The sequence below is a fragment of the Ranitomeya imitator genome, chromosome 5, assembly GCF_032444005.1.
Source record: "Ranitomeya imitator isolate aRanImi1 chromosome 5, aRanImi1.pri, whole genome shotgun sequence".
Lineage (NCBI taxonomy): Eukaryota > Metazoa > Chordata > Amphibia > Anura > Dendrobatidae > Ranitomeya > Ranitomeya imitator.
The window spans coordinates 514,921,968-515,468,359 of NC_091286.1; the positions used below are offsets into that span (position 1 = coordinate 514,921,968).

The window sequence follows — 546,392 nt, forward strand, 5'->3', positions numbered from 1 at the left end:
TCCCTGGCCACAAGCACTTGTCCAATGTCCATGGTTATGTGGACCTTCCCAGTAACAGTATTGGCTGATGTTATGGGTCACTTGTTTGTATAAGGCAGGGGCGGCACACCATGAAAAATATTGGCAGCTGGGGGCCGTGTACTGAGGGGTAGCCACCGCCATGAGGTTGTGGAAAGCTTCTGTCTCCACAAGCCTAAACCACAATGTTTCCAGAGCAAACATCTAAAAATGTGGTTGTTTAGCATTGTGACAAGGTCATGGAAATGGTTGCTGACTGTGATTGCAAGTGTACAACGACAGGTGCAGGGAAATGGACATGGGATTGGCCTGTATCATGGACAGGGGATCGGTGGGTATGTAGAACAAGGAAGAAGCAGTGGTGTCACTCACAAACATTATTTATGGACCCTGCCGTTCTGCCCAACTAATCTGGTGCTTAGCTGTCATGTGCCTGAGGATGCTGGTTGTAGTCAGGCTGTAAGTTGTGCTGCCCCTGCTGATACTGGCATGGCAGATGTTGCAAATGGCCTTTTTAGGTTAACTGGACTGTCTTTAAAAATGTGCCAGACTCAGGAACACCTAACCCTTGGCATGGCAACTTCAACTATGTTGGTGCTCTGGGGAACAGTTGCCCGCCTTGTGCCTCTGTCCATTCCAGTGCCTTTCCATGCCTCTTGTGGTCTTGCAAATCTCTCCCTCTATGCACTCCTGTCCTTGCTCTGCATATCACCTTCCCATGTTAGGTTGGTGATTTATCGGCCATCACCTCATCTTACACTTCTGCACCTTGTGCTCCTCCTGGCTTGCTGACGTTTTGTCACTTGTTGGCAATTGTCCCATCCAACTCTTCTGATAGGAATTGCATTTTCTCATCATCGCCTTCTTGTGACAGTGGCTGCTCAAATATTTGGGCATCGCTACTCGCCATCTCCTCATGACCTGCTTGAAATGGACAGGGCGAAATGCCGGAATCTATTAGTGGAAATGTGAATAGCTCTTCGGGTGTCAAAGTGTGGTATAACCTGTCTCCAGGCACTCGGCATGTTGAGAGGAAGGAGGATCAATGTGCGGATTATGTGGTCCAGAATCAAGGCTACTGAGACTGGATCGTGTGGAAGATGTGGTGGTGCTAGCAAACTGACTGGAAGCATTATCGCCTCTCTCTATATATCCAACAACCTTTCCACCCTGGATTGGCTTCAAATGTGGTGTTCTACACTGCCCTTCAAAGTGAACAGGAAGCTAGGTCGACATGATGTGTGTATTTGTTGTGCTCCCACAGCAGGCACAGTTTCACCTTGCCCACGGCCTCTGCGCTCACCATCAGCATCACATCCACTTCACTGTCCCTTACCACGCGCCTAGCCCATTTTAACCCCTTAATCCCATATGACGTACTATGCCATCGAGGTGACCTGGGACTTAATTCCCAGTGACGGGATAGTACGTCATATGCAATCGGCCGCTCTCACGGGGGAAGCTCAGCCGATCGCAGGCGGTTGTCAGCTAACTATTGCAGCTGACATCTGACACTATGTGCCAGGAGCGGTCACGGACCGATCCTGGCACATTAAACCCCGCCACAGTGCGATCAAAGATGATTGCGCATTCCAAGGGCATAGGGAAGCATCACGCAGGGAGGGGGCTCCCATCGGGCTTCCCTGAGACCCTCGGTACAAGGCGATGTGCTCACCTTGTACTGAGCGTCTCCTCCCTGCAGGGCCCGGAAACAAAATGGCTGTGTGGCTACTTCCAGGTCCTGCAGGGAGGTGGCTTACAAGCGCCTGCTCAGAGCAGGCACCTGGAGCAGGGCATGTCAGATCGCTGATCTGACACAGTGCTCTGCAAAGGGTCAGATCAGCGATCTGTCACTATATAGTGATTTCCCCCCCTGGGACAATGTGATAATGTAAAAAAAAAAATATTTAGATGTGTAAAAAAAAAATTCTAAATAAAGAAAAAAAAATATTGTTCCCATAAATACATTTCTTTATCTAAATAAAAAAAAACAAAAAAAGTACACATATTTCGTATCGCCGTGTCCATAACGACCCGACCAATAAAACTGTCCCACTAGTTAACCTCTTCAGTGAACACCATTAAAAAAATGAGGCAAAAAACAACGCTTTATTATCATACCGCCGAACAAAAAGTGAAATAACACGTGATCAAAAAGACAGATATAAATAACCATGGTACCGCTGAAAACGACATCTTGTCCCGCAAAAAAAGAGCTGCCATACAGCATCATCAGTGAAAAAATAAAAAAGTTATAGTCCTCAGAATAAAGCGATGCAAAAACAATTATTTTTTCTCTAAAATAGTTTTTATCGTATAAAAGCGCCAAAACATAAAAAAATTATACAAATGAGGTATCGCTGTAATCATACTGACCTGAAGAATAAAGCTGCTTTATCAATTTTACCAAACATGGAACGATATAAACGCCCCCCACAAAAGAAATTCATGAATAGCTGGTTTTTGGTCATTCTGCTTCACAAAAATCGGGCGGCACGGTGGCGCAGTGGTTAGCACAGCAGCCTTGCAGCGCTGGTGTCCTGGGTTCAAACCCCACCAAGGACAACATCTGCAAAGAGTTTGTATGTTCTCTCCGTGTTTGCGTGGGTTTCCTCCGGGCACTCCGGTTTCCTCCCACATTCCAAAGACATACTGATAGGGAATTTAGATTGTGAGCCCCATCGGGGACAGTGATGATAATGTGTGCAAAATGTAATGTGTGGCGCAGTGGTTAGCACAGCAGCCTTGCAGCGCTGGTGTCCTGGGTTCAAACCCCACCAAGGACAAGATCTGCAAAGAGTTTGTATGTTCTCTCCGTGTTTGCGTGGGTTTCCTCCGGGCACTCCGGTTTCCTCCCACATTCCAAAGACATACTGATAGGGAATTTAGATTGTGAGCCCCATCGGGGACAGCGATGATAATGTGTGCAAAATGTAAAGCGCTGCGGAATATGTTAGCGCTATATAAAAATAAAGATTATTATTATTATAATAAAAAGCGATCAAAAATGTCACGTGCCTGCAAAAAACAAGACCTCACATGTCTCTGTGGACCAAAATATGGAAAAATTATAGCTCTCAAAATGTGGAGACGCTAAAACTATTTTTTGCAATAAAAAGCATCTTTTAGTGTGTGACAGCTGCGAATCATTAAAATCCACTAAAAAACCCGCTATAAAAGTAAATCAAACCCCCCTTCATGACCCCCTTAGTTAGGGAAAATAATAAAATTAAAAAAATGTATTTATTTCCATTTTCCCATTAGGGTTAGGGCTAGGGCTATGGTTTGGGCTAGGCTAGGGTTATGGCTAGGTTAGGGCTAGGCTAGGGTTAGGGCTAGGGTTAGGGCTAGGCTAGGGTTAGGGCTAGGATTAGGGATAGGGATAGGGCTAGGGTTAGGGCTAGGGTTAGGGCTAGGGTTGGGGTTAGGATTAGAGTTGGGGCTAGGGTTAGGGCTACAGTTATTGTTGGGGTCTAAAGTTAGGGCTGGGGCTATAGTTATGGTTGGGGCTAAAGTTAGGGTTAGGGTTTGGATTACATTTACAGTTGGGATTAGGGTTAGGGGTGTGTCAGGGTTAGTGATGTGGTTAGGGTTATGTTTGGGATTAGGGTTAGGGGTGTGTTAGAGTTAGGGGTGTGGTTAGGGTTGGGATTAGGGTTAGGGGAGTGTTGGGGTTAGGGGTGTGGTTGGGGTTAGGGGTGTGGTTGGGATTAGGGTTTCAGTTACAATTGGGGGTTTCGACTGTTAAGGCACATCAGGGCTCTCCAAACGCAACATGGCATCCAATCTCAATTCCAGCCAATTCTGCATAGAAAAAGTAAAACAGTGCTCCTTCCCTTCCAAGCTCTCCCGTGCGCCCAAACAGGGATTTACCCCAACATATGGGATATCAGCTTACTCAGGACAAAACTGGACAACAACTTTTGGGGTCCAATTTCTCATGTTACCCTTGGGAAAATAAAAATTTGGGGGGCTAAAAAAACATTTTTGTGGGAAAAAATGATTTTTTATTTTCACGGCTCTGCGTTATAAACTGTAGTGAAACACTTGGGGGTTCAAAGTTCTCACAGCACATCTAGATAAGTTCCATGGGGGGTCTAGTTTCCAATATGAGGTCACTTGTGGGGGCTTTCAACTGTTTAGGCACCTCAGGGGCTCTGCAAATGCAACGTGATGCCTGCAGACCAATCCATCTAAGTCTGCATTCCAAATGGTGCTCCTTCCCTTTTGAGCTCTGCCATGCGTCCAAACAGTTGTTCTCCCCCACATATGGGGTATCGGCGTACTCAGGACAAATTGGACAACAAATTTTGGGGTCCAATTTCTCTTGATACCCTTGGAAAAATTCATAACTGGGGGCTAAAAAATAATTTTTGTGGAAAAAAATATTTTATTTTTACGGCTCTACATTATAAACTTCTGTAAAGCACTTGGTGGGACAAAATGCTCACCACACATCTATATAAGTTCCTTAGGCGGTCTACTTTCCAAAATGGTATCACTTGTGGGAGGTTTCAATGTTTAGGCACATCAGTGGCTCTCCAAACGCAACATGGCGTCCCATCTCAATTCCTGTCAATTTTGCATTGAAAAGTGAAATGGCGCTGCTTCCCTTCCGAGCTCTGCCATGCGCCCAAACAGTGCTTTACCTCCACATATGGGGTATCAGCGTACTCAGGACAAATTGGACAACAACTTTTGGGGTCCAATTTCTTCTCTTACCCTTGGGAAAATAAAAAATTGGGGGTGAAAAATCATTTTTGTGAAAAAATATGATTTTTTATTTTTACGGCTCTGCATTATAAACTTCTGTGAAGCACTTGCTTGGTCAAAGAGCCCATCACACATTTAGATAAGTTCCTTAGAGGGTCTACTTTCCAAAATGGTGTCACTTGTGGGGGGTTTCAATGTTTAGGCACATCAGGGGCTCTCCAACCGCAACATGGCATCCCATCTCTATTCCAGTCAATTTTGCATTGAAAAGTCAAATGGCGCTCCTTCCCTTCTGAGCTCTTCCATGCGCACAAACAGGGGTTTACCTCCACATATGGGGTATCGGCATACTCAGAACAAATTGTACAACAACTTTTGGGGTCCATTTTCTCCCGTTACCCTTGGTAAAATAAAACAAATTGGAGCTGAAGTAAATTTTTTGTGAAAAAAAAGTTATTAAATGTTCATTTTTTTACAGGAAATATATATATATATCTTGGTACCGTGTTAGCCTGTAGATAGAAAGATATTTAGAATTGAGAGTCCTCAGTGGTTGATACCTTTTAATGGCTAACTGCAAAGATGGTAACAAATTGCAAGCTTTCGATACTACACAGGTCTCTTCATCAAATGATGAAAAAATAATGAAGAGACCTGTGTAGTCTGAAAAGCTTGCAATTTACCATCTTTTCAGTTAGCCATAAGGTATCAACCAATGAGGACTCTCAATTCTAAACATTTTTTTTAAACATTCCAAAAATTCCTGTGAAACACCGAAGGGTTAATAAACTTCTTGAATGTGGTTTTGAGCACCTTGAGGGGTGCAGTTTTTAGAATAGTGTCACATTTCAGTATTTTCTATCATATAGACCCCTCAAAATGACTTCAAATGTGATGTGGTCCCTAAAAAAAAAATGATGTTGTAAAAATGAGAAATTGCTGGTCAACTTTTAACCCTTATAACCCCCTAACAAAAAAAAATTTTGGTTCCAAAATTGTGCTGATGTAAAGTAATGTAATATTTTGTGTGACATATCTCTGTGATTTAAGGGCATAAAAATTCAAAGTTGAAAAATTGCGAATTTTTTTTTCACAAAGAATCACAGGTAATATCAATTGAATTTTACCACTATCATGAAGCCCAATATGTCACGAGAAAACAATGCCAGAATCACCGGGATCCATTGAAGCGTTCCGGAGTTATAACCTCATAAAGGCACAGTGGTCAGAATTGTAAAAATTGGCCTGGTCATTAACGTGCAAACCACCCTTGGGGCGTAAGGGGTTAAATTACGTATATTACATCTCTGTTGAGAAAACTTTGCAGGATTAGTATTGCAGGAATTTTTTTTACTTCAGATGAACTTGTTACACTGCAGTAGCAAAATAGCAATGCTATTGCAATCAATCAAGTCTGGTTGTATTGCTTTTAACACATGACTGGCACAGTATAAATGGCATATAATATTTTCCTACTGAAAAAAACTTTCCAGGATTAGTATTGCAAGAAAATTTGACCACCACAGATGGACTTGTTACACTGCAGTAGCAATATTACAATGTTATTGCAACCAACTAAGTCTGGCTGTATGCTTTTGACACACAACTGGCACAGCTTAAATGCCGTATAATATTTCCCTGCTCAGAACAATTTGCAGGATTAAGAGCAAAAACAATATTATTAGCCCTGAGAACGGCTTTTGGTATGAGTTGCAGCGGAAATGACTTGCAATTATCCCTATCCTGTTTTATACTATCCCTATCACATAATCTCACTCCCACTCCATTACATTCTTCTTACATTCATCTCCTTGCAGAATCCAGATACAGCATGTTGGACAATCAGCCAATGAATTCCCTTATACTTCTAATGAAAGTTGTTCTAATAAGCTGTAAGGTTAACCTGGCAGCTACGAGCTGATGTGAACATTGTGTAATGCGTTCTCTTCTCCTCTTTTTAAAGCTGCAGCCACGTCCAAGTATACAATACAATACTAATTGTTCCATTAGAAATGCAATGTCTGTGAATACAGCCTTTATATTTTTGACATGTTCTTTAATAATTCATGGTACATGAACAGTATATCATGCTTTGCCTAAAACAGAGTATGACGCCATCAAGTCACTTTCTTGTTGGACAAGTTACAAACTTACGCAACGTTAGTAATTATTTTACCCCAAGTCCATTAAAATTACCAGATCATTAGAAGCCAAATTTCAGAGAGTTTTCATGCCTGTGCTGTATATTTAAAAGAACAGAATATTTCTATAGAAGTCCTGTATTTGTATGGTAACACAATGAGATTAATGTCTGGCTCCAGGCACAGTCTGTTTAATAAGACAATCTCCAGTGCAAGGCTGCTATTATTTACTGCCTTGGAACAACGCAGCTTTCCGGTGTACACCATTCACCCAAGAACAACATTAGCCTGAGAGAAGTCTCTGTTGTTACCTGTACAGCAAAATCAATGAGTCCATTGACGTTGAGGGCAGGTTCCATTAAATCAAATATAAGTTGAACATGATGAGCCAAAGGAAGATGGTAAGAAGTCCCAGAAGCGAAGCTCGCAATTTGTTCCAGCACATTGCAAGATATCTGTGAATAATAACCATCCAAAGCTCAGAACAGTCATCTCTGAAATTACTGCCCATCACAGGAGAACGTGGTGACTTCACGTAAGTACTATTTATCTGTTTAATAATGGCCCTGTCTAGGAAAATAGAGTCAAGTTTCCCATTTTGTATAAAATTTTCTACACTTTAGAAAACACAGAACATGGTGAATGTCGTTGGATTGATATCAAGATTTCATGGTTTATGATGAGGCTGATATCAGGTAGCACACAGAGGGGCTCCAGTGTTGGTGCTGGAATATTTTGTATCTTTCTCTTTAATAACATCGTGTGCTTATCTCATGTTATGTAATTCTGAAATGCATCAGTCATTGTGCGATCGTTCTTTTGTCAAATGAACAAAAATTCTGAAAATTGTAGACCGTTGTGTTGCTTCAAGTGTAGTATAAATACATGTGTTAATGTATCGATGAGAAGAAAATGCATTCAGAAGTTTATTTTCCTAAAGTAATGACCTACGATGAGTTGTACTGTTCTTAATATTAATCATTTCGATGTCATTTTTGCCGGTATGTAATTTACATGTAAAGAAATGTGATAAGCATATTGCCCAAGTCCATAAACCCTACTCGGGAGTAGGCCACACTCCATAACAAGATTTAAACATAACGATCCTCATGTGGTTCTCAACAATAGGATCAAGAAGTGTTTCTAAACACGATTTTATATTAAAACAATTCAATTTATTTATTTAACATCAATAGATAGCAAAACAGTAGAAACAGATGGTGCCTCAGACCAAACAAAAACAAAGGCAAGCAAAAAGTGGAACTCTGCAAAAATACTGGGTGAAAAGATTTTTTTCAACCAACTCCTCCCACTTTAATCTAATTGGCCATTTTGGTGATATGAGTCATTTTACTCCTATTCACTGATACATCCTCTCATATTGTTAGGGGTCGAGTTCCTGCCTCTGCACAGGGGGAATCTCGAGCCATCTCTGCTGCGGTCTCCCATTCTTCTCCTGCCGCAGTGGAGCCTGCTCAGCGGAGGTGTCGGTCCCAGCGTCATGCTCAGTCTGACACTGTGCGAAGGGTTACTGCTGTCCTTCCAGGTTCTGCCATTGTAGCCAGTACTGGTCAGCAGCGAGCAGATGCCTTTGGGACTAAGTCCTACTTTTCCCCTTCTGAGCATGCCCAGGGTAAGATCTCTCATTGGAGATCAAGGGTCACATGCTCAGGTACTGCAGATATTCCCATTGGTACTCTAGGAAGGTCCTGAAGTTGCTCAAGTTCTGTGGCAGTATCCCATTGGTCCTTTTTTGGAAGGTCCTGTAGTTGCTGCAGCTATATAAGGTGCGCATGACTGCACGGCCATGAGCTAGTATCTTTCTGAGTTATGTGCTTTGCGCCAGTGTGCTCATGTGAGATTGTATTCAGGGACCCGGCTGAAATAAGCCCCTAGAATACCGGCACCTCCGGTGAGGAGATTGTGTGTATTCAGAGACCTGGCTGAAATAAGCCCCTAGAATGCTGGCACCTCCGGCGAGTTTTGTGTGCATGCATGACCACTGACTGCTCTTTGTTGGGCAGTTAGCCTGTGCTCCTGTGAAGTCTAACAGGGTGCAGTGCTTTCCTTTCACGGCTACTCTGTGAAGTAACAGAGCTAGTCTATACCGCCAAATAGTGCCATCATTTACTAGCAGCAGGTTCTCCTGCACGGTGGACCCCGAGCTGCGAACGCATCAATAATAATAAACATCTATATTTACTCGGTGCGTTCCGCCAGCCCTAACACATATTCATTGATTGGATGATGATATAGCTCCTCCCACTTCAGTCTGACAAGTGAATGACGACACAAGTCTGTCTCACCTGCTAAACTGAATTTTAAGTTTAGTTGATGTGCATTTAGGCTAGTTATTATTATGGAGTACTTTGGTGTTCTATTTATCCTATTTATCCATATTTTAATATTCATAAACGTCGAGTCATCTTGCACTATTATTCTGTGTGATCGTGTAACATAGTATACCAGGGCACAATCACCTTTTGGTAGTGATATTTGTGGTATGAGTTTGTATGGCTCCGTTTCTACTCTCCTGGTGGCTGCCCGGATGGCTGTCCTTTGTAGATTTTTGTTCCCTCTTATAATCCTTGTGAAGTACCTCCAATTAACAATGTGAACATATGCATTTCTTACTCCAGTTTTTCAATTGTGTGCATGGATAGTCCTATTGGGGTTTCCTGTTCTTCCTTGCAATTGTTGCAAAACATGTTATTTATTTATATTTGTAAATGCTATGAACAATCTTCCATGCTTACATGCATTGGTGGTATGATTGCTCCTCCCACTTGAACCTGATTGGCCGCTTTACGGCATAAGTCATTTGACTCTGCGTATAGATGCGCCCTGGTACACTCACTGGTTTCCCGATGGTGTAACTCCTCCCAATTTACACCGATTAGTTGCGTGATGGTATAAGTCATATGACGCCTGTCCATAGACACACCCCCAGGAAGAAGCAACCGCGAAACGCGCGTTGCGGTCCGGAGGCACAGCCTGTCACTTGGCAGTGGATTCTTTGTGGGACACGTTTGGAGGTAATATGTTGAGAAACTGATTTTGTGCAATATATGTATGTGTGGATTCTTGAAGGGATGATACTATAGTATTTGGTCAGGGGTTTCCGTTGTATGGGCAAATTGCGCCCTCAGCACTTGTTTTGAAACTGTGGATATGACTTCCGTTTTTTCCCCTTCTGTCCACTGACAGCATGGATAGTTGCTAGTTACAAATACTATACTATTAGTGCTTGATTGAGAGTATTGCAATGTGTTATTGACTATATATACATATATACCTCTATTATTAGAATATCTCAATTTTTGGATGAAAGAAAAAAGTCTTTTCACCAAGTATTTTTGCGGAGTTCCACTTTTTGCTTGCCTTTGTTTTTGTTTGGTCTGAGGCACCATCTGTTTTTACTGTTTTGCTATCTATTGATGTTAAATAAATAAATTGAATTGTTTTAAAAAAATCGTGTTTAGAAACACTTCTTGATCTTATTGTTGAGAACCACATGAGGATCGTTATGTTTAAATGTAATGAAATGTTAAGAATTTTTTTACTCCATCCCACACACCTTTATTAAAGAGAGATAGCAATATTATAATGTAATACCGACACATTGTGTACAAATGTCTCTGGCTGCTCCAGTCATCTGAACCAACCTGATTTAGATGCATGGAATTAATTTTTCAGTCCAGATTTCTGCAGTCGGCATTATGTGAACGCCCCCTTATAAAACGCACATACAGTTTGATGAGTCTGTAGACTCGGTACATTGTGCAATACTGGAGGTGTGAATTTAGAAGTTTCATTTGAAGGTGGTCTCACATTTTTCTCAAGTTGATCAAAAAGGACTATTTCAACTAAAACAATGATGTGTTGGGTGAAATTTTACAAAGAACGATCACTTTAACCAGACTGTCAATGACTGTAAGATCTTACTGGAAAGGAAGGTTCCCAGACTGATCCCAAAAAGATCTCCTGTTTTTTCACTCATTTTGATTAGACATGGATATTTTGTGCAGTTGTATCAGGTAATATGGTCTAAAATGTCTATAGTGCGTACGACTGAACTGGTGGAGAAATCATTTGCCATTTGATCATCTATTCATGGATTGTTTAACCACCATCCTATTTCCGTCTATGTGTATGGCCACCTTTACATACATTTCTATGGCAATGGCTTGGATTATGCATATTACCATAAATTCTGTATACTGTAGATTAGTGATATGATAAACATTTTTTATGTTCATTTCCATGATAAGAGAGTTTAGCAGCAATTTATCTATCTGGGTGCAATACATTAAGAGCACCGCACCACTTGTTGAGTATTTACAGTGTCATAATGAAGAATAGATTTTATGAGCTTACACATGACTGCGTGGTGAATGCATCCTCAGAGTCATAACAATTATGGTCTAAAGTGCACATTAAAATACAAAAGACAAAGGTTCCTAACCAGAAATAAAAGGACTTAAAGCAGAAATTTTTGAATTGTCTTTCTGAAGAAAAGGTCACCCCCAACTCATTCTGCCTCAACATAAAGCAAAGGTACAAAAATTAGGAAATCTGATAATGGAAATACCTGGGATGTGACATGATGTTGATCAAAGTAGGACAAGAGCTGCAGCCTGGAAAAAGTGCTCTCTAGCATTGGAAATGTTTCCTGCTTGCTCTTTCTCACCTTCTGTCCGTCATCTCCAATGAAATAGAAGAGATAATATTTTATTATTGTAATTCCTTAAATGAAAGCTACTGTAACTACATTAGCAAAGTTTAATCACTAAGTTACAGCTATCCTCTTCCTTAATGTCTCAGCTCTGTTCATGGATATCAGTGAGATAAAGATGTGCTCAAAAGTTTACATAACCCGGCAGAATTTTTGCTTTCTTGGCCTTTTTTTCAGAGAATATGAATGATAACACCAAAACTTTTTCTCCACTCACAGTTAGTGGTTGGGTGAAGCCATTTAATGTCAAACTACTGTGTTTTCTCTTTTTAAATCATAATGACAACCAAAAACATCCTAGTGACCCTGATCAAAAGTTTACATACCCCATTTCTTAATAACGTGTATTGCTCCCTCTAACATCAATGACAGCTTGAAGTCTTTTGTGGTAGTTATGGATGAGGTTCTTTATTTTCTCAGAGGGTAAAGCTGCCCACTCTTCTTGGCAAAAGCCTCCAGTTCCTCTAAATTCCTGTGCTATCTAGCATGAATTGTGTGCTTGAGATTTCCCCAGAGTGGCTTAATGATATTGAGGTCAGGAGACTGAGATGGCCACTCCAGAACCTTCACTTTGTTCTTCTGTGGCCAATGAAAGGTCGACTTGGCCTTGTGTTTTGGATTGTTGTCATGTTGGAACATCCAAGTACATCCGATGCGTAGCTTTCGGGCTGATGAGTGCAAATTTGCCTCCAGTATTTGATGATAACGTGCTGCATTCATCTGTCCTTCAACTTTGACCAAGTTTCCTGTGCCTTTGTAGCTCACACATCCCCAAAACATCAGCAATCCACCTCCGTGCTTTACAGTAGGAATGGTGTATAGGCCTTGTTTACCTCTCTCCTAATGTAACGTTTATGGTTGTGGCCAAAAAGTTAAATTTTGGTCTCATCACTCCAAATTACCTTGTTCCAGAAGTTTTGAGGCTTGACTCTGTGCTGTTTTGCATATTGTAGGTGAGATACTTTGTTGCATTTGTGCAGTAATGGCTTTCTTCTGGCAACTCGACCATGCAGCCCATTTTTCTTCAAATGCCTCCTTATTGTGCATCTTGAAACAGCCACACAACTAGTTTTCAGAGAGTCCTGTTTTTCAGCTAATGTTATTCGTGGGGTTTTTTTGCATCCCGAAAACTTTTCCTGGCAGTTGTGGACAAAATTTTTGTTGGTCTACCTGACCGTGGTTTTGTTTTTACAGATCCCCTGATTTGTTAATCACAGTTTGAACACTGCTGACTGGCATTATCAATTCCTTGGATATTTATTTGTATTCCTTTCCTGTTTTATACAATTCAACTACCTTTTCCCGTAGATCTATTGACAATTATTTTGTTCTTTTGCTTTCCCTATGACTCACAATCCAGAAATGTCAGTGGCTGGATGAAAGATGCAAGAGTCTGTCTGGATCCCTGAAACTCACTCGGCTTTTATGCACACACACTGATTACAATCAAACAGGTCACAGGTGAGGATGTTACCTTTAGTAGCCATTCAAACCCATTTGGGTCAACATCTGTACGTTATCAGGCCAAAATCACCAGGGTATGTGAACTTTTGATTAGGATCATTTGGATATTTTGGATTGTCATTATGATTTAAAAAGAGAAAACACAGTAGTTTGACAAAAAAATGGCTTCACCCAACCACTGACCATAAGTGGAAAAATAGTTTTGGTGGCATCATTCATATTCTCTGAAAAAAGGACAAGAAAGCAAAAATTCTGCCGGGGTATGTAAACTTTTGAGCACAATTGTATGTACACCTCAAACTGTCGGGTGCCCTGGACTCCCATCTATGAGTTAATGCCCCTACGAATAGTGTTTATTAGTCTGGAGGACTCAAACTTACCACGTATTTCATGTATGCGTGAATGGGAACAGAATATAATACTCTATTTTGTGTAGACCCCCCCTCCCCCCCCCGATTTGAGAAGGCTTCACTTGCCAGATCTGTGTTAGTTTTGTTATTTTAGAAATCCCTAAATTTAAAAATGGGATCCTCCAGCTAATATAATAGATTTAAAAGAATTATTTTGTCTTCCCCCTAATAATGGCTACTGTGTACCCATTGTGTACAAAAACAAGTTAAATGCTTGTTAAAATTGAACATTTAAAAACCACTAAAATGAATAAAACTTTAATCAATGGTTAACAAATCAGCTACCATCATTCACAGCTATTCATGTAAATATGTAGTTATGTGAAGAGTGCAAAAACGAGTTAGCGACTTCTGTTCTGTTATTGTCCACTATAGATATTCCTATTCCTTTTGATGCATGCAAACATCTGTAAAGGGGCTTGGAGAAGTGTAAAATAAAGAAGTAATAATGGAGAAAATGCTCTTACATTCCAATAAACAGCCGAAAGAGTGTTTATTGTGGATTATTCAGATTCAAAAGTCAACATTGTTGACAGCACACTGGCCTGTGTAAGAAGGGAATGTGCTGCCAACAGTTTACAGACTGTTCAACCTGGTAAAACGAGTGTTGAGTGACTTGATACATGGTCAGTCTTCACCAGCTATAGACAAAAATCTTTCATTGTAAAACCACCTTTAGGCCGAGGTCACATGACCATAGATTCTCTCACCAGAGAGAATGGGGTCGATTACGCTAATGACACTCAGATAAAACTTACGATACGATTTGGATGAGAGAATCCGCACACACTGAGGAGAAAATGGAAAAAAAATGTTTCCATTTTCTCCATTTTGTGAGGCCACGGAAATCCAACTATCTATCTATGCTTTCCACACGGCCATAGAGTTGAATGGGAGAGTAACTTCCAGTTTCAGAGTGAAATCACAGCATTCTGCCCCATTCAAAAACATTGATTCGAGTGCTATCCAATAAAAAATTGGATAGCACTCTTCCGATTAATATATTTGTGTGAGCGAACCCTTAGAAATGTTTCTGGACTTATTCAAGCCCCCTAAAGTCACTCCATGCACTAAAAAAATGGTAGTGAACAGATTTGAATAGACTTAATAATATGAAGGTAATACAGATCTTACATTTAGTGTTAACTTTGGTGAACTTCTCATAAAAGGCTAGCGACTATAGGCATAAATAAACCAGTTTCGTTCAGCTCTGCCAAAATGGGCAACATGTGAGAGGAGCCTAGGCTGGAGGAGTTATGGCTGCAGCCGCCTGTAAAATTAATCAATAGAGTTGAACGACTTTTAATTTTTTCGGATCGAGTCGGGTTTCGCGAAACCCGACTTTGTCAAAAGTCGGGCCGGGTGAAATCGGCCGATTATTGCGAAAAGTCTGGGGCTGACTGAAACACGAAACGCAATACAAGTCAATGGGGAATCAAAGTCGGCAGTGAGTGGAGGCCAGGAAAACACCTACAGTGCCCATTTTAATGCCAAAAACATCAATTCTTATTACTTAAGCTTGTCAATCTTAATTTACTTTATAATAGTAGTTAGGCATTGAAAACTGAGGGTCATTTGGCTAAAGATGGGGGGGTAGGGCTGGCTCAAGATTTTTGTGGGCCCAGGAAACGCGGAATACGTCATGGCAATGGAGCAGGGAGAGGTAAGTATTTCAACTTTGCAAGTGCTGTGATCCTGAGGAAGCATGGGGGCCCACTCATTGGCACTGGCACAAGGCGCCTCATAGTACGGCGGTGTGTTTGACGGTGGGTGGCGCCTCCCACTGGCAGAGACACTTTTGCGTACCATGAGGGCCCTGTGCCAGTGACGTTGCCAACAAGTATGCCCCTACCTGATGAAGGAACCTGCAATTTCATCTGCACCTTCCTCTTTGTCCCTGTGTAAGGTGGTATAGTATGCGGGAAGGGGAACCTGACTTTCAGCAGGGTCAGATTCTGGCTGTGTAGATTGCAAGGGGAATGTAGTGGTCTGGGTCAATGTACCAGCAGACTTATCTAGCAGTGGCTGGGCAATGGTCAGGATGAGGAGGAAACACAGATATAGGCCCAAATAATAAAGTAGGCTAAATGCAGTTCAAAATTGTTAACAGGACTAAACGGGCAGCATTGTTTTGTTCAGTGGAGGACAACTGTAATGAGTGGCAAACACAGTTAGTATTCCCAAATACTAAAGTAGGCTAAATGCAGTTCAAAATTGTTAACAGGACTAAACGGGCAGCATTGTTTTGTTCAGTGGTGGGCAACTGTAATGAGTGGCAGACACAGTTAGTAGGCCCAAATATTAAAGTAGGCTAAATGCAGTTCAAAATTGGTAACAGGACTAAACGGGCAGCATAGCTAGGTACAAGGGGTAGGCTCCTCTGCTGAGTAGCAGACAGTGATAGTAGGAGCAAAGTATTAACTGGTCTAAATGGAGGCCAGGGCCCCTGTATATTTTAACTATCATCTATCATTTCAACACATTTGTATTGGCAGTGCCATTGAAGGATTTAACAGCACAGACTACACAGTGGTGGAGCAGGGAGAGGTAAGTATTGCAAGTGGTAAAGCACTGTTCGAGCTGGGGGGAACACTCTCTCATGGGCGGCGGTACTGGCACAGGGCCACACATAGTACAACGGTGTGTCTGACGTTGGTTGTGCACCACCACCGTCAGAGACACTTCATTGTACTATGAGGGACCCTGTGCCAGTGCCGTCGCCCAAGAGTGGGCACACCCACCTTTCCAGGCAAACGGCACTCGCATGGGTGCTTGCGCCAGGTGGTGACCACGGCCCTGTGGGGGGAGTCAGCCCATTTAAGGATGTATAAAAATGGCCTATGGTGGACATTCAGCAACTGCAAATGGAGGAATTGGAGAAGTCAGTAAGAGGAGGCCAAAAGCAAGACATTTTTCCGGCAAGCTACGTATCAGCAGGGGAAGGTGGGCAAAATAATTTGAAATCCATGATTGGTTCATTTTAATGAAGGTTAGATCATCAACATTCTGGGTAGCCAGACGTGTCCTTTTTTCGGTCAGTATTGAACCAGCAGCACTGAAGACTCTTTCTGATAGCACACTAGCAGCAGGGCAAGCGAGCTCCTGTAATGCATATTCTTCCAATTCTGGCCAGGTGTCTATTTTAGATGCACAGTAATCAAAGGGGAATGACCTGTGAGGGAGAACATCGATAAAGGAGGAAAAGTAGTTTGTAACCATACTGGACAAATGCTGTCTCCTGCCACTTTGAAAAGATGCAGCAGTACCTGTCATGTCAGCTCTTCCACCAGACTTCCTCATTTTTTGGAAAATCTAACCAAAATAACAACCATTATATGGTACTGTAAAACAAGGTAGAAGCTGTATATAAACTTGTTGAGAGTTAAAATCTCCCTTTTTTTGGGGAGACTGAACCAAACCTCAGGCCCTGTGCATAAAACAACACAATGTAAGTGGCAGAAAGTGGCTGGCTGATATACGACAAACTAACAGGACTAAAATATATCCACTTTGTGATAATTTGAATTTCACTTATTTTTTTGGGAGACTGAACCAAACCTCAGGCCCTGTGCATAAAACAACACAACGTAAGTGGCAGAAATGTTGTGAATTCTGTGGCAGAGCTCCCTCCTGTGGTCACAAGTGGTACTTCGGCTGATTTTCTCTATGAGCTTCCGTTGGTGGAGGAGAGTGGTACTGCGGCTTCTGAGTTTCCTTCCTCAGGTGATGTGGTGAAGTCGTTAGGTGCTGCTCTATTTAACTCCACCTAGTGCTTTGATCCTGGCCTCCAGTCAATGTTCTAGTATTGGACTTGCTTCCTCCTGGATCGTTCCTGTGGCCTGCTGCTCTACATAGCTAAGTTCCGCTTTTGTTATTTTGTTTGCTGTTTTTTCCTTTCCAGCTTGCTTATTTGGTTTTTCTTGCTTGCTGGAAGCTCTGGGACGCAGAGGGTGTACCTCCGTGCCGTTAGTCGGTACGGAGGGTCTTTTTGCCCCCTTTGCGTGGTTGTTTGTAGGGTTTTGTGTTGACCGCAAAGTTACCTTTCCTATCCTCGCTCTGTTCAGAAAGTCGTGCCTCACTTTGCTAAATCTATTTCATCTCTACGTTTGTCTTTTCATCTTAACTCACAGTCATTATATGTGGGGGCTGCCTTTTCCTTTGGGGTATTTCTCTGAGGCAAGGTAGGCTTATTTTCTATCTTCAGGCTAGCTAGTTTCTCAGGCTGTGCCGAGTTGCATAGGGAGTGTTAGGCGCAATCCACGGCTGCCTCTAGTGTGGTTGGAGAGGATTAGGGATTGCGGTCAGCAGAGTTCCCACGTCTCAGTGCTCGTTCTATGTTTTTGGGTTATTGTCAGGTCACTGTATGTGCTCTGACTTCTATGTCCATTGTGGTACTGAATTACCTCATCATAACACAGAAAGTGGCTGGCTGATATACCACAAACTAACAGGACTGAAGTATATCCACTTTGTGATAATTTGAATCTCACTTATTTTTAGGGAGACTGAACCAAACCTCAGGCCCTGTGCATAAAACAACACAATGTAAGTGGCAGAAAGTGGCTGGCAGATATACTACAAACTATCAGGACTGAAATATATCCACTTTGTGATCATTTGAATTTCACTTATTTGTTTGGGAGACTGAACCAAACCTCAGGCCTTGTGCATAAAACAACACAATGTAAGTAGCAGAAAGTGGCTGGCTGATATACAGTATGAAAAAATACAAGGACTGTAGTACAATTTTAATCTCCCTACAATGATCTCAGGACAAGTATGGCAGCAATAAAAAGGACTGCTGCACACAAAAGTGTGGACAAATAAACAAGATAACTGTGCAGAAAGGAGCAACAGGATTTTTGCTTTTAAAAAAGCAGTTGGTTTGCACAGCAGCATGCAAACAGCAATGCAGCTATCAGGGAGCCTTATAAGGCAGCCTAATAAGCTACAGAGCTGATGCACAAAAATATAACCTCCACTGTCCCTGCAAAAAAATGGTGGTGTTGGACAGTGGAAATCGCTACAGCACAAGCGGTTTGGGGGTTAATCTTCCCTAAAAAAAGAAAGAAATGTCCAACTTCACCGAGTCCGTAAAAAAGCGTTTTCTTTATTCACAAACTATAAACATGGAGGATACAGACTTCAGCACAACCATATGGGTAAGAATCTCAACGCGTTTCTGGAGACTAGGCTCCCTTAATCACGCTTTTTTACGGACTCGGTGAAGCTGGACATTTCTTTCTTTTTTGGGATCTTGTACGCCTGGACACAGCGGGTCCATGCTCCCGAGGTTTGGTTGCTGTATCACGGGTGAGCTGGTTTATGTTCCTTCTTACAAAGTTAATCTTCCCTCCCTAACTATATGCCCGCCCCTTTATAGCCCCTGTGATGCCGCAGAAAGCAAGCCAATCACTGTCATGCCCTTCTCTAAGATGGTGGGGACCGAGACCTATGTCATCACGCTGCCCACACTCTGCGTCCTCCTTCATTGGCTGAAAAATGGCGCTGACAGCATCATACGAAACGCGACTTTTGCGCGCAGATTGCCTACCTCATGGCCGATCCCACACTAGGATTGGGTCGGGTTTCATGAAACCCAACTTTGCCAAAAGTCGGCGATTTTTGATTTTGTCCGATTCGTTTAGTTCAACCCTATTAATCAATAGTGGTGGCGTTTCTTATGCCAGAAAAATTACGAAAGTGCTTGACTGGTGCAACATTTCTAGGGAGCCGCATAGAGGCTCCTGTCACTGATAAGATGCGGCAAACTCATTAAGTGGTGAGTGCCTGACTTTTAGTGAATTTGGCATATCTTATTCCTGCATGCCCCCCATTAAGATTGGTGTATGACACGCCACCCTTAACGAATCGGGACCAATGTCCCCAAGAATTGGCCTCATTTCACTCATCACATCCTTAATGAACTACGTACTGACCAGCACCTGACAGTATCTTTCTATCTGTGATTTAGTACTTGACTTATCCCCATTGTATATTCCAGTACTGACGTTCAATCCATTTTGGATACTTGTTTGGTAAAACATTAGAAATAGACTGGCTCACGTTAATGTTTGTTCTTTCTCTGTCCTAAATTCAGAGCGCTCTACATTCAGTCACTGAGGAGTGCAGTAACATCATTAGCTTCTACAACACACGTATTTTAGGAGAACATTTCACTATAAAACATTAATTTCACTATAAAAAGGGACATCTGTTCTCTGATGCCGCTAATGTTCTGCAGATGTACTAATGGGAAGTACGTGAGATGTGACAGTGCATAGGCGATTAGTACAGATCTGCTGTAAGAGAAAGCGGGAGGAAGCTCTATACCAGCAGCACATAAGCAAGAATATAACAAATGAGGATCAAATTGGAAATATGGTAAATTCCTAACACAGAATACATTTGGTCAGTACTCGGTAATTTGAGTTTTTGTTACTCTTCCTTTGCTCGGATTGCTGTGTATATCCGCATTGTCCTATTGGCTGACTTTAGGATAAAATATTAGAACTTTCTCTAACCATATCCTGCTTTCTTGATACTTTTCAAAACTTTGTAGTGAAAAGCAATAAGTAATAATTAATTGCTAATCATTTCTGTCTGAGTTTAGTTCTGCCGCACAAAGAAATATTCTCATGTTCTGCAAATAACATACATTTCAAGATCACGGCCTCAGTAACACAATATTTGCTATTACCTCCAGCTTTGTGTTACTTAGTAGCCAACATTAACCCTAAAAGTGCAAATTACTGTATTGCTGTCTTCAATTGATAATATGCACATCTTAAAGTAGATGGGAAGAAGGAGGTTTTCCACCATGTTTTCAAAACAAGCCAGAAGCAAGGATCCTGATAAAATACAGAAATAATTGTTACGTAACACTCCAAACCCCTGACACCTCCAGTGGTATCTCCGCCTAGGACCATGATTGGCTCTGAGATTAGGTTTACTGAATGGATGGGACGTCTTCAATTCTGATCTTGGCAGACACCATCGAGGAATCAAGGCAGGAGCAACAGAGATTCGGAGTGGTAAATAACATTTTTTCATTTTATCATGACACTCTTTCTTGCTGCTAGTTTTCAAAAATTGGCAGAGAAATCCTTTAATATATCTGTAGTAATATAAACCAGACTTTTATCGGTTATATATGTAGAGATTAAAGTTATTAGATAGCAAATTGTGAAGAGGACAATGTGTAAAGGAGGAGTCGGGCACCAAGGTCAGTCGTGCAGGGCTTGTATTCCCAACCTGTCTTATGTGTACCCCAGGACATACACCTCACGTCTTTATGGGGTTCTTGGGTGGTTCTTAATCTGTAATTTTACTAGGTGTCTACAGCGCAGCTGTCTGTGAGTGAGCTCTGATCCTCAATGTCACAGTTGGGTCTGGCCCATTATCTTTACGCCTCTTGCTCTCTGACACTATGAGCACATCACAGAGTGCAGTCATCACAAGGTGTCTGGGACATGGGTCAGATAAAATATACATACATAATTCCTTGTCCTTGACACAAAGCTTAGAGGGTTGTCCTCCCCTTTTTTATGCTACAAACAGACCTACCTTAATCTAACAATTGAAAAAATGATACTCATCTACCAAGCTTCCATTTCCCTTTTGTAACATTGCCCAGGTCACTTGTAGGTCTCCTTGCTTCCTCTTCCAATGGGGTTGGTGCATGATAAACAGTGGGTAGAGGAGTGACCAACAAATTACTGCTGTGGCCAGTGATTGGTGGTAGTGGTCATATGTCAGTTCTCTGTCAGAAGACCTTTCATGAAGCCTGGAGAGGCATCAGAGCAGCAGTATAGAAGAGCAGCCTAAATTGGAATTATTTTTTTTTAGTTTTACAGCACATTAGACCAATTTTTAAAGGGAATCTGTCACCCCCTGGGACACTTTTCAGCTATTACTATGGGCATACAGGTAATAGAAATGTAATCTAGTCTTACCTGTATGCCTCATAGCTGCTATCTAGATGTGGAGAAACTGACTTTTATTTCATTATGTTAAGGAATTCTTCCAGGCTCCGGGGTGTGCAGTACCTGGAAGAAATCCCTGCCTCCCCTCATTATACTATCAACCTGTGATGTTCAGTTATGACTCCGGAATCCCGCGTATGTGCCCTGCACTCGCTCGACAATCTGAACCTATTCCTTCTCTCTATGGTCAGTGTGTTCAGCGTTCTTGTGCTTCGGCGACTGCACACAAGAACCGGACCATAGAAAGAAGGAAGAGCTACAGATTGTCAAGGAAGTGCAGGATGCGTGCCCGAGATTCCGGCGTGGGATTCAGGCACAGCAACTGCACGTTACAGGAAGTGCATGGGAGGGGGGTGATAGTGTAATGAAGAGCTGAGGCAGAGATTTCTTCCAGGCACCGCTCGTCACAGAGCCTGGAAGAAATCATTAGAATAATGAAATAAGTCTATTGCTCAACATCTAGACAGCAACTATGAGGCATACAGGTAAGACTAGATTAACATTTCTATTACCTGTATGCCCATATTAATAGCTGAAAAGTTTCCCAAGGGTGAGAGATTCCATTTAAAATGATAACTTTAAAATGAGGAAGACAACCCCTCAAAGGCAGGCACTACACAGGAGCTTTAACAATTATTACCTGTTAAAAAATCTCAGTATGTTGATGCTTATGTTGCTATGTATCACACACAAGTGGCAAAAAATCTTTGGAATTTTTGCAACTTGATGTTGTCTGGTCAGAAAATATTTATGATCTATTCTTATGTCATGTCATCAATATCCGACAGTGTCTTCAATGTCCGATATCCAGCACCCTCACCAATCAGCTGTTACCAACTCAAGCAGCTGTCAGATATAAGCATGCTGATCTCCAATAAATTTGTAGAGGCCACTGCCGGGTTCTGCAGAACAGCTTCTGTTCAAAAAATCCTGTGGTTTTCTATGGTACCTGACACCAGCCACTACACAATGAGTGGAGCTGTGCAACGCAGCTTCATTTAATGTGTTTACATCTGGCTGCCATGTGAGCTTGTAATAGCTGATTAGTGTGTGTGTGTGTGTGTGTGTGGGGGGGGGTGCTGGATGTCGTACCCCTCACTGATCTGATATTGAAAGCATATTTTACAGACACAGTTGATGCTGTACCCCAGACTAAATCTTAATGTTTGGATTAGCTGTAGCAGAATGTTTTACTTATTTTTTCTTTAATTTGTAGAACATGTAAACAACGAAATTGGGCATTGCCATAATTAGACAAAAAACTGCAGAATCATCCAGTATAATTAAGATGTACCCATGCAGTTGTAAGCAGGTATTGCCTGGTTTACGTGTTTTCTAAGAGTGCTTTCGCCTTCCTGTGCCGAACCCTTAGCTATTCCTCTGCCTTAGGGGGTTTTGTTGTAGTTATTTGAGTAGGGAGCACTTTGCTTACAAACATTGAGAGAAACACTGTTCTCTAGTACATTACTTTGCCCCCATGCTTCCTTACAGTTTGTATATAATATCTTGCATATCACACCTATTATAGTTGAAAAAGGCAGAGTAAGGCTGCCGTCACACTAGCAGTATTTGGTCAGTATTTTACATCAGTATTTGTAAGCCAAAACCAGGAGAGGGTGATAAATGCAGAAGTGGTGCATATGTTTCTATTATACTGTTCCTCTAATTGTTCCACTCCTGGTTTTGGCTTACAAATACTGATGTAAAATACTGACCAAATACTGATAGTGTGATGGCAGCCTTAGGGTGAGTTAACATTAGGCTTTTTTTTGCAGGAAAACCTGATCTCTTGGCAGGAAATAAGCTGCAGAAAAAAAGTATGCTTTCCTTGTTTTTTCTTGCATTTTTGCGGTGTTTTTTAGGCGGTTTTAGCATCCTACATTTGTTTCTTGTGCATGCTGATAAAGTTTAGTGTTGAAAATAAGCCCTACTCCATAGAATTAGGTTTTGGCACAAAAAATGCAGCAAGACCTGATACTTGCATTTTTGGTGCGTTTTTCACCACCCATTCAAGTAATTGGGTGAAAAAAGCTGAAAAAAAGCTGAAAAAATGCTGATAGAAGTGACATGCTCTATGTCCAAAAAACAAGCAAAGCACAAAATACCGATAACAAAAAAATTGTATGTGCATGAGATTTCTGATATCTCATAGGCCTTGTTGGTCCTGTAAAAAGCAGCTGAAAATTAGCATAAAAGACACACTAAAACACACAGCAAATACGCCTAGTGTGAACTTAGCCTATTATAGTAATGAATGCAAAGTACAAAATCACATTTTTGCTTAGTATGTTAAAGGGGTTATCCGGGACTTTGCTTATATTTTGCTGTGGGTTAAGAACTTACACGCAAGTAGTTGCTACCTACCTGCCTGTTGTGCTCAGCACTGATGATTGCTGTCTCAGAAATGTCACAGACCGCTCCTGCTGGTGATTCACCAGCTTCTGGTGACGTCAGCTTCTTCTCTTCTTCACTCTGCTGATGCGGTATTACTGCTGATGTCATGCTGATTGACATCTGGCTCCTGCCTAACTGTGGGAAGTAGGCAGTCTATCAGCATGACGTCATCAGTGATTCACTACTGACAGAACAGATGGGGAGAGGAAGAGCAGCTTTACTGATGTGGGGTCAAATGAAGCAGAAGAATCACCAGCAGGAGTGGTCAGTGACCACTCTGAGCCGGCAGAGATAGGCAATGGGCAGAACAGGCAGGTAGTAAGCAAATACCTACCTCTATGTTAACCGCAGCAAAAAAATAAGCAAAGTCCTGGAAAATCACTTTGATTGTGAAATGGTGCACAGTACTATGAAATTGTCAAGCATATCCATACAAAGACTGTAAAACTGGTAGATAAAAGAAGCTATAATCAACTAGAAAATCCCCAGGATAGGCATTGTTAAGATTAGGCAAGTGCATAAAATAATATTCATTGACATAAATGAAGGTGGAATTGCCATATTTAACAATCCCTTTAGAGTGCATTAATAGACAAGATTCTTTATCTGAAAATAGGTTTTTCCAGAAGTCAAAGACCTATGAAAGAGTTTAATGTAAGTGTGACACCTCAGAAGTTCGGTTGTCACAGTGGAATTTGTTGTGAATTCTGTGGCTGAGTTCACTTCTGTGGTCACAAGTGGTATTGCAGTCTCTGGGCTTCCTCCCTCAGGTGTTTTGGTGAGCTCGTTGGCTGCCTTGCTATTTAGCTCCACCTGAGTCTGTCTTCCTTGCTCCTTGTCAATGTTCCAGTGTTGGATCTGAGCTACTGCATCTTTTCTTGGGCCTGCTGCTCTGCTAGATAAGTGCTTCTAGTTTGTTTTCTGTTTTTTCTGTCCAGCTTGCTATTAACTTTTGCTGGAAGCTCTGAGAAGCAAAGGGGTGCACCGCCGTGCTGTTAGTTCGGCACGGTGGGTCTTTTTGCCCCTTTGCGTGGTTTTCGTTTTAGGGTTTTTTGTAGACTGCATAGTTCTCTTTGCTATCCTCGCTCTGTCTAGAATATCGGGCCTCACTTTGCTGAATCTATTTCATTCCTACGTTTGTCTTTTCATCTTGCTAACAGTCATTGTATGTGGGGGGCTGCCTATTCCTTTGGGGTATTTCTCTGAGGTAAGTCAGGCTTGTATTTCTATCTTCAGGCTAGTCAGCTCCTCAGGCAGTGTCGAGTTGCATAGGTAGTGATAGGCGCAATCCACTGCTGCTTATAGTTGTGTGAGGATAGATCAGGTACTGCAGTCTACAGAGATTCCACGTCTCAGAGCTCGTCCTATTGTTTTTGGTTATTGCCAGATCTCTGTATGTGCGCTGATTACTGCACGCTGTGTTGCCTGATTGCCAGCCATAACAGTACAAGGAGCCTCCCAATGATTCCCAATAGAGGGAAAAAGAAATCCTGACATCATTTTTTTTTCTTAGCTCTGTCTTCAGTCTTTTTTTTCCCCTAGACATTAGAGTGCTTCAGGACACAGCTGTGGACATGGATATTCAGGCTCTGTGCTCCTCAATGGATAATCTCGTTGTAAATGTACAAAAGATTCAAGATACTATTGATCAGAAATCGATGCTAGAACCAAGAATTCCGATTCCTGATTTGTTTTTTGGTGACAGAACTAAGTTCCTGAGCTTCAGAAATAATTGTAAGCTATTTTTGGCCTTGAAACCTCATTCTTCTGGTAATCCTATTCAACAGGTTTTGATTATAATTTCTTTTTTGCGCGGCGACCCACAGGACTGGGCGTTTTCTCTTGCACCAGGAGATTCTGCATTGAGTAATGTTGATGCATTTTTCCAGGCGCTGGGATTGCTTTACGATGAGCCTAATTCAGTGGATCAGGCTGAGAAAAATCTGCTGGCTTTATGCCAGGGTCAGGATGATGTAGAAGTATATTGTCAGAAATTTAGGAAGTGGTCAGTACTCACTCTGTGGAATGAATCTGCACTAGCGGCTTTGTTCAGAAAGGGTCTCTCTGAAGCTCTTAAGGATGTAATGGTGGGATTTCCTATGCCTGCTGGTTTGAATGAGTCTATGTCCTTGGCCATTCAGATCGGTCGTCGCTTGCGCGAGCGTAAATCTGTGCACCATCTGGCGGTATTGTCTGAGAGTAAACCTGAGCCTATGCAGTGCGACAGGACTATGACTAAAGTAGAACGGCAAGAACACAGACGTCTGAACAGACTGTGTTTCTATTGTGGTGATTCTACTCATGCTATTTCTAATTGTCCTAAACGCACTAGGCGGTTCGATAGCTCTGCCGTTATTGGTACTGTACAGTCCAAATTCCTTTTGTCCATTACCTTAATGTGCTCTTTGTCATCGTATTCTGTCATGGCGTTTGTGGATTCAGGCGCTGCCCTGAATCTGATGGATTTGGATTATGCTAAACGTTGTGGATTTTTCTTGGAGCCTTTGCGGTGTCCTATTCCGTTGAGAGGAATTGATGCTACACCTTTGGCCAAGAATAAGCCTCAGTACTGGGCCCAGCTGACCATGTGCATGGCTCCTGCACATCAGGAAGTTATTCGCTTTCTGGTACTGCATAATTTGCATGATGTGGTCGTGTTGGGGTTGCCATGGCTACAAACCCATAATCCAGTATTGGATTGGAACTCTATGTCGGTAACCAGCTGGGGTTGTCAGGGAGTACATGGTGATGTTCCATTTTTCTCTATTTCGTCATCCATTCCTTCTGACATCCCAGAGTTCTTGTCGGACTTTCAGGATGTATTTGAAGAGTCCAAGTCTGATGCCCTACCTCCGCATAGGAATTGTGATTGTGCTATCGATCTGATTCCTGGTAGTAAATTCCCTAAGGGTCGTTTATTTAATTTGTCCGTACCTGAACACACCGCTATGCGCAGTTATGTGAAGGAGTCCCTGGAGAAGGGACATATTCGCCCATCGTCGTCACCATTGGGAGCAGGGTTCTTTTTTGGAGCCAAGAAGGATGGTTCGCTAAGACCGTGTATTGATTACCGCCTTCTTAATAAGATCACTGTTAAGTTTCAGTATCCCTTGCCATTGATTTCTGACTTGTTTGCTCGGATTAAGGGGGCTAGTTGGTTTACTAAGATTGATCTTCGTGGTGCGTATAATCTGGTGAGAATCAGGCAGGGAGATGAATGGAAAACGGCATTTAATACGCCCGAGGGTCATTTTGAGTATCTGGTGATGCCGTTCGGACTTGCCAATGCTCCATCTGTTTTTCAGTCTTTTATGCATGACATTTTCCGTGAGTATCTGGATAAATTCTTGATTGTTTACTTGGATGACATTTTGATCTTCTCAGATGATTGGGAGTCTCATGTGAAGCAAGTCAGAATGGTTTTCCAGGTACTGCGTGCTAATTCCTTGTTCGTGAAGGGATCAAAGTGTCTCTTCGGTGTGCAGAAAGTTTCATTTTTGGGGTTCATCTTTTCCCCTTCTACTATCGAGATGGATCCGGTTAAGGTTCAGGCCATCCAGGATTGGACTCAGCCGACATCTCTAAAAAGTCTGCAGAAATTCCTGGGCTTTGCTAATTTTTATCGTCGCTTCATCTGTAATTTTTCTAGCATTGCCAGACCATTGACCGATTTGACCAAGAAGGGTGCTGATTTGGTTAATTGGTCTTCTGCTGCCGTGGAAGCTTTTCAGGAGTTGAAGCGTCGTTTTTGCTGTGCCCCTGTGTTGTGTCAACCTGATGTTTCTCTTCCGTTCCAGGTCGAGGTTGATGCTTCTGAGATTGGTGCAGGGGCGGTTTTGTCACAGAGAGGTTCTGGTTGCTCAGTGTTCAAACCATGTGCTTTCTTTTCCAGGAAATTTTCTGCTGCTGAGCGTAATTATGATGTGGGCAACCGAGAGTTGCTGGCCATGAAGTGGGCATTCGAGGAGTGGCGTCATTGGCTTGAGGGTGCTAAGCATCGCGTGGTGGTTTTGACTGATCATAAGAACCTTACTTATCTTGAGTCTGCCAAGCGCTTGAATCCTAGACAGGCCCGTTGGTCGTTATTTTTTGCTCGTTTTGATTTTGTGATTTCATACCTTCCGGGCTCTAAAAATGTGAAGGCGGATGCTCTGTCTAGGAGTTTTGTGCCCGACTCTCCGGGGTTATCTGAGCCGGCGAGTATCCTCAAGGAAGGAGTCATTGTGTCTGCCATCTCCCCTGATTTGCGGAGAGTGTTGCAGAAATTTCAGGCTAATAAACCTGATCGTTGTCCGGCCGAGAAACTGTTCGTCCCTGATAGGTGGACTAGTAAAGTTATCTCTGAACTTCATTGTTCGGTGCTGGCCGGTCATCCAGGAATCTTTGGTACCAGGGAGTTGGTTGCTAGATCCTTCTGGTGGCCATCTCTGTCACGGGATGTGCGTGCTTTTGTGCAGTCCTGTGGAATTTGTGCTAGGGCTAAGCCCTGCTGTTCACGTGCCAGTGGGTTGCTTTTGCCCTTGCCGGTCCCGAAGAGGCCTTGGACACATATTTCGATGGATTTCATTTCTGACCTTCCCGTTTCTCAAAAAATGTCGGTCATTTGGGTGGTCTGTGATCGCTTTTCTAAAATGGTCCATCTGGTGCCCTTGGTTAAATTGCCTTCCTCCTCTGATTTGGTGCCTTTGTTCTTCCAGCATGTGGTTCGTTTACATGGCATTCCTGAGAATATTGTTTCTGACAGAGGTTCCCAGTTTGTCTCGAGGTTCTGGCGAGCCTTTTGTGGTAGGATGGGCATTGACCTATCTTTCTCCTCGGCCTTCCATCCTCAGACTAATGGCCAGACCGAACGAACCAATCAGACCTTGGAAACATATCTGAGATGTTTTGTTTCCGCTGACCAGGATGATTGGGTGTCATTTTTGCCGTTGGCTGAGTTCGCCCTTAATAATCGGGCCAGCTCGGCTACCTTGGTCTCTCCATTTTTCTGCAATTCTGGGTTCCATCCTCGTTTCTCTTCAGGACAGGTTGAGTCTTCGGACTGTCCTGGTGTGGATTCTGTGGTGGACAGGTTGCAGCAGATCTGGACTCAGGTAGTGGACAATTTGACCTTGTCCCAGGAGAAGGCTCAGCTTTTCGCTAATCGCAGACGCCGTGTGGGACCCCGACTTCGTGTTGGGGATCTGGTTTGGTTATCTTCTCGTCATATTCCTATGAAGGTTTCCTCTCCTAAATTTAAACCTCGTTTTATTGGTCCGTATAGGATTTCTGAGATTCTCAATCCGGTGTCTTTTCGTCTGACCCTCCCAGACTCCTTTTCCATACATAATGTATTCCATAGGTCGTTGTTGAGGAGATACGTGGCACCTATGGTTCCATCTGTGGAGCCTCCTGCCCCTGTTTTGGTGGAGGGGGAATTGGAGTATATTGTGGAGAAGATTTTGGATTCTCGTGTCTCTAGACGGAAACTCCAGTATCTGGTCAAATGGAAGGGTTATGCTCAGGAAGATAATTCCTGGGTTTTTGCCTCTGATGTCCATGCCCCAGATCTTGTTCGTGCCTTTCATGTGGCTCATCCTGGTCGGCCTGGGGGTTCTGGTGAGGGTTCGGTGACCCCTCCTCAAGGGGGGGGTACTGTTGTGAATTCTGTGGCTGAGTTCACTTCTGTGGTCACAAGTGGTATTGCAGTCTCTGGGCTTCCTCCCTCAGGTGTTTTGGTGAGCTCGTTGGCTGCCTTGCTATTTAGCTCCACCTGAGTCTGTCTTCCTTGCTCCTTGTCAATGTTCCAGTGTTGGATCTGAGCTACTGCATCTTTCCTTGGGCCTGCTGCTCTGCTAGATAAGTGCTTCTAGTTTGTTTTCTGTTTTTTCTGTCCAGCTTGCTATTAACTTTTGCTGGAAGCTCTGAGAAGCAAAGGGGTGCACCGCCGTGCTGTTAGTTCGGCACGGTGGGTCTTTTTGCCCCTTTGCGTGGTTTTCGTTTTAGGGTTTTTTGTAGACTGCATAGTTCTCTTTGCTATCCTCGCTCTGTCTAGAATATCGGGCCTCACTTTGCTGAATCTATTTCATTCCTACGTTTGTCTTTTCATCTTGCTAACAGTCATTATATGTGGGGGGCTGCCTATTCCTTTGGGGTATTTCTCTGAGGTAAGTCAGGCTTGTATTTCTATCTTCAGGCTAGTCAGCTCCTCAGGCAGTGTCGAGTTGCATAGGTAGTGATAGGCGCAATCCACTGCTGCTTATAGTTGTGTGAGGATAGATCAGGTACTGCAGTCTACAGAGATTCCACGTCTCAGAGCTCGTCCTATTGTTTTTGGTTATTGCCAGATCTCTGTATGTGCGCTGATTACTGCACGCTGTGTTGCCCGATTGCCAGCCATAACAGGTATTGCCTTCCTCATAGGGAGGGTGATGCCATGCTTGGAAGCAAGGAAGCATCCCTTTAACAGATAGCACATTCACACAACACTGTTCTGACTCCAAGCCAGAAGGGGTAGCTCTGATCCAGTTTGTGGGTGGCTTTCCTATATATTCAGGCTGGAGGAGGAGTTAGTCAGTCTGTCAGAGAGGAGGGAGGAGTGGTAAGCTGGGCCCATGCAGACATGTGGTTCTGCAGCACCTGGAAAGAGAAGAGAGGGACAGAGCAGTCTGTGAGAGACTGCGAGGGGAGAAGAGGCAAAGGAGAGGAAAGATACTGAGAGTGGAGCTGCAAAAAGGCTAACTCCAAAATCAGAGCAAGTAACTCTGGAAGCCGGAATTCTGAGGTTGCGGCGGTAACTGTATGCCCCACAGCACAAACTCCGCGGTGTTGGATGTTTTGATCTCCCCGAGGTCATTTATCCTTATGTTTATAGTCCTTTTACTAGGCACTGCTCCTAATAGCCAGTTTCCTACTCCACACTGATGAGGGGCAAATACCCCGAAACAGCTGTCTGTGGATGGATACCATGTTTTGGCATAGGTGGTTTTCCTTTATGGATGCTGCGCTTCCCGTGGTTGTTCCTTCCCAGTGAAAGACCTGGCTATTTATTGCTTGCGTTGAGAAACACATGATGGTGTTTCCGCGGCTTTTCTACATCCACAGCACAAACTGGCAGGCAGGAGATTTAAAGTCGCCTGTCCACCATTACATCCAAAGGCATAGCAGCATAAAGAGCCCGGAGTCGCCGCAACCAGGGACATTTGTAAAAAAGGCTCGAGTTGCCTGCCATACGGATTAGTGTCCTACTTAAGGGGACAGCGGGAAAGTGAGGACCTTGTGTGAAGCCTTAGGCAGCAAGGGACTTAAACCACAGTGCAGTAAGGAAGGCTTTCAAACCAACCTGGCTAGGGGGATTCCGAATCGCTTCCAGGCTGGCCGGACCTCACCACCACCTGTGATCCATACCCTGGACTGTTGCTGCATACCACCAGTAAAAGTTAGAGATACTGCAACCTTGTGTCCTCCAATTCTTTCAGGCACTACACCATCTGTCATCTCTGCCTACTATACTGGGAGCCCTGGGGACTAAGCTTCACCTGTGGGAAGTCATACCATCCCTGATGCAGTGCCAACACCCCAGAGGACCACTTTAAGCAGCGTCGGTCATCCATGACCAAATACCACAGGTGGCATCATGAACACTACCATAGACTTTATTTCCCCTTTATTGGACGCCCAGGGCTACGGACCAGATCACTGCCACCGAGACACATCCCTTTAAGAACCAGCCCAGTTCCGAGTTCCCCACAGCCCTGGCGGCGCTCCATAAGTCCTGCCTGTAATGTACAAATGTTAAACATTCCTTCTTGTCCTCCTCTTATATCAACACTCAATCAGAGAAAACAAGAGAAGACTTACCAGCAGATTCATTTGTGCCATTTGTTTTCAGAATCTTTAACAGGTCTTTGGTCAGTTTCCGAATTTGATGTCTGGCATCATCTCGCTCTCTTCCTACTCCATACAGAAGAATCATTCTCTGGTTACATTCATGACTTGTTGATGCTTCCTATATTTTACAAGAGGGTTAAATTAGTGAAATGTAAGAATAGTAGCCACATGGAATTGTATCTCTTTTAATACTCAGTTTTTCACACAATCTATCGCATCATACCGTAGAGGAAAAATGGGGAAAGATTCCCGCACAACCATCCAGGGATAAAATGGATTCTTTATTTAAACATAGTTAAAACATTAAAAGGCAAGGCCTCATACCTGACACGTTTCAGGTGTATACACACCCTTAGTCATGAGCCTATGACTAAGGGTGTTTTAACACCTGAAACGCTAACTGAGCCTATGAGTAAGGGTGTGTATACACCTGAAATGCGTCAGGTATGAGGCCTTGCCTTTTAATGTCTTATCTACACTACCGTTCAAAAGTTTAGGGTCACCCAGACAATTTTTTGTTTTCCATGAAAACTCATACTTTTGTCAATTACCATTGACAAGGTTCGAAACAAAGATTTTTATTTGAAATAATTATTTTCTCCTTCAAACTTTGCTTTAGCAAAAGAATGCTCCCTTTGCAGCAACTACAGCATTGCAGACCATTGGCATTCTAGCAGTTAATTTGCTGAGGTAATCTGGATAAATTCCACCCCATGCTTCCAGATGCCTCTCCCACAAGTTGGTTTGGCTTGATGGCCACTTTTTGTGTACCATACAGTCAAGCTGCTCCCACAACAGCTCAATGGGGCTAAAATCTGGTGACTGCGCTGGCCTCTCCATTAAAGATAGAATACCAGCTGCGTGCTTCTTCCTTAAATAGTTCTTGCATAATTTGGAGGTGTGCTTTAGGTCATTGTCCTGTTGTAGGATGAAATTGGCTCCAATCAAGTGCTGTCCACAGGGTATGGCATAGCATGGCATTGCAAAATGGAATGATAGCCTTCCTCACTCAAAATCCCTTTAACCTTGTACAAATCTCCACTTTACCAGCACCAAAGCAACCCCAGACCATCATATTACCTCCACCATGCTTGACAGATGGCGTCACACTCTTCCAGCATCTTTTCAGTTGTTCTGTGTCTCACAAAGGTTCTTCTGTGTGATCCAAACACCTCAAACTTGGATTCGTCTGTCCATAACACTTTTTTCCAATTTTCCTCTGTCCAATGTCTGTGTTCTTTTGCCCATATTAATCTTTTCCTTTTATTAGCCAGTCTCCGATATGGCTTTTTCTTTGCCACTCTGCCTTGAAGGACAGCATCCCAGAGTCGCCTGTTCAATGTAGACGTTGACACTGGCGTTTTGCATGTACTATTTAATGAAGCTGACAGTTGAGAACCTGTGATGCGTCAATTTCTCAAACTACAGACTCTAATGTACTTCTCTTTCTACTCTGGTTAGAGCCTGTTTGTGCTTTCCTCTGAAGGGAGTAGTACAACCGTTGTAGGAAATCTTCAGTTTCTTGGTAATTTCTCGCATGGAATAGCCTTCATTTATAAGAACAAGAATAGACTGTCCAGTTTCACATGAAAGTTCTTTTTTTCTGGCCATTTTGAGAGTATAATGAAACCAACAAATGTAATGCTCCAGATTCTCAACTAGCTCAAAGGAAGGTCATGTTTATAGGTTTTCTAATGAGCCAAACTGTTTCCAGCTGTGCTAACATACTTGCACAAGGGTTTTCAAGGCTATTCTAACCATCCATTAGCCTTCTTAAGGTACCGTCACACATAACGATATCGTTGCTTTTTGAGATGTAGCTGGGAGATCGTTGGTCGCTGGGGAAAGTCCAGGAGTTTATTTTGTCGCTGGATCTCCCGCAGACATCGCTGAATCGGCATGTGTGACGCCGATTCAGCGATGTCTTCACTGGTAACCAGGGTAAACATCGGGTTACTAAGCGCAGGGCCGGGCTTAGTAACCCGATGTTTACCCTGGTTACCAATGTAAAAGTAAAAAAAAAACACTACATACTTACATTCCTGTCACGTTCCTCAGCGTCAGCTTCCCTGCGTCCCCCAGTGTCAGCGCCGGCCGTAAAGAAAAGCACAGCAGTGACGTCACCGCTCTGCTTTCCGGCAAGCGCGCATACACAGAGCAGGGAAGCTGAGGCAGGGGGACGCGACAGGAATGTAAGTATGTAGTGTTTTTTTTTTACTTTTACAATGGTAACCAGGGTAAACATCGGGTTACTAAGCGCGGCCCTGCGCTTAGTAACCCGATGTTTACCCTGGTTACCTGGGGACTTCGGGATCGTTGGTCGCTGAAGAGCTGTCTGTGTGACAGCTCTCCAGTGACCAAACAGTGATGCTGCAGCGATCGGAATCGTTGTCTAGATCGCTGCAGCATCGTTTAATGTGACGGTACCTTTACACAGTTAGCAAACACAAAGTACCATAAGAGCACTGGAGTGATGGTTGTTGGAAATGGGCCACTATACACCTATGAAGATATTGCATTACAAACCATATGTTTGCAGCTAGAATAGTCATTTACCACATTAACAATGTATAGACTGTAGTTCTGAATCATTTAATGTTAGCTTCATTGGAAAAAACTGTGCTCTTATTTAAAAAATAAGAACATTTCTAAGTGACCCTAAACTTTTGAACAGTAGTGTATGTTTAAATAAAGAATCCATTTTATCCCTAGATGGTTGTGCTGGAATCCCCATTTTTCGTCTATCTTCCTGTGATCACCAGTGGACCCTCAGGAGGAACTGTGGGCCAAATTTCCAGCTACACATTCTCAGGGTGGTAAGCTCCTTCGGCCCTCTCCCTGCATCTCACCACGTGTCACACCATAAAAATTTTATTAACTTTATCAATGGCAAATGGAGATATCGCGCCATAAAAATGCGCATTTGGCTTGCAGCATTTCTGAGAGTCCAATACTGGCTGGGAAAGACCTTATCAGTAGTCAAGTGGGCAAGACAACGTTTCAATACTTAAGGTATTTGCAAAGAATCTCGTGAAAGTAGAGGGAAAAACTCGATTGGAGTTTTACCAGTCTACAGGTCCATCCTGTCCTGGCAGTCCGATTACCTAGCAGGACAAGAGCCTGTTTGTTTAGTCAATGAAGCTGAGGAGTACAGCTCCTGCTAGTAAATGCATTACAAATACTCTCAGTTTATTGGGAAATGATTTATTTAAGATAGCCTCAAGCGGACTAATAGCAGGATTTGCACTTGGAACAAGAACTAGCCATAAACATTATTATTGGGTCTCTATTGTTGATAAAACTAAAAGAACACCAGGCAACAAAAAGTAATAGTAACACATAATCCAGACTATTGCTAGGCTATTTTGTATTTATTTTCATATCATTAAACAGGGCTGAGCTTTCTAAGGAATAATCCAAAGATTGTTAACTCTCTTAGCTTTGTATTTAATATACAAGAAGTAGTGCATGTTAAAGGGATCCTTCTGACTTAAAGGCATGTCCAGAACTCGCTTTACATATTGATGACCAAATGAATAGGAGAAGAATTGCATTAATTGGTCAGCAAGCACTAAACAATGTATGGAGCAGCGGTGTTCTATTCTGTGCATTGATTACTTCTGGTCGCTTATAACAGCGGAAGTGAAAACAGCTAATGGTTGAGGGCTCTGAGTATCCCCCAACAATCCTATCTTGGTAACTTATGCTACGGATAGGTTATCATATCAATATATAAGTCCTGGATATCCATTTTAACTTTGAGACATGATGTAAGATAATATTTGAATGCTGTAACTGAGATTCGTCAAAAATGAATACTGTTCTAAACAAAAGTATCTGGCAGGCAAAATCCTTCCAGTCAGATCCTAGTTTTCTCAGGTGAGATTTTACTGGGTATCATAAGCTTAAATATTGACATTTAGTATAATATTTGCAAGACTAGAAACAAAAAAACTAACTTCCAAGGGTGATTTATACACTTTGATAATCTGTACAATTCAATCACTTTATGACAATCGCTCCTAAATGTGAAATATTATTCAAAATTGTGATCAAATTAAAATCATCACTATGATCATCGTGCACCTTACTAAAGGGCTTTACGCAATACCATAATATTGGATTGCAAAAGATAACATTTATATTCTGAAAATTGTAGATCCTGAAGATTTACAAGTGTAAATTTGAATCTAAAATGATCATATACCGGTGTTTATATCCAAATCAACTAAACAAAGTGAATTACATTTTTTTAAAGAACGTGTGCACTGATAGCCTGAGGTTAGTTTAGCCTATTGCCCCCTTAAGAAAATTAACCAGGGAAAGTGTTAACAGAAGCAAATCATTATTTCGAAATAAGCATTTAATAAGTCAAGAAATAAGATTTCTACTTCTAGACTCAAGGATATTACACAACACGTGTAGAGTAATTTTATCTGCTTGGTTGCTGTTATTGCAAATATTTAGTAAAGAAATGGCTTGGATAAAGAAGTGATGGATAACAAAAAAAATATTGAAATATTGTCAAAAAGAGTAATTAGTTGACTATTTGATATTTGATTATTTCTTTCTGCTACATTCTCATTTCTGGAAATAAACTGTATATAGCAAGACGTATAAGTAATATGTATATTTATACATACATACAGCACTGTGCACTTACAATTGCTCTTTTTGCCTTTCTACCCAGCTAATTCTTCTCTTTTTTCTGTTGTATATAGAAACAGGAAGTCTCTTTTCCCTGCATGAGTCATCCCCTGCTTCACCTCCTGACCCAGCTGCTCTACTTTTCCCTCCTGCCAGAGTCTCTGCAGTGATGACTCATGCAGAGAAAAGAGACTTCATGTTTCTACGTAAAGTTAAGAAGGATTCGGCTAGTTTGTTTTTAATTACATGATGTAATAGACCTAATGGAAAAGAGAAGAAATAACTGGGTAGAAAGGTAAAATGAGCAATTGTAAGTATACAATGCTATATAATGTGACGACTGCAATATATTAAGAGGATAACAATAATTTTGATTAGAGTGCTTCCTTAAGTTAAAAAGCAAACCTATAAAGAGAGCTTGCAGTGATTTTAGGAGTAGCCAAATATATTCCTAAAAAAGTAACACATGGATAAAACCAGTGACAATAAAAAGCCTAAAAGAGCATGAGCGACAGCTCAAGTGTGTGATTGCAAAATTCTTTCCTTAAAGAAAAGGCTTTTACAGTGTCATGAAAAGGGAAAATTGCTCTAGAGGACCTAGTTGTATCATTCCCAAATGGGCCAATGCATCAAAGTTTTTATGTTTCTGGCATAGAAGACTGAAAAGTTGCAAATTATTGTGACTTCTGGCATGTTCATGCCAGTTTATGGCAGCTCTCCAACTTCTTCAGGAGGGTAATGGAATATTTAGCAATGGCCGATTGATGCACCTCACATCAAGCTGACTGAGCTTGCTCTCCTGCTGACCAGTGTCTGTGACAACACTAGCTGTTGTTTGTTTTGCAAAATACGAAAGTCAAATAATTAATATATATCAAATGGAGGAAGAAGAAGCACATGGTGTGTCAAGAAGGATTAAGTTAATAGTCTACCCTGATTGATCTTTCATAAAAAAGGAGCCAACAAAACTCATGTTTCTGTCCAGCAGGTTACACAGAGCAATGCTTGAGTAGACATTGCAACCCTTTTCATGCAGTAACACATGGATGTCAGTCAGACGTTTCATAAAAATGAAATTGTTTGGGGATCGGTGAATGGGATCTTTATTGAACTTGAAATTGGTGTTGATGGGTGACCACATATGAAGCTCTTTTTGCTTTAGTCAGTACTTGTTTACTGATGTATGCTCTATCAAATGACAATTCTGAACCATCTTTTCAGTGAATAATGGGCTTTTCAATTTCTGCACACATTTCCAGGAAGAACAACGAAGGATTAAGACAATGTTGAATTCTGAGAAAAACTGTACCAACAATATTCATTGGGGAACACATGGATTTTAACTAACTCATGTTGAGCTGAGAAGACTTTTCTACTAAAAGCAAAAACGTTCTCATTCTTAAAATGAGTGTTAGGCCTTGTTCACACATTCAGTATTTGGTCAATATTTTACATCAGTATTTGTAAGCCAAAACCAGGAGTGGAACAATCAGAAGAAAAGCATAATAGAAACACATTACCACTTCGGTATTTATCACCCAGGTCTGGTTTTGGCTTACAAATACTGATGTAAAACACTGACTGATTGTGTTAATATGGACTTTGCTATTGATACAGTAACTGTATCAATAGTAAAATGTGCATCCGGTGTGGATGATCCTTTACTGTATTTGAGAGGAAAGCTAATATTTAGGTTGCGCTCAGGTGGTACAGTAGAAAATGATGAATGATATGTAAGCTATGTATGGGTATGAATGGTAGGTAAGCTTCATCTTGGAGGTGGAAGATTGCACCAGGAGAAAACACACTCAGCAATTGAGGAAGAATCGATGAGGAAACAGTGCACTGCCCACTAAAATTATAAAGTGTAATATTTAGCAAATAATATTACCTTTATTGAAGTTCACATGGAGCACACGCTAGGACCATGGGGTACTCGGGCTGGGTCCGGCAGTACTTCAAGGGGATTTGTCACATCAGCAATTACCTGGTCCGTGGCCCTGGGCATCCAATAAAAGGTTAAATAAATTGGAAATAAAGTTTATGGGATAAATGTTTGTGACGCCACCTGTGGTACTCGCTAGGAATGGCAGACACTGCTTAAAGGAGTCCACTGGGGCTGATGGTATGGCAGCAGAGTTAGTATAGCTCCCCATAGGTAGAGCTCCCACTGCAGTTGGTGAAGGATGATAGATGTTGAGATGCAAGAAAGATTTGAAGGACAGAGGGTTGCAGTCTCTTTACCTTTTACTGGTGAAGTTCAGGTACACAGATTACAAGTGGTCTTTGGAATCCAGGCAGCATGGAAGTGATTCGGAATCCCCCTAGCCGGGTGGGGTTGGAAGCCTTTCTTTCTGTGCTGAATTCTCTGTCCCTTGATGCCTGAGGCTTCACACAAGGTCCTCTCTCAAGCTGTCTTTTTAAGTGGACACTGCCTGCATGGCAGGCAGCTCGAGCCTTTTTACAGGTGTCTCTCTCGTGGTGACTCCGGGCTCTAATCTGCTGCTGTGCCTTTGGGTGTCGGTGGTGGCCAGGTGCCCTCTGGTTTCTGCTGTGGGGCATACAGTTCCCACACAACCTCGGACGCCGGTGTCCGGTTTCTTGCGCTCAAACCTGGAGTGAGCCCAATCGCAGCTCCACTGCAGTTTCTCTCTCCTCCTGTGCTTCCTCTCCCTTCACTATCTCACACAGACTGAACTCTAACTCCTCCTCCAGACCAGAACTTATAAGGAAGCGACCCTGAAACCGGGTCTAGAGCTCCCCCTTCTGGCCTGGAGTCAGGAAAATGTATGTTAGTGCTACCTGTTAAGGGGATCCGTCTCATTTCCAGGCATAGCATCACCCTCCCCAGGAGGAAGGCAATGCCATTGTGGCATCCAGACTCCTGGGGTGCCACACACAAATTGACATATCGCAAACGTTTTTTTTCGGCTCTGGTGATTACCTGACAAAAGCTCCTGTCTGGGGCCAAAAACTGGTTTGTGATCTGTCAATTTGTGGCCTTTAATAAAGGTAATATTATTGGCTAAATATTGCACTTTATACTTTGGCTGGACAGTGAACCGTTACCTCGCCTATTCTTCTAACATTTGCTGTATTTGAAGTGCCTGTCTTTTTAAACTCCTTTATAGATGTGTGGATATGTAGGTTTAGGATGGCTTGAATCACACAGGACACCATTTATTGTATTCTCATTAAAAAGGCGTGTATAGAAAAAATCAGCGTAGGCTGATGTGTTAAAAAAATTTTAATCTCTGTTCTGGATTATAACGTCTTCAGTTTTCCTACAGCTCTATTGAACTCAACGTTGTGCACCACTCAAACTATTTCCACAGCTAAATCCTACAATATTTGATGAGCTGTCTCCATTTTTTTCTCTGTTTTCTACGCATTTATACAATAGTGTTCATTGTTACTGGACTGTACCATTATGGATTGTCCCACTTTACTTTGTCACAATATAGTACCCCATTTTCAGGTTGGTCTGATGTATACTTTATAAATCCACTTGTACGACAATCTGCAAATTTCAATTTCTTTTACTCATGTTCATTTCTTTAGTTGTTTGCGCCTATTAATGGGATATTTAATAGTTATTAGATCCCAACATTATCAATCTGAAAATTCCTATAAGGTTCAAGTAGCACTTTATACACAAGCAAAATTGATAAAATATCAATACTGTTCAAAAAACGGTAACATTTTATTTTGGACCAATAGTACTTAGGAAGCAGGCTCAGTAATGGTTTCAAGACAGCCATATGTCTGCACATTTATACAAACAGGATTACTGTATAAATGGATATTTGCTTAGTCTAATTACGATTTCACAGTAAACATATGCAGCTTAATAGGGAAATACAAGCGATAGCATCTGTTATCGACTCTCCTGTAGCCTAGGGTGTCCTCTTATAAAAAAGTATTGTTCATTACCTTTCACTTATCATAAATCAGGAGCAGAAAGAACTTGCCTACTGTATATGATCACATAGTAAAATGTCTGTCAATGCTTTGCCATAACAAAGTTCAGTAAAGGCAACCAACGCAAAACAAACAGTACGGTTTGTTTATGTGCAAAATTTTGTAATGTAATATGTCACATGCCATTGTTTAAACCAATTTTTTCAAGCATCAATATTCTTCCATTACTAGCATTCTTGCCCTGTCATATACTGTACAGAGTAATTACACATCATTGCGTCTACAACTCTCTGGTATCTGCTGGAATCAGTTAGAGCACAAATTGTCATTTTATATTTTATTTCTATCACTCTCCAAAAAAAATCTTTATTGGACTGATCCTCACTGGAGATGCATCATCATAAGGTTCATGCTTTGATAGAATGCCTGCCTGTTTCATAGGATCAAACATCATCTGGCCTTCATCTGTTATTATATAGCATTGCAGACACATGACACAATGACTTGCATAGACACGTTTTACAGGAATCTGGAGTCACTAATACTATTATTATTATAGCGCTTTACATGTGAGAAGGGGTATACATAATAAAAAACAAGTATAATCAACCACAATCCAAAATTAGCACAAATAAACCTCAAAAACGTTTAATAATATACTCATTTCCCCAGAAAAGAAAGGAGAAAAACCGAGGCATACAAAGATAAAAATTGTATAACAAAATTTTATTAAAGAAACAATAAAGAACAAAATTTGATAAGCCCAACGGATATATAGAAACAAAAAAACTCAATAAAAACAAACAAACAGCAACGGACCAGCATGAAAAACAATGGAAAAATTGCCATACAATGGCATGGGCTATGAAACAAAGGCGCTGGGAAAAATATTTTTTATACAACCAATTTATGAACATGTACCAAAGTCACAAATAAAGTGCTCAGTGCTAAAGAAAAGCAGTCTCAATGGAGCTGCAAATCACTAAAAAGTGCTAGCGTACATGTAAAATGGACATTTACCAGCTTACTGCTGGTATGATATCATACCCCCATATGGAAGAAGCCTGGTAGGCGAAACGGCGCTGTCGGGGTGGCAGCACGGACCGGATAGATATACCTGCACGCAGCATGTAAGTTTACATTCATTTGCATATTAGCCTGATGGCGTTTGGGCTGCTACATATAGGGTTCAATATTTAGGCAGTAAGCTGGTAAATGTCCATTTTACATGTACGCTAGCACTTTTTAGTGATTTGCAGCTCCATTGAGACTGCTTTTCTTTAGCACTGAGCACTTTATTTGTGACTTTGGTACATGTTCATAAATTGGTTGTATAAAAAATATTTTTCCCAGCGCCTTTGTTTCATAGCCCATGCCATTGTATGGCAATTTTTCCATTGTTTTTCATGCTGGTCCGTTGCTGTTTGTTTGTTTTTATTGAGTTTTTTTGTTTCTATATATCCGTTGGGCTTATCAAATTTTGTTCTTTATTGTTTCTTTAATAAAATTTTGTTATACAATTTTTATCTTTGTATGCCTCGGTTTTTCTCCTTTCTTTTCTGGGGAAATGAGTATAATAATAAAAAACAAGTAAAATAATCTTAATCAATACAAGTCATAACTGGTATATGAGGAGAGAGAACCCTGCCCGTGAGGGCTCACAATCTACAAGGGATGGGTGAGGATACAATAGGCGAGGGTAGAGCTGGTTGTGCAGCGGTTTGGTCTATCAGTGGTTACTGCAGGTTGAAGGCTTGTCGGAAGAGGTAGGTCTTCAGGTTCTTTTTGAAGTTTTCTATAGTAGGCGAGAGTCTCATGTGTTGGATAGAGAGTTCCAGAGGAGGGGGAATGGGTGGGGGAAATCTTGCATGCGATTGTGGGAAAAGGAGATAAGAGGGGAATATAGAAGATGTGAGAATCAGAGGTTGCGTGCAGTTAAGTACCGGGAGACGAGGTCACAGATGTATGGTGGAGACAGGTTGTCGATGGCTTTGTATGCCATGGTTAGGGTTTTGAACTGGAGTCTTTGGGTAATGGGGAGCCAGTGCAGGGATTGACAGAGGGGAGAGGCTGGGTAATAGCGGGGGGACAGGTGGATTAGTCGGGAAGCAGAGTTTAGAATAGATTGGAGGGGTGCGAGAGTGTTAGAGGGGAGGCCACAGAGCAGGAGGTTGCAGTAGTCAAGGGCGGGAGATGATAAGGGCATGGACTTGGGTTTTTGTAGATTCTTGGTTGAGAAATGTACGGATCCAGGAAAAATTTTTGACTTGAAGTTGGCAGGAAGTGGAAAGGGCTTGGATATGTGGTTTGAAGGAGAGATCAGTGTCAAGGGTTATACCGAGGCAGCTAGCTTGTGGGACTGGGAAGAGTGAGCAGCCATTTACTTTAATGGATAGGTCTGTTGAGGGAGTCAAGTGAGATGGGGGAAAGATGATGAATTCTGTTTTGTCCATGCTAAGTTTTAGAAATCTAGCGGAGAAAAAGGATGAAATAGCAGACAGACATTGTGGGATTCTAATTAGTAGGGTGGTGATATCTGGTCCAGAGATGTAGATCTATGTGTCGTCGGCATAGAGATGATATTGAAAGCAGTGAGATTCTATGAGCTGTCCCAGGCTGAAGGTGTAAATGGAGAAGAGCAGGGGCCCTAGAACTGAACCTTGCGGGACTTCGACAGATAGGGGGCTCGGTGAGGAGGTGGTGTGCGAGTGGGAGATGCTGAATGTCTGGTTTGTTAGTTATGACAAAATCCAAGATAGGGCCAAGTCAGTGATGCCAAGAAATGAGAGGGTCTGCAGTAATAGGGAATGGTCCATTATGTCAAAGGCAGATTACAGGTCCAGGAGGAGGAGGACAGATTAGTGTCGCTTGGCCTTAGTGGTTAATAGGTCATTGGTGTCCTTAGTAAAAGCAGTTTCAGTGGAGTGGTGTGACCGGAACCCAGATTGTAAGCGGTCAAAGAAGGAGCAAGAAGAGATGTGGGAGGGCAGTTCAAGATGGACGTGTTCCAGTAGTTTTGAGGCATAGGGGAGAAGTGATATAGGGTGATAGCTAGATACAGAGGATGGGTCAAGAGAGGGCTTTTTGAGGATAGGTGTGATTGAGGCATGCTTAAAGCTTGAGGGGAAGACACCAGTTGTTAGTGATAGGTTGAAGAGATGGGTTAGGGTTGGGATGAAGACTGTGGTGAGGTTTGGGATGAAGTGGGATGAGATCGGGTCAAGTGCACAGGTGGTGAGATGCGATCTTGAAAGTAGAGTGGAGAGTCGATCTTCTGTAATGGTAGAGAATTTGGTTTTGGAGGAGGAGGGCTGGGCAGTTAGGAGAAAGGGCTCTGGGAGTTGTTGACCAAAACTGTCTCTGATGTTATCAATCTTCTGCTTGAAAAATGAGGCAAAGTCTTCAGCTGAGATAAGTGGGGATTGAGAAGAGAATTGAAAGTGTTGAATAACTGTTTAGGGTTGTGAGACAGGGAGGATATGAGAGATGAGAAGTAGGTTTCTTTTGCTGCAGCGAGTGAGGCCTTGAAAGTAGTGAGGGACTGTTTGAATGCGATAAAGTGTTCATTGGAGTGAGATCTTTTCCATCTCCACTCAGCAGCCCTGGAAGCTCGCCTGAGTTCTTTGGTCAGGCTGGTGTGCCAGGGCTGTCTGTTGATTTTGCGAACTTTGGTATGTTTGAGAGGGGCAATCGATTCCAGAGCTACAGTTATTGTTGTGTTATACAAAGTGGTCGTGGCATCCGCATTGTGCTAGCCAGCCTGAGTACATTTGGGGGTTGACTGGTTGCTAGGGAATCCCCACATGAAATCAAGCTGACTAGTAGCCGCAAATCATGCAGCTGCGGCAAGGAAAACTAAATCTCCGAGCAGTCACAAATACTCGGAGACCAGCCGAGAATGCTCGGGAACACCCGAGCAACAAGTATACTCGTTCATCACTACTGCATTCACTTTGTGCAACTGCAGACTTGTGAATCCTCATATTGAGGATTCCCTGATGTTGGCGCTGAGAGCAGTAGGCACATGACCACAGGTATGGGATTTGCATACATGCAGTCGCATGTCAACTAGAGGTGTGCGACTTTGATCAATGCATGTGTTTTGAGCAAAGCCAGAGAAGTCTAGTCTAAATGTGACTGGAAGTATGCAAATCGCATACTTGCAGTCACATGACCACCCGCTCTTGGTGCTGGCACAGGGAAGTCCTCACATTGGCCAGTCCTTTAGCATTAAAGATTTTCAGGAACAAGGTAATCATGAAGACCAATCACCCTAGCGGGTCATCCTTGCCCGGCTCAGCTTGATTGACAAATCTCTCCCTTTATGCACACATAAGGAGCCAGGTGGTCCTTTAAAAATTTCATTAAAATATAAAACACAAATATAATACATTTTACTTAATGATGGTTTTTGGGTCAGTGTTTTTTTCATTCCAGTGTGCTCTTGGTATGTATGGTATTTTTTGTGTATGTTCTCTCATAGGCTTCTCTTATAGGATTTGAAAAAAAGCAAAAAAAACAGTGTTGTGAATGTAACAAAATAAAAAAGCATATGTCTGACAATTATGGCATTTTTACAAGCATTTACAAACATTAAAGAGTTCACACTACGTGAAGGAAGCCTGATGAAAATTTCAATTTACTGGTCCTAAAAGTCTTGAACTCTTGATTCCCTTTGTGCAAAAAATGAAAGCCCTTGAGATGTTCCAAATATTAAGGAACTTTTCTGTATTGTTTTTTTTATCTAAATAAGTCTAAATGAGTAAAAGCAGAAGCATGTATGTCTTCATCTGGAACAGGAACTAAAAACTAAAATTTCAAGTGCTTTACAGTTCTTTATGAAAAGGTCCTCGCATGTATATAATTAGAACTTGCTGTAGCTCTGACCTTAGCGGACTATACTGAGGGTAATTTCTATGGAAGAATCATTACACCACATCTACTTTATGATTTTCAGGATGAAAACAAATATTCTAACCCCATGACCAACAAAGCAGCTTTGTTCCAAGAAGACAGAAAGACGCGTAACCATGGAATATCCAGGTACGTTCACATGTTACAGCCTACAGGATGTGGAGTAAGGGGCATGGTTCGAAGACAGCCACAGAGACACTTGCTGACTGTTTGTAGTACATTGTATCAGGTTTTTGCTCATTGTATATCGTAAGGCTCTGTTCACGTCTGCATTCTCCATCTCCTGCGACAGAGCTGACCATCAGAAATCATAGCAGTGCCAGGTCTGTCAGATGATGCCAGAAGATAATTGACTATTATTGAATATTGATGGTGTTTGTCGAATTTCTATTGTTAATACCACATAGGATAATTGGTTTAGAGGGTTATCCCCATCTTGTACATGTACGGCATACCCTCAATGGGATCCACATCTATCTCAAGAACAAGGCATTATCCCAAGCCACTTTCTGTGGAGAAGAGTTCAGAAATCCTCGTTATTTGTATGGCAGCGCCAATCACTTCTCCACTAACAGCAAAGCGCAATGGAGATACATTCTTAAGATAGATGTGGGTCCCATTGGTAGATTCACATTTAATAATTCACTAAAGGCACTTCTTGTGAATATGCCATAAACGTAAGAGATGGGAATATCCCTTTAATGTTGATGTCAAATTTGTGCGACTGCAAGCTATCTTTTTTATTGTTAACCTCTAACTTTCCCACAACCTAACATCTGGTTACTCAATCCTAACCACAAGACAATAATCATAGTAAACAGGATCTATTAACTATGAGGAAGAAGACTGACTATGTCATTTTTGATTGGATATATAAGGTCCTAAATCTTATTTACTACCCAGCCAAAGTGATAAATGCTGGGGCTGAAATCAGTTAATTAGAGATTCCAGAAGAATAATAAATGTCCTGTTTTGTTGTATTTTCAGAATATTTATATGGTGGCCATGATATCTCCCACAGGAGTTATCAGGCAGTTTTCCTTGAAAATTGGAGAGTAAATTATCCTAAGGCTAGGTGCAGAGGAGCGTACAGTATATTCTTTTATCTGAGAGAACCGGTCTGATTATGCAGATCACACACTGATCAGAGTTTGATCAGAGTATCAGCAGATGAGAAGAAGATGGAGAAAAAAAGTCTCAATCTTCTCCATTTTGTCAGTCCACAGAAATCGAACTTTTCTACGGACTCATTGACTCACATGGCAGAGTCAGATCTGAATATCAGATGCAAATCGAGCATGCCACAATTTTTTTCCTTAGTCAGACTGTCTGAGGACAAAAATCTGAAATGTGAACAGCTCTACAGAATAACATTGCTCAGAGTTTGATACAAAGTTTTTGTCAGAACGCACTCAGACTGAAAATACGGCCATCTGCATGAGCCCCAAAGCTTGATTCAAAGGTTGTTTTTTAAAGTGCATCATACAATGCCCAGTGAGAAAATGGGCATACCATATTGAGGCAGCAGTGTTATGTTTTTTGATGTACATGAAAGCAATGCTCACAGGAGAAAATACAATCTGACTTGCCTCCGTACCTCCAGGTGAGCCAGCTATTCCCCCTAGCTTCAGTATCCTCTCAAGGAAAGTTTTTTTTTGTAAACTGATTTAAAGACCCAACAATGTAAAACTATAGTATGTGCTCCTTCATTCAAAAGCTAACAGGGAATTGGTCAGCATGAATCAGAGCCTGGCTGTACGATTGCAGCCAAGTATATTCTTCTCTGAAATGATCTGGGGTTTCAGAAAAAATATACTGTAAGGATCCGAGTAGGGACCCAAGGAATAGACTAGACTAATCTTCTCCCCCAACCGGCTTCTCCCAGGACTGCTTCAGGTGAATAACAGTTCTCTTGCTGTGGGAGAGATCTGTCAATCACCATCAACTGCAGTGGCTTTTTAAGTGTCAGCCATGTACATAAGCCCTAATTATGCATTGAGAGCCCTTTAGTTTACATTTGGAGAAAGCATGCTTGAACATACCGAGTGTACTCTCAGGTGAGATTAGGACACAGTTATGACTAGTGTAGGCAATGCTCTGAGAGATACTGTAAATACATCTTTTTAGTAGTTTCCTAAAATGCATTCAAATGTATCAGTCCAGTTAAACAAGTCTAACATTCACGGTCCGAGAACGATCTGTGCTGTCTGCACGACACCAGTCCCAAATTCAGTTGCCTCACATACGTCAATGAGTAGTGCTGTATTTATAGGTGGGGCTGCCCTAGACATGGAATCTGAACATTCCCAATATTATCACTAGATATACAATTATCCTTGATTACTCTGCTTGAGGAACATTTATACTATAAGATTGTATGAAAATCACTGCAAAATTGTGTTGAAATAGCAACATGTGAATACACTAATATTTAGATCAGATTCTCACATTATATTTGAACCTATACCCAGGGCCGTATTTGCCACTAGGCATTTGAGGGCACGTGTCTCGGGCAGGGACGATGTGGGGGGCGGCACCTGAGCAAGGTTTTTTTTTTTTAAGTCCTGGGTCACCTCCCGACCGACCGTGGGGTCATTACACAGTATGGAGCATCATGTGGGGTCATTATACAGTATGGAACATCATGTGGGGTCATTATACAGTATTGAGCATCATGTGTGGCCATTATACAGTATGGAGCACTGTGTGGCCATGTTTATTTTTGTTTATAATTATTGTTTATGAAACAGTGTGATCAGCAGTGCTAAATGGGTGTGGTTGGGACGTGGATATGGGTGTGACTAGTTGTGAAATGGGTGTGGTCAGAGGCATGGCCTAAAATTTGCAGCGGCGCACTATGTGCGCTGCAAACTTTATACCTCTTTCCCTTCTTCAAAAGTTGGGAGGTATAGTACCACATTTGCCAGATCACGGCAAGTGCCACAAATCCCATGGGGAATGAATGAAGCCAAACACAGTGTTGCCGTAAGTGATCCGTTACACAGCAGATGCAGAAAAACTGCCCTATCTACTGCAAAAGGCGACTTTCACATCAGCGATTCTTGCCAAAGTCTATGCCGATAGTGTCATACTCACCAATGGGGGAGGCAGCACTAAAAGTGCCTAGGGCAGCAGAAACTCTAAATATGGCCCTGCCTATACCTCACCGCACATCATAATGGTGAGTGATGGTAATTATAATTCAGCTCAGTTACAGTTCACTTACAGTGCGTATGGAAAGTATTCATACCCCTTTAAATTTTTCACTCTTTGTTTCATTGCAGCCATTTGGTAAATTCAAAAAAGTTCATTTTTTTCTCATTAATGTACACTCTGCACCCAATCTTGACTGAAAAGAACAGAAATGTAGACATTTTAGCAAATTTATTAAAAAAGAAATACTGAAATATCACATGGTCATAAGTATTCAGACCCTTTGCTCAGACACTCATATTTAAGTCACATGTCCATTTCCTTGTGATCCTCCTTGAGATGGTTCTACTCCTTCATTGGAATCCAGCAGTGTTTAACTAAACTGATAGGACTTGATTTGGAAAGGCACACACCTGTCTATATAAGACCTCACAGCTCACAGTGCATGAAAAGTAACTAAAGTTTTGTCCAGAGGTGCACAAATATTTTGCGCCTTTTAGAATTTTCACGACTAGCTCCGCCAAAACAGGTTGAGCTGGGGAGGGACCGGGGAGCAATTGTGGCGGTACCTCACAGCTTGTCTAATTTATAATGAACTGGGATATTCCTTAAGCCAGATAAATATAGTTACTTACTGATAACGGAATTTCTCTGAGCCCATGACGGCACCATGGAGAGAGGGGATCCACCCATCAAGGACAGGATACCTACAGATAAAAAGGGCGGTACCTCTCTCCCGCATTAGTTGTTTACAGAGCATGAGAAGTCCTCCAGGTTATTACCATAAACATTTAACATTACTATGAAGCTTAACAGAAAACACCATGTGACTACATATAAGTAATAAAGTTAATGAAAATAAGTGTGCACACCCACACGTTAAGGGAGTGAATGTACGGGTGCCGTCATGGGCTCAGAGAAATACCATTACCGGTATAACTATATTTTTCTCTATCCCCCATGATGGCACCATGGAGAGATTGCAGAGATTGTACATTAGGGAGGGACCATGACTTCCAGAACCATACTCCCAAAGGTAAGGTCTGAAGAAGAGGCTAGATTCAACCGATAGTGATTAAAGAACGTAGAGAGGGAAGATCGCTTAGCGACTCTACATATCTGTTCTATTGAGGCACCGGCTCTTTCTGCCCAGGAGGCTGCCACCTCCCTTGATGAATGGGCTCAATTTTCTCCGGGATGGCCGCTTCATGCGAGGCAAATGCCAGGGTAAAGGCATCCCTTATCCATCTTGCCGGCGTGCCCTTAACTTTTTCACACCTCTCGAGGACTCTGAAAGCACACAAAGAGAGACCTATGCCTCCTACGTTCCCGTGTGGCCGCTAGGTACTGGATTAGGCATTTCCCCATGTCTAGTGTGTGTGAGACTTTCTCTTCACTATCTTTGAGATTGGGACAAAAAGAAGAGAGGGAGATCTCCTGAGATCTGAGAAACCGTGATGCCACTTTTGGAAGTTAGGTCGGGTCAATCTTAAGAATAACCCTATCCTGACCCTATAAGCTTTTATGAGAGCTACAACAAGTGATGTTTTAAGGGACAGATTCCCAGTGAAGCCTCTGACAGGGGTTCAAAAGGAGATTTGGATAGGGCTGTAAGGTCCATGTTTAAATCCCAAGGAGGAGTAAATCGAGAGGAGATGCGTCTAGACCTGGCCAACACTTTGATGAACCTGGATATCCCCCAATTCCCAAACAGTTTGTAATTGTACAGGGCCCCTAAAGCCAAGACTTGAACTTTTAAAGTATTTGTGGCTAGCTCCTATTCCAACCCCTTGTGCAGAAACTCTAAGACGGCTGTTACTGGAAACTCCCCCTTCTAACTTGAAACCTGAAGCTGAAAAGAAGTTCCTCCAGGTTTCCCCCATGCAGTTTGGTGGTTCCTATATAGTCTTCTCCACTCCTGGAAACATTCACAATCAATATTATGGTTAATATGAGGAGAGAAGTCTGGGTCACCAGACTTTTGACCATTGCCACATATTAGGGCTCAGAGTTCTGGCCCCCAACCACCTGCACCATATTTCCATGAGGAGGGGACTTGGAGAAGTGACGCGTGCCAGTTCAGACTGGATTACCCAGTCATGCACCGTGGCGTCTGCTCGCGTCATAGGGGCGCGCTCACACCACACATGCGCACTAGCCTCCGGTCCTGGACTATGGGAAGATCAAACCAATAACAGTTAGTACATGGATAATGGCAGAGCATTGAGATGTACGCACATTACTCATCCAGGAGATCACGTCTATTTTGAACCCTTAGATGTCTAAACCCCCAGTTGGATATTATTGAAACTAAGGAATATGCAGTCTGGCAGGTAATGTCTCCTGACATTACCAAAGTCGGGCTTCTCATTAGAAGCGCTGAAAAGGAAACGTGGATCACCACTCCTGTTTTACTGATATTACACACATATACATATCATAAAAGGCAATCTTCTCAGTGATATTTATACACCAAGACAGCCATGGAGGGAGTAACCGTACTCTGTGGCTAGAGAAAAGCAGGTTTCTTCCTACCACAGGAGGAGATTTTCTACTGTGAGGCAGTGGAACTATGGGTTCTCAACTGTAAGAGTCCTAGATAGAGTTTAATTTATCTTAGGAGTCCTAAGAGCAGAGAGTATGTGAACCTCTGCCACCTGACACAGTGCTGCTGATTCTCCACAAGGTACCAAAGGCAGTGATGCCGTCCCTGGGAAACATAACGCAACAGACTTATAGGACAAGAATCTGTCTACCGGATGTTGATCAAGGCAACTAATCTGATTGCCATATGTAGAGTCGGGAAGGATTCTTTTGTTCCACCTCGTGATATTTCCTGCTCCCAGGATAGTCCTGGGATGCCCTTTTATAGGATGAGCCAAAAAAGACATATGTCACCTTTTAAAGCTAATTATGAAAGAGACCTGCCTTTATCACTTAAGGTAGCTCATTTGAGAGATCTGTTTCAAATGGAAGAACTGCCAATTTACTAAGCCAATTCAAGCATAGCTGTTTGGCTAAGCCCTGTTGTAAAGAATGAAGCAACAGAAGTTGGATCTGGGTACAAAAACACTAGGACTCTATAACCAGAGTTGGGGCCCAAGGCAAAATGTGAAGTGGTAGGCCGATGATACAATGTGCAGCCACGCAACAAGACACAAGTCAAAAGGTCTAACCCAGAGGCCCATAGCCTGAGGCAAAAAAAGGCACCAAGCCCAAGGTACTATGAAGCACAGAGGCACTATGACACACTAATGATACCCCCTCAGGCACAGGGGCACTAAAGCAATATGATGCAATAAGATGCACATAAGCACACATTTTGATGCATAGAGACGCTATCAAGCCCTGATGCAATATGAAGCAAAAAAGCACAATGAAGCACGTAGTGATGAGCGAGTGTACTCGATGCTCATGTTTTCCAGGTGACCTCCGAGTATTTATGACTGCTCAGAGGTTTAGTTTTCATTGCGGCAGCTGAATGATTTATAGCTACTAGCCAGGCTGAGTACATGTGGGGGTTGCCTGGTTGCTAAGGAATCTCCACATGTAGTCAAGCAGGCTTTTAGCTGTAAATCATTCAGCTGCCGCAATGAAAACTAAATCTCCCAGTGGTCAAATATTCGGAGCTCACCCGAGCATGCTCGGGAAAACCCGAGTAACGAGTACAGTCGCTCATCACTACTATGATGCAATATGAAGCACCAAGATGCAATACAATGCAATATGATGCAATACAATGCAACATAATGCATAAATGCACTATGAAGCACTATGATGCAATACAATGCAACATAATGCATAAATGCACTATGAAGCACTATGATGCAATATGATGCAATACGATGCAATATGATGGATAGAGGCACTGTGAAGCACTATGATGCAATATGATGTATAGAGGCACTATGATGCCATATGATGCACAGAGGCATCATGATGCAATATGAAGCAATATGATACAACATGATGCACAGAGGTACTATGATGCAATATGATACACATAGGCACTCAATATGATGCATAGAGGCACTATGATACAATATGAAACACAGAGGCACTCAATATGATGCATAGAGGCACTATGATGCAATATGATGCACAGAGGCACTCAGTATGATGCATAGATGCACTATAATGCAATATGATGCACAGAGGTACTATGATGCAATATGATGCACAGAGGCACTCAATATGATGCATAGAGGCACTATGATGCAATATGACACACAGAGGCACTCAGTATGATGCATAGAGGAACTATGATTCAATACGACGCACAGAGGCACTCAGTATGATGCATAGAGGCACTATGATGCAATACGATGCACAGAGGCACTCAATATGATACATAGAGGCACTATGTTGCAATATGATGCATAGAGGCATGCAATATAATGCATAGAGGCACTATGATGCAATATGAAACACAGAGCGCTCAATATGATGCATAGAGCAACAGCCATGCTTGATGATGCAGACAGGCCCACAGTTATAAGCAAGAGAGCAATCTCTCAGAGATCCGGATAAATCTCCACTCTGAATAGTACATCTCATGTGCCAGATTGACCCCACCCGAAGGAGCTAATTAGTGAGCCGCAGCTGGAGGGCAGTCTTCATGGAGACAAAGTGCTCCATTAACACCATGCGTCGTCATCCCAAGGCATGGAGTAGTTAAGTTGCAAAGAAAAGTGAAACACCTGTTTATCGAGCCCCAAAAAAAAAAATGCTTCCAAAAAGTCACTCTCAAGTCCAATCATAAGGCTCTGCGCAGACAAGACATGCAACTAACTGAAGTCAAATCATGAGATGTAGCCTGGACATATGGCCTTTTTACAGCCTAGAGGTCCAAGGCCTAGCTGCGTATATGTAAAAACATACCTCACACAGGAGGCTCTAGACACAGCTTTGGCACAAAGGCATAAGACCATCAACAGAACATTCCACCATGCACTTACCTGTGCTGGCTCCATACCTGCTAAAAAACAGGGGGAGCTGGTAACGCCGAGAGCCCATCTCGAAGGAAAGACACATCCCATCAGGAATGCTGCATTGCTGTCAATGATTTTCTCTCCTGTGCCCCACAAGATCCAAGAAACCAGCCTGTTGCCTGTCTCATTCCACACTTTCTACCGTGGAACGCAAGGTGACCTTATGCCCCGGCATCCTGCTTTGACGTCAGCTGAAGTGCGACAGCCTTCTCCACCGCATGTCATCTTCTTTGCCGCCTCTCCCCGCACACACTAAATGCCTGCTGACCCCAGCGGTGGTGCCTCAGGATACCGCGCCAGCTGAGGCAGGCATCCCCCGCTGCCTGGATCGGTCTGGCTGGGCCTGGCAATGGAAGTAGCGGTGGCTTACCGGCCGGCATCAGAGCTGAGAGCCTCCACTGTGGGAGGAAGGGGCTCTACCCAGGAGCTTCATCTGCTCACTGGTCGCTGTGGCTGAGGTACCCCCACCCAGGAGGGTTTCAGCCCTGAGCTCAACGTCGGCGTTCTCTGGAGAAGATTCTGGGAGAGGCAGCATGCGGCAAACCTCTTCTCTGCCACCTCTCCCCACACACCCTAAAGGCCCACTGACGCCAGCTGTGGTGCCACAGGATACTGTGCCAGCAGAGGCAGGGAACCCCCACTGCTTGCATCAGTCTGGCTGGGCCAGGCATCACACGACGATCCTCAGGTATGATCCTTGCATCGGCTGTAACATAGTAACATAGTAACATAGTTATTAAGGTTGAAGGAAGACTTTAAGTCCATCTAGTTCAACCCATAGCCTAACCTAACATGCCCTAACATGTTGATCCAGAGGAAGGCAAAAAAAACAAACCATGTGGCAAATAGTAAGCTCCACTTTGGGGAAATAAATTCCTTCCCGACTCCACATACGGCAATCAGACTAGTTCCCTGGATCAACGCCCTATCAAGGAATCTAGTATATATATACCCTGCAACATTATACTTATCAAGAAAGGTATCCAATCCCCTCTTAAATTTAAGTAATGAATCACTCATTACAACATCATACGGCAGAGAGTTCCATAGTCTCACTGCTCTTACAGTAAAGAACCCGCGTCTGTTATTATGCCTAAACCTTCTTTCCTCCAGACGTAGAGGATGCCCCCTTGTCCCTGTCTCAGGTCTATGATTAAAAAGATCATCAGAAAGGTCTTTGTACTGTCCCCTCATATATTTATACATTAAAATAAGATCACCCCTTAGTCTTCATTTTTCCAAACTAAATAGCCCCATGTGTAATAACCTTCTTGGTATTGCAGACCGCCCAGTCCTCTAATAACCTTGGTCGCTCTTCTCTGCACCCGCTCTAGTTCAGCTATGTCTTTCTTATACACCGGAGACCAGAACTGTACACAGTATTCTAAGTGTGGTCGAACTACTGACTGGTATAGAGGTAAAATTATGTTCTCCTAATGTGCATCTATGCCTCTTTTAATGCATCCCATTTTTTTATTTGCCTTTGTAGCAGCTGCCTGACACTGGCCACTAAATGTGAGTTTGTCATCCACCCATACACCCAGGTCTTTTTTATTGACAGTTTTGCCCAGAGTTTTAGAATTAAGCGCATAGTTATACATCTTATTACTTCTACCCAAGTGCATGACCTTACATTTTTCCCCATTAAAGCTCATTTGCCATATATCAGCCCAAGCTTCTAGTTTACATAAATCATCCTGTAAAATAAAATTGTCCTCCTCTGTATTGATTACGCTGCAGAGTTTAGTGTCATCTTCAAATATTGAAATTCTGCTCTGAATGCCCCCTACAAGGTCATTAATAAATATGTTAAAAAGAAGAGGGCCCAATTCTGACCCTGTGGTACCCCACTGCTAACCGTGACCCAGTCCGAGTGTGCTCCATTAATAACCACCCTTTGTTTCCTATCCCTGAGCCAGCTCTTAACCCACTTACACATATTTTCCCCTATCCCCATTATTCTCATTTTATGTATCATCCTTTTGTGTGGCACCGTATCAAAAGCTTTTGAAAAGTCTATATACACTACGTCCACTGGGTTCCCTTATTCCAGTCCGGAACTTACCTCTTCATAGAAGCTGATCAGATTAGTCTGACATGAACGGTCCCTAGTAAACCCGTGCTGATACTGGGTCATGAGGTTATTCCTCTTCAGATACTCCAGTATAGCATCCCTTAGAATGCCCTCCAGGATTTTACCCACAGTAGAGGTTAAGCTTACTGGCCTATAATTACTGAGTTCAGTTTTTGTCCCCTTTTTGACTATTGGCACCACATTTGCTATACGCCAGTCCTGTGGTACAGACCCTGTTATTATGGAGTCTTTAAAGATTAAAAATAATGGTCTATCAATGACTATACTTAGTTCCTGCAGTACTTGGGGGTGTATCCCATCCGGGCCCGGAGATTTGTCAATTTTAGTGATTTTTAGATGCTGACGTACTTCCTTCTGGGTTAAGCAGGTGACATTTAATGAGGAATTTTTTATCACTAGTCATTTTGTCTGCCATGGGATTTTCTTGTGTAAATACTGATGAAAAAAAGTCATTTAGCATATTGGCTTTTTCCTCATCCTCATCCACCATTTCACCCAGATTATTTTTAAGGGGGCCAAGACTATCATTTTTTAGTTTCTTACTATTTACATAGTTAAAGAATATTTTGGGACTATTTTTACTCTCCCTGTCATTGAGTCTCTCTGTCTCAATCTTTGCTACTTTGATTTGCTTTTTACAGAATTTACTTATTTTTTTGTATTTATTTAATGCCTCATCACTAGAGTTGAGCGACCTTGACCTTTTTAGAGTCGAGCCGTGTTTCGCGAAACCCGACTATCTCAAAAGTCGAGTCGAGTGGAATGGGCCGATTATCGCGAAAAGTCGGGGATCGACCGAAACACGAAACCCAATGCAAGTCAATGGGGGAGCATAGTCGGCAGTGAGTAGAGGCCAGAAAAACATGTACAGACCCCATTGTATTGGCAAAAGCATCCATTCTTGCTACTGAAGCTTGTCAATCGTAATTTAGCTTATAATAATTGGAAGGCATTTGAAATTGGGGGTCATTTGGCTAAAGTTGTGGGGGGTAGGGCTGGTTCAAGTAATTAGTGTGCCCAGTAAATCTGGACCACGTCACGGCAGTGGAGCAGGGAGAGGTAAGTATTTCAACTTTGCAAGTGCTGTGATCCTGAGCAAGCACGGGGGGCCCACTCGTTGGCATTGGCACTGGCACAGGGCCCCTCAAAGTACAGCGGTGTGTTTGCACGGCGGGGGCGCCTCCCACCGGCAGCAACACTTTTGCGTACTATGAGGGGCCCTGTGCCAGTGACGTCGCCAACGAGTATTCCTCCCCCCACCTGATGAAGGAACCTGCACCTTCATCTGCACCTTCCTCTTTGTCCCCGTGTAAGGTGGTATGGTATGCGGGAAGGGGGACCTGACTTTCAGCAGGGTCACAATCTTGCAGTGTAGCGTGCATGGGGAATGTTGCATTATGGGTCAATGTACCAGCAGACTCATCTATCACTGGCTGGGCAATGGGCAGGATGAGGGGGACACAGATATGGGCCCAAAGAATAAACTGGGCTAAATGCAGTTCAAAATTGGTAACAGGACTAACCAGGGGGCATTGTTTTGTTCAGTGGAGGACAACTGGAATGAGAGGCTGACACAGAGAGTAGGCCCAAATCAGTAAGTATTCTAAATGCAGTTCAAAATTGGCAACAGTAGTAAACCGGCGGCACAGCTTTGTTCACTGGAGGAGAACAGCAAGGAGCGGCAGACACAGATAGAAGGCCCCAACCCAACTAGTAGGCCTAATGCAGTGTTGTTTTCAACAACTACTAAACGAGAGCCAGAAGATCGAAGCAATGGAGAGGAAACCTGGGGAACACCTTGGAGTGGAAGACACCGTCTCTACACCCCAGACCCAACTTGTAGGCCGAATGCAGAGTTGTTTTCAACAACTACTAAACGAGAGCCAGAAGATCGAAGCAATGGAGAGGAAACCTGGAGAAGACCTTGGAGCGGAAGACACCATCTCTACAACCCAGACCCAACTTGTAGGCCGAATGCAGTGTAGTTTTCAACAACTACTAAACGAGAGTCGGAAGACCGAAGCAATGTAGAGGAAACCTGGGGAACACCTTGGAGTGGAACACACCGTCTCTACACCCCATACCCAATTTGTAGGCCTAATGCAGTGTAGTTTTCAACAACTACTAAACGAGAGTCGGAAGACCGAAGCAATGTAGAGGAAACCTGGGGAACACCTTGGAGTGGAACACACCGTCTCTACACCCCATACCCAATTTGTAGGCCTAATGCAGTGTAGTTTTCAACAACTACTAAACGAGAGTCGGAAGATCGAAGCAATGTGGAGGAAACCTGGGGAACACCTTGGAGTGGAACACACCGTCTCTACACCCCATACCCAATTTGTAGGCCTAATGCAGTGTAGTTTTCAACAACTACTAAACGAGAGCCAGAAGATCGAAGCAATGGAGAGGAAACCTGGAGAACACCTTGGAGCGGAAGACACCATCTCTACAACCCAGACCCAACTTGTAGGCCGAATGCAGTGTAGTTTTCAACAACTACTAAACGAGAGTCGGAAGACCGAAGCAATGTAGAGGAAACCTGGGGAACACCTTGGAGTGGAACACACCGTCTCTACACCCCATACCCAATTTGTAGGCCTAATGCAGTGTAGTTTTCAACAACTACTAAACGAGAGTCGGAAGACCGAAGCAATGTAGAGGAAACCTGGGGAACACCTTGGAGTGGAACACACTGTCTCTACACCCCATACCCAATTTGTAGGCCTAATGCAGTGTAGTTTTCAACAACTACTAAACGAGAGTCGGAAGACCGAAGCAATGTAGAGGAAACCTGGGGAACACCTTGGAGTGGAACACACCGTCTCTACACCCCATACCCAATTTGTAGGCCTAATGCAGTGTAGTTTTCAACAACTACTAAACGAGAGTCGGAAGATCGAAGCAATGTGGAGGAAACCTGGGGAACACCTTGGAGTGGAACACACTGTCTCTACACCCCATACCCAATTTGTAGGCCTAATGCAGTGTAGTTTTCAACAACTACTAAACGAGAGTCGGAAGACCCAAGCAATGGAGAGGAAACCTGGGGCACACCTTGGAGCGGCAGACACCGTTAGTAGGCCCTACCAAAGTAGTAGCCCCAATGCAGTTTTCAAATTCCTAGAGGCTGAAAACAAGACTATTGACGCTCTGCTTTTTTCAAAGGAGGACAGCTGTATTGAGTGGCGCAGAGAGACACAGGTAGTAGGCCTTAAACCAAAAATGTGGCTCACTGCAGTTTAAAAAAGGTTACAGGGGTACACAGGCAGCATTGCTCTGGTCAGTGGAGGACAATTTCAATAGTGGACCGCAGACAGACTTTGTATGCCTATTATTAAAAAAGGATGCTCTATCTATGCAATTAAAAATAGGTTCCAGGGGTCCACGGGCAGCAGTGGTGTGGTCAGTGGAGGAGTATTGGAAGGAGGGACCGCAGACAGGCGTAGTAGGCCTAACATAACAAAATTAGGCTGTAGGCACTTTAAAATTGGTTCCAGGGGTACACGGGCAGCAGTGGTGTGGTCAGCGGAGGACAATTTGAATTAGGGACTGCAGACAGACTTTGTAGGCTGTCCCCTGTGGACCATGCATCCAACAAATTAACCCAGTGGACCGTAATGGACACGTAACTTTTTGTGGACATGCCTACTGGTTCATGCGTCTCTTGTCAGGTGCACCTTTCTACTGTTTGATTGCCTGAGTGCTATGACAATGCAGACTTTTTCATGCCGGTGGAGGGCTGGGATGGCCTTTCTCGCAAAAGAAATGTCGACTGGGTAGCTTGAACCGTGGTACAGCGTAGTTCATCTGGGCTTTCTAAATATAAAACAAAGAAAAAAAGGAGGCTCCATGTGTTAGGGGTTGAGTTCCCGCTTCTGCACAGGGGGAATCTCGAGCCACCTTCGCTGCGGTCTCCCATTCTTGTCCAGCCGCAGTGGAGTCTGCTCAGCAAAGACGTCGGTCCCAGCGTCTTGCTCATTCTCACTCTGTTCTGAGAGTTACTGCTGCTTCTCCAGTCTCTGCCATTAAAGTCAGTGCTGGTCAGTAGCGAGCGAACTTCTCTGGGACTAAGTCCTTGTCTGCACGTACTGAGCATGCCCAGGGTAAGATCTCCCGTTGGAGATCGAGGGTCATGTGCTCAGGCTCTGCAGCACATTCCATTGGTCCTCTTGGCAGGTCTTGGAAGGGCAAAGGTGCTGTGGCCACTTCCTGTGCTGCAGCTATATAAACTGCGCATGACCGCACGGCCATGCGCTAGTATTGTCTTACAATTGCTAATGTGTGTATGTTGTGAGTGCAAGTCATCCTTGGATACCCCTACCCTATTGAATGACTGTTCGCGGAAGGTGTATGGCTGCTACCTAGCGCCCGACTTATCCTACAGCACTAGTCACACATTATAGCGTCCAGTTGCTGTGACCGCCAGTACGGCGCCGTGCACTTCCTCTGTGCTTTCCTTACCCAAGCCTGGGTGGTTAGTGGCGTTCGTCAGTGCGGCACTGCATGCACTCTTGTGCCTTAATATTGCTCTTCAGTTTCCTTACACACCCAGTTGCGGTGTTGTGCCAGCAAGGGTCTAATCGGACTTCAATCCTAGTTGGGGTTGAGTTCGCTGACTACTTGCTCGCGCTTTAGGTGCGGTACCGCGGTCCTGTGCCTTAACAGGATTGCTTCTTTCACGCTGGGTGAGGTTAACCCATGCGTGTATACTTTAGTGTACCGCCATATAGTCTGCTAATTGCTAGCAGCAGGTTTTCACCTGCACGGTGGACCCCGGACTGCGAACGCATCTATACCATCTGTTTTGGTGCGTTCCGCCAGTCCTAACACCATGCACTTTCAGCTGGGTTCCAGGGGTACACGGCCAGCATTGGTCTGGTCAGTGGAGAACTATTGGAAGGAGAGACCGCAAACAGGCTTCGAAGGCCTAACATAATAAAATTGGGCTGTAGGCACTTTAAAATTGGTTCCAGGGGAACACGGGCAGCAGTGGACAGGTCAGTGGAGGCCTAGTGGAAGGAGGGACCGCAGACAGGCTTCGAAGGCCTAACATAATAAATTAGGGCTGTAGGCACTTTAACATTGGTTCCAGGGGTACACGGGCAGCAGTAGACAGGTCAGTGGAGGCCTAGTGGAAGGAGGGACTGCAGACAGGCTTCGAAGGCCTAACATAATAAATTAGGGCTGTAGGCACTTTAACATTGGTTCCAGGGGAACACGGGCAGCAGTAGACAGGTCAGTGGAGGCCTAGTGGAAGGAGGGACCGCAGACAGGCTTTGAAGGCCTAACATAATAAATTAGGGCTGTAGGCACTTTAACATTGGTTCCAGGGGTACACGGGCAGCAGTAGACAGGTCAGTGGAGGCCTAGTGGAAGGAGGGACCGCAGACAGGCTTCGAAGACCTAACATAATAAATTAGGGCTGTAGGCACTTTAACATTGGTTCCAGGGGTACACGGGCAGCAGTAGACAGGTCAGTGGAGGCCTAGTGGAAGGAGGGACCGCAGACAGGCTTCGAAGGCCTAACATAATAAATTAGGGCTGTAGGCACTTTAACATTGGTTCCAGGGGTACACGGGCAGCAGTAGACAGGTCAGTGGAGGCCTAGTGGAAGGAGGGACCGCAGACAGTCTTCGAAGGCCTAACATAATAAATTAGGGCTGTAGGCACTTTAACATTGGTTCCAGGGGTACACGGGCAGCAGTAGACAGGTCAGTGGAGGCCTAGTGGAAGGAGGGACCGCAGACAGGCTTCGAAGGCCTAACATAATAAATTAGGGCTGTAGGCACTTTAACATTGGTTCCAGGGGTACACGGGCAGCAGTAGACAGGTCAGTGGAGGCCTAGTGGAAGGAGGGACCGCAGACAGGCGTAGTAGGCCTAACATAATAAATTTGGGCTGCAGGCACTTTGAATTCTCTTGCAGGGGTACACAGGCAGTGGGCACCATTGGTGTTGTCAGTGGCGGCCGATTGTAATGAGTGTCTGCCAGTTAGTAGTCCCAAAAAATAAATACATGTTAATGTCTCGCATTACAACAAAAAGAAAAACCAAAAGGGTGCAATCATTAGGTACAGGGGTGGGCTCCTCTGCGTAGTTTCAGACCTAGTAATTTGGCACAAAGTATTTACTTGGGTAAATATAGGACACTGCCCCTGACTATGTTAAGTACCATCATACATGTCAACACAATGGTATTGTCAGTGGCAGGAATTTACGGATGTCAGAGCATAGACTAAACATTGGTGGAACTGTGAGAGATAATTGTGCAAGTGGTAGAGCAATGTTTGAGCCGGGGGTGGGGGAGCTCTCTTGTGGCCGGCGGTACATGCCCTGGGCCCCTCATGTTACAACAGTGTGTCTGACATTGGGTGCGCACCACCACCGCCAGAGACACTTTATTGTACTATGAGGGACCCAGTGGCAGTGCCGTAGACCAAAAGCGGGCACACCCACCTCTTCAGACAAACAGCACTCTCACGAGTGCTTGCGCCAAGTGGCGATACCACGGCCCCGTGTGGGGAGTTTGGCCATTTAGGGAGGTGTAAACATGTCGTATGCTGGACAATCAGCTGCTGCAAATTACGAGATTGGTAAAGTAATTCAGAGTAGTCCACAGGCAATAACTTTTCATAGGAAAGCTAGGTGTCGGCCGGGCAAGGTGGGGCAAAAGAATTCGAAATCCAGTTGTGGTTCATTTTAATGAAGGTTAGATCATCAACATTTTGGGTAGCCAGACGAGTCCTTTTTTCGGTTAATATTGAACCTGCAGCACTGAATACTCTTTCTGATAGGACACTAGCTGCCGGGCAAGCAAGCTCCTGCAATGCATATTCTGCCAATTCTGGCCAGGTGTCTAATTTGGATGCCCAGTAATCAAATGGGAATGACGGTTGAGGTAGAACATCGATAAGGGATGAAAAATAGTTAGTAACCATACTGAACAAATGTTGTCTCCTGTCACTTTGAATTGATGCAGCAGTACCTGTCCTGTCTGCGGTCATAGCAAAATCACTCCACAACCTGGTCAGAAAACCCCTCTGTCCAACGCCACTTCTGATTTCTGCACCTCTAACACTTCTGGTCTGCTGCCCCCTGCAGCTTGTGTGAGAACGATCACGGGCGCTGTGTGAAGGAATGCCTGAAGCAAACGGTCAACAAGAGTTGATTGTTTGGTTGCTAATATTAGTTCCAAGTTCTCATGTGGCATAATGTTTTGCAATTTGCCTTTATAGCGAGGATCAAGGAGGCAGGCCAACCAGTAATCGTCATCGTTCATCATTTTCGTAATGCGTGTGTCCCTTTTGAGGATACGTAAGGCATAATCCGCCATGTGTGCCAAAGTTCCAGATGTCAAATCTGTGGTTGTGCTTGGTTGAGGGGCAGTTTCAGGCAAATCTACGTCACTTGTGTCCCTCAAAAAACCAGAACCCGGCCTTGCCACGCCACCAATTTCCAGTGGCCCTGGAGAAGGTTCCTCATTAAAAAAATATTCATCCCCATCATCCTCCTCCTCCTGTTTGCCCGCTACCTCGTCCTGTATACTGCCCTGACCAGACAATGGCTGACTGTCATCAAGGCTTTCCTCTTCCTCGGCTGCAGATGCCTGCTCCTTTATGTGCGTCAAACTTTGCATCAGCAGACGCATTAGGGGGATGCTCATGCTTATTATGGCGTTGTCTGCACTAACCAGCCGTGTGCATTCCTCAAAACACTGAAGGACTTGACACATGTCTTGTATCTTCGACCACTGCACACCTGACAACTCCATGTCTGCCATCCTACTGCCTGCCCGTGTATGTGTATCCTCCCACAAAAACATAACAGCCCGCCTCTGTTCGCACAGTCTCTGAAGCATGTGCAGTGTTGAGTTCCACCTTGTTGCAACGTCTATGATTAGGCGATGCTGGGGAAGGTTCAACGACCGCTGATAGGTCTGCATACGGCTGGAGTGTACGGGCGAAAGGCGGATATGTGAGCAAAGTCCGCGCACTTTGAGGAGCAGGTCGGATAACCCCGGATAACTTTTCTGGAAGTACTGCACCACCAGGTTTAAGGTGTGAGCCAGGCAAGGAATGTGTTTCAGTTGGGAAAGGGAAATGGCAGCCATGAAATTCCTTCCGTTATCACTCTCTACCTTGCCTGCCTCAAGATCTACTGTGCCCAGCCACGACTGCGTTTCTCTCTGCAAGAACTTGGACAGAACTTCCGCGGTGTGCCTGTTGTCGCCCAAACACTTCATAGCCAATACAGCCTGCTGACGCTTGCCAGTAGCTGCCCCATAATGGGACAACTGGTGTGCAACAGTGGCAGCTGCGGATGGAGTGGTTTGGCGACTGCGGTCTGTGGACGAGCTCTCCCTTCTGCAGAAGGACGAAGAGGAGGAGGAGGGGGTGCAAACACCTACAGCCAACTGTTTCCTAGACCGTGGGCTAGGCAGAACTGTCCCGAAATTGATGTCCCCTGTGGACCCTGCATCCACCACATTCACCCAGTGTGCCGTGATGGACACGTAACGTCCCTGGCCATGCCTACTGGTCCATGCATCTGTTGTCAGGTGCACCTTTGTACTCACAGATTGCCTGAGTGCATGGACGATGCGCTCTTTAACATGCTGGTGGAGGGCTGGGATGGCTTTTCTCGAAAAGAAGTGTCGACTGGGTAGCTCGTAGCGTGGTACAGCGTAGTCCATCAGGGCTTTGAAAGCTTCACTTTCAACTAACCGGTAGGGCATCATCTCTAACGAGATTAGTCTAGCTATGTGGGCGTTCAAACCCTGTGTACGCGGATGCGAGACATGGAAGACTGAGAGACGGTTGGAGACGGTATTGTTTCCGCCTGTGCCCTAGATGCAGTGTTTCCTACTACGAAACTGGTGCTTCCCTGACCCTGACTGCTTTGGCCTGGCAAAGAAACCTGTACAGATACTGCAGGTGGTGCGGAAAATGGTGGCCTTACAGTGACGGCAGGGATGTAGCGTTGCTGACTAGCTTCATTGACCGAGGGTGCTACAACCTTAAGGGACGTTTGGTAGTTAGTCCAGGCTTGCAAATGCATGGTGGTTAAATGTCTATGCATGCAACTTGTATTGAGACTTTTCAGATTCTGACCTCTGCTTAAGGTAGTTGAACATTTTTGACAGATGACTTTGCGCTGATCAATTGGATGTTGTTTAAAAAAATGCCAGACTGCACTCTTTCGAGCCTCGGATCCCTTTTCAGGCATTGCAGACTGAGCTTTAACCGGATGGCCACGCTGTCCTCCAACAGGTTTTGGCTTTGCCACGCATTTTGGGCCATCTACGTGCCCGGCAGATGGAACCTGTTGCGATGTTGATGCCTGCTGTGGCCCCTCCTCCTCCGCTTCAGAACTACTGCCGCCTGCACCCTGTTCCCCCAATGGCTGCCAATCGGGGTCAACAACTGGGTCATCTATAACCTCCTCTTCTAGCTCGTGCGAAACTTCGTCTGTGTCACCGTGTAAGTCGGTGGTAGAGCGTTTGTGACGGAGCAACATAGTCTCATCAGGGTCTGATTCTGGATCTGTACCCTGCGAGGGCAATGTTGTGGTCTGAGTCAAAGGACCAGCATAGTAGTCTGGCTGTGGCTGTGCATCAGTGCACTCCATGTCAGATTCAACTTGTAATGGGCATGGCCTGTTAACTGCTTCTGCTTCACTTTCTAAGCCAGGGACGGTATGTGTGAAGAGCTCCATGGAGTAACCCGTTGTGTCGCCTGCTGCATCCTTCTCTGTTGTTGTTTTTGCTGAAGAGGACAAGGAAGCGACTTGTCCCTGACCGTGAACATCCACTAACGATGCGCTGCTTTTACATTTACCAGTTTCAAAAGAGGAGGCAAAAGAGCTAGAGGCTGAGTCTGCAAGGTAAGCCAAAACTTGCTCTTGCTGCTCCGGCTTTAACAGCAGTTTTCCTACTCCCAGAAAAGGGAGCGTTCGAGGCCTTCTGTAGCCAGACGACGAATCTGGCTCCACAGCTCCAGACTTAGGTGCAATATTTTTTTTCCCACGACCACCTGATGCTCCACTACCACTACCATCATTACCAGCTGACAATGAACGCCCACGGCCACGACCTCTTCCACCAGACTTCCTCAATGTTTTAAAAACTTAACCAAAGTAACGGTATTTGTTGCTGTCAAACAACTTATACGGTGAGCTATAACTTCAGTATGATTTAGATATCCCTTAACAGGTGGGTGAGACCGCAAGGAAAATCAGGCACAATGTTACACACTCTGTTTTCGGTGGCACCATATGAGAGAGATGCCACACACGCAGGACTGTCACTCAAGCACAAATGTCAATATTGATCTCCCACTGATTTTTTTTTATTTTTTCAGGGAGAATTTAGAAACCAAATAGAAAAAAAAAATAGGCTTTCTATGGCCCACTATTTGAGAGAGAGAGATGGCACACCCAGGAGTCAAGACTGGCACACAAGCAGAAAGGGCAACATTAATCTCCCACTGTTTTTTTTTTATTTTTTCAGGGAGAATTTAGAAACCAAATAAAAAAAACAAAATAGGCTTTCTATGGCCCACTATTTGAGAGAGAGAGATGGCACACCCAGGAGTCGAGACTGGCACACAAGCAGAAAGGGCAATATTAATCTTCCACTGTTTTTTTTTATTTTTTCAGGGAGAATTGAGAAACCAAATTAAAAAAAAATAGGCTTTCTATGGCCCACTATTTCAGAGAGAGAGATGGCACACCCAGGAGTCAAGACTGGCACACAAGCAGAAAGGGCAATATTAATCTCCCACTGATTTTTTTTTTTTTTTCAGGGAAACTTTAGAAACCAAATAAAAAAAAAATAGGCTTTCTATGGCCCACTATTTGAGAGAGAGATGGCACACCCAGGAGTCAAGACTGGCACACAAGCAGAAAGGGCAATATTAATCTCCCACTGATTTTTTTATTTTTTCAGGGAGAATTGAGAAACCAAATAAAAAAAAAATAGGCTTTCTATGGCCCACTATTTGAGAGAGAGAGATGGCACACCCAGGAGTCAAGACTGGCACACAAGCAGAAAGGGCAATATTAATCTCCCACTGATTTTTTTTATTTTTTCAGGGAAACTTTAGAAACCAAATAAAAAAAATGATTTTTTCAGGGAGAATTTAGAAACCAAATTAAAAAAAATGATTTTTTCAGGGAGAATTTAGAAACCAAATAAAAAAAAATAGGCATTCTATGGCCCACTATTTGAGAGAGAGATGGCATACCCAGGAGTCAAGACTGGTACACAAGCAGAAAGGGCAATATTAATCTCCCACTGTTTTTTTTTTATTTTTTCAGGGAGAATTTAGAAACCAAATTAAAAAAAAATAGGCTTTCTATGGCCCACTATGTGAGAGAGAGAGATGGCACACCCAGGAGTCAAGACTGGCACACAAGCAGAAAGGGCAATATTAATCTCCCACTGATTTTTTTTTATTTTTTCAGGGAGACTTTAGAAACCAAATTAAAAAAATGATTTTTTCAGGGAGAATTTAGAAACCAAATTAAAAAAAATATTTTTTTCAGGGAGAATTTAGAAACCAAATAAAAAAAAAATAGGCTTTCTATGGCCCACTATTTGAGAGAGAGAGATGGCACACCCAGGAGTCAGGAGTGGCACACAAGCAGAAAGGGCAATATTAATCTCCCACTGATTTTTTTTATTTTTTCAGGGAGACTTTAGAAACCAAATAAAAAAAAATGATTTTTTCAGGGAAAATTTAGAAACCAAATAAAAAAAATGATTTTTTCAGGGAGAATTTAGAAACCAAATAAAAAAAAAAGGCTTTCTATGGCCCACTATTTGAGAGAGAGAGATGGCACACCCAGGAGTCAGGAGTGGCACACAAGCAGAAAGGGCAATATTAATCTCCCACTGATATTTTTTAATTTTTCAGGGAGACTTAAGAAACCAAATAAAAAAAATGATTTTTTCAGGGAGAATTTAGAAACCAAATAAAAAAAAATGATTTTTTCAGGGAGAATTTAGAAACCAAATAAAAAAAAAAAAATAGGCTTTCTATGGCCCACTATTTGAGAGCAAGAGATGGCACACCCAGGAGTCAGGAGTGGCACACAAGCAGAAAGGGCAATATTAATCTCCCACTGTTTTTTTTTTATTTTTTCAGGGAGAATTTAGAAACAAAATAAAAAAAAAATAGGTTTTCTATGGCCCACTATTTGAGAGAGAGAGGTGGCACACCCAGGAGTCAAGACTGGCACACAAGCAGAAAGGGCAATATTAATCTCCCACTGATTTTTTTTTATTTTTTCAGGTAGAATTTAGAAACCAAATAGAAAAAAAAATAGGCTTTCTATGGCCCACTATTTGAGAGAGAGAAATGGCACACCCAGGAGTCAAGACTGGCACACAAGCAGAAAGGGCAATATTAATCTCCCAGATTTTTTTTTATTTTTTCAGGGAGACTTTAGAAACCAAATAAAAAAAAATGATTTTTTTCATGGAGAATTTAGAAACCAAATAAAAAAAAAATGATTTTTTTCAGGGAGAATTTAGAAACCAAATAAAAAAAAAATAGGCTTTCTATGGCCCACTATTTGAGAGAGAGAAATGGCACACCCAGGAGTCTAGACTGGCGCACAAGCAGAAAGGGCAATATTAATCTCCCACTGTTTGTTTTTTATTTTTTCAAGGAGAATTTAGAAACCAAATAAAAAAAAAATAGGCTTTCTATGGCCCACTATTTGAGAGAGAGAGAGATGGCACACCCAGGAGTCAAGACTGGCACACAAGCAGAAAGGGCAATATTAATCTCCCACTGTTTTTTTTATTTTTTCAGGGAGAATTTAGAAACCAAATAAAAAAAAAATAGGCTTTCTATGGCCCACTATTTGAGAGAGAGAGATGGCACACCCAGGAGTGAAGACTGGCACACAAGCAGAAAGGGCAATATTAATCTCCCACTGATTTTTTTTTATTTTTTCAGGGAGAATTTAGAAACCAAATAAAAAAAAAATAGGCTTTCTATGGCCCACTATTTGAGAGAGAGATGGCACACCCAGGAGTCAAGACTGGCACACAAGCAGAAAGGGCAATATTAATCTCCCACTGATTTTATTTATTTTTTCAGAGAGAATTTAGAAACCCCCCAAAAAAAATATTAATAGGCTTTCTATGGCCCACTATTTGAGAGAGAGATGGCACACTCAGGACTGGCACACAAGCCCAAAGGCCAATATTAATCTCCCACTGTTTTTTTTTTTCAGGGAGAATTTATAAACCCCACAAAAAAAAACAGAAAAATAAAAAGGCTTTCTATGGCCCACTATGTGTTAGGAGTCGAGTTTCCTCTGCTGCACAAGGGGAATCTCGATCCGTCTCCGCTGCGGTCTCCCATTCTTCTCCAGCCGCAGTGGAGTCTGCTCAGCAGGGACGTCGATCCCAGCGTCTCGCTCAGTCTGACTCTGTGCGAAGAGTTACTGCTGCTTTTCCTGCTTCTGCCATTGAAGCCAGTGCTGTGCAGCGGCGAGTGGACGTTTCTGGATCTAAGTCCTGCTTTTCTCTGTCTGAGCATGCCCAGGGCAGGATCTCCCGTTGGAGATCGAGGGTCACATGCTCAGGTACTGCAGCACATCCCATTGGTCCTTTTGGCAGGTCCTGAAAGGGCAAAACTTCTGTAGCTGTTTCCTGTGCTGCAGCTATATAAACTGTGCATGACCGCACGGCCATGCGCTAGTATTGTCTTGTAAATATGTGTGTGTGTTGTGAGTGAAAGTCGCTCTTTAAATAACCCTCCCTATTGAATGTCTGTTCGCGGAAGGTGTATGTTTGCTATCTAGCGCCCGACTTATCCAACAGCACGAAACACACATTACAGCTACCAGTTGCTGTGTCCGCCAGTACGGCGCTGTGCGCTTGCTCTGCGCTTTCCTGACCCAAGCCTGGGTGGTTAGTGGCGTCCGTCAGTGCGGCACCGCACGCACTCTTGTGCCTTAATATTATTATTTATATTCCTCTGACACACCCAGTTGCGGTGTTGTGCCAGCAAGTGTCTAATCGGACTTCAATCCTGTGTAGGGGTTGAGTCCGCTGACTTCTTGCTCGCGCTTTATGTGCGGTACTGCGGTCCTGTGACGCAACAGGATCGCTTCCTTCATGCAGGGTGAAGTTAACCCATGTGTGTATACTTAGTACCGCCATATAGTCCGTCTTACTAGCAGCATGGTCTTTTACCTGCACGGTGGACCTCGGACTGCGAACGCACCTAATACCATAACATCTGATTCTTGGTGCGTTCCGCCAGTCCCTAACAGAATACTAGTGCCAAGGTCTGGCTAGTAATGACGGACGATCAGCGTTCACAGCGGTACATCCAACAGCTGGAGAGTAGGTTGGCGGCTCTAGAGCGTGCAACCTCAGCTGTGGACGTTACTGCTGTCGCTGTTCAGGCTGCAAGTGCAGTTGCAGCCAGTTTGTCCGCTGCCACCCCTGCTCCGACTTTATCCCGTCTCCCGCCTCCAGACAAGTTTGCTGGTGACAGTAAGCTATGTCGGGGATTCGTGAGCCAGTGCTCCATACATCTCGAGCTGCTGGCTGCACGTTTTCCTACGGAACGGGCGAGGGTGGGATTCATCTTGTCTCTTTTGTCGGGCAGGGCGTTAGAGTGGGCAACGCCGCTTTGGGAACGTGGTGATCGTGTGGTACAGAGTGCTCCTATCTTCCTGGATGCTCTGAGGCAGGTCTTTTTGGGACCCCGTGTCACTCACGATACCGCGCTCCAATTGTTGGCAGTTACTCAGGCTTCGTCCATGGTCAGCCAGTTCGCCATCCTATTCCGGACTCTAGCTTCTGAGCTGGAATGGCCGGATAAAGTCCTTATTCCGGTGTTCTGGAAAGGACTGGCAGATCATGTAATGGACGCCTTGGCCACCAGGGAGATTCCCGCCACACTGGAGGAGCTTATTACTATAGCTAACCGCATCGATCTCCATTTTAACGAGCGGAGGTTGGAGCGGACCCAGTGTAGGCAGAGGTTTCGGCTGGCTCCCACCTTTGCCAAACCTCTAGAATCTCCTGTTATGGCGTCTGACTCCCATGAGGCCATGGAGGTTTCTTGAGCGGGACCTAGGTCTCAGACCGCTCGAGTACCTGTGGTGTGTAAAAATTGCCAGCAACCGGGACATTACGCTAATAAATGTCCACGGCGGTCGGGAAAACTATCGCGTCTAGTGACCATTGGAGGAGGTTCACTGGACACAGCGGCATTTTCCTCCAAATTGTCCTTTAAAGGGACAATCCTGTTAGGCACATCCACTCTTACAGTAGAGCTTTGTGTGGATTCAGGAGCAGAAGGAAATTTTATGTCTTCTGCTTTTGCTCTGCGCCACGCAGTACCTCTGGTTATGCTTGCCAAACCAGTAACCGTTAGAGTGGTGAATGGGTCGACACTTCCGCTACAGATCACACATCAGACTGTCCCTTTCACGTTAGCCATGTCCCCATCCCACCAGGAGATTATTTCCCTTCTTGTCCTTCCCGAGGGAATAGATGAGATTCTGCTGGGAATGCCCTGGCTCGGTTTCCACTCCCCACATATTGAGTGGACCTCTGGGAGGATATTGGGTTGGAGTGAATCCTGTAAGGGCAGATGTGTGAAAGAGTGCGTTCAGGTTTCCACCACTGAGATGCCCGCAGATCTCTCTACTCTCCCCAAATACTATTGGTCTTATGCAGACGTCTTCTCCAAAAAGGCCGCGGAGACCCTTCCGCCTCACCGTCCCTATGACTGTCCTATAGATCTCTTGCCTGGAGCAGAACCTCCTCGGGGACGTGTCTATCCCCTCTCTCTCCCGGAAACGGAGGCTATGTCCCAGTACATCCAGGAGAATTTGGCAAGAGGGTTTATTAGGAAGTCAGTGTCACCAGCAGGGGCAGAGTTCTTCTTCGTACAGAAGAAGAATGGAGAGTTGCGTCCTTGCATAGACTACAGGGGTCTTAACGCCATCACCGTTAAGAATAAGTACCCGCTGCCCCTGATTTCTGAGCTTTTGGATAGGCTACGGGGAGCTAAGGTATTTACCAAATTAAACCTGCGGGGAGCTTATAACTTGATTCGCATGCGTGAAGGGGACGAATGGAAGACGGCGTTTAACACCAGAGATGGGCACTATGAGTATCTGGTGATGCCCTTCGGGCTCTGTAATGCCCCAGCCGTTTTCCAAGACTTTGTCAACGACATCTTCCGGGATATGCTTTCCACCTCGGTCGTAGTCTATCTGGATGATATTCTCATCTTCTCTCCAGATATTGACTCCCACCAGAGAGATGTTGGCAGAGACTTCGACCTCTTACGGTCAAACTCTCTTTACGCAAAGTTGGAGAAGTGTGTTTTTGAGCAGGAGTCTTTACCTTTCCTGGGCTATATCATCTCTGCCCAGGGATTGGCTATGGATCCTGCCAAACTACAGGCTGTGATGGACTGGCAAGAACCCCATTCACTTAAAACGGTGCAGCGCTTTATGGGGTTCATTAAATATTACCGCCAGTTCATTCCCCATTTCTCAACTTTGGTAGCTCCCTTGGTAGCCCTCACCAAGAAGGGAGCAAATCCCAAAGTGTGGTCTGAAGAGGTCTCCAAGGCCTTTTCTTCTACTAAGTCTCATTTTGCTAGCGCTCCCATCCTACATCGTCCCAATGTCGATAAGCCGTTTATAATGGAGGTGGATGCCTCTTCCGTTGGTGCTGGAGCAGTCCTCTTCCAAAAGGATGCTCAAGGTCGGAAGCATCCGTGCTTCTTCTTCTCCAAGACCTTCACACCAGCGGAGAGGAATTATTCCATCGGGGACAGGGAGTTGCTAGCGATGAAATTGGCTTTCTCAGAGTGGAGACATCTCTTGGAGGGGGCTCGTTTTCCCTTTCAAGTTTTTACAGACCACAAAAATTTGCTCTATTTGCAAACAGCCCAGCGGCTAAATTCTCGCCAGGCCAGATGGTCCTTATTCTTCTCCCGATTCCACTTCACCCTCCATTATCTCGCTGGGGAGAAGAATATTCGAGCTGATGCTCTTTCTCGCTCTGTTGTGTCATCTGAGGAGGAGGAAGGAGAGCCTCGGCTTATTGTTCCTTCTGAGAGCTTGAGAACCGTGGCTCTGGTGTCGCTTGAGTCTGGGCCTCCGGGCAAGACTTTTGTGTCCATAAATTTGCGACCGGAGGTTCTCTCTTGGGCTCATTCCTACAGGGTTGGTGGACACTTTGGGACAAAAAGGACATCTGAGCTGCTGGCGAGGACGTACTGGTGGCCGCATATGCTCCGAGATGTCAGAGATTACGTTCTGGCGTGTGTCTCATGCGCCAAAAATAAGTCTCCTCGACAACGGCCGTCTGGGTTACTCTATCCCTTGCCGGTGGCAGACAGGCCCTGGGAGATGGTCGGGATGGACTTTGTAGTGGGTTTGCCCAAGTCTCGCGGCTGTACCATCATTTGGGTTATTACCGATCATTTCTCGAAAATGGTGCATTTGGTGCCGCTCCCACGGTTACCTTCTGCACGGGCCTTGGCAGCGTTGTTCATAAGACACATCTTCCGCCTACACGGCATGCCAGACAAAATCGTCAGTGACCGGGGTCCCCAGTTTGCGTCTCGGTTCTGGAGAGAGCTTTGTCGTCTTCTCAGCATTGAGTTAAATCTCTCTTCCGCATATCATCCCGAGACGAATGGGTTGGTAGAGAGGGCCAATCAGACTCTGGTCACATATCTACGACATTTTGTTTCTGCCAGGCAGGATGACTGGGCATCTTTATTATCATGGGCAGAGTTCGCCCTTAATAACGCTGTAGCCGACTCCACCGGTCAGACTCCTTTCCTCCTTAATTACGGCCAGCATCCGCGAGTTCCTGTGCCTATGCCCGTGTCCTCTGCTGACTCCAGGGTGGCAGACTGGGCAGTGGAGGCACGGGACATTTGGGACCGCACTCAGGATGCCATTCGGGCCTCGAAGGAGAGAATGAGGTCCTCTGCCGATGCACATCGGCGCCCTGCCCCGACCTTTGCTCCTGGCAATTTAGTGTGGCTCTCCGCCCGTAACATCACGCTGCGAGTTGAGTCCACTAAGGCTACGTTCACATTAGCAATGCGCGCCGGTGTGTCGGCGACGCAACGGCGACGCAACGCTCGACGCACAAAAAACGCGCGCAAAAACGCTGCGTTTTGCGACGCGTGCGTCGTTTTTTGACGAAAATCGGACGCACGAAAAATGCAACTTGTTGCATATTCTTGCGTCCGACGCTAGCGTCGGAAACGACGCACGTGTCGAAAAACGCAACCAAAAAAACGCACGCGTCCCCTATGTTAAACATAGGGGCGCGTCGCCGCTCCGTCGCCGCTGCGTCGCCGACGCAACAGCGACGCACATTAGCGGAACGCTAATGTGAACGTAGCCTAAATTTGCTCCTCGCTACTTGGGCCCATTCAAGGTCCTCGAGCAGGTTAATCCGGTGGTCTATCGTTTGGCCCTTCCGCCACGCCTGGGTATCACCGACACCTTTCATGTGTCCCTCTTGAAACCCGTGTATATGTCCCGGTTTTCTGAGTCATCTGCTGGGACATCGGGTTCGTCTACGGATGATTATGAGGTGAACGCTATTTTGGGGTTCAAGGTGGTACGTGGCAAAAAATTTTATTTGGTTGACTGGAAGGGTTATGGCCCCAAGAACAGGTCCTGGGAGCCTGTTGAGCACATTCGGGCCCCGCAGCTCATTGCTGCCTTCAAACGTAGCGAGGCCCAAGGAGGGGGGGCCATGTTAGGAGTCGAGTTTCCTCTGCTGCACAGGGGGAATCTCGATCCGTCTCCGCTGTGGTCTCCCATTCTTCTCTGGCCGCAGTGGAGTCTGCTCAGCAGGGACGTCGATCCCAGCGTCTCGCTCAGTCTGACTCTGTGCGAAGAGTTACTGCTGCTTTTCCTGCTTCTGCCATTGAAGCCAGTGCTGTGCAGTGGCGAGTGGACGTTTCTGGATCTAAGTCCTGCTTTTCTCTGTCTGAGCATGCCCAGGGCAGGATCTCCCGTTGGAGATCGAGGGTCACATGCTCAGGTACTGCAGCACATCCCACTGGTCCTTTTGGCAGGTCCTGAAAGGGCAAAACTTCTGTAGCTGTTTCCTGTGCTGCAGCTATATAAACTGCGCATGACCGCACGGCCATGCGCTAGTATTGTCTTGTAAATATGTGTGTGTTGTGAGTGAAAGTCGCTCTTTAAATAACCCTCCCTATTGAATGTCTGTTCGCGGAAGGTGTATGTTTGCTATCTAGCGCCCGACTTATCCAACAGCACGAAACACACATTACAGCTACCAGTTGCTGTGTCCGCCAGTACGGCGCTGTGCGCTTGCTCTGCGCTTTCCTGACCCAAGCCTGGGTGGTTAGTGGCGTCCGTCAGTGCGGCACCGCACGCACTCTTGTGCCTTAATATTATTATTTATATTCCTCTGACACACCCAGTTGCGGTGTTGTGCCAGCAAGTGTCTAATCGGACTTCAATCCTGTGTAGGGGTTGAGTCCGCTGACTTCTTGCTCGCGCTTTATGTGCGGTACTGCGGTCCTGTGACGCAACAGGATCGCTTCCTTCACGCAGGGTGAAGTTAACCCATGTGTGTATACTTAGTACCGCCATATAGTCCGTCTTACTAGCAGCAGGGTCTTTTACCTGCACGGTGGACCTAATACCATAACATCTGATTCTTGGTGCGTTCCGCCAGTCCCTAACACTATCTGAGAGAGATGGCACACACAGGGATGGCACTCTAGCAGAAATGCCAATCATAATCTCCCACAACTTATTTTTTTAGGGAGGAAAAAAAAAAAAACAAGGACTGTCCTACAATTACTGTCTCCCTGCAGTAATCTCAGCCAGGTATGGCAAGCAGCAATAAGGAGTGGACTGATGCACAAATTTAATAAAAAGTGTGGACAAACAAACAAGATAGCTGTGCAGAAAGGAAGGAACAGCAGGATTTGTGCTTTGAAAAAAGCAGTTGGTTTGCACAGCGGCGTACACACAGCAATGCAGCTATCAGGGAGCCTTCTAGGGCAGCCCAACGAGCTACAGCGCTGAGAAAAAAAAATGTAGCTTCCACTGTCCCTGCAAACAAAAGGTGGTGTTGGACAGTGGAAATCGCTACAGCACAAGCGGTTTGGTGGTTAATGGACCCTGCCTAACGCTATCCCTGCTTCTGACGAAGCGGCAGCAACCTCTCCCTAGGCTCAGATCAGCAGCAGTAAGATGGCGGTCGGCGGGAACGCCTCTTTATAGCCCCTGTGACGCCGCAGACAGCAAGCCAATCACTGCAATGCCCTTCTCTAAGATGGTGGGGACCAGGACCTATGTCATCACGCTGCCCACACTCTGCGTTCACCTTCATTGGCTGAGAAATGGCGCTTTTCGCGTCATTGAAACGCGACTTTGGCGCGAAAGTCGCGTACCGCATGGCCGACCCCACACAGGGTTTCATGAAACCCCGACTTTGCCAAAAGTCGGCGACTTTTAAAAATGAACGATCCGTTTCGCTCAACCCTACTCATCACTACCTACATCCTTTAATTCTCTAAATGCTTTCTTTTTGTCACTTATTGCACCCCTTACAGCTCTATTTAGCCATATTGGTTTCCTCCTATTCCTAGTATGTTTATTCCCATATGGTATATAATGTGCACAGGTCCTATCCAGGATGCTAATAAATGTCTCCCATTTTCTTTGTGTATTTTTATGTCTCAGGATATCGTCCCAGTTTATTGCAATAAGATCCTCTCTCATCCGTTGGAAATTTGCCCTCCTGAAGTTTAGTGTTCTTGTAACCCCTCTACTGCACATCTTATTAAAGGATACATGAAAACTTATTATTTTGTGATCACTATTCCCCAAGTGACCCCCAACCCTTATATTTGATATGCGGTCTGGCCTGTTGGTTAATATTAGGTCTAGCAGTGCCCCCCTTCTTGTTGGGTCCTGAACCAGTTGTGAAAGGTAATTGTCTCTCATAGTTGTCAAAAACCGATTACCTTTGCTGGAACTGCAGATTTCCGTTCCCCAATCTATTTCAGGGTAGTTGAAGTCCCCCATAATAATGACTTCCCCTTGGGTCGCAGCTTCATCTATTTGCTTTACGAGGATATTCTCCATTGCTTCCATTATTTTTGGAGATTTATAACAAACCCCTATCAGTAATTTATTATTTTTCCCCCTCCCCTTATCTCCACCCACAGTAATAGGAGTCGAGTTTCCTCTGCTGCACAGGGGGAATCTCGATCCGTGTCTGCTGCGGTCTCCCATTCGGCATCGGCCGCAGTGGGGTCTGCTCAGCGGAGGCGTCGCTCCCAGCGTCTCGCTGGGACTGATTCTGTGCAAAGGGTTACTGCTGCCTTTTCTGGCTCTCCTGTTGTACCCTGCACTGATCTGCGGCGAGCGGGCTTCTCTGGGACTAAGTCCTTATTTGCACACACTGAGCATGCCCAGGGCAAGATCTCCCATTGGAGATCGAGGGTCACATGCTCAGGTACTGCAGCATGTCCCATTGGTCCTCCAAGAAGGTCCTGGAAGGGCAAAACTGCGGTAGCAGCTTCCTGTGCTGCAACTATATAAGCTGCGCATGACCTCACGGCCATGCGCTAGTATTGTCTTGAAAATATATGTGTGTGTGTAGATGGATGTATGTCGAAGGATGAAAGCTCCTAAGTATCCCTCCCTAGTGTTGTTGTCTGTTTGCGGATGATGGTAGCTATCTAGCGCCCGACTAGCCATCAGCACAAAACACACATTACAGCGTCTAGTTGCTGTGACCGCCTGTACGGCGCCGTGCGCTTTCCTTACCCAAGCCTGGGAGGTTAGCGGCGTCCGTTTGTGCGGCACCGCACTCACACTCGTGCCTTTTTATATTATTGTTTCTATCTCTCTGACACCCCAGTTGTGGTGTCGAGTGCATGAGGTCTTTGAACCCAAATCCTGTGTCTTGGGATTGTGTTCTGAGACTTCTTGCTTGCGCTCTATGTGCGGTACCGCGGCCCTGTGACACAACAGGGTTCGCTTCCTTCACTCAGGGTGAAGTTAACCCATGTGTGTATACTTATTGTACCGCCATATCGTCTGTCTCTACCAGCAGCAGGGTTTTCACCTGCACGGTGGACCTCGGACTGCGAACGCACCTAATACCATAACATCTGATTCTTGGTGCGTTCCGCCAGTCTCTAACAGAATACTAGCGCCAAGGTCTGGCTAGTAATGACAGACGATCAGCGTTCACAGCGGTACATCCAGCAGCTGGAGGGTAGGTTGGCGGCTCTAGAGCGTGCAACCTCAGCTGTGGACGTTACTGCTGTCGCTGTTCAGGCTGCAAGTGCAGTTGCAGCCAGTTTGTCCGCTGCCACCCCTGCTCCGACCTTATCCCGTCTCCCGCTTCCAGACAAGTTTGCTGGTGACAGTAAGCTATGTCGGGGATTCGTGAGCCAGTGCTCCATACATCTCGAGCTGCTGGCTGCACGTTTTCCTACGGAACGGGCGAGGGTGGGATTCATTTTGTCCCTTTTGTCGGGCAGGGCGTTGGAGTGGGCAACGCCGCTTTGGGAACGTGGTGATCGTGTGGTACAGAGTGCTCCTATCTTCCTGGACGCTCTGAGGCATGTCTTTTTGGGACCCTGTGTCACCCACGATACCGCGCTCCAATTGTTGGCAATTACTCAGGCTTCGTCCATGGTCAGCCAGTTCGCCATCCTATTCCGGACTCTAGCTTCTGAGCTGGAATGGCCGGATAAAGTCCTTATTCCGGTGTTCTGGAAAGGAATGGCAGATCATGTAAAGGACGCCTTGGTCACCAGGGAGATTCCCGCCACACTGGAGGAGCTTATTACTATAGCTACCCGTATCGATCTCCGTTTTAACGAGCGGAGGTTGGAGCGGACCCAGTGTAGGCAGAGGTTTCGGCTGGCTCCCACCTTTGCCAAACCTCTAGAATCTCCTGTTATGGCGTCCGACTCCCATGAGGCCATGGAGGTTTCTCGAGCGGGACCTAGGTCTCAGACCGCTCGAGTACCTGTGGTGTGTAAAAATTGCCAGCAACCGGGACATTACACTAATATATGTCCACGGCGGTCGGGAAAACGATGGCGTCTAGTGACCATTGGAGGAGGTTCACTGGACACAGCGGCATTTTCCTCCAAATTGTCCTTTAAAGGGACAATCCTGTTAGGCACATCCACTCTTACAGTAGAGCTTTTTGTGGATTCAGGAGCAGAAGGAAATTTTATGTCTTCTGCTTTTGCTCTGCTCCACGCAGTACCTCTGGTTATGCTTGCCAAACCAGTAACCGTTAGAGTGGTGAATGGGTCGACACTTCCGTTACAGATCACACATCAGACTGTCCCTTTCACGTTAGCCATGTCCCCATCCCACCAGGAGATTATTTCCCTTCTTGTCCTTCCCGAGGGAATAGATGAGATTCTGCTGGGAATGCCCTGGCTCGGTTTCCACTCCCCACATATTGAGTGGACCTCTGGGAGGATATTGGGTTGGAGTGAATCCTGTAAGGGCAGATGTGTGAAAGAGTGCGTTCAGGTTTCCACCACTGAGATACCCGCAGATCTCTCTACTCTCCCCAAATACTATTGGTCTTATGCAGACGTCTTCTCCAAAAAGGCCGCGGAGACCCTTCCGCCTCACCGTCCCTATGACTGTCCTATAGATCTCTTGCCTGGAGCAGAACCTCCTCGGGAACGTGTCTATCCCCTCTCTCTCCCGGAAACGGAGGATATGTCCAAATACATCGAGGAGAATTTGGCAAGAGGGTTTATTAGGAAGTCAGTGTCACCAGCAGGGGCAGGGTTCTTCTTTGTACAGAAGAAGAATGGAGAATTGCGTCCTTGCATAGACTACAGGGGTCTTAACGCCATCACCGTTAAGAATAAGTACCCGCTGCCCCTGATTTCTGAGCTTTTTAATAGGCTACGGGGAGCTAAGGTATTTACCAAATTAGACCAGCGGGGAGCTTATAACCTGATTCGCATCTGTGAGGGGGACGAATGGAAGACGGCGTTTAACACCAGAGATGGGCACTATGAGTATCTGGTGATGCCCTTCGGGCTCTGTAATGCCCCAGCCGTTTTCCAAGACTTTGTCAACGACATCTTCCGGGATATGCTTTCCACCCCGGTCGTAGTCTATCTGGATGATATTCTCATCTTCTCTCCAGATATTGACTCCCACCGGAGAGATGTTGGCAGAGTCTTCGACCTCTTATGGGCAAACTCTCTTTACGCAAAGTTGGAGAAGTGTGTGTTTGAGCAGGAGTCTTTACCTTTCCTGGGCTATATCATCTCTGCCCAGGGATTGGCTATGGATCCTGCCAAACTACGGGCTGTGATGGACTGGCAAGAACCCCATTCACTTAAAGCGGTGCAGCGCTTTATGGGGTTCATTAATTATTACCGCCAGTTCATTCCCCATTTCTCAACTTTGGTAGCTCCCTTGGTAGCCCTCACCAAGAAGGGAGCAAATCCCAAAGTGTGGTCTGAAGAGGTCTCCAGGGCCTTTTCTTCTACTAAGTCTCATTTTGCTAGCGCTCCCATCCTACATCGTCCTGATGTCGATAAGCCGTTTATAATGGAGGTGGATGCCTCTTCCGTTGGTGCTGGAGCAGTCCTCTTACAAAAGGATGCTCAAGGTCGGAAGCATCCGTGCTTCTTCTTCTCCAAGACCTTCACACCAGCGGAGAGGAATTATTCTATCGGGGACAGGGAGTTGCTAGCAATGAAATTGGCTTTCTCAGAGTGGAGACATCTCTTGGAGGGGGCTCGTTTTCCCTTTCAAGTTTTTACAGACCACAAAAATTTGCTATATTTGCAAACAGCCCAGCGGCTAAATTCTCGCCAGGCCAGATGGTCCTTATTCTTCTCCTGATTCCACTTCACCCTCCATTATCTCGCTGGGGAGAAGAATATTCGAGTTGATGCTCTTTCTCGCTCTGTTGTGTCATCTGAGGAGGAGGAAGGAGAGCCTCGGCTTATTGTTCCTTCTGAGAGCTTGAGAACCGTGGCTCCGGTGTCGCTTGAGTCTGTGCCTCCGGGCAAGACTTTTGTGCCCATAAATTTGCGACCGGAGGTTCTCTCTTGGGCTCATTCCTCCAGGGTGGGTGGACACTTTGGGACAAAAAGGACATCTGAGCTGCTGGCGAGGACGTACTGGTGGCCGCATATGCTCCGAGATGTCAGAGATTACGTTCTGGCGTGTGTCTCATGCGCCAAAAATAAGTCTCCTCGACAACGGCCGTCTGGGTTACTCTATCCCTTGCCGGTGGCAGACAGGCCCTGGGAGATGGTCGGGATGGACTTTGTAGTGGGTTTGCCCAAGTCTCGCGGCTGTACCGTCATTTGGATTATTACCGATCATTTCTCGAAAATGGTGCATTTGGTGCCGCTCCCACAGTTACCTTCTGCACGGGCCTTGGCAGCGTTGTTCATAAGACACATCTTCCGCCTACACGGCATGCCAGACAAAATTGTCAGTGACCGGGGTCCCCAGTTTGCGTCTCGGTTCTGGAGAGAGCTTTGTCGTCTTCTCAGCATTGAGTTAAATCTCTCTTCCGCATATCATCCCGAGACGAATGGGTTGGTAGAGAGGGCCAATCAGACTCTGGTCACATATCTACGACATTTTGTTTCTGCCAGGCAGGATGACTGGGCATCTTTATTACCATGGGCAGAGTTCGCCCTTAATAACGCTGTAGCCGACTCCACCGGTCAGACTCCTTTCCTCCTTAATTACGGCCAGCATCCGCGGGTTCCTGTGCCTATGCCCGTGTCCTCTGCTGACTCCAGGGTGGCAGACTGGGCAGTGGAGGCACGGCACATTTGGGACCGCACTCAAGATGCCATTCGGGCCTCGAAGGAGAGAATGAGGTCCTCCGCCGATGCACATCGGCGCCCTGCCCCGACCTTTGCTCCTGGCGATTTAGTGTGGCTCTCCGCCCGTAACATCAGGCTGCATGTAGAGTCCACTAAGTTTGCACCTCGCTACTTGGGTCCTTTCAAGGTCCTCGAACAGGTTAATCCTGTGGTCTACCGTCTGGCCCTTCCTCCTCGCCTTGGTATCACCGACACCTTTCATGTGTCCCTCCTTAAGCCCGTATACATGTCTCGGGTTTCTGAGTCATCTGCCGAGACATCGGGTTCGTCTACGGACGATTTCGAGGTGAACGCTATTTTGGGGTGCAAGGTGGTACGTGGCAAAAAATTTTATTTGGTGGACTGGAAGGGTTATGGTCCTGAGGACAGGTCCTGGGAGCCTGCTGAGCACATTCGGGCTCCGCAGCTCATTGCTGCCTTCGAGCGTAGCGAGGCCCAAGGAGGGGGGGGCCCTAGGAGGGGGGGTAATGTTAGGAGTCGAGTTTACTCTGCTGCACAGGGGGAATCTCGATCTGTGTCTGCTGCGGTCTCCCATTCGGCATCGGCCGCAGTGGGGTCTGCTCAGCGGAGGCGTCGCTCCCAGCGTCTCGCTGGGACTGATTCTGTGCAAAGGGTTACTGCTGCCTTTTCTGGCTCTCCTGTTGTACCCTGCACTGATCTGCGGCGAGCGGGCTTCTCTGGGACTAAGTCCTTATTTGCACACACTGAGCATGCCCAGGGCAAGATCTCCCGTTGGAGATCGAGGGTCACATGCTCAGGTACTGCAGCATGTCCCATTGGTCCTCCAGGAAGGTCCTGGAAGGGCAAAACTGCAGTAGCAGCTTCCTGTGCTGCAACCATATAAGCTGCGCATGACCGCACGGCCATGCGCTAGTATTGTCTTGAAAATATATGTGTGTGTGTAGATGGATGTATGTCGAAGGATGAAAGCTCCTAAGTATCCCTCCCTAGTGTTGTTGTCTGTTTGCGGATGATGGTAGCTATCTAGCGCCCGACTAGCCATCAGCACAAAACACACATAACAGCGTCTAGTTGCTGTGACCGCCTGTACGGCGCCGTGCGCTTTCCTTACCCAAGCCTGGGTGGTTAGCGGCGTCCGTTTGTGCGGCACCGCATGCACACTCGTGCCTTTTTATATTATTGTTTCTATCTCTCTGACACCCCAGTTGTGGTGTCGAGTGCCTGTGTCTTGGGATTGTGTTCTGAGACTTCTTGCTTGCGCTCTATGTGCGGTACCGTGGCCCTGTGACGCAACAGGGTTCGCTTCCTTCACTCAGGGTGAAGTTAACCCATGTGTGTATACTTATTGTACCTCCATATCGTCTGTCTCTACTAGCAGCAGGGTTTTCACCTGCACGGTGGACCTCGGACTGCGAACGCACCTAATACCATAACATCTGATTCTTGGTGCGTTCCGCCAGTCCCTAACACACAGGGACTCTACATTTTCATTAGATTCACCTATATTATCACGCCGGATGGGTTTTAAGGACGATTTTACATATAGACACACCCCTCCCCCTCGCTTATCCATTCGGTCATTTCTGAACAGACTATAACCCTGCAAGTTAACAGCCCCACCATGTCATAATTATGCTCCAACAACATTAATTCTAATTCGTCCATTTTGTTGGCAAGGCTTCTAGCATTAGTATACATGCACTTGATGTTCCTCTCTGTACCTCTATTCTTTCTTAAATTATTAACTGTTCTAACCCCACCCCCATGCCACCGCCACCCCATCTTCCTTATTTGTGCCCAGGTCTCTATCTGCACTATCTTCCCCTCCTATAAAGTGAATACCTTCCCCCCATTCCCTAGTTTAAACACTCCTCTAACCTTCTAGCCATTTTCTCCCCCAACACAGCTGCACCCTCCCCATTGAGGTGCAGCCCGTCCCTAGCGTAGAGCCTGTAGCCAACTGAGAAGTCGGCCCAGTTCGGCAGGAATCCAAACCCCTCCTTCCTACACCAATTCTTGAGCCACTTATTAACCTCCCTAATCTCCCGTAGCCTCTCTGGCGTGGCACGTGGTGCAGGCAGTATTTCGGAAAATACTACGTTGGAGGTCCTTGCTTTCAGCTTGCAGCCTAATTCCCTGAAATCATCTTTAAGGACCTTCCTCCTACCTCTAACTTTGTCATTTGTGCCAATGTGCACCATGCCCTCTGGGTCCTCATCAGCCCCTACCATTAATCTGTCCACCCGATCAGTGATGTGTCGGACTCGAGCGCCAGGTAGGCAGCACACCGTTCGATGATCCCTGTCTTTGTGACAGATTGCCCTATCTGTTCCCCTAATAATTGAAGGTTCCCCATCAAGGGCAGGAAACCAACTGATACCGGAGAGAGGTACCGCCCTTTTTATCTGTAGGTTTCCTGTCCTTGATGGGCGGATCCCCTCTCTCCGTGGTGTCATCATGGGGGACAGAGAAATATTACTAGAGTCCCTGACTGGAGTAAGATTTGTGACAAAGTGCATGCCACTTGTCAGAAGCGCCGGCTCCATTAAGAGATATTATTATTATTTATTATTATAGCGCCATTTAGGATCGCTACTTCCAACAGGTGGCACTATAGAGTTTAAGTCCTCTTTTTCTCAGAAGAGGCAATTTGCATATTTAATTTCCCAGCGGAGCATTGCACGGCGAATAAGCCTCCTTACCTTGACAAGGCAGATATGGTATGTCACTCTCCATAAAGAGAAACGTTACCCCTTAGACCCCAGTCCAGAGCCTCTCACCTAGCCAAATCAGTTCTCATGCTTCGCACTGACGGGGGCCAACAGCCCGAAACACCGTGTCTGCGAATTGAGATATTGATTTGGCTTTTATCCTAAGTCATATTGCACGACTTGTTAAAGGGTTGATTGTGACTAGTAGGATCGCTACTTCCAACAGGTGGCGCAATAGAGTTTAAGTCCTCTTTTTCTCAGAAGAGGCAATTTGCATATTTTATTTCCCAGAGGAGCATAGCTCGGCGAATAAGCCTCCTTACCTTGAGAAGCCAGAGATGGTATGTCATTCTCCATAAGGAGAAACATTACCCCTTAAAATATATATATAATTTTATTATTTTATTTTTTCGCCTAAAATACAAAGGAAATGTGTAATCTTTAACAATTAGGTCCTATATAGATCTAATCTGTAATTTGACTACCTTAATAAGGAAAGTCTACAACTTGTATTTTTGGTCCGGAATAGGAGATCAGGACAAGAATTGGGCTCCACACACATGCTGCAATAGATGTGCATCAAATATTACCCAGTGGTTGCATGGGAAAAGGCAATCTATGCCTTTTGCAGTTCCACTAACGTGGAGAGAGTCAACCGATCACACTACCGACTGCTATTTCTGCATGGTGCCCCCATTCGGAAAGGAGTTTCAAGGAAGAAGTGGACTTTACAGCATCCAAACATTCATTCTGCAATATGCCTAGCACCACAAACAGAAGAACTGCCAGTTCTCAATAAGGTGCTATATGAATTGTACAATGAAAATTGAACATTTACACTAAAGGCATCAAAACTATGAATTAACGCATGTGGAATTATGTACTTAACAAAAAAGTGTGAAACAACTGAAATTATGTCTTATATTCTAGGTTCTTCAAAGTAGTCACCTTTTGTTTTGATGACTGCTTTGCACACTCTTGGCATTCTCTTGATGAGCTTCAAGAGGTAGTCACCGGAAATGGTTTTCAATTCACAGATGTGTCCTGTCAGGTTTAATAAGTGGGATTTCTTGCCTTATGAATGGGGTTGGGACCATCAGTTGTGTTGTGCAGAAGTCTGGTGGATACACAGCTGATAGTCCTACTGAATAGACTGTTAGAATTTCCATTATGGCAAGAAAAAAGCAGCTAAGTAAAGAAAAACGAGTGTCCATCATTACTTTAAGAACTGAAGGTCAGTCAGTCCGAAAAATTGGGCAAACTTTTAAAGTGTTCCCAAGTGCAGTGGCAAAAACCATCAAGCGCTACAAAGAAACTGACTCACATGAGGACCGCCCCAGGAAAGGAAGACCAAGAGTCATCTTTGCTTCTGAGGATACTTTATCCAAATCAACAGCCTCAGAAATCACAGGTTAACAGCAGCTCATATTAGAGACCAGGTCAATGCCACACAGAGTTCTAGCAGCAGACACATCTCTACAACAACTGTTAAGGGGAGACTTTGTGCAGCAGGCCTTCATAGTAAAATAGCTGCTAGGAAACCACTGCTAAGGACAGGCAACAAGCAGAAGAAACTTTTTTGAGCTAAAGAACACAAGGAATGCACATTAGACCAGTGGAAATCTGTGCTTTGGTCTGATGAGTCCAAATTTGAGATCTTTGGTTCCAACCACCGTGTCTTTGTGCGATGCAGAAAAGGTGAACGGATGGACTCTACATGCCTGGTTCCCACCAAGAAGCATGGAAGAGGAGGTGTGATGGTATGGGGGTGCTTGCTGGCGACACTGTTGGAGATTTATTCAAAATTGAAGGCATACTGAACCAGCATGGCTACCCCAGCATCTTGCAGCGGCATGCTATTCCATCCAGTTTGCGTTTAGTTGGACCGTCATATATTTTTCAACAGTACAATGACCCCAAACACACCTCCAGGCTGTCTAAGGGCTATTTGACCAAGAAGGAGAGTGATGGGGTGCGACGCCAGATGACCTGGCCTCCACAGTCACCAGACCTGAACCCAATCGAGATGGTTTGGGTTGAGCTGGACCGCAGAGTGAAGGCAAAAGGGCCAACAAGTACTAAGTATCTCTGGGAACTCCTTCAAGATTGTTGGAAGACCATTCCCGGTGACTACCTCTTGAAGCTCATCAAGAGAATGCCAAGAGTCATCAAAGCAAAAGGTTTCTACTTTGAAAAACCTAGAATATAAGACATAATTTCAGTTGTTTCACACTTTTTTGCTAAGTATATAATTCCACATGTGTTAATTCATAGCTTTGATGCCTTCAGTGTGAATGTACAATTTTCATAATCATGAAAATACAAAAAAATCTTTAAATGAGAAGGTGTGTCCAAACTTTTAGTCTGTACTGTATATATATCTATATATGTAATTGGCTATGGGTCACTTCTGTCTGTTTATCTGTCTGTCTGCAACTTCCGTAACGGAAATTCCGCATCGCTGACTGGTCGCGGCCGGCAGGCCATGACCAATCAGCAACAGGCTTAGTCCGGCCGCGAATTGGCCCCCCTACTCTCCTCCAGTCAGCGCCCCCTCCCTACTCCCCTCCAGTCAGTGCCAGTGTGTCGCCCTATCCCGGACCAACTTTTACTATTGATGCTGCCTATGCAGCATCAATAGTAAAAAGATATAACCTTAAAAAATAATAAAAAAAGTGCTTTTCTCACCTTCCGACGTCCACCGATGTGCGCAATGCGGCCGCCAGCTTCTGTTTCCAGAGATGCATTGCACAATTAGCACTAAGTCATCTGGGTAATTTCGCAATGCATCTCTGGAAACGGAAGCTGGCGGCCGCATCACGTGCGTCGGGATAGCTTCGGTGGACGACGGAGAGTGAGTATATAACTATTTTATTATGATTTTTTTTAACAGGGATATGGTGCCAACACTGCTATATACTAGGTGGGCTGTGTTATATACTATGTGGACTGTGTTATATACGGCGTGCCTGCTATATACTATGTGGGCAGTGTAATATACTGCATGGGCTGCGTTATATACTGTGTGGGTTGTGTTATATACTACGTGGGCTTTGTTATATACTACATGGGCTGTTCTATATACTATGTGGGATGTGCTATATACTGCCTGCCTGCTATATAATACGTGGGCAGTGTTATATACTGCGTGGGCTGTGTTATATACTGCGTGGCCTGTGTTATATACTGCGTGGCCTGTGGTATATACTGCATGGCCTGTGGTATATACCTCGTGGGCTGTGTTATATACTACATGAGCTGTGCTATATATTACGTGGGCTGTGTTATATACTGCCTGCCTGCTATATACTACGTGGGCAGTGTTATATACTGCATGGCCTGTGTTATACACTATGTGGGCTGTGTTATATACTGCCTGGCTGCTATATACTACGTGGACAGTGTTATATACTGCGTGGCCTGTGTTATATACTTCGTGGGCTATGCTATATACTGCATGGCTGCTATATATACTACGTGGGCAGTGTTATACACTGTGTTGGCTGTGTTATATACTGCGTAGCCTGTGTTATATACTGCATGGGCTGTGCTATATATTCCATGGGCTGTGCTGTATATTATGTGGCTCCTATATACTGTGTGGCTGCTATATACTACGTGGCTGTGCTATATACTACATGGCTGCCTGTGTTACGTGGGCTGTGCTATATACTATGTGGCTGCTATATACTATGTGGCTGCTATATACTATGTGGCTGCTATATACTATGTGGCTGCTATATACTACGTTGCTGCTATATACTACATGGCTGTGCTATATACTACGTGGCTTTGCTATATACTACATGGCTGTGCTAAGCGCGATGTACATACAGACATATTCTAGAATACCCGATGCGTGTTATATACTACGTGGGCTGTGTTATATACTGCCTGGCTGCTATATACTACATGGGCAGTGTTATATATTACGTGGCCTGTGTTATATACTGCACGGGCTGTGCTTTATATTACGTGGGCTGTGCTATGTACTACATGGATGCTATGTACTATGTGGCTGCTATATACTACGTGGCTGTGCTATATACTACGTGGCTGTCTGTGTTACGTGCGCTGTGCTATATAGTATGTGGCTGCTATATACTATGTGGCTGTGCTATATACTATGTGGCTGTGCTATATACTATATGGTTGTGCTATGTACTATGTGGCTGTGCTATATACTACGTGGCTGTCTGTGTTATATACTATGTGGCTGTGCTATATACTACGTGGCTGTGCTAAGCACGATGTACATACATATTCTAGAATACCCGATGCATTAGAATCGGGCCACCATCTAGTATATATACAATTTATTAGCCATATATATACATGGTATTTTGATACTTTTTATATATTGGTACGATTTTTCGGTGATTGGCTCATTTACCGGATAATTCTGTCCTATTTGGATCTTATGTTAAAATATTCATCAAACGTGCTCCATTTATTTCAGCTGTTTATTATTATTTTTTAATCATTATATATTCTAAGAAAATATTTTTTTTAAATATATACTTTGTCTTTATTGCACAATTCTTTCGTAAGATTTTATTTCAATCTTGTGCTTGACTGATAATTTTATACAGTGCCTTGCGAAAGTATTCGGCCCCCTGGAACTTTTCAACCTTTTAACACATATCATGCTTCAAACATAAAGATACCAAATGTACATTTTTGGTGAAGAATCAACAACAAGTGGAACACAATTGTGAAGTTGAACCAAATTTATTGGTTATTTTAAATTTTTGTGGAAATTCAAAAACTGAAAAGTGGGGCGTGCAATATTATTCGGCCCCATTAACTTAATACTTTGTTGAGCCACCTTTTGCTTTTACAGCTGCAAGTCGCTTGGGGTATGTCTCTATCAGTTTTGTACATCGAGAGACTGAAATTCTTGCCCATTCTTCCTTGGCAAACAGCTCGAGCTCAGTGAGGTTTGATGGAGATCATTTGTGAACAGCAGTTTTCAGCTCTTCACAGATTCTCGGTTGGATTGAGGTCTGAACTTTGACTTGACCATTCTAACACCTGGATACATTTATTTGTGAACCATTCCATTGTAGATTTTGCTTTATGTTTGGGATCATTGTCTTGTTGGAAGACAAATCTACGTCCCAGTCTCAGGTCTTTTGCAGACTCCAACAGGTTTTCTTCGAGAATGGTCCTGTATTTGGCTTCATCCATCTTCCCATCAATTTTAACCATCTTCCCTGTCCCTGATGAAGAAAAGCAGGCCCAAACCATGATGCTGCCACCACCATGATTGACAGTGGGGAGGGTGTGTCCAGGGTGATGAGCTGTGTTGCCTTTACACCAAACATATCGTTTAGCATTGTTGCCAAAAAGTTCGATTTTGGTTTCATCTGACCAGAGCACCTTCTTCCACATGTTTGGTGTGTCTCCCAGGTGGCTTGTTGCAAACTTTAAACAACACTTTTCATGGATATCTTTAAGAAATGGCTTTCTTTTTGCCACTCTTCCATAAAGGCCAGATTTGTGCAGTGTACGACTGATTGTTGTCCTATGGACAGACTGTCCCACCTCAGCTGTAGATCTCTGCAGTTCATCCAGAGTGATCATGGGCCTCTTGGCTGTATCTCTGATCAGTCTTCTCCTTGTTTGAGATGAAAGTTTAGAGGGACGGCGAGGTCTTAGTAGATTTGCAGTGGTATGATACTCCTTCCATTTCAATATGATCGCTTGCACAGTGCTCCTTGGGATGTTTAAAGTTTTGGAAATAATTTTGTATCCAAGTTCGGCTTTAAACTTCTCCACAACAGTATCACGGACCTGCCTGTTGTGTTTGTTTGTCTTCATGATGCTCTCTGTGCTTCAAACAGAACCCTGAGACTATCACAGAGCAGGTGCATTTATACGGAGACTTGATTACACACAGGTGGATTATATTTATCATCATTAGGCATTTACGACAACAATGGATCATTCAGAGATCCATAATGAACTTCTGGAGTGAGTTTGCTGCACTGAAAGTAAAGGGGCCGAATAATATTGCACGCCCCACTTTTCAGTTTTTGAATTTCCACAAAAATGTAAAATAACTAATACATTTTGTTCAACTTCACAATTGTGTACCACTTGTTGTTGATTCTTCACCAAAAATTTATATTTGGTATCTTTATGTGTGAAGCATGATACGTGGGAAAAGGTTGAAAGTTTCAAAGGGGCTGAATACTTTCGCAAGGCACTGTTTACAATTTGTTCCATTTTTTATAATATGACCAGCATCTGAAGCACCCTTGTGGTGACTTAAAGGTGGTTACCCTCTTGCTTGCTCTCAAGGGTGGATACACAAAGTACTGCTGCTTTCTGTGAGAGTGGAATAGTTGTGCAAGAAAAGTGGCATTCACTTCAATCAGGGAGTAAAAAAGTCCGGCAACCAGCACTTGTTGACCCACATAATATTTTGCTACTACCATTGCCTATCAAAATGGGCGCAATGAATAAATTTGTAAAGGCAATGGATAACAATGCAAAGCATTCAAGTATCTCAATTATACATTTCCAAGGTTGAGTAAAGCAAAGATAAAGGAAGACGTCTTTATTGGACCTCAGATTCGCAAGCTTCTTCAAGATGAAGAGTTTCACCATTTGTTACAGGGCAAGGAAAAGGCTACATGGATAGCATTCGCATTAGTGGTAACTATTTTTTTGTGAAACTCAAGAGCAGATAACTATAAAGAGCTGGTTGGAAAATCTCCTCAAAACAAATAAGGATCATGAAACATTAACGTAAAGATTCATTCCACCAAACTGCAGAGCAGTGGGCGACGAGCATGGTGAGAGAATTCACCAAGATATTGCCAGAAAATGGAATCCATCAATGCTTGAAGATTACTGTTGGATAATTGTAAAAGATGATCCAATGCAGGAGCACAAGGGACAAGCAAAAAAGAGTTATCAGTGAAAGAGGACCAAATTTTGTAGTGCAATTTCTGTAACTGTTTGTAATTCACAATAGTGTTTAATCATATTTTAGTTATTTGAATTCTTTCTAAGTATCCTCTAAATAAATATCAGAAAATTGTCATAACTAAATATTATGCATCTTTGTATTTGCAAAATATTAATTGTAACGCTTTTACTGGCAAACTTGCATGGTGTCCCCTTCTCCCTCCATGCACAGATGCTGGCTTACTCACCGCTCCGTCCCCTCAGTGAGGTCCTCAGCGTTCTTCTTGGATGTATGCACACTGCTGCTTCTGGTGGCGCACCAAGTGCACATGCGTGCACTCCCCTGCTCTTAAAGGCCAGTTATTGAGAGGCTTTTAGCATAATGAGTACATCTGCAAGATGGCTTCTAACCAATAGCTGGGAGGCATCTTTTATAAAATACTCTCTCTTCCCTTGGGAGTCGCCAAGCAACATGTAGAATCATAAGTTAGCAAGATATACTACTTGTGAGGTCCCCTGGGCCTGGTGCGGCCATTTTACTGAATCCAAATCCCTGGTCCTTGGTGTGGCCAGGGTCCTGAATCTCTATCCCTAGTCCCAAAGCGGTCAGTGACTGCACATTATCCCCCGGTCCATATGCAGCCAAACCCTGATCCAGTATCCTAGACTGGTGTTTCTGAACAGAGTCCATATCCATGTCAGTAACCTTTCTGTAGAAGTGCCAAAACTTTCTAGTCTAAACAGAGGCCTAGCCCTAATGAGTGTTAGTGTACCTGACCCCTGGGGTCAGCAACTGAAGTACCGGGTTCTGTCCAGGAGTGGTAGCTGGTGGCTACCTGCAGCCCAGTCTCCACTATCTGGAGGTCCAGTGAACACCAGGTAGCCACTTAGCTATGCCCCTTCCTGGGTACAAATCTTGGAGAAAACTTGCACTCAGGTAAATGATGACAGAATATATTTTTATTGCGTGGAGGCAATGCAAAAATAAAGAAGATGTTTCAATCATACAATGACCTTCATCAGTTAGACAGATTGCTGTGTATGTAAGGATACAAGTAACTACGAACACTCTGGATGAACAGCGCATGCTGCAGTTACCAAGACATCTTCTTCATTGTTGCATTACTTGAACACAATAAAATTTGATTGATGATCTTTTTTCATCATTTACCTGAGTACCAATTTTTCTCCAATAATTAAAATCAATGGACCAATTCACATGTGCAATTTCCCGCACAGATTGCCTATAATATCCTGATCTAATGGTCAGATTCTTAGACAAGACTCCTTGATTCAATGCTAATGGGTCTGTAAAAATATAATGAAGCCAGACACATGACAGTCACGAGACAGATTCAACTCAGATGTTCTTTTTCCTAGTCAAACGGACAGACGAGTTTTACATAATTTGAATTAATACAAACTAAATAGATTCTAAAAAAGCATTAAAATATCTTGAGAAATAAAGACGCAGTCCACCTTTAATCCAAAGAAACAACTTTCTGTTTAATAATTACTAATTAATGTCTATATTCTGTCTAATCAAATACTATTGGCTTTGAAAAATAAGTGTACAGTTGTGCTTAAAAGTTGACATACCTCAGCAGAATTTTTTGCTTTCTTGTTTGTTTTTTTTTCACAGAATATGAATGATAGCACCAAAACTTTTTCTCCACTCACGGTTAGTGGTTGGGTGAAGCCGTTTATTGTCAAACTACTGTGTTTTCTCTTTTTAAATCATAATGACAACCCAAAACATCCAAATGACTCTGATCAAAAGTTTGCATACCCCATTTCTTAATACCGTGTATTGCCCCCTCTAATATCAATGACAGCTTGAAGTCTGCCAGGGCATGTAAACTTTTGAGGACAACTGTATCTCTAATGGTAGTGATGGTTAAAATATGAATGGCTTCTACATGAGTAAATTTTGTTAATACCTTAGTATGTTATTAACAATGCTTTTTAAAATATTATTAAACTGAGTAGTTGTCAGCTATAATATTCAGTAGCTTAGTACTTTACATGTCATCTAACAGACAGTAGTGTGCTTTATTAGGGTAACAATGAGTCCCATTATCGATTGGACCCCTTCTCTTTTTAGATATACATTGTATTAATACGACAATAATTTACCATTGGACTTTCATCTATTATTTTTATAGAAATAAAGTGATGACTATAATGTTTAATATTACTGAAGACATTAAGGTTTTCTTAGAGAAGTCTTTGGCTTATTGATTTATCATTTTAAGTCTACATTTATTTTGAGTATATAAATTGTTCTCGAGTTTCATATATATCATGTCCACACTAACTTGTCCCTTGAAGTATAACAGATTCCACAAACTGAATGGAATGCTACTGACAGAACATGATCGCTAAGTCATAAAATACAATGTATAATTTATATCAAACTTTTTCAAAGGGGTAAGCCTCGTCATCTTTACCTAAACAGATGTGATGGGGAAAAGTTTTTGTAGCACTTACCTCTATATAAGTATGACAGGTTCTCCTCCTGCTCTTGTTAGTGCGGTTTTCCTCACAGACTGCACCGCTCTCCAGTCCATACAATGGCCGCTGATGGAGGAGCATGTGACCTGTTCATCAGCTCTTCCAATAGAAAAGCAGTTATCCCATATGAGGCGTTTTTCTATTGAAGGACACTGATGGAGACAAGTCTGGTCAGAAGTTCCTCCACTAGCAGCCATTGCATGGACTGGAGAGCGGTTCAGTCTGTGAGGAAAGCTTCACTAACAAGTACAAGGGACAAACCTGTCATACGTATATAATAGTAAGTGCAGAATTATGTCCCCAATCCATCTAACAAAATAAAGATAATGTGGCCGAAACAAATTACCTCATTGTGCAGCCATCAACAGACAGCATAAGAGTATTAAAAGGAGGCAAAAGAGCAAAAATAATTATTTTGCCCCAATTACATGCATTTAAGTTAGAAAAAACATTTCTTAACAGGTGATCAACTCCTTTCACATTTTTGATCATTATCAAATATTATTTAATTTACAATATTCTTCAAATTTATAACTAATTTCAAGAACTTTTTTTTTCAGGATTTGAAGATCTCGGAATAACGTTTAAACAACCCAATATTACGAATCACGGCAATAATACCACATGCTCTAGAGATAGCTGGGTCAACCAAGTAGTCTTCCCCGTGGCTTACTCCATTCTCTTCATTGCTGGATTCTTAATGAACGGCTTAGCAATTATTGTGTTTTTCCGGTTACCAAGCAAATCTAATTTCATAATTTTTCTGAAAAACTCAGTTATATCTGATACCTTAATGATCATGACATTTCCATTCAAGATTCTAGGAAAAGCAAGACTTGAACTTTGGCAACTGAAAGGATTTGATTGTCGATTTAGCTCAGTGGTTTTCTACTTCACTATGTACATTAGTATTATTTTCCTTGGACTTATCACTATAGATCGATATAAAAAAACTGTGAAACCCTTTAACAACTCGGGTCCGAAAAAAACACTTTCAGCCAAGGTCGTATCAGCTTCAATATGGATGATCATGTTTTTTCTCTCGTTACCCAATATGATTTTAACAAACAAACCATTGACGCCTGAAAATGTGCGCAGCTGCGCAGACCTTAAGTCTGAATTTGGGAAGACTTGGCATGAAATTGTGAGCCTCACATGCCAGATCATCTTTTGGGTATCATTTGCTATTATAGTGGTGTGTTATCTCTTGATAACCAAAAAGTTGTTTCAATCGTATAAAAGGACTAGAAGGGAACAAAAACAATCCAGAAAAAAAGTGAACGTGAAGGTGTTTATTATAATTGGCGTGTTTTTCATTTGCTTTGTCCCTTACCATTTTGCAAGGATTCCTTACACAATAAGCCAAACCCGGGAATGGTTCCGCTGCTCAGATCAATATACACTTTTCTATCTCAAAGAGAGCACTATGTTCCTGTCTTCCTTAAATGCCTGCCTGGATCCCTTTATTTACTTCTTTCTTTGCAAATCCTTTCGAAATTCATTGATTGCTATGTGGAAGAGAAAACGAGGGGGTTTCTTGGCTTTTTCACGACGGAGGGCATCTAAGCGATACACTATCAGTAATACGGAGACAAATATATGAACTGATCTGCAGATAAATGATGCAGAATGGTAGAACTCTAAGTATGACTAACAGCGATATACTCATTTTTATGTTACACAATGTAATGTCTAGTAGGAATAAACATATACCTATTCAAATGTTTTTTTTTTTTCTTGTTTTAGGAAATACATACTATAAAATGTGTAAGATTGAAAGATAACCCATTTTAAGCCGGCTTTAAAGTGATTTTTTTTCCTTTTAGAAAGTTGAACTATTCTTGTAAAGTATAGATAGTACTCGCCTTCTCTAGCACCCATTATCCCGCTGCTCCGCCAGTTTCTGTATTGGCCACAGTGGTGACGTCCCATCAACAGTGCATATCACCACTGCAGCAAACCACTGATTTCAGCAGCTCCTGCCATTACATAGGGAGAGCTGCTGAGCTCAGTGATTGACTGCAGTGGTTAGGTGAGCTGTCAACATAACATCAATCTCTGCAGTCAAAACAGGGTATGTGGGGGGTGAATACTATGTAATTTTGATATTTGACATTACAGTAATCATTTGGGGTCCACTTTTATAAAAGTGGAAAACCCTTTAAGGTCTAGTTACATAAATAGTGCAGTATAAAGCATACCTGGGGGGGTGAGGGTGTTGGGGGCAAGAAAATGAAACAAAGAACTAGGGCAGCAAACTAAATCTTTGTACCCAGTGAAGGAAAACCTAGCTATGACTCTGGGAAATGTCTGGTAATGTGACTTTTTCTTGTCATTATTCTGCTTAATAGTCAAATTATTTTTCTGTTCATAGAATTCCCCAAAGGAGAGAAATTACATCAATTTAATTTTCAATTTCAAATTAATAAGCAAAATCCAGTGCAATCTATGTGGAACACTGGGATAATGTCTCCAAGTTTCAAATAAATTGTTTCTGACGTGCCTTATATTCTGCATGAAATACCAAAAATACTCTGTACTGCACCATTCCTCTGTTATCTATTAAGAAGGATAGCTTGTGGAGTGTGTCAGTGACTGGCTCTGGACATCTGTCAAGTCAGCAGTCTTCCCCATGATTGTGGAGCCTACTGAAACAGACTAAGGGACCTTTTTAAATGCTTAGGAAGCCTTTGCAGGTGTTTTTTGTTAATTATTCTAATTTACTGAGATAATAACTTTTGGGTTTTCATTGGTGTAAGCCATCATCATCATCAACATTAACAGAAATAAACACTTCAAATAGATCACTCTGTAGTGACTCAATATAATATATGAGTTTCAGTTCATGTATTGAAGAACTGAAACAAATTAACTTTTTGATGATATTCTAATTTTGTGAGAAGCACCTGTATCTCTGAAGTGGGTGACATCGTCATGCTTCTTTTTAACGTACCAAGTCTTATAATCAAAACAAGGTTCCACAATAAGTGACTCTTAGTAATTTGGTGATTATAATGGAGCATTCATCCTTTTAAAATCATTGCAATATATTTTGGCTTTACTCATTGGGTAATATTGAGGCTTGATCACCAATTACAAAGTACAGCAATTTTCTATTATAGTTTTGGAGCATTTTTTATATAGAATAGCAGTAATGCTTAGTTTTAGATTTATGAAGTGTCCAACCCTTGGAAAAAAAAACTTGACTTTCAGCTTCATTGGAAGCAATTTGATGTAAAATAAAAAACAGAATCGTACGAATATAGATTGGAAATTGATTTACTTTGTAATTGAGGTAGATTTTTGGCTGATAAATCTTATTTAGTTGAAAATCAACTGTAATATCTGTTATTGAAAAAATAAGAAACTTTATCCACTTTGAGATCCTTTTCCGATGTGATTCCTTAAAATTCTTGTTATTGAACCGAAAATATCATTAAAGGGGATATGTCAGCAGGTTGTTATTATCTAATCAGAGAGCAGCATAATGTAGGGGAACAGACCTTGATTCTAGTTATTTGTCGCTTACTAGGCTGTGTGTTCCTGTTTCGATAAAATCAGTGTTTTATCAGCAGCAGATTATCTACAGGACTAGACGGCCGGTGCCTCCTCGTCAACTTCTCTGTGAAACCCCGCCCCCACCACTGATTATCAACATTCTGCCAATGTGCAATGTAAACAGAAAGCAGCCAATCAGCGGTGTGGGCGGGGTTATACTGAGCTCAGCTTTCTGAGCACCGCTGGATCTGCAGCAAAGAAAACAGTGACTGCATCAAAATGACAGCGTGCAGAAAAGAAAGTGACACATTGCTGAAATCAGGTTATCTTCCCATAGATCATGAAGCTCTCAAATTACATAGCAAAAACTGAGTGATACATTCTCTTTAAATATTGAAGACTTTTTGTTCTGTAATAATTTTTCCTGTTGAATTCCAGTAGGGAAAAAATGAAGAAGTGTTTTATAAATCTTTTGGTCAAAACACCCCAAGACAGTCAGACCAATCAACAATAATCTAGAATGTTTTAGTGCACAATGGTTTGAGAAATTACAAGAAGTGTTCTTCCGTGCAGAAAACCATAGTTGCATGTATCAAAAAAACACAATCACATCAGCATGTAATAATGAACAGATTTTCAAACTCAATTGAGAAAAACCATGGCAGAACCAGAACTGAGATTTAAAAAATAAAAACACAAATTCAGCCATAAATCCCACACAACTACTAGGTAATAATACTGGTCATGGAGGCTGAGAAATGTTTGAAGTCACCAATCAATATATTCAGGTTGAACAAATATCTAGAAAAGTTTGCTACAGTTGGTAGTTACTATTCTCTTGTAAAATTGTTTTTTTTTTTTTTTTACAAGAGCCAAAATGTCTGTAAACAAATGAAGAAATATATTTAAAAGGAATCTGTCACCAGTTTTTGCCATCCCATCAGACTGCTATACATTTGTGTAGGAAAAGCTTCAGCAAACCTTGTATCTTTTTCTAGAAATCCATGGTCTTTGCATGTATACGAGTCCAGTGGGCAGAACTAACCAGTGATTGACAGTCCACACTGTATGTCTGCGTATGTAGAAACATCTGTCAATGACTGAGGAAGACCACCCACTAGACTCATAACTATATAAACACCAGGGATTTAAATGGAAAAAAGATATACTGAATCCTTCCCAACAAATATACATATATATATATATATACACTGTATACATATATACAGTGGGGAAAATAAGTATTTGATACATTGTATATTTTGCAAGTTTTCCCACCTACAAACAATGGAGAGGTCTGTAATTTATATAGAAGGTACAATTCAACTGAGAGACAAAATCTAGCGAAAAAATTCAGAAAATCACATTGTATGATTTTTAAATAATTAAACTGCATTTTATTGCATAAAATAAGTATTTGATCATCTACCAACTAGCAAGAATTCTGGCTCACACAGGCCTGTTAGTTTTTCTTTAAGAAGCCTGCTACTCTGCACTCATGACCTGTATTTATTGCACCTGTTTGAACTTGTTACCTGTATAAAAGACACCTGTCCACTCAATCACACTCCAACTTATCCACTATGGCCAAAACCAAAGAGCTAAGGACACCAGGGACAAAATTGTAGACCTGCACAAGGCTGGGACAACAGGACAACAGGCAAGCAGCTTGGTGAGAAGGCAATAACTGTTAGCACAATTATTAGAAAATGGAAGAAACACTAGATGACTATCAATTTTTCTTGGTCTGCAGTTCCACGCAAGATCTTGCCTAGTGGCAAGGTCAATGACCTGAAGAGAGCTGGGACCACAGTCTCAAACATTACTGTTGGTAACACACTATGCCATCATGGATTTAAATCCTGCAAGGCAGGCAAGGACCTCCTGCTGACGCCAGCACTTATCCAGACCCATCTGAAGTTCACCAATGACTATCTGGGTGATTCAGAGGAAGCATGGGAGAAAGCCATATGGTTAGATAAGACCAAAGTAGAATTTTTTGCTGTCAACTCCACTCGCCGTTTCGATGGAAGATGAAAGATGAAAAATTAGTGCAACCCCAAGAACACGTCCCAACCAGTGAGGAAAACCTCATACTTTGGGGGTGCTTTTCTACAAAGGGGACAGGACGACTACATTGCATTGAAAATGAGTCATGGCTGGCAGGGCCGGCGTCAGCACCCGGCGCACCTGGGCAAATGCCGGGGCCCTGGGGAGAGAGGGGGGCCCACTCACGCTGTCATAGATACAGCTGGGAGAGCAGAGTAGGAGAACATTCTCTCTCCGCCCACAAAGTCACTGCTGGCTGCGTTCTCTTAACCCCTATGTGCCAGCTCTGACACAAGCATCTTCTCACTCAGTCAGTGCAGGCAGGTAGGCACACATAGGGGTTAAGAGAAGGCAGCCAGTGTGACATTGTGGGTGGAGAGAGCACGTTCTCTGCTCTCCCCCCTGGGTGGCTGCAGACAGTGCTGAAGTTTATCAGGCAGATTCTGGAGCTCCTACCAGTGACTGAGTGAGTGCAAAGGTATCCAGCAGAGCAGTGGTTGCAGATGGACTTGTGGCTCAGTCTGCTGCTGTCTGTCTCCGCTGCCTAAAAATGTGGGTGATGTCTGGAGGAGCAGCTGGTGGGGTGCAGCCTGCAACCTGCAGCCACCCAGCTCTCCCAGAATACATGCATGCTGCACCAAACCTGCACCAGTGGGGTAGGAAGAAGCTTAACCCCTTCCCATCTGTATGAAGGTTATTGCTAAACCTTAAAGATAACAATCCGACCCGCATAAATGGGGTTAACCAGATGCCAGGAGGAAGGGGAGCTGCTGCCATGGATAAAACTGAGCTGTGGTCTGTACGTTGGGGCCCCGTGGCCCCAGGCTGGTGACTGGAGGGACTCTGCCCAGTGCTGGCATGTGGGTGATTTCTGCTCCGGAGTCTCCGCTTCTCTCCTCCACATCACACTGTGTAGTCACAGCAACATTGGTTGTCTCTGTCCAGGTCCCAGCAGCTGCCACTGCTCCCACCAAGGACATGGCATCACTTAACCCTTCCCCTGCAGCCGCCGGCAACAAATCCACATTATTCCTTGATTAAATCAGGTTCCAACCCAATAGAGGAGCAGACATTTCCTGCTGCCATTAGGATCCGGGACGGGGTGACATTGGCTGCCCTGCTACTCTGTAGTGGGGGGTGACAAGTGTAACATGGGGTAACGATGAAGGAGAAATGCACAGGATAATAGTGAGCGCGACAGAGGGCAGTGTATGGTATGGAGCAGTCAGGGGGTGGGCTGCAGGATCCCCCCATACTGTACATGACTACTCTGGACAGGGAGGTGTTTAATGAGGTTCTAATGACAGGGCACTAATTGGGTCATTAGGGTTTGTGGAAAGGATTCAGCATCAGGTCCCTCATTAATGCCCGAGCCACCTGTTACTTTGTAGCACAGATCTGTTGGGGCCGCAAAACCAAACAAAGTTGTTTATGTAGAAAAGTCTTTGTTTCACAGAAAAACTCAAAACAGAAAAGATTTTCTGATACAACAACGCCCTGCTCACGACACTGCACAGCACCTCTCCCCCTGTATATATACACTGCACAGCACCTCTCCCCCTGTATATATACACTGCACAGCACCTCTACCACTGTATACATACACTGCACAGCACCTCTCCCCCCCTGTATATATACACTGCACAGCACCTCTCCCCCTGTATATATACACTGCACAGTACCTTTCCTCCTGTATATATACACTGCACAGCACCTTTCCTCCTGTATATATACACTGCACAGTACCACTCCTCCTGTCCTGTATATATACACTGCAGAATTTACAATAGCTGTCACTCATGTAAGAAGTGAAATCTGGCATTGTACTACACATTTCTCTGCCGTATCTGTGCATCATAAATCGGGGTATGTGTTAAAGGGGGGGGCCCACTGAGACTCTTTCGCCCGGGGCCCTCGAAAACCTGGAGCCGGCCCTGATGGCTGGGTCTTCAAGCATGACAATAACCCGAAACACAAAGCCAGGGCAACTAAGTAGTGGTTCCATAAGAAGCAATTCAAGGTCCTGGAGTTGCCTAGCCAGTCTTCAGAATCCAAAACAAAATCTTTGGAGGGAGCTGAAACTCAATGTTGCCAAGGGACAGCCCCCGAAACCTGAAAGATCTGGAGAAGATCTGTAGTGACTTGTGAGGTGTAGGCCAATATCCCTGCTACAGCGTGTGTGAGAAGTTGGTCAAGAGCTACAGGAAACTTCTGTCCTTTGTAATTGTAAAACAAAGGTTTCTGTACCAAATATTAAGTTCTGTTTTTGCATTTTATCAAATACTTTTTACATGCAATAAAATGCAAATTAATTATGTAAAAAGCATTCAGTGTGATTTTCTGGATTTTTTTTAGATTCTGTGTCTCACAGTTGAAGTGTACCTAAGATACAAATTACAGACCTCCCCATTCTTTGTTTGTGGGAAAACATGCAAAATCGTCAGTATATCAAATACTTATTTGGCCCACTGTATATTATATATATATATATATATATATATACAGTTAGGGCCAGAAATATTTGGACAGTGACACAAGTTTTGTTATTTTAGCTGTTTACAAAAACATGTTCAGAAATACAATTATATATGTAACAAGGGGATGATGGGAGAAGGAGCGTAGTGCGCTTTCCCTCATCAATGCGGTCAGTTGCTTCAGCTAGATGCCGATACAGGTGACCTTGCGATGACAGGCGGGGGGCCCACTGCTGGCACAGGCCCCCCTCCCGCCTGCTCAGGGCCCCATAGCGGCCGGACGGCAGAGCAGGGAGATCGATTCTCTCTGCTTTGCGCAGAATTCAACTGTATCGGCGTGCTGTGCACGCCCATACAGTTACAGTAGCGTAGCTCCAGGTGGGCCCCCTCTGAGCCCGGGGCGATTGCTCCCTCTGCCCCTACGGTAGCTACGCTACTGCCAGATAGGTAAGTTGCTGTGCCAGAGATCACAGTATGCGCTCAGTGCTTACCCATACCACAATCTCCTGGGCCACAATCCTCATCCCCGGATGCGTAACTTTGTGGGGTTCAGACTATAAAGGCTTCGGACAGAGTGACGCTCCTAGCATTATATTATAGATATGGGCTGAAAGTGCACACTCCCAGCTGCAATATGATAGTTTCCACATCCAAATCGGAGAAAGGGTTTAGGAATCATAGCTCTGTAATGCATAGTGTCCTCTTTTTCAAGGGACCAAAAGTAATTGGACAATGGACTCTAAGGGCTGCAATTAACTCTGAAGGCGTCTCCCTCGTTAACCTGTAATCAATGAAGTAGTTAAAAGGTCAGGGGTGGATTCCAGGTGTGTGGTTTTGCATTTGGAAGCTGTTGCTGTGAGCAGACAACATGCGGTCAAAGGAACTCTCAATTGAGGTGAAGCAGAACATCCTGAGGCTGAAAAAAAAGAAAAAATCCATCAGAGAGATAGCAGACATGCTTGGAGTAGCAAAATCAACAGTTGGGTACATTCTGAGAAAAAAGGAATTGACTGGTGAGCTTGGGAACTCAAAAAGGCCTGGGCGTCCACGGATGACAACAGTGGTGGATGATCGCCGCATACTTAATTTGGTGAAGAAGAACCCGTTCACAACATCAACTGAAGTCCAGAACACTCTCAGTGAAGTAGGTGTATCTGTCTCTAAGTCAACAGTAAAGAGAAGACTCCATGACAGTAAATACAAAGGGTTCACATTTAGATGCAAACCATTCATCAATACCAAAAATAGACAGGCCAGAGTTAAATTTGCAGAAAAACACCTCAAGAAGCTAGCTCAGTTCTGGAAAAGTATTCTATGGACAGATGAGACAAAGATCAACCTGTACCAGAATGATGGGAAGAAAAAAGTTTGGAGAAGAAAGGGAACGGCACATGATCCAAGGCACACCACATCCTCTGTAAAACATGGTGGAGGCAACGTGATGGCATGGGCATGCATGGCTTTCAATGGCACTGGGTCACTTGTGTTTATTGATGACATAAGAGCAGACAAGAGTAGCCGGATGAATTCTGAAGTGTACCGGGATATACTTTCAGCCCAGATTCAGCCAAATGCTGCAAAGTTGATTGGACGGCGCTTCATAGTACAGATGGACAATGACCCCAAGCATACAGCCAAAGCTACCCAGGAGTTCATGAGTGCCAAAAAGTGGAACATTCTGCAATGGCCAAGTCAATCTCCAGATCTAAACCCAATTGAGCATGCATTTCACTTGCTCAAATCCAGACTTAAGACGGAAAGACCCACAAACAAGCAAGACCTGAAAAGGCCTGGCAAAGCATTAAGAAGGAGGAAACCCAGCGTTTGGTGATGTCCATGGGTTCCAGACTTAAGGCAGTGATTGCCTCCAAAGGATTTGCAACAAAATATTGAAAATAAAAATATTTTGTTTGGGTTATGTTTATTTGTCCAATTACTTTTGACCTCCTAAAATGTGGAGTGTTTGTAAAGAAATGTGTACAATTCCTACATTTTCTATCAGATATTTTTGTTCAACCCTTCAAATTAAACGTTACAATCTGCACTTGAATTCTGTTGTAGAGGTTTCATTTCAAATCCAATGTGGTGGCATGCAGAGCCCAACTCGCGAAAATTGTGTCACTGTCCAAATATTTCTGGCCCTAACTGTATATATATATATATATATATATTTCTGTTCAGTTTCACGCTCTTTTCCATGCTGTCCATAGATCACAATAATAATAATAATACTGCTCATCTTCCCTGTCAGGCTGACTATTATAAACCTAGCCATGTATGCTATGCTCAGTTAACCTGATAGGAGGTTGACTGTGGTATAGCACAAAATCTCTCCTACTGAAAGTTGCCATTGTGTCCGCATAAATTTGTGCCTCCAAAATCCTGTTATGATGACCGAGCATAAAGTACATGCCCAGATCTCATTCCAGGCAGCTCGACTGAAAAAATATTTATTATTCTGCCGACGGACAACCTGTACTATTCAGATTCCAGGATAAGCACCAGGACTTGGCCATATTCATTCACAACAGTGATAACCAATGCCTTTCACCCAGAAAAATAAGCATCTGTTATCAAATGAAGGTATATGTGAATTTATTTATTTAATTTATTAACATATTCCCCAAAAATATATAGTATACAATTACCAACTGCAGTTTCTGTCCTGATACCATAAAATAGCAGCATTTTGGACCCAGTGCAGGCGAGCTGCATCCAAAACACTGCTCTTCCGGATCGTGGGCCTTAGCAACCAATAACTTACAGCAATGAATAGTGTTGAGCATTCCGATACCGCAAGTATCGGGTATCGGCCGATATTTGCGGTATCGGAATTCCGATACCGAATTCCGATACTTCCCGCGTATCGGATACCGGAATCGGAAGTTCCCAGAATTCAAATTGAACGCAGCAGCCAATGAGGAATGAATGAAAGTGTGGGCACATCCTGTTTAGCATGGTGGGCATGTAAGTACTGGCAAGGCTTGGATTGGCTGCTGAAATGATGTCACTCTGCACTATAAAAAAGCGCTGCCGCCATTTTGCGCTCACTCTGCTGTGATTTCAGTTAGGGACAGGACGCTGTGTTCTAACTGAGGGCCAGTTGAGCTAGCTAATTGCTTTATTTTCCTTTCCAAAGGCTAATTTAGCAAAACGCTGTGTGTTCTTCACTGTTCACCTTGCTCTTGCCTTGCAGCGCTGTTTTAACAGCGTTCTGCAAGGTCTCTGTGTGTGTGTGTGTGTGCAGCTCACTCTGTAGTCTGTGTGCAGCCATATACCCGGTTGTATTCAGCTCAGGGGGGGTTCACACTGCCTCACACAGTTGTTCTTTTTTGCTCTTAGTGCAGCCTGCTGCACATTTTTTCTCAAATTTCCTATTAGTGTTTTTCCACCAGTCTCCAGCTCTATTGTGGAAAAACACTACATAGGATAACCTAGAGGGGGGTTTTTGGGCCTTGCAGCGCCGTTTACGGCTGTCTGCACGGTCTCCGTGTGAGCCCAGCTCGCCCTGTAGTCTGTGTGCAGCCATAGCCGGTTGGATTCAGCTCAGGGTTCGTTACTGGCTCATACCTTGAGAAAAATTTTCCTTTTTTTCAAATAGTGCAGCCTGTTTAAAATTTGAAAAAAAAAATTCCTATTAGTGTCTTTCCACTCGTATCCAGCTAAATAGTGGAAAAACACTATATAGGATAACCTAGAGGAGGGTTTTTTGGCCTTGCAGCGCCGTTTACGGCTGTCTGCACGGTCTCCGTGTGAGCCCAGCTCGCCCTGTAGTCTGTGTGCAGCCATAGCCGGTTGGATTCAGCTCAGGGTTCGTTACTGGCTCATACCTTGAGAAAAATTTTCCTTTTTTTCAAATAGTGCAGCCTGTTTAAAATTTGAAAAAAAAAATTCCTATTAGTGTCTTTCCACTCGTATCCAGCTAAATAGTGGAAAAACACTATATAGGATAACCTAGAGGAGGGTTTTTTGGCCTTGCAGCGCCGTTTACGGCTGTCTGCACGGTCTCCGTGTGAGCCCAGCTCGCCCTGTAGTCTGTGTGCAGCCATAGCCGGTTGGATTCAGCTCAGGGTTCGTTACTGGCTCATACCTTGAGAAAAATTTTCCTTTTTTTCAAATAGTGCAGCCTGTTTAAAATTTGAAAAAAAAAATTCCTATTAGTGTCTTTCCACTCGTATCCAGCTAAATAGTGGAAAAACACTATATAGGATAACCTAGAGGAGGGTTTTTTGGCCTTGCAGCGCCGTTTACGGCTGTCTGCACGGTCTCCGTGTGAGCCCAGCTCGCCCTGTAGTCTGTGTGCAGCCATAGCCGGTTGGATTCAGCTCAGGGTGCGTTACTGCCTCATACCTTGAAAAAAAATTTCCTTTTTTTCAAATAGTGCAGCCAGTTTAAAATTTGAAAAAAAAAATTCCTATTAGTGTCTTTCCACTTGTATCCAGCTAAATAGTGGAAAAACACTATATAGGATAACCTAGAGGAGGGTTTCTTGGCCTTGCAGCGCCGTTTACGGCTGTCTGCACGGTCTCCGTGTGATTTAAACTAGCTCTGTAGCCCGATCTGCACCAAAAAAAAGGTTAAGTTCACCAAACACAACTTACACTTGTGTAGGCCACATTTGAAAAATAATAAAGTTTAGTCCACAATTTACAACATTAGTGTTTCTTACACCTGTTAGGAGGAGCATTACAGGAATAAGCACACTAAGGCCTTAGTACTTTTCTGCTTATCTTTATCTGTCAACCAAGATGAAGAGGGCAGGGAGTAAGGCACGTGGGCGTGGGCGCGGAGCAGGGAGAGGAGCAGGGAGAGGACGTGGTGATTCTGTGCCTGCTGCGGGCGCCGGTGACTCGTCGTCACTCAGTTTCAGCAGGGAACAGTCCTTCATGCGCAGCTTTGTCGGAGAGCGCCGTGCACCGCTGCTGCGTGAAGACCAAATTGAAGCCGTTGTCGGGTGGATGGCAGCTAACGCCTCGGCATCGACTTCAGTTAGTGCCACATCCTCTCAGGCACAGAGCACTGGAGAGCAGCCATCTGTCTCTTCACCACCTGCCAAATTGGCCAGGCAGTCAGAGAGCCCAGGACAGGAGCCGTCTCTACTTCTGTTCTCTGAATCTCTTGGCTTGGAAACAGGGGGCCAGCCAAGCAGCATTGGAGAAATGGAAGAAGAGGCAGTGTGCAGTGATGCCCAAAAGCTTTATCTCTCTGACTCTGAAGAGGCAGGTGGGCCAGTGCCTCCGGTGACCACAGCGCAGTACGCATCTGATGATGAAACTCAGGTGCCGCTTTCTCGTGCGTACTGTGCTGCTGAGACTACCCAGGAGGAGCAGTTGGTGGCAGAGGGTAGTGGAGATGATGAGGTCCTTGACCCATCGTGGCGTGAGGAACAGGAAGGTGGTGGGAGCAGCTCAGAGGAAGAGCTTCCTCTTACGGGCCAAAGAGGGAGAGGGAGGGGGAAGACTGCGGAGCCTGTAGCCTCCACTTTGGCACCCGTTAGGAGCCTGTCTCTTTCCAAAGCCAAAAAGGGCGCTCCCAAGACTTGCAGTGCCTGGTCCTTTTTTGACACAGTTGCAGATGACATTTGTTTTGTCAAATGCAAGCTGTGTCATCATAAAGTAAAAAGAGGGAAAAATGTCAGCAACCTCAATACCACAAATATGTGGAAACATGTGCGGACCAGGCACGCGGTGGAGTTACAGAAACACACTGAAGATGTAGGCCAACCAACAGCGGCAGCTACCACCTCTTCAGCTCGTGTTGCCTCTTCCTCCAGCTCACGCACAGCTGGTTTGGCTTCCTCCCAGAGACCTTGTGTAATTCCACCCACAGCACCACCTTCCCAGTCATCCTCACACTCCCAGTCTACTCTACAGCCATCGGTAGTACAGGCATGGGAGAAAAGGCGGGCATTCTCGGCCAACCACCCCCGAGCACAGGCTCTGAATGCAGGCATTGCCAAACTGTTGTCCCTGGAAATGCTCTCGTTCAGGCTGGTGGAGACTGACAGCTTCCGTGACTTGATGGCATTGGCAGTCCCACAGTACAAGGTGCCCAGCCGCTTTTACTTCAGCAGGCAGGCTGTCCCTGCCCTGCACAGGCATGTTGAGGCAAACATAAAACATGCGCTACTGAACGCCGTCAGTAGCAAGGTCCACCTCACCACCGATGCGTGGACCAGTCAGCATGGACAGGGGCGATATGTTTCCCTCACTGCCCATTGGGTTAATGTTGTTGAGCCAGGTACAGATCGTGCGAGTGGCGCAGGACGTGTCCTGCCCACTCCAAGGATTGCAGGAATCCAGTCTGTACGCATCGACTCCTCCTCTTACACCAGTTCCTCTGATTCCTCTCTGCAGGATCCGTCACAGTCCACCCCCACATGGACCCGTGAACGTTTACCTATGACCGACATGAGCACAGCCGTGGCCAAACGTCAGCAGGCCGTCTTGAAACTAGTTTCATTGGGGCATCGAAGCCACACAGCGCAGGAGCTCTGGAATGCCATAAAGCAGGAGAGCGATGTGTGGTTACTGCCAGCGAATCTCCAGCCAGGCATGGTAGTGTGTGACAATGGCCGAAATCTGGTGGCAGCTTTGGCCCTTGGCAACCTCACTCACATCCCATGTCTGGCACATGTGCTCAATTTGGTTGTGCAGAGTTTTCTGAGGGACTATCCGGATCTTGATGCCCTGCTGCACAAGGTCCGCCTAGAGTGTGCTCACTTGCGGCGTTCCAGCTTGGCCAGATCCCGCATTGCTGCTCTGCAGCGCCGATTCCGCCTTCCGGAACACCGCATCATATGTGACCTACCTACCCGGTGGAATTCCACGTTACATATGTTGGAGCGGTTGTGTGAGCAGCAGCAAGCAGTTATGGAGTACCAGCTGCATCAGGCGCAAAGAAGTCGCAGTCAGCGCCGATCAGACTTCACAACCACAGAGTGGGCCACTATGAAGGACGTCTGCCAGGTTTTGCGTCCTTTTGATTATTCCACGCGGATGGCAAGTGCAGATGATGCACTAGTCAGCATGACTGTCCCCCTTATCTGCCTGCTTCAGCAAACTTTGCAAGGGTTAAGGGATGATGTGGTGGAAGAGGTGGAGGATGAGGAGTCACCTTTTCCATCAGCTTCTGGAGAGTCAGCGCCACGTGGTTCCTCACAAAGGGGTACGCAGGGGCCAATTTGTGAGGAGGATGAGGAGGAGTCAATGGAGGAGGAAGAGCTCCGTCCAGAGGAGGGAGCGACACAATTGTCCAGTGGTCAGTGTGTACAGCGAGGGTGGGGTGATGACGAGCGGGCAGAGATCATGTCTCAAGCAGGGGACAGCGTTTCTGGGCCGGTTGGCACTCTGCAGCACATGGTGGATTTCATGCTGCAGTGCCTGAGAAACGACCGCCGCATCGACCACATTCTCAACATGCCTGATTATTGGGTGTTCACCCTCCTCGATCCTCGCTACCGGGACAACGTCCAAAACCTCATCCCTGCGTTGACCCGGGAGCGTAAATTGCGGGAGTACCACGACACACTGGTGAATTCCATCATCTTCTCCTGTCCAACTGAGAGGAGTGCTGCTAGTGCTTTACAAAGCAGCTCAGTGCGTCGAGGCAGTGGGGGAGGCTCTGCCCAAAGAGGGAGCAGAAGCAGTGCCTCTGCCCAAGGCAAGCCCAGTATGGCACAACTCTGGCACACTTTTGTGTGCCCGCCCCAAATGTCTACACCATCACCGGCGGCTCCAGTCAGCAGGAGGCAACGGTTCCGTCAGATGGTGACAGACTACATGGCTTGCCCTCTTACTGTACTCCCAGACGGCTCTTCCCCGTTCAAGTTTTGGGTCTCTAAGCTGGATACATGGCCAGAGCTAAGCCAGTATGCATTGGAGGTGCTGGCTTGCCCTGCGGCTAGTGTCTTATCGGAACGTGTCTTTAGTGCCGCAGGTGGTGTACTAACAGACCGTCGCATGCGACTATCCTCCGATAACGTTGACCGGCTTACTTTCCTGAAAATGAACCAGGCCTGGATCTCGCAGGAATTTGCCACTCCTCTGCCTGATTAAGTAATTGGGTGTCATCCAGGTCTCCTGCTGTGTTCATCTTTCTACCACCTGAACTGCTATTCCTGGGCTCCAACACCACCAGTTGCGGCTCAGAAGTGCAGGCTGCACAGTAAAAACATACAACCCAGTGTTATTGGGTTTCAGTAACGTCAGCTGATCCCCAGCTGTGTAGCCGGCAATGTGTCCTGCGACCGCCACGCTGGCACAACAACCTAAATGTAAGGGAACCTGTCCCCCCCCCCCCCCCGTCGTTTGTTACTGAAAGAGCCATCTTGTGCAGCAGTAATGCTGCACAAGGAAAAGGTAGCTCTTTTTTTTTAGCTCTTTGCACACGCAGAACTTAACACTTATAAAATGTGTTCACTGATACCGTTATACCGTCCCGGAGCTGGGACTTTCCTTCGTAATGTGACGCAGCACAGCCGTCATTCCTACCCCCTTGGTGCCATGCGCTGCCTCCTCAGCGTTGTTTTAAGCTGTCACGGAGCCTGCGCTGTTCTGTTATCCCTTGGGCATGCCCTATTTGCGCTGCCTGTCTTCTGACATAATTTGGTGTCAGGCTGGCTGCGCCTGTGCGGCCGCGCTGCCCGAGATCCCGCCTCGCAGTGTCTTCTGATTGAGTCACACTGCGGGCCTGGGATCCATGGGCATGCGCAGTGCATATCTTCCCCTCGGGCTCTCGCTCATTTCCCTCCGCCTTCTTTAGACTGTGCGCCGTCAGCTGATCCCTAGCATGCCACGGCCGTGACACCGCACAGTCTGAAGAAGAGGGAAGGAGGGGAGTGAGAGTCGAGGTTATGCACTGTGCATGCCCATGGTTCCAAGGCCCGCAGTGGGATTACGTTAGATGAGACTGCGAGGTGGGATCTGGAGCAGCGTGGACGCACAGGCACTGACAGCCTGACACCAAATTATGTCAGAAGACAGGCAGCGCTAATTGGGCATGGCCAAGGGCTAACAGAACAGCGCAGGCTCCGTGGCAGCTTAAAACAACGCTGAGGAGGCAGCGCACGGCATCAAGGGGATAGGAATGACAGCTGTGCTGTGTCCCATTACGAAGGAAATTCGCACCTCCGGAACGGTTTAACGGTATAAAGGGACACATTTTTAGTGTTTACTTCGGTGTTTGCAAGGAGCATAATTAAAAGAGCAACCTTTTCCTTTTGCATCCTTAGTGCTGCACAACATGGCTCTTTCAGCTACAAACGTCTTGGGGGGGGGGGTTAAAGGTTTCCTTTCAACTTGCTCCAATCAGGCTTCGGCCTACACTCTGTTCCTCTGCTCCTCCTGCTGTCCCTGGGCTCTAACACCGCCAGTTGGTGCCTGGAAGTGCTGTGTGCACAGTCAACAGTCGCTCCTCTGTTATTGGGGTTCAGTAACGTCAGCTGATCCCCAGCTGTGTGTGCGGCAATACCTCCAATCTGCTCCTCCTGCTGTCCCTGGGCTCTAACACCGCCAGTTGGTGCCTGGAAGTGCTGTGTGCACAGTCAACAGTCGCTCCTCTGTTATTGGGGTTCAGTAACGTCAGCTGATCCCCAGCTGTGTATCCGGCAACGTGTCATGCGACCGCCACGCTGGCACAACTAAAATGTAAGGGGACCTGTCCCCCCCCCCCCCTAGGCGTTTGTTACTGAAAGAGCCACCATGTGCAGCACTAATACTGCACAAGGGAAAGGTCGCTCTTGAAATTATGCTCCTTGCAAACGCTGAACTACACACTCATGTAATGTGTCCCCTCACACCGTCCAACCGTCCCGGAGGTGGGACTTTCCTTTGTAATGTGACACAGCACAGCCGTCATTGCTACCCCCTTGGCACCGTGCGCTGCCTCCTTAGCGTTGTTTGATTCCGTCATGGACCCTGCGCTGTTATGTTATCCCTTGGCCATGCACAGTTTGCGCTGCCCGTCCTCTGACATCATTTGTTGTCGTCCTGGCTGCGCCTGTGCGTCCACGCTGCCCGAAATCACACCTCGCAGTGTCGTCTAATGTGATCCCACAGTGGGCCTGGTATCCATGGCCATGCGCAGTGCATATACTAGCCTCTCACTCCCCTTCTTCACGCTTCTTCAGACTAGGCGGCGTCAGCTGATCCCTAATAGCATGCCACGGCCGTGACGCCGCACAGTCTGAAGAAGCAGGAAGGAGGTGAGTGAGAGGCGATGATATGCACTGCGCATGCCCATGGATCCCTGGCCCGCAGTGGGACTACATTAGATGACACTGCAAGGTTGGATCTCGGGCAGCTTGGACGCACAGGCACTGCCAGCCTGACACCTACATGATGTCAGAAGACGGGCACCGCTAACTGTGCATGGCCAAGGGATAACATTACAGTGCGGGCTCCGTGACAGAACCAAACAACGTTGAGGAGGTGGTGCCCGGCACCAAGGGGGTTGGAATGACGGCTGTGCTGTGTCACATTACAAAGGAAAGTCCCACTTCCGGGATGGTTTGACGGTGTGAGGGGACACATTATATGAGTGTGTACTTCAGCGTTTGCAAGGAGCATAATTTTCGGAGCCACCATTTTCCATGTGCAGTATTACTGCTGTACAAGATGGCTCTTTCAGCAACAAATGCCTGGGGGGGGGGGGTTAAAGGTTCCCTTTCAACTTGCTCCACTGCAGGCTTCGGCCTACACTCTGCTCCTCTTTGATTCCCTGGGTTTCAACACTGTCAGTTGCCACCTGGAAGTGTTGTCTACACAGAAAAAAACACTAGGTGATGTGTCAGTGGGGTTCAGCACCGCCAGCTGTTCCCCTGCTGTGTAGTCGGCAACGTGTCCAGCACAAGCCACGCTGGCACAACAGAACAAAAGCTGCCACCAGTGCAGGCTTCGGCCTACACTCTGCTCCTCTCCTCCTCCTGCTGACCCTGGGCTCAAACACCGCTAGTTTTTGCCCGGAAGTGCTAGCTGCACAGAGAAAAACACCAGCCAATGTGTTAGTGGGGTTCAGCAACGCCAGCTGTTCCCCTGCTGTGTAGCCGGCAACGTGACCTGCAAACGCCATGCAGGCACAGGAACTGAAATTAAAAGGGAACCTGGCCCCACCCCCCCAGGTGTTTCTATGTATAACAGCCACCTAGTACAGCAGTACTGCTGCATTTGTACAAGGTGGCTGACTTTTTCTCCTTGCCCACGTGGAACTCAACACGTACAAAATGTGTCTCATTGAGACCATTCCACTGTCCCTGAGGTGTGACTTTCCTTTGTAATGATACGCAGCACCCCCCTTGGTAGCGTTTCCCGTCTTTTGTCATCATGGTTAGCTGGCTGCGCCTGTGCATCCGCCCTGCTAGAAACAACGCCCCTCGTTGTCATATTTATTTTGTCAGCGAGGGTGTGGTTTATGGGCACGAGCAGTGCATATGTTCGCCTGTCTTAACTCATCTCCTTCCGCCTTCTTCAGACTGTGCGGCCTCCTGGCCGTGGTAGGCGATAAGGGATCAGCTGAGGCCGCCCAGTCTGGAGCAGGTGTAAGGACATGTGTAAGCGGCCAACCTATTTACTGCACAAGGCCACGAATCCCAGCCACGCAGTGTGATTTTTTGAAAACACACTGTGGGTCTGGGATTCATGTCCATCGCTAACCGCAACGGCCGACATGAAATGAGGTCAGAAGACAGGAAGCGCTCACAGCGCATGGCCAAGGGATCACAATAGCGCAGACTCCTGTACAGCAAATAACAACGCTCAGGAATCTGCGCCCAGTACCTAGGTGCAAATTTTTACACCTGTGCTGCGTCTCGTTAAAAAGACAAGTCACGCCTCCACAACTGTTTGACAGTATAATGGGCTAAATAGTGTACGTGTTTTAGTCAGCGTGTGCAAGGAGCAAAACAAATAGAGCAACCTTTTACTTGTGCAGCATTAATGCTGCACAAGGTGTGGCTCTTGTACCTTGCAACACCTGAGGGGGGGGTTAAAGGTAACCTTTGAAATTGGTTCAACTAGGCTTCGGCCTACACTCTGCTTCTCTACTCCTCCTGCTGACCCTGGGCTCAAACACCGCTAGTTTTTGCCCGGAAATGCTAGCTGCACAGAGAAAAACACCAGCCAATGTGTTAGTGGGGTTCAGCACCGCCAGCTGTTCCCCTGCTGTGTAGTCGGCAACGTGTCCAGCACAAGCCACGCTGGCACAACCGACCAAAAGCTGCCACCAGTGCAGGCTTCGGCCTACACTTTGCTCCTCTCCTCCTCCTGCTGACCCTGGGCTCAAACAACGCCAGTTTCTGCCCGGACATGCTAGCTGCACAGAGAAAAACACCAGCCAATGTGTTAGTGGGGTTCAGCACCGCCTGCTGTTCCCCCGCTGTGTAGCCGGCATCGTGTCCAGCACAAGCCACGCTGGCACAACCGACCAAAAGCTGCCACCAGTGCAGGCTTCGGCCTACACTTTGCTCCTCTCCTCCTCCTCCTGCTGACCCTGGGCTCTAACACCGCTAGTTTTTGCCCGGACATGCAATCTGCACAGAGAAAAACACCAGTCAATGTGTCAGTGGGGTTCAGCAACGCCAGCTGTTCCCCTGCTGTGTAGCTTGCAACGTGACCTGCAAACGCCACGCAGGCACATGAACTGAAATTGAAGGGAGCCTGCCCCCCACCCACAGGTGTTTCTATGTATATCAGCCACCTTGTACAGCAGTACTGCTGCATTTGTACGAGGTGGCTGACTGTTTCTCCTTGCCCACGTGGAACTCAACACGTACAAAATGTGTCTCATTAGAGACCATTACAATGTCCCTGAGGTGTGACTTTCCTTTGTAATGACACGCAGCACCACCCTTGTTAGCGCTGCCCGTCTTTTGACATCATTGGTTAGCTGGCTGCGCCTGTGCATCTCCCCTGCTCGAAACAACGGCCCTCGGTGTCTTATTTTTTTGGACAGCGAGGGTGTGATTGATGGGCATGTGCAGTGCATATGTTTGCCTGTGTTCACTCATCTCCTTCCGCCTTCTTCAGACTGGGTGTCCTCATGGCCGCGGCAGGCGATAAGGGATCAGATGAGGCCGCCCAGTCTGAAGCAGGTGTAAGGACATGTGTGAGCGGCAAACATATTTAGTGCACCAGGGCACGAATCCCAGCACCGCAGTGTGATTTTTTAAAAACACACTGTGGGTCTGGGATTCATGTCCATCGCTAACCGCAACGGCCGACATGAAATGAGGTCAGAAGACAGGAAGCGCTCACAGCGCATGGCCAAGGGATCACAATAGCGCAGACTCCTGTACAGCAAATAAGAACGCTCAGGAATCTGCGCCCAGTACCTAGGTGCAAATTTTGACACCTGTGCTCCGTCTCGTTAAAAAGACAAGTCACGCCTCCACAACTGTTTGACAGTATAATGGGCTAAATAGTGTACGTGTTTTAGTCAGCGTGTGCAAGGAGCAAAACAAATAGAGCAACCTTTTACTTGTGCAGCATTAATGCTGCACAAGGTGTGGCTCTTGTACCTTGCAACACCTGAGGGGGGGGTTAAAGGTAACCTTTGAAATTGGTTCAACTAGGCTTCGGCCTACACTCTGCTCCTCTACTCCTCCTGCTGACCCTGGGCTCAAACACCGCTAGTTTTTGCCCGGAAATGCTAGCTGCACAGAGAAAAACACCAGCCAATGTGTTAGTGGGGTTCAGCACCGCCAGCTGTTCCCCTGCTGTGTAGTCGGCAACGTGTCCAGCACAAGCCACGCTGGCACAACCGACCAAAAGCTGCCACCAGTGCAGGCTTCGGCCTACACTTTGCTCCTCTCCTCCTCCTGCTGACCCTGGGCTCAAACAACGCCAGTTTCTGCCCGGACATGCTAGCTGCACAGAGAAAAACACCAGCCAATGTGTTAGTGGGGTTCAGCAACGCCAGCTGTTCCCCTGCTGTGTAGCTTGCAACGTGACCTGCAAACGCCACGCAGGCACATGAACTGAAATTGAAGGGAGCCTGCCCCCCACCCACAGGTGTTTCTATGTATATCAGCCACCTTGTACAGCAGTACTGCTGCATTTGTACGAGGTGGCTGACTGTTTCTCCTTGCCCACGTGGAACTCAACACGTACAAAATGTGTCTCATTAGAGACCATTACAATGTCCCTGAGGTGTGACTTTCCTTTGTAATGACACGCAGCACCACCCTTGTTAGCGCTGCCCGTCTTTTGACATCATTGGTTAGCTGGCTGCGCCTGTGCATCTCCCCTGCTCGAAACAACGGCCCTCGGTGTCTTATTTTTTTGGACAGCGAGGGTGTGATTGATGGGCATGTGCAGTGCATATGTTTGCCTGTGTTCACTCATCTCCTTCCGCCTTCTTCAGACTGGGTGTCCTCATGGCCGCGGCAGGCGATAAGGGATCAGATGAGGCCGCCCAGTCTGAAGCAGGTGTAAGGACATGTGTGAGCGGCAAACATATTTAGTGCACCAGGGCACGAATCCCAGCACCGCAGTGTGATTTTTTAAAAACACACTGTGGGTCTGGGATTCATGTCCATCGCTAACCGCAACGGCCGACATGAAATGAGGTCAGAAGACAGGAAGCGCTCACAGCGCATGGCCAAGGGATCACAATAGCGCAGACTCCTGTACAGCAAATAAGAACGCTCAGGAATCTGCGCCCAGTACCTAGGTGCAAATTTTGACACCTGTGCTCCGTCTCGTTAAAAAGACAAGTCACGCCTCCACAACTGTTTGACAGTATAATGGGCTAAATAGTGTACGTGTTTTAGTCAGCGTGTGCAAGGAGCAAAACAAATAGAGCAACCTTTTACTTGTGCAGCATTAATGCTGCACAAGGTGTGGCTCTTGTACCTTGCAACACCTGAGGGGGGGGTTAAAGGTAACCTTTGAAATTGGTTCAACTAGGCTTCGGCCTACACTCTGCTCCTCTACTCCTCCTGCTGACCCTGGGCTCAAACACCGCTAGTTTTTGCCCGGAAATGCTAGCTGCACAGAGAAAAACACCAGCCAATGTGTTAGTGGGGTTCAGCACCGCCAGCTGTTCCCCTGCTGTGTAGTCGGCAACGTGTCCAGCACAAGCCACGCTGGCACAACCGACCAAAAGCTGCCACCAGTGCAGGCTTCGGCCTACACTTTGCTCCTCTCCTCCTCCTGCTGACCCTGGGCTCAAACAACGCCAGTTTCTGCCCGGACATGCTAGCTGCACAGAGAAAAACACCAGCCAATGTGTTAGTGGGGTTCAGCAACGCCAGCTGTTCCCCTGCTGTGTAGCTTGCAACGTGACCTGCAAACGCCACGCAGGCACATGAACTGAAATTGAAGGGAGCCTGCCCCCCACCCACAGGTGTTTCTATGTATATCAGCCACCTTGTACAGCAGTACTGCTGCATTTGTACGAGGTGGCTGACTTTTTCTCCTTGCCCACGTGGAACTCAACACGTACAAAATGTGTCTCATTAGAGACCATTACAATGTCCCTGAGGTGTGACTTTCCTTTGTAATGACACGCAGCACCCCCATTGTTAGCGCTGCCCGTCTCCTGACATCATTGGTTGGCTGGCTGTGCCTGTGCGTCCCCCCTGCCCGACACAACGCCCCCCGTTGTCTCATATATTTTGACTGCGAGGGTGTGATTGATGGGCACGAGCAGTGCATATGTTCCCCTGTTTTCACTCCCCTCCTTCCGCCTTCTTCTGACTGTGCGGCCTCATGGCCGCGGCATGCGATAAGGGATCAGCTGAGGCCGCCCAGTCTGAAGCAGGTGTAAGGACATGTGTGAGCGGCGATCATATTTACTGCACAAGGCCACGAATCCCAGCACCGCAGTGTGACTTTAGGAAAAGCCACTGTGGGTCTGGGATTTATGGCCATCGTTAACCGCACCGGCCAACATGAAATGAGGTCATGAGACGGCCTGCACTAACAGGGTATTGCCAAGGGATAACACAAGAGCGCAGACTCCTGTACAGCAAATAACAACGCTCAGGAATCTGCGCCCAGTACCTAGGTGCAAATTTTGACACCTGTGCTGCGTCTCGTTAAAAAGACAAGTCACGCCTCCACAACTGTTTGACAGTATAATGGGCTAAATAGTGTACGTGTTTAATTCAGCGTGTGCAAGGAGCAAAATTAAATAGAGCAACCTTTGACTTGTGCATCATTAATGCTGTTCAAGGTGTGGCTCTTGTACCTTGCAACACCTGAGGGGGGGGTTAAAGGTAACCTTTGAAATTGGTTCAACTAGGCTTCGGCCTACACTCTGCTCCTCTACTCCTCCTGCTGACCCTGGGCTCAAACAACGCCAGTTTCTGCCCGGAAATGCTAGCTGCACAGAGAAAAACACCAGCCAATGTGTTAGTGGGGTTCAGCACCGCCAGCTGTTCCCCTGCTGTGTAGTCGGCAACGTGTCCAGCACAAGCCACGCTGGCACAACAGAACAAAAGCTGCCACCAGTGCAGGCTGCGGCCTACACTTTGCTCCTCTCCTCCTCCTCCTGCTGACCCTGGGCTCTAACACCGCTAGTTTTTGCCCGGACATGCAATCTGCACAGAGAAAAACACCAGTCAATGTGTCAGTGGGGTTCAGCAACGCCAGCTGTTCCCCTGCTGTGTAGCTTGCAACGTGACCTGCAAACGCCACGCAGGCACATGAACTGAAATTGAAGGGAGCCTGCCCCCCACCCACAGGTGTTTCTATGTATAACAGCCACCTTGTACAGCAGTACTGCTGCATTTGTACAAGGTGGCTGACTTTTTCTCCTTGCACACGTGGAACTCAACAAGTACAAAATGTGTCTCATTACAGACCATTACAATGTCCCTGAGGTGTGACTTTCCTTTTTAATGACACGCAGCACCCCCATTGTTAGCGCTGCCCGTCTCCTGACATCATTGGTTGGCTGGCTGTGCCTGTGCGTCCCCCCTGTCCGACACAACGCCCCCCGTTGTCTCATATATTTTGACTGCGAGGGTGTGATTGATGGGCACGAGCAGTGCATATGTTCCCCTGTTTTCACTCCCCTCCTTCCGCCTTCTTCTGACTGTGCGGCCTCATGGCCGCGGCATGCGATAAGGGATCAGCTGAGGCCGCCCAGTCTGAAGCAGGTGTAAGGACATGTGTGAGCGGCGATCATATTTACTGCACAAGGCCACGAATCCCAGCACCGCAGTGTGACTTTAGGAAAAGCCACTGTGGGTCTGGGATTTATGGCCATCGTTAACCGCACCGGCCAACATGAAATGAGGTCATGAGACGGCCTGCACTAACAGGGTATTGCCAAGGGATAACACAAGAGCGCAGACTCCTGTACAGCAAATAACAACGCTCAGGAATCTGCGCCCAGTACCTAGGTGCAAATTTTGACACCTGTGCTGCGTCTCGTTAAAAAGACAAGTCACGCCTCCACAACTGTTTGACAGTATAATGGGCTAAATAGTGTACGTGTTTAATTCAGCGTGTGCAAGGAGCAAAATTAAATAGAGCAACCTTTGACTTGTGCATCATTAATGCTGTTCAAGGTGTGGCTCTTGTACCTTGCAACACCTGAGGGGGGGGGTTAAAGGTAACCTTTGAAATTGGTTCAACTAGGCTTCGGCCTACACTCTGCTCCTCTACTCCTCCTGCTGACCCTGGGCTCAAACAACGCCAGTTTCTGCCCGGACATGCTAGCTGCACAGAGAAAAACACCAGCCAATGTGTTAGTGGGGTTCAGCACCGCCAGCTGTTCCCCCGCTGTGTAGCCGGCATCGTGTCCAGCACAAGCCACGCTGGCACAACCGACCAAAAGCTGCCACCAGTGCAGGCTTCGGCCTACACTTTGCTCCTCTCCTCCTCCTCCTGCTGACCCTGGGCTCTAACACCGCTAGTTTTTGCCCGGACATGCAATCTGCACAGAGAAAAACACCAGTCAATGTGTCAGTGGGGTTCAGCAACGCCAGCTGTTCCCCTGCTGTGTAGCTTGCAACGTGACCTGCAAACGCCACGCAGGCACATGAACTGAAATTGAAGGGAGCCTGCCCCCCACCCACAGGTGTTTCTATGTATAACAGCCACCTTGTACAGCAGTACTGCTGCATTTGTACGAGGTGGCTGACTTTTTCTCCTTGCCCACGTGGAACTCAACACGTACAAAATGTGTCTCATTACAGACCATTACAATGTCCCTGAGGTGTGACTTTCCTTTGTAATGACACGCAGCACCACCCTTGTTAGCGCTGCCCGTCTTTTGACATCATTGGTTAGCTGGCTGCGCCTGTGCATCTCCCCTGCTCGAAACAACGGCCCTCGGTGTCTTATTTTTTTGGACAGCGAGGGTGTGATTGATGGGCATGTGCAGTGCATATGTTTGCCTGTGTTCACTCATCTCCTTCCGCCTTCTTCAGACTGGGTGTCCTCATGGCCTCGGCAGGCGATAAGGGATCAGATGAGGCCGTCCAGTCTGAAGCAGGTGTAAGGACATGTGTGAGCGGCAAACATATTTACTGCACCAGGGCACGAATCCCAGCACCGCAGTGTGATTTTTTAAAAACACACTGTGGGTCTGGGATTCATGTCCATCGCTAACCGCAACGGCCAACATGAAATGAGGTCATAAGACAGGAAGCGCTCACAGCGCATGGCCAAAGGATCACAAGAGCGCAGACTCCTGTACAGCAACTAACAACGCTCAGGAAGCTGCGCCCATGCAAAAAGGTGTTGTTTTCGACACCTGTGCTGCTTTTCTTTAAAAAGACAAGTCACGCCTCCACTACTGTTAAACAGTATAATGGGCTAAATAGTCTACGTGTTGCATTCAGCTTGTGCAAGTAGACAAATTAATAGAGCAACCTTTTACTTGTGCAGCATTAATGCTGCAGAAGGAGTGGCTCTTGTTCTTTGTAACACCTGAGGGGGGGTTAAAGGTAACCTTTGAAATTGGTTCAACTAGGCTTCGGCCTACACTCTGCTCCTCTCCTCCTCCTGCTGACCCTGGGCTCTAACAACGCTAGTTTTTGCCCGGAAATGCTAGCTGCACAGAGAAAAACACCAGCCAATGTGTTAGTGGGGTTCAGCAACGCCAGCTGTTCCCCCGCTGTGTAGCCGGCATCGTGTCCAGCACAAGCCACGCTGGCACAACCGACCAAAAGCTGCCACCAGTGCAGGCTTCGGCCTACACTTTGCTCCTCTCCTCCTCCTCCTGCTGACCCTGGGCTCAAACACCGCTAGTTTTTGCCCGGAAATGCTAGCTGCACAGAGAAAAACACCAGCCAATGTGTTAGTGGGGTTCAGCACCGCCAGCTGTTCCCCTGCTGTGCAGCTTGCAACGTGACCTGCAAACGCCACGCAGGCACATGAACTGAAATTGAAGGGAGCCTGGCCCCCACCCCCAGGTGTTTCTATGTATAACAGCCACCTTGTACAGCAGTACTGCTGCATTTGTACAAGGTGGCTGATGTTTTCTCCTTGCCCACGTGGAACTCAACACGTACAAAATGTGTCTCTTTGAGACCATTCCACTGTCCCTGAGGTGTGACTTTCCTTTCTAATGATACGCAGCACCCCCCTTGGTAGCGCTTCCCGTCTTCTGACATCATTGGTTGGCTACTTGCGCCTGTTCGTCCGCCCTGCCTGAATAAAATGCTCCTCGTTGTCTTAATTATTTTGACTGCGAGGGTGTGATTGATGGGCACGAGCAGTGCATATCTTCGCCTGTCTTAACTCATCTCCTTCAGCCTTCTTCAGACTGTGCAGCCTCATGGCCGCGGCATGCGAGAAGGGATCAGCAGAGGCCGCCCAGTCTGAAGCAGGTGTAAGGACGTGTGTGAGCGGCCAAAATATTTACTGCTCAAGGCCACGAATCCCAGCACCGCAGTGTGGCTTTATGAAAAGACACTGTGGGTCTGGGATTTATGGCCATCGTTAACCGCACCGGCCAACATGAAATGATGTCATAAGATGGGCAGCGCTAACAGGGCATTGCCAAGGGATAACACAAGAGCGCAGACTCCTGTACAGCAAATAACAACGCTCAGGAAGCTGCTCCAAGCACCAAGGCGTTATTTTGGACACCTGTGCTGCGTCTCATCAAAAAACCAAGTCACGCATCCACTACAGTTTGACTGTAGAATGGGGTAAATTGTGTATGTCTTTCATTCAGCGTGTGCAAGTAGACAAATTAATAGAGCAACCTTTCACTTGTGCAGCATTAATACTGCACAAGGTGTGTCTCTTGTACTTTGTAACACCTGAGGGGGGGGTTAAAGGTTTCCTTTGAAATTGGTTCAACTAAGCTTCGGCCTACACTCTGCTCCTCTCCTCCTCCTCCTGCTTCAACACGGGCTCTAACATCGCTAGTTTTTGCCCGCAAGTGCTAGCTGCACAGAGAAAAACACACGCCATTGTGTTAGTGGGGTTCAGCAACGCCAGCTGTTCCCCCAGTGTGTAGCCGGCAAAGTGTCCTGCAAACGCAACGCAGACACAAAGCTGCCTCCAGTGCAGGCTTCGGCCTACACTCATCTCCCCCTGCTTACCCTTTGCTCCAACACCGCTAGTTGGGGCTCTAGGAAGACAATCTTTAATAGGCAAGGCAACGCATCCGGGTTCCAGCACCGCCAGCTGGTTCTCGGCAGTGTTCTTGTCACAGGTACTCCCTCGTGCCAAGCCTGGTTTCAGCACCGTCAGCTGTTTCCGGGTTGTGTCAAGCTCACTGAGACACCTATGCTTGCCTCGTCGTGGTGCGGTCGGGTTAGCCAACTCCAGGGTGCCTCCAGTTTAGGAGCTTCCTATGTGGGCTGCGTGAACTGGTAGTCAAGGCTGGTTCTGTAGTGCCAGTAGGCCCAGCTCCCCCTGTAGGACTGTTGGGGTTCGGTAACTGCGGCTGCCTCGCGGCCTAGCTGTTCTCTCCTCTCCTGTGGACCTTGGGGTCCACCACCTGGTTCCAGCACCGTCAGCTGGTTCCGGGCCGAGCCTTTGGCTTAGGTGCCTCCTCCTGGGTATCCGAGTTCCGCCAACGCCAGGCGGTCCTTGGTAGTGCTTTTAAGCGCGGGCACCTACAGCTTAGTAACCGGGTTCCAGCACCGTCAGCTGGTCCTCGGTCGTGCCATTGGCTCTTGCACACTGGGGCAACGCATCCGGGTTCCAGCACCGCCAGCTGGTTCTCGGCAGTGTTTTTGTCACAGGTACTCCCTCGTGCCAAGCCTGGTTTCAGCACCGTCAGCTGTTTCCGGGTTGTGTCAAGCTCACTGAGACACCTATGCTTGCCTCGTCGTGGTGCGGTCGGGTTAGCCAACTCCAGGGTGCCTCCAGTTTAGGAGCTTCCTATGTGGGCTGCGTGAACTGGTAGTCAAGGCTGGTTCTGTAGTGCCAGTAGGCCCAGCTCCCCCTGTAGGACTGTTGGGGTTCGGTAACTGCGGCTGCCTCGCGGCCTAGCTGTTCTCTCCTCTCCTGTGGACCTTGGGGTCCACCACCTGGTTCCAGCACCGTCAGCTGGTTCCGGGCCGAGCCTTTGGCTTAGGTGCCTCCTCCTGGGTATCCGAGTTCCGCCAACGCCAGGCGGTCCTTGGTAGTGCTTTTAAGCGCGGGCACCTACAGCTTAGTAACCGGGTTCCAGCACCGTCAGCTGGTCCTCGGTCGTGCCATTGGCTCTTGCACACTGGGGCAACGCATCCGGGTTCCAGCACCGCCAGCTGGTTCTCGGCAGTGTTTTTGTCACAGGTACTCCCTCGTGCCAAGCCTGGTTTCAGCACCGTCAGCTGTTTCCGGGTTGTGTCAAGCTCACTGAGACACCTATGCTTGCCTCGTCGTGGTGCGGTCGGGTTAGCCAACTCCAGGGTGCCTCCAGTTTAGGAGCTTCCTATGTGGGCTGCGTGAACTGGTAGTCAAGGCTGGTTCTGTAGTGCCAGTAGGCCCAGCTCCCCCTGTAGGACTGTTGGGGTTCGGTAACTGCGGCTGCCTCGCGGCCTAGCTGTTCTCTCCTCTCCTGTGGACCTTGGGGTCCACCACCTGGTTCCAGCACCGTCAGCTGGTTCCGGGCCGAGCCTTTGGCTTAGGTGCCTCCTCCTGGGTATCCGAGTTCCGCCAACGCCAGGCGGTCCTTGGTAGTGCTTTTAAGCGCGGGCACCTACAGCTTAGTAACCGGGTTCCAGCACCGTCAGCTGGTCCTCGGTCGTGCCATTGGCTCTTGCACACTGGGGCAACGCATCCGGGTTCCAGCACCGCCAGCTGGTTCTCGGCAGTGTTTTTGTCACAGGTACTCCCTCGTGCCAAGCCTGGTTTCAGCACCGTCAGCTGTTTCCGGGTTGTGTCAAGCTCACTGAGACACCTATGCTTGCCTCGTCGTGGTGCGGTCGGGTTAGCCAACTCCAGGGTGCCTCCAGTTTAGGAGCTTCCTATGTGGGCTGCGTGAACTGGTAGTCAAGGCTGGTTCTGTAGTGCCAGTAGGCCCAGCTCCCCCTGTAGGACTGTTGGGGTTCGGTAACTGCGGCTGCCTCGCGGCCTAGCTGTTCTCTCCTCTCCTGTGGACCTTGGGGTCCACCACCTGGTTCCAGCACCGTCAGCTGGTTCCGGGCCGAGCCTTTGGCTTAGGTGCCTCCTCCTGGGTATCCGAGTTCCGCCAACGCCAGGCGGTCCTTGGTAGTGCTTTTAAGCGCGGGCACCTACAGCTTAGTAACCGGGTTCCAGCACCGTCAGCTGGTCCTCGGTCGTGCCATTGGCTCTTGCACACTGGGGCAACGCATCCGGGTTCCAGCACCGCCAGCTGGTTCTCGGCAGTGTTTTTGTCACAGGTACTCCCTCGTGCCAAGCCTGGTTTCAGCACCGTCAGCTGTTTCCGGGTTGTGTCAAGCTCACTGAGACACCTATGCTTGCCTCGTCGTGGTGCGGTCGGGTTAGCCAACTCCAGGGTGCCTCCAGTTTAGGAGCTTCCTATGTGGGCTGCGTGAACTGGTAGTCAAGGCTGGTTCTGTAGTGCCAGTAGGCCCAGCTCCCCCTGTAGGACTGTTGGGGTTCGGTAACTGCGGCTGCCTCGCGGCCTAGCTGTTCTCTCCTCTCCTGTGGACCTTGGGGTCCACCACCTGGTTCCAGCACCGTCAGCTGGTTCCGGGCCGAGCCTTTGGCTTAGGTGCCTCCTCCTGGGTATCCGAGTTCCGCCAACGCCAGGCGGTCCTTGGTAGTGCTTTTAAGCGCGGGCACCTACAGCTTAGTAACCGGGTTCCAGCACCGTCAGCTGGTCCTCGGTCGTGCCATTGGCTCTTGCACACTGGGGCAACGCATCCGGGTTCCAGCACCGCCAGCTGGTTCTCGGCAGTGTTTTTGTCACAGGTACTCCCTCGTGCCAAGCCTGGTTTCAGCACCGTCAGCTGTTTCCGGGTTGTGTCAAGCTCACTGAGACACCTATGCTTGCCTCGTCGTGGTGCGGTCGGGTTAGCCAACTCCAGGGTGCCTCCAGTTTAGGAGCTTCCTATGTGGGCTGCGTGAACTGGTAGTCAAGGCTGGTTCTGTAGTGCCAGTAGGCCCAGCTCCCCCTGTAGGACTGTTGGGGTTCGGTAACTGCGGCTGCCTCGCGGCCTAGCTGTTCTCTCCTCTCCTGTGGACCTTGGGGTCCACCACCTGGTTCCAGCACCGTCAGCTGGTTCCGGGCCGAGCCTTTGGCTTAGGTGCCTCCTCCTGGGTATCCGAGTTCCGCCAACGCCAGGCGGTCCTTGGTAGTGCTTTTAAGCGCGGGCACCTACAGCTTAGTAACCGGGTTCCAGCACCGTCAGCTGGTCCTCGGTCGTGCCATTGGCTCTTGCACACTGGGGCAACGCATCCGGGTTCCAGCACCGCCAGCTGGTTCTCGGCAGTGTTTTTGTCACAGGTACTCCCTCGTGCCAAGCCTGGTTTCAGCACCGTCAGCTGTTTCCGGGTTGTGTCAAGCTCACTGAGACACCTATGCTTGCCTCGTCGTGGTGCGGTCGGGTTAGCCAACTCCAGGGTGCCTCCAGTTTAGGAGCTTCCTATGTGGGCTGCGTGAACTGGTAGTCAAGGCTGGTTCTGTAGTGCCAGTAGGCCCAGCTCCCCCTGTAGGACTGTTGGGGTTCGGTAACTGCGGCTGCCTCGCGGCCTAGCTGTTCTCTCCTCTCCTGTGGACCTTGGGGTCCACCACCTGGTTCCAGCACCGTCAGCTGGTTCCGGGCCGAGCCTTTGGCTTAGGTGCCTCCTCCTGGGTATCTGAGTTCCGCCAACGCCAGGCGGTCCTTGGTAGTGCTTTTAAGCGCGGGCACCTACAGCTTAGTAACCGGGTTCCAGCACCGTCAGCTGGTCCTCGGTCGTGCCATTGGCTCTTGCACACTGGGGCAACGCATCCGGGTTCCAGCACCGCCAGCTGGTTCTCGGCAGTGTTTTTGTCACAGGTACTCCCTCGTGCCAAGCCTGGTTTCAGCACCGTCAGCTGTTTCCGGGTTGTGTCAAGCTCACTGAGACACCTATGCTTGCCTCGTCGTGGTGCGGTCGGGTTAGCCAACTCCAGGGTGCCTCCAGTTTAGGAGCTTCCTATGTGGGCTGCGTGAACTGGTAGTCAAGGCTGGTTCTGTAGTGCCAGTAGGCCCAGCTCCCCCTGTAGGACTGTTGGGGTTCGGTAACTGCGGCTGCCTCGCGGCCTAGCTGTTCTCTCCTCTCCTGTGGACCTTGGGGTCCACCACCTGGTTCCAGCACCGTCAGCTGGTTCCGGGCCGAGCCTTTGGCTTAGGTGCCTCCTCCTGGGTATCCGAGTTCCGCCAACGCCAGGCGGTCCTTGGTAGTGCTTTTAAGCGCGGGCACCTACAGCTTAGTAACCGGGTTCCAGCACCGTCAGCTGGTCCTCGGTCGTGCCATTGGCTCTTGCACACTGGGGCAACGCATCCGGGTTCCAGCACCGCCAGCTGGTTCTCGGCAGTGTTTTTGTCACAGGTACTCCCTCGTGCCAAGCCTGGTTTCAGCACCGTCAGCTGTTTCCGGGTTGTGTCAAGCTCACTGAGACACCTATGCTTGCCTCGTCGTGGTGCGGTCGGGTTAGCCAACTCCAGGGTGCCTCCAGTTTAGGAGCTTCCTATGTGGGCTGCGTGAACTGGTAGTCAAGGCTGGTTCTGTAGTGCCAGTAGGCCCAGCTCCCCCTGTAGGACTGTTGGGGTTCGGTAACTGCGGCTGCCTCGCGGCCTAGCTGTTCTCTCCTCTCCTGTGGGCCTTGGGGTCCACCACCTGGTTCCAGCACCGTCAGCTGGTTCCGGGCCGAGCCTTTGGCTTAGGTGCCTCCTCCTGGGTATCCGAGTTCCGCCAACGCCAGGCGGTCCTTGGTAGTGCTTTTAAGCGCGGGCACCTACAGCTTAGTAACCGGGTTCCAGCACCGTCAGCTGGTCCTCGGTCGTGCCATTGGCTCTTGCACACTGGGGCAACGCATCCGGGTTCCAGCACCGCCAGCTGGTTCTCGGCAGTGTTCTTGTCACAGGTACTCCCTCGTGCCAAGCCTGGTTTCAGCACCGTCAGCTGTTTCCGGGTTGTGTCAACTTCACTGAGACGCCTATGCTTGCCCCGTCGTGGTGCGGTCGAGTTAGCCAACTCCAGGGTGCCTCCAGTTTAGGAGCTTCCTATGTGGGCTGCGTGAACTGGTAGTCAAGGCTGGTTATGTAGTGCCAGTAGGCCCAGCTCCCCCTGTAGGACTGTTGGGGTTCGGTAACTGCGGCTGCCTCGCGGCCTAGCTGTTCTCTCCTCTCCTGTGGGCCTTCGGGTCCACCACCTGGTTCCAGCACCGTCAGCTGGTTCTCGGCAGTGTCTTTTGCTCTTGTACCTTCTGCTCCCCATCCTGGTTCCAGTACCGTCAGCTGGTTCCGGGCAGAGCCTTTGGCTTAGGTGCCTCCTTCTGGGTATCCAAGTTCCACCAACGTCAGGTGGTCCTTGGTAGTGCTTTCAGGCACGGGTACCTCCTGCTTAGTAACCGGGTTCCAGTAACGTCAGCTGGTCCTCGGTAGTTCCATTGGCTCTTGGACCTTCGGCTACCCATCCGGGTTCCAGTACCGTCAGCTGGTTCTCGGCAGTGTCTTTTGCTCTTGTACCTTCTGCTCCCCATCCTGGTTCCAGTAACGTCAGCTGGTTCCGGGCAGAGCCTTTGGCTTAGGTGCCTCCTTCTGGGTATCCGAGTTCCGTCAACGTCAGGCGGTCCTTGGTAGTGCTTTTTAGCACGGGTACCTCCTGCTTAGTAACCGGGTTCCAGTAACGTCAGCTGGTCCTCGGTAGTTCCATAGGCTCTTGAACCTTCGGGTAGCCATCCGAGTTCCAGTTCCATCAGCTGGTTCTTGGCATTTTCTCAGCCTTCTTGTACCTTCTGCTACATTTCCAAGTTGAAGACCCTAACGTCGACGACCCGGAAGACCACCACGATGACGACGACACGGAAGACCACCCCGATGACGACGACGACGACGGCGGAGACGACGACGGCGGAGATGACGACACTGGAGACGACGACCCTGGAGACGACAACATGGAAGACCGAGAAGCAGAAGAACAAGAGGCTGCAGAACAAAGAGCAGAAGAACATTAAGCATAAGACTTAATATCAGAGCAAAAGATATTATCTAAATTATATGCAGAAGAAGACTAAGCAGTGTATGGGGGTGAGTCCGTTCCTCCTCGTGGTGCCCCTGGATAAAGCCTGATGCTGCAGGCCAAACTGAACGCGGACAAATGTAACTTTTGTGACTGGCAGAACGGAAGGTGTAATCTTCAAACTTTTATAGATAACAACTACGGGAATGCCTGTCACAAATGAGAATATGATGAAGAAGTAGAATAGGAAGAATAATAACAGTGGAATAAAAAGAATATGTAGAATAAGAAGAATAATAATAGTTGAATAAAATGAATATGAAGAATGTAATAAAAAAAAAAAAATAGGTAGAAGATGAAGAAGAAGATGAATAAGGTGAAGAAGTTGATGTCAAAGATGCTGATGATGATGAAGATGAAAGTGTGGGAAAAGAAAAAAAAAAAGAAAAAAAAGAAGGGGAAGGGCGTGGAATAGTGAAACATCAATATCTGACAAAATAAAAAAAAAATTTACATAGTCAATATCTTTGTCACTCCGAACGTCTTAAAAAAAAACAAAAAACATGCTATTCTATTTGATTGGGATAAACCTCTATGACTTTAATGTCTCCGCCACCTCCCCAAATACATCCGGCATTATTCTTAGTTGTTTTCCTTGATGTAGAATGAACCTACAAGGAAAGAAAGGGTTTATTTTAATTCCGATATTTTGGTCCCATTGACTTGCATTGGGATCGGGTATCGGTATCGGCGATATCCGATATTTTTTGAATATCGGCCGATCCAAACCGATACCGATACTTTCCGATATCGGAAGGTATCGCTCAACACTAGCAATGAATCAATCCAATCTGAGCTCTAATAATTAATTATAAGATGATATTTGATTTGCATTCCTTTATAGACAGACGCAGGCATTGTTGCCACTAAATAACAAGAGGTCATTTTAGGAATATTAGTTTAATAGATGAGACTTAAGCTGGATCAGCCATCTCCATTCCGTGAATGTCCTATTCTTGTATGTAAGAACAGAGCAGTCTAATTATCCTTTACGCTCTATTGCACTGTTGTTTTTAGAAAACAGATTTGTGGTTACACATAACACAAGAGATCTGTTTCTCTGAATTAAGTGTTGTACTGTGAGGAGCGTCCTTCACTGAATGGCGTCTCTGTATTGTAATGTAGCGGATGTCTCCTCCTACTATTTGAATCCTTTTTAAGGACAACATAATATGGAGACAGATCCGCTTTACCTGTAGAGACAGCAAAAAAATCTTGTACATTCGGCTAGTGGAACCCACACTGTAATATCACAAAGACACTACCGCTAAACAATAATTATTCTTTTTCTGAAAATGAAGCACGAAGAATATCGGCTGCTACTATTACTATTAGGGGTACACAAACGGCTGCAGACCTTAAATAGGATACATGGCTTGATAGCTACTCCCACACTTTGTGGGCCAGATCTCGTCAACACAAGAAGAACTGCAGCAAATCCGGTTATATACAGAATGTGTGTCTATGGACAGCTAGCCAATTCAGAAACATACCTTGACTTAGTGTTTATTTCCAACTTCATGTTCAGTGGTGCACTGCATCTGGGAATCTGGGAATTTCCTACTCCTGAACAAATACTATAATAAAAATCCCTCCCTTTTTATCATAGTCCAAGTCCATAAATGGGATTCTGCTGTATTTCAGTGTAACTTAATTACGTATGCAGAAGTAGTGACAGTAACTTCACCATTACACAACTTTGATCCTGAGTTGACCATTCATTACTTGCAGGAAGATGATGGCATCAGACACGGATTTCATATGAGCAACTCCTTGGTGGTTCCCTGAAAACACGAATCTTTTCTTCTAAGGCTATGTTCACATTTCCAGTAGTGATCAGTTAGAATGGATCCAGCAGCAATCCACTGGCAAAAGAGTTGAGCAGGCAAAACTTTTTAATCCGCTTTTAAATAACTCATCTCTGGTTATCTGTTTTTTTAGCATTGAAGTCAATGGAAAACCAATCCATTAATTAGTCATCCGCTTTACTTTAATTTGTAACCGATGCAGTAAGCAAAGAATGGATCCGTTATAAATGAAAGAATAATGGATGGCTAAGGAACAGATCCGTTTTCCATAGATTTCAATGTTAAAAAATGTTAAAAAATGGATCCAGCAGGGATCAGTTATTTAAAACCTGAACAACTTTTTTGCCTATGTTTTGCTGCTGGATTCATTCTAACTGATTATTACTGGACATGTGAACATAGCCTTACAATCACCATGCAAAATTACATCTTACCTTTAAGAAGACTCCTGAATTTGCCCCAGGACTATACACAGCCAATGTTGCTGATGCCACAGTCTCTCAGACTCACCACTGTCAGCAGTTGTTTTTTTAATTTTACTTATGTTAGTGAGTTAAAGATGTGCCATAAGTTCCAGTCTAGAAGTCTACAATGCTTAGTCTTTCTTTCATTTTCTGACCTCCTGAGTCCTGAGATAAACTTTGCAGTATATGCCTAGTTTCAGATATGTCTCAAGTGGATGTGTTCCTCCTAGTATTTCACTTTGGATGTAAGGTCTTTGGGGGAGATTCATCAGAACTTTTTCACCAGATTTCTGGCAAAATAGGCTTTGAAAAGTCTCGCTTTTTTGCTCAAATGTGAGTTTGCACAAAAAAAAATCTACTTTTGTCATATTCGTGCCCTACTTGTCACAGTTCCGCCCACTTTGACCACCCCAAAGACATTATGGGGGCTCAGCGGGTGGTGACAAGCTCAGCTCTTCTAATTTGAGATGTGCAGGAGCATTTGCTTCAAAACTCCCCCTCATCAACACCAGCGGTCGGTCTTGATGAATTTCCCCCTATATGTCTAGGAGGCTGCTGTCTTTACTGGCCTTCATGTATCAGCATGGCTTCATTTCTGGAATGACTTTGTTTTCATGTGCTTTCCTCCATATCTACAGCCTCTTTTCTCTGACCTTCCTAAGAACACAGACGCTTCTCCCCACACTCCACTGAGGTCGACATTCCTCCCCTTCCTGCAGCTGTGAATGCCATATATACACATATCAACAGCAAAAGACAGGGAATTTTTAATTAAGACTGTATAAAAAGTTGCTTAATTCTGTATTTAGGAAGCAAATTTACAAAAGTGTACCAAGCTTTTAAAAACAAACCTTGGTAGCAATTGATGAAGCCCTCACCCAATAATATACAGTAAGATATAAAGTATTGTTGGAACAAGTAACCCTATTGATAATATATTTTAATGTACACACGGGGTCAAGGAACAGATGAACAAATTATTATTACACAAATGAAACCCACCAGTAAATCTCTCTCAGCAGTCTAGATGATGTTATCATGCAATAATAAAAATTTTCAGTGTTGGCAATTATTCTTAGGAAAGTGACTTCCTGACCGTTCCTGATACTTATTGTGTTGACCTCAGACCCACTACATCCGAGTCCTTAATTCCAAATTAATTTGTCCTTATCTGACTTTTTATCTTTACTAATATTTTGTAATGTGATATCATTATTATAAATACAAATTTCTGCAACTTTTAAACAGAGTTTTGTTACACCTTGTCCTCCTGATTCTGCATACTTTGACGATATGGGTGGATATTGGCCTGGATAGGACATGGCTACATCTGTCCATCAAATTCATGAAATGTTACACCAATCTAGCATCATAACTTACTCCTGAAATGTACCCTAGTCCCTAACTGGAGGACATCTCTGGTGGCAGTGCACAACAGATAAAAGATGGGCCTAATTCATTAAATGGTGGGTGTTTCTTAATGAATTAGGTGCATTTAACCCCAGCAGACCCTTCAAGCATATTTTAAAATAGCATATAAGTAAAAGACCAAATAAAACTGCTCCTTCAATATTATTTAAAATTCCTTCAAAAGTTTCCAACCGTGGCTCATTTTTCAGCAACTCATACATCATAGCAGCTAAAAACAATTTTCAGAAAATTTGTGGTTCAAAAGCCAAATGATAATTAATTTTTACAACTAACCCTGTCGTGAGCCCGGACAACTGTGCACAACCATATATTTGGTATTGCCAAACTGAGGAGAAATTGATGGTTTCTTGCATCATCAATGATTTTTTGAGGGCACTGTCACTGTGCCCGAGCAAACAGTAACTGGGTGAAGGCTGTAATTCCCAGGCAGGTTCCTACCACAACTGCCTGGCTGCAGCAATAATGGGCAAGAAGAGCCCTACAGGCAAAACTAATATACACACATTCATACTCTTGTGTCTCTTGTCCAATTTTAATGAAAAATTATATTCTTTTTTTATTAAACCAAAGTACATTAAGCTAAAGCTATATTTCCTTTGCCACAATCCTATATGGTCTAGATCTAGTCAGATCAAACAGCTCAAAGACATAATCAGTCACTGTCCTGTTTACGTGATGCACCTTCCTGTACTGCAAGTATCCACACAATGTACATATTCAATCCTTTGACTAGACTACTGGTGTTTGTAGGTCTACCTGCTATACCACTGTGGCTAGGTCCAGGCTACTTTTGACTCTTTTGCATTGTGGGTACTTGCAAAACTATCAGCCAATAATCAAGCACAGTGATACTGTTATTTTTAAACTAGGTGTTGGTAGTTTTGGCAGTGTCGACAGGTGCCAACTCCTGGTGGAGAATGAAAATTTCTCTCCAAAAAGCTTGTCGGAAGAGAGAAGCATGAGGTGCTATGGACTGGTCCGCCCATTCTCCAGACCTGAATCCGATTGAGCACATCTGGGTCATCATGTCTCGCTCCATCCACCAACGTCATGTTGCACCACAGACTGTCCAGGAGTTGGCGGATGCATTAGTCCAAGTCTGGATGGAGATCCCTCAGGAGAGCATTCGCCACCTCATCTGGAGCAGGCCCAGGCGTTGTACAGTAGGAACGTCATATAGGCACATGGAGGTCACACACAACACTGAGCATTTTTTCCTTGTTATGAGGCATTTCCACTGAAGTTGGATAAGCCTGTAATTTGATTTTCCACTTTGATTTTGAGTATCATTACAAATCCAGACCTCCATGGGATATTCTTTTTGATTTACATTGATAATTGTTTTGTTTTATTGTTCTGAACACATTCCACTATGCAATGAATAAAAATTTGCAACTGGAATATTTCATTCAGAGATATCTAGGATTTGGTATTTTAGTGTTCCCTTTATTTCTTTGAGCAGTGTATATATATATATGCACAGTGGGGAAAATAAGTATTTGCCCATGGCGGGTGGCGGTTTTTCTTAAATCTGCCTTGGACACAGAATCTGAAAAAGACCTCCGTTTTGTCACAGGACATCACATTTCCTTACAAATTAGGTAACTATGTTAAATAAGTCAATACTGCGAAATAAATGAAAATAGACTTATAAAGTTTATTTTTTTATTATAAATTTTTCATGAAAATCATTTTTGAACTGAAATGAGCTCAGAAACACTCATGAAAATAGATTTTTTTTTCCCCTGTGAGGCTCCTCTTGGTACATTTACGCTTGTCAGTAGCATTTGGAATGTCTCTCTGAAGCATCCAACAGTAGTCTGCCATCATGGTAATGCTTAATTTTCCCTGGTATCTTCATTCCATCTCTTTAATGTCCTGGTGGAATCGTTCACCCTGCTCTTCACTTACAGTTCCCAAATTGTCAGGAAAAGTAGTCAAGGTGGGAATGGAGGAAATGCACTTTCAAACTCATCAGACAACCTAAACCTTGAAATGTTCTCAGCATTCGTCCAACAATTTTTTTGTAGTCAGGATCTTTTTTGTTGCCTAAAAATTTCTCTACGACCTCTTTAAATGCAATCCTCCTTTCTTTTTGAGGATCCATCTTGGTATTGATAAACTCTTTATCAGCTATAAGCCTTCTAATGTCTGGTCCTACTAACATACCTTTCTTCAATTTAGCCTCCGAGAGGAAACTTGGTGACTATTGCCAAGTATTTGAAGCATTTCCCATCTCTTGAAAGTAATGTGGTAGAAGAACTTTATAGGGAGGTACTAAAGTTTCTCGGAGGATATTTTTTTCACTGACTGTGAGCACCCTCGGCTGACATCTCTTCTTGTTCCAGTGAATTTGTCAGTCTCGACTATCCCACAGACACAAAAAACAAGGGCATTTGGTATACCCAGCTTGTTGCCCAAGCAGCATGTACAAGACCTTCAAATCCCCAAACACTTGCCAACCATGGTCTTCATATTTAAGTTTACAAAAAAACAATTCCAAGTTCTTGTAGGTTTCGTTCAAGTGTACGGAATGACCTACAGGGACGAAAGCTTAAAAACTGCAATTGTGGAGTAAAACTGCTTTGAGACTTCTTTTTGAGGAATCTATAAAAAGTCGCCATTGTGCTGAATCACATTGGATTTTGAATTGACCTATCAAACCTTCCACATCGATGCAATGAACCAACTTGTCTTATTGGGCAAAGTAAGGAATGGACTCCTTTTCACGATGTCTGAACCATGAAAAAGACACTCCTGTTAACATTAAATTCCTGCTTTTGAGTCTTGATCCGAGTAATGCAGCGGCATCTTTGGGAACATTCAAGTCTCTTACTAAATCCTTCATCTCCTCCTGGGGAAAAAAATTCGGTTTTGTATCATCTTCAAAGTCATAACTGGACTCGTCATCCGGTTAAGGTATGATTCCATCTTTATCTGAGCTAGGTATCTTTTCCAAGGTAGCAGGGGTCTTGGGTACTGTTATATCTGTGCCATGGGGGATGGGGCGAATTGCTGAGTGAAGATTGGGGTATGAAATGGAATGCTTCCATTTGGAATTATACCCATTCACATTGCATGAACAAAAGTAACAGTCGTTACTCTGGTTCTTTTGCTTTCGCCATACCATAGGAATCCCACAACGGAAAGGTTTTTTCTTACCCTTGAACCAATTTCGGAGTTCAACACACCCTTCGCACACTTTGAGTCGTCCAAACTTTTTCTTGATCTCCAAATTTTAGTCTGAAGTATGTGAAGTATACTTATTTCACAAAGTCTGCAATATTCAGTTGTTGATTCAATTCTGTATATTCACCACAAATGAAATAGAAACGGTCAGGCAAATGAATAAACTTCCGCAAAGCTAAAACGCTGATTTGGGGAAACATGATTGATGAATGAAATTCCAATGCAAGTTTCTTGAAAGCATAAGGACATTTCATTATGTCACTAACCACCTGACTGCCACCATCATGCAGTTGCTACTGATGCTAATGGGGAAAGAAAATAAGCTGCCTGCTGATGATTCACACCAGTGTTTGCAGAAGAACCTATAGTTTTGTGGCCTGACGTTTAGGATTTTTTCAATATTTTTTCGTTATCAAAACACCAAAATACATGGAAATTATATGAAAATAATCAAAGAGCATTTTAATCGCAGACCTGAGTAATCGAACACACGGCAACCGGACAGTACTATGACCCATGTTACTCAATGGGGTAATGCAAATGAGCAATTTTTTTCACTGACTGAATCTGCATCTGAAAAAATTTGCAGTATGCACTATTTTATTGCTCATATCAGACAAGATGATGGCCCAATTCTAACGCATTGGGTATTCTAGAATATGTATGTAGTTTATTTATGAAGTTTTCAGAATAATGCAATTTATACACAGGATTCAGCCGGCCGTGACCAATTAACGAAGCGTGGTTCAAATTCCACGCCAATTCACGAGCGGACTGCGCCTGTTGCTGATTGTTTGCGGCCGGACGTGACCAATCAGTGATGCCAGGGCCAGCTCCAGATTTGTGAAGGCCCCAAGTGAAAGAAGCCTCAGTGGGCCCCCCTCTTAAGCACATACCACGATTCATGATGCACAGATACAGCAGAGAAATATAGCACAGCCAAGTAGCGTATAACACAGCCCAAATAGCATATAGCACAGCCCACGTAGTATATTGCCTAGCCACGTAGTAAATAGCACAGCCACATAATATATAACACAGCCACGTAGTATATAACACAGCCAAGTAGTATATAGCACAGCCTCTTAGTGTATTGCCACACTACATAGTATATAGCACAGCCCACGTAGTGTATTGCCCAGCCACGTAGTATATTGCTCAGCCACATAGTATATTGTCCAGCCACGTAGTATACAGCACAGACAAGTAGTATATAGCACAGACACATAGTATTTTGCCCAGCCAGGTAGTATATAGCACAGACACATTGTATATTGCCGAGCCACGTAGTATATAGCACAGACATGTAGTCTATAGAACAGACACATAGTATATAGCACAGACACGTAGTATATTGCCCAGCCACGTAATATATTGCACAGCCATGTAGTATATTGCACAGCCACGTAATATATTGCACAACCACTCAGTATATAGCACAGAGACATAGTATATAACACTGCCCATGCAGTATTTAACACAGGCCACGTAGTATAGAGCACAGCGATGTAGTATATTGCTCAGCCACATAATATACAGTATACCACAGCCAAATAGTATATAGCACAGCCCATAGAGCATATACAGTTGTGGCCAAAAGTATTGACACCCCTGCAATTCTGTCAGATAATACTCAGTTTCTTCCTGAAAATGATTGCAAACACAAATTCTTTGGTATTATTATCTTCATTTAATTTGTCTTAAATGAAAAAACACAAAATGAATTGTCCTAAAGCCAAATTGGATATAATTCCACACCAAACATAAAAAAGGGGGTGGACAACAGTATTGGCACTGTTCAAAAAATCATGTGATGCTTCTCTAATTTTTGGAATCATCAGCACTAGTGTTGAGCGATACCTTCCGATATTGAAAGGTATCGGTATCGGATGGTATCGGCCGATATCCAAAAAATATCGGATATCGCCGATACCGATACCCGATACCAATGCAAGTCAATGGGACACAAATATCGGAAGGTATCCTGGATGGTTCCCAGGGTTTGAAGGAGAGGAAACTCTCCATCAGCCTGGGATCCATATTCATGTAGAAAATAAAGAATAAAAATAAAAAATATGGATATACTCACCCCTTCGAAGGACCCTGGCTGTCACCGCTGCGATCGTCTGCCTCCGTCCCTTAGAATGCAGTGAGTGAAGGACCTTCGATGACGTCGCGGTCAGGTGACCAGTCAGGTGACCGCTCACGTGACTGTGACGTCATCAAAGGTCCTTCACTCACTGCATTCTTAGGAACGGAGGCAGACGCTAGCAGCGGTGACAGCCAGGGTTCGCCGGAGGGGTGAGTATATCCATATTTTTTATTTTTATTCTTTATTTTTTACATGAATATGGATCCCAGGGCCTGAAGGAGAGTCTCCTCTCCTCCAGACTCTTGGAACCATACGCATCGCACACGCCGATTCCGATTTCCGATATCGCAAAAATATCGGAACTCGGTATCGGAATTCCGATACAGCAAATATCGGCCGATACCCAATACTTGCAGTATCGGAATTCTCAACACTAATCAGCACCTGTAACTTACCTGTGGCACCTAACAGGTGTTGGCAATAACTAAATCACACTTGCAGCCAGTTGACATGGATTAAAGTTGACTCAATGTTGTGAGTTCTGTTTTTGGGCTCTCTCTGGTGGTTACTGATGGTACTGGGTGATTTGTGTTCTGCTGTCTCTGGTGTCCACCTGTTCTATTAGGATTTGGGAGTTTCCTATTTAACCGGGCTTTCTTGTCATTTCGCCGCCGGCTATCAAGGTTATCAGAGTGTTTTGTTACCTCAGCTTCTGGCTTCAGTAATCTTCAGGACAAGCTAAGTTTTGATTTTCTTGTTCCACGTTTTGCTTTATTTTTGTCTTGTCCAGCTTGCATGTAATTGTTTCTTTGCTGCTGGTTGCTCTAGTGGGCTGTAATTGCTCCTCATGTTCCATGAGTTGGAACATGAGTTCAAGTAATTACAGGATGGTTTTTTGAAGGGTTTTTTGCTGACCGCGCAGTTTACTTTTGTATCCTCTGCTATCTAGTTTTAGCGGGCCTCATTTTGCTGAATCTGTTTTCATACTGTGTATGTGCCTTCCTCTCATTTCACCGTCATTATATGTGGGGGGGCTGCTATTTCTGTGGGGTATTTCTCTGGAGGCAAGAGAGGTCTGTGTTTCTTCTAATAGGGGAAGTTAGATCTTCGGCTGGTGCGAGACGTCTAGGATCAACGTAGGCACGTTCCCCGGCTATTGTTATTTGTGTGTTCAGGTTTAGGGTCGCGGTCAGCTCAGGTTCCATCACCCTAGAGCTCGTTGGTGCTTGTCCTTTTGTGATTCCCTGCCATTGGAATCATGATAGTATAGCCGGCCAAAATGTTTGGGCTGAAGTAGGAGGAAAAGTAGTCTGAGGAAGTTTTTTTTTTTTTTTCTCTCCTCTGAGGTTGCTGCCTAGCCTTAATTGCAGCCAGGCTGATTTTTTCTCAAAATTGGGTATTTGCATTGGCACCAGGGGATCCTGCGTTGCTTAATGTGGATGCATTTTTTCTGGTATTGGGTTTGCTCTATGAGGAACCTAACCAGGAGATTCAGGCTGAAAAAGCTTTATTAGCTCTCTCTCAGGGGCAAGATGAAGCAGAAATATATTGTCAAAAATTTCGGAAATGGTCAGTGCTTACTCAGTGGAATGAGTGCGCCCTGGCTGCAAAGTTCAGAGATGGCCTTTCTGAGGCCATTAAAGATGTTATGGTGGGGTTCCCTGCGCCTACGGGTCTGAATGAGTCTATGACTATGGCTATTCAGATTGATCGGCGTTTACGGGAGCGCAAACCTGTGCACCATTTGGCGGTGTCTTCTGAACAGGCACTTGAGACAATGCAATGTGATAGAGTTCAGTCTAGAAGTGAACGGCAAAACTATAGGCGGAAAAATGGGTTGTGCTTTTATTGTGGTGATTCAGCTCATGTTATATCAGCATGCTCTAAACGCACAAAAAAGGTTGATAAGTCTGTTGCCATTAGTACGTTACAGTCTAAGTTCATTCTGTCTGTGACTCTGATTTGCTCATTATCATCCATTTCCGTCGATGCCTATGTAGATTCAGGCGCTGCCCTGAGTCTTATGGATTGGTCATTTGCCAAGCGATGTGGGTTTAGTCTTGAGCCTCTGGAAGTCCCTATTCCTTTGAAGGGAATTGACTCTACACCTTTAGCTATGAATAAACCTCAGTACTGGACACAAGTGACCATGCGTATGACTCCGGTTCATCAGGAGGTGATTCGCTTCCTGGTATTGTATAATTTACATGATGTTCTAGTACTTGGTCTGCCATGGTTACAAACTCATAATCCAGTCCTTGACTGGAAAACAATGTCTGTGTTAAGCTGGGGATGTCAGGGGGTTCATGATGATGCACCTCCGATTTCTATCGCTTCATCTACTCCTTCTGAGGTTCCTGTATTTTTGTCTGATTATCGGGATGTTTTTGAGGAGCCTAAGCTCAGTTCGCTTCCTCCTCACAGGGATTGCGATTGTGCTATAGATTTAATTCCTGGTAGTAAATTTCCTAAAGGTCGTTTGTTCAATCTGTCAGTGCCAGAACATACTGCTATGCGGGATTATGTTAAGGAGTCCTTGGAAAAGGGACATATCCGTCCATCTTCGTCCCCTTTGGGAGCAGGTTTTTTTTTCGTGGCCAAAAAAGATGGGTCCTTGAGGCCTTGTATAGATTATCGTCTTTTGAATAAGATTACCGTAAAATATCAGTATCCTTTGCCTTTGTTGACTGATTTGTTTGCTCGCATTAAGGGGGCTAAATGGTTCACTAATAGGGTTGAGCGAAACGGGTCGAACATTTTCAAAAGTCGCCGACTTTTGGCGAAGTCGAGTTTTATTAAACCCGATCCGACCCCTGTGCGTGGTCGGCCATGCGGTACGCGACTTTCGCGCCAAAGTCGCGTTTCAATGACGCGAAAAGCGCCATTTCTCAGCCAATGAAGGTAAACGCAGAGTGTGGGCAGCGTGATGACATAGGTCCTGGTCCCCACCATCTTAGAGAAGGGCATTGCAGTGATTGGCTTGCTGTCTGCGGCGTCACAGGGGCTATAAAGGGGAGTTCCCGCCGACCGCCATGTTACTGCTGCTGATCTGAGCTTAGGGAGAGGTTGCTGCCGCTTCGTCAGAAGCAGGGATAGCGTTAGGCAGGGTCCATTAACCACAAAACCGCTTGTGCTGTAGCGATTTCCATTGCCCAACACCACCTTCGGTGTGCAGGGACAGTGGAAGCTCCTTTTTTTTTTTTTTTCCTCAGCGCTGTAGCTCATTGGGCTGCCCTAGAAGGCTCCCTGATAGCTGCATTGCTGTGTGTACGCCGCTGTGCAAACCAACTGCTTTTTTCAAAGCACAAATCCTCTTGTTCCTTCCTTTCTGCACAGCTATCTTGTTTGTTTGTCCACACTTTTTATTTAATTTGCGCATCAGTCCACTCCTTATTGCTGCCTGCCATACCTGGCTGAGATTACTGCAGGGAGATAGTAATTGAAGGACAGTTCCTTTTTTTTTTTTTTGTGGGAGATTAAGATTGACATTTCTGCTAGAGTGCCATCTCTGTCTGTGTCATCTCTCACTCAGTGGGCCATAGAAAGCCTATTTATTTTTTTGCTTGATTTGGGTTCCAAAATCTACCAGAAAAAATCACAACATCAATCAGTGGGAGAAAAATATTGGCCTCAGGGCTTGTGTGCCACTCCTTACTCCTGTGTGTGCCATCTCTCACTCAGTGGGCCATAGAAAGCCTATTAATTTTTTTGCTTGATTTGGGTTCTAAATTCTACCTGAAAAAATCAATAAATCAATCAGTGGGAGATTAATATTGGCCTTTGGGCTTGTGTGCCAGTCCTAAGCGTGCCATCTCTCTCTCTCTCAGATAGTGGGCCATAGAAAGCCTATTTTTTTATTATTTTATTGGGTTTATAAATTTTCCCTGGAAAAAAAAAAAGTGGGAGATTAATATTGGCCTCTGGGCTTGTGTGCCAGTCCTGAGCGTGCCATCTCTCTCACAAATAGTGGGCCATAGAAAGCCTATTTATTTTTTTGGTTGATTTGGGTTCCAAAATCTACCAAAAATAATCACTAAAAAAAAAAATGGGAGATTAATATTGGCCTCTGGGCTTGTCTGCCACTCCTGACTCCTGTGTGCGTCATCTGTCACTCAGTGGGCCCTAGAAAGCCTATTTTTTGTTTTATTTGTTTTCTAAATTCTCCCTGAAACAATCATTTTATTTTCTTTGGTTTCTAAATTATTCCTGAAAAAAATCATTTTTTTTGTATTTTTTTTTCTCTCAAGTCTCCCTGAAAAAAAAAAAAAAAAAAAAATCTGTGGGAGATTCATATTGCCCCTTCTGCTTGTGTGCCAGTCATGACTCCTGGGTGTGCCATCTCTCTCTCTCTCTCCCCAATTGTGGGCCATAGAAAGCCTATTAATTTTTTTGCTTGATTTGGGTTCCAAAATCTACCAAAAAAAATAACTAAATCAATCGGTGGGAGATTAATATTGGCCTCTGGGCTTGTGTGCCACTCCTGACTCCTGTGTGCGTCCTCTCTCACTCAGTGGGCCCTACAAAGCCTTTTTTTTTTTTTTTTTTCCTAAATTCTCCCTGAAACAATCATTTCATTTTATTTGTTTTATAAATTCTTCTGTAAAAAATAATTTTTTTTTAATTTTTTTTTTTTCTGAAGTCTCCCTTTTAAAAAAAACAAACACAAATCAGTGGGAGATAAATATTTACATTTGCGCTTCAGTGACAGTCCTGCGTGTGTGCCATCTCATTTGTTGCCAACAACAACAGAGTGTGTAACATTGTGGCTGATTTTCGTTGTGGTCTCACCCACCTGTAAAGGGGTAGCTAAATCATACTGAAGTTATAGCTCACCGTGTAAGTTGTGTGACAGCAACAAATACCGTTCGTTTGGTAACGTTTTTAAAACAATGAGGAAGTCTGGTGGAAGAGGTCGTGGCCGGGGGCGTTCATTGTCAGCTGGTAATGAGGGTAGTGGTAGTGGTGGAGCATCAGGTGGTCGTGGGAAAAAAAATATTGCACCTAAGTCTGGAGCTGTGGAGCCAGGTTCGTCGTCTGGCTACACAAGGCCTCGAACCCTCCCTTTTCTGGGAGTAGGAAAACCGCTTTTAAAGCCGGAGCATCAAGAGCAAGTTTTGGCTTATCTTGCTGACTCAGCCTCTAGCTCTTTTGCCTCCTCTCGTGAAACTGGTAAAAGTAAAAGCAGTGCGTCGTTAGTGGATGTTCACGGTCAGGGACAAGTCGCTTCCTTGTCCTCTTCAGCAAAAACAACAACAGAGAAGAATGCAGCAGGCGACACAACGGGTTACTCCATGGAGCTCTTTACACATACCGTCCCTGGCTTAGAAAGTGAAGCAGTTAACAGTCCATGCCCATTACAAGTTGAATCTGACATGGAGTGCACTGATGCACAGCCACAGCCAGACTACTATGCTGGTCCTTTGACTCAGACCACAACATTGCCCTCGCAGGGTGCTGATCAAGAATCAGACCCTGATGAGACTATGTTGCCCCATCACGAACGCTATACCACCGACCGACACGGTGACACAGACGAAGTTGCACACGAGCTACAAGAAGAGGTAATAGATGACCCAGTTCTTGACCCCGATTGGCAGCCATTGGGGGAACAGGGTGCAGGCGGCAGCAGTTCTGAAGCGGAGGAGGAGGGGCCGCAGCAGGCATCAACATCGCAACAGGTTCCATCTGCCGGGCCCGTATCTTGGCCAAAACGCGTGGCAAAGTCAAAACCTGTTGGAGGACAGCGTGGCCATCCGGTTAAAGCTCAGTCTGCAATGCCTGAAAAGGTATCCGATGCTAGAAAGAGTGCAGTCTGGCATTTTTTTAAACAACATCCAATTGATCAGCACAAAGTAATCTGTCAAAAATGTTCAACTACCTTAAGCAGAGGGCAGAATCTGAAAAGTCTCAATACAAGTTGCATGCATAGACATTTAACCACCATGCATTTGCAAGCTTGGACTAACTACCAAACGTCCCTTAAGGTTGTAGCACCCTCGGCCAATGAAGCTACTCATCAACGCAACATCCCTTCCAGCAGTGTAGGGCCACCATTTTCTGCACCACCTGCAGTATCTGTGCAGGTTTCTTTGCCAGGCCAAAGCAGTCAGGGTCAGGGAATCTCCAGTTTCGTAGTAGGAAACACTGCATCTAGGGCACCGGCGGCAACAATACCATCTCCCACCGTCTCTCAGTCTGCCATGTCCACCGGCACCCCCGCTAGTTCCACGATCTCCAGCTCTCCAGTCCAGCTCACCCTACATGAGACTATGGTTAGAAAAAGGAAGTACTTAGCCTCGCATCCGCGTACACAGGGTTTGAACGCCCACATAGCTAGACTAATCTCGTTAGAGATGATGCCCTACCGGTTAGTTGAAAGCGAAGCTTTCAAAGACCTGATGGACTACGCTGTACCACGCTACGAGCTACCCAGTCGACACTTTTTTTCCAGAAAAGCCATCCCAGCCCTCCACCAGCATGTTAAAGAGCGCATCGTCCATGCACTCAGGCAATCTGTGAGCACAAAGGTGCACCTGACAACAGATGCATGGACCAGTAGGCATGGCCAGGGACATTACGTGTCCATCACGGCACACTGGGTAAATGTGGTGGATTCAGGGTCCACAGGGGACAGCAAGTTTGGGACAGTTCTGCCTAGCCCACGGTCTAGGAAACAGTTGGCTGTAGCCGTTCGCACCCCCTCCTCCTCCTCCTCGTCCTCCTGCAGAAGCGAGAGCTCGTCCACAGACCGCAGTCGCACAACCACTCCATCCGCAGCTGCCACTGTTGCACACCAGGTCTCCCATTATGGGGCAGCTACTGGCAAACGTCAGCAGGCTGTATTGGCTATGAAGTGTTTGGGCGACAACAGACACACCGCGGAAGTTCTGTCCGAGTTCTTGCAGCAAGAAACACAGTCGTGGCTGGGCACTGTAGATCTTGAGGCAGGCAAGGTAGTGAGTGATAACGGAAGGAATTTCATGGCTGCCATCTCCCTTTCCCAACTGAAACACATTCCTTGCCTGGCTCACACCTTAAACCTGGTGGTGCAGTGCTTCCTGAAAAGTTATCCGGGGTTATCCGACCTGCTCCTCAAAGTGCGTGGACTTTGCGCACATATCCGCCGTTCGCCTGTACACTCCAGCCGTATGCAGACCTATCAGCGTTCTTTGAACCTTCCCCAGCATCGCCTAATCATAGACGTTGTTACAAGGTGGAACTCAACACTGCACATGCTTCAGAGACTGTGCGAACAGAGGCGGGCTGTTATGTTTTTGTGGGAGGATACACATACACGGGCAGGCAGTAGGATGGCAGACATGGAGTTGTCAGGTGTGCAGTGGTCGAAGATTCAAGACATGTGTCAAGTCCTTCAGTGTTTTGAGGAATGCACACGGCTGGTTAGTGCAGACAACGCCATAATAAGCATGAGCATCCCCCTAATGTGTCTGCTGATGCAAAGTTTGACGCACATAAAGGATCAGGCGTCTGCACCAGAGGAAGAGGAAAGCCTTGATGACAGTCAGCCATTGTCTGGTCAGGGCAGTGTACAGGACGAGGTAGCGGGCGATGAGGAGGTGGAGGATGAGGAGGATGATGGGGATGAGTATATTTTTAATGAGGAAGCTTTCCCGGGGTCATTGGAAATTGGTGGCGCGGCAAGGGCGGGTTCTGGTCTTTTGAGGGACACAAGTGACGTAGATTTGCCTGCAACTGCCCCTCAACCAAGCACAACCGCAAATTTGACAACTGGAACTTTGGCCCACATGGCGGATTATGCCTTGCGTATCCTCAAAAGGGACACACGCATTACAAAAATGATGAACGATGACGATTACTGGTTGGCCTGCCTCCTTGATCCTCGCTATAAAGGCAAATTGCAAAATATTATGCCACATGAGAACTTGGAACTAATATTAGCAACAAAACAATCAACTCTTGTTGACCGTTTTCTTCTGGCATTCCCTGCACACAGCACAGATCGTTCTCACACGAGCTCCAGGGACCAGCAGACCAGAGGTGTTAGAGGGGCAGAAATCAGAAGTGGCGTTGGCCAGAGGGGTTTTCTGACCAGGTTGTGGAGTGATTTTGCTATGACCGCAGACAGGACAGGTACTGCAGCATCAATTCAAAGTGACAGGAGACAACATTTGTCCAGTATGGTTACAAACTATTTTTCATCCCTTATCGACGTTCTCCCTCAACCGTCATTCCCATTTGATTACTGGGCATCCAAATTAGACACCTGGCCAGAATTGGCAGAATATGCATTGCAGGAGCTTGCTTGCTTGCTCGGCAGCTAGTGTCCTATCAGAAAGAGTATTCAGTGCTGCAGGTTCAATACTAACTGAAAAAAGGACTTGTCTGGCTACCCAAAATGTAGATGATCTAACCTTCATTAAAATGAACCACAACTGGATTTCGAAATCTTTTGCCCCACCTTGCCCGGCTGACACCTAACTTTCCTATGAAAAGGTCTTGCCTGTGGACTCTTCTGAATGACTTTTCCAATCTCGTAATTTTCTGCACCTGATTGTCCAGCATACGACATGTTTACTCCTAATAAAATGGCCAAACTCCCCACACGGGGCCGTGGTATCGCCACTTTGCGCCAGCACCCGTGAGAGTGCTGTTTGTCTGAAGAGGTGGGTGTGCCCGCTTTTGGTCGACGGCACTGCCACTGGGTCCCTCATAGTACAATAAAGTGTCTCTGGCGGTGGTGGTGCGCACCCAACGTCAGACACACCATTGTAATATGAGGGGCCCTGGGCCTGTACCGCCGGCCACAAGACAGTTCCCCCCCCCAGCTCAAACAGTGCTCTACCACTAGCAAAATTATCTCTACCAATGTTTAGTCTATGCGCTGACATCCTTCAATGCCTGGCACTGACAATACCATTGTTTTCACATTTTTGTTATGTTAGGCCTTCGAAGCCTGTCTGCGGTCCGTTCTTTCTACAACTACTACACTGACCAGGCCACTGCTGGCCGTGTTCCCCTGGAACCAATTTAAACTTGCCTACAGCCAGCCCAATTTTGTTATGTTAGGCCTTCTTAGCCTGTCTGCCGTCACTCCTTCCACTAGACTTCCACTGACCAGACCACTGTTGCCCGTGTACCCCTGGAACCAATTTTAAATTGCCAACAGCCAAATGTTATTATGTTAGGCCTTTGATGCCTGTCTGCCGTCACTCCTTCCACTAGACTTCCACTGACCAGACCACTGTTGCCCGTGTACCCCTGGAACCAATTTTAAATTGCCAACAGCCCAATGTTATGATGTTAGGCCTTTGATGCCTGTCTGCCGTCACTCCTTCCACTAGGCCTCCACTGACCTGTCTACTGCTGCCCGTGTACCCCTTGAACCAACATCATAAAATAAAAAAAAAAGTATTTTGCTTATAAAAAAGAAAATACTGGTGAGATATCAAATGCAGACATTTTAACATTAAAAACAAACACACAACTAAAATCTGGTACAGTACTAAAAATGGCCACCAGCTACAATTACTTTCTCCTGCAAGTAGTTAACTGAAAGGTTTTTTAAATTGAAAACACAGATATGGCATCATATGTCCTGTCGCGTCATCTTTATATTATTGCCGAGAAGATGCAAAACAATGAAAATAATAAAATCATTAATTACCAAAATAATAGAGAAAGTCAACACCACATTGCAAATAAACATTCATTCCAAATAAAGAAGCAGGGCGCGTCCGAGGGTGAGTATATACCTAATAAGAATATAATCACCCTCGGACGCGCAATGCTTATTTCCAACAGCCTTCCTTCCTAAGAATCAGCCCTTCCGTGGTGTAGAGAGACGTTGTGTTACACTCCAAGGTGTTCTCCAGGTTGCCTTTCCTGAGCTTCGATCTTCCGGCTCTCGTTTAGTAGTTGTTGGAAACTACGCTGCATTAGGCCTTCAAATTGGGTATGGGGTGTAGAGAGATGGTGTGTTCCACTCCAAGGTGTTCCCCAGGTTGCCTTTCCTGAGCTTCGATCTTCCGGCTCTCGTTTAGTAGTTCTTGGAAACTACACTGCATTAGGCCTTCAAATTGGGTATGGGGTGTAGAGAGAGGGTGTGTTACACTCCAAGGTGTTCCCCAGGTTGCCTTTCCTGAGCTTCGATCTTCATGCTCTCGTTTAGTAGTTGTCGGAAACTACGCTGCATTAGGCCTACAAATTGGGTATGGGGTGTAGAGAGAGGGTTTGTTACACTCCAAGGTGTTCCCCAGGTTGCCTTTCCTGAGCTTCGATCTTCCGGCTCTCGTTTAGTAGTTGTTGGAAACTACGCTGCATTAGGCCTTCAAATTGGGTATGGGGTGTAGAGAGAGGGTGTGTTACACTCCAAGGTGTTCCCCAGGTTGCCTTTCCTGAGCTTCGATCTTCCGGCTCTCGTTTAGTAGTTCTTGGAAACTACACTGCATTAGGCCTTCAAATTGGGTATGGGGTGTAGAGAGAGGGTGTGTTACACTCCAAGGTGTTCCCCAGGTTGCCTTTCCTGAGCTTCGATCTTCCGGCTCTCGTTTAGTAGTTCTTGGAAACTACACTGCATTAGGCCTACAAATTGGGTATGGGGTGGAGAGAGATGGTGTGTTACACTCCAAGGTGTTCCCCAGGTTTCCTTGCCATTGCTTCGGTCTTCCGACTCTCGTTTAGTAGTTGTAGAAAAGTACACTGCATTAGGCCTACAAAATGGGTATGGGGTGGAGAGAGATGGTGTGTTACACTCCAAGGTGTTCCCCAGGTTGCCTTTCCTGAGCTTCTATCTTCAGGCTCTCATTAAATTGTGGTTAAATGGAACAACTGCATTTGGCGTACTAGTTGGTTTGGGGCCTACTATCGGTGTCTGCCACTCCTTGCTGTTCTCCTGGTTTCCTGTCCTGAAATTCCATTTTCAGGCTCTCGTTAAGTAGTTGTTAATGTTAGACTGCATTTGGCCTACTAGTTGGGTTGGGGCCTACTATCGGTGTCTGCCACTCCTTGCTGTTCTCCTCCACTGAACAAAGCTGTGCCGCCTGTTTACTACGGTTGCCAATTTTGAACTGCATTTCGACTACTTACTGATTTGGCCCTACTCTCTGTGTCAGCCTCTCATTCCAGTTGTCCTCCACTGCAATGCCCCCTGGTTATTCCTGTGTTACCAATTTTGAACTGCATTTAGCCCACTTTATTCTTTGGGCCTATATCTGTGTTTCCACTTCATCGTGCCCATTGCCCAGCCAGAGATAGATGAGTCTGCTGGTACATTGACCCATAACGCAATATTCCCCGTGCATGCTACACAACAACATTGTGATCCTGCTGAAAGTCAGGTTGCTCTTCCCGCATACCATACCACCTTACACGGGGACAAAGAGGAAGGTGCAGATGAAAGTGCAGGTTCCTTCATCAGGTGGGGGGAGGAATACTAGTTGGCGACGTCACTGGCACAGGGCCTCTCATAGTACGCAAAAGTGTTGCTGCCGGTGGGAGGCGCCCCCGCCGTGCAAACACACCGCTGTACTTTGAGGGGCCCTGTGCCAGTGCCAATGCCAACAAGTGGGCCCCCCCTGCTTGCTCAGGATCACAGCACTTGCAAAGTTGAAATACTTACCTCTCCCTGCTCCACTGCCGTGACGTGGTCCAGATTTCCTGGGCCCACTAATTACTTGAACCAGCCCTACCCCACACAACTTTAGCCAAATGACCCCCAATTTCAAATGCCTTCCAATTATTATAAGGTAAATTACGCTTGACAAGCTTCATTAAGAAGAATGGATGGTTTTGACATTAAAATGGGCACTCTAGGTGTTTTCCTGGCCCCCACTCACTGCCGACTATGCTGCCCCATTGACTTGCATTGGGTTTCGTGTTTCGGTCGATCCCGACTTTTCGCCATAATTGGCCGATTTCACTCGACCCGACTTTTGAGATAGTTGGGTTTCGCGAAACCCGGCTCGACTCTAAAAAGGTCAAGGTCGCTCAACTCTATTCACTAAGATTGATCTTCGGGGTGCGTATAATCTTATACGAATAAAGCAAGGTGATGAGTGGAAAACCGCATTTAATACGCCTGAGGGCCATTTTGAGTATTTGGTAATGCCTTTCGGACTTTCTAATGCTCCTTCAGTCTTCCAGTCCTTTATGCACGATATTTTACGTGAATATCTGGATAAATTTATGATTGTGTATTTGGATGATATTTTGGTTTTTTCTGATGACTGGGAGTCTCATGTTCAGCAGGTCAGGAAGGTGTTTCAGGTCCTGCGGGCTAATTCCTTGTTTGTAAAGGGCTCAAAGTGTCTCTTTGGAGTCCAGAAGATTTCTTTCTTGGGGTATATTTTTTCCCCTTCTACTATTGAGATGGATCCCGTCAAGGTTCGGGCTATTTGTGACTGGACGCAGCCTGCATCTCTTAAGAGTCTGCAGAAGTTCTTAGGCTTTGCTAATTTCTATCGTCGTTTTATAACTAATTTTTCTAGTGTTGTTAAGCCTTTGACGGATTTGACTAAGAAGGGTGCTGATGTTGCTGATTGGTCTCCTGCGGCTGTGGAGGCCTTTCAGGAACTTAAACGCCGGTTTTCTTCTGCTCCTGTGTTGCGTCAGCCTGATGTTTCGCTTCCTTTCCAAGTTGAGGTTGATGCTTCCGAGATTGGAGCGGGGGCGGTTTTGTCACAGAGAAGCTCCGATTGCTCGGTGATGAAGCCATGTGCGTTCTTTTCTAGAAAATTTTTGCCCGCTGAGCGGAATTATGATGTGGGTAATCGGGAACTTTTGGCCATGAAGTGGGCATTTGAGGAGTGGCGTCATTGGCTGGAGGGTGCTAGACATCGTGTGGTGGTCTTGACTGATCACAAAAATCTGATTTACCTTGAGTCTGCCAGGCGTCTGAATCCTAGACAGGCTCGTTGGTCACTGTTTTTCTCTCGTTTCAATTTTGTGGTTTCATACCTGCCAGGTTCAAAGAATGTGAAGGCGGATGCTCTTTCTAGGAGTTTTGTGCCTGACTCCCCTGGAAATTCTGAGCCCACTGGTATCCTTAGGGATGGGGTGATTTTGTCGGCCGTCTTCCCAGACTTGCGATGTGCTTTGCAGGAGTTTCAGGTGGGTAAACCTGATCGTTGTCCGCCTGAGAGATTGTTTGTTCCGGATAGTTGGACCAGTAGAGTCATCTCCGAGGTCCATTCTTCTGCGTTGGCAGGTCATCCTGGAATATTTGGTACTAGAGACTTGGTGGCCAGGTCTTTTTGGTGGCCTTCCTTGTCGAGGGATGTGCGTTCTTTTGTGCAGTCTTGTGAGGTTTTTGCTCGGGCTAAGCCTTGCTGTTCTCGAGCCAGTGGATTGTTGTCACCTTTGCCTATCCCGAAGAGGCCTTGGACGCACATTTCCATGGACTTTATTTTGGATCTCCCTGTCTCTCAAAAAATGTCTGTCATCTGGGTTGTGTGTGACCGCTTTTATAAAATGGTTCATCTTGTACCCTTGCCTAAGTTGCCTTCCTCCTCTGAGTTGGTCCCTCTGTTTTTCCAGAACGTGGTTCGTTTGCATGGGATTCCGGAGAACATCGTTTCTGACAGGGGATCCCAGTTTGTGTCTAGATTTTGGCGGACGTTCTGTGCTAAGATGGGCATTGATTTGTCCTTTTCGTCTGCATTCCATCCTCAGACGAATGGCCAGATGGAACGAACTAATCAGACCTTGGAAACTTATTTGAGGTGTTTTGTTTCTGCTGATCAGGATGACTGGGTTACCTTTTTGCCGCTGGCCGAGTTTGCCCTTAATAATCGGGCTAGTTCTGCTACCTTGGTTTCTCCTTTCTTTTGTAATTCGGGGTTTCATCCTCGTTTTTCCTCTGGTCAGGTGGAGCCTTCTGATTATCCTGGAGTGGACATGGTGGTGGATGGGTTGCATCGGATTTGGAGTCATGTGGTGGACAATTTGAAGTTGTCCCAGGAGAAGGCTCAGCAGTTTGCTAATCGCCGTCGCCGCGTGGGTCCTCGACTTCGTGTTGGGGACTTGGTGTGGTTGTCTTCTCGTTTTGTTCCTATGAAGGTCTCTTCTCCTAAGTTCAAGCCTCGGTTCATCGGTCCTTATAGGATCTTGGAAATTCTTAACCCTGTGTCGTTTCGTTTGGATCTCCCGGCATCGTTTGCTATTCATAATGTGTTCCATCGGTCGTTGTTGCGGAGGTATGAGGTACCTGTTGTTCCTTCGCTTGAGCCTCCTGCTCCGGTGCTGGTGGAGGGAGAATTGGAGTATGTTGTGGAGAAGATCTTGGATTCTCGTGTTTCCAGACGGAAACTCCAATATTTGGTCAAGTGGAAGGGTTATGGTCAGGAGGATAATTCTTGGGTGGTTGCCTCTGATGTTCATGCTGATGATTTGGTCCGCGCTTTTCATAGGGCTCATCCTGGTCGCCCTGGTGGTTCTCGTGAGGGTTCGGTGACCCCTCCTCAAGGGGGGGGTACTGTTGTGAGTTCTGTTTTTGGGCTCCCTCTGGTGGTTACTGATGGTACTGGGTGATTTGTGTTCTGCTGTCTCTGGTGTCCACCTGTTCTATTAGGATTTGGGAGTTTCCTATTTAACCGGGCTTTCTTGTCATTTCCCCGCCGGCTATCAAGGTTATCAGAGTGTTTTGTTACCTCAGCTTCTGGCTTCAGTAATCTTCAGGACAAGCTAAGTTTTGATTTTCTTGTTCCACGTTTTGCTTTATTTTTGTCTTGTCCAGCTTGCATGTAATTGTTTCTTTGCTGCTGGTTGCTCTAGTGGGCTGTAATTGCTCCTCATGTTCCATGAGTTGGAACATGAGTTCAAGTAATTACAGGATGGTTTTTTGAAGGGTTTTTTGCTGACCGCGCAGTTTACTTTTGTATCCTCTGCTATCTAGTTTTAGCGGGCCTCATTTTGCTGAATCTGTTTTCATACTGTGTATGTGCCTTCCTCTCATTTCACCGTCATTATATGTGGGGGGGCTGCTATTTCTGTGGGGTATTTCTCTGGACGCAAGAGAGGTCTGTGTTTCTTCTAATAGGGGAAGTTAGATCTTCGGCTGGTGCGAGACGTCTAGGATCAACGTAGGCACGTTCCCCGGCTATTGTTATTTGTGTGTTCAGGTTTAGGGTCGCGGTCAGCTCAGGTTCCATTGCCCTAGAGCTCGTTGGTGCTTGTCCTTTTGTGACTCCCTGCCATTGGAATCATGACAACTCAACCTCTGTCCTGTGTCCTTGTGTGTCCCACATTGAGCATGGAGAAAAGAAAGAAGACAAAAGAACTGTCTGAGGACTTGAGAAACCAAATTGTGAGGAAGCATGAGCAATCTCAAGGCTACAAGTCCAACTCCAAAGACCTGAATGTTCCTGTGTCTACCGTGCGCAGTGTCATCAAGAAGTTTAAAGCCCATGGCACTGTGGCTAACCTCCCTAGATGTGGACGGAAAAGAAAAATTGACAAGAGATTTCAATGCAAGATTGTGCGGATGTTGGATGAAGAACCTCAACTAACATCCAAGTTCAAGCTGCCCTGCAGTCCGAGAGTACAACAGTGTCAACCCATACTATCCATCGGCGTCTGAATGAAAAGGGACTGTATGGTAGGAGACTCAGGAAGACTCCACTTCTTATCCCGAGACATAAAAAAGCCAGGCTGGAGTTTGCCAAAACTTACCTGAAAAAGCCTAAAACATTTTGGAAGAATGTTCTCTGGTCAGATGAGACAAAAGTAGAGCTTTTTGGGCAAAGGCATCAACATAGAGTTTACAGGAGAAAAAAAGAAGCATTCAAAGAAAAGAACACGGTCACTACAGTCAAACAAGGCGGAGGTTCCCTGATGTTTTGGGGTTGCTTTGCTGCCTCTGGCACTGGACTGCTTGACCGTGTGCATGGCATTATGAAGTCTGAAGACTATCAACAAATTTTGCCGCATAATGTAGGGCCCAGTGTGAGAAAGCTGGGTCTCCCTCAGAGGTCATGGGTCTTCCAGCAGGACAATGACCCAAAACACACTTCAAAAAGCACTAGAAAATGGTTTGAGAGAAAGCACTGGAGACTTCTAATGTGGCCAGCAATGAGTCTAGACCTGAATCCCATAAAACACCTGTGGAGAGATCTAAAAATGGCAGTTTGGAGAAGGCACCCTTCAAATATCAGGGACTTGGAGCAGTTTGCCAAAGAAGAATGGTCTACAATTCCAGCAGAGCATTGTAAGAAACTCATTGATGGTTACCGGAAGCAGTTGCCGTTACCGCCGGCATTAACCCTGTGTGAGCGGTGAGCGGAGGGGAGTATGCGGGCGTCGAGCACTGACTGTGGGGAGTAAGGAGCGGCCATTTTCTTCCGGACTGTGCCCGTCGCTGATTGGTGGTGGCTGTTTTGCCACGAGCAATCAGCGACTTGGATTTCCATGACAGACAGAGGCCGCGACCAATGAATATCCGTGACAGACAGCCAGACAGACAGACAGATGGAAGTGACCCTTAGACAATTATATAGTAGATGAGACTCAACCATTGAAGTCCATGGTGGACAAGAAAATGGAGTCTGATACGGATCAATAGTATAGCATCTTACTTTCACGGATACATTGCAATTATTAAACTTTATTTGTTCATGAACATGGTAAAAATGTTGATGTATAAATATGGATGCCACATGGGTGCTTCATAGATGCCACATGGGTGCTTCATAGATGCGACATGTACATAAATTATGGAAACATAAATGACACACGGATGTCACATGAATAACAATACAGATAAAAACCATCCAAGTTTTCTGGATAAAAATCAAATAACTTTTATAAGCTCATCTGTCCTCAGCCTAGGCTTTCGGTCACAAGAGCACATAACATAGCCGAATGCTATGTGATGTTTTATCAAATAGCCCAATGTTATACCATGGAGCAGCGCAGATCTGTGATTTTTTTCTAATGCCGATTCTTCATGAGAAAAGAATTGCAGCATACTGCGAGTGCATCTGATAGATGGATTAGCACAGAGAAAATGGAGAAGATGGAGAAATTAAGTTCTCTGTCTTCTCTGCACCTGAGATGCGATTCTCTCATCTGAGAGAATACCAGCTCAGTAAACTGACACTTTCGCATGAGAGAATCTATGGTCGTGTGACCCTGGCCTAAGGAGAAAACTATCATGGATTCTATTAGAAAAAAGCAATTGAGACTGTGCTAATCCATGACAGCTAATGAAGGCAACAGTATCCTGACCACAGAGACCTCACATCAAGCTTGAATTACTGCAAGTTACATTATAAATTGAGAAAAGTCTGGAACCAGAAGGAGCTTGTAGTAACTGCATAACTGCAACTATTCTAACCCAACATCATATGGAAAAATAATTTTTCTACCAGCTGTCAGAGGTGTCCATAGACTTTAATTTAAAAAACAAATGATAGATAAATTGGGTAAGAAAGAAAATAAGTGAGCTTACACAATATTAATTAGAAGAATGAGATGGTTGTTTTCTGACATGAAAGCCTTTTGTTTTATTCTCAGAGCTATTGCATGGATTGTAGAACATTTCAGAGATGTATACGTGACACAAACAATATTTCTTTATCTTGACTTTTTACTATAATGGCAAACAGATTTTCAAAATCATTTGCCAGCTTCCTCTTATTAAAACACATGACTTCATTGTTCAATAATTATCTTATTGTTGGAACTATAATTGGAACAAAAAATTTACTTGGATTCAAGAGTCAGCTGCCAAATATGAGTGAGCCAACTCAATCTTTGGCCTTCTACTCTAAAACTTACAACCCAAGCTCAGGATGTGGTAAAGTGTCAAAATTCTTTCCACGAATGAAAATACTTTTTTCTAATTAAACACATTAGTGGAAGGGAAACTCTATGTGTTCTTAATAATATTCTAAAAACAATATTTGTCTAGTTTCACATGTTGCTATATAAAGCAAATATTAAGAATTATTACCAGTGGTGCTGTAAATATTCTCAGTAATAGATTTCTGTTAGATAGTGTACGATCAGTAAACCATTAAGATGAGGCCCTTTAAATAACATTAAAGGGAACCTGTCACCCCGTTTTTTCAGATTGAGATATAAATACTGTTAAATAGGGCCTGCGCTGTGCGTTACAATAGTGTATGCAGTGTACCCTGATTCCCCACCTATGCTGCGAAATATATTACCAAAGTCGCCGTTTTCGCCTGTCAATCAGGCTGGTCAGGTCAGGTGGGCGTGGTGACATCGCTGTTTCTTCCCCAGCTTTCCGTTGGTGGCGTAGTGGTGTGCGCATGTCCAAGTGCCCGAATCCACTGTGCGCAGGTGAAGAAAAAGCGCGCGATCTGCGCTATTACCCTTGGCATCGGTGGGGGCGGCCATCTTCCTGAGGCCACGCGTGCACAGATGGAGTGCTCTGCTGCACGGGGCTTCAGGAAAATGGCCGCGGGATGCCGCGCGTGCGCAGATGGAGATCGCGGCGGCCATTTTCCTGAAGCCGAGATGCAAACTGCGATGTCACCATGCCCACCTGACCTGACCAGCCTGATTGACAGGCGAAAACGGCGACTTTGGTAATGTATTTCGCAGCATAGGTGGGGAATCGGGGTACACTACATACACTATTGTAACGCACAGCACAGGCCCTATTTAACAGTATTTTTATCTCAATATGAAAAATTGGGGTGACAGGTTCCCTTTAAAATGTGATTGTATATTTTTTCTAAAAGTCAAGTTAAAGTCACAGTAATGAATATATTAAGGGGCATTTGTCTGCATAGGGAAGGTTCACCAAGTAAAATTTGATATGGCTCACCTGGTGAGAGTGGTTCTCTAAAGGTACCGTTACACTAAACGACTTACCAACGATCACGACCAGCGATACGACCTGGCTGTGATCATTGGTAAGTCGTTGTGTGGTCGCTGGGGAGCTGTTACACAGACAGCTCTCTCCAGCGACCAACGATCCGGGAAAAGACGTCGGCATCTTTGAAACTGTCTTCAACGATGCCGAAGTCCCCGGGTAACCAGGGTAAACATCGGGTTACTAAGTGCAGGGCCACGCTTAGTAACCCGATATTTACCCTGGTTACCATTGTAAAAGTAAAAAAAAAAACACTACATACTAACATTCCGATGTCTGTCACGTCCCCCACCATCAGCTCCCCGCACTGACTGTGAACACATCGCTAGATCGGCGTCACACACGCCGATCTAGCGATGACAGCGGGGTGATCAGCGACCAAAAAAAGGTCCTGATCATTCCCCACGACCAATGATCTCCCAGCAGGGGCCTGATCGTTGGTCGCTGTCACACATGAAGATATCGTTAGCGGGATCGTTGCTACATCACAAAAAGCGTGACGTTGCAACGATATCGTTAACGAAATCGTTATGTGTGAAGGTACCTTAAGCCATAGGTCAGGGTGAGCAACACGGACTAAAGACAATGGCATAGCAGGTATGACTTCCCTGTTGGCACATGAATCTGCCAGGACCAAGCCAACTCGGTATGCAAGATGGCAGGCAGATAAACTCCAGAAAAACACAGAGCTAGATGAATGAGTGTGCATGCACAGGAACTATAGATGTATAATCAATCCAGGACTACAAGCAAACAAATGGTTAAAGGCAAAGTTGCATGGTATCAGCAGACCCATTGCTTTTGGCAGGCAAATAGGCAATCATGAAGAAAGGCAAACTGAATACTTGCTTGTAGAGAGGATATACACTGCTGTAGCAGTGTTACAGTGTGAACAGAACCAAGGAAGAGTTTGCTATGCTTAATGCAGATGAAGAATTAAATACAGGTCTGAGCCAGGAAATAATAATAATAATAATAATAATAATAATAGTAATCTCTTTATTTATATAGTGCCAACATATTCCACAGCGCTTTACATACATTTTTATCGCTGTCCCCAATGGGGCTCACAATTTAAATTCCCTATCAGTATGTCTTTGGAAAGTGGGAGGAAACCAGAGAACACGGAGGAAACCCACTCAAACACAGGGAGAACATTTTGTCCTTGGTGGGATTTGATCCCAGGACTCCAGCGTTGCAAGGCTGGAAATAGATGATAAATAACAGTTCACTGAAGAGATGATTGCCAGCTGAGGGAAATGGATAGTATGGCAAATTCTAGAACACGGTAACTGAATACAAAGCTCAATGAAAACTCAGACAGCACATAAGCTTCTGAGTTTCATGCACACGTGGTAGTAAACATAGGGATACAGAATCTAAGCATGAAAAAACTGCACAAATCCCACCTGATTCCTGTACATACTTTAGTATCCAGTAACACAGACTGTAGCGGCTTCAGCATGACCTGGATAAACTCTGAAGGTAAAAACTAGGGAAGACAACTTAGACCTGGCTCCCTTAAAAGGTCATCAAGTGTATCACATATCTTCTAAGAAATCGAGGGAGAGTGCTAGGTAAGAAAGAAACCCCAGCAATACACTTATCTGACTGGCCTAGAAACTCAGAAGTAGGACTAGAACTCCAAGCAGAATCCACTGAAGACTATCACCAGCAGAGAAGACTGTCAGGGGGTAGGTTTAAATAGTAGTACCTGTAGTGTGATAGGACAGGCTAGATAACAAATGATAAACTGTTTCTGTCCAAAAAGAATGAACAAAGGCAAAAGGTAATTAATGTCAGCGCCTGCTGTGACTCAGCAGACAGAGACGCCAACAGAAGAGTACAGGACCGCTGGATTGAATCCCGAGGTATGACAGTACCCCCTCTCCACAATAGGTCACTGGACCAGCCGACATCCCCATTCCCAGATATCATTGCCAGTACTTTTTTATGACACGATCTGCATGCATATCTTCCTCTTTAGCCCAGGATTTGTCTTCTGGGCCGTAACCCTTCCACTTAACCAAATACTGCAGCTGGCATCTGACACGTTTGGAACCCAAAACTCTCTCTACTTCAAACTCCTGATCCTCCTCTAAATCCATCTTAACAGTATCCCGAGGACTAGGTGTCCCCTCAAACCTTTTAAGCAAAGAGGAATGAAAGGAATTATTGATCCTTCATGCCACTGGGAGGAGTTTGATCGTCACAGGATTGAGGATCTTAATTACCTTATACAGACAAACTTGGGAGCAAATTTTCTAGATGGTACTTTGAGAGGTACAGTTTTTGAGGATAACCACACAAATTCTCCTACCCTAAAAATAGGAGCAATCCTATGTCTTTGGTTAGCAGTTCTCTTGACCTAATCACAAGTCGCCAAAAGAACTTTTTCAACCTCCTTCCATACCTTAATCAAGGTGAAGAAAATTTCCACTCACTCCTCTGGTACAGAGATCTGCAACTCTGAAAAATTCCCCAACACATGATGAAAACCTCTACAACAAAAAAAAGGCAAGGCACCGCTAACTGTAGAGGTACTATTATTGAGAGAAAACTCAGCAAGAGGTAGAAATTCAACCTAATCCTCCTGATTAGATGAACCAAAACATCTTAAGTACTGTTCGACCTCCTGATTCATTCAAAGTGGTAATGAACAGAAAAGCTTGGCACAGCTGCACCGCTCCAGGGCTTCAAATAGATACAGACTCTGGGATCTCAGGTGCTACACCATGTGCCCCTGAGGAAGGAGCTGCCCGCTCTGAAACGCGCTTCGGGGTCGGGTCCAGTTACTTACCTATCCTGCATATATTCGGTAATCTATTTATGCCTGATGGCTGATGTTATCTCTATTAAAGCTGTGGCACTAGTCCAATATTTGTTTTTGCAGCTATGGATATCCATCTCAATGTGGCTTACTAGTATGATATAGCAGGGTTTGTGTTTGTGTTTCGGCCCATTTTCCATGGTCATTTACACATATGTGTTCCCCTATTTGCACCAGTGAGGTTCTTTTTGGTATTTTTAATGTTACTCAATAAAGGTTACATTTTATGGGACTTTATGGCTGCATATTCTTTCTTTTATTTCTCACTATGTAAAGGTAATAGAGCAAATGTCCAAATCCCAAATTAAAATAGCTGATGGCACTCACCGTCCCATAAATGTTGTTTATTGGGTATTACCATACCTAAAAACAATGGTAGCAAAGTATGAAGTGGAAACACACCGGTGACGGCCGTTTTGTGCTAGTATTCGTTTCTACGGACCCGTAGAAGAGCATACTAGCGCGAAACAGCCATCGTCAAGTGCATTTCCACTTCATACTTTCCTGCCATTGTTTCTATGTAATATCCAAATAAAGAACATTTATGGAATGGTGAGTGCCATCTGTTATTTTATTTTGGGATTTGGACATTTGCTCTTGATATATTCTTTCTGTTTGACCATTAATCTCGGGGGTTAACCTCAGGTGAATGAAAGTTTAATGCCTAATCAGGAGCAAAAATTAAGCTGGAAGATGGCCAAAAACCGTGACCCTCTGTCAGAAATAATATTTTTAAAGACACCATGTAATATAACAATGTGTGAGATGAACAATGCAGCCAGATTTTTAGACATTGGAAATTTATGCAAATTTCTGGAATTTAAACCTAATCCTCCTGATTACGTGAAACAAGGCATCTTAAGTACTGTTCAACCTCTTGATTCATTCTCTGTCTGACCATTAGTTTCGGTGTGGTAATGTGAGGAGAATGAAAGCTTAATACCTAATTTGGGGCAAAAACCAGAAGTTGGCCAAAAACTGGACTCCTCTGTCAGAAAAAATGTTTTTAGGGACATCATGTAATATAACAATGTGCGAGATAAACAACGCAGCCAGATTTTTAGTCGTTGGAAATTTCTGCAGCAGAACCAAATGAACCATTGCTGAAACTGTCCACCACCACCAACACTGCCATATTACCCCCCAAATATGCAGACTGGTGACGAAGTCCATGGACAAGTGAGTCCAGGGCTGAGATGGGAAGTCATGAGAAAACCTGCTGAGGCTTGTCGAGACTCGCCTAAGGCCCTGGCACAAACACTGCACTTCCAGACATAATCATCAATGACTTTACATGTGATTTGCCAACACAGAATCATGTACTTCGTCAAGAAGATCCATGCGTAACAAAAAGCTTGTTCACGGGTAAGCTCTCCGGGGCACCATCCTGATCTTGAATGCATTGTGTGTGATCGATCCTCACAGCATCCACATCCACCTTTTTGCTGAGAATTTTGAAAGGATTCTTGTCCCTCAGCTCTGGAACACAACTACATAACAAAGAATCAGCTTTGTCCTTCCTAGACCCAGGGACTTCCGACGCTAAAAAGAGAGTAAAGAAATATGCCCACTGGGCTTAACTACTATCAAGACGTTTTGCGGTGTCAATATATAGAAGGACTTCATGATCCGTAAAGACCGTTACCTTATGTCTAGCTCCCTCCAACCAATGTCTCCATTCTTCGAATGCTCTCTTAACTGCCAAGAGTTTTGTCCTCAATATCATAGTTAGACACGGCTTGTGAACATTTCTGAGAAAAAAAGCACTAGGAAGACGGTAACCATCTCTCTTTTGCAAGAGAATGACAGATATCGACACAGAAGAAGCATCTACCTCCACCAAAATAGGCAAGTTAACCACAAGGAGTTGACTGAGGGCAATGGTCTTCAAGAAGGCTGTTTTCAAAGTATTAACCCCTTCCCGACCTGTGACACAGCGTATGCGTCATGAAAGTCGGTGCCAATCCGACCTGTGACGCATATGCTGTGTCACAGAAAGATCGCGTCCCTGCAGATCGGGTGAAAGGGTTAACTCCCATTTCACCCGATCTGCAGGGACAGGGGGAGTGGTAGTTTAGCCCAGGGGGGGTGGCTTCACCCCCTCGTGGCTACGATCGCTCTGATTGGCTGTTGAAAGTGAAACTGCCAATCAGAGCGATTTGTAATATTTCACCTAAAAAAATTGTGAAATATTACAATCCAGCCATGGCCGATGCTGCAATATCATCGGCCATGGCTGGAAATACTAATGTGCCCCCACCCCACCCCACCGATCGCCCCCCCAGCCCCCCGATCTGTGGCCCGCTCCCCTCCGTCCTGTGCTCTGCTCCCCCGTCCTCCTGTCCGCTCCCCCCGTGCTCCAATCACACCCCCCCGTGCTCCAATCAAACCCCCCCGCACTCCGATCCCCCCCGTGCTCCGAACCACCCCCCCTGCACACCGATCCACCCCCCCGCACAGCGATCCACCCGCCCGCACACCGATCACTCTCCCCCATGCTCCGATCCCTCCCCCCCCGTGCTCCGACGCCCCCCCGTGCCCTGATCTCCCCCCCCCTGTGCCCTGATCTCCCCCCCTTATACTTACCGATCCTGGCGGGGTCCGTCCGTCTTCTTCCCCGAGCGCCGCCATGTTCCAAAATGGCGGGCGCATGCACAGTGCGCCCGCCGAATCTGCCGGCCGGCAGATTCGTTCCAATGTGAATTTTGATCACTGTGATATAATCTATCACAGTGGTCAAAATAAAAAAACAGTAAATGACCCCCCCCATTTGTCCCCCATAGATAGGGACAATAATAAAATAAAGAATTTTTTTTTTTTTTCACTAAGGTTGGAGTTAGAACTAGGGTTAGGGTTAGGGTTAGGGTTAGGGCTAGGGTTAGGGGTAGGGTTAGGGGTAGGGTTAGGGGTAGGGGTAGGGGTAGGGTTAGGGTTAGGGGTAGGGTTAGGGGTAGGGTTAGGGTTAGGGTTTCGGTATGTGCACACGTATTCTGGTCCTCTGCGGATTTTTCCGCAGCGGATTTGATAAATCCGCAGTGCTAAACCGCTGCGGATTTATGGCAGATTTACCGCGGTTTTTCTGCGCATTTCACTGCGGTTTTACAACTGCGATTTTCTATTGGAGCAGTTGTAAAACCGCTGTGGAATCCGCAGAAAGAAGTGACATGCTGCGGAATGTAAACCGCTGCGTTTCCGTGCAGTTTTTCCGCAGCATGTGTACAGCGATTTTTGTTTCCCATAGGTTTACATTGAAATGTAAACTCATGGGAAACTGCTGCGGATCCGCAGCGTTTTCCGAAGCGTGTGCACATACCTTTAGAATTAGGCTATGTGCACACGGTGCGGATTTGGCTGCGGATCCACAGCGGATTGGCCGCTGCGGATCCGCAGCAGTGTTCCATCAGGTTTACAGTACCATGTAAACCTATGGAAAACCAAATCCGCTGTGCCCATGGTGCGGAAAATACCGCACGGAAACGCTGCGTTGTATTTTCCGCAGCATGTCAATTCTTTGTGCGGATTCCGCAGCGTTTTACACCTATTCCTCAATAGGAATCCGCAGGTGAAATCCGCAGTAAATCCGCAGGTAAAACGCAGTGCCTTTTACCCGCGGATTTTTCAAAAATGGTGCGGAAAAATCTCACACGAATCCGCAACGTGGGTACATAGCCTTAGGGTTAGGGTTGGGTTGGAATTAGGGTTGTGGTTAGGGTTAGGGGTGTGTTGGGGTTAGGGTTGTGGTTAGGGTTACGGCTACAGTTGGGATAAGGGTTAGGGGTGTGTTGGCGTTAGAATTGAGGGGTTTCCACTGTTTAGGCACATCAGGGGGTCTCCAAACGCAACATGGCGCCACCATTGATTCCAGCCAATCTTTTATTCAAAAAGTCAAATGGTGCTCCTTCCCTTCCGAGCCCCGACGTGTGCCCAAACAGTGGTTTACCCCCACATATGGGGTATCAGTGTACTCAGGACAAACTGGGCAACAATTACTGGGGTCCAATTTCTCCTGTTACCCTTGAGAAAATAAAAAATTGCTTGCTAAAACATCATTTTTGAGGAAAGTAAAATGATTTTTTATTTTCACGGCTCTGCGTTGTAAACGTCTGTGAAGCACTTGGGGGTTCAAAGTGCTCACCACATATCTAGATAAGTTCCTTGGGGGGTCTAGTTTCCAAAATGGGGTCACTTGTGGGGGGTTTCTACTGTTTAGGCACACCAGGGGCTCTGCAAACGCAACGTGACGCCCGCAGACCATTCCATCAAAGTCTGCATTTCAAAACGTCACTACTTGACTTCCGAGCCCCGACATGTGCCCAAACAGTGGTTTACCCCCACATATGGGGTATCAGCGTACTCAGGACAAACTGGGCAACAATTTCTGGGGTCCAATTTCTCTTGTTACCCTTGAGAAAATAAAAAATTGCTTGCTAAAACATCATTTTTGAGGAAAGAAAAATGATTTTTTATTTTCACGGCTCTGCGTTGTAAACGTCTGTGAAGCACTTGGGGCTTCAAAGTGCTCACCACATATCTAGATAAGTTCCTTGGGGGGTCTAGTTTCCAAAATGGGGTCACTTGTGGGGGGTTTCTACTGTTTAGGCACACCAGGGGCTCTGCAAACGCAACGTGACGCCCGCAGACCATTCCATCAAAGTCTGCATTTCAAAAGTCACTACTTCCCTTCTGAGCCCCGACGTGTGCCCAAACAGTGGTTTACCCCCACATATGGGGTATCAGCGTACTCAGGAGAAACTGGACAACAACTTTTGGGGTCCAATTTCTCCTGTAACCCTTGGGAAAATAAAAAATTCTGGGCTAAAAAATTATTTTTGAGGAAAGAAAACGTATTTATTATTTTCACTGCTCTGTGTTATAAACTTCTGTGAAGCACTTGGGGGTTCAAAGTGCTCACCTCACATCTAGATAAGTTCCTTTCGGGGTCTAGTTTCTAAAATGGGGTCACTTGTGGGGGGTTTCTACTGTTTAGCCACATCAGGGGCTCTGCAAACGCAACGTAACGCCCGCAGAGCATTCCATCAAAGTCTGCATTTCAAAATGTCACTACTTGACTTCCGAGCCCCGACATGTGCCCAAACTGTGGTTTACCCCCACATATGGGGTATCAGCGTACTCAGGAGAAACTGTACAACAACTTTTGGGGTCAAATTTCTCCTTTTACCCTTGGGAAAATAATAAATTGCAGGCTAAAAAATCATTTTAGAGAAAATAAAATTTTTATTTTATTTTCATGGCTCTGCGTTATAAACTTCTGTGAAGCACTTGGAAGTTCAAAGTCCTCACCACACATCTAGATTAGTTCCTTTGGGGGTCTAGTTTCCAAAATGGGGTCATATGTGGGGGATCTCCAATGTTTAGGCACACAGGGGCTCTCCAAACGTGACATGGTGTCCGCTAATGATTGGAGCTAATTTTCCATTTAAAAAGCCAATTGGCGTGCCTTCCCTTCCGAGCCCTGCCGTGCGCCCAAACAGTGGTTTACCCCCACATATGGGGTATCAGCGTACTCAGGACAAACTGGACAACAACATTTGCGGTCCAATTTCTCCTATTACCCTTGGCAAAATAGGAAATTCCAGGCTAAAAATCATTTTTGAGGAAAGAAAAATTATTTTTTATTTTCATGGCTCTGCATTATAAACTTCTGTGAAGCACCTGGGGGTTTAAAGTGCTCAATATGCATCTAGATAAGTTCCTTGGGGGGTCTAGTTTCCAAAATGGGGTCACTTGTGGGGGAGCTCCAATGCATAGGCACACAGGGGCTCTCTAAACGCGACATGGTGTCCGCTAACAATTGGAGCTAATTTTCCATTCAAAAAGTCAAATGGCGCGCCTTCCCTTCCGAGCCCTGCCGTGTGCCCAAACAGTGGTTTACCCCCACATATGAGGTATCGGCGTACTCGGGAGAAATTGCCCAACAAATTTTAGGATTCATTTTATCCTATTGCCCATGTGAAAATGAAAACTGAGGCGAAAAGAATTTTTTTGTGAAAAAAAAAGTACTTTTTCATTTTTACAGATCAATTTGTGAAGCACCTGAGGGTTTAAAGTGCTCAATATGCATCTAGATAAGTTCCTTGGGGGGTCTAGTTTCCAAAATGGGGTCATTTGTGGGGGAGCTCCAATGTTTAGGCACACGGGGGCTCTCCAAACACGACATGGTGTCCGCTAACGATGGAGATAATTTTTCATTCAAAAAGTCAAATGGCGCTCCTTCCCTTCCGAACCTTACCATGTGCCCAAACAGTGGTTTACCCCCACATGTGAGGTATCGGTGTACTCATGAGAAATTGCCCAACAAATTTTAGGATCCATTTTATCCTGTTGCCCATGTGAAAATGAAAAAAATTGAGGCTAAAAGAATTTTTTTGTGAAAAAAAAGTACTTTTTCATTTTTACGGATCAATTTGTGAAGCCCCCGGGGGTTCAAAGTTCTCACTATGCATCTAGATAAGTTCCTTGGGGCGTCTAGTTTCCAAAATGGGGTCACGTGTGGGGGAGCTCCAATTTTTAGGCACACGGGGGCTCTCCAAACGTGACATGGTGTCCGCTAAAGAGTGGAGCCAATTTTTCATTCAAAAAGTCAAATGGCGCTCCTTCCCTTCCAAGCCCTGCCGTGCGCCCAAACAGTGGTTTACCCCCACATATGAGGTATCAGCGTACTCAGGACAAATTGCACAACAACTTTCGTGGTTCAGTTTCTCCTTGTACCATTGGGAAAATAAAAAAAATGTTGCTAAAAGATAATTTTTGTGACTAAAAAGTTAAATGTTCATTTTTTCCTTCCATGTTGCTTCTGCTGCTGTGAAGCACCTGAAGGGTTAAAAAACTTCTTGAATGTGGTTTTGAGCACCTTGAGGGGTGCATTTTTTAGAATGGTGTCACTTTTGGGTATTTTCAGCCATATAGACCCCTCAAACTGACTTCAAATGTGAGGTGGTCCCTAAAAAAAATGGTTTTGTAAATTTTGTTGTAAAAATGAGAAATCGCTGGTCAAATTTTAACTCTTATAACTTCCTAGCAAAAAAAAATTTTGTTTCCAAAATTGTGCTGGTGTAAAGTAGACATGTGGGAAATGTTATTTATTAACTATTTTGTGTCACATAACTCTCTGGTTTAACAGAATAAAAATTCAAAATGTGAAAATTGCGAAATTTTCAAAATTTTCGCCAAATTTCCGTTTTTATCACAAATAAACGCAGAATTTATTGACCTAAATTTACCACTAACATGAAGCCCAATATGTCACGAAAAAACAATCTCAGAACCGCTAGGATCCGTTGAAGCGTTCCTGAGTTATTACCTCATAAAGGGACACTGGTCAGAATTGCAAAAAACGGCCAGGTAATTAAGGTCAAAATAGGCTGGGTCATGAAGGGGTTAAAAGTATTCACAAGCTTATTAGACCAGGAGGAGATGTTAATACCCTTTTTGGTCATATCAGTAAGAGGTTTAATTATGACTGAGAAGTTGTTAATGAACTTTAATCAATAGTTATCAAAGCCTAAAAACATTTGCAATGATTTGAGGTTTATTGGTTGCATCCAATCCATGACACTCTATACCTTAAAGGGAACCTGTCACCTGAATTTTGCGGGACTGGTTTTGGGACATATGGGTGGAGTTTTTGGGTGTTTGATTCACCCAATTGCTGATATTTGAATGGGATAATCAAGTGTAGAAATACTGTAATCAAATTCAATAGAGAAATCACATTCGATGAGATCTAAGGTAGAACCAAAATCTACAAATGCAGAAGTAACAATAAATACAGTTTCAGTGTCCAAAGATATTGGTAGAAAAAAAAAAACAGTTGTATGCATGAGAGATAATTTCAGACTCTTAGAACCTGCATCTTTACACCTCAGATTTTTTTTTACAATAAATCATAGCAACAGTACAAACAAAAATGAGCTGGTGCTCCTAGTTCAGTTCCCTCATTGGGATCTCGGCAAGCAACAATTTCCATAGGTTCACCCATGCCTTCCAAAGAAGAGGAAGAAGTAACAGCCTTATATGTGTCTTTATCCCTCAGACGTCTGTCTAAACGGACAGCCAGTGACATTGCCTCCTCCAGCATAAAAGGGTTGTAAACTATCAAATCTCTGATCTGACTATAAGTCCCTGTAAAAACTGGCTGTGGAGAGCCAGGTAATTTCAGAATGTCTCCACTGCCCAACGTCTGAATTGAGAGCAGAAATCTTCCACTTTACGATTACCCTGAACCAACATGCGAATCATGGACTCAGCAATCATGTCATAAATGAGTCCGTCACAGAAAAAAAAGAGTCAGAAGAAAACACTGGACTCATCTGGAGAATCACCAGGCAAAGAAAATACCCAATCCTGAGGATCCCCTTGGAGCAAGGACATAACAATACCCACTCATTGGCTTTCTCCTTCGGAGGAAGGAAACAAGCAGAAGGAGAAATGGAATGGGCTGGTAGTAAACACAGGGATAAAGAATCTAAGTATGAAAAAACTGCACAAACCCCACCCAGTCCCTGCACAGACTAAAGTATCTAGTAATGCAGACGCTAGTGGCTTCAGTGCAAACTGGATATACCTTGAAGGTAAGAACTAGAGAAGACAACTCGGATCTGGCTCCTTAAAATACAGTTGAGTGTATCACATACCTCCTAAGAAATTGAGAAAGAGTGCAGCTTATAAAAGAAACCCCAGCAGTACACTTATCTGACTGGCCTACATACTCAGAAGTAGGACTAGAACTCCAAGCAGAATCCACTAAAGACTATTACCAGCAGAGAAGACTAGCAAGAGGTTGGTTTAAATAGTAACATCTGCAGTGTGATACGATAAGCTAGATAACAAATTAAAAACACCTGCTGTCCAAAACGAATGGACAAAGGCAACAGGTAATCAGCACCTGGACACTGACATAACCTGCTGTGGCTCAGTGGACAGAGATGCCGATAGAAGAGCATAGGACCGCCGGATAGAATCACGAGGCATGACACGAAATTGGCCTTAAAGTGAATGCCTTAGGGAATCAAGGCACAGGAGTTTGCTGTACTGTTTGCAAAAAGGTGTTGGCTAAAAGAAGATGTAGACCAAGGCAGAAAAGTCAAGACAAGTAATTAACATAACTCCTCTCCCTCTTTTTAGGGCCAATTTCTATCTGTATAAGAAAAAAAAGGATGCTTAGCATGAAATCTCCAAAGTAAGAGGTACGGTGCAGTCGATCGGCCTCTGTTCCACCTCTTAACCACTTTTTTTAAGCAGATGTACTGTATGGAATCAGCAACTGAGTAATCACGACAAGGCTATGGATGGCAGAGAGAAGGTGATGGTAGAGAATCATAAGATAGTCCTGTGAATATCTGAGGTGGTGGATTTTAATAATCACCTAGGCAGGTTAACAATGCAAATGTTTTTATTTCTTAAATCCATGGTATTACAGCAATTTTGGGTAGATGGTCACAATGCAATGTTCCTAGTCAACAAGATCCAATCCTGGGGCAGATAATTCCACTTCCCCAGGTTGGGATCAGATGATAGCCACTGTCTCCCAACTTTTGGTTGGCCCACAGCTTTTGTATCTCCTGCCAGAAGAGTCTGTAGTCACAGTCCATTCTCCATACCATGATCGTAGTACATGTCTGCCGCTCCAGCTGGTAACAACAGTCGTTAAGATAGTTCCTCACATCCAAACAATGGATATCACAACCTTAGCACTTATAAAAAGCTCCAGCCAGCAAGCCATCTCCAATCTCCATAGGCCATCAATACAGGGGCACCAGGACCTCACCAACAGATCCCCGACCCCCAGCTGTTATGATCCGGTGACCTTGAAGCAGCATGAAAACTTTCACTAGAGTAGGTGGTAACTATACTGACCGTAAATCCTGATCTTAACACCGCAACTAGAAGTAGCCGTGGGGTGTACCTAACAAACCCTAGACACCTCGTCACAGCCGGAGGACTAGATACCCCTATAGATAGAAATAGGAATACTACCTTGCCTCAGAGCAGAACCCCAAAGGATAGGCAGCCCCCCACAAATATTGGCTATGAGTAGGAGAGGAAAGACAAACACTGGCAGAAAACAGGATTTAGCACAAGAGGCCACTCTAGCTAAAATAGGAAAGGATAGGACAGAGTTACTGTGTGGTCAGTATTAAAACCCTTCCAAAAATATCCACAGCAGACAATACAAAAAATTCCTCCATCTAACTAAAGACGTGGAACGTATATCTGCAACTCCAGAGATTCCTACACTCAGAGCAGGAATACAATCAAAAAACAAGCACACAGCTTGTGTGCCATAGAAAAAGAAACAGACACTTATCTTTGCTGAATTGGCAGCTAAGCAGGAGAAGCCAGACAGAGATCCAACACTTCCCAAGAAAAATTGACAACTGGCAAGGACTAATGAGTCCTGCAAACCTAAATACCCCAGTCAGAATTGCAATCAGCAGATACACCTGTCCAGGACTACAGCCCTGAGACAACTGCATTACCACCTACAACCACCGGAGGGAGCCCAAAAGCAGAATTCACAACAGTACCCCTTCCTTGAGAAGGGGTCACCGAACCCTCACCAGAGCCCCCAGGCCGATCAGGATGAGCCAGATGAAAGGCACAAACCAAATCAGCGGCATGGACATCAGAGGCAAAAACCCAAGAATTATCCTCCTGGCCATAACCCTTCCATTTGACAAGGTACTGAAGCATCCGCCTCAAAAAATGGGAATCCAAAATCTTCTCAACAACATATTCCAACTCCCCATCAACCAACACAGGGGCCGGAGGATCAACAGAGGGAACAACGGGCTCCACATATTTCCGCAATAAAGATCTATGGAAGACATTATGGATCGCAAAAGAGGCCGGAAGCGCCAGCCGAAAAGACACAGGATTAATAATCTCAGAAATGCTATAAGGACCAATAAACCGAGGCTTAAACTTAGGAGAAGAAACCTTCATGGGAACATGACGGGAAGACAACCAGACCAGATCCCCAACCCGAAGCCGGGAACCAACACACCGACGACGGTTAGCAAAACGTTGAGCATCCTCCTGAGACAACACCAAATTGTCCACCACATGAGCCCAAATCTGCTGCAACCTGTCAACCACAGAATCCACACCAGGACAGTCAGAAGGCTCAACCTGCCCAGAAGAAAAACGAGGATGAAAACCAAAATTACAAAAGAAAGGCAAAACCAAAGTAGCCAAACTAGCCCGATTATTAAGGGCAAACTCGGCCAATGGCAAGAAAGCCACCCAATCATCCTGATCAGCAGACACAAAGCATCTCAAATAAGTCTCCAAAGTCTGATTAGTTCGCTCGGTCTGACCATTTGTCTGAGGATGAAACGCAGAAGAAAAAGACAAATGAATGCCCAGCCTAGCACAAAAGGCCCGCCAAAACCTAGAACCAAACTGGGAACCTCAGTCGGACACAATATTCTCCGGAATACCATGCAAACGGACCACATGCTGAAAAAACAACGGAACCAAATCCGAAGAGGAAGGCAATTTAGGCAAAGGCACCAAATGAACCATCTTAGAGAACCGGTCACAAACAACCCAGATAACCGACATCCTCTGGAAAACCGGAAGATCGGAAATAAAATCCATAGAAATATGCGTCCAGGGCCTCTCAGGAACCGGCAATGGCAAAAGCAACCCACTAGCACGGGAACAACAAGGCTTGGCCCGCACACAAGTCCCACAAGACTGCACAAAAGAACGCACATCACGTGACAAAGAAGGCCACCAAAAGATCCTACCAACCAAGTCTCTGGTACCAAAAATGCCAGGATGACCAGCCAACACGGAACAGTGAACCTCAGAAATCACTCTACTAGTCCATTTGTCAGGAACAAACAGTTTCCCCACAGGACAGGGGTCAGGTTTGTCAGCCTGAAATTCCTGAAGAACCCGTCGTAAATCAGGGGAAATGGCAGAAAGGACCACCCCTTCTTTCAGAATACCGACCGGTTCTAAGACCTCAGGAGAATCAGGCAAAAAACTCCTAGAGAGGGCATCAGCCTTAATGTTCTTAGAACCCGGAAGGTACGAGACCACGAAATCAAAACGGGAAAAAAACAAGGACCATCGAGCCTGTCTAGGATTCAGCCGTTTGGCAAACTCGAGGTAAATCAAATTCTTATGATCAGTCAAGACCACAATACGGTGCTTAGCTCCCTCAAGCCAATGTCGCCACTCCTCAAACGCCCACTTCATAGCCAACAACTCCCAATTGCCGACATCATAATTGCGTTCAGCAGGCGAAAACTTACGGGAAAAGAAGGCACACGGTTTCATTAAGGAACCAACAGGATCCCTCTGAGACAAAACGGCCCCTGCCCCAATCTCAGAAGCGTCAACCTCAACCTGAAACGGAAGAGAAACATCCGGTTGGCGCAACACCGGAGCAGAAGTAAATCGACGTTTAAGCTCCTGAAAGGCAGAGACAGCCACAGAGGACCAATTCGCCACATCAGCGCCTTTCTTTGTCAAATCGGTCAAAGGTTTAACAACGCTGGAAAAAATAGCAATGAAACGGCGATAAAAATTAGCAAAACCCAAAAATTTCTGAAGGCTCTTCACGGATGTGGGCTGAATCCAATCATGAATGGCCTGAACCTTAACCGGATCCATCTCTATAGATGAGGGAGAAAAAATAAAGTCCAAAAAAGAAACTTCTGCACCCCAAAGAGACACTTAGACCCTTTCACAAACAGGGTATTGTCACGAAGGATCTGAAATACCATCCTGACCTGTTCCACATGAGACTCCCAATCATCGGAAAACATCAAAATATCGTCCAAATATACAATCAAGAACTTATCAATATAAGTCCGGAAAGTATCATGCATGAAGGACTGAAAAACAGATGGAGCATTAGTGAGCCCGAATGGCATCACAAGGTATTCAAAATGGCCTTCGGGCGTGTTAAACACAGTTTTCCATTCATCACCCTTTTTAATACGAACCAGATTATATGCCCCCCGAAGGTCAATCTTCGTAAACCAACTAGCTCCCTTAATCCTAGCAAACAAATCAGTAAGCAAAGGTAAAGGGTATTGAAACTTGACCGTGATTTTATTCAAGAGGCGATAATCAATACAGGGTCTCAAGGAACCATCTTTTTTAGCAACAAAAAAGAACCCCGCTCCCAACGCTGAAGAAGATGGCCGAATATGCCCTTTCTCCAAAGACTCCTTAATATAGCTCCGCATGGCGGTATGTTCAGGCACAGACAGGTTGAAAAGTCGACCCTTAGGAAACTTACAGCCTGGAATCAAGTCAATAGCACAATCGCAGTCCCTGTGCGGTGGAAGGAAACTGGACTTGGGCTCATCGAATATATCCTGAAAATCAGACAAAAACTCTGGAATTTCAGAAGAGGAAGAAGAGGAGATTGACATCAAAGGAACATCATTATGAACCTCCTGACAACCCCAACTAGTCACAGACATGGACTTCCAATCCAACACAGGATTATGTACCTGCAACGACGGAAAATCCAGCACGATAGCATCATGCAAATTATGCAACACCAGAAATCGACAATCTTCCTGATGGGCTAGCACCATGCGCATGGTCACCTGTGTCCAAAACTGGGGCTTATTTTTAGCCAAGGGTGTAGCATCAATGCCCCTTAAAGGAATAGGGTTCTGCAAAAGCTGCAAGGGAAAACCACAACGCCTGGCAAACTCAAAGTCCATTAAGTTCAAGGCGGCGCCTGAATCCACAAACGCCATGACAGAAAATGATGACAATGAGCAGATCAAGGAAAGGACACAGGTAACAGAAATTTAGGTTGTACAGTACTGATGGTAAATGAACTAGCGATCCTCTTTGTTCGCTTAGGGCAGACTGAAATGACATGAGAAGCGTTGCCACAATAATAACACAACCTATTTTGACGTCTGAATGCTTGTCGTTCCGTTCTAGACAGAATCCTATCACACTGCATTGGTTCAGGAATCTGCTCTGAGGACAACGCCACAGCACGCACAGTTCTGCGCTCCCGCAAGCGCCGGTCAATCTGAATGGACAGAGAGATAGAATCACTCAGACCGGAAGGCGTGGGAAACCCCACCATAACATCTTTAACGGATTCAGAAAGACCCTTTCTGAAAATTGCCGCCAAAGCATCATTATTCCGTTTAGTCAACACAGACCATTTTCTGAATTTCTGACAATACAATTCTGCCGCCTCTTGACCCTGAGACAGGGCCAACAAGGTCTTCTCAGCTTGATCCACAGAATTAGGTTCATCATATAATAATCCTAAAGCCTGAAAATAGGAGTCTACATTAAGCAAAGCCGGATTCCCAGATTCCAGGGAAAACACCCAATCCTGCGTGTCGCCATGCAGCAGGGAGATGACGATTTTAACCTGCTGAATGGAATCACCGGAGGATCGAGGTCTCAAAGCAAAAAACAGTTTACAGTTGTTTTTAAAACTCAAAAATTTGGACCTGTCACCAAAAAACAAATCAGGAGTAGGTATCTTCGGTTCTAAAACAGGAGTGTGAACAATATAATCAGAAATACCCTGTACCCTAGCAGCAAGCTGGTCTACACGAGAAGCTAATTCCTGAACATTCATGCTAGCACAAAGCTCCTCAGCCACCCAGAGATAAAGAGGGTTGAGAAGATAAAGCAGACTGAAGAAAAAAAATGGCTCAACACCTTTCTTCCCTTCTTCTGAGATGCATTTAACTCATTATGGGCTAGTTGTACTGTTATGATCCGGTGTCCTTGGAGCAGCATGAAAACTTTCACTGGAGTAGGTGGTAACTATACTGACCGCAAATCCTGATCTTAACACCGCAGCTAGAAGTAGCCGTGAGGTGTACCTAACAAACCATAGACACCTCATCACAGCCTGAGGACTAGATAACCCTATAGATAGAAATAGGAATACTACCTTGCCTCAGAGCAGAACCCCAAAGGATAGGCAGCCCCCCACAAATATTGGCTATGAGTAGGAGACGAAAGACAAACACAGGCAGAAAACAGGATGTAGCACAAGAGGCCACTCTAGCTAAAATAGGAAAGGATAGGACAGAGTTACTGTGTGGTCAGTATTAAAACCCTTCCAAAAATATCCACAGCAGATAATACAAAAAATTCCTCCATCTAACTAAAGACGTGGAACGTATATCTGCAACTCCAGAGATTCCTACACTCAGAGCAGGAATACAATCAAAAAACAAGCACACACCTTGTGTGCCATAGAAAAAGAAACAGACACTTATCTTTGCTGAATTGGCAGCTAAGCAGGAGAAGCCAGACAGAGATCCAACACTTCCCAAGAAACATTGACAACTGGCAAGGACTAATGAGTCCTGCAAACCTAAATACCCCAGTCAGAATTGCAATCAGCAGATACACCTGTCCAGGACTGCAGCCCAGAGACAACTGCATTACCACCTACAACCACTGGAGGGAGCCCAAAAGCAGAATTCACAACACCCAGCGTCACTACACCAACTCCTCACTAAACATGTGGCTTATTGTTTTCGCTCTCTGGGATTAGCTCCCTGGATGGGCAGAAGTGTTCACACCCTCCCTCTTAAAGAATGACGAATGTTCTAAAAGCTCAGTCTCCAGTTTGTCTGCAGGGATGTGCATTAGAGGTGCCCTGTGCAGAGAGGAACAAAGACACACAGAGCCAAGAGTGTAGACATGTACAGGAACTGTAGATGTATAGTCTATCTAGAACTTGCAGTCCAGGACTTGCAGAGTTATATGCCATCAGCAGATTTAATGTCTTTGGCAAGGACATAGGCAACAGTGATGAACAGGCAGTGTGATCACTCGCATAAAACTCAATACTTTTGCAGCACTATTGTAGTGTGATCAATACCAGAAGAGCTCATTAAAAGGTCTTTTTGGGACCTACCGCTGCACGCTTAGGAAAACACCAAAACATATATATGACATAGGAAATACGAAAGGTAAGCAATGCATACTTCAAGAGGAACACTGTGTGGCTGGGGGTATTCCAGACGGTATTGTAATTATGCAGACACTAGCGGACATGTGCCGGAAAAGATGTGGGCTCAGAGCTGGAGCTCACATCAAAGGGAGGGTGTCCGACATCGGCGTACTATTACACCCGATGTCGGAAAGGGGTTAATATAAAAATGAATATGTTAATTGCTCTATTGTACTGGAGTATGGATAATAAAGCAGTTTATGCATTGGAAATATACCATGGTTGGTCAGGTAAAGAACCAGTGAATATTAATTTGAATTTCACCTATGGTACATACTGGAAGAAAATAAAAGCATCAAACACCTATGGCTGGTTCAGAATTTTGTATTTCTTGCCTCATTGCAGCATTCCTTCTTAGAGAAAATTTACATACAGTACATATCCTGTAAAGGTACTGTCACACTTAGCGACGCTGCAGCGATACCGACAACGATCCGGATCGCTGCAGCGTCGCTGTTTGGTCGCTGGAGAGCTGTCACACAGACCGCTCTCCAGCGACCAACGATGCCGGTAACCAGGGTAAACATCGGGTTACTAAGCGCAGGGCCGCGCTTAGTAACCCGATGTTTACCCTGGTTACCATCCTAAAAGTAAAAAAAACAAACGCTACATACTTACCTACCGCTGTCTTTCCCCGGCGCTTTGCTTCTCTGCTCTGGCTGTGAGCGCCGGGCAGCCGGAAAGCAGAGCGGTGACGTCACCGCTGTGCTTTCCGGCCGCTGTGCTCACAGCCAGAGCAGAGAAGCAGAGCGCCGGGGACAGACAGCGGTAGGTAAGTATGTAGCGTTTGTTTTTTTTACTTTCAGAATGGTAACCAGGGTAAACATCGGGTTACTAAGCGCGGCCCTGCGCTTAGTAACCCGATGTTTACCATGGTTACCAGCGAAGACATCGCTGAATCGGTGTCACACACGCCGATTCAGCGATGTCAGCGGGAGAGCCAGCGACCAAAGAAAGGTCTGGCCCTCTAGCCCCGACCAACAACATCACAGCAGGATTCTGATCGCTGCTGCGTGTCAAACTAAACGATATCGCTAGCGAGGACGCTGCAACGTCACGGATTGCTAGCGATATCATTTAGTGTGAAGGTACCTTAAGTATTTAATCAGATATTAGGAAAACAAACCATAAAAAGTAGTAACTTAAGTATCTTAAATTAAATTCGGGAACAGTACTTCATAAGATCTACTTTTTCATAGACTAAAACAAGGAAAATATTTTACATGGATAAAACGTGCATTTATTATATAAACTTGGCAAGTCAAGTGAATGTTTTACAATATGAATCCATGCTAACAATTTGCCCAGGAACAACAAAATATCTGGCAAACAATATATGGCATAGAATCAAACAATTTGCAGGTGATTTATTTTTCTTAACAGTTTAACAATGTTACAGAAAACTAGGGAACAAATGAAATCTAAAGTGCTGCCAAACTTTTTAAACCATAACAATGAAATACATTTCTATGTTGGAGTAAATACACTTGCAGTACTACAGAAATATGCAGGATTTTGTCAAGGAATATTTATGGGATATGGTTACGGTTATGTATCTGCAGAACACGTAAATAGATGTACAAGTGCTTCTTACTAAATTAGAATATCATCAAAAAGTGAATTCATTTCAGTTCTTCAATACAAAAAGTGAAACTCATATATTAGATGGAATCATTACAAGCAGAGTGATGTATTTCAAGTGTTTACTTCTGTTAATGTTGATGATTATGACTTACAGACATTGAAAACCCAAAAGTCATTATCTCACTAAATTAGAATACTTTATAACACTTGAAATATGATTTTAAAATCCAAAATGTTGGCCTAATGAAATGTATGTTCAGTAAATACACCCAGCCACAATCAGTGCCCTACGTCATTATATAGTATGCAGTCCTACTAGTTTGTACCCATTACTAATGCTACCATATGTTATACACAAATAAATGGTATAAAATGAAAACCACAAATAAAACACTTATAAGTCATATAACCTGTGTAAAAGCTAAGGGAGTAATTAATCAAGACCAGCATAGTTAACAACGGTGTGGATGAGGGCGCGTGCTCGAGTCAGATGCTCCTGATTCATGAAGAGGTATATACACCTCTTTATGAATCAGTAGCGTCTCACAAGCGGCGTGTGCCTCCACGCACTACAACTGAAATCTAACTCTGGTCAGAGATTTCTGAGGAAGGAAAATCCACAGCTAATCATAAATTAGGCAAGCTGTGGATCATGCCCCGCTGCAACTTGTCCTGCCCCTGCTCCACCTTGTTTAAATGGAGTGGGAGAAACACGTGAGAATGGCAAAAGTCCAAAAATGAAAGTGCGCCTAAATTTTGCGGATTTTCAAAGCTTTTATGCCAGAATTCTGGTTTGAAAGCTTTGATGAATCATGCCTTAAAGGGGTATTCCCATCTGTCACGGGGGTGTCGGAGGCTGCAGACAGTCACCATGCATCTAACTGCAGAAGGTCTCAGCGGTTGGCTTTGTAAACTCCTTCCTAGACCTTCTGACTTTAGGATCCAGTGACAACCTCCCCCACCTCTAGTTAACACACCTGGACCGGGGTGTTTTTAACTCCCAGCTTTCTGATGGAAGTTGCTGGTGATATTTCCATTTCTCTATTGAGGCTTGGAGCTATAGCAGTCAGCTATCTTCCTCTCTGGTGTTTGTAGGATGTCTGTGTTTTTCTCTGAGTTTACTCAAGCTAAGTGCTCCACTTGTTTGTGTATCCCACCTGTCTTTAGTGGTAGTGGGGATTGACTAGTGTACAACCTGTTCTTCCCGATGCAGGGCTTATTGCCATGGTAAGGCAGGTGTTAGGTATCCTGCTCGTCGATATGTGCGAAACATATATATGGATGCCTAGGGCAGACAGGATGATCTGCCTAGGGGTCTCCACTCGCCCTTTCCCTACTGTTGGATTCCCTTCCCCTTATCCCTTTGTGATGATCTTAATCTTCCCTACACTGTGCGTGACACCATCTCCAAGATCTTATCCCTATATGTAGTAGGTGTAATAATAACAAAATTATCAAATACCTCCAATTAGAATTGTAGTATAGTCCTACTGATTCACTATATCTCTTTCCTCATGATCAGGGCACTGCAGTAGCTTAGGTATCCATGGTTATGACCACTGATATAGTGACAATTAGTCAGTTATTTGTTAGTGGTCGTAACCATGGATTTATTTATTTTATAATAAAAGCTATTCATAGCTACTGCAATGCCCTACACATGGGGAAAGCAACATAAAGAGTCAAAAGAACCATACTACAATTCTAATCAGAGGTACCATATTTTTCAGACTATAAGGCATAATTTTTACCTACAAAAATGTGGAGGAAAATGGGGGTGCGCCTTATATTCTGCATGTACCTGTCTAGTTGTGGTGTATTCTGCATGTACCTGTCTAGTTGTGGTAGGGAGGTGGGGGAGCCGCAGTAGTGGAGCAGCGGGTCAGAGGAGGCAGAAAGCCGGCGGCTGCGTCTTTCTCCCATGCCCATGGCTAAAGAGAAATTAATATTCACTGCATTCCACACCCATGGGCATGGAGGGCAGTGAATATTCTTTTCTCTTTAATTGCGGACATGCTGTTAGCCGCAGCTGCCGCCTTCCTGCAGCTGCCAGGCTTTTGCGTATCCCCGTTACTTAAGGCAATGAATATTCACTGCTCTGCACTCTCATACGCATGGAATGCAGTGAATATTCATTCCCATTAGTAGCAGGCACACGTGAACGCCCAGCAGCTGCAGGAAGCTGGTGGCTGCGGCTAACACTGTTCTTGCTATTAAAGAGCAATGAATACTCACTGCACTCCACATAGTCCCGGCGTGAGGAGCAGTGAGTATTCCGGCAGTTGTCCTCCGCTTGTAAGCAGCACATGACGTCCCTGCCATGTGCTGCTTACAAGCATAAATCAGCTGCTGGCTTCAGAACGAGATGCTGCGACGGAGTGTAGGAAGTTAAGATTAAGATTTTTTTTAATGTGTTTCTGATGGGTGCTGTGCACACCAGGATGGTTATGGAGGCCAATCATACCAGGATAAGGATGGGGCTATGCAAACCAGGATGGAGATGGGGTCTCTGCCTACCAGAATAGGGGTGATGGGGATGGGGACCAATCATAGCAGGATAAGGATGGGGCCATGCATACCATGACTAAGATAGGGCCCTGCATATTAGGATAGGGATGAGGGGGCCCTGCATCTGTGTGGTAAATTAGATTACTTGAGGTTTTTTGTAGTGTTTATTTACATGTATTTTCATTTTTTGTTTCTTTTTGTTATATCATGTTTTCAATAAAGCTGCTTTTTTTTAAATATTTTTGGTACTTGGCTTTCACAAAACTTTATTGCTACAGACATGTGTTGATTACATGCGTTTTTAGTCTGATTCTGCATTTCTAATCTACTTTCTGGCACTGTAAGGCTGTGTGCCATTATCAGGTTTTGGTGTATTCTTGTCATTGTGTATTTTAGTTGTGCCAAAATTGCAGTGTCTTACATTTCCAACAAAGTGGATGGGATTTACAGAAATCTCCTGCCCAATGTGTTTCCATGCACTCAGCATATACTGACCTGTGGTGCGTGTTTCATATCTGCAATAGGTCAATTTCTCCTGCGAGTACGTCGAATTTTATGTGCAGATTTTCCCATAGACTCGCATTACATTTTGAAAATCCACATGCAAAAATGCATATGTTTTAAGTGTGTTTTCGCAATGCATATAATTTGCACGTCTATACCAATAAAATTATGTCAAAACAAAATACCGTTAAGTATCAAAAACAAGGCAGCTTTACTTAAAACATGATGTACGAACAAGAGACAAAGCGTCCAAAAAGCGATAAAGACGCATATAAAAAAAAGCAGGTCAAGAGACGTGCCATCTGTGAGTATAATAAAAGCTATTTTTTGTGCATTCCATAGGGAATTAGGGACATATATACAGCATAATAGAATGCTGTAAAGAGGCTTAGAGGTGCTGGACCTACTTTATATGTGGAAGACCTGGTGACATGTTCTCTTTAAATAGGTTCCATATCCTGAGCATTGCCGTTGATGTACCAGATGCAACCAATTAGGTTGATGAATTGTATCTACAGTAATGGTTTGTCTTTTGGACGTATATGTACAATGCATGTGGGAAGAACAAGTTCCTTATATACATGATGTCAATAAGGCCCAGTGCATACCCATCATACACAGAGAATAAAGCTGCTATCATATGTTCTGTATTGATGAGCAGGGCACTTAGCCCAACCATCTAACCAAGGTCTCGCTATCTTACCAGCCCTGTTCTGCTAACGGCTACATTTATAGATTGCTCCGGAAATGGGCTATACACTGGACAAGAAAACTACCTGACTTTTCAGAATAATTTATATCTTCTTCTTACATCTTCTTACAGATTATTAAAATATGAGGCTAACGAAAAGTGGCGCAAAAAAGAAAAATGAAGAACATATCTAGGTGTATTTAATTGTTCTACTAATAGTAACAGAATATTGTGTCCAAACTCTTTCAAACAAGCGAATGAAAGACTCAGTTCACATTAACAGAAATGTTAAAATGGCGGACCCCCTGCATGCCGATCACCCATGGCGCAAGACAGACCTTATTTACTATAAGGCTATGTGCCCACGTTGCGGAATCGTGTGCGGATTTTTCCGCATCGGTTTTGCAAAATCCGCAGGTAAAACGCACTGCATTTTACCTGCGGATTTACAGCGGAATTCCTGCGGATTTTGTGCGGATTCCACCTGCGGTTTTACACCTGCGGATTCCTATTATGGAGCAGGTGTAAACCGCTGCGGAATCCGCACAAAGAATTGACATGCTGCGGGAAAATACAACACAGCGTTTCCGCGCGGTATTTTCCGCAGCATGGGCACAGCGGATTTGGTTTTCCATAGGTTTACATGGTATTGTACACCGCATGGAAAACTGCTGCGGATCCGCAGCGAAATCCGCAACGTGTGCACATAGCCATAGTGGGACTTTCTGGATTTCGTCTTGGTGTCCAGAGTTCTGAGATGTTTGGCCAGATCAACAATGTTGGCTTCAAATGAAAGGGCAGCACTAAGAAAGGTCTGTTAAGGCCGCACAGACCACTGTATCTCCTAGGTGCACGGAGATATGGCTAGCAGCTTAAACTTGGTTAATATGACAGCTTAAAAGGAACATTGCGAACAGAAGGCCGGCCAGGGGCAAAAAAATAAAAGTCATGGATCTGCTGACAGGTCAGCTTTAATCAAGTCTTCGTATGCTTCTAATTATCAAGAGAATTCAGGAGGCAGCAAAGTAAACTGTAAACTCAATTTAGATTTGAAATAAAAAAGAAAATGTATTTTCTGTTCAGGCTGAAAACTAAATTCATTCATTGCGTAGACAATAATCTCATTAAAATAAGCAGTTGCTATATTATTGCTATAATTACACGGCATTTTAGCTTATGAGTGCATTTGTTCATTTTGTGTCATTTGTTTTCTTTCCAGTAGAGGGCGCTCCATGAAAACCAATGTATCAGCTTAGGAAAATGCAGCATAACAAAGGAGTTTCATATCATTGAGGAGATGTGATTCTTACATTGGTCGTATTTACCCCACCATCGGTAAAGGATACTAATGCCCTGTGAACATTAATCTTCACGATTGTACTGTGAAGTGTAATGTAAGTTAATACAATTCAGAATTCTAGTTACGGAAGACTTTTTAAAGTTTTTTCAACAAGGCCAGATTTATACATTTCTACACCCTAGGCCAAAGCAGATAATACTGCACCCCCCTCCCCCCCCCCCCACAAAAGTTGATTAGAGAGTTGTCACGTCCGCTTAAACGAACTGTCCTCGTAGTTCTATCACAGACTTTCTTAGTGATTTGAGAGCTTTGGAAACTCCCAAAATATCAATTTCCCCTTTTTGCACATATTTGTTTAGTTAGTGTAATCTGAGCTGTTCCCCAAAACTGTGCCATGATCGCTGCTTATCGCATCTATGATGGCAGTAGATATGTAGAAGTCAAGCTTTTAAGAATAATATTGAAAATTGTGCAAATATTCGGTTATTTCTTCTGTATGTCCCCCACCTGACTGCTGCGCCCTAAGCCATGGCCTAGGGTGGCCTTTTGAGAAAGCTGACCCTATTTCTTCCAAAATCTTTCACTTATTTCTGTAATTGGTTTGCAGCTTTCAATATAATTTGTAAAACTTGACATTTTGGTGACATGTACATTTAACCACAGTCATTTTTTTAAAAAGATCAAGTGAAACAACTATGTTCTCATATTTTCCATATTTTGTAAAGCTATAGCAGAGGTAGATATATATATATATATATATATATATTATAACTTAATAATAACTGAGAGAACAACAACGGTAGTCAAAGAATATAGACAAACACACAAACATGTATGTGCAGAGTTCAAGGACTGTTCATTGCCCTTATAATACATAAACTGTCTATGTTGGCTCCAACAGTATGATACGTCTTCCAGGCTGATTGGAGAAACGCATCAATGTTTAAAAACAGTAACAAAGACAATGGTGAATCAAGACATAATATATAATGTACATAGGGAACAATTTCATCAGATATTAATGCTGCATTTGACTCCTGGAGTAAGTTCCTATCAATTCCTATGGTGTGCACTGAGGGAGGTTATAAATGCAAGAAAGGCTGGAGTAAAAATGTAAACTCACTCTACTAACACCCAGACATCTTGACAAAAAATAAAATAAAATATCTTTAGGTACAATGGCGGCGGGTCCATTCAGAACACTTTCCTTAGAAGACGTAGTGCTACCCCCGTTGGGAGTTGTGCCCAAAAATGAACCTAATACATTCAGACTAATCCACCATTTGTCATATCCAAGGGGCAGGTCAGTAAACGACAACATCGATGCGGAACCAAGTACAGTACTATGTACTGTACCTCCTTTGACGAGGCAATCAGGCGGGTCAAGAAGTTGGTAAGGGGTACCCTAATGGCCAAAACAGACATTGAGGGGGCGTTCCGGTTACTACCTGTGCCTCCGAATAGTGTCCTCCCATTGGGCTGCTTCTGTGAAGGAGCATACTACATAGATCGCTGTTTGCCCATGGGGTGCTCCATATCCTGCTCACTATTTGAGGCGCTTAGTTGCTTCCTCGAATGTGTCATCATGGACGATTGTAAGGCGGCAAATATTATCCATTACCTTGACGACTTCGTATGCCTGGGCCCAAAATATTCGCCACAGTGTGAAAACACGCGGTAGTACACCTGTGAGAAGGAGAGAGCTGGAGGAAGAGTGGACACCCCAGAGCCGAGTGGTTAGATAAAGAAAGAAGGCGGTGTAGCTTGCTTCATGGGTGGGGTACTCTGCTGAGTAGCACTAAATTCTACTAGGCCCAAACGGATTTCCTGGGCCAGATGCCGTTAAAAAATAGTACTTAGGTAAACAGGCGGTGTAGCTTGCTTCATGGGTGGGGTACACTGCTGAGTAGCACTAAATTCTACTAGGCCCAAACGGATTTCCTGGGCTAGATGCCGTTACAAAATAGTAGTTAGGTAAACAGGCGCTGTAGCTTTCTTCATGGGTGGGGTATGCTGATCAGTAGCACCAAATTCTACTAGGCCCAAAAGGATTTCCTGGGCTAGATGCAGTTAAAAATTAGTAATTAGATCAACAGGCGGTGTAGCTTGCTTCATGGGTGGGGTACGCTGCTGAGTATCACTAAATTCTACTAGGCCCAAACGGATTTCCTGGGCTAGATGCCGTTACAAAATAGTAGTTAGGTAAACAGGCGGTGTAGCTTGCTTCATGGGTGGGGTACTCTGCTGAGTATCACTAAATTCTACTAGGCCCAAACGGATTTCCTGGGCTAGATGCCGTTAAAACATAGTACTTAGGTAAACAGGCGGTGTAGCTAGCTTCATGGGTGGGGTACTCTGCTGGGTAGCACAAAATGCTATTAGGTGCAAAACGATTTCCTGGGCTAGATGCAGTTAAAAATTAGTAATTAGATCAACAGGTGGTGTAGCTTGCTTCATGGGTGTGGTACGCTGCTGAGTATCACTAAATTCTAGTAGGCCCAAACGGATTTCCTGGGCTAGATGCCGTTACAAAATAGTAGTTAGGTAAAAAGGCTGTGTAGCTTGTTTCATGGTTGGGGTACGCTGCTGAGTTGCACCAAATTCTACTAGGCCCAAAAGAATTTCCTGGGCTAGATGCCGTTAAAACATAGTACTTAGGTAAACAGGCGGTGTAGCTTGCTTCATGGGTGAAGTACGCTGCTGAGTAGCACCAAATTCTATTAGGCCCAAAAGGATTTCCTGAGCTACATGCCATTAAAAATAGTACTTAGGTAAACAGGCGGTGGGTGGCTGGGCTACTCTGCTGATTAGCAGACACTGAAGCTTTGGAGCAGACCTCTGAATCCCAGGCCACAGTATGAGGAAACAACTCTGCAGACAACCCCACCCACCTGGAATTGACGATGGCAACATCATGTAAAAATCAGCAAGGGGACTAAAAGAGTCTCCATTTTTTCCAAAAATTCGGCTACAGACACCACTTAAGTGGCATCAATTTCGCCAGAGTTTTTAAAACGGTTGGTGAGGTGATTTTCAAAAATCATCAAGCTTTTACTCTCCCCAAGATGACACAGGGGTAGAAAAGTCCTTGCGGATCCAGGATTTGTTCATCTTGATGAACATTAATCTGTCTACATTGTCACTGGACAGCTGCGTGCACTTATCTGTTAGCACACCACCAGCAGCACTGAACACACGTTCAGAGAGAACGCTGGCTGCGGACAACGACAAGATCTCCAAGGCGTGAGTGGCAAGCTCAGACCCTTTTTCAAGATTGGAAGCCCAAAATGAGCAAGGGTCCAGTTCCGCAGTCATGGCATCGATGTTAACTTGGAGATAATCTTGTACCATCCTCTCTAGGCGTTGGCTGTGCTTCAGACTTCTTGTCTCCTGTGGCCTTGCAAAGGATGGTCTAAAAAAATCTTGAAACGATTGAAAAAAAATGGCTGTTACCAGCAGATGCGATGTTACTGTTACGGTTTGAGTAATGACTCGATAGTCCCATGGTTGGTAAGTTACAACTCAGAGATTGACTACGTGCACCACTTGTGTTTTGTGGAAAAGCAGATGTTAGATTCTGTAACAGTCTCTGCTGATACTCCTGCATGCGTGAACCCCTTTCTATGGCAGGAATTATTTCGCCGAATTTGCATTTGTACCAGGAATCTAAGAGTGTAGCAACCCAGTAGTCGGCATTACTTCGGATTCTGACAATCCAAGGGTCATGTTGCAGGTAGTGCAGCAAGAAGGCACTCATGTGTCTTGCGCATCCAGGAGGACCAAGTCCTTGTTGTCTTGGTGGTGGCGAGGTGAGAATCATGCTTCCTTCGTCTGCCCTCTCCCCCAACCTCGCACAACAGAAACTTGATCAAGGTCTCCCTCAACTGATGAGTCTTCCATGCCCAGCGCCAGTTTGTCCTCCACTTCTTCCTCACCTCCTGCAACTTCCTCAACAGTTTGGCTGCTACCATGTGCCCTCGGTAACCCCTCTCCCCCAGCCTCCAATGCCAGCTGCCTTGGTGCTGCCAACCTTCTTGACCTTGGAGATATGATCCCTTCCGCATACGACTTCTCCTGTTCCTCTTCCTCTTTTTCCACCACCTGACTCCGAACACTGTGTAAGGTGTGCTCCAGCATATAAATCACCGAAATGGTCATGCTGATAATGGCATCGTCAGCACTAAACATCTTCGTTGCTATTTCAAAGCTGTGCAGAAGGGTGCATAGGTCCCTGATCTGAGACCACCCCTGCAGCGTGATTTGCCCCACCTCTTGATCTCGTTGGCCCAGGCTATATGTCATAATGTATTGCACCAGGGCTCGTCGGTGCTGCCACAGTCGCTGCAACATGTGCAGAGTTGAATTCCACCATGTGGGCACATCGTATTTCAGCCAGTGAACTAGCAGGCCCAACGACTTCTGTAGAGATGCAAGTTGTCGAGCTGCGGGTTGTGAACGGCGGAAGTGAGCACACAGCGACCGTGCCCTCTGCAGAAGCCCATCTAGTCCGGGATAGTGGGATCTAAATTGCTGGACAACCAGGTTCAAAACGTGAGCCATACAAGGCACATGTGTGACATTGCCCCCGCGAAGGGCCGCACCCAGGTTTGCAGCATTGTCGCACACAGCCTTCCCTGGCTGCAGGTTGAGTTGAGACAACTATTGATGGAACTCGGTCTCCAGAGCTGACCACAACTCCTCTGCTGTGTGACTCACATTTCCCAGACATTTCAATGTAAACACTGCCTGATGCCGTTGAGCCCTGGTGACAGCATAGTGAGGAGGTGTGCAGGATTCCTTCTGCGCAGTTACAACGCGGGTGGCATTACCAGACAGGCTTTGGGTGCAGGTGGGGGACCGAGAGGAGGATGACGAGGCAGAAGTAGTGGAGGAACTTCTAGATACAGAGGATTGATGAGCAACTCGTGGTGACGGCAAGACTCGGGCAGCAGCCCCTTCTCCTGATGTCGCCGTAGTTACCAAGTGCCAAGTCACCGACATGTAATGCCCCTGTCCATGTCTACTCGTCTAAGTGTCTGTGGTGAAATGCACCCTGTCACACACAGAGTTTCTCAGGGAAGCAGTGATGTTGTGTGTGACATGCTGGTGTAGCGCAGGCACAGCTTTCTTTGAGAAGTAGTGGCGACTGGGCATCTGGTACTGGTGCACTGCCATGGACATAAGGTCTCTAAAATCCTCTGTGTCCACCAGGCGGAAAGACAACATTTCTGTAGCCAACAGCTTGCTGATGGAGAAATTCAACCTCTTAGCTTTGTCATGGCTAGGAGTTAATGGTCTTTCACTTTTCCACATCTGAGGGACTGAGGGCTGGCTGCCGTGCTTAGACGGAGTTGAGTAGGGTGTCCCCGGCAAACTGCTGGTCTGTGAGGAAGCAGAGATGTTATGTTGCCTTGATCAAAATGTGGTGTCGATGTCGAAGAGCGCTCAACACCAGCAGGTGTTTCCACTAGCAAATGTCCTGACGACCTGCCAATCACACTGACTGTTGCGGGTAAAGAGGTGGAAGGTCTCCATCCAAAACCATGTGCGACTGCAGTCCCCACAGTCACGGAGGATAAAGAGGACGCGAATGCACTTGATTGGGCAGACGGTGGTTGACCCGGCCCACTAGGCCGCATTGTAGCACAGTGAGCTTCCCACTGCAACTTGTGCCTCATATCCATGTGACAGTTCATGCATGAAGTACTCAAGCTAGTAATTTTTTGGCCTCTACTGAGATTTTGTTTCAAAAAACCTGATCTGCACATCCAAACATAGACACAGTGTGAACAGGTGCTGAACCCAGAGTCGCCAACTCGTATATATTTAAGTAAATAGGGCGGCACACTGCAGCGCCAAAACATGCAAACTTGAAAACACAAAATTTGAACTGCATTACTGCACTGAAAATATGAAAAATGAGAGCTTTTAGCGCATAAAAATGGCCAATTTTATGTGTACCTCGTAGCCACGATAAGGCATCTCTCTTATACGAGGCCCTACGCTTGACCTACCTCTCTGAGAATAAACGTCTCCATCTGAATGGGTACATGTGAAACCTCTCCTTGGACTCAAATTCTCTCTCACTGTGGAGGGGTATTGGACCTATTATAATTAAAACACCTGAAGCTAGGAGGCGGGGAGTGCACGATCAGAAGGCTAGAGAATACATTTCAAAAAACCTGATCTGCACATCCAAACATAGACACAGTGTGAACAGGTGCTGAACCCAGAGTCGCCAACTCGTATATATTTAAGTAAATAGGGCAGCACACTGCAGCGCCAAAACATGCAAACTTGAAAACACAAAATTTGAACTGCATTACTGCACTGAAAATATGAAAAATGAGAGCTTTTAGCGCATAAAAATGGCCAATTTTATGTGTACCTCGTAGCCACGATAAGGCATCTCTCTTATACGAGGCCCTACGCTTGACCTACCTCTCTGAGAATAAACGTCTCCATCTGAATGGGTACATGTGAAACCTCTCCTTGGACTCAAATTCTCTCTCACTGTGGAGGGGTATTGGACCTATTATAATTAAAACACCTGAAGCTAGGAGGCGGGGAGTGCACGATCAGAAGGCTAGAGAATACATTTCAAAAAACCTGATCTGCACATCCAAACATAGACACAGTGTGAACAGGTGCTGAACCCAGAGTCGCCAACTCGTATATATTTAAGTAAATAGGGCAGCACACTGCAGCGCCAAAACATGCAAACTTGAAAACACAAAATTTGAACTGCATTACGGCACTGAAAATATGAAAAATGAGAGCTTTTAGCGCATAAAAATGGCCAATTTTATGTGTACCTCGTAGCCACGATAAGGCATCTCTCTTATACGAGGCCCTACGCTTGACCTACCTCTCTGAGAATAAACGTCTCCATCTGAATGGGTACATGTGAAACCTCTCCTTGGACTCAAATTCTCTCTCACTGTGGAGGGGTATTGGACCTATTATAATTAAAACACCTGAAGCTAGGAGGCGGGGAGTGCACGATCAGAAGGCTAGAGAATACATTTCAAAAAACCTGATCTGCACATCCAAACATAGACACAGTGTGAACAGGTGCTGAACCCAGAGTCGCCAACTCGTATATATTTAAGTAAATAGGGCAGCACACTGCAGCGCCAAAACATGCAAACTTGAAAACACAAAATTTGAACTGCATTACTGCACTGAAAATATGAAAAATGAGAGCTTTTAGCGCATAAAAATGGCCAATTTTATGTGTACCTCGTAGCCACGATAAGGCATCTCTCTTATACGGGGCCCTACGCTTGACCTACCTCTCTGAGAATAAACGTCTCCATCTGAATGGGTACATGTGAAACCTCTCCTTGGACTCAAATTCTCTCTCACTGTGGAGGGGTATTGGACCTATTATAATTAAAACACCTGAAGCTAGGAGGCGGGGAGTGCACGATCAGAAGGCTAGAGAATACATTTCAAAAACCTGACCGGCACATCCAAACATAGACTCAGTGTGAACAGGTGCTGCCTTATTTACTTAACTATATACGAGTTGGCGACTCTAGGTTCAGCACCTTTTCACATTGAGTCTATGTTTGGATGTGCAGATCAGGTTTTTTGAAATGTATTCTCTAGCCTTCTGATCGTGCACTCCCCGCCTCCTAGCTTCAGGTGTTTTAATTATAATAGGTCCAATACCCCTCCACAGTGAGAGAGAATTTGAGTCCAAGGAGAGGTTTCACATGTACCCATTCAGATGGAGACGTTTATTCTCAGAGAGGTAGGTCAAGCGTAGGGCCTCGTATAAGAGAGATGCCTTATCGTGGCTACGAGGTACACATAAAATTGGCCATTTTTATGCGCTAAAAGCTCTCATTTTTCATATTTTCAGTGCAGTAATGCAGTTCAAATTTTGTGTTTTCAAGTTTGCATGTTTTGGCGCTGCAGTGTGCTGCCCTATTTACTTAAATATATACGAGTTGGCGACTCTGGGTTCAGCACCTGTTCACACTGTGTCTATGTTTGGATGTGCAGATCAGGTTTTTTGAAATGTATTCTCTAGCCTTCTGATCGTGCACTCCCCGCCTCCTAGCTTCAGGTGTTTTAATTATAATAGGTCCAATACCCCTCCACAGTGAGAGAGAATTTGAGTCCAAGGAGAGGTTTCACATGTACCCATTCAGATGGAGACGTTTATTCTCAGAGAGGTAGGTCAAGCGTAGGGCCTCGTATAAGAGAGATGCCTTATCGTGGCTACGAGGTACACATAAAATTGGCCATTTTTATGCGCTAAAAGCTCTCATTTTTCATATTTTCAGTGCAGTAATGCAGTTCAAATTTTGTGTTTTCAAGTTTGCATGTTTTGGCGCTGCAGTGTGCTGCCCTATTTACTTAAATATCTACTGAGATTTTGTTGACAAATCCTACAGACAACATGAGTTGGGTCATCCTTTGCAATGTCAAAAAATTCCCAGGTTATGCAAGGCTTAGAGCCTGTGCAACCTGAAGAGCCACCACGACTTCTGGTCTGAGGCACAGTTGCGGTTGAGGATGCAGTTGTTGAAGTGCTTCCAGTACTCTGTCTCTGTCCAGGATGGTGCACCATCACCTCGTCATCAGACTCGTCACTAGCATCCTCCTCCACCTCCTCTGCTGACCTCATGGACTGGCGGACTGGGGGTTGACAGTAAGTGGGGTCTACAACCTCGTCATCATCATCCAGTGTGTTCTCACACCGTCATCCTCAGAGCCAACCTCTTCCTGCCCTGACTGAAAAGTCAAGTTTTCGTTCCAATCAGGTATCTCAATCTCATCATCATCATCTTCCCCATTGTCTCCACCAACAGGAGTTACAGTTTGGGAACGAATGTCTACATTATGCTCCGAACCTTCTTCATCTGGGCCTGGATCCAACTCACAAAGATTCTGGGCATCAGTGCAGATCATTTCCTTGTCTGGATTCACAGAAGCTCTGGAGTAGACCTCTGATTCCCAGGCTATAGTATGCGTAAATAGCTCTACAGACTCAACCATGTGTGTTACCCCATGCTCAGGCGGGCAGCTGGAGACTTAGGAGCTGTGAGGAAGCAAGTGCAATTGGGGTGACAACTCTGAGGACTGGAGTAGTTGAGATGTTGAAGTTGACATGGAGGAGAGCCCACTTGAACGAGCACTTGATATCCGTTCAAGCACCTGCTGTTTTTGTGCCTCATCTGGAATTTTTGGCGATGCTTGTAGCGATGGTCGTAAGAAAGGAATTATATCAGATTGTCCACGAAAAGAAGTAGACATCTTACTTTGGCTGGAAGATAGTCTTTCTTCTGCAGATGTTACTGTTGCTTTACCACCTACCCCACGGACACAACCTTTTTTTCCTTTCCAACACGCGTATTCCTCTTTCCACCAGCAGCAGGCCTTTTGCCACTCATTTTAGTGCTTAACTAATTGGCAACTCTGTATCTGTAGTTGTTGACACAACAACCGATGGATGAAAACCGAGCAGAACTGAGTGGCCAAACTGTGGTACTAGGCCCTAAACTAATAACTGGATTAGATGCAGTGAAAATAGAGATACACAGGCGGTATAGTTTGTTTCACAGGCGGGCTACTCTGCTGACGTGCAGACACTGCTCCTAGGCCCTAAACTAATAACTGGATTAGATGGAGTGAAAATAGAGATACACAGGAGGTATAGTTTGTTTCACAGGCGGGCTACTCTGCTGACGTGCAGACACTGCTCCTAGGCCCTAAACTAATAACTGGATTAGATGCAGTGAAAATAGAGATACACAGGCAGTATAGTTTGCTTCACAGGCGGGCTACTCTGCTGACGTGCAGACACTGCTCCTAGGCCCCAAACTATTAACTGGATTAGATGCAGTGAAAATAGAGATACACAGGCGGTATAGTTTGTTTTACAGTTGGGCTACTCTGCTGACGACAATTAGACAATGCTAATAGCCCAAAAGGATTGGCTGAGCTAGATTACACCAAATGCTGTGACAAGCACTTGTACAGCACTGGCACAGACCTGCCTGGCAAACAGTGCTATGAACTGCTGTAACCTACCCTGAAAAGGGCTGATATTACAACTAGTCCCGACTCCTCCCGACTCCCTAAACCTATCTCTCTGACAATTTGCTCCAAAAAAACACTCTTTGTCTGTTTAGCGGCCACAGCAGCAGCGGTGCCGTCTAACACTAAGCTGCAGCAGTGAGGAAATGGTGGCGATGGGGCAAATGGCTGGTTCTTATAGGGCAAGGACATGTGACATACACAGCCAATGGCACATGCCCTTACTTGTGTGCATCACATACACATTGCTGTGTCTGTGCGCACTGCTGATAGGCTGAGAGACTGCACCGCCCCACTGTAAATGCGGGAAAGAAAAAAAAATGGAGATCGGCGTTATTTCAGCACAGATCTATCTCCCGCCCCCCCGCCCTCTATACACTGAAACAGTCTATTAACAATGATAAACAGTTTTAATGTGCAAATCAAGCGAGGCTTTTGATGAACGAACAGAAACTCGAACAGCCGGATTTTAAGCAAATTGTTCGGATTCGTCGAACGACTCGAACACCGCCCAAAACAGCTCGAATTTGAGATTGGCGAACAGTTCGACTCGAGCACCGCTCATCTCTAGTAAAGACACCTCCATTCCTATAGCTCCATAATTCTTCACTCATATCAAGTCAGACAGATGGAAGGGGGGAATCTGACAACGTTACCACCAATATTAAAGATGGGTTTAAAGGCAGAAGTATCTATTCTTAGGTATAATACTCAACCAGGATTATTGAAATTTACTTAAAGAAAGGAGTAGAGGGAAACAGGGAAGAGAATTCCATTTTTTGTTCACCACAGCATTGCAATAAATGCAATAACAGGCGATCAAAACATTGTATCAATCCCAAAATGGTATCAATAAAAACATCTGCTTAAGATGCAAAAAATAAGCCCTCACCCAGCCCCAGATCCCCAAAAATGGAAAAGCTACAGGTCTTGGAAAATGGCGCCCCCATTTTTAATAACCAGCAAAGGCAAAGTAGAAAATTGGGGGCGACAATAATAGACTGGAAAGGTCCATGGATATTGCCCCTTTCCAAGTACAATAAGACCAGCTCACAGTTGCCTGCTTTCTGCTGGCTGGTTTTAAAAATAGGGGGATCCACGTCATTTTTCTCATTTATTAACAAGTTCAGTACAGGCAAGGCACTGCTTTACTTGAATCTCCGCCTCCTTGTTCAAGATTATTTATTTTTATTCTTTATTATTTTCTATCCACATTTGTTTGCAAACTAATTGTTCTGCTCTTACCCTCATTTTGCTTTCCTTTGCAGTCCCCTAGCCCTTACTATGACCAATTTACAGCACCAAAGTTCGGGTCCCTTTTGATTTATATGGGATTTGGGTCCAGGGTCAATTTCGGGTACCCGATCTAAACTTTGGACACAGTGAAAGTCGGCAGCGGGTGTATGGCACGAGCTCATAAAAGGTGAACCTGCCGTGGACCTACGCCTGTGACTGTTAATGTGTTGAATGCCACTGTCAAATTAACATTACGGGAGCATGAAGGCATCTTATTTTATGAGTCCATTGGTGCTCCGTGATGTGATTATGCGGAACTGATGGGTTGCTATGACAGCCAGGGGTATGTTGAAGACCTCTGTGTCTGTCTAACAGAGCTTCTTTAAAAGCTGGGCAGTAGTTGGGCTTCAGAGAACATGATTTTTTATTATATGCAGTAATAGTGCATTAATTCTATATATACAGGTCCTTCTCAAAAAATTAGCATATAGTGTTAAATTTCATTATTTACCATAATGTAATGATTACAATTAAACTTTCATATATTATAGATTCATTATCCACCAACTGAAATTTGTCAGGTCTTTTATTGTTTTAATACTGATGATTTTGGCATACAACTCCTGATAACCCAAAAAACCTGTCTCAATAAATTAGCATATCAAGAAAAGGTTCTCTAAACGACCTATTACCCTAATCTTCTGAATCAACTAATTAACTCTAAACACATGCAAAAGATACCTGAGGCTTTTATAATCTCCCTGCCTGGTTCATTACTCAAAACCCCCATCATGGGTAAGACTAGCGACCTGACAGATGTCAATAAGGCCATCATTGACACCCTCAAGCAAGAGGGTAAAGGCCCCTTCACATTAAGCGACGCTGCAGCGATACCGACAACGATCCGGATCGCTGCAGCGTCGCTGTTTGGTCGCTGGAGAGCTGTCACACAGACAGCTCTCCAGCGACCAACGATGCCGGTAACCAGGGTAAACATCGGGTAACTAAGCGCAGGGCCGCGCTTAGTAACCCGATGTTTACCCTGGTTACCATGCTAAAAGTAAAAAAAACAAACACTAGATACTTACCTACCGCTGTCTGTCCTCCAGCGCTGCGCTCTGCTTCTCTGCTCTCCTCCTGTACTGTCTGGGAGCCGGAAAGCAGAGAGGTGACGTCACCGCTCTGCTTTCTGGCTCACAGCCAGTACATGAGGAGTGCAGAGCACAGCGCTGGAGGACAGACAGCTGTAGGTAAGTATCTAGTGTTTGTTTTTTTTACTTTTAGCATGGTAACCAGGGTAAACATCGGGTTACTAAGCGCGGCCCTGCGCTTAGTTACCCGATGTTTACCCTGGTTACCAGTGAAGACATCGCTGGATCGGTGTCACACACGCCGATCCAGCGATGTCAGCAGGAGTCCAGCGACGAAATAAAGTTCTGGACTTTATTCAGCGACCAACGATCTCCCAGCAGGGGCCTGATCGTTGGTCGCTGTCACACATAACGATTTCATTAACGATATCGTTGCTATGTCACAAATAGCAACGATATCGTTAACAATATCGTTATGTGTGAAGGTACCTTAAGACCCAGAAAGAAATTTCTCAACAAATAGGCTGTTCCCAGAGTGCTGTATCAAGGCACCTCAATGGTAAGTCTGTTGGAAGGAAACAATGTGGCAGAAAACGCTGTACAACGAGAAGAGGAGACCGGACCCTGAGGAAGATTGTGGAGAAGGACCGATTCCAGACCTTGGGGAACCTGAGGAAGCAGTGGACTGAGTCTGGTGTGGAAACATCCAGAGCCACCGTGCACAGGCGTGTGCAGGAAATGGGCTACAGGTGCCGCATTCCCCAGGTAAAGCCACTTTTGAACCATAAACAGCGGCAGAGGCGCCTGACCTGGGCTACAGAGAAGCAGCACTGGACTGTTGCTAAGTGGTCCCAAGTACTTTTTTCTGATGAAAGCAAATTTTGCATGTCATTCGGAAATCAAGGTGCCAGAGTCTGGAGGAAGACTGGGGAGAAGGAAATGCCAAAATGCCTGAAGTCCAGTGTCAAGTACCCACAGTCAGTGATGGTGTGGGGTGCCATGTCAGCTGCTGGTGTTGGTCCACTGTGTTTCATCAAGGGCAGGGTCAATGCAGCTAGCTATCAGGAGATTTTGGAGCACTTCATGCTTCCATCGGCTGAAATGCTTTATGGAGATGAAGATTTCATTTTTCAGCACGACCTGGCACCTGCTCACAGTGCCAAAACCACTGGTAAATGGTTTACTGTGCTCAATTGGCCTGCCAACTCTCCTGACCTGAACCCCATAGAGAATCTGTGGGATATTGTGAAGAGAAAGTTGAGAGACGCAAGACCCAACACTCTGGATGAGCTTAAGGCCGCTATTGAAGCATCCTGGGCCTCCATAACATCTCAGCAGTGTCACAGGCTGATTGCCTCCATGCCACGCCGCATTGAAGCAGTCATTTCTGCCAAAGGATTCCCGACCAAGTATTGAGTGCATAACTGAACATTATTATTTGATGGTTTTTTTGTTTGTTATTAAAAAACACTTTTATTTGATTGGATGGGTGAAATATGCTAATTTATTGAGACAGGTTTTTTGGGTTATCAGGAGTTGTATGCCAAAATCATCAGTATTAAAACAATAAAAGACCTGACAAATTTCAGTTGGGGGATAATGAATCTATAATATATGAAAGTTTAATTGTAATCATTACATTATGGCAAAAAATGAAATTTAACACTATATGCTAATTTTTTGAGAAGGACCTGTAGTACAAATGATCAGACAATCCCAGGTTCAAGATCCCTGAAAGAAATAACAAATACGGTAAAAAGTTAAAAAAAAGTTTTTAAAAATGAGAAAAAGATTAAAAAAAAGATAAATCATCCCCTTTCCTCCTTTATAAATGAAGATATTAAAAAAATTGGCACATCCAAAATAGTCCAATGTATCAAAACATAAAATGATCAGTAAACATGATAAACAGAAAAAAATTGAAAACACCAAAATTGTGTTTTTTGAATCATGACAATACTGCAAAAAACGCTATAAGAAACAATAAAAATGTCATACCTATACCAAAATGGTATCCGTAAAAAGCAACATCTCGCTTCACAAAAATAAGACCCTCAGGGTATGTGCACACGTCAGGATTTTTAGCGTTTTTTTGCGGAATTTCGCTATAAAAACGCTATAATTCCGCATAAAAAACGCTAAAAATATGCATCCTATCATTTGGAATGCATTCCGCATTTTTTGTGCAGATGTATGCGTTTTTTTCCGCAAAAAAAACGCATACCGCAAAAAAATCTGGACATGCTCTATCTTTTTGCAGATTTTTTGCGGATTTCTAAGCCAAAAGGACATTCCGGAAAAAAAAAAAATCCGCAAAAATTCCGCAAAAAAATTGCGCAAAATCCGCGCAAAAAACACCCAAATTCCGTGAGAAATTCGCGCAAAAAAAAACGCGGATTTCTGGCAGAATTCTCAGGATTTGGTCAGGAAAAAATCCTGACGTGTGCACATACCCTCACATAGCTTTATCAACACGAAAAATGAAAATGTTCTGGATCTCAAAAAATTGCGACAATTTTTTTTTTTTTTTTTTACAAATTTCTGTTTTTTTTTGTTTTTTTTATAAATATGCAAAACAGTTGCACTTAAATGTATTGGTTTTAGGACATTTTCTTTGTAAAATGTTCTATTTTGAACAACAATTATTCTCCCTCCACAAAAATGATTGCAAAAACTCAATACAGTTGCTTGTGACAAGCAAGAACACCATCTGACACCGATTTCATGTTTATTTATCATTGTAACTATTGTGCTGTCTTACTTCTGCTTTCTTGTGCATTAAGAATGATGACAAAATAAAATTTAATTGAAATGCAACAGAGTAGATGGCAGCTAGCCAAAATCAGTAATCAATTAGAAATCAATTACAATCAGTCTGGCATTGCTGCTGGAACTACCCCTGTCTCTCTCTATTAGCTCTGCATTATTCCCAGACTACAGCGCTGCAGTTATACAACACATTAATCTCCAAAATATTTGTGTCACGGTTCCACTCCTCAGTGTATCTGGGATGCAGTTACTGACAGTTCAGCTGTCCAATCTGGTATAGGGATGTGCTGAAGCTGTCAGTATGTTGATTGACTGCTCAACTATCCAATCTGAGACTGTGAGGCGTCGACTGTCTCCATGTGTTCATTATTCCAGTTAATTGCCATACTTCTTAACTGAGCTGTGTCTACCAGAACTCTGCTAGGCGTACATTCCGCCTGTGAGGTTTGTGCTTTCCTGTGGCTTGAGTTCTGACTTGATCTGTTGCCTGACCTTGGACTTCGTTCTGACCATTCACCTGTTTAAACCCTTCAGCTTTGATCTGTTATCCTCCTGGTACTCTGACCTTGGAACGTTACCTGACAACGCTTTTGTCTCTACCTTCTGTTTATGACGTACCCTCCTGGCTTCTGACATTGGACTCTTTGACCACTCTGACTCATGAATTGGCTGAGAAAAGTGACCAGCATCATATTTTGTCCAATGTTTTAGGACTTTCACTTCCTATCTCTGATAAGCCGTCACCTCTCATGTCCTCTCGCTATGCTAAAATCACCCTAAAATGTTTGCTACATTCCCTGCTTACGCTTTAATACAGGCTAAAATAGTCCCTCCTGATTGGCTAAGCTATACCATGTTATGTAATGGATAAAAAAGCATTATAAGGAAGCCACTACGTTCACGCCTGAGGTCATGTCAACTTCAATGTGTAAACAGGGCACATGCATTATTTTGGGTGATTCGCAAAAATAAAATTTCAAATTGTTCAATTTTGCTGGGACCACAAATTTCCTAACATTCTAGTTAAATTTTTTTTTCATCTAATTGATTTGATCATCCCTAGTATTAGATCTCTTATTAGTAATGCAGATTTTACAGGTGCAATACACTTCTCAAAGCTCTTGTGCTGGGAATAACTTCTTGAATTCACAAACAAGAGGCAAACAAATGCAGCACTCACCCGGTCCTTGCTGTTAAATCTTCGTTTAATCCATATTAAGATGACATCCATATCTTGATAAAGGGACCCATAGAAACGCATGAACAGCGCGAAAAGGCCGTAGTCCATCAGGCTCTTTTAAACTGCCTACTCCCCTGCCACCTGCACACCGCACCTTGCACTTTATCAAGATGTGGATGTCATCTTAATATGGATTAAAAGAAAATTTAACAGCAAGGACCAAGTGAGTGCTCCATTTCTTTGCCTCTTGTTTGTGAATTATACGAATATCTTCTGTGTATGTGAGTCGCCCACCAGGGCAATGGTGGATACTCGGCACCGGGTCCAGTCACTTAAAAGGGATGTTACGGTGGCTGTGAACCGGTCCGTGGCCCTGGGACTCACTGTAAAAGGGAACGGTCTTTAAAGGGGAATTGGGAATAAATCTGTCGTGACGCCACCTTTGGTGTTCTGTAAATAGGGGGACCGACGCTGATTTGTTGCAGCAATAATGGTGACACTTCCCACAGGTGAAGCGGGGTCCCCAGGGGTCCTAGAGTGTATGGTGTTGATGGTGTTTGCCCTTCAATGAATAAAGGACACAAGTTGTAAAGTCTTTACCTTGATGGTAAAAACTAACATAAGGAACAAACCCTAAAGAAAATCTGATCCAAAACTGATAAAAATTGGTCCATTTTATTGCATAAGAGAAAAATCACTGAGGTCTGCATGAAGCCTTGCTCACTTAGAGTCTCCCCAGAAGAAGGCACACACAGCCGAAACGCGTGTAGGGGTCGTGGCACCATCAGACCAGAGGTAATAATATAAATGCTACTACTTTGACTCCAATTCAGCCCCTCACCTCTCTGGGTGGAGGAGGGATCAGATAAGGGTTAAGTTAGGAGCATAGATAGGTACGAGAACCTGGTAAATCCACTTTCAGGTATAATCCGGGGGACAGGGATAGATTAGGGCATCACCAGGATGCCCACAGTCCATTTTCACTACGTGACACAAATACCTAGTGTGTGATATATTTTGTTTCTTCAGACAAAATACCTAATGCACAACTATATGATTTAATAAATTGACCTTATTTGAGCACATAAAGTGCTAAATGTAAATCAGCATGATGTCGGTAGTCTGTCCCATCAACAGAGCAGAGTGGAAGAGAAGCCGCTGTTATGTTGAAATGACATCAGTGGAATCTGGTGAATACCCGGCAGGAGTGATTGTGACTTCTTCGAGGGTAGGTTTTGGTAGTTAAACTCTTATCAGTTTGACACAATATCGCAACACATTTTTTCATAATATTTTGATACAAAGTATCAGGACTGAATTGCTTTATTCCACTCTAGTTTGCTTAGCTAAATGTTGTACATTACTTATATGCTGGAGATACATTGCTTCTTTGGTTGTCCCTGAGCAGCATTACTGCCACACAATCTCAGTGTTTCGCTATAGAATACAGGATTATTGACAACATTGCAACTATTACAAATATGCCATCTGGCTTAAACTTGGATTTATTAGAAAGGTGCTCTATACGATTCTAGTCAGATGATGGTTTTCATAATAAACTGTGGCATTCTACATCTAAATCTCAGCTAATATGTTTGGTATGATTAGCAATCTGTACGCTTGCAGACTTATAAGTTTCTCAAGTAGCCAGAAGACTTTGCCCACATCCTGTAGATTTCTAAAGTGATAGGCCACTTTGGTCTTTGGTAGCATTTCTTTTGATATAGGAAGGTGTAAACTAGTATGCTTCTTATCTTGTTGAAATGTTAATCGTTTGGGTACATTTGTCAGCTTAAATAATTTTTTATCCCTTTATCTAATAATGTTCAACATGCCACTAAAGATTTGTTATAATTTGCATTTTCTACATGGCCCTTTTTACATGATATACAGTATGATAAATGGATATATGCTGCTGCAATTATATATTTCTGATCATTGTTACAATATATCTCTTCTTGCGGTTTCTGTTCTTTTGGTTTTTATTGTTAAAACCTGAAAACCTGTAAAAACCGAACCAACACACAAAATACAAGTAGACATTTATATATGTACTAGCTATTGAACCCGTTCTATGCCCAGGTGGCAAGCATTTATATTGGTATATGGTCTCCATCCTGGTATGTGTTGCTTCCATCCTGCGCCCTAATCTTGTCTTGTGCTGCTCCCATCCTGCGCCCCCATCCTGTCATTTGCTGCTCCCATCCTGCGTCACCGTTCTGTAATTTGCTGCTCCCATTCATATGCCCCATACGCTGCTCCATAAAGGTTGATGGCCCCCATAAGATGCTCCATAGTATATGCCCCGTGTGCTGCTCCATTATGGTTGATGGCCCCCATAAGATGCTCCATAGTATATGCCTCATATGCTGCTCCATAAAAGTTGATGGCCCCCATAAGATGCTCCATAGTACATGCCTCATATGCTGCTCCATTATGGTTGATGGCCCCCATAAGATGCTCCATAGTATATGCCCCGTATGCTGCTTCATTATGGTTGATGGCCCCCATAAGATGCTCCATAGTATATGCCCCGTATACTGCTCCATAAATGTTGATGGCCCCCATAAGATGCTCCATTGTATTGTATGCCTCATATGCTGCTCCATTATGGTTGATGGCCCCCATAAGATGCTCCATAGTATATGCCCCGTATACTGCTCCATAAATGTTGATGGCCCCCATAAGATGCTCCATTGTATTGTATGCCCCATATACTGCTCCATAAATGTTGATGGCCCCCATAAGATGCTCCATAGTATTATATGCTCTGTATGCTGCTGCGATATATAAAAAAAAAATAACATACTCACCTATCGTCGCTGGGCGCCGAGTGCTGGGGGACCTGAGCAGGCGGGGACACAGACACGCTGTGGGGGACAGGTGCCAGAGTCGCCGCTAGCTCTGGCCCCTGACACTTGCTATATTCACCTGGTCCTGATCCAGCGCTGCGTGCCGCTTCTTCCGGGTCCTCTGGCTGTGACTGTTCAGTCAGAGGGCAGCGCGCATTAAGCACATCATCGCGCCCTCTGAACTGTGAACGTCACAGGCAGAGGGACCGGAGGACAGAGCGGCGGGCAGCGCTGGATCAGGGCCAGGTGAACATAGCTTATACTCACCCTCCTGGCACATCCCTGCTTCTCCGTTGGAGAACGCGGTGTGCGTTCAGTGCTTACGCATACCGCGATCTCCTGGGAGCGTCACTCTGTGGGGTCCAGGCTGCACCGGCGCTTGCGCTTGCGCAGTCTATAAAGGTTTCGGACAGAGTGACGCTCCCAGCGTTATATTATAGATGCTCAATCTTCCTGATTAGTAAATACTAATTAGACAAACAATACACAGGGTTATCTTAGAATAAACCCTGTGTCCATCAGGAGATACATACCATAACGGTCCCGTACAAAAACACGTATATATAACCTATAATTAATTGTACATAAAAGACCTCAATGTACAAAAACTTCAAAAATTTTATTGAAAATAATACAATCTTAATAAGGCCAGAGGTAAGCTTATAACAACATTGAAACCCACCGCCACATTATCCAATCATCCTATGGGTAAAAAGTCTCACTTGGCAGACAACATAGTTGTATTGTACTACCATAGATACATCATAATGAGTGTGGCATAATGAGAATACAAGTACACAAAGTAGTCAAAGTAGTAGCATTTATATTACCTCTGGTCTGATGGTGCCACGACCCCTACGCGCGTTTCGGCTGTATGTGCCTTCTTCCGGGGAGACTCTAAGTGAGCAAGGCTTCATGCAGACCTCAGTGATTTTTCTCTTATGCAATAAAATGGACCAATTTTTATCAGTTTTGGATCAGATTTTCTTTAGGGTTTGTTCCTTATGTTAGTTTTTACCATCAAGGTAAAGACTTTACAACTTGTGTCCTTTACTCATTGAAGGGAAAACCATCAACACCATACACTCTAGGACCCCTGGGGACCCCGCTTCACCTGTGGGAAGTGTCACCATCATTGCTGCAACAACAGGACTAACTGAAGAATGTGAAGTGGGCTTTTCTGTGGCCATCCAGTACCTGGGTTCAAAGGCTTATTTGGGTGCATAAGACTTGATATCAGGGCAGGCCTTGCATTCAATGCACCATTTTTTCAGGAAGCCCTCCTGTACCTCTCGTGAAAGGGGTATTGGGGTGCATTGTAATTGTTGGAAGCCCAGCCACTCATTTTATAGGCAATAACAGCATAGGAGACCCACTGTTTAATAATGGCCCTTTAAGAATATTAATGCTGCCTGATGCCCCTCTAAAAATAGGCTTTGAGACTTTAAGACTGAGTCCCTCTTTCATAAATAAAACAAGATGTCTCCTTATGTGTCACAGACTACATGGCCAGTTAGGGTTCTTACATGTTACAATGACATTTCCCAGTGAATGCATTTGTATTGGTTGAAAGCATTGTAAAAGTTGAAAAGCGCATAAAAAATGCCGCGTGTGAACATAGCCCAATTGGTGGAGGAACATTCTGGGGTCTGGGGTTAATTATTTTGCCTTATATACAAGTCATTAGCCTGGAAAGGATGTACCTTAACAGATTTCCCAGCAAAATCCATTTTGGTTTCGTTTTTGTATGTTTTTTGGTGCATCTGTAAAAATGGCCTGAAATCCTGACAACATTGCTTAGTGCTGTGACCTAGGAGTCAGAAATCCTTCCAGGGGCAATCCCCATGATATCACTGTGTCATTAGAGCAGTGTTTCCATCATTTTCTGACGTTTTTAGACCTTAAAAGGACGTCACGGTAAAAATACTCGGATTTCCAATAGACTTACATTGGGCTCGTTGTTTGGGTCGAGTACCCGAGTATTCCAATTTAATAGACCCGAGCAACGAGCACCGGAGCATTTTAATGCTCGCTCATCACTAAAGACTGAGGTTGCACTCATTCCCCTGCAGCGTCAACCACTCCTCCTGGAACAGGACATCATCAGGGAACAGCACTGCAATTACTTACTAAAGTTTCTTGCATTGTCGCCACCTGAAGATGTCCTGAATACAAACTGTGGGAGAAGTGAGTGCGTGCCAGCTCTCTGCCTCTATATTCGTTGCAGCTCCTAACAAGAAATCGAAGCAGTGAGTGATGCCAGCACTGCCTCACCACCGCTCTCCAATGAATTGTCATCAAGGGTCATTATTAGAATCAGCGACACCAGCATCGCCCAACAGCTTCTAGCACTGCCTGAAATGAATCATCATCAGGATGCAGTGATAGAAGCAATAAGTGACATCAATACAGTGATTGACATCAGCACACACAGTTAGATCCCTACTGCAGTGGCAAAAACAAAAGTAGAATGCCAGTGTTGCACTCCTCTCTTCCTAAGCGTCTATCACCATGGATCCAGGACATTTTCAGAGGGTGGCAATGCAAGAAACCCTAGTAAGTATCTGCAGACTTTACAACTTGTCTCCTTTACTCATTGAAGGGCAAACACTATCAACACTATACACTCGAGGGCACCTGGGGACCCCGCTTCACCTGTGGGAAGCGTCACCATCATTGCTGCAACAACAGGGCCTTATTAAAAACTAGGCCCAATTTAAAGGAGCAGGTCTCCTAGACTTGTAATGCCCATACACTCAGTGTATGGGCTGACAAACATTTCCCCAAAGGGGATACATTTGTTAAAAATATACTATGGGCATCATAGACACCCTTGCCAAAAAATGGACTGCCTGTAGCGGCACAGAAGACGTTAAGCCTGGTTATCTAGCAGTGGAGAATGAGGAGACATAAAGATAAATCATAATGAAATCAAAGTTATAAATAAAAAATGTGAATCCAACAATGAAAGTAAATAACAAAAGGGAGGGGAGAACACAGGTTCATAGATTTGAACCAGAATGTGTCCAACAAGATATGTTTGTCCCTAGCAACAGCTCAGAGACAGGGCTATAAATAAAAATGTAATATAAAAGTCTTTGAATAATTTTCTATTGTAGAGGTATACACTACCTCATTAGAGGACTGTCCAGAGATTGGAAAATATAAAAATAAATGGGAATAGTAGATGTACATCTCTTTTTTATGACATTTCCCCCTGTGGGAGTAACATTTATTTTGGTTTCCAATTAGTAATGGGCATCACAAAAACAAGCTTGCACAAACAAAAGTGTGACTTTGGCATCACGGAATCCGTTCACCCTAGTGTTCTACTGGTTGTGGATGATTAGGATGAAGATAAAAGGAGGAGGATAACAACAAACAGACCAAATCTGGAAGCACATACCCATGTGTTGTTGTGAAGAGGTGCATGAGAATACACCTCCCCAAAACAGAATTTATTTGAGGTTATGTTTCGCTGTTTTCACTTGGTGGTGTACAGAAGTCTTTCCCAATCCAGCCCTTGTTCATTTTTATAAGAGTCAGCATGTCAGCATTTTCAGTTGACAGGCGCTTATCTGTTATTATTCCACCAGCGCACTAAAAACCCACTCTGACAGAATGCTAGCAGCAGGGCAGGCCAAGACCTCCAAGGCGTAGAGAGCCAGTTCATGCCACGTGTCCAGCTTGGATACCCAATAAGTAAAAGGCACAGAGGAATCCTGGAGAACATTTGTACGATCTGCAAGGTACTCCCTCAGCATCTTCCCAAACATTGCACTTCTTGTGACAGCACCCCTTGCCTCTGTGCCGTCACAATGGGACGGTCTGAGAAAACTGTCCCTGAATTTTGCCATTGGTCCCTTGCCTGAGCTGGATTGTACTTCTGTCTCTCTCGCATGGACTCCTTGGTTGTATAACAAACTTTGACGTCTGCTGCCAGCATTCTCACATGGCAATTTTCTAAGTAATTCCGCTACAAGGGTCCTCTGGTACTGCAACATCTAAGTACACCTCTCTGCCTCTGGCAGAAGAGATTGAAAGTTCTCCTTGTAGCATGGGTCTAGAAGTGTCACCAACCAGTAATGAGTGTCACCACATATTTTTATAAAGCGATGGTCACGTGAAACGCAGCGCAACATAAAGTCAGCCATGCATGCCAGACTGCTAACAGGCAAGACTTCTGTGTTCTCACCAACAAGACGACTGACCATGCTATCCTCCTCCTCCTCATCCTCCTCCTCCCTGTCCTCAGGCCATCCCAGCTGAACCGACGGTATGACAGTGGTGCTTGTAGTACCATCTATAGCGCAGGAAAGTAGCTCCTGTTCTTCCTCCTCCTCATTGCCTACCAATCCACGTTGGGAAGACGTGAGGTTGGGCTGAGTGTAATCCCCCTGTATGGTTCCTTGATCCATGTCCTCATGCTCTGCCTGCTATGCATCCTCTTAAATTGTGAGCAGAGAGGTTTTCAGAATGCTGAGAAGCGGGATGGTAACGCTAATTATAACATCATCGCCGTTCACTGTTCATGGTACATATGTCTGACATCCATGTCCACTCCTAAGGTCTTATGTGTGGAGTCTGAACTGAATGTCCACGGCCTTGTTCATGTTGGTAGTCAACAACTACCCTCTTCTGCTCACAAATCCTTTCCAAGATATGCAGCATAGAGTTCCAGCGAGTTGGGACATCACACACCAGTCAGTGAGACGGAAGCTGCAAACGCTGCTGAAGCACGGCAAGGGTGGTTGAAACTGTAGCTGACTTTCTAAAATGAGCAGACAGATGGCACACTTTTAGTAGCAGATCCAGCAGCTCCGGGTAGCTTTTCAGAAAATGTTGAACCACGAGGTTAAGCACATGGGCCAAGCAAGGTACATGTGTGAGCTCACCTAGCCTCAGAGCTGCCACCAGGTTCCAGCAATTGTCACACACGACAATGCCTGACTGTAGGTTTAGCGGTGTCATCCAAACATCTGACTGCTCTTTCAGCGCTGTTCACAGCTCTTCTGCATTTTGCGGTTTGTCACCTATGCAGATTAGCTTCAGCACAGCCTGTTGCTGCTTGGCTGAGGCATTGCTGCAGTGCTTCCAGCTTCTGACTGATGTGTTGATTTTAGAGATGGAAGCTGAAGAGGAGGAGGAGGTGCAGGTGCTGTACACTGTGGGGGCAACCCTGATTGACGTAGGGCCCGCAATCCTCTGCGTAGGGAGGATACCAAAGCTCTTCAGCTCCAAGGACGTCCACCCATTTCTTCTGATACATGTTGGCACCAATGACACGGCAAGGAAGGACCTACCGACAATCTGCAAGGACTTTGAAGAGTTGGGGAAGAAAGTAAAGGAACTGGATGCACAGGTAGTTTTTTCTTCTATCCTTCCAGTAGATGGGCATGGCACCAGCAGATGGAACAGGATCCTTGATGCAAACAACTGGCTAAGACGATGGTGCAGACAACAAGGATTTGGATTCCTGGACCACGGTGTGAATTACTGGTATGATGGACTCCTCGCCAGAGACGGACTACACCTCAACAAACCTGGGAAACACACATTCGCCAGAAGACTCACTACACTCATCAGGAGGGCGTTAAACTAGAAGAAGAGGGGACGGGAAGAAAAACATTAGACTCGAACAAAGACGACCCAGGAAAACATACTCAGAAGGGAGGAAAGAACATTTCTAAAACAATCCACAGTGAGGAGATTGGAACAAAACAAAATCCTCTAAACTGCATGCTCGCAAACGCCAGAAGCCTGACAAACAAGATGGAAGAACTAGAAGCAGAAATATCTACAGGTAACTTTGACATAGTGGGAATAACCGAGACATGGTTAGATGAAAGCTATGACTGGGCAGTTAACTTACAGGGTTACAGTCTGTTTAGAAAGGATCGTAAAAATCGGAGAGGAGGAGGGGTTTGTCTCTATGTAAAGTCTTGTCTAAAGTCCACTTTAAGGGAGGATATTAGCGAAGGGAATGAGGATGTCGAGTCCATATGGGTTGAAATTCATGGAGGGAAAAATGGTAACAAAATTCTCATTGGGGTCTGTTACAAACCCCCAAATATAACAGAAAGCATGGAAAGTCTACTTCTAAAGCAGATAGATGAAGCTGCAACCCATAATGAGGTCCTGGTTATGGGGGACTTTAACTACCCGGATATTAACTGGGAAACAGAAACCTGTGAAACCCATAAAGGCAACAGGTTTCTGCTAATAACCAAGAAAAATTATCTTTCACAATTGGTGCAGAATCCAACCAGAGGAGCAGCACTTTTAGACCTAATACTATCTAATAGACCTGACAGAATAACAAATCTGCAGGTGGTTGGGCATTTAGGAAATAGCGACCACAATATTGTGCAGTTTCACCTGTCTTTCACTAGGGGGACTTGTCAGGGAGTCACAAAAACATTGAACTTTAGGAAGGCAAAGTTTGAACAGCTTAGAGATGCCCTTAATCTGGTAGACTGGGACAATATCCTCAGAAATGAGAATACAGATAATAAATGGGAAATGTTTAAGAACATCCTAAATAGGCAGTTTAAGCGGTTTATACCTTGTGGGAATAAAAGGACTAGAAATAGGAAAAACCCAATGTGGCTAAACAAAGAAGTAAGACAGGCAATTAACAGTAAAAAGAAAGCATTTGCACTACTAAAGCAGGATGGCACCATTGAAGCTCTAAAAAACTATAGGGAGAAAAATACTTTATCTAAAAAACTAATTAAAGCTGCCAAAAAGGAAACAGAGAAGCACATTGCTAAGGAGAGTAAAACTAATCCCAAACTGTTCTTCAACTATATCAATAGTAAAAGAATAAAAACTGAAAATGTAGGCCCCTTAAAAAATAGTGAGGAAAGAATGGTTGTAGATGACGAGGAAAAAGCTAACATATTAAACACCTTCTTCTCCACGGTATTCACGGTGGAAAATGAAATGCTAGGTGAAATCCCAAGAAACAATGAAAACCCTATATTAAGAGTCACCAATCTAACCCAAGAAGAGGTGCGAAACCGGCTAAATAAGATTAAAATAGATAAATCTCCGGGTCCGGATGGCATACACCCACGAGTACTAAGAGAACTAAGTAATGTAATAGATAAACCATTATTTCTTATTTTTAGTGACTCTATAGCGACAGGGTCTGTTCCGCAGGACTGGCGCATAGCAAATGTGGTGCCAATATTCAAAAAGGGCTCTAAAAGTGAACCTGGAAATTATAGGCCAGTAAGTCTAACCTCTATTGTTGGTAAAATATTTGAAGGATTTCTGAGGGATGTTATTCTGGATTATCTCAATGAGAATAACTGTTTAACTCCATATCAGCATGGGTTTATGAGAAATCGCTCCTGTCAAACCAATCTAATCAGTTTTTATGAAGAGGTAAGCTATAGACTGGACCACGGTGAGTCATTGGACGTGGTATATCTCGATTTTTCCAAAGCGTTTGATACCGTGCCGCACAAGAGGTTGGTACACAAAATGAGAATGCTTGGTCTGGGGGAAAATGTGTGTAAATGGGTTAGTAACTGGCTTAGTGATAGAAAGCAGAGGGTGGTTATAAATGGTATAGTCTCTAACTGGGTCGCTGTGACCAGTGGGGTACCGCAGGGGTCAGTATTGGGACCTGTTCTCTTCAACATATTCATTAATGATCTGGTAGAAGGTTTACACAGTAAAATATCGATATTTGCAGATGATACAAAACTATGTAAAGCAGTTAATACAAGAGAAGATAGTATTCTGCTACAGATGGATCTGGATAAGTTGGAAACTTGGGCTGAAAGGTGGCAGATGAGGTTTAACAATGATAAATGTAAGGTTATACACATGGGAAGAGGGAATCAATATCACCATTACACACTGAACGGGAAACCACTGGGTAAATCTGACAGGGAGAAGGACTTGGGGATCCTAGTTAATGATAAACTTACCTGGAGCAGCCAGTGCCAGGCAGCAGCTGCCAAGGCAAACAGGATCATGGGGTGCATTAAAAGAGGTCTGGATACACATGATGAGAGCATTATACTGCCTCTGTACAAATCCCTAGTTAGACCGCACATGGAGTACTGTGTCCAGTTTTGGGCACCGGTGCTCAGGAAGGATATAATGGAACTAGAGAGAGTACAAAGGAGGGCAACAAAATTAATAAAGGGGATGGGAGAACTACAATACCCAGATAGATTAGCGAAATTAGGATTATTTAGTCTAGAAAAAAGACGACTGAGGGGCGATCTAATAACCATGTATAAGTATATAAGGGGACAATACAAATATCTCGCTGAGGATCTGTTTATACCAAGGAAGGTGACGGGCACAAGGGGGCATTCTTTGCGTCTGGAGGAGAGAAGGTTTTTCCACCAACATAGAAGAGGATTCTTTACTGTTAGGGCAGTGAGAATCTGGAATTGCTTGCCTGAGGAGGTGGTGATGGCGAACTCAGTCGAGGGGTTCAAGAGAGGCCTGGATGTCTTCCTGGAGCAGAACAATATTGTATCATACAATTATTAGGTTCTGTAGAAGGACGTAGATCTGGGGATTTATTATGATGGAATATAGGCTGAACTGGATGGACAAATGTCTTTTTTCGGCCTTACTAACTATGTTACTATGTTACTATGTTACTATGTTCCTTCCCAAGGTCCGACTGGGTCCTGGCTTGTTAACCCAGTGTGCCGTCAATGAGATGTAATATCCCTGGCCACAAGCACATGTCCACGTGTCCGTGGTTAGGTGAACTTTCCCAGTAACATCATTGTTGAGGGCATGGGTAATGTTGTGGGACACATGCTGGTGTAATGCCGGTACGGCACAATGGGAGAAATAGTGGCAACTGGGGACCGAGTACCTTGGGACGGCCGCCGCCATCAGGTTGCGGAAAGCTTCTGTATCAATGAGCCTAAAAGGCAACATTTTGAATGCAAGCAGAAGAGAAATGCTAGAATTTAGGACTGTGGCCTGTGGGGCATTTGCTGGGTATTTCCGCTTGCGTTCCATTTACTGGGGTATAGACAACTGAAGGCTGTGCTAGGGCAAGGACGTGGACGGCTTGATGATGGTGCTGCTTGACTGGGCAACAACAGGTGCAGGGCTAGAGGCATCTTCAGATTGGCTTCTACGCAAAACAGTGGAAGAAGCAGTGGTGTCACCTGCAGACAGTGTTTCTGGAGCCTGGGGTTCGGCCACAAAGTTGGGTGCTTTGCTGCCATATGCCTGATCATGCTGGTGAAGGTCAGGCTAGTAGTTTTGTAACCCATGATGATGTGGGCATGGCATGTGGTGCAAATGGACTGTTTGGGGTTATCAGCAGAGTCTTTAAAAAATAATCAGACTTGGGAAGATCTAACAGTTGGAATGGCAACTTCCCTCATGTTGGTGTTATGGGGAATGGACGCGCGCCTTCTGTCTGTGGCCACCACACTGCTTCTTCCTGCCTGTTGGGGTGATATGCCTCCTTCCCCATGTGTGCTGCTGTCTTCGCTCTGCATGTCCTCCTGCCAGGTTGGGTAAGATACTATGTCATCCACCACCTCGTTTTCCACATCCGCACCCTGCTCCTCCTCCTGACTTTCTGGCAATTGTGTCTCATCATCGTCCACCTCTTGTGACACTTTCCCACCATTGCCTTCGTGTGACCGTGGCTGGTCAAAGCTTTGGGCATCGCTACATGCAATCTCATCTTGCCCCACTTCAAGTTGACCGGCCGAGAGTCCGGAATCTTGAAAGGGAAAACTGAACAGCTCTTCGGAGTGTCCAAGTGTGGGATCAGTTGTCTCAGGGAACTCAGCATGGTGGGAGGAAGGAGGATCAGGCTAAGGAATATCTGGGCCACACTCACGACTACTCAGACTTGACCATGTGGAAGACATGGTGGTGGTGGCTAAGTGACTGGAACCATTATCCGCTATCCAACCAACAACCATTTCACAGTGCTCTGGCTTCAATAGTGGTGTGCTGCGGTCCCCTAGAAACTGGGACAGAAAGGTCGAGCGAGAAGATGTGTGTCTTTGTTGTTGCCCACTTGGCCACGTCCTCGTCCTCTGCATGCACCATCAGCATTACGTACACTTCACCATCCCTTGCCCCTTGCCTTGCCCATTTTAAATGGACTACTGCACTATTTCAGAAGCTCAACATAAATGTATTTATTTGGAGCTAAATTTTATCTGATCAGTATACCTGCAAAGCTATGATTTTTCAAACACAGAAATACCAGGCCTCAGCCTGACATAACAGACTGTATTACATTTTTTTTGCTTCTTGGTGATTTTAAAACAAACAAAAAAAAGAGTAGCACAAGACTAGCACATAGATCTATGCTATGTATGCCTGCGGAAATATGATTTTCCACCACAGATTCACCAGGCCTCAGCCTGACAGACTGTATACATTTTTATGTTTTTTTGGTGAATTTAAGAAAAAAAAATTAAACAAGCTTAGTACACATAACTATGCTACGTATGCCTGCGGAAATACGATTGTTCAAATGCAGAAACACCAGGTCTCAGCCTGACATAACAGACTGTATTAATTTGATTTTTGCTTTTTGGTGAATTAAAAAAAAAAAAAAGAGTAGAACAAGGCTAGCACACAGAATTATGCTACGTATGTCTGCGAAAATACGATTTTTCAAACACAGATAAACCAGGATTCAGCCTGCAGACTGTATACATTTTTTTGGGTTTTAGGTAAATTTAAGAAAAAACAAAAAATTGAACAAGGCTAGCACACAGAACTTTGCTACATATGCCTGCGGAAATACGATTGTTCAAACACAGAAACACCAGGCCTCAGCCTGACATAACAGACTGTGTTAATTTGTTTTTTGCTTTTTGGTGAATTTAAAAATTTTTCAATAAAATAAAGAGTAGAACAAGGCTAGCACACAAAATTATGCTACGTATGCCTAAGGAAATACGATTGTTCAAACACAGAAACACCAGGCCTCAGCCTGACATAACAGACTGTTTACATTTTTTTGTTAGTTTTTGGTGATTTTTTTTTTTTTTAAAAAAAGGAAAACTGCAGCTAGTATATAGTAAATAAGCAGCAGCAGACAGCTATGGAGCTTTGTGAGGAATGCAGTGGGAGCTATGTACGCACGTGCCTGCAGACCTTGTGTGGCGCCCCAGGGTCCTGGTCATCACAGTAGCATTGCTTTCCTCATGGGGAGAGTGATGTTACGTTTGTAAGCGATGAAGGATAGCTTTCATTAGGTAACCACCATACACTCAACATGTACAAACTCCAGGACACAAGGGAGAGCTTTTGATCCTAATTTCTAGGTGACTCCCCTAGATATATTGTGGTTTGGAGGGAAAGGAGAGATTCAGATTCTGAGAGAGACAGAGGAGAGAGCAGACTGACATAGAGTGTCAGAAGGTCTGAAGGGGCCATGTAGTCTGAAGCACTACAGCTCCTGGAAAGAGGCATACAGAAACCCAAACATTGTTCAGTGAGCGTGCAGGAGAGCGAAGCACAGGAGAGTAACATCAGGGGAGACCAGCTAAGAGCATGCTGCCTCCCTCTGAGGCGCAGATAACTGGTAGCCAGACCACCGAGGTTGTAAGGACACTACAACTTACATCAGGGACCGGCAGGACAGCTGAACTGCAAGTTACCTGTCCGCATTAATACCCAGGAGGCACGGTGACACCTTTAGAGGCCGGGACATACTAGAGTCCCTGTAAAAAGGCTCAAGCCACCAGTCACATGGGTTATGTCCTATCCTATATGGGGGACAGAGAGCAGAACTGTGAGGACCTTATGTGAAGCCATAGGCAGTAAGGGACTACAACACCACCGCGCTAGAGGAAGGCTTTTAACTCCACCTGGTAAAGGGGACTCTGGATTCGCTTCCAAACAGGCCGGACCCTGCCTGCCCTGTGATCTGGTACCCTGGACTGTGGTTGTCTGAAGTCTTCAGTAAACCAGGTAAAGAGACTGCAAAACTGTGTCCTTGTTCTTTACTGTGCCATTCACCATCTTCCATCTACACACCGGGAATCCTGGGGACATACTTCACCTGTGGAAAGTTATACCATCTAGCTGCCATAACATTACCCCAGAGGACCCCTTAAAGCAGCGTCCGTCCCCACTGATCGAATACCACAGATTGCGTCACGAACATAAACTCTATTCACCAAATCCCTTTTAAGACTTTCCCTTCTTTTACATAGGCGCCCAGGGCTATGGACCGGGTCGCCACCGTGACATCCCCCTGTGAACACCGGACCCGGTACTAGGTACCCCACGGCCCTGGCGGGCGACTCACTTGCACTGATATGGATATGTAGAAAACACAAAAACCTCAGTGACATATTAATGTCATCAAAATAGGGCTATAAGTAGCCCATCCAAAACAAGGCAAAAAAGATACCCACTCCAAATAACATATATGAAAGGAGGAAATAGGAGCAACCAGGTATAATAGATTAAAAATATATTTTATTAATAACTTCAAAGTGAACCAGATATACCAGAAAGTACCATCACAAGTGTATGAAATAACATATGCAAAGAGGAAAACAGAGAAACCAGGGGACCAACAATTGCAACTGCCCAACTGTGCATATAAGGTAAAGTGCCTAGTGCAATAATATATTGAAACTGCAGGCCAAACCCTCACAAAATAGGTATCAAATACATAGGTTCAGAATGGAACCAAAAGAGGGACACAGACTTACCACGGGCAGAAGATGGAAGACCATGGGCCAGGTGTGGATAGCCCCGATGTGCATTTCGCGTGTCTAATACACCGCTTTCTCAAGGGGAAATGATATGGATATGTACACATAGACTCCCCTGCCCTGCCTACCTAGCGCTGAAATCTCGGGACCCCAAAATTAGCCCTAAAAAGGACTGTTGGTTTCTCAGGAGTTGTGGACTGAACAGTTGCAGACCTACACTAACTATTACACGGATGATTGTGACCCTATCTCAGCAGCAGCTCTCTCTACACTAGCTAAGTCCGGAGCAGAATGCGGCGAGCAGGGCAGCGTCAGGTCTCTTATAGACCTGATGACGCTGTGCGGCCAGCCAATCACTGTAATACCACAACAAAGATGGCTGGGGCATTACAGTGCATGGCTGCCAATCCCTGTACTGTCATTGGTACTCTAAAGAGCGCCAGAATTGCAGGGCGGAGACCCGAGCTCCCGCGGAATAATCCCGAAAATACTCGGTGCTCGCCGAGTACGTCAAAAATAGATGTACTCGGGCAAGTACCGAGTAGTGGCGAGCACGTTCACTCATTACTATCGGTCTCCTGTGCCAATCTGTTTGAGACTCTTCTAAAACAAAAGGTAACAGGAAGTGAAGTAAAAAAAAAATTAGGAATTAGCTGGATAGTAAGAAGTATGGGGCATTTTATAATAAAGTTAATTACAAAAGTGGTTTGGTTGTAAAGATAGATATATAGAAAGGACAGTTTAGATGCTAGACCAACCCTTTAAGGTGTCTATCATTTTACAAGAAAATAGAACTGTTCCTAGAGTGGAAAAAAGAAACCTTACACAGTGGTCATACTACTATGTGGCTAATGTAGCAAGAAATTGGCCTGACCTCAATGACTGCATTGTGCCTTTCTGAGAAACTGGGTACTCTTATTTCTCTTAAAAAGTCTCAGTAACGGGTTCTGTCACAAGGCACATAACATGTCGCCAAAATGTCTCTGCATGTGACTATTTAAATAGGATGATATACAACAAGGCTATGTTGGGTAAAGCCATGCAGAAAGCTTTAGACATCCCTTAAAAACGCAGTATGTCTATGTGGACAGGAAATTTAAAAAAAATCATGGCTCTTGGAATAAAAGGAGTAAATAATGGAAATGCAAAAATCAAAAATTTGCCATGTCGGGAAGTGGATAAAATAGATGTGATTCATAAACATGAATTTAATAAAAATGAAGGGTGCCACCTACATTTGGCTGTAAAGTGTGCATATATGTGTGTAATATATCTATCAATATATTTGATATAACAGTTTGAAGACAGGGCTGGAACAGCACTTGGTTTAAATAATAAAACCAGCTGTACAGTAGTGTAGCTACTGGGGGGGCAGAGGAGACCATCGCCCCGGGCCTGGTGCTCAGATGGGGCCAACCCGGAGCTACGCTACTGTAACTGTATCGGCGCGCCGATACACTTACATTCTGCGGCAGAGCAGGGAGATTCGATCTCTGCCACTATGGGGCCCCTGAACAGGCAGAGCCTTGTGTCATCGCAAGGTCAGCTGTTTTGGCATTTAGCCGATACAGCTGACCGCATTGATGAGGGAAGGAGCGCTACACTCCTCCCATCATCCCACTGTCAGGATCTGAATGTCTGTCACAGACACTGACACTGACCTTGGGCGCGATGACGTCACTCCTCAGCGCCCTCGTCAGGAGATGAGCGGGAGCTCGGAGCACCGTGAGAACAAGGAGGAAGAGAGGTATGTATTTATATACTGTTTTTTTATAGGGGTGCCTTATACTACAGGGTCTGCCTATGAGGGTGCTGTCTTATACTGCAGGGTCTGGCTATGGGGGTGCTGCCTTATAATACAGGGTCTGCCTATGGGGCTGCTGCCTTATAGTACAGGGTCTGCCTATGGGGGTGCTGTCTTACACTACAGGTTCTGCCTTTGGTGGTGCTGCCTTATACTACTGGGTCTGCCTATGAGGGTGCTGCCTTATACTACAGGGTTTGTGTATGGGGGTGCTGCCTTTTAATACAGGGTCTGTCTATGGGGTGCTGCCTTATATTACAGGGTCTGCCTATGGGGGTGCTGCCTTATACAGTTATCCATTGGAGGTTGTTACCTCCTTCTTTCTGACTCTGCACCCCACCTATCAGCCCAAGAGTGTTTATTATCAACTCTGGATCCTACCAGCTTACTTCAATGTGCAAGTTTGTAACCCAAGAGAGGCATGTTGCCCATTCACACTGTAGACCTTTATAGCACAAGAGAGGCATTTATTTGTGATAGGACACATCTGAGAAGTGTCACCTTGTCACGGTTGATGGGCTCACATGAATTGGCCAATTTATGAGCTAAGATCCTTCATTTTTGTAAGTAATTATTTTTAAAAGTATTTTACTTTTTATTACAGTTTACTTAGCAATTATGACAGATGTTGTGTGTGCGTGTGTATTGGTCTAAAAGACGTTTTTTATTGCAAAAAATAGTTCTTGCATCACCATAGAGCTATTTTCTCATATTTCAGCCGACAGTCATGTGAGGTCTCATTTTTTTGTGGGAGAAGTTGAAGTTTTTATTGGTACCATTTCCGGGCACATGACTTTTTTATCGCATTCTATTCCGATTTTTGGTAGGCAGAATGAATAAAAACCAGCAATTCATTAATTTCTTTGGGGGGGCGCTCATACAATTCCATGTGTAGTAAAATTGATGAGGTAGTTTTATTCTTCAGTTTAGTACGATTACAGCAATGCCGCATTTTTTTTTTTTATGTTTTGGCGCTTTTATACAATAAAAGCTATTTTATATAAAAAATAATTATTTTTGCATCCCTTTATCCTAAGAGCTATAACTGTTCTATTTTTCCACTGATGGAGCTGTATGGGTGCTTGTTTTTGCGAGATATGATGACATTTTCAGCTGTACCATGTTTATTTATAGCCTTCTTTTTTATCACGTTATTCCACTTTTTGTTCAACAGTATGATTATAAAGCATTTTTTGCCTTTTTTTATTTTATGGTGTTCACTAAAGGGGTTAAATAGTGGTATAGTGTGTGACCACTCCAGGCACCAAGTGCTGGGTGTCAGCTGTCAGAATCAGCTGACACCCGGCGGCGATTGGCAGCGATCCCCTCGTGATCGCAGCCGATCGCTGAGACATACTATTCAGTCCATGGTCAAATTGGCCCGGGTCACAAAGACAGAATAGTACGTCTGATGTCAGAAAGGGGTTAAACAAATTCAAGGGCATTATTTCCCTATCTAGGCCTGACCAGAATGTAAGATATTTAGCAGCTTATTCAATTAAAATAAAACTGTCAGGATTCAAACCCAGCAGCTCTTGTGCACCATGTGGCACCTCTTCCCTCTGAGATATTTAGCTTGCTAAATCAGATACTAGTACCTGTGTTGTTCCTGAATTCTCCAACCTGAGTTCTTGATTGTCTCACCCTGTGATCTCCTGATTAAGCACCCTACTTAAACCTGGCACTGCACTTCCTTCATTGTGAGACTATTGAGCTCCCAGCCTTTAGTCTAGTTTCTTCCCACCTGCTGCTTACACTCAAGATCTTACTGCTGCTCCGTGTACCAATATCACCAGTATCTGGCTATATCCTGTCTACTTTACTTGTTTGTTCTCCCAACTATACTGCTGCTCCATGTACTTATCTCTGACTTTATCCTGACTACAATTCCTACTTATCCTCAAGATCCTACTGCTCCTCAGTGTACCGACTTCTGGCTAAATCCTGACTGCCATTCCTGCTTATCCTTCCAACTACACTGCTGCTCTGTGTACCAACCTCTAGCTATATCCTGACGATGCTACGTGTCAGTGCTACCCCTAGTGGTTGGAATATCACTACTCCAACTCAGGTCAGTCCTTAACAAAATAATCTTGCAATGAAGGAAGGGCACTGCTAGGTTTAAGTAAGATGCTCAATCAGGAGATCAAATGGTGAGCCGACCAGGAACTTGTGGTGAAGACCTCAGGAACTCAAGTTGGAGACATCAGGAACATCACGGGTACTAGTATCTGATTTAGGGCTCATACCCATATGTGAGAAAAAAGCGTGCCATAATCTGGACTGAAAAAAATGGACGAGTGTCATGCGAGTACAATGCGATTTTCACACCTAGCATCCGATTTACATCCAAGTGCATTGCAATTGCTATCCTATTGCTTTTACATACAGCGGTTCTCTATGTCATTTACACATCGTTTTCAAAGGAAACATTCATCAAAACACACACAGATATGTATATATATTAGATAGATAGATAGATAGATAGATAGATAGATAGATAGATAGAAGAAAAGCTGGCAATTCCTATGTGTGTACAATAAAATCACACAGACAGGTTAGAATAGATAGAATAGATATATACGCATATATATATATATATATATATATATATATATATATATATATAGTAGTGACACACACACATTATATATACATATATATATGTATTTATATTGCATAGAGAGATAGCTATAAGAAAAGCCGGTAATACATCTGTCGGGTTCTGTAAATTCACTGTAGTAGCCGACAGTATAGAAGAGATGGATTACATACAGTGACTATGAATAGGTAGAGATATAATAATAATAATCTTTATTTTTATATAGCGCTAACATATTCCGCAGCGCTTTGCAGTTTGCACACATTATCATCGCTGTCCCTGATGGGGCTCACAATCTAAATTCCCTATCAGTATGTCTTTAGAATGTGGGACTAAACCGGAGTACCCGGAGGAAACCCACGCAAACACGGAGAGAACATACAAACTCTTTGCAGATGTTGTCCTAGGTGGGATTAGAACCCAGGACTCCAGCGCTGCAAGGCTGGATATAGATGTCAGTGACAAATACAATTAGTAGAGTGTGTGTGCATACTACTGAGCATTTATCTAATTAACCCCTTAATCCCATATGACGTACTATCCCGTCAAGGCGACCTGGGACTTAATTCCCAGTGACGGGATAGTACGTCATACGCGATCGGCCACGCTCATGGGGGGAGCGCGGCCGATGGCGGCCGGGTGTCAGCTGACTGTCGCAGCCGACATCCGGTCACAGACCGCTCCTGGCACATTAACCCCCGGCACACCACGATCAAACATGATCGCAGTGTTCCGGGGGCATAGGGAAGCATCGCGCAGGGAGGGGGCTCCCTGCGGGCTTCCCTGACACGATCGGTACAAGGCGATGTGCTCACCTTGTACCGAGCGTCTCCTCCCTGCAGGGCCCGGATCCAAAATGGCCACGGGGCTACTAATGGGTCCTGCAGGGAGTACTTCCGGGTCCAGAGCAGGCTCCTGTAAGCAAGGAGCAGGGCACACCAGATCGCTGATCTAACACAGTGCTCTGCAAAGTGTCAGATCAGCGATCTGTCACTATACAGTGATGTCCCCCCTGGGACAAAGTAAAAAATAATTTTAGATCTGTAAAAAAAAAAAAAAAAATTCCTAAGTAAAGAAAAAAAAATATTGTTCCCATAAATACATATCTTTATCTAAAAAAATAAACAATAAAAGGACACACATTTAGTATCGTCGCGTCTGTAACGACCCGACCTATAAAACTGTTCCACTAGTTAACCCCTTCAGTGAAGACCGTAAAAAAAAGAAAAGAAAACGAGGCAAAAAACAACGCTTTATTATCATACCGCCGAACAAAAAGTGGAATAACACACGATCAAAAAGATGGATATAAATAACCATGGTACCGCTGAAAATGTCATCTTGCCCCCCAAAAACGAACTGCCATACAGCATTATCAGCAAAAAAATAAAAAAGTTACAGTCCTCAGAATAAAGCGATGCAACAATAATTATTTTTCTATAAAATAGTTTTTAACATATAAAAAGCACCAAAACATAAAAAAATGATATAAATGAGGTATCGCTGTAAACGTACTGACCCGAAGAATAAAACTGCTTTATCCATTTTACCAAACGCAGAACAGTATAAACGCCCCACCCAAAATAAATTCATGAATAGCTGGTTTTTGGTCATTCTGCCTCACAAAAATTGGAATAAAAAGCGATCAAAAAATGTCACATGCCCGAACATGTTACCAATAAAAACGTCCACTCGTCCCGCAAAAAACAAGACTTCACATGACTCTGTGGACCCAAATATGGAAAAATTATAGCTCTCAAAATGTGGTAACGCAAAAAATATTTTTTGCAATAAAAAGCATCTTTTAGTGTGTGACGGCTGCCAATCATAAAAATCCTTAGTTAGGGAAACATAAAAAAATTTAAAAAATGTATTTATTTCCATTTTCCCATTAGAGTTAGGGCTAGGGTTAGGGCTAGGGTTAGGGCTGGGGTTAGGGTTGGGGTTACGGTTGGGTTTAGGTTTGGGGCTAGGGTTAGGGCTAGGGTTAGGGCTAGGGTTAGGGCTAGGGTTAGGGTTAGGGTTGGGGTTAGGGTTGGGGTTAAGGTTGGGGCTAGGGTTTGGGCTAGGGTTGGGGTTAGGGTTGGGGCTAGGGTTGGGGCTAGGGTTAGGGTTTGGGCTAGGGCTAGGGTTGGGTTTAGGGTTGGGGCTAGGGTTGGGGCTAGGGTTGGGGTTAGGGTTGGGGCTAAAGTTAGGGTCGGGGCTAAAGTTAGAGTTAGGGTTGGGGCTAAAATTAGGGTGGGGGCTAAAGTTAGGGTTGAGGCTAGGGTTATGGTTACATTTAAGGTTGGGATTAGGGTTAGGGGTGTGTCAGGGTTAGGGTTTCAGTTAGAATTGGGGGTTTCCACTGCGTAGGCACATCAGGGCTCTCCAAACGCGACATGGCGTCCGATCTCAATTCCAGCCAATTCTGCGTTGAAAAAGTAAAACAGTGGTCCTTCCCTTCCGAGCTCTCCCGTGCGCCCAAACAGGGGTTTACCCCAACATATGGGGTATCAGGTAACTATTGTGGTCCAATTTCTCTTGTTACCCTTGGGAAAATAAAAATTTGGGAGTCTAAAAAAACATTTTTGTGGGAAAAAATTTTTTTATTTTCATGACTCTGCGTTATAAACTGTAGTGAAACACTTGGGGGTTCTAGATAAGTTCCTTAGGGGGTCTACTTTCCAAAATGGTGTCACTTCTGGGGGGTTCTACTGTTTAGGTGCATCAGGGGCTCTGCAAATGCAAAGTGACGCCTGCGGACCAATCCATCTAAGTCTGCATTCCAAATGGCTCTCCTTCCCTTCCGAGCTATGCCATGCACCCAAACGCTGGTTGTTCCCCACATATGGGGTATTAGCGTACTCAGGACAAATTGGACAACAACATTTGGTGTCCAATTTCTCTTGTTACCCTTAGGAAAATAAAAATTTGGGGGGCGAAAAAAACATATTTGTGGGAAAAAATAATTTTTATTTTCACGACTCTGTGTTATAAACTATAGTGAAACACTTGGTGGTTCAAAGCTGTCAAAACACATCTAGATAAGTTCCTTGAGGGGTCTAGTTTCCAAAGTCGTGTCACTTGTGGGGGGTTTCTATTGTTTAGGTGCATCAGGGGCTCTGCAAATGCAACATGACGCCTGCAGACCAATCCATCTAAGTCTGCATTACAAATGGCGCTCCTTCCTTTCCGAGCTCTGCCATGCACTCAAACGGTGGTTCGTCCCCACATATGGGGTATCAGCGTACTCAGGACAAATTTAACAACAATGTTTGGGGTCCAATTTCTCTTGTTACCCTTGGGAAAATAACAATTTGAGGGGCTTAAAAACATTTTTGTGGGAAAAATTAATTTTTATTTTCACGACTCTGCAATATAAACTGTAGTGAAAAACTTGGGGGTTCAAAGCTGTCAAATCACATCTAGATAAGTTCCTTAGGGGGTCTAGTTTCCAAAATGGTGTCACATGTGGGGGGGTTTCTACTGTTTAGGTGCATTAGGGGCTCTGCAAATGCATCGTGACTCCTGCAGACCAATCCAAGTCTGTATTCCAAATGGCGCTCCTTCCCTTCTGAGCTCTGCCATGCACCCAAATGGTGGATCACCCCCACATATGGGGTATCAGCGTACTCAGGACAAATTGGATAACAACTTTTGGGGTCGAATTTCTCCTGCTACCCTTGAAAAAATACAAAACTGGGGGCTAAAAAATAATTTTTGTGAAAAAAAAATAATTTTTATTTTCACGGCTCTGCATTATAAACTGTAGTGAAACACTTGAGGGTTCAAAGCTGTCAAAACACAGCTAGATAAGTTCCTTAGGGGATCTACTTTCCAAAATAGTGTCAATTGTGGGGGCTTTCAATGTTTAGGCCCATCAGGGGCTCTCCAAACGTGACATGGCGTCCCATCTCAATTCCAGTCAATTTTGCATTGAAAAGTCAAATGGCGCTCCTTCCCTTCCGAGCTCTGCCATGCGCCCAAACAGTGGTTTACCCCCACATGTGGGGTATCGGCATACTCAGAACAAATGGCACAACAACTTTTGGGGTCCAATTTCTTCTCTTACCCTTGGGAAAATAAAAAAATTGGGGGCAAATAGATCATATTTGTGAAAAAATATGATTTTTGATTTTTATGGCTCTGCATTATAAACTTCTGTGAAGCACTTGGTGGGTTAAAGTGCTCACCACACATCTAGATAAGTTCCTTAGTGGGTCTACTTTCCAAAATGGTGTCACTTGTGGGGGGTTTCAATGTTTAGGCACATCAGGGGCTCTTCAAACCCAACATGGCATCCCATCTCAATTCCAGTCAATTTTGCATTGAAAAGTCAAATGGCGCTCCTTCCCTTCCGAGCTCTGCCATGTGCCCAAACAGTGGTTTACCCCCACATGTGGGGTATCAGTGTACTCAGAACAAATGGCACAACTTTTATGGTCCAATTTCTTTTCTTACCCTTGGGAAAATAAAACAAATTGAAGCTGAGTAAATTTTGTGTGAAAAAAAGTTAAATGTTAATTTTTTTTTAAACATTCCAAAAATTCCTGTAAAACACCTGAAGGGTTAATAAACTTCTTGAATGTGGTTTTGAGCACCTTGAGGGGTGCAGTTTTTAGAATGGTGTCACACTTGGTTATTTTCTGTCATATATACCCCTCAAAATGACTTCAAATGTGATGTGGTCCCTAAAAAATATTGGTGTTGTACAAATGAGAAATTGCTGGTCAACTTTTAACCCTTATAACTCCCTAACAAAAAAAAATTGGTTCCAAAATTGTGCTGATGTAAAGTAGACATGTGGGAAATGTTACTTATTAATTATTTTACATGACATATCTCTGTGATTTAAGGGCATAAAAATTCAAATTTGGAAAATTGCAAAATTTTCAAAATTTTTGCCAAATGTCAGTTTTTTTCACAAATAAACGCAAGTTATGTAGAAGAAATTTTACCACTATCATGAAGTACAATATGTCATGAGAAGACATTGTCAGAATCACCAAGATCCATTGAAGCGTTCCAGAGTTATAACCTCATAAAGGGACAGTGGTCAGAATTGTAAAAATTGGCCCGGTCATTAACGTGCAAACCACCCTTGGGGCATAAGGGGTTAATAAAAGATTATTTTTCTGAAAAAAATACCAGCAGAGGGAAAGCCAGCGACTGGGGGCCGATGTTTCTAGCCTTGGAAAAGGGTAATACCCATGGAGCTTTCCATTCTATTAATATTATCTCACAAATGTATACTTAGCCTTTGTATTGTAAGGTGACATCAAGCCCACAGCATTGTAATGGAGAGGTGTCAATAAGACACCTATCCATTACTAATCCTACAGTTGGTACATATTTAATAAAGACGCAGCCAGAATAAAGTTTTTTAATGAAATTAAACACAACACAGTTTTCCCATTTTATTGTTACTAATAATCCATGTGATGCCCTTGATCTCCTGTAATAAACATAAAATAAAAAAGCAACAATATACCATACCTGTCCGGTGTTGTTTCATATCTGGGATATATACAGTTTACAACCAGGATGGTGCCAAGATGCGACCACCCCGGCTGTAAACCACTGATGAATGAATGAGATGCTGTGGGGCTTGTTATGGCTGGCAATCAGGCAACACAGCGTGCAGTAATCAGCGCACATACAGAGATCTGGCAATAACCAAAAACAATAGGACGAGCTCTGAGACGTGGAATCTCTGTAGACTGCAGTACCTGATCTATCCTCACACAACTATAAGCAGCAGTGGATTGCGCCTAACAACTACCTATGCAACTCGGCACTGCCTGAGGAGCTGACTAGCCTGAAGATAGAAATACAAGCCTGACTTACCTCAGAGAAATACCCCAAAGGAATAGGCAGCCCCCCACATATAATGACTGTTAGCAAGATGAAAAGACAAACGTAGGAATGAAATAGATTCAGCAAAGTGAGGCCCGATATTCTAGACAGAGCGAGGATAGCAAAGAGAACTATGCAGTCTACAAAAAACCCTAAAACGAAAACCACGCAAAGGGGCAAAAAGACCCACCGTGCCGAACTAACAGCACGGCGGTGCACCCCTCTGCTTCTCAGAGCTTCCAGCAAAAGACAATAGCAAGCTGGACAGAAAAAAACAGAAAACAAACTAGAAGCACTTATCTAGCAGAGCAGCAGGCCCAAGGAAAGATGCAGTAGCTCAGATCCAACACTGGAACATTGACAAGGAGCAAGGAAGACAGACTCAGGTGGAGCTAAATAGCAAGGCAGCCAACGAGCTCACCAAAACACCTGAGGGAGGAAGCCCAGAGACTGCAATACCACTTGTGACCACAGAAGTGAACTCAGCCACAGAATTCACAACAGTACCCCCCCCTTGAGGAGGGGTCACCGAACCCTCACCAGAACCCCCAGGCCGACCAGGATGAGCCACATGAAAGGCACGAACAAGATCTGGGGCATGGACATCAGAGGCAAAAACCCAGGAATTATCTTCCTGAGCATAACCCTTCCATTTGACCAGATACTGGAGTTTCCGTCTAGAGACACGAGAATCCAAAATCTTCTCCACAATATACTCCAATTCCCCCTCCACCAAAACAGGGGCAGGAGGCTCCACAGATGGAACCATAGGTGCCACGTATCTCCTCAACAACGACCTATGGAATACATTATGTATGGAAAAGGAGTCTGGGAGGGTCAGACGAAAAGACACCGGATTGAGAATCTCAGAAATCCTATACGGACCAATAAAACGAGGTTTAAATTTAGGAGAGGAAACCTTCATAGGAATATGACGAGAAGATAACCAAACCAAATCCCCAACACGAAGTCGGGGTCCCACACGGCGTCTGCGATTAGCGAAAAGCTGAGCCTTCTCCTGGGACAAGGTCAAATTGTCCACTACCTGAGTCCAGATCTGCTGCAACCTGTCCACCACAGAATCCACACCAGGACAGTCCGAAGACTCAACCTGTCCTGAAGAGAAACGAGGATGGAACCCAGAATTGCAGAAAAATGGAGAGACCAAGGTAGCCGAGCTGGCCCGATTATTAAGGGCGAACTCAGCCAACGGCAAAAATGACACCCAATCATCCTGGTCAGCGGAAACAAAACATCTCAGATATGTTTCCAAGGTCTGATTGGTTCGTTCGGTCTGGCCATTAGTCTGAGGATGGAAGGCCGAGGAGAAAGATAGGTCAATGCCCATCCTACCACAAAAGGCTCGCCAGAACCTCGAGACAAACTGGGAACCTCTGTCAGAAACAATATTCTCAGGAATGCCATGTAAACGAACCACATGCTGGAAGAACAAAGGCACCAAATCAGAGGAGGAAGGCAATTTAACCAAGGGCACCAGATGGACCATTTTAGAAAAGCGATCACAGACCACCCAAATGACCGACATTTTTTGAGAAACGGGAAGGTCAGAAATGAAATCCATCGAAATATGTGTCCAAGGCCTCTTCGGGACCGGCAAGGGCAAAAGCAACCCACTGGCACGTGAACAGCAGGGCTTAGCCCTAGCACAAATTCCACAGGACTGCACAAAAGCACGCACATCCCGTGACAGAGATGGCCACCAGAAGGATCTAGCAACCAACTCCCTGGTACCAAAGATTCCTGGATGACCGGCCAGCACTGAACAATGAAGTTCAGAGATAACTTTACTAGTCCACCTATCAGGGACGAACAGTTTCTCGGCCGGACAACGATCAGGTTTATTAGCCTGAAATTTCTGCAACACTCTCCGCAAATCAGGGGAGATGGCAGACACAATGACTCCTTCCTTGAGGATACTCGCCGGCTCAGATAACCCCGGAGAGTCGGGCACAAAACTCCTAGACAGAGCATCCGCCTTCACATTTTTAGAGCCCGGAAGGTATGAAATCACAAAATCAAAACGAGCAAAAAATAACGACCAACGGGCCTGTCTAGGATTCAAGCGCTTGGCAGACTCAAGATAAGTAAGGTTCTTATGATCAGTCAAAACCACCACGCGATGCTTAGCACCCTCAAGCCAATGACGCCACTCCTCGAATGCCCACTTCATGGCCAGCAACTCTCGGTTGCCCACATCATAATTACGCTCAGCAGCAGAAAATTTCCTGGAAAAGAAAGCACATGGTTTGAACACTGAGCAACCAGAACCTCTCTGTGACAAAACCGCCCCTGCACCAATCTCAGAAGCATCAACCTCGACCTGGAACGGAAGAGAAACATCAGGTTGACACAACACAGGGGCACAGCAAAAACGACGCTTCAACTCCTGAAAAGCTTCCACGGCAGCAGAAGACCAATTAACCAAATCAGCACCCTTCTTGGTCAAATCGGTCAATGGTCTGGCAATGCTAGAAAAATTACAGATGAAGCGACGATAAAAATTAGCAAAGCCCAGGAATTTCTGCAGACTTTTTAGAGATGTCGGCTGAGTCCAATCCTGGATGGCCTGAACCTTAACCGGATCCATCTCGATAGTAGAAGGGGAAAAGATGAACCCCAAAAATGAAACTTTCTGCACACCGAAGAGACACTTTGATCCCTTCACGAACAAGGAATTAGCACGCAGTACCTGGAAAACCATTCTGACTTGCTTCACATGAGACTCCCAATCATCTGAGAAGATCAAAATGTCATCCAAGTAAACAATCAAGAATTTATCCAGATACTCACGGAAAATGTCATGCATAAAAGACTGAAAAACAGATGGAGCATTGGCAAGTCCGAACGGCATCACCAGATACTCAAAATGACCCTCGGGCGTATTAAATGCCGTTTTCCATTCATCTCCCTGCCTGATTCTCACCAGATTATACGCACCACGAAGATCAATCTTAGTAAACCAACTAGCCCCCTTAATCCGAGCAAACAAGTCAGAAATCAATGGCAAGGGATACTGAAACTTAACAGTGATCTTATTAAGAAGGCGGTAATCAATACACGGTCTTAGCGAACCATCCTTCTTGGCTACAAAAAAGAACCCTGCTCCCAATGGTGACGACGATGGGCGAATATGTCCCTTCTCCAGGGACTCCTTCACATAACTGCGCATAGCGGTGTGTTCAGGTACGGACAAATTAAATAAACGACCCTTAGGGAATTTACTACCAGGAATCAAATCGATAGCACAATCACAATTCCTATGCGGAGGTAGGGCATCAGACTTGGACTCTTCAAATACATCCTGAAAGTCCGACAAGAACTCTGGGATGTCAGAAGGAATGGATGACGAAATAGACAAAAATGGAACATCACCATGTACTCCCTGACAACCCCAGCTGGTTACCGACATAGAGTTCCAATCCAATACTGGATTATGGGTTTGTAGCCATGGCAACCCCAACACGACCACATCATGCAAATTATGCAGTACCAGAAAGCGAATAACTTCCTGATGTGCAGGAGCCATGCACATGGTCAGCTGGGCCCAGTACTGAGGCTTATTCTTGGCCAAAGGTGTAGCATCAATTCCTCTCAACGGAATAGGACACCGCAAAGGCTCCAAGAAAAATCCACAACGTTTAGCATAATCCAAATCCATCAGATTCAGGGCAGCGCCTGAATCCACAAACGCCATGACAGAATACGATGACAAAGAGCACATTAAGGTAATGGACAAAAGGAATTTGGACTGTACAGTACCAATAACGGCAGAGCTATCGAACCGCCTAGTGCGTTTAGGACAATTAGAAATAGCATGAGTAGAATCACCACAATAGAAACACAGTCTGTTCAGACGTCTGTGTTCTTGCCGTTCTACTTTAGTCATAGTCCTGTCGCACTGCATAGGCTCAGGTTTACTCTCAGGCAGTACCGCCAGATGGTGCACAGATTTACGCTCGCGCAAGCGACGACCGATCTGAATGGCCAAGGACATAGACTCATTCAAACCAGCAGGCATAGGAAATCCCACCATTACATCCTTAAGAGCTTCAGAGAGACCCTTTCTGAACAAAGCCGCTAGTGCAGATTCATTCCACAGAGTGAGTACTGACCATTTCCTAAATTTCTGACAATATACTTCTACATCATCCTGACCCTGGCATAAAGCCAGCAGATTTTGCTCAGCCTGATCCACTGAATTAGGCTCATCGTAAAGCAATCCGAGCGCCAGGAAAAATGCATCAACATTACTCAATGCAGAATCTCCTGGTGCAAGAGAAAACGCCCAGTCCTGTGGGTCGCCGCGCAAAAAAGAAATAATAATCAAAACCTGTTGAATAGGATTACCAGAAGAATGAGGTTTCAAGGCCAAAAATAGCTTACAATTATTTCTGAAGCTCAGGAACTTAGTTCTGTCACCAAAAACAAATCAGGAATCGGAATTCTTGGTTCTAGCATCGATTTCTGATCAATAGTATCTTGAATCTTTTGTACATTTACAACGAGATTATCCATTGAGGAGCACAGAGCCTGAATATCCATGTCCACAGCTGTGTCCTGAAGCACTCTAATGTCTAGGGAAAAAAAAAGACTGAAGACAGAGCTAAGAAAAAAAAATGCTGTCCGGATTTCTTTTTTCCCTCTATTGGGAATCATTGGTGAGGCTCCTTGTACTGTTATGGCTGGCAATCAGGCAACACAGCGTGCAGTAATCAGCGCACATACAGAGATCTGGCAATAACCAAAAACAATAGGACGAGCTCTGAGACGTGGAATCTCTGTAGACTGCAGTACCTGATCTATCCTCACACAACTATAAGCAGCAGTGGATTGCGCCTAACAACTACCTATGCAACTCGGCACTGCCTGAGGAGCTGACTAGCCTGAAGATAGAAATACAAGCCTGACTTACCTCAGAGAAATACCCCAAAGGAATAGGCAGCCCCCCACATATAATGACTGTTAGCAAGATGAAAAGACAAACGTAGGAATGAAATAGATTCAGCAAAGTGAGGCCCGATATTCAAGACAGAGCGAGGATAGCAAAGAGAACTATGCAGTCTACAAAAAACCCTAAAACGAAAACCACGCAAAGGGGCAAAAAGACCCACCGTGCCGAACTAACAGCACGGCGGTGCACCCCTCTGCTTCTCAGAGCTTCCAGCAAAAGACAATAGCAAGCTGGACAGAAAAAAACAGAAAACAAACTAGAAGCACTTATCTAGCAGAACAGCAGGCCCAAGGAAAGATGCAGTAGCTCAGATCCAACACTGGAACATTGACAAGGAGCAAGGAAGACAGACTCAGGTGGAGCTAAATAGCAAGGCAGCCAACGAGCTCACCAAAACACCTGAGGGAGGAAGCCCAGAGACTGCAATACCACTTGTGACCACAGAAGTGAACTCAGCCACAGAATTCACAACAGGGGCTGCTTCAGAGACTAGAACTGATGTCACTGATGCTGTGCTCCCTCAGAGCCTGACCTGCGCTCGACTCTGGAGCATGGGAAAATGCCAGTTAATTATCCCATGCTCCAGAGTTCAGCGCAGGTCAGCCTGTAAGGCAGCGCAGCATCAGTGACGGCACCGCCAATCACTGAAGCTGTAGCTCACAGCCGTGCTGAACTGGGATGACCTCGGGAGCTGGGGAAAATGAACTAAAAAATTAGCTGCGCCTTTTCTTTGGTGGCTGAGTGCTGATGTTTTTAGCCAGTGGAGCCAATATCCATGGCCCATTCCTATGCTAATAATATCAGCCTGCAGCTGTCTGCATAGCCTTTGCTGGTTATTAATTATAGGGGGGCCCGCATCATTTTTTTGGGGTCCCCCATTTTAATAGCCACTAAAGGCTAAGTATACAGTAGTGAGCTAATTGTAAGAGCCAGGGAAGCTCCATGGGTATTACCCCTTCCCAGGCTATAAACATCTGCCCCCAGGCACTGTCTTTTCCTCTGCTGGTTGCGAAATTTGCACCGGCGCCCACACCATTTTTTTCCGTAAAATAATCTTTAGTTAATTAAATACATGTCCAGTAATTTGCACACACTGTACTAATTGTATTTGTCACTGACATCTATATATCTACATATTCTATATGTATTTACTGTATGTAATCCATCTTTTCTATCCTGTCGACTTCTGCAGTGATTTTACAGAGGCCGACAGATAAATTACCGACTTTTCTTCTAGCTATCTTTTTGTGCAATATAAATACATATATATGTGTGTGTTACTGACATGTATATATATATATATATATGTATATATATATATATATATGTATATATATATATATATATATATATATATGGATTCTATGTGTATATTTATATTCTATCTATTCTTTTCTAACCTGTCAGTATGATTTTACTGTACACCGCACATGAATTACCGGCTTTATAAAGGACACCGGTGAGCAAAAAACAGACAGCACTCGCATGGTGTGAGTGCTGTGCGTTTTTTTCCTGCATCCATTGGCTTGCATTGGTGAGTCTCGTCCGGGATACGCAGCATTCTGCGATTTTTTTCACAGTCTGATTTCAGCTGAGAAAAAAATCGCAGATGATATGTAACCCATTAAATAACATTGGTCAGAGTGCAATCCGATTTTTTCTCGGATTGCACTCGTCCATTTTTCCCGCAAATGAGTATGAGCCCTTAGCAAGGAACTGTCCAGCGAACTGAATAGCTCAGAGGGAAGAGCTGGAGCACAAGAGCTGCTGGATTCGAATCCTGACAAAAACATATTAATGTGTTGACAGCACTTTTAAAAAGGGAAGCATTGAAATAGAGAAGCGTAACAAGAGTGCAGTGAATACATATATTGTACACACCTCTGCATACAAGCCAGGAAGGCACAACCACACAAGATAATACTGAAATGTAGCTCTAGTAAAATCTACACATGAAATATGTTATGGGACAGTGAGGAAGGTCCGACTTTTTCTGCAATTATAGGTAAGCACCTGATTTTACATAATATTAGTTGGGTACAAACTGTAAGGACTGGCAATGCTGACATATGTGTGACTATGTTGCAAGTAAATACAGATCATATATATATATATATATATATATATATATATATATATATAATGACAAAAACTAATATTTTTGCGATCTGATCTTGTACTATCCATTCACCTGTCTATGAATTCCTCTATTGTATGAATTCCTCTATTGTAGACCTGTTTTATTGTTGTTAATTGAATTTTTCCTTACAACTCAAAATCTATTTTTTTATATTTTCTTGTGGCCGCCAGTGATTTGAATTGTAAGTGGTTGGAATTTCTTTTTTTCTCTGCATCGTCAAAACTAGGGTTGAGCGAAACGGGTCGGCCACTTTCAGAAGTCGCCGACTTTTGGCAAAGTCGGGTTTCATGAAACCCGACCTGACCCCTGTGTGGGGTCGGCAATGAAGTCGGCGATCTTCTGAACGTGGTATCGGAATTCCGATCCTGATTTCCAATATGTTTGCAATATCGGAAATCGGTATCGGAATCCATATTTAGTGTAAAATAAAGTATTAAAATAAAAAATATCGCTATACTTACCCTCTGACGCGCCCTGGTACTAACCGGGAACCTTCCTTCCTTCGAATCTGCGTTTCCAGGACCTTGCGGGGATGTCGCGGTGACGTCGCGGCTTGTGATTGGTCGCGCGGCCGCCCATGTGACCGCTCGCGCGACCAATCACAAACCGCGACGTCACCGCGACGTCACGCAAGGTCCTGCAAGCGCTGATTCTTAGGAAGGAAGGCTGCCGGAAAGAAGCAGGGCGCGTCCGAGGGTGAGTATATACCTAATAGGAAGGTTCCCGGTTAGTACCAGGGCGCGTCAGAGGGTAAGTATAGCGATATTTTTTACTTTAATTCTTTATTTTACACTTAAATATGGATCCCAGAGCCTGAAGGAGAGTTTCCGCTCCTTCAGACCCTGGGAACCATTGGAAACCCAATGCACTGCATTGGGTTTCGAGTTTCGGCCGACCCCGACCCCAACTTTTTTATAGGATCGGCCGATTTCACTTGACCCGACTTTTGAAAAATCGGGTTTCGTGAAACCCGACCCGATCCTATAAAAGTAAAGGTCGCTCAACCCTAGTCAAAACGACGCATGTGGAGGCATTCGCATACATTCGCATGACCTGCGTACCTAATGTTAAAGGTAGATACGCAGGCCGCATGAGGACGTAGGTGGAGCTGAGCGGCGGAGGTGCGGCCGTGAGGGGAGCTTCACGGAGGAAGTCCACAGCCCTTCGCAGCTCAGCAAAGCGCTAGTGTGCGACTAGCCTTAGTTATTGCTTTGGTAAGTACTATACTTCACCAGTAAAGAAGAAAATTCCATTAGGTGAAATAAACTATCTCTCCCAGAACAGCTAATGGTCATGCATTAATATGTTTCCATAATGTACCAGAGTAACTGTAGTTTGATTTTTTTTTTAGAAATCGATAGTACACATGAAAATAAGAAAAGTCGTATCTTATAAGAGAAATCCACTTCTTTCTCTTACTGGACTGATCTTTCATTCTCAAAATTCTGAATTCCCACCACTGACATAGATGACAGTTGATGCTCACGAAGTTCTATGGAGAACGGTAACTCTTTTCAGAAGAACTTGCAGCAGAATGTCTGTGTCTGGCTCTTCCCTCCTCTTTTCTTCATAGAATTTTTTAAAGCACCAGCTGCCATCTCCTATTTATGTAACGAGTCTTCAAAAAATACAGGATTTGCAGATTTTGTCCAAGAATTGAAAGTGAAAGATCAATCGATGAGGTGAAAGAAGCAAATTTCTCTGATTAGATATATGAAAAAGATGCCTATTTTCATGGGCAATATTGATTTCTGAAATAAAATGTACGACGATGGTTACTTTATACGTCCTGGTGTTTGCATTATGCACATGTTGGTGATTTGTGTGACGTACGGAAATTTCTATGGTTCGCACAGTCCTGATTCACAGGTCTTGTGAAAGTTACCGTGTAGGGCCAGCATTAGGAAACAGTTTCTCTTTTCGGAGAAAGACAAGACATTTCAAAAACACAGCGGACTTCCTATGGCTCCATAGTCTGAGATAAGGGGTCTGCTAACATTTTGTAAACTGTACTGGAAAATGAAATGTAGACACTGGTCCTCTTTTTTAATAAATGAGATCCTTTGTTTATCCAATGCATAGATACATGCATAGAAATCCCAGGGTGTGGGAGACGGAAAGCTTTGCTAAAGCCCTGGTATATATATGTCTGCACAGATTATCTGATTTACGTCTACCACACCTCACATTTATAATAAATTGGACTGCTTTGCTCTATAATTCCTTGTGGTTCGTGTACAGTAAACTATTGCTTCACCCCAGGAAACTGTAACTCTAAGAAGAGATTTATCTGAAAGTGAATTATTCCATAAGACAAGTTTTCATAAATGTTTCAGTTTTCTCCCTGAAAATAACCCATGTTATGTTCTTGAAAGCTGCTTTGTCACTTACTGTATGCAAAGTGCAAATCTGATGAATGACTTCCCTTCTCCCAATGCTCATTAACCCATAACATAAAGAATATCCAGAGCAGGGTGAATCTTGAGCCATTCAGCAAGTTTGGGATCATCTTGTAATGCTACTGAATACATATATGGTCGTGACTCGTGAACAGTTTCCTTGGACGTATTTTCATTTTTTTTTCTTTTATTCATTTAGTAGGCTTCTTTTAAGATTCACGAGGGAAAATCTTCCTGAAACGCAAGGGCAGCTGAGAAAGGCGAAGCTGCATTGAGTGAGCTACGACAGCACAGCAGAGGCCATACAATAACCTGTTGATCAGCTCGGTATTAAAAGGGAAGCTGAGGAACACCAATTATACCATTGGAAATGTTATTCTGCTTTTCTGAAAATACAGCCCAAAAACAGAGAGAGAACTACTTCTGATTAAGGATATTTCAGCACTCAGCACCGGTAAGACTTCTATTATGTGATTTGGACCAATATCCTGTTCAAAATGTATTGTTATTTCATTTTTTTGTCGTTTTTTGCTAGCTAATATACACTATGTATGATAAGCTTATCAAAAGATAAAGTTGAGATGCATACAATTTTCAATAGACAAACAGACAGACAAAGTTGAAGTCATAAGTTTACATACACCTTATCCATATACGTTAACTAGTGAAATGTCAGAATAATACTAAAGACAATTATTTCAGCCTTTTTGTTTTTCATCACATTTCCAGCAGTTTACATACACCTAGTCACTAGTGTTGAGCGATACCTTCCGATATTCAGAAATATTGGTGTCGGATTGGATCGGCCGATATCCAAAAATATCGGATATTGCCGATACCGATACCCGATACCAATGCAAGTCAATGGGACAAAAATATCGGAATTAAAATAAACCCTTTCTTTCCTTGTATGTTCATTCTACATGAAGGCAAACAACTAAGAATAATGTAGGATGTATTGGGGGAGGTGTAGGAGACATTAAAGGCATAAAGGTTTAGCCCAATCAAATGGAATAGCAGGAATTAATTTTTTTTTAAGACGTTCAGAGTTACAAAGATATTAACTATGTTAAGATTTTTTATATTTTGTCAGATATTTATGTTCCATGCTCTTCGCCTTCTGTTTTACTTCTCCCACACTTTTCTCTTCATAATCCTCAGCAGCATCTTTTTCATCAACTTCTCCTTCACCTTATTCATCTTCTTCTTCTTCACCTTCTTCCTATTATTCTTTTTTTTTACATTCTTCATATTTTTTTATTCAACTATTATTCTTCTTCATATTCTATTTCTTCATATTCTTCTTCTTCATCATATTCTTATTTATGACAGGCATTCCTGTGGTTGTTATCTATAAAAGTTTGAAGATTACACCTTCCATTCTGCCTGTCACAAAAGATTTACAGTCCGCGTTCAGTTTGGCCTGCAGCAGCAGGTTTTTTCCAGGGGCACCACGAAGAGGAACGGACTCACCCCCATACACTGCTTATTCTTCTTCTGCTTATAATTTAGATAATATCTTTGCTCTGATTTTTAGTCTCATGCTTAATGTTCTACTGCTTTTTGTTCTGCAGCTTCTTGTTCTTCTGCTTCTCGGTCTTCAGGGTGGTCATCTCCAGGGTCGTCATCTCCAGGGTCATCGTCTCCGGGGTCGTTGTCTTCTTCGGAGTGGTCTTCAGGGTCGTCGTCTCCAGGGTCGTCGTCTCCAGGGTCATCGTGTCTGGGGTTGTCGTCTCCGGGGTCGTCGTCTTCTTTGGGGTGGTCTTCAGGGTAATCACCTTTAGGGTCTTGAACTTGGAAATGTAGCAGAAGGTACAAGAAAGCTGAGGAACTGCCGAAAACCAGCTGATGGTACTGGAACCCGGATGGCTACCCGAAGGTACAAGAGCCAATGGAACTACCGAGGACCAGCTGACGGTACTGGAACCCGGTTATTAAGCAGGAGGTACCTGTGCCAGAAAGCACTACCAAGGACCACCAGACGTTGGTGGAACTCGGATACCCAGAAGGAGGCACCTAAACCAAAGGCTCTGCCTGGAACCTGCTGACGGTACTGGAACCAGGATAGGGAGCAGAAGGTACAAGAGCAAAAGACACTGCCAAGAACCAGCTGACGGTACTGGAACCTGGATGGGTAGCAGAAGGTACAAGAGCCAATGGAACTACTGAGGACCAGCTGACGGTAATGGAACCCGCTTACTAAGCAGGAGGTAACCGTGCCAGAAAGCACTACCAAGGACCACCAGACATTGGTAGAACTCGGATACCCAGAAGGAGGCACCTAAGCCAAAGGCTCTGCCTGGAACCAACTGACGGTACTGGAAACAGGATGGGGCGCAGAAGGTACTAGAGCAAAAGACACTGCGGAGAACCAGCTGACAGTACTGGAACCCGGATGGGTAGCAGAAGGTACAAGAGCCAATGGAACTACCGAGGACCAGCTGACGGTACTGGAACCCGGTTACTAAGCAGGAGGTACCTGTGCCAGAAAGCACTACAGAGGACCACCAGACGTTGGTGGAACTCGGATATCCAGAAGGAGGCACCTAAGCCAAAGGCTCTGCCTGGAACCAGCTGATGGTACTGGAACCAGGGGGACCTATTCAAGATTGTCTTCCAAAGAACCAGATAATGGTGCTGGAACTCAGATAGGCAGCAGAAGGTCCACAGGAAAAAGAAAAATTGCTAGGCCGCGAGCCGGCCGTAGTTACCGAAAACCCACAGTCCTACAAGGGGAGCTTGTCCTATTGGCACTACGGAACCAGCCTTGATTTCCAGTTCCCACAGCCCACATAGGAAGCACCTAAACTGCAGGCACCATAGAGTTGGCTAACCCGACCGCAACCCGACAGGACAACGTATTGGAGGCAAAGTGACCTTCACACTACCCGGAAACAGCTGGCTTGCTGGAACCAGGCTGGGCAGGGGGGAGTACCCATGCCAAAGACACTTCTGAGCTGCAACTGGCGGTGTTGGAGCCCAGGGATTACAGGAGAAACAGAGTGTAGGCTGAGGTCTAATTGGAGCAAGTTTAAAATCTGTAGTGGTGTCAATGTGGAGGTAGCAGGAGAAATTGCCGCACACACAGCTGGGGATCAGCTGACGTTACTGAGCCCCAAAACACTGAAGCATGTGTTGACTGTGCAGACGGCACTTCCGAGCAGCAACTGGCGGTGTTGGAGCCCAGGGATTACAGGAGAAACAGAGTGTAGGCTGAGGCCTAATTGGAGCAAGTTGAAAGGGAACCTGTAACCCCCCTAGGCGTTTGTAACTAAAAGAGCCTTCTTGTGCAGCACTAATGCTGCACAAGGAAAAGGTGGCTCTTTTACTTATGCTCCTTGCACTCGCTGAAGTTAAAACTTATAAAATGTGCCCCCTCACACCGTGAAACCGTCCCGGAGGTGGGACTTTCCTTCTTAATGAGAAGCAGCACAGCCTTCATTCATACCCCCTTGGCGACAGGCGCCGCCTCCTCAGCGTTGTTTGAATGTGTCCCAGAGCCTGCGCTGTTATGTTATCCCTTGGGCATGCGCAGTTAGCACTGCCCCTCTTCTGACATCATTTGTTGTCAGGCTGACTGCACCTTTGCATCCGTGCTGCCCGAGATCCCACCCCGCAGTGTCATCTGAATTATTCACACTGTGGGGCTGGGATTCATGGGCATGCGCAGTGTATATCTTCGCCTCTCACTCATCTCCTTCTGCCTTCTTCAGACTGTGCAGCATCAGTTGATCCCTAAGCGCATGCCACGGCGATTAGGGATCAGCTTACGCCACACAGGTGCAGTCAGCCTGACAACAAATTATGTCAGAAGATGGGCAGTGCTAACTGCGCATGCCCAAGGGATAACATAACAGCGCAGGCTCTGGTACAGATTCAAACAACGCTGAAGAGGCGGCGCACGGCCCCAAGGAGGTATGAATGATGGCTGTGCTGCGTCTCATTAAGAAGGAAAGTCCCGCCTCTGGGACGGTTTCACGGTATGAGGGGGCACATTTTATAAGTGTTTAGTTCAGCGTGTGCAAGGAGCATATTTAAAAGAGCCACCTTTTCCTTGTGCAGCATTAGTGCTGCACAAGATGGCTCTTTAGTTACAAATGCCTGGAGGGGACAGGTTCCCTTTAATTTCTGTGGTAGTGTTAGTGTGGAGGGAGCAGGAGAAATTGCGAGATACACAGCAGAGGATCAGCTGACATTACTGAACTCCAATAACACGGCAGCAAGTGTTGACTGTGCAGACGGCACTTCTGAGAAGCAACTGGCGGTCTTGCAGCCCAGGGAATCCAGGAGAAGCATAGTGTAAGCTGAGGCCTAATTGGAGCAAAGTTAATATCTGTTGTAGTTTTAGTGTGGAGGGAGCAGGATACATTGCCGCACACACAGCAGGGGAGCAGCTGGCGTTACTGAACCCTAATAACAGAGGAGCAACTGATGACTGTGCAGACAGCACTTCTGGGCAGCAACTGGCGGTGTTGGAGCCCAGGGTCAATGCTAGAAACTGAATGGAGAAATTGCCGCACACACAGCAGGGGAGCAGCTGGCATTACAGAACCCCAATAACAGAGGAGCAACTGTTGATTGTGCAGACAGCACTTCCGGGCAGCAACTGGCGGTGTTGGAGCCCAGAGTCAATGCTAGAAGCATAGTGTAGGCCGAGGCCTAATTGGAGAAAGTTTAATATCTGTTGTAGTCTTAGTGTGGAGGGAGCAGGAGACATTGCCGCACACACAGCAGGGGAGCAGCTGGCGTTACTGAACCCCAATAACAGAGGAGAAACTGTTGACTGTGCAGACAGCACTTCCGAGCAGCAACTGACGGTGTTGGAACCCAGGGTCCATGCTAGAAACTGAGTGGAGAAATTGCCGCACACACAGCAGGGGAGCAGCTGGCATTACTGAACCCCAATAACAGAGGAGCAACAGTTGACTGTGCAGACAGCACTTCTGGGCAGCAACTGGCGGTTTTGCAGCCCAGGGAATCCAGGAGAAGCAGAGTGTAGGCCGAGGCCTAATTGGAGCAAGCTTAATATCTGTTGTAGTCTTAATGTGGAGGGAGCAGGAGACATTGCCGCACACACAGCAGGGGAGCAGCTGGCGTTACTGAACCCCAATAACAGAGGAGAAACTGTTGACTGTGCAGACAGCACTTCCGAGCAGCAACTGATGGTGTTGGAACCCAGGGTCCATGCTAGAAACTGAGTGGAGAAATTGCCGCACACACACAGCAGGGGAGCAGCTGGTATTACTGAACCCCAATAACAGAGGAGCAACTGTTGACTGTGCAGAGAGCACTTCCGGGTAGCAACTGGCGATGTTGGAGCCCAGGGAATCCAGGAGAAACAGAGTGTAGGCCAATGCCTAATTAGAGAAAGTTTAATATCTGTTGTAGTCTTAGTGTGGAGGGAGCAGGAGACATTGCCGCACACACAGCAGGGGAGCAGCTGGCATTACTGAACCCCAATAACAGAGGAGCAACTGTTGACTGTGCAGACAGCACTTCCAAGCAGCAACTGGCGGTGTTGGAGCCCAGGGTCAATGCTAGAAACTGAGTGGAGAAATTGCCGCACACACAGCAGGGGAGCAACTGGCGTTACTGAACCCCAATAACAGAGGAGAAACTGACTGTGCAGACAGCAATTCCAGGCAGCAACTGGCGGTGTTGGAGCCCAGGGTGAATGCCAGAAGCATAGTGTAGGCCGAGGCCTAATTAGAGAAAGTTTAATATCTGTTGTAGTCTTAGTGTGGAGGGAGCAGGAAAAATTGCCGGATAAACAGCAGGGGATCAGCTGACGTTACTAAACCCTAACAACATGGCAGCAAGTGTTGAATGTGCAGACAGCACTTCCGAGCAGTAACTGGCGGCGTTGGAGCCCAGGGTCAATCAGGATGTAGGCCGAGGCCTAATTGGAGCAACTTTAATATCTGAAGTAGTATGAGTGTGGAGGTAGTAGGAGCAATTGCCGGATACACAGCAGGGGAGCAGCTGACGTTATTGAACCTCACTAACACAGGAGCTAGTGTTTTTCCCTGTGCAAACAGCACTTCCAAGCCACAACTGGCGGTGTTGGAGCCCAGGGTCAATCAGAGTGTAGGCTGAGGCCTAATTGGAGCAAGTTTAATATCTGAAGTAGTGTGAGTGTGGAGGTAGCAGGAACAATTGTCGGACACACAGCAGGGGAGCAGCTGACGTTGCTGAACCCCACTAACACAGGAGCTAGTGTTTTCTCTGTGCAGACAGCACTTCCGAGCACCAACTGGTGGTGTTGGAGCCCAGGGATTACAGGAGAAAAAGAGTGTAGGCCGTGGCCTAATTGGAGCAAGTTTCAAATCTGTGGTAGTGTGAGTGTGGAGGGAGCAGGAGAAATTGCCGGATACACAGCAGAGGATCAGCTGACATTACTGAACCCCAATAACACTGCAGCAAGTGTTGACTGTGCAGATGGCACTTCTGAGCAGCAACTGGCGGTGTTGGAGCCCAGGGAATCCAGGAGAAGCAGAGTGTAGGCTGAAGCCTAATTGGAGCAAGTTTAATATCTGATGTATTATGAATTTGGAGGTAGCAGGAGCAATTTCCGGATACACAGCTGGGGATCAGCTGACGTTACTGAAACCCAATAACACTGGGTCATGTGCAGACGGCACTTCTGAGCAGCAACTGGCGGTATTGGAGCCCAGGGATTACAGTTCAGGTGGTAGAAACATGAACACAACAGGAGACCTGGATACTCTTGCCAAACAATTATTTAATCTGGAAGAGGAGTGGCAAATTCCTGCGAGATCCAGGCCTTGTTCATTTTCAGAAAAGTAAGCTGGTCAACGTTATTGGAGGATAGTCGCATGCGACGGTCTATTAGTTCACCACCTGCGGCACTAAAGACTCTGATAATACACTAGCAGCAGGGCAAGCCAGCACCTCCATTGCATACTGGTTAAGCTCTGGCGATGTATCCAGCTTAGAGACCCAAAACTTGAAGGGGGAAAAGCCGTATAGGAGTACACTGAGAGGGCAAGACATGCAGTCTGTCACTATCTGATGGGAACGTTGCCTCCTGCTGACTGGAGCCGTCTGTGATGGTGTACACATTTGTGGCGGGCACACAAAACTTTGCCATAGTTGGGCCATACTGGTCTTGCTTATTTATAACAGAAAGGGCCAAATTACTGAATCCGAGAGAACAATGTTATCAAATAGCAGCGGATATCAATTATTAATAAAACATAGCTTTTATTAAATATTTTTTTTTTAAATATACCTAAGGTGAGTGTGACCGTGCACGGTAACACTCACCTTAGGTATATTTTTTAAAAAAATATTTAATAAAAGCTATGTTTTATTAATAATTGATATCCGCTGCTATTTCATACTGGTCTTGCCTTGTGCTGAGGCACTGCTTCTGCTCCCTCTTTGTGCAGAGCTTCCTCCACTGCCTTGACGCACTGAGCTGCTTTGTAAAGCACTAGCAGTACTGCTCTCAGTTGGACTGGAGAAGATGATGGAATGCACCTGTGTGTCTTGGTACTCCTGCATTTTACGCTCCCGGTTCAACGGTGTTATGAGGCTTTGTAAGTTGTCCCGGTAGCGAGGATCTAGGAGGGTGTACAACCAATAATCAGCCGTGTTGAGAATGTGGGCGATGCGGCGGTTGTTTCTCAGGCACTGCAGCATGAAATCAACCATGTGCTGCAGACTGCCAACTGGCCAAGAAACGCTGTCCCCTGCTGGAGGCGTGATCTCTGCCTGCTCTGCATCACCCTACCCTCGCTCTACATACTGACTACTAGATCATTGTGTACCTCCCTCCTCTGGACAGATGTCATCCTCCTCCATTGACTCCTCCTCATCCTCCTCACAAAGTGTCCCCTGTGTAGGCCTTTGTGAGGAACCATGTTGAGCAGACTGTCCAGAAGCAGATGGCATTTGTGACTCCTCCTCCTCCACCTCTTCCACAACCTCCTCCCTTAGCGCTTGCAGTGTTCTTTCACGCAGGCAGACAAGGGGGAAAGTCATGCTGACTAGTGCATCATCTGCACTCGCCATCTGCGTGGAATCATCGAAGGCACGCAAAACCTGGCAGATGTCCTTCATAGTGGCACACTCAGTGGTTGTGAAGTCTGAACGGCACGCAGTGCCACTTTTTTGCGCCTGATGCAGCTGGTACTCCATTACTGCTGGCTGCTGCTCACAAAACCGCTCCAACATATGTAACGTTGAATTCCACCTGGTGGGTAGGTCACATATGATGCGATGTTCTGGAAGGTGGAATCGGCGCTGCAGCGCTGCAATGCGCGATCTTGCCATACTGGAACGCCGCAAGTGAGCACACTCTAGGCGGACCTTGTGCAGCAGTGCATCAAGATCCGGATAGTCCCTCAAAAAACTCTGCACGACCAAGTTGAGCACATGTGCGAGACATGGGATGTGAGTGAGGTTGCCTAGGCCCAGAGCTGTCACCAGATTTCAGCCATTGTCACACACTACCATGCCTGGCTGGAGATTCACTGGCACAAACCACATGTCGCTCTCCTGCTTGATGGCATTGCAGAGCTCCTGCGCTGTGTGGCTTCGATTCCCCAAAGAAATTAATTTCAATACGGCCTGCTGACGATTGGCCATGGCTCTGCTCATATCGATTGTAATAGGTAAGCGTTCACGGGTCCATGTGGAGGTGGACTGTGACGGCTCCGGCAGCGATGATTCAGTGGAACTGGAGTATGAGGAGGAGTCAATGTGTACACACTGGATTCCTGCAATCCTTGAAGTTGGCAGAACACGTACAGCGCCACTCTCAAGATCTGTACCTGGCTCCACAACATTTAGCCAATGGGCTGTGAGGAAAAGGTATCGTCCCTGTCCATGGTGACTGGTCCATGCATCAGTGGTGAGGTGGACCTTGCTACTGACGGCGTTTAGTAGCACATGTTTAATATTTCAATCCACATGCTTTTGCAGGGCAGCGACGGCTTGCCTGTTGAAATAAAAGCGGCTGAGCACGTTGTATTTTGGGACTGCCAATGCCATCAAGTTACGGAAGGTGTCAGTCTCCACCAGCCTGAATGACAGCATTTCAAGGGACAGTAGTTTTGCAATGCCAGCATTCAGAGCCTGTGCTCAGGGGTGGTTTGCCAAGAATGGCCACCTTTTCTCCCATGCCTGTGCTACCGATGGCTGTAGACTGGGCTGGGAGTGTGAGGATGACAGGGAACTTGGTGCTGTGGGTGGAATTGCACTGGGTCTCTACAACAGTGCCAGAGGTTCTTCCATGGCGATCCTGTGAGGAAGCCAAACCAGCTGTGTGTGAGCTGGAGGAAGAGGCTACAACATGAGCTGAAGAGGTGGTAGGTGCCGCTGTAGGTTGGCCTAGGTCTTCAGTGTGTTTTTGTAACTCCACCATCTGCTTAGTCCGCACATGTTTCCACATATTTGTGGTATTGAGGTTGCTGACACTTTTCCCTCTTTTGACTTTCTGATTACACAGCTTGCATTTGACAAAGCAAATGTCATCTGCAACTGTGCCAAAAAAGGACCAGGCACTGCAAGTCTTGGGAGTGCTCGTTTTGGCTTTTGGAAGAGGCATGCTCCTTATGGGTGCCAAAGTAAAGGCTGCAGGCAATGCAGTCTTCCCTGTTGTGAATTCTGTTGTCAAGCTCCCTCCTGTGGTCATGAATGGTACTTCGGCTGGTTCTGTCCATGGGCTTCCTCTGGTGGTTGTGAGTGGAGCTGCGGCTTCTGAGTTTCCTTCTACAGGTGACGAGGTTAATTCGTTAGCTGGTTGCTCTATTTAACTCCACTTAGATCATTGCTCCATGCCACCTGTCAATGTTCCAGTATTGGTCTAGTTCTCTCCTGGATCGTTCTTGTGACCTGTCTTCCCAGCTGAAGCTAAGTTCCTGCTTGTTTTTCTCTGGTTTGCTATTTTTCTGTCCAGCTTGCTATTTTGATTTTTGTCTTCCTTGCTGGAAGCTCTGGGACGCAGAGGGAGCGCCTCCGCACCATGAGTCAGTGCGGAGGGTCTTTTTGCGCCCTCTGCGTGGTCTTTTTGTAGGTTTTTGTGCTGACCGCAAAGTTACCTTTCCTATCCTCTGTCTGTTCAGTAAGTCGGGCCTCACTTTGCTAAATCTATTTCATCTCTGTGTTTGTAATTTTCATCTTTACTCACAGTCATTATATGTGGGGGGCTGCCTTTTCCTTTGGGGAATTTCTCTGAGGCAAGGTAGGCTTTATTTTTCTATCTCTAGGGCTAGCTAGTTTCTTAGGCTGTGTCGAGTTGCATAGGGAGCGTTAGGAGCAATCCAGGGCTATTTCTAGTGTGTGTGATAGGATTAGGGATTGCGGTCAGCAGAGTTCCCACGTCTCAAAGCTCATCCTATATTATTAGTAACTATCAGGTCATTCCGTGTGCTCTTAACCACTAGGTCCATTATTGTCCTTACCACCAGGTCATAACAGTACAGGTGGCCCAAAGTATTAATGCATCTCAATAGAGGGATAAGAGAAGTTCTGAGACCATTTTTTTTTCTTTGCAGTGTGTTTTGTCTCTCTTTTCCCCTTTACCTCTGGGTGGTTCAGGATACAGGTGTAGATATGGACATTCAAGGTCTGTCCTCTTGTATGAATAATCTCACTGCAAGGGTACAAAACATTCAAGATTTTGTGGTTCAGAATCCGATGCTAGAGCCTAGGATTCCAATTCCTGATTTGTTTTTTGGGGATAGATCTAAGTTTCTGAATTTCAAAAATAATTGTAAATTGTTTCTTGCTTTGAAACCTCGCTCCTCAGGTGACCCTGTTCAACAAGTGAAAATCATTATTTCTTTGTTACGTGGCGACCCTCAAGACTGGGCATTTTCCCTTGCACCAGGAGATCCGGCATTGCGTGATGTTGATGCGATTTTTCTGGCGCTCGGATTGCTTTATGATGAACCTAATTCAGTGGATCAGGCAGAGAAAATCTTGCTGGCTCTGTGTCAGGGTCAGGATGAGGTAGAAATATATTGTCAGAAGTTTAGGAAGTGGTCTGTACTCACTCAGTGGAATGAATGTGCCCTGGCAGCAATTTTCAGAAAGGGTCTCTCTGAAGCCCTTAAGGATGTCATGGTGGGATTTCCCATGCCTGCTGGTCTGAATGAGTCTATGTCTTTGGCCATTCAGATCGATCGACGCTTGCATGAGCGTAAAGCTGTGCACCATTTGGCGGTATTATCTGAGCATAGACCTGAGCCTATGCAATGTGATAGGACTTTGACCAGAGCTGAACGGCAAGAACACAGACGTCGGAATAGGCTGTGTTTTTACTGTGGTGATTCCACTCATGCTATCTCCGATTGTCCTGAGCGCACTAAGCGTTTCGCTAGGTCTGCTACCATTGGTACGGTACAGTCGAAATTTCTTTTGTCCGTTACTCTGATTTGCTCTTTGTCATCCTATTCTGTTATGGCATTTGTGGATTCAGGCGCTGCCCTGAATTTGATGGACTTGGAGTTTGCTAGGCGCTGTGGTTTTTTCTTGGAGCCCTTGCAGTATCCTATTCCATTGAGAGGAATTGATGCTACGCCTTTGGCCAAGAATAAGCCTCAGTACTGGACCCAATTGACCATGTGCATGGCTCCTGCACATCAGGAGGATATTCGCTTTTTGGTGTTGCATAATCTGCATGATGTGGTTGTTTTGGGGTTGCCATGGCTACAGGTCCATAATCCAGTATTGGATTGGAAATCTATGTCTGTGTCCAGCTGGGGTTGTCAGGGGGTACATGGTGATGTTCCATTTTTGTCTATTTCGTCATCCACCCCTTCTGAAGTCCCGGAGTTTTTGTCGGATTACCGGGATGTATTTGATGAGCCCAAATCCAGTGCCCTACCTCCTCATAGGGATTGCGATTGTGCTATCAATTTGATTCCTGGTAGTAAGTTTCCTAAGGGCCGACTGTTCAATTTATCTGTGCCAGAGCACGCCGCTATGCGGAGTTATGTAAAGGAATCCTTGGAGAAGGGTCATATTCGCCCGTCGTCGTCACCATTGGGAGCAGGGTTCTTTTTTGTGGCCAAGAAGGATGGTTCTTTGAGCCCTTGTATTGATTACCGCCTTCTTAATAAGATCACAGTCAAATTTCAGTACCCTTTGCCGCTGCTGTCTGATTTATTTGCTCGGATTAAGGGGGCTAGTTGGTTCACCAAGATAGATCTTCGTAGTGCGTATAATCTTGTGCGTATTAAACAGGGCGATGAATGGAAAACAGCATTTAATACGCCCGAGGGCCATTTTGAGTACCTGGTTATGCCATTCGGGCTTTCCAATGCTCCATCAGTATTTTAGTCCTTTATGCATGACATCTTCCGAGAGTACCTGGATAAATTCCTGATTGTATATTTGGATGATATTTTGGTCTTCTCGGATAATTGGGAGTCTCACGTGAAGCAGGTCAGAATGGTGTTCCAGGTCCTTCGTGCGAATTCTTTGTTTGTGAAGGGGTCAAAGTGTCTCTTTGGAGTTCAGAAGGTTTCATTTTTGGGTTGCATTTTTTCCCCTTCTACTATCGAGATGGACCCTGTTAAAGTCCAGGCCATTTATGATTGGACTCAGCCAACATCTGTGAAGAGTCTGCAAAAGTTCCTGGGCTTTGCTAATTTTTATCGTCGCTTCATCAGTAATTTTTCTAGTATTGCTAAACCGTTGACTGATTTGACCAAGAAGGGTGCTGATGTGGTCAATTGGTCTTCTGCGGCTGTGGAAGCTTTTCAGGAGTTGAAGCGTCGTTTTTCTTCTGCCCCTGTGTTGTGCCAGCCAGATGTTTCGCTTCTGTTTCAGGTCGAGGTTGATGCTTCTGAGATTGGAGCAGGGGCTGTTTTGTCGCAAAGAAGTTCTGATGGCTCGGTGATGAAACCATGTGACTTCTTTTCTAGAAAGTTTTCGCCTGCTGAGCGCAATTATGATGTTGGCAATCGAGAGTTGTTGGCCATGAAGTGGGCATTCGAGGAGTGGCATCATTGGCTTGAAGGAGCCAAGCATCGCGTGGTGGTCTTGACGGATCACAAGAATTTGACTTATCTCGAGTCTGCCAAATGGTTGAATCCTAGACAGGCTCGATGGTCGCTATTTTTCTCCCGTTTTGATTTTGTGGTTTCGTACCTTCCAGGCTCTAAGAATGTGAAGGCTGATGCCCTGTCAAGGAGTTTTGTGCCCGACTCTCCGGGTGTTCCTGAGCTGGCGGGTATTCTCAAAGAGGGGGTAATTTTGTCTGCCATCTCCCCTGATTTGCGGCGGGTGCTGCAAAAATTTCAGGCTGATAGACCTGACCGTTGCCCAGCGGAGAAACTGTTTGTCCCTGATAAATGGACTAGTAGAGTTATCTCTGAGGTTCATTGTTCGGTGTTGGCTGGTCATCCTGGAATCTTTGGTACCAGAGATTTGGTGGCTAGATCCTTTTGGTGGCCGTCTTTGTCGCGGGATGTGCGTTCTTTTGTGCAGTCCTGTGGGACTTGTGCTCGGGCTAAGCCCTGCTGTTCTCGTGCCAGTGGGTTGCTTTTGCCCTTGCCGGTCCCGAAGAGGCCCTGGACGCATATCTCTATGGATTTTATTTCGGATCTCCCTGTCTCTCAAAAGATGTCTGTCATTTGGGTGGTTTGTGATCGCTTCTCTAAGATGGTCCATTTGGTACCCTTGTCTAAATTGCCTTCCTCCTCTGATTTGGTGCCATTGTTTTTCCAGCATGTGGTTCGTTTACATGGCATTCCGGAGAACATCGTTTCGGACTGAGGTTCCCAGTTTGTTTCGAGGTTTTGGCGAGCCTTTTGTGGTAGGATGGGCATTGATTTGTCTTTTTCCTCGGCTTTCCATCCTCAGACAAATGGCCAAACCGAACAAACTAATCAGACTTTGGAAACATATCTGAGATGCTTTGTTTCTGCTGATCAGGATGATTGGGTGTCCTTTTTGCCTTTGGCTGAGTTCACCCTTAATAATCGGGCCAGCTCGGCTACTTTGGTTTCGCCATTTTTCTGCAATTCTGGTTTCCATCCTCGTTTCTCTTCAGGGCAGGTTGAGTCTTCGGACTGTCCTGGTGTAGATACTGTGGTGGATAGGTTGCAGCAGATTTGGACTCATGTGGTGGACAATTTCACATTGTCCCAGGAGAAGGCTCAATGTTTCGCTAACCGCCGGCGCTGTGTGGGTCCCCGACTTCGTGTTGGGGATTTGGTTTGGTTGTCGTCTCGTTATGTTCCTATGAAGGTTTCCTCTCCTAAGTTTAAGCCTCGTTTCATTGGTCCGTATAAGATTTCTGAGGTTCTCAATCCTGTGTCGTTTTGTTTGACCCTTCCAGCTTCTTTTGCCATCCATAATGTGTTCCATAGGTCATTGTTGCGGAGATACGTGGCGCCTGTGGTTCCATCCGTTGATCCTCCTGCCCCGGTGTTGGTTGAGGGGGAGTTGGAGTATGTGGTGGAGAAGATTTTGGATTCTCGTATTTCGAGACGGTAACTCCAGTACCTGGTCAAGTGGAAGGGTTATGGTCAGGAAGATAATTCCTGGGTCTTTGCCTCCGATGTTCATGCTGCCGATCTGGTTCGTGCCTTTCATTTGGCTCGTCCTGGTCGGCCTGGGGGCTCTGGTGAGCGTTCGGTGACCCCCTCCTCAAGGGGGGGTACTGTTGTGAATTCTGTTGTCAAGCTCCCTCCTGTGGTCATGAATGGTACTTCGGCTGGTTCTGTCCATGGGCTTCCTCTGGTGGTTGTGAGTGGAGCTGCGGCTTCTGAGTTTCCTTCTACAGGTGACGAGGTTAATTCGTTAGCTGGCTGCTCTATTTAACTCCACTTAGATCATTGCTCCATGCCACCTGTCAATGTTCCAGTATTGGTCTAGTTCTCTCCTGGATTGTTCTTGTGACCTGTCTTCCCAGCTGAAGCTAAGTTCCTGCTTGTTTTTCTCTGGTTTGCTATTTTTCTGTCCAGCTTGCTATTTTGATTTTTGTCTTGCTTGCTGGAAGCTCTGGGACGCAGAGGGAGCGCCTCCGCACCGTGAGTCGGTGCGAAGGGTCTTTTTGCGCCCTCTGCGTGGTCTTTTTGTAGGTTTTTGTGCTGACCGCAAAGTTACCTTTCCTATCCTCTGTCTGTTCAGTAAGTCGGGCCTCACTTTGCTAAATCTATTTCATCTCTGTGTTTGTAATTTTCATCTTTACTCACAGTCATTATATGTGGGGGGCTGCCTTTTCCTTTGGGGAATTTCTCTGAGGCAAGGTAGGCTTTATTTTTCTATCTCTAGGGCTAGCTAGTTTCTTAGGCTGTGTCGAGTTGCATAGGGAGCGTTAGGAGCAATCCACGGCTATTTCTAGTGTGTGTGATAGGATTAGGGATTGCGGTCAGCAGAGTTCCCATGTCTCAGAGCTCATCCTATATTATTAGTAACTATCAGGTCATTCCGTGTGCTCTTAACCACTAGGTCTATTATTGTCCTTACCACCAGGTCATAACACTTCCCCCTCCCTCTCCCTCTTTGGGCCATTCGGGGAATCTCTTCTTCAGATCTGCTCCCACCAACTTCCTGTACCTCATGCCATGATGGGTCAAAGACCTCATCATCTACACTACCCTCTTCCAACAACTGCTTCTCCTGGGTAGTCTCAGCAGCACAGTATGCACCAGAAAGTGGCACCTGAGTCTCATCATCAGATGCTTACTGAGGCGTGGTGACCATAGGCAATGGCCCACCCACCTCTTCAGATTCAGAGAGACAAAGCTGTTGCGCATCACAGCATACTACCTGTTCAGATTCTAGAATGCTGCTTGGCTGGCCTCCTCTTTTCAAGCCAAGAGATTCAGAGAACAGAAGTACAGATGGCTCCTGTCCTGGGCTCTCTGACTGCCTGGGTGGTGAAGAGACAGATGGGTGCTCTTCAGTAGAGTTGAGCGACCTTGACCTTTTTAGAGTCGAGCCGGGTTTCGCGAAACCCGACTATCTCAAAAGTCGGGTCGAGTGAAATCGGCCGATTATGACGTAAAGTCGGGATCGACCGAAACACGAAACCCAATGCAAGTCAATGGGGCAGCATAGTCGGCAGTGAGTGGGGGCCAGGAAAACACCTAGAGTGCCCATTTTAATGTCAAAACCATCCATTCTTCTTAATGAAGCTTGTCAAGCGTAATTTACCTTATAATAATTGGAAGGCATTTGAAATTGGGGGTCATTTGGCTAAAGTTGTGGTGGGTAGGGCTGGTTCAAGTAATTAGTGGGCCCAGGAAATCTGGACCACGTCACGGCAGTGGAGCAGGGAGAGGTAAGTATTTCAACTTTGCAAGTGCTGTGAACCTGAGCAAGCAGGGGGGGCCCACTCGTTGGCATTGGCACTGGCACAGGGCCCCTCAAAGTACAGCGGTGTGTTTGCACGGCAGGGGCGCCTCCCACCGGCAGCAACACTTTTGCGTACTATGAGAGGCCCTGTGCCAGTGACGTCGCCAACTAGTATTCCTCCCCCCACCTGATGAAGGAACCTGCACTTTCATCTGCACCTTCCTCTTTGTCCCCGTGTAAGGTGGTATGGTATGCGGGAAGAGCAACCTGACTTTCAGCAGTGTCACAATGTTGTTGTGTAGCGTGCACGGGGAATGTTGCGTTATGGGTCAATGTACCAGCAGACTCATCTATCACTGGCTGGGCAATGGGCAGGATGAGGAGGAAACACAGATATAGGCCCAAAGAATAAATTTGGCTAAATGCAGTTCAAAATTGGTAACACAGGAATAACCAGGGGGCATTGCAGTGGAGGACAACTGGAATGAGAGGCTGACACAGAGAGTAGGCCCAAATCAGTAAGTAGTCGAAATGCAGTTCAAAATTGGCAACCGTAGTAAACAGGCGGCACAGCTTTGTTCAGTGGAGGAGAACAGCAAGGAGTGGCAGACACCGATAGTAGGCCCCAACCCAACTAGTAGGCAAAATGCAGTCTAACATTAACAACTACTTAACGAGCGCCTGAAAACGGAATTTCAGGACAGGAAACCAGGAGAACAGCAAGGAGTGGCAGACACCGATAGTAGGCCCCAAACCAACTAGTACGCCAAATGCAGTTGTTCCGTTTAACCACAATTTAATGAGAGCCTGAAGATAGAAGTTCAGGAAAGGCAACATGGAGAACACCTTGGAGTGGAACACACCATCTCTCTACACCCCATACCCAATTTGTAGGCCTAATGCAGTGTAGTTTCCAAGAACTACTAAACGAGAGCATGAAGATCGAAGCATTGGCGAGGAAACCTGGGGAACACCTTGGAGTGGAACACACCATCTCTCTACACCCCATACCCAATTTGTAGGCCTAATGCAGTGTAGTTTCCAAGAACTACTAAACGAGAGCCGGAAGATCGAAGCTCAGGAAAGGCAACCTGGAAAACACCTTGGAGTGGAACACACCATCTCTCTACACCCCATACCCAATTTGTAGGCCTAATGCAGCGTAGTTTCCAACAACTACTAAACGAGAGCATGATGATCGAAGCATTGGCGAGGAAACCTGGGGAACACCTTGGAGTGGAACACACCATCTCTCTACAGTGGAACACACCATCTCTCTACACCCCATACCCAATTTGTAGGCCTAATGCAGCGTAGTTTCCAACAACTACTAAACGAGAGCCGGAAGATCGAAGCTCAGGAAAGGCAACCTGGGGAACACCTTGGAGTGGAACACACAATCTCTCTACACCCCATACCCAATTTGTAGGCCCAATGCAGTGTAGTTTCCAACAACTACTAAACGAGAGCCGGAAGATCGAAGCTCAGGAAAGGCAACCTGGGGAACACCTTGGAGTGTAACAAACCCTCTCTCTACACCACGGAAGGGCTGATTCTTAGGAAGGAAGGCTGTCGGAAAGAAGCAGGGCGCGTCCGAGGGTGATTATATTCTTATTAGGTATATACTCACCCTCGGACGCGCCCTGCTTCTTTATTTGTAATGAATGTTTATTTGCAATGTGGTTTTGACTTACTATATTTTTTTGGTAAATAATGATTTTATTATTTTCATTGTTTTGCATCTTCTTGGCAATAATATAAAGAAGACGCGACAGGACAACACTCGGTGGATGCCATATCTGTGTTTAAAATTGAAAAAACCTTTCAGTTAACTACTTGCAGGAGAAAGTTATTGTAGCTGGTGGCCATTTTTAGTACTGTACCAGATTTTTGTTGTATGTGTTTGTTTTTAATGTTAAAATGTCTGCATTTGATATCTCTCCAGTATTTTCTTTTTTATAAGCAAAATACTTATTTTTATATTTTCTGATGTTGGTTCCAGGGGTACACGGGCAGCAGTGGTGTGGTCAGTGGAGGCCTAGTGGAAGGAGTGACCGCAGACAGGCATCGAAGGCCTAAAATAATAACACATGGCTGTAGGCAATTTTAAATTGGTTCCAGGGATACACAGGCAGCAGTGGTGTGGTCAGTGGAGGCCTAGTGGAAGGAGTGACCGCAGACAGGCATCGAAGGCCTAAAATAATAACACATGGCTGTAGGCAATTTTAAATTGGTTCCAGGGGTACACGGGCAGCAGTGGTGTGGTCAGTGGAGGCCTAGTGGAAGGAGTGACCACAGACAGGCATCGAAGGCCTAAAATAATAACACATGGCTGTAGGCAATTTTAAATTGGTTCCAGGGGTACACGGGCAGCAGTGCCCTGGTCAGTGTAGTAGTAGTTGAAAGAATGGACCGCAGACAGGCATCGAAGGCCTAAAATAAAAAAATTGGGCTGGCTGTAGGCAATTTTAAATTGGTTCCAGGGGTACACGGGCAGCAGTGGTGTGGTCAGTGGAGGCCTAGTGGAAGGAGTGACCACAGACAGGCATCGAAGGCCTAAAATAATAACACATGGCTGTAGGCAATTTTAAATTGGTTCCAGGGGTACACGGGCAGCAGTGGTGTGGTCAGTGGAGGCCTAGTGGAAGGAGTGACCGCAGACAGGCATCGAAGGCCTAAAATAATAACACATGGCTGTAGGCAATTTTAAATTGGTTCCAGGGGTACACAGGCAGCAGTGGTGTGGTCAGTGGAGGCCTAGTGGAAGGAGTGACCACAGACAGGCATCGAAGGCCTAAAATAATAACACATGGCTGTAGGCAATTTTAAATTGGTTCCAGGGGTACACGGGCAGCAGTGCCCTGGTCAGTGTAGTAGTAGTTGAAAGAATGGACCGCAGACAGGCATCGAAGGCCTAAAATAAAAAAATTGGGCTGGCTGTAGGCAATTTTAAATTGGTTCCAGGGGTACACGGGCAGCAGTGGTGTGGTCAGTGGAGGCCTAGTGGAAGGAGTGACCGCAGACAGGCATCGAAGGCCTAAAATAATAACACATGGCTGTAGGCAATTTTAAATTGGTTACAGGTGTACACGGGCAGCAGTGGTGTGGTCAGTGGAGGCCTAGTGGAAGGAGTGACCACAGACAGGCATCGAAGGCCTAACATAACAAAAATGTCAATACAATGGTATTGTCAGTGGCAGGCATTGAAGGATGTCAGCGCATAGACTAAACATTGGTGGAGCTGTGAGATAATTTTGCAAGTGGTAGAGCACTGTTTGAGCTGGGGTGGGGGGAAACTGTCTTGTGGCCGGCGGTACAGGCCCAGGGCCCCTCATATTACAACGGTGTGTCTGACGTTGGGTGCGCACCACCACCGCCAGAGACACTTTATTGTACTAGGAGGGACCCAGTGGCAGTGCCGTCGACCAAAAGCGGGCTCACCCACCTCTTCAGACAAACTGCACTCTCACGGGTGCTGTCGCCAAGTGTCGATACCACGGCCCCGTGTGGGGAGTTTGGCCATTTAGTGAGGTGTAAACATGTCGTATGCTGGACAATCAGGTGCAGAAAATTACGAGATTGGAAAAGGCATTCAGAATAGTCCACTGGCAAGACCTTTTCATAGGAAAGCTAGGTGTCAGCCGGGCAAGGTGGGGCAAAAGATTTCGAAATCCAGTTGTGGTTCATTTTAATGAAGGTTAGATCATCTACATTTTGGGTAGCCAGACGAGTCCTTTTTTCTGTTAGTATTGAACCTGCAGCACTGAATACTCTTTCTGATAGGACACTAGCTGCCGGGCAAGCAAGCTCCTGCAATGCATATTCTGCCAATTCTGGCCAGGTGTCTAATTTTGATGCCCAGTAATCAAATGGGAATGACGGTTGAGGGAGAACATCGATAAGGGATGAAAAATAGTTTGTAACCATACTGGACAAATGTTGTCTCCTGTCACTTTGAATTGATGCTGCAGTACCTGTCCTGTCTGCGGTCATAGCAAAATCACTCCACAACCTGGTCAGAAAACCCCTCTGGCCAACGCCACTTCTGATTTCTGCCCCTCTAACTCCTCTGGTCTGCTGGCCCCTGCAGCTCGTGTGAGAACGATCACGGGCGCTGTGTGCAGGGAATGCCAGAAGCAAACAGTCAACAAGAGTTGATTGTTTGGTTGCTAATATTAGTTCCAAGTTCTCATGTGGCATTATATTTTGCAATTTGCCTTTATAGCGAGGATCAAGGAGGCAGGCCAACCAGTAATCGTCATCATTCATCATTTTAGTTATGCGTGTGTCCCTTTTGAGGATACGTAAGGCATAATCCGCCATGTGGGCCAAAGTTCCAGTTCTCAAATCTGCGGTTGTGCTTGGTTGAGGGGCAGTTTCAGGCAAATCAACGTCACTTGTGTCCCTCAAAAAACCAGAACCCAGCCTTGCCGCGCCACCAATTTCCAGTGGCCCCGGAAAAGCTTCCTCATTAAAAATATAATCATCCCCATCATCCTCCTCGTCCTCCTCCTCCTCTTCGCCCACTACCTCGTCCTGTACACTGCCCTGGCCAGACAATGGCTGACTGTCATCAAGGCTTTCCTCTTCCTCAGCTGCAGACGCCTGATCCTTTATGTGCGTCAAACTTTGCATCAGCAGACGCATTAGGGGGATGCTCATGCTTATTATGGCGTTGTCTGCACTAACCAGCCGTGTGCATTCCTCAAAACACTGAAGGACTTGACACATGTCTTGAATCTTCGACCACTGCACACCTGACAACTCCATGTCTGCCATCCTACTGCCTGCCCGTGTATGTGTATCCTCCCACAAAAACATAACAGCCCGCCTCTGTTCACACAGTCTCTGAAGCATGTGCAGTGTTGAGTTCCACCTTGTTGCAACGTCTATGATTAGGCGATGCTGGGGAAGGTTCAAAGAACGCTGATAGGTCTGCATACGGCTGGAGTGTACGGGCGAACGGCGGATATGTGAGCAAAGTCCACGCACTTTGAGGAGCAGGTCGGATAACCCCGGATAACTTTTCAGGAAGCACTGCACCACCAGGTTTAAGGTGTGAGCCAGGCAAGGAATGTTTTTCAGTTGGGAAAGGGAGATGGCAGCCATGAAATTCCTTCCGTTATCACTCACTACCTTGCCTGCCTCAAGATCTACAGTGCCCAGCCACGACTGCATTTCTTTCTGCAAGAACTCGGACAGAACTTCCGCGGTGTGTCTGTTGTCGCCCAAACACTTCATAGCCAATACAGCCTGCTGACGTTTGCCAGTAGCTGCCCCATAATGGGAGACCTGGTGTGCAACAGTGGCAGCTGCGGATGGAGTGGTTGTGCGACTGCGGTCTGTGGACGAGCTCTCGCTTCTGCAGGAGGACGAAGAGGAGGAGGAGGGGGTGCGAACGGCTACAGCCAATTGTTTCCTAGACCGTGGGCTAGGCAGAACTATCCCAAACTTGCTGTCCCCTGTGGACCCTGCATCCACCACATTTACCCAGTGTGCCGTGATGGACACGTAACGTCCCTGGCCATGCCTACTGGTCCATGCATCTGTTGTCAGGTGCACCTTTGTGCTCACAGATTGCCTGAGTGCATGGACGATGCGCTCTTTAACATGCTGGTGGAGGGCTGGGATGGCTTTTCTGGAAAAAAAGTGTCGACTGGGTAGCTCGTAGCGTGGTACAGCGTAGTCCATCAGGGCTTTGAAAGCTTCGCTTTCAACTAACCGGTAGGGCATCATCTCTAACGAGATTAGTCTAGCTATGTGTGCGTTCAAACCCTGTGTACGCAGATGCGAGGCTAAGTACTTCCTTTTTCTAACCATAGTCTCATGTAGGGTGAGCTGGACTGGAGAGCTGGAGATCGTGGAACTAGCGGGGGTGCCGGTGGACATGGCAGACTGAGAGACGGTGGGAGATGGTATTGTTGCCACCGGTGCCCTAGATGCAGTGTTTCCTACTACGAAACTGGTGATTCCCTGACCCTGACGGCTTTGGCCTGGCAAAGAAACCTGCACAGATACTGCAGGTGGTGCGGAAAATGGTGGCCCTACACTGCCGGAAGGGATGTTGCGTTGCTGACTAGCTTCATTGGCCGAGGGTGCTACAACCTTAAGAGACGTTTGGTAGCTAGTCCAGGCTTGCAAATGCATGGTGGTTAAATGTCTATGCATGCAACTTGTATTGAGACTTTTCAGATTCTGTCCTCTGCTTAAGGTAGTTGAACATTTTTGACAGATGACTTTGCGCTGATCAATTGGATGTTGTTTAAAAAAATGCCAGACTGCACTCTTTCTAGCATCGGATACCTTTTCAGGCATTGCAGACTGAGCTTTAACCGGATGGCCACGCTGTCCTCCAACAGGTTTTAGCTTTGCCACGTGTTTTGGGCAAGATACGGGCCCGGCAGATGGAACCTGTTGCGATGTTGATGCCTGCTGCGGCCCCTCCTCCTCCGCTTCAGAACTGCTGCCGCCTGCACCCTGTTCCCCCAATGGCTGCCAATCGGGGTCAAGAACTGGGTCATCTATTACCTCTTCTTGTAGCTCGTGTGCAACTTCGTCTGTGTCACCGTGTCGGTCGGTGGTATAGCGTTCGTGATGGGGCAACATAGTCTCATCAGGGTCTGATTCTTGATCAGCACCCTGCGAGGGCAATGTTGTGGTCTGAGTCAAAGGACCAGCATAGTAGTCTGGCTGTGGCTGTGCATCAGTGCACTCCATGTCAGATTCAACTTGTAATGGGCATGGACTGTTAACTGCTTCACTTTCTAAGCCAGGGACGGTATGTGTAAAGAGCTCCATGGAGTAACCCGTTGTGTCGCCTGCTGCATTCTTCTCTGTTGTTGTTTTTGCTGAAGAGGACAAGGAAGCGACTTGTCCCTGACCGTGAACATCCACTAACGACGCGCTGCTTTGACATTTACCAGTTTCACGAGAGGAGGCAAAAGAGCTAGAGGCTGAGTCAGCAAGATAAGCCAAAACTTGCTCTTGCTGCTCTGGCTTTAAAAGCGGTTTTCCTACTCCCAGAAAAGGGAGCGTTCGAGGCCTTGTGTAGCCAGACGACGAACCTGGCTCCACAGCTCCAGACTTAGGTGCAATATTTTTTTTCCCACGACCAGCTGATGCTCCACCACTACCACTACCCTCATTACCAGCTGACAATGAACGCCCCCGGCCACGACCTCTTCCACCATACTTCCTCATTGTTTTAAAAACGTAAACAAACTAACGGTATTTGTTGCTGTCACACAAATTACACGGTGAGCTATAACTTCAGTATGATTTAGCTACCCCTTTACAGGTGAGTGAGACCACAACGAAAATCAGGCACAATGTTACACACTCTGTTGTTGGTGGCAACAAATGAGAGAGATGCCACACACGCAGGACTGTCACTGAAGCACAAATGTAAATATTAATCTCCCACTGATTTGATTTTTTTTTTTTTTTCAGGGAGACTTTAGGAAAAAAAAAATAGAATAAAATGATTTTTTCAGGAAGAATTTAGAAACCAAAGAAAATAAAATGATTTTTTCAGGGAGAATTTAGAAAACAAATAAAACAAAAAAAGGCTTTCTATGGCCCACTGAGTGAGAGATGACGCACACAGGAGTCAGGAGTGGCACACAAGCCCAGAGGCCAATATTTATCTCCCACTGATTGATGTAGTGATTTTTTCAGGTAGATTTTGGAACCCAAATCAAGCTAAAAAAAATAATAGGCTTTCTATGGCCCACAATTGGAGAGAGAGAGAGAGAGAGAGAGAGAGAGATGGCACACCCAGGAGTCAAGACTGGCACACAAGCAGAAAGGGCAATATTAATCTCCCACTGATTTGTTTTTTTTTTTTTTTTTTTCAGGGAGACTTTAGGAAAAAAAAATAGAATAAAATGACTTTTTCAGGAAGAATTTAGAAACCAAATAAAATAAAATGATTTTTTCAGGGAGAATTTAGAAAACAAATAAAACAAAAAAAGGCTTTCTATGGCCCACTGAGTCAGAGATGACGCACACAGGAGTCAGGAGTGGCACACAAGCCCAGAGGCCAATATTTATCTCCCACTGATTGATGTAGTGATTTTTTCAGGTAGATTTTGGAACCCAAATCAAGCTAAAAAAATAATAGGCTTTCTATGGCCCACAATTGGAGAGAGAGAGAGAGATGGCACACCCAGGAGTCAAGACTGGCACACAAGCAGAAAGGGCAATATTAATCTCCCACTGATTTGTTTTTTTTTTTTTTTTTTTTCAGGGAGACTTTAGGAAAAAAAAAAAATAGACTCAAATGATTTTTTCAGGAAGAATTTCGAAACCAAAGAAAATAAAATGATTTTTTCAGGGAGAATTTAGAAAACAAATAAAACAAAAAAAGGCTTTCTATGGCCCACTGAGTGAGAGATGACGCACACAGGAGTCAGGAGTGGCACACAAGCCCAGAGGCCAATATTTATCTCCCACTTTTTTTTTTTTGTTCCAGGGAAAATTTATAAACCCAATAAAAAAAATAATAAATAGGCTTTCTATGGCCCACTATCTGAGAGACAGAGAGAGATGGCACGCTTAGGACTGGCACACAAGCCCAAAGGCCAATATTAATCTCCCTTTTTTTTTGTAAGGGAGAATTTATAAAACCAAAAAAAAATAAATAAATAGGCTTTCTATGGCCCACTATTTGTGAGAGAGATGGCACGCTCAGGACTGGCACACAAGCCCAGAGGCCAATATTAATCTCCCACTTTTTTTTTTTTTTCCAGGGAAAATTTATAAACCCAATAAAAAAAAAATAAATAAATAGGCTTTCTATGGCCCACTATCTGAGAGAGATAGATGGCACGCTTAGGACTGGCACACAAGCCCAAAGGCCAATATTAATCTCCCACTGATTGATTTATTGATTTTTTCAGGTAGAATTTAGAACCCAAATAACGCAAAAAAAAAAAAAATGGGCTTTCTATGGCCCACTGAGTGAGTGATGATGCACACAGGAGTCAGGAGTGGCACACAAGCCCTGAGGCCAATATTTTTCTCCCACTGATTGATGTAGTGATTTTTTCAGGTAGATTTTAGAACTAAAATCAAGCAAAGAAATAAATAGGCTTTCTATGGCCCACTGAGTGAGTGATGATGCACACAGGAGTCAAGAGTGGCACACAAGCCCTGAGGCCAATATTTTTCTCCCACTGATTGATGTAGTGATTTTTTCAGGTAGATTTTATAACCCAAATCAAGCAAAAAAATAAATAGGCTTTCTATGGCCCACTGAGTGAGAGATGACACAGACAGGGATGGCACTCTAGCAGAAATGTCAATGTTAATCTCCCACAAAAAAAAAAAAAAACAGGGAGTGTCCTTCAATTACTATCTCCCTGCAGTAATCTCAGCCAGGTATGGCAGGCAGCAATAAGGAGTGGACTGATGCACAAATTAAATAAAAAGTGTGTACAAACCAAAAAGATAGCTGTGCAGAAAGGAAGGAACAAGAGGATTTGTGCTTTGAAAAAAGCAGTTGGTTTGCACAGCGGCGTACACACAGCAATGCAGCTATCAGGGAGCCTTCTAGGGCAGCCCAATGAGCTACAGCGCTGAGGGGGAAAAAAAAAAAAAATGTAGCTTCCACTGTCCCTGCACACCGAAGGTGGTGTTGGGCAGTGGAAATCGCTACAGCACAAGCGGTTTGGTGGTTAATGGACCCTGCCTAACGCTATCCCTGCTTCTGACGAAGCGGCAGCAACCTCTCCCTAAGCTCAGATCAGCAGCAGTAACATGGCGGTCGGCGGGAACTCCCCTTTATAGCCCCTGTGACGCCGCAGACAGCAAGCCAATCACTGCAATGCCCTTCTCTAAGATGGTGGGGACCAGGACCTATGTCATCACGCTGCCCACACTCTGCGTTTACCTTCATTGGCTGAGAAATGGCGCTTTTCGCGTCATTGAAACGCGACTTTGGCGCGAAAGTCGCGTACCGCATGGCCGACCCCGCACAGGGGTCGGATCGGGTTTCATGAAACCCGACTTTGCCAAAAGTCGGCGACTTTTGAAAATGAACGACCCGTTTCGCTCAACCCTACTCTTCAGTGCTCTGTGCCTGTGGCGCTAATTGAAGTCGATGCATTAGCTGCCATCCATCCGACAACGGCTTCAATTTGTTCGTCCCGCAGCAGTGGGGTACAGCGAGCTCCTACAAAGCTCCGCATGAAGGACTGTTCCCTGCTAAAACTGGGGGATGATGACTCACCGGTGCCCGCAGCAGGCACAGAATCCCCACGTCCTCTCCCTGCTCCACCTCCACGCCCACGACCACGTGCCTTACTCCCTGCCTTCTTCATCTTGGTAGACTGATAAAGATAGGCAGAAAAGTACTAAGGGCTTAGTGTGCTTATTCCTGAACAGCTGCTAACAGGTATAAGAAACACTAATTTTATAAAGTGTGGACTAGACTTTAATATGAGCTAATGTGGCCTACACAACTGTAAAGTGGAGTGTTTGGTTAACTTTATTAACTTTTTGTTTTTTTCGCAGAACAGACTACAGCGTGAGCTGAACTCACACAGAGACCTTGCAGACAGCCGTGAACGGAGCTGCAAGGCCTAAAAAAGCTCCTCTATGTACTCCTATATAGTGTTTTTCCACAATTTAGCAGGATACGGATGGAAACTCACTAATAGGATAAATCAGGACAAAATGTGCAGCAGGCAGCACTAATTGAAAAAAAGACAATGGAACAGTATAAGGCTGTGATGCACACTGAGCTGTCTACAACCGGCTGTGGCTGCAGAACAGACTACAGAATGAGCTGCACACACACAGAGACCTTGCAGACAACCGTGAACAGCGTTGCAAGGCAAAAACAAGGTTCTCACACAGCGTTTGCTAAATTAGCCTGGGTAAAGCACAATGAAGCAAATCGCTATCTCAAACTGGCCCTCAGTCAGAACACAGCGTCCTGTCCCTAACTGAATTCACAGCAGAGTGAACCCAAAATGGCAGCGGCTACTTTTATAGTGCATCATGACATCATTTCAGCAGCCAATCACAGCCATGCCAGTAGTTACACGACTAATATGCATAACAGGATGTGCCCACACTTCTTAGGCTTCCTCATTGGCTGAATTAAATCAAACAGGCTCATTGAATTATGGGAACTTGTGATTCCGGTATCCGACATTGAGAAAGTATCGGAACTCAGTATCGGAATTCCGATACCGCGAATATCGGCCGATAGCCGATATTTGCAGTATCGGAATGCTCAACACTAGTAGTCACTAGTCAGTATTTGGTGACATGGGTCAAATTTTTTTCATGTAGCCTTCCAAAAGATTTTCACAATAAGTTGCTGGAATTTATGCCCATTCCTCCTGAGATATCTAATTTAGGGAGTCAAGTTTGTAAGCATCTATGCTTGTAAATCACTAGTTGCCTGATGCTTAAAGTACTTGTCCACTTCAGAAAAACCCATAGACTTTAACCCCTTCAAGACCCAGCCTATTTTGACCTTAAAGACCTTGCCGTTTTTTGCAATTCTGACCAGTGTCCCTTTATGAGGTAATAACTCAGGAACGCTTCAACGGATCCTAGCGGTTCTGAGATTGTTTTTTCGTGACATATTGGGCTTCATGTTAGTGGTAAATTTAGGTCAATAAATTCTGCATTTATTTGTGATAAACACGGAAATTTGGCGAAAATTTTGAAAATTTCGCAATTTTCACATTTTGAATTTTTATTCTGTTAAACCAGAGAGATATGTGACACAAAATAGTTAATAAATAACATTTCCCACATGTTTACTTTACATCAGCACAATTTTGGAAACAAAATTTTTTTTTGTTAGGAAGTTATAAGGGTTAAAATTTGACCAGCGATTTGTCATTTTTACAACGAAATTTACAAAACCATTTTTTTTAGGGACCACCTCACATTTGAAGTCAGTTTGAGGGGTCTATATGGCTGAAAATACCCAAAAGTGACACCATTCTAAAAACTGCACCCCTCAAGGTACTCAAAACCACATTCAAGAAGTTTATTAACCCTTCGGGTGCTTCACAGCAGCAGAAGCAACATGGAAGGAAAAAATGAACATTTAACTTTTTAGTCACAAAAATTATCTTTTAGCAACAATTTTTTTATTTTCCCAATGGTAAAAGGAGAAACTGAACCACGAAAGTTGTTGTCCAATTTGTCCTGAGTACGCTGATACCTCATATGTGGGGGTAAACCACTGTTTGGGCGCACGGCAGGGCTTGGAAGGGAAGGAGCGCCATTTGACTTTTTGAATCAAAAATTGGCTCCACTCTTTAGCGGACACCATGTCACGTTTGGAGAGCCCCCGTGTGCCTAAAAATTGGAGCTCCCCCACAAATGACCCCATTTTGGAAACTAGACGCCCCAAGGAACTTATCTAGATGCATAGTGAGCACTTTGAACCCCCAGGTGCTTCACAAATTGATCCGTAAAAATGAAAAAGTACTTTTTTTTCACAAAAAAATTCTTTTAGCCTCAATTTTTTCATTTTCACATGGGCAACAGGATAAAATGGATCCTAAAATGTGTTGGGCAATTTCTCCTGAGTACACCAATACCTCACATGTGGGGGTAAACCACTGTTTGGGCACATGGTAAGGCTCGGAAGGGAAGGAGCGCCATTTGACTTTTTGAATGAAAAATTATTTCCATCGTTAGCGGACACCATGTCGCGTTTGGATAGCTCCTGTGTGCCTAAACATTGGCGCTCCCCCACAAGTGACCCCATTTTGGAAACTAGACCCCCCAAGGAACTTATTTAGATGCCTAGTGAGCACTTTAAACCCTCAGGTGCTTCACAAATTGATCTGTAAAAATGAAAAAGTACTTTTTTTTCACAAAAAAATTATTTTCGCCTCAATTTTTTCATTTTCACATGGGCAGTAGGATAAAATGGATCATAAAATTTGTTGGGCAATTTCTCCCGAGTACGCCGATACCTCATATGTGGGGGTAAACCACTGTTTGGGCACACGGCAGGGCTCGGAAGGGAAGGCGCGCCATTTGACTTTTTGAATGGAAAATTAGCTCCAATTGTTAGCGGACACCATGTCGCGTTTGGAGAGCCCCCTGTGTGCCTAAACATTGGAGCTCCCCCACAAGTGACCCCATTTTGGAAACTAGACCCCCCAAGGAACTTATCTAGATGCATATTGAGCACTTTAAACCCCCAGGTGCTTCACAGAAGTTTATAACGCAGAGCCATGAAAATAAAAAATAATTTTTCTTTCCTCAAAAATGATTTTTTAGCCTGGAATTTCCTATTTTGCCAAGGATAATGGGAGAAATTGGACCCCAAATATTGTTGTCCAGTTTGTCCTGAGTACGCTGATACCCCATATGTGGGGGTAAACCACTGTTTGGGCGCACGGCAGGGCTCGGAAGGGATGGCACGCCATTTGGCTTTTTAAATGGAAAATTAGCTCCAATCATTAGCGGACACTATGTCACGTTTGGAGAGCCCCTGTGTGCTTAAACATTGGAGATCCCCCAGAAATGACACCATTTTGGAAACTAGACCCCCAAAGGAACTAATCTAGATGTGTGGTGAGGACTTTGAACCCCCAAGTGCTTCACAGAAGTTTATAACGCAGAGCCATGAAAATAAAAAAAAAAATTATTTTCTCAAAAATGATCTTTTAGCCTGCAATTTTTTATTTTCCCAAGGGTAACAGGAGAAATTTGACCCCAAAAGTTGTTGTCCAGTTTCTCCTGAGTACGCTGATACCCCATATGTGGGGGTAAATCACTGTTTGGGCACATGCCGGGGCTCGGAAGTGAAGTAGTGACGTTTTGAAATGCAGACTTTGATGGAATGCTCTGTGGGCGTCACGTTGCGTTTGCAGAGCCCCTGATGTGGCTTAACAGTAGAAACCCCCCACAAGTGACCCCATTTTGGAAACTAGACCCCCAAAGGAACTTATCTAGATGTGTGGTGAGCACTTTGAACCCCCAAGTGCTTCATAGAAGTTTATAATGCAGAGCCGTGAAAATAATAAATACGTTTTCTTTCCTCAAAAATAATTATTTAGCCCAGAATTTTTTAATTTTCCCAAGGGTAACAGGAGAAATTTGACCCCAAAATTTGTTGTCCAGTTTCTCCTGAGTACGGTGATACCCCATATGTGGGGGTAAACTACTGTTTGGGCACATGCCGGGGCTTGGAATTGAAGTAGTGACGTTTTGAAATGCAGACTTTGATGGAATGCTCTGCGGGCGTCACGTTGCGTTTGCAGAGCCCCTGATGTGCCTAAACAGTAGAAACCCCCCACAAGTGACCCCATTTTGGAAACTAGACCCTGAAAGGAACTTATCTAGATGTGTGGTGAGCACTTTGAACCCCCAAGTGCTTCATAGAAGTTTATAATGCAGAGCCGTGAAAATAATAAATACGTTTTCTTTCCTCAAAAATAATTATTTAGCCCAGAATTTTTTATTTTCCCAAGGGTTACAGGAGAAATTGGACCCCAAAAGTTGTTGTCCAGTTTCTCCTGAGTACGCTGATACCCCATATGTGGGGGTAAACCACTGTTTGGGCACACGTCAGGGCTCGGAAGTGAGGGAGCACCATTTGACTTTTTGAATACGAGATTGGCTGGAATCAATGGTGGCGCCATGTTGCGTTTGGAGACCCCTGATGTGCCTAAACAGTGGTAACCCCTCAATTCTAACTCCAACACTAACCCCAACACACCCCTAACCCTAATCCCAACTGTAGCCATAATCCTAATCACAACCCTAACCCCAACACACCCCTAACCACAACACTAACCCCAACACACCCCTAACCCTAACCACAACCCTAATTCCAACCCTAACCCTAAGGCTATGTGCCCACGTTGCGGATTCGTGTGAGATATTTCCGCACCATTTTTGAAAAATCTGCGGGTAAAAGGCACTGTGTTTTACCTGCGGATTTTCCGCGGATTTCCAGTGTTTTTTGTGCGGATTTCACCTGCGGATTCCTATTGAGGAACAGGTGTAAAACGCTGCGGAATCCGCACAAAGAATTGACATGCTGCGGAAAATACAACGCAGCGTTCCCGCGCGGTATTTTCCGCACCATGGGCACAGCGGATTTGGTTTTTCATATGTTTACATGGTACTGTAAACCTGATGGAACACTGCTGCGGATCCGCAGCCAAATCCGCACCGTGTGCACATAGCCTAATTCTAAAGGTATGTGCACACGCTGCGGAAAACGCTGCGGATCCGCAGCAGTTTCCCATGAGTGTACAGTTCAATGTAAACCTATGGGAAACAAAAATCGCTGTACACATGCTGCGGAAAAACTGCACGGAAACGCAGCGGTTTACATTCCGCAGCATGTCACTTCTTTGTGCGGATTCCGCAGCGGTTTTACAACTGCTCCAATAGAAAATCGCAATTGTAAAACCGCAGTGAAATGCGCAGAAAAAAACGCGGTAAATCCGCCATAAATCCGCAGCGGTTTAGCACTGCGGATTTATCAAATCCGCAGCGGAAAAATCCGCAGAGGACCAGAATACGTGTGCACATTCCTAACCCTAACCCTAGCCCTAACCCTACCCCTAACCCTAACCCTACCCCTAACCCTACCCCTAACCCTACCCCTACCCCTACCCCTACCCCTAACCCTACCCCTAACCCTACCCCTACCCCTAGCCCTAACCCTAACCCTAACCCTACCCCTAACCCTAACCCTACCCCTAACCCTAACCCTATTCTAACATTAGTGGAAAAAAAAAATTTCTTTATTTTTTTATTGTCCCTACCTATGGGGGTGACAAAGGGGGGGGTCATTTATTATTTTTTTTATTTTGATCACTGAGATAGATTATATCTCAGTGATCAAAATGCACTTTGGAACGAATCTGCCGGCCGGCAGATTCGGCGGGCGCACTGCGCATGCGCCCGCCATTTTGGAAGATGGCGGCGCCCGGGAGAAGACGGACGGGACCACGGCTGGATCGGTAAGTATGATAGGGTGGGGGGGGACCACGGGGGGGGGGATCGGAGCACGGGGGGGGGGAATCGGAGCGCGGGAGGGGTGGAACGGAGCGCGGGGGGCGTGGAACGGAGCACGGGGGGGCTGGAATGGAGCACGGGGGGGTGGAACGGAGCACGGGGGGGTGGATCGGAGTGCAGGGGGGGTGATTGGAGCACGGGGGGGTGATTGGAGCACGGGGGGAGCGGACACGAGCACGGGGGGGAGCGGAGCACTGGACGGAGGGGAGCCGGAGCAGTGTACCGGCCAGATCGGGGGGGTGGGGGGGCGATCGGAGGGGTGGGGTGGGGGCACACTAGTATTTCCAGCCATGGCCGATGATATTTCAGCATCGGCCATGGCTGGATTGTAATATTTCACCCGTTATAATGGGTGAAATATTACAAATCGCTCTGATTGGCAGTTTCACTTTCAACAGCCAATCAGAGCGATCGTAGCCACGAGGGGGTGAAGCCACCCCCCCTGGGCTAAACTACCACTCCCCCTGTCCCTGCAGATCGGGTGAAATGGGAGTTAACCCTTTCACCCGATCTGCAGGGACGCGATCTTTCCATGACGCCGCATAGGCGTCATGGGTCGGAATGGCACCGACTTTCATGACGCCTACGTGGCGTCAAAGGTCGGGAAGGGGTTAAATGTCCAAATGGTCCTTTTTCTACTCTGCATTGAGGTTCTAAAACACTACTGCATAGGAGTGCAGATATATGCAATCGTGTAGCTGAAGGAGTAGGGATCCAGCTGTCAGAGACAGCCAGAGTCCAAATGTAGAAGGCAGAAATGGTTTATTACCATCTGTGTCTTCTCTATCACAGTATACACAGCTCTAAACAAGCGCGTTGTATGCAATAAAAGGAACAACTGATAGCACTACATCCTCAATACACAATGTGATCACTGTGTATAGGGAGGGAGCATAAATTTCTGGGTCCTAGTTATCCAGACAGTTGTACTATTGTGACGATTCCACCCCTCAGTGCATCTGAGATATAGTTATTGACAGCTCAGCCATCCAATCTGGTACAGGGGCATGCTCAGTTGTCAGAGTGTTGACTCATAGCTCAATTATCCAATCTGAAACTGGGAGGCAATGGCTATCTCCGAGTGTTCATTTTCCCAGGTGATTGTAATGCTACTTAACTTAGCTGTTTGTCCCACACCTCTGCCAGATGTACATCCAGCCCAGAGTGGTTTGTTTCCTCTGTGCCTTAAGGTCTGTGTTAGGGCTGGCGGAATGCACCGAGTAAATATGGAGATAATATTGGTGCGTTCGCAGCCCTGGGTCCACCATGCAGGAGTAGAACCTGCTGCTAGTAAATGGCGGCACTATATGATGGTAATATGCTTGAACAGACACAGGTTCTGTCACCCAGTCTGTATAGGAGCGAACTCTGTTGCTTCACAGAGTTGCCGGGATAAAAGATAACGCTGTGCCCTGTTAACCTCACAGAGGGTCACAGCTCTCTAACAGAGCAGGTAGCATATAGTGTTCACACAGTCAGCAACAGTACTCAAACAACTCCTCTCCGGACGTGCCATAATTCTAGTGGCTATACGCCAGCCATGAATTTATACACACAAACTCCTCTCCGGAGGTGTTGGAATTCTAGTGGCTATACAGCTGACCCTGAGCACATGCTGACAGGGACCACGAAAGTAGCTAAGCTCATACACACATGAACTTAAGTTGATACTTGCACATAGCCGTGCGGCCGTGCAAACCTTTTATAGAGGAAACTCTCAGGACCTTCCTAGTGGTCAAATAGGAACTGCTTCAGGACCTGAGCATGTGACCCCCAACCTTCTTGTCCCTTGGGCATGCCCAGTAAAGAAAAAGCAGGACTTAGTCCCAGGAGCATCTGCTTGCTGCAAAACTGCGCTGGTTACAATGGCTGAGTCTGGAAGATCAGCAGTAGCCAAGCGCACAGTATCTGTTACGCTCACGCCCTGACTGGTGGGCGTGAGCTCGGGGGTTTTGTGGCCCCACTGTGCCACAAACCAGACTACCCTGGAAGGGGCGTGACTATGACAGCTGCCTGGGTTTTCACTGGAGCCTCTGATGGTGAGGACAGGCTTGTGCAGCAGGCAGCTGCCAGGTGCTACTCCAGGGTGGTGTCTGGCTGTGGCTGCTGATCCCACTTGGGAGACAGGAACACCAGGATTGGTGCGGGCATTAGGCAGGACTGGCAGAAGAGCACGGCTGGAACACAGACGAGTAGGCTGGCACGGCTGAGACAGGGCTGGCAGAGACACGGCAGGAAACAGGACTGGCTAGGATGGCAGGAACACAGGACTGGAAGGCAGGGCAGGAACGGCAGGACTGGCAGGAACACAGGATTGGGAGGCACGGCAGAGAACACAGGACTGGTTGATGTGGTATATGAAGGAACAGGTAAGGGCCTGTTCACACTGGACGTGCAGGTACAGATATGTAGTTTGGAACACAGGGCTGGCAGAGACACGGCAGAGAACACAGGGCTTGCTAGGACGGCAGGAGACACAGAACTGACTTAGGACGGCAGGAGACAGGACTGGCTAGGACGGCAGGAAACACAGGACTAGCTGATGAGATATTAGAATCAGGCTGCACTCAGATGACACCCGAGTGCAGTCCAATTGTGAGTGAGATGAAGGAACAGGTAGGGATATATAGTTTGGAGGAACAGGTAGGGACCTGTTCACACAGGAGAGGAGTGAAAGACTGCAGATAGGAATGGAAAAGCAGCAAGCGGTAGCGTAGCGACAAAAGCTGAGCAGAGCCACAAAGAATGTGGAGAGAAGCTGCAGCAAGAGATACTGCAGAAGCTAAGCAAAGTGGAACCGCAAGGATTGCAGAGGAGAACTGCAGCAAGAGGTTTCTGCAGCAACGGGAGCGGAGCAGAGCAAGACGGAGCAGAACCGCAGAAGTGCGTAGCAGCGGCAAAGCCACCAAGATGCAGAACAGGCAGAGCCGCAAGAGTGCGGAGTGCAAGCAGACCGAGAACACAAGGAAAGACACAGCAGGGAAGGAAGGCACACACAAGGAGACCGAGACAAGACTAAGTACAGACAAGGCAATGGAACAAGACACAAGGACAAAGACACAGGGACCAGGATATTCTGCCTCCTGGAGGGCGGACAAAGATAAAGGCAAATGCACAGAGAAAAGCCTCCCGAGAGGGAGCAACACAGAGCTAGACCTGGCAAACTCAGAAGCAAAACACTGACTGAGCAAACACATTGCACAGGCCCAGAGCACAGGGTGGAGCTGCACTATATACAGGAGGCCTCTTGGTAATTGGTCAGGAACTGATTGGACAGGTGCACCTGATTCCTATAAGAACCAGAGAGTTCAGGCGCCGGCCTCCTATACACATAGCCATGAAGCATGTACAGAGCAGAGACATAGAACATGGAGCTGGCATTAAAGAGAAAGCACATCATGGCCTGGAGCAGTGGGTAAGATTGTGTGAGAGATGTGAGGCCATGCTGTGATGCCAGCAGAGATGTTACAGTATCTGCCTGAGCCAGACGCTGGGACTGATGTCTCCGCTGAGCAGGCTCCACTGCAGCCATAGAAGAATGGGAGACCACAGCAGGGGTGGTTCGAGATTCCCCCTGTGCAGGGGCGGGAACTCGACACCTAACAGTCTGTATGTCAATCTTTTGTTGTCTGAACTTGGACCTCGTTCTGACCATCCGTTTGTTTAACCCCTTCTGCTCTGATCTTCTATCCTGGTATTCTGACCTTTGGAACATTACCTGACTACGCTTTTGTCTCTTCCTTCTGTTTATGACATAAACTCCTGGCTTCTTACCTTTGATTCCTTGACTATCCTGACTCACTGCTTGGCAGTGAGAAGTGACTAGCATCACATCATGTCTGGCCAATACATTTTCCTTTTTCACCAGTATGGATCGTGTTTACACGCTGTGTGACCAGGTGGCAAATTTGATGCAGATGAGTCAGGATCTGGGTAAGGAATGCCAGAGTCTGCAGTCATTTCAATATCAGTTGCAGGGTCAGATAAATAATTTGATGAAGACCTCCTATAGCCCTCCACTGCCAGCAGTGGCTCTGATGTCAGTACCCTTTGATGTACAGTTGGTCCCTGATCATTTTTTGTGAGAGATAGACTGGTTTGGGTATTTAGGGAGAGCTGTAGGTTATCTTTTACCTTGAGTCCCCGGTTGTCAGGAAAGGAGTTCCAGTGAGTGGGAATAATCATATTCCTACTGCAAGGGGGTCCTCAGATATGGGAATTTTCTTTGTCCCTACAAGCCCCAGAATGGTTTTCAGCTGACGCCTTTCTTGACAGTTTATGTGTGATATATGACGAACCCGACAGAATCCAGGTCGCTGAGGCTAAAATCATGAACCTGGCACAGGGGGCATCGCACAGCTGAGGTCTACTGTACTGAGTTCTGGCAGTGGTCCACCAAAGGTCTATGGGACAATGCTGCTCTCAGGTGCCAGTTCCAAAAAGGCCTTTCCAAAACCCTGAATGATGCTCTGGGTCTACATGGCGCCCCTTATTCTTTGGTAGAGGCCATGACTCAAGCCATATGAATGGACCGCAGATTCCATGAGAGACGCAGTGAACAGCAGGCTGGTCGCTATACTTCCCTGAAGCAAGTCCATTTACCCTAGGTGGAGCCATTGGAGGTTAGAGTAGAGTTGCCAGTCTTTGTGTTGCGGAGAGAATATGTAGACATGATCTCAAACTCTGTCTATGCTATGGTCTCTCTGGACATTTTCTTAAGAATTGCTCAACTCATCAAGTTATCAAACCATTGGGAGAACACCTGAGTCTGGGTGACAGCCAAGGAGTCACTTGGACCTCCAGGTACCTTTTTCTTCTTCTGATAAAGTACTGATAAATACATTGCTATCCTTCAACAACCAGGTGTTATCGACATTGGCGTTAATTGACTGTGGGTCTGCTGCCTTCTTTGTTGATCTTGGATTGGTTCTGAAGATGGGGGTAGGGACAGTTAGTTTAGAAAGAACCATTCAAACTGTCATCCATGACAAGACACTGTTGGCTCACAATTTTGCCAAGAGAATAATGGATTTCACTCTCCAAGTATAAGCTCTCCACTCTGAATCTATCTCCTGTTTTGTGTTGGATAATTTACCTGTTGGATTGGTAATGGGGTTTCCATGGTTGCAGTTTCACAACCCTGTTATGGATTGGTGTCAGAAGGAGATTGTGAAATGGATCCCCAATTGTTACAAGAATTGTCTAAAAAACATACAAATATGCTCTGCTAGTCTGAAGGGTCTTCTGGGGTACTTGAAGAACTTCGGAGATGTGTTCTTGGAAACAGAGGCAGAGATACTACCTCCCCATTGTCCTTATGATTGTGCTATTGATCTTATTCACAGTGACAAATTGAATAAAGCCCACCTTTACAATTTGTCGGGGCCTGAACGGACTGCCTTGAAAGAACGAAAGTTTATGGAAGGGTCATATCCATCCTTCCATGTAGCTGTTGGATTTTTCTTTGTTAAAAACAAAGATGGGGTCTCCATCCATCCCTTGATTTCCAAGAACTAAACAAAATCATGGTTAAAAAATATTTACCCACTTTGACTTATCCCCGACAAGTATAATCAGCTTCTGGGGGCCAGGATGTTTTCTGAACTTGATCTTAGAGAGGCTTTCAATTTGATATGCATCTGGAAGAGTGATGAGTGGAAAATGGCATTTTTAACATCTGAGGGTCTTTTTGAAAACCTTGTCATGCCTTTTGGATTATCAAATGTACCTGCTGTGTTCCAAAATTGTCTGAATGAAATTTTCTTTGATTGCATTTTATTTTGTCAGCAGAAGGGTTTAAGATGGACCCTGGGAAGGTACGGGCCATAATTGATTGTGTTCAAGCTTGTGATCTTAAAGGGACACTGTCACCTGAATTTGGAGAGAACAATCTTCAGCCACAGGGGTGGGTTTTTCGGGTGTTTGATTCACCCTTTCCTTACCCGCTGGCTGCATGCTGGCTGCAATATTGGATTGAAGTTCATTCTCTGTCCTCCTTAGTACATGCCTGCACAAGGCAATCTTGCCTTGCGCAGGCGTGTACTATGGAGGACAGAGAATGAACTTCAATACAATATTGTGGCCAGCATGCAGCCAGCGGGGAAGGAAAGGGTGAATCAAACACCTGAAAACCCCGCCCCTATGGCTGAAGATTGTTCCCTCCAAATTCAGGTGACAGAGTCCCTTTAAAGTTTTGCAGCGTTTTCTGGGATTCAACAACTATTATAGGAAATTTATCAAAGGGTTTTTGCAGATTGCTAAACCACTTACACGTAAATGGGAGAATCTCAAGGTTTGGTTGCCGGGCTTTTCGAAAGATTAAAAGTGTGGTTTATGTCCACACCAATCTCCAAGAACCGTTCATTGTGAAGATGGATGCTTCAGAGATTGAAATGGGGGCAATTTTATCGCAGGGCCCAAAACTCTGAGTAACGTGCGTCCATGTGCTTTTTTCCTAAAAAAAATTCCCTGGTGGACTGAAATGATGTTGGGAATCTGAAGTTACTCACTGTTACATTGGTCTTTGAGGAAAGGAGGCATTTTTTCAGAGGGGGCGGTTCATCAGCTATAAGGTTAACTCCTACAGAGGCCAGATGGTCATTGTTTTTTTTCTTGGTTTAATTTTTCTATTACATTCAGGCCAGGGTCTAAAAATGTGAAAGCTGACGCATTATCTCATAGTCTAGATTCAATTTCTCCTCAAGAATCTCCATCCTCCATTATTCCTCAGGGTATTGTAGTTTCTATGGTAACCTGGGAATTGGAAGAAAAGATTCGTAAAGTCCAGTTGTTGGATCTTTCTGCTTCAGGATCCAAATTATTTGTGCCTGTGTTCCTAGGATTGCATGTGGGTGTTACAGGAATTTCATGATTCCATCTTAAGTGATCATCCTGCTACACGGAAAGCCATTGCTGGACTTTTTTGGTGGACGTCCATGCATAATGATATTAAAGCTTTTGTTTGTGCTTGTGAAGTCTGCACACACACTAAAGTCAGTCATAGCCGGCTGGCTGGGAAATTGGCTCCATTGCCAATTCCAAAAAGACCATGGACTCAGTTGTCCATGGATTTCATTACAAATTTATCTTTGTCTGATGGAAAAACTGCTATCTGAGTGGTAGTTGACCGATTCAGCAAAAAAGCTCGTTTTGTTCCATTGTCAGGATAAACTAATGCAGAGACACTCTCCAAGTTATTTATTTCTCATATTGTAAGGTCACATGAGATCCCCCTGAACTTTGTGTCTGATAGGGGAGTACAATTTGTCTCTAAATTCTGGAGAGCTTTTTGTAGATACCTCGGGATTGACTTGTCATTTTCATCTGTTTACCACCATGAAACCAACAGTCAGAATGAGAGGACAAAACAATCTTTGGAACAAATATTGAGGTGCTTTGTGGCAGCATGATAGGAGGACTGTTCTTAATTTTTACCTTTCACTCAGTTTGCTTTTAACAGTCAAATAAATCAATCTACCAGAACCTCACTGTTCTTTTATAATTATGGTTCTCATCCCCATTTTGGTGACTTATCTAGGAAAGCTATGAATGCCCTGGGGTGGAGGTCCCCATTCAGAGACTTGGAGTTGTCTGAAAGGAGGTTCAAAAGAATATTGGGACTGCTCAGATTCACAAAAAATGGAAGGCCGATAGACGTTCAGTGGGACTGGTTTTTAAGATTGGGGATAAGGTTTGGTTGTCATCTAGGAACAGAAATCTTAAAATGCTGTCGGCAAAGTTGGGTCAAAAGTGTTTTAGTCCATATGAAATCCAAGAGGTGGTCAATCATTTGGCATTTACATTAAAGCTTCCTCTAACCCTTCGCATCCCTAACGTGTTCCATAAATCCATTTTAAAGGAGTTTGTCCCTTCTGTATTGTCTCCCTCATCCCTGCTTCCTTCGGTTTCCGTAGACAGTGGCCTGGAGTATGAGGTTCAGAGGGTTGTGGCTTCTCAGAGGATCCATAATTCCTTCCAATACCTAATCCACTATAGGGAATACGGGCCAGAGGAGAGATCCTGGTTCCCTGCTCGAGATGTTTAGGGTGATCGGTTAGTATGGACCTTCCATTTACAATTTCCTGGGAAGCCTGGGGGTCCAGTGGCCCCCTTAGAAAAGGGGGCACTGTCATGGTTCCACCCCTCAGTGTGTCTTCTGGGATACAGTTATTGAAAGCTCAGCCATCCAATCTGGTACAGGGGCATGCTGAGCTGTCAGTGTCTTGATTGACAGCTCGACTATCCAATCTGAGACTGGGAAGCACTGGCTGTCTCAAAGTGTTCATTATCCCAGGTGATTGCCATGCTACTTAACTGAGCTGTATCTCAAAGACCTCTGTCAGACGTACATTCAGCCAAGTGTGGTTTGTTTCCACTGTGTCTTAAGTTCTGTATGTTGACCTTTTGTTGCCTGACCTTGGACTTTGGTGTGACCATCAGTCTGCTTAATCCTTTCTGCTCTGATCTGCTATCCTGGTATTCTGAGCTCGCAATGTTACCTGACTACACTTTTTTCTCCTTCTGTTTATGGCATACCCTCCTGACTTCTGACCTTGGACTCTTTGACTACCCTGACTAACTGCTTAGACATGAAAAGTGACTAGTGCCGCAACTATGTAGCCAACAGGATGAATTTCCTTTGCACCAGGGGATAATAGAGCAGCCCTAGTTACAGGGGATAATATGCCAGCCCTAGTTAAAGGTGAAATCATTTGAAAATATGAATATTTAATCCCTTCATGACATATGACATACAGCTACATCATATGTCATGTGCGGGCTTGTACACCAAGCTTGCATCTTTTCGGGCTGATGGTGGCTCAGATAGTCAGCCACCATCTGCCTCTAACAGTTGCGGTTGAAGCAGAGCTGTTAACCAGTTAAATGCCGCTGTCAATCTTTAACAGCGGGATTCAATACTTGCCGGCGAGGGTGTTGTCATTCCACGTGCCCATCGGTGTGCCCTTGACAATAGGTTGCCATGACATCCGAGGGCCTTCTGAAGGCAAAAAAAATCCAAATACTTGAGTATTCAAATAAGAAATATTTTACAGCTTTTCAAACCACACGTACTAATAAAAAAAATGAAATGTGTGAACGGACCTTTACTCTGCTATGTCATCTTGATTTGATTCCGGAATAAAGATTTTTTTTTAATGGGATTTAGTGCTGCAAGCCTTTCTATTATTACTGTATGTGGCTTATGTGAGAGTTTATTTATACAATTTTCCAATAAACATTGTTTTACCGATATCCAGTGACTACTGGATACAGTAAGCAAAGCTTGTGGTGTGCTAATGGATCTGACCAGAAACAATCAACAATGATATAGCAGCACAAGCCAAAAAAATCAAGAGAGCATGTCGTCAGTAAGATATAGAATGTTAATATTACAAAGAAGGCAAGATAAATCTACAAATTTCTGGATTTATAGATAGAAAGACAAGTAAAAAACTGAGCCAAGAGCCCACAACGTCATAATGTGTTACCAGTAAAAATCATATCCTAATGTCAACATAATAGAGCCGGAAACATACAAGTAAATACATATCAGCCATCTTTAAGGGGGACAGGCCTATCCTTGCTGCAGTGTGTGCAAACCTGGTCAAGAACTACAGGAAACGTCTGACCTCTAATTGGAAACAAACGTTTCTGTACCAAATATTAAGTTCTGTTTTTCTATTGTATCAAATACTTATGTCATGCAATAAAATGCAAAATAATTATGTAAAAATCATACAATGTGATTTTCTGGTTTTTATTTGTAGATTCTGTCTGTCACGGGTGAACTGTACCTGTGATAAAAATTACAGACCTCTCCATTTTTTGTAGGTGGGAAAAGGTGCTAAATTCACAGTGTGTCAAATAATTATTTCCCCCACTGTATCTAATTTAAAGTGTTTGTCCAGTCCAAATAGATAAGTCTGCAGTCTCTCTGTGTAACTACAGACTTATAAATCCCCCCACACTGTGTGCTGCAGGGATTCGCCAGTTTCTTAGCCGGGACCAGAGGGTATGTATGTGTTATACATTCTCCCGGCCAGTGGGCACAGCCTCGCTTCCATACACTGGTATGGAGTGAGGAAGTGCTCTCTAGTTGGCTTCTCCCAGTTGAAGGCTGCATCACTAGACTGGGCGCGGCCTTGCTCAATACAAATGTATAGAGTAAGGCTATGCCCACTAGATGGGTTCTACCCAAGAGTGTCTATAACAATAAATATAGTGTTGTTCCCCCCAGCACATGTACAGTGCGTGTGTTGGGGGATTCATATATCTGTTGTCACACAGAGAGACTGCAGTGTTATCGATTTGGACCAGACAACCCATTTAAACGGGTTCTCCAGTCATAAAAAAACGTAAATGGGTTTAAAATGTTAATATATGTGGTTTATGAACAGACTTTTATTTAGTTATTTAAGTTCCCTGCCTGTCTCGCTGCACTCTTCAGAACATCCCATGTCTGTTTTGGCACATCAATACTAATGTGAATGACAGGGATTGCCTATCAAGCTTACTTGACTACTGTAGCTGAAGAGCCATGAAGGGGCCATCTTAACTAGTGAAGTGAACTTGACAGCTATCCCTCTATCAACACCGGATTAGTCCTGTGCTATCACAAAAATAGTCTGGAGCTTTGTCAGGAAAACTATCTACAGAGGGACTGGCAATAAAATTGGGACACAAGGGATAAAATCATAATAAAAGTATATTACGGTAACATAATATCAAAATTATCATTTTAAAGGCAATAATATTTCTTCTGCTTGCACAAACCCCTTAAAGGGAATCTGTCACCCCCTGGGACGTATATGACCTATTAATATGAGCATGCAGGTAATAGAAATATTACACTATTCCTACCTGTATGCCTCATATTAATGGTCTTGATGCTAAGAAATCTATTCTTTCTTTATGTTAATGATTTCTTCCAGGCTCCGGGGCATGTGGTGCCTGGAAGAAATCCTTGTTTCCTGTCTTCATTGTAATTCTACCCCCCTCCCATCAGCATTAGTTACAGCCCCAGAATCCTGCGCCTACACCCTGCACTCCCTCAGAAACACATACCTCAGCCTCCCTTTTGTGGGCACTGCATTCAGGGATCTTCTGCGCAGGCGCCGGTGACTTCCTCTAAAGTGACCTACAGTGTGCGTGCCCATAAGGTGCTCTCCCCACTTCCTCCCTGCATAGTCATTGCCATGTACACATGGTTCTTAATGATGACTGTGCAGAGAGGAAATGGGGAGAGCATATAATTGGTCACAGGGATTCTCCGGCGCCTCCGCAGAAGATCCTTGAATCCAGTGACCACAGAAGGGAGGATGAGGCATGTATTTCTGAGGGAGCACAAGGCGCATTCGCAGGATTCCGGGTCCGTAAAGAACGCTGATGGGAGGAGATAAGTATTACAATGAAGACTGAATGCTGCAGCCAGGATCATATTCCTCACCAACCGTTACACCGATGCCTCTACCCTGTGCCAGTCATTACACTGGCTACCCATCCACTCCAGAATCCAGTACAAAACTACTACCCTCATCCACAAAGCACTCCATGGCTCAGCAACACCCTACATCTCCTCCCTGGTATCAGTCTACCACCCTACCCGTGCCCTCCGCTCCGCTAATGACCTCAGGTTAGCATCCTCAATAATCAGAACCTCCCACTCCCGTCTCCAAGACTTTACACGTGCTGCGCCGATTCTTTGGAATGCACTACCTAGGTTAATACGATTAATCCCCAATCCCCACAGTTTTAAGTGTGCCCTAAAAACTCATTTGTTCAGACTGGCCTACCGCCTCAATGCATTAACCTAACGATCCCTGTGTGGCCTATTTATAATTAAAAAAAAAAAAAAAAAAAAAAAGGTTCCTCGCATCATGTTCTCATACACTTTATGCAGTATTAGCCCTCTGTGTCTGTACTGCTACATACTTAGGCAGGTAACTGGTTCATGCAGCTTTACATGAACACCTGAGCCTTACACTATAGCTGGTCCGAATAACTAAAGCAATTGTTACCATCCACCTCTCGTGTCTCCCCTTTTCCCCATAGTTTGTAAGCTTGCGAGCAGGGCCCTCACTCCTCCTGGTATCTGTTTTGAACTGTATTTCTGTTATGCTGTAATGTCTATTGTCTGTACAAGTCCCCTCTATAATTTGTAAAGCGCTGCGGAATATGTTGGCGCTATATAAATAAAATTATTATTATTTATTATTATAAGACAGGAGGCAGGGATTTCTCCAGGCACCGCACACCCCGAAACCTGGAAGAAATCTGAAGCGCCCCCAGAGTAGGGCAATGGGGTACTCGGCACCGGGTCCTTCGGTTCTCAGTGGGGAGGTCACAGCGGCCGACCCGGTCCGTAGCCCTAGGGGATGTCCGTTGAAGATGTGTGTGGAGAAAGGGTCTTTAAAGGGATAATGTTCGTGACGCCACCTGTGGTATTCGGTCAGGGTGACTGACGCTGCTTAGGGGTCCGCTGGGGTGATATTATGGCAGCTAGATGGTATACCTTTCCACAGGTGAAGTATGTCCCCAGGGCTTCCCAGAGTGTAGTTGGTAGATGGTGGATGATGTAAGGCGCAGTGAATAAAGAGGACACAAGGTTGCAGTCTCTTTACCTTTACTGAAGGCTTCAACATCCACAGTCCAGGGCACCAGACCACAGGGTAGGCAGAGTCCGGCCAGTCTGAAGGCAAATCCAGAGTCCCCTTATCCAGGTGGAATTCAGTAGCCTTCCTACTAGCGCCTGGGTGTTGTAGTACCTCCCTGCTGAGCAACTCGGTAAGGTCCTCACAACTGTTGTAGATGTACTAGATGTTATTTCTTCCTCTCTGCCCCCCAGATGGTGTGGATAGGACAAACCTGTATGACTGATGGCCTGACGCTTGTTTATAGGGACCCTAGAGACGCCCTGACCCCCACAATTTGCCACTGTGTCTTCTTAGGTATTAAGGTCGGGCAGCCAACTTGGAATTGACTGTCCTGCCGGTCTCTGAATTAAAGCGTAGAGTCTATTACTCCCTCGGTGTTCCGGCCACCGGCTACGCGCCTCAGAAGGAGGCAGCCTCTCTCAGGGCAGAACTCCTTCTGGTTTTCTTCTCCTTGTGCTATGACTTTGTTTCTCACTCTCTACAATACAATTCTCTTCGTATCCTTTCTTAGGATGCTGCTGCACGTGGGGCAGGTGCAGCTCCGTGTCTTTCTGTCTAGGCCTCTGACAGGATCCCACCGCTGTCTGGGGCCCTCTGTCTGCAGCTTTGTGGTGTTCCTCCTTTCCCACTGTCTGCCTGACAGGAACTCCCTGGGTTGAGCCCAGGCAGCGTCTGACTAACTTTCTAGCCAACCCACCAGTTTTATCCTAATGTGAGGAGTGCCCTAGTAGATAGGAGCAAGGCTCTCCCTGGTGGACTGGAATCTGAAGTGTAGTGTATGGTTTGTGATACCTGGCAAGGTGAACTCCTTTAGTGCCATCAGACGTAATATCACTCCCCGTGGTGGAAGATTAACATTACTGCAATGACCAGGACTCTGGGGCACTGCAAATCATTAACATAAAGACATAATATAACATTTCTCAGCAACAAGACCATTAATATGAGGCATACAGGTAGGACTAGTGTAACATTTCTATCACCTGTTTGCCCATATTAATTGGTCATATACGTCCCGGGGATGACAGATTCCCTATAAATAATGTCCTACAACTTGACATTCAATTGTTTAGAGTCAGGATAAGGCAAAAATGCCCCAAAGTGGATGGTTAGAGGACATTCAGTGCAGGTCAGGAACAAAATGATCTGGGAATCCACGTGTTGGGAGTTGTTTGTATATATGACTGCCATAATCCACCTGTTTTTTCATTCTACAGCTATGAACCCAGAAACACTCAACGCCACCAATGGCTCATCTTCTGTGAAGTGCTCTCGCGATGTCACAACCACTCAGATTGTCTTCCCTATTTTATACACTGTCCTATTCTTCCTAGGATTAATAATGAACTGTCTATCTGCCTGGATTTTCTTCCAGGTCCCAAGCAAAAGTGTTTTTATTGTTTACCTTAAAAATACTATGGTGGCTGACATAATTATGACCCTGATGTTACCCTTCAAGATTCTGACAGATGCTGGCATAGGACCGTGGCAGATGAAAGCTTTTGTTTGCCGATTTTCGGCAGTCATATTTTACGAAACCATGTACATAAACATTATACTACTTGGGCTCATTGGACTGGACCGTTTCCTAAAAATTGTTAGACCGTTTGGCCGGAACGTTATGAACAGTGTGAGTCAGGCCAAGAAGATTTCAGCTGCCGTCTGGATAGTCATCTTCTTACTATCGCTACCAAATATGATTCTCAGCAGTCAAAAAGCAACGCCACAAAATATTCGGAGCTGCACCCTTTTAAAGACACCGCTGGGTGTAAAGTGGCATGAAGCAGTCAATTACATATGTATGATCATTTTTTGGTTGGTCTTCATCTCCATGACCCTGTTTTATACAATAATCAGCAAAAAGGTTTATGATTCCTACATGAAATCCAAGAGTAAAGACAAAGCTACCAGGAAGAAGACAAGATTTAAAGTTTTTATAGTGGTTGCGGTGTTTTTTCTGTGTTTTGCCCCCTTTCACTTTCTAAGGTTGCCATATACATTTAGTCAGGTTGGAATTATAAAAGACTGTCAGCTGCAAAACATGTTATATGTGGCGAAAGAAAGTAGTCTGTGGATCGCAGCCACCAATGTGTTAATGGACCCGCTTATCTACGTAATGCTCTGCAAACCCTTTAGAAGGATGATACCTGGACTTAACAATTCAACTAGTTCAACTCTAGAAACAACTATTAAAAGAGAGTTAAACTTATAATCTAAAAATGTATATTCGTGAAAAATGGACAATCACCCTCCCCCCGCTAATGCTACCCTGAGAAAAATAATGAGCTTATTTTTTAGTATTTTCAGTTAATTAGGGCTATTAAGGGCCTACAGCAGCTGTTGAATGACCACTGATGAGGCTGGTTTGTCAAGTAATTGCTATATTTACGCGACAGTCTAACTGGGCATTAAATTGTGGAAACATGATAGATAAAAAACCTTTTTTCGTTGGTTGACAATGATGGTTCTCTAATGTTATCATTTAGATCTATAAAGAACTTGTACACGTACAATAAACTAGTTCCAAATTGATGACAGGGACTGTCATAATCAGATAGATAGTATGAAATAGACATTTAAGGGAATCTGTCACCTGGTTTTTACTTCCTCATCTGAGAGCAGTATAATGTAGGAAAGAAGACACTGATTCCGGTGATGTATCACTTAGTTTAATGGTTGCAGCAGTTGTGACACAATTAGAGTTCGTGGATGGTAGATGTATCATGCAGCAAAGATGATAAACTAACCCCTCCCCCACCACAGCTTTCTATGCATATTGTCTATTAACAATATAACGGCAGGGGATAGAACTAGCCCAGTGCCCCCCGCACCAGCTAATCACAGCAATGATAATGTCGTAGTAATAATGTTATGATAGTGTAGCAACTCACTTGGGAAAATAGATAACACACTAAAAACTGCAACTGACCATGCCAGTTCCTGTAAAGACTAGAAATCCTGACCCCGCAGTCCCAAGTGGTTGCTGCATGAGCTGAGATAGCCCGACCACAGACTGGAAGATGGCAACTCGGACCTATGCTGCATGAATTGCTGCTGAGCGCTTCACATACCTCCTAAAGAACCGAAGGGCAGAGCAAAGGGAAAGTTACCTACAGAAGGGAAATTGTGTTGAAATAGAAAGAGATCCCAAAGTGAGTAAAACAAACCAAGAAAGAAAAAATAAAGGATTAACTGCATACAGTTAGAGAACATGCCACCTTCTTCCAAAAAAGAAACTAAAGGTAGGTGCATGGTAAAGAACATAAACCACAGAGAGATAAACCCTAGCTGGTCTTTCTCTAGCTGGCTAAAAGTACAGTAGTATAACTGGACATCCAAATGAGACTATCACCAGCAGGAAACATTAAAAGGGGAAAAGTATATAAAGCCGCACCCGAAAGGTGATAGGGCAGACAAATGAATAAATGAAAACAGCTGATACTCTAAACGACTTAAGCAAGGATAGCAGAAACTAAACATCCGGAGGAAAACTGTTTCTGGTATGGATCTGAGGACAGAGAAGCCAAAGCACAGGCTCAAGGGTTCAAACCCAGACACATGACAGATAAAACCTTCATTGTAAGCAAACAACAGCACACAGCCTGATAAATGACACATCGTTGAATTCAGTGTTTTAACCCTTACATCATGTCATCCTCAGATTACATAGCAAAAACCTGCTGATAGTGCACACAATACCCTTTTCTGGTTGGTCTGCTCTGAAACCCGCCTGGAACAAAAAAAGGGCTTAAAGGGAACCTGTCAGCAGGATTGTGCACAGTGACACACACACAGTGTCAGGTCGGTGCCGTTATACTGATTAATATGATACAGTACCTTGGTTGACGAAATCCATCTCATGGTTGTTCTTTAATCTTTATTTTCAGTTTGTAGTTAATGAGATTCTCGTGTCCTAATGTGGGGTTGGTGCATGTGGTGCTCTGATTAAGTATTCATAATGAAGACTGCTGACAGGATACTGATCCCTCACGGACCTGCTCCCTAGTTTGCATAATGAATATCTGTACGTACGTAAAGAAAAAAAAAACTTTCAGCAGGCAGGTGCCAGCCACATGTTTTATGTGCCAATAATACTCTTTATTCAAGTTATTCAGCTAGAAGAAAGAAAAAAAACTCAATTTGAAAATAGCGCCCACTATGAGTGCTCTAGCTGTGACCAGATAGCTGCTACTGCACATGTGCCGGGGCCGTCATCTTACTGGAGAAGAAAAAAAAAATCCTCCTCCATGATGGCGCTGCTGGTGCATGCACAGTAGCAGCTACCGGATCACAGCTAGACACCGATAGCAGCTACAGCACAGGCGCGGCGGGGGCCATTTGAAAATTGAGTTTTTTTTCTTTCATCTATCTGAATAACTTGAATAAAACATATTATTGGCACATAAAACATGTGATTTTGCTGCAGAGCATGGCCCACAGCTGGCACCTGCCTGCAGAAGTTTTTTTTTTGTAACATATCTACAGATATTCATTATGCAAACTAGGGGGCAGGTCAGTGAGGGATCAGCGACCCATCAGCAGTCTGCATTATGAATACCTAATCAGATCACACATACATGAACCCCGCCTTAGGGCACAAGAATCTCATTAACACAAAACTGAAAATACAGATTAAACAACAACCACAAGACAGATTTCATCAACCCAGGTATCATTTAATCAGTATGATTACGCCAACCTGACACTGTCTGTAGGTTACTGTGCACAATCCTGCTGACAGGTTCCCTTTAAGAATGGTAAAATGAATGAAACTAAGCACTGCAATGTCAAAATGACTTGCTGTGCACATGCTCCATCATTTTGAGCTTCGTTTAACAGACTTAGGCATTGAAAACCATGAAGCAATTACATGAAGTGACCTGACCATTCTTCTGGCCTCTCAATACTACATACGTGCAGCTACAAAAAGCATAGGTAGCAAAGCCGCAGAGAAAATGGCTAATAGGGCAATAAAGAAGATGCTTCAGGACAAACACAGTCATCGTTTTTCTGAAGCGTCTTCCTCAGTTAGTCCATCATTGTCTACATGATGCCATTCCCTAACTAGGCTGGGAAGGGAGTGGTTATGTTACAAATCTAATATGTATGAACGATTTCTCACAAATAACCTTTTATTGCACCATAATGACAGCAGCGCCGCACTGCCAGACGGCAACTTTGCCAAATGGGTGTGGTGGGCAAGGATGAGTTAGTAAAGTCATCTACACCAATAGTTACTTTTTCTTTTCTCTTTCTAAAATTAATCTAATGGACTTTTTTGCATAAAAAAATCTGTATTTCATGACTTACACCATAATTAGTACGTGTTTAGACCAGGAGGGTCACTAATCACTTAGGTCCGGGGCTTGGCCCCTCATCATAAGGGCACTGCCCCAAAGCTCTAGGTAGCTTTCTTCTAGATAATTAAACATTATCATCTGTGCACTGAGAGCATGCAGCACTACCTTTGCAGGCCTCTTATTTTGGTGCAAACTATAGCAGAGGCTTCCTCCATCTATGTGCAGAGTTAGTGCACAGCATCACGGCGGAGAGTATGTGATGTAAGAGGAGCGGGTCTTGGATCACAGTGGACATAGGAGGCAGTGCCAGGCCTTGGTATAAAACGGGCAATAGCAAGAAAGGCGGTCCTGGGGAGATGACAGACCCTTCTCCTCTATGGATGATAGTCCAGCACTGCAGCTCCTCCGTGCACTGTAATGATGGAAAAGGTGTGTGCAGGAACAGTGCAGGGCTGACAGGAGGTCTCCTATGCACAGCCATCCCTCTGACTGCTCATTTCCAAGGTCAGGTGTCCCCCACTGCTGCCTCCAGATACATGATGATGAAGAAGAAAGGCAGTATATATATTATGTGTCTGTATAATGTGTACATGTACAGTATCTGTATAATGTGTATAAATAATGTGCATATATGTCTGTATAATGTGTATATGCATCTATATAATATGTCTATGTAATATATATTTGTACATAATGTGTACATGTGTCTATATAATGTGTACGTGTGTCTGTATAATGTATATGTGTGTCTGTATAATGTGTACGTGTGTCTGTATAATGTGTATATGTGTCTGTATAATGTATATGTGTGTCTGTATAATGTGTACGTGTGTCTGTATAATGTGTATATGTGTCTGTATAATGTATATGTGTGTCTGTATAATGTGTACGTGTGTCTGTATAATGTGTATATGTGTCTGTATAATGTATATGTGTGTCTGTATAATGTGTACGTGTGTCTGTATAATGTATATGTGTGTCTGTATAATGTATATGTGTGTCTGTATAATGTGTACGTGTGTCTGTATAATGTATATGTGTGTCTGTATAATGTGTATATGTGTCTGTATAATGTATATGTGTGCCTGTATAATGTATATGTGTGTCTGTATAATGTATATGTGTGTCTGTATAATGTGTATATGTGTCTGTATAATGTATATGTGTGTCTGTATAATGTATATGTGTGTCTGTATAATGTATATGTGTCTGTATAATGTATATGTGTGTCTGTATAATGTGTACGTGTGTCTGTATAATGTGTATGTGTGTCTGTATAATGTGTACGTGTGTCTGTATAATGTGTATGTGTGTCTGTATAATGTGTACGTGTATCTGTATAATGTGTATATGTGTCTGTAGAATGTGTATGTATAATTTATACAGCTCTGGCAAAAATTAAGAGACCACCACATCAAAACCCTGTCACGGGCAGCCCGATCTCCAGACCTGAACCCCATTGAAAACCTCTGGAATGTAATCAAGATGATGATGGATAGTCACAAGCCATCAAACAAAGAACTGCTTACATTTTTGTGCCAGAAGCAGTGTGAAAGACTGGTGGATGCCAAGACGCATGAAAGCTGTGATTAAAAATCATGGTTATTCCAAAAAAAATTGATTTCTGAACTCTTCCTGAGTTAAAACATTAGTATTGTTGTTTCTAAATTATTATGAACTTGTTATCTTTGCTTTATTAGAGGTCTGAAAGCACTGTTTTTTTTTTTTTTAATTTTGACCATTTCTCCTTTTCAGAAAGAAAACCCCAAAATTTATTGCTTGAAAACTCGGAGACATATTGTCAGAAGTTTGTAGACTAAAAGAGCAATTCACATTTTACTCAAAAATATACCTATGAAGAGAAAAAACAGACAAACTGAAAATTTGCAGTGGTCTCTTAATTTTTTCCAGAGCTGTATACTATATAGAGTCTTTATTAACAGAGTGATCTATTTCAAGTGTTTATTTCTGTTAATGTTGATGATTATGGCTTACAGCCAATGAAAACCCAAAAGTGGTTATCTCAGTAAATTAGAATAATTAACAAAAAACACCTGTAAAGGCTTCCTAAGCATTTAAAAAGGTCCCTTAGTCTGTTTCAGTAGGCTCCACAATCATGGGGAAGACTGCTGACTTGACAGATGTCCAGAAGGCAGTCACTGACACACCCCACATGGAGGGTAATTGTTGTGAATTCTGTGGCTGAGTTCACTTCTGTGGTCACAAGTGGTATTGCAGTCTCTGGGCTTCCTCCCTCAGGTGTTTTGGTGAGCTCGTTGGCTGCCTTGCTATTTAGCTCCACCTGAGTCTGTCTTCCTTGCTCCTTGTCAATGTTCCAGTGTTGGATCTGAGCTACTGCATCTTTCCTTGGGCCTGCTGCTCTGCTAGATAAGTGCTTCTAGTTTGTTTTCTGTTTTTTCTGTCCAGCTTGTTATTATCTTTTGCTGGAAGCTCTGAGAAGCAAAGGGGTGCACCGCCGTGCTGTTAGTTCGGCACGGTGGGTCTTTTTGCCCCTTTGCGTGGTTTTCGTTTTAGGGTTTTTTGTAGACTGCATAGTTCTCTTTGCTATCCTCGCTCTGTCTAGAATATCGGGCCTCACTTTGCTGAATCTATTTCATTCCTACGTTTGTCTTTTCATCTTGCTAACAGTCATTATATGTGGGGGCTGCCTATTCCTTTGGGGTATTTCTCTGAGGTAAGTCAGGCTTGTATTTCTATCTTCAGGCTAGTCAGCTCCTCAGGCAGTGCCGAGTTGCATAGGTAGTTGATAGGCGCAATCCACTGCTGCTTATAGTTGTGTGAGGATAGATCAGGTACTGCAGTCTACAGAGATTCCACGTCTCAGAGCTCGTCCTATTGTTTTGGGTTATTGCCAGATCTCTGTATGTGCGCTGATTACTGCACGCTGTGTAGCCTGATTGCCAGCCATAACAGTACAAGGAGCCTTTCAATGATTTCCAATAGAGGGAAAAAAGAAATCCTGACATCATTTTTTTTTCTTAGCTCTGTCTTCAGTCTTTTTTTTCCCCTAGACATTAGAGTGCTTCAGGACACAGCTGTGGACATGGATATTCAGGCTCTGTGCTCCTCAATGGATAATCTCGTTGTAAATGTACAAAAGATTCAAGATACTATTGATCAGAAATCGATGCTAGAACCAAGAATTCCGATTCCTGATTTGTTTTTTGGTGACAGAACTAAGTTCCTGAGCTTCAGAAATAATTGTAAGCTATTTTTGGCCTTGAAACCTCATTCTTCTGGTAATCCTATTCAACAGGTTTTGATTATTATTTCTTTTTTGCGCGGCGACCCACAGGACTGGGCGTTTTCTCTTGCACCAGGAGATTCTGCATTGAGTAATGTTGATGCATTTTTCCAGGCGCTGGGATTGCTTTACGATGAGCCTAATTCAGTGGATCAAGCTGAGAAAAATCTGCTGGCTTTATGCCAGGGTCAGGATGATGTAGAAGTATATTGTCAGAAATTTAGAAAATGGTCAGTACTCACTCTGTGGAATGAATCTGCACTAGCGGCTTTGTTCAGAAAGGGTCTCTCTGAAGCTCTTAAGGATGTAATGGTGGGATTTCCTATGCCTGCTGGTTTGAATGAGTCTATGTCCTTGGCCATTCAGATCGGTCGTCGCTTGCGCGAGCGTAAATCTGTGCACCATCTGGCGGTATTGTCTGAGAGTAAGCCTGAGCCTATGCAGTGCGACAGGACTATGACTAAAGTAGAACGGCACGAACACAGACGTCTGAACAGACTGTGTTTCTATTGTGGTGATTCTACTCATGCTATTTCTAATTGTCCTAAACGCACTAGGCGGTTCGATAGCTCTGCCGTTATTGGTACTGTACAGTCCAAATTCCTTTTGTCCATTACCTTAATGTGCTCTTTGTCATCATATTCTGTCATGGCGTTTGTGGATTCAGGCGCTGCCCTGAATCTGATGGATTTGGATTATGCTAAACGTTGTGGATTTTTCTTGGAGCCTTTGCGGTGTCCTATTCCGTTGAGAGGAATTGATGCTACACCTTTGGCCAAGAATAAGCCTCAGTACTGGGCCCAGCTGACCATGTGCATGGCTCCTGCACATCAGGAAGTTATTCGCTTTTTGGTACTGCATAATTTGCATGATGTGGTCGTGTTGGGGTTGCCATGGCTACAAACCCATAATCCAGTATTGGATTGGAACTCTATGTCGGTAACCAGCTGGGGTTGTCAGGGAGTACATGGTGATGTTCCATTTTTGTCTATTTCGTCATCCATTCCTTCTGACATCCCAGAGTTCTTGTCGGACTTTCAGGATGTATTTGAAGAGTCCAAGTCTGATGCCCTTCCTCCGCATAGGAATTGTGATTGTGCTATCGATTTGAGTCCTGGTAGTAAATTCCCTAAGGGTCGTTTATTTAATTTGTCCGTACCTGAACACACCGCTATGCGCAGTTATGTGAAGGAGTCCCTGGAGAAGGGACATATTCGCCCATCGTCGTCACCATTGGGAGCAGGGTTCTTTTTTGTAGCCAAGAAGGATGGTTCGCTAAGACCGTGTATTGATTACCGCCTTCTTAATAAGATCACTGTTAAGTTTCAGTATCCTTTGCCATTGATTTCTGACTTGTTTGCTCGGATTAAGGGGGCTAGTTGGTTTACTAAGATTGATCTTCGTGGTGCGTATAATCTGGTGAGAATCAGGCAGGGAGATGAATGGAAAACGGCATTTAATACGCCCGAGGGTCATTTTGAGTATCTGGTGATGCCGTTCGGACTTGCCAATGCTCCATCTGTTTTTCAGTCTTTTATGCATGACATTTTCTGTGAGTATCTGGATAAATTCTTGATTGTTTACTTGGATGACATTTTGATCTTCTCAGATGATTGGGAGTCTCATGTGAAGCAAGTCAGAATGGTTTTCCAGGTACTGCGTGCTAATTTCTTGTTCGTGAAGGGATCAAAGTGTCTCTTCGGTGTGCAGAAAGTTTCATTTTTGGGGTTCATCTTTTCCCCTTCTACTATCGAGATGGATCCGGTTAAGGTTCAGGCCATCCAGGATTGGACTCAGCCGACATCTCTAAAAAGTTTGCAGAAATTCCTGGGCTTTGCTAATTTTTATCGTCGCTTCATCTGTAATTTTTCTAGCATTGCCAGACCATTGACCGATTTGACCAAGAAGGGTGCTGATTTGGTTAATTGGTCTTCTGCTGCCGTGGAAGCTTTTCAGGAGTTGAAGCGTCGTTTTTGCTGTGCCCCTGTGTTGTGTCAACCTGATGTTTCTCTTCCGTTCCAGGTCGAGGTTGATGCTTCTGAGATTGGTGCAGGGGCGGTTTTGTCACAGAGAGGTTCTGGTTGCTCAGTGTTCAAACCATGTGCTTTCTTTTCCAGGAAATTTTCTGCTGCTGAGCGTAATTATGATGTGGGCAACCGAGAGTTGCTGGCCATGAAGTGGGCATTCGAGGAGTGGCGTCATTGGCTTGAGGGTGCTAAGCATCGCGTGGTGGTTTTGACTGATCATAAGAACCTTACTTATCTTGAGTCTGCCAAGCGCTTGAATCCTAGACAGGCCCGTTGGTCGTTATTTTTTGCTCGTTTTGATTTTGTGATTTCATACCTTCCGGGCTCTAAAAATGTGAAGGCGGATGCTCTGTCTAGGAGTTTTGTGCCCGACTCTCCGGGGTTATCTGAGCCGGCGAGTATCCTCAAGGAAGGAGTCATTGTGTCTGCCATCTCCCCTGATTTGCGGAGAGTGTTGCAGAAATTTCAGGCTAATAAACCTGATCGTTGTCCGGCCGAGAAACTGTTCGTCCCTGATAGGTGGACTAGTAAAGTTATCTCTGAACTTCATTGTTCGGTGCTGGCCGGTCATCCAGGAATCTTTGGTACCAGGGAGTTGGTTGCTAGATCCTTCTGGTGGCCATCTCTGTCACGGGATGTGCGTGCTTTTGTGCAGTCCTGTGGAATTTGTGCTAGGGCTAAGCCCTGCTGTTCACGTGCCAGTGGGTTGCTTTTGCCCTTGCCGGTCCCGAAGAGGCCTTGGACACATATTTCGATGGATTTCATTTCTGACCTTCCCGTTTCTCAAAAGATGTCTGTCATTTGGGTGGTCTGTGATCGCTTTTCTAAAATGGTCCATCTGGTGCCCTTGGTTAAATTGCCTTCCTCCTCTGATTTGGTGCCTTTGTTCTTCCAGCATGTGGTTCGTTTACATGGCATTCCTGAGAATATTGTTTCTGACAGAGGTTCCCAGTTTGTCTCGAGGTTCTGGCGAGCCTTTTGTGGTAGGATGGGCATTGACCTATCTTTTTCCTCGGCCTTCCATCCTCAGACTAATGGCCAGACCGAACGAACCAATCAGACCTTGGAAACATATCTGAGATGTTTTGTTTCCGCTGACCAGGATGATTGGGTGTCATTTTTGCCGTTGGCTGAGTTTGCCCTTAATAATCGGGCCAGCTCGGCTACCTTGGTCTCTCCATTTTTCTGCAATTCTGGGTTCCATCCTCGTTTCTCTTCAGGACAGGTTGAGTCTTCGGACTGTCCTGGTGTGGATTATGTGGTGGACAGGTTGCAGCAGATCTGGACTCAGGTAGTGGACAATTTGACCTTGTCCCAGGAGAAGGCTCAGCTTTTCGCTAATCGCAGACGCCGTGTGGGACCCCGACTTCGTGTTGGGGATCTGGTTTGGTTATCTTCTCGTTATATACCTATGAAGGTTTCCTCTCCTAAATTTAAACCTCGTTTTATTGGTCCGTATAGGATTTCTGAGATTCTCAATCCGGTGTCTTTTCGTCTGACCCTCCCAGACTCCTTTTCCATACATAATGTATTCCATAGGTCGTTGTTGAGGAGATACGTGGCACCTATGGTTCCATCTGTGGAGCCTCCTGCCCCTGTTTTGGTGGAGGGGGAATTGGAGTATATTGTGGAGAAGATTTTGGATTCTCGTGTCTCTAGACGGAAACTCCAGTATCTGGTCAAATGGAAGGGTTATGCTCAGGAAGATAATTCCTGGGTTTTTGCCTCTGATGTCCATGCCCCAGATCTTGTTCGTGCCTTTCATGTGGCTCATCCTGGTCGGCCTGGGGGTTCTGGTGAGGGTTCGGTGACCCCTCCTCAAGGGGGGGGTACTGTTGTGAATTCTGTGGCTGAGTTCACTTCTGTGGTCACAAGTGGTATTGCAGTCTCTGGGCTTCCTCCCTCAGGTGTTTTGGTGAGCTCGTTGGCTGCCTTGCTATTTAGCTCCACCTGAGTCTGTCTTCCTTGCTCCTTGTCAATGTTCCAGTGTTGGATCTGAGCTACTGCATCTTTCCTTGGGCCTGCTGCTCTGCTAGATAAGTGCTTCTAGTTTGTTTTCTGTTTTTTCTGTCCAGCTTGTTATTATCTTTTGCTGGAAGCTCTGAGAAGCAAAGGGGTGCACCGCCGTGCTGTTAGTTCGGCACGGTGGGTCTTTTTGCCCCTTTGCGTGGTTTTCGTTTTAGGGTTTTTTGTAGACTGCATAGTTCTCTTTGCTATCCTCGCTCTGTCTAGAATATCGGGCCTCACTTTGCTGAATCTATTTCATTCCTACGTTTGTCTTTTCATCTTGCTAACAGTCATTATATGTGGGGGCTGCCTATTCCTTTGGGGTATTTCTCTGAGGTAAGTCAGGCTTGTATTTCTATCTTCAGGCTAGTCAGCTCCTCAGGCAGTGCCGAGTTGCATAGGTAGTTGATAGGCGCAATCCACTGCTGCTTCCAGTTGTGTGAGGATAGATCAGGTACTGCAGTCTACAGAGATTCCACGTCTCAGAGCTCGTCCTATTGTTTTGGGTTATTGCCAGATCTCTGTATGTGCGCTGATTACTGCACGCTGTGTAGCCTGATTGCCAGCCATAACAGGTAATCCTCAAAAGGTCATTACTAAAGAAGCTGGCTGTTCACAGAATGCTGCTTGCAAGGATGTTAATGGAAAGATGAGTGGAAGGAAAAAGTGTGGTGGAAAAAGGTACACAAGCAGCCGGGATAACCGCAGCCTTGAAAGTATTATTAAGAAAAGGCCATTTAAAAATGTGAGGAAGATTTACAAAGAGTGGACTGCTGGAGTCATTGCTTCAAGATCCACCACACACAGACATATCCAGGACATAGCTGCAAGTGTCACATTCCTTGTGCCAAGCCACTCCTGACCAATAGACCACGCCAGAAGCGTCTTACCTGGGCCAAGGAGAAAAAGAACTGGACTATTGCTCAGTGGTCCAAGGTGTTGTTTTCAGATGAAAGTAAATTTTACATTTCATTTGGAAATCAAGAACCCAGAGTCTGGAGGAAGAGTGGAGAGGTCACAATCCAAGCTGCTTGAGGTCTAGTGTGAAGTTTCCACAATCAGTGATGGTTTGGGGAGCCATGTCATCTGCTGGTGTAGGTCCACTGTGTTTTATCAAGACCAAAGTCAGCACAGCCATCTACCAGGAAATTTCAGAACACTTCATGCTTCCCTCTGCTGACAAGCTTTTTGGAGATAGAAATTTCATTCTCCAGCAGGACTTGGCACCTGTCCACACTGCCAAAAGTACCAATACCTGGTTTAAAATCAACAGTATCACTGTGCTTGATTGGCCAGCAAACTTGCCTGACCTTAACCCCACAGATAATTTATGGTGTATTGTCAAAAGGAGGATGAGAGACACCAGACGGAACAATGCAGACAACCAGAAGGCTACTATCAAAGCAACCTGGGCATCCATAGCACCTCAGCAGTACCGCATTCTGATCACTTCCATGCCATGTAGCATTGGTGCAGTAATTGATGCAAAAGGAGGCCCGAACATGTATTGAGTGCATTTACTGAACATACATTTCAGTAGGCCAACATTTCAGATTTTAAAATAATTTTTCAAGCTGGTGTCATAAAGTATTCTACTTTACTGAGATAATGACTTTTGGCTTTTCATTGGCTGTAAGCCATAATCATCAGCATTAACAGAAATAAACACTTGAAATGGATCACTCTGTTTGTAATGACTCTATATTATATATGAGATTCACTTTTTGTATTGAAGAACTGAAATAAATTAACTTTTTAATGATATTCTAATTTAGTGAGAAGCACCTGTAAACTGTATCTGTCTTATGATAATTGCTGAGGTGTCTCTATACCAATCCACTTGGACTTTTTTTCATATTGAATATTCATTATCCCTTAAGCTATATTCTTTTAGGCTGTATATACTTATTTATTTAGGTAAAATAACATTCATTTCTTATTATACTCACTTCCTGTAAGTTTCTATGTGAAATTTCCTGTGTATGACTTGATCCTCTCTGTATGTTTTGTAAACTCCCCCGAAAAATGTATTCTTATGTATTAATAAAAATATGTTTTTATTGAACATTATTCTATCTTTGGGTTTATTCACATTCATTAGTAGGATTTAATAAAATACAAGTTGTACAATTTATCTATAACTATATACCAATCTGATCAGTAGCTTCCACCCTATATTATGCAGCCCAGTGTTAGGACTGAATTTCAATGGGGCACAATTTTGACACTCATTTGTCCCACAGAGTATGTTTGTTGTTTGGTAATTTTTTTTAAATTCTTTTATAACATAATTATTGAGTGTATAATTTCAGCAATGTTTATGATCAAAGTTTTGAGCCATGTATATTTCAAAGTATGGTTTGTATTCCGGTTTGTCAGGAAAATCCAGAAATCCAGCAGTTGAAATAAACCGGAAGATAAAGGAAATATCACATTATGTGTCACCCAGGTGTGATACCACATCCAGATACATTTTTTAATAATATGTGTGATGACACCTGAAGTGGTGAAATACTGTTTAGTTTTGCTACAGGTGATATGTAAATCCAGCTGACTACACGGCCAACATGCTCCGTAGAGCAGTTTTCACACTTGGCAGTTGCATAGCAGAAATTGATGTGATTGAAAAAAAAATTGACAAATCTGAATGACGTTGTTTCTGAAATCTGCACATGCTCAGTAATATGGAGAGTCCTATCCCGATGAATGGGACAGTAGCAGAAATTGTTGTAAAAAATTAGTTGGCATGCGCCGTTATTATCATCCAACTCTGCAATGGAAAATCTTCCACTATTGAAAGTTTCTAAGTTAAAAATGTAATCTTAGTTTTTCATGCAAGCTACTAAGATAGTTTAGATCTTGGCACATCTTCTTCTACTTTGTGTTCAACATACGTCCACGTTTCCTGTGCTGCCATGTGTCCAGAGCTGTATGTCAATGATGCAGGTTGACTGCTCAATTCAATACCTAAGTCAGCCCCTTTCCCTATTACTTACTTTTTACTTTGGGCAGCACGGTGGCGCAGTGGTTAGCACCGCAGCCTTGCAGCGCTGGAGTCCTGGGTTCAAACCCCACGAAGGACAACATCTGCAAGGAGTTTGTATATCTCTGTGTTTGTGTGGTTTTCCTCCGGGCACTCCAGTTTCCTCCCACATTCCAAAGACATACTGATAGGGAATTTAGATTGTGAGCCCCAACGGGGACAGCTATGATAATGTGTGCAACCTGTAAAGCACTGCGGAATATGTTAGCGCTATATAAAAATAAAGATTATTATTATTATTTGACAGAGAAGGGGGCTGGCTTTGGTAATATTATAAGCAGTCAGACAGCCCCCATTAAACATCAGTTCAGATATATACTAACACAGTAATCACTGTCCACTAATGGACACAAACCAGAGAAGGGCTTGCTGCAACTTGGACCAGAGTTTGAAGCTGAAGATTGAGGCACCTTTAAATAGTGATAAGCGAGTATACTCTTTGCTCGGGTGGTCTCCGAGTATTTGTCACTGCTCACAGATTTAGTTTTCATTACCTCAGCTGCATGATTTGCAGCTATTAGACAGCTTGGTTACAAGTGGGGATTCCCTAGCAACCAGGCAACTAGGCAACTAGTGATAAGCGAGTATACTCGTTGCTCGGGTTTTCCCAGAGCACGCTCGGGTGGTCTCCGAGTATTTGTAAGTGCTCGGAGATTTAGTTTTTGTTGCCTCAGCTGCATGATTTACAGCTGATAGACAGCTTAAATACATGTGGGATTCCCTAGCAACCAGGCAACCCCTACATGTACTCAGCCTAGCTAGTAGCTGTAAATCATGCACCTGCATCAACAAAAACTAAATCTCCGAGCAGTCACAAATACTCGAAGACCACCCTAGCGTTCTTGGGAAAACCAGAGCAACGAGTACACTCGCTCATCACTAGACCTAAACTATATTAGTAAATTGCATAACGTACTAATTTAATTGAGTTGTCCACTCTTTTTTCTCTTGAAAATCAGCCAGGCATGCTGTAAAAAATAAACAGTGTCAATCCCCTATTGTTCCTCTTCTAAACATGGTAGAACACTCAGTCTTCTCAGTAGTGGCATGCGATTGATGGCAGTGGTAATATGTTAGTACAGCAGAAAAGGGGCAGCAGTACTTACCTGCCCAGGTCTCTGAACAAATGCACTGTCAGCATGCAGCAAACCCATGTAGTAAAGATGGCGGCAACACAGGTGCAAGATACTCATGAGACAACCACTCACAACCTACCAACTCATGGAGGGGGTGACTGCTTAGTATTAGATTGCACAAAAGAGGCCTGTATAGGGCGCTGGTCACACACAGGTAATGCACAGCATCCGGCTTACAGCCTATTGGTGACCCTCTTACTATTAGATCAGGCGGGCTGCCCAGTACTCTAAATGCATCCCATGTGGACACCCCAGTTTACAAGACCAAAAATGCTGGGCTTGGCTGCACCCTGAAAAATAAAGTGCCGAAAATACATAGAAATATGTGAGGTATTTGTCAATATTTTGGCCAAGATAAGCAATTTTTGGAGGATTTTTAGACATCTTTTTGTGGCTTTGCTATTTAGTTCAGTGGTCACATGTCCATACAACCAGAACACGATTTATTTTCAACAGTAAGGACATGTACCCACTGCAGCCAATCAATCACATCAGTGGTCTCATCCTATCCCCCTCTAGAAAGAGAAGCAAGGAAACTGGCTGGGGACCAAGTAACTGATGCGATTGGAGATAGGATATTGTCAAGAGATATTACTTTACACTGTAGTGCTACAGTATTCCAGTGTATTGAATACGCAATCAAGCGATCACAGGTTCTCGGCTCCTAACACAACTAATTACAAATGTAAAAAAAAAATATTTTGTAAATATGCATGTTTTTTTTTACAAATATTAATAAAGTAGAAATATAAAAGTTTGAATTACCCACCTTTTCCCCAAACAAAAATATCAAAATGTAAAAGCAAAAAACATTACGTATTTGGTATTGCTGTGTTGAATTTTATTTTGTGATGAAGACCAAAATTTTAAAAATGCAAAAATACCACAAAAAGTGATTAATACTTCATATTTACCCCCAAAAAATATCAATAAAAATGTAATCCCGGGGCACAAAGAACAAGTCCTCATTCAGATCAATTTGCAGGAGAATGACAGAAAAAACTTTTTTTGTGTACCAGAAAAATCACTAACGTCTGAATGAGGTGAAATGATGGTATTAAGTCAGTATTACTGTACAATGAATATCATAACGAAAAAACATAAAGCCCAATGGGGAAATTGATGAGTTTTTTTACCATTTCACCTCACTTTGAATTTTTTTCACTACATTACATGGTAAAATACATAGTGTCATGTAAAACTGGGTGCCGCATATGCGGCCACTAGTACATCCTCGCCAGCAGGTCAGATGTCCTCTTTGTCCCAAAGTGTCCACCCGCCCTGGACGAATGAGCCCCAGAGATAACCTCCAGTCGCAAATTTAAGGGCACAAAAGTCTTGCCCGGAGGCACAGACTCTAGCGACACCGGAGCTACGGTTCTCAGGCTCTCAGAAGGGACAATAAGCCAAGGCTCTCCCTCCTCCTCCTCAGATGACACAACAGAGTGAGAAAGGGCGTCAGCACGAATGTTCTTCTCCCCAGCGAGATAATGGAGAGTGAAGTGGAATCGGGAGAAGAACAAGGACCATCTGGCCTGGCGAGAATTTAGCCGCTGGGCTGTTTGCAAATATAGCAAATTTTTGTGGTCTGTGAAGACTTGAAAGGGAAAACGAGCCCCCTCCAAGAGATGTCTCCACTCCGAGAAAGCCAACTGCATCCCTGTCCCCGATGGAATAATTCCTCTCCGCTGGTGTGAAGGTCTTGGAGAAGGAGAAGCACGGATGCTTCCGACCTTGAGCATCCTTTTGGAAGAGGACTGCTCTTGCACCAACGGAAGAGGCATCCACCTCCATAATAAACGGCTTATCCACATCGAGATGATGTAGGATGGGAGCGGTAGCAAAATGAGACTTAATAGAAGAAAAGGCCCTGGAGATCTCTTCCGACCACAATTTGGGATTTGCTCCCTTCTTGGTGAGGGCTACCAAGGGAGCTACCAAAGTTGAGAAGTGGGGAATGAACTGGCGGTAACAATTAATGAACCCCATAAAGCGCTGCATCGCTTTAAGAGAATGGAATTCTTGCCAGTCCATCACAGCCTGTAGTTTGAAGGGATCCGTAGCCAATCCCTGGGCGGAGATGATATAGCCCAGGAAAGGCAAAGACTCCTGCTCAAACATACACTTCTCCAACTTTGCATAAAGAGAGTTTGCCCGTAGGAGGTCGAAGACTCTGCCAACATCTCTCCAGTGGGAGTCAATATCTGGAGAGAAGATGAGAATGTCATCCAGATAGACTACAACCGAGGTGGAAAGCATATCCCGGAAGATGTCGTTTTACAAAGTCTTGCAAAACGGCTGGGGAATTACAGAGCCTGAAGGGCATCACCAGATACTCATAATGCGCATCTCTGGTGTTAAACGCCGTCTTCCATTCGTCCCCCTCACGGATGCGAACCAGGTTATAAGCACCCTGCAGATCTAATTTGGTAAATACCTTTGCTCCCCGGAGCCTATCAAAAAGCTCAGAAATCAGGGGCAGCGGGTACTTATTCTTAACGGTGATGGCGTTAAGACCCATGTAATCTATGCAAGGACGTAATTCTCTGTTCATCTTCTGCACGAAGAAGAGCCCTGCCCCTGCTGGTGACACTGACTTACTAATGAACCCTCTTGCCAAATTCTACTGGATGTATTGGGACATAGCCTCCGTTTCAGGGAGAGAGAGGGGATAGACACGTCCCCGAGGAGGTTCTGCTCCAGGCAAGAGATCTATAGGACAGTCATAGGGACGGTGAGGCGGAAGGGTCTCTGCAGCCTTTTTGGAGATGACTTCTGCATAGGACCAATAGTATTTGGGAAGAGAAGAGAGATCTGCGGGTATCTCAGTTGTGGAAACCTGAACGCACTCTTTCACACATCTGCCCTTACAGGATTCACTCCAACCCAATATCCTCCCAGAGGTCCACTCAATATGTAGGGAGTGGAAACGGAGCCAGGGTATTCCCAGCAGAATCTCATCCATTCCCTCGGGAAGGACAGGAAGGGAAATAATCTCCTGGTGGGATGGGGACATGGCTAACGTGAAAGAGACAGTCTGATGTGTGATTTGTAACGGAAGTGTCGACCCTTTCACCACTTTAACAGTTACTGGTTTGGCAAGCATTACCAGAGGTATTGCGTGGCGCAGAGCAAAAGCAGAAGACATGAAATTTCCCTCTGCTCCTGAATCCACACAAAGCTCTAATGTATGAGTGGATGAGCCTAACAGGATTGTCCCTTTAAAGGACAACTTGGAGGAAAATGCCGCTGTGTCCAGTGAACCTCCTCCAATGGTCACTAGACGCGATCGTTTCCCGACCGCCGTGGACATGTATTAACGTAATGTCCCAGTTGTTGGCAATTTTTACACACCACAGGTACTCGAGCGGTCTGAGACCTAGGTCCCGCTCGAGAGACCTCCATGGCCTCATGGGAGTCGGACGCCATAACACGAGATTCTAGAGGTTTGGCAAAGGTGGGAGCCAGCCGAAACCTCTGCCTACACTGGGTCCGCTCCAACCTCCGCTCGTTAAAATGGAGATCGATGTGGGTAGATATAGTAATGAGCTCCTCCAGTGTGGCAGTATTGAGCTCCTCCCTGGTGGCCAAGTCGTCCTTTACATGATCTGCCAGTCCTTTCTAGAACACCAGAATAAGGACTTTATCCGGCCATTCTAGCTCAGAGGCTAGAGTCCGGAATTGGATGGCGAACTGGCTGACGATGGACGAACCCTGAGTAATTGCCAACAATTGGAGCGCGGTATCGTGGGTGACACGAGGTCCCAAAAAGACCTGCCTCAGAGCATCCAGGAAAAGTGGAGCACTCTGTACCACACGATCATCACGCTCCCAAGGCGGCATTGCCCACTCCAACGCCCTGCCCGACAAAAGAGATAAAATGAATCCCACTTTTGCCCGTTCCGTAGGAAAACATGCAGCCAGCAGCTCAAAATGTATGGAGCACTGGCTCACGAATCCCCGACATAGCTTACTGTCACCAGCAAACTTGTCTGGAAGCAGGAGACGGGATATAGTCAGAGCAGGGGTGGCAGCGGACAAACTGGCTGCAGCTACACTTGCAGCCGAGTAAAAATAGATGTTTATTATAAATGGTGCATTCGCAGCCCGGGGTCCACCGTGCCGGAGGAACCTGCTGCGAGTGAATGGTGGCACTGTTTGGTGGTATAGACTAGCTCTGTTACCTCACAGAGCAGCCGTGAGAGGAAAGCACTGCGCCCTGTTAGCCTCACAGGAGCACAAGCTTACTGCCGAACTGATAACAGTCAGTGGTTATGCACACACACAATCTCCTCACCGGAGGTGCCGGTATTCTAGGGGCTTATTTCAGCCGGGTCCCTGAATACATTCACACAATCTCCTCACCGGAGGTGCCGGTATTCTAGGGGCTTATTTCAGCCGGGTCCCTGAAAACATACATGCACAACCATACTGGCGCAAAGCACATATTTGGATTGATACTAGCGCATGGCCGTGCGGCCATGCGAGCCTTATATAGCTTCAGCAAATACAAGACCTTCCTAGAAGGACCAATGAGAGGCTGCCACAAAGCCAGAGCACCTACAGGACCTTCCTGAAAGGATCAATGGACTTAGCTGCAGTATCTGACCATGTGACCCTCGATCTCCACTGAGAGATCTTACTCTGGGCATGCTCAGAACGAGAAAAGCAGTACTTAGTCCTAGAAGCATCTGCTCGCTGCTGCCCAGCACTGGCTTCAATGGCAGAAGCAGGAAAAGCTGCAGTAACTCTTTGTATAGAGTGGACCTGAGCAAGACGCTGGGACTGACGTCTCCGCTGAGCAGGCTCCACTGCGGCAGGAGAAGAATGGGAGACTGCAGCGGAGATGGCCCGAGATTCCCCCTGTGCAGAGGCAGGAACTCGACCCCTAACACACATGACTCTGTGGACCAAAATATGGAAAAATTATAGGTCTCAAAATGCGGTAACGCAAAAAATATTTTTTGCAATAAAAAGCGTCTTTTAGTGTGTGACGGCTGCCAATCATAAAAATCAGCAAGAAAACCCGCTATAAAAGTAAATCAAACCCCCCTTCATCACCCCCTTAGTTAGGGAAACATAAAAAAATTTAAAATATGTATTTATTTCCATTTTCCCATTAGGGTTAGGGCTAGAGTTAGGGTTAGGGCTAGGGTTAGGGTTAGGGCTAGGGTTAGGGCTAGGGTTAGGGTTAGGGTTAGGGTTGGGGTTAGGGTTAGGGTTGGGGCTAGGGTTGGGACTAGGGTTGGGGTTAGGGTTGGGGCTAGGGTTGGGGCTAGGGTTATGGTTGGGGCTAAAGTTAGGGTTGGGGCTAAAGTTAGAGTTAGGGTTGGGGCTAAAGTTAGGGTTAGGGTTGGGGCTAAAGTTAGGGTTGGGGCTAAAGTTAGGGTTGGGGCTGAAGTTAGGGTTAGGGTTAGGGCTAGGGTTATGGTTGGGGCTAAAGTTAGGGTTGGGGCTAAAGTTAGAGTTAGGGTTGGGGCTAAAGTTAGGGTTAGGGTTGGGGCTAAAGTTAGAGTTGGGGCTAAAGTTAGGGTTGGGGCTGAAGTTAGGGTTAGGGTTACATTTATAGTTGGGATTAGGGTTAGGGGTGTGTCAGGGTAGGGGTATGGTTAGGGTTATGGTTGGGATTATGGTTAGGGGTGTGTTGGAGTTATGGTTTCAGTTAGAATTGGAGGTTTCCACTGTCCAAATGCGACATTACTTCCGATCTCAATTCCAGCCAATTCTGCGTTGAAAAAGTAAAACAGTGGTCCTTCCCTTCCGAGCTCTCCCGTGTGCCCAAACAGGGGTTTACCCCAACATATGAGGTATCAGCATACTCAGGACAAATTGTACAACAACTATTGGGGTCCAATTTCTCTTGTTACCCTTGAGAAAATAAAAATTTGGGGGTCAAAAAAACATTTTTGTGGGAAAAAAATTAATTTTTATTTTCACGACTGCGTTATAAACTGTAGTGAAACACTTGGGGGTTCAAAGCTGTCAAAACACATCCAGATAAGTTCCTTAGGGGGTCTAGTTTCCAAAATGGTGTAACTTTTTGGGGGGTTTCTACTGTTTAGGTGCATCAGGGGCTCTGCAAATGCAATGTGACGCCTGCAGACCAATCCATCTAAGTCTGCATTCCAAATGGCGCTCCTTCCCTTCCGAGCTCTGCCATGCGCCCCAACAGTGGTTCCCCCCCACATATGGGGTATCAGCATACTCAGGACAAATTGGATAACAACTTTTGGGGTCGAATTTCTCCTGTTACCCTTGGGAAAATACAAAACTGGGGGCTAGAATATAATTTCTGTGAAAAAAATTTTTTTTTTATTTAACGGCTCTGCGTTATAAACTGTAGTGAAACACTTGGGGGTTCAAAGCTGTCAAAACATAGCTAGATAAGTTCCTTAGGGGGTCTACTTTCCAAAATTGTGTCACTTCAGGGGGGTATCTACTGTTTAGGTGCATCAGGAGCTTTGCAAATGCAGCGTGACACCTGCAGACCAATCCATCTAAGTCTGCATTCCAAATGGTGCTCCATCATTTCCGAGCTCTGCCATGCACACAAACGGTGATTTCCCCCCCACATATGAGGTATCAGCGTACTCAGGACAAACTGGATAACAACTTTTGTGGTCGAATTTCTCCTGTTACCCTTGGGAAAATACAAAACTGGGGGCTAAAAAATAATTTTTGTGAAAAAAAAATGTATTTTCACGGCTCTGCATTATAAACTGTAGTGAAATACTTGGGGGTTCAATGCTCTCAAAACACAGCTAGATAAGTTCCTTAGGGGGTCTACTTTCCAAAATGATGTTACTTGTGGGGGGTGTCAATGTTTAGGCCCATCAGGGGCTTTCCAAATGTGACATGGTGTCCCATCTCAATTCCAGTCAATTTTGCATTGAAAAGTCAAATGGCGCTCCTTCCCTTCCGAGCTCTGCCATGCACCCAAACAGTGGTTTACCCCCACAAGTGGGGCATCGGTGTACTCAGAACAAATGGCACCACAACTTTTGGGGTCCAATTTCTTCTCTTACCCTTGGGAAAATAAAACAAATTGGAGCTGAAGTAATTTTTTTGTGAAAAAAAAGTTAAATGTTAATTTTTTAAAAACATTCCAAAAATTCCTGTAAAACACCTGAAGGGTTAATAAACTTCTTAAATGTGGTTTTGAGCACCTTAAGGGGTGCAGTTTTAAGAGTGGTGTCACACTTGGTTATTTTCTACCATATAGACCCCTCAAAATGACTTCAAATGTGATGTGGTCCCTAAAAAATATTGGTGTTGTAAAAATGAGAAATTGCTGGTCAACTTTATAACTTTTTGGTTCCAAAATTGTGCTGATGTAAAGTAGACATGTGGGAAATGTTACTTATTAATTATTTTACATGACATATCTCTGTGATTTAAGGGCATAAAAATTAAAAGTTGGAAAATTGCAAAATTTTCAAAATTTTCACCAAATTTCCATTTTTTCACATATAAACACAAGTTATATCGAAGAAATTTTACCACTACCATGAAATACAATATGTCATGAGAAAACACTGTCAGAATTGCCAAGATCCGTTGAAGCGTTCCAGAGTTATAACCTCATAAAGAGACAGTGGTCAGAATTGTAAAAATTGGCCCGGTCATTAACGTGCAAACCACCCTTGGGGCTTAAAGGGGTTAAACCAGCCCACCCTCGGAAATTTTCCTAGAAAGATCCACTTTAGGAAAAAGCCTGTGATCTTAGTCCTAAACTGGTTTTGCATGGTCTCATGCTTTCTACATTGACATGACAGCTAAGCCCAGTAATTACTGTAGCTATAATGTTTAGGTGCTGTAGCCATCTCCACAAAGACTGGGGGTATTGGTGGAGAGACAACACTGGAGCACCAAGGATTAAGTAAGGCTGATTTGCATAATATTGCATAGAACAACCCTATGGGGCTAAAAACCTTTAACCTGGAATACCCCTTTCAATAAAGAAGTTTCATAGGGTTAGAAAAAAACATACTTGGTTCTTCCAAATGCATGACAGTATTGGCTGAGCTGGAATTACAGCTCAACCAGATTCATTTGAATGGACCTATTTCTGGAAGAAAGCAGCTACATATATCATATATTTTTTGCATATGCTGTGCGTGTGCCATAAATGTAGAAGACAAGGTTACCCCTTTAGCAAAAACATCTTTATTTAACTTCAAGAATAATAAAAAAAAGTCTCCTTTGTTTCAAGCTGTAGCGCTGGTAGTCCCAGCACGCTTTTTCAAGATGCGAGAGAAGGCTGGATATTTTAGAAATCGAGCCCCAATCAATGAAAGTTGCTTATTAGTGATGAGAGAATATACTCGTTACTCAAGATTTCTCGAGCACGCTCGGGGGTCCTCCGAGTATTTTTTAGTGCTCGGAGATTTAGTTTTTCTTGCCGCAGCTGTATGATTTACATCTGTTAGCCAGTATAAGTACATGTGGGGATTCCCTAGCAACCAGGCAACCCCCACATGTACTTATGCTGGCTAACAGATGTAAATCATTCAGCTGAGGTGAGGAAAACTAAATCTCCAAGCACTAAAAAATACTCGGAGGACACTCGAGCGTGCTCGAGAAATCTCGAGTAACGAGTATATTCGCTCATCACTAGAGATTATTCAATTATGGCATCAGAAGACAAAACTGCAGTACAGCCATTTGGTAACCAGACATATTTGGAAGAAGGGTGCACTAACTCTATACGATTATATTCACATTCTGAAACTTCCATTTTCCACATTACTACACATGAAAATGAAAAAACAAACAAACCAAAAACAAACACTCAATACAAGTAATCTGCAAGCACATTAACCTGTTGAAAGAATACAACTGTTACTGCTTGTTTTTCTGCCCACATTGCCACCCACAGATCTCCCTCATTGTTATAGTTGGCACTCCCATACAAAATATATGTTTGTTGGCAGTGAGTGCAAAGGTTTATAATTGACTTTACCTGATGCTGAGCCAGTTGGATCACTGAAAGATTCACCATGAAATTTAATATAAAGTCCTGATGAGCCAATTGTGCATACAAAGAATGGAATAATTGTCTGAGGTGCGTGAAACAGTTTCTGATTAGATAACTCTTGGAGATTTCCACCCTGAAATTGTTACACATATTTTCGGTTTGTGCGCAGTCAATGGAAAAAACAGATAACCCTCAGACCAATGTCATTCAAATTAACTGCTCAAATGACCATTTTTTTTACATGGTCAAAATGTCACTGTGGAAAAAAACTGCAGTGTGCACTAGTCTCTTAGAAGAAGAAGAAGTTAGTGGGCACAACAAAAATTATAAATTTAGTATAAGACCCTATCAAGGAATATGACTTGTCATAGAGAAACACCATCCTACTGATGAAGCTACATCTGGTAGCAACACACGTTAAGTCTCAATATCGGGTATACCATTATTTGTATGTATGTAATTCTTCATCATTACTTATTGGGATGCTGTCTCTCTAGAACAAAGTCATATTCCTTATTAGGGTCCTATAGTAAAGATACATTGTCCTCTTGGTATCCATCTTAATCATATTCATTATCATTATTATTTATTATTATAGGGCCATTTATTCCATGGCGCTTTACATGTGAGGAGGGGTATACATAATAAAGGCAAGTACAGTATAATACAAGTCACAATAGTACTGGAGGAGAGAGCATCCTGCCCGCGAGGGCTCACAATCTACAAGGGTTGGGTGAGGACACAATAGGCAAGGGTAGAACTGGTCGAGCGGTGGTTACTGCAGGTTGTAGGCTTGTCGGAAGAGGTGGGTATTCATATGGTCATATCTTTACAGGATTAGTCAAATCCTATTATAACAGCTATGTGTATCATTTATTGCGTATAGTTGACATATTTTATGTTATTTGGCACTTTGCACTTAAAATTAATATTTATATGGTGACATTGTCATTGGCTATTTTTCTTGTGCATTAACTTTCATACAGGTGCTTCTCACTAAATTAGAATATCATCAAAAAGTTAATTTATTTCAGTCCATCAATACAAAAAGTGAAACTCATATATTATATACAGTAGGCAAGGATAGAGCTGGTCGTGCAGTGGTTTGGTCGATCGGTGGTTACTGCAGGTTGTAGGCTTGCTGGAAGAGGTAGGTGTTCAGGTTCTTTTTGAAGGTTTCGATGGTAGGTGAGAGTCTGATATGTTGTGGTAGAGAGTTCCAGAGTAGGGGTGATGCGTGAGAGAAATCTTGTATGCGATTGTGGGAAGAGGAGATAAGAGGGGAGTAGAGGAGGAGATCTTGTGAGGATCGGAGGTTGCATGCAGGAAAGTACCAGGAGACGAGGTCACAGATGTATGGAGGAGACAGGTTGTGGATGGCTTTGTATGTCATGGTTAGGCTTTTGTACTGGAGTCTCTGGGTAATGGGGAGCCAGTGAAGGGATTAACAGAGGGGAGAGGCCGGGGAATAGCAGGGGGACAGGTGGATTAGTCGGGAAGCAGAGTTTAGAATAGATTGGAGGGGTGCGAGAGTGTTAGAGGGGAGGCCACAGAGCAGGAAGTTACAGTAGTCAAGGCGGGAGATGATGAGGGGATGGACTAGGGTTTTTGCTGATTCTGACACTGAGCTAACTATGTCATCTGGTCATAACAGTTATTGGCTGGGTCTGCTGGTTCAGATAGGAAGTCTAACTCCTGGATTTTTTCATCAGGTTGAATTCTTACTCTTGTAACTTTTTTATTAAGTTGAATTGTGTATTCCTTGTGCATACAGCCATTGTGTGTACACAAGACTTCAGCATAGACATAGTTTTAGCTATACATAGAGATTGCATTATTGGTCGCTATTATACAGACTAATGTACCACTTATTAACATTTTAGAAAAAAATCTGTTTACCTACTATCTATTGGTTCATACTTATTTGACATTGAACCTGTCCAACATTTTTTTCAGATTTACTTTGCTTAAAGTATGTTGTTTGTTTTTTCATGTACAGGGTGGGCCATTTATAAGGATACACCTAAATAAAATGGGAATGGTTGGTGATATCAACTTCCTGTTTGTGGCACATTAGTATATGGAAGGAGGAAAACTTTTCAAGATGGGTGGTGACTAGTGATAAGCAAGTATACTCGTTGCTCAGGTTTTCCCGAGCACGCTCAGGTGATCTCCGAGTATTTGTAAGTGCTCGGAGGTTTAGTTTTTGTTGCCTCAGCTGCATGATTTACAGCTAATAGACAGCTTGAATACATGTGGGGGTTCCCTAGCAACCAGGCAACCCCCAAAAGTACTCAGGCTTGCTAGCAGCCGTAAATCATGCAGCTGCGTCAACAAAAACTAAATCTCTGAGCACTTACAAATACTCGGAGACCACCCAAGCATGCTCGGGAAAACCCGAGCAACGAGTACACTCGCTCATCAATAGTGGTGACCATGGCAGCCATTTTGAAGTTGGCCATTTTGGATCCAACTTTATTTTTTCCAATGGGAAGAGGGTCATGTGACATATCAAACTTATTGAGAATTTCACAAGAAAAAAAAAACAATGGTGTGCTTGGTTTAATGTAACTTTATTCTTTCATGAGTTATTTACAAGTTTATGACCACTTATAAAATGTGTTCAAAGTGCTGCCCATTGTGTTGGATTGTCAATGCAACCCTCTTCTCCCACTCTTGATACACTGATAGCAACATTGCAGAAGAAATGCTAGCACCGGCTTCCAGAATCCGTTTGTTTCAGATGCGGCAAACCTTGTATCTTCACAGCATAGACAATTGCTTTCAGATGACCCCAAAGATAAAAGTCTAAGGGGGTCAGATTGGGAGACCTTGGTGGCCATTCAACTGGCCCACAATGACCATTATGATGATGTGTTTCCCTCTTTATGCACTGAAGATGGCATGATCCCTGAGTTTTTCCAGCAAGATGGTGCACCACCACATTATGGGTGTCAGGTCCGAGTATTCTTACATGAACAGTTTCCTGGAAAGTGGATTGGTCATCGTGAGCCAGTTGAATGGTGGTAAAGTACAAGTACAAGAGGGATGTCTTTTTCTTGACCACCATACACGGTGATGGCAGTGCTCTCGGCACTGTATGAGGTACCTCCGCACAGGTCAGCAAACTGACCTGTGTACTTGGGTACAACAAAAACATGGGGGCGTTGATCTCTCTGATCAACTCCTCAAACCGTACAGTGCTTTGAGAAAGGCCAAGGTTTGGTACAAAAAGCTGGCCGTGCACATCATACAGATGGCAATGCTCAACGCTTTCCTGCTGTCACGATGTGCAGGCCACACCAATAAGTCGTACCTTCAGTTCCAGGAGGTAGTGATTAAGGCCCTGATATTTGGTACTCAGGAAGGAGCAGACCCCAGTACTTGCGGAACTGAAGGTACTCGTATCGTACCAGGCCAGCATTTCCCAGGGTAGGTCCCACAAACTGGAAAAAAAAGGTAAGTCGCAAAAAAGGTGCCAAGTGTGTTACAAAAGTGGGATAAGCAAATAAGCAAGGACACCATTTATCAATGCGATACCTGCCTCGAAAAACCTGGCCTGTGTATCAAAGAATTCTTCAAACTGTACCACACCTTCATGCACTTCTAATTTACTTAAATGTACATAAAAGGAATCAGTAGACTAGTTAAAAAAGGGGCAGTTGTTGGGCATTGCCACTGTTTAAGCACATCTAGATAAGTTCCTTGGGGGTCTAGTTTCCCAAATGGGGTCATTTGGGGGGGGGGGGGGGATTTCTACTGTTTAGGCACATCAGGGGCTCTGCAATCAGAACATAATGCCAGCAGACCATTCCATCAAAGTCTGCATTAAGTCACTACTTCCCTTCTGAGCCCTGACGTGTGCGCAAACAGTAGTTTGCTCCCACATATGGGGTACCAGCAATCTCAGGACAAATTAGACAACAACTTTTCGGGTTCAATTTCTCTTGTTACCCTTGGGAAAATAAAAAAATTGGGGACTAAAAGATCATGTTTGTGGAAAAAATATTATTTTCACGCCCAGGCATTATAAACTTTAGTGAAACACTTGGGGGATCAAAGTGCTCACCACACATCTAGATAAGTTCCTTGGGGGGGTATAGTTTCCAAAATGGGGTCTAATTCTTCCTGTTACCCTTGGAAAAATAAAAAACTGGGGGCTAAAAAATCATTTTGTGGAAAAAAAATGTTTGTTTTTTTCACAGCTGGGCATTATAAACTTTAGTGAAACACTTGGGGGTTCAAAGTTCTCACCACACATCTAGATAAGTTCCTTATGAGGTTTAGTTCCAAAAACATGGTCACTTGTGGGGGGTTTCTATTGTTTAGGCACATTAGGAGCTCTGCAAACAGAGAATGATGGCTGCAGACCATTCCATCAAAGTTTGCATTGCACTTGTTGGGGGTTTCTACTGTTTAGGTACATCATGGGCTCTCCAAACGCAACATGGCGTCCAATCTCAATTCCAGCCAATTTTGGTTTGAAAAAGTCAAACGGCGCTCCTTCCCTTCTGAGTCCTGCTGTGCGCCCAAACAATGGTTTTCCCCAACATATAGGGTATCGGCATACTCAGAAGGAATTGCACAACAACTTTATCTGTCCATTTTCCTCTTTTACCCTTGTGAAAATAAAAAAATTGTTGTTAAAATATCATTTTTGTGACTAAAAAGTTAAATCTTCATTTTTTCTTTGGCCCACCAGGGCAAGTGGGAAAAGCCAGGCAAAGCGAAGAATTGGCACATCTAATAGATGCGCCTACTCTGGAGCGGCTGCAGGTTGCTTTTTTAGGCTGGGGGGCATTATCCATGGCCCCTTACTAGTCTGAAAATACCAGCGCCCAGCTGTTTGTATTAGCTTGGCTGGTTGTCAAAAATGATATTTTGTTAAAAAATGGCATGGAACCACCCAATTCTTGATAACAAGACATGATAAAGCTGAAAGCTGAGGGTTGCAGTCCACAGCTGTCAGTTTTACCTGCAATGGTTATTTCAAAATAGAGGAGACCCCAGGTCAATTTTCTTTTCTTTTTTTTATTTATTTATTGCACAGGGGCCAGATGATGTTTGCTCCCATCAGTGATGCCTGCTCTCGCAGTTATCAGTGACAGCAGGCCTAGGTTGAGGAGAATAGTACTCTCTCATCAACCGACACATGTTACCTCCAGTAACCTTTTCACCACTGGTCACAACTGCTGGCTCACACTGTCATCTGACAGCTTGGGAACCGCAGATCTCTGACTGGCGGTAATGATTTTACTGGTGATCAGAGCCCATGTTTGTCGTGCTTTCATGCAGATGACAGAGTGGCAAACAGCAAATGTTTGGGCCCCCATTCATGAAAATGGGGTTTGGGTTCGGCTACCGTTCTGGCACACTAACCGATCTTTTTTAGATGTTTGGCTGGACTGGGAAATCCATGGGTTCGCCCATCACTACTTATGCAACAATAGGGGGTGCAACCACTGGGACGGATTGACGGAACAGTACAGTTTTATCTCTGTTAAAACGGAGCAGCAGCTCCATTTTTTACCTATGAGACTACAAAGCGCCATAAAGAGAGTCGCAGCAGCCAGGCACATGCTCTGCTTCTTCATTCTAGTCTTTTGAGATCATAGCGGCTATAAGGCCTCATTCAGACATCAGTATGTGTTTTGTGTTTTTCATGGATAGAACGCATACATATTATATTCTTTCATTTTTTACTACGGCTTTTTGTTTGGTAATAGGTAGTAAGTACCTGGCAGATAAAAATGCTAGTGGACGGTTGATGAGTTAATCAACTATTTAGTTAGGGGTTTTGGCAGAACCTTTGAGTTTCGGTGATTTCAGTTTTGGTGAAGCATTTATTAAGGTATTTTATTAAAGTTGTGTTTTGGTTATAAAAATCTTTAAAGAAGCACACCCATCAAAGTTTTAATCCTCTTAATATATTGCAGTGATCATATTATAAAGAACTATGTACTTACAATTGCTCATTTTGCCTTTCTACCCAGCTAATTTTCCATTAGGTCTATGGCATCACAGGAATGAAACCTGACTAGCTGAATCCTTCTCAGCTCTATCTAGAAACAGGAAATCTCTCTTCACTGCATGATTCATTAGAACTACAATTGTACCTCACTCACAAAAGAAAAGAAGGAAAAGAGATAAAAAGCAAGGGGCTGTAAGCAGCTGGGTCAGGAGTTAAGAAGGTGGTGTAGCTGGGTGTTGTGAATTCTGTTGTTGAGCTCCCTCCTGTGGTCATGAATGGTACTTCGGTGAGTTCGGTCCGTGGGCCCCCTCTGGTGGCTGTGAGTGGAGCTGCTGCTTCTGAGGTTCCTTACACAGGTGACGTGGTTTATCCTTTGGTTGGCTTCTCTATTTAACTCCACTCAGATCGTTTCTCCATGCCAGCTGTCAATGTTTTAGCATTGGTTCAGTTCGCTCCTGGATCTGTCTGGTGTCCTGTCTTCTCCTGCAGAAGCTAAGTTCCTGATTGTTATTATTGTTCTTGTTTCTTTGTCCAGCTGGTTATCTTGATTTTGTCTTGCTAGCTGGAAGCTCTGGGATGCAGGGTGGCACCCCCGCACCGTGAGTCGGTGCGGAGGACCCTTTTGCACACTCTGCGTGGTCTTTTGTAGGTTTTTGTGCTGACCACAAAGATTCCTTTCCTATCCTCTGTCTATTTAGTAAGTCTTGCCTCCCTTTGCTGAACCCTATCTCATTTCTGCGTTTGTGACTTTCATCTTTACTCACAGTCATTACATGTGGGGGGCTGCCTATTCCTTTGGGGAATTTCTCTGAGGCAAGGTAGGCTTTATTTTCTTCTTTAGGGCTAGCTAGCTCTTAGGCTGTGACGAGGCGCATAGGGAGCGTCAGGAGCGCTCCACGGCTATTTCTAGTGTGTGCGATAGGATTAGGGCTTGCGGTCAGCAGAGCCCCACATCCCAGGGCTATCAGGTCGGGTGCTCCTAACCACCAGGTCATAACAGTACAGCTGGACCGAAGTATTAATGCATCTCAATAGAGGGATAAGAGAAGTTCTGAGACAATTTTTTTTTTCTTTGCACTGTGTTTTGTCTTTCTTTTCCCCTAGACCTTTGGGTGGTTCAGGAGACAGGTGTAGAGATGGACATTCAAGGTCTGTCCTCTGGTGTGGATCATCTCACTGCAAGGGTACAAAACATTCAAGATTTTGTGGTTCAGAATCCGATGTTAGAGCCTAGAATTCCTACTCCTGATTTATTTTCTGGAAATAGATCTAAGTTTCTGAATTTCAAAAATAATTGTAAACTGTTTCTAGCTTTGAAACCACGCTCCTCTGGTGACCCCGCTCAACAAGTAAAAATCATTATTTCTTATTACGTGGTGACCCTCAAGACTGGGCATTTTCCCTTGCGCCAGGAGATCCTGCATTGCGTGATGTTGATGCGTTTTTTCTGGCGCTAGGATTGCTTTATGATGAACCAAATTCCGTGGATCAGGCAGAGAAAATCTTGCTGGCTTTGTGTCAGGGTCAGGATGAGTAGGAGGTGTACTGTCAGAAGTTTAGAAAGTGGTCTGTGCTTACTCAGTGGAATGAATGTGCCCTGGCGGCAATTTTCAGAAAGGGTCTTTCTGAAGCCCTTAAGGATGTCATGGTGGGATTTCCCACGCCTGCTGGTCTGAATGAGTCTATGTCATTGGCCATTCAGATCGATCGGCGCTTGCGTGAGCGCAAAGCTGTGCACCATTTGGCGGTGTTCTCTGAGAATAGACCTGAGCCTATGCAGTGTGATAGAACTTTGACCAGAGCTGAACGACAAGAACACAGACGTCGGAATGGACTGTGTTTTTACTGTGGTGACTCCACTCATGCTATCTCCGATTGTCCTAAGTGCACTAAGCGGTTTGCTAGGTCTGCCACCATTGGTACGGTACAGTCAAAATTTTTTTTGTCCGTTACTCTGATTTGCTCTCTGTCGTCATATTCTGTTATGGCATTTGCGGATTCAGGCGCTGCCCTGAATTTGATGGACTTGGAGTTTGCCAGGCGCTGTGGTTTTTCCTTGGAGCCCTTGCAGCATCCTATTCCATTGAGAGGGATTGATGCTACGCCTTTGGCCAAGAATAAACCTCAATACTGGACGCAATTGACCATGTGCATGGCTCCTGCACATCAGGAGGATATTCGCTTTTTGGTGTTGCATAATCTGCATGATGTGGTCGTTTTGGGGTTGACATGGCTACAGGTCCATAATTCAGTGTTGGATTGGAAATCTATGTCTGTGTCCAGCTGGGGTTGTCAAGGGGTACATGGTGATGTTCCATTGTTGTCAATTTCACCCTCCACTCCTTCTGAAGTCCCTGAGTTTTTATCAGATTACCGGGATGTATTTGAGGAGCCCAAATCCGGTGCCCTACCTCCTCATAGAGACTGCGATTGTGCTATTAATTTGATTCCCGGTAGTAAGTTTCCTAATCTGTCTGTGCCAGAGCACGCTGCTATGCGGAGTTATATAAAGGAATCCTTGGAGAAGGGTCATATTCGCCCGTCGTCGTCACCATTGGGAGCAGGGTTCTTTTTTGTGGCCAAGAAGGATGGCTCTTTAAGACCTTGTATTGATTACCGCCTTCTTAATAAGATCACAGTCAAATTTCAGTATCCTTTACCGCTCATGTCTGATCTGTTTGCTCGAATGAAGGGGGCTAGTTGGTTCACCAAGATAGATCTTCGAGGGGCGTATAATCTGGTGCGAATTAAACAGGGCGATGAATGGAAAACAGCATTTAATACGCCCGAGGGCCATTTTGAGTACCTGGTTATGCCATTCGGGCTTTCTAATGCTCCATCTGTGTTTCAGTCCTTTATGCATGACATCTTCTGAGAGTACCTGGATAGATTCATGATTGTATATTTGGATGACATTTTGGTCTTTTCGGATGATTGGGAGTCTCATGTGAAGCAGGTCAGAATGGTGTTCCAGGTTCTTCGTGCTAATTCCTTGTTTGTGAAGGGGTCTAAGTGTCTCTTTGGAGTTCAGAAGGTTTCATTTTTGGGTTTCATTTTTTCCCCTTCTACTATCGAGATGGACCCTGTTAAGGTCCAGGCCATTTATGATTGGACTCAGCCGACATCTGTGAATAGCCTACAGAAGTTCCTGGGCTTTGCTAATTTTTACCGTCGCTTCATCGCTAATTTTTCTAGTGTTGCTAAACCGTTGACTGATTTGACCAAGAAAGGTGCTGATGTGGTCAATTGGTCCTCTGCGGCTGTAGAGGCTTTTCAGGAGTTGAAGCGTCGTTTTTCTTCTGCCCCTGTGTTGTGCCAGCCAGATGTTTCGCTTCCGTTTCAGATCGAGGTTGATGCTTCTGAGATTGGAGCAGGGGCTGTTTTGTCGCAAAGAATTTCTGATGCCTCGGTAATGAAACCATGTGCCTTCTTTTCTAGAAAATTCTCGCCTGCTGAGCGCAATTATGATGTTGGCAACCGAGAGTTGTTGGCCATGAAATGGGCATTCGAGGAGTGGCGACATTGGCTTGAAGGAGCTAAACATCGCGTGGTGGTCTTGACGGATCACAAGAATTTGACTTATCTCGAGTCTGCCAAACGGTTAAATCCTAGACAGGCTCGATGGTCGCTTTTTTCTCCCGTTTTGATTTTGTGGTTTCATAACTTCCGGGATCTAAGAATGTGAAGGCTGATGCCCTGTCAAGGAGTTTTGTGCCTGACTCTCCGGGTGTTCCGGAGCCGGCGGGTATTCTTAAAGAGGGGGTAATTTTGTCTGCCATCTCCCCTGATTTGCGGTGCGTGCTGCAGAAGTTTCAGGCTGATAGACCTGACCGTTGTCCTACGGAGAAACTGTTTGTCCCTGATAGATGGACAAGTAGAGTTATCTCTGAGGTTCATTGTTCGGTGTTGGCTGGTCATCCTGGAATCTTTGGTACCAGAGATTTGGTGGCTAGATCCTTTTGGTTGCCTTCTTTGTCACGGGATGTGCGTTCTTTTGTGCAGTCCTGTGGGACTTGTGCTCGGGCTAAGCCCTGCTGTTCTCATGCCAGTGGGTTGCTTTTGCCCTTGCCGGTCCCGAAGAGGCCCTGGACGCATATTTCCATGAATTTTATTTCTGATCTCCCTGTTTCTCAAAGGATGTCGGTCATTTGGGTGGTTTGTGATCGCTTCTCTAAGATGGTCCATTTGGTACCCTTGTCTAAATTGCCTTCCTCCTCTGATTTGGTGCCATTGTTTTTCCAGCATGTGGTTCGTTTGCATGGCATTCCGGAGAACATCGTCTCGGACAGGGGTTCCCAGTTTGTTTCAAGGTTTTGGCGGTCCTTTTGTACTAAGATGGGCATTGATTTGTCTTTTTCTTTGGCTTTCCATCCTCAGACTAATGGCCAAACCGAACGAACTAATCAGACTTTGGAGACATATCTGAGATGCTTTGTTTCTGCTGATCAGGATGATTGGGTGTCCTTTTTGCCTTTGGCTGAGTTCGCCCTTAATAATCGGGCCAGCTCGGCTACTTTGGTTTCTCCTTTTTTCTGCAATTCTGGTTTCCATCCTCGTTTCTCTTCAGGGCAGGTTGAGCCTTCGGACTGTCCTGGTGTGGATACTGTGGTGGACAGGTTGCAGCAGATTTGGACTCATGTGGTGGACAATTTGACATTGTCCCAGGAGAAGGCTCAACGTTTCGCTAACCGCCGGCGCTGTGTTGGTCCCCGACTTCGGGTTGGGGATTTGGTTTGGTTGTCATCTCGTCATGTTCCTATGAAGGTTTCCTCTCCTAAGTTTAAGCCTCGTTTCATTGGGCCATATAAGATTTCTGAAATTCTTAATCCTGTGTCATTTCATTTGGACCTTCCAGCTTCCATAATGTGTTCCATAGGTCATTGTTGCGGAGATACGTGGCGCCTATGGTTCCCTCCGTTGATCCTCCTGCCCCGGTGTTGGTCGAGGGGGAGTTGGAGTATGTGGTGGAAAAGATCTTGGATTCTCGTGTTTCGAGACGGAAACTCCAGTACCTGGTCAAGTGGAAGGGTTATGGTCAGGAGGATAATTCCTGGGTTTTTGCCTCTGATGTTCATGCTGCCGATCTAGTTCGTGCCTTTCATTTGGCTCATCCTGATCGGCCTGGGGGCTCTGGTGAGGGTTCGGTGAGCCCTCCTCAAGGGGGGGGTACTGTTGTGAATTCTGTTGTCGAGCTCCCTCCTGTGGTCATGAATGGTACTTCGGTGAGTTCGGTCCGTGGGCTCCCTCTGGTGGCTATGAGTGGAGCTGCTGCTTCTGAGGTTCCTTACACAGGTGACGTGGTTTATCCTTTGGTTGGCTTCTCTATTTAACTCCACTCAGATCGTTTCTCCATGCCAGCTGTCAATGTTTTAGCATTGGTTCAGTTCGCTCCTGGATCTGTCTGGTGTCCTGTCTTCTCCTGCAGAAGCTAAGTTCCTGATTGTTATTATTGTTCTTGTTTCTTTGTCCAGCTGGTTATCTTGATTTTGTCTTGCTAGCTGGAAGCTCTGGGATGCAGGGTGGCACCCCCGCACCGTGAGTCGGTGCGGAGGACCCTTTTGCACACTCTGCGTGGTCTTTTGTAGGTTTTTGTGCTGACCGCAAAGATTCCTTTCCTATCCTCTGTCTATTTAGTAAGTCGTGCCTCCCTTTGCTGAAACCTATTTCATTTCTGCGTTTGTGACTTTCATCTTTACTCACAGTCATTACATGTGGGGGGCTGCCTATTCCTTTGGGGAATTTCTCTGAGGCAAGGTAGGCTTTATTTTCTTCTCTAGCGCTAGCTAGCTCTTAGGCTGTGATGAGGCGCATAGGGAGCGTCAGGAGCGCTCCATGGCTTTTTCTAGTGTGTGCGATAGGATTAGGGCTTGCGGTCAGCAGAGCTCCCACATCCCAGAGCTCGTCCTGTATGAGTTTAACTATCAGGTCGGGTGCTCCTAACCACCAGGTCATAACAGCTGGGCTGCCACGGACTTTTTTGTGATGTAAGATTATAGTTCTTATGATGACTGATGTCAGAAGGATTGAGCTAGACATCATGGAAAACAGAAGAAGTAACTTGGTAGAAGAGCAAAATGAGCAATTGTAAGTTCACAGTGCTATATAATATGATCGTTGCAATATATTTATGTAACACCTGCAGTGATACCTAAGTGTACGGAGACTGCTGCTGGGATTACACAGACATACACAGCAGCTGACATTAATCACTCTCTCACTGCACTACCCTGGACTACAATTCCCAGCAGACCGTGCTCCTCTCTGCATCATAGGGGAGGAGGAGCAGCAGAGGAAGGGACTGATTGGCTGAGCAGCAGGTTGGAGAACAAGGTAGAGCTTGCAGCTGGGGGAGCATTGTATGCAATCCTCCATGTCATACATGTGAGAGTCTGATCCTGGAGAGCAGGGGACAGCGGAGTAACTGCTAATCGCCCAACTGCTCAGTGTGTGAGGGGAGAAGATAATCCTGCAGCCAAACCACATCTGCAGACCACCCAGGTTACCAGGAGATGTCCCCCATCACCTGGCTTAATTAAGGGTGCAAGTCTACAACCCAACCCTTGTATCTCCGGCATTCGGACCCAGCAGCTCCAAGCTGGATCTCTGTGTGACCCCCAAACCTGCTAGATCAAGGAGTGATTAGCTATTTCTAGGACTTATGGTTCCACACTTGAGGGGTTAACAAGAGAACTGTTGCTGGGGGCATTTTCTTACTATTGTACTACATGCACCAATTGTTTCTGTAAAGCATGCCACCAACAGCGGCAACTGTTCTCCATTGTTGGACTGTGTTACTGGCACTCCTGCAGCCATTAATGGGTGTTATTGGGAGTGTGTTTGCTGTCACTTTTGAAACTGGATCATAGATTGTGTGATATATGATTTGCTGTTCCTTGTTATGCCCTGTGAATTTAACACCATCTATCCAGTAGCGTAACTACTGGAGGGGCAGAGGGGGCCACATGCAGGGGCCCACTGGGAGACATGGCCACTTTTGTCATTTGGCCGTATCTGAGTTGTCAGGGAGAGAACAGCACAATGCCGGCTCCCCTGTCTGAGAGACTCTGCACAGTGGCAGGCTAAGAACCCAATCAACCAAGCCATGGACTGCCAGAGAAAACCCAATCCAGGTATTATATAAAAAAATGCCTTTATTACATAATACTTATGGCAACAATTTAAAAGCAATATAAAAATAAAAAATCTGTACGCATAACAGGACATACGAAGTATTTCATAACATGGTATTGGCAGACCCGATAACTAAATAATAAGTCCCTTAATAGGTGAAAGCAGTGTGATCCAATATAACTCATAAAAAAAATAAATAAAGCACGAAGGAGATCATCCGAAACGCGTGTCAGGGTGCGCTATCACAGGACGAGGCAACCCTTAAAGGTATATACCTGCAATTTTCTTGAGTTCCTCCCAGCACATAGCACTTTGTGAAGATTTAAGCACATGGTTTTCTTGTTTACTGATTTACAGCACATTGCACTTTATATATTACTAGCTGAAGAGCCCGGCGTTGCCTGGGCATAGTAAATATCTGTGGTTAGTTATAGCACGTCACTTCTCTTATTTTCCCATCACGCCTCTCATTTTCCCAATCACATCTTTAATTTTACCCCTCACATCTCTCATTTTCTCCCTCACACCTCTCATTTTCTCCCTCACTCCTCTCATTCCCGCCTAACACTTGTCATTTCGACCTCACATCTGTCATTTTCCGATCACTACACTATTTTCCCTCACTCCTCTCATTTTGCACTCACACCTTTTCATTTTCACCTCACACCTCTCATTTTCACCTCAGTATATACATGTTTGTCATCTCCCTTATATATAGTATACACCTGTATGTCATCTCCTGTATACAGTATATACCTGTATGTCATCTCCCCTGTATATAGTATATACCTGCTGTGTGTCATCTCCCCTGTATATAGTATATACCTGTATGTCATCTCCTCCTATATATAGTATATACCTGTATGTCATCTCCTCCTATATATAGTATATATCTGTATGTCATCTCCTCCAATATATAGTATATACCTGTATGTCATCTCCTTCTATATATAGTATATACCTGTATGTCATCTCCTTCTATATATAGCATATACCTGTGTGTCATCTCCCCTGTATATAGTATACATCTGTGTGTCATCTCCTCCTGTATATAGTATATACCTGTATGTCATCTTCTATATATAGCATATACCTGTATGTCATCTCCTCCTGTATGTAGTATATACCTGTAGGTAATCTGCTCCTGTATATAGTATATACCTGTGTGTCATCTCCTCCTGTATATAGTATATACCTGTATGTCATCTCCTCCTGTATATAGTATATATCTGTGTGTCATCTCCCCTGTATATAGTATATACCTGTGTGATCTCCTGTATTAGACCTCGTTAACACGTTATTTGCTCAGTATTTTTACCTCAGTATTTGTAAGATAAATTGGCAGCCTGATAAATCCCCAGCCAACAGGAAGCCCTTCCCTGGCAGTATATACTGTATTAGCTCACACATGCACATAATAGACAGGTCATGTGACTGACAGCTGCCGTATTTCCTATATGGTACATTTGTTGCTCTTGTAGTTTGTCTGCTTATTAATCAGATTTTTATTTTTGAAGGCTAATACCAGACTTGTGTGTGTTTTAGGGCGAGTTTCGTTTGTCAAGTTGTGTGTGTTGAGTTGTGTGTGGCGACATGCATGTAGCGACTTTTGTGAGATGAGTTTTGTGTGGCAACTTTGCATGTGGCGAGTTTTGCGCGTGGTGAGTTTTGAGCGGCGACTTTTGTGTTTCGACTTTTATGTGGCGAGGTTGGTGTATGTGTGGTGAAATGTGTGCTGAGGGTGGTATATGTGTTCAAGCACGTGGTAGTGTGTGGCGCATTTTGTGTGTGTGTTCATATCCCCGTGTGTGGTGAGTATCCCATGTCGGGGTCCCACCTTAGCAACTGTACGGTATATACTCTTTGGCGCCATCGCTCTCACTCTTTAATTCCCCTCTGTTCACATCTGGCAGCTGTCAATTTGCCTCCAACACTTTTCCTTTCACTTTTCCCCATTATGTAGATAGGGGAAAAATAGTTTGGTGAATTGGAAAGCGCGGAGTTAAAATTTCACCTCACAACATAGCCTATGACGCTCTCAGGGTCCAGACGTGTGACTGTGCAAAATTTTGTTGCTGTAGCTGCGACGCTTCCAACACTTTTCCTTTCACTTTTTTCCCCATTATGTAGATAGGGGCAAAATTGTTTGGTGAATTGGAACGCGCGGGGTTAAAATTTCGCCTCACAACATAGCCTATGACGCTCTCGGGGTCCAGACGTGTGACTGTGCAAAATTTTGTGGCTGTAGCTGCGATGGTGCAGATGTCAATCCCGGACATACACACACACACACACACACATACACACATTCAGTTTTATATAGTAGATATATAAAGCTGAATGTGTGTGTGTGTGTGTGTGTATGTCCGGGATTGGCATCTGCACCGTCACAGCTGCAGCCACAAAATTTTGCACAGTCACACGTCTGGACCCTGAGAGCGTCATAAGCTATGTTGTGAGGCGAAATTTTAACCCCGCGCGTTCCAATTCACCAAACAATTTTGCCCCTATCTACATAATGGGGAAAAAGTGAAAGGAAAAGTGTTGGAGACGTCGCAGCTACAGCCACAAAATTTTGCACAGTCACACGTCTGGACCCTGAGAGCGTCATAGGCTATGTTGTGAGGTGAAATTTTAACCCCGCGCTTTCCAATTCACCAAACAATTTTGCCCCTATCTACATAATGGGGAAAAAGTGAAAGGAAAAGTGTTGGAGGCGTCGCAGCTACAGCCACAAAATTTTGCACAGTCACACGTCTCGACCCGAGAGCGTCATAGGCTATGTTGTGAGGTGAAATTTTAACCCCGCGCTTTCCAATTCACCAAACAATTTTGCCCCCATCTACATAATGGGGAAAAGTGAAAGGAAAAGTGTTGGAGGCAAATTGACAGCTGCCAGATGTGAACAAAGGGGACTTAAAGAATGAGAGCGATGGCGCCAAAGAGTATATACCGTACAGTTGCTAAGGTGGGGCCCCGACATGGGATACTCACCACACACGGGGATATGAACACACACACAAAATGCGCCACACACTACCACGTGCTTGAACACATATACCACCCTCAGCACACATTTCACCACACATACACCAACCTAGCCACATAAAAGGCGAAATACAAAAGTCGCCGCTCAAAACTCGCCACGCGCAAAACTCGCCACATGCAAAAACTAAGCTCACGCAATACTCGCCACAAGTGCAAAACTCACCTCATGGAAAACTCGCCACACGCAAAACTTGCACACGCGGAAAAATTGCCACATGCACAAAAGTTGCAACACATGCAAAAGTTGCCTCACACAAAACTTGCACATACTCAAAAGGCACCACACATAAAACTCACCACGCGCAAAACTCACCATGCGCAAAACTTGCTGCACACAACTTGCTACACTAACCTGTTACATGCAACTCAACACACAAAAAGTTGCTACACGCATGTTGCCACACAAAAGTCATCTCACAAAAGTCGCTACATGCATGTCGCCACACGCAACTCAACACACACAACTTGACAAACGAAACTCGCCCTAAAACACACACGAGTCTAGTATTATCCTTCAAAAATAAAAATCTGATTAATAAGCAGACAAACTACAAGAGCAACAAATGTACCATATAGGAAATATGGCAGCTGTCAGTCACATGACCTGTCTATTGTGTATGTGTGAGCTAATATATACTGCCAGGGGGAGGGCTTCCTGCTGGCTGGGGATTTCTCAGGCTGCCAATTTAGCTTACAAATACTGAGGTAAAAATACTGAGCAAATAACGTGTGAACGAGGTCTAATACAGGAGGAGATGACACACAGGTATATACTATATACAGGAGAGATGACACACAGGTATATACTATATAGAGGAGGAGATGACATACAGGTACATATATATACAGGAGGAGATGACATACAGGTATATACTATATACAGGAGGAGATGACACACAGGTATATACTATATACAGGAGCAGATGACCTACAGGTATATACTATATACAGGAGGAGATGACATACAGGTATATGCTATATATAGAAGATGAGATGCAGGTATATACTATATACAGGAGGAGATGACACACAGATATATACTATATACAGGGGAGATGACACACAGGTATATACTATATACAGGAGGAGATGACATACAGGTATATATTATATATAGAAGGAGATGACATTCAGGTATATACTATATATAGGGGAGATGACACACAGCAGGTATATAATATATACAGGGGAGATGACATACAGGTATATACTATATACAGGTAGGGCAGCACGGTGGCGCAGTGGTTAGCACTACAGCCTTGCAGCGCTGGAGTCCTGGGTTCTAATCCCACCCAGGACAACATCTGCAAAGAGTTTGTATGTTCTCTCCGTGTTTGCGTGGGTTTCCTCCGGGCACTCCGGTTTCCTCCCACATTCCAAAGACATACTGATAGGAATTCTAGATTGTGAGCCCAATCGGGGACAGTGATGATAATGTGTGCAAAACTGTAAAGCGCTGCGGAATATGTTAGCGCTATATAAAAACAAAGATTATTATTATTATTATTATGACATACAGATGTATACTATATATAAGGGAGATGACAAACATGTATATACTGAGGTGATGAGGTGAAAATGAGAGGTGTGAGGTGAAAATGAAAAGGTGTGAGTGCAAAATGAGAGGAGTGAGGGAAAATAGTGGAGTGATCGGAAAATCACAGATGTGAGGTCGAAATGACAAGTGTTAGGGGGGAATGAGAGGAGTGAGGGAGAAAATGAGAGGTGTGAGGGAGAAAATGAGAGATGTGAGGGGGGAAATGAAAGATGTGATTGGGAAAATGAGAGGCGTGATGGGAAAATAAGAGAAGTGAGGTGCTATAACAAACCACAGATATTTACTATGCCCAGACAACGCCGGGCTCTTCAGCTAGCATATATATATACATATATATATACTAGATTGTGGCCCGATTCTAACGCATCGGGTATTCTAGAATATGCATGTCCCCGTAGTATATGGACAATGATGATTCCAGAATTCGCGGCAGACTGTGCTGATTGGTCGAGGCAACCTTTATGACATCATCGTTGCCATGGCAACCATTATGACATCTACGTCGATACTGTGCCCGTCGCTGATTGGTCGAGGCGAATTCGCGGCAGACTGTGCCCGTCGCTGATTGGTCGAGGCAACCTTTATGACATCATCGTCGCCATGCTGTGCCCGTCGCTGATTGGTCGAGGCCTGGTGGCCTCAACCAATCAGAGACGCGGGATTTCCAGGAAAGACAGACAGACGGAAAAACCCTTAGACAATTATATATATATATATATATATATATATATATTATTTTATTAATTTTTTTATGAGCTATATTGGATCACACTTTGCTTTCACCTATTAAGGGACTTATTATTTAGTTATCGGGTCTACTGATACCATGTTATGAAATACTTTATATGTCCTGTTATGCGTACCGATTTATTATTTTTATATTGCTTTTAAATTGTTGCCATAAGGATTATGTAATAAAGGCATTTTTTTTATATAATATTGGGTTTTCTCTGGCAGTCCATAGCTTGGTTGATTGGGTTCTTCTCCTTACTTGGTGGTGGTCACCAACTTACATAGAGCACCGTGATTAGTAAATGTCATTATTAGTGTTGAGCATTCCGATACCGCAAGTATCGGGTATCGGCCGATATTTGCGGTATCGGAATTCCGATACCGAATTCCGATACTTCCCGCGTATCGGATACCGGAATCGGAAGTTTCCAGAATTCAAACTGAACGCAGCAGCCAATGAGGAATGATTGGAAGTGTGGGCACATCCTGTTTAGCATGGTGGGCATGTAAGTACTGGCAATGCTTGGATTGGCTGCTGAAATTATGTCACTCTGCACTATAAAAAACGCTGCCGCCATTTTGCGCTCACTCTGCTGTGATTTCAGTTGGGACAGGACGCTGTGTTCTAACTGAGGGCCAGTCGAGCTAGCTAATTGCTTTATTTTCCTTTCCAAAGGCTAATTTAGCAAAACGCTGTGTGTTCTTCACTGTTCACCTTGCTCTTGCCTTGCAGCGCTGTTTTAACAGCGTTCTGCAAGGTCTCTGTGTGTGTGTGTGTGTGCAGCTCACTCTGTAGTCTGTGTGCAGCCATATACCCGGTTGTATTCAGCTCAGGGGGGGTTCACACTGCCTCACACAGTTGTCCTTTTTTGCTCTTAGTGCAGCCTGCTGCACATTTTTTCTCAAATTTCCTATTAGTGTTTTTCCACCAGTCTCCAGCTCTATTGTGGAAAAACACTACATAGGATAACCTAGAGGGGGTTTTTTGGGCCTTGCAGCGCCGTTTACGGCTGTCTGCACGGTCTCCGTGTGAGCCCAGCTCGCCCTGTAGTCTGTGTGCAGCCATAGCCGGTTGGATTCAGCTCAGGGTTCGTTACTGGCTCATACCTTGAGAAAAATTTTACTTTTTTTCAAATAGTGCAGCCTGTTTAAAATTTGAAAAAAAAAATTCCTATTAGTGTCTTTCCACTCGTATCCAGCTAAATAGTGGAAAAACACTATATAGGATAACCTAGAGGAGGGTTTTTTGGCCTTGCAGCGCCGTTTACGGCTGTCTGCACGGTCTCCGTGTGAGCCCAGCTCGCCCTGTAGTCTGTGTGCAGCCATAGCCGGTTGGATTCAGCTCAGGGTTCGTTACTGGCTCATACCTAGAGAAAAATTTTACTTTTTTTCAAATAGTGCAGCCTGTTTAAAATTTGAAAAACAAAAATTCCTATTAGTGTCTTTCCACTCGTATCCAGCTAAATAGTGGAAAAACACTATATAGGATAACCTAGAGGAGGGTTTTTTGGCCTTGCAGCGCCGTTTACGGCTGTCTGCACGGTCTCTGTGTGAGCGCAGCTCGCCCTGTAGTCTGTGTGCAGCCATAGCCGGTTGGATTCAGCTCAGGGTGCGTTACTGCCTCATACCTTGAAAAACAATTTACTTTTTTTCAAATAGTGCAGCCAGTTTAAAATTTGAAAAAAAAAATTCCTATTAGTGTCTTTCCACTCGTATCCAGCTAAATAGTGGAAAAACACTATATAGGATAACCTAGAGGAGGTTTTTTTGGCCTTGCAGCGCCATTTACGGCTGTCTGCACGGTCTCCGTGTGAGCCCAGCTCGCCCTGTAGTCTGTGTGCAGCCATAGCCGGTTGGATTCAGCTCAGGGTTCGTTACTGGCTCATACCTTGAGAAAAATTTTACTTTTTTTCAAATAGTGCAGCCTGTTTAAAATTTGAAAAAAAAAAATCCTATTAGTGTCTTTCCACTCGTATCCAGCTAAATAGTGGAAAAACACTATATAGGATAACCTAGAGGAGGGTTTTTTGGCCTTGCAGCGCCGTTTACGGCTGTCTGCACGGTCTCCGTGTGATTTAAACTAGCTCTGTAGCCCGATCTGCACCAAAAAAAAAGTTAAGTTCACCAAACACAACTTAACACTTGTGTAGGCCACATTTGAAAAATAATAAAGTTTAGTCCACAATTTACAACATTAGTGTTTCTTACACCTGTTAGGAGGAGCATTTCAGGAATAAACACACTAAGGCCTTAGTACTTTTCTGCTTATCTTTATCTGTCAACCAAGATGAAGAGGGCAGGGAGTAAGGCACGTGGGCGTGGGCGCGGAGCAGGGAGAGGAGCAGGGAGAGGACGTGGTGATTCTGTGCCTGCTGCGGGCGCCGGTGACTCGTCGTCACTCAGTTTCAGCAGGGAACAGTCCTTCATGCGCAGCTTTGTCGGAGAGCGCCGTGCACCGCTGCTACGTGAAGACCAAATTGAAGCCGTTGTCGGGTGGATGGCAGCTAACGCCTCGGCATCGACTTCAGTTAGTGCCACATCCTCTCAGGCACAGAGCACTGGAGAGCAGCCATCTGTCTCTTCACCACCTGCCAAATTGGCCAGGCAGTCAGAGAGCCCAGGACAGGAGCCGTCTCTACTTCTGTTCTCTGAATCTCTTGGCTTGGAAACAGGGGGCCAGCCAAGCAGCATTGGAGAAATGGAAGAAGAGGCAGTGTGCAGTGATGCCCAAAAGCTTTATCTCTCTGACTCTGAAGAGGCAGGTGGGCCAGTGCCTCCGGTGACCACAGCGCAGTACGCATCTGATGATGAAACTCAGGTGCCGCTTTCTGATGCGTACTGTGCTGCCGAGACTACCCAGGAGGAGCAGTTGGTGGCAGAGGGTAGTGGAGATGATGAGGTCCTTGACCCATCGTGGCGTGAGGAACAGGAAGGTGGTGGGAGCAGCTCTGAGGAAGAGCTTCCCCTTACGGGCCAAAGAGGGAGAGGGAGGGGGAAGACTGCGGAGCCTGTAGCCTCCACTTTGGCACCCGTTAGGAGCCTGTCTCTTTCCAAAGCCAAAAAGGGCGCTCCCAAGACTTGCAGTGCCTGGTCCTTTTTTGACACAGTTGCAGATGACATTTGTTTTGTCAAATGCAAGCTGTGTCATCAGAAAGTAAAAAGAGGTAAAAGTGTCAGCAACCTCAATACCACAAATATGTGGAAACATGTGCGGAACAGGCACGCGGTGGAGTAACAGAAACACAGTGAAGACGTAGGCCAACCAACAGCGGCAGCTACCACCTCTTCATCTCGTGTTGCCTCTTCCTCCACTGTTGTCCAGAGACCTAGTGTAATTCCACCCACAGCACCACCTTCCCAGTCATCCTCACACTCCCAGTCTACTCTACAGCCATCGGTAGTCCAGGCATGGGAGAAAAGGCGGGCATTCTCGGCCAACCACCCCCGAGCACAGGCTCTGAATGCAGGCATTGCCAAACTGTTGTCCCTGGAAATGCTCTCGTTCAGGCTGGTGGAGACTGACAGCTTCCGTGACTTGATGGCATTGGCAGTCCCACAGTACAAGGTGCCCAGCCGCTTTTACTTCAGCAGGCAGGCTGTCCCTGCCCTGCACAGGCATGTTGAGGCAAACATAAAACATGCGCTACTGAACGCCGTCAGTAGCAAGGTCCACCTCACCACCGATGCGTGGACCAGTCAGCATGGACAGGGGCGATATGTTTCCCTCACTGCCCATTGGGTTAATGTTGTTGAGCCAGGTACAGATCGTGCGAGTGGCGCAGGACGTGTCCTGCCCACTCCAAGGATTGCAGGAATCCAGTCTGTACGCATCGACTCCTCCTCTTACACCAGTTCCTCTGATTCCTCTCTGCAGGATCCGTCACAGTCCACCTCCACATGGACCCGTGAACGTTTACCTATGACCGACATGAGCACAGCCGTGGCCAAACGTCAGCAGGCCGTCTTGAAACTAGTTTCATTGGGGCATCGGAGCCACACAGCGCAGGAGCTCTGGAATGCCATCAAGCAGGAGAGCGATGTGTGGTTACTGCCAGCGAATCTCCAGCCAGGCATGGTAGTGTGTGACAATGGCCGAAATCTGGTGGCAGCTTTGGCCCTTGGCAACCTCACTCACATCCCATGTCTGGCACATGTGCTCAATTTGGTTGTGCAGAGTTTTCTGAGGGACTATCCGGATCTTGATGCCCTGCTGCACAAGGTCCGCCTAGAGTGTGCTCACTTGTGGCGTTCCAGCTTGGCCAGATCCCACATTGCTGCTCTGCAGCGCCGATTCCGCCTTCCGGAACACCGCATCATATGTGACCTACCTACCCGGTGGAATTCCACGTTACATATGTTGGAGCGGTTGTGTGAGCAGCAGCAAGCAGTTATGGAGTACCAGCTGCATCAGGCGCAAAGAAGTCTCAGTCAGCGCCGATCAGACTTCACAACCACAGAGTGGGCCACTATGAAGGACGTCTGCCAGGTTTTGCGTCCTTTTGATTATTCCACGCGGATGGCAAGTGCAGATGATGCACTAGTCAGCATGACTGTCCCCCTTATCTGCCTGCTTCAGCAAACTTTGCAAGGGTTAAGGGATGATGTGGTGGAAGAGGTGGAGGATGAGGAGTCACCTTTTCCATCAGCTTCTAGAGAGTCAGCGCCACGTGGTTCCTCACAAAGGGGTACGCAGGGGCCAATTTGTGAGGAGGATGAGGAGGAAGAGCTCCGTCCAGAGGAGGGAGCGACACAATTGTCCAGTGGTCAGTGTGTACAGCGAGGGTGGGGTGATGACGAGCGGGCAGAGATCATGTCTCAAGCAGGGGACAGCGTTTCTGGGCCAGTTGGCACTCTGCAGCACATGGTGGATTTCATGCTGCAGTGCCTGAGAAACGACCGCCGCATCGACCACATTCTCAACATGCCTGATTATTGGGTGTTCACCCTCCTCGATCCTCGCTACCGGGACAACGTCCAAAACCTCATCCCTGCGTTGACCCGGGAGCGTAAATTGCGGGAGTACCACGACACACTGGTGAATTCCATCATCTTCTCCTGTCCAACTGAGAGGAGTGCTGCTAGTGCTTTACAAAGCAGCTCAGTGCGTCGAGGCAGTGGGGAGGCTCTGCCCAAAGAGGGAGCAGAAGCAGTGCCTCTGCCCAAGGCAAGCCCAGTATGGCACAACTCTGGCACACTTTTGTGTGCCCGCCCCAAATGTCTACACCATCACCGGCGGCTCCAGTCAGCAGGAGGCAACGGTTCCGTCAGATGGTGACAGACTACATGGCTTGCCCTCTTACTGTACTCCCAGACGGCTCTTCCCCGTTCAAGTTTTGGGTCTCTAAGCTGGATACATGGCCAGAGCTAAGCCAGTATGCATTGGAGGTGCTGGCTTGCCCTGCGGCTAGTGTCTTATCGGAACGTGTCTTTAGTGCCGCAGGTGGTGTACTAACAGACCGTCGCATGCGACTATCCTCCGATAACGTTGACCGGCTTACTTTCCTGAAAATGAACCAGGCCTGGATCTCGCAGGAATTTGCCACTCCTCTGCCTGATTAAGTAATTGGGTGTCATCCAGGTCTCCTGCTGTGTTCATCTTTCTACCACCTGAACTGCTATTCCTGGGCTCCAACACCGCCAGTTGCGGCTCAGAAGTGCAGGCTGCACAGTAAAAACATACGACCCAGTGTTATTGGGTTTCAGTAACGTCAGCTGATCCCCAGCTGTGTAGCCGGCAATGTGTCCTGCGACCGCCACGCTGGCACAACAACCTAAATGTAAGGGAACCTGTCCCCCCCCCCCCCGTCGTTTGTTACTGAAAGAGCCATCTTGTGCAGCAGTAATGCTGCACAAGGAAAAGGTAGCTCTTTTTTTTTAGCTCTTTGCACACGCAGAACTTAACACTTATAAAATGTGTTCACTGATACCGTTATACCGTCCCGGAGCTGGGACTTTCCTTCGTAATGTGACGCAGCACAGCCGTCATTCCTACCCCCTTGGTGCCATGCGCTGCCTCCTCAGCGTTGTTTTAAGCTGTCACGGAGCCTGCGCTGTTCTGTTATCCCTTGGGCATGCCCTATTTGCGCTGCCTGTCTTCTGACATAATTTGGTGTCAGGCTGGCTGCGCCTGTGCGGCCGCGCTGCCCGAGATCCCGCCTCGCAGTGTCTTCTGATTGAGTCACACTGCGGGCCTGGGATCCATGGGCATGCGCAGTGCATATCTTCCCCTCGGGCTCTCGCTCATTTCCCTCCGCCTTCTTTAGACTGTGCGCCGTCAGCTGATCCCTAGCATGCCACGGCCGTGACACCGCACAGTCTGAAGAAGAGGGAAGGAGGGGAGTGAGAGTCGAGGTTATGCACTGTGCATGCCCATGGTTCCAAGGCCCGCAGTGGGATTACGTTAGACGAGACTGCGAGGTGGTATCTGGAGCAGCGTGGACGCACAGGCACTGACAGCCTGACACCAAATTATGTCAGAAGACAGGCAGCGCTAATTGGGCATGGCCAAGGGCTAACAGAACAGCGCAGGCCGTGACAGCTTAAAACAACGCTGAGGAGGCAGCGCACGGCATCAAGGGGATAGGAATGACAGCTGTGCTGTGTCCCATTACGAAGGAAATTCGCACCTCCGGAACGGTTTAACGGTATAAAGGGACACATTTTTAGTGTTTACTTCGGTGTTTGCAAGGAGCATAATTAAAAGAGCAACCTTTTCCTTTTGCATCCTTAGTGCTGCACAAGATGGCTCTTTCAGCTACAAACGTCTTGGGGGGGGGGTTAAAGGTTCCCTTTCAACTTGCTCCAATCAGGCTTCGGCCTACACTCTGTTCCTCTGCTCCTCCTGCTGTCCCTGGGCTCTAACACCGCCAGTTGGTGCCTGGAAGTGCTGTGTGCACAGTCAACAGTCGCTCCTCTGTTATTGGGGTTCAGTAACGTCAGCTGATCCCCAGCTGTGAGTGCGGCAATACCTCCAGTCTGCTCCTCCTGCTGTCCCTGGGCTCTAACACCGCCAGTTGGTGCCTGGAAGTGCTGTGTGCACAGTCAACAGTCGCTCCTCTGTTATTGGGGTTCAGTAACGTCAGGTGATCCCCAGCTGTGTGTGCGGCAATACCTCCAATCTGCTCCTCCTGCTGTCCCTGGGCTCTAACACCGCCAGTTGGTGCCTGGAAGTGCTGTGTGCACAGTCAACAGTCGCTCCTCTGTTATTGGGGTTCAGTAACGTCAGCTGATCCCCAGCTGTGTATCCGGCAACGTGTCATGCGACCGCCACGCTGGCACAACTAAAATGTAAGGGGACCTGTCCCCCCCCCCCCTCCCCTAGGCGTTTGTTACTGAAAGAGCCACCATGTGCAGCACTAATACTGCACAAGGGAAAGGTCGCTCTTGAAATTATGCTCCTTGCAAACGCTGAACTACACACTCATGTAATGTGTCCCCTCACACCGTCCAACCGTCCCGGAGGTGGGACTTTCCTTTGTAATGTGACGCAGCACAGCCGTCATTGCTACCCCCTTGGCACCGTGCGCTGCCTCCTTAGCGTTGTTTGATTCCGTCATGGACCCTGCGCTGTTATGTTATCCCTTGGCCATGCACAGTTTGCGCTGCCCGTCCTCTGACATCATTTGTTGTCGTCCTGGCTGCGCCTGTGCGTCCACGCTGCCCGAAATCACACCTCGCAGTGTCGTCTAATGTGATCCCACAGTGGGCCTGGTATCCATGGCCATGCGCAGTGCATATACTAGCCTCTCACTCCCCTTCTTCACGCTTCTTCAGACTAGGCGGCGTCAGCTGATCCCTAATAGCATGCCACGGCCGTGACGCCGCACAGTCTGAAGAAGCAGGAAGGAGGTGAGTGAGAGGCGATGATATGCACTGCGCATGCCCATGGATCCCTGGCCCGCAGTGGGACTACATTAGATGACACTGCAAGGTTGGATCTCGGGCAGCTTGGACGCACAGGCACTGCCAGCCTGACACCTACATGATGTCAGAAGACGGGCACCGCTAACTGTGCATGGCCAAGGGATAACATTACAGCGCGGGCTCCGTGACAGAACCAAACAACGTTGAGGAGGTGGCGCCCGGCACCAAGGGGGTTGGAATGACGGCTGTGCTGTGTCACATTACAAAGGAAAGTCCCACTTCCGGGATGGTTTGACGGTGTGAGGGGACACATTATATGAGTGTGTACTTCAGCGTTTGCAAGGAGCATAATTTTCGGAGCCACCATTTTCCATGTGCAGTATTACTGCTGTACAAGATGGCTCTTTCAGCAACAAATGCCTGGGGGGGGGGTTAAAGGTTCCCTTTCAACTTGCTCCACTGCAGGCTTCGGCCTACACTCTGCTCCTCTTTGATTCCCTGGGTTTCAACACTGTCAGTTGCCACCTGGAAGTGTTGTCTACACAGAAAAAACACTAGGTGATGTGTCAGTGGGGTTCAGCACCGCCAGCTGTTCCCCTGCTGTGTAGTCGGCAACGTGTCCAGCACAAGCCACGCTGGCACAACAGAACAAAAGCTGCCACCAGTGCAGGCTTCGGCCTACACTCTGCTCCTCTCCTCCTCCTGCTGACCCTGGGCTCAAACACCGCTAGTTTTTGCCCGGAAGTGCTAGCTGCACAGAGAAAAACACCAGCCAATGTGTTAGTGGGGTTCAGCAACGCCAGCTGTTCCCCTGCTGTGTAGCCGGCAACGTGTCCTGCAAACGCCACGCAGGCACATGAACTGAAATTAAAGGGAACCTGGCCCCACCCCCCCCAGGTGTTTCTATGTATTACAGCCACCTAGTACAGCAGTACTGCTGCATTTGTACAAGGTGGCTGACTTTTTCTCCTTGCCCACGTGGAACTCAACACGTACAAAATGTGTCTCATTGAGACCATTCCACTGTCCCTGAGGTGTGACTTTCCTTTCTAATGATACGCAGCACCCCCCTTGGTAGCGTTTCCCGTCTTTTGTCATCATGGTTAGCTGGCTGCGCCTGTGCATCCGCCCTGCTAGAAACAACGCCCCTCGTTGTCATATTTATTTTGTCAGCGAGGGTGTGGTTTATGGGCACGAGCAGTGCATATGTTCGCCTGTCTTAACTCATCTCCTTCCGCCTTCTTCAGACTGTGCGGCCTCCTGGCCGTGGTAGGCGATAAGGGATCAGCTGAGGCCGCCCAGTCTGGAGCAGGTGTAAGGACATGTGTGAGCGGCAAACCTATTTACTGCACAAGGCCACGAATCCCAGCCACGCAGTGTGATTTTTTGAAAACACACTGTGGGTCTGGGATTCATGTCCATCGCTAACCGCAACGGCCGACATGAAATGAGGTCAGAAGACAGGAAGCGCTCACAGCGCATGGCCAAGGGATCACAATAGCGCAGACTCCTGTACAGCAAATAACAACGCTCATGAATCTGCGCCCAGTACCTAGGTGCAAATTTTGACACCTGTGCTGCGTCTCCTTAAAAAGACAAGTCACGCCTCCACAACTGTTTGACAGTATAATGGGCTAAATAGTGTACGTGTTTTATTCAGCGTGTGCAAGGAGCAAACCAAATAGAGCAACCTTTTACTTGTGCAGCATTAATGCTGCACAAGGTGTGGCTCTTGTACCTTGCAACACCTGAGGGGGGTTAAAGGTAACCTTTGAAATTGGTTCAACTAGGCTTCGGCCTACACTCTGCTCCTCTCCTGCTGACCCTGGGCTCAAACACCGCTAGTTTTTGCCCGGAACTGCTAGCTGCACAGAGAAAAACACCAGTCAATGTGTTAGTGGGGTTCAGCACCGCCAGCTGTTCCCCTGCTGTGTAGTCGGCATCGTGTCCAGCACAAGTCACGCTGGCACAACTGACCAAAAGCTGCCACCAGTGCAGGCTTCGGCCTACACATTGCTCCTCTCATCCTCCTGCTGACCCTGGGCTCTAACACCGCCAGTTTTTGCCCGGACATGCTAGCTGCACAGAGAAAAACACCAGTCAATGTGTCAGTGGGGTTCAGCAACGCCAGCTGTTCCCCTGCTGTGTAGCTTGCAACGTGACCTGCAAACGCCACGCAGGCACATGAACTGAAATTGAAGGGAGCCTGCCCCCCACCCCCAGGTGTTTCTATGTATAACAGCCACCTTGTACAGCAGTACTGCTGCATTTGTACAAGGTGGCTGACTTTTTCTCCTTGCCCACGTGGAACTCAACACGTACAAAATGTGTCTCATTGAGACCATTCCACTGTCCCTGAGGTGTGACTTTCCTTTCTAATGATACGCAGCACCACCCTTGTTAGCGCTGCCCGTCTTTTGACATCATTGGTTAGCTGGCTGCGCCTGTGCGTCTGCCCTGCTCGAAACAACGCCCCTCGGTGTCTTATTTTTTTGAACAGCGAGGGTGTGATTGATGGGCATGTGCAGTGCATATGTTTGCCTGTGTTCACTCATCTCCTTCCGCCTTCTTCAGACTGGGTGTCCTCATGGCCGCGGCAGGCGATAAGGGATCAGATGAGGCCGCCCAGTCTGAAGCAGGTGTAAGGACATGTGTGAGCGTCAAACATATTTACTGAACAAGGCCACGAATCCCAGCCACGCAGTGTGATTTTTTGAAAACACACTGTGGGTCTGGGATTCATGTCCATCGCTAACCGTAACGGCCGACATTAAATGAGGTCAGAAGACAGGAAGCGCTCACAGCGCATGGCCAAGGGATCACAATAGCGCAGACTCCTGTACAGCAAATAACAACGCTCAGGAATCTGCGCACAGCAGCTAGGTGTAAATTTTGACACCTGTGCTGCATCTCCTTAAAAAGACAAGTCACGCCTCCACTACTGTTTGACAGTATAATGGGCTAAATAGTGTACGTGTTTTATTCAGCGTGTGCAAGGAGCAAAATTAAATAGAGCAACCTTTGACTTGTGCATCATTAATGCTGTTCAAGGTGTGGCTCTTGTACCTTGCAACACCTGAGGGGGGGGTTAAAGGTAACCTTTGAAATTGGTTCAACTAGGCTTCGGCCTACACTCTGCTCCTCTACTCCTCCTGCTGACCCTGGGCTCAAACACCGCTAGTTTCTGCCCGGAAGTGCTAGCTGCACAGAGAAAAACACCAGTCAATGTGTTCGTGGGGTTCAGCACCGCCAGCTGTTCCCCTGCTGTGTAGTTGGCATCGTGTCCAGCACAAGCCACGCTGGCACAACCGACCAAAAGCTGCCACCAGTGCAGGCTTCGGCCTACACTCTGCTCCTCTCCTCCTCCTGCTGACCCTGGGCTCAAACACCGCCAGTTTCTGCCCGGACATGCTAGCTGCACAGAGAAAAACACCAGCCAATGTGTTAGTGGGGTTCAGCACCGCCAGCTGTTCCCCTGCTGTGTAGTCGGCATCATGTCCAGCACAAGCCACGCTGGCACAACTGACCAAAAGCTGCCACCAGTGCAGGCTTCGGCCTACACTTTGCTCCTCTCCTCCTCCTGCTGACCCTGGGCTCAAACAACGCCAGTTTCTGCCCGGACATGCTAGCTGCACAGAGAAAAACACCAGCCAATGTGTTAGTGGGGTTCAGCACCGCCAGCTGTTCTCCTGCTCTGTAGCTGGCAACGTGTCCTGCAAACGCCACGCAGGCACATGAACTGAAATTGAAGGGAGCCTGCCCCCCAGCCCCCCAGGTGTTTCTATGTATAACAGGCACCTTGTACAGCAGTACTGCTGCATTTGTACAAGGTGGCTGACTTTTTCTCCTTGCACACGTGGAACTCAACAAGTACAAAATGTGTCTCATTACAGACCATTACAATGTCCCTGAGGTGTGACTTTCCTATTTAATGACACGCAGCACCCCCATTGTTAGCGCTGCCCGTCTCCTGACATCATTGGTTGGCTGGCTGTGCCTGTGCGTCCCCCCTGCCCGACACAACGCCCCCCGTTGTCTCATATATTTTGACTGCGAGGGTGTGATTGATGGGCACGAGCAGTGCATATGTTCCCCTGTCTTCACTCCCCTCCTTCCGCCTTCTTCTGACTGTGCGGCCTCATGGCCGCGGCATGCGATAAGGGATCAGCTGAGGCCGCCCAGTCTGAAGCAGGTGTAAGGACATGTGTGAGCGGCGAACATATTTACTGCACAAGGCCACGAATCCCAGCACCGCAGTGTGACTTTAGGAAAAGCCACTGTGGGTCTGGGATTTATGGCCATCGTTAACCGCACCGGCCAACATGAAATGAGGTCATGAGACGGCCTGCACTAACAGGGTATTGCCAAGGGATAACACAAGAGCGCAGTTTCCTGTACTGCAAATAACAACGGTAAGGAATCTGCGCCCAGCACCTAGGTGTAAATTTGTACACCTGTGCTGCGTCTCCTTAAAAAGACTAGTAGTCACGCCTCCACTACTGTTTGACAGTATAATGGGCTAAATAATGTACGTGATTAATTCAGCGTGTGCACGGAGCAAAATTAAATAGAGCAACCTTTGACTTGTGCATCATTAATGCTGTTCAAGGTATGGCTCTTGTACCTTGCAACACCTGAGGGGGGGGTTAAAGGTAACCTTTGAAATTGGTTCAACTAGGCTTCGGCCTACACTCTGCTCCTCTCCTCCTCCTGCTGACCCTGGGCTCAAACACCGCTAGTTTTTGCCCGGAACTGCTAGCTGCACAGAGAAAAACACCAGTCAATGTGTTAGTGGGGTTCAACAACGCCAGCTGTTCCCCTGCTGTGTAGTCGGCAACGTGTCCAGCACAAGCCACGCTGGCACAACAGAACAAAAGCTGCCACCAGTGCAGGCTTCGGCCTACACTTTGCTCCTCTCCTCCTCCTGCTGACCCTGGGCTCAAACAACGCCAGTTTCTGCCCGGACATGCTAGCTGCACAGAGAAAAACACCAGCCAATGTGTTAGTGGGGTTCAGCACCGCCAGCTGTTCCCCTGCTGTGTAGTCGGCATCGTGTCCAGCACAAGCCACGCTGGCACAACTGACCAAAAGCTGCCACCAGTGCAGGCTTCGGCCTACACTTTGCTCCTCTCCTCCTCCTGCTGACCCTGGGCTCAAACAACGCCAGTTTCTGCCCGGACATGCTAGCTGCACAGAGAAAAACACCAGCCAATGTGTTAGTGGGGTTCAGCACCGCCAGCTGTTCCCCTGCTGTGTAGCTGGCAACGTGTCCTGCAAACGCCACGCAGGCACATGAACTGAAATTGAAGGGAGCCTGCCCCCCACCCCCAGGTGTTTCTATGTATAACAGCCACCTTGTACAGCAGTACTGCTGCATTTGTACAAGGTGGCTGACTTTTTGTCCTTGCCCACGTGGAACTCAAAACGTACAAAATGTGTCTCATTGAGACCATTCCACTGTCCCTGAGGTGTGACTTTCCTTTCTAATGATACGCAGCACCCCCCTTGGTAGCGCTTCCCGTCTTCTGACATCATTGGTTGGCTTGTTGCGCCTGTGCGTCCGCCCTGCCTGAAACAATGCTCCTCGTTGTCTTATTTTGACTGCGAGGGTGTGATTGATGGGCACGAGCAGTGCATATCTTCACCTGTCTTAACTCATCTCCTTCCGCCTTCTTCAGACTGTGCAGCCTCATGGCCGCGGCATGCGAGAAGGGATCAGCAGAGGCCGCCCAGTCTGAAGCAGGTGTAACGACGTGTGTGAGCGGCCAAAATATTTACTGCTCAAGGCCACGAATCACAGCACCGCAGTGTGACTTTATGAAAAGGCACTGTGGGTCTGGGATTTATGGCCATCGTTAACCGCACCGGCCAACATGAAATGAGGTCAAAAGACGGGCAGCTCTAACAGGGCATTGCCAAGGGATAACACATGAGCGCAGACTCCTGTACAGCAAATAACAACGCTCAGGAAGCTGCGCCAAGCACCAAGGCGTTATTTTGGACACCTGTGCTGCGTCTCCTTAAAAAGCCAAGTCACGCATCCACTACAGTTTGACTGTAGAATGGGCTAAATTGTGTACGTCTTTCATTCAGCGTGTGCAAGTAGACAAATTAATAGAGCAACCTTTCACTTGTGCAGCATTAATACTGCACAAGGTGTGTCTCTTGTACTTTGTAACACCTGAGGGGGGGTTAAAGGTTTCCTTTGAAATTGGTTCAAATAGGCTTCGGCCTACACTCTGCTCCTCTCCTCCTCCTCCTGCTTCAACACGGCCTCTAACATCGCTAGTTTTTGACCGCAAGTGCTAGCTGCACAGAGAAAAACACACGCCATTGTGTTAGTGGGGTTCAGCAACGCCAGCTGTTCCCCCACTGTGTAGCCGGCAAAGTGTCCTGCAAACGCAACGCAGACACAAAGCTGCCTCCAGTGCAGGCTTCGGCCTACACTCTGCTCCCCCTGCTTACTCTTAGCTCCAACACCGCTAGTTGGGGCTCTAGGAAGACAATCTTTAATAGGCAACGCATCTGGGTTCCAGCAACGCCAGCTGGTTCTCGGCAGTGTTTTTGACACAGGTACTCCCTCGTGCCAAGCCTGGTTTCAGCACCGTCAGCTGTTTCCGGGTTGTGTCAAGCTCACTGAGACGCCTATGCTTGCCCCATCGTGGTGCGGTCGGGTTAGCCAACTCCAGGGTGCCTCCAGTTTAGGAGCTTCCTATGTGGGCTGCGTGAACTGGTAGTCAAGGCTGGTTCTGTAGTGCCAGTAGGCCCAGCTCCCCCTGTAGGACTGTTGGGGTTCGGTAACTGCGGCTGCCTCGCGGCCTAGCTGTTCTCTCCTCTCCTGTGGGCCTTGGGGTCCACCACCTGGTTCCAGCACCGTCAGCTGGTTCCAGGCCGAGCCTTTGGCTTAGGTGCCTCCTCCTGGGTATCCGAGTTCCGCCAACGTCAGGCGGTCCTTGGTAGTGCTTTTAAGCGCGGGCACCTACAGCTTAGTAACCGGGTTCCAGCACCGCCAGCTGGTCCTCTTTCGTGCCATTGGCTCTTGCACACTGGGGCAACGCATCTGGGTTCCAGCAACGCCAGCTGGTTCTCGGCAGTGTTTTTGACACAGGTACTCCCTCGTGCCAAGCCTGGTTTCAGCACCGTCAGCTGTTTCCGGGTTGTGTCAAGCTCACTGAGACGCCTATGCTTGCCCCGTCGTGGTGCGGTCGGGTTAGCCAACTCCAGGGTGCCTCCAGTTTAGGAGCTTCCTATGTGGGCTGCGTGAACTGGTAGTCAAGGCTGGTTCTGTAGTGCCAGTAGGCCCAGCTCCCCCTGTAGGACTGTTGGGGTTCGGTAACTGCGGCTGCCTCGCGGCCTAGCTGTTCTCTCCTCTCCTGTGGGCCTTGGGGTCCACCACCTGGTTCCAGCACCGTCAGCTGGTTCCAGGCCGAGCCTTTGGCTTAGGTGCCTCCTCCTGGGTATCCGAGTTCCGCCAACGTCAGGCGGTCCTTGGTAGTGCTTTTAAGCGCGGGCACCTACAGCTTAGTAACCGGGTTCCAGCACCGCCAGCTGGTCCTCTTTCGTGCCATTGGCTCTTGCACACTGGGGCAACGCATCTGGGTTCCAGCAACGCCAGCTGGTTCTCGGCAGTGTTTTTGACACAGGTACTCCCTCGTGCCAAGCCTGGTTTCAGCACCGTCAGCTGTTTCCGGGTTGTGTCAAGCTCACTGAGACGCCTATGCTTGCCCCGTCGTGGTGCGGTCGGGTTAGCCAACTCCAGGGTGCCTCCAGTTTAGGAGCTTCCTATGTGGGCTGCGTGAACTGGTAGTCAAGGCTGGTTCTGTAGTGCCAGTAGGCCCAGCTCCCCCTGTAGGACTGTTGGGGTTCGGTAACTGCGGCTGCCTCGCGGCCTAGCTGTTCTCTCCTCTCCTGTGGGCCTTGGGGTCCACCACCTGGTTCCAGCACCGTCAGCTGGTTCCGGGCCGAGCCTTTGGCTTAGGTGCCTCCTCCTGGGTATCCGAGTTCCGCCAACGTCAGGCGGTCCTTGGTAGTGCTTTTAAGCGCGGGCACCTACAGCTTAGTAACCGGGTTCCAGCACCGTCAGCTGGTCCTCGGTCGTGCCATTGGCTCTTGCACACTGGGGCAACGCATCTGGGTTCCAGCACCGCCAGCTGGTTCTCGGCAGTGTTTTTGTCACAGGTACTCCCTCGTGCCAAACCTGGTTTCAGCACCGTCAGCTGTTTCCGGGGTGTGTCAAACTCGCTGAGACGCCTATGTTTGCCCCGTCGTGTTGCAGTCGGGTTAGCCAACTCAAGGGTGCCTCCAGTTTAGGAGCTTCCTATGTGGGCTGCGTGAACTGGTAGTCAAGGCTGGTTCTGTAGTGCCAGTAGGCCCAGCTCCCCCTGTAGGACTGTTGGGGTTCGGTAACTGCGGCTGCCTCGCGGCCTAGCTGTTCTCTCCTCTCCTGTGGGCCTTCGGGTCCACCACCTGGTTCCAGCACCGTCAGCTGGTTCTCGGCAGTGTCTTTTGCTCTTGTACCTTCTGCTCCCCATCCTGGTTCCAGTACCGTCAGCTGGTTCCGGGCAGAGCCTTTGGCTTAGGTGCCTCCTTCTGGGTATCCAAGTTCCACCAACGTCAGGTGGTCCTTGGTAGTGCTTTCAGGCACGGGTACCTCCTGCTTAGTAACCGGGTTCCAGTAACGTCAGCTGGTCCTCGGTAGTTCCATTGGCTCTTGGACCTTCGGCTACCCATCCGGGTTCCAGTACCGTCAGCTGGTTCTCGGCAGTGTCTTTTGCTCTTGTACCTTCTGCTCCCCATCCTGGTTCCAGTAACGTCAGCTGGTTCCGGGCAGAGCCTTTGGCTTAGGTGCCTCCTTCTGGGTATCCGAGTTCCGCCAACGCCAGGCGGTCCTTGGTAGTGCTTTTTAGCACGGGTACCTCCTGCTTAGTAACCGGGTTCCAGTAACGTCAGCTGGTCCTCGGTAGTTCCATAGGCTCTTGAACCTTCGGGTAGCCATCCGAGTTCCAGTTCCATCAGCTGGTTCTTGGCATTTTCTCAGCCTTCTTGTACCTTCTGCTACATTTCCAAGTTTAAGACCCTAAAGTCGACGACCCGGAAGACCACCCCGATGACGACGACCCGGAAGACCACCCCGATGACGACGACGACCCGGAAGACCACCCCGATGACGACGGCGGAGACGACGACGGCGGAGACGACGACGGCTGAGACGACGACGGCGGAGATGACGACACTGGAGACGACGACCCTGGAGACGACGACATGGAAGACCGAGAAGCAGAAGAACAAGAGGCTGCAGAACAAAGAGCAGAAGAACATTAAGCATAAGACTTAATATCAGAGCAAAAGATATTATCTAAATTATATGCAGAAGAAGACTAAGCAGTGTATGGGGGTGAGTCCGTTCCTCCTCGTGGTGCCCCTGGATAAAGCCTGATGCTGCAGGCCAAACTGAACGCGGACAAATGTAACTTTTGTGACTGGCAGAACGGAAGGTGTAATCTTCCAACTTTTATAGATAACAACTACGGGAATGCCTGTCACAAATGAGAATATGATGAAGAAGTAGAATAGGAAGAATAATAACAGTGGAATAAAAAGAATATGTAGAATAGGAAGAATAATAATAGTTGAATAAAATGAATATGAAGAATGTAATAAAAAAAAAAAATAGGTAGAAGATGAAGAAGAAGATGAATAAGGTGAAGAAGAAGTTGATGTCAAAGATGCTGATGATGATGAAGATGAAAGTGTGGGAAAAGTAAAAAAAAAAAAGAAAAAAAAGAAGGGGAAGGGCGTGGAATAGTGAAACATCAATATCTGACAAAATAAAAAAAAATTTACATACTCAATATCTTTTTCACTCCGAACGTCTTTAAAGAAAAAAAAACCATGCTATTCTATTTGATTGGGCTAAACCTCATTGCCTTTAATGTCTCCGCCACCTCCCACAATACATCCTACATTATTCTTAGTTGTTTTCCTTGATGTAGAATGAACCTACAAGGAAAGAAAGGGTTTATTTTAATTCCGATATTTTGGTCCCATTGACTTGCATTGGGATCGGGTATCGGTATCGGCGATATCCGATATTTTTTGAATATCGGCCGATCCCAACCGATACCGATACTTTCCGATATCGGAAGGTATCGCTCAACACTAGTCATTATCATTTGTTTTTGATTGTACGGAAATATTTTTATTGATCTGTGGTGTCTCTGTGTTTTAACATTATACAGTGGCAGGCTGCAGAGCCTGTCTGTGCAGTGTACAGTGCTGCTGTCTCACTGGAGGAGCTGTTTCCTGGCTGGAAGCAGCTGCAGTTTCTGCCATGCAGGCTCTGGTTGTCTCAGCCACACTGGGTCCTAGTGCCCTCTGTGTGCATTAAACCAGACACTTCCTGGTCCTGCATCAGTCAGTGCCTGCAAACTTAATTGGTAAGTGGGGATGGAATTTATTAAATTCATTCTGATCATGCATGTCATGGTTACTGTGGGATGAATGTGAGAGGATAGGGGTATTGTGAGGCAGGGGGGACAGGGCACGGGGTGAATGTGAGAGGATGGGGGCATTGTGGGGAGGGGTACAGGGCACTGGGGGTGAATGTGAGAGGATGGGATATTGTGAGGCTAGGGCACTGTGGGAGATAATGTGAGGATGGGGTATTGTGGGGGCTGAAGTGGGGGACAGGTGACAGAGCACTGGGGTGAATGTGAGAGGATGGGGGTACTGTGGGGGCTGAAGTGGGGGAGAGGCGACAGAGCACTGGGGTTAATGTGAGAGGATGGGGGTATTGTGGGTGTTGAGATGTGGGAGGGGGACAGGGAACTGGGGGTCAATGTGAGGATGGGGTATTGTGAGTGAGGGCGGCTCAGGGCACTGGTGGTAAATGTGAGAAGATGGGGTATTGTGGGTTTTGAGGTGGGAGGGGGGGCTGGGGTGAATGTGAGAGGATGGGGTATTGTGGGTGTTGAGGTTTGGGAGGGGGGACAGCACACTGGGGTGAATTTGAGAGGATGGGGTATTGTTGGTGTTGAGGTACGGGAGGGGGGACAGGGCACTGGGGTGAATGTGAGAGGATGGGGTATTGTGAGGCAGGGGGGACAGGGCATGGGGGGTGAATGTGAGAGCATAGGGGTATTGTGGGGTCCAGGGAAAAGAGAACTGAGGGGTGCATGTGAGAGGATGGGCTGTTGGGGTGTGGGAGGGGGACAGGGGAGGTAGGGGGATTTTTTTTTACTCGTGAGCTCGTTAATACTTTAATAATAGATTGATATTTCAGTATTAGTATAACAAGGGCACAGACAGACGGCCGTGTAACTCATGCGAGGATCACACTGAAATCCTCAGACTGGCTGGTACTGCTCCTGACATGAGCGTGACAGCGTGGTGGATTACTATGCAGCTGTCACACTCAGGTGTGGAGAGCTGACGGTCAGTCTGAAGATTGCGATGTGATCCTTGCACAAGAAATACGTCCGTCTGTCTGCCTCATTACAAGTATAACCATACAGTAACCACAAGCTGTATTCTATTTAATAATTTTATAATAAGCAATTTATTATTATTATAAAGTTATTAAAGGCTCTGGATAATTGTCTGCAGTCATTCTGAGACTACAGACTGCAAAATCCTGATAGGGTCTCATGATGGCAGGCACACCCTAAGACCACTGGTGTGATCAGGCGGTCATGTGAACACGTTTGCTATTTGCACGTTTTGACTAGATAAGTTTGACTTCACTCAATAGAAGATAATTGGGAGAAGCCGAAAGAGTCATCATTACACGAACCCCTGCTCACATCAGCGATGCTGGGGTCATTACTACTGTACATAGGGGAACTCAGTTAAATATTAAGTGGGAACTTAAGCATTATTATAAGGGCACCAGTAGGGTAACTACCATGTGGCAGACAGTAACGAGGCTGCTGTCAGTCAGTGCCAGGGTGAGGTTACAGCCGCCACTCTCTATACACAGAGCGGTGACTGAAACCGTGCCAGCGCAACCCCTATGATTGGAAGAGCAAGGCTGCCGGGAGGAATAAAGTTAATTTCCTCCCTGCAGAGGGGCACTCAATGCAGGTGTCACAAGGTGTCAGAAAGCTATTAACTATTATACTTTGCATTGGAGGAGCAGTGTGGACATCATTATATGTATAGTGGAAATCTGGGGGACATCATTTTGTTTGTACAAACGTCTTGGGGGGGGGGTTAAAGGTTCCCTTTCAACTTGCTCCAATCAGGCTTCGGCCTACACTCTGTTCCTCTGCTCCTCCTGCTGTCCCTGGGCTCTAACACCGCCAGTTGGTGCCTGGAAGTGCTGTGTGCACAGTCAACAGTCGCTCCTCTGTTATTGGGGTTCAGTAACGTCAGCTGATCCCCAGCTGTGTGTGCGTCAATACCTCCAATCTGCTCCTCCTGCTGTCCCTGGGCTCTAACACCGCCAGTTGGTGCCTGGAAGTGCTGTGTGCACAGTCAACAGTCGCTCCTCTGTTATTGGGGTTCAGTAACGTCAGGTGATCCCCAGCTGTGTGTGTGGTAATACCTCCAATCTGCTCCTCCTGCTGTCCCTGGGCTCTAACACCGCCAGTTGGTGCCTGGAAGTGCTGTGTGCACAGTCAACAGTCGCTCCTCTGTTATTGGGGTTCAGTAACGTCAGCTGATCCCCAGCTGTGTATCCGGCAACGTGTCATGTGACCGCCACGCTGGCACAACTAAAATGTAAGGGGACCTGTCCCCCCCCCCCCCCCTAGGCGTTTGTTACTGAAAGAGCCACCATGTGCAGCACTAATACTGCACAAGGGAAAGGTCGCTCTTGAAATTATGCTCCTTGCAAACGCTGAACTACACACTCATGTAATGTGTCCCCTCACACCGTCCAACCGTCCCGGAGGTGGGACTTTCCTTTGTAATGTGACGCAGCACAGCCGTCATTGCTACCCCCTTGGCACCGTGCGCTGCCTCCTTAGCGTTGTTTGATTCCGTCATGGACCCTGCGCTGTTATGTTATCCCTTGGCCATGCACAGTTTGCGCTGCCCGTCCTCTGACATCATTTGTTGTCGTCCTGGCTGCGCCTGTGCGTCCACGCTGCCCGAAATCACACCTCGCAGTGTCGTCTAATGTGATCCCACAGTGGGCCTGGTATCCATGGCCATGCGCAGTGCATATACTAGCCTCTCACTCCCCTTCTTCACGCTTCTTCAGACTAGGCGGCGTCAGCTGATCCCTAATAGCATGCCACGGCCGTGACGCCGCACAGTCTGAAGAAGCAGGAAGGAGGTGAGTGAGAGGCGATGATATGCACTGCGCATGCCCATGGATCCCTGGCCCGCAGTGGGACTACATTAGATGACACTGCAAGGTTGGATCTCGGGCAGCTTGGACGCACAGGCACTGCCAGCCTGACACCTACATGATGTCAGAAGACGGGCACCGCTAACTGTGCATGGCCAAGGGATAACATTACAGCGCGGGCTCCGTGACAGAACCAAACAACGTTGAGGAGGTGGCGCCCGGCACCAAGGGGGTTGGAATGACGGCTGTGCTGTGTCACATTACAAAGGAAAGTCCCACTTCCGGGATGGTTTGACGGTGTGAGGGGACACATTATATGAGTGTGTACTTCAGCGTTTGCAAGGAGCATAATTTTCGGAGCCACCATTTTCCATGTGCAGTATTACTGCTGTACAAGATGGCTCTTTCAGCAACAAATGCCTGGGGGGGGGGGTTAAAGGTTCCCTTTCAACTTGCTCCACTGCAGGCTTCGGCCTACACTCTGCTCCTCTTTGATTCCCTGGGTTTCAACACTGACAGCTGTTCCCCTGCTGTGTAGTCGGCAACGTGTCCAGCACAAGCCACGCTGGCACAACAGAACAAAAGCTGCCACCAGTGCAGGCTTCGGCCTACACTCTGCTCCTCTCCTCCTCCTGCTGACCCTGGGCTCAAACACCGCTAGTTTTTGCCCGGAAGTGCTAGCTGCACAGAGAAAAACACCAGCCAATGTGTTAGTGGGGTTCAGCAACGCCAGCTGTTCCCCTGCTGTGTAGCCGGCAACGTGACCTGCAAACGCCACGCAGGCACATGAACTGAAATTAAAGGGAACCTGGCCCCACCCCCCCAGGTGTTTCTATGTATAACAGCCACCTAGTACAGCAGTACTGCTGCATTTGTACAAGGTGGCTGACTTTTTCTCCTTGCCCACGTGGAACTCAACACGTACAAAATGTGTCTCATTGAGACCATTCCACTGTCCCTGAGGTGTGACTTTCCTTTCTAATGGTACGCAGCACCCCCCTTGGTAGCGTTTCCCGTCTTTTGTCATCATGGTTAGCTGGCTGCGCCTGTGCATCCGCCCTGCTAGAAACAACGCCCCTCGTTGTCATATTTATTTTGTCAGCGAGGGTGTGGTTTATGGGCACGAGCAGTGCATATGTTCGCCTGTCTTAACTCATCTCCTTCCGCCTTCTTCAGACTGTGCGGCCTCCTGGCCGTGGTAGGCGATAAGGGATCAGCTGAGGCCGCCCAGTCTGGAGCAGGTGTAAGGACATGTGTGAGCGGCAAACCTATTTACTGCACAAGGCCACGAATCCCAGCCACGCAGTGTGATTTTTTGAAAACACACTGTGGGTCTGGGATTCATGTCCATCGCTAACCGCAACGGCCGACATGAAATGAGGTCAGAAGACAGGAAGCGCTCACAGCGCATGGCCAAGGGATCACAATAGCGCAGACTCCTGTACAGCAAATAACAACGCTCATGAATCTGCGCCCAGTACCTAGGTGCAAATTTTGACACCTGTGCTGCGTCTCCTTAAAAAGACAAGTCACGCCTCCACAACTGTTTGACAGTATAATGGGCTAAATAGTGTACGTGTTTTATTCAGCGTGTGCAAGGAGCAAACCAAATAGAGCAACCTTTTACTTGTGCAGCATTAATGCTGCACAAGGTGTGGCTCTTGTACCTTGCAACACCTGAGGGGGGTTAAAGGTAACCTTTGAAATTGGTTCAACTAGGCTTCGGCCTACACTCTGCTCCTCTCCTGCTGACCCTGGGCTCAAACACCGCTAGTTTTTGCCTGGAACTGCTAGCTGCACAGAGAAAAACACCAGTCAATGTGTTAGTGGGGTTCAGCACCGCCAGCTGTTCCCCTGCTGTGTAGTCGGCATCGTGTCCAGCACAAGTCACGCTGGCACAACTGACCAAAAGCTGCCACCAGTGCAGGCTTCGGCCTACACATTGCTCCTCTCCTCCTCCTGCTGACCCTGGGCTCTAACACCGCCAGTTTTTGCCCGGACATGCTAGCTGCACAGAGAAAAACACCAGTCAATGTGTCAGTGGGGTTCAGCAACGCCAGCTGTTCCCCTGCTGTGTAGCTTGCAACGTGACCTGCAAACGCCACGCAGGCACATGAACTGAAATTGAAGGGAGCCTGCCCCCCACCCCCAGGTGTTTCTATGTAAAACAGCCACCTTGTACAGCAGTACTGCTGCATTTGTACAAGGTGGCTGACTTTTTCTCCTTGCCCACGTGGAACTCAACACGTACAAAATGTGTCTCATTGAGACCATTCCACTGTCCCTGAGGTGTGACTTTCCTTTCTAATGATACGCAGCACCACCCTTGTTAGCGCTGCCCGTCTTTTGACATCATTGGTTAGCTGGCTGCGCCTGTGCGTCTGCCCTGCTCGAAACAACGCCCCTCGGTGTCTTATTTTTTTGAACAGCGAGGGTGTGATTGATGGGCATGTGCAGTGCATATGTTTGCCTGTGTTCACTCATCTCCTTCCGCCTTCTTCAGACTGGGTGTCCTCATGGCCGCGGCAGGCGATAAGGGATCAGATGAGGCCGCCCAGTCTGAAGCAGGTGTAAGGACATGTGTGAGCGTCAAACATATTTACTGAACAAGGCCACGAATCCCAGCCACGCAGTGTGATTTTTTGAAAACACACTGTGGGTCTGGGATTCATGTCCATCGCTAACCGTAACGGCCGACATTAAATGAGGTCAGAAGACAGGAAGCGCTCACAGCGCATGGCCAAGGGATCACAATAGCGCAGACTCCTGTACAGCAAATAACAACGCTCAGGAATCTGCGCACAGCAGCTAAGTGTAAATTTTGACACCTGTGCTGCATCTCCTTAAAAAGACAAGTCACGCCTCCACTACTGTTTGACAGTATAATGGGCTAAATAGTGTACGTGTTTTATTCAGCGTGTGCAAGGAGCAAAATTAAATAGAGCAACCTTTGACTTGTGCATCATTAATGCTGTTCAAGGTGTGGCTCTTGTACCTTGCAACACCTGAGGGGGGGGTTAAAGGTAACCTTTGAAATTGGTTCAACTAGGCTTCGGCCTACACTCTGCTCCTCTACTCCTCCTGCTGACCCTGGGCTCAAACACCGCTAGTTTCTGCCCGGAAGTGCTAGCTGCACAGAGAAAAACACCAGTCAATGTGTTCGTGGGGTTCAGCACCGCCAGCTGTTCCCCTGCTGTGTAGTTGGCATCGTGTCCAGCACAAGCCACGCTGGCACAACCGACCAAAAGCTGCCACCAGTGCAGGCTTCGGCCTACACTCTGCTCCTCTCCTCCTCCTGCTGACCCCGGGCTCAAACAACGCCAGTTTCTGCCCGGACATGCTAGCTGCACAGAGAAAAACACCAGCCAATGTGTTAGTGGGGTACAGCACCGCCAGCTGTTCCCCTGCTGTGTAGTCGGCATCGTGTCCAGCACAAGCCACGCTGGCACAACTGACCAAAAGCTGCCACCAGTGCAGGCTTCGGCCTACACTTTGCTCCTCACCTCTGCACAGAGAAAAACACCAGCCAATGTGTTAGTGGGGTTCAGCACCGCCAGCTGTTCTCCTGCTCTGTAGCTGGCAACGTGTCCTGCAAACGCCACGCAGGCACATGAACTGAAATTGAAGGGAGCCTGCCCCCCACCCCCCCAGGTGTTTCTATGTATAACAGGCACCTTGTACAGCAGTACTGCTGCATTTGTACAAGGTGGCTGACTTTTTCTCCTTGCACACGTGGAACTCAACAAGTACAAAATGTGTCTCATTACAGACCATTACAATGTCCCTGAGGTGTGACTTTCCTATTTAATGACACGCAGCACCCCCATTGTTAGCGCTGCCCGTCTCCTGACATCATTGGTTGGCTGGCTGTGCCTGTGCGTCCCCCCTGCCCGACACAACGCCCCCCGTTGTCTCATATATTTTGACTGCGAGGGTGTGATTGATGGGCACGAGCAGTGCATATGTTCCCCTGTCTTCACTCCCCTCCTTCCGCCTTCTTCTGACTGTGCGGCCTCATGGCCGCGGCATGCGATAAGGGATCAGCTGAGGCCGCCCAGTCTGAAGCAGGTGTAAGGACATGTGTGAGCGGCGAACATATTTACTGCACAAGGCCACGAATCCCAGCACCGCAGTGTGACTTTAGGAAAAGCCACTGTGGGTCTGGGATTTATGGCCATCGTTAACCGCACCGGCCAACATGAAATGAGGTCATGAGACGGCCTGCACTAACAGGGTATTGCCAAGGGATAACACAAGAGCGCAGTTTCCTGTACTGCAAATAACAACGGTAAGGAATCTGCGCCCAGCACCTAGGTGTAAATTTGTACACCTGTGCTGCGTCTCCTTAAAAAGACTAGTAGTCACGCCTCCACTACTGTTTGACAGTATAATGGGCTAAATAATGTACGTGATTAATTCAGCGTGTGCACGGAGCAAAATTAAATAGAGCAACCTTTGACTTGTGCATCATTAATGCTGTTCAAGGTGTGGCTCTTGTACCTTGCAACACCTGAGGGGGGGGTTAAAGGTAACCTTTGAAATTGGTTCAACTAGGCTTCGGCCTACACTCTGCTCCTCTCCTCCTCCTGCTGACCCTGGGCTCAAACACCGCTAGTTTTTGCCCGGAACTGCTAGCTGCACAGAGAAAAACACCAGTCAATGTGTTAGTGGGGTTCAACAACGCCAGCTGTTCCCCTGCTGTGTAGTCGGCAACGTGTCCAGCACAAGCCACGCTGGCACAACAGAACAAAAGCTGCCACCAGTGCAGGCTTCGGCCTACACTTTGCTCCTCTCCTCCTCCTGCTGACCCTGGGCTCAAACAACGCCAGTTTCTGCCCGGACATGCTAGCTGCACAGAGAAAAACACCAGCCAATGTGTTAGTGGGGTTCAGCACCGCCAGCTGTTCCCCTGCTGTGTAGTCGGCATCGTGTCCAGCACAAGCCACGCTGGCACAACTGACCAAAAGCTGCCACCAGTGCAGGCTTCGGCCTACACTTTGCTCCTCTCCTCCTCCTGCTGACCCTGGGCTCAAACAACGCCAGTTTCTGCCCGGACATGCTAGCTGCCCAGAGAAAAACACCAGCCAATGTGTTAGTGGGGTTCAGCACCGCCAGCTGTTCCCCTGCTGTGTAGCTGGCAACGTGTCCTGCAAACGCCACGCAGGCACATGAACTGAAATTGAAGGGAGCCTGCCCCCCACCCCCAGGTGTTTCTATGTATAACAGCCACCTTGTACAGCAGTACTGCTGCATTTGTACAAGGTGGCTGACTTTTTGTCCTTGCCCACGTGGAACTCAAAACGTACAAAATGTGTCTCATTGAGACCATTCCACTGTCCCTGAGGTGTGACTTTCCTTTCTAATGATACGCAGCACCCCCCTTGGTAGCGCTTCCCGTCTTCTGACATCATTGGTTGGCTTGTTGCGCCTGTGCGTCCGCCCTGCCTGAAACAATGCTCCTCGTTGTCTTATTTTGACTGCGAGGGTGTGATTGATGGGCACGAGCAGTGCATATCTTCACCTGTCTTAACTCATCTCCTTCCGCCTTCTTCAGACTGTGCAGCCTCATGGCCGCGGCATGCGAGAAGGGATCAGCAGAGGCCGCCCAGTCTGAAGCAGGTGTAAGGACGTGTGTGAGCGGCCAAAATATTTACTGCTCAAGGCCACGAATCACAGCACCGCAGTGTGACTTTATGAAAAGGCACTGTGGGTCTGGGATTTATGGCCATCGTTAACCGCACCGGCCAACATGAAATGAGGTCAAAAGACGGGCAGCTCTAACAGGGCATTGCCAAGGGATAACACAAGAGCGCAGACTCCTGTACAGCAAATAACAACGCTCAGGAAGCTGCGCCAAGCACCAAGGCGTTATTTTGGACACCTGTGCTGCGTCTCCTTAAAAAGCCAAGTCACGCATCCACTACAGTTTGACTGTAGAATGGGCTAAATTGTGTACGTCTTTCATTCAGCGTGTGCAAGTAGACAAATTAATAGAGCAACCTTTCACTTGTGCAGCATTAATACTGCACAAGGTGTGTCTCTTGTACTTTGTAACACCTGAGGGGGGGTTAAAGGTTTCCTTTGAAATTGGTTCAAATAGGCTTCGGCCTACACTCTGCTCCTCTCCTCCTCCTCCTGCTTCAACACGGCCTCTAACATCGCTAGTTTTTGACCGCAAGTGCTAGCTGCACAGAGAAAAACACACGCCATTGTGTTAGTGGGGTTCAGCAACGCCAGCTGTTCCCCCACTGTGTAGCCGGCAAAGTGTCCTGCAAACGCAACGCAGACACAAAGCTGCCTCCAGTGCAGGCTTCGGCCTACACTCTGCTCCCCCTGCTTACCCTTAGCTCCAACACCGCTAGTTGGGGCTCTAGGAAGACAATCTTTAATAGGCAACGCATCTGGGTTCCAGCAACGCCAGCTGGTTCTCGGCAGTGTTTTTGACACAGGTACTCCCTCGTGCCAAGCCTGGTTTCAGCACCGTCAGCTGTTTCCGGGTTGTGTCAAGCTCACTGAGACGCCTATGCTTGCCCCATCGTGGTGCGGTCGGGTTAGCCAACTCCAGGGTGCCTCCAGTTTAGGAGCTTCCTATGTGGGCTGCGTGAACTGGTAGTCAAGGCTGGTTCTGTAGTGCCAGTAGGCCCAGCTCCCCCTGTAGGACTGTTGGGGTTCGGTAACTGCGGCTGCCTCGCGGCCTAGCTGTTCTCTCCTCTCCTGTGGGCCTTGGGGTCCACCACCTGGTTCCAGCACCGTCAGCTGGTTCCAGGCCGAGCCTTTGGCTTAGGTGCCTCCTCCTGGGTATCCGAGTTCCGCCAACGTCAGGCGGTCCTTGGTAGTGCTTTTAAGCGCGGGCACCTACAGCTTAGTAACCGGGTTCCAGCACCGCCAGCTGGTCCTCTTTCGTGCCATTGGCTCTTGCACACTGGGGCAACGCATCTGGGTTCCAGCAACGCCAGCTGGTTCTCGGCAGTGTTTTTGACACAGGTACTCCCTCGTGCCAAGCCTGGTTTCAGCACCGTCAGCTGTTTCCGGGTTGTGTCAAGCTCACTGAGACGCCTATGCTTGCCCCGTCGTGGTGCGGTCGGGTTAGCCAACTCCAGGGTGCCTCCAGTTTAGGAGCTTCCTATGTGGGCTGCGTGAACTGGTAGTCAAGGCTGGTTCTGTAGTGCCAGTAGGCCCAGCTCCCCCTGTAGGACTGTTGGGGTTCGGTAACTGCGGCTGCCTCGCGGCCTAGCTGTTCTCTCCTCTCCTGTGGGCCTTGGGGTCCACCACCTGGTTCCAGCACCGTCAGCTGGTTCCGGGCCGAGCCTTTGGCTTAGGTGCCTCCTCCTGGGTATCCGAGTTCCGCCAACGTCAGGCGGTCCTTGGTAATGCTTTTAAGCGCGGGCACCTACAGCTTAGTAACCGGGTTCCAGCACCGCCAGCTGGTCCTCGGTCGTGCCATTGGCTCTTGCACACTGGGGCAACGCATCTGGGTTCCAGCAACGCCAGCTGGTTCTCGGCAGTGTTTTTGACACAGGTACTCCCTCGTGCCAAGCCTGGTTTCAGCACCGTCAGCTGTTTCCGGGTTGTGTCAAGCTCACTGAGACGCCTATGCTTGCCCCGTCGTGGTGCGGTCGGGTTAGCCAACTCCAGGGTGCCTCCAGTTTAGGAGCTTCCTATGTGGGCTGCGTGAACTGGTAGTCAAGGCTGGTTCTGTAGTGCCAGTAGGCCCAGCTCCCCCTGTGAGACTGTTGGGGTTCGGTAACTGCGGCTGCCTCGCGGCCTAGCTGTTCTCTCCTCTCCTGTGGGCCTTGGGGTCCACCACCTGGTTCCAGCACCGTCAGCTGGTTCCGAGCCGAGCCTTTGGCTTAGGTACCTCCTCCTGGGTATCCGAGTTCCGCCAACGTCAGGCGGTCCTTGGTAGTGCTTTTAAGCACGGGCACCTACAGCTTAGTAACCGGGTTCCAGCACCGTCAGCTGGTCCTCGGTCGTGCCATTGGCTCTTGCACACTGGGGCAACGCATCTGGGTTCCAGCACCGCCAGCTGGTTCTCGGCAGTGTTTTTGTCACAGGTACTCCCTCGTGCCAAACCTGGTTTCAGCACCGTCAGCTGTTTCCGGGGTGTGTCAAACTCGCTGAGACGCCTATGTTTGCCCCGTCGTGTTGCAGTCGGGTTAGCCAACTCAAGGGTGCCTCCAGTTTAGGAGCTTCCTATGTGGGCTGCGTGAACTGGTAGTCAAGGCTGGTTCTGTAGTGCCAGTAGGCCCAGCTCCCCCTGTAGGACTGTTGGGGTTCGGTAACTGCGGCTGCCTCGCGGCCTAGCTGTTCTCTCCTCTCCTGTGGGCCTTCGGGTCCACCACCTGGTTCCAGCACCGTCAGCTGGTTCTCGGCAGTGTCTTTTGCTCTTGTACCTTCTGCTCCCCATCCTGGTTCCAGTACCGTCAGCTGGTTCCGGGCAGAGCCTTTGGCTTAGGTGCCTCCTTCTGGGTATCCAAGTTCCACCAACGTCAGGTGGTCCTTGGTAGTGCTTTCAGGCACGGGTACCTCCTGCTTAGTAACCGGGTTCCAGTAACGTCAGCTGGTCCTCGGTAGTTCCATTGGCTCTTGGACCTTCGGCTACCCATCCGGGTTCCAGTACCGTCAGCTGGTTCTCGGCAGTGTCTTTTGCTCTTGTACCTTCTGCTCCCCATCCTGGTTCCAGTAACGTCAGCTGGTTCCGGGCAGAGCCTTTGGCTTAGGTGCCTCCTTCTGGGTATCCGAGTTCCGCCAATGCCAGGCGGTCCTTGGTAGTGCTTTTTAGCACGGGTACCTCCTGCTTAGTAACCGGGTTCCAGTAACGTCAGCTGGTCCTCGGTAGTTCCATAGGCTCTTGAACCTTCGGGTAGCCATCCGAGTTCCAGTTCCATCAGCTGGTTCTTGGCATTTTCTCAGCCTTCTTGTACCTTCTGCTACATTTCCAAGTTGAAGACCCTAAAGTCGACGACCCGGAAGACCACCCCGATGACGACGACCCGGAAGACCACCCCGATGACGACGACGACGACCCGGAAGACCACCCCGATGACGACGGCGGAGACGACGACGGCGGAGACGACGACGGCGGAGACGACGACGGCTGAGACGACGACGGCGGAGATGACGACACTGGAGACGACGACCCTGGAGACGACGACATGGAAGACCGAGAAGCAGAAGAACAAGAGGCTGCAGAACAAAGAGCAGAAGAACATTAAGCATAAGACTTAATATCAGAGCAAAAGATATTATCTAAATTATATGCAGAAGAAGACTAAGCAGTGTATGGGGGTGAGTCCGTTCCTCCTCGTGGTGCCCCTGGATAAAGCCTGATGCTGCAGGCCAAACTGAACGCGGACAAATGTAACTTTTGTGACTGGCAGAACGGAAGGTGTAATCTTCCAACTTTTATAGATAACAACTACGGGAATGCCTGTCACAAATGAGAATATGATGAAGAAGTAGAATAGGAAGAATAATAATAGTTGAATAAAATGAATATGAAGAATGTAATAAAAAAAAAAAATAGGTAGAAGATGAAGAAGAAGATGAATAAGGTGAAGAAGAAGTTGATGTCAAAGATGCTGATGATGATGAAGATGAAAGTGTGGGAAAAGTAAAAAAAAAAAAGAAAAAAAAGAAGGGGAAGGGCGTGGAATAGTGAAACATCAATATCTGACAAAATAAAAAAAAATTTACATACTCAATATCTTTTTCACTCCGAACGTCTTTAAAAAAAAAAAAAACATGCTATTCTATTTGATTGGGCTAAACCTCATTGACTTTAATGTCTCCGCCACCTCCCACAATACATCCTACATTATTCTTAGTTGTTTTCCTTGATGTAGAATGAACCTACAAGGAAAGAAAGGGTTTATTTTAATTCCGATATTTTGGTCCCATTGACTTGCATTGGGATCGGGTATCGGTATCGGCGATATCCGATATTTTTTGAATATCGGCCGATCCCAACCGATACCGATACTTTCCGATATCGGAAGGTATCGCTCAACACTAGTCATTATCATTTGTTTTTGATTGTACGGAAATATTTTTATTGATCTGTGGTGTCTCTGTGTTTTAACATTATACAGTGGCAGGCTGCAGAGCCTGTCTGTGCAGTGTACAGTGCTGCTGTCTCACTGGAGGAGCTGTTTCCTGGCTGGAAGCAGCTGCAGTTTCTGCCATGCAGGCTCTGGTTGTCTCAGCCACACTGGGTCCTAGTGCCCTCTGTGTGCATTAAACCAGACACTTCCTGGTCCTGCATCAGTCAGTGCCTGCAAACTTAATTGGTAAGTGGGGATGGAATTTATTAAATTCATTCTGATCATGCATGTCATGGTTACTGTGGGATGAATGTGAGAGGATAGGGGTATTGTGAGGCAGGGGGGACAGGGCACGGGGTGAATGTGAGAGGATGGGGGCATTGTGGGGAGGGGTACAGGGCACTGGGGGTGAATGTGAGAGGATGGGATATTGTGAGGCTAGGGCACTGTGGGAGATAATGTGAGGATGGGGTATTGTGGGGGCTGAAGTGGGGGACAGGTGACAGAGCACTGGGGTGAATGTGAGAGGATGGGGGTACTGTGGGGGCTGAAGTGGGGGAGAGGCGACAGAGCACTGGGGTTAATGTGAGAGGATGGGGGTATTGTGGGTGTTGAGATGTGGGAGGGGGACAGGGAACTGGGGGTCAATGTGAGGATGGGGTATTGTGAGTGAGGGCGGCTCAGGGCACTGGTGGTAAATGTGAGAAGATGGGGTATTGTGGGTTTTGAGGTGGGAGGGGGGACTGGGGTGAATGTGAGAGGATGGGGTATTGTGGGTGTTGAGGTTTGGGAGGGGGGACAGCACACTGGGGTGAATTTGAGAGGATGGGGTATTGTTGGTGTTGAGGTACGGGAGGGGGGACAGGGCACTGGGGTGAATGTGAGAGGATGGGGTATTGTGAGGCAGGGGGGACAGGGCATGGGGGGTGAATGTGAGAGCATAGGGGTATTGTGGGGTCCAGGGAAAAGAGAACTGAGGGGTGCATGTGAGAGGATGGGCTGTTGGGGTGTGGGAGGGGGACAGGGGAGGTAGGGGGATTTTTTTTTACTCGTGAGCTCGTTAATACTTTAATAATAGATTGATATTTCAGTATTAGTATAACAAGGGCACAGACAGACGGCCGTGTAACTCATGCGAGGATCACACTGAAATCCTCAGACTGGCTGGTACTGCTCCTGACATGAGCGTGACAGCGTGGTGGATTACTATGCAGCTGTCACACTCAGGTGTGGAGAGCTGACGGTCAGTCTGAAGATTGCGATGTGATCCTTGCACAAGAAATACGTCCGTCTGTCTGCCTCATTACAAGTATAACCATACAGTAACCACAAGCTGTATTCTATTTAATAATTTTATAATAAGCAATTTATTATTATTATAAAGTTATTAAAGGCTCTGGATAATTGTCTGCAGTCATTCTGAGACTACAGACTGCAAAATCCTGATAGGGTCTCATGATGGCAGGCACACCCTAAGACCACTGGTGTGATCAGGCGGTCATGTGAACACGTTTGCTATTTGCACGTTTTGACTAGATAAGTTTGACTTCACTCAATAGAAGATAATTGGGAGAAGCCGAAAGAGTCATCATTACACGAACCCCTGCTCACATCAGCGATGCTGGGGTCATTACTACTGTACATAGGGGAACTCAGTTAAATATTAAGTGGGAACTTAAGCATTATTATAAGGGCACCAGTAGGGTAACTACCATGTGGCAGACAGTAACGAGGCTGCTGTCAGTCAGTGCCAGGGTGAAGTTACAGCCGCCACTCTCTATACACAGAGCGGTGACTGAAACCGTGCCAGCGCAACCCCTATGATTGGAAGAGCAAGGCTGCCGGGAGGAATAAAGTTAATTTCCTCCCTGCAGAGGGGCACTCAATGCAGGTGTCACAAGGTGTCAGAAAGCTATTAACTATTATACTTTGCATTGGAGGAGCAGTGTGGACATCATTATATGTATAGTGGAAATCTGGGGGACATCATTTTGTTTGTAGGGGAGCTGCGGGCAAAAGACTATGTATAGGGGAGCTGTGGACTCATCATACTGTCTATAGGGGAGCTGTGGGATCATCATACTGTGTATAGAGGAATTATAAATGGGGAATTCAGGGGACATTATTAAATGTTACGTGGGCACTTAAACATTATTGTTATAGGGCCTCTCAGTATTGTGACCTTCAAAGTTGCACATGGAGTATTGTTACGTTCTAGGGACAAAATTTGGAGGGCACATGCACAGGAAATTAATATTTTCTAGAGGGCAATTTTACCATCTAGAGAGCACAAAGGAGGCATTATGATGTAAGGGGAACTGTGGTGGCATTACTATGTGGGGCACTAAGAAGAGCTCTGTTTTTGTACCACACAGCAGGTGCAGTAATAGGGACACATATGACAGCAGCGGCTCAGTATTGGGGTATCGGCAGGATGAGGAGTTTGTGCAGGTTGGGAATAAATTTGCACATGGATACACAAGAAGCAATGGGATGAAACTGAATGGGAGAAGATACACATTAGATATTAGAAAAAACTTTTTGACAGTGAGGGGGATCAATGAGTGGAACAGACTGCCACGAGAGGTGGTGAGTTCAATCAACTTCAGGGGAATTGTTCACACAGAGGGTGGACAGACATCTGTCCGAGATGGTTTAGTGAATCCTGCATTGAGCAGAGGGTTGGACACGATGACCCTGGAGGTCCATTCCAGCTCCAACATTCTAGGATTTCATGATTCTACATGTGAATGGGGCTGGAAATGTGAGAAGACAGATGTGTCTTTGTTGTAATCTCTGCAGATGAGTCCTGGCTGGAGAAGTCAACATGTCGGTCTGGGCCAGATGGAAAAGATGGATAAAGTGAATGACTCCACCAGAAAGAATGTCCTCTGTAAGTCACCATCTATAACTGTGCAGTATTCTCTATATGTCCTGCAGAACTGCTATCTACAACTATATGTCACCATAAGGCGGTCATATCAGTGCTGGTCTTTGTATAGACTTTTATTTTCAATAACAGGGTGGTCATCTAATGAGGTTCCGCTATACCACCACAGTTATAATCATGATTACCTGGTTAGGGGCCACAGGCGGACACAGACAGAAAGGGCCCCTGTGCAAAAACAATATTTGCAAAAACAAGTTGCACCAATGATATGTCCTGCTGTTATGGGCCCACTCAAATGTTTCGCCCTCCTGAGACTGAGCTGAACCCCTAGCTACGCCTCTGCTTCTATCCATGTGTATATAAACCTCATCTCTTGTGAGTGTGTACGGACCATGTACAGGGTTTGTCCAAGTCGACCCCTGTTAGAAGAGGAAGACCCTCCTGCATCCTACTACAGCTCCCAGCAAGATTTGGGTGAAGGCACAGCGCCATATAGAGGTGAGAGCTATCAGACACCCTGCCCCCCAGACGCGGCTTAAAAGGGTGTTGCATTAAGAGGATAAAAATTTTGATGGGAGCGCTTTCTTAAAAAAGAGGGCCGTGACCAATTTCCTCCATTTTAAAGTGGTGTCCACACGTTTCCTTTATTTATTTAGTATTTAAGTGTTATCAGAAGGTTTTGGTGTGACCTATAATTTGAAGGGCTATTCACATGTCCTTGTTTTTTTGTAAACCATGTATCCATAAAAAATCACTGAGACATATTCGTTTTGGATAGGAATCATGGATCGAAATTGCCAAAACAAGTTTATGGGTCGTGAAAATCATGGCCAGCACATGAATAGCATCATAATAATGTAATGGATAGGAGTAACTTTGCAATTTATTTTTTATTTCATATGAGAAAACCACTGTAAACACCAATGGTAAAACTGAAACACCGACCAAACATTGATTTATCAGATGAAAACATCAGGACTATTACATGCATACATGAGAAATCACTGATGTCTGTCTGTCTCATAGATATGTGATAACTTAATTATATTTATTGTAATTAGTTACTATCAGCAGCAAAGGCAGCTTTTTTTGTCATAAATCTGCCACAATATTGTTCTTAACTGACTGATATATTGAGTTTGTGGACACGAGTCTTTTATAAAAGTGACTATGTACGACAGCTGTCTTTAATGAACATAACGATTTTATTAGGAGCATCTAACTAGCATGTAGAAGCCAGAACTCTTAATGGTTGCCAGAGGGATAAAATACTTATTTCTCACTGCAAAATGCAAATAAATGTATAGAATTTATACAATGTGATTTTCTGGATTTTATTTTTGATATTCTATATCTCAATGTTAAAATTAACATACCCTCAAAATTATAGACTGTTTATGTTTTTGTCAGTGGGCAAACTTACAAAATCAGCAAGGGATCAAATACTTATTTCCCCCACTGTATGTGGATGTACAGTATTGCTTAAAAACATGGTGAGATTCTGGAAGGACGGAGCACTATTTGCCTCCTGAAGCACAGATTTTCTTAGAACAGTTTGCGGACTCCATATACAGAGCCTCTAAGTGCTAGAAGCGCAGAATTCCCCTTTAAATGGCCCCATTATGGAAATTATAAGGCTAGGGTCACATTGTGTTATGTGACCGCGTTTAACAGACTACGTTACACAGCGGCATAACGCGGTGTAACGTAGTCCGTTAACGCCGCCATAGCCTGTAATGGCGAACGCATCGCTTGCGCACGCCCACATTGGGCGTGCGCTAGCGATGTGCTGTCATTTGAGTGACGGACCACGAACGCTGCTTGCAGCATTCACAGTCCGTTCCTCGCTAACGCAGATCGGGGATCTGTGCTAGCGGGATCGGCTAACGAGATCCCTTTTGGGACATTGCGTTAGCGCAGTCCGTAGCGCTATGCGCTAAATGGACTGCCCTAACGCAATGTGACCCTAGCCTAACCCTTTGGGAATTCGTCTACAGGTGTGATAATTTTGACTCCATGGATGTTTTCCAGAAACAAGCAGTAGTGGAAAATTGCAAACTATAGTTGTAGTGACCAGTGCATTATATCCAGCTCATGCTTCTGGAGACATGCACCCATAAATTAGGCAGGCTCTCATCGCTATAGAAATGCCAAACATGTGGACGCTTAATATGGTTTAGGTACACTGTGGGCCTCAGAAGGGAGAGGGGCATTTGGATTTGGGAGCTCAGAATGTGCTGGATTTCTTTTGGGGTGTGAAGAGCCATTTTGCTTTTCCAGAGACTTTGTACTACCTACGTGGAAGCACCCTATAGTTCCAATGCAGGTGACAGACCTGCTTGGGGACTTGCTTTTTTGGGGGGATCGATTTGAAGCTTTTATTAGGAACATTTTACATAATGTTTGGGATCACATTTATCTGGTGCTCTACGCTGAGCACTAATGGAAATTTGGGTTTCCATCTAAATCTCTGAGTGACTTGACAGATGAAACCCCCAAGGGATTCATTCACTATAATGAGGCAACACTTACAGTGAACTTCATCTGGTCTCTGTTCAGCACTGTCCTTCTCTTCAGAAGTGCACAAAACTGTGGCCGACAGCACTTTTATGCATGCCTTAAAAAGATCAATACCGCTGGATCTTTCGCAGCTCGACGTCTTCCACAATGCATCCATCTGCCTCACTATAGGTAATTTTCCACCGGGTTCCATCTCAATCATGTATTTCAGAGTTTTCTCACCGCAGAGCTCAGGATCTATGTGAGCTGAGCCTTACTGTGACCTTTGGGAAGCAGAATTAACAAGTCAACAGCCGGTAAAGAATTGATTTTATTTATTTTTTACTCCATTTCTCGTTCAGTATAAATGATTAGATGACTTTATTCTTCGGATAAGTGTGATTACAGCTATACTAGATTTATATAGTTTTTTTTTTATGTTTGGCTACTGTAACACACAAAAAAACTGTTTTTTTTTGCAAAAACAAGTTTTTATTGCTTCCTTTTTGGCCACATGACATTGTTTGATCACTTTCTATTTCATTTTTTTGCGAGGCAGAATGAACAAACATCAGCAATTCAGGAATTGTTTTTGAGTTTTTTTTATGCTGTTAGGTGTGTGGTAAAATTGATAAGGCAGCTTTTTTGGGGGGTCAGTAATACCACATTTATATTGTTTTGGTGCTTATACACAATACACTGTATCCTTCCTATTCTGTTCTCTCTCTATACTCTGCCCCCTCCTCACACCACCCTTGCATACTGACCACTCCATACTACAGTGCCTTTCAAAAGTATTCGGCGCCCTGGAACTTTTCAACCTTTTCCCACATATCATGCTTCAACCATAAAGATACCGAATGTAAATTTTTGGTGAAGAATCAACAAGTGGAGAACAATTGTGAAGTTGAACAAAATGTATTGGTTATTTTAAATTTTTGTGGAAATTCAAAAACTGAAAAGTGGGGCGTGCAATATTATTCAGCCCCTTTACTTTCAGTGCAGCAAACTCACTCCAGAAGTTTATTGTGGATCTCTGAATGATCCAATGTTGTCCTAAATGCCTAATGCTGATAAATATAATCCACCTGTGTGTAATCGAGTCTCCGTATAAATGTACCTGCTCTGTGTAGTCTCAGGGTTCTGTTTGAAGCACAGAGAGCATCATGAAGACCAAGGAACACAACAGGAAGGTCCGTGATGCTGTTGTGGAGAAGTTTAAAGCTGGATTTGGATACAAAAAGATTTCCAAAACTTTAAACATCCCAAGGAGCACTGTGCAAGCGATCATATTGAAATGGAAGGAGTATCATGTCACTGCAAATAATAATAATCTTTATTTTTTATATAGTGCTCACATATTCCGCAGCGCTTTACAGTTTTGCACACATTATCAAATCTACCAAGACTCGACCGTCCCTCTAAACTTTAATCTCAAACAAGGAGAAGACTGATCAGAGATGCAGCCAAGAGGCCCCTGATCACTCTGGATGAACTGCAGAGATCTACAGCTGAGGTGGGACAGTCTGTCCATAGGACAACAATCAGTCATACACTGCACAATTCTGGCCTTTATGGAAGAGTGGCTCGAAGAAAGCCATTTCTCAAAGATATCCATAAAAAGTGTTGATTAAAGTTTGCAACAAGCCACCTGGGAGACACACCAAACATGTGGAAGAAGGTGCTCTGGTCAGATGAAACCAAAATCAAACTTTTTGGCAACAATGCCAAAAGATATGTTTGACGTAAAGGCAACACAGCTCATCACCCTGAATACACCATCCTCACTGTCAAACATGATGGTGCTAGCATTATGGTTTGGGCCTGCTTTTCTTCAGCAGGGACAGGAAAGATGGTTAAAATTGATGGGAAGATGGATGGAGCCAAATACAGGACCATTCTTGAAGAAAACCTGTTGGAGTCTGCAAAAGACCTGAGACTGGGACGGAGATTTGTCTTCCAACAAGACAATGATCCCAAACATAAAGCAAAATCTACAATGGAATGGTTCACAAATAAACATATCCAAGTTTTAGAATGGTCAAGTCAAAGTCCAGACCTCAATCCAATCGAGAATCTGTTGAAAGAGCTGAAAACTGCTGTTCACAAACGATCCCCATCAAACCTCACTGAGCTCGAGCTGTTTGCCAAGGAAGAATGGGCAAGAATTTCAGTCTCTCGATGTACAAAACTGATAGAGACATACCCCAAGAGACTTGCAGCTTTAATTGCAGCAAAAGGTGGCGCAACAAAGTATTAAGTTAAAGGGGCCGAATAATATTGCACGCCCCACTTTTCAGTTTTTGATTTTCCACAAAAATTTAAAATAATCAATAAATTTCGTTCAACTTCACAATTGCATTCCACTTGTTGATTCCTCACCAAAAAATTACATTTGGTATCTTTATGTTTGAAGCATGATATGTGGGAAAAGGTTGAAAAGTACAAGGGGGCAAATACTTTCGCAAGGCACTGTATGTCCTCACACTGTTCCCCATGCCTCCCCTTTCAATACTTTCCCCATACACTACCCAGTTTCCTTAGTGTGAATCCTCACTCATTACTCCCTCATACTGTTCCCTCGTGCTACACCCATTTGTCCTCCCTATATTGTCTTCACACACATTTTTCCCCACCATTCTGTCTCCTCACACATTCTCCTGCTCCTATATTGTCTCCTCACATACTGTCTCCTCATCTCACACATTTCCTTTTCCCACACTGCCTCCTCACAAATTTCTCTATACTGTCTTTTCATACATTTCCACCCTCCCTATACTGTTTACTCACACATTACCCCCTCCTCCCCATACTGTCAGGCTCACACATTCTCACCCTCCCTGCCCATATGGTCTCCTCACATTTCCCCACTTCCCTTACTGTCCCCTCACAATTTCCCCTTTGCATACTATCCCCTTTCAAGATTCCCCCCGTGCCAATAAAACGGTTTCTTCAGCTCCATTGGAGTGCATAATTTGTCGCCGACTACCCCCTTTATGAAGCAAGAGTGACATCAGTAGCGTAATCAGCTGATCTGCTGATGTGAACCATAAGTCCTAGCAGTCAGAGCTTCAATTGTACTGGCGCCTAAATGTTGCTAGTACAATTGACTGCAGGGCGCTGGCGTTTTACACCTTCTCTGAGCTGGCTGTCAGTTTTACAGCTGGCTCAGAGAATGACCTGTCGTAATCCCACTCATGTGGGCACCAAAATGCAGTGGCCTGCGAAATACCTCAAAACACCACAAGTGCCTAACCTGTTCTCCAGTACATAAACCACTATGGTATATTATATGTCATGTCCCTCTCTTGGATGCCTGAGCACTTGATTCCTGGCAGATGCTTCTAATAGCTGCTAATAGAGCTGGTTCAAGTAGCCTAAGACGACTCCAAAATGAATCAGCCTCTTAACTTTCCATTAAAAATAAAGAAATACAAAAATACTTATAGGTGGTATCTTCACCTCTGTAAAGGACCGATCTATCAAGCTATAAAATTATTTCACTAAGCATGGAGAACAGAAAGAGGAGAAAAGAACTGTCAAAGGACTTTAGAATCAAAATTGTTGAAAAAGATCAACAATCTCAGGGTTACAAGTCCACCTACAGACATCTTGATGTTTCTTTGTCCACGGTGCGCAACACATTCAAAAAGTTTACAACCCATGACACTATAGCTAATCCGGATGATGAATAAGCAGCCCCAATCAAGTTCCAAAGAACTTAAAGCTGTCCTGCAGGCTCAGGATACTTCAATGTTAGCGCAAACTATTCTTCGACATTTCAATGAAATGAAATGCTATGGCAGGAGACCCAGGAGGACCCGACTGCTGACACAGATGCATAAAAAATCTAGACTGCAGTTTGCCAAAATGTATGTGAGTCAGCCAAAATCCTTATGGTAAAGTGCTTTGTGTACAAGTGAGACCAAGATAGAGCTTTTTGGTAAAGTTCTGTTTGCCAAAAATGGAATGAGGCCTACCAAGAAAGTAACACAGTACCTACATTCAAATATGATGGAGGTTCAAAGATGTTTTGGGGTTGCTTCGCTGCCTCTGGCACAAAGTGCCTTTACTTTCTGCAAGGTATCATGAAATGAAGATTACCAACAGATTTTGGGTTGTAAAGTAGTGCCCAGTGTCAGAAAGCTGGGTTTGTGTTCCAGGTCTTGGGTCTTCCAGAAGACCATGACCGTAAACATACTTCAAGAAGCACCCATAAAATGGATAGAAACAAAGCTCTGGACAGTTCTGAAGTGGCCAGGCATGAGTCCAGATCTAAATCCCGTTGAACACCTGTGGAGAGATCTTAAAATTGCTATTGGGATTAGGCACCCTTCAAATATGAGAGACCTGGAGCAGTATGCAGAAGAAGAGTGGTCCAAAATTCCAGTTGAGAAGTGTAAGAAGCTTGTTGATGGTTGTGGGAAGAGATGGAGAACATGTGAATGCTGGCAGCTACAGGAAGCCAGCGGATGACACTGTGCATGCTACTAAAGAGCGAGCAAGGAATACACACTGCCCTTCAGGCATATACTTCCAGCATACAGAACAGTGAGTATTCCAGCAGCTGTCCTTAGGCTTGGAAGCAGCGTATGACAACCCTGCCATGCGCTGCTTACAAGCATAAAGCAGCTGATGGCATCGGAACAAGACGCTGCAAGGGAGTGCAGGAAAGTAAGTGTATTTTTTTATTTTTTTCTGATGGTGCCATGCATACCAGGATGGGGGCCATGCATACCAGGATGTGGATGGGGCCAATCATACCAGGATAAGGATGGGGCCATACATACCAGGACACAGATGAGGGGACCAAATATACCAGCATAGAGGATATTAAGTACAGAATTGACCACATTTTTTGCTTCAGATTTTTCTAATTTTTTCCTCTAAAACCTACAGTAGGTGTGTCTTATGGTTCTGTGTGTCTTATAGTCCGAAAAATATGGTATTGTGCAATTGAACTTTTTTGCAATTTTGCCAAAGTTTAATGTTTTTTTTCCAGTGTATAATGAAATAACATTCAAAAGTATAACTCGTCAAGCATAAAAAGCCCTCAAACTTCTATATTGATGGAAAAATAAAAACGTTATGGCTCTTGGAAGAAGGGGGGGGGGGAGTGCAAAAATGGTAAACCCTCTTGTTGGTAAGGGGTTTAGGTGCAGAATAATTTCATGCTTTGGTTTTTCTTTATGCACCTCGTGAAAATTATATCTCGTTCCTGTGGTTTAGTTTTTCTTTATTCTTCATGCAATATATTTTAGGCACAATAACAATAACTACTTTACAGGGCAGATACAGCAATTCATAAGTATAATATGGCATCATTTAACTTGTAATATAGTTACTGCAAAAATGATCTTGTTAGACGGCTACAATTGTTTCAAATTGAAGCTTCAGTTAATTAAGATGTACATGGATGGCTGGCACCATGAATGAGACAACAGTCCATAATATCATGTACTGGATGAACAATACCTCCATTAAAGCCAATCAAATAAGAATGAATGTTGGCAGCAGATGCTCTGCTGTTACTGAGTAAGTTTGGCCTCGTTCTAAACTGAACTACTGAACTGTGCTCCAGCAACTATGAATTTACTTTGTTGTTGATTTTTTATATATATAGCAACAAAGCATGATTCAAGTACAATAAAAAGATGGAATTGGAAATAAAGTACTGTATAAAGAATCTAGACTTCCACTGCAATAAAAATTGTTACACAAATTAAGCTCAGTCTAGATCTGAAGCCAAGCTAGGGCTACCAAATTTTTTTTAGAGGTCCTACAATTGTCATAATATGAAGATAATCCAGCTCAACAAACCGTGAATAGGGTTTTAATCACACAAAGTGCATAAAAGAGGACAAGATCAGAAGTACAGATAGAAGAAATGCGACATCAACGCGTTTTGTGCGACAGCCCACCCTTAGTCACTATTTGTGTGATTAAAAGCCTACTCAGGGTTCGTTCAGCTTGATTATCTTCATTTTATGATTGCTCCATGCTTTGACATGGCGTTTCCAGGCTCTGAACACCTTCAAGATGTCCCCTACGGTGAGCTGGATCTAATCTTGCTCCTACAATTATTCAAGCAATTACTAGAACAGTGCAATAGAATTAGAACTCTGCTTCATGGGCAAGTTGCATTTTGTCATTCCAGTGTCTAATAACAAAGATATTACGCTTAGGAAAGAAATATTGAAGCAATAATTCTTCAAAATGGTGCATGCAGTTCATGAATTATTAGCAAAGTCAAAATTTATCTTTTTTTTGTCTTTCACCTTTTTGAGACATTTAGTTGCTCTTTTCTCAACATACAAACTTGAAAAACGAAATTTGAACTGCATTACTGCACTAGAAATATGAAAAATGAGAGCTTTTAGCGCATAAAAATGGCCAATTTTATGTGTACCTGGTAGCCCCGTTACGGCATCTCTCTTATACCAGGTCCTAAACTTGCCTTACCTCGCTGAGAATAAACGTCTCCATCTGAATGGGTACATGTGAAAACCTTTTACTAGACTAAAATTCTCTCTCTGTGGAGGGGTATTGGACCTGCTGTAATTAAAACACCTGAAGCTAGGAGGCGGAGTGCACGATCAGAAGGCTAGAGAATACATTTCAAAAACCTGACCGGCACATCCAAACATAGACTCAGTGTGAACAGGTGCTGAACCTAGAGTCGCCAACTCGTATATAGTTAAGTAAATAAGGCAGCACACTGCAGCGCTAGAACATACAAACTTGAAAAACGAAATTTGAACTGCATTACTGCACTAGAAATATGAAAAATGAGAGCTTTTAGCGCATAAAAATGGCCAATTTTATGTGTACCTGGTAGCCCCGTTATGGCATCTCTCTTATACCAGGTCCTAAACTTGCCTTACCTCGCTGAGAACAAACGTCTCCATCTGAATGGGTACATGTGAAAACCTCTTACTAGGCTAAAATTCTCTCTCTGTGGAGGGGTATTGGACCTGCTGTAATTAAAACACCTGAAGCTAGGAGGCGGAGTGCACGATCAGAAGGCTAGAGAATACATTTCAAAAACCTGACCGGCACATCCAAACATAGACTCAGTGTGAACAGGTGCTGAACCTAGAGTCGCCAACTCATATATAGTTAAGTAAATAAGGCAGCACACTGCAGGGCTAGAACATACAAACTTGAAAAACGAAATTTGAACTGCATTACTGCACTAGAAATATGAAAAATGAGAGCTTTTAGCGCATAAAAATGGCCAATTTTATGTGTACCTGGTAGCCCCGTTATGGCATCTCTCTTATACCAGGTCCTAAACTTGCCTTACCTCGCTGAGAATAAACGTCTCCATCTGAATGGGTACATGTGAAAACCTCTTACTAGACTAAAATTCTCTCTCTGTGGAGGGGTATTGGACCTGCTGTAATTAAAACACCTGAAGCTAGGAGGCGGAGTGCACGATCAGAAGGCTAGAGAATACATTTCAAAAACCTGACCGGCACATCCAAACATAGACTCAGTGTGAACAGGTGCTGAACCTAGAGTCGCCAACTCGTATATAGTTAAGTAAATAAGGCAGCACACTGCAGCGCTAGAACATACAAACTTGAAAAACAAAATTTGAACTGCATTACTGCACTAGAAATATGAAAAATGAGAGCTTTTAGCGCATAAAAATGGCCAATTTTATGTGTACCTGGTAGCCCCATTACGGCATCTCTCTTATACCAAGTCCTAAACTTGCCTTACCTCGCTGAGAATAAACGTCTCCATCTGAATGGGTACATGTGAAAACCTTTTACTAGACTAAAATTCTTTCTCTGTGGAGGGGTATTGGACCTGCTGTAATTAAAACACCTGAAGCTAGGAGGCGGAGTGCACGATCAGAAGGCTAGAGAATACATTTCAAAAACCTGACCGGCACATCCAAACATAGACTCAGTGTGAACAGGTGCTGCCTTATTTACTTAACTATATACGAGTTGGCGACTCTAGGTTCAGCACCTTTTCACATTGAGTCTATGTTTGGATGTGCCGGTCAGGTTTTTGAAATGAAATCTTTTCTCAACATGTCGCAAAAATCACAAAAATATGACAAGCAAAAAATCACAGCACTCCATTTGCACAAAAGCTGTACACAAATGATGAATCAGGTGAAAACATCTGAAAGACAATAAATAATAACTTTAAAAAGGGCACAAATTAAAAAAGAATTGGACACAAATGAAAAACAAGAACCCGATTCATTATTACACTTTGTTGTCTATTTTATAGTTTTTTTTATCTGTCTTTTATTAATGCTTTATTCTTTTAATTTGTAACAAAACTCAAAAGCAAGGTACGCTCAACACATGTTCATATGATCCTACATATACAGTGACAAATTGTGTCACAAACATGACTTTATAGGTGTATACGTGTATGCCGTATTAATGTACAATGACCAATCAATATAAATACATAGGAACCAAAAAAGAGAACCAAAATGAAGGCCAAATGTAAGTAAGGTGAAAAGATAGCAAAACTTTATTGGAAAAACCATTGGTATGCCGGAGAAATTAAACAAGATAAAATCAGGCACACATCCAGATAAAAGATAATGTAAATGATCTAAAAAAAATAAGATTACATATAAATATATGAGATTGCCTGATGAAGGCATGTGTTGGAATGCGCGTCGGGGTGGGTGCCTCCTCCCTGAAGCCTCTGCTGTCAACTGTAGCGGTACACAGCTATTTGACCTTCTTCTTACCTTTAGCATTTACCTACATGAAGTGATTCTATCCAAATGCATTTATGCACTTTAACACCTTGGTATGTTATTTCATACATAATTATATACTGTGTCTAGTTACCATGGGCCAGTATTGCAGGAGCACCATATACAGTGGGGCAAAAAAGTATTTAGTCAGTCAGCAATAGTGCAAGTTCCACCCCTTAAAAAGATGAGAGGCGTCTGTAATTTACATCATAGGTAGACCTCAACTATGGGAGACAAACTGAGAAAAAAAAATCCAGAAAATCACATTGTCTGTTTTTTTACAATTTTTTTGCATATTATGGTGGAAAATAAGTATTTGGTCAGAAACAAACAATCAAGATTTCTGGCTCTCACAGACCTGTAACTTCTTCTTTAAGAGTCTCCTCTTTCCTCCACTCATTACCTGTAGTAATGGCACCTGTTTAAACTTGTTATCAGTATAAAAAGACACCTGTGCACACCCTCAAACAGTCTGACTCCAAACTCCACTATGGTGAAGACCAAAGAGCTGTCAAAGGACACCAGAAACAAAATTGTAGCCCTGCACCAGGCTGGGAAGACTGAATCTGCAATAGCCAACCAGCTTGGAGTGAAGAAATCAACAGTGGGAGCAATAATTAGAAAATGGAAGACATACAAGACCACTGATAATCTCCCTCGATCTGGGGCTCCACGCAAAATCCCACCCCGTGGGGTCAGAATGATCACAAGAACGGTGAGCAAAAATCCCAGAACCACGCGGGGGGACCTAGTGAATGAACTGCAGAGAGCTGGGACCAATGTAACAAGGCCTACCATAAGTAACACACTACGCCACCATGGACTCAGATCCTGCAGTGCCAGACATGTCCCACTGCTTAAGCCAGTACATGTCCGGGCCCGTCTGAAGTTTGCTAGAGAGCATTTGGATGATCCAGAGGAGTTTTGGGAGAATGTCCTATGGTCTGATGAAACCAAACTGGAATTGTTTGGTAGAAACACAACTTGTCGTGTTTGGAGGAAAAAGAATACTGAGTTGCATCCATCAAACACCATACCTACTGTAAAGCATGGTGGTGGAAACATCATGCTTTGGGGCTGTTTCTCTGCAAAGGGGCCAGGACGACTGATCCGGGTACATGAAAGAATGAATGGGGCCATGTATCGTGGGATTTTGAGTGCAAACCTCCTTCCATCAGCAAGGGCATTGAAGATGAAACGTGGCTGGGTCTTTCAACATGACAATGATCCAAAGCACACCGCCAGGGCAACGAAGGAGTGGCTTCGTAAGAAGCATTTCAAGGTCCTGGAGTGGCCTAGCCAGTCTCCAGATCTCAACCCTATAGAAAACCTTTGGAGGAAGTTGAAAGTCCGTGTTGCCAAGCGAAAAGCCAAAAACATCACTGCTCTAGAGGAGATCTGCATGGAGGAATGGGCCAACATACCAACAACAGTGTGTGGCAACCTTGTGAAGACTTACAGAAAACGTTTGACCTCTGTCATTGCCAACAAAGGATATATTACAAAGTATTGAGATGAAATTTTGTTTCTGACCAAATACTTATTTTCCACCATAATATGCAAATAAAATTATAAAAAAACAGACAATGTGATTTTCTGGATTTTTTTTTTCTCAGTTTGTCTCCCATAGTTGAGGTCTACCTATGATGTAAATTACAGACGCCTATCATCTTTTTAAGTGGTGGAACTTGCACTATTGCTGACTGACTAAATACTTTTTTGCCCCACTGTATATGCTTTGTCCTTGGGTGGACAATTCCACATTTTAGTATGTTGGCATGTTTTTCACATCTTGTTTTAACTTGATATTATGGTCTGTATATCATTCTCTCTATTTTCATCGACCACTGCCCTCTAATACATTTTTCCTAGGTTTTATAGACCTCCATTATATTTGCACTATACTTTTACTTTTGCATATGTATGGTTAGCATTAAGTTTGTACTTTGCCAGGCATATTAGTGGATTCTTATAATCAGCAGTGCCTTCTTACAAATAATCTCATGTATTTATATATAATCTCATTTTTTTAGACTATTTGCAATTTTTGTTATTCGGATGCGTGCCTGCTTTTATCTTGTTGCATTCTCCTGCCTACCAATCCAATAACGTTTTGGTATCTTGTCACATTACTTAGGCTACGTTCACATTAACGTTGCGCCGCCGTGCGTCGGCGACGCAACGCGTGACGCACGCTAAAACGCACGCAAACGCGCGCAAAAACGCGCGCGTTTTGCGACGCGTGCGTCGTTTTCCGACGAAAATCGGACGCACAGAAAATGCTACATGTAGCGTTTCCTTGCGTCCGACGCTAGCGTCGGAAACGACGCACGTGGCGAAAAACGCCACCAAAACGACGCACGCGTCCCCTATGTTAAACATAGGGGCGCGTCGCCGCTGCGTCGCCGGCGCAACAGCGACGCACATTGGCAGAACGCCAATGTGAACGTAGCCTTACATCTGTCTCTTCTTTTGGTTTCTTTTAATTTGCGACTTTTTTTTAAATGAATGATTGCTTTTTTTATTTAATGTTCTCTATTGTGGGCAGGAGTTTGGGGTTACCAGATTTTTTACAGCTTATTCATTAATTACGCCTTTTAAAAAAAGTAACAACATTTTTGCGCAAATAGACTACATAAATTGTGCACAAAAACTGCAATATTTTAGCAGAACGTGACTTTTTACTTGAAAAAAAGAACAAAAATGGTAAGGGACAACAGTAAAGAGCATTTTTGCCTTTGAGCATAATTCATGAACCATGTGCGCCATTTTGAAGAATTCAGTGCAAAACATCAACAACTAAAAAAGAAAAGTGACATAACCTCCCCCCCCCCCCCCCCCACACACACACACAATTGATGAATCAGGCACTGATTCTTCAGCCCTAAGTTGAAAAACGATTTAATACTTTAATGCCAACAATCAGGTTATTATTCAGAGATGGGATCCAGACAATTCTCTCTGGTTTCCCATAGCCAATTAAATAGCTGGTTCTGGGAATTGGGAAAATTAAGCATTCAATTCAAGAAGCCGTTCTCCATGCAGTTGTTTCAAAGTCCATGGGATACTTATTTAATGTAGTCATGTAGCTGACCTGATGAATGGAGTCCTAGTCTCGCCCTGTGCCACCATTTGCAAGCTTCTTCTAAGGAAGAGTGAGGAATCTTTTTATGCCAAGGGCCATTTGGATATTTATACCACCATTCGAGCGCCATACAAATTTATCAACTTGAAATGTATCCTGCTATGTTTGGTCAAACATTTAATTAACTCACTCCTAATTTTATGACTTGAGATTCTTCTCTTCGTTACGACATATGATGTTAGATGGTAAAGATGATACTACGTTTCCAGGTTTGAATCAGTCTAGAGTCCAGTCGACTTTTGCGATGAATTTTGAAGAGAACTTGCAGGAGAAAGATCTGATCACACATGCATATTACACTGCAGGCCTGCTCACAGGGGTACATTCATCACTGCTCATGTAATATTTATAAAACTCAAGCAGTGAAAGGTCTGCAGTTTACATTACATAGGATACACCAACACTAGACTATACATCACAGAGGGTACACAGTGGCTGCTATATATACATCACACAGCAGACACCAAGACAGCTCTATATACATCACATAGGAGACACTGAGATTGCTCTATATACATCACATAGGAGACACTGAGATTGCTCTATATGCATCAAACAAGAGACACTGAAACTGTTCTGTATTAATCACACAGGAAAGGCTGGGCTGCAGTATATACATCACAAAAGATGCTGGGGTATATATATCACAGAACATGCTGGGGCAAATGCATCACAGAAGTGACTATGGCATATACATCACATGAAATGCTGGGGCTTGAGCATATACAGTACAGACCAAAAGTTTGGACACACCTCATTTAAAGATTTTTCTGTATTTTCATGAATATGAAAATTGTACATTCACACTGAAGGCATCAAAACTATGAATTAACACATGTGGAATCATAAACTTAACAAAAAAGTGTGAAACAACTGAAATTATGTCTTATATTCTAGGTTCTTCAAAGTAACCACCTTTTGCTTTGATGACTGCTTTGCACACTCTTGGCATTCTCTTGATGAGCTTCAAGAGGTAGTCACCGGGAATGGTTTTCACTCCACAGGTGTGCCCTGTCAGGTTTAATAAGTGGGATTTCTTGCCTTATAAATGGGGTTGGGACCATCAGTTGTGTTGTGCAGAAGTCTGGTGGATATACAGCTGATAGTCCTACTGAATAGACTGTTAGAATGTGTATTATGGCAAGAAAAAAGCAGCTAAGTAAAGAAAAACGAGTGGCCATCATTACTTTAAGAAATGAAGGTCAGTCAGTCCAAAAAATTGGGAAAACTTTGAGGCTATGTGCACACGTACAGGATTTTTCAGGTTTTTTTCGCATTTTTTCGCTCTAAAAACGCTATAAAAACTCATTAAAAACGCATACATTATGCATTCTCTCATTTAGAATGCATTCAGCATGTTTTGTGCACATGGATGCTTTTTTTTCCGCGAAAAAAACGCATCGCGGTAAAAAAATGAGCATGTTCATTATTTTTGCGGATTTTCTGCGTTTTTCCCGCAATTCTATGCATTTGGGAAAAAAACGCACAAAAAACGCACAAAAAACGCACCAAAAACGCATCAAAAACGCATCAAAATCGCGGTAAAATCGCGGTAAAAACGCATGCGGATTTCTGGCAGAAATGTCTGTTTTTTGTCAGGAAAATTTCTGCAAGAAATCCTGACGTGTGCACATACCCTGAAAGTGTCCCCAAGTGCAGTGGCAAAAACCATGAAGCTCTACAATGAAACTGGCTCACATGAGGACCGCCTCAGGAAAGAAAGACCAAGAGTCACCTCTTCTTCTGAGGATAAGTTTATCCTAGTCACCAGCCTCAGAAATCGCAGGTTAACAGCAGCTCAGATTAGAGACCAGGTCAATGTCACACAGAGTTCTAGCAGCAGACACATCTCTACAACAACTGTTAAGAGGAGACTTTGTGCAGCAGGCCTTCATGGTAAAATAGCTGCTAGGAAACCACTGCTAAGGACAGGCAACAAGCAGAAGAGACTTGTTTGAGCTAAAGAGCATAAGGAATTGGACATTAGACTAGTGGAAATCTGTGCTTTGGTCTGATGAGTCCAAATTTGAGATCTTTGGTTCCAACCACCGTGTCTTTGTGCGAAGCAGAAAAGGCGAACGGATGGAATCTACATGGACTCTACATGCCTGGTTCCCACCGTGAAGCATGGAGGAGGAGGTGTGATGGTGTGGGGGTGCTTTGCTGGTGACACTGTTGTGGATATAGCATGGCTACCACAGCATCTTACAGCGGCATGCTATTCCATCCGGTTTGTGTTTAGTTGGACCATCATATATTTTTCAACAGGACAATGACCCCAAAAACACCTCCAGGCTGTGTAAGGGCTATTTGAACAAGAATGAGAGTGATGGGGTGCTACGCCAGAAGACCTGGCCTCCACAGTCACCAGACCTGAACCCAATCGAGATGGTTTGGGGTGAGCTGAACCACAGAGTGAAGGCAAAAGGGCCAACAAGTGCTAAGCATCTCTGGGAACTGCTTCAAGATTGTTGGAAGACCATTCCCGGTGACTACCTCTTGAAGCTCATCAAGAGAATGCCAAGAGTGTGCAAAGCAGTCATCAAAGCAAAAGGTGGCTACTTTGAAGAACCTAGAATATAAGACATATTTTCAGTTGTTTCACACTTTTTTGTTAAGTATATAATTCCACATGTGTTAATTCATAGTTTTGATGCCTTCAGTGTGAATGTACAATTTTCATAGACATGAAAATACAGAAAAATCTTTATATGAGAAGGTGTGTACAAACTTTTGGTCTGTAATGTACATCACAGGAGATGCTGGGACATGTCCATCACAGCAAGGAAAGCTGGGGCATATACATCACAGGAGACACTGGGGCTAGTGCATATACATCACAGCAGAAGACTCTGGGTCATATACATCACAATTGGAGACACCAGGGTATATATATCACAGGAGACACTTCTGACATCATTAGATTAGGTGGCACAATATGTGGACATGAGATTTTGTCCTCATACTGTATATAGGATAAATAAAGTGCTGACAATAGCTGAGTGGCAAACTCTGCAGAGGTGAGATGTAGCTGAAAAAATCATAAAAGTCTGGACCAGATGGAGAGGAAAAGGAAGAACAATGACTGCAATCAGATATGACGTCCCCATAAGTTACTGAATGTCTCTGTGTATTCTGCCTCTGATTGTGTTTTGTCAGTAGTAATTTACTTGTAAGGTTGGCAGCATTACACCCCGTGAAACAACAGATCTCAGCATGCCCTTACCATTGTTTAGGCCATACCTGGATCTGTAGTCTCACAAGGTAGAAATGTCTACAGCATGTATTATCAATTGTGATATTTGATTATGGAGTAGTAATAATTTTCCATTGTGCAATGGCCCATACAAATGAATTGGATGTTTCCACAGTATGCACCTAATATACTCTTAATCATCATATCTTGTTCTATATGCACAAACTGCAGTTATCATTAATCACAATAGATTGAGTGCATAGTACAAATGAGAAACGTAGAATCAACAAGTTGTGCTGCTGTTATACATCTAACCATAGCATTATAGGCAAGTGACTAAGAGCAATAAAACATAAGAAGCTGAAGCAAGGAAGATTCTTATGTAAAACTGCAGAGGGGGTTCTAGCTATTTTTCTAGTTTGCCATTCCTCACTATATGTGGTAGTCGCACACAGAGTGAAATGCAAAGGGACTCGGTATAATTATATCTATGATGTCTTAAAAATTATAGCTGTGATTTCACTCAAATATGAAATAGACTATTGTATGGCCTAAATATGCTACCATGGGTGGCAGCGTCTCTGGTCTTATCTCCCATCATCCACATTTGGAATGTCTTTAGTCGGCAATTGCAAAGGGAGCTGCCAGCAGAGGATCTTAATGATTTAATTGCTCAAATACATTCAGTGTAGCAGAACAATCCTCAGACAACCGTTACACACCTTGGCAAGTTACTTATGTGGAAATTAGTGCATGTATTTTTGTGTGTGGTGCTCATATTCAATACTGAATAATTTGAAATGTTATCAATTTGTTTTTCCCATTTTTGCATCATTTTCATATCATTAATATTCTGACTCCATAACTAGGCAACAAGTATATGGCTGTCTCTATGTACCAGTACTCACACAAGCAAATTTCATCAGATAGCTTGACTCAACTGTAGATGCAACAACATGAGCCTCATAACATGGCTGACATATTCCGAATGAGGAAGAAGAAGGGAGGAGTTACTTGCATCAGAGCTTACGCAGCAGACTGGTAGAGAGACTGGACAAACTTCTAAAAGGCAAACCTTATTGCATAGCAACACAACAGCAACAATACAATACAATACAATTCCCAAGTCGTGGGAGATGACAATTAACATGTCTATTGATCCTGGGATTTATATAATTCCAAAACTTTTCATCCTTGGTGTTGCAGTTTCAATTTGAGGCGTGCAAATGTATCTACCTAAATGTATCCCAAGTTGACTGAACAAACAGCACTTAAATTAATATAATCAAGATTTAACAGAAATGAATTTTCGGGATAACCACCTGTGAAATTTCAAGTTAACTGCCATTGATGTGTACTACAAGTTTGCAGAAGATAATGACCTAATGTTGCTTTTCAGAAGGTTATGAAAAGAAGTAAAAGTAATGACGAATTACAAAACTTTTCAATAAATGATCCCGAGTCCATTATTCCACACACATCCGCCCCATGATCCATTAAATGACAAACACACCTTTCTAGAGGCTGTTTAGTTTAGGAGGAGAAGTTCAGACTTGAACAAGCTATTAATTTGTAGGTCTCCTTTACACTTCCCAGTGAGTCATTGTCATTAATGAGAGATGCAGGTTCTTTATGGATAAAAAAGATTTTAGACTCTCCCAGCAGGTGCCCAGGGTGGTTTAATCTTATGTGCTCAGTTCTGCTTCAGATGTTAAGGATAGACCTCTTTTAATCAAATGCCATCAACTGACATTATGGGCTTGGATACAGGATCAGAGGTTTCTACACCAGGTTCCCCCTTCATAGAGCGATCGAGCATGTGCTCTTCGTAGCAAGGTAAGATTTTGTGTTCTGTAGTTTCTGATAATTTCTCACATATTAGAATATTAATTGTTTAGACGGCCATAGAAATTGGATTGAGATCGGGCCGCAGTGCTCGGACTCGCAACGGCTCTCCCGATCTGTGAGTGACAGCACTATCACACTGTGGTGAAGAGAGCCGTCACCAGTCCGAGCACTGCAGTCTGATCTTTGTACAGTTTTTACGGTCACCTGAGAACTACTAACTGATCGCTTTAATTGTGAACTGATTGCTAAATATATATTTTTCTATTATTTACCTTCTGTATGTTCTAGTGTTTTAATTTATTAGAAAATATCTGTTATATCATTGCGTGATTGGGACATCCTTGGCCCAGCGTGTCCTATGGCATATCTAATCTTAGCACCCCAATAATGCCCCATGCTGCTATGTAATATCTGATACAAGATCTATACATGCTGTAACATATTTTACTCTTTAGTAACATTTGTATGCTTCTGTTCTGTCCACCTATCGGGCTAGCCACATTGACATGTCCAATGGCATAGTCGCTGAACCCTACTGCTGTGCTATTATACCTACATGTAGACCTCAAACACGCTGCAGAGCAGTGAGCAGGAGGTGAAAAGCAGCACTTGGAGCCCCGGACATCTGTACCCTGTAGCTCTAAGCGCACTCAATGTAGTGGGACATTAGGGGCATTCTCCCATAGAAGTATGATCATTAATGCAGAATTTAAAAAACAGGATTTTTTCTTTTGAATTTGAAACCACGTTCCTCTAGAAATTCAGATAAAGTCTGTGCTACAGAAGAGCTCCAGAGACACCTATGGTGGCCCTAATACAAGTGGAATAAGCCATGTGCATGAACTTTGTTCAAGGGAAAAATGCATAGTGCAATGTGTTTAATGCTTCACAAATGGGTTTTGGAAATGTGTATAAATTGGGATGGTCTATGATCAGAAAGCTTGTGGCGCCAGGCTGTGATCATGCATTGGGCTAATATACCTGCTGGAAAGAAATGCCAAGAAAACCTGTGGAATATAAAAGAGACTGACAACAAACAATATTCATCGCCTACCCACAGGATATGTATGATCACTGGGTCACCCAATGCTTGTAAGAATAGGGGTCCCCAGGGTTGCCAACTTGACACATTACAAAACCATAAAAAATCCTTATGAATATAAGTGACCCATGTCTACACCCCATAACTCCGATATGAGACATCAGCTGCGTTCACAAATTATGATAATTAATGCCAAAATAATCTGTAGAAGTTTCTTCAGCTTCAAAAAATTCAGGGACACCTTAAAACATTTTTGCAGACAGGGCAACAACGTGTCCTATTTTTACGGCCTGTCCTGGAGTTTATGGATGTTGGCTCCTCAGGCGGTCCCATGTCCCCTATTTGAATGGTCACACATTCATTACTGGACTGATGGGGATAGTCGGGTATAAATATTGGTCGTGGGCTTCCCCTTTAGGGTCTCACTTGTCACATTCAGCAGTTCTCATGGATTCGATGATTATAGATCATTTTGGATTGTCCGGTTTTGCAGCCAGACAAGCCTTGTCATCATTAATGCATCCGCAGCATAGACTGAATGTCTGATGTTTTCTCGTCGGCTGTAATAGCTGAATATTTTCATGACCTCATGCTTTTATATCGCAGCACATATCATTCAGCTATTTACCTTTATGTTTCTACTCATGAAAGTAACCCTCTTATACGGTCTCATGGCTCAGCATGTAGTTCAGACGTATCCTGTTGCCTTCATGTTCAAACCTGCAGCCTTAGACTTGTTGGGAACATAAAAGATGTACAAACAGCTATAGATGTGCTCTGCTTGATTTCTATGCCTGTAGTTGTGCTACCTCTGGTAAATGCAGTGTCCTCACATATTAGATGCTGCAGACTGAGCTTTGAGGCATCTCCATGCAGAAGGTAAGTTATTCTGTATTGTATTACTCACTCTCCACTGTAAGGACACATTAGAAGTCAGCACTGTATGTGAGATTTACATACAATCTAGTCAACGCTCAATCGCTGCAGGAGATTCTTCAACTGATTTCATCTGAATGGGGCAGATTCTGCAGCGTGTGCATGGATCTCTGTAATGTGCAGGGCTCGAGCAAACGACCGTATTTTCCATCCGAGTACGATCCGACCAAACATCGGATCACACTCAGACCAATGTTATTTTATGGGGCTGCGCACATGTATGATATTGCATGAGATATATAGATCGCCCTCGGCCATGCAAATCAGGGAGTCTGTGGAAATAATCGGACTGCACTCAAATGACTTCTGAACGCAGTCTGATTTTCATGGACTTACAGAACGGAGAAGATGGAGAAATTGTTATTACCATCTTCTAATTTGAAAAAAATTGGATCACACTCTGATCATACACTCTTCGATCACACACTCTCTGACCACACTCTCCGATTGCACACTCTGATCACTCTTTGATCACACTCTCTGATTACACTCCGTGATCACACTCTGATTACACTCTGATCACTATCTGATTACATTCTCTGACCACATTCTCTGATCACTATCTAATTACACTCTCTGATCACATTCTCTGATCACTATCTAATTACACTCTCTGATTAAACTCTCTGATCACTATCTGATTACACTCTCTGATCACATTCTCTGATCACTATCTAATTACACTCTCTGATCACATTCTCTGATCACTATCTAATTACACTCTCTGATTAAACTCTCTGATCACTATCTAATTACACTCTCTGATCACATTCTCTGATCACTATCTAATTACACTCTCTGATTAAACTCTCTGATCACTATCTGATTACACTCTCTGATCACATTCTCTGATCACTATCTAATTACACTCTCTGATTAAACTCTCTGATCACTATCTAATTACACTCTCTGATTAAACTCTGATCACTATCTGATTACACTCTCTGATTAAACTCTGATCACTATCTGATTACACTCTCTGATCACATTCTCTGATCACTATCTAATTACACTCTCTGATTAAACTCTCTGATCACTATCTAATTACACTCTCTGATCCCATTCTCTGATCACTATCTAATTACACTCTCTGATTAAACTCTGATCACTATCTGATTACACTCTCTGATCACATTCTCTGATCACTATCTAATTACACTCTGATTAAACTCTCTGATCACTATCTGATTACACTCTCTGATCACATTCTCTGATCACTATCTAATTACACTCTCTGATTAAACTCTCTGATCACTATCTGATTACACTCTCTGATGACACTCTATGATCACTTTCTGATTACCTCTCTGATCACTCTCTGATCACTATCTGATTACACTCTCTGATCACTTTCTGATTACACTCTCTGACCACACTCTACGATCACATTCTCTTATCACACTCTCTGATTACACAATGTGATCACACTCTGATTACACTCTGATCACACTCTGATCACTATCTGATTACACTCTCTGATCACTATCTGATTACACTCTGACCACACTCTGATCACTTTCTCATTACACTCTCTGATCACAATCTCTGATCACTTTCTGATTACACTCTCTGATCACACTCTCTGATCACTATCTGATTACACTCTCTAATCACACTCTCTGATCTCTTTCTGATTACACTCTCTGAATACACTCTCTGATCACTATCTGATTACAATCTCTGATCACACTCTCTTATCACTTTCTGATCATACTCTTCGATCATACACTCTCTGACCACACTCTCCGATTGCACACTCTGATCACTCTCTGATCACATTCTCTGATCACATTTTCTCATCACACTCTCTGATTACACTCCGTGATCACACTCTGACTACACTCTGATCACTATCTGATTACACTCTGATCACACTCTGATATCTCATTACACTCTCTGATCACATTCTCTGATCACTTTCTGATTACACTCCCTGATCACTATCTGATTACACTCTCTAACCACACTCTCTGATCACTTTCTGTTTACACTCTGATCACACTCTGATCACTATCTGATTACACTCTCTGATCACATTCTCTGATCACTATCTGATTACACTCTCTGATCACATTCTCTGATCACTTTCTGATTACACTCTCTGATCACTATCTGATTACACTCTCTAACCACACTCTCTGATCACTTTGTTTACACTCTCTGATCACTATCCGATTCCATTCTCTGATCACTATCTGATTACACTGTGACCACATTCTCTGATCACTTTCTGATTACACTCTCTGATTACACTTTCTGATCACTATCTGATTACACTCTCTGATCACAAACTCTGATCACTATCTGATTACACTCTCTGATCACTATCTGATTACACTCTGATCACACTCTCTGATCACTTTCTGATTACACTCTCTGATCACACTCTCTGATCACTGATTACACTCTGATCACACTCTGATCACACTCTCTGATCACATTTTCTCATCACACTCTCTGATTACACTCCGTGATCACACTCTGACTACACTCTGATCACTATCTGATTACACTCTGATCACTATCTGGTTACACTCTCTGATCACATTCTCTGATCACTATCTGATTACACTCCGTGATCACACTCTGACTACACTCTGATCACTATCTGATTACACTCTGATCACTATCTGATTACACTCTCTGATCACATTCTCTGATCACTATCTGATTACACTCTCTAATCACACTCTCTGATCACACTCTCTGATCACTATCTGATTACAATCTCTGATCACACTCTCTTATCACTTTCTGATCATACTCTCTGATCACTATCTGATTACACTTTCTGATCACACTCTCTGATCACTATCTGATTACACTCTCTGATCACTATCTGATTACACTCTCTGATCACTATCTGATTACACTCTCTGATCACTTTCTGATCACACTCTCTGATCACACTCTCTGATCACACTCTCTGATCACACTCTCTGATCACTATCTGATTACACTCTCTGATCACTATCTGATTACACCCTCTGATCACTCTCTGATCACACTCACTGATTACACTCTCTGATCACTTTCTGATCACCCTCTCTGATTACTATCTGATTATCTGATTACACTTTCTGATCCCACTCTCTGATCACTATCTGATTACACTCTGATCACACTCTCTGATCACTATCTGATTACACTCTCTGACAACTATCTGATTACACTCTCTGATCACTATCTGATTACCCTCTCTGATCACACTCTCTGATCACACTCTCTGATCACTATCTGATTACACCCTCTGATCACTCTCTGATCACACTCTCTGATCACTAACTGATTACACTCTCTGATCACACTCTCTGATCACTTTCTGATTACACTCTGATCACATTCTCTCTGATCACTATCGGATTACACTCTCTGATCACTAACTGGTTACACTCTCTGATCACACTCTCTGATTACTTTCTGATTACACACTCCGATCACTATCTGATTACACACTCTAATCACACACTCTAATCACATACTCTCTGATCACACTCTCCGAATTCACACTTTGATCACACTCTCTGATCACTCTCTGATCACTTTCTGATTACACTCTCTGATACCACTCTTTGAGCACTCTCTTATCACTATCTGATCACTCTCTGATCCCACTCTCTGATCACTATCTGATTACACACATAATCACACTCTAATCACACACTCTTTGATCATATACTCTCTAATCACATTCTCCGATTACACACTTTGATCCCAATCTCTGACCCCACACTCTGCTCACTCTCTCTGATCACTCTCTGATCCCACTTTCTGATCACTGTCTGATCACACTTTCTGATAAGAGTGTAATTGAACCGATTTTAGGAGATGGGAGAAAATACAGTTGTATGACCCTAGCGTATGCAGATGTCCAGAAACTCCAGCAACAAGTCTGCCTGTGTAAATATACAGTAAGACAAATGCTTTACAGGAATTGGGGCAGTGACTGCTGTAACAATCTAATTCTGACAACACAGCACTGACCTAAACAGCTTTATACAGCATTTGGAAGGATCTTTATTGATATTTTAATGCCAGGATAAATTATATATAGCATTAAAATGTAAGGGAACATCTGACTGATAACTGAATCACTTACAAATCTATCTTCCCTTGCATCGTGTACTCATTATGCAGATGTATATATGATAAAAGAGAATTAAAGTCTCATCCCACAGTAGTCCTGAATCACCAGATAATATCTGCAGCAGTTACTTTATTGTCATATTTACTTTTATTTTAGATATATATTTATATGTTCCACTAAAGATAAATTCACAGGTTATTTTTTATTACATATGTAAAAAAAAACAAAGCAAAACATTTTTTTAGCATGCTTAAAGGGGTATTCCTATCTTCAAGATCCTATCCCAATATGTAGTAGGTGTAACAATAATAATATTAGCAAATACCTCCAAATAGAAATGTGATATAGTTTTTTCTGATTTGAAATCTCTTTCCTCATGAGCAGGCACTGCAGGACCTTAGGTATCCATGGTTACGACCACTAGAAGCTAACTAACTGTCACTATATCGTCTCTATATCAGTGGTGGTAACCATGGACGATGAAGGCCGGCGTCACACTTGCGAGTTTTACGGACATGCTTAAAGGGGTATTCCTATCTTCAAGATCCTATCCCAATATGTAGTAGGTGTAACAATAATAATATTAGCAAATACCTCCAAATAGAAATGTGATATAGTTTTTTCTGATTTGAAATCTCTTTCCTCATGAGCAGGCACTGCAGGACCTTAGGTATCCATGGTTACGACCACTAGAAGCTAACTAACTGTCACTATATCGTCTCTATATCAGTGGTGGTAACCATGGACGACGAAGGCCGGCGTCACACTTGCGAGTTTTACGGACGTAAGAGCGCAGAATCTACGTCCGTAAAACTCGCAAAAAATACGGCACAATTATTCTCTATGCCCCTGCTCCTATTTGCCGTATTTTACTGATCAGTATTATACGGCTTTCTACGGCCGTACAAAATCGCAGCATGCTGCGTTTGTCACCGTACTGCGCAAGAAATACGCCAATGAAAGTCTATGGAAGCGTGAAAAATACGGATTACACACGGACAAGCAGTGTGACTTGCGAGAAATACGCAGCGCTGTTAGAGAGAAAAGCCGGCAATTCAGTGCGGTGTACAGTAAAATCACACTGACAGCTTACAGTAGAATAGGTAGAATAAATGTGTACACATAGAATAGGTATATATATATATATATGTCAGTGAGACACATATATGTATATATATTAATATTTATTCCAGCGCTAGACAGCTTGAAAGCCGGTAATTCAATTACCGGCTTTTTCCTTCTCCTTCCTAAAACCCGACATGATTTGAGACATGGTTTACATACAGTAAACCATGTCTTCTCTCCATTTTTTTTGCAGATTCCACACTACTAATGTCAGTAGTGTGTATCTGCAAAATTTGGCCGTTCTAGCTCTTAAAATAAAGGGTTAAATGGCGGAAAAAATTGGCGTGGGCTCCCGCGCAATTTTCTCCGCCAGAGTAGTAAAGCCAGTGACTGAGGGCAGATATTAATAGCCTGGAGAGGGTCCACGGTTATTGGCCCCCCCCTGGCTAAAAATATCTGCCCCCAGCCACCCCAGAAAAGGCACATCTGGAAGATGCGCCTATTCTGGCACTTGGCCACTCTCTTCCCATTCCCGTGTAGCGGTGGGATATGGGGTAATGAAGGGTTAATGCCACCTTGCTATTGTAAGGTGACATTAAGCCTAATTAATAATGGAGAGGCGTCAATTATGACACCTATCCATTATTAATCCAATACTAGTAAAGGGTTAAATAAAACACAAACACATTTTTTAAAATTATTTTAATGAAATAAAAACAATGGTTGTTGCAGTATTTTATTCAACGCCCAATCCAGTCACTGAAGACCCTCGTTCTGTGAGTAAAAAAACATAATAAACCAACAATATACTTACCCTCCGCAGATCTGTAACGTCCAACGATGTAAATCCTTCTGAAGGGGTTAAAACATTTTGCAGCAAGGAGCTGTGCTAATGCAGGCTGCTCCTCGCTGCAAAACCCCAGGGAATGAGGCTAAAAATAGATCAATGATCTATATTTAGCTTCATTTGCGGTGAGGCGCCCTCTGCTGGCTGTTCATAGATCGTGGGAAATTACCTAGAAAGCTCCCTGGCTTTCTAGGTAATTTCCCACGATCTATGAACAGCCAGCAGAGGGCGCCTGCTGTGCTAATGCAGGCTGCTCCTCGCTGCAAAACCCCAGGGAATGAGGCTAAAAATAGATCAATGATCTATATTTAGCTTCATTTGCGGTGAGGCGCCCTCTGCTGGCTGTTCATAGATCGTGGGAAATTACCTAGAAAGCTCCCTGGCTTTCTAGGTAATTTCCCACGATCTATGAACAGCCAGCAGAGGGCGCCTCACCGCAAATGAAGCTAAATATAGATCATTGATCTATTTTTAGCCTCATTCCCTGGGGTTTTGCAGCGAGGAGCAGCCTGCATTAGCACAGCTCCTTGCTGCAAAATGTTTTAACCCCTTCAGAAGGATTTACATCGTTGGACGTTACAGATCTGCGGAGGGTAAGTATATTGTTGGTTTATTATGTTTTTTTACTCACAGAACGAGGGTCTTCAGTGACTGGATTGGGCGTTGAATAAAATACTGCAACAACCATTGTTTTTATTTCATTAAAATAATTTTAAAAAATGTGTTTGTGTTTTATTTAACCCTTTACTAGTATTGGATTAATAATGGATAGGTGTCATAATTGACGCCTCTCCATTATTAATTAGGCTTAATGTCACCTTACAATAGCAAGGTGGCATTAACCCTTCATTACCCCATATCCCACCGCTACACGGGAATGGGAAGAGAGTGGCCAAGTGCCAGAATAGGCGCATCTTCCAGATGTGCCTTTTCTGGGGTGGCTGGGGGCAGATATTTTTAGCCAGGGGGGGGCCAATAACCGTGGACCCTCTCCAGGCTATTAATATCTGCCCTCAGTCACTGGCTTTACTACTCTGGCGGAGAAAATTGCGCGGGAGCCCACGCCAATTTTTTCCGCCATTTAACCCTTTATTTTAAGAGCTAGAACGGCCAAATTTTGCAGATACACACTACTGACATTAGTAGTGTGGAATCTGCAAAAAAAATGGAGAGAAGACATGGTTTACTGTATGTAAACCATGTCTCAAATCATGTCGGGTTTTAGGAAGGAGAAGGAAAAAGCCGGTAATTGAATTACCGGCTTTCAAGCTGTCTAGCGCTGGAATAAATATTAATATATATACATATATGTGTCTCACTGACATATATATATATATATATATACCTATTCTATGTGTACACATTTATTCTACCTATTCTACTGTAAGCTGTCAGTGTGATTTTACTGTACACCGCACTGAATTACTGGCTTTTCTCTCTAATATATGTGTCTACTGACACATATATATATATATATATATATATATATATATACATATATATATATATATATATATATAGACAGTATATATATATATTTTCTTTTCTTTTTGGGACACATGGATCACTTCTATAGCGGTATGTTGGTTTTGGTAGCCTGCGAGAAAACCACGCAGTACGGATGCCATACGGATTACATACGGAGGATGCCATGCGCAAAAAACGCTGACACACCCTGCCTACGGAGGAGCTACGGACCACTTTTTTCGGCACTTTTCAGCGTATTACGGCCGTAATATACGGACCGTATTGTTTTACGCTGTGTGTGACGCCGGCCTAAGGTCCTGCAATGCCTGCACATGAGGAAAGAGACATAGCAAATCAGAAAAACTACATTTCTAATTGGAGGTGTTTGCTAATATTACTATTACGCCTAGTGCATACTGTATTGGAATATGATCTTGCAGAAGCGAACACCCCTTTAACTTTTTGGTCAGTGTCCGGGTTTTGCAATACATGTGTCAGTTGTTATTCTCTTATCAAAAATAAAAATTTAATTCTCCAATCAACCACTCAATGAAAAAAAGACTGCACTTGGCTGACACATACTGTAGATGGCATCTGAGAAACAATATTCATTTTTTTGGGCACAGAACCATTTACTTGAATAATAATTTTGATACACAAAGTAAATCAAGTTAGAATATCTGCATTTCTTTTAGCGGACAATAAGTTATCCATAGAACCACACTGGTCAGGTGTACAGTGCCTTGAAAAAGAAATTATACCACATGAACTTTTCCACATTTTTTCAGGTTAACTGAAATGTATTTTATTGGGATTTTATGTGATATACTAACACAAAGTTGCAAGTATTTGTGAAGTGTAAAAGAAATGAAATACTGTTTTCTAAATATTTTAAAAATATAAATCTGATAATTGTGACCTGCATTTGTATTCAGCCCCCCTAAGTCAATACTTTATAGAACCACATTTCTCTACAATTACTGCTGCAAATCTTTAGGGGTCTGTCTCTATGAGCTTTGCACATCTAGTGGCTGAAATTTTTGCCCATTCTTCTTTTCAAACTAGCCCTAGCCAAGTAAGATTGGATGGAGGGACCTGATCGTCAATTTTCAAGTCTTGCCACAGATTCTCAAAGGGATTTAGGTCTGGACTGTGATTGGGCCATTCACACACATGGATATGATTTGATCTAAACTTTTCTACTGTAGCTCTGCCAGTATTTATAGGGTCGTTGTCCTGCTGGAAGGTGAACATACGCCTCAGGCTCAAGTCTTTTGCAGCTTCTAACAGGCTTTCCTCCAGGATTGATCTTTTTTTAGCACCACCCCTCTTCCCATCAACTCTGATCAGCTTTCCTGCAAACAGGACTTCTTATGCTTTACTTTCAAAAATGGCTTTTTTCTTGCCATTCTTCCATAAAGGCTAGATTTGTGGAATATACGACTAATAGGTGTCCTGTGGACAGATTCTCCCACCTAAGCTATGTATCTCTGTGACTGTCTCTTGATTGCTTGTCTAACTAGTGTTCTCTTTGCTTGGGAAGTCGGTTCAGGTAGACGGCCATGTCTTGGTAGGTTCACAGTTGTCCCATACTCCTTCCATTTTTGAATGATGGATTGATTAGTGCTCTGTGAGATGTTCAGAGCTTGGGCTATTTTTTTTTATAACCTAACCCTGCTTTACTCTTGTTTACAACTTTATCCTTGACCTGTCTGGTGCGTTCCTTGGTTTTCATGATGCTGTTTGATCCATAATGTTCTCAAACAAACCTCTGAGGCCTTCACAGAACAGCTGTAGTTATACTGATAATAAATTATACATGGATGGATTGAATTTATTAATTATGTGACTTCTGGAGGCAATTGGAAACTTACCAATTTATTTAGGAGTATCAGACTTACATGGAGCTGAATGCAAATTCACTAGCCCGCAACTACCTGCCTGCCAGTTCTTAAGCCTATAGTAACAAAAATAAAATAGTCCCAAAAAACCCTTAAGACATGGCAATGCATAGTATCTGAAGGGAGAGAATAAAAAGATTATTGTAACAAGGCATCATGACACTACTCTACCTTCAGAGAATAATGGCATGATGACTATAATTTGCTTATGGTACCAGCGATGCCAAGATGAAATTTAATTCCCTACTGCTGTTCTCCTTAATTACCCAAATTGTTATCGCGTTGAGAGAAATACTCATAATACACTTTGCTAGTATACTAACATAGGCTCATAACATGTGCTGTTCCAGACTAACTGTTATTAATACATTTTACCCTAGAGCTGATGGAAGGCAAATGATGTTATCAAGAGGATTAAATGCTTCTGGTGTATCCTGGAACACTGCAAGCACAGATATGGATGTTACTCCGCATGTTAAATCACCAGGTACAACTAAGTATCTCAGCTAAGCTCGATGACTCTAAGGCTAAGTACACACTGCGTCTGTGCCATTAGCCTACTGCATACAATGGGAGCTTTCCCCGACATATACTGTGATGTTCCCATAGCCCCCGATTCACCAGAGGGAGGGGAAACTATGGGGATGCCAAATGTGTGTTTTTTTCAGCCTCCATTTGGCTGGTATTGCATATTGCCTGATTTAGACTGTGCTTCCCTGTAGTGAGGGCTACTGCAAAGAAATATGATGTACGTGTCTTTTACAGTCAATGATGGATGGATAGCTGGGCATCCATCCATACCCTGGCTACTGCCGGGCACTTACCTTCTGTGTGTATCAGGAAGCCCCCTATTCATTCAGCAATACAGCTTTTTGCCACCATAAGTTTTATAATAGTAATAAAAATAAACAAGAAAGGCTACCTTACATTGCTTGTATATTAAAATATGCGTTTAAAGTTGTATACATCAATTCTGTGATATGCTGGAATAATCTTAATCACTCCCCTTACAAGTGAAAACAATCTGAATAAATAGCAGGGTTGACATGATCATGCATTTTTAAAGGGGTTGTCCACTACTAGGACAACCCCTTGTCAACTAGAATGTTTCTCCTAGTAAAATAGTATTCTTATACTCCTCTCTGGTGTCGGCACTCATGTTCCCGGGGATCGCGTCGCATTATGTCCCCCGATCCCTGCACCCAATCAGCGCTGGCTTCACTCTCCCCTCCTTCCAATGCAATCGCGGCTCTCACTTACTCTTGATGTCTGATTCGTCTGAAGTCAGGGAGAGTGAAGCCAGCGCTGATTGGGTGCAGGGATCACGGGACATAATGTGACGGGATCCCCCTTGAGAGCCAATGCTGACACCGCTGGAGCAACGCCGGCGCCGGAGGCGAGTATAAGTGTTATTATTTTACTAGCTGGAAGCATGCTGATTGGGAAGGGGTTGTCCGAGTAGTGGACAACCACTTTAATAGAGAGAGTAAAGGCTGTCTGTTAGCCAGTATTATTACATTGTTACAACGCAACCATTTAAGGATTGTAAGTCATGTAATAGCACTTATATTCTGTGAACAATGCCAGGGCAAGACCTTTTAAGTTTAATGATTTACTTGTGTTTGCTTGCCCCTTTTATCTGACTATTATAATTGTCATATTAATGTTTAAAAAATAAGCAAAATGCTAAAAAATGTATAATTAAAAAATAACAAAGCACAACAGCTACTGTAAATACTATGATGTGCAAATTAATCTTGGATGCAATTTATGCAGAAGTAATGAAAAGATTCTTATCTTCATTGAAATATTCACTATGAACAGAAATGCTGGTGGTAAATACAAGAAATGCAAATGCCAACGTTGGCAGACCTGGCACACACTTATCTGCCTTCTATTAGATAGGATTTAAGCTGACAGTATTGCAACATTACCCAACTTCAGCATAAATGCCACCTACACTCTTCAGTAAAAGAAGAACGCCCAGATGGGTTGCAACTTGCAACACGACCAGAGTGATTTCTTTTACAGAAGAAAATATTTCAAAGCATTAAAACTTTAAATGTCTTAGACTTGGCTCAAATTAACTGAATCTTAGTGAAGATTTCTACAGACATAAGACAAGGAGATAACAGCCAGGGAAGCATGATTGCCAGTATATTATTTCACCATTGTAGAAAAAAGTACAACTTGTATGGGGTCAACCTGATACGTCCCCCCTTTACACAAAAAACTGCAGCGCTATCATGCATGTACAGTATGTTGTGTATACTGTATTGTGCTGTATATACGCTTTTTTCCAGAAATTAGGGCCAAGACACATGGCAGGTAAAGATCCTCGATGCTGGGTTTACCAAAGTACTCGATTAAGAGGAAGAAGCAGTTTCCAAAAAAGGAGCTTTAGAGCTGTCAATGTGTCCGCGAGCCTGTGGTACAATAACGGCACGCACAGTGGGCTGTGGTGCACGGACAGACTCTCAGACTGTCTGTGCCTCGTTGTGACATGCTACAGTGTGTAAGAAGGAAATGTAATGATGAAATTTGGGATATCCTTAATTCATATGAACCCCGTAAGACTATATTCTCATGTTGAGTGTGGTGTGAGCACCAAATGAAATGAAAGGTGAACTGCAGAAAGCAGTTGGCATTAAGAATAGGAGATGTTGTTAGATCATTTGCCTGAAAAACTTGTGGAAGACTGAACAGTTAAGTCTAAAGTTTCTTTGAGTTGGAAACCAGAAAAGATTTGATCATTGCGATTGATGGTGATAGTGGACAACTGGTTGGGAGCAGATTGATCACCGGAAAAATTGGCAGCGGTTTGGAGGTCAGAAAGCAGCACATGGCCTAAAGAGACACAAAAGAGAAAGGGGTCACATTGTGTGCTTGGATGACTCTCTTGAATGAAGGCCATATTTATAGATAGCTGTTAGATGATTGCTGACCCAGCTGACAGCTATCTCTCCCGACTATTCCCTTCCCAGAAATGTTCAGCTTAGTCCAATTGTTCTAAGATTCTTCCCACCAAATAAAATCATTGGGTAATTGAATTTCAACCACCCAATCATGTCCCCCAAATATTCTATTGGAGGGCATAATGTGAGGCCCCTATTCACATTAGCTGATTGGACAATGCTGTCAAAATTGTACGGTTCAGCTATCTTCCTCTGTGTATGGGGGGGCTTTTGTGCTATATTTCATAATGGTGAAGTGTGTGGGGGGAGGACTTATCACTCCTATAGATGGGGCCAGAATAGTAATGTTCTCTGTGTGGAATGGTAATGTACAGTCAGAGCAAAAGTTTGGACACACTTTCTCATTTAAAGATTTTTCTGAATTTTCATGACTATGAAAATTGTAAATTCACACTGAATCTATCAAAACTATGATGTAACACATGTGGAATTATATACTTAACAAAAAAGTGTGAAACAACTGAAAATATGTCTTATATTCTAGGTGCTTCAAAGTAGTCACCTTCCAACAATCTTGAAGGAGTTCCCAGAGATGCTTAGCACTTGTGGCCCTTTTCCCTTCACTCTGCAGTCCAGCTCACTCCAAACCATCTTGATTGGGTTTAGGTCTGGTGACTGTGGAGGCCAGGTCATCTGGTGTAGCACCCCATCACTCTCCTCTTGGTTAAATAGCCCTTACACAGCCTGGAGGTTTGTTTGAGGTCATTATCCTTTTGAAAAATAAATGATGGTCCAACTAAACGCAAACCGGATGCAATAGCATGCCGCTGCAAGATGCTGGGGTAGCCATGCTGGTTTAGTATGCCTTCAATTTTGAATAAATCCCCAACAGTGTCACCAGCAAAGCACCCCCACACCATCACACCTCCTCCTACATGCTTCACGGTGGGAACCAGGTATGTAGAGTCCATCCGTTCACCTTTTCGGTGTGGCACAAAGACACGGTGGTTGAAACCAAAGATCTCAAATTTGGACTCATCAGACCAAAGCACAGATTTCCACTGGTCTAATGTCCATTCCTTGTGCTCTTTATCCCAAACAAGTCTCTTCTGCTTGTTGCCTGTCCTTAGCAGTGGTTTCCTAGCAGCTATTTTACCAAGAAGGCCTGCTGCACAAAGTCTCCTCCTAACAGCTGTTGTAGAGATGTGTCTGCTGATAGAACTCTGTGTGGCATTGACCTGCACTCTAATCTGAGCTGCTGTTAACCTGTGATTTCTGAGGCTGGCGACTCGGATAAACTTATCCTCAGAAGCAGAGGTGACTCTTGGTCTTCCTTTCCTTGGGCGGTCCTCATGTGAGCCAGCTTCTTTCTACCGCTTGATGGTTTTTGCAACTGCACTTGGGGACACTTTCAAAGTTTTCCCAATTTTTCAGACTGACTAACCTTCATTTCTTAAAGTAATGATGGCCACTCATTTTTCTTTACTTAGCTGCTTTTTTCTTGCCATAATACAAATTCTAACATTCTATTCAGTAGGACTATCAGCTGTGTATCCACCAGACTTCTGCTCAATACAACTCATGGTCCCAACCCCATTTATAAGGCAAGAAATCCCACTTATACAACCTGATAGGGCACACCTGTGAAGTGAAAACGATTTCCGGTGACTACCTCTTGAAGCTCATCAAGAGAATGCCAAGAGTGTGCAAAGCAGTCATCAAATCAAAAGGTGGCTACTTTGAAGAACCTAGAATATAAGACATACTTTCAGTTGTTTCACACTTTTTTTGTTAAGTACCGTATATACTTGAGTTTAAGCCGAGATTTTCAGCCCATTTTTGGGGGCTGAAAGTCCCCCTCTCGGCTTATACTCGAGTCATACCCGGGGGTCGGCAGGGGAGGGGGAGCGGGGGCTGTCTAGTTATACTTACCTGCTGCGGCGCGGTCCCTGCAGTCCCTTCTTCCAGCGCTGCATCTTCTTCCTGTATTGAGCGGTCACATGGTACCGCTCATTGCAGAAATGAATATGCGGCTCCACCTCCCATGGAGGTGGAGCCGCATACTCATGACTGAAAATGAGCGGTAACTGTGACCGCTCAATACAGGAAGAAGATGCAGCGCCGGTAGAAGCCGATACTTCAAGGACCGCGCCTGGAGCAGATAAGTATACGGGGATGGGAGCGCTGCGCGATATTTACCTGCTCCTCGCTCCAGTGCTGCTCCGTCTCTAGCATCCTCTGGCAGTGACGCTCAGGTTAGAGGGCACGGTGACGTAGTCAGTGTGCGCCCTCTGCTGAGCGTCAGTGCTGGAGACGGAGCGGCACGAGGAGCAGGTAAATATTGAAAGCGCTGGCATCCTGAGCAAGAGAGGTGAGTATGTGATTTTTTTTTTTATTGCAGCAGCAGCATTATATGTGGCAAAGCTTTATATGGAGCATCTATGGGGCAATAATCAACGGTGCAGAGCATTCTATATGGCACAGCTTTTTAAGGAGCATCTATGGGGCCATAATGAACGGTGCAGAGCATTCTATATGGGGCACAGCATTATATGGGGCCATAATGAATGGTTCAGAGCATTATATGTGGGGCACAGCTTTATATAGAGCATCTATGGGGCCATAATGAACGGTGCAGAGCATTATATGTGTCACAGCTTTATATGGAGCATCTATGGGGCCATAATGAATGGTGCAGAGCATTTTATATGGCACAGCTTTATATGGAGCATCTATGGGGCCATGAACGGTGCAGAGCATTATATATGGGGCACAGCTTTATGTGGAGCATCTATGGGGCCATAATGAACGGTGCAGAGCATTCTATATGGCACAGCTTTATATGGAACATCTATGGGGCCATAATGAACGGTGCAGAGCATTATATATGTGGGGCACAGCTTTATATGGAGCATTTTATGGGGCCATAATGAACGGTATGGAGCATCTATTTTTATTTTTGAAATTCACCGGTAGCTGCTGCATTTCCTACCCTAGGCTTATACTCGAGTCAATAAGTTTTCCAAGTTTTTTGTGGCAAAATTAAGGGGTTGGCTTATACTCGGGTATATACTTATAATTCCACGTGTGTTGATTCATAGTTTTGATACCTTCAGTGTGAATGTACAATTTTCATAGTCATGAAAAAAGAAAAATCTGTAAATGAGAAGGTGTGTCCAAACTTTTGCTCTGTACTGTACATGGTTGCTGCATGTTACTATTTTGTATTTGCTAAGCTGTAGAGCATTTGGTTGCATACCGTATCTGAGTATACTACAGGGGCTTTTTTGCACAGTTGTCATCAAAAATACATTCATATTGGTGGCATCCATCTTTTACTGGGGTGGATCGACAGTGGTTGTCTCCATGAGACAACTCATTTCACAATAATGCATTTTTTTCTGCAAACCGATATTAATTGTTTGGGCTATTTTTCGGATATACATGAGTATTGGACTTATTATCAGATTATTTGCAGCACCAATAGAACCATACGGTTAAGTAGTTAGTGTGACATCTCTTCTTTTTTCACATTTGTTTCTATATAAAGTATGCTTTATACGTATCATTGCAATATAATAAGGATATGTCAAGAATAGATCTTTAGAAAGTTCCAACATATTCTGAAATTGAATTACAATTGTGAAACATCAGTAGAATGAGATGTTCTGTAATCTGATGTTTTATCTTTACTAATCTGTAGACAGCTTCAGGAGGGGTCGTTTGTTTTGTTTCTCGTGTACTTTTCTCGAACATTTACAAGGAAGTGGTTTTAATCTGTAGGAAACCTCTAATGAAGCCCCGGAGGACTAAGCACTGCTCGCCACTTGTCGGGCAGGAGACGCTTTGTACAGTGAACAGAATCAGGTGAAAAGCTCCTCCATTTCATTATGTAGTAATTCTACAATTGTTTGTAACACAAATGCAGACAATTATCCTCACATTGTAACCAGGGGCAGGTTTAGTACTGTGTTATTAGACAGCCCCTGGTTTAGGTACTGACATCGCACAGACAGGTCACCTGGAATCACTGAATCATATCATAAACAATAACTGCTTGAAACAGTCATAAAACAATCATTACTACATGATAATGCGCTTTTAATGCTGCAACAGTAATTTTGCAACTTCTAAATATGCAATACACTTTTATAGGAGCCAATTTTATGTTTTCGCCCCAGCAATTTATATACAGTATACAGCTAAGCATAAGCATTTCAATATTCATTGCTAAAACACAATAGTTAATTGGCTTCTAAATTCTTGAGAATCGTATAATGAAATGGATAAAGTTAAAGTCAGAAAATGTTTCCTAGGAATTAGATTATTGTGCATTCCCTTAAAAAAGTGCTCAGCTGACAGCAATTTAATCCAATATTCTACATAATACAGGACAGCACGGTGGCTCAGTGGTTAGCACAGCAGCGCTGGGGTCCTTGGTTCAAATCCCACCAAATACAGCATCTGCAAGGAGTGTGTATGTTCTCCCCGTGTTTGCGAGGGTTTCCTCCGGGTTCTCCGGTTTCATCACACACTCCAAAGACATACTGGTATGGAATTTAGATTCGGAGCCCCATCGGGGACAGCGATGATAATGTCTGTAAAGCGCTGCTGAATAACATAGCGCTATATAAGCAAAGCATAATAAATAAATTGTTCAGTCTCAAGGTTACTACAGTTGCACCCCCCATTCCTGGAAAACTGACCTGGTAACATGATGACAACTTTTGGTGCCATTTTTACAAATTTCCCTGTGTGCAAATGTAAAATCCGGGGCTAAAACAAAATTTTTGTGGCAAAAATGTAATTATTTTGTCTTCACTGCCCAATGGTATAACATTCTGTGACACACCCTTGATGCCAGTATGATCACTTCACCCATAGATTACTTCATTGAGAGGTGTAGTTTGTAAAATGGGGTCACTTATGAGGTGCTGTTCTGGCACCTCGTGGGCTCTCCTAGTGGGTGATGGCAGCTGCAAACCATAACAGTAAAATCTGCACTAGAATATGGCTCCTTCCCTTCTAAGTTTTGTACTGTGCCTTAAAAGTATTTCCCAATTAGATGCAGGGTATTGGCGCACTAAGGAGAAATTGGACAGCAAACTTTAAGGTCCATTTTTTTCTATTAGCCTTTATAACATTTTGGGGCTAAAACAACATTTGAGATGTTAAAATGTACTTATTCTTTCTTTACCGCCCAATGGTATAAATTTCTCTGAGGCACATGTGGTGTCAATATGAGCACTGCACCCTAGATGAAATCATTGAGATGTGTAGTTTGTAAAATGACATCACTTTTGGGGGTTTTCTGATGTTCTGGCACCTCAGAGGCTCTTTGCCTTGCCAAATCAGACATGGTGATTTTCTGGATTTGTTTTCTCATTTTGACTCTCATAGTTGTGTTCTACCTATGATATCAATTACAGGCCTCTCTCATCTTTTTAAGTGGGATAACTTGCACAATTGGTGGCTGACTAAAAACTTTTTTTCCATCCAATATAGTAAGGTGACAAGTACCGTGTGCCAGGGTATGTGCCAGCAAAATGGGGGCTGAGCTGGGGTGGGACAGGGAGCGGCAGTGACATGGTACCACAGATCCTCTAATTCAAGATGATCTATGGTGTTCCTTATACCAGAGATCTTACTTCCGTAAGGGACTGGAATAAGATTTCTGGTGAGGCCCATGATACCCCTCAGATGCTTCTAATTCATGAAGAGACATGAATCTCTTCATGAATCAAAAGCATCTGAAGTCAACACACCCTGTCATCAACACTGGCGAGAAAATTGCCGATCTTGATGAATCTGGGCCATTGAGCTAGACATGTTAGTAATGGACTGTAAAGTGTACAATATTTCATTTGTAAATAATTTCTCTTTCCCTTTGCACAGAATACATAAGAGAAGACTTCAGCAACAACATCACAAGTCATGGAGACAACACTACGAATTTCGCAGAACTGCTGAGGATCCTCTTTCCTGTGGTGTATCTCATCATCTTCCTTGGGAGTGTCATGCTCAATGGGCTCGCAGTCTGGATTTTCTTCCAAATCAGAAGTAAAACAAGTTTCATTGTGTATCTGAAAAACATCATGGGTGCTGACCTCCTGATGACGGCATCCTTCCCTTTTAAGATCATACAGACCTCTGGGATTGCACAGTGGAATTTCAACGTCTACCTGTGCCGGTACAGTAGTATCTTGTTCTACACCAGCATGTACATATGTATTGTGTTTCTCGGACTAATCAGTATTGACAGATATCTCAAAGTGGTGAAACCTTTTGGAAGTTCGAAAATGTACAGCATTAAGTTCACGAAGATGGTGGCAACAGGCGTTTGGCTAACCATGTCGGTGCTTGCCTTGCCAAACGTCATCCTAACAAATGCGGAGCCAACCAGAGACAATGTCAATGACTGCCGAAAGCTCAAGAGCCCGTTGGGGGTTCAGTGGCATTCAGCCATCACTTATATTGATATCTTCATCTTTGTTACTGTGATGATTGTGCTTATTGCATGTTACATTTCAATATCCCGACACATACAGAAATCCAGCAAACCTTTCGTCAGCTGTTCAAGTCGGACAAGAAGACACAACCAAAGTATCCGCGTAGTGGTGGCTGTGTTCTTCACATGTTTTCTGCCCTACCATCTATGTGAGCTGCCGTTCCTGTTCGGCCACCTAGATACAATCCTGGAGAAGCATGTATATGCCATACTGCTATACTGCAAGGAGGGAACGCTAATCCTCGCTGCCTGCAATGTCTGCTTGGATCCCATCATCTATTTCTTCATGTGCAGATCCTTCTCCCACAGACTGTTCAACAGGTCCAGCATTAGATCTAGGAGTGAAAGTATAAGATCCCTGCAGAGTGTGAAGAAATCTGAAGTGCGGATATACTGTGATTATACAGAGGTATGAAAAGGAGGAGCGTGATTACTGTAGAGTCATATGTAAATAATAATAATAATAATAATAAAATACTAATCTCATGTACTCTGCTCGGTGGTTTCGTTAATGTATTAGGCATCACTAAAGGGCCAGATTGTCGGTTGGGCCTCACCCAAATCTTGACATCGTACCCATTACCTACTATTGACTAATACTTGTCCATGTGTCTCTGATTTTACATAAAACCACAGATACAATAAGAGTCTATGAGAACAAATATTCAAAAAGGGGACAAAAACTGAACTCAGTAATTATAGGCCAGTAAGCTTAACCTCTACTGTGGGTAAAATCCTGGAGGGCATTCTAAGGGATGCTATACTGGAGTATCTGAAGAGGAATAACCGAATGACCCAATACCAACATGGGTTTACTAGGGACCGCTCCTGTCAGACTAATCTGATCAATTTCTATGAAGAGGTAAGTTCCGGACTGGACCAAGGGAACCCAGTGGGCGTAGTGTATATGGACTTTTCAAAAGCTTTTGATACGGTGCCACACAAAAGGTTGATACATAAAATGAGAATAATGGGGATAGGGGAAAATATGTGTAAGTGGGTTAAGAGCTGGCTCAGGGATAGGAAACAAAGGGTGGCTATTAATGGAGCACACACGGACTGGGTCGTGGTTAGCAGTGGGGTACCACAGGGGTCAGTATTAGGCCCTCTTCTTTTTAACATATTTATTAATGATCTTGTAGGGGGCATACAGAGTAGAATTTCAATATTTGCAGATGACACTAAACTCTGCAGGGTAATCAATACAGAGGAGGACAATTTTATATTACAGGATGATTTATGTAAACTAGAAGCTTGGGCTGATAAATGGCAAATGAGCTTTAATGGGGATAAATGTAAGGTCATGCCATTGGGTAGAAGTAATAAGATGTATAATTATGTGCTTAATTCTAAAACTCTGGGCAAAACCGTCAATGAAAAAGACCTGGGAGTATGGGTGGATGACAAACTCACATTCAGTGGCCAGTGTCAGGCAGCTGCTACAAAGGCAAATAAAATAATGGGCTGCATTAAGGCTATGTGCACGCATTCAGGTTTTTTCGCTTTTCTTTTGTGTTTTTTCGCAGTAACAACGCTATATAAACGCATTAAAAATGCATACATTATGCATCCTATCATTTAGAATGCATTCTGCATGTTTTGTGCACATGATGCGTTTTTTTCCACGAAAAAAACGCATCGCGGTAAAAAGAAAAGCAGCATGTTCATTAATTTTGCGGATTTTCTGCATTTTTCCCGCTATTCTATGCACTTGGGAAAAAAGCACAAAAAAACGCGTCAAAAACGCGTCAAAAACGCGTCAAAAATGCGTGAAAAAAACGCATGCGAATTTCTGGCTGAAATGTCCGGTTTTTGTCAGGAAAATTTCTGCAAGAAATCCTGACCTGTGCACATACCCTAAAAGAGGCATAGATGCTCATGAGGAGAACATAATTTTACCTCTATACAAGTCACTAGTTCGACCACACTTAGAATACTGTGCACAGTTCTGGTCTCCGGTGTATAAGAAAGACATAGCTGAACTGGAGCGGGGGGAAGAGAAGAGCGACCAAGGTTATTAGAGGACTGGGGGGTCTGCAATACCAAGATAGGTTATTCCTAAACTGTATTTCCCTAGAAATAAGGACACGGCTTTAGTTTCGTTCTTTCGCACTTCACATATATTCTGGTTTTGCAGTCATCTGGTCAGACACATGATGCTTGAACTGTGACAAAGCTGCCACTTTGTGGGCATCAAATCTGTTAACATTTGCTTTCATTTCCTTTTCCTGTGGTAAATGTGCCTCCAGTAGATGCTGAGGCAGGGCTTTCATTGTAGATGTCCCCGACTGTTAAGTGCTGCTTCAGAGTAAGTAAAAATAAGAACAAGAGGTATGTCTGGTGGATGAGAGTGTGATATAACATTGATTACCTATATATCTGTGCAGAGGAGGCCCTTGTGCAAAACAGTATATGGGCCGTTTGCAGTCCAATACCTCATTGTAAGGGCTCGTGCACATGGCTGTATTTTTAAGTACGAATACGACCTGAAGAAACATCGGATCACACTCGGACCAATGATTTATGGAGCAGCACACATGTTATTATTATTAGTTATATAAGGAAATTATCACAGCAAGCTGGATTTGCATTCAATATTCGCATCTCACTCGGCCAGTGAGTCCATACAAAAAATTGGTCTGCACTTGGATGACTTCTGAGTGCAGTCCGATTATCATGAATTGACAGAATGGAGAAGATGGAGACATTTTTTTCTTGATCTTCTCCTCATCTCAGAAAATTGGATCACACTGTTTGATGAGAGTGTGAGTAGCATAATCGGCCAGACTGAGAGACAATACTGTTGTGTGACCCCGGCCGAATGCACAGTTCCATCTGCTTTGGAGTAGAAGTGTAGAAGTACTGATGAAATACTGATCAATAATACTGATGTGTGAATAAAGCCTTAGGCCAAGTTTAGAGAGAAGAATACGGACTACAATGCCCAGACTGACCGGGTCTCCTGAGCCAGACTTACAACCTTCTATATGCCATCTGCACCAGGCCTCAGGAATACTATACAATGCCTCCATGTCACACACTGTCTGTAACATATATAAACCTATATTACACGGGTGTGCTCCTGATCTATGATTTAATCAGCGATAACTTTTATTGCCAGGCCAGCCATCATCATATGCTGTGCAGCACGGAGGGCTTCTCCATCTCTATGTATTCCGGTCAATTAAAGCTGCAGAATATAATGTAGGGAACCGATTACTCCAATCACTAGAGAATAGTCAACATCAATTACATATGAACTTCATTGCCTAGAATATCTTTATGGCACTCTTATCAGCGTGTAAACTGACAGAGCATGGTCACTGAGAGCCCAGCACAAAAGACAAAACCAAAATGGATTTAAAGGGGTATTCCATCTCAGATGTTTGCGGCATGACCACACAATATGACATGTGTCCACGTAATGTGGAGCCGTGTGTGATTGAAAAGGTTGAAAGAAATGCACATCTCATCTGTAGAAAATGAAATAAGAAATACCAACCATGATAACACCATGCTGTTAGAAACTAAAGTCAGCAGGATAGTTAGTAAACAGTGAAACAATTTACAGGACCTAGGTCAAAGAGCCAAGTCTGTATCCCATGGCTGCCGGGTGGGAGACCTCCAGCCTGCCTGCTTCCTGCTGACATACCTGGCTTCTCTTTGGATTAGCTGGTCTGGTGCTCAGTTGAGAGGTCATCATGGTGCAGTGGTGATGTCACGCCAGGACTTCTACTCAAAAGAGATGATAACAATGGAAGTTACAAAGTGGTTTGGGGAACCCTCTGACCGGTAGCCACAGAATACTGAAGAGCATGCTTGACCCCCTGACCGGTAGCCATAGAATACTGACGGGCCTGCTTGACCCCTTGACCGGTAGCCATAGAATACTGATGAGCATGCTTTACCCCCTGACTGATAGCCATAGAATACAGATGGGCCTGCGTGACCCCTTGACCAGTAGCCACAGAATACTGATGAGCCTGCTTGACCCCCTGACCGGTAGCCATAGAATACTGACGAGCATGCTTGACCCCCTGACCGGTAGCCATAGAATACTCATGAGCCTGCTTGACCCCCTGACCGGTAGCCATAGAATACTGACGAGCCTGCTTGACTCCCTGATCGGTAGCCATAGAATACTGGTGAGCCTGCTTGACTCCCTGATCGGTAGCCATAGAATACTGACGAGCCTGCTTGACCCCCTGACCGGTAGCCATAGAATACTGGTGAGCCTGCTTGACCCCCTGACCGGTAGCCATAGGATACTGATGAGCCTGCTTGACCCCCTGACCGATAGCCATAAAATACTGACGAGCCTGCTTGACCCCCTGACCGGTAGCCATAGAATACTGGTGAGCCTGCTTGACCCCCTGACCGGTAGCCATAGAATACTGACGAGCCTGCTTGACCCCCTGACCGGTAGCCATAGAATACTGATGAGCCTGCTTGACCCCCTGACCGGTAGCCATAGAATACTGACGAGCCTGCTTGACCCCCTGACCGGTAGCCATAGAATACTGACGAGCCTGCTTGACTCCCTGACTGGTAGCCATAGAATACTGACAAGCCTGCTTGACCCCCTGACCGGTAGCCATAGAATACTGATGAGCCTGCTTGACCCCCTGACTGGTAGCCATAGAATACTGACGAGCCTGCTTGACCCCCTGACAGGTAGCCATAGAATACTGACGAGCCTGCTTGACCCTCTGACCGGTAGCCATAGAATACTGACGAGCCTGCTTGACCCCCTGACCGGTAGCCATAGAGTACTGACGAGCCTGCTTGACCCCCTGACCGGTAGCCATAGAATACTGACGAGCCTGCTTGACCCCCTGACCGGTAGCCATAGAATACTGGTGAGCCTGCTTGACCCCCTGACCGGTAGCCATAGAATACTGACGAGCCTGCTTGACCCCCTGACCGGTAGCCATAGAATACTGATGAGCCTGCTTGACCCCCTGGCCAGTAGCCATAGAATACTGACGAGCCTGCTTGACCAGGGTCTTATCAATTTATTTGCTCATATCTAGTAGTTAGTTAGTCCAGACTGTATTCCCTAATGAACACAATGTTACTAAATAATGTCTGGCCTTTCCTGGCAATGTTTCTTCTCTGAGAGCGTTAATAATAATCATTTTTATTTCTATAGCGCCAACATATTCCACAGAACTTTACAATTTCAGAGGCGACTTGTACAGATGTTAAAGACATTACAGCATAAGACATAACTCAGATACCAAAAGGAGTGAGAGCCCTGCTCACAAGTTTACAATCTATGAGCAGTAAAGCAGTATTCAGTCTCAAACATCCTATCCCAATATGTAGTAGGTGTAATAATCATAATAATAAAATTAGCAAATACCTAAGATTAAAAATGTAGTATAGTTTTTCTAATTCGCCATGTTACATACCCTACGTACAGGGCATTGCTGTAGTTTAGGTATCCATGGTTACAACCACTTAACAGCTGACTAACTATCACTCTATGATTGGCCATAACCATGGATACCTAAGCTACTGCAATGCCCTGCACATGGGGTAAGCGACATTGTGAATGAGGAGAACTATACTACTGTTCTAATTGGAGGTATTTGCTATTATTATTATTACTACATCTACTACATATCTGGGATAGGATCTTTGAGATAGCAATACCCATCAGTCTGTACTTATACAGTTCCACACATCGTGTACACTACGCACGTGTCTGATCAGGCATGGAAGTGAGTGGCATCGGATAGCCCCTTCAAATAAGTCCGCTGCTGTTATATAATTTGACAGCCACACCATGTTCTCCCCAAAAAAACACCACAAAAAAAGTTTTGTATCATGTAACTATTTTGCAAAGTAGCAAAACAATATTTTAATGAGAGAGGCATGTGAAGCTGATTCAAACTTTCTAGCAAATTAAAATTTGCAGCTGAACACAGGAAAGCTAAAAAATGTCTACCATTAATTTGCAGAGAAGAGGACTTGAACTCTAGTGCCACTTCTTGGAAGTAGCAATCCTACAAGTCAATATTGACTCTTTAACGAGCCTTGCCACATGACTTAGGATAAACGCCAAATCAGAATCTCAGTTTGCAGACTCGGTGTTTCATGCATATTTTTCCCAGAGGAGCATGCCTGGCGTATAAGGCTCCTCACTCGATATGCCAGACCTGGCTTGTCACTTTCTACAAGGAGAAACCTTACCCCTTAGATCCCAGTCTAAAGCCTCTCACCTAATCAACTCAGATCTCATAATCTGCACTGACGAGAGGCAACATCCCGAGACACTTTGTCTGCAAATTGAGATTCTGATTTGGCGTTTATCCTAAGTCATGTGGCAATGCTCATTAAAGGGTCATTATTGGCTTTTAGCATTGCTACTTCCAATAGGTGGCACTAGAGTTCAAGTCCTCTTCCTCTCTGAAGAGTCAATTTGCATATTTAAGAGGCATATAAGTCTCCTCACTCTGACATGCCAGGCATGTCACAAGGGCCGTATTTGCCACTAGGCAATTGAGGGCATGTGCCTAGGGCACCAGGCTATGGGGGGGGGCAGCACCAGAGCAAGTTTTTTTTTTTTAAGTCCGGTGTCGACCGCCCGCCTGGGCGCGATGATGTGTTTAGTGTGCACCCTCTGCCTGAACAGTCACTGCAGAAACCTGGAAGACACAGTGATGCGCGGCGGTGGAATGGGGACAGGTGTCACATAGCTCGCCGGTGTCCTCGCATGCTCAGGACGCCGGCACCTGGCCAGGTGAGTATGCCTTTTTTTTTTATCGCAGTAGCATATGGGGCATATTATTCTATGGAGCATCTTATGGGGCCATCAACCTTTATGGAGCAGCAAATGGGGCATATTATTCTATGGAGCATCTTATGGGGCCATCAACCTTTATGGAGCAGCATATGGGGCATATAATTCTATGAAGCATCTTATAGGGCCATCAACCTTTATGGACCAATATGTGGGGCATATTATTCTATGGAGCATCTTATGGGGCCATCAACCTTTATGGACCAATATATGGGGCATATTATTCTATGAAGCATCTTATAGGGCCATCAACCTTTATGGACCAATATATGGGGCATAATATTCTATGGAGCATCTTATGGGGCCATTATTAACCTCTGTGCAGCATCATATGGGTTAAAAAAATCCAACTTATCACATGGTAGAAAAATCCAAAAAATCAATCAAGACAAGGATATAATCACATAAAATAATATTTATTAAATTCCACATAAAAAATTACAAAGTAAAATAAATAAATACCAATATATATGTAACCAATTATAGCTACGTGCCCCTATTCAACTGGCTAATATAGTCTGGATCTCCACAAGGTCACCACTGAGACCTACTACCTACTGCAGATACTAACAAACTTATAAAAAAATCTAATATATATGTGAAAAAACACAAAATTGGCTAAAGAATTAATATAAAAAAGTGCAATGTGCCTGAAGTGCCGCAATGTGCATATAATGTGGCAAATATAATTGCAATGTCTTGCATGAGAAACTAAGGTGCTGTTTATAAAGTGCAAATGCAGGGAGGGTAGGTAAAAGTCGGAAAACACTTACTTTGATCGATTGTATATAAACCACTGTGGGTAGCCAGGACAATCGGGGGCACCCCGACGCGCGTTTCGGACGCACTGTTCCTTCGTCTGGGGGTGTCATATTATTCTATGGAGCATCTTATGGGGCCATCAACCTTTATGGAGCAGCAAATGGGGCATATTATTCTATGGAGCATCTTATGGGGCCATCAACCTTTATGGAGCAGCATATGGGGCATATAATTCTATGAAGCATCTTATAGGGCCATCAACCTTTATGGACCAATATGTGGGGCATATTATTCTATGGAGCATCTTATGGGGCCATCAACCTTTATGGACCAATATATGGGGCATATTATTCTATGGAGCATCTTATGGGGCCTGTTATGCTGTGCTATCAGGCAACACAGTGTGCAGTAATCAACGCACATACAGTGATATGGCAATAACCCAAAAACAATAGAACAAGCTCTGAGACGTGGAATCTCTGCAGACTGCAATACCTGAACCTATCCTCACACAACTAAAAGCAGCAGTGGATTGCGCCTAACACTACCTATGCAACTCGGCACTGCCTGAGGAGCTGACTAGCCTGAAGATAGAAATACAAGCCTGACTTGCCTCAGAGAAATACCCCAAAGGAATAGGCAGCCCCCCACATATAATGACTGTTAGCAAGATGAAAAGACAAAACGTAGGAATGAAATAGATTCAGCAAAGTGAGGCCCGATATTCTAGACAGAGCGAGGATAGCAAAGAGAACTATGCAGTCTACAAAAAACCCTAAAGCAGAACCACGCAAAGGGGGGCAAAAAGACCCACCGTGCCGAACTAACGGCACGGCGGTGCACCCTTTGCGTCTCAGAGCTTCCAGCAAAAGAGAAAAGCACAGCTGGACAGAAAAAACGGAAACAAAAACAAAGTAACACTTATCTAGCAGAGCAGCAGGCCACAGGAAAGATGCAGTAGCTCAGATCCAACACTGGAACATTGACAAGGAGCAAGGAAGACAGACTCAGGTGGAGTTAAATAGCAAGGCAGCCAACGAGCTCACCAAAACACCTGAGGGAGGAAGCCCAGAGGCTGCAATACCACTTGTGACCACAGGAGTGAATTCAGCCACAGAATTCACAACAGTACCCCCCCCCTTGAGGAGGGGTCACTGAACCCTCACCAGAACCCCCAGGCCGACCAGGATGAGCCACATGAAAGGCACGAACAAGATCTGGGGCATGGACATCAGAGGCAAAAACCCAGGAATTATCCTCCTGAGCATAACCCTTCCATTTGACCAGATACTGGAGTTTCCGTCTAGAGACACGAGAATCCAAAATTTTCTCCACAATATACTCCAATTCCCCCTCCACCAAAACAGGGGCAGGAGGCTCCACAGATGGAACCATAGGTGCCACGTATCTTCTCAACAACGACCTATGGAATACATTATGTATGGAAAAGGAGTCTGGGAGGGTCAGACGAAAAGACACCGGATTGAGAATCTCAGAAATCCTATACGGACCAATAAAACGAGGTTTAAATTTAGGAGAGGAAACCTTCATAGGAATATGACGAGAAGATAACCAAACCAGATCCCCAACACGAAGTCGGGGACCCACACGGCGTCTACGATTAGCGAAAAGCTGAGCCTTCTCCTGGGACAAGGTCAAATTGTCCACTACCTGAGTCCAGATCTGCTGCAACCTGTCCACCACAGAATCCACACCAGGACAGTCCGAAGACTCAACCTGTCCTGAAGAGAAACGAGGATGGAACCCAGAATTGCAGAAAAATGGAGAGACCAAGGTAGCCGAGCTGGCCCGATTATTAAGGGCGAACTCAGCCAACGGCAAAAATGACACCCAATCATCCTGGTCAGCAGAAACAAAACATCTCAGATATGTTTCCAAGGTCTGATTGGTTCGTTTGGTCTGGCCATTAGTCTGAGGATGGAAGGCCGAGGAAAAAGACAGGTCAATGCCCATCCTACCACAAAAGGCTCGCCAGAACCTCGAGACAAACTGGGAACCTCTGTCAGAAACAATATTCTCAGGAATGCCATGCAAACGAACCACATGCTGGAAGAACAAAGGCACCAAATCAGAGGAGGAAGGCAATTTAACCAAGGGCACCAGATGGACCATTTTAGAAAAGCGATCACAGACCAACCAAATGACCGACATCTTTTGAGAAACGGGAAGGTCAGAAATGAAATCCATCGAAATATGTGTCCAAGGCCTCTTCGGGACCGGCAAGGGCAAAAGCAACCCACTGGCACGTGAACAGCAGGGCTTAGCCCTAGCACAAATCCCACAGGACTGCACAAAAGCACGCACATCCCGTGACAGAGATGGCCACCAGAAGGATCTAGCCACTAACTCTCTGGTACCAAAGATTCCTGGATGACCAGCCAGCACCGAACAATGAAGTTCAGAGATAACTTTACTAGTCCACCTATCAGGGACGAACAGTTTCTCGGCCGGACAACGATCAGGTTTATTAGCCTGAAATTTCTGCAATTTCTCCGCAAATCAGGAGAGATGGCAGACACAATGACTCCTTCCTTGAGGATACTCGCCGGCTCAGATAACCCCGGAGAGTCGGGCACAAAACTCCTAGACAGAGCATCCGCCTTCACATTTTTAGAGCCCGGAAGGTACGAAATCACAAAATCAAAACGAGCAAAAAATAACGACCAACGGGCCTGTCTAGGATTCAAGCGCTTGGCAGACTCGAGATAAGTAAGATTCTTATGATCAGTCAATACCACCACGCGATGCTTAGCTCCCTCAAGCCAATGACGCCACTCCTCGAATGCCCACTTCATGGCCAGCAACTCTCGGTTGCCCACATCATAATTACGCTCAGCAGCAGAAAATTTCCTGGAAAAGAAAGCACATGGTTTCAACACTGAGCAACCAGAACCTCTCTGTGACAAAACCGCCCCTGCTCCAATCTCAGAAGCATCAACCTCGACCTGGAACGGAAGAGAAACATCTGGTTGACACAACACAGTGGCACAGCAAAAACGACGCTTCAACTCCTGAAAAGCTTCCACGGCAGCAGAAGACCAATTAACCAAATCAGCACCCTTCTTGGTCAAATCGGTCAATGGTCTGGCAATGCTAGAAAAATTACAGATGAAGCGACGATAAAAATTAGCAAAGCCCAGGAATTTCTGCAGACTTTTCAGAGATGTCGGCTGAGTCCAATCCTGGATGGCCTGGACCTTAACCGGATCCATCTCGATAGTAGAAGGGGAAAAGATGAACCCCAAAAATGAAACTTTCTGCACACCGAAGAGACACTTTGATCCCTTCACGAACAAGGAATTAGAATGGTTTTCCAGGTACTGCGTGCTGACTTGCTTCACATGAGACTCCCAATCATCAGAGAAGGTCAAAATGTCATCCAAGTAAACAATCAGGAATTTATCCAGATACTCACGGAAAATGTCATGCATAAAAGACTGAAAAACAGATGGAGCATTGGCAAGTCCGAACGGCATCACCAGATACTCAAAATGACCCTCGGGCGTATTAAATGCCGTTTTCCATTCATCTCCCTGCCTGATTCTCACCAGATTATACGCACCACGAAGATCAATCTTAGTAAACCAACTAGCCCCCTTAATCCGAGCAAACAAGTCAGATATCAATGGCAAGGGATACTGAAACTTAACAGTGATCTTATTAAGAAGGCGGTAATCAATACACGGTCTTAGCGAACCATCCTTTTTGGCTACAAAAAAAAACCCTGCTCCCAATGGTGATGACGATGGGCGAATATGTCCCTTCTCCAGGGATTCTTTCACATAACTGCGCATAGCGGTGTGTTCAGGCACGGACAAATTAAATAAACGACCCTTAGGGAATTTACTACCAGGAACCAAATTGATAGCACAATCACAATTCCTATGCGGAGGTAGGGCATCAGACTTGGGCTCTTCAAATACATCCTGAAAGTCAGACAAGAACTCTGGGATGTCAGAAGGAATGGAAGACGAAATAGACAAAAATGGAACATCACCATGTACTCCCTGACAACCCCAGCTGGTTACCGACATAGAGTTCCAATCTAATACTGGATTATGGGTTTGTAGCCATGGCAACCCCAACACGACTACATCATGCAGATTATGCAGTACCAGAAAGCGAATAACTTCCTGATGTGCAGGAGCCATGCACATGGTCAGCTGGGCCCAGTACTGAGGCTTATTCTTGGCCAAAGGTGTAGCATCAATTCCTCTCAACGGAATAGGACACCGCAAAGGCTCCAAGAAAAATCCACAACGTTTAGCATAATCCAAATCCATCAGATTCAGGGCAGCGCCTGAATCCACAAACGCCATGACAGAATACGATGACAAAGAGCATATCAAGGTAATGGACAGAAGGAATTTGGACTGTACAGTACCAATGACGGCAGAGCTATCGAACCGCCTAGTGCGCTTAGGACAATTAGAAATAGCATGAGTGGAATCACCACAGTAGAAACACAGCCTGTTCAGACGTCTGTGTTCTTGCCGTTCAACTTTAGTCATAGTCCTGTCGCACTGCATAGGCTCAGGTTTACTCTCAGACAATACCGCCAGATGGTGCACAGATTTACGCTCGCGCAAGCGACGACCGATCTGAATGGCCAAGGACATAGACTCATTCAAACCAGCAGGCATAGGAAATCCCACCATGACATCCTTAAGAGCTTCAGAGAGACCCTTTCTGAACCAAGCCGCCAGTGCAGATTCATTCCACAGAGTGAGTACTGACCACTTCCTAAATTTCTGACAATATACTTCTACATCATCCTGACCCTGGCATAAAGCCAGCAAATTTTTCTCAGCCTGATCCACTGAATTAGGCTCATCGTAAAGCAATCCAAGCGCCTGGAAAAACGCATCAACATTACTCAATGCAGGGTCTCCTGGCGCAAGTGAAAACGCCCAGTCCTGTGGGTCGCCGCGCAAAAAAGAAATAATAATCAAAACCTGTTGAATAGGATTACCAGAAGAATGAGGTTTCAAGGCCAGAAATAGCTTACAATTATTTTTGAAGCTCAGGAACTTAGTTCTGTCACCAAAAAACAAATCAGGAATAGGAATTCTTGGTTCTAGCATAGATTTCTGATCAATTGTATCTTGAATCTTTTGTACATTTATACCGAGATTATCCATTGAGGAGCACAGAGCCTGAATATCCATGTCCACAGCTGTGTCCTGAAGCACTCTAATGTCTAGGGGAAAAAAAAAAATAAAAAAAATGAAGACAGAGCTGAGGAAAAAAAAATGATGTCAGGACTTCTTTTTTCCCTCTATTGAGAATCATTGGTTTGGCTCCTTGTACTGTTATGCTGTGCTATCAGGCAACACAGTGTGCAGTAATCAACGCACATACAGTGATATGGCAATAACCCAAAAACAATAGAACAAGCTCTGAGACGTGGAATCTCTGCAGACTGCAATACCTGAACCTATCCTCACACAACTAAAAGCAGCAGTGGATTGCGCCTAACACTACCTATGCAACTCGGCACTGCCTGAGGAGCTGACTAGCCTGAAGATAGAAATACAAGCCTGACTTGCCTCAGAGAAATACCCCAAAGGAATAGGCAGCCCCCCACATATAATGACTGTTAGCAAGATGAAAAGACAAAACGTAGGAATGAAATAGATTCAGCAAAGTGAGGCCCGATATTCTAGACAGAGCGAGGATAGCAAAGAGAACTATGCAGTCTACAAAAAACCCTAAAGCAGAACCACGCAAAGGGGGGCAAAAAGACCCACCGTGCCGAACTAACGGCACGGCGGTGCACCCTTTGCGTCTCAGAGCTTCCAGCAAAAGAGAAAAGCACAGCTGGACAGAAAAAACGGAAACAAAAACAAAGTAACACTTATCTAGCAGAGCAGCAGGCCACAGGAAAGATGCAGTAGCTCAGATCCAACACTGGAACATTGACAAGGAGCAAGGAAGACAGACTCAGGTGGAGTTAAATAGCAAGGCAGCCAACGAGCTCACCAAAACACCTGAGGGAGGAAGCCCAGAGGCTGCAATACCACTTGTGACCACAGGAGTGAATTCAGCCACAGAATTCACAACAGGGGCCATTATTGTGTATTTTGGGTATTTTGTATGGAGCATCTTATGGGGCTCCTGATTCAATATGGATATTCAAAAACACTTAACCTACTGATGTCTCTATTAATTTTACTTTTATTGGTATCTATTTTTATTTTTGAAATTTACCAGTAGCTGCTGCATTTCCCACCCTAGCCTTCTACTCGAGTGAAATCACATATGTCCTTGGGAAGGGGGCGCCAAACTGAATTCTTGCCCCGGGTGCCAGAAACCCTAGATACACCTCTGCCGGTATGCTACTGCGAGCGGTGATTACCGGGGCCGGTGGAGGGACGTCTGTGCACAAGTAGTGAGGCAGGGACTGAGGGTGTGCACAGAGAGACAGTGGAGACCCGGAGACTGCCCGTCTCAGTCTACGCCATAGCCTGGAGCCCTCATTATCATAGGAATATGTCAGGTAATGAATTGTTTTTCTAAAGCTTTAGTTTTAGGTCAGAGTGGGATGGTTAGAGACGAGCTAGCAAGGTGCAGGGACGGGTAGTGATGGCTACTTGCGGACATGTGCGGCACTTGCGGTTTTGCACTTGCGGTGAGACAAAAAACACTGCCAGCAGCGTTTTTTTCCACTGCTGCAAGTACCGCATTTGCCGGATCGCGACAAAACCACAAGTGCAGCACATGTTCGCAAGTCCCATAGGGAATGAATGAGGCCGAACGCAGTGTTGCCGTAAGTGATCCGTTACATGGCAGATGCAGAAAAACTGATGGATCTGCTGCAAAAGGCGACTTTCACATCAGCGATTTTTGCAAAAGTCACTGCCGATAGTGTCATACTCACCAAAGGGGGAGGCAGCGCTAAAAGTGCCTAGGGCAGCAGAAACTCTAAATACGGCCCTGCATGTCACTCTCCACAAGGGGAAACCTTTACCCATTAGATCATTATAATTAATTAATCATATGTATTTCTCAAATTTATCATTATGAGATTTAAAGTTCAAAATGTGCTGAGCTGATTGTACATAGTTGTTGGAGCTCCACACCCCCGGCATAGACATAGATGTAAAAGATAACATGGAGGGTACATGGGAGTGTGCAGCATGCAGTCTCATGACCCTGGTATTGTCGAAGCCTCCTGGGAAAGAGGGAGATACCTCCGCTGACACTCTTACAGCCCCTTACCTTTCTCTCCCAGCGCGGCCACCCGAACCCATTCTCCCAATTAAGACAGAGACAAGAGTTTCTTTGGAATTATGTAGGCCACAGCAGCCTGTTTATTAAACAAAACAACAGTTAACAATTAATGTAAAAGCATACATTTCAAAACTAGGGGAAGTCCTTGGAGCCCAAAAGAATCTGGTGATTTTAACCATACCGCGAACATAACTCAAACCATATTTTACTCCCAGCCGTTGTAAGCCTGGCTCGGGAGCACCAAAAACCCCACAAGAGGGTGCACTGTTCGCGGTAAAAACGTGAGATCCGACCACCCCTGCCGGAACTCCCCACCACCAATCACCAGATCCGAAACATAATAAACTTCAAAACAGAGGAGCCATATACCTATGGACCCCCCAAACCAATTTCCACCAACTCCAAGAACTCCCCCCAACCGCCCCGGCCGCAATGACCCGAAAAGAACCATATGAATACTATAACTACCCGCTCACCGCGAGTAATGTAACCCCACAGAACCACAAACCAAAAAGGGCGGGAGGGAGGGATGCTTCCAGTGCTGGTGAGCGGGAACTGACCGGCCCCCGCCCCCTGACACTTCCCTAACCCTCTCTTCCACTAGCCCCCCCGCCCCCTAGTACTGTTAACCCTTTCAGCCCCACCCCCTCCTCTCCAACCCATTGTCATGCTGGCCTCCGCTTAGCCTTGGGGGGGAGGGGGCGGCTCGCTCCGGCCTGTCCTTGACCCTGGTATTGTCGAAGCCTCCTGGGAAAGAGGGAGATACCTCCGCTGACACTCTTACAGCCCCTTACCTTTCTCTCCCAGCGCGACCACCCGAACCCATTCTCCCAATTAAGACAGAGACAAGAGTTTCTTTGGAATTATGTAGGCCACAGCAGCCTGTTTATTAAACAAAACAACAGTTAACAATTAATGTAAAAGCATACATTTCAAAACTTAGGGGAAGTCCTTGGAGCCCAAAAGAATCTGGTGATTTTAACCATACCGCGAACATAACTCAAACCATATTTTACTCCCAGCCGTTGTAAGCCTGGCTCGGGAGCACCAAAAACCCCACAAGAGGGTTCACTGTTCGCGGTAAAAACGTGAGATCCGACCACCCCTGCCGGAACTCCCCACCACCAATCACCAGATCCGAAACATAATAAACTTCAAAACAGAGGAGCCATATACCTATGGACCCCCCAAACCAATTTCCACCAACTCCAAGGACTCCCCCCAACCGCCACAACGAGAGGCCTTTGAACACCTTAAAGGCCCGAGACCCCACCCGACCGAAAAGCTATGGCCTTCTCAATGCCCTCCTGTAACCCGAGAGCCCAAAAATCCATTCCGACAGCATTCAAATGAACGCCGTCCGCCAACCAATACTCCCCATGTCCTGATTCCAGTTCAAAATGTCTGACCGCCGCGCCCCCATTCCTAACCACAAAGGCAGACACCGCCCTGTTCACCTTTATGCGGGCCTTATCAATTTTTTGCAAAGACCGCATGTGCCTCCACCGTTTCCGCGGCACAATTTCGGACCAGACGATAGTCAATCCCGGGTACAAAACCCACAAACGCAAACAGTCCTGTTTTATGTCTCTAACCAACTCCCGAAAAGGTCGGACCCCGAGATCGTTACTCCCCACGTGCAAAACCAAAACGTCGGGGGCTCTATCCAGTCTCACGCTGTTCTGGATCTCCCGCAACACGCGATTCCAGGCCATACCCCGAAAACCGAGCCACCGGATAACTGCGACGCTTCGATCAAAGCCCAGTTGCCTGCCCTCCGTCCGAACGTCGGCTCGCAGAGCTCCCCAGTGCACGTACGAGTGTCCAAGAATCCACACCAATAAACCTTGGTGACCTGGAAAACAAAACACAAACTTAACAACTGTCCCCTACTGCAGCAAAACGCTCCATCAAGCCTATAAGACCCCATCGACCACCCCTTGTGGCCGCACATAACTCCTAAAGCGGTTGGAGCGCCACCTACCGATCCTACGAATGGCGGAATCCCCCAATCCCCCAATTGCCGCTTCAGTTGCGGCTCCTATCCGGAAGGAGTGAGGGGCCAAGCAAGCCCCATCCAAACCCACCGAGGAAATCGCCTTTTTGAAAACCGCCGTGAACTGGTATCGAGGCAAGCAGGAACCGTCCTGGTGACATAACAAAGCCCCATCCCGCCTAGGCTGCAGGCCCCAAAAGATGCTAAGGCAAGAGACTGGACACATAACGGACCACGCAACTGAGCCCACCACAATTCTGCTGCCCCGCCCCTCCTGATCCGATTTTGACCGTCGCAACCATAACTCCACCTGGCCCTCAGCCAACAATACGTCCCTGGCCAATAAACCCCCCTGCCGTTTTTTGTTTGGTGCCACCAACTCTCCTACTCTAAAGGCCCCAAAAAAGGCCAATGAAAACGCCAGCCGAAATAAACAAAGCTCAAAAAACGAAGAACACAATGAAGACAACGCTTCGCCCAATTTTTCCAAAACGTTAAAAGACACAGGCTGCCTAGAATCTGTTCCTCTGGGCCGCCGCCTAAAACCTTTTACGGCCCTCTGCACCAGAAAGGACTTGGTGATATCGTCCTGACCCCGCAATTTGCAACCAAAGGCAAGAACCGCCATGACTCTTGACACTTTTGCAGGAGACCAACCCGCTGATGCCCCCCGGCTTAACCATGACAACAGGATCCCAATCTGATCCTGGTGGCTCCACCCTCCAGATGCCGCCACTAGCAAAACCTCCCACTCCCGCCAGATTGCCTGATAGGCCTCCCAGGTTCTGGGAGCCAACGACGCCTTAATCAATGCCTGAGCGTCCCGGACACCGCTAGCCAAAGTTCTGGAGGGCACTCCAAACCGACCATCTCCGCCTCCGGGGCCAATGACCGAAAACGATCGAACTGTAAATGAGAAAGAGAGTCAGCGATAGAGTTATGAACTCCAGGCACATGCGACGCTGTAACATGCGCGTTCAAAGTCAAACACAATAGCACCAAACGCCGTAACACGTAAACCACCGGCGGCGATGATGCAGACAAGCTATTAATCGCGCACACCACCCCCATGTTATCGCAGCGAAAACGAACACGCCTGTTCCGAAAATTATCTTGCCACAAGTGCGCAGATACCAAAATCGGGAAAATCTCCAGGAGAGCAATGTTACGAACTAAACCGGTAGAAATCCAACTCGCAGGCCACTTTGCCGCGCACCATTGCCCTTGAAAATACGCTCCAAAACCCGAACCTCCGGCCGCGTCAGTGAATAATTCCAACGACTCGTTGTCAATCACGCCCGCCATAAACAACGACCTACCGTTATATGACTTCAGGAACTCACTCCACACTGCCAAATCCTCCTTGTGCTCAGCTGATAACCGCACGAAATGGTGCGGAGCCTTAACTCCCGCCGTAGCGCTAGCCAACCTCCTAGAAAAAACTCGCCCCATTGGCATGACTCGACAAGCGAAATTAAGTTTACCGAGCAGTGATTGCAGGTCTCGCAACGGCAACTTACGCAGGCGACCAGTCCGCACAATGTCTTCCCGTAGGCCCGTCAATTTGTCCTCAGGCAAACGAAACTCCCACCGCATGGTATCAATGACTATGCCTAAGAAACACAAGCATGTACTCGGGCCTTCCGTCTTGCCCGGGGCCAGCGGGACCCCAAACCGCAAAGCCACCCATTCAATCGCACTCAAAATCCTTGCACAGCAATCGGACCCCGCCGGGCCGATGCACAAAAAATCGTCTAGGTAGTGTAGAACCGCGTCACAACCAGACACGTCCCGTACCACCCATTCCAAAAAGGAACTAAACGCCTCGAACAGAGCACAAGACAGCGAACAACCCATGGGCAAACATCTGTCAACAAAATATTTATCCTCCCAAAAGCATCCAAGAAGTCTAACGCTAGATGGATGAACCGGCAACAATCGAAAAGCGGATTCTATGTCCGTCTTTGCAAGCAGGGCGCCTTTTCCGCATCTCTGCACCCAAACTACCGCTTCATCAAATGATGCGTAAACCACCGAGCACAACTCAGGATCGATGTCGTCGTTCACCGACCTACCCTTAGGATACGACAGGTGCTGAATAAGGCGAAATTTACCCGCTTCCTTCTTAGGGACCACCCCCAGAGGGGAAACAACTAGGTCCTCAAACGGAGCGTGGTCAAAAGGGCCAGCCATGCGGCCCAGAGCCACCTCCTTACGTAACTTCTCTGAAACCACCTCAGAGTGTAACAAGGCTGAATGCAAATTTTTTCTAACATCGGGAACCACAAAAGGAGGTGCCGGAATAACAAAACCTTCCGTAAAACCGGACAATAACAGTGCCGCCTTTTCCTTATCCGGGTACCTACTTAGATAAGGGACCATCCTTTCCACCATCACCGGAGTCTCCCCCATGGGAATTACCTGAACCTGATTTTGCCTTGCCCTTCTTAAAGCACTTCGCGGCTCCGTGGGAGGAGCCACTGCATTGGGAGCACAAATGTTTAAATCTACAATTGCTTCCAAATTTGCACTGTCCCTCATTAAATTGCCAGCAGACGCCCAACTTCTGTCCGCCTGCCTGACCGGCGCTGCCTGAGGAGCTCCCTGCACCGGACTGAGATCCATGGCCGGACCCACCGGCCCCCCTTGAAAGGGATGGTCGAACTTGTACTGTGCCATCACGCGCAACCAGAGACCAATATCTTTCTGGTCCCACCTAATGGCCGGCCGCACAGCTTTTCTTTGCCTAAACTGCTCATCGTACCTCAGCCACGCCTGACCGCCATACACCCTATGAGCCTCGCTGATGGAGTCCATGTAGCAAAATAGCCCCGAGCAATTCTCCGGAGCCTTCTCGCCAATAACACTGGCCAAAATGGCAAAAGCCTGAAGCCAATTTGCAAAAGTCTGGGGAATCAAACGCCAACGCCGTTTCTCTTCCTCCTCCTTTTTTAAATCCTCCTTCTTCCCCTTGTCATTGTTAAATTTCTCTAGGGGGAGCAGTGAAAAAATTTCAACGTACTCGTCCTTGCTAATCTTCTCCCTGACCTCTTTCTTAAGATGCGCCCCCAACGGGCCCTCAAAACACACGTATACTTCGCCGTGCGCCCTATCATCTAAATGGACCCTACACTCCTTCTCCTTTTCGGTCTGCACAGAAACCGAAACTGGCTCCGCAACCTCAGCCTGCACTGCTGCTGCACTAACCGGACTCCGTGATACACCAGACCAAGCACCCAGAAAACCCTGCGGAGCCACATCACGATCCAATCTAGCTAGTAGGTTCTGCACATTAACCAAAAGCTCCCGTACCCCTGCCGCTTCACCGCCGCCTGCCACCCCCGCCGCATCTACGCCGCTAAGCGCTCCCTGACCCCCACTAAGCGCAGGCGCACTAGCATCAAAAGAACACACACGAGACACAGACGCATACTCACCGGGCTGCAAGGGATCTGTGGTCCCTCCAGCCGGAGTGCTGGTATCCGGACGTCCACGGACGGCCCAATCCGCCACCGACCCGCCCACCGATGTGCCTTGGAGGTGTCCGTCAGACCCGCTGCTACGGGACGCCGCTGGCCCTTGGGACCCCGGATTCGGACTCCACGCGATAGGGGGAGACGCCGCCTGGACCGGCGAGGGCACATCCTGCTGACCGGCGCCAGCCGCACTCCAGGCCGCCGCAGGAGGCTGTCCGCTCCAAAGCCCTGGAGCAGGGGGACCCCCTGCCGCTGTTGTAGGGGCCGACCAGCGCCGTCCTGCCTCGGGCCGCCCGCCCCGCTTCCATCCACCGCTCCTCTGGGCCCCGCTCGCACCGCCGAGGCAGGCCGCGCGGCGGGACCGGCCCCGCCGCGGCCTCCCGCTGCTCTAGGCCCCAAGCGCTGCCCGATGCGTCTTGGCTCCGCCCCCACCGCACCACGAGGTGAGGGCCTTGCAACCGCCGCTGCGCCCCGCCTGGCAGTCGGATTCCTCCCAGGCCGGGGCCTACTCGCCGCTGCTCTTACCGGCGCCCGGCCTGGAGGGTCCCGGGAGGGGCTCCTACGCCTGCGGGGGGCGCTAGGCCCAGGATCCGGCAATAGGCGCTCGGGGGGCCGTGTCCGCCGAGCCCGCCGATCGAGGTGGGGGACCGCCGGCGAGGATCCACTGCCGCCGGCGCCGCCATCCAGCAGGTGGGCAACCTGTGCCTCCAGCCATCCAGGAGGCCGGGAGGCTGCAGCCGCCCTCAGGCTCTGCAGCACAGCGTCCACACCTGACATGATGCTTCTGCTTCCAGTGCTGGTGAGCGGGAACTGACCGGCCCCCGCCCCCTGACACTTCCCTAACCCTCTCTTCCACTAGCCCCCCCGCCCCCTAGTACTGTTAACCCTTTCAGCCCCACCCCCTCCTCTCCAACCCATTGTCATGCTGGCTTCCGCCTAGCCTTGGGGGGGAGGGGGCGGCTCGCTCCGGCCTGTCCTTTCTTATAGGAGTTTTCTATGAATTAACTATTTTTTGCCCAAAGGCTCCTGCTGGGCGAAAATAACACAATGAGCATTACTTACCCTCCCCTATTGCAGTGTCCCTGAGCCCAGTTACATCTATTTTCTTTGATCAAATTTACCCTCAAAACTTTCCCTTGCTTTGCACATTACAATGAACCTCAGAGTACCTGGGAAGACAAAACCTGTGCCTCCCCTGCATTAACATATGTAAATATGAGAGATAGGTGACACTGATCCTTATTGTCAGTGTCCTACATATTGAAAAGGGGAAGGGAAGACACAACTCATGTGATACTGGTAAATTAGTGACATTATTAATTATGATATATTGGATTTCCCCAAATGAAGAAACAAAGCATTTACAATCACTGGCATGGTGCGCAGATGAAGAGCGGTGTCTGGTAGGATTATTGTAATCCTAATGTAATCAATTTCAGTTCCCTATCAGGGTGAGGCGACAACGTAAATTCAAGAGAACTACAGGTCCTTCTCAAAAAATTAGCATATAGTGTTAAATTTCATTATTTACCATAATGTAATGATTACAATTAAACTTTCATATATTATAGATTCATTATCCACCAACTGAAATTTGTCAGGTCTTTTATTGTTTTAATACTGATGATTTTGGCATACAACTCCTGATAACCCAAAAAACCTGTCTCAATAAATTAGCATATTTCACCCATCCAATCAAATAAAAGTGTTTTTTAATAACAAACAAAAAAACCAACAAATAATAATGTTCAGTTATGCACTCAATACTTGGTCGGGAATCCTTTGGCAGAAATGACTGCTTCAATGCGGCGTGGCATGGAGGCAATCAGCCTGTGACACTGCTGAGATGTTATGGAGGCCCAGGATGCTTCAATAGCGGCCTTAAGCTCATCCAGAGTGTTGGGTCTTGCGTCTCTCAACTTTCTCTTCACAATATCCCACAGATTCTCTATGGGGTTCAGGTCAGGAGAGTTGGCAGGCCAATTGAGCACAGTAATACCATGGTCAGTAAACCATTTACCAGTGGTTTTGGCACTGTGAGCAGGTGCCAGGTCGTGCTGAAAAATGAAATCTTCATCTCCATAAAGCATTTCAGCCGATGGAAGCATGAAGTGCTCCAAAATCTCCTGATAGCTAGCTGCATTGACCCTGCCCTTGATGAAACACAGTGGACCAACACCAGCAGCTGACATGGCACCCCACACCATCACTGACTGTGGGTACTTGACACTGGACTTCAGGCATTTTGGCATTTCCTTCTCCCCAGTCTTCCTCCAGACTCTGGCACCTTGATTTCCGAATGACATGCAAAATTTGCTTTCATCAGAAAAAAAGTACTTGGGACCACTTAGCAACAGTCCAGTGCTGCTTCTCTGTAGCTCAAAAGTGGCTTTACCTGGGGAATGCGGCACCTGTAGCCCATTTCCTGCACACGCCTGTGCACGGTGGCTCTGGATGTTTCCACACCAGACTCAGTCCACTGCTTCCTCAGGTTCCCCAAGGTCTGGAATCGGTCCTTCTCCACAATCTTCCTCAGGGTCCGGTCTCCTCTTCTCGTTGTACAGCGTTTTCTGCCACATTGTTTCCTTCCAACAGACTTACCATTGAGGTGCCTTGATACAGCACTCTGGGAACAGCCTATTTGTTGAGAATTTTTTTTCTGGGTCTTAACCTCTTGCTTGAGGGTGTCAATGATGGCCTTCTTGACATCTGTCAGGTCGCTAGTCTTACCCATGATGGGGGTTTTGAGTAATGAACCAGGCAGGGAGTTTATAAAAGCCTCAGGTATCTTTTGCATGTGTTTAGAGTTAATTAGTTGATTCAGAAGATTAGGGTAATAGGTCGTTTAGAGAACCTTTTCTTGATATGCTAATTTATTGAGACAGGTTTTTTGGATTATCAGGAGTTGTATGCCAAAATCATCAGTATTAAAACAATAAAAGACCTGACAAATTTCAGTTGGTGGATAATGAATCTATAATATATGAAAGTTTAATTGTAATCATTACATTATGGTAAATAATGAAATTTAACACTATATGCTAATTTTTTGAGAAGGACCTGTATAGTGGGACGTGGATATGTGTATCATTAGCAGCCACATACAGATGTATACACTTTCCTCCCCATGGTCTCATTGCACATATCAGTGGTGGAAAGGGGGTTACACTATTTCAGCATTTTGCAGGGTTTTGATGGGATCGTGGGATGCTGGACGGAGTCTTGATGTTAAAATGTGTCATACAAAGGGGAGTTCTATTAGATTATTAACTGGGACTGCATCACTTTAAGGCTGGGGTCACACAGACATACGAAAATCTTTTGTTTTTCATCCAGAAAACTCATACATTTTTCATCTTTATTGTGGTCCATTTGTCCATATTTTATGTTCGTGTGGACATCCGCGTGTCGTAGATTTTTATACATCAACATTTTAAAATGTGCATGATTAAATACAATTTCTGCAGTTAATAATTGCAAATTATCAGTAAAAATCATGTGCAATGCAAATTTTCCGCATGGAATCCAATCTCATTTTTTGCACACCCATAGACCTGAACAGACAAGTGTCAGCCGATACTCAGGAAACATTACTGCACATTGTGATCTTTCTACACAGACACTGGGTCCATGTGAAAACCCTGCATCTGACCAGCTCGAATACATATTGGTCAGTGAGCTCTTTACAGCATACGTCTGTATAATGGGCTTGTCTGAGGGAGCCCTGAAGGTGACCTGGCTCCTGAAAAGTCTGTTTTATCACATACTTGTATCCCCCATAATATAACAGATGGGAAGGATCTTTTATTAGCCATTTACATTGGATTATTCCTCCTGGAAACGTATGAATACATACAAATGGGTGTTACCAGTGGGGGGGGGGGGGGTGTCGCTACACATTCAGACACTGTACAATCAGTGCTGAGACTTTATAGGGTGTAAGATTGCACTTACTGAGTGTATTGGGGGACACTCGCTTGGCACGAGATTCAAGCACTTAGGCACGGTTTTTCTACTTAAACAGTCCACACGGTTTATTATGGCATCATAAACCTGATTATGCACAGTTCATCATATACACTTCATAGAACACAATAGGCACCAACCGGTGACATTAAGTTGCAGCTTTATCGTTAGACACTTCATACTCGGCTTTATCTCACGGACACTAAACATGCTGGACCTCTCACTTGGTCCAGTTACCATGGGTGTCCTTACGCCGAACAGTTCATCAATGTCCCTAGTCATATAGCGCACATGACATTGGGTCGCGGTCTCTAAACACGCTGATGCTTATCTGACCAGTTGCCATGGGTGACCGCACAGCACCCCATACGCTGGGTTACCTTCTAGGAGCTCCTGCTCCATACGCTGACTCCTGTCTGTTCTCTCTCTCTCAGGGAAGCTGCTGAACTGGGATCACCGTCCCGGGCAATGCCTTGCTCACCAGGCCACCTGACAGTCCACATCCTCAGACGGGCGTAGCTTCCCCAAACGCAGTGCCATCACGGACTCTGCACACGCGTCCTCTCTGTACGCTATTCAGAACATCCATCCCCATCTGTGACTGTCCAACACACAGGCCCCCAGGTCCAAGGCCTACTCCATGTGCTCTTCAGGGATCTAGTCCTACTCCCAGGACCTCCCAACACAGAGGCCCTCCAGGACCTGGCAGGCACACAGACCACTGATTTTATGGGGAATGCAAGTATTTAGTAAAGCACAGTCAGGAGAGCTGTGAAGTCCTAATTAAAGGGGTTGTCCACAGTATAATTGCTAACTTGTTTGTTGGGCATCTGACTGCTCGGACCGCACTGTTCAGACCAGGTAACCTTTTTTTCACATTCTCAACCACGGCTCCATTCGTCCCCTATGGGGCTGCCAAGCGCTGCATTCATCTTTTTCCGGCAGCCCCGCAATAAATGGACAGAGGTCGAGCGTCCAAACTGCAGCAACATTTTGTAACTGGGATAACAGTTACAAAATCGCGCTGCAGTTTGGACGCTCGACCTCTGTCCATTTTCTCATAGGGGAAAAAAAAAATTATTGATCCACCTACTGATCATATAGTTGCCAACTTTATTTTTTATTTTTTTTAGATAGCTAAACTCATGGACAACCAACTTTTTTACGGACACATTAGATGACGATCATAAACAATTAAGATTATAAGTGATACCTGTCTACAGATCCTAAGATGTTTGCTACATTCACTGTGCCCTGTCAAAGAGTGATAAATCCACTAGTAAAAATTTGTACAAGTCTCACTAGCTTAAAAAAAATCACCGACACACCCAAACAAATTTTACGGGCGGGGGGAGAAAGTGCCCTTTTTTCTGCACTGTTCGGCAATTTTTGGACCTGATTGGCCAGTGCGGACTTCCACCTATCAGCATGTTAACACCTATTCTACAGATAGACAGATATAATTGTACAATGGACAACCCCTCAGAGATTTATTTCATGGTGCAGAAATGTGCAACTCCAATGAGTTAATTCCAGCTCTGCTACATCTGTAGTTTTCCATAGATACATAGCCAATAACAGAATGAATGCTTGATTTTTATCCATATTTATTTATTGCCAAGCATCATTAATACTTGCTAAGCAAATCATCCCTGCAGATGTTGGACCATCTACAAAAGCTTTTTATTGGGCTGCTAGGTAAAGACGAGGGATGTTGAAGTGCAGAATGGTGTAATGTATCTTCACGAGCTCTGAGCAGAAGGGGAGGACCCAGGTCTCAGGCTGTCAGAGTTCTAGAGCCGGACTGCACCGCTGAGTTTCCTCTTGTGATCATGAAGGGGTTGGCAAACATCAGAATAGAGGATCTTACAGTGCCTTAAAGCATCTCGTAGAGCAGGTAACGTACTCATCCATCTCATTTATTAAGTTATTTGCTTTATTGCTGCACCATACTATTGCTTTTAGAAATGCTATACATGTAGAACTGATGATTTTATACATTTTTAAGTCTCAGATTTTTCCTTCGACTTAATTAGATGCTACAACATTGGTGTGTAGACATAAGCGATTTGCATCAGTTTCCTATTTAGTAAGGAAAAAAAATCGCTATTTGTCCAGCAATTATAAGAAATATAATAAGAACTTGATGCAAATGCGCCTAATTTCAGTTGAGTGCCACCTACCGGTGTTACATTAGTCCTGGTGTTACGTTGGGTAAAGGCTGCCGCATGAGTACAGAGGGAAGGAAGCGAATAGTAGGAATCCTAAATGAGAGGGAAAGCAGACGGCCTCCTATCTGTGATGTGCTGAGAGTTTGGGAAGCGAAATGATGTTTGCATATTACAATAATGTAAATAGCACAAGGATCACGATTTATCAACACATCCAGTAGCTTATTACACAGTAAGTGCATCACATACAGAACAGGTTAAACCTGAAAACTCATTTACCGATTTAAAAGCCAAGTATGTAGGGCATCGGTAATCTGTGAATTCACTATATAGATTATCTTGTACCGTGCCCAAAATGTAAATTGTTGACTCACGCATCAGATTCATTTATGAGTTAAGGGCAAATAATAGCAATTAATTACACATCGTGCCGAAATCAACGAATTGTGCCAGTCATATGCCTTCAAAATGGGACATAACCACCCGAAACTGAGCGTGGTCAGGTGTGTGACAGCAGCCTCTGCTTCCACTTAATGAAAACTCCCAATGGTAAACCAGCATGCGGCATCTTATCTAGAGTGGTGTGGCAGCACATATTACTCTCACAATGACTGATCTGCACAGAGCTCCAACAAATCTACAGTTTTGAACACATCTTTTAAATAAAAGTTTGGTGAGGTAAATGCCCAACTTCTATTTTCAATGTGGTCGTCTTTGGAAAACTGAAAATTGCCAGAACACAGTATATTTGACCAATTTATACTAAGTCTAAGAAAGCTTCTTTGTGTTTTTCTTTAATAAATATTTTAATGCTCCGTCGTCATCAAAATTATAGAGGGTTTTTATCCCTATTAGGACTGATAGGATGTTAAATGTCAGAGATGCTGGAGTAGATGAATGAAAAATGTGCTTGGCTGTTTCCATATTGCTACATAATACGATAGGTAGTGACTATAGATGGCCAAATCTACCCCAGAATGGAGGACTGACAACTGCTAATATGCCGTAAATGGATATCAAATTGATTCGCCACAAATGTTCACTGGGGAAGAAACCCCTTTAATTAAATGCAATTAATGGGAATGTCAGCCTGATTAGTCTAGAGATGGTGAAGAACTGCTTGACTGTGCTTATTACATACGAAAGGAGCGCTGTGAGTTTTAGTGCAGTTATCAGAGAAGTAACTACAGGGCGGCAGAGGTCAAATGTGGAATTAAGGCCGCAAGGGGGCAAGAATGGTCTCAAGTGAGAAATCTTGGACTTGTGGTAATTTATTGGTTAGGCTGTTTTAAAGCCTCCACACACAGTCCAAACCTGTTGATATCAACTGTCTAATATGTAAGGGGGCCCCAAACAGATGATTGTTGGGGAGATAAAGATCTAAAATGTCTTATTTCGGACTGCCGATCCTTTTCTTCCCCAAGATAAAAGTCACTACCACAGATGTTTGGCAGTGTTCCTCCCATAGAGAACACAGGAGCACCCGGCAGACCCATCGTTCCTGTATATGGGAGAGATAAATGAGAAAGCTGCCGAATCCCCATCCAATCGACTCAGCAACTAATTAAAGACTATAGGCGTCTTTACAGATTTTGCATTGAGGATGAGCTACTGAGCAGGGTTCGGTTGATGTTGAAAGTTGGATGAGACATTTATAGGATGTAAATGAAAACAAGGGGAAGTTACTGAAGTTTATCTTAAGTGTTTTCACAACTAGACGACAGATAAGAATTGTGATTGTTGTACTGTGCCTTACAGCCTCTGGGCCTTACGGAAACGTCCAGCTCCCCACCACAATAAGTCAGCACAACTCAGGCTGCCTTCAACAGAACAGCATGGTATGGCTGCTCACAAGCATTAGCTGGGGAATTCATCATTTATTAATAAGTGTACAGTAGCTCAATCTAAAGGGAACCTGCACTTAACCCTATTCTGGCGTTCTTATCTGAGCAAACAATTTTTCTGTGCAGTTCTGACCACAGAGGGTGGATGGGGCGCTGTTTTCACTTGGTGACTGTTTTGACGCCCTACAACTTGGGAGAAAGGGATATTGCTAAAGAGGGATCTTTTTTCTGTACAGTATCCAGAAATACACGTGGAGCTCCTTTATTTGTTAACAACCAAAATATACCAATGGAGATGGTCTGAACCCGGCTCCCTGGCAAGGTGGCTAAGGCACCAATCCCACTGATATGTCTTTTGACTGTTCCATTTGCAAATACAGACAAATGTAATTAATGTCAAAAATTGATTAGTTGCATAATGATACAAACTAAACCAGAGGGACCCCAATGATTTATTATGGGGTCCGGCTAAGTTCAGTTACGGGTCTGTTTTTAGCACCCTGCACTTGATTTGTTCATTCTAAAAACAGGCCCTTAATAGAATCCAGACAGAACCCATAATATAATCAGTCGCTCTGCCTCTGCTTCTGTTTGCATCAGATCCAGTTTTGCCATTAACCCCTTCCTGACATGCATGCATGTCGCAGGCTCAGAGCCGATGGGTTTCCATGGCAGTCGTGGCCCTGTTAAAGGCCGTCATCCAAGACTGCCATATTGGTTCTCCTGTAAAGCTCAGCCTTCAAAAGAGGCCATCGTTTTCCTAAAATACCTCAATACTGCATTAATATGGAATAAGTAATCAAACAATCACATTTTTAATATCCATACGGGGACTTAAAAATAAAGTAAATACAATTTTTTCCAGATTAAAAATAAATGAAAAGAAAAACATATTTGATATTACTGATGCAATAAAAGTCTGATTTAACAAGATATAAAACTATTGAGCCCGTGCAATAAGCATTGTAAAGCAAAAATAATATATAGAATTGGCCGGGTTGCAATTTTTTAGACTTTGTGCCTCCCCCCAAAAATTGCAAAAAATAGATATCAAAACATGGTATGTACCCCAAAATGGTGCAAATATACATGTCAGGTCGCCAGGCAAAAACTGCAAGTCTCCATACAACTTCATTGTTGGAAAATGAAAATAGCCATACTAACCAATTTTTTTCTTTAACATGTATTTAATTTTTGTCACTATATATGCGGTATAAATATATATATATATATAGTATATAATGTATAAAAAAACTTGCCAAGTATGATATTGATGCAATCCTAATGGCCTGGGGTAGGGTTGAGCGAAACGGGTCGTTCATTTTCAAAAGTCGCCGACTTTTGGCAAAGTCGGGTTTCATGAAACCCGATCCGACCCCTGTGCGGGGTCGGCCATGCGGTACGCGACTTTCGCGCCAAAGTCGCGTTTCAATGACGCGAAAAGCGCCATTTCTCAGCCAATGAAGGTAAACGCAGAGTGTGGGCAGCGTGATGACATAGGTCCTGGTCCCCACCATCTTAGAGAAGGGCATTGCAGTGATTGGCTTGCTGTCTGCGGCGTCACAGGGGCTATAAAGGGGCGTTCCCGCCGACCGCCATGTTACTGCTGCTGATCTGAGCTTAGGGAGAGGTTGCTGCCGCTTCGTCAGAAGCAGGGATAGCGTTAGGCAGGGTCCATTAACCACCAAACCGCTTGTGCTGTAGCGATTTCCACTGCCCAACACCACCTTCGGTGTGCAGGGACAGTGGAAGCTACATTTTTTTTTTTTTTCCCCTCAGCGCTGTAGCTCATTGGGCTGCCCTAGAAGGCTCCCTGATAGCTGCATTGCTGTGTGTACGCCGCTGTGCAAACCAACTGCTTTTTTCAAAGCACAAAACCTCTTGTTATTTCCTTTCTGCATAGCTATCTTTTTTGTTTGTACACACTTTTTATTTAATTTGTGCATCAGTCCACTCCTTATTGCTGCCTGCCATACCTGGCTGAGATTACTGCAGGGAGATAGTAATTGAAGGACACTCCCTGTTTTTTTTTTTTTGGGGGGGAGATTAAGATTGACATTTCTGCTAGAGTGCCATCCCTGTGTGTGCCATCTCTCACTCAGTGGGCCATAGAAAGCCTATTTATTTTTTTGCTTGATTTGGGTTATAAAATCTACCTGAAAAAATCACTACATCAATCAGTGGGAGAAAAATATTGGCCTCAGGGCTTGTGTGCCACTCTTGACTCCTGTGTGTGCCATCTCTCAGTCAGTGGGCCATAGAAAGCCTATTTATTTTTTTGCTTGATTTTGGTTCTAAAATCTACCTGAAAAAATCACTACATCAATCAGTGGGAGAAAAATATTGGCCTCAGGGCATGTGTGCCACTCCTGACTCCTGTGTGCATCATCACTCACTCAGTGGGCCATAGAAAGCCCATTTTTTTTTTTTTTTGCTTTATTTGGGTTCTAAATTCAACCTGAAAAAATCAATAAATCAATCAGTGGGAGATTAATATTGGCCTTTGGGCTTGTGTGCCAGTCCTAAGCGTGCCATCTCTCTCTCTCAGATAGTGGGCCATAGAAAGCCTATTTATTATTTTTGTTATTGGGTTTATAAATTTTCCCTGGAACAAAAAAAAAAAAGTGGGAGATTAATATTGGCCTCTGGGCTTGTGTGCCAGTCCTGAGCGTGCCATCTCTCTCACAAATAGTGGGCCATAGAAAGCCTATTTATTTTTTTGCTTGATTTGGGTTCTAAAATCTACCTGAAAAAATCACTACATCAATCAGTGGGAGAAAAATATTGGCCTCAGGGCTTGTGTGCCACTCCTGACTCCTGTGTGCATCATCACTCACTCAGTGGGCCATAGAAAGCCCATTTTTTTTTTGCTTTATTTGGGTTCTAAATTCTACCTGAAAAAAATCAATAAATCAATCAGTGGGAGATTAATATTGGCCTTTGGGCTTGTGTGCCAGTCCTAAGCGTGCCATCTCTCTCTCTCAGATAGTGGGCCATAGAAAGCCTATTTATTATTTTTTTTATTGGGTTTATAAATTTTCCCTGGAACAAAAAAAAAAAAGTGGGAGATAAATATTGGCCCCTGGGCTTGTGTGCCACTCCTGACTCCTGTGTGCGTCATCTCTCACTCAGTGGGCCATAGAAAGCCTTTTTTTGTTTTATTTGTTTTCTAAATTCTCCCTGAAAAAATCATTTTATTTTATTTGGTTTCTAAATTCTTCCTGAAAAAATCATTTTATTCTATTATTTTTTTTTCCTAAAGTCTCCCTGAAAAAAAAACAAAAACAAATCAGTGGGAGATTAATATTGCCCTTTCTGCTTGTGTGCCAGTCTTGACTCCTGGGTGTGCCATCTCTCTCTCTCTCTCCAATTGTGGGCCATAGAAAGCCTATTATTTTTTTAGCTTGATTTGGGTTCCAAAATCTACCTGAAAAAATCACTACATCAATCAGTGGGAGATAAATATTGGCCTCTGGGCTTGTGTGCCACTCCTGACTCCTGTGTGCGTCATCTCTCACTCAGTGGGCCATAGAAAGCCTTTTTTTGTTTTATTTGTTTTCTAAATTCTCCCTGAAAAAATCATTTTATTTTATTTGGTTTCTAAATTCTTCCTGAAAAAATCATTTTATTCTATTATTTTTTTTTCCTAAAGTCTCCCTGAAAAAAAAAAAAAAAACTAATCAGTGGGAGATTAATATTGCCCTTTCTGCTTGTGTGCCAGTCTTGACTCCTGGGTGTGCCATCTCTCTCTCTCTCTCCAATTGTGGGCCATAGAAAGCCTATTATTTTTTTAGCTTGATTTGGGTTCCAAAATCTACCTGAAAAAATCACTACATCAATCAGTGGGAGATAAATATTGGCCCCTGGGCTTGTGTGCCACTCCTGACTCCTGTGTGCGTCATCTCTCACTCAGTGGGCCATAGAAAGCCTTTTTTTGTTTTATTTGTTTTCTAAATTCTCCCTGAAAAAAATCATTTTATTTTAATTGGTTTCTAAATTCTTCCTGAAAAAATCATTTTATTCTATTATTTTTTTTTCCTAAAGTCTCCCTGAAAAAAAACAAAAACAAATCAGTGGGAGATTAATATTGCCCTTTCTGCTTGTGTGCCAGTCTTGACTCCTGGGTGTGCCATCTCTCTCTCTCTCTCTCCAATTGTGGGCCATAGAAAGCCTATTATTTTTTTAGCTTGATTTGGGTTCCAAAATCTACCTGAAAAAATCACTACATCAATCAGTGGGAGATAAATATTGGACTCTGGGCTTGTGTGCCACTCCTGACTCCTGTGTGCGTCATCTCTCACTCAGTGGGCCATAGAAAGCCTTTTTTTGTTTTATTTGTTTTCTAAATTCTCCCTGAAAAAATCATTTTATTTTATTTGGTTTCAAAATTCTTCCTGAAAAAATCATTTTATTCTATTATTTTTTTTTCCTAAAGTCTCCCTGAAAAAACAAACAAAAACAAATCAGTGGGAGATTAATATTGCCCTTTCTGCTTGTGTGCCAGTCTTGACTCCTGGGTGTGCCATCTCTCTCTCTCTCTCCAATTGTGGGCCATAGAAAGCCTATTATTTTTTTAGCTTGATTTGGGTTCCAAAATCTACCTAAAAAATCACTACATCAATCAGTGGGAGATAAATATTGGCCTCTGGGCTTGTGTGCCACTCCTGACTCCTGTGTGCGTCATCTCTCACTCAGTGGGCCATAGAAAGCCTTTTTTTGTTTTATTTGTTTTCTAAATTCTTCCTGAAAAAATCATTTTATTTTTTCCTAAAGTCTCTCTGAAAAAAAAACAAAAACAAATCAGTGGGAGATTAATATTGCCCTTTCTGCTTGTGTCCCAGTCTTGACTCCTGGGTGTGCCATCTCTCTCTCTCTCTCCAATTGTGGGCCATAGAAAGCCTATTATTTTTTTAGCTTGATTTGGGTTCCAAAATCTACCTGAAAAAATCACTACATCAATCAGTGGGAGATAAATATTGGCCTCTGGGCTTGTGTGCCACTCCTGACTCCTGTGTGCGTCATCTCTCACTCAGTGGGCCATAGAAAGCCTTTTTTTGTTTTATTTGTTTTCTAAATTCTCCCTGAAAAAATCATTTTATTTTATTTGGTTTCTAAATTCTTCCTGAAAAAAACATTTTATTCTATTATTTTTTTTTCCTAAAGTCTCCCTGAAAAAAAAAAAAAAATCAAATCAGTGGGAGATTAATATTTACATTTGTGCTTCAGTGACAGTCCTGCGTGTGTGGCATCTCTCTCATTTGTTGCCACCAACAACAGAGTGTGTAACATTGTGCCTGATTTTCGTTGTGGTCTCACTCACCTGTAAAGGGGTAGCTAAATCATACTGAAGTTATAGCTCACCGTGTAATTTGTGTGACAGCAACAAATACCGTTAGTTTGTTTACATTTTTAAAACAATGAGGAAGTCTGGTGGAAGAGGTCGTGGCCGGGGGCGTTCATTGTCAGCTGGTAATGAGGGTAGTGGTAGTGGTGGAGCATCAGCTGGTCGTGGGAAAAAAAATATTGCACCTAAGTCTGGAGCTGTGGAGCCAGGTTCGTCGTCTGGCTACACAAGGCCTCGAACGCTCCCTTTTTCTGGGAGTAGGAAAACTGCTTTTAAAGCCGGAGCAGCAAGAGCAAGTTTTGGCTTATCTTGCTGACTCAGCCTCTAGCTCTTTTGCCTCCTCTCGTGAAACTGGTAAATGTCAAAGCAGCGCGTCGTTAGTGGATGTTCACGGTCAGGGACAAGTCGCTTCCTTCTCCTCTTCAGCAAAAACAACAACAGAGAAGAATGCAGCAGGCGACACAACGGGTTACTCCATGGAGCTCTTTACACTGGCTTAGAAAGTGAAGCAGTTAACAGTCCATGCCCATTACAAGTTGAATCTGACATGGAGTGCACTGATGCACAGCCACAGCCAGACTACTATGCTGGTCCTTTGACTCAGACCACAACATTGCCCTCGCAGGGTAATGATCAAGAATCAGACCCTGATGAGACTATGTTGCCCCATCACGAACGCTATACCACCGACCGACATGGTGACACAGACGAAGTTGCACACGAGCTACAAGAAGAGGTAATAGATGACCCAGTTCTTGACCCCGATTGGCAGCCATTGGGGGAACAGGGTGCAGGCGGCAGCAGTTCTGAAGCGGAGGAGGAGGGGCCGCAGCAGGCATCAACATCGCAACAGGTTCCATCTGCCGGGCCCGTATCTTGCCCAAAACGCGTGGCAAAGCCAAAACCTGTTGGAGGACAGCGTGGCCATCCGGTTAAAGCTCAGTCTGCAATGCCTGAAAAGGTATCCGATGCTAGAAAGAGTGCAGTCTGGCATTTTTTTAAACAACATCCAATTGATCAGCGCAAAGTCATCTGTCAAAAATGTTCAACTACCTTAAGCAGAGGACAGAATCTGAAAAGTCTCAATACAAGTTGCATGCATAGACATTTAACCACCATGCATTTACAAGCCTGGACTAACTACCAAACGTCCCTTAAGGTTGTAGCACCCTCGGCCAATGAAGCTAGTCAGCAACGCAACATCCCTTCCGGCAGTGTAGGGCCACCATTTTCCGCACCACCTGCAGTATCTGTGCAGGTTTCTTTGCCAGGCCAAAGCAGTCAGGGTCAGGGAATCACCAGTTTCGTAGTAGGAAACACTGCATCTAGGACACCGGCGGCAACAATACCATCTCCCACCGTCTCAGTCTGCCATGTCCACCGGCACCCCCGCTAGTTCCACGATCTCCAGCTCTCCAGTCCAGCTCACCCTACATGAGACTATGGTTAGAAAAAGGAAGTACTTAGCCTCGCATCCGCGTACACAGGGTTTGAACGCCCACATAGCTAGACTAATCTCGTTAGAGATGATGCCCTACCGGTTAGTTGAAAGCGAAGCTTTCAAAGCCCTGATGGACTACGCTGTACCACGCTACGAGCTACCCAGTCGACACTTTTTTTCCAGAAAAGCCATCCCAGCCCTCCACCAGCATGTTAAAGAGCGCATCGTCCATGCACTCAGGCAATCTGTGAGCACAAAGGTGCACCTGACAACAGATGCATGGACCAGTAGGCATGGCCAGGGACGTTACGTGTCCATCACGGCACACTGGGTAAATGTGGTGGATGCAGGGTCCACAGGGGACAGCAAGTTTGGGACAGTTCTGCCTAGCCCACGGTCTAGGAAACAGTTGGCTGTAGCCGTTCGCACCCCCTCCTCCTCCTCTTCGTCCTCCTGCAGAAGCGAGAGCTCGTCCACAGACCGCAGTCGCACAACCACTCCATCCGCAGCTGCCACTGTTGCACACCAGGTCTCCCATTATGGGGCAGCTACTGGCAAACGTCAGCAGGCTGTATTGGCTATGAAGTGTTTGGGCGACAACAGACACACCGCGGAAGTTCTGTCCGAGTTCTTGCAGAAAGAAACGCAGTCGTGGCTGGGCACTGTAGATCTTGAGGCAGGCAAGGTAGTGAGTGATAACGGAAGGAATTTCATGGCTGCCATCTCCCTTTCCCAACTGAAACACATTCCTTGCCTGGCTCACACCTTAAACCTGGTGGTGCAGTGCTTCCTGAAAGTTATCCGGGGTTATCCGACCTGCTCCTCAAAGTGCGTGGACTTTGCTCACATATCCGCCGTTCGCCCGTACACTCCAGCCGTATGCAGACCTATCAGCGTACTTTGAACCTTCCCCAGCATCGCCTAATCATAGACGTTGCAACAAGGTGGAACTCAACACTGCACATGCTTCAGAGACTGGCTGTTATGTTTTTGTGGGAGGATACACATACACGGTCAGGCAGTAGGATGGCAGATATGGAGTTGTCAGGTGTGCAGTGGTCGAAGATTCAAGACATGTGTCAAGTCCTTCAGTGTTTTGAGGAATGCACACGGCTGGTTAGTGCAGACAACGCCATAATAAGCATGAGCATCCCCCTAATGCGTCTGTTGATGCAAAGTTTGACGCACATAAAGGATCAGGCGTCTGCAGCTGAGGAAGAGGAAAGCCTTGATGACAGTCAGCCATTGTCTGGCCAGGGCAGTGTACAGGACGAGTTAGCGGGCGAAGAGGAGGAGGAGGACGAGGAGGATGATGGGGATGATTATATTTGTAATGAGGAAGCTTTTCCGGGGCCACTGGAAATTGGTGGCGCGGCAAGGCCGGGTTCTGGTTTTTGGAGGGACACAAGTGACGTGGATTTGCCTGAAACTGCCCCTCAACCAAGCACAACCGGAGATTTGAGAACTGGAACTTTGGCCCACATGGCGGATTATGCCTTACGTATCCTCAAAAGGGACACACGCATAACTAAAATGATGAACGATGACGATTACTGGTTGGCCTGCCTCCTTGATCCTCGCTATAAAGGCAAATTGCAAAATATAATGCCACATGAGAACTTGGAACTAATATTAGCAACCAAACAATCAACTCTTGTTGGGTATGGGGTGTAGAGAGATGGTGTGTTCCACTCCAAGGTGTTCTCCAGGTTGCCTTTCCTGAGCTTCGATCTTCCGGCTCTCGTTTAGTAGTTGTTGGAAACTACGCTGCATTAGGCCTACAAATTGGGTATGGGGTGTAGAGAGATATGGTATGGAGAGGTATGTTCCACTCCAAGGTGTTCTCCAGGTTGCCTTTCCTGAGCTTCGATCTTCCGGCTCTCGTTTAGTAGTTGTTGGAAACTACGCTGCATTAGGCCTACAAATTGGGTATGGGGTGTAGAGAGATGGTGTGTTCCACTCCAAGGTGTTCTCCAGGTTGCCTTTCCTGAGCTTCGATCTTCCGGCTCTCGTTTAGTAGTTCTTGGAAACTACACTGCATTAGGCCTACAAATTGGGTATGGGGTGTAGAGAGATGGTGTGTTCCACTCCAAGGTGTTCTCCAGGTTGCCTTTCCTGAGCTTCGATCTTCCGGCTCTCGTTTAGTAGTTGTTGGAAACTACGCTGCATTAGGCCTACAAATTGGGTATGGGGTGTAGAGAGATGGTGTGTTCCACTCCAAGGTGTTCTCCAGGTTGCCTTTCCTGAGCTTCGATCTTCCGGCTCTCGTTTAGTAGTTGTTGGAAACTACACTGCATTAGGCCTACAAATTGGGTATGGGGTGTAGAGAGATGGTGTGTTCCACTCCAAGGTGTTCCCCAGGTTTCCTCGCCAATGCTTCGATCTTCATGCTCTCGTTTAGTAGTTGTTGGAAACTATGCTGCATTAGGCCTACAAATTGGGTATGGGGTGTAGAGAGATGGTGTGTTCCACTCCAAGGTGTTCTCCAGGTTGCCTTTCCTGAGCTTCGATCTTCCGGCTCTCGTTTAGTAGTTGTTGGAAACTACGCTGCATTAGGCCTACAAATTGGGTATGGGGTGTAGAGAGATGGTGTGTTCCACTCCAAGGTGTTCTCCAGGTTGCCTTTCCTGAGCTTCGATCTTCCGGCTCTCGTTTAGTAGTTCTTGGAAACTACACTGCATTAGGCCTACAAATTGGGTATGGGGTGTAGAGAGATGGTGTGTTCCACTCCAAGGTGTTCTCCAGGTTGCCTTTCCTGAGCTTCGATCTTCCGGCTCTCGTTTAGTAGTTCTTGGAAACTACACTGCATTAGGCCTACAAATTGGGTATGGGGTGTAGAGAGATGGTGTGTTCCACTCCAAGGTGTTCTCCAGGTTGCCTTTCCTGAGCTTCGATCTTCCGGCTCTCGTTTAGTAGTTCTTGGAAACTACACTGCATTAGGCCTACAAATTGGGCATGGGGTGTAGAGAGATGGTGTGTTCCACTCCAAGGTGTTCTCCAGGTTGCCTTTCCTGAGCTTCGATCTTCCGGCTCTCGTTTAGTAGTTCTTGGAAACTACACTGCATTAGGCCTACAAATTGGGTATGGGGTGTAGAGAGATGGTGTGTTCCACTCCAAGGTGTTCTCCAGGTTGCCTTTCCTGAACTTCTATCTTCAGGCTCTCATTAAATTGTGGTTAAACGGAACAACTGCATTTGGCGTACTAGTTGGTTTGGGGCCTACTATCGGTGTCTGCCACTCCTTGCTGTTCTCCTGGTTTCCTGTCCTGAAATTCCGTTTTCAGGCGCTCGTTAAGTAGTTGTTAATGTTAGACTGCATTTGGCCTACTAGTTGGGTTGGGGCCTACTATCGGTGTCTGCCACTCCTTGCTGTTCTCCTCCACTGAACAAAGCTGTGCCGCCTGTTTACTACGGTTGCCAATTTTGAACTGCATTTCGACTACTTACTGATTTGGGCCTACTCTCTGTGTCAGCCTCTCATTCCAGTTGTCCTCCACTGCAATGCCCCCTGGTTATTCCTGTGTTACCAATTTTGAACTGCATTTAGCCAACTTTATTCTTTGGGCCTATATCTGTGTTTCCTCCTCATCCTGCCCATTGCCCAGCCAGTGATAGATGAGTCTGCTGGTACATTGACCCATAACGCAACATTCCCCGTGCACGCTACACAACAACATTGTGACCCTGCTGAAAGTCAGGTTGCTCTTCCCGCATACCATACCACCTTACACGGGGACAAAGAGGAAGGTGCAGATGAAAGTGCAGGTTCCTTCATCAGGTGGGGGGAGGAATACTAGTTGGCGACGTCACTGGCACAGGGCCTCTCATAGTACGCAAAAGTGTTGCTGCCGGTGGGAGGCGCCCCCGCCGTGTAAACACACCGCTGTACTTTGAGGGGCCCTGTGCCAGTGCCAATGCCAACGAGTGGCCCCCCCCCTGCTTGCTCAGGTTCACAGCACTTGCAAAGTTGAAATACTTACCTCTCCCTGCTCCACTGCCGTGACGTGGTCCAGATTTCCTGGGCCCACTAATTACTTGAACCAGCCCTACCCACCACAACTTTAGCCAAATGACCCCCAATTTCAAATGCCTTCCAATTATTATAAGGTAAATTACGCTTGACAAGCTTCATTAAGAAGAATGGATGGTTTTGACATTAAAATGGGCACTCTAGGTGTTTTCCTGGCCCCCACTCACTGCCGACTATGCTGCCCCATTGACTTGCATTGGGTTTCGTGTTTCGGTCGATCCCGACTTTACGTCATAATCGGCCGATTTCACTCGACCCGACTTTTGAGATAGTCGGGTTTCGCGAAACCCGGCTCGACTCTAAAAAGGTCAAGGTCGCTCAACTCTAGCCTGGGGAATTATTCAATTCTCACTGAAAATATCATGTATTAGATCTTTCCAACATCTTTTGTAACCTAGGAAATCATGTTGCAAAGTAATTTTTACTGTACAAAGAACGGCATTAAAAAAAGAATAACAGAGCCAGAAAACATTGGCAGAACAGTATTTCTGTGACATTTCACCACACTGTTTTTAAAAAGCGAATTGCAGTTTTGAGTTACAGATATTTTTCACAAAATTAGAATATCATCAAAAAGTTAATTTATTTCAGTTCTTTAATACAAATAGTTAAACTCATATATTATATAGTTATTACAAACAGAGTGATCTATTTCAAGTGTTTATTTCTGTTAATGTTGATGATTATGGCTTAAAGCTAATAAAAATCCAAAAGTCCTTATCTCAGTAAGTTAGAATAATTAACAAAAAACACCTGCAAAGGCTTCCTAAGCATTTAAAAAGGTCCCTTAGTCTGTTTCAGTAGGCTCCACAATCATGGGAAGACTGCTGACTTGACGTGTCCAGAAGGCAGTCATTCACACACTCCACAAGGAAAGTAAATTTTACCTTTCATTTGGAAATCAAGGTCCCAGAGTCTGGAGGAAGAGTGGAGAGGCCACAATCTAAGCTGCCTGATGTCTAGTGTGAAGTTTCCACAATCAGTGATGGTTTGGGGAGCCATGTCATCTGCTGGTGTAGGTCCACTGTGTTTTGTCAAGACCAAAGTCAGCTCAGTCATCTACCAGGAAATTTTAGATCACTTCATGCTTCCCTCCGCCGACAAGCTTTATGGAGATGGAAATTTCATTCTCCAGCAGGTCTTCTGCCAACTGCCAAAAGTACCAATACCTGGTTTAAAAACAACAGTATCACTGTGCTTGATTGGCCAGCAAACTCGCCTGTCCTTAACCCCATAGAGACCCAGAGAATCTATGGTGTATTGTCAAGAGGAAGACGAGAGAAACCAGATCCAACAATGCAGATGAGCTGAAGTCTGCTATCAAAGCAACCTGGTCTTCCATAGCACCTCAGCAGTGCCACAGACTGATCGCCTCCATGCCACATTGATGCAGTAATTGATGCAAAAGGAGCCCCAACCAAGTATTGAGTGCATTTGATGAACATACATTTCAGTAGGCCAACATTTCGGATTTTAAAATCATTTTTCAATTTGTAATAACTTTTGGGTTTTCATTGGCTGTAAGCCAGAATCATCAACATTAACAGAAATAAACACTTGAAACACATCACTCTGTTTGTATTGGCTCTACAAAATATATGAGTTTCACGTTTTTGCATTAAAGAACTGAAATAAATTAACTTTTTGATGATATTCTAATTTTGTGAGAAGCACTTCATTCAATTTACTGTACAAAATACCGAAGAAAGGGCAAATAATCACGTCAGGTGAAATGGTGAAAAAATGCTGTTCTGATATTATTTATTATTTCTTTCATTTTCACAGCTTACATTGTGTGATAAAAATGACATGCAACTTGATTCTCCAGGTCACTTGGATTGCAGCCATACCATACATAGTTTATACTATTCCATATAGCCATACTTTATAGCTTTTTTTAAGATTTTGTGTAGTCATTTTCCTAGACTTAAAACTTGTTAATTTTCTAGTCAAAAACCTACATGAAGATCTATTTTTTAATAATAATAATAATAATAATAATAATTTTTATTTATATAGCGCCAACATATTCCGCAGCACTTTACAATTAAGCGGGGACATGTACAGACAATAAATTCAGTACAAGTTAAGACAATTTAAACAGTGACATTAGGGGTGAGGTCCCTGCTCGCAAGCTTAAAATCTACAAGGAAATGGGGGGGACACAATAGGTGAAAAGTGCTTGTTATTTCAGGTCTGGCAATTATAATAAATAGGGATTTTCATATAAAGCTGCATGATCTGGTCATCAGCCCGTGTGTTTAAGTGCAATAGTCAAGTATCAAGTGCAGTTATCGTGTGCATGGAGGATGTGGAGACAGATGAATAGTAGGGTGCAAATTCACAATAATATTTGGAAGGAGGTAACAGGGCAAAGTTAGTTTACTGAGTAGTTGATGTGGTAGGCTTGTTTGAAGAGATGGGTATTTAAAGCGCGCTTGAATAGGTCGGGGCTAGGTATCAGCCTGATCGTCTGGGGAAGTGCATTCCAGAGAGCTGGCACAGCACGAGAGAAGTCTTGGAGATGGAGGTGCGAGGTTCAGATTACGGGGGATGTTAGTCTTAGGTCATTTGTAGAATGGAGGGCACGTGTAGGACGATAGACCGAGTTGAGAGAGGAGATATAAGGCGGTGCTTGTTTGCGTGTTTTCAATGGTGCTCTCTGGTTCCTGCCAAAGGGATATCAGATAGGAGAGTTTCTCTCTTCCCCATTACTACCCAACAATTTTCCACCCACTTTGGAAATGAGTGGGAGACCGGGACGTGCTCTGGATGCTTCAAGATGTGGTTGACCTTGTAAAACTGCCAAATCAGATCCGTGGCTTGGGAATTTAGGTTGCTTTAATTCTAGAAACTTTTTTGGGTATCAAAATGTCCTACAGCAAAGGGTGAGGGAGCACACAAAGTAAATGATTTTCAAAGTAACTAGGAGCATGGTAAAGATCTTCAGCCTCCATCTTGGCTAACAAATCCCCCACATCTTTAAACATATTGTAAGTAAGGGATAGCCACCACTCAAATTCCAAGTTTCTCTACAAATAGGTCTACCTCTGAATCCTTAACTCAGCACTCTTCTCTACACCTCTACCTCACAACTTGTTAACCCCTTAAAATCAACCTCATCTCACAACATCCCAGTCACTTCTTCGGTAATGTGCTCACTCCAGTTTGGGTACATATGACATCTAAAGCGTGTGGTCAATATTCTAAAGTGAGCTGTAGCACATATCAATTGGAAAATAAGAATGAATTTTAGTAGCTAATTAAATTAATAGTTGACATATTGTGCTGGAGAGGTTTAATAGACCCACCAAACAGAGCATTTATTTTCACAATTGCTTTATAGGACCCCTCCATCCTCATTGTAATTGTGACGATACATTTCTAATGTATAATCACTGATCTAATACATTTAGCTAGTTCCATATATGAAGTTGGTGCCCTGTTCTCTATTTGTCTAAAATGGCGGAGGCAGAGGCATCAGGAGCACTGTAAAAAGTCTGAATTATGAATTAAGAAGAGAAATTAGGGTTCAGACCCTTCCCAGTGCCCCCCATACTTCTGCTTTTTTGGATGGGGCTCCAAAATAGAATAAGTGGCAGCAGAGCAAAGGTCATTGGATATTGAGACAATAAAGTAGAAAAGTGTATATTCACATTTACTGTAGTGTCGCTTTATTAAATGACTGATGGATAATCTGTTAGTTACTGTAAGTGACATTAAATAGTTCCTGAGATAGTTCACAATGGTTCCTTGACCTTTATAAATATTCTTTTATTCAAAAGAAACAGGATACATCATCATTTACCAAATGTATTAAGTATTAGTCTCCTCAAGCAAACAATGCTAGTCTCCAAGTATCCCTAAATGTGATGACCCTAATCAAACCTCTGCCTTTGAAAGCAAATACAAGCCGGCAAACACAACTCAGCTGCCGCGCAGTAGATAGATTCCTACTAACATGGAGGCAGATATTAGCCCATCTGTTCTGTTGCCAGATGTCTTCTCAAGAATTCTCGGAGTGAAAGAGAAATCTAAATTACTCATTTTTAGAAAATGAACAGATGTCACAAAGAATTCCTAATTCCCAGTAAACTCCTAAATCTTGTATTACAAATGAAGATTTATCCCATTTTAGCATGTGAAGGCGTGTTTATTCCTCATACAAAATATGGTAGAAATAGTATGTAATAATATAAACATTTCATATTTCTAAGGACTTTCTGTTAAAATCTGAAATGAAAGTTTACACACAAAAGGCAGACGTCGAGCACTGTGCATAAAGCAGATTTAACTGAGTGTAGCAACAGGTCCACAGCAACGGATAAATCCAAAAGAGGCCTCACTGGTCAAGAATAATAAGGCTATGTTCACATGTTGCATTTTTTTTTTTTTGCTGCGTTTATTTATGCAAATTTTAAGCTGTGTGTTTCGGTACCAGCAAAAGTTATGAGATTTCAGAAAGCTCATGCACACACATTGAATTTTTTTTACTGACTGATTTAGAAAACTGCAGCGCATCACAGCAGCTTTTTTCAGTGTTTTTTCACCCAAAGTAGGTAATAGGTAAGTGCAAAACTTCAGCAAAAATGCAGGTATCAAATTTTGCTGTGTTCTTGGTGCTAAAACCTTAAGGAAGTTACCATATACAGTGGGGCAAAAAAGTATTTAGTCAGTCAGCAATAGTGCAAGTTCCACCACTTAAAAAGATGAGAGGCGTCTGTAATTTACATCATAGGTAGACCTCAACTATGGGAGACAAACTGAGAAAAAAAAATCCAGAAAATCACATTGTCTGTTTTTTTATCATTTTATTTGCATATTATGGTGGAAAATAAGTATTTGGTCAGAAACAAAATTTCATCTCAATACTTTGTAATATATCCTTTGTTGGCAATGACAGAGGTCAAACGTTTTCTGTAAGTCTTCACAAGGTTGCCACACACTGTTGTTGGTATGTTGGCCCATTCCTCCATGCAGATCTCCTCTAGAGCAGTGATGTTTTTGGCTTTTCGCTTGGCAACACGGACTTTCAACTCCCTCCAAAGGTTTTCTATAGGGTTGAGATCTGGAGACTGGCTAGGCCACTCCAGGACCTTGAAATGCTTCTTACGAAGCCACTCCTTCGTTGCCCTGGCGGTGTGCTTTGGATCATTGTCATGTTGAAAGACCCAGCCACGTTTCATCTTCAATGCCCTTGCTGATGGAAGGAGGTTTGCACTCAAAATCTCACGATACATGGCCCCATTTATTCTTTCATGTACCCGGATCAGTCGTCCTGGCCCCTTTGCAGAGAAACAGCCCCAAAGCATGATATTTCCACCACCATGCTTTACAGTAGTTATGGTGTTTGATGGATGCAACTCAGTATTCTTTTTCCTCCAAACACGACAAGTTGTGTTTCTACCAAACAGTTCCAGTTTGGTTTCATCAGACCATAGGACATGCTCCCAAAACTCCTCTGGATCATCCAAATGCTCTCTAGCAAACTTCAGACGGGCCCAGACATGTACTGGCTTAAGCAGTGGGACACGTCTGGCACTGCAGGATCTGAGTCCATGGTGGCGTAGTGTGTTACTTATGGTAGGCCTTGTTACATTGGTCCCAGCTCTCTGCAGTTCATTCACTAGGTCCCCCCGCGTGGTTCTGGGATTTTTGCTCACCGTTCTTGTGATCATTCTGATTTTGCGTGGAGCCCCAGATCGAGGGAGATTATCAGTGGTCTTGTATGTCTTCCATTTTCTAATTATTGCTCCCACTGTTGATTTCTTCACTCCAAGCTGGTTGGCTATTGCAGATTCAGTCTTCCCAGCCTGGTGCAGGGCTACAATTTTGTTTCTGGTGTCCTTTGGCAGCTCTTTGGTCTTCATCATAGTGGAGTTTGGAGTCAGACTGTTTGAGGGTGTGCACAGGTGTCTTTTTATACTGATAACAAGTTTAAACAGGTGCCATTACTACAGGTAATGAGTGGAGGAAAGAGGAGACTCTTAAAGAAGAAGTTACAGGTCTGTGAGAGCCAGAAATCTTGATTGTTTGTTTCTGACCAAATACTTATTTTCCACCATAATATGCAAATAAAATGTTAAAAAAACAGACAATGTGATTTTCTGGATTTTTTTTTCTCAGTTTGTCTCCCATAGTTGAGGTCTACCTATGATGTAAATTACAGACGCCTCTCATCTTTTTAAGTGGTGGAACTTGCACTATTGCTGACTGACTAAATACTTTTTTGCCCCACTATATACTCGAGTATAAGCCGACCCGAATATAAGCCAATACCCTTAATTTTGGCACAAAAAACTGGGAAAACTTATTAACTCAAGTATAAGCCTAGGGTAGGAAATACAGCAGCTACTGGTAAATTAAAAAAATAAAAATAGATACCAATAAAAGTAAAATTGATTGAGACATCAGTAGGTTAAGTGTTAAAATGTGCCCCATATAATGCTCCATACAGTTCATTATGGCCCCATAAGATGCTCCATATAAAAACGTGCCACATGTAATGCTCTATACAGTTTATTATGGCCCCATAAGATGCTCCATATAAAAATGTGCCACATGTAATGCTCCATACAGTTCATTATGGCCCCATAAGATGGTTCATATAAAAATGTGCCACATATAATGCTCCATACAGTTCATTATGGCCCCATAAGATGCTCTATATATAGAAATGTGCCACATATAATGCTCCATACAGTTCATTATGGCCCCATAAGATGCTCCATATAACAATGTGCCCCATATAATGCTCCATACAGTTCATTATGGCCCCATAAGATGCTCCATACAAAATAGGCCTCATATAATGCTCCATACAGTTCATTATGGCCCCATAAGATGCTCCATATAAAAATGTGCTACATGTAATGTTGCTGCAATAAAAAAATGACATACTCACCTCTCGTTGCTGCCCACTGCTCCTCGGCGTCCTGTCTCTCCGCAGTGACTGTTCAGGCAGAGGGCGGTGCGCACACTAATATGTCATCGTGCCCTCTGACCTGAACAGTCACTGCAGAGGATGCGGAAGACGGAGTGGCGGGGGAACGGGGAAAGGTGAAGATGAAATACTCACCTGCTCCCGACACGGTCCCTGGGAGCTTCTTCCGGACAGATGGTCTCTGGGAGCCGGCAGCTTCTTCCTCTGTCAGCGGTCACCCTATGGGAGTGGAGTCCATATTCATTACTTTAATGAGCGGTACCACGTGAACGCTGAACAGCAGAAGAGCTGCAGGCACCAGAGACCATGTGACATGCAGGGACCGCGCCAGGAGCAGGTGAGTATGTGTCAGTTGTCGCTCCCCCTCACCTGCTGACCCCCCCGCCGACCATGACTGGAGAGAGAGACTGAAGTAGGTGTGAAGGAATGGGGTCAGTAGTGCATGTAGTAGGACGAAAAGAGAGCATCATGGAGACTTCTTCTTCTGTGACTGAGTGAAATGTGAAGAGTGAGCCAGAGGAGATGATTGGAGGGACTGGAGTTGTGGCAATTAGTGGCAGGGAGCTGATTTCCTGCCAGATATATTTTTTTATTTTCTCTGGAAAGTGGGAGGCCAGATCATCAGCATAGATGTCTGTGATAGTGGCCTGTAGGGTTGAGCGAAACGGGTCGAACATTTTCAAAAGTCGCCGACTTTTGGCGAAGTCGAGTTTCATGAAACCCGATCCGACCCCTGTGCGTGGTCGGCCATGCGGTACGCGACTTTCGCGCCAAAGTCGCGTTTCAATGACGCGAAAAGCGCCATTTCTCAGCCAATGAAGGTAAACGCAGAGTGTGGGCAGCGTGATGACATAGGTCCTGGTCCCCACCATCTTAGAGAAGGGCATTGCAGTGATTGGCTTGCTGTCTGCGGCGTCACAGGGGCTATAAAGGGGAGTTCCCGCCGACCGCCATGTTACTGCTGCTGATCTGAGCTTAGGGAGAGGTTGCTGCCGCTTCGTCAGAAGCAGGGATAGCGTTAGGCAGGGTCCATTAACCACAAAACCGCTTGTGCTGTAGCGATTTCCACTGCCCAACACCACCTTCGGTGTGCAGGGACAGTGGAAGCTCCTTTTTTTTTTTTTTCCTCAGCGCTGTAGCTCATTGGGCTGCCCTAGAAGGCTCCCTGATAGCTGCATTGCTGTGTGTACGCCGCTGTGCAAACCAACTGCTTTTTTCAAAGCACAAATCCTCTTGTTCCTTCCTTTCTGCACAGCTATCTTGTTTGTTTGTCCACACTTTTTATTTAATTTGTGCATCAGTCCACTCCTTATTGCTGCCTGCCATACCTGGCTGAGATTACTGCAGGGAGATAGTAATTGAAGGACAGTTCCTTCTTTTTTTTTTTTTTTTTTTTGTGGGAGATTAAGATTGACATTTCTGCTAGAGTGCCATCTCTGTCTGTGTCATCTCTCACTCAGTGGGCCATAGAAAGCCTATTTATTTTTTTGCTTGATTTGGGTTCCAAAATCTACCAGAAAAAATCACAACATCAATCAGTGGGAGAAAAATATTGGCCTCAGGGCTTGTGTGCCACTCCTTACTCCTGTGTGTGCCATCTCTCACTCAGTGGGCCATAGAAAGCCTATTAATTTTTTTGCTTGATTTGGGTTCTAAATTCTACCTGAAAAAATCAATAAATCAATCAGTGGGAGATTAATATTGGCCTCTGGGCTTGTGTGCCATTCCTGACTCCTGTGTGCGTCCTCTCTCACTCAGTGGGCCCTACAAAGCCTTTTTTTTTTTTTTTCCTAAATTCTCCCTGAAACAATCATTTCATTTTATTTGTTTTATAAATTCTTCTGTAAAAAATAATTTTTTTTTAATTTTTTTTTTTCTGAAGTCTCCCTTTTAAAAAAAACAAACACAAATCAGTGGGAGATAAATATTTACATTTGCGCTTCAGTGACAGTCCTGCGTGTGTGCCATCTCATTTGTTGCCAACAACAACAGAGTGTGTAACATTGTGGCTGATTTTCGTTGTGGTCTCACCCACCTGTAAAGGGGTAGCTAAATCATACTGAAGTTATAGCTCACCGTGTAAGTTGTGTGACAGCAACAAATACCGTTCGTTTGGTAACGTTTTTAAAACAATGAGGAAGTCTGGTGGAAGAGGTCGTGGTCGGGGGCGTTCATTGTCAGCTGGTAATGAGGGTAGTGGTAGTGGTGGAGCATCAGGTGGTCGTGAGAAAAAAAATATTGCACCTAAGTCTGGAGCTGTGGAGCCAGGTTCGTCGTCTGGCTACACAAGGCCTCGAACCCTCCCTTTTCTGGGAGTAGGAAAACCGCTTTTAAAGCCGGAGCATCAAGAGCAAGTTTTGACTTATCTTGCTGACTCAGCCTCTAGCTCTTTTGCCTCCTCTCGTGAAACTGGTAAAAGTAAAAGCAGCGCGTCGTTAGTGGATGTTCACGGTCAGGGACAAGTCGCTTCCTTGTCCTCTTCAGCAAAAACAACAACAGAGAAGAATGCAGCAGGCGACACAACGGGTTACTCCATGGAGCTCTTTACACATACCGTCCCTGGCTTAGAAAGTGAAGCAGTTAACAGTCCATGCCCATTACAAGTTGAATCTGACATGGAGTGCACTGATGCACAGCCACAGCCAGACTACTATGCTGGTCCTTTGACTCAGACCACAACATTGCCCTCGCAGGGTGCTGATCAAGAATCAGACCCTGATGAGACTATGTTGCCCCATCACGAACGCTATACCACCGACCGACACGGTGACACAGACGAAGTTGCACACGAGCTACAAGAAGAGGTAATAGATGACCCAGTTCTTGACCCCGATTGGCAGCCATTGGGGGAACAGGGTGCAGGCGGCAGCAGTTCTGAAGCGGAGGAGGAGGGGCCGCAGCAGGCATCAACATCGCAACAGGTTCCATCTGCCGGGCCCGTATCTTGGCCAAAACGCGTGGCAAAGTCAAAACCTGTTGGAGGACAGCGTGGCCATCCGGTTAAAGCTCAGTCTGCAATGCCTGAAAAGGTATCCGATGCTAGAAAGAGTGCAGTCTGGCATTTTTTTAAACAACATCCAATTGATCAGCACAAAGTAATCTGTCAAAAATAGTGTTGAGCATTCCGATACCGCAAGTATCGGGTATCGGCCGATATTTGCGGTATCGGAATTCCGATACTGAATTCCGATACTTCCCGCGTATCGGATACCGGAATCGGAAGTTCCCAGAATTCAAATTGAACGCAGCAGCCAATGAGGAATGAATGAAAGTGTGGGCACATCCTGTTTAGCATGGTGGGCATGTAAGTACTGGCAAGGCTTGGATTGGCTGCTGAAATGATGTCACTCTGCACTATAAAAAAGCGCTGCCGCCATTTTGCGCTCACTCTGCTGTGATTTCAGTTAGGGACAGGACGCTGTGTTCTAACTGAGGGCCAGTTGAGCTAGCTAATTGCTTTATTTTCCTTTCCAAAGGCTAATTTAGCAAAACGCTGTGTGTTCTTCACTGTTCACCTTGCTCTTGCCTTGCAGCGCTGTTTTAACAGCGTTCTGCAAGGTCTCTGTGTGTGTGTGTGTGCAGCTCACTCTGTAGTCTGTGTGCAGCCATATACCCGGTTGTATTCAGCTCAGGGGGGGTTCACACTGCCTCACACAGTTGTTCTTTTTTGCTCTTAGTGCAGCCTGCTGCACATTTTTTCTCAAATTTCCTATTAGTGTTTTTCCACCAGTCTCCAGCTCTATTGTGGAAAAACACTACATAGGATAACCTAGAGGGGGGTTTTTGGGCCTTGCAGCGCCGTTTACGGCTGTCTGCACGGTCTCCGTGTGAGCCCAGCTCGCCCTGTAGTCTGTGTGCAGCCATAGCCGGTTGGATTCAGCTCAGGGTTCGTTACTGGCTCATACCTTGAGAAAAATTTTCCTTTTTTTCAAATAGTGCAGCCTGTTTAAAATTTGAAAAAAAAAATTCCTATTAGTGTCTTTCCACTCGTATCCAGCTAAATAGTGGAAAAACACTATATAGGATAACCTAGAGGAGGGTTTTTTGGCCTTGCAGCGCCGTTTACGGCTGTCTGCACGGTCTCCGTGTGAGCCCAGCTCGCCCTGTAGTCTGTGTGCAGCCATAGCCGGTTGGATTCAGCTCAGGGTTCGTTACTGGCTCATACCTTGAGAAAAATTTTCCTTTTTTTCAAATAGTGCAGCCTGTTTAAAATTTGAAAAAAAAAATTCCTATTAGTGTCTTTCCACTCGTATCCAGCTAAATAGTGGAAAAACACTATATAGGATAACCTAGAGGAGGGTTTTTTGGCCTTGCAGCGCCGTTTACGGCTGTCTGCACGGTCTCCGTGTGAGCCCAGCTCGCCCTGTAGTCTGTGTGCAGCCATAGCCGGTTGGATTCAGCTCAGGGTTCGTTACTGGCTCATACCTTGAGAAAAATTTTCCTTTTTTTCAAATAGTGCAGCCTGTTTAAAATTTGAAAAAAAAAATTCCTATTAGTGTCTTTCCACTCGTATCCAGCTAAATAGTGGAAAAACACTATATAGGATAACCTAGAGGAGGGTTTTTTGGCCTTGCAGCGCCGTTTACGGCTGTCTGCACGGTCTCCGTGTGAGCCCAGCTCGCCCTGTAGTCTGTGTGCAGCCATAGCCGGTTGGATTCAGCTCAGGGTGCGTTACTGCCTCATACCTTGAAAAACAATTTCCTTTTTTTCAAATAGTGCAGCCAGTTTAAAATTTGAAAAAAAAAATTCCTATTAGTGTCTTTCCACTTGTATCCAGCTAAATAGTGGAAAAACACTATATAGGATAACCTAGAGGAGGGTTTCTTGGCCTTGCAGCGCCGTTTACGGCTGTCTGCACGGTCTCCGTGTGATTTAAACTAGCTCTGTAGCCCGATCTGCACCAAAAAAAAGGTTAAGTTCACCAAACACAACTTACACTTGTGTAGGCCACATTTGAAAAATAATAAAGTTTAGTCCACAATTTACAACATTAGTGTTTCTTACACCTGTTAGGAGGAGCATTACAGGAATAAGCACACTAAGGCCTTAGTACTTTTCTGCTTATCTTTATCTGTCAACCAAGATGAAGAGGGCAGGGAGTAAGGCACGTGGGCGTGGGCGCGGAGCAGGGAGAGGAGCAGGGAGAGGACGTGGTGATTCTGTGCCTGCTGCGGGCGCCGGTGACTCGTCGTCACTCAGTTTCAGCAGGGAACAGTCCTTCATGCGCAGCTTTGTCGGAGAGCGCCGTGCACCGCTGCTGCGTGAAGACCAAATTGAAGCCGTTGTCGGGTGGATGGCAGCTAACGCCTCGGCATCGACTTCAGTTAGTGCCACATCCTCTCAGGCACAGAGCACTGGAGAGCAGCCATCTGTCTCTTCACCACCTGCCAAATTGGCCAGGCAGTCAGAGAGCCCAGGACAGGAGCCGTCTCTACTTCTGTTCTCTGAATCTCTTGGCTTGGAAACAGGGGGCCAGCCAAGCAGCATTGGAGAAATGGAAGAAGAGGCAGTGTGCAGTGATGCCCAACACCTTTTTCTCTCTGACTCTGAAGAGGCAGGTGGGCCAGTGCCTCCGGTGACCACAGCGCAGTACGCATCTGATGATGAAACTCAGGTGCCGCTTTCTCGTGCGTACTGTGCTGCTGAGACTACCCAGGAGGAGCAGTTGGTGGCAGAGGGTAGTGGAGATGATGAGGTCCTTGACCCATCGTGGCGTGAGGAACAGGAAGGTGGTGGGAGCAGCTCAGAGGAAGAGCTTCCTCTTACGGGCCAAAGAGGGAGAGGGAGGGGGAAGACTGCGGAGCCTGTAGCCTCCACTTTGGCACCCGTTAGGAGCCTGTCTCTTTCCAAAGCCAAAAAGGGCGCTCCCAAGACTTGCAGTGCCTGGTCCTTTTTTGACACAGTTGCAGATGACATTTGTTTTGTCAAATGCAAGCTGTGTCATCATAAAGTAAAAAGAGGGAAAAATGTCAGCAACCTCAATACCACAAATATGTGGAAACATGTGCGGACCAGGCACGCGGTGGAGTTACAGAAACACACTGAAGATGTAGGCCAACCAACAGCGGCAGCTACCACCTCTTCAGCTCGTGTTGCCTCTTCCTCCAGCTCACGCACAGCTGGTTTGGCTTCCTCCCAGAGACCTTGTGTAATTCCACCCACAGCACCACCTTCCCAGTCATCCTCACACTCCCAGTCTACTCTACAGCCATCGGTAGTACAGGCATGGGAGAAAAGGCGGGCATTCTCGGCCAACCACCCCCGAGCACAGGCTCTGAATGCAGGCATTGCCAAACTGTTGTCCCTGGAAATGCTCTCGTTCAGGCTGGTGGAGACTGACAGCTTCCGTGACTTGATGGCATTGGCAGTCCCACAGTACAAGGTGCCCAGCCGCTTTTACTTCAGCAGGCAGGCTGTCCCTGCCCTGCACAGGCATGTTGAGGCAAACATAAAACATGCGCTACTGAACGCCGTCAGTAGCAAGGTCCACCTCACCACCGATGCGTGGACCAGTCAGCATGGACAGGGGCGATATGTTTCCCTCACTGCCCATTGGGTTAATGTTGTTGAGCCAGGTACAGATCGTGCGAGTGGCGCAGGACGTGTCCTGCCCACTCCAAGGATTGCAGGAATCCAGTCTGTACGCATCGACTCCTCCTCTTACACCAGTTCCTCTGATTCCTCTCTGCAGGATCCGTCACAGTCCACCCCCACATGGACCCGTGAACGTTTACCTATGACCGACATGAGCACAGCCGTGGCCAAACGTCAGCAGGCCGTCTTGAAACTAGTTTCATTGGGGCATCGAAGCCACACAGCGCAGGAGCTCTGGAATGCCATAAAGCAGGAGAGCGATGTGTGGTTACTGCCAGCGAATCTCCAGCCAGGCATGGTAGTGTGTGACAATGGCCGAAATCTGGTGGCAGCTTTGGCCCTTGGCAACCTCACTCACATCCCATGTCTGGCACATGTGCTCAATTTGGTTGTGCAGAGTTTTCTGAGGGACTATCCGGATCTTGATGCCCTGCTGCACAAGGTCCGCCTAGAGTGTGCTCACTTGCGGCGTTCCAGCTTGGCCAGATCCCGCATTGCTGCTCTGCAGCGCCGATTCCGCCTTCCGGAACACCGCATCATATGTGACCTACCTACCCGGTGGAATTCCACGTTACATATGTTGGAGCGGTTGTGTGAGCAGCAGCAAGCAGTTATGGAGTACCAGCTGCATCAGGCGCAAAGAAGTCGCAGTCAGCGCCGATCAGACTTCACAACCACAGAGTGGGCCACTATGAAGGACGTCTGCCAGGTTTTGCGTCCTTTTGATTATTCCACGCGGATGGCAAGTGCAGATGATGCACTAGTCAGCATGACTGTCCCCCTTATCTGCCTGCTTCAGCAAACTTTGCAAGGGTTAAGGGATGATGTGGTGGAAGAGGTGGAGGATGAGGAGTCACCTTTTCCATCAGCTTCTGGAGAGTCAGCGCCACGTGGTTCCTCACAAAGGGGTACGCAGGGGCCAATTTGTGAGGAGGATGAGGAGGAGTCAATGGAGGAGGAAGAGCTCCGTCCAGAGGAGGGAGCGACACAATTGTCCAGTGGTCAGTGTGTACAGCGAGGGTGGGGTGATGACGAGCGGGCAGAGATCATGTCTCAAGCAGGGGACAGCGTTTCTGGGCCGGTTGGCACTCTGCAGCACATGGTGGATTTCATGCTGCAGTGCCTGAGAAACGACCGCCGCATCGACCACATTCTCAACATGCCTGATTATTGGGTGTTCACCCTCCTCGATCCTCGCTACCGGGACAACGTCCAAAACCTCATCCCTGCGTTGACCCGGGAGCGTAAATTGCGGGAGTACCACGACACACTGGTGAATTCCATCATCTTCTCCTGTCCAACTGAGAGGAGTGCTGCTAGTGCTTTACAAAGCAGCTCAGTGCGTCGAGGCAGTGGGGGAGGCTCTGCCCAAAGAGGGAGCAGAAGCAGTGCCTCTGCCCAAGGCAAGCCCAGTATGGCACAACTCTGGCACACTTTTGTGTGCCCGCCCCAAATGTCTACACCATCACCGGCGGCTCCAGTCAGCAGGAGGCAACGGTTCCGTCAGATGGTGACAGACTACATGGCTTGCCCTCTTACTGTACTCCCAGACGGCTCTTCCCCGTTCAAGTTTTGGGTCTCTAAGCTGGATACATGGCCAGAGCTAAGCCAGTATGCATTGGAGGTGCTGGCTTGCCCTGCGGCTAGTGTCTTATCGGAACGTGTCTTTAGTGCCGCAGGTGGTGTACTAACAGACCGTCGCATGCGACTATCCTCCGATAACGTTGACCGGCTTACTTTCCTGAAAATGAACCAGGCCTGGATCTCGCAGGAATTTGCCACTCCTCTGCCTGATTAAGTAATTGGGTGTCATCCAGGTCTCCTGCTGTGTTCATCTTTCTACCACCTGAACTGCTATTCCTGGGCTCCAACACCGCCAGTTGCGGCTCAGAAGTGCAGGCTGCACAGTAAAAACATACGACCCAGTGTTATTGGGTTTCAGTAACGTCAGCTGATCCCCAGCTGTGTAGCCGGCAATGTGTCCTGCGACCGCCACGCTGGCACAACAACCTAAATGTAAGGGAACCTGTCCCCCCCCCCCCCCCCCGTCGTTTGTTACTGAAAGAGCCATCTTGTGCAGCAGTAATGCTGCACAAGGAAAAGGTAGCTCTTTTTTTTTAGCTCTTTGCACACGCAGAACTTAACACTTATAAAATGTGTTCACTGATACCGTTATACCGTCCCGGAGCTGGGACTTTCCTTCGTAATGTGACGCAGCACAGCCGTCATTCCTACCCCCTTGGTGCCATGCGCTGCCTCCTCAGCGTTGTTTTAAGCTGTCACGGAGCCTGCGCTGTTCTGTTATCCCTTGGGCATGCCCTATTTGCGCTGCCTGTCTTCTGACATAATTTGGTGTCAGGCTGGCTGCGCCTGTGCGGCCGCGGTGCCCGAGATCCCGCCTCGCAGTGTCTTCTGATTGAGTCACACTGCGGGCCTGGGATCCATGGGCATGCGCAGTGCATATCTTCCCCTCGGGCTCTCGCTCATTTCCCTCCGCCTTCTTTAGACTGTGCGCCGTCAGCTGATCCCTAGCATGCCACGGCCGTGACACCGCACAGTCTGAAGAAGAGGGAAGGAGGGGAGTGAGAGTCGAGGTTATGCACTGTGCATGCCCATGGTTCCAAGGCCCGCAGTGGGATTACGTTAGATGAGACTGCGAGGTGGGATCTGGAGCAGCGTGGACGCACAGGCACTGACAGCCTGACACCAAATTATGTCAGAAGACAGGCAGCGCTAATTGGGCATGGCCAAGGGCTAACAGAACAGCGCAGGCTCCGTGGCAGCTTAAAACAACGCTGAGGAGGCAGCGCACGGCATCAAGGGGATAGGAATGACAGCTGTGCTGTGTCCCATTACGAAGGAAATTCGCACCTCCGGAACGGTTTAACGGTATAAAGGGACACATTTTTAGTGTTTACTTCGGTGTTTGCAAGGAGCATAATTAAAAGAGCAACCTTTTCCTTTTGCATCCTTAGTGCTGCACAACATGGCTCTTTCAGCTACAAACGTCTTGGGGGGGGGGGGTTAAAGGTTTCCTTTCAACTTGCTCCAATCAGGCTTCGGCCTACACTCTGTTCCTCTGCTCCTCCTGCTGTCCCTGGGCTCTAACACCGCCAGTTGGTGCCTGGAAGTGCTGTGTGCACAGTCAACAGTCGCTCCTCTGTTATTGGGGTTCAGTAACGTCAGCTGATCCCCAGCTGTGTGTGCGGCAATACCTCCAATCTGCTCCTCCTGCTGTCCCTGGGCTCTAACACCGCCAGTTGGTGCCTGGAAGTGCTGTGTGCACAGTCAACAGTCGCTCCTCTGTTATTGGGGTTCAGTAACGTCAGCTGATCCCCAGCTGTGTATCCGGCAACGTGTCATGCGACCGCCACGCTGGCACAACTAAAATGTAAGGGGACCTGTCCCCCCCCCCCTAGGCGTTTGTTACTGAAAGAGCCACCATGTGCAGCACTAATACTGCACAAGGGAAAGGTCGCTCTTGAAATTATGCTCCTTGCAAACGCTGAACTACACACTCATGTAATGTGTCCCCTCACACCGTCCAACCGTCCCGGAGGTGGGACTTTCCTTTGTAATGTGACACAGCACAGCCGTCATTGCTACCCCCTTGGCACCGTGCGCTGCCTCCTTAGCGTTGTTTGATTCCGTCATGGACCCTGCGCTGTTATGTTATCCCTTGGCCATGCACAGTTTGCGCTGCCCGTCCTCTGACATCATTTGTTGTCGTCCTGGCTGCGCCTGTGCGTCCACGCTGCCCGAAATCACACCTCGCAGTGTCGTCTAATGTGATCCCACAGTGGGCCTGGTATCCATGGCCATGCGCAGTGCATATACTAGCCTCTCACTCCCCTTCTTCACGCTTCTTCAGACTAGGCGGCGTCAGCTGATCCCTAATAGCATGCCACGGCCGTGACGCCGCACAGTCTGAAGAAGCAGGAAGGAGGTGAGTGAGAGGCGATGATATGCACTGCGCATGCCCATGGATCCCTGGCCCGCAGTGGGACTACATTAGATGACACTGCAAGGTTGGATCTCGGGCAGCTTGGACGCACAGGCACTGCCAGCCTGACACCTACATGATGTCAGAAGACGGGCACCGCTAACTGTGCATGGCCAAGGGATAACATTACAGTGCGGGCTCCGTGACAGAACCAAACAACGTTGAGGAGGTGGTGCCCGGCACCAAGGGGGTTGGAATGACGGCTGTGCTGTGTCACATTACAAAGGAAAGTCCCACTTCCGGGATGGTTTGACGGTGTGAGGGGACACATTATATGAGTGTGTACTTCAGCGTTTGCAAGGAGCATAATTTTCGGAGCCACCATTTTCCATGTGCAGTATTACTGCTGTACAAGATGGCTCTTTCAGCAACAAATGCCTGGGGGGGGGGGTTAAAGGTTCCCTTTCAACTTGCTCCACTGCAGGCTTCGGCCTACACTCTGCTCCTCTTTGATTCCCTGGGTTTCAACACTGTCAGTTGCCACCTGGAAGTGTTGTCTACACAGAAAAAAACACTAGGTGATGTGTCAGTGGGGTTCAGCACCGCCAGCTGTTCCCCTGCTGTGTAGTCGGCAACGTGTCCAGCACAAGCCACGCTGGCACAACAGAACAAAAGCTGCCACCAGTGCAGGCTTCGGCCTACACTCTGCTCCTCTCCTCCTCCTGCTGACCCTGGGCTCAAACACCGCTAGTTTTTGCCCGGAAGTGCTAGCTGCACAGAGAAAAACACCAGCCAATGTGTTAGTGGGGTTCAGCAACGCCAGCTGTTCCCCTGCTGTGTAGCCGGCAACGTGACCTGCAAACGCCATGCAGGCACAGGAACTGAAATTAAAAGGGAACCTGGCCCCACCCCCCCAGGTGTTTCTATGTATAACAGCCACCTAGTACAGCAGTACTGCTGCATTTGTACAAGGTGGCTGACTTTTTCTCCTTGCCCACGTGGAACTCAACACGTACAAAATGTGTCTCATTGAGACCATTCCACTGTCCCTGAGGTGTGACTTTCCTTTGTAATGATACGCAGCACCCCCCTTGGTAGCGTTTCCCGTCTTTTGTCATCATGGTTAGCTAGCTGCGCCTGTGCATCCGCCCTGCTAGAAACAACGCCCCTCGTTGTCATATTTATTTTGTCAGCGAGGGTGTGGTTTATGGGCACGAGCAGTGCATATGTTCGCCTGTCTTAACTCATCTCCTTCCGCCTTCTTCAGACTGTGCGGCCTCCTGGCCGTGGTAGGCGATAAGGGATCAGCTGAGGCCGCCCAGTCTGGAGCCGGTGTAAGGACATGTGTAAGCGGCAAACCTATTTACTGCACAAGGCCACGAATCCCAGCCACGTAGTGTGATTGTTTGAAAACACACTGTGGGTCTGGGATTCATGTCCATCGCTAACCGCAACGGCCGACATGAAATGAGGTCAGAAGACAGGAAGCGCTCACAGCGCATGGCCAAGGGATCAGAATAGCGCAGACTCCTGTACAGCAAATAACAACGCTCAGGAATCTGCGACCAGTACCTAGGTGCAAATTTTGACACCTGTGCTGCGTCTCGTTAAAAAGACAAGTCACGCCTCCACAACTGTTTGACAGTATAATGGGCTAAATAGTGTACGTGTTTTAGTCAGCGTGTGCAAGGAGCAAAACAAATAGAGCAACCTTTTACTTGTGCAGCATTAATGCTGCACAAGGTGTGGCTCTTGTACCTTGCAACACCTGAGGGGGGGGTTAAAGGTAACCTTTGAAATTGGTTCAACTAGGCTTCGGCCTACACTCTGCTCCTCTCCTCCTCCTGCTGACCCTGGGCTCAAACAACGCCAGTTTCTGCCCGGACATGCTAGCTGCACAGAGAAAAACACCAGCCAATGTGTTAGTGGGGTTCAGCACCGCCTGCTGTTCCCCCGCTGTGTAGCCGGCATCGTGTCCAGCACAAGCCACGCTGGCACAACCGACCAAAAGCTGCCACCAGTGCAGGCTTCGGCCTACACTTTGCTCCTCTCCTCCTCCTCCTGCTGACCCTGGGCTCTAACACCGCTAGTTTTTGCCCGGACATGCAATCTGCACAGAGAAAAACACCAGTCAATGTGTCAGTGGGGTTCAGCAACGCCAGCTGTTCCCCTGCTGTGTAGCTTGCAACGTGACCTGCAAACGCCACGCAGGCACATGAACTGAAATTGAAGGGAGCCTGCCCCCCACCCACAGGTGTTTCTATGTATATCAGCCACCTTGTACAGCAGTACTGCTGCATTTGTACGAGGTGGCTGACTTTTTCTCCTTGCCCACGTGGAACTCAACACGTACAAAATGTGTCTCATTAGAGACCATTACAATGTCCCTGAGGTGTGACTTTCCTTTGTAATGACACGCAGCACCACCCTTGTTAGCGCTGCCCGTCTTTTGACATCATTGGTTAGCTGGCTGCGCCTGTGCATCTCCCCTGCTCGAAACAACGGCCCTCGGTGTCTTATTTTTTTGGACAGCGAGGGTGTGATTGATGGGCATGTGCAGTGCATATGTTTGCCTGTGTTCACTCATCTCCTTCCGCCTTCTTCAGACTGGGTGTCCTCATGGCCGCGGCAGGCGATAAGGGATCAGATGAGGCCGCCCAGTCTGAAGCAGGTGTAAGGACATGTGTGAGCGGCAAACATATTTAGTGCACCAGGGCACGAATCCCAGCACCGCAGTGTGATTTTTTAAAAACACACTGTGGGTCTGGGATTCATGTCCATTGCTAACCGCAACGGCCGACATGAAATGAGGTCAGAAGACAGGAAGCGCTCACAGCGCATGGCCAAGGGATCACAATAGCGCAGACTCCTGTACAGCAAATAACAACGCTCAGGAATCTGCGCCCAGTACCTAGGTGCAAATTTTGACACCTGTGCTGCGTCTCGTTAAAAAGACAAGTCACGCCTCCACAACTGTTTGACAGTATAATGGGCTAAATAGTGTACGTGTTTTAGTCAGCGTGTGCAAGGAGCAAAACAAATAGAGCAACCTTTTACTTGTGCAGCATTAATGCTGCACAAGGTGTGGCTCTTGTACCTTGCAACACCTGAGGGGGGGGTTAAAGGTAACCTTTGAAATTGGTTCAACTAGGCTTCGGCCTACACTCTGCTCCTCTCCTCCTCCTGCTGACCCTGGGCTCAAACAACGCCAGTTTCTGCCCGGACATGCTAGCTGCACAGAGAAAAACACCAGCCAATGTGTTAGTGGGGTTCAGCACCGCCTGCTGTTCCCCCGCTGTGTAGCCGGCATCGTGTCCAGCACAAGCCACGCTGGCACAACCGACCAAAAGCTGCCACCAGTGCAGGCTTCGGCCTACACTTTGCTCCTCTCCTCCTCCTCCTGCTGACCCTGGGCTCTAACACCGCTAGTTTTTGCCCGGACATGCAATCTGCACAGAGAAAAACACCAGTCAATGTGTCAGTGGGGTTCAGCAACGCCAGCTGTTCCCCTGCTGTGTAGCTTGCAACGTGACCTGCAAACGCCACGCAGGCACATGAACTGAAATTGAAGGGAGCCTGCCCCCCACCCACAGGTGTTTCTATGTATATCAGCCACCTTGTACAGCAGTACTGCTGCATTTGTACGAGGTGGCTGACTTTTTCTCCTTGCCCACGTGGAACTCAACACGTACAAAATGTGTCTCATTAGAGACCATTACAATGTCCCTGAGGTGTGACTTTCCTTTGTAATGACACGCAGCACCACCCTTGTTAGCGCTGCCCGTCTTTTGACATCATTGGTTAGCTGGCTGCGCCTGTGCATCTCCCCTGCTCGAAACAACGGCCCTCGGTGTCTTATTTTTTTGGACAGCGAGGGTGTGATTGATGGGCATGTGCAGTGCATATGTTTGCCTGTGTTCACTCATCTCCTTCCGCCTTCTTCAGACTGGGTGTCCTCATGGCCGCGGCAGGCGATAAGGGATCAGATGAGGCCGCCCAGTCTGAAGCAGGTGTAAGGACATGTGTGAGCGGCAAACATATTTAGTGCACCAGGGCACGAATCCCAGCACCGCAGTGTGATTTTTTAAAAACACACTGTGGGTCTGGGATTCATGTCCATCGCTAACCGCAACGGCCGACATGAAATGAGGTCAGAAGACAGGAAGCGCTCACAGCGCATGGCCAAGGGATCACAATAGCGCAGACTCCTGTACAGCAAATAACAACGCTCAGGAATCTGCGCCCAGTACCTAGGTGCAAATTTTGACACCTGTGCTGCGTCTCGTTAAAAAGACAAGTCACGCCTCCACAACTGTTTGACAGTATAATGGGCTAAATAGTGTACGTGTTTTAGTCAGCGTGTGCAAGGAGCAAAACAAATAGAGCAACCTTTTACTTGTGCAGCATTAATGCTGCACAAGGTGTGGCTCTTGTACCTTGCAACACCTGAGGGGGGGGTTAAAGGTAACCTTTGAAATTGGTTCAACTAGGCTTCGGCCTACACTCTGCTCCTCTACTCCTCCTGCTGACCCTGGGCTCAAACACCGCTAGTTTTTGCCCGGAAATGCTAGCTGCACAGAGAAAAACACCAGCCAATGTGTTAGTGGGGTTCAGCACCGCCAGCTGTTCCCCTGCTGTGTAGTCGGCAACGTGTCCAGCACAAGCCACGCTGGCACAACCGACCAAAAGCTGCCACCAGTGCAGGCTTCGGCCTACACTTTGCTCCTCTCCTCCTCCTGCTGACCCTGGGCTCAAACAACGCCAGTTTCTGCCCGGACATGCTAGCTGCACAGAGAAAAACACCAGCCAATGTGTTAGTGGGGTTCAGCACCGCCTGCTGTTCCCCCGCTGTGTAGCCGGCATCGTGTCCAGCACAAGCCACGCTGGCACAACCGACCAAAAGCTGCCACCAGTGCAGGCTTCGGCCTACACTTTGCTCCTCTCCTCCTCCTGCTGACCCTGGGCTCAAACAACGCCAGTTTCTGCCCGGACATGCTAGCTGCACAGAGAAAAACACCAGCCAATGTGTTAGTGGGGTTCAGCAACGCCAGCTGTTCCCCTGCTGTGTAGCTTGCAACGTGACCTGCAAACGCCACGCAGGCACATGAACTGAAATTGAAGGGAGCCTGCCCCCCACCCACAGGTGTTTCTATGTATATCAGCCACCTTGTACAGCAGTACTGCTGCATTTGTACGAGGTGGCTGACTTTTTCTCCTTGCCCACGTGGAACTCAACACGTACAAAATGTGTCTCATTAGAGACCATTACAATGTCCCTGAGGTGTGACTTTCCTTTGTAATGACACGCAGCACCCCCATTGTTAGCGCTGCCCGTCTCCTGACATCATTGGTTGGCTGGCTGTGCCTGTGCGTCCCCCCTGCCCGACACAACGCCCCCCGTTGTCTCATATATTTTGACTGCGAGGGTGTGATTGATGGGCACGAGCAGTGCATATGTTCCCCTGTTTTCACTCCCCTCCTTCCGCCTTCTTCTGACTGTGCGGCCTCATGGCCGCGGCATGCGATAAGGGATCAGCTGAGGCCGCCCAGTCTGAAGCAGGTGTAAGGACATGTGTGAGCGGCGAACATATTTACTGCACAAGGCCACGAATCCCAGCACCGCAGTGTGACTTTAGGAAAAGCCACTGTGGGTCTGGGATTTATGGCCATCGTTAACCGCACCGGCCAACATGAAATGAGGTCATGAGACGGCCTGCACTAACAGGGTATTGCCAAGGGATAACACAAGAGCGCAGACTCCTGTACAGCAAATAACAACGCTCAGGAATCTGCGCCCAGTACCTAGGTGCAAATTTTGACACCTGTGCTGCGTCTCGTTAAAAAGACAAGTCACGCCTCCACAACTGTTTGACAGTATAATGGGCTAAATAGTGTACGTGTTTAATTCAGCGTGTGCAAGGAGCAAAATTAAATAGAGCAACCTTTGACTTGTGCATCATTAATGCTGTTCAAGGTGTGGCTCTTGTACCTTGCAACACCTGAGGGGGGGGTTTAAGGTAACCTTTGAAATTGGTTCAACTAGGCTTCGGCCTACACTCTGCTCCTCTACTCCTCCTGCTGACCCTGGGCTCAAACACCGCTAGTTTTTGCCCGGAAATGCTAGCTGCACAGAGAAAAACACCAGCCAATGTGTTAGTGGGGTTCAGCACCGCCAGCTGTTCCCCTGCTGTGTAGTCGGCAACGTGTCCAGCACAAGCCACGCTGGCACAACAGAACAAAAGCTGCCACCAGTGCAGGCTTCGGCCTACACTTTGCTCCTCTCCTCCTCCTCCTGCTGACCCTGGGCTCTAACACCGCTAGTTTTTGCCCGGACATGCAATCTGCACAGAGAAAAACACCAGTCAATGTGTCAGTGGGGTTCAGCAACGCCAGCTGTTCCCCTGCTGTGTAGCTTGCAACGTGACCTGCAAACGCCACGCAGGCACATGAACTGAAATTGAAGGGAGCCTGCCCCCCACCCCCCCAGGTGTTTCTATGTATAACAGCCACCTTGTACAGCAGTACTGCTGCATTTGTACAAGGTGGCTGACTTTTTCTCCTTGCACACGTGGAACTCAACAAGTACAAAATGTGTCTCATTACAGACCATTACAATGTCCCTGAGGTGTGACTTTCCTTTTTAATGACACGCAGCACCCCCATTGTTAGCGCTGCCCGTCTCCTGACATCATTGGTTGGCTGGCTGTGCCTGTGCGTCCCCCCTGCCCGACACAACGCCCCCCGTTGTCTCATATATTTTGACTGCGAGGGTGTGATTGATGGGCACGAGCAGTGCATATGTTCCCCTGTTTTCACTCCCCTCCTTCCGCCTTCTTCTGACTGTGCGGCCTCATGGCCGCGGCATGCGATAAGGGATCAGCTGAGGCCGCCCAGTCTGAAGCAGGTGTAAGGACATGTGTGAGCGGCGAACATATTTACTGCACAAGGCCACGAATCCCAGCACCGCAGTGTGACTTTAGGAAAAGCCACTGTGGGTCTGGGATTTATGGCCATCGTTAACCGCACCGGCCAACATGAAATGAGGTCATGAGACGGCCTGCACTAACAGGGTATTGCCAAGGGATAACACAAGAGCGCAGACTCCTGTACAGCAAATAACAACGCTCAGGAATCTGCGCCCAGTACCTAGGTGCAAATTTTGACACCTGTGCTGCGTCTCGTTAAAAAGACAAGTCACGCCTCCACAACTGTTTGACAGTATAATGGGCTAAATAGTGTACGTGTTTAATTCAGCGTGTGCAAGGAGCAAAATTAAATAGAGCAACCTTTGACTTGTGCATCATTAATGCTGTTCAAGGTGTGGCTCTTGTACCTTGCAACACCTGAGGGGGGGGTTTAAGGTAACCTTTGAAATTGGTTCAACTAGGCTTCGGCCTACACTCTGCTCCTCTACTCCTCCTGCTGACCCTGGGCTCAAACACCGCTAGTTTTTGCCCGGAAATGCTAGCTGCACAGAGAAAAACACCAGCCAATGTGTTAGTGGGGTTCAGCACCGCCAGCTGTTCCCCTGCTGTGTAGTCGGCAACGTGTCCAGCACAAGCCACGCTGGCACAACAGAACAAAAGCTGCCACCAGTGCAGGCTTCGGCCTACACTTTGCTCCTCTCCTCCTCCTCCTGCTGACCCTGGGCTCTAACACCGCTAGTTTTTGCCCGGACATGCAATCTGCACAGAGAAAAACACCAGTCAATGTGTCAGTGGGGTTCAGCAACGCCAGCTGTTCCCCTGCTGTGTAGCTTGCAACGTGACCTGCAAACGCCACGCAGGCACATGAACTGAAATTGAAGGGAGCCTGCCCCCCACCCCCCCAGGTGTTTCTATGTATAACAGCCACCTTGTACAGCAGTACTGCTGCATTTGTACAAGGTGGCTGACTTTTTCTCCTTGCACACGTGGAACTCAACAAGTACAAAATGTGTCTCATTACAGACCATTACAATGTCCCTGAGGTGTGACTTTCCTTTTTAATGACACGCAGCACCCCCATTGTTAGCGCTGCCCGTCTCCTGACATCATTGGTTGGCTGGCTGTGCCTGTGCGTCCCCCCTGCCCGACACAACGCCCCCCGTTGTCTCATATATTTTGACTGCGAGGGTGTGATTGATGGGCACGAGCAGTGCATATGTTCCCCTGTTTTCACTCCCCTCCTTCCGCCTTCTTCTGACTGTGCGGCCTCATGGCCGCGGCATGCGATAAGGGATCAGATGAGGCCGTCCAGTCTGAAGCAGGTGTAAGGACATGTGTGAGCGGCAAACATATTTACTGCACCAGGGCACGAATCCCAGCACCGCAGTGTGATTTTTTAAAAACACACTGTGGGTCTGGGATTCATGTCCATCGCTAACCGCAACGGCCAACATGAAATGAGGTCAGAAGACAGGAAGCGCTCACAGCGCATGGCCAAAGGATCACAAGAGCGCAGACTCCTGTACAGCAACTAACAACGCTCAGGAAGCTGCGCCCATGCAAAAAGGTGTTTTCGACACCTGTGCTGCTTTTCTTTAAAAAGACAAGTCACGCCTCCACTACTGTTAAACAGTATAATGGGCTAAATAGTCTACGTGTTGCATTCAGCTTGTGCAAGTAGACAAATTAATAGAGCAACCTTTTACTTGTGCAGCATTAATGCTGCAGAAGGAGTGGCTCTTGTTCTTTGTAACACCTGAGGGGGGGTTAAAGGTAACCTTTGAAATTGGTTCAACTAGGCTTCGGCCTACACTCTGCTCCTCTCCTCCTCCTGCTGACCCTGGGCTGTAACAACGCTAGTTTTTGCCCGGAAATGCTAGCTGCACAGAGAAAAACACCAGCCAATGTGTTAGTGGGGTTCAGCAACGCCAGCTGTTCCCCCGCTGTGTAGCCGGCATCGTGTCCAGCACAAGCCACGCTGGCACAACCGACCAAAAGCTGCCACCAGTGCAGGCTTCGGCCTACACTTTGCTCCTCTCCTCCTCCTCCTGCTGACCCTGGGCTCAAACACCGCTAGTTTTTGCCCGGAAATGCTAGCTGCACAGAGAAAAACACCAGCCAATGTGTTAGTGGGGTTCAGCAACGCCAGCTGTTCCCCCGCTGTGTAGCCGGCATCGTGTCCAGCACAAGCCACGCTGGCACAACCGACCAAAAGCTGCCACCAGTGCAGGCTTCGGCCTACACTTTGCTCCTCTCCTCCTCCTCCTGCTGACCCTGGGCTCAAACACCGCTAGTTTTTGCCCGGAAATGCTAGCTGCACAGAGAAAAACACCAGCCAATGTGTTAGTGGGGTTCAGCACCGCCAGCTGTTCCCCTGCTGTGCAGCTTGCAACGTGACCTGCAAACGCCACGCAGGCACATGAACTGAAATTGAAGGGAGCCTGGCCCCCACCCCCAGGTGTTTCTATGTATAACAGCCACCTTGTACAGCAGTACTGCTGCATTTGTACAAGGTGGCTGATGTTTTCTCCTTGCCCACGTGGAACTCAACACGTACAAAATGTGTCTCTTTGAGACCATTCCACTGTCCCTGAGGTGTGACTTTCCTTTCTAATGATACGCAGCACCCCCCTTGGTAGCGCTTCCCGTCTTCTGACATCATTGGTTGGCTACTTGCGCCTGTTCGTCCGCCCTGCCTGAATAAAATGCTCCTCGTTGTCTTAATTATTTTGACTGCGAGGGTGTGATTGATGGGCACGAGCAGTGCATATCTTCGCCTGTCTTAACTCATCTCCTTCAGCCTTCTTCAGACTGTGCAGCCTCATGGCCGCGGCATGCAAGAAGGGATCAGCAGAGGCCGCCCAGTCTGAAGCAGGTGTAAGGACGTGTGTGAGCGGCCAAAATATTTACTGCTCAAGGCCACGAATCCCAGCACCGCAGTGTGGCTTTATGAAAAGACACTGTGGGTCTGGGATTTATGGCCATCGTTAACCGCACCGGCCAACATGAAATGATGTCATAAGATGGGCAGCGCTAACAGGGCATTGCCAAGGGATAACACAAGAGCGCAGACTCCTGTACAGCAAATAACAACGCTCAGGAAGCTGCTCCAAGCACCAAGGCGTTATTTTGGACACCTGTGCTGCGTCTCATCAAAAAACCAAGTCACGCATCCACTACAGTTTGACTGTAGAATGGGGTAAATTGTGTATGTCTTTCATTCAGCGTGTGCAAGTAGACAAATTAATAGAGCAACCTTTCACTTGTGCAGCATTAATACTGCACAAGGTGTGTCTCTTGTACTTTGTAACACCTGAGGGGGGGGTTAAAGGTTTCCTTTGAAATTGGTTCAACTAAGCTTCGGCCTACACTCTGCTCCTCTCCTCCTCCTCCTGCTTCAACACGGGCTCTAACATCGCTAGTTTTTGCCCGCAAGTGCTAGCTGCACAGAGAAAAACACACGCCATTGTGTTAGTGGGGTTCAGCAACGCCAGCTGTTCCCCCAGTGTGTAGCCGGCAAAGTGTCCTGCAAACGCAACGCAGACACAAAGCTGCCTCCAGTGCAGGCTTCGGCCTACACTCATCTCCCCCTGCTTACCCTTTGCTCCAACACCGCTAGTTGGGGCTCTAGGAAGACAATCTTTAATAGGCAAGGCAACGCATCCGGGTTCCAGCACCGCCAGCTGGTTCTCGGCAGTGTTCTTGTCACAGGTACTCCCTCGTGCCAAGCCTGGTTTCAGCACCGTCAGCTGTTTCCGGGTTGTGTCAACTTCACTGAGACGCCTATGCTTGCCCCGTCGTGGTGCGGTCGAGTTAGCCAACTCCAGGGTGCCTCCAGTTTAGGAGCTTCCTATGTGGGCTGCGTGAACTGGTAGTCAAGGCTGGTTCTGTAGTGCCAGTAGGCCCAGCTCCCCCTGTAGGACTGTTGGGGTTCGGTAACTGCGGCTGCCTCGCGGCCTAGCTGTTCTCTCCTCTCCTGTGGGCCTTGGGGTCCACCACCTGGTTCCAGCACCGTCAGCTGGTTCCGGGCCGAGCCTTTGGCTTAGGTGCCTCCTCCTGGGTATCCGAGTTCCGCCAACGCCAGGCGGTCCTTGGTAGTGCTTTTAAGCGCGGGCACCTACAGCTTAGTAACCGGGTTCCAGCACCGTCAGCTGGTCCTCGGTCGTGCCATTGGCTCTTGCACACTGGGGCAACGCATCCGGGTTCCAGCACCGCCAGCTGGTTCTCGGCAGTGTTTTTGTCACAGGTACTCCCTCGTGCCAAGCCTGGTTTCAGCACCGTCAGCTGTTTCCGGGTTGTGTCAAGCTCACTGAGACACCTATGCTTGCCTCGTCGTGGTGCGGTCGGGTTAGCCAACTCCAGGGTGCCTCCAGTTTAGGAGCTTCCTATGTGGGCTGCGTGAACTGGTAGTCAAGGCTGGTTCTGTAGTGCCAGTAGGCCCAGCTCCCCCTGTAGGACTGTTGGGGTTCGGTAACTGCGGCTGCCTCGCGGCCTAGCTGTTCTCTCCTCTCCTGTGGGCCTTGGGGTCCACCACCTGGTTCCAGCACCGTCAGCTGGTTCCGGGCCGAGCCTTTGGCTTAGGTGCCTCCTCCTGGGTATCCGAGTTCCGCCAACGCCAGGCGGTCCTTGGTAGTGCTTTTAAGCGCGGGCACCTACAGCTTAGTAACCGGGTTCCAGCACCGTCAGCTGGTCCTCGGTCGTGCCATTGGCTCTTGCACACTGGGGCAACGCATCCGGGTTCCAGCACCGCCAGCTGGTTCTCGGCAGTGTTTTTGTCACAGGTACTCCCTCGTGCCAAGCCTGGTTTCAGCACCGTCAGCTGTTTCCGGGTTGTGTCAAGCTCACTGAGACACCTATGCTTGCCTCGTCGTGGTGCGGTCGGGTTAGCCAACTCCAGGGTGCCTCCAGTTTAGGAGCTTCCTATGTGGGCTGCGTGAACTGGTAGTCAAGGCTGGTTCTGTAGTGCCAGTAGGCCCAGCTCCCCCTGTAGGACTGTTGGGGTTCGGTAACTGCGGCTGCCTCGCGGCCTAGCTGTTCTCTCCTCTCCTGTGGGCCTTGGGGTCCACCACCTGGTTCCAGCACCGTCAGCTGGTTCCGGGCCGAGCCTTTGGCTTAGGTGCCTCCTCCTGGGTATCCGAGTTCCGCCAACGCCAGGCGGTCCTTGGTAGTGCTTTTAAGCGCGGGCACCTACAGCTTAGTAACCGGGTTCCAGCACCGTCAGCTGGTCCTCGGTCGTGCCATTGGCTCTTGCACACTGGGGCAACGCATCCGGGTTCCAGCACCGCCAGCTGGTTCTCGGCAGTGTTTTTGTCACAGGTACTCCCTCGTGCCAAGCCTGGTTTCAGCACCGTCAGCTGTTTCCGGGTTGTGTCAAGCTCACTGAGACACCTATGCTTGCCTCGTCGTGGTGCGGTCGGGTTAGCCAACTCCAGGGTGCCTCCAGTTTAGGAGCTTCCTATGTGGGCTGCGTGAACTGGTAGTCAAGGCTGGTTCTGTAGTGCCAGTAGGCCCAGCTCCCCCTGTAGGACTGTTGGGGTTCGGTAACTGCGGCTGCCTCGCGGCCTAGCTGTTCTCTCCTCTCCTGTGGGCCTTGGGGTCCACCACCTGGTTCCAGCACCGTCAGCTGGTTCCGGGCCGAGCCTTTGGCTTAGGTGCCTCCTCCTGGGTATCCGAGTTCCGCCAACGCCAGGCGGTCCTTGGTAGTGCTTTTAAGCGCGGGCACCTACAGCTTAGTAACCGGGTTCCAGCACCGTCAGCTGGTCCTCGGTCGTGCCATTGGCTCTTGCACACTGGGGCAACGCATCCGGGTTCCAGCACCGCCAGCTGGTTCTCGGCAGTGTTTTTGTCACAGGTACTCCCTCGTGCCAAGCCTGGTTTCAGCACCGTCAGCTGTTTCCGGGTTGTGTCAAGCTCACTGAGACACCTATGCTTGCCTCGTCGTGGTGCGGTCGGGTTAGCCAACTCCAGGGTGCCTCCAGTTTAGGAGCTTCCTATGTGGGCTGCGTGAACTGGTAGTCAAGGCTGGTTCTGTAGTGCCAGTAGGCCCAGCTCCCCCTGTAGGACTGTTGGGGTTCGGTAACTGCGGCTGCCTCGCGGCCTAGCTGTTCTCTCCTCTCCTGTGGGCCTTGGGGTCCACCACCTGGTTCCAGCACCGTCAGCTGGTTCCGGGCCGAGCCTTTGGCTTAGGTGCCTCCTCCTGGGTATCCGAGTTCCGCCAACGCCAGGCGGTCCTTGGTAGTGCTTTTAAGCGCGGGCACCTACAGCTTAGTAACCGGGTTCCAGCACCGTCAGCTGGTCCTCGGTCGTGCCATTGGCTCTTGCACACTGGGGCAACGCATCCGGGTTCCAGCACCGCCAGCTGGTTCTCGGCAGTGTTTTTGTCACAGGTACTCCCTCGTGCCAAGCCTGGTTTCAGCACCGTCAGCTGTTTCCGGGTTGTGTCAAGCTCACTGAGACACCTATGCTTGCCTCGTCGTGGTGCGGTCGGGTTAGCCAACTCCAGGGTGCCTCCAGTTTAGGAGCTTCCTATGTGGGCTGCGTGAACTGGTAGTCAAGGCTGGTTCTGTAGTGCCAGTAGGCCCAGCTCCCCCTGTAGGACTGTTGGGGTTCGGTAACTGCGGCTGCCTCGCGGCCTAGCTGTTCTCTCCTCTCCTGTGGACCTTGGGGTCCACCACCTGGTTCCAGCACCGTCAGCTGGTTCCGGGCCGAGCCTTTGGCTTAGGTGCCTCCTCCTGGGTATCCGAGTTCCGCCAACGCCAGGCGGTCCTTGGTAGTGCTTTTAAGCGCGGGCACCTACAGCTTAGTAACCGGGTTCCAGCACCGTCAGCTGGTCCTCGGTCGTGCCATTGGCTCTTGCACACTGGGGCAACGCATCCGGGTTCCAGCACCGCCAGCTGGTTCTCGGCAGTGTTTTTGTCACAGGTACTCCCTCGTGCCAAGCCTGGTTTCAGCACCGTCAGCTGTTTCCGGGTTGTGTCAAGCTCACTGAGACACCTATGCTTGCCTCGTCGTGGTGCGGTCGGGTTAGCCAACTCCAGGGTGCCTCCAGTTTAGGAGCTTCCTATGTGGGCTGCGTGAACTGGTAGTCAAGGCTGGTTCTGTAGTGCCAGTAGGCCCAGCTCCCCCTGTAGGACTGTTGGGGTTCGGTAACTGCGGCTGCCTCGCGGCCTAGCTGTTCTCTCCTCTCCTGTGGGCCTTGGGGTCCACCACCTGGTTCCAGCACCGTCAGCTGGTTCCGGGCCGAGCCTTTGGCTTAGGTGCCTCCTCCTGGGTATCCGAGTTCCGCCAACGCCAGGCGGTCCTTGGTAGTGCTTTTAAGCGCGGGCACCTACAGCTTAGTAACCGGGTTCCAGCACCGTCAGCTGGTCCTCGGTCGTGCCATTGGCTCTTGCACACTGGGGCAACGCATCCGGGTTCCAGCACCGCCAGCTGGTTCTCGGCAGTGTTTTTGTCACAGGTACTCCCTCGTGCCAAGCCTGGTTTCAGCACCGTCAGCTGTTTCCGGGTTGTGTCAAGCTCACTGAGACACCTATGCTTGCCTCGTCGTGGTGCGGTCGGGTTAGCCAACTCCAGGGTGCCTCCAGTTTAGGAGCTTCCTATGTGGGCTGCGTGAACTGGTAGTCAAGGCTGGTTCTGTAGTGCCAGTAGGCCCAGCTCCCCCTGTAGGACTGTTGGGGTTCGGTAACTGCGGCTGCCTCGCGGCCTAGCTGTTCTCTCCTCTCCTGTGGGCCTTGGGGTCCACCACCTGGTTCCAGCACCGTCAGCTGGTTCCGGGCCGAGCCTTTGGCTTAGGTGCCTCCTCCTGGGTATCCGAGTTCCGCCAACGCCAGGCGGTCCTTGGTAGTGCTTTTAAGCGCGGGCACCTACAGCTTAGTAACCGGGTTCCAGCACCGTCAGCTGGTCCTCGGTCGTGCCATTGGCTCTTGCACACTGGGGCAACGCATCCGGGTTCCAGCACCGCCAGCTGGTTCTCGGCAGTGTTTTTGTCACAGGTACTCCCTCGTGCCAAGCCTGGTTTCAGCACCGTCAGCTGTTTCCGGGTTGTGTCAAGCTCACTGAGACACCTATGCTTGCCTCGTCGTGGTGCGGTCGGGTTAGCCAACTCCAGGGTGCCTCCAGTTTAGGAGCTTCCTATGTGGGCTGCGTGAACTGGTAGTCAAGGCTGGTTCTGTAGTGCCAGTAGGCCCAGCTCCCCCTGTAGGACTGTTGGGGTTCGGTAACTGCGGCTGCCTCGCGGCCTAGCTGTTCTCTCCTCTCCTGTGGACCTTGGGGTCCACCACCTGGTTCCAGCACCGTCAGCTGGTTCCGGGCCGAGCCTTTGGCTTAGGTGCCTCCTCCTGGGTATCCGAGTTCCGCCAACGCCAGGCGGTCCTTGGTAGTGCTTTTAAGCGCGGGCACCTACAGCTTAGTAACCGGGTTCCAGCACCGTCAGCTGGTCCTCGGTCGTGCCATTGGCTCTTGCACACTGGGGCAACGCATCCGGGTTCCAGCACCGCCAGCTGGTTCTCGGCAGTGTTTTTGTCACAGGTACTCCCTCGTGCCAAGCCTGGTTTCAGCACCGTCAGCTGTTTCCGGGTTGTGTCAAGCTCACTGAGACACCTATGCTTGCCTCGTCGTGGTGCGGTCGGGTTAGCCAACTCCAGGGTGCCTCCAGTTTAGGAGCTTCCTATGTGGGCTGCGTGAACTGGTAGTCAAGGCTGGTTCTGTAGTGCCAGTAGGCCCAGCTCCCCCTGTAGGACTGTTGGGGTTCGGTAACTGCGGCTGCCTCGCGGCCTAGCTGTTCTCTCCTCTCCTGTGGGCCTTGGGGTCCACCACCTGGTTCCAGCACCGTCAGCTGGTTCCGGGCCGAGCCTTTGGCTTAGGTGCCTCCTCCTGGGTATCCGAGTTCCGCCAACGCCAGGCGGTCCTTGGTAGTGCTTTTAAGCGCGGGCACCTACAGCTTAGTAACCGGGTTCCAGCACCGTCAGCTGGTCCTCGGTCGTGCCATTGGCTCTTGCACACTGGGGCAACGCATCCGGGTTCCAGCACCGCCAGCTGGTTCTCGGCAGTGTTTTTGTCACAGGTACTCCCTCGTGCCAAGCCTGGTTTCAGCACCGTCAGCTGTTTCCGGGTTGTGTCAAGCTCACTGAGACACCTATGCTTGCCTCGTCGTGGTGCGGTCGGGTTAGCCAACTCCAGGGTGCCTCCAGTTTAGGAGCTTCCTATGTGGGCTGCGTGAACTGGTAGTCAAGGCTGGTTCTGTAGTGCCAGTAGGCCCAGCTCCCCCTGTAGGACTGTTGGGGTTCGGTAACTGCGGCTGCCTCGCGGCCTAGCTGTTCTCTCCTCTCCTGTGGACCTTCGGGTCCACCACCTGGTTCCAGCACCGTCAGCTGGTTCCGGGCCGAGCCTTTGGCTTAGGTGCCTCCTCCTGGGTATCCGAGTTCCGCCAACGCCAGGCGGTCCTTGGTAGTGCTTTTAAGCGCGGGCACCTACAGCTTAGTAACCGGGTTCCAGCACCGTCAGCTGGTCCTCGGTCGTGCCATTGGCTCTTGCACACTGGGGCAACGCATCCGGGTTCCAGCACCGCCAGCTGGTTCTCAGCAGTGTTCTTGTCACAGGTACTCCCTCGTGCCAAGCCTGGTTTCAGCACCGTCAGCTGTTTCCGGGTTGTGTCAACTTCACTGAGACGCCTATGCTTGCCCCGTCGTGGTGCGGTCGAGTTAGCCAACTCCAGGGTGCCTCCAGTTTAGGAGCTTCCTATGTGGGCTGCGTGAACTGGTAGTCAAGGCTGGTTATGTAGTGCCAGTAGGCCCAGCTCCCCCTGTAGGACTGTTGGGGTTCGGTAACTGCGGCTGCCTCGCGGCCTAGCTGTTCTCTCCTCTCCTGTGGGCCTTCGGGTCCACCACCTGGTTCCAGCACCGTCAGCTGGTTCTCGGCAGTGTCTTTTGCTCTTGTACCTTCTGCTCCCCATCCTGGTTCCAGTACCGTCAGCTGGTTCCGGGCAGAGCCTTTGGCTTAGGTGCCTCCTTCTGGGTATCCAAGTTCCACCAACGTCAGGTGGTCCTTGGTAGTGCTTTCAGGCACGGGTACCTCCTGCTTAGTAACCGGGTTCCAGTAACGTCAGCTGGTCCTCGGTAGTTCCATTGGCTCTTGGACCTTCGGCTACCCATCCGGGTTCCAGTACCGTCAGCTGGTTCTCGGCAGTGTCTTTTGCTCTTGTACCTTCTGCTCCCCATCCTGGTTCCAGTAACGTCAGCTGGTTCCGGGCAGAGCCTTTGGCTTAGGTGCCTCCTTCTGGGTATCCGAGTTCCGTCAACGTCAGGCGGTCCTTGGTAGTGCTTTTTAGCACGGGTACCTCCTGCTTAGTAACCGGGTTCCAGTAACGTCAGCTGGTCCTCGGTAGTTCCATAGGCTCTTGAACCTTCGGGTAGCCATCCGAGTTCCAGTTCCATCAGCTGGTTCTTGGCATTTTCTCAGCCTTCTTGTACCTTCTGCTACATTTCCAAGTTGAAGACCCTAACGTCGACGACCCGGAAGACCACCACGATGACGACGACACGGAAGACCACCCCGATGACGACGACGACGACGGCGGAGATGACGACACTGGAGACGACGACCCTGGAGACGACAACATGGAAGACCGAGAAGCAGAAGAACAAGAGGCTGCAGAACAAAGAGCAGAAGAACATTAAGCATAAGACTTAATATCAGAGCAAAAGATATTATCTAAATTATATGCAGAAGAAGACTAAGCAGTGTATGGGGGTGAGTCCGTTCCTCCTCGTGGTGCCCCTGGATAAAGCCTGATGCTGCAGGCCAAACTGAACGCGGACAAATGTAACTTTTGTGACTGGCAGAACGGAAGGTGTAATCTTCAAACTTTTATAGATAACAACTACGGGAATGCCTGTCACAAATGAGAATATGATGAAGAAGTAGAATAGGAAGAATAATAACAGTGGAATAAAAAGAATATGTAGAATAAGAAGAATAATAATAGTTGAATAAAATGAATATGAAGAATGTAATAAAAAAAAAAAAATAGGTAGAAGATGAAGAAGAAGATGAATAAGGTGAAGAAGTTGATGTCAAAGATGCTGATGATGATGAAGATGAAAGTGTGGGAAAAGAAAAAAAAAAAGAAAAAAAAGAAGGGGAAGGGCGTGGAATAGTGAAACATCAATATCTGACAAAATAAAAAAAAAATTTACATAGTCAATATCTTTGTCACTCCGAACGTCTTAAAAAAAAACAAAAAACATGCTATTCTATTTGATTGGGATAAACCTCTATGACTTTAATGTCTCCGCCACCTCCCCAAATACATCCGGCATTATTCTTAGTTGTTTTCCTTCATGTAGAATGAACCTACAAGGAAAGAAAGGGTTTATTTTAATTCCGATATTTTGGTCCCATTGACTTGCATTGGGATCGGGTATCGGTATCGGCGATATCCGATATTTTTTGAATATCGGCCGATCCAAACCGATACCGATACTTTCCGATATCGGAAGGTATCGCTCAACACTAGTCAAAAATGTTCAACTACCTTAAGCAGAGGGCAGAATCTGAAAAGTCTCAATACAAGTTGCATGCATAGACATTTAACCACCATGCATTTGCAAGCTTGGACTAACTACCAAACGTCCCTTAAGGTTGTAGCACCCTCGGCCAATGAAGCTACTCATCAACGCAACATCCCTTCCGGCAGTGTAGGGCCACCATTTTCTGCACCACCTGCAGTATCTGTGCAGGTTTCTTTGCCAGGCCAAAGCAGTCAGGGTCAGGGAATCTCCAGTTTCGTAGTAGGAAACACTGCATCTAGGGCACCGGCGGCAACAATACCATCTCCCACCGTCTCTCAGTCTGCCATGTCCACCGGCACCCCCGCTAGTTCCACGATCTCCAGCTCTCCAGTCCAGCTCACCCTACATGAGACTATGGTTAGAAAAAGGAAGTACTTAGCCTCGCATCCACGTACACAGGGTTTGAACGCCCACATAGCTAGACTAATCTTGTTAGAGATGATGCCCTACCGGTTAGTTGAAAGCGAAGCTTTCAAAGACCTGATGGACTACGCTGTACCACGCTACGAGCTACCCAGTCGACACTTTTTTCCAGAAAAGCCATCCCAGCCCTCCACCAGCATGTTAAAGAGTGCATCGTCCATGCACTCAGGCAATCTGTGAGCACAAAGGTGCACCTGACAACAGATGCATGGACCAGTAGGCATGGCCAGGGACGTTACGTGTCCATCACGGCACACTGGGTAAATGTGGTGGATTCAGGGTCCACAGGGGACAGCAAGTTTGGGACAGTTCTGCCTAGCCCACGGTCTAGGAAACAGTTGTCTGTAGCCGTTCGCACCCCCTCCTCCTCCTCCTCGTCCTCCTGCAGAAGCGAGAGCTCGTCCACAGACCGCAGTCGCACAACCACTCCATCCGCAGCTGCCACTGTTGCACACCAGGTCTCCTATTATGGGGCAGCTACTGGCAAACGTCAGCAGGCTGTATTGGCTATGAAGTGTTTGGGCGACAACAGACACACCGCGGAAGTTCTGTCCGAGTTCTTGCAGCAAGAAACGCAGTCGTGGCTGGGCACTGTAGATCTTGAGGCAGGCAAGGTAGTGAGTGATAACGGAAGGAATTTCATGGCTGCCATCTCCCTTTCCCAACTGAAACACATTCCTTGCCTGGCTCACACCTTAAACCTGTTGGTGCAGTGCTTCCTGAAAAGTTATCCGGGGTTATCCGACCTGCTCCTCAAAGTGCGTGGACTTTGCGCACATATCCGCCGTTCGCCTGTACACTCCAGCCGTATGCAGACCTATCAGCGTTCTTTGAACCTTCCCCAGCATCGCCTAATCATAGACGTTGTTACAAGGTGGAACTCAACACTGCACATGCTTCAGAGACTGTGCGAACAGAGGCGGGCTGTTATGTTTTTGTGGGAGGATACACATACACGGGCAGGCAGTAGGATGGCAGACAGTTGTCAGGTGTGCAGTGGTCGAAGATTCAAGACATGTGTCAAGTCCTTCAGTGTTTTGAGGAATGCACACGGCTGGTTAGTGCAGACAACGCCATAATAAGCATGAGCATCCCCCTAATGTGTCTGCTGATGCAAAGTTTGACGCACATAAAGGATCAGGCGTCTGCACCAGAGGAAGAGAAAAGCCTTGATGACAGTCAGCCATTGTCTGGTCAGGGCAGTGTACAGGACGAGGTAGCGGGCGAAGAGGAGGTGGAGGATGAGGAGGGTGATGGGGATGAGTATATTTTTAATGAGAAAGCTTTCCCGGGGTCATTGGATATTGGTGGCGTGGCAAGGGCGGGTTCTGGTTTTTTGAGGGACACAAGTGACGTAGATTTGCCTGCAACTGCCCCTCAACCAAGCACAACCGCAGATTTGACAACTGGAACTTTGGCCCACATGGCGGATTATGCCTTGCGTATCCTCAAAAGGGACACACGCATTACAAAAATGATGAACGATGACGATTACTGGTTGGCCTGCCTCCTTGATCCTCGCTATAAAGGCAAATTGCAAAATATTATGCCACATGAGAACTTGGAACTAATATTAGCAACAAAACAATCAACTCTTGTTGACCGTTTGCTTCTGGCATTCCCTGCACACAGCGCCCGTGATCGTTCTCACACGAGCTCCAGGGACCAGCAGACCAGAGGTGTTAGAGGGGCAGAAATCAGAAGTGGCGTTGGCCAGAGGGGTTTTCTGACCAGGTTGTGGAGTGATTTTGCTATGACCGCAGACAGGACAGGTACTGCAGCATCAATTCAAAGTGACAGGAGACAACATTTGTCCAGTATGGTTACAAACTATTTTTCATCCCTTATCGACGTTCTCCCTCAACCGTCATTCCCATTTGATTACTGGGCATCCAAATTAGACACCTGGCCAGAATTGGCAGAATATGCATTGCAGGAGCTTGCTTGCCCGGCAGCTAGTGTCCTATCAGAAAGAGTATTCAGTGCTGCAGGTTCAATACTAACTGAAAAAAGGACTCGTCTGGCTACCCAAAATGTAGATGATCTAACCTTCATTAAAATGAACCACAACTGGATTTCGAAATCTTTTGCCCCACCTTGCCCGGCTGACACCTAGCTTTCCTATGAAAAGGTCTTGCCTGTGGACTCTTCTGAATGACTTTTCCAATCTCGTAATTTTCTGCACCTGATTGTCCAGCATACGACATGTTTACTCCTAACAAAATGGCCAAACTCCCCACACGGGGCCGTGGTATCGCCACTTTGCGCCAGCACCCGTGAGAGTGCTGTTTGTCTGAAGAGGTGGGTGTGCCCGCTTTTGGTCGACGGCACTGCCACTGGGTCCCTCATAGTACAATAAAGTGTCTCTGGCGGTGGTGGTGCGCACCCAACGTCAGACACACCATTGTAATATGAGGGGCCCTGGGCCTGTACCGCCGGCCACAAGACAGTTCCCCCCCCAGCTCAAACAGTGCTCTACCACTAGCAAAATTATCTCTCACAGCTTCACCAATGTTTAGTCTATGCGCTGACATCCTTCAATGCCTGGCACTGACAATACCATTGTTTTGACATTTTTGTTATGTTAGGCCTTCGAAGCCTGTCTGCGGTCCGTTCTTTCTACAACTACTACACTGACCAGGCCACTGCTGGCCGTGTTCCCCTGGAACCAATTTAAACTTGCCTACAGCCAGCCCAATTTTGTTATGTTAGGCCTTCTTAGCCTGTCTGCCGTCACTCCTTCCACTAGACTTCCACTGACCAGACCACTGTTGCCCGTGTACCCCTGGAACCAATTTTAAATTGCCAACAGCCAAATGTTATTATGTTAGGCCTTTGATGCCTGTCTGCCGTCACTCCTTCCACTAGACTTCCACTGACCAGACCACTGTTTCCCGTGTACCCCTGGAACCAATTTTAAATTGCCAACAGCCCAATGTTATGATGTTAGGCCTTTGATGCCTGTCTGCCGTCACTCCTTCCACTAGGCCTCCACTGACCTGTCTACTGCTGCCCGTGTTCCCATGGAACCAATTGTAAATTGCCTACAGCCAGCCCATTTTATTACGTTAGGCCTTCGAAGCCTGTCTGCGGTCCCTCCTTCCACTAGGCCTCCACTTACCTGTCTACTGCTGCCCGTGTTCCCCTGGAACCAATTTTAAATTGCCTACAGGCAGCCCAATTTATTATGTTAGGCCTTCGAAGCCTGTCTGCGGTCCCTCCTTCCACTAGGCCTCCACTTACCTGTCTACTGCTGCCCGTGTTCCCCTGGAACCAATTTTAAATTGCCTACAGCCAGCCCATTTTATTATGTTAGGCCTTCGAAGCCTGTCTGCGGTCCCTCCTTCCACTAGGCCTCCACTGACCTGTCTACTGCTGCCCGTGTTCCCCTGGAACCAATTTTAAATTGCCTACAGCCAGCCCATTTTATTATGTTAGGCCTTCGAAGCTTGTCTGCGGTCCCTCCTTCCACTAGGCCTCCACTTACCTGTCTACTGCTGCCCGTGTTCCCCTGGAACCAATTTTAAATTGCCTACAGGCAGCCCAATTTATTATGTTAGGGCTTCGAAGCCTGTCTGCGGTCCCTCCTTCCACTAGGCCTCCACTGACCTGTCTACTGCTGCCCGTGTTCCCCTGGAACCAATTTTAAACTGCCTACAGGCAGCCCAATTTATTATGTTAGGGCTTCGAAGCCTGTCTGCGGTCCCTCCTTCCACTAAGCCTCCACTGACCTGTCTACTGCTGCCCGTGTACCCCTTGAACCAACATCATAAAATAAAAAAAAAAGTATTTTGCTTATAAAAAAGAAAATACTGGTGAGATATCAAATGCAGACATTTTAACATTAAAAACAAACACACAACTAAAATCTGGTACAGTACTAAAAATGGCCACCAGCTACAATTACTTTATCCTGCAAGTAGTTAACTGAAAGGTTTTTTAAATTGAAAACACAGATATGGCATCCACCGAGTGTTGTCCTGTCACGTCTTCTTTATATTATTGCCGAGAAGATGCAAAACAATGAAAATAATAAAATCATTAATTACCAAAATAATAGAGAAAGTCAACACCACATTGCAAATAAACATTCATTCCAAATAAAGAAGCAGGGCGCGTCCGAGGGTGAGTATATACCTAATAAGAATATAATCACCCTCGGACGCGCAATGCTTATTTCCAACAGCCTTCCTTCCTAAGAATCAGCCCTTCCGTGGTGTAGAGAGACGTTGTGTTACACTCCAAGGTGTTCCCCAGGTTGCCTTTCCTGAGCTTCGATCTTCCGGCTCTCGTTTAGTAGTTGTTGGAAACTACGCTGCATTAGGCCTTCAAATTGGGTATGGGGTGTAGAGAGATGGTGTGTTCCACTCCAAGGTGTTCCCCAGGTTGCCTTTCCTGAGCTTCGATCTTCCGGCTCTCGTTTAGTAGTTCTTGGAAACTACACTGCATTAGGCCTTCAAATTGGGTATGGGGTGTAGAGAGAGGGTGTGTTACACTCCAAGGTGTTCCCCAGGTTGCCTTTCCTGAGCTTCGATCTTCATGCTCTCGTTTAGTAGTTGTCGGAAACTACGCTGCATTAGGCCTACAAATTGGGTATGGGGTGTAGAGAGAGGGTTTGTTACACTCCAAGGTGTTCCCCAGGTTGCCTTTCCTGAGCTTCGATCTTCCGGCTCTCGTTTAGTAGTTGTTGGAAACTACGCTGCATTAGGCCTTCAAATTGGGTATGGGGTGTAGAGAGAGGGTGTGTTACACTCCAAGGTGTTCCCCAGGTTGCCTTTCCTGAGCTTCGATCTTCCGGCTCTCGTTTAGTAGTTCTTGGAAACTACACTGCATTAGGCCTTCAAATTGGGTATGGGGTGGAGAGAGAGGGTGTGTTACACTCCAAGGTGTTCCCCAGGTTGCCTTTCCTGAGCTTCGATCTTCCGGCTCTCGTTTAGTAGTTCTTGGAAACTACACTGCATTAGGCCTACAAATTGGGTATGGGGTGGAGAGAGATGGTGTGTTACACTCCAAGGTGTTCCCCAGGTTTCCTTGCCATTGCTTCGGTCTTCCGACTCTCGTTTAGTAGTTGTAGAAAAGTACACTGCATTAGGCCTACAAAATGGGTATGGGGTGGAGAGAGATGGTGTGTTACACTCCAAGGTGTTCCCCAGGTTGCCTTTCCTGAGCTTCTATCTTCAGGCTCTCATTAAATTGTGGTTAAATGGAACAACTGCATTTGGCGTACTAGTTGGTTTGGGGCCTACTATCGGTGTCTGCCACTCCTTGCTGTTCTCCTGGTTTCCTGTCCTGAAATTCCATTTTCAGGCTCTCGTTAAGTAGTTGTTAATGTTAGACTGCATTTGGCCTACTAGTTGGGTTGGGGCCTACTATCGGTGTCTGCCACTCCTTGCTGTTCTCCTCCACTGAACAAAGCTGTGCCGCCTGTTTACTACGGTTGCCAATTTTGAACTGCATTTCGACTACTTACTGATTTGGCCCTACTCTCTGTGTCAGCCTCTCATTCCAGTTGTCCTCCACTGCAATGCCCCCTGGTTATTCCTGTGTTACCAATTTTGAACTGCATTTAGCCCACTTTATTCTTTGGGCCTATATCTGTGTTTCCACTTCATCGTGCCCATTGCCCAGCCAGTGATAGATGAGTCTGCTGGTACATTGACCCATAACGCAACATTCCCCGTGCATGCTACACAACAACATTGTGACCCTGCTGAAAGTCAGGTTGCTCTTCCCGCATACCATACCACCTTACACGGGGACAAAGAGGAAGGTGCAGATGAAAGTGCAGGTTCCTTCATCAGGTGGGGGGAGGAATACTAGTTGGCGACGTCACTGGCACAGGGCCTCTCATAGTACGCAAAAGTGTTGCTGCCGGTGGGAGGCGCCCCCGCCGTGCAAACACACCGCTGTACTTTGAGGGGCCCTGTGCCAGTGCCAATGCCAACAAGTGGGCCCCCCCTGCTTGCTCAGGATCACAGCACTTGCAAAGTTGAAATACTTACCTCTCCCTGCTCCACTGCCGTGACGTGGTCCAGATTTCCTGGGCCCACTAATTACTTGAACCAGCCCTACCCCACACAACTTTAGCCAAATGACCCCCAATTTCAAATGCCTTCCAATTATTATAAGGTAAATTACGCTTGACAAGCTTCATTAAGAAGAATGGATGGTTTTGACATTAAAATGGGCACTCTAGGTGTTTTCCTGGCCCCCACTCACTGCCGACTATGCTGCCCCATTGACTTGCATTGGGTTTCGTGTTTCGGTCGATCCCGACTTTTCGCCATAATCGGCCGATTTCACTCGACCCGACTTTTGAGATAGTCGGGTTTCGCGAAACCCGGCTCGACTCTAAAAAGGTCAAGGTCGCTCAACTCTAGTGGCCTGTGCTTTCAGACTGAGAAGAGAGTGAAATGTGTTAAAGAGTTATTTCGGATTGTTTGATAGTGAGGAAATCAGGGTGGTGAAGTAGGTCTGTTTGGTGAGGTGAATGGCAGAATTATAGGTTCTGACCATGAATTAATAATGGCTAAAGTTATATGGTGTGCACATTTTTCTCCATAGGTGTTCGGCACTCTTAGAGCTTTGCTGGAGAAATCAAGTTTGTGATGTGAGCCAGGGCTTTTTACTATGTTTGTAGGTTATGAGGGTGAGGGGCGCTTGTTCCAAGATGCTTCAGAGAGTGTTATTGAAGTGATGTACAGCCAGATCAGGACAGGAAAAAGAGGAGATTAGGGACAGTGATGAGTGAAGGGGGCCCGTAAGTGTATGAGGGTCAATAGCTTGTAGATTTCTGAATGTGGGGTACTTAGGAGTGTGCTGGGGTGGGCAAGGATTTGTGAGCGTGAAAGAGAGAATGTTGTGGTCAGAGAGGGGAAGAGGTGAGTTATCCAGGTAGGAGATTGAACAGAGCCAAACAAAGACCAGATCAAGGGTGTTACCATCTTTGTGCCTCTCAGAGGTTGAGAGCTGTGAGAGTCCAAGAGTAGTGGTTAGAGATAGAAGTTGGGATACACATGAGGATGTGGGGCTGTTTATGGGAATGTTGAAGTCTCCCAGGATAAGTGTTGGTAATTCTGAGGACATGAAGTGCGGCAGCCAGGCAGAAAAATGGTCAAGGAAGAGGGTGGGTGAGCCTGGGGGACTGTAAATGACCTCTACTCTGAGGGAGAGAGGATGGAAGAGCCTGATGGTGTGAACTTCAAAAGAAGGGAATCAGAGTGATGGAACTGGGGGGATGACCTGGAAAATGCACTGTGGCGACAGAAGTATGCCGACTCTACCACCAAGTCTGTTTGCGGGTCTCGGGGAATGAGAAAAATGTAAACCGTCATGGGAAATAGCAGCAGTGGAGACAGTGTCAGAATCTTGAATTCAGGTTTCAGCATGGGCCAACAGATTAAGACAGTTGTTTATAAAGTAGTTGTGCAGGAAAGGAAGCTTATTGTATATAGATCGTGGATTCCAGAGTGCACAATTAAGAGAAGGAGATGAAGGAGTACAACTAATATTGGTAAGGTTAGTAAGGTTTCAACGTGAGGTAGGGGAAGGGTTGAAGCTGGCGGAGGGTGGATCGGCGTTGGGAGAGATATGCCCTGAAATAAGTAGCAGTAAAAAGAGAAAGAGCAAGCAGTTCTTGGATTTGTGACATGGTTTTTTGTGTGATGTCTTTGGGCAAGATGAACTGAGCTTTTTCAGGAAGGTGAGAAGAGCATGGGAGCTGTACATGGGAGAGTGAAGTGGAGAGGGGCTGATATGGATGAGTGGTGATGAAGGGGGGACGGGGTGGTAAATTTGGATGACAAAGGCACACAGTAAGATTGAGATAACAAACATGGTAAAAAGAGAGTACAAAGTGTGGGTTACCTGACTTCTGGCCTGATTAACTGTCATTGAATTAACTGCTGGATACTTGGCTACAAGGATACTTTGCTGACAGGGACACGTGCATGCACCCTACACACGAGCACTCCTTAGGAATATTCTAAATTTATAGGGCTGTCTATAGGGGCAGGTGAGAGGAATTGTGGGAGCTGGTTTGGGATAAATTAGCAGCTGGTCAACACACAAGGGGTTGGATAGATGTTCAAAGACAGCCAGACCTAACACAAGGCCTGACTGCATCTGCATGCTACAACACCTTTCATCAGATAACATCTACAGTGACCTAAGAATGGACATACAGCAGTGAATACTGAATAGATTGTAATACACAACTTCTATGGCCATATGCCTCCATGCACTCGCCAAAAATCTTATTCTAGTTGGGAATGCCACAGACAAGCTGCGGCATCACGCACCTATTCTGCATTACAAAAAAAGCTAAGACTTCTTAAAGCGATTTAAGCCACAATATGCATTTTTTTTGTATGTAGCATTTTTGTGTATGCTCTACTAAAATGGTACAAAATTTGCAAAAAAAATTCAGATTTATGTAAAATAACTCAAAGCGAGGAATAGAGTAGAATTTTAAAACTTTTAAAACAAAATCACAATTGATGAATCAGCCAAAAGCATCTGCAAACCACAAACTTTGACCACAATGACAAGCAGAAAAAACAGACAAACAAATGGGGCCAAACTCAGTATTGCGTTGATACATGTTTTTTGCATAGTATTTGGTGTTTTGCGCTACTGAATTGTACCAGCCAGGAGCATAGTGTGTGTGTGTGTGTGTGTGCGTGCGTGCGTGCGTGCGTGTGAGTGTGTGTTTGGGACAAAGAAGCAATTGCAGCAGGTGCTAAATCCTATTGGGGTGCAAAATTGTTCCTCCAGCCCCCACCGCCATGACTTTTAGGAGCAACGCAGGGGCTCAGTGAGTACGAGTGAGATTAGTAAAAAGCCAAAAGCTGCTTTGACATGTCAGTTTGTGCCACAAGTTCCTATGCAAAACACAGCAGATGAGTTTGACATTGGCTACTGTGCTGTGCACAGGCAGCCACCGAGATGGAATAACTCAGTATTTGCAATCAATTGTTGCTGCAGTGCAGAGCACAGCAGCTAATGACAAACTCATCTTGACTGCTGCTCTATGCATAGGCAGCAGCTAAGATGGCAAAGGCTCAACAACAGTGATCTCTCACAGCTATTTGCTTTTTCTCTCATTTACAATTCTCTGAGAGGAGAGACAGAAGCCTGCTGGGAGGGCTGTCCCAAGTAAAAAAAAAAATCTACTGGAAAATAAAAACACTAATGTTTTAATACATTTTGAGTTTTTGTGATGTATTAGGGTTAGGACTAGAACAAAGGTTAGAGCTAGGACAAGTGTTAGGGCTGCGGATTACTCTGCGGATTTTTCCAGACTGATTTTGGTAAATACGCAGGTAAACCGCACTGCGGATTTCCTGTGGAATTACCGCAATTTTTTTGCGAATTTTGTGTGGATTCCACCTGCGGTTTTACACCTGCAGATTCCTATTATGGAGCAGGTGTAAACAGCTGCGGAATCCGCACAAAGAATTGACATGCTGCGGAATAAACAACGCTACGTTTCCGCGTGTTTTTTTCTGCAGCATGTGCACTGCGGATTTTGTTTTCCATAGGTTTACATGGTACTGTAAACTCGTGGAAAACTGTTGCGAATCCGCAGCCGCCAATCCGCTGTGGATCCACAGCTAAATCCGCAGCGTGTGCACATACCCTTAGGGCTAGAGTTTGGCTATGGTTAGGCCTGTGGTAAAAACAAAATTTAGGGTTAAAACTAGGGTTAGTATAATAGTTTGAGATAGGGTAATACAATAGTTACATAAGAAACAAAAATATAATTCAAAATGTCATTAAAAAACTGAATAGTATTAGCATTTTGTGCCAGATTTAAGAAAAAAATCAGAAAAGAGGGTCAAAGGGCAATAACTATAATTCCATTTTCATAAAATATAATACTTGCGATATAGGGATAATAAATTTCATACTGGATTTGGGAAAGTGACTCAGGAAGCAGTCCACAGGTTAAGGGGTGCAAAATACTTGCCTTGCACTCGGCTCTAGAAACCCATATTACATGACTCGTACTGGCCACTAGGCGATAAAATACTTGTTAACTACATACTGCTGTCCAGCTGCAGATCATTTTTATTGTACTCAAGTGCAGATAAGACCAACACTTATCCTGTCCACTGTACTAAGTGCTATTTGCTTGTGTCTTGGATAGCAGTTGGACACAATACAAAAATGCTTTTGTTACTAAGCTTCCCGTTCTTGAATTTACATTGCTATGTATGGGCAACACATTTCAGAGTTTATAAATTAACTACTGGATAGCGATAAAATCATCATGGATTTCCTAGAATGACTAAAAATAAGATATGGGGAAGTAGATATAAATCATAGCCAATTGAATGACGTAACCAACTCCAAGATTCAGCTTTGCTTTCGCGGTGTCATGTAGTTAGTCATAGTCACATTATAAAAAATTCACGGGAATGTTTCATTTTGGGCTTCAGACAAATTCATATTATGTGATACAGTCTCTCACATTGATTATATAGTAGTTAAAGAATTTCATTATAAAAACAGAGTTTTGTATTTATAGAATTTGATGCAAAACATAGAGACTACCCTATTTACTATAAAAGCTTAGCATTTTCATCCAACATGGGATATATGGCAGAGAAACATTAGTACTAGACATGAACAGATCAATCCATGGTGGATCAAGTTATAGTCAAAGTTCCTGAAATTCACAGTTGAGTGCAAATTCGAACAATCAGCCTTTCGTTTCATGAACATCGGAAAAAAAAATGTGAAAATGCCAGCGCCATTCCACACACTGCTGAAAACTCAGTGGACATGCCAATGGTATCATGTGCGAACACGCGGGCATCCCCATAATGCCCTGCAGCAATCAGATCTGATGGTCTAACCCAGTCAATCAAAGAGTGGTATCATAGACAGTATAAAAAAAAAATAGGGACCAGACAATAAAATATTTTATGCTTGTATTGTGAAGAGATAGGAGTTCAAAATACACAGCATAGAAATAGAAACAGGCCGAATGTGATTGTGGTGTACTAGTGCTAATTAGGTAGGTGGGAGTGATAATCTGTTAATACTAATCCAAAGATTTAATGAAGCAATATATAGGGATCTGCTGTTGCTCTATTGTGTGACTGAATTGCCTGATCTATAACATACTGAAGTAACACCATGTTAATAGCTGCATCACAATCTTAGATCCCTATCAGTATGTCTTTGGAATGTGGGAGGAAACCGGAGTAACTGGAGGAAACCAACGCAAATATGGGGAGAACATACAAACTCCTTGCTGATGTTGTCCCTGGTGGGATTTGAATCCAGGACTCCAGTGCTACAGTACTGACCACTGAGCCACCATGCTACCCATGCCCACTATACATGCACCGTGACCACGGCTTACCTGAGGAGACAGACATGCGGCACGTCTTTCCAAATTTCACCCGTCTAATGTATTGGATGCGGTTATTCCGCACGGTTCCATGAACACACGCGGAATCACCTGCATTCAAATGCCGGCAGCTCTTTGGACGCAGCAGACATGTGCTGCATCCAAAGCGCTGCCTAATACTGAACGTCTGCACATACCATCATTGCTAATTTTGGAATCATATGAAACTCTAAATTCAAAGCTTTTCTGTCACTGAAAGAGTGGTTCCTGTATTTTTAACCCCTTAATGACTGCCGATACGCCTTTCAACAGCAGCAGTTAAGGGTACTTATGCCTCAGCGCCACTTTTTAATGGCGCAGAGGAATAAGGGTATAGCACACCCCAGAGTCGGAATTTCTCCGGGGTCTCGGCTACTGGGTGTAGCTGAGACCCCAGAGAACATGATTCGGGTTGGTTTTTACCAACCCCAGTGTTGCGAACGCCATTACTAATGGAATAACGGCAACCGCAAAAAAGTCAAATTTTCCATTTAATTTCTCTCTCCTCTGATGTGATCGCACATCAGAGGAGAGAATAATGGGGACCCCCGAATCCCCCATGGTACCTTATGTACCGGATCAGTAGTCCCCCGGCCCCCCTCCTTCCTCCGGCAAAAAGAAAGTGGCGGGTGCATGCTATGGTGTACCACGTCTATTGAAACATTCATCGCTCATATAGGGATAGATGGAGCTAAACGGACGTTGTACGACCAGTCTCTGAAGGTGTCTGCCATTCTAGCCCTGCGGGTGTTCTTTCATCTTTGGAACAAACTCAGCTTTGCCACATAGTTGGCTGCATTTTCCTCGACATTTTGTCCTTCATTCCAGTACAGTTTATTCTTTCTGCTACAATATATGCAAATGTGGGACAACTGTTTTGTTAGCAAGACCAAATTTTATAATCAGCCGATGTGTTTTTAGGAGCATGCCTCCCTCTGTGAGTAATAATTCCTGGAAGGATTTTCTTGTTTGCTCAATGTCTCTGTAAGCTGGATCTTCAATTTTACCCTAAAGACCAAATGGTGTGCCATCTATTATTATAGACAAAGCCGTGTGTCCAGTACTCACATTGGTGCCATATTGGATATACTTCTGAACACATAAAAACTAGTGCAAAAAAATTTGAGGTGTGTTCCTCAGAATGTACAAAAAAGAATAATAAAAGAGACAGTGAAAAAAATGCAAATGTAAAATTTTCAAACTTGCGTTGCATCAACTGCATAAAAAATGGTGGTATCAAACTACTCACTACATCCCTAGATAAATAGATTAGAGGGTACAATTTATAAAAAAGACATTTATAAGGAAATTCTGTTGCTCTTGAACCACACAGGCTCTGCAAACATGGCAATCTATTTCAAATAAAGCCGAATCTGTCACATTGTGCACCTTCCTGTCCGAGCCCTGCCGTGTGTCCAAACAGAACTTTTTGATTACATACAGGATATCACCGCGCTCATAACAAAGTGGGTAACAATTTGTTGGGTCCACTTTTTGGTGTAATCTCTGACAAAAGTGAGAAATTCAAGTCTAAAACAAGATTTTTGTGAAAAAATGAACTTTTTCAATATAATGACCTAATGTTATCAAATTCTTTGTCATACCTGTGGGTTCAAATTGCTCAAAAGCTCATCCGCTCTCACAATTTTGAGATTAAAAGGTCAAACGGCGCTCCTTCTCTTCCGAGCTCTGCCATGCACACAAACAATTATTTACCCCCACATATGGGGTATCATCATACTCAGGACAAGACAACAACATCTGGGGTATAATTTCTCCTGTTATCCTTGGGAAAATAAAAAATTGGGGGCGAAAAGATCATTTTTATGGAAAAAACCATGATTTTTTTTATTTTCACGGCTTTACGTTATAAACTTCTGTGAAGCACTTGGGGGTTCAAAGTGCTCACCACACATCTAGATAAGTTCCTTGGGGGGTCTGGTGTCCAAAATGGGGTGACTTGTGGGGTGTTTCCACTGTTTAGGCACATCAGGGGCTCTCCAAATGCAACATGGCGTCCGATCTCAATTCCAGACAATTCTGCGTTGAAAAAGTCAAACGGCGCTCCTTCCCTTCAGAGCTCTGGCGTGCGCCCAAACAATGGTTTACCCCCACATGTGGGGTATCAGCATACTCAGGACAAATTGCACAACAACTTTTGGTATCTAATTTCTCCTGTTACCCTTGGTAAAATAAAAAATTAGGGGTGAAAAGATCATTTTTATGGAAAAAATATGATTTTCTATTTTCACGGCTCTACGTTATAAATTTCTGTGAATCATTTGAGGATTTAAAGTGCTCACCACACATATCTAGTTAAGTTCCTTAGGGGGGCTAGTTTCCAAAATGGGGTCACTTGTGGGGTGTTTCCACTCTTTAGGCACATCAGAGGCTCTCCAAACGTCACATAATCTCAATTCCAGCTAATTCTGCGTTGAAAAAGTGAAAGGATGTTCCTTCCCTTCTGAGCTCTGCCGTGCGCCCAAGTAGTGTTTTTCCCCACATTAGGGGTATCGGTGCATTTAGGAGAAATTGCACAACAAATTTTGTGGTTCATTTTCTTTTGTTACACTTGTGATAATAAAAAAAAAAATTGGTTCTGAAGTAAAATGTTTGTGGAAAAAAGTTAAATGTTCATTTTTTCCTTCCATGTTGCTTCTGTTCCTGTGAAGCACGTAAATGGTTAATAAACTTCTTGAATGTGGTTTTTCGAACCTTGAGAGATGCAGTTTTTACAATGGTTAGATAGAATAAATATCAATTGTACACTCCTTTTGGATGCAAACACAATTTCTTTCATTACAGTTCAAGACAGATGAGCAACCTTTGAGTGTCAACGCGTTTTGGCCAAACAGGCCTTTGTCTTCCCTAGCAGTGCAATTTGTTAAGTCTGAAGGGTAATGTTCAAGAGATATCCATAAGTAGGTTGAAAAGCCTATATTTCACATGTCTTGGACCAGATGATTGCTTTAGCCTGTCTAGAAGAGATTACCTACTGAATAGTGTTGAGCGATACCGTCTGATACTTGAAAGTATCGGTATCGGATGGTATCGGCCGATACCCGAAAAGTATCGGATATCGCCGATACCGATATCCAATACCAATACAAGTCAATGGGACACCAAGTATCGGAAGGTATTCTGATGGTTCCCAGGGTCTGAAGGAGAGGAAACTCTCCTTCAGGCCCTGGGATCCATATTAATGTGTAAAATAAAGAATTAAAATAAAAAATGTTGATATATTCACCTCTCCGGCGGCCCCTGGACATCACGCGGGTAACCGGCAGGCTTCTTTGTTTAAAATGAGCGCGTTTAGGACCTGCGGAATGACGTCGCGGCTTCTGATTGGTCGTGTGCCGCCCATGTGACCGCCACGCGACCAATCAGAAGCCGCGACGTCATTCCGCAGGTCCTAAATTCCTAGAATGAGGAGTTTAGTGCCTGAGAATGACGTCGCGGCTTCTGATTGGTCGCGTCGCGGTCACATGGGCGGCACGCGACCAATCAGAAGCCGCGACGTCATTCCTCAGGTCCTAAACGTGCTCATTCTAGGAATTTAGGGCCTGAGGAATGACGTCGCGGCTTCTGATTGGTCGCGTCGCGGTCACATGGGCGGCACGTGACCAATCAGAAGCCGGACGTCATTCCTCAGGTCCTAAACGCGCTCATTTTAAACAAAGAAGCCTGCCGGTTACCCGCGGTGATGTCCAGGGGCCGCCGGAGAGGTGAATATATCAATATTTTTTATTTTAATTCTTTATTTTACACCTCACTATGGATCCGATACCGATACCCGATACCACAAAAGTATCGGATCTTGCAGTATCGGAATGCTCAACACTACTACTGAATGTAACTGTTGTGAAAAAGGCCTGTTTGGCCGAAACGCGGCGTTGACACTCAAAGGTTGCTCTTCTGTCTTGAACTGTAAAAGAAATTGTGTTTGCATCCAAAAGGAGTGTGCAATTGATATTTATTCTATATAGTCTATGAGGGACCTCACCAATCCCCTTAATTGGCACCTCCGTTAGTGAAATACCTCAATGTGCACGCCAATATCTATTTTTCATGTTTTTATAATGGTGTCACTTTTGGATACCCTTCTGTCATGTAGACCCCTCAAAGTGACTTCAAATGTGATGTGGTCCCTAAAAAAAATGTTTTTTTTTATTTTGTTGTAAAAATGAGACATCACATTTTAACCCTTATAATTTCCTAACAGAAAAAATGTTGTTTCCAAAATTGTGCTGATGTAAAGTAGACATGGGGGAAATGTTATTAAGTATTTTTTGTGTGACATATCTCTCTCATTTAACCCCTTACTCCCATATGACGTACTATCCCATCATGGTGACCTGGGACTTAATTCCCAGTGACGGGATAGTACGTCATATGCGATCGGCCGTGCTCCCATATGACTATCGCAGCTGACATCCGGCACTATGTGCCAGGAGTGGTCACGGACCGCCCCCGGCACATTAACCCCTGCAAACCGCGATCAAACATAATCGCAGTGTTCTGGGGGCATTGGGAAGCATCACGCAGGGAGGGGGCTCCCTGCGTGCTTCCCTGAGACGATCGGTACAAGGCGATGTGCTCACCTTGTACCGAGCGTCTCCTCCCTGCAGGCCCCAGATCCAAAATGGATGTGGGGCTACTTCCGGGTCCTGCAGTGACCACTTCCGGGTCCAGAGCAGGCGCTGGGAACCAAGGAGCAGGGCACGCCAGATCGCTGATCTGACACAGTGCTCTGCAAAGTGTCAGATCAGCGATCTGTCACGATACAGTGATGTCCCCCCTGGGACAAAGTTAAAAAGTTTAAAAAAAATGTTTAGATGTGTAAAAAAAATATATATATTCCTAAATAAAGAAAAAAAAATATTGTTCCCATAAATACATTTCTTTATCTAAATAAAAACAAACAAACAATAAAAGTACACATATTTAGTATCGCCGAGTCTGTAACGACCCCACCTACAAAACCCACTAGTTAACCCCTCCAGTGAACACCATAAAAAAGAGGCAAAAAACAACGCTTTACTATCATACTGCCAAACAAAAAGTGGAATAACACGCGATCAAAAAGACGGATATAAATAAACATGGAACCGCTGAAAACGTCATCTTGTCCCGCAAATACGAGCCGCCATACAGCATTATCAGCAAAAAAATAAAAAAGTTACAGTCCTCAGAAAAAAGCGATGTAAAAATAATTATTTTTTCTATAAAATAGCTTTTATCGTATGAAAAGCGCCAAAACATAAAAAATGATGTAAATGAGGTATCGCTGTAATCATACTGGCCCGAAGAATAAAACTGCTTTATCCATTTTACCAAACGCAGAACAGTAAAAACGCCCCCCCAAAAGAAATTCAAGAATAGCTGGTTTTTGGTCATTCTGCCTCACAAAAATCGGAATAAAAAGCGATCAATAAAGGTCACGTGCCCGAAAATGTTACCAATAAAAACGTCAACTCGTCCCGCAAAAAAACAAGACCTCACATGACGCTGTGGACCAAAATATGGAAAAATTATAGGTCTCAAAATGTGGTAACGCAAAAAATATTTTTTGCAATAAAAAGCGTCTTTTAGTGTGTGACGGCTGCCAATCATAAAAATCCGCTAGAGTACCCACTAGAAAAGTAAATCAAACCCCCCTTCATCACCCCCTTAGTTAGGGAAACATAAAAAATTTTAAAAAAAGTATTTATTTCCATTTTCCTATTAGGGTTAGGGCTAGGGTTACGGCTAAGGTTAGGGTTAGCGCTAGGGCTAAGGTTAGGGCTGGGTTAGGGCTAGGGTTAGGGATAGGGCTAGGGTTAGGGTTAGGGTTAGGGCTAGGGTTAAGGTTAGGGCTATGGTTAGGGTTGGGGCTATGGTTTGGGCTAGGGTTTGGGCTAGGGTTAGGGCTAGGGTTGGGGCTAGGGTTGGGGCTAGGGTTGGGGCTAGGGCTAGGGTTAGGGCTAAAGTTAGGGTTAGGGCTGGGGCTAAAGTTAGGATTGGAGCTAAAGTTAGAGTTAGGGTTGGGGCTAAAGTTAGGGTTAGGGTTGGAGCTAAAGGTAGAGTTAGGGTTGGGGCTAAAGTTAGGGTTGGGGCTAAAGTTAGGGTTAGGGTTGGGGCTAAATTTAGGGTTGGGACTAAAGTTAGGGTTAGGGTTGGGGCTAAAGTTAGGGTTAGGGTAGGGGCTAAAGTTAGGATTGGGGCTAAAGTTAGGGTTTCGATTACATTTACGGTTGGGATTAGGGTTAGGGGTGTGTCAGGGTTAGGGGTGTAGTTAGGGCTATGGTTGGGATTAGGGTTAGGGGTGTGTTTGGGATAGGGTTTCAGTTGGAATTGGGGGTTTCCACTGTTTAGGCACATCAGGGCTCTCCAAACGCGGCATGGCGTCCGATCTCTATTCCGGCCAATTCTGCGTTGAAAAAGTAAAACAGTTGTCCTTCCCTTCCGAGCTCTCCTGTGTGCCCAAACAGGGGTTTACCCCAACATATGGGGTATCAGTATACTCAGGACAAATTGGAAAACAACTTTTGGGGTCCAATTTCTCTTGCTACCCTTGGGAAAATAAAAATTTGGGGGGCTTAAAAAAACATTTTTGTGGGAAAAAAATTAATTTTTATTTTCACGACTCTGCATTATAAACTGTAGTGAAACACGTGGGGGTTCAAAGCTGTCAAAACACATCTAGATAAGTTCCTTAGGGGGCCTAGTTTCCAAAATGGTGTCACTTGTGGGGGGTTTCTACTGTTTAGGTGCATCAGGGGCTCTGCAAATGCATTGTGACCCCTGCAGACCAATCCATCTAAGTCTGCATTCCAAATGGCGCTCCTTCCCTTCCGAGCTCTGCAATGCACCCAAATGGTGGTTCCCCCCTACATATGGGGTATCAGCGTACTCAGGACAAATTGGACAACAATGTTTGTGGTCCAATTTCTCTTGTTACCCTAGGGAGAATAAAAATTTGGGGGGCTAAAAAAACATTTTTGTGGGAAAAAAAATTATTTTTTATCTTCACGACTCTGCGTTATAAACTGTAGTGAAACACTTGGGGGTTCAAAACTGTCAAAGCACATCTAGATAAGTTCCTTGGGGGGTCTAGTTTCCAAAATGGTGTCACTTCAGGGGTTTTTTACTGTTTAGGTGCATCAGGGGCTTTACAAATGCAATGTGACGCCTGCAGACCAATCCATCTAAGTCTGCATTCCAAATGGCGCTCCTTCCCTTCCGAGCTCTGCCATGTGCACAAACGGTGGTTTCCCCCACATATGGGGTATCAGCGTACTCAGGACAAATTGGATAACAACATTTGGGGTCGAATTTCTCCTGTTACACTTGGGAAAATACAAAACTGGGGGCTAAAAAATATTTTTTGTGAAAAAAATAATAATTTTTATTTTCTTGGCTCTGCATCATAAACTGTTTTGAAACACTTGGGGGTTCAAAGCTGTCAAAACACAGCTAGATAAGTTCTTTATGGGGTCTACTTTCCAAAATGGTGTCACTTGTGGGGGGTTTCAATGTTAAGGCACATCAGGGGCTCTCCAAACGCAACATGGCGTCCCATCTCAATTCCAGTCAATTTTGCATTGAAAAGTCAAACGGCGCTCCTTCCCTTCCGAGCTCTGCCATGCGCCCAACCAGTGGTTTACCCCAACATGTGGGGTATCGGCGTACTCAGAACAAATGGCTCAACAACTTTTGGGGTCCAATTTCTTCTCCTACCCTTAGGAAAATAAAACAAATTGTGAAAAAAAGTTAAATGTTCATTTTTTTTAAACATTCCAAAAATTCCTGTAAAACACCTGAAGGGTTAATAAACTTCTTGAATGTGGTTTTGAGCACCATGAGGGATGCAGTTTTTAGAATGGTGTCAAACTTGGTTATTTTCTATCATATATATTGTAAAAATGAGAAATTGCTGGTCAAATTTTAACCCTTATAACTCCCTAACAAAAAAAATTTTGGGTTCCAAAATTGTGCTGATGTTAAATAGACATGTGGGAAATGTTATTTATTAATTATTTTACATGACATATATTTGTGATTTAAGGGCATAAAAATTCAAATTTGGAAAATTGCAAAATTTTCAACATTTTTGCCAAATTTCCCTTTTTTTCACAAATAAACGCAAGTTATATAGAAGAAATTTTACAAGTATCATGAAGTACTATATGTCACGAGAAAACAGTGTCAGAATCCCCAAGATCCGTTGAAGCATTCCAGAGTTATAACCTCAGAAAGGGACAGTGGTCAGAATTGTAAAAATTGGCCCGGTCATTAACATGCAATCCACCCTTGGGGCTTAAGGAGTTAAGGGCATTAAAATTCACATTTTGAAAATTGCTAAATTTTCTACATTTTTGCCATATTTCTGTTTTTTTCACAAATAAATGCAAGTCATATTGAAGAAATGTTACCACTATCATGAAGTACAATATGTCACGAAAAAATAATATCAGAATCAGTGGGATCCATTAAAGAGTTATAACCACGTAAAATGACAGTGGTCAGATTTGTAAAAATTGGCTTGGTCATTAAGTACCACATTGGCTCTGTCACTAAGGAGTTAAGACAGCAAGCAATTTTTTTTCTTTTTTAAAGAGAACTCTCAATAATCTTGAAACTTAAAAATAACTCTTTAGCTCCCAAAGTGTGTGCATTAGTTAAAATAATTTTTCTCCCTCGCTGATTGCTCTAATAGTCAAATATCAAAGCCATACACACACCACCTGAATACAGTGGCCATTTTAAGGTCTTTGTTAGGGCTCTTTCCCAATTGCGATGAAATTGGACGAATGCAATCTGATTAAAAATTGGACTAATGTTATTCTATCACTGTGTGTTCATCTGTGGTTTTTTTTTCAGCTCGGATCGAATCACGATTGGACTGGAAAAAAAATGGCAGCATACTCCGAAAATACGGCAATTCAGCAGCCAAGTACATGTAAAATCACAGTTTGACCCAACAGGAAAGAATAGATAGATTACATACAGTTTATACACATAGAATAGATTGATATAAAGATGTCAGTGACATATGTATAGTGGGGCAAAAAAGTATTTAGTCAGTCAGCAATAGTGCAAGTTCCACCACTTAAAAAGATGAGAGGCGTCTGTAATTTACATCATAGGTAGACCTCAACTATGGGAGACAAACTGAGAAAAAAAAATCCAGAAAATCACATTGTCTGTTTTTTTAACATTTTATTTGCATATTATGGTGGAAAATAAGTATTTGGTCAGAAACAAACAATCAAGATTTCTGGCTCTCACAGACCTGTAACTTCTTCTTTAAGAGTCTCCTCTTTCCTCCACTCATTACCTGTAGTAATGGCACCTGTTTAAACTTGTTATCAGTATAAAAAGACACCTGTGCACACCCTCAAACAGTCTGACTCCAAACTCCACTATGATGAAGACCAAAGAGCTGTCAAAGGACACCAGAAACAAAATTGTAGCCCTGCACCAGGCTGGGAAGACTGAATCTGCAATAGCCAACCAGCTTGGAGTGAAGAAATCAAGAGTGGGAGCAATAATTAGAAAATGGAAGACATACAAGACCACTGATAATCTCCCTCGATCTGGGGCTCCACGCAAAATCAGAATGATCACAAGAACGGTGAGCAAAAATCCCAGAACCACGCGGGGGGACCTAGTGAATGAACTGCAGAGAGCTGGGACCAATGTAACAAGGCCTACCATAAGTAACACACTACGCCACCATGGACTCAGATCCTGCAGTGCCAGACGTGTCCCACTGCTTAAGCCAGTACATGTCTGGGCCCATCTGAAGTTTGCTAGAGAGCATTTGGATGATCCAGAGGAGTTTTGGGAGCATGTCCTATGGTCTGATGAAACCAAACTGGAACTGTTTGGTAGAAACACAACTTGTCGTGTTTGGAGGAAAAAGAATACTGAGTTGCATCCATCAAACACCATAACTACTGTAAAGCATGGTGGTGGAAACATCATGCTTTGGGGCTGTTTCTCTGCAAAGGGGCCAGGACGACTGATCCGGGTACATGAAAGAATAAATGGGGCCATGTATCGTGAGATTTTGAGTGCAAACCTCCTTCCATCAGCAAGGGCATTGAAGATGAAACGTGGCTGGGTCTTTCAACATGACAATGATCCAAAGCACACCGCCAGGGCAACGAAGGAGTGGCTTCGTAAGAAGCATTTCAAGGTCCTGGAGTGGCCTAGCCAGTCTCCAGATCTCAACCCTATAGAAAACCTTTGGAGGGAGTTGAAAGTCCGTGTTGCCAAGCGAAAAGCATGGAGGAATGGGCCAACATACCAACAACAGTGTGTGGGAACCTTGTGAAGACTTACAGAAATGTTTGACCTCTGTCATTGCCAAGAAAGGATATATTACAAAGTATTGAGATGAAATTTTGTTTCTGACCAAATACTTATTTTCCACCATAATATGCAAATAAAATTATAAAAAAACAGACAATGTGATTTTCTGGATTTTTTTTTCTCAGTTTGTCTCCCATAGTTGAGGTCTACCTATGATGTAAATTACAGACGCCTCTCATCTTTTTAAGTGGTGGAACTTGCACTATTGCTGACTGACTAAATACTTTTTTGCCCCACTGTATATCTAATAGATAGATAGATAGATAGATAGATAGATAGATAGATAGATAGATAGATAGATAGATAGATCGATAGATAGAATAAAAGCCGGCATTTCAGCAGCTGTGTACATTAAAATCACAGCAGGACCCAACAGGATAGAATAGATGGAGTACATAGCGTATATACATGTAGAATAGGTAGATATAAAGATGTCAATGACAAATACAATTGGTACAGTGTGTGCAGCTTACTGTATGCGTATTTAATTATTAAAAGATTATTTTTCTGAAAAAAATTGTGTAGGCTCCTGCATAATTTTCTTAACCAGAATAGGGAAAGCCGATGGCTGGAGGCAGATGTTTATAGCCTGGGAAGCGGGTAATAACCATGGAGCATCACAGGCTATTAACCCCTTTCTGGCATCGTTCATAAATGAACGCCGATGTTGGACACCCTCCCTTTGATTTGGGTTCCGGCGGTGAACCCACATATTTTCTGGCAGATGTCAGCTGTTTTGAACAGCTGACATATGCTGCTAACTGCCTCAGGAGGAATCGCAATCCTCCGGCGGCTTTTAACCCATTAAATGTCACTGTCAAACTGACAGTGGCATTTAATGCACGCTTCCAGAAAGTGCGCCGGAAATCCGCCCATCGGTGACCCCATCACGTGATCGCGTGTCACCGATGGGTTGGTATGACAACCAGAGGTCTCCTGCAGTGAGTAATTCTGCTACATACAAGTGATCTGATCATTGCCTGTATGCAACAGAGCTGATCGTATTATGGCAGCTTCTAGTCCCTCACGGAGACTACTGAAGCATGCCAAAAGTAAAAAAAAAAGTTTTAAAAAATCTAAAAAAAATAAAAAATATATAAAATTTCAAATCACCCCATTTTTGCCCCATTCAAAATAGACTTTTTGATCTCTTTTTATTCACTTTGTTGTGAGTTAGTATGATGAAAAATCAACATTTTGGGAATGTTTTTTATTATTTTTTTACGGCGTTCTCCAAACAGAATAAATAACATGCCAGTTTTATAGAGCGGGTCACTCCAGACTCGGCAATACCAATTATGTGTACTTTTTTTTCAGAGTGGCAATCAGGTGAGGGGGCAAGGAGCGCTGGTGCTTTCCACACGGAGGCACCTGTCAGCCATATCAGGGAAGACCATGAAGATGTTGATTCTGTGTTAGACTAAACCTAGGTGCCAGACAGGGTTGTGGAGGTGAAGTCATCAGAAAAGGAGGTGCTGGCATTGGAAATTCAGGAAATTCACTTCTAGCAAAGTAACCCACTCAGTCTCCATGCTTGGTCCACTTCCTGAAATTACTAGTGCAACTTTCCTGGCTGACCATTTCAATAGATCTTACATGACAAAATATGCTCTTCTAGCTTTGCAAAAAAAAAACAGGTTGCTGAAATTCAACGTGGGTTACTTTACAATCTGAACTTTCCAGTTAATGAAGAATCCATATCATTTACTGAAGCCTTTTGAAGCAGCGACAAATGTTGTGAGCATGGTCACATGTGGAATCATCAATGTAATCGTGCTAATATTTATCCTGGAAAAAACACTCACCAGCATGCAAGAGGGTATGAAGGAAGGATAACAATTTGCACCTGTTCAGTGTGTCCCTTTCTCTGTTGGGGACCATCAAGGCCCATGTTGCATGCTACAGGTTTTGGAGGAGGAGGAGGAGGACAATCATCAGCTGTTGGATGTGGAGGGAGACTTAGACTTAGTGCAGATGGGACATGAGGCAGTCAAAGTGAAAATGATGTTGTTAATTACAATGCTAGCAATGACAACCAATTGTGAAGCGGGGTGATGAGAATGGAACAACTTGTTGTACGGTTGTGCTGGTGAACATGGCAAGCTATACACTGTAATGCTTGTAGAAGGACAGGCGTGTTAACATGAGCAAAACTGATGAATATTGGATAGCCATGATTTAAGATCTTCATTTTAAAAGCTAAATAAGAGAATTGCTACATCTTCCAAAAGTTAGTCCAAATGGGATTATTACCAAGAGAAGCTCTTACCTGCTCTGCAAAGCTTTTGTCGAGAGAACGCTTGCCAACATCTTGACATGCCAGCAGACCCCTCTGCAATCCACACAGACACAATGTTCCCCCACCTGTGCCAGCAAATAAAAACCAAGGCAGCAGCAAAACCTTCATTATTTATGACATAATGGACCAGATTTTTTTTGCCATTATGACAACCTTACATACTTCAGCAAACACAGAGGCACCAGCTGAAAAGTTATGTTCAGTTGCACATAGACTGTGTCTTTCTTGGGCAGATACACTGAGCACCGATCCCATTGACTTCTGAATCAACAAATTGGACCAATGGCAACAACTGGCCCAGTTTGCTATGGGAGTACTGTCGTGTCCAGCCTCTTGTGTCATGTCAGAGAGGGTATTCAGTGTGAACATTGGACTTATACAAAAGCAGGCCAGGTTATCTACCTCGAATCTGGCATGGATGGGTGCAGACTTTCATGCACCAATGACTGATGCCAATGATTAAATAGTCCATGCCATCTGTCTGACTTACTGTCCAGTCACTGCCTTTTCCAATCTTGTGTTGCTGCTGCCAATGGTGCTGATAGATCTTACTCAGCCATACATTTCCTCCTTTAATTCATTTAATGTATACTATAGTGCTGCTGCTTCTGGGGCCGCCATTGCTGGCCATAAACTGCCTGTATCGCCTATATATCTTTACCCCATCCTAACTCTTTACCATACTGCTCTTGCTGCAGCTACTCCAGCCATACATCTCCTGGCTGCTCACTTATTAGAACCCGAGAAGTGGACCCTCTGGGTCATGACTTCAGAGCCCCCGAAGGTGAGTGGACCAGATGTGGCCACCCCCTGTACAGGGAGTGTTTGGGACAGGTCCAAGGAGGGTGAAGCCGCAACTGCCGGAGCCAAAGGGACGACAGATGATAGGACCAAAGATGGGTCAGAGGACAGGAAAGAGATGAAGACACTGAGGCAAACAGAACAGAAGAGACACGAGATGGGCAGAGACTGCTGAAACTATGTACTGACCGGTATGGAGAAGACACACGATAAATGGGGAATGACAGGAACACAGGACTGGCAGGGAGGCAGGAACACAGGATAGGCAGGGAAGAATGGCACACAGGACAGGCAGGGACTGGCTGAGACGGCAGGAACACAGGACAGGCAGGGATGACTGGCACATGGGACTGGCAAGGACGGCAGGAACACAGGACTGGCTGAGACGGCAGGAACACAGGACTGGCAGGGATGACTGGCACACAGGACTGGCAAGGATGGCAGGAACACAGGACTGGCTAAGACGGCAGGAACACAGGACTGGCAGGGATGACTGGCACACAGGACTGGCAAGGAAGGCAGAAGACGAGAATGAGACAAGAGCCTAGACAGGGTAAACACTAGTGGAGATTAAGAAGCTAAAGAGACGCCGGCTAGAAGCCAGCAAACACAATAGACGCACATGCGTCTTACCTGGATGGATGCATGAGAGAAATACCCGACAGGTGCCGCCATATTGAGGGCGAAGCCAGGCGGTCACGACCTCCCAGAAGACCATGCAGTGAGAGGAGCACATCTGCGCATGCACGGACCGCCGAAGGGACGAGCACCAGGGAATCCAGACGGAGAGGAGCGAGGAGGGGCGTCGGAAGCGCGCCGGCAGGAAAGGTAAGTATTAGGCGGCGTAACATTGCTCTGTTTAATAGTGCTAGATAGTGACAAGCGATCATGCTCGGATAAGGTGTTTATTTACTGTTTTTTTTACTTTGTGCCAGAGAAGGCCACCCTTTGTTTTACTTATGCTTAAGCAGGTTTATGAAGTTTTAATAAACCAGACTAGATGTTTTTTATGAAACCACTTCCCGTGTCTACCTCAACCACAGCTCAGTAAGTGCAAAACCCTACAATATATACATATTTATTTTACTCACTTATATAGCGCCATTAATTCCACAGTAATTCACAAACAATATCATCGCTGTCCAAATTGGGGCTCACAATCTACATTCCCTATCAGTATGTCTTTGGAGTGTGGGAGGAAACCGGAGAACCTGGAGGAAACCCACAGAAACACGGGGAGAACATACAAACTCCTTGCAGATGTTGTCCCTGGTGGGATATGAACCTAGGACCCGAGCACTGCAAGGCTGCAGTGTTAACCACCAGTATACAGGCAAAGATGCTTACCTGTTCAAGGCCTCCAACAATTGCACTAACCAGGGTGCAGCGGACCCACAGGATGCATTATGGTAAGCCCACTATATGGCGTCATTAATAGGCTTTGAGCCATATACTTTGCATTCCTGTGTGAACACGCCACATACAGACTATTTGTTTGCACAGGTGCACCAAGCGGCCAATTCCTCATTGTAGGGTGGCTGCATTATCGGTATTATTGCACCTGTGTATTTGCCATCTTAACTTGGGTCCGCTGCACCCTGGTTAGTGCAATTCTTGGAGGCCTTGAACAGGTAAGCATCTTTGCCTGTATACTGGTGTTTTTTTTGTTTAGAATAGTGGAGGTCTTTCCTCTTATGGTGCTTTTGCAGTGTTAACCACTAAGCCACCATGCTGCCCATATTATACAGTACAGAGCAAAAGTTTGGACACACCTTCTCATTTAAAGATTTTTCTGTATTTTCATGACTATGAAAATTGTACATTCACACTGAAGGCATCAAAACTATGAATTAACACATGTGGAATTATATACTTAAGAAAAAAAGTGTGAAACAGCTGAAATTATGTCTTATATTCTAGGTTCTTCAAAGAAGCCACCTTTTGCTATGATGACTGCTTTGCACACTCTTGGCATTCTCTTGATGAGCTTCAAGAGGTAGTCACCGGGAATGGTTTTCACTTCACAGGTGTGCCCTGTCAGGTTTAGTAAGTGGGATGTCTTGCCTTATAAATGGGGTTGGGACCATCAGTTGTGTTGTGTACAAGTCTGGTGGATACACAGCTGAAATGAAGGTCAGTCAGTCTGAAAAATTGGGAAACTTTGAAATTGTCCCCAATTGCAGTGGCAAAAACCATCAAGCGCTACAAAGAAACTGGCTCACATGAGGACTGCCCAGGAAAGGAAGACCAAGAGTCACCTCTGCTTCTGAGGATAAGTTTATCTGAGTCACCAGCCTCAGAAATCACAGGTTAACATCAGCTCAGATAAGAAATCAGGTCAATGCCACACAGAGTTCTAGCAGCAGACACATCTCTACAACAACTGTTAAGAGGAGACTTTGTGCATCAGCCCTTCATGGTAAAATAGCTGCTAGGAAACCACTGCTTAGGACAGGCAACAGAAGAGACTTGTTTGGGCTAAAGAACACAAGGAATGGACATTAGACCAGTGGAAATCTGTGCTTTCGTCTGATGAGTCCAAATTTGAGATCTTTGGTTCCAACCACTGTGTCTTTGTGCAATGCAGAAAAGGTGAACGGATGGACTCTACATGCCTAGTTCCCACCGTGAAGCATGGAGAAGGAGGTGTGATGGTGTGGGGGTGCTTTGCTGGTGACACTGTTGGGGATTTATTCAAAATTGAAGGCATACTGAACCAGCATTGCTACCACAGCATCTTGCAGCGGCATGCTATTCCATCCAGTTTGCGTATAGTTGGACCATCATTTTTTTTTCAACAGGACAATGAACCCAAACACACCTCCAGGCTGTGCAAGGGCTTTTTGACCAAGAAGGAGAGTGATGAGGTGCTACGCCAGATGACCTGGCCTCCACAGTCACCAGACCTTAACCCAATCAAGATGGTTTGGGGTGAGTTGGACCGCAGAGTTAAGGCAAAAGGGCCAAAAAGTGCTAAGCATCTCTGGGAACGCCTTCCAGATTGTTGGAAGACCATTCCCAGTGACTACCTCTTGAAGCTCATCAAGAGAATGCCAAGAGTATGCAAAGCAGTCATCAAAGCAAAAGGTGGCTACTTTGAAGAACCTAGAATATAAGACATAATATCAGTTGTTTCACACTTCTTTGTTAAGTATATAATTCCACATGTGTTAATTCATAGTTTTGATGCCTTCAGTGTAGTCATGAAAATACAGAAAAATCTTTAAATGAGAAGGTGTGTCCAAACGTTTGGCCTGTACTGTATATGTACACATATTATATATAGAATATATTTCTCCTATTTAAATGAAAACACTCCACTATTGCACCAAAACTTAAATGTGTGTGACTAATATTTTTTATTCAGTATTTTGAACACATTTTATCTGTGCTCATAATATCTGTTTGACCCCAGACTAAGGATACATTCACGTGCAGTAAATTTGTAGGGGAACGTCAGTTCCAATTAGGTGAGTGGGGTTATTTTGGTGACAAGCATGCACATTGCTATAAACCTCCTCTTAGCTAATGGGTACAGATGCAGAAATTTCTGCAACAAAACTTTGTGAATATACCCTTAAATCTTTTCAAGTGTAAAATTACAAATTTCTTTCATTAGCCAATAAAAAAGAAAAACAAGAACAGCTTATGACTACAGTCAATTCACATGACACTAAGGAGCTTATAAACTGGTTCACATTACAGTCTCTTGGCACTTATAAAAACCTGTCGCTATATTCCAACTGAACAAAGAACGAAAATGTCCAAATGTAGCATTTATTTATATAATAGAAAACGTAACAATATCAATAAGCAAGTCAACAATTAGAGATCCAATAGAAATGTAATTTATTAGAGTTACAGTATATAGCAAATATAAATATATCTTCTGTGCGTAACTAATTTTAGTTTTGATGTTTTTTTAATCTGTGCAATAGATCAGTATTTTTTTTATTAACAATACATTATAACAAAGTATAACAAGCACAAAGGCTCTGATCATACAGTGTGCTGTATTAAAAATATTACTCAGGACCTGTGCAAAAGCACAGAGACATGACATGTAACAATGGGATGCATGTACCACAGATTAAAATTGATGTATATAGCATGTCATAAACAGTCTCATGTGATGTATATAGCATTATCGGTAAATCATAAGTAATGTATACAGCAGTCTCAGTGTATCCTATGTGAAATAGATACAGCAGTCTCAGTGAATCCTTTTGTAATGATAGTGTAGCAACTCACTAGGGAAAATAGGTAACACACTAAAATCTGCAACTGACCCTGCTGGTTCCTGTACAGACTAGAGATCCTAACTCTGCAGTCCCTAGTGGTTACTGCATGAGATAAGATAGACTTAACCACATAGTAGATGATGACAGTGTGGACCTATGATGCTTAAAAGGCCATTGAGCACTTCACGTTCTTCCTAACGTACCGGATGACAGAGCAGAGTGCAGAGTATCTACAGAAGGAAAAGTTTGTTGAAATAAAAAGCGATTCCAGTTCCAACAATCACATTAGGGTTTAGTTAACTAAATGTTTGATCAAATAGAGCCGGCTAAATTTTAAACTAATATTTTAAAATGCCCTCAGATGATGTTAAAAATATCCAAACGGCTCTTGTAACTAGAGATGAGCAAATATATTTCTAAAACAATCCCCAATGAACTCACTTCACCTTTCTCGTGCTTACGTCACATAGGTGAAGCGAGTTCATTGGCAGTGATCTCGCAGGATCTGTCTAACACCACCGCGATCAGGAGAAATTTCTCACACTCGTGGTGCCCTCAGACAGGGAATAGAAATTTACAGGCAGGCAGAGCACATGGTGCTCAGTGTCTACTGGACAACAGGCTACATGATCGCATCATGCAACTATGCAGCCTGCCATCTAGATGCAGCAGAGCTAAACAAATGGATTAAAAGCATCTCTGCTGAAAGGTGAGGAATATTGCTGTTTATTTTTATTACTTCTTTTGCAGATAACGAGCATCGGGGGAATGGGCGAGGTCGTAATGATGGTTTAACCCCTTAGTGACAGAGCCAATTTGGTACTTAATGACCGAGCCAATTTTTACAATTCTGACCACTGTCACTTTATGAGTTTATAACTCTGGAACGCTTTAATAGATCCCGCTGATTCTGAGATTGTTTTTCATGACATATTGTACTTCATGTTAGTGGTAACATTTCTTCGATATTACTTGCGATTATTTATGAAAAAAACGGAAATATGCGAAAATGTTTAAAATTTTGCAATTTTCAAACTTTGTATTTTTATGCCCTTAACCCCTTCCCGACCCATGACGCCACGTAGGCGTCATGAAAGTCGGTGCCAATCCGACCCATGACGCCTATGTGGCGTCATGGAAAGATCGCGTCCCTGCAGGTCGGGTGAAAGGGTTAACTCCCATTTCACCCGATCTGCAGGGACAGGGGGAGTGGTAGTTTAGCCCAGGGGGGGTGGCTTCACCCCCTCGTGGCTACAATCGCTCTGATTGGCTGTTGAAAGTGAAACTGCCAATCAGAGCGATTTGTAATATTTCACCCATTATAACGGGTGAAATATTACAATCCAGCCATGGCCGATGCTGCAATATCATCGGCCATGGCTGGAAATACTAGTGTGCCCCCACCCCACCCCACCGATCGCCCCCCCAGCCCCCCGATCTGGCCGGTACACTGCTCCGGCTCCCCTCGTCCAGTGCTCCGCTCCCCCCCGTGCTCTTGTCCGCTCCCCCCGTGCTCCAATCACCCCCCCGTGCTCCAATCACCCCCCCCTGCACTCCGATCCACCCCCCCCGTGCTCCGTTCCACCCCCCCGTGCTTCGTTCCAGCCCCCCGTGCTCCGTTCCAGCCCCCCCGTGCTCCGTTCCACGCCTGCCGCGCTCCGATTCCCCCCCCGTGCTCCGATCCCCCCCCCGTGGTCACCCCCCACCCCATCATACTTACCGATCCTGCCGGGGTCCCGTCCGTCTTCTCCCTGGGCGCCGCCATCTTCCAAAATGGCGGGCGCATGCGCAGTACGCTCGCCGAATCTGCCGGCCGGCAGATTCGTTCCAAAGTGCATTTTGATCACTGAGATAGATTATATCTCAGTGATCAAAATAAAAAAAATAATAAATGACCCCCCCCCCTTTGTCACCCCCATAGGTAGGGACAATAAAAAAATAAAGAAATTTTTTTTTTCCACTAATGTTAGAATAGGGTTAGGGTTAGGGGTAAGGTTAGGGGTAGGGTTAGGGGTAGGGTTAGGGTTAGGGGTAGGGTTAGGGTTAGGGTTAGGGGTAGGGTTAGGTTAGGGGTAGGGTTAGGGCTAGGGTTAGGGCTAGGGTTAGGGATAGGGTTAGGGTTAGGGCTAGGGTTAGGGTTTCGGTATGTGCACACGTATTCTGGTCCTCTGCGGATTTTTCCACTGCGGATTTGATAAATCCGCAGTGCTAAACCGCTGCGGATTTATGGCGGATTTACCGCGTTTTTTCTGCACATTTCACTGCGGTTTTACAATTGCGATTTTCTATTGGAGCAGTTGTAAAACCGCTGCGGAATCCGCACAAAGAAGTGACATGCTGCGGAATGTAAACTGCTGCGTTTCCGTGCAGTTTTTCCGCAGCATGTGTGCAGCGATTTTTGTTTCCCGTAGGTTTACATTGAACTGTAAGCTCATGGGAAACTGCTGCTTTTCCGCAGCATGTGCATATACCTTTAGAATTAGGCCATGTGCACACGGTGCGGATTTGGCTGCGGATTGGCCGCTGCGGATTCGCAGCAGTGTTCCATCAGGTGTACAGTACCATGTAAACAAAAGAAAAACCAAATCCGCTGTGCCCATGGTGCGGAAAATACCGCGCGGAAACGCTGCGTTGTATTTTCCGCAGCATGTCAATTCTTTGTGCGGATTCCGCAGCGTTTTACACCTGTTCCTCAATAGGAATCCGCAGGTGAAATCCGCACAAAAAACACTGGAAATCCGCGGAAAAATCCGCAGGTAAAACGCAGTGCCTTTTACCCGCGGATTTTTCAAAAATGGTGCGGAAATATCTCACACGAATCCGCAACGTGGGCACATAGCCTTAGGGTTAGGGTTGGAATTAGGGTTGTGATTAGGGTTGTGATTAGGGTTATGGCTACAGTTGGGATTAGGGTTAGGGGTGTGGGGGGGTTAGTGTTGGAGGTAGAATTGAGGGGTTACCACTGTTTAGGCACATCAGGGGTCTCCAAACGCAACATGGCGCCACCATTGATTCCAGCCAATCTCGTATTCAAAAAGTCAAATGGTGCTCCCTCACTTCTGAGCCCTGACGTGTGCCCAAACAGTGGTTTACCCCCACATATGGGGTACCAGCATACTCAGGATAAACTGCGCAACAATTACTGGGGTCCAATTTCTCCTGTTACCCTTGTGAATCTAAAAAAATGCTTGCTAAAACAAAATTTTTGAGGAAAGAAAAATGATTTTTTATTTTGACGGCTCTGCGTTGTAAACGTCTGTGAAGCACTTGGGGGTTCAAAGTGCTCACCACATATCTAGATAAGTTCCTTGGGGGGTCTAGTTTCTAAAATGGGGTCACTTGTGGGGGGTTTCTGCTGTTTAGGCACACCAGGGGCTCTGCAAACGCAATGTGACGCCCGCAGACCATTCCATCAAAGTCTGCATTTCAAAAGTCACTACTTCCCTTCTGAGCCCCGACGTGTGCCCAAACAGTGGTTTACCCCCACACATGGGGTATCAGCGTACTCAGGAGAAACTGGACAACATCTTTTGGGGTCCAATTTCTCCTGTAACCCTTGGGAAAATAAAAAATTCTGGGCTAAATAATTATTTTTGAGGAAAGAAAACGTATTTATTATTTTCACGGCTCTGCATTATAAACTTCTATGAAGCACTTGGGGGTTCAAAGTGCTCACCACACATCTAGATAAGTTCCTTTCGGGGTCTAGTTTCCAAAATGGGGTCACTTGTGGGGGGTTTCTACTGTTTAGGCACATCAGGGGCTCTGCAAACGCAACGTGACGCCCGAAGAGCATTCCATCAAAGTCTGCATTTCAAAACGTCACTACTTCAATTCCGAGCCCCGGCATGTGCCCAAACAGTAGTTTACCCCCACATATGGGGTATCACCGAACTCAGGAGAAACTGGACAACAAATATTGGGGTCAAATTTCTCCTGTTACCCTTGGGAAAATTAAAAAATTCTGGGCTAAATAATTATTTTTGAGGAAAGAAAACGTATTTATTATTTTCACGGCTCTGCATTATAAACTTCTATGAAGCACTTGGGGGTTCAAAGTGCTCACCACACATCTAGATAAGTTCCTTTCGGGGTCTAGTTTCCAAAATGGGGTCACTTGTGGGGGGTTTCTACTGTTAAGCCACATCAGGGGCTCTGCAAACACAACGTGACGCCCACAGAGCATTCCATCAAAGTCTGCATTTCAAAACGTCACTACTTCCCTTCTGAGCCCCGACGTGTGCCCAAACAGTGGTTTACCCCCACACATGGGGTATCAGCGTACTCAGGAAAAACTGGACAACAACTTTTGGGGTCCAATTTCTCCTGTAACCCTTGGGAAAATAAAAAATTCTGGACTAAATAATTATTTTTGAGGAAAGAAAACGTATTTATTATTTTCACGGCTCTGCATTATAAACTTCTATGAAGCACTTGGGGGTTCAAAGTGCTCACCACACATCTAGATAAGTTCCTTTGGGGGTCTAGTTTCCAAAATGGGGTCACTTGTGGGGGGTTTCTACTGTTAAGCCACATCAGGGGCTCTGCAAACGCAACGTGACGCCCACAGAGCATTCCATCAAAGTCTGCATTTCAAAACGTCACTACTTCACTTCCGAGCCCCGGCATGTGCCCAAACACTGATTTACCCCCACATATGGGGTATCAGCGTACTCAGGAGAAACTGGACAACAACTTTTGGGGTCAAATTTCTCCTGTTACCCTTGGGAAAATAAAAAATTGCAGGCTAAAAGATCATTTTTGAGAAAATAATTATTTTTTTTATTTTCATGGCTCTGCGTTATAAACTTCTGTGAAGCACTTGGGGGTTCAAAGTCCTCACCACACATCTAGATTAGTTCCTTTGGGGGTCTAGTTTCCAAAATGGGGTCATTTCTGGGGGATCTCCAATGTTTAGGCACACAGGGGCTCTCCAAACGTGACATGGTGTCCGCTAATGATTGGAGCTAATTTTCCATTTAAAAAGCCAAATGGCGTGCCATCCCTTCCGAGCCCTGCCGTGCGCCCAAACAGTGGTTTACCCCCACATATGGGGTATCCGCCTACTCAGGACAAACTGGACAACAATATTTGGGGTCCAATTTCTCCTATTATCCTTGGCAAAATAGGAAATTCCAGGCTAAAAAATCATTTTTGAGGAAAGAAAAATTATTTTTTATTTTCATGGCTCTGCATTATAAACTTCTGTGAAGCACCTGGGGGTTTAAAGTGCTCAATATGCATTTAGATAAGTTCCTTGGGGGGTCTAGTTTCCAAAATGGGGTCACTTGTGGGGGAGCTCCAATGTTTAGGCACACAGGGGCTCTCCAAACGCGACATGGTGTCCGCTAACAATTGGACCTAATTTTCCATTCAAAAAGTCAAATGGCGCGCCTTCCCTTCCGAGCCCTGCCGAGTGCCCAAACAGTGGTTTACCCCCTCATATGAGGTATCGGCGTACTCGGGAGAAATTACCCAACAAATTTTATGATCCATTTTATCCTACTGCTCATGTCAAAATGAAAAAATTGAGGCGAAAAGAATTTTTTTGTGAAAAAAAAGTACTTTTTCATTTTTACAGATCAATTTGTGAAGCACCTGAGGGTTTAAAGTGCTCACTAGGCATCTAAATAAGTTCCTTGGGGGGTCTAGTTTCCAAAATGGGGTCACTTGTGGGGGAGCGCCAATGTTTAGGCACACAGGAGCTATCCAAACGCGACATGGTGTCCGCTAACGATGGAAATAATTTTTCATTCAAAAAGTCAAATGGCGCTCCTTCCCTTCCGAGCCTTACCATGTGCCCAAACAGTGGTTTACCCCCACATGTGAGGTATTGGTGTACTCAGGAGAAATTCCCCAACACATTTTAGGATCCATTTTATCCTGTTGCCCATGTGAAAATGAAAAAATTGAGGCTAAAAGAATTTTTTTGTGAAAAAAAAGTACTTTTTCATTTTTACGGATCAATTTGTGAAGCACCTGGGGGTTCAAAGTGCTCACTATGCATCTAGATAAGTTCCTTGGGGCGTCTTGTTTCTAAAATGGGGTCACTTGTGGGGGAGCTCCAATTTTTAGGCACACGGGGGCTCTCCAAACGTGACATGGTGTCCGCTAAAGAGTGGAGCCAATTTTTGATTCAAAAAGTCAAATGGCGCTCCTTCCCTTCCAAGCCCTGCGTGTGCCCAAACAGTGGTTTACCCCCACATATGAGGCATCAGCGTACTCAGGACAAATTGGACAACAACTTTCGTGGTTCAGTTTCTCCTTTCACCATTGGGAAAATAAAAAAATTGTTGCTAAAAGATAATTTTTGTGACTAAAAAGTTAAATGTTCATTTTTTCCTTCCATGTTGCTTCTGCTGCTGTGAAGCACCTGAAGGGTTAATAAACTTCTTGAATGTGGTTTTGAGTACCTTGAGGGGTGCAGTTTTTAGAATGGTGTCACTTTTGGGTATTTTCAGCCATATAGACCCCTCAAACTGACTTTAAATGTGAGGTGGTCCCTAAAAAAAATGGTTTTGTAAATTTCATTGTAAAAATGAGAAATCGCTGGTCAAATTTTAACCCTTATAACTTCCTAACAAAAAAAAATTTTGTTTCCAAAATTGTGCTGATGTAAAGTAAACATGTGGGAAATGTTATTTATTAACTATTTTGTGTCACATATCTCTCTGGTTTAACAGAATAAAAATTAAAAATGTGAAAATTGCGAAATTTTCAAAATTTTCGCCAAATTTCCGTTTTTATCACAAATAAACGCATAATTTATTGACCTAAATTTACCACTAACATGAAGCCCAATATGTCACGAAAAAACAATCTCAGAACCGCTAGGAACCGTTGAAGCGTTCCTGAGTTATTACCTCATAAAGGGACACTGGTCAGAATTGCAAAAAACGGCAAGGTCTTTAAGGTCAAAATAGGCTGGGTCATGAAGGGGTTAAATCAGAGAGATATGTAATGAAAAATAGTTAATAAATAACATTTCCCACATGTCTCCTTTACATCAGCAAAATTTTGGTAACAATTTTTTTTTTTGCTAGGGAGTTATAAGGTTTAAAAGTTGACCAGCAATTTCTCATTTTTACAACACCATTTTTTTTCAGGGATCACATCTCATTTGAAGTCATTTTGAGGGGTCTATATGATAGAAAATAACCAAGTGTGACACCATTCTTAAAACTGCACCCCTCAAGGTTCTCAAAACCACATTCAAGAAGTTTATTAACCCTTTACGTGCTTCACAGGAACTGAAACAATGTGGAAGGAAAAAATGAACATTTAACTTTTTTTGCAAACATTTTAATTCAGAACCTTTTTTTTATTTTCACAAGTGTAAAAACAGAAATGTAACCCTAAATTTTGTTGTGCAATTTCTCCTGAATACGCTGATACCCCATATGTGGGGGTAAACCACTGTTTGGGCGCATGACAGAGCTTGGAAGTGAAGGAGCGCCGTTTTACTTTTTCAATGTAAAATTGCCTGGAATTGAGATCGGACGCCATGTCGCGTTTGGAGAGCCCCTGATGTGCCTAAACATTGGAAACCCCCCACAAGTGACAACATTTTGGAAACTAGACCCCTTAAGGAACTTATCTAGATGTATAATGAGCACTTTGAACCCCCAAGTGCCTCACAGAAGTTTATAACAAAGTGCCGTGAAATTAAAAATCACATTTTTTCTACAAAAATGATCTTTTTGCCCCAAAATTTTTATTTTCACAAGGGTAACAGGAGAAATTAGACCACAAAAGTTGTTGTACAATTTCTCCTGAGTACGTCGATACCCAATATGTGGGGGTAAACCACTGTTTGGGCACACCGCAGAGCTTGGAAGAGAAGGAGTGCCGTTTTACTTTTTCAATGTAGAATTGGCTGGAATAACAGTAAAAGTGATCTGTCACTTTACTGTGATGTCCCCCCTTGGGCAAAGTAAAAAAGTAAAACAAATATTTACATGTGTAAAAAAAAAATTAAAAAAACTCCTAAATAAAGAAAAAATATATATATTGTTCCAATAAATACATTTCTTTATTTAATAAAAAAAGCAATAAAAGTACACATATTTAGTATCGCCGCGACCGTAACGACCCGACCTATAAAACTGTCCCACTAGTTAACCCCTTCAGTGAACACCGTAAAAAAAGATAAACAAGCAAAAAATGACGCTTTATTATCATACCACCAAAATACGGATATAAATAACCATGGTACCACTGAAAACGTCATCTAGTCCCGCAAAAAACGCGCCACCACACAACATCATCAACGAAAAAATAAAAAAGTTAGGCTGTGTGTCCACGTTCAGGAAACGCTGCGTGTTTGACGCTGCATAGAGATGCAGATGTTACAGCATGGTGGAGGGGATTTAATGAAATCCCGTCTCCACAATGCGTGGTAACACGCATCCGGCGGCCCTGCGACACTGGACATGCGGCGCGTCTTTTAAGATCGCAGCATGTCCGTATACCTTGCGGCGCCGCTGCGCCGCCGCAAGGTAAAACACAGGGCCCTATGTGTGGGGTGCAATGATTCCGGATGTGTGCAATGAACACATTTGGCATCATCGCATCCCCACAAGGGGGTGGAGCTTTTGGCGGAGCTAGTTCGCCGCTCCGTCAAACCGCCGGCCATCCTGAAGGTGGACCCTTATAGTCCTCAGAATAAAGTGATGCAAAAACAATTATTTTTTCTATAAAATAGTTTTTATCGTATAAAAGCGCCAAAACATAAAAAATGATATAAATGAGGTATCGCTGTAATCGTACTGACCCGAAGAATAAAACTGCTTTATTAATTTTACCAAACGTGGAACGGTATAACCGCCCCTCAAAAGAAATTCATGAATGGCTAGTTTTTGTTCATTCTACCTCACAAAAATCGGAATAAAAAGCGATCAAAAAATGTCACGTGCCCGAAAATGGTACCAATAAAAATGTCAACTTGTCCCGCAAAAAACAAGACCTCATATGACTCTGTGAACCAAAATATGGAAAAATTATAGCTCTCAAAATGTGGAGATGCAAAAACTATTTTTTGCAATAAAAATCGTCTTTTAGTGTGTGACGGCTGCCAATCAAAAATCCAGCAAAAAAAAACCACTATAAAAGTGAATAAAAACCCCCTTCAACACCCCCTTAGTTAGGGAAAAATAAAAACATTTAAAAAAAATATTTATCTCCATTTTCCAATTAGGGTTAGGGTTGGGGCTAAAGTTAGGGTTGGGGCTTAAGTTAGGGTTAGGGTTGGGGCTAAAGTTAGGGTTAGGGTTGGTGCTAAAATTAGGGTTGGGGTTAGGGTTGGGGTTAGGGCTAAAGTTAGGGTTCGAGTTGGGGCTAAAGTTAGGGTTAGGGTGGGGCTAAAGTTAGGGCTAGGGTTGGGGCTAAAGTTAGGGTTTGGATTACATTTACAGTTGGGATTAGGGTTGGGATTAGAGTTAGGGGTTTGGTTAGGGTTATGGTTGGGATTAGGGTTAGGGGTGTGTTTGGGTTAGGGTTTCAATTGGGGGGTTTCCACTGTTTAGGCACATCAGGGGCTCTCCAAACGCGACATGGCATCCGATCTCAATTCCAGCTAATTCTGCATTGAAAAAGTAAAAAGGTGCTCCTTCCCTTCCGAGCTCTCCCGTGTGCCCAAACAGTGGTTTACCCCAACATATGGGGTATCAGCGTACTCTGGACAAATTGGACAGCAACTTTTGAGGTCCAATTTCTCCTGTTACCCTTGGGAAAATACAAAACCGGGGGCTAAAAAAGAATTTTTGTGGAAAAAAAAAGAAATTATTTTTTATTTTTACGGCTATGCATTATAAACTGTAGTGAAACACTTGGGGGTTCAAAGTTTTAACAACACATTTAGATATGTTCCTTGGGGGGTCTAGTTTCCAATATGGGGTCACTTGTGGGGAGTTTCTACTGTTTAGGTACATCACGTGACGCCTGCAGACTAATCCATCTTAGTCTGCATTCCAAACATCATGCCTTTCCTTCCGAGCTCTGCCATGTGCCCAAACGGTGGTTCCCTCCACATATGGGGTGTTAGTGTACTCAGGACAAATTGTACAACAACTTTTGGGGTCCAATTTCTCCTGTTACCCTTGGGAAAATACAAAACTGGGGGCTAAAAAATAATTTTTGTGTAAAAATTTTTTTTCATTTTCACAGCTCTGCGTTATAAACTGTAGTGAAACACTTGGAGGTTCAAAGTTTTCACAACACATCTAAATAAGCTCCTTAGGGGGTCTTCTTTCCAAAATGGTGTCACATGTGGGGGGTTTCAATGTTTAGGCACATCAGGGGCTCTCCAAGCACGACATGGCGTCCCATCTCAATTCCAGTCAATTTTGCAATGAAAAGTCAAATCGCACACTCCTTCCCTTCCGAGCTTTGCCATGCGCCCAAACAGTGGTTTACCCCCACATATGGGGTATCAGCGTACTCAGGACAAATTGTACAACAACTTTTGAGGTCCAGTTTCTTCTGTTACCCTTGGGAAAATAAAAAATGGGGGCAAATAGATCATTTTTGTGAAAAAATATGATTTTTTATTTTTACGGCTCTACATTATAAACTTCTGTGAAGCACTTGGTAGGCCAAAGTGATCACCACACATCTAGATAAGTTCCTTAGGGGATCTACTTTCCAAAATGGTGTCACTTGTGGGGGGTTTCAATGTTTAGGCACATTAGGGGCTCTCCAAACACAACATGGCATCCCATCTCAATTCCAGTCAATTTTGCATTGAAAAGTCAAATGGCGCTCCTTCTCTTCCGAGCTCTGCCATGCGCCCAGTGGTTTACCCCCACATATGGGGTATCAGCGTACTCAGTACAAGTTGGACACCAACTTTTGGGTCCAATTTCTCCTGTTACCCTCGGTAAAATAAAACAAATTGGAGCTGAAGTAAATTTTTTGTGACAAAATGCGCCTGCGCAAGGCAGAAGAGCAGAGCGCAGGCGCCGGAATTCACACAATAACAGCGCTGAGGGGGCGGCGAAAATCTACACAAGAGATGACTGACGGCAGTTGGGCGCTTCTAAGAGGAGGCTTCAGTCCCGCCTCCATGGACAAAGATAGGTATTTCAGCAGAATTATAAATACATTTATTGTGGGAATAACAGAAACAAAAACTAAAAGAGCCACCTTGTTAGAATGCAGCATTACTGCTGCACAAGGTGGTTCTTGTAGTTTATAACGGCTGGAGGGGGGTGACAGTGGCCCTTTAAAGCTTATCAAGTGTCAATGCGGATAGAAGAAAGATGTGGAAAATCCGAGCTCCTGCAGGGGAGGGAATTACATTCAGGGAGTGCTCACTCTGGACACATAGGTACTATCAATCAACATAATGGGAGGTTTGCGGCATAGTGACTGAGCGGGAACGGTGACCTGAGCCCTGGGCCACATCAAGGCACAATGAAGCCCCCCACTTACATAAGAAATTAAATCTTCTTCTGTAAGGCAGGTAAAAACTAAACTAAAGGGAAGATTTTTATAGGGGCTTAACCCTTATACGACTGTATTTGCAGCTTATATCGAGTCTTGGAGATGACAGACTCTCTTCAATATGCAAGACTCAAGCAACCCCTTTCATATGCATTCATTAAAGCATTACCATATATAATCAAGTCCACCAAGTGATCTGCTCATGAAAGCTGCTTCCATTTCACTTGCAGGATTGCCAACCGTCCAGTAATTTCTGGACAGTCCATTAAAATAACGCAGTTTTCTGTTCTGTCCATAAACAATGTAAGGCGTCCGTAATTCTTTTGAAGCTGAAGAAACTTCTACCCATATTTTTACTGTCATTTATAATTTGTCAGGTTACAGTGAGCGCAGTTGATGTCTCACGTCAGAATTCTGGGCTGTAGACATGGATCACTTATCTTAAAGACTTATTACGGTTTTCCAAAGTGTCTATAAAAAAAATCTTGTCTGTCTGTGATTCTTTTATAAGCCGTCCAGGAAAAATGAAAGGTCAAGTTGGCAGCCCTGTTCACTTGGTGTAAAAAATCCTATTTTCTCATGTGAAGAGGCACAGCATTGCAGACTGATGATAGGATGTAACGGGTGCTATATCAGATCCACCAATAGCTAGGAGGGACTGTATCCCCCAATGTGTTCTGCGTTTAGCTAGGAAGTTAATTCTGCAGTAGTGTAAAGGTCAAGAGCAGACATGGGAAAGAAATTCTTCATTCTGTTTTTTATAGACTTGTGGGTTGAACAGTTGGACATTTCCTTATTCTATAAAACCTTTCCCAATCCGCTCCCTGTTTCTAACCCCTTCTGCACATCTGTAGTAGTTGACATTTAAGCAGCTAGTTGGCAGACGTTACTAAAACACTCTTTTTTAATTACACAGCTTAATAATGGTTACAGTGTTTTGAAGACGTCTTCCTGAATATCACTAAGTCAGAGAGAAGACAAGGAGCTTGATGCATCTCTTGCTCAGCTGTGGCTCAGAGGATTCAGGTTAGTTGTAGCTTTGCTATTGCTCCATGCAGGGCACGTTGATGGCGCAGGCTGACAGGTGACTGCATACGACAGCTGGCATCCTGTATGGTGCCCTAATATGCATTATCTTATTTTTTATCATAGCACTGAATCATGTCAGTTATTTTGTGTACAGTGAGGTTATATTTCCAAAATAACAGGCTTACAAAGGCGTCAAAGAACTCAAGCATATCCATCATTGCTCTCAGGTGAAGAATTGGTACGTTTGCTCAATATCCAGGTAACTTCTACAGGTGAAAAACACCAACTTGTCATTGGGAATATAAACCTCTATAGTGCATATTGTTAAAGCAGCACTTTTTTGCCTGTAAAGAGATTCTTGAATGTGCCTTATTTTTATCGAATTCAGTTAAAGTGCTATTTCTGGCCTGTCTGGCATGCTGATTCCTTATTTATCTGTGATATGATTACCCTATTCCAGACTACATTTACCATGATGCCTATGGATTTGCAGTGGGGACAGCGGCTCATTACACCAAACTTGTTCAGCTTTGAGTCCTGCATAGTGGCAGCCAGTGATAAACCAGTGACATAGCAATGCTGTCCTCTAACCCCCACTGCGGAGTCTCAGTGAATTCGGTGTGATGCAACTTCATACAAAAAGAGTTTTAGTGTATTCTAGGTGATGCAGCTTTAGCCAGTCTCCCCTGCCTTCTGCTTGGGATTGGTTTCTCCCTATTAGCTCTTACAAGCAGAAGACGAGGGAGAGCTGTATGAAGGTATATCCCATAAAAAAAACTAGTGATTCTGCATACAGCATATTATTTCTACAATGCAATGAAAAAGATTATAGAGTACTTCCAAATTCTCCAGATAATAAACCATTTACAAAAATTTTTGTGTGCAAATCATTAAAGTGAATTTGTCAGTAAATTATATAACCATAGTTAAAGAGTTACCACAAGAATTGCAAATTATCCTCTATTTATAAGACAGGGATAACTTACTCTTACTGGTGGTCCAACTGCTAGGATCATCAATAGTGATGAGCGAGTGTGCTCGTTACTCAACATTTTCGAGCATGCTCGGGTGTTCTCTGAGTATTTTGGGCGTGCTCGGAGATTATGTTTGAGCCGAGGCAGCGGCATTATTTGCAGCTGCTGGACAGCCTAAATACATGTGGGGATTGCCTGATTGTCTAGCAGCCACAAATCATGCAGCTGCAGCGACTCAAACATAATCTCCGAACATGCCAAAAATACTCAGAGAACATCCAAGCATGCTCAGAAATCAATAGTGATGAGCAAGTGTGCTCGTTACTCGAGTTTTCCAAGCATGCTCGGGTGTTCTCTGACTATTTTGGGCTTGCTAGATTATATGTTTTTGTCTCCGCAGCTGCATGATTTGCATCTGCTAGACAGCCTGAATACATGTAAGAATTGCCTGTTGTTAGGGAATCCCCAAATGTATTCTGGCTGTCTGGCAGCCGCAAATTATGTAGCTGCAGAGACAAAAACATAATCTACGAGCATGCGCAAAATACTCGAAGAACACCTGAGCATGCTCGGAAAACTCGAGTAACGAGCACACTCGCTCACCGCTACTAATCATCAACAATCCCGAGAATGGGGGTACTGAACCAAGAGAACAGGGCTTTACATATCGCCATTTTGAATGGAGCAGAAGTGAGCATGCTCAAACTCTGCTTCGTTCATTGTCTATAGTTCTGTTAGGAAGATTACCGTACTTTAAATTAATGACTTAAGGAGATCCAGTCACCAGGTCAAAAGAGGTCAGTTTTTGCTCTTATATTATTCCCTCCTGAGTATGCTCTCAATATTTTTTTAAAAATCACCATACGGTTCTAGAGCCTTTTTTTAAGTGCGTTATTTTCTCTATCAAGGGTGAGTACATCACAGATGAATTTTACAGAGTAACCTAAAGACACTGCCTCCTGACCACAAAAATTAGCACAAAATAAAAAAGGGCCCACATCTCTAGAACCATATAGCAGATTTAAAAAAAACACAAACTCTTGGGTGCTATGGGAATAAAATAAGAGTAAAAACTGGTCACTTTTGACTTGGTGACAGGTCCTTTTTAACCCCTTCCCGCCCTGTGACACAGCGTATGCGTCATGAAAGTCGGTGCCATTCCGACCTGTGAAGCATATGCTGCGTCACAGAATGATCGCGTTCCTGCAGGTCGGATGAAAGGGTTAACTGTTATTTCACCTGACCTGTAGGGACAGGGGGAGTGGTACTTCAGCCCAGGGGGGTGGCTTCGCCCCCCCATGGCTAAGAAAGCTCTGATTGACTCTTGAAAGTGACTGTTCCACTTTCACTTTCAATCAGAGCAATCGTAATATTTCACCAATGAAAATTGGTGAAATATTACAATCCAGCCATGGCCGATGCTGCAATATGATCGGCCATGGCTGGAGACCATGATCTGCCCCCACCACTGCCACCGATCTCCTCCCCTCCATCCTGTCCTCTACTGTCCTGGGCTCCCCTCCGTCCTCCCATCTGCTCCCTCCATGCTCCGCTCCCACCCCCGTGCTCCGATCCCACTCCCCCATACTTACCGAGCTTCGGTGTCCCTCCCGATGTCCGTCCGTCTTCTCCATGGGCGCCACCATCTTCCAAAATGGCGGGCGCATGCGCAGTGCGCCCGCCGAATCTGCTGGCAGGCAGATTCATTCCAGATACATTTTGATCACTGTGATAGAACCTATCACAGTGATCAAAATAAAAAATAGTAAATAAACCCCTCCCTTTTTCACCCCCATAGGTAGGGACAATAATAAAATAAAGAAAATATATTTACTTTTATTTTTCCACTAGGGTAAGGGTTAGGGTTAGAACTAGGGTTAGGGTTGCAATTAGGGTTAGGGTTGCAATTAGGGTTAGGGTTGCAATTAGGGTGAGGGTTACAATGAGGGTTAGGGTTAGAATTAGGGTTAGGGTTAGAATTAGGCTATGTGCACACGGTGTGGATTTGGCTGCCAAATCTGCTGTGCCCATGGTGCAGAAAATAGCGCGCGGAAATACTGCATTGCATTTTCTGCAGCATGTCAATTCTTTGTGTGGATTCCGCAGCATTTTACACCTGTTCCTCAATAGGAATCCGCATGTGAAATCGGCACAAAAAAACACTGGAAATCCATGGTAAATCCACTGGTAAAATGCAGTGCCTTTTACCTGCGGATTTTCCAAAAGCAGTGTGGAAAAATCCTCACACGAATCTGCAATGTGGGCACATAGCCTTTGGGTTAGGGTTGGAATTAGAGTTAGTGTTGGAATTAGGGTTAGGGTTGGAAATAGGGTTAAGATTAGGGTTAGGGGTGTGTTGGGGTTAGGATTGTGGTTAGGGGTGTGTTGGGGTTAGGGTTGCGATTAGGGTTATGTCTAGAGTTGGGATTAGGGATAGGGGTGTGTTGGGGTTAGTGTTGGAGTTAGAATTGAGGGGGTTTCCACTGTTTAGGCACATCAGGGGTCTCCAAACATGAAATGGAGCCACCATTGACTCCAGACAATCTTGAGTTCAAAAAGTCAAATGGTGCTCCCTTCCTTCCAAGCCCCGTGCGCCCAACAGTGGTTTACCCAAACATATAGGGCATATGCGTACTCAGGAAAAAATGCCCAACAACTTTGGGGGTCTAATTTCTCTTGTTACCCTTGGGAAAATATAAAAATGGAGGCTAATAAATTATTTTTGTGGGAAAAAAATGATTTTTTTATATTCACGGTTCTACGTTATAAAATTCTATGAAGCAATTGGGGGTTCAAAGTGCTCACCACACATCTAGATAAGTTCCTTGGGGGGTCTAGTTTCCAAAATGGGGTCACTTGTGGGAGGTTTCTACTGTTTAGGTACATCAGGGGCTCTGCAAACGCAATGTGACGCCCGCAGACCATTCCATCAAAGTCTGCATTCCAAAACGTCACTACTTCCCTTCTGAGCCCTGACGTGTGCCCAAACAGTGGTTCCCCCCATATATGGGGTATCAGCGTACTCAGGACAAACTGGACAACAACTTTTGGGGTGCAATTTCTCCTTTTACCCTTGTAAAAATAAAAATTGCTTGCTAAAAAATAATTTTTGAGGAAAAAATGAATTTGTATTTTCATGGCTCTGCGTTATAAACTTCTGTGAAGCACTTGGGGGTTCAAAGTGCTCATCACACATCTAGATTAGTTCCTTGGGAGGTCTAGTTTCCAAAATAGGGTCACTTGTGGGGGAGCTCCAATGTTTAGGCACACAGGGGCTCTCCAAATGTGACATGGTGTCTGCTAACGATTGGAGCAAATTTTTCATTCAAAAAGTCAAATGGCGCTCCTTCCCTTCCGAGCCCTGCCGTCTGCCCAAACAGTGGTTTACCCCCCCATGTGAGGTATCGGTGTACTCAGGAGAAATTGCCCAACAAATTTTGGGATCCATTTTATCCTGTTGTCCATGTGAACATGAAAAAATTGAGGCTAAAAGAAATTTTTTGTGAAAAAAAGTATTTTTTCATTTTTACGGATCAATTTGTGAAGCACCTAGGGGTTCAAAGTGCTTACTATGCATCTAGATAAGTTCATTGTGGGGGTCTAGTTTCCAAAATGGGGTCGCTTGAGGGGGAGCTCCAATCTTTAGGCACACAGGGGCTCTCCAAACGCGACATCGTGTCCACTAAAGATTGGAGCCAATTTTTCATTCAAAAAGTCAAATGGCGCTCTTTCCCTTCCGAGCCCTGTCGTGCGCCCAAACAGTGGTTCCCTCCACATATGGGGTATCGGTGTACTCCGGACAAATTGTACAATAACTTTACGGTTTCAGTTTCTCCTTATACCCTTGGGAAAATAAAAAAAATTGTTGCTAAAAGATCCTTTTTGTAACTAAAAAGTTAAATGTTCATTTATTCCTTCCATGTTGCTTCTGCTGCTGTGAAGCACCTGAAGGGTTAATAAACTTCTTGAATGTGGTTTTGAGCACCTTGAGGGGTGCAGTTTTTATAATGGTGTCTCTTTTGGGTATTTTCAGCCATATAGACCCCTGAAACTGACTTCAAATGTGATGTGGTCCCTAAAAAAAATGTTTTTGGAAATTTTGTTGTAAAAATGAGAAATCGCTGCTCAAATTTTAACCCTTATAACTTCCTAGCAAAAAAAAAAAAATTGTTTCCAAAATTGTGCTGATGTAAAGTAGACATCTGGCTAATGTTATTTATTAACTATTTTGTGTCACATAACTGTCTGGTTTAACAGAATAAAAATTCAAAATTTGAAAATTACGAAATTTTCAAAATTTTCACCAAATTTCCTTTTTTTTTCACAAATAAACAGAAAAATAATCGCCCTAAACTTAACAATAACATGATGCCCAATATGTAACAAAAAAAATCTCAGAACCGCTAGGATCCGTTGAAGCGTTCCTGAGTTATTACCTCATAAAGGGACACTGGTAAGAATTGCAAAAAATGGCCAGGTCATTAAGGTCAAAATAGGCTGGGTCATGAAGAGGTTAAAGGTCACTTGAAAAAACGGTAGAACAAAAGAACATCAACTTCTATAGGAACAATGTTTTCATGACAGTTTCTCTTAGATCTCATCACTTTTTTACGATAAGAGTGCTAACTGTTTTTTTCACGGATAGCACTCATACCTATAACAGTCTATAGGGTTGGTCACATGTCTGATTTTTTGTTGGCAATAAAAGTCTGTTTTTCACTAATAGATGGGAGAAGATGGAGAAACATATTTTTCTCACCAGTGAAAAACTGACCTCACTGTGATGAAATTCAATGACAAAACTCAGGTCGTTTTTCTCATACGGAAAAAAACTGACATCTGAATGAGACTTTACATTATAGGTGCTAGTTTTCCAGAAACAATCCAGTGACCAGTGCCAATTACAAACTCCATCCAAAACTGACCATTGTGGGGGCTATTCCCAGAAATTTTAGAGAAAGTCTCGTGTGGTCCTATTCTGGTCTAGCTCTTTAAAATATTGGTAAGTATAAGCAAATATAAAGATAAATTTGAAGAATAAAAAAGTGTTAATTTTCCACTTCTCCTTTATTTACTTATTCAATACAGGAGAAAAAAGCTGGAGTCTAACGTGCTCAACACATGAAAAAAAAAACATTTTATTAGTACACACAATTACAAGTAGAAAAAATTGACATAAGAACTGCGTATAAATAATGGTCACAGCAAAAAATAGGGACTGACAAAAATCTATCTGGTGTAATAAAATCTCATGAAAAGGACGGACATAATAACAATAATCATCTTAGTGTAACACCCCAGGAAGCCGGTTGTTAGAGTGGTGTTGCCTTCCTTTTGGGGAGGGTGATGCCATGCCTGGAAGCAACAAGGATCCCTTTAATAGGTAACAAGTACACACAACACTGTTCTGACTGCAGGCCAGAAGGGGGAGTTCTGATCCAGTTTGTGGGTGGTTTCCCTTTATGTTCTGGCTGGAGGAGGAGTTAGGAGCTCAGTCTGTGAGAGAGGAGAGTGAGAGAAAAGCTGGGGCCATGCAGACACGAGGTTCTGCAGCTCCTGGAAGGAGATGAGAGAGACAGAGCAGTCTGTAGGAAACTGTGAGGGGAAAAGAAGCACAGGAGAAGTGAGGAGCTGGAGGGGAGAAGTGACTGGGCTCCCTCCACGCTGCAGCGCAGGAACCGGACACCGGGAGTCCGAGGCTGTGTGGGACTGTATGCCCCACAGCAGAAACCGGAGGGCAGGAGATTTCAAGTCACCTGTCCACCTCTACACCAGAAGGCACAGCAACACATTGAGCCCGGAGTCGCCACAAATAAAGACACCTGTATAAAGGCTCGAGTTGCCTGCCATGCGGGTAATGTCCTATATATAGGACAGAGAGAGAGGGCCTTGTGTGAAGCCTCAGGCAGACAGGAACGCACACTACAGCGCAGTAAGGAAGGCTTCCAACCCCACCTGCTAAGGGGACTCCAAATCGCTTCCAGGCTGGCCACACCTTACCATCATACGTTACTGGTACCCCTGGACTGTGGCTGCTTACTATTAGTAAAAGGTAAAGAGACTGCAACCGTGAGTCCTCTAATTCTTTCTGGCACCACACCATTTACCATCTTTGCCTACTACACCGGGAGTCATGGGGATTAAGCTTCACCTGTGGGAAGCCACACCATCATTGCTGCAATAACATCATCCCCAGTGGACTCCTTTAAACAGTGTCGGTCATCCCTGACCGAATACCACAGGTGGCGTCACGAACACTCTTTATTTCTTTATTCAAACCAACCCCTTTAAAGACCTTAACTTGGATGTCCAAGGCCACGGCCCGGGTCGCTGCCACCTTGACTACCCCTTTAACGACCACCGGGCCCGGTACCAAGTATCCCCTAGGCCCTGGCGGGCGCTCCATTAGCATAGTAGCCAAAGGCAGTGCACAAGTCCTTATAAAGAAGGAGATAGTATGTGCTTGCTGACAATCTCACACTCTTGAAGACATTTTAAACATCAGTCCCCAACATGAGGTGGACAAATCTCCATAAATATGATAACTAAGTATTATTATAATGGTCAGACAGAACAAATCTATAAATAGCACCAAAAAAGAAGTCAGTCCAGGAAAAGAACCTCCTGTGTCCCTCTTATGTCATTTTTCTCGTGTGTACTAATAAAATGTTGTTCATATGTGAAGCACTTTAGACTCCAGCTTTTCTTTCCTGCATTGAATATGTTCCCATATGGAGTTGTTTCCTGGGTCAGCTGGGGTAAACTTGCAGGTGTCCTCATACGACCACAGGTTTAATAAATCCTTTATTTACTTAACTGCATAATGTCGTGACCTTGTTAAAAGGAGACTGTCAGAAGGTTTTTGCTGTAATTGAAGACAGCATGCTATAGGGTTTAAAACACAGATTTGGTGCCTCTCTTATTAAGCTCTGAGGTTTTGATTACTTGTAATGATTGCTTTAGCACCAGGAACTTAGCATTGCTGAACTAGAGCAATGTGTAAGCCCAAGTCCAACTCCACCCCCCTCCTTTGATAAGCAGCTCACTGTCTATAGACATTGTACATTGAGAGCCTGGTGTGGGCGGAGTTAGCTTCCTCAGCTCTGCTGTACTGCTAAATCTAAAAGCTTTGATTGTGTCAGAACTGCTGCAGCCAGTAAACTAAGTGATACATTGTTGGATTCGGGGTCTTTTGTCCTACATTATACTGCTTCCCGATGGGTTAACAAAAACCTGCTGACAGTTTCCCTTTCTGGACAACACATCACTTGGCTCACATTGACATGTGTATCATTAACCTCTTGCCACCTGAGGCCTCATTCAGATGTCTGTGTTTGCACACATACGCACACAATTGTTACAAGTGTTGTCATTGTTTTTTATCCGAGTTTCATTATTTGGTTGTTGCGTCAGTTTTTGTATCAGAGTTTCATCAGTAATTTTCACATATGGATAAATTAATCAATTACAAAGCTTCTCCTATCCTTTGCAATGTTGAAGGTGGACAGTACACGGACTGCACACTGATCATATCTATGTCCTGTCATTGATATTCACGGACTTATAGACTTTTTTAGGTAATGTTCATCTGTAATACTGGTATAAAATGGACGTGTTTTCATTATTTTTGCATGGATGCACAGTCCGCAAAAAAAAATTAACATGTGAATACCTCCATAGACATTACTAGGTTTATGATCTAGCCATAAAAATCACGGATAGAACACGGACCAATGAATATTCAGTATTTGTCCAAAACTTAGAAATTGTTTACCCCACAGTTGTTGTACTGAATTCTTTACCATTGGGTTGTATGATAAATTACATTTGTTACAACAATAAGTAAATTTAGTGTAAAAAATGTTTCATTTTTACCACGGCTAATAAAAAAAAAGTATTCCAGAATGTATTGTCCTATTTCTCCCCATGTATGTTAATGCCATATTTATGGTCGTACTGTACACTACTGGGCGTCACCCAGAAGAGGCCTGCCATTTAGCTTTTAGGGCACAGATTTTTCTGGAGTGGTTTGTGGGTGCCATTTTCAGAGTCCCAGGAGTGCCGGAAGAGCAGAAACTCCCATAAAGCGACTCCATTTTGCTAATGCATGGAATTCATCTATGGTGACAAGCAGGAATTAATGCGCTGAGTAAAAATCTCAAGGATGCCTCTTTAATGTCTAATAAATAGTGTCCAGATTATTATCTGTCAGCAGCTTTTTGCTATTTATTCTGAGAGTTTCATAATATAGCCCGGATTCCAACTATGTATCACTCAGTTTACTGGGTGCAGCAATTCTGACACAAGCAGTTTTTAGATGTAGCAGTGCTCAGAAAGCTAACCTCGCCCAAATGACAGCTATCTGTGTAAATTGTCTATTGACAGTGAGCAGCTCATTAGAGGAGAGGGTGTGGTCGGACCAGGGCTCATGGGCTGTTGTAGTCCAGCAGTGATTATCCCCTAGTGATAAAACCTTAATTATAAGTAGACAACAACACAGCCAAAAAAAAGTGACATATCATTGAATTCAGCGCTTCAGCCCTTATCTCCTTCTTTCCTCAGATTGTATAGCAAAAACTTGCTGACAGATTCCCTTTAAACATTTAATGATCAGGTGATTTTTCATATTTAAACTTTTGTTTTTCCTTTTTTTTTTTCAAAGATTTATAACTTTTTTTTATTTTTTTGTGAACATGGCAATATGAGGGCTTATTTTTTTTGTGGGACAGGTTTTGGTTTTAAAATATATCACTTTTTTTAATTAATAATTAATTACATAAACATTTATTTTTAAAACAACATAAAGGTACTATATTAACCTTTCTTTTTATTTTTTTTTTCTTCAGCCGCTGTGATTTTTATTTGCTGGTGTGTAAGGCCAGTCTCACACGTCCAGATAATTCCGGTACCGGAAAAATCGGTACCGGAATTATCCGTGTCCGTGTGTCCGTGCGTTTATGTGGCACATCAGTGCCAGGGATCTTTATTTTAAACACGAAAAAACAAGATATGAATGGCGGCTTCAGCACCACGTGTGGGGGACAGCACTTACTGTAGCGCTGTCTCCTGCACGGCAAACGTACTGCATCCGTGTGCGGTACGCGTTTTACACGGACCCATTGACTTTAATGTGTCCGTGTAATCTGTGCGATCCCACGAACACTGACATGTCTCCGTGTTTTGCACACGGACACACGGTCCGTGAAAACACGCTGACATGTGCAGAGACACATTGATTTCAATGTGTCTACGTGAGTCAGTGTCTCCGGTACGTGAGGAAACTGTCACCTCACGTACCGGAGCCACTGACGTGTGAAACCGGCCTAAGTGTCAGAGAACGAAACTTAAACACCACAAATACAGATGCACCAGACCATAGGAGATTGGGGTTGGCACCTGATCCTTTCTGCTATTCTCGCGGCTGCCTCAGTAGTGAACTATGCAGGACTCATGGCTGCCCAGTTCATTGCTGCAGTTGGAGTCAGGCGCTACCTTACCGTAGCACAGCGTTGTGCACTGAGCTACAATTTCCCCATTACCATTACTACAGCGGTGACAACAAGTCCGGGCTCTAGGACAGCAGTGACGAGAACATGGCAGCCTGATATTGCACAACTAATTCCAGGCCACAGACCTCTTCTTACCCCTGGAAGAATCATAGTGACTTCTTTCAATGGTAAGAATAAGTAATAAGTCGGTGGCCTGGAATTACTAGTAGAATACCAGGCTGCCAATGTATTCTCACACCCGAAGTGTTGTGCGTTCAATATTGTAATCATCACGCTGCTGTGCTCTGAACCAGACTGAGCTCTAAACACTGACGGAGCTAGCCTTAGGCCGGAGTCACACAAGCGATAAACACGTCCGTGTCTCGCATGGGAAAAGCAAGCTCTGGCGCCGGCACTTGGGAGCGGAGCGTGCGGCCGCATAGCAACACATGGAGCTGCACGCTCCGCTTCCAAGTGCCGGCGCCAGAGCTTGGTTTTCACATGCGAGACTCAGACGTGTTTCTCGCTTGTGTGACTCTGGCCTTATTTAGATGTCCATGATGGGTGATGGGGCATGGGTGTCTGAATGAGGCTTTACTGCTGCATTTGCAAAGTACATCAGAAGAAATGACTTTGTCGCTGCTACAGTGTTCTGCACATTAAACTTCAGTGTATAAAATGCAATAACCGGTGACAAACTCATCTCTTCACACATGCATTGCAGACCCAACATGCAGACATCCATTTATCGGAATGAGCCAAAGTGCAGTCAGTGTACAAAGGTTGAGTAGTAAGGAAAAATAAGATAGGAAAAGAAAGGGAAAAAAAAGTAAAAATACCAAGTGTAAAAATAAAATTCAAATCAGCCCCCTTCTCAGTTATAAGATAAAAAAAATTCAATTAAAAAAAAACATTTAATTTGAAAAAACATTTGGAATTGCAGCAATCATAAATGTCCAGTCTATAAAATATAAAATTAATTAATCCTTATGGCAAATGCCATAAACAGAAAAATAATCAAAATTGCTCCCAATTTTATTTTTTTTTGTAATAAAAAGTGATCAAAACATCACATATTTTCCAAAATTATATAAATAAAAACATCAGCTCATTACGCAAAATCAATCCCTAACACATATTCATCTATAGAAAAATACAAACACGGGTCAAAAAAACTATTTTTTTTTTAACTTAATTTTTTCTCAACAGTAACGTAAATAAATGAATGTAACGGGGTCTACTGTGCTGTAGTACCTCTTTCAGCACCCCCCGTATTTCAGGAGGTCCACTCTGCTTTTGCTGGATTCTGAATGAAGGACGCTGGCTGGAATTCCTTGATTAAGTGAGAGCATACAAAAGCTGACTGCTACTCCACGTATTTCCAGTCTAAAAGAACACACTTTAGTCACAGGACACAGAATATATAACACAGATACACAGGGCAGGCCAATAGAAAAAGCGTCAGGCCAGACATACATTACAATAGCCGCAGGGGGCCGGAGCCTGCTGATATTTACTGTGGGAATTACAAAGGTGGGGGAGGTCAGAAGGAGAATATCTTGTCCCCTCTGCCCAGGAATGCAGCCTGTGGACTGATGCATTTCACATGGAACTTATTATACATAATATATACTGCACAACATATTATTGGTGCTGGGGGTTCTGTAACAATGAATAAATACAAGTTTGATATCACCATATTCGTACTGACCTGGAGAATCATGACAACAGGTCACTTTTATCATACAATGAATGCTGTAAATATACCCCAAAAAAATGTTAGCTTTTTTTTTAGTTAGCTGATTGCCAAGCTGTTCTGAATGACATTGCCCACATCTCAGTGTCACATTGCAGTCACCAATCACACTGTGATACAAAACCTTATCCTTCCTCCTCCTTTTACAACCACTCAGAAAGGGAGAAGAGGAATGATGTCAGACACATGAGCAGATCATGCTGACATTTTCATGACAAATGTCAGCAACTGCTCCCTAATGTTTACAAGTTTAATATATAAAAACTTTTTAATTAGATTTTATATTTTAGAGCACAAGAAAAAAAATTATAGAAACAAAGATAAAAATAATATACATATACTTTGGCTTTGTAAAATAATTATCCCCTTAGCATTTTTCGTATTTCGATACATCACAACCTGGTATTTCACTGTCTTTTTTTAAGATTTACATCAGTTCATATTTATTTTAGCAGTATGCTTTGGGTCATTGTCATGTTTGAAACGGAGCCTCAGTTCCAGTCTCAAATCACTGACAGACTGAAACAGGTTTTGTTGCCGAATATTCCTGTATTTTGCACCATCCACCGTCCCCTCGACTCGGACCATTTTCCCTGTTCCTGCTGCTGAAAACCATCCTTACAACATGATGCTGCCATCACCATGTTTTACTGTGAGGATGGTGTTCTTGGGTTGATGAGCTGTGTTGGTTCAAAAGTTCAATTTTGGTCTCATCTGACCACAGCACTTTCCTTCATATATTTGGGTAGTCTCCCACATGTCTTTTGGCGAACTCAAAATGAGCCTTATAATTTTTGCATGTAAGTAACAGGTTTTTTCAGCCTACTCTTCCATAAAGGCACAGCTATATGGAGTGCACGGATTATTGTGGCCATATGGACAGATACTCCAGTCTCAACTTGGGAACTCTGCAGCTCCTTCAGGGTTACCTTTGGTCTCTGTGCTGCTTCTCTGATTAATGCCCTCCTTTCCCAGGCTGAGAGTTCTGGTGGGTGGCACTCTCTTGGCAGGTTTGTTGTGGCACTATGTTCTTTCCATTTGATGATAATGGATTTGATGGTCTTCTGAGGCATCATCAGATACTGGGATTTTTTTTATAACACAACCCTGACTTGTTATTATCAACTTTGTCCCTGACTTGTTTGGAGCTCTCTTAGGTCTACATGGTGCTGTTTGGTTAGAGGTGTGTATAAACAGACAGACCATGTGACACTTACATAGTACACAGGGGGACTTTCTCTCATTATTCATATGACCTATAAAGATAATTGCTTAAACCAGAAATTTTTAGGGGTTTCAAAAAGTTACTTTTTTTGGAGACATGGCAAATTAAAAGTGTATTCCCTATTTTGATATTCCTAGTATGCTGCCTGCTTTTTTTCTATTTATATTATTAGGTTACTTGGCTGTAACTTGCAGGCTGGCACCTGCCAACTGTATTTTGTCTATATATACATACACTCACAGCGTGTAAAAATAAGTATTAAAAACGTCACCAAGTTTCTAAGTAAATATATTTCTAAAGCTGTTATTGAAAAGAAATTCTCAACAGATGTCGATAACAACCCATTCAATCCACACAGGCAAAGAAATAGCGGTATCAGGGTGCCTTATCCCTACTCCCATCTGCATTTATCCCTGTGTCTTCGATGTATGCACATATCAGGCATCGTTTACATTTTCTCATAGGATTATTTTTCTCATGGGATTAGCTAGCACTTGCACTTTATTTATCCCCCTATAACTTTCCAGCAAGCCGTTTTTGTGCATTTCCCAATTGGTCTGAATCTCATGTTTGTGAGGCGATTTTTGCTATTTTATATGTGGTTTTATATTATTGTATCAATAAAAATTGGTTAGGCCTAGTTGATTAATTAGTCCCACCATAAGATGTCAATTTTCACTTGTCTGATCATTGGTGTAATGCAGACATTGTATCATATCTACTGACAGTCGCTGCTGATAGCTTGGACTTTGCTTCTGAGGCGGCTCAATTACCACCTAATATATGTCAATAGCTTCGCTGGAGCTCCTTGTCCTCTGCAGTATACATGTACAGCAGAAGATGGGAAGGGGTTAAATGATTGCCAACGCATTGCTAAACAGACTAGTACAAGGAGGGACTAGTGAACACAATTTCGAATTCCCAAGCAGCCAATTTAACTGTTTCAGTTTTTACTTCCTTCCCTGTAACCACTTACTGTTTGATGTAAGGAAATACATGGTATTATCACAGAGATTTAAAGAAAATCACAGCTATAAAATAAATGTTGAAAATGTGCTGTACAGATCCTGCAAGGGTTAAAAGGAATCTGTCAGAAGGTTTTTTCTACCTCATCTGATATTATGTAGGAAAAGAGACCCCGATTCCATTGATATATAACTTAATGGGAGCAGCAGCTGTGACATAATCAGAGTTCTTAGATGTATCATGAAACAGAGCTGAGAAAGCTAACCCCATCCACACCAGACTTTGTATATACATAGTCTACTGACAGTGAGCTGCTTATCACAGGAAGTGGAGGAGTCGGACCAGTGCTCACGTGGCAGCTAGTCACAGCAATGATAATGTCCTAGTAATAAAACCTTCACTGCAGGTAAACAACAGCGCATAGCCTGATAAGTTAGATATCGCTGAATTCAGTATTTTAATCCCTACCTCACGCTGTCCTCAGATTACACAGCAAAAACCTGCTGACACATTTTCTTTAACCCCTTTACCCCTAAAGTGGTTTGCACAATAATGTCAAGGCCAATTTTTACAATTCTGACAACTGTCACTTTATGAGGTAATAACTCTGGAACGCTTCAACGGATCCTAGTGATCCTGAGATTTTTTTCATAACATGTTGTACTTAATGATAGTTTTAACATTTCTTTGATATGATTTGCTTTTATTTGTGAAAAAGATGGAAAGTTAGTGAAAATTTGGAAACTTTCACAATTTTCCAACTATGAATTTTCATGCCCTTAAATCAGAGATATGTCACCCAAAATACTGAATAAGTAACATTCCCCACATGTTTACTTTACAGGAGCACAATTTTGGAACCAACATTTTTTTCTGTTAGGAAGTTATAAGGGTTAAAAGTTGACTAGCGATTTCTCATTTTTACAATAAAATTTACAAAACCATTTTTTTAGGGACCACCTCACATTTGATGTCCCTTTGACGGGTCTATATGATAGAAGATACACAAAAGTGACATCATTCTAAAAACTGCACCCATCACGGTGCTCAAAACCACAGTCAAGGAGTTTATTAACCCTTCAGGTGCGTCACAAGAATTTTTGGAATGTGAATTAAAAAAAACATTAACATAGAACAGTTTGCAGGCTCCATATACAGAGCCTCTAGCCTAATTGCTAGAATAGCAGAAGCCCCTCCTTGTGGAATTTTTCTACAGGTGTAGTGACGATTTTGACTCCATGGGTATTTTCTAGAAACAAGCAGCAATGAATGCTGCTGTGTGAAAATCGCAAACTGCCGTTGTAGTGACCAGCATGCTGTAGTGACCAGTACATTGTAATCATCAGTGTGTTATGCCCAGCCCATGCTTCTGGAGGCATGCACCCGTAAGATAGGGCTCTCATTGCTTCAGAAATGCCAAAACATGGATGCAATATTTGGTTTAGGTACACTGTGGGTCTTAGAAGGGAGGGGGCATTTGGATTTGAGAGTGGAGAATTTACAGAATTTCTTTTGGCGGGTGAGGAACAATTTCACTTTTCCAGAGCCTTTGTACTACCAGTAACGTGGAAGCCACCTAGAATTCGATTAACAGATGACAGACCTGAGTGGGGACTTGCTTTTTTGAGGATTGTGTTGAAGCTTTCATTTGAAACATTTTACATAACTTTTGGGATCACATTTATCCACCGCTCTACGCTGACTGCTTACTTTCGGGCTTCCATCTAAATCTCTGAGTGACATGATTCAGATGAAACCCCTGAGGGTTTTCACTATTTCACTATAATGAGGCAGCAGAGTTACTCTGGACTCCGTCTGGCCCCTGTTCAGCGGTGTCCTTTTCAGAAGTGCACAAAACTGTGGCCTATGGCATTTTTATGCATTCCTAAAACGACGGACACCACCGGATCACAGGTCAGATGGTGTCCACAGTGCCTCCATCTGTCTCATTATAGGGAATCTTCTGCCAGAGGTTCTGTCTGAATCATATATTTCAAAGATCTACATGGAAATCCCGATGTAAGCACTCAGCGCAGAGCGCAAGATAAATGTGCACCGAGCCTTACTGCGATCTTTGGGAGGCAGAATGAAAAAAATTTACAGCAGATGAAGAATTGTTTTTATTTCTTTTTTACGCTGTTCTTTGAGAGGTATAAGTGATTAGGTGACTTTATTCTTTCGGTCGGTGCGATTACAGCGATACCAGATTTATAGCGGGTTTTTTATGATTGGCAGCTGTCACACACTAGAAGACGATTTTATTGCAAAAAATAGTTTTTGCATCACCATATTTTGAGAGCTATAATTTTTCGATATTTTTGCACACCGTCATATGAGGGCTTGTTTTTTGCGGGACAAGTTGCTGTTTTTACTGGTACCATTTTTGGGCACATGACATTTTATGTTCGCTTTTTATTCTGATTTTTGGGAGGCAGAATGAACAAAAAACAGCAATTCAGGATTTTTTTGGGGGGTTTATGCCGTTCCGTGTGTGGCAAAATTGATAAGGCAGTTTTATTCTTTGGGTTAGTACAGCGATACCTCATGTATATATTTTTTTATGTTTTGGCATGTTTACACAATAAAAACCTATTTTATAGACAAAATAGTTATTTTTGCTTTGCTTTATTTTGAGAGCTCTGTTTTCAGCCGTACCTTATTTATCTATATCTGTTTTTTTATTGCGTTTTATTCCACATTTTGTTCGGTGGTATGATGATAAAGCATTGTTTTTTGCCTTGTTTTTTATTTATTTTTCATTGTGTTCACTAAAGAGGTTAACTACTGGGACAGTTTTGTAGGTCGGGTCATTGCGGATGCGGCGATACCAAATATGTGTACTTTAATTTTTTATATTTTTTTCATTCAAATATTTAGTTATAGAAACAATATATTTTGATTTTTTTATTATTATTTTTGATTTTTTGATATATACAGTACAGACCAAAGGTTTGGACACACCTTCTCATTTAAAGATTTTTCTGCATTTTCATGACTATCAAAATTGTACATTCACACTGAAGGCATCAAAACTATGAATTAACACATGTGGAATTATATACTTAACAAAAAGTGTGAAACAACAGAAATTATGTCTTATATTCTAGTTTCTTCAAAGTAGCCACCTTTTGCTTTGATGACTGCTTTGCACACTCTTGGCATTCTCTTGATAAGCTTCAAGAAGTAGTCACCGGGAATGGTCTTCCAACAATCTTGAAGGAGTTCCCAGAGATGCTTAGCACTTGTTGACCCTTTTGCCTTCACTCTGCGGTCCAGCTCACCCCAAACCATCTCGATTGGGTTCAAGTCTGGTGAATGTGTAGGCCAGGTCATCTGGTGTAGCACCCATGACTCTCCTTCTTGGTCAAATAGCCCTTACACAGCCTGGAGGTGTGCTTGGGCTCATTGTCCTGTTGAAAAATAAATGATTGTCCAACTCAATGCAAAAGGGATGGAATAGCATGCCTCTGCAAGATGCTGTGGTTCAGTATGCCTTCAATTTTCAATAAATCCCCAACGATGTCACCAGCAAAGCACCCCCACACCATCACATCTCCTCCTCCATGCTTCACGGTGGGAACCAGGCATGTAGAGTCTATCCGTTCACCTTTTCTGCATCACACAAAGACACGGTGGTTGGAACCAAAGATCTCAAATTTGGACTCATCAGACCAAAGCACAGATTTCCACTAATCTCCTTCGATCACAGCATTTCGGGCGTTAAAGTGCCGGGAGCACTGAGTGACCACTCCTGGCACTTAGTTCCGGGTGTCAGCTGTCAGAATCAGCTGACAACAGGAGGCGATCGCCCACACACCACCCGTGTGCGCGGGCATCTGAAATTACGTAATAATCCATCCCTGGACAAATTTCCCCAAGGCACATGGACGGATTATTACGTCAGATGTCAGATAGGGGTTAAATTGACACAGATAACACTGCACAGGGATATAATCACAACACAAAAAAGTATCATTTGACACCTAACTTGACATCAGTCAATAACTTATCAGGATGGTGTGTTATGAGTAGTGTTGAGCATTCCGATACCGCAAGTATCGGGTATCGGCCGATATTTGCGGTATCGGAATTCCGATACCGAGTTCCGATATTTTTGCAATATCGGGAATCGGTATCGGGAAAAAGAATCACGTGTAAAATAAAGAATAAGAATAAAAAATATTGATATACTTACCCCCGGACGCGCCCTGGTTGTAACCGCTGCAACCGTCATGCTTCTGTTCCTAAGAATGAGCGCGTGAAGGACCTTCGATGATGTCGCGGCTTGTGATTGGTCTCACGAGCGGACCGCTCGCGTGACCAATCACAAGCCGCGACATCATCGAAGGTCCTTAATGCGCTCATTCTTAGGAAGGGAATCATGGCGGTTGCAGCGGTTACAACCAGGGCGCGTCCGAGGGTAAGTATATCAATATTTTTTATTTTTATTCTTTATTTTAAACATCAATATGGATCCCAGGGCCTGAAGGAGAGTTTCCTCTCCTTCAGACCCTGGGAACCATAGAGGATACCTTCCGATATTTGCGTCCCATTGACTTGTATTGGTATCGGATATCGGTATCGGCGATATCCGATATTTTTCGGATATCGGCCGATACCATCCGATACCGATACTTTCAAATATCGCTCAACACTAGTTATGAGTCATGATAACCTTTGCTATGTCTGTATCCAGCTTGTATTGAACGCCAGCACTATTTGCTTTCTTTTTTTTTTTAAATTCGTTTATTTATTAGACACAGAATAAAATTACAGCATACATATTTGTCCTTGTCGTTAATTTGTATGGTTGCATTTACAGGAATTGAGAAAGACAAAATATACATATGCCAATTATTTTACATAAAGAAAACATATGTGTTAAGTTATACAACAGTCAGAACATAGGGTTCCTAAACTATAACCAAACTAAGCCTCCAAAACTACTAAGCCGCCACTTAACAAAAGTTGAATACATTATTATTTAAACTTTTTCCCTTTCCCATTACGCAATATTTACGGATCAAAGAACCATGTATACCACATTTCTCTCAATCAGTCAGGTCACAAAGTAAGATGTGAGGCATTTCATTTATCCCAGATTTTACTAAATTTACGCGGACAACCTCTATTTTGATAAAGAGTACGCTCATAGGGGATAACTGCATTTACCAGCTCAATCCAGGACCTAACGGAGGGGGGCGAGTTTCCCATCCACCTCAGAGCTAGTAACTTCCTTGCCAGAAAGAGTGTTTCACGTAAAAAAATCCCAGTATAATGTTCCCAGGCCCCCTCATCCCACACTCCAAATAAGCAAATTAAGGGTTCAGGAGGAATTGGAATTGACAATACTGAAGTTAATAGTGACGCCACCTCCCTCCAGTAATGAGAAACTATTGGGCACTGCCATATCATATGTATAAAATCCGCGTCAGGAGAGTGGCAACGCAAACATTCCGACGTCGGGTATCGACCCATCCGACAAAGTCTCAACGGAGTCAAGTATGACTGGTGGATTATGTATAATTGGGTCATCTGATTGTTGACTGATGGGGATACTCTGAGGGGATTCCAAAATATCCTCCCATTCCTCGTTTTGCATGTCAGGAATGAGTCCTCCCCATTTGCCCCTTACCGAGTCCACAACAGAGTTCGTCCCCGCTGATAGCAGATATGTGTATAGGGACGAAATAAGACCTTGAGGTCCCTGCGACTTAAGAATACCTATCAAAGGTAAAGATGAAATGTTACGGTTCATCCCCTCATTCCTGACAAATGACTGAACGGCAGATCTGAGCTGCAGATATCGAAAAAATTGAGACCTTGGAAGATCACACTTATTTTGTAGTTGTTCAAAGGACACAAAAAAACCCTGATCATATAAGTCTCCGATCAAGAAAATCCCACGAGAAACCCAAAATTTTGTAGATGGGTGATTCATCAGTGTCGGGAAATAACCATTATCCCATAGAGGCATCTCTGCTACAATGTCCCCAAATCCAGTAATTTTTTTAATTTTGTTCCAAGTGGACCGCGCCAAACGAATCATGGGTAGCAGACAGGGAGCGTCTATTTTCCCCGATTCTAGAAGACCCAGCGGGCATCCAGCACCGACAGAGCTAACTAAGTGGCTTTCAGAATTGGGGAGATAGTTATGAGGCATCCATTTACATAGTGCTTTAGCCTGTCCCGCTAGATAGTATAGCAAAAAATCTGGTAATGCCGCGCCTCCCTCCCGCTTAGGTCTTTGTAAAGTGGCCAGTTTAAGCTTGGGCCTACCCTTCCCCCATACGAATGAGGTAACATGAGAATTTAGACTGGTGAAGAAAAATTTTGGTATAGTTACTGCACTATGTTGAAGACAATAATTGAATTTAGGAAGCAAAATCATTTTAATGAGATTAATGCGGCCTGCTACAGATAGCGGAAGCCTACTCCAAGATGCAAATTTCAATTTAGTATATTCCAACAGGGGGAAAACGTTAAGCTGTAAGTCCAACTCACTGTGCTGGGACATGTAAATACCCAAGTACTTAAATTTAGACACTATTGGCAATAAAGAGAGAGTACTAAGATTAGGTGCTGGGAGCTGAGATAGAGGTAGTAGGGCAGATTTATCCCAATTAATATATAGACCTGAGAACCCACTAAATTTATCTATGGTAGCAATTACCCTTGGTAATGTTTCTTCTGTCTTATCCATGAATATTATCATGTCGTCAGCATATAAACCAACGATATCCGTGCGGTCCGCTATTTTAATACCATCAATACCGGGGGTTGAACGCAAACGTATAGCTAATGCTTCTATTGCTAAAGCAAATAGGGCTGGGGAAAGGGGGCACCCTTGACGAGTTCCCCTATATAGTGAGAGTGGTTCAGAGATGGAGCCGTTAACAACTATACGGGCCTTGGGTTTCAGATATAGCACACCAACCCACTTCAAAAATTTCTCCCCAAAGCCATATTTCTGTAGACAGGCGGACAAAAAGGGCCATTCAAGAGAGTCGAACGCCTTGGCTGCGTCTAACGACGCCAGTGCCCAGCTATTATCTGGCAGCAAAGAGCTATACTGAATCACCGACTGGACCCGCCTAATATTTATAGAGGTGCTCTTACCGGGCATAAAGCCAGTTTGATCTGGGTGTACAATATCTAATATGATGGAGTTCAACCTGGTAGCCAGTATTTTAGCAAAAATCTTATAATCCACGTTTACCAGGGATATGGGACGGTAGGACCCACATTCCAAAGGATCTTTCCCCTCCTTCTTAAGTACAATAATATGTGCTTCATAAAAAGTATCAGGTAGACACCCTGCCCTCCATATCTCTTTAAATACTTTCAATAAAAGCGGAGCCAGTATCTCCCGGTATTTCCTATACAGCTCTATAGGAAAGCCATCTGGTCCAGGGGCCTTCCCGGAGGCCATATCCGTTATAGCTTGTTCCACTTCCTCCAGAGTAAATTCAGCGTCCATAAAAGTCTGCTGGGCGGAGCTTAGTGCAGGGAATGTTATATCGGACAAATATCTTAGACAATCGGAAACATCAAAACCGCTCTTAGATTCATATAGCCCCTTATAATAGTCATAAAAACATTGGAGTATTCCCTCAGTAGTGGAATTCAATGAGCCGTCTGGTGAGCGAATTTGTAATATCATATTAGATGTGTTATGTTGACGCACCAAGTAGGCCAGGAATTTCCCCGCCTGATTCCCCATTTCAAAGTACGATTGTCGTGTGAAAAATAGTTTTCGCTTAGACTTAGTGTCTATGTGTTGGGTGTATAATCTTTGCAGAGTCAACCACTCAACCCTATTATCGTTGGTCTGGTCAGCTGTGTATGTTGCCTCAGCATTTCTCAAGCGTTGCTCAATCTCGTCGTCCTCTCTCGATGTTACCCTTTTAATATATGAAATTGTTGAAGACAGACAGCCCCTTAAATATGCCTTAAGTGTGTCCCAAAATAAATTAATATTCTGAAGTTCTGAGTGGGACTGAATGAAGCAGTTTAACTGGTCAACTGTCCTATCATCTGAACCTATTAGTTTACACCAAAAGGGATTCAATTTCCATATTCTACCGTTATTCAATGTCCCGAACACGAGTCTAAGTGTGACCGGACTATGGTCTGAGATTCCTCTATTACCATGTTCCACACTATCTACCCACCGCACCAAATCACCAGATCCGAAGATATAATCTATGCGAGAGAGGGAACTTTTAGTGGATGAGTGGCAGGTATATCCCCTCTCCCCAGGGCGATGGATCCTCCATAGGTCTATCCAGCCGCTACCCTCCATGAACTGTGCCAACTGAGTCGGGGCTGAGGAAGGAGAAGAAGACAAGGGCTCCCCGGACGACCCATCTCCCAAACGTATTCTATCAACACTACTGTTCATAAACAGGTTGAAGTCACCCATACACATAACATGTGCGTCAGGGTAGTTTAATGCAAAGCTCATTGCCATCTTAAGTATTGAGGTGTTGGCTGGAGGGGGGTTATATATGCATAATATGACATATTCACAGGAGTTAATTAGTGCATGGACAAAGACAAATCGCCCCTCTATATCCCGCCGAGTCGCTCGGGCCTCCCATCGGACATCTTTGTGTATTAATAATGATACCCCTCTTGAGTAGCTAGTGTGAAATGAGTGAGCATACCATTGTACCCAAGGTTTCTGTACACCTCTGGCTGTATCTCTGGTCAGATGCGTCTCCACCAGGACCACAATATGGGGATGACATCGCCTGATTTGAGAGAACACCTTAATTTTCTTCCGGGGTGACTTAATACCCCGTATGTTCCATGTCATACATATCAACTCAGACCCCATACCCAGTCATTAAAAAAATGGTGTGTACTGATGGTGAGAGAAAACCACTAATTACGCATGGGAGGTCATAAAGGCTTTGGTGGCGGCTCTTACCCAAATACCTACGATAACTGATTAAATCTAACAAAATAGAAAAACAACAACTTAACAAAAAACGAACAATCCAGGAGCATAGAACAGCACTCCCGTCTTCAAATAAACCTGGGGATACCCCCGCTGATTCCAGCGTCCGGTATTGTTGGTACGTTGAGCGCTCACAGGGAGAGCTCCAATTCAGCAACTAAATAACCGTTGATCAGCCGAAAACACATCAGGATTCTATTCCACTAGACATTCCACGGGAACGCAGCCAATCAGCTGCCTCTGACGGGTCAGTGAAAAACAGGGAGGAACCGTTGCTGACAACCCGGAGACGCGCCGGGTATATCATGGAGTAGATAATGTTTTTATCTCTGAGCTGCTTCTTAACATCCACAAATCTTGCCCGTTGTTTCTGGAGTTCAACGGAGAAGTCTGGAAATATCGAGATTGTAGCATCGTTGAACTTGATGGGACTCTTTTGTCGCGCCAACCGTAGGATAGCATCTCTGTCTTTGCAATTGAGAATACGTGCCAGGAGAGGTCTGGGTGGTGCCCCAGGAGGAAGAGACTTGGTGGGGACTCTATGGGCTCTTTCCACCGAGAACATCGGAGAAAACGCATCTCCCAACGACAACTTAAGCCAATCCTCCAGGAATTTTTCAGGCTGCTGGCCTTCTGTACGTTCCGGTAGGTCTATGATGCGAATATTATTTTGGCGCATTCTGTTTTCAAGGTCATCAGCCTTTTGTTTCCAGGCATTTGTAGAGCCAGCAACTTTTGCCAACTTGGCCTCCATAGGTTTAATGGTGTCCTCTACCTGAGACACCCTTGTCTCCACTTCCGTCATACGTCCCTTCATGGCTTGCATGTCTTGCCTCAGACGTCCCACCTCAGTGTGTACGTCCTCTATTTGTTCAGAGAGGGACGTTCTAGTCAGAGATATAGCTTGCATTAATTGTGCAGATGCTTGTTTAAGAGTTAGTTCATCTTGCTCAGCCTCATCATTATTATCAGAGAGGCGGTTTTTCCCCCGCTGTGCTTGTGAGGAATTATTTCTAAGAGATCTTGCACTGTCCTGAGCATCACTCCTAGCAAATTCTTTTAGCTTGTCAGCTACAGATGTGCTTTTTGTACGCTGCATGTCTAACAGGCAAATGATACAGCAAGGCGGTCCAAATCAGATCTGTAGCAGTGTCCTGCAGGCACACCAGGGCTGCTGTACATGGCTTACGGTGTTATTATTGAGGGCCTCTATGTCCAGGGGGTGCACCAATGTACTGCCAGGAGGTGTAGGCTGAGGGTTTGATGGTAGTCCCTGCAATAGGGAATGTCCAGGGCAGTGGCGGTATCAGCAAGGGGGCCTATGTAATCTCCAATTGGAGACACAGCTGGCCGAGTTGTGGCTGATTCGGGAGCGCGGGGCTCAATCTTTCAGAGCTCACTCCGCGCTGACCCTTAAACTATGGAGCACCAGTATGTGTTACTCAGCCGCGCTGTAATAATAATGGGGCTGCGCCACGTCCTCTGCTGTAGGAGCGCGCGCTTTAGTAATGGCCGCCGCTCACAGCCGCCCCCACCGCCGGTGTGCGTTCCTCTCCTCGGAGTCCCGCAGTCCTCACCTGCCGGCGCCCGGTGCCTCCCGAAGATCAGGGAGAGATTCCGGCTGCAGATATCCGCAGCACCGCGTCTCTTGTGGACAAGGCGTCCCCCTGGAAGATGGCCGCCGTCACATGCAGGGCCCTCCGCGTCGTCGATCTTCCTCCCTCACCGGCACCTCTCTGTCACCGCCCTAGTCTTCTCCAGAGGCTAGTAGCCTCTGCGTCTCCAGGGGTCTCGGCAGCCGCAGGATTTTAAAAATATAAGGGGTCTAATAGGCAGGATGGTAGAAGGATATTAGGGAGCTCTCCCAAAGCACGTCTTCTTCCTCTCACTCCATAACCACGCCCCCACTATTTGCTTTCTGCTGCCTTTTCTTTTTATAATTAAACATATGGTGAAAATGCAAAGAAAATTAAGAGTGCAGAAAAAATAGGAAAAACAAAAGCACATGGGATTAGCGTGCACATGAAGATTACTGACAGCGTATGCCAAATAAATGTTTTTTGTATTGCTGAGATAGATTGTGGTATTTTTAGTTTTTAAACAAATTTATTACATTAAAATTGGATATTAACATTTCATTAACAAAACTCCTCTAGGAATTTGTACCGAACATTATATGAAACATACTGCAATCATTTCAAAAACAAGAGACATTTTGTGATGGGAAACTTCATGAGACTGCTGGGTGGGAAAGCCGTAAAATTAGGTGCCAATGTCCCTGAGATTTAAGACACTAGTTAATTACATTTTTTACCATAGTTACATTATTCCTAGACATTTACAGTACTTCTGTATCCAAACAAACTGCATGAAAATACATTTTAGAAATGATAGTAATTAGGCATCATATGGTATGGTTATCTGGAAATGGATAACATTGGTATATACACATGATGCTAAAAGCACTGAAGAGGAGGAGGGTCTGTATCTCCAGGCATTGACGACCCCATCACTCTTGACCAATTCCCCAACTCCCTTTACTGGAATGTAGCCCTAAAATTGCAAGGAAGGTTACAGCATTCTACTACCACATGGTTGTGCAACCTTCAACGATCCCCCATTCCCTCATGATGACTGGACCATCATTGTAAATAAGCCCCAGCACTCTGTGTCACCCCCACCTCATTGTAGATCGTAAGCTCTCACGGGCAGGGTCGCCATTATTTTTGCTTTATTATATTATCTTTAACTATGTTACGAATGACTGTTGTATAAGAACCTCTGATTTGTAAAGTTCTTCAGAATATTTGCCGCTATATAAATAAAGATTATTATTAATATTATTGCACCTAAAATATAGAATCGGCCCCCCTGTATTGTTGGCAGAGAACTCACAAAATAACCGTTGTTTTATTTGTAATTTGTTTTTTTTAGAATTTGATAGTACAGGTGAAAATAAGAAATTTTGTTAAATATCTTATCAGAAAAATATTCTCTCTCCTCCTGAACTGATCATTAGACCTCAAAATTCACAATTTACAGACCAAATCTGTCTTCAGTGAACAGTACACTAGTTTTCTCATTACTGAGATAGAAGATGGCAGTGGGTGCTATTAAAAATTCTATGGAGAACTATAACTATCTTTTCAAGAGAACTTGCAGCAGGTTGTCTGTGCCGGCCTCTTGCTCCTCTTTCTCCATTCAATTTTAAAAGCACCAACTGCCATCTCCTATCTCAGTAATGGGAAAATCTGTTTTCGCTAAATGCAGATTTTACCCGAGAATTAAGAGTGAAAGATCAGTCCAAGAAAAGAAAAAAACAGATTCCTCTGATATACTACAAAGTTAAATGTTTTCATGTGTACTATTGATTTGCTTCTAAAATGAATTTGAAATATATGGTTACTCTTAAAACCCTGCTATGAAAACAAACAAATATTAACTGAAGTTGTATGCAATTTAGTGTCCACTTAGTTTTTGTATACAGTATGTGGAGCGCCCCCAGACACAGGGCCGCGGGTTGCTCGGTACCGGTCCTCTGCTGGCTCAGTTATTATTATTATTATTATTACCGTATATACTCGAGTATAAGCCGACCCGAGTATAAGCCGACCCCCCTAATTTTGCCACAAAAAACTGGGAAAACTTATTGACTCGAGTATAAGCCTAGGGTGGAAATGCAGCATTTACCGGTGAATTTCAAAAATAAAAATAGATCATTATTTCCCCATAGCTGTGCCATATAGTGCTCTGCACCGTTCATATTTCCCCATAGGTGTGAACCATATAGTGCTCTGCACCGTTCATTATGCCCCCTAGCTGTGCCATATACGGTGCTCTGCACCGTTCATTGTGCCCCATAGATGTGCCATATACGGTGCTCTGCACCGTTCACTGTGCCCCATAGCTGTGCCATATACGGTGCTCTGCACCGTTCACTGTGCCCCATAGCTGTGCTGTGCCATATACGGTGCTCTGCACCGTTCACTGTGCCCCATACATAGCTGTGCTGTGCCATATACGGTGCTCTGCACCGTTCACTGTGCCCCATACATAGCTGTGCTGTGCCATATACGGTGCTCTGCACCGTTCACTGTGCCCTATAGCTGTGCTGTGCCATATACGGTGCTCTGCACCGTTCACTGTGCCCCATAGCTGTGCTGTGCCATATACGGTGCTCTGCACCGTTCACTGTGCCCCATAGCTGTGCTGTGCCATATACGGTGCTCTGCACCGTTCACTGTGCCCCATAGCTGTGCTGTGCCATATACGGTGCTCTGCACCGTTCACTGTGCCCCATAGCTGTGCTGTGCCATATACGGTGCTCTGCACCGTTCACTGTGCCCCATAGCTGTGCTGTGCCATATACGGTGCTCTGCACCGTTCACTGTGCCCCATAGCTGTGCTGTGCCATATACGGTGCTCTGCACCGTTCACTGTGCCCCCCCTAGCTGTGCCATATACGGTGCTCTGCACCGTTCACTGTGCCCCCCCTAGCTGTGCCATATACGGTGCTCTGCACCGTTCACTGTGCCCCATAGCTGTGCTGTGCCATATACGGTGCTCTGCACCGTTCACTGTGCCCCATAGCTGTGCTGTGCCATATACGGTGCTCTGCACCGTTCACTGTGCCCCATAGCTGTGCTGTGCCATATACGGTGCTCTGCACCGTTCATTGTGCCCCATAGCTGTGCTGTGCCATATACGGTGCTCTGCACCGTTCACTGTGCCCCATAGATGTTCCACATAAATTTGTGCCGCCGCTGCCGCAATAAAGAAAAAAAAAACACATACTCACCTCCCTTGATTGCAGCTCCCGGCGTCTCGTTCCGGCGCCTCCATCTTCCCGGCGTCTCTGCTCTGACTGATCAGGCAGAGGGCGCCGCGCACACTGTATGCGTCATCGCGCCCTCTGCCTGAACAGTCAGAGAGCAGAGACGCCGGGAAGATGGAGGCGCCGGGAAGATGGAGCGGCGCCCGGCGGCTGGAACGAGGACAGGTGAATATAACATACTCACCTAGTCCTGGCAATCCTCGCGCTGTCCCCTCCTGTCTTCGGTGCCGCAGCTTCTTTCTCTATCAGCGGTCACCGGCACCGCTGATTAGAGAAATGAATAAGCGGCTCCGCCCCTATGGGAGGTGGAGCCGCTTATTCATTTCTGTAATGAGCGGTCCCACGTGACCGCTGAAGAGAGGAAGAAGCTGCAGCGCCGAAGCCCGTGGGACGGCAGGGACAGCGCGAGGATCGCTGGGACTAGGTAAGTATACCTCAGCGCCCTCACCCCCTCACCCGCCGACCCCACCGCTACCGTGACTCGAGTATAAGCCGAGGGGGGCACTTTCAGCCCAAAAATTTGGGCTGAAAATCTCGGCTTATACTCGAGTATATACGGTATTTATTATTATAGCGCCATTTATTCCATGGCGCTTTACATGTGAGGAGGGGTATACATAATAAAACAAGTACAATAATCTTGAACAATACAAGTCATAACTGGTACAGGAGGAGAGAGGACCCTGCCCGCGAAGGCTCACAATCTACAAGATCTGGGGATGTCACGGTGGCTGGACCCGGTCAGCGACCCTGCTAAGGGGCGTCCAATGAAAGGTGATACGAGTCTTTCAAGGTTTGTGAGGCCACCTGTGGTGTTCGGTCAGGGTGACCGACGCTGCTTGGGGCCCACTGGGGTGATGTGATGGCAGCTGGATGGTATACCTTCCCACAGGTGAAGTGTGTCCCCAGGGCTTCCCAGTAATGTAGATGGTGATGGTGTGAGGTGCAGTCAATAACGAGGGCACAGGGTTGCAGTCTCTTTACCTCTTTACTGGTGACTTCAGGATCCTCAATCCAGAGCACAGTTAACAGGGTTGTCTGAGACCGGCCGGTCCGAAGGCACATCCAGAGTTCCCTTTGCAGGTGGATATCGTTGCCTACCACTAGCGCCTGTGTGTTGTAGTGCTTCCCTGCTGAGCATTTGGGATAGTCCTCACAACTTCTATCCTCGTTCGTTCCAGTTCTTTCTATTTCTTTCTATTCTCCGTCCCCCAGGTTTGTTATGGCTAGGACGCACCCATTTGACGGGTAGGCTCGGAGCTCTTCCGGGACCCTAGAGACGCCCCTCTCCACGGTTGCCCCTTATATCTGCTTAGGTGATGTAAGGTTGACAGCCAACCTATAATTAACTGTCCTGCGGTATTTGAACTAAGGCATAAAGTCAGTTACTTCCTCGGTGTTCCGGGCACCGGCTACTTGCCTCAGTAGGATATGGCCGTTCTCCGGGCACGACTCTTACTGTCTCTCCTTTGTGCTTGATCTCGTTTCTCACTGTCCACAATATCCTTCGCTTCGTGTCCTTTCTTAGGATACCGCCGCAAGGTAGTGCAGGCGCGGTTCCGTAACATTCTGCCTTGTCGCTAGGTACCTGCCAGGTTCCCACGCCTGACAGGGACCCCCCTGAATCTTCCCCGCCACACCCCCTGCCACGGGATGTTGCCTGGACAAAACCCAGTCAGCTTCTACTAACTTCCTATCCAACCCCTAGTTTTACCAGTGTGAGGAGTGGCCTAATAAATAGAAACTTTTGCTCCCCCTAGTGGCTGGAGTGTGAAGTGTAATGTGTGCTGGTGATACCTGGTCAGGTGGACTCCTTTAGTGCCATCAGACGTACCATCACTCCCCTTAGTGGCAGAGCGACACTACTGCAACGACCAGGTCTCTGGGGTGCTGCATATGTGAAAGCAAAAATATATATAATTCTGGTCAAGACCTAATGCAGAAACTCCAGATCATGTCCAGGACAAGGGATCATTCAGACATTAGTATACTCCAATTATTTTAATAAGAGTTTGCTCAGAATTTGATCACAGTGTAGCCCGCCCAAGTGTCATCAGGTTTTCTTGTACATGGAGGAAAAAAAAAGTTTCTCCATCATCTCCTTTCTGACAGTCTGTGAGAATCAGACCACACCAAAGTGTGTATAGAATAAGCTCAATAATATGAAAATACAAAGGTGAGGTAAGGCTCTGCTTATCTTTTTCATTTGTCTCTTACAGCTTGCACAGACAATGGTTATAGAAAAGTCCTGGATAAGTAATTTTCCTATGTATAGCATAAAGAAATGAAAAATACAAAATGTGACCCAATATTGTCCTGATTATAGAGAATTATAATGATAGAATAATGGTTGATAATGACGTACATGATTCATAAAATAACTATATAAACTCCATTTATATCCGCAGCTGTTTGTTCCTGGAAACTTAGAGGAGCTACATGTGGGCGATGAAGTCACAGCTTTTACTCTACAGAATGATTCAGCCCATCCGATGGTTGATAAAGGTATCTAAACAGCTTTACCCATAAAGAAGAAGCTTTTGGTCCATTTAGTGATGGCTATGGATAATTGCCCCAACTAGAATGGATTTTCTCTGGAGTCCCACTCTGAAGATAAGACAAAATGCATTTGCTAAATAACTGTGCCGTTGAATTTTCTGGTGTGTTTTCCTGTTAGCTGCATCTTTTTAAGCGAAAGCTCACAAATTTAATTACAATCCATTAACAAGAGACATTGATATCCCTGATCATATCTCAACATCTTGTAATTGGTCAAATCAAATAGTCAATTATAAAACACACCCATCCAAAAAATTAAAAATGATTAATCTCACTGAAGAGCCGAAGGAAAATACTTCTGAATGTGATCCTAATGCGGACGTCGTCACCAAAGTTCTGCCCACCATGTACACGTTGGTCTTCATTGTGGGACTACTTCTAAATGGGCTCAACCTATGGATATTCTGCTACATTCCCAGTAACAGGAGCTTCATTGTCTACCTGAAAAACATTGTCATTGCTGATAATTTAATGGTCCTTACATTTCCAATGAAGATAATTAGCGATGCGGGATTTGGGAACGAAGAGTTGCGTGTGTTCGTTTGCCGCTATTCCGCGGTTGTCTTTTATCTGAACATGTACATCGGAATAATGTTCCTGGGCATTTTGGGATTTGATAGATATTTTAAAATTGTGAGGCCACTGAATGCCTCATCCTCGCTCCAGAGTGTTTTCTACAGTAAGCTCATATCGGCACTGGTGTGGACAATGATGGCTTTCATTTCAATCCCCAATATGATCCTAACCGACCAACCATATGGAACCACGGCAAAAGTTTCATGTGCCCAGCTAAAAAGTGAGCTGGGATTAAAGTGGCATAAGGCTTCAAATTACATCTGCATCGGAATATTTGTCTTGGTTTTTTTCTTACTGGTAATCTTTTATGTTTCCATCTCAAGGAAAATATACCAATCCCATCAGAAGTTGAGAAGGGGTTCCAATGCTGGCAGAAAGTCCACACGCAACATATATAGCATCTTGATTGTATTCTTTATCTGCTTTGTTCCATATCACTTATGTCGGATCCCATACACAATAAGTCAGACCGGAAACAGCTATTCTTGTCAAAACAAGAAAAACTTGTACTATGTAAAAGAAGTAACTTTGCTTCTATCCGCAGCAAATGTCTGCCTCGATCCAATCATTTATTTTTACATGTGTCAACCCTTCCGGCAAACGCTATTTAAGAAGATGCGCATCGAGGACAGGCCCCAAGAAACAGAAAAAGCATCATGCAAAGTTTCAACCTCACAGCCGGCATTTCTATAAAGTTCAATAAACGTTTTAAAACTCCGGAATGTATCATATACAAGCAAGGATACATTTATATTGCTTTCCTTTTGTATTGACAGTTTACAGTTAAATGAAGGATATGTAAAATGTTCTTGACTTTACATATTTCATGCAGGGTATGTTCACACATTATGTAATTGGTGCAGAAATTTCTGCATCTCTTGGCAGGAAAAACGCGATGGAAAATACCCATGTTTTTGCCACATTATTGATACATTTTTGATGCATTTTAGCATGCATTATTAGTGCAGATTTTCCCCCCTCATTAGTATGGGTGAAATCCGCAGCAAAAATGCTGACATCTGTAGATTGAAATCTGTGCCAAATCAGCAAGTCACAAATAAGCACCGTATGCATGAGACTTCAGGATTCTCATTCACTTTGCAGGCATCAGGGAACCTTTCAGGTGTTGTGACACATCTGCACAGAAAAACGAGACAAAAACACAACATGTGCACTTAAAGGGACACTGTCACCTGAATTTGGAGGCAATCTTGCCTTGTGCAGGCATGTACTATGGAGGACAGAGAATGAACTTCAATCCAATATTGCAGCCAGCATGCAGCCAGCGGGTAAGGAAAGGGTGAATCAAACACCCAAAAACCCCGCCTCCATGGCTGAAGATTGTTCCCTCCAAATTCAGGTGACAGTGTCCCTTTAAAAGGTTAGTCCCAATTGGGTAAGTTATTGGCTTTTAACAAGATTGGCCATAAGTTGCTGATTTCTGGTGATCCCATTGCTGGAACCACCATGATGCCAACAACATTGCTCTGAAATGCCAGCCCAGATTGGGGAGGCGGCAATGCTTGCCCACCACAACTCCTTTTTTGTTGATGAAACTGCTGGACATAGCCAGAAATTACACCACTTAGCAATCTTGGCCAATGCCATAG

General features: G+C 45.2%; 4 protein-coding genes across 10 annotated transcripts; all 4 read left to right on the plus strand.

Moving 5' to 3' along the window:
* The first annotated feature begins 7,357 nt into the window (after positions 1–7,357).
* Positions 7,358–95,665, plus strand: P2RY12 (purinergic receptor P2Y12). 2 transcript variants are annotated; one of them, XM_069727508.1, is made up of 3 exons: positions 7,358–7,407; positions 45,255–45,340; positions 94,036–95,665. In XM_069727508.1, the coding sequence occupies exons 2-3, from the start codon at positions 45,328–45,330 to the stop codon at positions 95,076–95,078; spliced, it is 1,056 nt and encodes a 351-aa protein (XP_069583609.1). In that variant the 5' UTR covers positions 7,358–7,407; positions 45,255–45,327; the 3' UTR covers positions 95,079–95,665. The 2 variants fall into 2 exon arrangements, with proteins under 2 accessions (XP_069583609.1, XP_069583610.1); XM_069727509.1 differs by lacking the exon at positions 7,358–7,407 and adding an exon at positions 20,468–20,515.
* On the plus strand, positions 7,361–280,822 carry LOC138638300 (P2Y purinoceptor 13-like). Of its 4 annotated transcripts, none has more exons than XM_069727504.1 (4): positions 7,361–7,407; positions 45,255–45,340; positions 233,145–233,399; positions 279,117–280,822. In XM_069727504.1, the coding sequence occupies exon 4, from the start codon at positions 279,119–279,121 to the stop codon at positions 280,109–280,111; it is 993 nt and encodes a 330-aa protein (XP_069583605.1). In that variant the 5' UTR covers positions 7,361–7,407; positions 45,255–45,340; positions 233,145–233,399; positions 279,117–279,118; the 3' UTR covers positions 280,112–280,822. The 4 variants fall into 4 exon arrangements, with proteins under 4 accessions (XP_069583605.1, XP_069583604.1, XP_069583608.1 ...); XM_069727503.1 differs by lacking the exon at positions 7,361–7,407 and adding an exon at positions 20,475–20,515; XM_069727507.1 differs by lacking the exons at positions 7,361–7,407; positions 45,255–45,340 and adding an exon at positions 181,232–181,405.
* A 94,477-nt stretch (positions 280,823–375,299) lies between these two features.
* Positions 375,300–396,870, plus strand: GPR87 (G protein-coupled receptor 87). Of its 2 annotated transcripts, none has more exons than XM_069727502.1 (3): positions 375,300–375,600; positions 387,338–387,444; positions 395,768–396,870. In XM_069727502.1, exons 2-3 carry the CDS (start codon positions 387,354–387,356, stop codon positions 396,793–396,795), a joined length of 1,119 nt encoding a protein of 372 aa, XP_069583603.1. In that variant the 5' UTR covers positions 375,300–375,600; positions 387,338–387,353; the 3' UTR covers positions 396,796–396,870. The 2 variants fall into 2 exon arrangements, with proteins under 2 accessions (XP_069583603.1, XP_069583602.1); XM_069727501.1 differs by lacking the exon at positions 375,300–375,600 and adding an exon at positions 377,178–377,533.
* A 25,562-nt stretch (positions 396,871–422,432) lies between these two features.
* On the plus strand, positions 422,433–545,531 carry P2RY14 (purinergic receptor P2Y14). Of its 2 annotated transcripts, XM_069727510.1 has the most exons (3): positions 422,437–422,539; positions 513,327–513,436; positions 544,056–545,531. In XM_069727510.1, exon 3 carries the CDS (start codon positions 544,468–544,470, stop codon positions 545,473–545,475), a length of 1,008 nt encoding a protein of 335 aa, XP_069583611.1. In that variant the 5' UTR covers positions 422,437–422,539; positions 513,327–513,436; positions 544,056–544,467; the 3' UTR covers positions 545,476–545,531. The 2 variants fall into 2 exon arrangements, with proteins under 2 accessions (XP_069583612.1, XP_069583611.1); XM_069727511.1 differs by lacking the exon at positions 513,327–513,436 and having other exon boundaries at positions 422,433–422,539.
* Positions 545,532–546,392: the final 861 nt, after the last annotated feature.

Excerpts from the sequence above, each read along its gene's own strand:
- P2RY14 (XM_069727511.1), top strand. The coding sequence starts at position 544,468 with ATGATTAATCTCACTGAAGAGCCGAAGGAAAATACTTCTGAATGTGAT.
- GPR87 (XM_069727501.1), top strand. The coding sequence starts at position 377,193 with ATGTCTGATGTTTTCTCGTCGGCTGTAATAGCTGAATATTTTCATGAC. Across the intron at positions 377,534-387,337 it reads GAGGCATCTCCATGCAGAAG|AGCTGATGGAAGGCAAATGA; the intron begins GTAAGTTATTCT and ends ATTTTACCCTAG. Across the intron at positions 387,445-395,767 it reads TCCGCATGTTAAATCACCAG|AATACATAAGAGAAGACTTC; the intron begins GTACAACTAAGT and ends CCCTTTGCACAG.
- LOC138638300 (XM_069727504.1), top strand. The coding sequence starts at position 279,119 with ATGAACCCAGAAACACTCAACGCCACCAATGGCTCATCTTCTGTGAAG.